Below are 576,716 nucleotides of genomic sequence, written 5' to 3'. Positions count from 1 at the left end.
TACAAACTATACAAACTATAGAGGAAGCAAGTAAAATCTCACATGGGCAAGCAAGTGCGCAGCTGAGTTCCAAGTACCGGGAGAGCGAATTAATGGTGAGCGAACAAGGTCTTGATCATCATAACCATTATTCGGACCAAGATTTGGTCGATGGGGGTCTATGACAGGAGAAGATTTCCCAAACATGGAGCTGGTAACTGTCTTTTAAGGTGGAATGGACCCATACAACAGTCATGATGCACGACCAAATCCCTCTAAAAATGGTTTAGACAAGGTCATACCAGAATGCTTGGAAAAGAAAAACACTTTAGAAGAAGTTGGAACTCCCTACAGCCTGCATACTTCCTCCATGGGAAATCGGGGGAATCCAGATACTTTCTCCTTTGACTTTAACAACCATCCCATCTAGCAAACGATGGCAAGAGTAAGTTTTGAACTGGAGCTGCTTCTGATATTATTAAGGTAGCATCTACATGAAGAACTTCAGGATGTGCATGCTTCCAGGCCTCTGTCGAACAAAGTGGAGCTGGGGCCAAGGGCCGTGTTGCTGGTCCATCAAATCCAGTGAAGCAACGGAGAGGATGAGCCCTTCAACGAGCACTAAGTTTTGACAAGGTAATTACTTTGTTTTAGATGCTGTACAAAATATATGAAACATGAAAAGTCCAGTAAACGATATTTGACAATGGCTTCTTATACGGTTGTAGGATACAATTTCTTTGGGAACTTATACGAAATCTTGAGGTGTCCCATGCGAACACAAAACAAACATCACATCAAATTTCTGAATATAGAGCAAGAAACAAAGTAAAACAAGTGACGCACACTTTAGACTAGTGCTATACATAAGACTTCACGCACATACATAAATTAATATTTACATTGGCGACATATTTAGTCCTGGCTATGGTGTTAATTGGAATGCCCGATAGTTAGTCATTGGCCATTAGACCTATAGATCGCTACTGGAAACCCACAATTATGGGCTTAAAGCATTTGAGATGCAGATACAGAATAAGTAAGATCATTCCCTTAAGACGTAGATGTGGAATAAAAGACATTCTAGAAAATAACTTCCATACACTTATGGCAAAAGACATAACTTTGTTCTCTAATGTCTGCATGCTGTAGTTTCAGTTGGGAATATAGCATGGAGATATCATCATCATCATCATCATCAGTCACATAGTCTGGTAGACCGTTGGGGCACAGCACAAGGCCGAGCAACCATCTTCCTCCATTCCTCTCGATGTTCCGTGTTTCTCAGGTCAATATAGCCATATGAGCCATAGGTCATCGATTTCTAGGTCAATATAAAATATCTTTCAGCATCCGCAAAAGTCAAAGTCATATAAAGTTTTACAAAGACAACGGTTTGTCTGTTTTATTTGTTTGTCTTGTCTATCTTTTGTATTTGCCATTAAAAAAGACTCATTAGGCGTCGAACGCGCTTAGGCTAGCTAGATTCTAGTTGTGCACTGTTCCTAGTCAGTTTATTACATTTATCTTTATCAATACCTGACAAACGTGATCCCTTTCTGGATCCAGTGCACTTGAAAGGACTGTTATTCGCCATATGATCTGTATTCTATATTTATATATACATACATGCATGCAAACATACATACATACATACATACATACATACATACATACATACATACATTAGTACATACATACATACATACATACATACATACATACATATATGACAACGATTCATGCAAAACTATTTTCCAACTAGCCTTAGCGTTTTTGACTCTACAGGAGTCTTTTTCAGAGGCAAATGCAAGACAGACAAAACAAACAGATAGCACAAAAAGCATGAAGTGAAACAAATTTACATGACAATTTCTACTGGAATAAAAGCTTGAATGTTTTGATGTTTCAGTTAGTTGCCTTCAACTTGATGCTGATGCAGAAACATTTTATATTGACAGAGAAATCTGTAAAGCTAAACAAAGTCAGAGAAATAAAACTTCAGAATCTGCAACCAAGTCACTGTCCTGAAGAAACTTCAATTGACGAAACGTCTCCTAAACATAAAAGTAAGAAGAAAAATCGCCGTTAAAGGAAGTATCGTATGCTCTCCACAGCGAAAATTGATCCAATTGTTACTAGCACAGTAGTCAGAATCTCATAAGATGGAACGTACGGAAGAGCAGAAATAAACTTTAATCGAATGGTTTGAGTTTCTGTCCCCGCCCAAATACATACGACAGAGGTAAGCTGCAAAAGGACGCTAAAGACTTTAGCCTCCGAATAAGACTCAAGACTCGTTTTGCCCGGCAGCCAAAAACTGAATTAGAGGAAAATATCAGCCTCCACTAACCAATATTCCGAAAGAAAGGCAATTGGTTAGCACCAAAAAGCTCTGTTCCAAATCTGGAAGTCTCAAATCAGTTGAAAACTTCACTTCCTAAAACATCGACTATATTAGCAAATATTCTAACCTGACAAAAATAAATGCCCTAAAATCATTGAAAAACAAAATAGACACCATAATCAAGCCTGCAGATAAGGGCTCTGCTGTGGTTGTTACGAATAAAGAAGACTACATTAGTGAAGGAAATAGACAACTAAGTGATGCTAGGTTCAACCAAAATCTAGACAACGATCCAACACTGGACTATGCGAAAACCATCACAAATATTACTGACGAGGCGTATCAAATCAGGCACATAAACCAGCAAACAAAAGACTACTTAAACCCAGAAACCTGATGATAGGTAGATTTATTTCATCTACCTAAAACCCACAAACAACGAAACCCGGGCAGACCTATATTTTCCAGTAACAGGCGTCAAACGAAATATCAGAATACTTGGATCATTTCGTGAGACCACATGTCCACAAATAACCATGATATCTTCAGGACACAACAGATTACCTCATTAAAAGCAAAGTAAGCGAACCATTACTGCCAGATACATTAATTGTTTCCTTAGACGTTACATCGCTATATCTCACAACAAAGGGATACAGGCATGTAGGGAAACATGGGAAACAAGAATTGTAGACAATCCACCAGCTCACTACCAAGTAAAGCTCGTGGAGCTTGCCTTAAAACTTAATGACTTTGAATATAATTAAGAAAAGTACCTCCAAATCAATGGAACCGCAATGGGTACAAAAATGCGCCTCTCAAATGTAATATTTTTGTGGGAAGACTGGAGGGTCAACTTTTAGAATAGGTGGAACTTACACCATACCAGAGGGTATGCTTTATCGATAATATAGAAATGAAGTGGCAACATGAAATAAAAAACGATTTTATATCAAAGGCAAACGACTTCCATCCTTCATTAAAATTCATGACATAAGTCTCCAACTCAAATCACGTTTACCTGGATAGAACAACCAGACTGGTAGAAAACAAACTCCATAACGACATCTACTCAAAACCAACTGATAAACACCAGCATCTTCTTTTAACCAAAACACTGCATTCGGAACATACCATATAGCCAGGCACTGATGATACTCAGAATCTGCTCCGACGATGAAACATTCCAAAAAAGATCTGAAGAGTTATATGAACATTTAATTAAACGAGGCTACGACAAAGACCTGATAGCGGAGGCAACCCAAAGGGTTAAACAAGCAAACCGTAATGACCTACTAAACTCTAGAGAGACAGAAAATATTGATATGGTTACCATTTATCCTGACATACTATCCAGACAATCCCAACATAGGTAAAATCATCCGGTTACACTGGCCAATCGTGGAATCATGTGACACACTAAAGTTGATCCTCCCGAAAAAAATAGTAGTCTACCGGAGACCAAAAATCCTCAAAGACATCCTAGTCAGGGCGAAGCTAACGCCAATCACTAACCTTGACCACCCTAGTAAATTTGGCCCCTGTGGCGATAAAAGATGCAAAATCTGTCAGCTATAATTAGAGGCCAGCATATTTTCTAGCACAGCGACCAGCGAAAAGGTGAACATACATCTTCATAATAGAACACACAAAGCAGTAAATGTAATGCATCTCATCATATGTAAGATCTGTAGCCTTCAGTATGTCGGAGAAACTGAAACATTACACAAAAGAATCAGTCTTCACATATCTGTTTGAATGATAAAGAAGCTGTACAGAAGTGGAGTTGCAGAACACTTCTCTTCCCATGGCCACACATTCATTGATGTAACACTTATTTCAATTACTCACAACCCCTAAGAAAATTAATCTGGATTAACCGCCTTAGAACGTTGAAACCAGCGATTTAAACCAAGAAGACTAGAAAAAAGAAGCCACCCACAAATAAAATCATCAACTTTTTGCAACCGGCACATTTCTTTTAAATAATTCTTTCAATTTTCTTGTTAGTGTTCCGATAGCCTACAATTACTAAGCAATGAAATATCCGGGATATAATGTGCGGTGACGCAAATTTACATTTAAGATAGTGATATGGCCCATCGATTTCTGGTCAATGTTAAATATGTTTCACCACTTTACTGATTGAATTCAGACTCGTGTGGATGCTAACAATTCGAAATTGGTAGGTATTCACGATTGCAATTCACAGAAATTAATTTGCCAGTTCCACTGGAAACACATATTGCTATCGATATAGCTCCGACAATAATACCGATTTTTGAAACTACGATGGTTCATGTGGGCGTGAATCTAGTCACACCAAGACCAAAAGTCGTTGCTGCGACAAGACTGTAAATAGTATCTACGACCAAACACAAGCGTTTATATATTACGTTCATCTTGATTCTCTTGGTAATTTCTTCTCGCAGATGTTGCTCTGTTTCGATTATTTTTCTCGCGTCGGTAACGTCGAGGGCCCATCATAGTTCTTTATTAATAATACAATCGCACAGTACAATTGCATGACGGGCAGAAATCTGATCTTATCACCACAAGCCGGTGCAATGCGCACACTCACTTATAGCGAACTACCCTTTTTAGATTGGTGCAACTATCATACAATTATAGGAAATATCAGCCTCTGAAATATTTACATTTTCTGCGACAGTGCGATCTACTTGTTTAACACCTTTTCACCTGCAAACACAGTAATTACTAATTAACCCAACACCTTTTATATCTAGTGATCGTCTTTTTATGTGCACATGCCATGATTCTAAGCTGACCTCGAATTGATAGTGGTATATTAGGGTGGTTCCAAATGATAACTTCTTCTCTATTCCTCGAGAATTGGAGCAAAACTGTTATTGATATTTAAAATCCGCTGCTATTTGGTCCAATAACATCACTGCAGTAAGATTTCATGACTTGTATACAAGGACAAAAATATAATGTTAAACACAAACACCAAAGGCGGTTAAGTACCCGTCAGGATAAACGTTGAATAATTCGAACTGAATTTCATCTCTGACAACTAATGCTGTTGATAATGCAGCAGTCTAAAACGTTTATCACTGGCCGTCTTGTTAACACGCGATATTGGTGGTTCATAATCGTGATCAAGATACTTCGTATCATTGATCTACATTTCCACTCAACTCTACGTACCTTTAGTTCCCGTTAGGATAAACAAATATCTAGATTCACGTATCTTTAATATACGACTTTTAGGTCTATCAAAACCTTTTCCATAAGAGAAATGAAAAGAAGTCGACCACATGTTAAGAGAAAAATGTCAGATTTTTCTTCTCCTTCTTTGACTAATATTCTAAAATTTGACTCCATGAAGTTACTACAAGTGGGGGCACGGGAAACTTGGCGAGCTGTTGTTCCACGCATTGTTTCATTTCCACCATTCGCTATACCAACATCCTATCTAATAAACGCAACCGACACGCCGCTGTCTCTGATTCCACCATTGTCAGTGAACTCCGCCGGCTTCTTTACTGCAAAGTTGCCTTTGAACCTTACAATATACTGAATGTCCACGTTAGATGTTTTCAGTAAACCAGTTTGATCTTCACATGTTCACCTGGATCGACACAAACAAAAACACGACTAGTAAACTCGTTTAAATCGGCTTTGGTGGCGAATCTGCTCAGATCCACAGCAGATCCGTGTCATCGAGCTGAGTAATGTCCGTAAATGTTAATCGACATTTTGTATAATAATATACTTACTTTAATGTGAAATCAATACGTTTTGCGGTGTTGGTGATCGTTCCAGTGCATGCTACGCATCAGTCACAAGATAACCGCATATGAGCGATCCAACTGAGTTTGTACTAGCATAGTCCAATAAAACAATGGTTGTTGTTTAACATTTCGTCGGTAAATAATTAACAGCTTCAACTGGCGGTGCAAGTCCATACGGGTCAAAATACCAACGATTCGGAGGTGTGACCACTAATGCGACCCAATGGGTGCAGAACCTGTTAATGAGTCCAGATGGACGATGCTAGTTTCACCTGTGCGTAACGCCATCGATGCAAGTTCATTTTGCATTAGGAAACCACGAAAATGTTTAATTGCTTTTGCAATATTGGTCAACGGTGTGATCTTCTACGACCGGTAATCAAATACCTCTTCTGCCGAGGATATTCGACGACTCGTTCCTTGTAATTGAAGGCCTCTTCCTTTTTAACGGCCTTCGGCTGCCTTTTTCAAAACCATTTTAGATGAAGTTCCGACAGCCTCTAACGCTGCTGCTTTTACAACCGCTGTAGCCGATGCCGCCAACAGTGCAGGAATTTATACAAGGAATAGGAATATTTCCGCCGGTCTTTTACATTTGTGTCGCCTCAGACTTAGATAATTTGAATGTCCCTTATGTATTATTGCATTTGGTCTCATTGAGACGAGCGTGCTTTTTTCTCCACGGGGACATTTCTAATTAATTTTGCCAAAGAAAGTTTAGCGTAACCCGCAGTAGCTTTGGATTGCCTTTTTGGAGTTGATTTTCACTAAGACCGACACTCACTTCGTGATTGGACATTATTTTCTAACTACGTAACAGGTTTAATTATGAATTTTCCACCCTTGCTTCGACCCACTAACTTTTAGTCTCATTCGTCCACCAGCACCCTCCAAAAATGCAGTCTTGTCGGAAAGTATCACAGCATAACAACTATTATTAGTACCATATGAAAATAAACATAACAATGTACTGTCTAAACAACTCCAATGAAGAGTAATAAATCGGGTACAGTATGCGAAAGTCTTGCTGGGAGATTTGCAGACCCGTGTCAAGGTTTTGATGCCGGTCCATGCTCAGTCATTGATTTTGATGTGCTCATGCAGTATGAAGAGTGTCTTCTGCATAGTTAAGCCAAATTCCTTCAGAGTGTTCCTGATGACCGTTTAACGGCAAAGAAACTTTATCACTAATTTTGCTCTGGGTTTGACTACTATTTCGATCTACATTATGAGACGCCACGAACACATGCTTTGGTACAGTATGGCCATACTGGGTACTTTTTTGTATCACAATACCAGTTAGTGGGCGTGCGTCTGAGATGTGTGCGAGAAACGACAACGTGAAGTGGTTCCCTAGAGCATAAACGATAACACCCGTGATGATGTAGTCAATGAAGGGGATATTACAGGCATCCACAACGTAAGAATAACCAATACAACTTTATCATAAGCACCTCCCACACACCAAATTGCATCGTTTTTGTTGTTCTTACTAACTAAGGTGACTGTGTTTAGCTGTAATACAACCTAACAAAACTAGCGTTATGACTGTGGGGAATTGCAAAAGAAAACCTCACTGAATCATTTATGATAGACGTTTTGCAAATCCAACGTTGAACGTGAGTTGAGGTAAGTACTACAGCACAGTTTAACTCAAAAAAGAACGATTAGCAGGAGAATTTGTATGCGGTCAATGATCTGCACTACTAGCTGCATCTTTGACAAACATCGTCGTGGACCAGCTGTTCTCGTGTAATCATCGCTGTATCTGGCGAGTCCGAGAATTGTTGTGCCTACGTCAACATTGTTCAAAATTGATTCGATTTCCTTTCCATCGATGGAATATCGTGCTCTGTTACACAACACCATTATTCCGTTGTTGACAAATCCAACCCGGACACCGGTGGATAATCAGCATCGCCGGCCTGTATCAGCTTCCCCTCGACGTCCAAGAATGCCTCACATGGATAGAACCTGTACTGGCAAAAACGTTTCTGTTTTTAATTGATTGGAATCTCTGGACGGATTTGAACAGTACTGAAAATCTCTCTTGCTTCGATCCACTAAGACAGGCAAGCCCATATCAAATGCTGAATCAGATATATCTCTGAACTGAGCCATGGCAAAACTATAAATTATTGATTGTGTTGAACACCACATGCCGTCCAAATCCACATCTTATTGCCAGATTTGTAATTACTGAATCTGACAATCGTTGTTGAACGGCTTCGGTAATGACTTTACTAACTGTAGGTAACATTGATTGTGTCGATGATAACGTAACTGTGTTTGAAGGTGCACGTGTAAATAATAGTCGTAGGCTATCTTGAATCGACTGAGCTGCCTGATATCCCTGTTGTTTCAATCGATCCGCTGTAGCGCTTTAATTGCTCTCAACGACTCGCATTCCAAACTGTTTAGCGATGGATATAGCCCATGATGGAAACTCAAATATGTAACAGTCGATTACTATGGCATGGAAGATACACAGGTGCGGCCAGTGTAATCGATATCAAATCAACAGGTTCCGCGGTTGGCGTAAACGCAATCAAAATACGACATTAAACAACTACACATGTCGTTACGCACCATCATTCATAACTACCACTGTCGGCATCACAAGTTAAATTGACTTGCGTTGTTACGTAAAAGTCGTTGATCATCTGAAATGTTTTAGACCAACCTAAAATTGGTCTTACTGACGACTGCGCAATATCAACCGTATACCTTTGAGATTTTATATAGATAACAGAACTGAGTGTAGGTTCATATGCATGTGTGGAAATTTTAAAGTCTTTACCGGTTACGAAACTGCTACGTAACCAAATTTCTTCATCGCTCGAGGTTATGTCGAATGCACCGGCAGGAAGTTCAATAGTACAGCAGGTGGCGTCAGTTTCTGCTGAAAACACGAATGTGATATTCGCGGGCAGACCACCAAACGGTTGTTATCGGATATTAGACCAACAATAATACACTCGCAACTACGCAAGCGTGCGCGATTCCACGGGGGTTATAGGTGCAGAAAAAGTCACACTAAAATTAGGTTTTTTGGATAAGATTGTAATCATCGAGATAACACTCTGGGTTGTGTTTGCAACGCGTTGCATTTAAGCATCGACTTCACGCAACACATGCACCGTCTTAATCGTTCAGACATCATTGCCAGTGAACCAACTTCGTTCATCGTATAGATCACGAATATCTACATGTTCATGTATCAACGAGCGATATGTGTCTCTGAGTATGATGTGACTGAAAAACAACCACTGACAAATCGATGCTGCTTCATTGACAACTTTGGGTGCATTGTTGCATGTAAGATATGATCCAACTAGTATTCCCAATCGATCCGCGAGGTCGTTAGAGTCACACAGTCCATCAATGCCCTGTCCATGTTTTAGTCGTCTCTCCGTCTACTCCTGCATTTCTTTTCTTTTTTTTTTGCCCTCGCCACGTTTTTCGCTTTTTACTTGTTCCTCAACATATTTAATTTTTTTCTCCCCTTGCAGGTGCGGGTGGACGTGTTGGTGCTACATGTCGCTGCCACTTTTGTTGTTGCCGTAGATCTTTATCTGAATTGGTTAGACTGTTGCCCATTGGGGGGTGGGGTGGGGAACACCTGTCCGCCAGCCAAGCCGTTTAAGATTCTGCTTTAAGCTTTTGTAGTTGTTTCTGCCTTTTTGTTTGCTTGTATCGCTATTGTTTGTATTACTCAGATGAGCTAAATAGGAAGTTGCTGTGGTTGTGGATCCAATAGACCCCATCATCCCATATATTCTTGCCATAAAATTACACGTTCTTTAATCTTTCCACTCTAAAAGCATCAAGGGTTTCCGCAAAATAATCCCACAGATCACCAGTAGCTTGTTTCTTTCCAGTAAACTCCCTAAATACCATTTTAGGCCATTCAAGAAACATGGTTTTATAAAATGTCTTTGGTGACAATTTTATCCTGTACTCCTTCAATTTGGAATGTCTGCTATGAGCAGCAAGTGCAGGTTTTGTGAGGATCAGCTAGCGCATATTTTTCATGAAAGAATTGAGGCTGTGTTAACATCTGCGGCTTGTACTGTTAATAAGTACATGGGTACACCAACGGTTTCTCAAATTTTATAAACGTGCCAGTGCAGCCAAGGTCGCTCATGGAATTGCTCGATCATGGTTAGCCAAACAAGCGTTGTAGCAAATGTACCTGCCAGTGCCAAAAAAGATTTCACATGATTGGTTTGATGTCCAAATACCTAATGAGGTTCATTTGGCTGATGTGTTGTTTCTTCAACACCATCGTGTTCGTAAAAATAAGGTAAATTACGCACCTATATGTACGCGCTTACCGTTGTTTCTGTGGCTAGTAGATACAAAGAAGCGGAGCTGTGGACACCAAAAGATTATGACAGTGTCGCAGATGCACTCGAATGTATTTATGCACGAGGACCGCTCACGTGGCCACGACTGTTGCAAATATGTCCTGATAAAGAATTTATTGGATCTGTGAATGTGATGCTGACCAAACACCAATGTCGGACATGTGCACATCTTGACCAAGCTATTGTGGAGTGATTTAATCGTACTCGTGCACAATGGTTATTCGAACATAATTATGCGCAGGAATTGTTAATGACGCCAGAGTGGTCACAAACTGTAGAGCGGTCTAACGAATGGATAACCTGACTTGCATTAGTCATAGCAGTATTGGACAATGAAGCCACGCGCAAGTCCCATTTCTAAGGTGACTCCCAAGTTATGCAATTTATCAATGTGCACCAATTATGTTTCTGAAAATGCATATAACAGTGTGTGCCTCCTTGATAAATCTGTATGATACTTTCAAGCGTTACAGTGAGCTCAGTTTTTCCCTTCCAATTTTAATATCCCAGTCTCTTGATATTAATGCTGCTGTTAGAGACTTCCATAACTTTCCTCAGTTTTCTCTGAGACTTGATTGCCTCACTACTGCTCGACATTTCTGTATAAACGCACCCAAGCATTCTTCAGTACGAAAATATTCACAACTCAACTATATGTTTCTTTTTTGCCAGTACAAAATTATTAGCCAGTGAAACTTCCATGTACATTATACCACACTGCGTAGGTAGTGATGTGGGGAATATCAATATACAACTTCTGCTGATAGTACATCTACAATCAGTAATACAGGCCAGTCTGTATGTAGTATTGATCGGTAACTCGGTAACACCACCTTCACAAGTAGTATCAAAGGCTGAGTTTTATCCATTTGTTAAAAACCCTTTGGGACACTGACATCCGTCGTTGACTCTACCCACCCACCCACCCACCCCATGACTGGGTCACGTGTTTACAAAATTAAGCATGATAAGCATGCAATGGTCGCATAAGGGCTAGTTATGTAATGGAGGTAAAGGCGAGGACAGATGGCAGGGACCCAAAAGGGACAATAAATCCAAACGCACACTTTCGAACTACTCAAATCTAATTTACTATCATAAAATCAAGCTATGTTTTGAATTCTTGCTTTCAAATAAGACCTCACAAACTTGATAACCAATTTAGTGCGTAATCTACGCCCAATAATTATTCTCAATTTGGGAACCTGAAATTCGCAGATTTTTTAAAATACAAATCCGAAGATAATGAGACGGAGCTAAAAGGCTGGAGAATCTGGACATTTGGTATGTATGTATGTATGTATGTTTTCTGATTTGTATGCATGTATGTATATATATGCGTGCGTTCATGTTTGCCTATCGATCTATCTTTTTCAAATAAGTTCATGCTTCAAGCCTTTTTTGTGTGTGTTTGTGAAAGAGTGAAAGAAACCTGCCAAGATAATTTTGATTTCAATGTAACATTTATACCCAGTTTAAGATTTTTCTTCAAACCAAAAGAAAAAAAAACAACAGTTTGATCCAAAATATTGAAGATTGAAATCCATTTCGAAGTTTTCAATATAAAAAAACGGAGACAAAAATTTTTAAAATCAATTTTAAACTTTCAAAATTGGGAAAAACGGAGACATTTTCATTAATTAAACTTTTATCTTCTATTTCAGCAGTATAGTAGTGTAAGCTATTTTATCTAAACTGCCGCGGTCCTGTGACACAGATATCCCATATTTTGTACGCTTTGCTTGATCGGCACATACATTGGTAACTCCCGTAACAGAACCACCTCATCCTCAGTGACTAACTATAAAGCATACACTGGAGGACATCGGAGGTGTTAATAGAGAAAATGTAAAGTAAAAATAAAATGATCTACACTTAGTACCAGTAATAATAATAATAATAATCATGCATTGTTTACGTACTTTTCTAAAAATCCTCAGTTTAATATGACAGGAGAGAATATGGCTGTCGTAGAGGATTTCCTTAGGCATACATCGGGCCTACACAAGAAAATCTAAACCAAGTTCAAATAGGATAGATAAGTAAGTGTCCTTTGTTACATCTATCTCCACCTCTCTAATATTACTAAGATGTAAAAGAGAAGCTCTACGTTGATAATTCGAAATTTTGTTTTGAACACGAAGACGATAAATTATTAATTCGTATAAAAACTATCTACCATTTGATCTTCTTCTCCTGGGTTAACATACTCTTTTCCTGGAAGTAGTGGCGGCGGCCCGGTCAGTACGATACCTTTGTCACCTGAAATTACAAATACAGCCATGATGTTGGTTGATTTTAATGGCACATTTAATAAATTATTGGCTATGTCATACCGACGAAATGAGAGTTACGTACCTTTCATGAGGACGCATAGAGGCAGCCGGCACTGGCTGACCCAGGCAGATATCAAATTTGCGTCCTTTGAATTGCCAGTCGAACTCTCTATCAAATGAGCTACCTCGACTCTCACAAATACAGATAAAGAAGGGGAGACTCCTTGGTGCTGTGGTGACATGCTCATTTGTAGCGATCTTACGGTGATAGACTTCTGTTCCAAGTTGCACAATGTCTTATGTAAGTGACATCCATCCAGTTTAAATTTTCTCATTTATTCAACCTGTTATGCCAAAAGGCGCAACTATCCTAGCAGACAGAAAGCAAGTGACCGCAACGTAGTGTTAGAATAGGTAGCGAAATCTGACTGATATCACACGAATAAATGAAGAGAAGGTGTGGATTGTTTAAGGCACAAGTAGGTATTTTAGTCCAGAGCTGTAGGACATACTACCGTGGCCGATCAAGACTGACCTTATATCAGGATTCAGATCCTTTCGGTCGCCAGTCTGGCACGCTTCCAAGGAGCCACTGCCTCTTTAGACATGCAGGAAGGGGCATCGGGCCCTTTCTAAGTTCACAAGCCAGCATGTAGTAAGAAATGAAACCAGAACTATTTTTTAAATTTTAAAAATATTTTTGTAATTATTTTAATATCAATCAATACTCTATCCATGTGTGTAGTACATAAATCTTGCGTTCATACTGTAACAGCTAACCACTAAGCAGACTTGTACAGTAGTATAAGCATACAAGAGTGTATAAGCTCTCAAGTATCTATTTTACCATAGTACAATAAGCAATGTTTATAATTATAAAGGCAATATAGTTATACATATTACTCATTGAATAGTTACCCAAGCTCTTAATGACATAAACATATCTACCAAGTTTTATCAAATTCTGAAGAGAATCACACACCCTTGAGTGGTAACAAAAAGCTATCAGATACCGATCCGCTTATCAATATGTGCAGATCTCACTTATATAACTTGCCTATGACTGTGGTGATAAGGCTTATGTACCAAGCTGGTACGAAATTGGATCAAAATTCGGTCTCTAGAGTAGTGATAAGTTGTGCCAATAACTTACAACACGTCCATATAAATATGCATAGATCTTATTTTCAATCACATTCATCCATCATGCCCACGACTTTGATCAAAATCTGATTAGAAATATCAGATAGAAGATCACCTTAATATGCTTTTTTTATATCCTGATAATATAAGCCCATTTCTCAAGACTGATCGATTACGACTGATAAGATCTGCCACTCATTTGCAAGATCACATCGAGCAATGCGTAGACCTCCCTCATATTTTTTCTTATTGACTATCTTAATGATATAAGCATATATACCACTTTTGATCACAATTAAATAAAAAAAAAATAAGTTGCTAGAGTGCCAACAAGCTCAGTGACTAATAATTGTACTCCACCTAGATCTTGGCAGTATGTCAACTTACCAAGCTCGATACAAATAAAATAAGAACAGTCTCTTGAGTGGCTTAGCCAATCAGATGCAAGATCGACTCATTACTATATGTATATCCATCTTGTCCAAGATCTTGATGATATAAGCGTATATTTCAAGTTTAATTCAAAACTTTGGTCGATAAAAACTCAAACAACTAGGCACAAGATTACCGTAGTTAAAATATGTGGATCTCGCTCATTATCGAACCTATCCGAGATCTTAAAGATATAAGCATGCATTCCATGTTTGTGTTAAACTGGATAAAAGGTACGGCCTCCACAGTGGTAGAAACCTCATCCAATCAAATATAAAGTCTACTCATTAATATGTATGATTGCGTTCATCATCAAACTCATCCGAGATCTTGATGATATAACCTTATATTCCAAGTTTGATCTGAACTGGAGTAGAAATATGTCCTTCATAGTACTAACAAGTTCAGTCAATCGGATGCAAGATCACCTCATTAATATGCGTGGATTTCGCGCATTATAAGCATATTACCAAGTTTAATCAAATCCATGAAGAAATGTATCTTCAGGAGTATTGAAAACCTCAGCCAATCTTCTCACTAATATGTATTGATAACGCCGGTCATCAAACTTTGCCCCATATCAGGATGATGTAAGCCCATATTCCAGGTCTGATCAAACTCTGACCATAAATATTGCCCACAGAGGGGATAAAGAGCAATTGTTACCGTATGATACACGATCCCACATTTAAACTTCCTAATAGCCAAGAGCATAAATGCATACATATATAACCTCACACCCTGCTGAATCCTAAATGCATGTCAACGTACATGCATTGTTGTGGCTTGAACAAGGATTTAGCAAACTACAAATTTTGTTTAAAGATATTGTATTGCCATAAATGTTGAAAATGAGTCGGTCTACAAGTTCTCGAAACATGGAACAAGTTTTTCCCCTACAATTGATAATAAAATTACATGGATCTCGGCACTAAATTGATATGATTTTATATAATTATGTGTAATCGCATGCATGAATAATTAAGTCACTGAGAGAGAGAGAGAGAGAGAGAGAGAGCTTAATGATCATGACTGAAATTGACCAAAAGTACATACACCAAAAAAATGACTAAAACAGCCAAAAATGAAGAACACCTTATGTTTGTTTATGAAAATGGCAGTACTGAGCTGAGTAGAGAAATACAATTTGGAATACTCTTTAATTGTATAATGGGTTTCGTGCTATTAATGTATGTTTGGAACAAGTCATAGAAACGAATATTATTAACAGTAAAAAAAAAAATATGATCTAAACAACAAAGTATTTGTCGTCGTTGTATAAAAGACGATTTAGATTTTCATCCAATTTCCAAAGCTGTTCAGTATAGTATTTGCAAGTAAATGTGTATTGGTATGGATTTTCTATATCATCACCACGCGTACACGATGGATTATCTCTAAACTGATTAGAAATATAAACCATTATGTAAATCACCATAGTATGTCTATTTCTAGTATACAGAATAGATAATTTACTGCTTCAACTAAGAAATGGGCAGGCTCTTGGGTTGTCTTGGACTTTGTTTTACTTCTGAAGATAGAATAATTACTTTGACCTTTGTTGAATCCGGGTATGAATTCCAAGAAGAGTGTATAAATTAGTTTCTACTTGTTTCGAGTCTAGCATTAGTTCCCATAACATTATTCTCATTACTAAGAATATATCCGTTTGTCTCAAGAACCAGTGGTGGTACAAGTTAGGAAATATATGAAGGAGAGACACTATATAATTTTATAAAAGTAACACAGTTTATGAAACTTTCATCTATCTGACGCGATATTAAATTGACATGCTTACCCGCCATTCCCAATCTTGCAGTCCAAGCAGAACAAGAACTTTCAAGTTATTCTTCGAAAAACACCGTCATATAGAATATTCTTACAGAGTATAAATCCAGCTGTGGAGGGTTTCTCGAGAGGTTAGTGTAATCTTGAACATTTGAGCGTGTTGTTTACCCAGGCAAATGCAATATATGAGCATATGATAGGTGGACTTTGGCTATCACCGTATATATTGCAGTGAAAGAAACTGACAAGTGGTGGTGTTCGGACTATCTTCATAAATATATCGCCCTGTTTTAATCCGCCTCGTTTGTCCAGAGGTAATATTTAGTTGATACTAATATTCCACGTCGTCAATCAATCTTACTTAGTACATCTTATCTGTTAAATCAAGTCACGGTGACTCAGTGGTTAGTGTGCCAGATTCGCGACCGAAAGGGTGCAAATTTGAATCTTGTCATTGGATCTACCTGAATTGCATTAACTATGGTAATCCAGTCGTTCAGCTCCCAAGCTTGTATGGGTATAGTGGGTAGCTGGAGTTCTGATCTCAGCTATACATATTCATCGCTATTTCTCGCGTTTAGTTACTTACGGTCGACCCAAGGAGCCTTTCATAGAATATTTCCGTATAAAATCAAATATTTTATAACTCTTAAATCAACATGGAATAAATGTCACATTTTTCGAATAACCATAAATATCGAGGAACCAGTCAGGCCAAAGTTGAACTGAACAACATTACCATCTTATGAATAGTATAGTGAAATGGGGATTCTGGCTCACCAACCCGTAGAAGGGATTTTTCTTATTTTTATTACCACTACAGGCCTCAAATCTTGATAAAACCCCTGTTGCGGCAACGGGGTCTAAAATCTCTATGGGAAATTCCAATGTTAAAAGCTGGCTCAGTGGTCAATTTTTTATAAGGCTTGGTTAGTCAAACTGAGGCCTATACAATTTTTCATTTTGGGGTACCTAAAGTATACTAAAATTAAAAAAACAACAGCTGCAGAAAAAGACAACTCCGTACAGAAGCCAATTCGTGGTAATCTAACTAGAAATCTGAATTTGGTGAAATTTTGAGTTAACTCGAGATTTGCCGCGGAGACAGCTCCACGAAGACTTTTTCAGGTATCCTGGGAGGGCTCAGATTGGGAAACTGAGGGTTTATACCTGGAAAGAAACTCTCAGCGGTCGGTGGTCTTTCGCTGATAACAAATTTTTTATTTCTGTTTCGGTGATAGGTTAGAACGGCTCTGTAAGCCTTTCCGCCGCAGTTATTACAAATATGTATTTTTCCGCGAACACCGACTCCGCATTTAAGACCAGGATGAGTACCCGCGTTAGAACTTTTTCGAAGTAAATAAGAATGAGCACCGCAATAATCTCTGATACAGTCTTTGCCACATCGATTTGTGGTTCCTGCGATCAACCATTGACAGGTGTGTAGATCATACATTATACTCTTTTACGTTTTTCTTAATTAGGTTTTTAGTTTAAAGATAAATCTGCTTTAAAAAATATGGTAAGTAGTAATTAAACGAATAGTGTTTTATATAACAAAAAATGAACTCGTCCAAAGTTCAAGAAACGCAGTCTAAAATGACTAGACAGCAATATGCTCGCAAACTCGTGGATAAATGCCGTGAATTAACCAAGTCAGATGCACCGTGGCCACGATCCAACGCGCAACTGGCTGAACTATCTGCGAGAATCGAAAATATCAAGAAACACCAAAGTGTTATGAAACAATTGTTACAACGAAAAGGTGGATTTACCATCGATGAATCGTTTAGCGGTCGTGACAGGTTTATAAAATTTATTCCGCGGTCAGAGAAATTTAATCATTTTACGCTTCATGACCTAACTAAGATTATAAATAAAGCGATTCCGAAAGTGTTATTGGTTCATCCAGCGATAAAAGTGACTGTCATGACAACATCGATATGTACAAAGCGACTAATCCCGCGGATAGACAAATGACTGGTCTTAGATCGCACACTAAAATTGTATATCGCGATACAGACTTAAATGAAATCGCTAATGGCGCTTATCAAGACATTTCATCAACTGTCGATAAATTTACATCATATGGATCTGGCTGGGTCATAGACAAGATTAATCACATTTTGATATCCGCACACGCGTTCGAAATACAGAAAGGTGGATCTTACAAAAAACTACCACAAAAGATTATCAACACAAAATCCTGTGTGAACTTAAAAAGCTCTGATGAGAAATATGTCCTCTGGGCGCTGTTGTCAGCGTTGTTTTCCGCAGATGATAACGCAGATCGAGTAAGTAAATATTTACCGTATCAAGGTTACATCAACATGACCGGGATTGATTACCCAACTCCGGCAACGCAGATATCACAAATCGAAAAACAAAATCCAACATTGTTTCCCAGTGGGGTCAATGTGTTCTCGTTGGATGATTCGTTGAGGCCTTTTCCAATAAGAATCTCACCGGCATCTAAACACGTCACAGACGACTCTGTGATAAATCTATTATGGTTTGACAATCATTATGTTTGGATAAAAGATTTCGGCAGATTTGTGAGATCAAGTATGACAGCGCATATAAACAAAATTTAGTTTTGCTACAGTTGTTTATGCGGCTTTGATACGCAGCAAAAACTTATCGAGCATAATCAATACTGTTATGAAACTACAAAGACAACAACACCCGAGCAAGGAAAAAACATCTTAGAATTTAAGAAGTGGGAACGAACTATTAAGATGTTTTGTGTAATCTATGCAGACTTTGAATTCTTCGTTGTTTCTGTCAGCGATGTAAAATGTATTTGTGGACAACAACCTTGCAGATGTGGTTTTAAGACCATCCGAGTTCAGAAACATGTTCCAACATCGTATTGTCTAAACACGGTTTGTACCATCGATAAATATTCGAAGTTATCACCGGTTTACCGCGCCAATGGTATTAACGATCTTCCACCCGAAGTTCATATGTTAAAATATCTCTTTGAGGAAGAAGCTCGAATACAAAAGATAATGGACACGGGAAATTTCTTTGTAGGGTTAAATTCTTTCAAGTGCGCAGTACGATGCTGTGTTTGTAAAAAAAGATCTCAACGATGACAAGGTTCCATTTTACGATTTCGCTGCGAGAAAATATCGCCGTGCCGCACACAAAAGATGCTGTCAGATTCAAAGATTTATTGCAGTGGTCTTTCACAACCTTCGTGGGTATGACGGTCATTTTATTATTCGCGCGTTAAGTCATCCTGAAATCGTTAAATATATCAACGAGCATAAACTGCGAATCAATTGTATTCCAAACAAATCAGAGCGATTGATGTCAATTTCCATCGGTCGACTTCGTTTCGTAGATAGTATTCAGTTTATGAACACATCACTGGATGCGCTGGCGAAAAATTGTTCTAGTTTTCCCTGCATGAGCAAACACTACAATGACAGTTAGATGAAATATTTAACAACCAAAGGAATATTTCCCTACGAATACTTCGATGGTCCAGCTAGGTACAACGAGGTGACTTTACCAAACAAAGATAAATTTTACTCATCGCTGCACGACAAACACATATCAGATAAAGAATATCAGCACGCGACAGAATTTTGGAATGCATTTTCCATTAAGGATTTTGGAGACTATCACGATCTTTATTTGCGCGTCGATGTTTTTGTTGCTTTCAGATGTATTCGAACGATTCCGAAAAACCTCAATGGGGCCTTATGGTTTAGATCCCGCACACTATTTTTCTGTACCGGGATTGTCATGGGATGCGTTATAGAAGACAACAAAAATCAAGTTGGAACTGTTAACCGATACTGATATGTATTTGTTTATTGAAAAAGGTACTCGCGATGGAATTAGTGTCATTGCGAAAAAATATGCTCGTGCGAATAACAAATACCTCAACGACTATGATTCAACACAGCCTAGCAATTATATCGCCTACCTCGACATAAACAATCTCTATGGGGGTGCAATGTGTATGCCGATGCCACACAGCTGATTTAAATGGATCTCCGTAGATGAGTTTTTGACAGCAACATCAGACTGGAAGTCTGACAATGATCTGTCCAGGGTTAAATTTAACGAAATTGATCCAAATGTTAGTTACTTCGTTGAGGTAGATGTAGATTATCCGAGCCATTTGCACGATCTTCATAACGACTATCCGTTTCTGTCCGAGCGAATGCGCATCAACGACGACATGTTATCGCGGGAACAATTAGCGTTACGAACAACTAATCCTTGCACGGTAGAGAAACTTGTTCCAAATTTATATAACAAACGACGATATGTATGTCATTACGCGATACTAAAACAAGCTCTTGATGCTGGATTGGTTTTAGTTAGGGTTCATAAAGCGTTACAGTTTAATCACTCCACGTGGATGAAACCATATGTCGATGCTAACACAACAAGAAGAGCAGCAGCAAAATCAGATTTCGAAAAAGATTTTTTTTAAATGATGAACAATTCAATATTTGGCAAGACCATGGAAAATATTCGAAAACGCGTTGATGTGAGAATCGTAAATGACCTGCGCAGACGAAATAAACTAATCAAGTCAAATTGTTTTGAACGAGAACAAAGAATCACGGACAATCTCGTGTTAATTACTATGAAACAATCCAACTTGTATTTGTGCAAGCCAATTTATATCGGTACGTCTGTGCTGGATTTATCAAAGTGGATGATGTTTCAGTTTCATTACGGGTTTATCGCAACGAAATGGCCTCATGCGAGATTGTTGTTCACGGATACGGATTCGCTCGTTTATGAGATTCCTGGAGAAGATTGTCAAGATGATCTTTACCAGGATATTTACGACCACAGAGATTTGTTTGATTTATCTGACGTGAAGGGGAAATTCAACGACAACACTAACAAGAAAGTGATCGGAAAAATGAAAGACGTGTTTGCGTATGTTCCCGTGAAGGAATTTTGTAGGGCTTCGATCTAAGCCGTATTCGTTGATAACTGAAACAACAGAGACTAAAAAAGCAAAAGGGATCAATAACGGATACGTAAAAAATAAACTGAAATATAAGGACTATTTAACAGCGCTGTCCAGAACTCCAGGAATGAAATTGCCCACGGTGATCACACGCGGCTTTAGATCATATCGACATGAAGTGGTCACGGACGAAATTTACAAATCAGGGCTGAATAATTTCGATGACAAGCGATATTGCGTTGACGGTATAAACACACTCGCGCTGGGTCATTATCGGATCCGGAAGTGATTTGTGGAGTTTTTTCCAAGGTTTAAAATTTGTCAGTCGAAAATGATTGTCATTCTGAAGCTCCTTTGATAGGTCTCAGATTGTTATAAAGTTTGTGACAATCAGAATCATTATGATTATGATACTTTTTCTCCCTGATTTTTTATCAGGAATTGTCATTCTGAAAGTTCCTATAAAAACCTCAGATTGTTATTTCAAACCTTGTATTTGTGGAAAGTAGTAGAATCAATTATTTTTATTAATAATTTTGATACTTTTTCTCCCTGATTTTTCTCTCAGATTGTCATTCTAAGATTTATATGAAGATAATAATAATAGAGGTCTCAGATTGATAAATCTCAGGTAAAGTTTGTTGAAACTGTCAGAATCATTAATAATTATATATAATTATGACACTTTCAACATTTTTTCTCTTAGATTGTCATTCTAAGACTTTCTATGATAATAATAATACAGGTCTCAGATTGATAAATCTCGGGTAAAGTTTGTTGAAACTGTCAGAATCATTAATAATTATATATAATTATGACACTTTCAACATTTTTTTCTCTCAGATTGTCATTCTAAGGCTTCTTGTGATAATAATAATACAAGTCTCAGATTGTCATTCTGAAGGTAAAGATTGTTGAAACTGTCAGAATTATTAATTATATATAATTATGACACTTCAACATTTTTTTTTCTCTTAGATTGTCATTATGAAGCTTCCTATGATAATAATAATAATACAGGTCTCAGATTGTTCATTCTGAAGGTAAAGTTTGTTGAAACTGTCAGAATTATTAATTATATATAATTATGACACTTTCAGCATTTTTTTTCTCTTAGATTGTCATTCTGAAGCTTCCTATGATAATAATAATAATACAGGTCTCAGATTGTCATTCTGAAGGTAAAGTTTGTTGAAACTGTCAGAATTATTAATTATATATAATTATGACACTTTCAACATTTTTTTTCTCTTAGATTGTCATTCTGAAGCTTCCTATGATAATAATAATACAGGTCTCAGATTGTCATTCTGAAGGTAAAGTTTGTTGAAACTGTCAGAATTATTAATTATATATAATTATGACATTTTCAACATTTCTCTTAGATTGTCATTCTGAAGCTTCCTATGATAATAATAATACAGGTCTCAGATTGTCATTCTGAAGGTAAAGTTTCTTGAAACTGTCAGAATTATTAATAATTATATATAATTATGACACTTTCAACAATTTTTTTCTCTCAGATTGTCATTCTGAAGGTTCCTATGATAATAATAATACAAGTCTCAGATTGTCATTCTGAAGGTAAATTTTGTTGAAACTGTCAGAATTATTAATTATATATAATTATGACACTTTCAACATTTTTTTTTCTCTTAGATTGTCATTCTGAAGCTTCCTATGATAATAATAATACAGGTCTCAGATTGTCATTCTGAAGGTAAAGTTTGTTGAAACTGTCAGAATTATTAATAATTATATATAATTATGACACTTTCAACATTTTTTTCTCTTAGATTGTCATTCTGAAGGTTCCTATGATAATAATAATACAAGTCTCAGATTGTCATTCTGAAGGTAAAGTTTGTTGAAACTGTCAGAATTATTAATAATTATACATAATTATGACACTTTCAACATTTTTTTCTCTCAGATTGTCATTCTGAAGGTAAAGTTTGTCATAACTGTCATAATTGTATATTTTTATTAACAATTTTGACACTTGTGACATTTTTTTTCTCACAGATTGTCATTCTAAGGCTTCCTATGATAATAATAATACAAGTCTCAGATTGTTATTCTGAAGGTTCCTATAATAATAATAGTAATACAAGCCTTAGATTGATAAATCTCGAGTAAAATTTGTCACAACTATCAGAATCATTAATAATAATGATACTTGTGACATTTTTTTCTCTCAGATTGTCATTCTGAAGCTTCCTATGATAATAATAATACAGATCTCAGATTGTCATTCTGAAGGTTCCTATGATAATAATAATAGAAACCTCAGATTGAGAAATCTCGAGTAAAGTTTATCACAACTGTCATAATTGTATATTTTTATTAACAATTTTGACACTTGTCACACTTTTTTCTCTCAGATTGTCATTCTGAAGCTTCCTATGATAATAATAATACAGATCTCAGATTGTCATTCTGAAGGTAAAATTTGTCACTACTGTCATAATTGTATATTTTTATTAACAATTTTGACACTTGTGACATTTGTTTCTCTCAGATTGTCATTCTGAAGCTTCCTATGATAATAATAATACAAGTCTTAGATTGTTATTCTGAAGGTTTAGATTGTCAGTCCGAGACTGTCAAAAATCCCTGACAAATTCCGACTGAAGGTCGTGGGCGCAATTAATATATCCGAATTCGATAAGTATCTTTAGCCATCGCGCACTGCTGTTATCATTCACGTAAAAATTTTCCCCGTGAAGATTGTCAAATATCTTAAATGCACAACTGATATGATTTGCCGCATCGGGAATATTTCCCGATTTAGCAATTCTGCGTTGAAATTCTCTGCGAAATTCTACCACGATTGGAATCAGTGAATAATAAGTCAAACCTGGTGAATCCGTGCCGATGATCGGATTAATCTGACCGTGCTGGTATTTAAAAGTCATCATGCGATTTAACGGCAACAGATAATACTCACGATCACCATCTTCGATTGGTACATCACGGAAATAACCACGATGCAGTTTTCGCAATGCTAGTTTATCATGCAGAGTCATGCCGGGTAGCATTATACTCGTTGAGATCTCTGATTGATTGATTATCAAACTTTGATCTGTGTTTGATAAACTTTATTAACTTCCGCACGGTGAATTCTAGACTACCACATTTATGCTCGAGGTCCCACAGCAACTGTAGATCATCTCGGAAGTATTTAATCTCCTCGCTAAGATCTCGCAGAGACATATATAATTAATAGTGTTCAACTGTTAAACGCTTGAATAAATATACCCAACATGGAAGAACTAATCGAATACATCAGTGATAACTTTAATTTTAACCCGGGTGATAAAATCGTTATTAAATTTAAAAACAACAAAATGGCAAATAAAACTTTACAGCAACATATTACGTGGGTGTACCGAGCGAGGACTATCATGCAGCGGACCAGTAGATCGAAATGAAAAAGCTCGTCGAAGAGTCAAACAGCAATACTATCAGAGGCATCCTAGGGATTGACAAATCTCAAATTAAGGAAAACTATCTAAGGGTTATAAACCTTAGATTGTTAGGATCCTTATATGTTTTAAACAAACACTATTTAAAAAAATAAATTTCATAAAGTATAATGCCTAAAAAGATTCCGAAACATACGCGCGGTCCATACATCGAGGATTTAACCCGAAATGAGATTGACTGACAACGATACGAGTATTACCAACAACTGCTAAGCTCACCTGAATTCGCGGGTAAATCAGTATTAATCATCACTCCATGATCTCCGTTTTTATCAGATTTTTTTTACTTATCAGATTTTTTTTTACTTATCAGATTCTTTTATTTATCAGATTTTTTTTTACTTATCAGATTTGTTATAATGGTTTTTTTCTTATTATTATTCTCATAGAGATGCCACGGCGGGTGATATTAACCGAAGATGATATCGCTGATATCTTTTTATTACGGGATAAGAAACCCGTAACAGAAATCGCAGATAAATATAAAATTGGTTTTAATCGCATTTACGCGATATGGAACCAAGCAGATTCAGAGTCAGAAAAATCTTCTACAGAGAAAGAGATAAAATCTCCACAGAAATCTCTAGAGATAAGATCTCCACAGAAATCTCTACAGATAAGATCTCCACAGAAATTAATTTCTGCAGAGAAATCTATTTCTGTAGAGATAAAATCTCCAGAGACTGATTTAGTGACTGAAAACAACAAACTGAAAAAAGATCTTACACGGGCTGAAATACAACTCAATAAGAATAAAAAAAAAAACTATTAACGAACTAAAATTATTGATAAATGCCAATCAGCAAGAGCTGTCTAATGTTGATAATCTAATCGCGTAATTAAAACGATTAACTGAGGAAAATTTTATATTAAAGCAAGCTGTACAACAAAAAAAAAAAAACAACCAAACCTTCCAACGGGGTAAATAAAAATAAATAAAAAATAAAAATAAATAATGCTTAAAACAGTTAAATTATCTCCCGACGATGAAAAGAAAATCTTGTCAATGAAAGGTGTGACGCCGGTGACTGATATCGCTCGAAAATATAAAATCGGTTTTAACCGCATTTATGAGATCTGGGAAAAACCCTTAGATGAAACTTTTAAAGATATATCTGATGAAACCTTCAAAAGATCTTTTGATGAACCCTTCAATAAATCTAAACCTTTAGATATATCTCTTGAACCATTAGACGTATCAAATCAGGAATTAATACAACTACGAGCTGAAAACACAAACTTGAAGTTGTTATTGAAATCCTGCAATGAAAAAGATAAAAAACTAACCGCGGATTATAAATATCTCTATGATGGTTTTATCAACCTAAACGACCATTTTGATATATTGTTACAGTATACTCGCGATGCTGGGTTAAATATTTGATTGATTTTTCTCCCTGATTTTATCAAGGATTGTCATTCCGAGGGTTTTTAATACAAACCTCAGATTGTCATTCTGAAGGTAAAGTTTGTTGAAACTATCATAATTATATATTTTTTTTAACCATTTTGATACTTTCAACTTTTTTTTTCTCTCAGATTGCGGATCCGAGGCTTCCTATGATAATAATAATACAGGCTTCAGATTGTCATTCTGAAGGTAAAGTTTGTTGAAAGTGTCATAATTGTATATTTGTTAATAATTTTGACACTTTAAACATGTTTTTCTCTCAGATTGTCGATTTGAGACTTCCTATGATAATAATAATACAGGCTTCAGATTGTCATTCTAAAGCTTAATAATACAAGCTTCAGATTGATAAATTACGACTAGGTACAATTTGTTATTTTTAGGAGATTGCCAATCTGCAAGGAATTGTTAATACAGTCTATCATATTCAGACAGACACAAATACGGATTGATTATTAAAATTTTACAAAATGCTATAGCAATGTCAAAGTCGCTGGAACACTCTTTAACGGATCTCACCGATGAGGTTATATACGCGCGAGATGATCTTCACTCTTCGATATGGGATCTCGAAAATCTAGATTTTACTGTGCGGGAGTTAGTAAAACTCATCAAGAAACATTTCAAAGACAAAGACAGGGATATCAAAAACATTCTTAGTCCGTATGACGGTGAACCAATAATTCTTTAACAACCAATCTAAGAATCTTGTGGAGATATTTTCCACAAATTTTACCTTCAGAATGACAATCTAAACCTTCTATAATTATTATTGTAGCAACCCTCAGAATGACAAATCTCGAACAACTTTTTTTGAAAGTGTCATAATTATATATAATTATTAATGATTCTGACACTTTCAACAAACTTTACCTTTAGAATGACAATCTGAGACCTGTATTATTATTATCATAGGAAGCTTCAGAATGGCAAATCTCGAACAATTTTTGTTGAAAGTGTCAGAATCATTGATAATTATATATAATTATGACACTTTCAACAAACTTTACCTTCAGAATGACAATCTAAGCCTTCTATTATTATTATTGTCATAGGAAGCTTTAGAATGACAATCTGAGAGAAAAAAATGTTGAAAGTGTCATAATTATATATAATTATTAATGATTCTGACACTTTCAACAAACTTTACCCGAGATTTATCAATCTAACTTCTATTATTATTATCATAGGAAGCTTCAGAATGACAATCTGAGATGTTGCATGTTTAACAGTCCGAAGCATCATATCGACTAAACCAATTATTAATGCTCCAGATGTGAAATTTTAACAATTTGTTGCGATCGCTCATCCCTAACTGTGTCAGATTTATATTATTACCACCGTAAAATCCCTGATCAGGAATGAAAGTATTTAACCATTTATCGTTGTTGATAAAATCTGACTCTGGCCACTCAGGATAATATAGCGTGTAACCACCTCGATTTGCATTTATTTTATCATCTGATTTTAATTCTGCACCAAATCCTTTATAGATCAATTTAATCTTCTCAATGATATTTTTTACAGTTAAGTCACCTCTTCGAAATCTTATTTCAGGAAAGATCTCATTGAAGTGCTTCATTAACAGGTTATATTTTTTCATCTGATTAGGGTTTTGCATCATTATTTCGATGTTCACCACAAGCTCATCACGGATTATTTTTATTGTTATTTTACTTAAATCATCCGGAACCACATGTGGAAGTTTTAGCATTTCAATAACATCTCTGACGATTTTTAGTGCTTGTTCGGGAGAGATTTTATCGGATCGAAATATTGTTTTAGCTACAGCTTGACCGTTATTGAACTTTTCCCCGGTAACTTGTTGAGATCGTGTCATCTGTGATGATTTTTTGCATAGACGTTCAATATCATCCACATCTAACTTGCCTACGTTACATTGAAATACACTATTGAGATATCTTAATTTTTTCTGATACGGTTTTAGTGGTTCTTCAGGATCATATTTGTAACACTGAGGAATCTCATCTTCAAGAACCTCATTGGGAAAAATTGTTTTGAGAAATTCCTCGAGAAATTCGTCTTGGGAGATTTTATCTCCAGAGATTTTATCTTTTTCGTCCTCAGATTGTTTTAACCGAACACTGATTCTGGTCTTCAAGAACTCATCTACGGATGGATTCTGATTCATCTCCGCGGATGTTGGATTTTTCTTTTTGCGTTTTTCTTTCCATGATTCATATTCATCTGGAACAGTTTGAATTATCTCATAACCAGTGTTGCGCATCATTGAAATCAACCGCTGTGTAAAATAGCATTTAGAAATGTTCTCATCGATGATGTGGCTGATAAATGCAAATCCATATGGCGTATTAATCTCATCAATATTTGGAGCTCTGAAAGGCAACTTTGTTGTATCAAGGTTTCTTTCATGATCAATGATAGCTTTAATAATGTCGTCACGGCACAGTGGAAGATTGTCGTGTGGTCTGTGGACAGCCGAGTAATGAATCTCTGATACACATCTAAACCGATGAAGCGCCTGTTTGATTGCCTCAATTGATCCTAATTCTTCCGAAAACATAAATAGATGTTTGAATTTCTCATCAACGATACTAACTCCAGCCTCCAGGGTAAGGTTAAAAACCACCACATCGATGTTGTCATAAGCGCTATTGATGTTAGAAAAATATTTTTGTTTTTGTGTTGGATCAGTGTTCGCGTGATAGTATCTCACACGGTTATTCAGATGTTGTAGATGTTTTGCTATTCCCTCAACAGAATATTTTCCATTAGAGTTGTTGTGGGTAAACACCGCCACGTGATTTCCTCGAGTGATACAATCCAACAGCGCAGTTAGATTATCTCGGTGAGATTGTTCTACAATAAATCTTTTACCGGAGTCGATTTTATAATCGTTGATGATGAGTTTCATATTATGTCGTGTTAATTTATCTCGGAACAACGTTAAATCGTCATTGTCCATATCTGCATCGAGAATAATTACTCGTGACGCCGCCATTGCAAGACCAGCAAACTTATCCCATCGTGCGCGACTGTGCTTCACCGACGAAAACAACTGTCTGCGAATTCCATGATATTCATCAACGACAAACACATCCGGAATTCCCTTAACACGAATCAGTGATTCAACTTGTACTCTCGACTCACCAGGTTTAAAAACAATATCCCCGTGAATGTCGTTGTAGGATTCAAAACCGTAGTCTGACTTGATTTTTGCCGTAAGGGTTTTTCGGTAAGATATCCACAACACAGATTGACTGGACTGTATGGATTTTATTGCCGCTTCTGACTTTCCCATGCCACAAGCTGATCCATCCATGTAGTCGCTGGTAATAATTTTACAACCAGCTCCTGATTTATATGTCGGTGTTTCCGTGTAAACGTGGTCCGCGGTTCGCTTGGGAAACTCTCCTGGATAATCAAATCGTTTGTATGGTGAGCTCATCAAATACTTAATATATTCCGGATCTCGTTGTTCGGCTGGTAAACACTTGGCAACAGCTGCTTGTAAAATATCATCAGTGTCCTCACGTGGCACAGTTATCTTAACCAGTTTTGACCTAAAACAGCCTACACGATAACAGTCAGAGTACACAACAACGTAACAGTCTACGCATTTAAATTCAGCACAATTATGAAACTCATCATATCCATGTCGGCGTTGACAAATACCACAAAAGTGTCCTGGTCGTCTTGATATTGTAACGATATTTCCTCGTGTGCCAGTTATCCCAGTAAGTTGATCAGGCTCTCCGGTTAACGCCATAGAGATTTTAGCGATATCTTCATCGGAGATATTTTCCACATCAAAATGATAATTAGTAACCTCATCATCATGAATTCTAGTTGTACGCGGTTGAATTACAATCGGACAGGTTAATGTTTCCGATCCGCTGAGTTCTCCTCGGATGAGTTTTTTACACACCGCAAATGGTTTATTCGACCTTGTTGCGAGTTTTATACTGTGAAGGCCGGCTTGTTTGTCAGTGTTCCACTCAGGATTATCTTCCGAGGCAATATTAATCAGTTCTTGATGATCTTTAAAAGTTACCGGAGTGGTTTTACATAACACATGATACCCACTTGTTGTTCAAACACATTCACGGGACAATCACACAACGTCGAGAAATAATCAATAATCTCATTCACGGTAGGGATTTTTGAATCAATATCAAACACGGGATATCTTGACCGCATTCGAGGTATTATTTCCGTAACTGCAGCTTTTCCCGCAAATTCATTTGCAACTCGGTTAAAATCCTCATCAGACACAAACACGTAAAAACTATCATAATGTTGAATTACATTTCCCTGCAACAGATGTGAATAAACGGTCAAACAATCAAGTGCATCACTTTTCTTCTTAAAAACAACAACATCTCTGAGAGATTTTACAATCACGCGGGAATAGTATTCACGTAAAAAACTATAGTTAGTCTTTGCTAATTCTTTATACGAACAACGATCACTTTCATCAAAAACATCTTTGGTGTGATCTGATATGCGGTAAAAAGTCTCATCAAAATCATCAGTATATTTTTTAAGTAGAATTTTGCCTGAAAGATATAGTAACTCATTGTCTGACTTTGCCTCGATATTTTTTTTACTCATCATATAACTCTATAACCAAGTTAATTATTTAATTAAAAAATTTAATATAGTATTATATAATGCCATTCGAAATCGGAACAAACAACTGCAAGTGGCTTCCAGTAGGATCTACAGAACTTTGCAACAGGCGATGTTACGGGGAATACTGCGGAAACCACATGCAAAGTATTAAAAAAGGATCAACCGGTCCTAAACCGTGTTTAGGTTGTAAGCGTGGACTACGAGGTGATATTGAGATCTGCAGAAGATGTGGAGGAAACGCCTACAGATCGTTATTGATATACTACAAAAAAAAGATCTACGAAGCATTATATCGCAAAAGAAAACCCCACCAACCGCTGAGGAATATCTCAATTACAAAAATAAATAAAATCTCTGAAGATCTCATCTCTATTTCTAGAGATAAAATCTCTGCAAACTGTGGAGATAAAATCTCTGGAATCTCTAAGCCGCAGTCCGTTGGCCAATCCGTCGAGTAACCGGATACAACTCGTATTTAAGCTCCTGGCGGATCTTTTTATCCTCGGTAATTTCGCGATTTAAGGCCTCAGTTTGTTTATTTATTGTTTTAACGATGTCTTGAAGCCCCGATAGTCTTGAGTTAGTTTGTTGTATTCGTGTTGTGCTTGTTCATGCATTTTTTTAGTTTCTGAATGTTCCCACTCCGTAAACTTAATGCTAGATTCTATTTCAGATTTTCGTGATAACATGTCAGCGTATTGTTTATCAAGTTCTTTATTGATTTTTTCCACCTCGCTGATTTGATGGGTTATTGTTTTTTCGCTTGGTTTTTGTTTCCTTGAGTTTGTTATTTAGTTTTATCATCTCAGTTTTTTCTTGTTGTAGTTTGTTTAGTTTATCAGTTACTTCTTCACCACCTCGACCAATTCCGGTTAACCCCGCCGGGTAATCGTATACACCCGCTCGGATCCAAATTCGATATAACCTGCGAAGTCCAATTTTATATTTCGAGGCCACATAAACTGGTTTTTCAATTCCGCGTATATTTATTATTTCGCGTTCTTGTTCTTCCGATAAATACGTTGGTTTATTAGGCATTTTATATTTGTGTGATAAAAAATCTCGTGGTAATATTGTAAAAATAGTGTCGTTTTATCGGTAATCTTGTGGTTTTATCGGTAATTTTGTGAAAATTTTATGATATTTTCTACACGGTTGAGAAATGTTGTGGTATTTTTACGGTTTGATGGGTAATTTTACGATATTTTCTTCCTCGTTGAAGAATCTTGTGGTAATTATACTGGGTTTTTTTCTGTTTTAAACCCTCAGTTTCCCAATCTGAGCCCTCCCAGGATACCTGAAAAAAGTCTTCGTGGAGCTGTCCCCGCGGCAAATGTCCAGTTAACTCAAAATTTCACCAAATTCATATTTCTAGTTAGATTACCACGAATTGGCCTCTGCACGGTGTTGTCTTTTTCTGCAGCTGTTTTTTTTTTTTTTTTTTTTTTTTTTTTCATTTTGGTATACTTTAGGTACCCCAAAATGAAAAATTGTATAGGCCTCAGTTTGCTTAACCAAGCCTTATAAAAAAAATGGCAACTGAGCCAGCTTTTAACATTGGAATTTCCCATAGAGATTTTAGACCCCGTTGCCGCAGCAGGTTTTTTTATATCAAGATTTGAGGCCTGTAGTGGTAATAAAAATAAGGAAAAACCCTTCTACGGGTTGGTGAGCCAGAATCCCCATTTCACTATACTACTTTATGACAGGTTTCTATATAATGTTTGTTGTTGTTGTTGTTGTAGGGTTTAACGCCATTTTTCAGCACACGATAGGCTGGCTATACATGGCGGCCAGTATTATTGGTGGAGGAAGAACCCGGGAAAACCCCTGAAAGAACCATCGACCCACGAGAAGCTACTGGCAAGCTTTCTCGCATACCCACATTAGCCGAATCCAAGACTCGAACCCACGCAGACAGAGGTGAGATGGCAGTAATCCGTAACGGAGAGCGCTTTAGACTACTCGGTCACTCGGGGCCCCTATAATGTTTGTCTGTATGTGTTTGTGTATGTGCGTGTGAGAGAGTATCTGTTTGTACGTGTGTGAGAGAGTGTTTGTGTATGTGGGTGCGTGAGTGTGTGTGCGTGAGAGAATATTTATGTGTGTGTGTGTGTGAGACAGAGAGAGTGAGTGTGTGTGTGTGTGAGAGAATGAGCATGTGTGTGTGCGTGAGAAAGTATGTGTTTGAGTGCGTGAGAGTGTATGTGTGTGCGTGAGAGAGAGAATGTGTATGTGTGAGAGGGAATGTGTGTGTGTGTATGTGTGAGAGAGATAGAGAGAATAGAAAAACAGATTGCACGGATGCAGAAAACAGCCGATGTTCTACTGACAAGAAAGTTTATTAATCGCACAAGTTATTGACAGTGACTAAATTGGCATCTTTATCTTTTGTTCAAAGACAGCTGCCAACCCGACGAATTGATAAGGATTTCCTACCTCCACCACCACAACAACACTCGGGAAGATGGAGAATGAAATATTGTTTGTTAGGGAATATCATATTCATTGTGTTCCAGAGTTCAGTAAATTCTCATTTTGATTATGATTTGATTTGTGCTGGAAATTACTCTAAATTACAATAAAATTTCGAGCTGTAGATAAATTTTTGGAACCCATGTAATTTTGATTAACAGAAGTAACTAAGAAAGTGCATTTTGAGCAAATTCAAGATGCAAAACGGTAAGTATAAAAATTGTCATTGCTATTACCAGTAATACATATGACATGTCTATGTCCCATCACTTGCATTTTCATTGTTGGTGTGACCCCAACTATTTACATGACTTGTATGATTTTTACTATAAATCAAAACATTTTCTCAAAATTGTTCAACGGGGAAAATTGTTAAACAGCTTTGGTGATACAGCCCGTTTCGCCAGCGGAAAAAAAGGCTTTTTCGTCGTCTTGACCTGCAGGCTCTGAGGCTCATGCTTTTCTGAAGAAAAAAACCCGCCTTATTCAGTTGCATTTGTTCGGACTTAATGCATGGAAAGACTTGTAGAATTGAACGTTTCTAAGGGAGATGGAATAGTTCTTGCCTTTAATATGTCTTTCTATGCTTTTTTTATTGACCTAGACATAGCTGATAGTACTGTAGCAACTGGCCACACGAGTTACACATAGCTGATAGTACTGTAGCAACTGGCCATACGAGTTACACATAGCTGATAGTACTGTAGCAACTGGCCACACGAGTTACACATAGCTGATAGTACTGTAGCAACTGGCCACACGAGTTACACATAGCTTATATTACTGTAGCAACTGGCCACACGAGTTACACATAGCTGATAGTACTGTAGCAACTGGCCACACGAGTTACACATAGCTGATAGTACTGTAGCAACTGGCCACACGAGTTACACATAACTTATATTACTGTAGCAACTGGCCACACGAGTTACACATAGCTGATAGTACTGTAGCAACTGGCCACACGAGTTACACATAGCTGATAGTACTGTAGCAAATGGCCATTGCAAATGTATCGCAGGATGAGCTAACTCGTCATTATTATCCATATTTTTTCATGGAGTTAGCAAACTAAGGAGAGAGAGAGAGAATAAATTTCTTAGCCAATCCAATTTATCATAAGCAATTTTGGGATTCACATTCATTCCCATTTAATTTATTAACTAAATGGCAAATATTTGAGAAATCTGCTTAATATGTGATGTGCCACCTTTGGTGTTCATTGTTTGCTGCTAATTAGACAAGTTAACTTGTTTATTTTCGGATTATTCATTACCATAAAGTCATAAGAGGAGGCGGGCGGAGTTAAGATGAGAGTCACGATGCAGTAACGTAAAGCAATAGATACTCATTTATTGTTAAAAATACTTAATGAAAACGTACAGTTCAACTCTTATACTTGTGGGCTGGCATATTATTGTTTACTACTATCTGCCGCGATCTATAATGACAAATGTTCTATTCCTTTTTTTTTCTTTTTTGGGTGCTCTTCCCGGTTGATCTTTTCAGACCATTTGGGGAGGCCTTCCTGACCTACTTGTGGTTGTGTTGTGCAGCATTCTTTTTATTTATTTTATGTTTTACCATCTTCTGTACATGTATGCATGTTATTTATATATATATATATATATATATATATATATATATATATATATATATATATATATATATATATATATATATTGTAAAAATTTTGTATTATCTTTTGTTTTTCCTGTTTCAGTTATTGTATCTTTTAATAATAAATGGTTGGGGTTTTTTTTATTTTTAAAATTGATTTTTTGATGGAAGTATTCGAGGCATTCGTCGTCTTCTAGGATGAAAGTTCTATTCATGTAAGATGTGTAGGTCACTCGAGTTGTCCTACGTCAAATGAGCATGACCGTACCGGATGTGGCTATGGGATAGGTTTGTCAGCTAAAAATAGTATCTGAAAATGATCTATATAATAATTAGATAAATGTTATGAATATTCATTTAGAAATCAGGATATGCAGCAGAATATGTAGATGATTATTGAAAAAGTACTGAATTCACACAAATTATAGATGCCTCATAGAAGGAATGCGAAAACATCAGATTAAATATTGAAACAGGAAATTTTGCAAGTGTTAATTAAGGATAAATAGGTTGATAACATGAATTAGCAGAGAAATTATATAACATAATCTGAATCGAAATTAACTTTCATTTTAGAACAGCAATATGTAACAAAACACCATTATCAGTACAAATGTGTGACTCTTTGAAATAGGGGATACATATATTAATATATACACGGGAATTGGAAACAACTTATTAAAAATCACAGTTAATTGGGTCTTGTCAATAGTCACGGCTGAAATATAGTTGTTTATTTCTTAGCTGTAATGGACATGTAGGTGGAGTTGTAGTTGTTTATTTCTTAGCTGTAATGGACATGTAGGTGGAGTTGTAGTTGTTTATTTCTTAGCTGTAATGGACATGTAGGTGGAGTTGTAGCTGTTTATTTCTTAGCTGTAATGGACATGTAGGTGGAGTTGTAGTTGCGTCATTATGGAGTAGCAAACATGAATGTGTGTGAATCAATTTCTGTACTATAGAACTGTACGGTAAGGTCAACATCCTTCAAAGTGTGTATTCATCTTCGTAACTCTAACAGCGAGGTCCATTGCAACTGCATGTGTACACTACTGCATGTATTATAGTGACGCTTGCAGAACCAATGCCCGACTTGGTCGGATGCCTTGGTCTCTCCTTAAGAAAGGTACATAACTCCCATTTCCATTACGTGATATAATCAACGATGTGCCATTAACACACACACACACACACACATACACACACACACACAAATCAACATTGCACACTGCATTTGCTACTGTTACAGAACTTGCTGCATCGCATATACATTGCACATTAACCTGAAGACATTATACTTTTATGCTTTAATTCGTCACTTAAATAACGTTCGCACAATATTGAAAAGCGCTTTAATTTTGGAGGCTACATTAAAAATTGCATGTACTTAAGATTCATATAAAACGCTCAGTAGCCTTTAAAAAGTGCTTGAATTTCGAAGCACACATTTTATATAAATAGAAAAATTTACTGACAAAAATAATACGAATAAACTAAAAAATACAATTAAACAGTTAGAAATCCAGTCATCCTGAAATTTGAATTCAATTTCGGGTAGCCGATAAATTCATTACGACTTCTGGTTGGATCACTTCAATGCTCATTGACTGGAATCGGATCACAATTAATTTCTATATATATTCTCATCGTTTGTTGCTCATTTGTCTTCAAATGATAATAAGTCGTATCTTATTCTTAAGTACCTTCAAAGTTGAATTCACGGTGAAGTTCTTGTCATGGGTTGTCTGGCAGTTTTTGAGAGGCTGAACTAAAAACAAAACACTGTACATTGGGTCACAGATTTCAATACCGGACTATAAACAAAACACTGTACATTGGGTCACAGATTTCAATACCGGACTATAAACAAAACACTGTTCATTGGGTCACAGTGTCAATACCGGACTATAAACAAAACACTGTACATTTGGTCACAGAATAATTTCAATACCGGACTATAAACAAAACATTGTACATTGGGTCACAGATTAATGGCAATACCGGATCATCGTTACTGCCTCATTACTCACAATGCACTGTCGCCGAAATACACACAGACAAACACTTGACAATGCTCTGTTCTAAAGAATAAACAATTACCTTTAAATCCATACCAAGATTTCTTAAATCTAACTCTTGTATCAAAACCATAAGGAGACAGGACACAATTGTCTTAATATAGACTGGAACTATATTCGTGGGTACTGAAACCGAAGTAATCATTGTGATCTGAATTAATTTTTTGTACTCGGCCTCTTTTGGGACTGTTAAAACCACATGATGTAAAAAGACGTGGATGCTGTGTTCACAGGGCCATTAAGGCAGACTCAAACCAATCAACAGTTTAGCGATCGAAAGCGTATTTGGAAACAAAAAAAATGTCATAAGCACAATACACACTGTATATGAAGGTAAGATCAAGCGATCAGCAAAGGACCGTCGAAAGACATTAGATCTGCGGTCGTCTTAGCGGCATTACAAATGACTTGCATATCGATAAAGCTAATACAAAAATCAGTCTCAAATGGAGCTGTTCTGGCCCTGCTGTATCGTTGAATAGGATACAACAATATTTTCACTGAGTAAAAGTTTGCAAAGAAATAAGATGGGATTAGCTGTACATGCAAAATCTCTGGGATCTGGCAATTCTGCTTAAAATGTATAAATGCATTTGACCTTAGCTCTAAAGTTCCTCACATGAACATAAGTAGGAGCTTATGGTGCTTACGTGACCTCAGCTAGGTCACTAAGTACAAAAACTTCGAAATCTCACGGCAAATGTGAAAAGCATATAGACATGAAGTTTTGACAGTATTAATATATTTAGAACACATTTGCTTAAACAAGATAAAGTCAAAAAGGAGTTATAAAGACTGATGAATATGTATTGACTCCCAAACTGATGTGGATGAGATGACTGCATCTTTACCCCAGTTTCCCATAAGCCCATTCAGCTATAATCTCTTTATTATTGTCCCGTTTAACAAAAAGTATCTCTTGGTTCTTGCTTAAGAACGAAATACTCATTTCTCATATTTTACGGACTTATCGTGCCATTATCAATATTCTTCATTAATCTATGCACAGTTAATTATATTGCTTGAAAATTAACTTTAGTCCTAGAAATGTCCTCGAATTCTCTGACGAAATATCTGTATGAAACATGTTATAGGCGAAACAGTCATAATGACTTATTTTGCCATTCACCTATGATCAGTAATCTGCATTTTGGCCTGTTTTTAAAGCTTACATGCTACATATTAAACATTAATTTTTTTAAATAAAAAGTAAACACATGCTGTGACAAGAAATGACGAGATCTTCCCCATTGATATCTTGATTTATTTCCTCTCTGTAGTTGGGTATTGCCAGACATGTTGTTTCACAAGTACCATGGTAATTGTCATCTGCACGATATTATCACGATAATATCACAATAATAAATTAACTGACAAATGTATTGAGTCAAAAAGCCAAGTTGGCATGGTACCTGTAAGGTCATATTTTCCTTGTAATTCATCCATCGTTGGATGTCTTGTGCATAAAACTTGACAGTTAAAAGATGTAATAATATGTTATGCATTGGTGTTGGAGAACGAATAAATTAAAAATCAGTCTTTGGAATTGGGTAAGCGCCCAAATGCAGGCAATGCTCAGGTGGAATAAATATTTGCCAGGATTCATCAAAACATGCATGCATACGATAATCTTTGAATAACTAATTCTAATGAGTAATCATTTGCAAGACAAAGAGACTCATCAAATTTTAAAAGTGCGTGTAGCTGTTAATTAGGTAGATATATCAGGTACAATGAGATCGTATGTATACATGCTGTTAATTAGGTATATATAGCAGGTACAAGGAGATCGTATGTATACATGCTTGCTGGGCATATATATACATCTTGTATTAGATATACCAGGTACAATGAGATCGTATGTATACATGCTTGCTGGACATATAAATACATCTTGTATTAGATATACCAGGTACAATGAGATCGTATGTATACATGTTGTTAATTAGGTACGTATATCAGGTACAAGGAGATCGTATGTATACATGCTTGCTGGGCATATATATATACATCTTGTATTAGATATACCAGGTACAATGAGATCGTATGTATACATGCTTGCTGGGCATATATATATATATATATATATATATATATATATATATATATATATATATATATATATATATATATATCTTGTATTAGACATAGCAGGTACAAGGAGATCGTATGTACACATGCTTGCTTTGCACATGTATACATGTTGTAGTAGATACAATAGGTACAAGGATATCGTACATATGCATGTTGTAAGGACATATGTATACATGTTGTAAGTGGCCTTGTTGTTTACTTCATTCAGTGGGCTAGAAAGATGACAAGAACATGTCTGTTTTGATGAGTTTATTTCATTTGGTTTGTATCATTCTACTGTTGTCTTGTCTCAATAATTTGAATCTGTACTGTGGTACATCATTACCAGAGTAAAATGAGTCTATATTGTAACCAGTCTATGCTTTTTAAAACAATTAACAGAAAAGAGTGAAAAGCAACAAACTTGGTAAAATTCAACAAATAATTTATTTCCTTTAAATTCAAAGTGAAAATGAAAAAAGAAGAACTTATGGCATTGCGAATTAAATCCCAAATAATCCTAGACCTACAGACACACGTCCTAATAATAAAAGTTATGAATAAACTTTTGTGGAAACCCAACGCTAAAAGTATTGACGGGCCTGTGATGGCTCGTAATGTGTTGATATGCCAACAGTCTTTTGTTGAATCGAAATAATACAATCCAAGAAGAAATCTTTATTTGAAATTTCAGTATCAAATGAAGTCCCTATTTCCAAGAATGCTATCAGAGAATATTTGTATTTCCTGGGAGAAATAATCTGAATAATTCCAGATCAAATAATGTACACAACAATAAGCACAAAAGAATGATTTCCCAGTGACAAGAATATATGGACCATTGTTTGTCCTCGGGTCACAATTAGCATTTTCTTAAAAAAATATCAAAAATAAACTTTCTTAATGTTTACCAAATAAAACGTTAGTTATAATTAGAAAGTCTGCTACTAAAATTATAATATATAACCTGGAATATGTTAGGTACGCCAGGTAAATTGTAGGGGAATTCTATTACCCTAGACCCAGACCCAAATACACGTGTTTACTTCTATTAATAATGATCCTAGTATTAAACCCTCACATAGAGAATAATTCAGATCCAGTAGAAAATAACTTTTTGGTCAAAGTTAAGTCCAAATGTTACATTACAAATAGCATATAATGCAATTTTTTTTTAAATCATGTCAAAAATCCTAACACAATGCAAATTAAATATGCATAACAATATTGGGATAGACCACGGCCAGAATAAAATTAGTATATATTCTAATACATCATTGCCAGAATAAAGTGAGTCTATATTCTAATACATCATTGCCAGAATAAAGTGAGTCTATAGTTTGATACATCATTGCCAGAATAAAGTGAGTCTATATTCTAATACATCATTGCCAGAATAAAGTGAGTCTATATTCTAATACATCATTGCCAGAATAAAGTGAGTCTATATTCTGATACATCATTGCCAGAATAAAGTGAGTCTATATTCTAATACATCATTGCCAGAATAAAGTGAGTCTATATTCTGATACATCATTGCCAGAATAAAGTGAGTCTATATTCTAATACATCATTGCCAGAATAAAGTGAGTCTATAGTCTGATACATCATTGCCAGAATAAAGTGAGTCTATAGTCTGATACATCATTGCCAGAATAAAGTGAGTCTATATTCTAATACATCATTGCCAGAATAAAGTGAGTCTATATTCTAATACATCATTGCCAGAGCAAAATGAGTCTCTTTTGTGATACACCATCACAGTAGTAAAATGAGTGTATTGTGTGGTACACCATTGCCTGGGTAAATATTGAAATTTATCGTTCCACCTCTGTTTCTCTGTCCTTCGCAATTTGTTTGTTTCACCATGCTTCATTTTCATTCTATCAATAACAATCAAAGACTAGCATAAAAATGAACAGTGTAAAGGAAATAGCTATCAATAATGACTGAAATCGTGCATAAAAATGAAACCTGAGAAAATGACCAGTGAAAAGGAAGCAACAATCAACAATAAGTAAAATGAAGCATAAAAAGAAGAATGAAAAGGAAATAACAATCAACAATAAGTGAAATGAAGCATAAAAAAAGAGCGAAAAGGAAATAGCCATCAACAGTAACTGAAATCCTACTTAAAATGAAATTTTAAAAACGAGATAATTCATAAATAGGAACAGTGAAGTGGAAGACCAACTATCAACAATAACTGAAATCTAGCTTAAGAATGATCAGGAAATAATTGTATCAATCGCCGTGGTATTTTGCCTTTAAAGTCATACAAATCATACGGACAATCAAAAATAACGTCGGAGTCTCCGCAGTGCTAATATGGTATCACCAAAAGTGGGACAGGCTGTGTCATCAGAAGATATTTTCACTGGTGAATGGATTGATATGTGAAATCTATATGACGTCACGGTGACACATCAGAGATGGTGAATGACAACTTTTGAATGGAGACATTCACACGGTCCCAGTTTTGTCTATCCTCGGAGTTCTCTAGATTTTTTCAATTTGATTTACAGTTTATCGTTGAGATGATTGATGGGTTTGTATAATATTGTCTATTATGAACAACGTAAATGTGCAGTTTGCAATATACTTTGCTCATCACTGTTTGGAAGGAAAAAAAAAAAACAACCTCATTGATGGTCTATTTTAATGCATTATGTGGGACAATCACCTTCTATTTTTACTAGAGACAGTGACTGATCCAAGTCTCAACAGACGGGGAAGAATTGTGTTACCTCCCTTGCATGCAAGGAAACCTGTTGTTACCATGCTATTATATATACTGGCTAAAAGGGGGGGGGGTGCTCTCTGATACGGGTCTGACAAGTTAACATGGGTGTGCGCATTTTAAAATTTCCTGACAAAATAGCTTGAAAAATACTCCCGCTTTGATCACCTGAAAAAGAAATAATCATATTCAGTTTTCTACCCGTGAAATTAAATGGCCAGTCCCTAAGAATTTATAGTAATGTGATTTTGTTTAGTCTCTGTACACATTTTTGCATAGTTAAGCATAGCATCTAGTGGTTAAAATATTGTAAATCTTCTGTCTGACATTAAGGGACGGACCATTTAATACTGGGGGCGGGGGTCTCTGGTTTGTAGAAAGGTATATCTAACTATATTCATTGTATTGGTTCAAAAAAATTATTTTGTGGTTACAAAACTATCCTGTTCCAAAATGAACTCGTAGCTATGACCATCCCCGCAACCACCACCCCACTGAAATGGTCAGTCGGTAAAAATGCAACAGTCAAGCTGGATGCAACTCGAGTTTAGCCTAAATTTCACAGATTACAGATATATGCCTCAGATGTAAATGTCAAGATATGTGGATGAAACTGAGCCATAGTTTATTTAATATTTATCCGTGCAGCATGTCCTTGCTGTCCATTGTTTTCTTAAATGAATTGTGAGCAAAATGAACCGTCTCCCAGTATCCTTGAGTCTTCATTTGCTCCAACCATTCATTAACTATAGGCCAGAGACCCAAACTAGTGCCAGTTCACTACAATTTTACCAGAATTGTGGCTACTAAAAAATCCGCGATAGTGACCCTATTTCCTGTCAAATATCTGTTAGAAAACAAATATTTTATTTCCAAAATCTCAAGATGTTGTGGCCACTGTTTTAGGCCTTGCTCCAAGATGACTTCATTCGCCTTCGAGGATATAATGAAAACCTCTCGACGAACTGTGGGTACACATAATTACAGCAAACAGCTCTGAAACAAATAAAAAAAATATCATTTGACTGGACTCTTTATTCTTCCTGTTGTGCACTTTACACCAATGTTAGAATGGCTACCTACCTATATACATGGGTTGCAAAAAGTGTGTGTGTGTGTGATTAGGATTTTGACGTAGCTTTAAAAAATTTTCAGTCATATCGCCACGATGACTGCAGTGTGACAGTTTATAGTGATGTCTAGCACTGGGGCATCATGCCGCAGACTTGTAGCATGATGTCCCACCCAGTCACATTATCCTGACACCAGGCCGACCAGTCCTAACACTAACCTCTTAATGCTGAGCGCCTAGCAAGGTAGCTGTTACTGTCATTTTTGTAAGTCTTTGGTATGACTCGACCGGGTTCGAACCCACGACCTCCCGCTTCCGAGGCGGACGCTCTAACCACTAGGCCACCGGAGCGGTCTGTTGCAAAATGATAATATGCCTTGGCTATGTAAGAATATGATCTGCAATTATTTGAATGTGTTTTATTTCCATCAGTTTGCATTATATGACAATATAATGCAAATGGATAAAATAAAAAAATTAAAAATAACCTGCTGATGCAAGTGTACAAGTGTATTGTACAAAAAACAGCAATTAAAATTCCATACTGTTGCACGTGTGCCGCCATACAAGGAGACAAATATAATGTTTTGAATTGTCACGAAACATTCGACATTTACACAATGTATTTTTATAGCTGTACTACGTAGCTACCTGAGCACAATGATTCGTACATTTTCGATATATAGACAGACCTAAACAAATTGCTTGATGCCCAGCAAAGTATGGATTCACACAGCATCCTTTGTTGCAGACTGGTTCCAAAGCCAGCATGATGTGTGTACATGGTGGCCAAGTATCGCAGTACTGGAATGACAAGGAATATTAAGGGAAAGACCTAAAATATACATCATCTTGATACTTCCCAGCCATATTAGATAAGGCGAATTCGATAATAAAACGGTACAAATTAAAATCATAATGCATAAAGTATGTTAGGTAAGGGGTATCACACATTTAAATGTATCAATCACCAACCTTGGACAATGTAACAAAGTATATTAGGTAAGGGGTATCACATATATAAATATATCAATCACTGACCAAGGACAGTGTAACAAGTATATTAGGTAAGGGGCATCACGTATATAAATATATCAATCACTGACCAAGGACAATGTAACAAAGTATATTAGGTAAGGGGTATCACACATATATAAATATATCAATCACTGACCAAGGACAATGTAACAAAGTTTATTAGGTAAGGGGTATCACACATATAAATATATCGATCACTGACCAAGGTGAATGTAATAAAGTATATTAGGTAAGGGGTATCACACACATAAATATATCAATCACTGACCAAGGTTAATGTAATAAAGTATATTAGGTATGGGGTATCACTCATATGAATATGTCAATCATGTTCTGCACATAGACAACAGAGTACAACTTTGGGCAAGAAAGATGGAAAATGTTTTTTGTAGCATAGGAACCTATTGCTGTTTACAACAGCTATATTTTTGACTTGGTGGAGAAGAGAGGAGTTTGCCTTTGTTTTGAACTTTTTTTTATTTTGGTATAAACTTGAGATAAATAGGTAAATCATTCCAAAGTGTACATTTAGTATGTGCGAAGAACTCTGAATCATAACTTTTGAGAACAGGAATCATGAAGTCACGTTTCTCGCAGCTAAAATGATTAAACCTTGAATAAGTCAAGATTAAAATTTGTCATATTTGAAGGAGCTGTATCATTGACATTTCGATAAACACAGATGAGTCTCACTTTATCTTGCTTTAGGTGATAAGTGGCTCAAGATTTCTAAGGTTAAGGTCATTACAGGTGTCACCGTTAAGACTATATAAGTTAATGTTGTTTCAACACCACAGAAGTACTAACAGTTTTGGGTTTTGACGATAAATTGCTTCCTTAATATAACGGCCCACTTTTAACAAATAAGGACATGAACTACGATGAAGATGATTACGAATGGGATTTTAGATGCAGCATCCAATAATGAGATTTCTTCTGTTTGGTAAACTATTAAATGTTGATACCATTCAAACACTACCATATCCTTGTCAACAAGGATCGGCACTTCTCTATGGGGAAGTTTCTTCAAAGTGTCTGGTAGTTTGGGTTCCTCTGCTATATAATCCATCTCAACAATGATATGAGGAATTTTTTGCTGTGAATAAATAAATTAAAAATGAGAACATAGATGTATTAAGAAAGATACATTAAGCATGGTCGCTTTATACACGAAATTAGTTTAGGAAATTCAAGTTTGCTTCATAAAAAAACAACCTAGCAACATAAATTACATATATGACAGCCTAACAAAATAAAATTGCATCTGTACAGGGTAACAAAAATGACTGCATTTATGGCAGGGTAACAACATAAGTTAATTACATAAATGACGGGTAACACCATAAATTACGTATATGACGGGGTAACAACATGTATTACTTATATGACAGTCTAGCAACATGTATCGCATATATCACAAGGTAACAACATAACGTACATGTATGACAGCGTAACAACATAAATTGCATATCTGACAGGGTTTCAACATATATATATATATATATATATATATATATATATATATATATATATATATATATATATATATATATATGTGTGTGTGTGTGTGCGTGTGTGTGTGTGTTCGAATCTCCGTAGAGTACGAATTAAAAATTCTCTAACCTGTATGATAGCATATATATATATATATATATATATATATATATATATATATATATATATATATATATATATATATATATATATATATGACAGTCTAATAGCATAAATTACATATATGACAGTGTTACAGCATAAATTACATATATGACAGGGTTACAGCAAATATTGCATATATGACAGGGTAGCAACAAAAACTAGCTAAATGACAGGGTAATAAAAATGGAATTTTTGTTTTACAAATCCATAATCTGAACAATAAAACTTAACCTAACGAAAGACAAGCTCACATCCCAAACCAGCAATATATATGTTCTTAAAAATCGCAATCTACAGGTGTACTGACTATTAAACCAATGTATATAATTTTCTGGAGTTTGGATTAAATCCCTTTAAATGGCCATTATTCACTTTATTTCTAGTCTCGTACATCCATATTCCTTAGAAGAGTATTTTATATAAGCCCCGAGAAACACATGCAGTAAAATTAATGTTAAAGTACGTGGACATATTTTGGACGCTGTCAGCCTATTGGTGTAGCACAAACAGGATTGAATGTCGCGTGCTGTGATGTCACAAAGATAGCTGCGCGTATTTTAAAGAGAAACATATAACCACCTTTCAGTCAGTTGCTTTTTTATTTGTTTTGGATTGGTTTGGTTTTTACTGTTCTCCAGCTTATGTTTGCAGCTTCAAGGCTTATGTAGTAAAATACGACATGTCTTAAACTATGAGGAGATACGGCAAACGTTACTGCAGTCATTAGACAATAAATACAATCTTAACATGAAATAATGATAATAATAATAATAATAATAATGTTTGTATGGTCTATAGCCATCTTGTCTTAAAGAACTAATAAAACGTCTAGCCGTCTCTTTGAACTAAAACAATAGGTTTTGTGAAAAAGATTAGTACTGCGTTCATCTGACAATATTTAGTTTAGTGCACCGTGCTTACAGCAGCTAAAGATGCTTGTCTTGTGGCTATGCTAGTCAGTTAGAAACGACCTGTGCGAGGGATTGACATTTTCAGCCACCAATCGCTTTTAATATGTAAATGTATTAAAATTAATCTTTATCTGTATTATTGTGAAAAAATGTTTATGTGATGCTTCTTTGTGTGCACGACAGAAGGTCAAAATAATCCACGAACCAGGATAAAGGTCAATAGAAAAGTGGTTTATGAGTATAATGGCTATCTATTGTCATTAACTCAAAAAATGTTGTGCGCATCGATGGCAAAATGACATTGTACTAAATCTTTGAAGCTCTAGTTTACGTTTCGTCACAACGTTGTAAACATTGAATCATTTTAATGTTTATATATGCATATGTCGATGTTTACAGCTATTATTAACTATCTTACTCAACATGAGGCTTTAAACACAGCAGAATGTAAAATAGAGAGAGATGTAATTCCTTTCACAATACAATATAACCCTTCATTACCTAATATAGGTCGTATAATTAATAAATATTATAGTCTCCTAAATTTATCCAATAAATCTAGCGTCAAATCACTTTTCAAAATTAAACCAGTTCTCGCTTATAGAAGACCCAACAATTTGCAAGATTTTTTAATCAGAACTAAACAGACAGAAAATAAAAAATACACTTTTCGTCATCTAAATGTAACAGACACCGGTGTTCTCAATGTGCAAACATAAGAGAAAGTACTTCTTTCAGTAGTGCTAATACAAAAGAGGTATTTTCTCTACGCGATAACACTAACTGCATATCAACTGATGTGATTTATTTAATATCCTGTAAAAAATGTAGCATGCAATATGTTGGACAAACACTACAACAAGTTTTTAAGAGAATAATAATCATCGCTTTCATATAAAAAATTATAGAGATCCTCAGTTTTCCTCTAATGTTTCAACACACTTTAACACCAATGATCACTCTCTACTTGATTTTTCTTTCATGCCAATAGATATTGTGCATGGTGACATGAATAGACTCATAAAAGAAACTTATTGGATTCATAAGTTAGATACTCTGTATCCTAATGGACTTAATGCTAATGCACTATATAAAATTGTATAATTTAAATTGATATATTGTATATCCTTTATAACAATATAATTATATGTATGACTGTTTGTCTCTAGTTTATTTTAATATTTTACTAATTCAAGTTTCATTAGAGACTCGTGTATCTTTTAGATCCTGTCATATATAATTGTTATGATGATGCATATCATTTATGACGTTACGTAATGATGTAATTGTTGTTTTAAAATAAAAGACGTCATCCGTTACTTTCAAAACATTTCGTGCCTGAAGAAGCATACATTAAATGCGAAACTAGTTGCACAAAATTTTCGGCGTTTGTGTTGTTTTTTTATTACGATGTTTACAACTAAAACTTAAAACTCGTCACCCCTGTGTGATTCTATAGCATGCTTGTGTGAGGGTATTGTGTGTCTATAAACGCTTCTACCTACCTATGTGGTAGTATAGCATTGTCTCTATAAGTACTTCTACCTTGCTTACTTGTGTGTGATAGTATTGCATGTTAGTGTGTGTGTGTGATATAGATTTTAAACGCACCTTTAACAATTTTTCAGTCATATCGCTACGTGTGACAGTTTATAGTGATGTCTAGCACTGAGACACCATGCCGCAAACTGTAACATGATGTTCCACTGTCACATTATCCTGACACCAGGCCGACCAGTCCTAACACTAACCACTTAATACTGAGCGCCAAGCGAGACATCTGTTAGTACCGTTTTCTTTACAGCCTTTAGTATGACTCGGCTGGGGTTCGAACCCGCGACCTCCCGCATCCGAGGCGGACGCTCTAACCTCTAGGCCGCCGGAGCGGTCCGGCATGTTAGTGAAGGCATAGTGTGTTTATAAAGATTTCTACCCTTTTTGTTGGTTATTACGGGGGTGTGTTTGGATTTTAAGAAAAGAGGCTGCTGGATTGCACGGATAGTGCACGGATAGTAACGCAAAAGCGAGTGCTGGATTGTAGGATCTGTGTTTGGACAGTAATAAAAACGTAGTTGCTGGATTGTGAGGCATGTGTTTGGACAGTAATCAAAACGTTAGCGGCAGGCAATATGTGTGGTGTGTTTGGATGTTATTCAGAAAGCAATTGCTGAATAGTGTATGTGGCGTGCTGATTCTAATTTTAAAAAATGTTAAATTTTGTATTGTCCCTATAAACACTTTTTCCGTAAAATGCCTTTCCCATGTTAAACCTATGAACAAATCTAACATAGGATTTGCCGTATATCCCCATAAATTGACGTCAACCACTTCAAACAATGTTATCATTTACCTCAATGTTAAGCCCATCGACACATTTAACATAAGATTTCGCGTTTGAGGCCATAGCATCTCCCGCATGTTAACCTATGGACGCCTATATTATCGTCTGAGGCCCAGTCCCTCTTATAGCTCAACATGATTATAACAGTTTCGCGGTATTCTGAGTAGTTTTAAAGATTTTCTGTTTTCCTCAATTTTATTGACATTGTTTCCAAGGTAGGAAACTCAACCATTCATACATTGTCACCATTGTTTTAAAGATTATACATGTATTACCTTTGTCTTTGATTTTATTTGCATTATTACAGAATTGTAACACCATTACCTTTTATAGTTTATCTTGCAATTCTTTGTGCTTACGTTTATTTGGAAGGGCTTATCTTCCTAAATTTGTGTACAATTCATCTTACATTTTTCGAACATCACCTTTATTTCGCACCATGCAGCTACAATTGTGCTGAAGTGCCGTAAAACTATATTACGCACATATCTGCATACATCCGACAAAGGACATCAATCGAAATAGCTTTTTCACTAAAATCCAAACACGTCACAGATGCTGCCCAGCACTATAGAAATATAAATAGCATACACGCACACACATACACACGCACGCACGCGCGCGCGCACACACACACACACACACACACACACACACACATATATATATATATATATATATATATATATATATATATATATATATATATATATATATATATATAAAGAGGTGAAATGGTAACAAAGTGACGTGGGGGGGGGGGAAGATGACGTCGATGCCACTTTAGAACAGTTCGGTATGGGGGGGGGGGAAGATGACGTCGATGCCACTTTAGAACAGTTCGGTATTGATGTTCACATATTCATAAATCCAAACGACATCATACTTATCAGCTGGAACAGTGATCACAAGCATTTTAATTTCGAAGTTAGAAAGTTTGTTGACAAAGAGGGAACCCAACGGCATTCTCTGCATTCAATGGCGTCTCCGAAGTTTATAAAAAGACAGTTTAAAATCATTTTTCTTTCACACTTTATTGCTATAGATACGTTTGTCTCAAGCTTGCACGAGAAGACATTGAAAGAGCATGCGTAAAACAATTTAAAAACATCATTACCGCGCAAAATCATAAGCGTTAAAATCAGAACGAAACGACTGTTTATAGACTTCGTTACCTGCAATAAATAAATCCACACTGTTCTACAGAGGGGAGAGGTGCGGCAAATGTCAAGTTCAACAGGCTGACGTAGGCTGACCATCATCAAGTAACCTACATCCTGAACAACAGGAACAGAATGGCGTCTACCAGATGTGGCTTAACTCAGTATGCCAGCTTTCTCCTCGTCTTTCTTATCTTTGGGTGAAATGAGCACGGGATTAATAGAATGTCGGCGTCTTGTAAGAAAATTGGTTCAGTTCACTTCAATATCATTTCCCATGCATTGGATATTGGAGTCATCTGAAAGTCTTCTTACACGATGGGAATGTGCATTCTTGATCTCTTCTTTATCTGAAACATGGTATATCTTATTTCAGTAGCTCCATCGTGACCTAAAAATGGTTCACTACAATGATACTTAAAAATTGTCAATGCCGCAGAGCAAGTTCACAGAGTCGGAATTGTAAATGCCATGCGTTGTCGGATCAATTTAAATTTTAAATTTGAGTCCATTTGATATAAATTTCCTGACACTCGTTAAATAATACAGAATGCCACTCTATGAAGCAGCTCGTGACATATATGTAGTATTGTTCAGCTTCTTTGACAAATTTTATATTGAATGAGCACGTGTAAATCCCGTTTTTCAAAGAAAGACGTGGAAAATGCATAGCATTTTCATTTACTATCAACGTATAACGTTATCTGCATTGGTAGCACACATTAAAACTACCGTTCTGGGTTCGATCCCAGGCTCCAGCGTTGGCGATGTATCATCTAATGTTTGGAGTTTTCTCCAGGTTCCTGTAAATATAAATAACTTACCATCATCTGTTTGTCTCTCAGCAAAGTTCTGGGTTGATTGATCGGAAACGGTTTCTTCAATTATCTTCATAACTTCTCCAACATAGTTATCTCCTGAAAACAACCTCCTATCTGGAACTAAACAGGGTTCCGTATAATCGTTTCTCCATATTGCTCGTGACCGCTTTATCAGTATGCAAAGGTTGCTAAGCGTTTTATCCTGGTTGCACACTAGTCCCTCACTATAAAGAATGATGTCATGGTTTATACAAATAGTCCTTCATAACGAGTGGCTCATTATCAGGGTTCATAATAATCGAACATAAATCGCTAAGCTGGAGTTTTCTTCAAATATGAGCAGAACCGCATATATAAGTAACGTCTGACTTATATCCCATGTAGTCGGTTTGTATCCAGCATTGATCAACAAATTGTTTGTCCTTGACCTATTGCGGGCTAAGGTATTGCAAGCAAACGTTGTTTTCTTTTCTACCCACTGAACAATATTTTAACGAAACTTTGAACAAAGAGAAGACATGACTCCTATTTAAAATCACTTTAATTGCATATAATTTTCGACTCTATTCTAACCTCTACAACGATTGATACTTATTGACACCAAGCTTTCTAATTGCTATGGAACGAGCTAGGTGCGTGCGAAATGTCAGGGTAAACTTTGACACGCAATATAGTCGTGTCTATCAAATACAAAACACTTTCATCCGACTCGTGTACAAAAAATAGATATTGATAATTAATTGGATTTTGTCTGTCGAACAGTATTTTTCTGGTTTTTATGAGAATTTAGTCGAAATGTACAAGGGCGTCAGTTGAATTTATACCAGTCTACATATGTGGGCATATCGGTTATCTATGGCCACTCACATATACTCATGTCTTATATTTTCTTGTGTTCTCGAGCATACTCCATGATTAAAACAACACATTTTTGTCACTGCTGTTAATGTCAACTCACATATCACCATGGTATTTTTTTTTTTAGCTTACTGTTGATTAATAGGATATTCTCCGTTTGACGCTGCATATATGTACGAGACATGATTAATTTCCATTCCAATTATTGTTGTTGTTGTAGGGGTTAACGCCCTTTTTCAGCACAAGATAGGCTATACATGGCGGACAGTATAAATAGTGGAGGAAGAACCGGGAAAACCCCAGAAAGAACCATCGACCCACGAAAAGCTACTGGCAAGATTTCTCACATACCCACATTGACCTGGACATTCCATTAAATTTAAACTGGTATGTAGAGGCGTAAATGGCACATCAGCACAGCACTGGCTAAATGATGCCAATTAAAAGATTGTTTTCAACATATAAAGCACTTGGATAAATTACACACACAAAGACACACACACGTGCACATGCAACTAAACCTAAACGTAAATATCACAATGATATGAAAGGTAACTCTGTAGCAACCTTAAAAGAACGATAAAGAAACGAATGGCATATATTAAAAAATGAAAGCAAATTCCTTAAAGCACAAGGCGTCACTCTTTCTTTATATTAGTTATCATGTGTATCTATATCACGTGTTCATTTTTTTATTCATGATTCTATATTGTAAGGATCATGTTTTATACACACAATGTATAAATTTTTTGATAGTGGGTTGCACCTTAATTTTGGTAAACATGTTTATGTGGTCTTCAAAAATTAACCGATTAGAAGTGACCTTGTTGGCACATGTGATGGAATTTGAGTTCAGGTCATTGCATTGGATTCTCCCTTAGGAAAATGAGGTCATCTGATTTCTGATTGGTTGGTTGCTAAAGGATATGACTTTGATGACAAGTTGGAAATTCCAGTAAATGAACATATGGCATCCATCCTGGTTCTGAAATGGTCTCAGTTTCTTTATATAAGAGTAGCAATAATATACTCCTAATAGTGGAGACAGTCACTTAGTTTTGATCAATTATCATTTGAGTGGATTTATTTATTTCAATTATTCTTTGGAATAACAAAGTGGTCATAGATTTTATAACTAAATAAGTATGTTGAAGTTCTTGTGAATTCATTTAAAGACATTTTGTATTATATCATTGTGATACATCAAGATTGTTAGAATTTCAACACTATACAGGCTACTGACACATCAGCACATCTGTAAGTGAACTTCAATCGGAACACCACTGAAACTTATTTTGAATGCTCTATAATTTTAGACGTTTGGTAGAACTTGTAGGGCTATTTGGGATTTAATTCACAATAATGTAAGTTCTTTTTAATTTTTCACTTTGTATTCTAAGGAAATAAATTATTTGTTGAATTTTATATAAAAAATACTTGTAGGTTTGCACTCTTTTCGGTTACTTAGTTAAAGACAACAGAGTCGTCACATAACATATACAAAATCTTACTCACACCATTTGTTGAAAGCTGCCTGTCACTAAAGAACACGGCCTGCGTTTATGGGAATTTGTCCATCACGAAATATATCATAGCAATACTGTCGCTAAAAAAAAGTAAGCCCAGCATATGACGTGAATATATATTTGTCTCCATCAATCAAGGATCAACTACAAGTATGTAATTAGGCTACACATATTGAATATCCATACAACTGGAATCAGAAACTATACTACTAATTACATTCTCAGTTGTATAATTTTGTTCAGATATTTACGAGTCTATGCTCTTGAAAAAGTAACAGTATAAGTGAAAATCAACAAGCATTGTAAAATTTAACAAACAATTTATTACTCAAGAATACAAAGTGAAACTTTAAAAAAAAATACTTACGGTATTGCTAATTATATTTCAAAATAATCATAGAAGTCCTAACATGTGCCTGTGATGGCTCGAAAAGTGCTGATGTGCCAACAGTCTTTAGTTGGATCACAATAATACAATCCAAGAAGAAATCTTTATTTGAAATTTCAGAATAAATTCCAAAAATGTTATTAGTTCTTTTGATTTTCCAGAGAATAAATAATTTGAATAATTCCAAATCAAATACTGTACACAGAAGCATGAACGAATAATCTTTCCAGTAACAAAATTATATAGTCTTCTACTTGACCTCAGCTCACAATTAGCATTTTCTAAAACCATTACCTAATGCAAAATAACCTTCTAGAAACTTCTTAATGTTTACTAAATAAAATGTTAGTTATAATTAGAAAGTCTGTTATTAAAATTATAATATATAACATATAACCTGGACAAAGTCAGGTACGCCAGGTAAATTTTGAGGTAATTCCAATTAGATAGTCCCATACTCAAATAAATATTTACTTCTATTAATAATGATCCTGATACTAAGCCCTTTTAGCTACAAAATAGTTGTTTACAGAAATAAAAATATCAATAATTCAGGCGAAGTAGGAAATAAACTTGATTTTTTATTATGGACAAGATTATGTCCAACAAACAAAGTTGCATTACACAAGCAAACAATGAAATAAAAAATAGAAAAGAACTAACTAATAAACAATCAAATTAAATATACATAACATTTCCTCTCGTAAAGAAAAACAAATTTATGCAATAAAGTTTTCTTGTTACTATTAGTGAAATATACACGTGATAAAAAATTACAAAAGATGATATTTTATGAATGACACAAAATATACATGAATTTTTTATGTGTATCTATACTTTTTGTAACTCCTAATACACGAGTTTATTTCATTTTCATAATTTGTATTCATGGCGTAAGACTTTATAGAATATATTTTATTATAAATGTGTGTGCGTGACCTGGCTCTGTTAAGAAAGGCAAATTACGTCGGATTTATACATAACTGATAGGCCTACATATTATTCTGGAACTGCTATAGCTTAGTCGAAGGAATTCTGGACAAAGCCATCTTGACTACGTTATGGTTCTTGTAGGAATAGTACATTTCCGTTATTGAAATTTATAATGAACTTTTCATTCATTTAGGACTTTCACAGACCTCGATATGGACTAGTTTGGATTCACTTCTTAATACTGTTAAGTTCCCCTCACATTTTTCATTTATTTTATAAAACTTGTTGGTTTCGCTTATTTTCTGTTAATTTAGTTTGTGTTCATAGAGTCTTAAAACACTTCAATGTTACTAATGAATCTACTATTGAATTGTGTTTCCCTTAACGTGCCTAATGTCAATATTATATGCTTGCAATATCACACTACACTTGAATAATCTATGATTGTTTTTCACCTTGTCACTGAAAGTAAGGGGCTTTGTTATCACTAAACGCGATAATTGGAGGAACTGAACTAATATAGACTTTCAAGTGGTGCAATGTCAATATCAAAACCAAACATTCCTTCTCGATTATGGAATAACTTCTTTGGTGAGTATATAATTTTTTTAGAAACAAAACGCACAGGATGATCTACACCATATTTCTCTTCTTGAAACAATAATGCGCCAACCCAACATCACATGCATCAGCAGACATTTTAAATAATTCTCTGAAATTTGGAACTTAAAGAACTGGTGTACACTTAAGTGTGGCCTTTAACTTATCAAATTCTTCCTACATTTTTCAGACCAATGAAACTTATTCAAATAATGGCTGTTTTAGTTCAATATGTTTTTGGTTGCTGCAGATGTGAAGATTTCTGGTATAGATTATTCATAATTTCTTAATTCAGAACATTGTTTACTCCAAGGTCATTCCAGTCCGATTGCATTCCATTGCTTAAATCCTCACTTTGTGAGACAGGTACAAATAATTAGATCACATAATCAACCTGTCTACCTCTAGCAACTTACCTTTACTCCTTTAATATATTTACATACCAGGAGTACTAATATTATAATTTAACTCACTCATTTCCTTCTTGACTTTGTAAGGACATAATTTTTTGAAAATTTTGATGAATGAGCAAGAGAGACAGAACTCTATACCACCAGACTGAATAATTCATTCCATTTTTTGACTTGAATTGTTGGATGCCAAGTTCGTGCAAAACTTACTGGAAAATTCCAGACATAACACTTTACCCTTGATCAGATTGTGTATAAAAAACTATATTAAATATTTTTTTCTATTGTTAAAGTTTTCATATTTCTGGGAACCTTTTAGACGCACACATTATGGTCAACAAGTATTTATTACCTGACTTGGTCTTAGGTAAGGGACCGACACAATAAACCTTAATTTTGCTACATGGTTCGTCAAATGCAAAAATAAGCTGCAGATGAGTCTTTGGCATCTTCCCGCATTTTTATCCTTTGATATGTTTATTTGTACCACCCTTCCATTGTAAACTCCGAGAAAGTAGTTTTCAAGTCTCGTTGAGGAAAATATCTTGGTCATCTGTGAAATAAACCTGTCTGAAATTCGTAGACCATCTGAGGGTTTTATAAATCTTAAAAATTCACATAAAGGGTTCAAATTTTCTTTTCTACACCGCTTCTAGCATGTTGTATGCACTTGTTTTGTATTTCGCACAAGTAATGGAGCCAGGGCAAAAGTTTGGCTGAATATCGAAGGCAGACAGATTTCAGTTGCCGAAGGGTTTAACGCCATTTTTCAGCACACGATAGCAGACAGATATATACGGTTGTTGCTACATTTTTGTGGGCGAGAACTATCTTCGGTGAATCAATCCACACGCTTTGACAGTGTTAGAACGTTTATTCAAGAAATGGATACTTCCGTGATCCGGAAATAATTGTCGAAATGCGAGAGCACTGCGTTTTGATTAACTTCGATATTGAACAAGTGATGAAATTAGCATTTAGCCATTGCTGCCATTCTCAATGTTTTTGCCATTCTGCTCAAAGGCATAAACAAATAACTCAGAGGAATCTTTGAATTGTACGTTTCACAATTTCATGTCAACGCTTTTAGTTCCTTTCTTGGTTATTGTTGGAAATTCCTTGCTCTAAATAATATTTCAAAAGATTGTCCGTCGTATACTGAGAAATTGTGAGCCATAATTGTAGCGTATTGATGACAGTTCCCCTAACGATGTACCTCCTCTTCGCTCCAAGTGTCGTCGGTGGGGACTAAGATCCACTCAGCAAAATCAGTGAGAGTACGAGACCTCCGAAATTTATTTTGTCCTGCTGGAATCAAGCTAGTGGAAATATAAAGGTCCTTCGATGTATTTTCCGCATTCGCGATGAGTCACGTAAATATAGCAATAGGAATTTCAGTTTTTTGTTTACATTCAGGGGGAAAATATACATTCCACACCTATTACTTTCCTGTATCACAATACTAACACAATCTCTAACTAAAAAGTTTCCCTAATACTTTCCTGCATCACAATACTAACACAACCTCTAATTAAAAAGTTTGCCCTAATACTTTCCTGTATCACAATACTAACACAATCTCTAATTAAAAAGTTTGCCCCAATACTTTCCTGTCACAATACTAACACAATCTCTAATTAAACCTTTTGCCCTAATACTTTCCTGTATTACAATACTAACAATAATCTCTAATTAAAACGTTTGCCCTTGTTGCATTGCTAATCTTTATAAACCATTTAAAACTAGTTCAGTTATACATAAATGATACCCCCCCATTTCTTTAACATGCATATATCACTTTCATAAATAGCAGTTTTGCTTTTTTATCTTTGTGGGCCACAACTCCTTCATATGTAGTGCTGGGTTATAACTGTAGTTCACTCCACACTTCCAACATTGAGAAATAACATCACCACAGTTTTACTTTGCATTACATACATGGCAGTACTTTCCAAAGAAAGGACTTTTACAAAAATTCCCAAGTTACTTAGCTTCTATCTGTCATGCTTGTTTGACAAGACATTCTTGTATACTGTATATCTAACCATTCTTTAATGATTCACATATTCAGCTTGGCTTATCAGGCCATTTTGGCAATAAAGTCTGAAAATATGCAATGAAATTTACCTGAAATGCAACAGTAAGCCAGCCCAGCCATACATGATACTCCTCATCATTTATTGCCATGATCAATAGTCAGTCAGTTTCCAGATTGTGGTTGTCATTATCTGTATCCCTAGACCCCAGCATCTCTAAATAAAAAATTTAGCCACTGGTACTCTTACATTTCTGGTCCAAACATACAAGCAAGAGCAAGTTAAATTTTATTTTATACCACCTTAATCACAGAGTAAAAAACGTCTGAAGAAATGCCAAAATAACTTTTTACTGCTTTTCATCCCTTCCTACAAGAGAGTTGAGGCAAGCCTGGCCCTTTCCAACTAGATTTGTACGCTCCATCATAATTTCCATTTAGGACCGATCAGACATAACAAGAAGTCTTGTGGTGAAAATCCTACGTAGTTATGACCATCAGTTTGGGAGAAGTAGCAATAACAAAATTTGACAGCCAACTACCTTCTCTCCAGTTGACTTAATCCGGACATGTTTGCAAATTTCTTCCGTGAAAAACCACAAACTATTAGAGATAAGCTTGACACAACAATTTCAATTGACTCGTCGTCACCATACAGTTGGGATACAGAATTTGAGCGGCAACCATTAGCAGCATTTGAACCTGTCTCTATGGATTTCGTACGTACAATCGTGATGAAGAGTGCAATCGTGATGAAGAGTGCACCAAAGTCATGTGAACTTGATCCAATTCCAACATCACTGCTGCTTGAGTGCTTAGATCCAGTATTGCCTTCACTAACTGATGTTATTAATACCTCTCTCTCATCTGGGGAATTCCCATCATTTTTCAAAACTGCCATTGTAAAGTCTCTGCTAAAGAAACCAACACTAGACCATAACGATTTAAAGAACTACCGCCCAGTTTCTAATCTCCCATTCATTTAAAAAGTCTTAGAAAAGGTTGTTCTATCCCAGCTTGTATCTCATCGAAATTCAAATAGTCTTTTTAGCAATGTACAATCTGCATATCGCCCTTGCCACAGTACTGAAACAACTCTTCTAAAAGTAGTTAATGACATTCTCTCTGCGTTGGATAGTGGAAAGATTAGTCCTCACCCTCCTTGACCTGTCTGCAGCATTTGACACAATAGACCATGATATATTACTTCACTGTCTCCAGCATGTATTTGGCATTCATGATACAGCCTAACTGTGGTTCAAGTCCTACTTGGTCAACAGGACACAAATTGTATCTGCAAATGGAATACACTCCAGCCCAGTTGATCTATGTAGTGGTGTTCCACAGGGGTCTGTTCTTGGACCTGTTCTCTTCATTCTGTACACTTAGTCGCTCTCAAGTGTCATAGATCATCATCCAGTGTCTCACCAATTGTACGCTGATGACACCCAAATATACAAATCTAGCCACCCAACTTAAGTTGATGCTACCATCCAAGTGTAGAGAGGTGCATTTCTGATGTGAAATCATGGATGACTTGTAACATGCTGCAGATGAATGATGATAAAACTGAGGCCATTCTGATCACAACACAAAGACTTTCTCATTCACATCTTTTACCTCAGACAATAAATATCAGCAATGCCGACATTAAGTTCACACAAGCAGTACGAAACCTAGGTGTTACTCTGGACAGTACTCTCACATTGCACCAACATGTCATGAACATATGCAAGGCTGCATATCTTGAGCTGAGATGCATCAGCTCAATTCGCAAATATCTTTCAGTTGATGCCACTAAAACACTTGTGTGTTCCTTAGTACTTTCAAGACTGGACTATTGTAACTCAATTCTGTCTGGTTCATCTCAATATCTACTCCAGAAACTTCAAAAAGTTCAAAACACAGCTGCTCGGATCATACTTAGAGTACCACGATCAGAGCACACCTCCCCGCTGCTCTGTACCCTACACTGGCTATCCATTCGATCCAGAATCAAACACAAAATTTGTTCTCTGTGCTACATTTCACTGTCAGACTCCAGTCCAACATACCTATGTGACCTCACCCATGTGTACACACCAGCAAGATACTTACGCTCCTCTTCTGACAATTGTATACACATTATTCCCACTAAGAGAAGTCACATGGACAGCGTTCTTTTGCATACCAGGGCCCAGCAACGTGGAGTGAATTGCCCGCTGAACTTAGACACAAAGACACAGTGATCACATTCAAGAGGGCTCTCAAAACTCACTTATTTAGACTGCAAGAACAAACTTAAAAGACCTAATACCTTAAATATTCTCAGCATGTTTTCTACTTTTTAATGTTTTTTCTAATTTCATGTTGTTTGTTTTTGTAATAATATAATTATGTTTTTTATCTTATAGGTGTTGTCTAATGTTGTAAAGTGCTTAGAGCTTCTAAAGATTAGGCGCTATACAAAGTCCTCATTTTTATTATTATTATGTTGGAAGTCAGATTGGCACCATAAGCACTAGTTAGACACGATAAGTATTTTAATGAATATCTCAATTGCAGATATGACCTTCCATTTGCAGGATTAGTGATGATACAATTTTCAAGATGGTGATACTGGGTGAAAGGGGAACCATTTTCATTTTGGATTAATCAGACTTAACAAGAAGTCTTGTGGTGAAAATGACCTACATAGTCATCAGTTTTGGACAACTAGCAATAACAAAATTTGACAGCCATGTTGGAAGTCAGATTGGCACTATTAGGACAGTTAAGTATTTATCTCATGCAGTAAAGACCTGTTTGCAGACCTGACAATATTTTAAAAAAATGGCTAAGCAAGATGTCAAAGGACCAACTTAACATGTACAATACGTTTAATGAGTATCTCATGTCAATATGGCATTCTTTTCAGGAGCTGTATGAATAACACTACTTTGCAATACTGAACATACTAGATATCAGATTGGTATCATTTCCATTTAGGACCAATTAGATAGCATACAAAGTCTATTAGTGAAATGAATACGTGTATGTTGATTTTGTTTCAACAGTAGTATTAGTAACATTTTTAAAAAAAGATGGCAGCCATACTAGGTTCACTATATTTTTAATTAGGAACCATGGGAGATTTTAATGAAAACCCCATGTTGATATGACTATAAACTCAGGAGGGTTAGCACTAGCAAAGTTTTCAAGATGGCTACTGAATGTCATATATACATTAGGACATTATAAAAAATCTTACAGTGAAAACCCCATCTCAATATGACCTTCCATTAGAAGGAGTGGCAGTAATAGGATGTTTGAGATGACCAATATAGTAGCCATATTGGATATCTGACAGACATAATTTTATTTTAGGACCGACAAATTTCAAGACGTGAAAACCCATGTAAATATGACCATCCAATCAGAAGTTTTAGTGATATGATTTTCACGACGGCTACCTAAAATGGATGTCCAGGGGACACTTTTTTGGTTAGAACCAATTAGACCTTGTACAGCATGGTTGGATCTGGAAATTACTGATCAACAAGTGTCAAAAGATTTGAACCTTTGGTCAAGGTGTGTGGTCTTGAACTAAACATAATGTGCAGAAGTCATTATTTTCTTATCAGTCTGATGTGACAATGACACTTGACATTTAGAGAATAGCATCATTCTATAGGTTTATTTATTACTTAAGTACAAAACTATATCTAATTATCAGCACTCACAGAACTTATAATTTTACGTGATGCATTAAATCATGAAGTTTGAAAATTGATTAAATACAGCATGGGGAAAAGAAAAAAACCCATAAATAATGCATCTATTTTAATATAGCAAAATAGTTTTATAAAAAGATGTGTATAAAATCTGTTAATGAAAATATTACTTGGAACTAAAGCATGTGATCACCAAAACTGAATGGCAAGAGACTCCATTTTCATCACTTTGAGAATTAATAAGAAAGAAGTGAAATCTTGTCAATTTATATCATCCATGTTTCCAACCTGACCATACAAATTTCCTCTATGCTATGAATAAAAAATCAGCTGCATACAAAATGAAGAATTGGCAATATCAGTATATTTCCAAAATCATGAGCATTTTTTTTAAAAATGTTATTTAATTTTAACATGTTAAGAAAATTAATTAAAAAAACATTTTTGATTAGTGATCTATGTCAATGATCATAAAAGAATACAATGTCTGTATACTAGTTACTCTGATGACTAAATAACAAAGATTGCAAACCATTCCCTGGCTCATTTCTTATACATGTACAAAAGATGGATAGCTTGGTTTAACAAGAAATATCAAGACCCTATATTTACATCCAGAGACACAGCTCTTGAACATTAGATGTACAAGGTGTCATGAAAATATTTAATGTTATATTCCAAATATGCACTGCAGGGAAATAACCTTAAGGAAAATGTTATTTAGGGAGAGAGGAAATATTGGATCATATAACAACCATAATGATTTGAATTAGGTGAAGAGTTATTCAATCCAAAAGTGTCTATGTCATGACTACCCAGGGTTGTCACCAATGGAACAAAAACAGGATTGGTAGAATGGGGAAATATGAGGATCATATAATGTCCAAATTTAAGAAGAACTGGATTTAAACTTTGATTGATAAGATATGAGACAGGACTACAAAGTGTCCTCTATATTAAACCCCATCTTAGCAAGCCAAGTGTTGTGGAGACATTTTGTCATATTATTCATTTTGAAAAAAAAACGTTTTGAACAAATGCCTTTTTGTGGATAAAAATAAAAAAATCCCTCTTACAACTAAAATCAGTTGACCAGTCATTAAGTAACCTGTTAGGTTTTCAATATGTCCACATGTCATGGTTAGGAGGAAAATAAATTGTGCAAAAAGTCTAAACTGGAGAAACTTGCCTGTGACATGTGTACAAGTCTTTAAAGGCCATTGTTTTTAAAAAAAACTCTGCTTTGGTAAAAGAAATGAGCAATCTGATTGGACCAGTTTCTCTCAGATGCATCCAATCAGATAGTGGAGTCTAAACATAGTTTCAGCTAGTTATATAATATTTATGCCAAAGTTTGATTTGGAATGAAATGGATCAACATCACCTGGCTAGAGAAGAAGACTGATTTGATGGCCCCACTCAGGAATCTGATCCAGGGATAGGAATGGTAAAGAGAATGATGTAAATATGTGATCCTATTATACATGTAGTTTTAATGCACTTCTTGACTACATGCAGAACAGATAGTGTAAATTGTAAAAGGTCTGAGTGTGATGATATAGTGGCTTGGTTAAACAGCTATGGTATAAGTGAAATGAAACTTGATCTCAAGCATTAACCAAAACATGTCCCTTACAATTCTTGACCACCACAACATAACACCACAAATGGGCAGTACCTCACAGTTGGGATTGACATGGAGAGAAGGGAAACATGTAGTGAGATTGTATTCAAAAATTCGAAGTGAATTAGATAACAGATTACTGAGAACGAAGTGCTGACATTTTTTTTAATTCACACACACGCACACACACACACACACACACACACATGCATTCATGTACTTGTGAGGACCTTGACATATGACTACATTTCGAAGACCATAAGAAGGAATAAAAGTATATGTTAGAAATTTGAAAGTAAGCTTAACTATAAGCCAGGCAGTATCTGTATCACTTCATTTTTGCCACATACTTATTTAAACATTATGAGGACTACTCTTACTTTACCATCATTGTGAGGACGTCATTGTGAGGACTACTTACACACAATCAAAGACTACCATCAACCTGAGAACCTGAATATTTTTTTTATTGTGCCTGTCCTGCAAAAATAAGAGAAGATATTTATTTAAAAGCTTAGAAACTAATTTATCTGCAATTAAAACTATATAAAGACTGATACACGAGCTTAAATTTTCAAATCTTATTAAAATATAAGTTTAAGTTATTTTGCCAAAAACAAAACTTCAGGCACTGTTTTGCAACTCTGTAACCTCTTTTATTGACACAATCAAAAATTACCATCCAGTTGGTAAATGTGAATTAGCATTATAGCAAAATATTCATCAAGTCTAGATAGTGCAAAATAAAAACTTAAGAATATAAAACATATCTAAATTGTCAATTGATCTATTTAAATAAAAATGTGATTTCAAAAAATGTAGGTTGACACCAAAGCAACACAAATGTCATAAGTCAGTTTGCCCAATGCAAATTCACTGGAACTGAAGTTGTCTTTGGGAAATCTGCGCATGACTCATTATATGACAATATGCCACAACTAAAGTTTAAATATTAGGCATAATAAAATGGGAAGTTAAGAAAATTGCATTCCATTCATTTTACAGTTAATTTTTATTTTGTTTATGTCTTAAAATCATATGCCCATAATTAAAGTTATCAAAATGATGTGTGTACATAATAAATGAAGATAAATATGTACGCGAGAAGGAAAGGAAGGGTTAGAATGCTGCATATAGATACATAGATAAATATATTATGGTTTTGAAATATTTAGAATTAAGAGAGTATAGATAGAAGGGTGGGGGTAGGTAAATTACACTGAACTGAAACATTAAAAAAATTTTCTTCTAAAGGGTTTATCTGATTTGCTTTTGGAACCGCTATTAAATTCAATTTACTACGCCTAGATATGCTACCAGACCAACATGTACAGTAATGAAAGCTAGACTTTATGGAATAATATTTTGTTCTTAAAAGTAAATGATTTGAGAACACTGACTTATCCATTTGCTTAACAATAATCATCTAGTCACCATGAAGTTGGTGAAATGCATTTAAACTCCCTCTGACAAGCTGACTTTTGAGAAGGAGTTATATACACTTATTTTAATTCGTTTACTTCTTTTTCAAACAATAAAGAGTTATCTGCCTTCTGTAATTTTCACATAAACAATTATACAATAGATGATAAACACCGATTGGGTTCCTAGTATTTAGGTTGATTGATTAGGCATTTAAAGAAATTGAAATGGCTATAATAATTATTGATACGAGCTTTATTAAGACTGCCTGTAAAATAAATCTCACGTGAGTTACATTATTAACATGTACAAGTATTACCTAATTACTATACGATTGTTTAGAGTCGGGAATCTCAGCATTTTAATGCAGCCCGCAATCTTTCCATGGTTGTGTTAGGGCTTGAAGTCTGTGTACCACGAGATGTATACATTTTTCATTAAAAGAAAAAGAGGCTTGTTGAACATCCTTTCAATGAAAAATATATACGAGTGGTTTATTATTGATACAGCATATTAATGTATATATATTGTATTTATATCACATGCAAATACATGTGTTTGCACACTGAATGGAGTTTAAGATTGACTACAGCCAACTGTGTATTGACCGAGTGAATGAACTACTCGCATCCCTAAGTGTATCCACTACAAAATGCAGTATGTGCCTTTTGTTGCTATTTAAAATCATCTTTGCAATTTTATAAGCTGATTGTTTTCTTTTTGAGTTTCTACTTTTTACATTGATAAAATCAATATACCGGTAAGACACATTTATGATATAACATTGAAAGATGGTATTAATGAAGAAAGTAGAGTACTACAGACACATGATTAGCTCAATCATTGACATGAATGATCACCCCTTCACGGACCAGCTTATGAAAATTAGTGTGGAATAGAAACCAAGCAAAATGATGAACAAACAAGAGGTAATTAAAATATTTTAATATATTTACATTTGATCTAAATCATTATTCTTCTTTAATAACAGTACTAACAACAATGAACTCTCTCTCTGTATCTCTCTCTCCCTTTGGTCGGCTTGAATTAACTTTTACCATCATTCATAAGTCCAGAGGCATCTTGGGATGACACACACAAAAATCCTCCTGTTAGCTCGTCTTTTTATAGATTTTCACCCTTACTTTGCTACTATGGTCCAGAGAGAGTGCGAGAGAGTGGGTGGGTGGACATTTTCATATTTAATTAATAATAAATCGGATTTAGAACATTATAATAGGTTTAAAAAGCAACAACTAAACATTAGATACACAACAGTATGGACCGCTCCGATGGACTAGTGGTTACTACGTCTGCGTCGGATGCAGGTTAGAACCCCGGCCGAATCATACCAAAGACTTATAAAAATGGTACTGCTGCCTCGCTAGGCACTCATCATTAAGAGGTTAGTGTTAGGACTGGTCGGCCTGGTGTCAGGATAATATGACTGGTGGGGGACATCATGCTACATGTCTGTGGCATGGTTCCCCAGTGCAAGACATCACTATAAACTGCCACACTGTAGATATCATAGGAATATGACTGAAAACTTGTGAAGGCTACATTAAAAATTCAGATCACAAACACACATAATAGTATCTGTATGAGATGATGTAACCAAGAAATTTATCGTATGATGTCGACAGGTTTTGTAACTTTCTATATTTGACTATATAAATCCCAAGTCAAGCGCACTCATACCATTACATTACGAACCATATTCTTGTATGTCACTTGGTTTAAGTTCAATTTCAAGGTTTTTATGCATTCCAAATTCTTTATCAGCCTCACCTCAGGTTTCTGAGTACGGAAAGCAGAAAGGATTGCAATGAAATTGTGTATTCATTTAGAAAATGAGGATTATTAATATTTTTATCGTTATTTTCATATGTAACTAGTGATTAATAAGTGGACAGAGGCAAAGGAGCCATTGCAATAATGTTCATATATGCATATTATTGCTTCATGGGTGGATCACAAGTTGATATACCAGTAGTATTAGCATATCAAATTGCTTAATACCACCACTATAAAAGCCATGTTATTTTTAATTATATATATATATATATATATATATATATATATATATATATATATATATATATATATATATGTAACTGAAAAAATAAAATATAAAGATATAGCATGTGTTCTCAAAACTTGCTTCAAATATCCATGTTATGTCATGGATTATAAAATGAAAATTATACACTTTAACAGGGATAGACTGATTATAGAAACTATGGACCATTATGTACAAGAAGATTGCGATATATGTAATCATACACAAAGATGATGATATATGTACTTTGGGGAGATTGCAAAATATTAAATTTGCATATCATAAAGAATTACTAACTGTACACGACCACTCTTAATTATTTTGCCTTTCCCATGGGATAAACTTCTTCCTGGCATTAGGCAAGTAGATTCTGAAAGTCCTAATAACAATAATGTTTATTATATTCTGCATAAAACTGATGACTTGTGCTAGTAAATGATGACGAGATTTACAACTATAACAATTGTACAAGATAGGTGAGCATAAAATCAAATTCAGTTATTTTTTATTTCTACTTTTTGAACATCTGACATTAATATTCAATTGTTTACATGTAATATATTGCATTGAAACAGTTTCAGATCACATATCCTAACAAGTTCATGATCTTTCCTCCAAGAAGATCAAACTAATAGGACCAAAGCAATACTGTTGTGTCCATATTAGACATCAGATCAGCACCATTTTTGTTTAGAACAGACTAGACATCATACCTTTTTCCATGAAGACCCGATAGCCATATAACTTTCTAGTATGGGGTATAAAAATGATTTTCAAGATGCCTACCATGGTGGCCATACTTAACATCAGATAGGCACCATTTTAATTTAGGACCAAGACATTACAAGAAGTCTGTTGGTGAGAACCTCATATTGGTGCAACTATCCACTCAGAAGTAGCGAGAAAAATATTGTCAAGATGGATGCTGTGTTGGCCATGTTGAATGTTTAAGTGGCATCATTTTCATTTAGAACCAATTAGACTACATGTGGTAAACTTTCACGGCAATCCTCAAGGTCAAGTCGTACCAGCAGACACTGCTTCTTTACAATGTGTTATCTTCACATTTTTGTATGATAAATCCAATGAGCATATTTCACTTAAAGTGATCATGCATGTGAATATCTAAACAATTTCATTGAATTTTATTGTAAAATAACACCGTGGAAACAAGGCATTACCTGAGAAGAATATGACAAGTGCTAGGGATTCCCCTCCTCATTGTTCTAAATTACGCACCAATCATTTTTGGACTAAGGATGGGAGTGGAGTTCCGTACAGTTGTAAATTTCAATTCACTTTCTCAACTTTCCTTGATTAAAGACATACTCTATTTCAGTTTGAAATACATTTTCAGACCAATGGTAGCAGGGGAACCCCATAATGCTGTAAACTTCAGGTTCTTTTTCACTGTTCTCAAAAGATTCATTGTTACAGTGGTATTTTGCAATAAAAAGCAAAACTGGTGGTGGTTTGTCCTTGTACGTATTATACAGGTGGTACAATGCAAGGATTTTTTCTCTCAGTACAAATGTGGGAAGTAGCCAAGACTCTAGATACCGCTGACATATAAAAATGCAACTTTAAAAACATGTAACAACGCTTGTGATGTATATTTAATTTGTATTTGTTGTCCTTTATGATTATTTGTTACATGTCTCTAAACTGTGATATTGACCTTGGTCAGTAATTGAGTTTAATACCTACATGAGAAAACTTATTTTTGTGTAAACAATATAATACGTAACAAATTATTTATCTATGATTTTAGATTATATATTAAGATAATTATTACTTGAGATAAACGTTTACTTGAGTTCGAATTTAGGACACTGGTGTTCCTCTTGGGAATTCCAAGTGTACTTGCTGCATGACATGCTCTTAACTGAAGTTTTAGTAAGAGACCTGAACTTGTTTAAAACTTAAAATATTCTCAAAATAACCTTCATCCTGGTTCTGTTATTAATTATTTTTTTTTATACAATGGGAGAAGTAACAGAACTTCTTTATTGCATTCTTAACATCAGTTTTTGAGGACTCAGTTTAGGTTACATTTCAGTTAATATTTCAGAGGATTCATTTCTTTAAATTATTCACTGGAATTTCAAGGTACTGATTCTTACTTCTTAGACTAAATCACTGTTTTGGAAATGTACTGAATTGATTTAAGACATTTTGGATTATATCACCCCGATACATGAAGACTGTTGGCACATTAGCACAATCAAGGCTATTGACATATCAAGTTCAATAATGGAATTTGTTTGCATCACTACTATAATTCATTTGAAGAAGAGAAAGACAACCGCAATTTCAGAAAGAGGAAAGAAAGAGAGATAGAGAAGATATGCAAATTGAGTGCATATCTCTACAATGTCTGCAGCGTGGCAGTATAGAGTGTTGTCTAGCACTGGGGTATCATGCTGCTGTCCTACCAAGACACATTATCCTAACACCAGGATAACAAGTGCCAACATTAAACTGTAAATGCTGAGCACCTAGCATGGAAGCTGTACCATTTTTATGTCTTTGGTATGACTCAGCCAAGGTTCGAACCAGCAACCTCCCACATCCAGGACTGATGCTCTAGCCACTAGGCCAATGTATTGGTCTATAGGCAAATGGAAATAAAAAAGAAGAGATGAAAATATAGAGAGAAAAGGAAAAAGAGGAAGTGCAATTTAGATTAAAATTTTTAACTGAAAAGTGAAAAGCTTGTGTTTTGATGCTATCATAAATAATAGGTTAGTATCAATTGTTAGAGGAAGTAGATCAATATGGCCAAGACAGCATTGAAATATATTTGTACAAAGTGTACTTATTGACAAAATTCATAAAATCTACACTTCATTGTCATTGCAACGAAGTATTAATATGATGTGGTTAAGGAATGTATCTTGAGGGGTGATGAGTTGGTACCTGGCATATATCAACACAGGTTAGGAATTTCAAAATGGAAACTGGATAGACCTATATTGCAACAAGAAAGTGCATGCTATTTCTGATTGCTAAAGATTGAAAAATAAGCAATATAATAAAGACAGACTTTCCCAAGGCTCCTTTAAGAGGCCATGGTCACAGTCTGTACTGAAAGCAATAAATTTGTTGGATCAAACAAACCAGTCAGATTTTATTATTAAGAATTATAAGCCATTTATGTTGAAAGGTTCTATATCACCTATAGGCAATACTACCAAACCTATCCCGATTAAAATATTAAGGGACACAGGAGCTCCTCAGAGTCTTTCATTATCAGGTACATTGCCTGCATCTGAGAAAAAATCTTGTTAGAGTGTTCTTATTCAGGATGTAAAGTCAGGCTTTGTTTTTCCTCTCTAGTGTAGTGAACTCATGACCATTGGATTACGAAACGCAGTGATCCACATACTGAGCTGATATGGCCACCTACCCAATACTGTTTGAAACCAAAGTATTAAAAGTAAATAACAGGAAGTTGAGAAGAAAAAGAAATAGATTAAATGGTTAAATTGCATTATAATTTAATTGAGCCAAATAAGCAAGTATAAATATGACACATATTTCACTGCATACAGTAAATGTTCATCTCCACAAAAATGTTTAATATAAAAAATGCAACCCAAATAAATTCATTTCAGTCAATATGTATGTCATTATTGAATAAATACAAGAAGCTGGCCACAGCCTGCATATTCAGCCCACTCATGAACAACATTCAAAATGTTGGTCACAATGGTATTAAAGTGAAAGAAAGTAAAACAAAAACCTGTACCATTGAGGGTAATCAAAGGGTGTTGACAGATGAACAAAAGGACATCAACTTCCATCTAATAGTGGCATCACAGGAAGACATATGCAATACTGTTGCATTGTTACATGATAACATCATCTTTATCATTACTGTCTGCATGGACAATCTCTATTATAATCAGATAAGGTAGTTCCTTCCAGACTTGATGAAACGTCACACTGTCATATTTGTTTTTGGAAGGGACACCAAGAAGCAAGACAATTTTCTTTTTAAAGTGTAACAGTATTTGAGTAATTCAAATAATTTCATCTTTACATATTCAGAGAAAGAAGCAAACAAAGTTTAAGTTATCTGCACTATAATTCTAATTAGATTTTTTCCCTAAGTCCAAAAGAATTAAAAAAATGAGACGTGGGCAGCAGAACTTTGAACACACTTAAAACAGGTGCATAATACAAGTCAAGAATATGGATGTGACATAATCTCATCGATTAACATTTTAAACATCTGACGAACATAACATATTCACCTGAAAGATATTTAATAAGTTTTGCCTTCAGAATATTGAGACAAACTTAGGTTGGAGCAATAAAATTATACTAGACTTGCATTTAAGGTATACAATGTCCCATCAATCTGGCTCCATGGAAACCTTGCCATAATAAGTTCCTTCTTCTTTGCCTCTTGATGTGTTGCTTTTCCTGGTAGTGAATCAGTTCTTATAAATTGTCCCAGTTGTCTTTCTACAGCTGCCTTCTCCTCCACAGACCTTGGTATTCTAGTCATTTTCTTCCTTTTCACTTTCACACTTGACTTGCAGTTTTTACCTAAAACAAAATATTCCCTTTTACTTTCAGATCTTTCATTCCCCAAACATTGATACCATTTGAAATAAGAATTGTTCAACTGTTTACCATGTAAGAGCTATTCTATTAAAACATACATGGAACCCAGGGAAGACACTTTTAAAGTGGTTACTCACCCAAAGATACATTTTAGAAATTTCTTTCATTTTAATATGTACTCTGTGAAATCAAAGTACCATTGCATATAGTTTTATAACACTGCCCTCCCTGGGTACCATGTATGTTTAAATGGACAACTCTAAGCACTGTAAAGAAACCAGTACTGACAATAGGAAACATTAACATTAGGGTCTTGAGTGCACACTGACAAATATATTATTGTAACATACTATTAATTTGTTTTAACAGCAACAGCTACCAGTGAATATCATGTACAAGTACAGTAAATGTAAAAGTTTTAATCTCAGTATCACAGTCATAAGGTTTATGAGTTGTAGCTAGTAAAAGAAAGTAAACAAGTTTAATTGTTAACATGTCTAGCAACATATCAAATCAAAAATGGAATAATGCACCATTAACTAAATATGATTTAGATATACTGGAACAATTAGTTTTGACATAAGATGAACTCATGTAATTTCAACTTATAGATGTTACTAAGTGGATATCCTTAATACACGAGCTCGTCTTCCAATACATATTATCATGGGATCTTGCAATTAGTTGTTTGTGGTAACCATCAAGAAAGGATTTCACAGCCTTAGTGGTTTTCTGATGACATCTGGGTTGGTGTTTTTTAAAGCATTGCACATGAATTTATTTCAAGTGCTATTAACTCCAGGGGCAAGAAGTTTAATATATTTTCTTCACAAAATTCTGCTGTTATGTAAATTTAATTTGCAATGCTTGTTAGTTTTTTTTTTTTAAATTTTGTATTTCATTACATGCTATTGTAATGCAACATTGTTTGTTGGACTTGACTTTTTCCAAAAAATGGCTGTCAGAATAATAAAGGAATTGCTTGCTTGTCCTTTTTAAAGGAATTTTAAACCCTGTACACACAATATCAAGTTTAATAAGAAGAAGCACAAGAAGTTGTAAAGTGAATCTTGTTGTACTAGTAAACATACTAGTAACAATACTACATGGTTAATTCCCAAAGATATGCATTAACAATACCCTATTTCCCACCACTGATTTTGTGATCTCTAAAACCTGATGTAGCAACAACACTACATAGCTCTCCACCAAACCCATGTAGTAACAATACCCTATTTCTAGGCATTGATTTGTTTTCTTCAAAATCTGATGTAGTAACAATACTACATAGCCTTCCACCAAACCCATGTAGTAACAATACCCTATTTCTAGGCACTGATTTTGTGATCTCCAAAGCCTGATGTAGTAACAATACTACATAGCTCTCCACCATACCCATGTAGTAACAATACCCTATTTCTAGTGCACTGGTTTTGTGATTTCCAAGCCAGATGTTGTAACAATACTACACAGCCTTCCACCAAACCCATGTAGTAACAGTACCCTATTTCTAGGCACTGAATTTGTGATCCCAAAGCCTGATCTAGTAACAATACTACATAGCTCTCCACCAAACCCATCTAGTAATATTACCCTATTTACATGTGACATTGTAAAGCAGAGTCTGTGACCTCCAAAATATGATGTAGTAACATGCTACATTGTCAATCACCAAATTTGTGTAGTAAGATTACTTTATTTCTAGGTCACATTGTAAAACTGATTGTCTTTATTTCCAAAACTTGATGTAGAGATAATACTACATTGTTCATTTAGTTGTATTACCCTATTTCCATTTAACAGTGTAACCCTAACTTATTTGATTTGCAAAACCTGGTGTAGTAAAAATACTACATCGTTAATTCCAAAGCACAAATAGCAACATTACCCTATTTGCATGGTAACAGTATACCATTCATTTGGTTGTTTAAAATATCTGATGTAAGATTACTAGATCTATGCCTCACACTGCCTCCAGAATATAAAAAATGATGTGTTTTTATTCCTATATGACTTGAACTTTAATATTAGTTGTAAATGCTTATTATATTATTATATTACTCTACTGATTATCAAATGTACTACCCTCCCAAATGGAGACTGCCCATGGTAGTAATAATAGAATCCATCATATGCTTATGTGTAAATTATGAAAATTACATCCTTGGCTAAGAATTTAAAGTGGTACACAAGGTTGTGCTAAGTGTTTGATGCAGATCTGTAATCCCAAGGGGAAAATTTCTATCCTAGATCAAAGCACAACGATTATTATTTTCTGACACATTTTAATCAAAATGGGAGTCCATGTCAAAAAGGCATACTGTTAATATTGCAGCAACTTTGAAACTTTCATTACCTAATGATAGAGCTTAAAAAGTTAGATTTACACTGAACTATTCAGTGGAAACTTTCAGTGATGTTCTTTTTAGCTTTCAAAGAACACAAACACAGTAGTTAAATGATACACATATGAAGAGGTCACAAACATAAGTCCACTTTTATTGATAAGATTAATCAAGATGGACAAAAATGATGACATAGTTCTCATTCAGCTTTGAGATACAATTGATTTACCCTTCAGAAAAGATACAATAAGAATGTATATTTTATAAACAAAACAGTTACAACAGCAGCTTTTTCAGCTTAAAATGCTTGTTTTGACTGCTGGGAAAATATGTTCAGGTGATGATGCAAATGAAGACATATTTGATATTTTGTGTGCTCCCAGTAAATGTATATATGAATGTGAAAATATCACTATATTGCCAAACATACCATATACCTAATTAAATTTAAGGTGATTCCTGAATACATTTACATATCATTTGATATTTGCTTATACCAAGAGGTGCTAATGTTAAGTGTGACTAGTTATAGATTTTATTGTAGAATAATATCCGGATACAAAGAAATATGTCACCCCTACATCAAGTTTGACATCCTGAAGATCATGCTAAGCCTTCTTTCTATGATCAGTGCACAGATATATACCTGACAAGTGTGTCACTTTAAACTGAATAATGAACATTTGTTCCAGATAATAAGGGCTGTTCCATTAAAACATACATGGGACAAAGGGAAGGCACGTTTAAAGCAAGGTACTCACCCATAGATGCTATTTAGAAATTTCTTATAATTTTAATATGAACTCGCTGAAATCAAAGTACCATGGCATATATTTTTAAAAAACTGCCTTCCCTGGGTACCATATATGTTTAAATGGAACAGCCCTAATTGTTATAATAGCGCAATCATATCTTTGTAAAGAAGCAAACAGTAACAAGTGTGCATATACTGTCTTCACAAAATAGTACAAAATACTTCCTTTAGAGATTGTAATAAGTTTAATATTTTAGCATTAAAGATTGAAAAAGTTTGTAAGTTTTGCTCAAAACAGTGATGTCTTGAAAGAATCAAATTGGTCTCAAAAGGAAAATAAATCACACAGGTCGTACAGCAATTTACTTTTGTCATATGATTAATATCAATTTTGCAGTTTTGTGCCACAGTGACAAGATGGTTAGACTTATTTTAAATAACTTTTATTTGAGTTTCCAGCCACTTCTCGTTAATATTTTTCATTGATATTATATCTTTGGTGACATGTCCAAACAATTTACATGCTAAATAAGCTGTATATATAATATGTTTGCCTTTTGTATCAAGCTTCATTGACATTTTGCTGTATGTCAATTTCTCTTTTTGCAATTTTGCTATTGGTTCTTTACAAAATATAAAGTAGTGTTTTCATCTGAAAAAATGGCCAGATACAAAAATATGTGGGTGTATTCAACAAGAGCTAATTCTTGGTCTGTACTTTCTGATCCTTTTCCTTCCTGCAATCAAAGATAGAAAAAAATTAATTTGTTACATCTAATCTAAAAACCAACTGCATAAAATCGGTGAAGATGAAATAATTAAGGATATAATCTTGAGAAACATACACTTTCAAGCATATAAATGTTGAATTTTCGGTCACAAATGTCCTAAAGACAGAAGGCTCGTAAACCCACTACATGAATGAGTAAACCTCTGTAAACTTTACATCGGCATAAAGATACATATCATGGGGATAAATGTTAAGCCTTATTGATTTGTATTGAATTGTACAATGGAATTTAATAAAGTTAGTCTGAATCATGCCAAAATATCACTAACATTTATTTGCAAAAATATAAGCTTAATAATGTGTGCATTTGGAATTAAGCTATCAAAGTACACCGCTCCTTCAATAACTCATGCCCTGATAACTTGCAAACCCACATATTATTATAGGGCTAAATTTAGTTATTTCAGGTGCTATGGTATTTATATTAGTTTTAGAAGGAAAGATATATTTGTGTATAAATTTTCTAAATTCTCTACATAAATTTAATAACAGTATGTCTATGATAGAGGAGTAACTCTACAGTCACAGTTAGATTTAGAGGCAGAGATTTGGGGTCAATACTAGGTTACCAGCAGCTATTCAAATGCTATGGTGTCAAGTTACAGTCCAGAGAAATTGAAACAAAGGAGTCAGTAGAACAGTTGGAAGATGTGTTTGTAAAGCTAATTAAAATCAATTATAGCAAGTTTGCCATAATGCTTAAACATTAAAATTAGTGACCATTTGAAGGGAAATTTGAATCTCTTTTAGTAGGTATAAGGTGCTTAAAATAGAGTTGAGTAGTTTTAGTTTAATTTTGAAGTAATTTGCTCAAAAGGATAAAGTTTACAAGTAATTTCATATTCAAAATAATATTTTTGTAAATTCTAACACACAGCATCAGTGGAAAAAGAGTGTGTATGGAGAGTACATATATGGCTTTATTTTGGATTACAAAATTTAGATTCTGTGCATTTTGATATGTAGATTAGAGTTAGATAAAGGGTCTGCACCTAACACAGTCAGACCAGAATATTAGTTTAGAATAGGTCTTCAGGGAATGTTTTCTCTGAAGTCCGCTAGGATTGTTTAAATAACCAGGTCAAACATAGTGCAGGGAGTCAGCATGAAGAACTAGGGGCAACATACATCATTAAAGGTAGAAAAAGAAGAAACCCTCTTGCTTGTGACTAATTCCCCATAGCGCAGTGACATCAGAAAGGCGCTACTACAGTTTGGTGGAGAATTTAAAATGGAAATGTTGTGTTAAATTGTATTCTGAAACTTTTACTGGATTTTGGGGAATTCTAGTTTATTTTAGACTGTGCTGACTCCATACTGAAAGTTAAGTAGCAAAATTTTTGTATATTCATCTTTAGGACCTTTCTTTACACTTTATTCTACAATTTTACGAAGTGATCTGTCAGGTAAAAATTTGTCATTAGAGATCTATATGTGCCTTTGATTCTTGTGATTCTACTGCATCAAAATGGATAGAAGCTGCATGGATTTCAGTCTCATGCCACCTTTTTCTGGTGATGGAAGCCAAGAACAACTAGCTGCAGCAGTGGGAAAATGAATGGATCAAATAATAAAAAAAAAAAACAGGAAACGATAAAGGACTATGATCTGAACACGGACAACACTATTGCATGGACTTCTTAACAAAAAAAAAAAATCATTAACAAAACTAGACATAAAAAAAAAAAAAAAAGAAAAATTGTTGACAACCAGGAAACGATAAAGGACTATGAACTGAACATGGATAATACATATGCAAGGACCTCTTAACAGAAAAACAAAAAGCAATATCGAATACTGGAACAAGGACCTACACTCAGTGTATCAACGGAAAACAGACAAAATGATAACCCACACAGAACGAAAGAAACAACACCAAGGAAGAAATGAGGGAGACATGTACAATGGCTAATGACGGTTTCTTAAACCCAGGCCACTAACAAGAACTGAGAGCAAGGCTGCAAATCACCCTAGTGTTGGCAGAAAGACCACATGTGGAGAAACACAGCTCCCCGATACCACACATGCTAATGCGAAAGAACCTAACTTTACTGGATGTTGATGAAATTCTAGCCTGTAGTCGGCATCATGGCAAGCGCGTTTATAATGTTAAATGGCAAGACTTCCCCAAGACTACATGGGAACCTGAAGAAGCTTTACCGCAGTTTTTGCTCCGGGAATTTCATGTAACAAAGACACAAAAAGGAAAGAGAAGAAAGTATGCAAAGTGAAGATTCCAAAGGGACTTGATCAATTAGTTCTTAAAGGTGGACTCATTATATTTGTTTTGCTGTGCTATACTTTCCTATCAACCTTTTCTTCCATATCTATCCTGCACATCTTCCTTCCTATGGTATAGCAGAACAGATGTATAAATCCCACACTTGGACAATTGACAGCTATGTTGCACATTCCAAATGGATTATTCTTTGCAAACAAATAATTACTGTAATTTTAAAAGCAGTCTATGGCACAATGTTAGTGCCAGTTCTTATTCAGTTCAAGAAAATCTTGAAATCCTTGTGATACCTGCAGATTACATTCAAAGCGAAGTGACATTCATGGAACATTATACAAAGTACTGTAGATTGGTGAGAAGTCAGACATTTATGGAACTGTTGTTCATGTGACTTTTGGTAGACAAAGATGATATATAAATTATTAGTGTGATTAATAATTAAGTGTTTGAAATTATTTTACATATACATGTATCAAGATATTTACCTAAAATTAGCATCCATAAGACCTCTTGGGATTATAAAGTTATTTCTGTTTCTAATTGAAAAGATTGTAATAAATCGCAATATTTTTGTACCTTAATACCCTGCACTATGGAATGTAAATTCTATTTAGGGAGTAGATTTTGTAGGTTTGTAGTGTGCAAGGAAGTGTGTGTGAACACTAATGCCACATAAAACATTATGAAATACATGCCTAAATCCACTTTATTCAATAATTTGACAAAAACAATAGTATGTTATAAAAATTTGGGGACCAAATTTTGCTGGGCCAGAGGGACATATTATAGGGCTAAATTTAGTTATTTCAGGTGCTATGGTATTTATATTAGTTTTAGAAGAAAAGATATATTTGTGTATAAATTTTCTAAATTCTCTACATAAATTTAATAACAGTATGTCTATGATAGAGGAGTAACTCTACAGTCACAGTTAGATTTAGAGGCAGAGATTTGGGGTCAATACTAGGTTACCAGCAGCTATTCAAATGCTATGGTGTCAAGTTACAGTCCAGAGAAATTGAAACAAAGGAGTCAGTAGAACAGTTGGAAGATGTGTTTGTAAAGCTAATTAAAATCAATTATAGCAAGTTTGCCATAATGCTTAAACATTAAAATTAGTGACCATTTGAAGGGAAATTTGAATCTCTTTTAGTAGGTATAAGGTGCTTAAAATAGAGTTGAGTAGTTTTAGTTTAATTTTGAAGTAATTTGCTCAAAAGGATAAAGTTTACAAGTAATTTCATATTCAAAATAATATTTTTGTAAATTCTAACACACAGCATCAGTGGAAAAAGAGTGTGTATGGAGAGTACATATATGGCTTTATTTTGGATTACAAAATTTAGATTCTGTGCATTTTGATATGTAGATTAGAGTTAGATAAAGGGTCTGCACCTAACACAGTCAGACCAGAATATTAGTTTAGAATAGGTCTTCAGGGAATGTTTTCTCTGAAGTCCGCTAGGATTGTTTAAATAACCAGGTCAAACATAGTGCAGGGAGTCAGCATGAAGAACTAGGGGCAACATACATCATTAAAGGTAGAAAAAGAAGAAACCCTCTTGCTTGTGACTAATTCCCCATAGCGCAGTGACATCAGAAAGGCGCTACTACAATATTATTAATTCCAATTAATTAATTCGTAACACATGATAGGTTGTTGAAACCAGTTGGAACGATCCTTCATATGTTGGACATTTTGAAAATAAATGTTATTTAAACAGAATAACGAACAACTTCATTAGAAAAAGCACGTTATTAAAAATTAATATCGACATGATTGTAAAATGAGGAATTGGTCAATATTGCTCCCCCCCCCCCCAGTTTTCTTGATATCAAAGGGATTTTTTTCTCAATTTTTGGAGTTTCCTTGGTAACTCACATCCTGCTTAAAGTGTGGTCTATGTTTGTGGACCTCGTTATGAAGTACTTTTATAATCATTTATCCAATATATATAAAATTATGTCTTTTGCATTCTTCCTACCAGTGTCCAATATTCATAGCATATATTGAAAGGTTCTTTTTTACTTATTTCTCCACAAATGCTTCAAATATGAATAAATATATCGTCGAAGTATTTAACATTACCGGACTTGCAACTGTATATCTTTCATAATGACCAAATGGAGAATATCTTCCAACTCTCATTACCCAGCCTAATGATGTTATTGTCTTTTAGACTAAAGGTCTGCTTGGGTTATTATTGTGGTACTAGTCACAATACATCAAATTCGTATATAAAATACCTTGAAAGAATATTTACTGATATCTATAAGGCCATTCTTAAGCTTAAACTCAATCTGCAACTCAGTTAGAGCCAACACATTTTACATACATAACGGATATAGCTAATCACATCTACTGTATAAATTGAAAACAAAAAGTATGACTTGGAAAATCTCATATAAAATATTCATCCATCTTTAAAAGAAAGTAATTTACTAGTTTAGAATTAACCAGTTTGATGTCATTTTGTTTACAGAAATTACGTTATATAAGATTAAAAAAGTCAACTGAAAATATAACTATCAAATTAAAAGAAAATATTAAATTAATTGTCAAATATCATGACATTGAAAACATACCTTTGCATGTTGTCTGACTGCTGTTGCATATATTTGAAGTATCTTCTTTTCTGTCATCAATACCTCTTTCAAAACAAAAATATTGTCTTTTATCCCCACTTATCTTTCTGTGCTGTTTGGTTCTGCTGTTTATTGGTGTGATCCTCTCAAACTTGTATCAAAGAAGGGCCCCCCTATGTCACTTCACTAAGGATGGAGTTTCAGAAATGACCAGGCAAAATGAAATCAGTTTGCCTTTTATGAGAAACCCAATTACTGGACTGGAGAACATGAAAGCTATCATATTTCAGAATATCAATGTCAGTTTGTTGGAATCCAATTTACTGTAATTGCTACAAAGAGAAACCTGTTGATATGTGATTCTGCAGCTGTTCCCCTGTAGCTGTGCTGGGTCACCTGAATGGGGAGTTTTCAGAATTAGATTTTGAAAATAAAAACATTTTAGCACAATTAAGCAAAAAGCAATTGGGGAAGACAGATTATATATATATATATATATATATATATATATATATATATATATATATATATATATATATATATATATAATTGATCCAATTAGATGTTCAGGACATTATAACTTCATTGTATTTTATACTTTCCACACTTTGTAAAACTTTGTACTTGAACATGATGTCTTACAACAATTCCAAGTACAAGAAATTTACATATTCTGTCTATATCATTATTGGCTATGTATGTGTTTTTGTAAGTGTGTTGTAACTGTGCATGGGAAAGACTGTATGTATGTATGTATGTATGTATGTATGTATGTGTGTATGTGTTTGTATGTATGTGTGTGTGTGTGTGTGTGGATGGATGGAAGGATGTGTGTGGATGGATGGAAGGATGTGTGTGTGTGTATGAATGGATGGATGGATGGATGGATGGATGTATTTGTGTCTGGATGGATGGATGGATGGAAGAATGGATGTATATATGTATGTATTTGTGTGTGTGTGTAATTTCACCTAGTAAAACAACCTGTGATGGCTCATTTCATAGGGAATCAGACTCATAATCCTAGCATTCAAGCTTTGACAGTCTGCTCAAGCCAGCATTGGGCTAACTGCTTTAGTGTGTCCTTGGGAAAAGTATTTGGTTATAATGGTGCTGACAAACCAACAAAAGCAAAACACAAAAAATCCGGCTCTGTCGGTCAACAATATAATAACTAATGAAGCAGACTCCAAGAACAAATACTTACATTAACAAGGAAAACAAAATTAACCTCTGGGTTTTTATCAACTCATTATAGTACCTACCTTGATATATAAAATCAAGTTATTGTATGCCATGCCCTGTCTTATCATTGTGAACATCATTTCATTGTCAAGATCACTTGTATATGAATTTTTCTACTTCATAATTCTTGTTCCCAATTGCATCTAGAGATTACTTTTCTAGAAGATTTGCAATGGTAGTTATATTGATTATTCTCTGGCTCATGTAAAGTTACAAATGGTTACATTGTTCAAGACCACTCTCATGGCCTAGTGGTTAGAGCATCTGCCTTGGATGCGAGAGGTCATGGGTTCAATCCCCGGCCAAGTCATACCAAAGACTTACAAAATTGGTACTGACAGGTACTTCGCTTGGCACTCAGCATTAAGAGGCTAGTGTTAGAACTGGTTGACCTGGTGTCAGGATAATGTGATAATGTGACTGGGTGGGACATCATGCTACATGTCTGCGTCATGGTGCTGCAGTGCTAGACATCACTATAAACTGCCACACTGCAGACATCATACATCATAGTGATATAACTGAAAAATTGTTAAAGCTACGTTAAAAATTCAAATCACACACACATAATTTGTCACACCAGCATAAGTTGTCAGCTGAGTGATATACCATACCTTTATTGAATTCATTGTAATTAATAAACTGCATAGAAAACTGATCATCTTCATTCTATATTCAGAGTGTTGCTCTTTTCAAATGGAGAGGGTTAACATTAGAGGCAGCATGGTTCAAACACTGACTCTGTTCAACATTGACCCATGGGAATTAGTTAATGAAGATAACCTTGACACACAGGGTGTTAGGCTGAAAATTATTTCAGCTGTTAGTACAAGTATCGACCACAGTTATCTCTAATCTGTGTTACAAAATATATTTGCTGGTCCTGATTGTCCAATGATACATCAATCTCTGTTAATTATCAGAGCACCTGCCTTACTTGCATGGTTTTCAAAGCATCAGTGCTTGTAGTTCCCACTCAGCCTTAGTTTAGAGAAGATGACAATAAAGATCTAAACATAATCAACAATTTCATGTGCATGACTCCCCTACACCTGTATAAAAGTGTACAATAAATAACAGATTGGAACTTGCTGTTTAGTAAAGGCATTCAAGTAAAAGCTATCAGAACCATATTGAATTATTTTCAAGCAAGTATGTCAGGCATAACCACTTACATACAGAACCATGTCTAGTCTAATATGATTGTCATACCAAAATGAATTTTAAGCCAAAAAACACTCAGCCCATACAAGTTGTGTACCCATTCCTCTCTCTCTCTCTCTCTCTCATTGATTTATGCTCCAGTATAAAAAAAATAAGCATTGTACTCAAATTTATAATGCAGTAGCTACTATTTTTTCAAACTGCATGACATTTTCTGCATCAGTGTGCTTCTAGCAAACACACTTGCAGACAACAATATCTTGCTACAATAAATGATTATGTATAGTAACAAAATATAATAATTTTGATTGGTTCAGTTTATTTAATGCAGTTACATGTAGCAAACAGTATCTTTTCCTCTAAACAGTGCTGATGTCATAAACTATCCTAACAAATAGGTTTAAGATTGTGCCTTGTCAGTTTTGCAAACAAATCATAGATCACTTCTCTAACCAGATGTAAAAATTACATGAAAATATATCCAAGAAGGTCAGTCTCATGATAGCTTTGTTTTAAAAAAGTGTTTTTTTCTGATGCATTTAAAGGTCTGAACCGAAATCTAATCTCAATTTCCTCTAATCTCTCTATCTTGAACCCAAATAACATTCAATTCTAAATGTTTTGGGTTTTGTGATGGCTATTTTATGTCATATGTATTAGTACTGTACTGATTACCTGGAATGACTGCTGATCATTCAGATATTATTGCTAATCATATAAAAAATTGGTAACAGTGAGTTACCCATCAACCTTACTTCATAACACTAAGCATATTTAGCTAGCTGTACAAATTATACATACAGATTGAAAATTTGCATAAAATATCTCGCTCACAGTCTGGATTTCTTCAAAAGCAAGCTTTAAACATGAACTGAAGCAGTCTAACTAATATATCTACCATGGATAAAGCCAAATGCATTACATGTCCCATTGTCTGCTATTCTTTGATATAATACAGATTAATATTAATACTATCTTTACTCATACTGTATGCAGTGGTAACATGATATCTTATGGTTTGTGTGTCTACTAGTCATTTTAAAACTAGACAGGCACAAGTTTTAAAACTTTGCAGTGATTCTGAAAATCACGTTATCATTGTTACTTATAATTGCATGCAATGGTGGGTAAAACAGCAAACTAATTCTTAGGTATGATACAGAGTAATATTAATAATATTAATAATATATTTGCTCATACTGTATGCAGTAGTATGTAGTAATATGATATCTTAAGGCTTGTGTGTCTACTAGTCATTCTAAAACTAGACATGCACAAGTGTTATTGAATGCAATGGTGGATAAAACGGCGAACTAATTAAAGGTATTATACATGCTTGAACTTCATGCAAACACAAGAGTATATTACATTTGTGTCATCAGGAGTAACATATGTTTCACTTGATTTTAGAAATTGAATTTGCTGTAATTCTCACCATTTCACAGTCTGTACATGTTTTGTAGATTGCAATTAACCATTTATTGTTTTCTAATGAATTATGGACTTCCACTTAAGTAATTTACTGCAAGCTGACTGTTACTCTTAGTACAATGTGACTCACTCTTTACTGCACACTGCTCCCATGGCCTAGTGGTAAGAGCATCCGTCTTGGATGCGGGAGGTCATGGGTTCAATCCCCAGCCGAGTCAAACCAAAGACTTACAAAAATGGTTCTAACAGCTGCCTCACTTGGCTCTCAGCATTAAGAGGTTAGTGATAGGGCTAGTTGGCCTGGTGTCAGGATAATGTGACATGATGCCCCAGTGCTAGACATCACTATAAACTGCTACACTACAGACATCGTAGCGGCATGACTGGAAAATTGTTAAAGCTACAATAAAAATCCAAATGACACACACACACACACACACACACACACTTTAGTGCAATGTGACTTTCACTCTTTACTCCAATGTGACTGTCACTCTTTACTTCAAGGAGACTTGCTCTTTACTGCAGTTTGACCATCACTTTTTAATAAGTGTGGCTGTCACTTCTGGTGCAATGTGACTGTCACTTTTTACTGCAGTGCGACCCACTGTTGGTGCAGTGTGACTCAGCAATGTGACATACACCCTTGGTGCAATGTAACTGTCACTCCTAAGCTGTAATGTGACTGTCACTCTGTCAATCTTTACTGCAATGTGACTGTCACTTTTGGTGAAATGTGTCACTCTTTACTGCAGTGTGACTGTCACTCTTGGTGAAATGTGGGCGTCACTCTTTACTGTAGTGTGACTGTCAATCTTTACTGCAATGTGACTGTCATTCTTGTTGAAATGTGACTGTCACTCTTTACTGCAATGTGATAGTCACTCTTGGTGCAATGAGACTGTCTCTTTTGGCAGATACACATACCTGGTCATACATTTACTTAAAATAGCTATCATTTACTTATGAAAATTACAGAATTCATAGAATGTATGCTCTGTGTTGCATTCTTTAAGGTCAATAAAAACAAAAACTGAAACAAGAACATCAGTGGCACTATTACATTCATATCTACTAAGGAATACCATCTTTATTATGCTTTAACTAGATCTGTATATATATATGTTAACACAAAAATCATTGTGTCCATTAAGTCATTATTAGTCCTAGGTTCAACAAAATGAGACTACAGTTCAGCTAAAACTTGATAAAATATAACCATTGTGTACATTTTTCCAAGGAGAATCAATCTGGTTTGTATTTGAAACTTTTAAACTTCCTTGCAGGTTTTATCAGGAATATATTGAGTATGTGTGTACAATGAGGAATCACTAACAAAGATAACACCCATATGTATACATTAAGTAATTTCTTGCAAGTTTGTTTCAGCCATGTATACATATTTTGATAGTTTGAGTACCTTTTGTGATACTGTATTAGATTCAATTCAGTCTTCTTTGAATTAAATGTAGCCAACCAAATTTGGGACCATTCCTATATCCTTACACATTAACTGAGTTTAAGTTTCAAAACAGTGATTTCTTTTATTCAGGAAGGAGAGACTTTTTCAGTTAAAATCTACTGAAATGAAATGATTAAGTTTAGTGGATTGGGCTATCTCTATACTAAATTCAAGTTCCTCAAAAGCAACTATGTTATAATTAGGTGATCATCATATTCATGCAGCTACTACCTTCTTCCCTGTATTATTTAGTTCTAACCATGTACATTCAAGGTCAGAAATGTCCAAGTCACACTGTAGAACAGTCTGAATGTTTTTTTTTTCTTCTAATGCTTGCATCACACTCAAGTGTAACCTTTCCTTCCTGTATTTCATCATTTAGAATAATATGCTTAAGCCAGATCTCAGCAAAAATCACTACATTAGGCAAGAAAAAGTAAATATGTGTGTTTCTGGTTGGCTGACCATTTCTGTTTTTTGTTGCTGACCCCTATCATTTTTTCCCCCTGGAGTATTTTAAAATCCCATATATATATATATATATATATATATATATATATATATATATATATATATATATATATATATATATATATATATATATAATAGTGCAATATTAAATATACTTTTTGGGCCTCAGACATTATTGTCTATATCATGCTAACCCAGGGTGGCATAGGCCGGCATCCAACCTGCAAACTAAGCTCTCTCTCTGTATCAAATCTATGTTACATCATAGTTGGTGTACATTAAAGTACATAATATTACAATAATTTCAACATGTTTGCGAACTGGGCTTCGGTTATATCAATGTCAACAAAAGTAAGATCCTAATAAAAAAATACATTACTATGACTATAAAAAGAAACATTACTGGTAAAGAATGACCTATGTAAAAATAACTTTATGTGCATCAGATCAAATAACCAAACACATGGTAGGTAACATTTGGCATTACAATGTGCTGATCACATTATATAATTTTAAAATATATTAAATAATTAATATGAATAATAATAACAGGATTGTAAATATTGTCCTAAGATAGGGATCCGAATACATGTAGTATCCAAGCTAAAATCTTGCATTACAAAATTTCAAAACTGTTGTATGCATCTGTGAAAGTTGATTTGCACAAATGTCATACAACCTTATGCCAACAATTCTAACAGAACAATTTGGGAAAACACCACTGCCATAAAAGAAAGGGTCATTTGTTTTTATATTTCCCTGAACATAGACTACAGTTGTTCAGGGAACCATCTGATGGACTACATCATAATTCATTGTTAAGCAGGTTACTTTACAGGGAGTAGTGGTTAACACTACAGCATTATATTCTAAGCCAAAAACAGAACTTAATATTGGCTACTGTACAGAAGGAAAAAGAAAGAGGGAGACAAATATGTCAGTCTCTTAAGGAAAGAGAGTGCAAAACAAAAAGAATAGAGTGAGAGTGACAAAAAGAGCATATGTTTATTATAAGCATTTTCTACATGTACACATATTTAGCATACAAACATATATCAACACAAACACTTAGATAATATACACACATATACTTATATGGTCATGCACATTTGCATGTTATCACTAGACTAAACATTTGCTTGTTATTACAAGCTTTATAAAGTTGACAATATTTGCATTCTGTTACTATTTTAAATAATTATTTTCCCTTATTACTAATCTCATATGAGACAAAGAGCACTTTAACAATTTACTGCATTATTACCTTTGAAATTACTCTACTTTACTGATGTGTATATACAAATGGTAAATGTTTTTTTTCCTTTCAACAAAAGCATTAGGGGCCCCGAGTGGCTGAATGGTCTAAAGTGCTCTCCCTTATGGATCTCTGCCATCTCACCTCTGTTTGCGTGGGTTCGAGTCTCGGATTCAGCTAATGTGGGTATGTGAGAAAGCTTGCCAATAGCTTCTCGTGGGTCGGTGGTTCTTTCCAGGGTTTTTCCCGGTTCTTTCTCCACCATTAATCCTAGCCACCATCTATTGCCTACCATGTGTTGACAAATTTCTTTAAACCCTACAAATACAACAACAACAACAAAAGCATCAAATAAACAAGGCCACTCTCATACCAACAACTGTAAAAGTAAATATTTAACTTCTCTGAATTTGCTTTCATAATTAAGCTTGACCATATTGTCTAACTCTATAGAGAATGTAATACATGTACCTACATACCTAAAATAAGATGTATTCCAATCTAAATGATATTCTTCACAGTACCTTATTGTACTTTATATAAATACACATTTAATTTTTTTCCCACTATTTATACAGAGTCCAGAAAATTTACAATATTAGTAGATAACATACAGAGTTGACTTAAGGGACTTTGAAAAGTCATCCAGGGTGAGAGTGGTGTCATCTGCATACTGTGAAACTATATATTCTTTGTTTATTAGTGTATACCTGTGATTGTTAGCTGAAATATCTAAAACTATCTTGTTGCCATTTACATCTGCTTTTACTCTGTGTATGGAAAACTGAAAGTTATTGTTTAGTAAAAAAAAAAATGTATTCCCCTTGAGTTGGATGCAAAGGAATTGAAGATACATTCATAAACCAAACATGATCTAATATGTCTCCCATCATTTTATAATATGCAATCTTGCAATAGATATGTTAAGTATTGCATTCTTTTTCAGGTTTTTAAAACATCCTTTTTTGACTGGGCTTCCCAAACCCATGGAGGCAATTCTCAATAACTCATCCATTGTCCCTCTCTTAAAATTGATGATATTTGACATTGCTGAGTACTTTATTTCTGTATTTGCATACACAGTCTTCTCCAAAACTGCAATAGTGAACATTTTATTTGTTATTCTTTGGTTACATATAAAACAAAGTTTCATACTGTCAATAAGATACTGAGAAATGAGGAAAGACAAGAAGTAAACAAAGTCACAGGTGATACTAAAACACAAATTGTCCATGTTGTTAAGTGAACTATCTAAATGTTTTTAAAATGGCAAAACCAATGCCCAGTAATTTAATAAGAGTATTTATGACTTGTTTGTCAGTTATTTTTTAACTTTGCTTTTTTTAATTTCTTTTTATCTAAAATATCTCAGCAATCCAAATGATGCAACCTGTGTAGTCTGCTTCATTGCTGTTCATTTAGTATTAGTGAAAAATCTTGCTTTTGGCTTACCAATGGTTACCCTTCACCAACCCCCAACCCCCCAATCCCACCCTCAAGGTATTAAAGATGCAGTAGACATGGCAGATTTCTTAACTTAAGGCTGTGGTGTGACTTTAAAAAAAAATTATTATTGTTTAATAATTAAAGATATGGATATATTTGTTAATTAGGTCTTTTTGATTTGTGGGTTTTTTTTTAAACTGATGTGAGGCATGCATAAAATCACTGCACAGTAAGTAGCCAATGAAACATCCATATTCATCTAGGAAGCAGAGCTGCCAGTTATAGCAGTAGACATGTTGGTTCAAGGCATGTATAATATCTCAAAAACTGCTTGGATGACAAAATATTTTGACTTGCATCTAGCTATTAAGTAGGCAATGTTCTTCAATATTATTAAGCAGGGAAAGGGCTGGTGTTTGCACTGTGAGCATCACAAAACATTGCTCTCAAAAATGGCAGGCCTTCGAACATGAAAAATGCATGTAAAAATTTGGGAATAAGGTGCAAAATCATTTTATTCTGTGAATTTCCATTGACTTATCAGGCCAAGTGAGTATTATTCTTATGTTTTGCTTTATTATGCCTAACCAAAATTATGGCCCTCTTTGACCTCACTGATGTATTTTTTAATTTAAAAAATTTATTTGGCAGGTTTATGCAACATTAAATGTTATCATAAAAACTGTCCCTTGCACCCATGACCAGTTTTTGTAATACATGATCAGCATCAAAGAAGTGGATTTTAATTGCTCTCCAGTCTGACAGTAAGCCTTTAGACGATTTGTAGAAACAAAAGCAGACTGGTTTTCTAACTCTTCTTGTAAGTACACAAGCTAGAACTCCAATTATACTAAATAATGATTGCAAAATATAAGTAATTTGGGGACATCCATTACAGTTTTGCATGGTTAACAATAGGTATCTTCCTTGTTAAAATAGAAAGGAGGCTACATGTGTGAGTGTGTGTGATTTGGATTTTTAACATAGCTTTTTTTAAAAAATCAGTAATATCACTATGATGTCTGCAGTGTGGCATTTAATAGGGATGTATATCACTGGAGCATCATACAGTAGACATGAAGCATGATGTCTCACCCTGTCACATTATCCGGACACTTAAGGCCAACCAGTCCTAACACTAATATGTTAATGCTGAGTGCCTAGGAAGGCAGCTGTCAGTACCATTTTTAGAAGTGTTTGGTATGAATTGTCCAGGGTTCAAACCTGCGACCTCCCTCATTCGAGGCAGATGCTCTAACAACCAGTGGTTAAATAGGTAAAAAAGCTATTTTACAAACAATTTAATTTAGTATCAAACATAAGACAAATATTATAGGAAAGGAACACTTCCATATATTAAATTTTAAAAGGTTATATGATACTAATTTATAAGTTTACTTACATACTTGGTCAGATTGGACTATGCTGTAAGATTTTACTTGGGAATGTGGTCCTTTAGTTTTGACAGGTTTTCTCTCATCTAGAATCTGAGTTTTTATCATTATTCATGTTCCCATTATTCTTCCATTACAAAAATGACAGTTTACAAAGATTCATGTTTTACTTTTACCGTGAAGTCATATGTTGCCTTCATTATATCTTCCTTAATCACATAGTTCGAGCCCTTAAAAGTCTTCCTTGTGCCTTTTTATTTTGCTTGTGTCCTTCAGGAAATTTCAGTCCTTATATCCGTATATCAGTGTGCCCATTCCAAATCCACTTTAGTGTGATGGCAGAAAATTGTTCAACTAAGAATGATTACAATTATATACATTTGAAATTTTCCAACACGCTGACGTGATGGAAAATATGCTGATCAGAAGAGTTTCTGGTGTAATTTTACTAGCCACCTTAGAAGGCTTTCCATAGACAAGATGATTTTTCTTATGCAATTTTTTGCTTGAAGGTGGTCTGATGTTCTCTCAGCCAGCACATCCTGAGATGGCTTTTCCAGGGAGATATACGATGTTGTTTTTGTTGTCGTGGGTATCAATGTTTTTATTGTAGGCAAGGTAAAGGAAATTCTGGTTTCAAAAGTTTCATTTGTTCTTATTTCGCCCTATGTTTAAGAATTAGTTTGTAATTAGTGCTCTATTTCTTGGTTATTTTCTGTTAATTCTCCCCTGTGGTATTTTGCATGACTCACTTGTATATGTCCTAATGTTAGATCCTTCTGTGTTTATCATTCATCATTAGGTTGCGTGTTTATGTGGGCGCACTTATCAGTCTTGTTTGGTAATTTGATTTTGGCTTCACCGCCTGCTGTCTTCCATCTGTCATCAGCTGGCGGGATTTCGGCCCACTTTCTCCTGCACATTGTGTTAGAGGCACTATGTGTCTAAATTAGTTTCTAATCTTTTTTTAAGCATACAGTTACATCACAACACACACAAACAGCACCACACCGGACATTAATGACTACGGCAGTTCACTTCAAAATAATAATGATAACAAAATGGGAATGGGAGCGGAAACTTTAACCCTGGATTTCTGCAAAGGAAAAAGGAGTTTGATCCTAAGTTTCATGTATGTTGTTGTTGTTGTTGTTGTTGTTGTAGTGTTTTATGTCATTTTTCAGGAGACGATAGGCTTTACATGGCGGCCAGTATTAATGGTGGAGGAAGAACCCGAGACAAAACCCGGAAAGAACCACCAGCCCACAAGAAGCTACTGGCAAGCTTTCTCACATACCCACATTGGCAGAATCTGAGACTTGAACCCATGCTAACAGAGGTGAGATGGCAGTGATATGTAACAGAGAGCGCTTTAGACCACTCGGCCACTCGGGGCCCCTTTATGCATGTAAGGTTCAAGGCAAGAAAACACTCACAAGCACTAGTGGTTTCAAGTATTGACCTGATAATGGAAACTGACCTACGTACCGGGTGGTAATGGAGTAGATCTCACAACCAGCATGCAGGGACAACTAAAAAAATATGACAAAATGAAACAAAGAACAACCTGACATGAAGGAAAAAAAATGCATACATGAAATTCAAAATTGGGAGAATGGGGAATACATAAATTACAAAACCATGACCTTTAGAAACGAACAACAGTGTGACACCTCCAACTCTTTACCAGCAAATGCTGGATCGGAGTCATGGGGTGCTAATATAACTTTAGTACATGTGTTTGGGTTTGTTGGGTTTTAAATAGCGAATTTGGGCCACTGCATGTTGGGGGGGGGGGGGTAGGTGCTTGTGTCCTTATTACCAGCTCATTGTAAATGGCTTTTCCCAGGTGGGTACGGGTACTTTCTTAGAGTTATTTGGTTTCTTTTTCTGGTGCAGTTTTGCTAGCTGCATATTGGCTTTCCAGAGTATAAATTATAGTTCAGTAATCCAAACCTGCTTTCTTCTACTTTCCATAGCATTATAAATGAAGTCTCCGTACAAAACTTTGTCTTTTTATGGGTATAAAGAAGATTTTTGGGCTTAAACACGCTATCACTGTAAACATCTGATCCATGCACTCTCCTTACTGAGGAATTTGCTAACTGTGAGCTCATAATTGTTTAGCATGCTGATGATGTTAGCAAAACACAGTTGGATGCACAGCAGGTGTTAACAACCAATGAGGCCTTTATATTAAATATCTGGCCAATCAAATAATGTAGAGAGAGAGAGAGAGAGAGAGAGAGAGCGAGTTGTAAATATTTTTAGTATGATGAGAATAAACTATTTTCTGATTTAAAGAAAAAATGGTAAGCATTAATATGATAATGCTTTCCACAAATTCATATAGTGAACCAACTTGTTATCCATATGTTTAGAAAAAAGGGCTGGCATTATTTAAAGATTAACATGAAAAGCATACACCAGATTGTTCTCCTCCAAAATAGAAAGTAATATCAACATGGGATTTCCACCAAAAGACTTCTTATGATGTCTTGTTGGTCCTAAATAATGATGCCAATATGGATTCCAATATGTCCACCATAGCAGTTAAATTGAAGATGGTGTTATTGTTGAAGAATATCAGAGATGGTTACCACATTCAGCAGTTAAAAAGAAGTAATGAAATTGATTTCAAAACAAAATTTCAGCCTAGAGACTGTGACTGCCTTCATGAGAATATTTGTTCAATTTTTTTTTACACAGTTACCTTTTCAAAATATATTTTATAAGAAAAATATTTTAGCAAGATTATTTGAAAAAGATTAAAATTTATTTTAAAATCATATATTTTTTAATAAATTTGTTGCTTTGCTGGCCTTAGTTCCAGCAGAAAAAACCACTAGAGTTGAAATATATTCTTAATGACAGAGAGAGAGAGAGATTCGTTAAGATGTAAGAACAAGAGCACTTTCTGAATGAATAAATATATGTCCAGACTTGGAAAAGTTACTGTTTTCCAAAACAAAAACACAAAGTAAATCTACTAGTTATCTTGAGTATTTTGATGAAAGTTTAGGGATTATGCAATCCTGGATATATGGATGAGTTGATTTATCAATGATATTGCACACGTCCTCCAAACTTTTCTTGTCTCTAGGCTTTGAAGTTTAGGATATGATTGGAGATGGTCTACCTATGTGTATAATAGTTTTAGCATGATGAACCAACCCTGACTATTAGGGCTTGATATTGAGTTTGGAAGTTGTTTCAAATACAGTTTAAATATACACTGAATCAGTCCTAAGAGCACCCACATGAATTTGCTCAAATCTGAGAGTGGATTATCTCATCAGTTACAATTATCAGCAAATTAAACTTAACAAATATTACTACCTAATTAACCTGGCTCTGTGTGGTGGCCATTATAGTGCAGATGTGCCATTGTTGCTGTTTTTGTTGTTGTAGGGTTTAACGCCATTTTTCAGCACATGATAGGCTATACATGGCAGCAAGTATTAATTATTTAATTAATTAATTAATCGACCCACGAGAAGCTACTGGCAGATGTGCCATACATGCATACATACATGCATACAAACATACATACATACATACATACATACTCAAAGTTCTTGTCCATATGATGTAATCATTATTCTGTAGGACAGAAATTCTGTCTACATCTGTTGTAAAAATTATTCCATCTTAAATATACTTCTAATCAGAGTGCATGCAAGGAAATTGAGTGTTTCAACAATAAAGGAAAGCATATCCCCCTCCACTTGTATTATGGAGAAAACTCAGGTTTGGTAAAGTTATTTTATAAATACTTCAAATGGAGAAACAAATCCCTTGCGTGAAAAGATCAAAGTTTACAGCTGTTGAGATAGCAGTTACAGAGAATGGCAGAGCAGTTCTTTTGCCTGACATAGCAAGACACATGTGGGTTATGTTGGACTATATTTGTACAATTAACTAGTGTCTGAGAACTGATGATGGGAGTATCAAACTAAATGTCAGCACCTGTTGGGTAATGAATGGGATCCCAATTGGCTCTCTAGTTGTAAAACAATTCAGAAGGGTAAGGACTGGATAAAATCCAATTATTCACATTAGCTATGCTAGATGTGATTCATGCAATGCCCAATGCTTTGTATTTTAACTGCTAATATCTAGCAGTAAATGTAAACATATGGCTTATTAAATGGGTTAGTATTATAAGCTGCCTGAAGTAAATCCTTGAATGTATTGCCATATAACACTGAAATGGTCAGTGAAACAGACTTGGACTTTGATGTAGGCAATTCCATGGAAAACAATTATGAAACTCAAAGTAATAATGCTTTAGGAACCTCATTAATGGAAAATTATGTGTGGCAGGATAATGCTATATCCAAAAGTATTGAAGTTCTGGGTACAGCACTTATTGACAAATTGGGAAGTTCTTTGCAAGAAGGTCTGTCAAAAAGTCATGATGCTTCAGATACATCAGTTGCAGAGGAACACAACAGTTTTCAAGACGACAACATGACTAAGAAAGATGATGTTGATGGATTTGGATCATCAATAACTTCTACAAAACCAACATATTTAAAAAGTTGCTTCATGGATATCCAGATGGAAAACCAATCATTTACTGAAGGTATCAAGGTATGTAGCATCTTAAATGTTATACCACAAAATATTTATAAACCTTAAAATAAATGCAATGTATTTGAGGATTTTATCTATTCTGCTTGTAATTAATTGTAATATCTACCATTTTTTTTCTTCAGATGTAGCAGTTAGCAATTACATTATTTTATATGATTCTTCAATATCCTACTTCTGATTAAAATTTAGTATAATTTATTATTTAACCAGGTGGTGTGGAACAATACGTTTTGTAGATGTAGGTATGTGTAGAATTTTTACAGTTCTTATTGTGCCATTAATATAAGCACATCACAGCAATACAGAAATAAATGTTAGTCTGTTGATGTAGCTTCCAATTCTAGCATACAATTTAAGCCTCAAAACAGGGAGAGTGACACAAATGAATGCACTTATCCACTTAAATGTTCGCTTCATCATATAAAGATGTTCATGATCTTAGTTATCCTTAGTTTTCATGTGACATCAAATGTATGCAAGTTGCCGAGTGGTCGTAAGCGCTCTCCGTTACGGATCACTGCCATCTCACCCCTGTCTGTGTGGGTTCAAGTCTTGGCTTCGGCTAATGTGGGTATGGGTGAAAGCTTGCCAGTAGCTTCTTATGGGTCGGTGGTTCTTACCAGGGTTTTTCCGGGTTCTTCCTCCACCATTAATACTGGCCACCATGTATAGCCTTTCATGTGCTGAAAAATGGCATTAAACCCAATAACAAATGTATGCACTTTATCCAGAATTGCATTTTAGCAAGAAATATGTTTGTTAATTAGTTATGACATTATTTGCAGCTGGAAGATAGGGCATGTGGTGATGCTCAGGGTTTTAGTGTCATTTAAAAAAGCCAAAACAATTATAATTTTCTTGTATTTTGAAGATAAAATGTTCATTGTTGAATCATAATAGCTATAAAGTGAGTTTTACTGATGTTTATGTCCTTGTACTAAAATATGAAGTAAAATGAAAGAACAAAAAACAAATTTAAACTTATACATTTTATAACACATTTTAACTCTAAAGCCTACGATTTAAGCATATAAATCTATGATTTAAGCATATATAAATACACCTTTGATGATACATAAGAACTTACAGTAACTCCAAGCTGCTGGGAAAAGCTATGCAAAATGTAACAACATGCTTGCAGAAAGCAAAACAATGTGTGAATTATTGTCTGAAAATGATAACAGAAACTGATATCAAACAAGCAAGATATTGATAGTGAACAATTGTTTTGAAAGCAGAGTTGAGTGCTTTTTTTGACAAAATAGCTGATGGGAAGGACAAAAAAGGAATGTTTCTTATTTTACTGATGGTGGAAAACGTGTGTGTATGTATGTGATTTGGATTTTTAACATAGCTTTAACACTTTTTCAGTCATATCGCTATGATGTCTGAAGAGTGACGGTTTATAGTGATGTTTAGCACTGGGGCATCATGCCGCAGACATGTTGCATGATGTCCCCACCCAGTCACAGTAACCTGGCATGCAGGCCGACCAGTCGCAACACTAACATCTTTATGCTGATCGCCAAGCAAGGCAGATGTTAGTACTGTACCATATTAGTAAGTCTTTGGTATGACTCGACTGGGGATCGAACCCACGACCTCCCGTATACGAGGCAGATGCTCTAACCACTAGACCACCAGAGCGGTTGGTGGAAAGCATGTTTGTGGATTTGCTTCAGATGTTTGTATAGGATTGACAAACATTTCTATTACAAATACATAAAGAAATCTAAGGGTGGAACAATTTCAGCTGGATACAGAAAAGAGAGTGGTAAAGGACAAGGAAGAGAACATGCAATATCTTGGCTTCAGGATTATACATACCACCATGCTGACAGAATGACAGTTAATGGTGATATGATGCTGCCTTACAAATCTAAAAAATTAACAATATACGAGCAGAATCTGCATGAAAAAACAAATGATCGGTCAACATTTTTGGACATGTGGAATCAAAGTTTTCATCACCTGAAGTTAAAACAGGTTAGGACATTTTCTTAGACCATGATTTAATTAACTTGACTTGTTGTATAACTGCCATAGTTCATATGCAGATTATGTGATAAATCATCACTGCAATGACTCTAATTCTCACATATAATGTTCACCATGAGAGTATGGACATTACTGTCCATGTGAAATCTGAAGTCTATTGGCCTTAATATCAAGTGTTGTTTTGCAATTGCATGCAGCTTAATGTTTATCATTACTACAAAGTAATCAGGAACTTGACACAATCTTTCAACTTCTGGTCTAACAGATACTGAATGTAAACTTGGTAAATCAAATAATTTAATATTAAATTGATCAAGGCCATCTTGAAAATCTTCTCACTACTAAATATTACAAAATATTTTAGAAGTTTATATTCAGTTTTCATAATAAATGTATTATTCTGCTTTTAGTAAAGGCAGATATTATATGATCCTGCAAGACATTAAGAGGTTAGTGTTAAGACTGCTTGATCTGGTGTTAGGATAATGTGACTGGGTGGGACATCATGCCCAAACATCTATATAAACTGCCACACTGTGGACATTGTAGCGATATGACTGAAAAATGGTTAAAGCTACTTTAAAAATCCAAATCACACACACATTTATGATCCAGCCTGTCCATCCATCTATATGTATGCTGATACATACATACACAATGTAGGTTCTTAAGAAATGCAGGTGGAGATCTGAAAGATGGCATACGTAATAGGCTTCATAACTACACACTTGGGTCTTCCCATTCTCCAGTGATGCCCTTGGGTAAGCTCCTTGAAGCTGTTGAGAGCACCCTATAACCATATATTGTTTTAAAGGTCATATTGTATGCTATGTGCATGGTGGATCAAAATAGCATAAACAAAATTTCCATGCTAGTGTCTGCAATGTTTTCAAATAAACTATTTTATCTTTTCAGAAAACTGATGAGGGCAAAATTCTGTATTAGTGGAGACAATGACTCTATGCGTAGGCTATATGTTGAAAAGAGATCGATGGAAGAGCAGAACAGAATTTATATGAAACTAACAGCCTCCTAAGGAAAGAATTACCCAATATCTGCCTTATAAGTAAGAACTACCAGAAATAACAGCATGAGATGCTAGTGACATTTTAATTCTAGAACATGAGAAAGAAATTGTGCATTACATGACTGCTGAAAATATCTATATTTCCTGATGATTAAAATGTTGTGTACAAGTACTTCAATATACTGAATATCTTCTAAGTTCTATAAATAGCACCTTCAACAATCTAAACTAGACTGTATTATTACTGGTCATACTATTAAACCAGGCTTGTTGATGACAGCTTCAGAACAATACAGTCTCCTAGGAACAACATTTTTACAAAAGGATTTCAAGTATAACAATGTAGAAATGCTACATTTGCAACTAATATTATGTCATCAGTGAGCAATGTAGTATTGTTACTACATCAGGTTTGGAAATCACAAAACCAGTGCCCTAGAAATAGGGTATTGTTACTACATGGGTTTGCTGAAGAGCTATGTAGTATTGTTACTACATCAGGTTTGGAAATCACAAAATCAGTGCCCTAGAAATAGGGTATTGTTACTACATGTGTTTGGGGGGTAGCTATGTAGTATTGTTACTACATCTGGCTTGGAAATCACAAAACCAGTGCCCTAGAAATAGGGTATTGTTACTACATGGGTTTGGTGGAGAGCTATGTAGTATTGTTACTACTGTACATCTGGCTTGGAAATCACAAAACCAATGCCCTAGAAATAGGGTATTGTTACTAAATGGGTTTGGGGGAAGGCTATGTAGTATTGTTACAACATCAGATTTTGAAAAAAACAAATCAGTGCCCAGAAATAGGGTATTGTTACTACATGTGTTTGGGGGAAGGCTATGTAGTATTGTTACTACATCAGATTTTGAAGAAAACAAATCAGTACCTATAAATAGGGTATTGTTACTACATGTGTTTGGGGGAAGGCTGTAGTATTATTACTACATCAGAGTTTGAAGAAAAATCAATGCCTAGACATAGGGTATTGTTACTACATGGGTTTGGTGGAGAGCCATGTAGTATTGTCACTATATCAGATTTTAGAGATCACAAAATCAGTGGTGGGAAATAGGGTATTGTTAATGCGTATCTTTGGGAATTAACCATGTAGTATTGTTACTAGTACATTACTAGTACAACAAGATTCACTTTACAACTTCTTGTGCTTCTTCTTATTAAACTTGATATTGTGTGTACAGGGTTTAAAATTCCTTTAAAAAGGACAAGCAAGCAATTCCTTTTTTATTCTGACAGCCATTAAAATTGAGTTCATCTTCTGCTTGACCTGAACTGATATTTTTTCACTCTTTTTTTTGTTACTTATCTTAAGAGCATATATCTTATATTTTGCTATGATATGACCTTTAAAATTGGGACCTATCAAATATGTATAAATGGTGAGCTATAATGCATATTTGCATGTAGTTTCATCATCATATTTCAAGAAGCTAAAAACTACATATCGGATACGTAAAACACATCAGACAAAAAATGTTTTGCTGTGCATGACACTCTGTCTATTTATGATAAATATCTGTGTTAAATGTCAGCAAAAGGACATATGAATGGATAAAACAAGACTGCAGAAAAATCAGACAGACTTTGGACAGCAATGTGAATGACAACATATCCTTCCAGCTATTTTTAACAATAATGAGAAATATTTTATTGCAATGGGAAGAAAAAATTATCAATATGTAAAATGAGGTCATTAAAATCAAAGTGATTATATTTAAACCAATTAACTGGAATGCCATTTATTCAAGTTGAATGTCATTTATATCTAAACTTTGTGCTTTACGTTGTTTCATTATTTATTATAGGACCATTTATCAAGCCCAATGTTGATATCTTCCAACGAGTCAGGATAATCAGTATTTGGTTGCATCAACAACCCATTCACGTTTTTACTATGCAACAAAAGTTAGAAGCATTATAAAAAGCTGCTACTAGGGTACCAGTCAGTCATGCCATGTAGGGCATCACCCCTGATACATACTGGTGGAGGGTCCATGTACTGCCTGAACAATAACTGATCTATAGCATAACCTATCAGCAGTCAACAACAAGGACAAGTTTTCAAGAATCTCTCTCATACAATCCATAATGATAAAACTGCTCAGATTTGATGTGTTAATCATACAAAATTTACTCTGATGCCTTTCTCCTTACAGAAGTATATACAAATAAAATCAGGTATTTTTTCTTCAAAATATGTTGACCATAATTTCAGTAGACTGAAGAGTTATGGAAGCAGATATATGCCTAATGTGTGAACTAAGTGTAAATTTTCTTTTAACAAAGTGGTTAATAACTCTTGGTGGTCAAAAATTTAAAAAAAAAAAAAACCACCAGTTCTTAATTATATCTAGATATACTTCCAGATGTAAAAAGGTGTAATGGTAATTTCAGTATGACCAAAGCAATTAGACAACGGAACATGTATGCAGCAGATATTATTTAGAAAATGTGTGTGATTTGAATTTTTAATGTAGCTTTAAAATATTTTCAGTCATATCGCAATGAAGTCTGCAGTGAGAAAGTTTATAATGATGTATAGCAATACAGACATGTAGCATTCTTTTCCCACTCAGTCACACAGCACCGGCCTTAGCAAATTGAGGGCCTGATTCAGATCATTTTGGTGGGGCCCCCTGGATTTATGCATGCAACCCTTTCTGAACAAGGTATTTAAAAATAATCTTTAAAACAAGTTTTTTATGATACTGAACTTAAAATCAGTCCCAATCAGACTAAGACCGACAGTTTGAACCCACAATCTCCCTCATCCGAGGCAGACACTCTAACTTAGGCTACAGGCACAGTTTGTTCAAGAAGTAAGAAAATTACTAGCCCTAATCCCACTATACCTATCAGGGGCGAAAGCTTACACAGTAAGACTAGGGTAACAGTGTTATGTTGCTCAGTTAGCAACCTTAATGCTATAGTAGTCCATCATTCAAGCATTACTTTCTAATTTTGGAAACAGTAATGGAGCCAGTGTTTTTAAAATTCAATTCTTTACTGACCAATTGACGGGGCCTTCAATGGGACAACTACTTAATTCATAAACACCATGATTCAAATAAAGCTAATCATAAAAACACATTAAATACTGCATATGCAATAAAACTATACACTATTTATTTGATTCTGTAGAAAGCATTGATAAGGCATCTCAAGATAGAAACAATCATGATACTGTTTTGACAAGGTATACCCTCCTTACACACAGAGGCAGGGTTCTCAACAGATTTCCAAACTAAAGAGTCATTTGACAATTAATTCCAAAATCTCAAGGGCATTTTATTACATGTATATGTCTTCTCAGAGGTTGTAATTTAAAGCATTCCTAACACTATGCTGTGTAAGTTTCAATACTGCAGCCATATTAATTAGCTTTATACACAAGAAATTATGCTCTAAAAACATCAGATACAATAACAGTTTCATTCTACCCCATTTTGATGATGCACTGTTTTGAGTCAAAGTCATAAACTCCCAGTTCAAGCAATATGACTGAAAAATTGTTAAAGCTATGTTAAAAAATCCAAATCACACACAACTCCCAGTTCTCATGAGAATGAATCTCTTAATGACAAAAAGTTGAAAAAAATCTATTACACTAATTATCCTGTTTTGAATTGGTAAAGTTCTCATCAAAGTCCTTAGAAACTATTTTGATGAGGCAAACCAACCTCTGCCTAAAACAGTCAGCTACTAAACATGTGTTAGCAATGAGACAGACAGTGGACACCTAGTACATCAGTAACACTGTTCAGAATACTGTAATGAAATCTCAGGTTCTATGAGGAGCTGTTGTAACCAATTTTCTTAGGTGGTTCTTTGTTACTGTAAATACCTTTATAATACATTTCATAGCTGTATCAGTGTCCTTTATATTTGTTTTAGGGACCCCGAATGGTCAGTGTCTAAAGCACTCACCGTTCCTGATCACTGCCATCTCACCTCTGTCTGTGTGGGTTTGAGTCTCAGGCTCGGCTAATGTGGGTACTTGAGATAGCTTGCCAGCAGCTTTTTGTGGGTCGATGGTTCTTCCCAAGGTTTTCCAGGGTACTTCCTCCACCAATTATACTGGCCGCCATGTATAGCCTATCTTGTGTTGAAAATGGCATTAAATCCTTCAAAAACAACATTTGTTATGTATGAAAGTACTATGATCTTAAATCTGATGATAAAAGTAATTTTACTTTAAAATTAAATTTCCAATAATCCTTTAACAGAATCTTAATATTTAACTCAGTCTGACCTATATACTTTAGTTCCTTTGAAGATAATCATGATAATGGTAAGAATGATAATAAATTGAAATCAAAATCTTCTCCTGTAACTTTGTCTTTTATCTATGATTATCTGCAGTTCTCATGGAATGAGTTATGATGGATGCATATGTACATTGACCATTTATTTTTTTAAAAATGGGTCTCAAGCTAAATCTGATAGGCTATTTTTTATTAACAAGTAAGCAATTTTATTATAACACCATCATGATTTTCCCCAAATTTTATTATTTTTGCTTTTGAGACAATATCTCTCCTCAATCAAAATTATAATAAATATAAGAAAACCTTTAGGAATGTTAAAGTGAGTTTTTTGTCTCATTTTTCTGGTAAATTTGAGTTTTTTATGTACTACTGTTGTTACTTTAAAACACTGTTTTCTACTGGAGCAAATATTACAACAGTGGGACGGGGAGTAGTAGACTTGTGTGAAGTCTGACAAATCTTAACTCAGGTAGTCTGGGAGCCATATATTTATGGATGATGTCACCAAGATTTGCATGTGGGAGCTATATATTTATGGTCAAATATCACCTAGCTCAGTGTATGGATAATACTTGTATATGTTTATGGCACAGGACAGTGACGTCTTCTGATGTCCAATCTAGGCCAACTATTAATCATGTGCTAATAATAGCAGGGAGATAGCACATGTAATAGTCCATAACTCTGTATCATTGTAACAGAACATCAGTGAAACAAATATTACAACATCCTTATTTGCCCAAGAAAGCTGTTGTCAACACTGTACGTTGATGTAAGCAATGGCGATGCTGTTGGCTATATATGTATCGGATAAGTCAAATAAAGTTTGTTACGGCTTAGTGTGGAAGTAATAAGTATAAATAGCAATATGCAGAGTTTTCCAAATTTTGAGAATTAATTTTCTGCAGGTATATACGTGTTGATGTGAAAGTGCTCTCATATATTACAAGCTGACATGGCCATCCCATTCAATAACAACAGCAAGTTCCACTAAACTGAGCTTAAACTATAGTCTAAATATACTTCCCCATTCATTTGTAACCCCGCTACAATTTAAAAATCAAAAGGCACAAATGAGATCAGAGATGCTCAGAACTTAATCATTTCATTTATTGATTTATAATTTCAAACCTGATTATGCCAAGGGTGGCCCTAACATAGATATCATCTGAGCATTTCACTTCAAATGAATTTTTCAGTTTAAAAGATAAGCCATGCTTGTCAGTCATTTCTGGTTCCTGGACAAGTCCATTTTCAGTGAAGTGGTATATGCAGGACTACACATGTATGTACATAGAAGGAAAATACTATGTTGTCTGCTTCCGATATTTACAATATCAAATCAAGCACACACAAAAAAAAATGACAAATACGAATTTGCCTTTCCCGTGGATTTAACAAGTGGTGTAATTTTCATACTCATGAGTGGAAAGAGATATAAAACTAAACTCTCAACATTATGGTAATTTATGGAATTATGCGGCAGTTACCGAATAGGATGAAGGATGAACTATGTCACTATGCTGTCTGAGGAAAGAGACTCACCCATAGTGTATGCAATATGCTGCTGTGATGGTATGGAAAGACCATTAAGCTTGAAAGGTGCAGAGGATGATGGTGTTATTGCCACTCGGGTCATAGTCAGGTTAGAAATCCAATGAATGAAATGACTAAGTTCTGTGCACTTTTTATCACATTAAAGATTTGCTATTGACAGGGTACAAACAAACAGGGAGCTCTATCTATCTATAAATATGCTGACACAGTCACACTTTGGCTTGGCTATTAAGCAACGGATGGTGTGTGGTCAAAGATAAAGTAAAGACACAAGTGATAGGACAGTCAGAAGAGTAATGATAGGAAGGACAGAAATAAGTAAAAGAGTGTCAGTGTATGTTTTTGTTCCTTAATATTCTGACCAATCTGGCTACAAAAGCAGTGATGAGATAAGGATCTGCAACCGGCATAGTCCTGAGAATCACTAGGTCTTACTTGTAGTTGACTGGTTCATTAGAACGTGATTTTGGAACACTCCTGCTTGTGAGAAACCAAGTCAGGATTTAGACTATAGTAACCAAGTTTGTTTATCAACGAGTCTGCCATGTACAGAGCCTTATTTTCTGTTGGGGGATATATTGTTTCATCAAGAGTGAGAACTGTACTAGTTTGAAAGGGACCAACCATTTACTTTTCAAGTGTATCAGGTACTGACACAGGGGTATTCCATTTTCCTTGCCTTGCCTATCTGACTTTTTTTTAAAATTTCTTTTTCTTTTTCAGTCTTTTTTGGAATAAAAAACAAGAAAAAGCATAATATTTTTCTTGTACTATAAAAATCATATTCTCTCTCGACAATCAAGTTGAAAGGGATATGGAGAGAGAGAAAGAGAGAGAACCGGTTCTCAACCGGTTTACCAACTCTTATGACATCAATGTGAACTGTTTTGACATGGGAATATAATAATCAAGACCATAGTTATTATATAGTACATGTATGACAGATCAATGTTAAGCAATGATACGAGTCCCTGTGGCTTAGATACAAACAAGTTGTCACAGATGATAACTAATGAAAGAACGAACAGCTATTATGGACGAATATAATAATAATAATAATAATAATAATAATAATAATGACCTTATTTAAAGAGGGTAACACAATTAGCTAAAAACTAATCTACCTTGAGGCCCTCATACAAAGGAATTTATTTATTTAAGCTGCATCTCTGAAGCCACTGAATATATTGGGTTTGGAAGAAGGAAATAGAGTGGGCATTTCTAATCTCAGCTGGAATACTATTCCAGAGCAGAGTTCCAGAGTATTGGAAACTTTTTTTAAATAACTCCTTATTTGGTTTGGGAATTTTATACTGTTTGGTAGACATGGATCGCAGGTGGGGAGTATTACCAGGTAGCCTATACTGGAATAGTGATTGTAAATATTCAGGAGCACTATTCTGAGATATCCTGTACATTAATTTGGCTTTTCTCAAACAGATTCGGTCTTTAATAGGTAATATTTTTAACCTACCAGCTAAACTTTCCTTGCTTTCTTTCTGGATTGATATTAGACCAAATGCTCTTTTTTGAAGATGTGCCAGCTTTGCTATGTTTTTATCATTTGAATTACCCCATACTGTACTACAGTAGTCCAAATAGGGTTGTATGTAACTGTTATAAAATAGTTTCCTGTGCCTTTCAGGGAGAAAATGTCTTATCCTACTGAGAAGCCATAAACTTGAATTGACTTTTTTACTGGTATGTTTGATATGTTCAGTCCATGATAGGTTATTATCTACCAGAACACCAAGTAGCCTATCATGACAGACTATTTGCAGATTTGTATCCTTCCATGTCAGACATAGTTCATCACTATCAAGATTTGTCCTTCTTTGCCGTGTTGAGATAAGTAATATTTTAGTTTTACCAGTATTTACCACCATGCCATTACATGTGCACCAGTTTTCCAGTTTGTTTAGTGCATTCTGTAAAGAAATTTCGAGCTCATGCTTTGTGTTTTGGATGTCTGACAATGTTGTGTCATCTGCATAGAGATCTGTAGATGATATTGAGTCTCTTAGTAAAAGTGGTAGGTCATTAATAAATAAAATGAATAGTAGTGGACCTAGAATTGAGCCTTGTGGTACTCCATATCTAATTGTTTCAGGTTCAGACGGAACATTATTTATGTAAACATGTTGTGTTCTCTCATTTAAGTATGAAGTAAACCATCTAATTGTTCTTTCATCACACTGGTAGATTTTCAGTTTCTTCAAAAGGATTTCATGATCCACCATGTCAAAAGCTTTCCTGAAATCTACAAATACAGTTCCTATTATTCTACCTTGGTCAAGTGCTTGAAGCCATTTATCAGTTAGGGAGATCAAGGCAGTCTCACAGGAATGGTTCTGTCTAAAGCCTGATTGATTAGGGTGTAACAGCAAGTGTTTGGTTAAATATGACATGAATGAGTCATGGACATGTTTTTCAATCAATTTTGACAAGTTTGGTAGTATTGAAATTGGTCGGTAGTTATCAGCATCATCCTTAGAACCAGATTTGTGAATAGGAGTTACTTTTGCAGTTTTCCATATTTTGGGGACAGATGAGGTTGCAATACTTAAATTAATTATGAATGTTATGCTATCTACAATAGCAAAGGCAGAAGATTTAATGAGTCGTGGACCAATCTGATCAAGTCCTGTAGCTTTCTTGGTATCAAATTCACTGAGACATTTTTTAACAAAGTTTTTTGACACTGGTGGGATAGAGAAACATACCTCCTTTGAGATTTTACTGCTGCAGAACTTTTTCAGTTCATTAAAGTTGTTTTCTATCACTGGCTCTTTTAACTTTGTGGTAATGTTGATGAAAAAATCATTGAAAACATTTGCAATGTCAGTTTCATCAGTGACTATGGTGTCATTTACCAGAAGTGAATGAATTTTATTTGTCTGTTTTTTGTGCGTTCCTCCAGTGAGTTCATTGAAGACTTTCCAAATGGAGTTTGTGTTGCTCTTTTTGTTTTCAAGTAATGATTGATAATAAGTTTTTTTAGCTTTTTTGATCATACTTGTTATTTTATTTCTCCATACTTTATATTGTGCATGGTTTTCCATAGCCTTGAATTTGTCTCGTGTTTTCATAGCATCTAGGATTTCAGTAGTAAGCCAATTAGGTTGAAAATCAGTCTTTACTCGATGTACTTTCAGTGGTGCATGCTTAGATACTACATCCATAAATAAGTCAGTCCACACCCTCATGGCTTCATCTATGTCATCCAAATTTTGGATCATACTCCATGGAACTTTATATAGGTCATTGAGAAATTGTTCTTCATTAAAAGTTTTGAACGATCTGTAAGTGATCGTTTTATGTGTATTTTTCTTATTTTTCTTGCATTTAACCTTTCTTGTCAAAAAAGTAGGATAGTGGTCACTAAGACCAACATTTGGTACATTAACACAAGCCACATTGTCTGGTAGGTTAGTATAAATGTGATCAATAAGAGTGCTTGATTTTTCTGTTACCCTTGTAGGCTCATTTACCAGCTGGTCTAGGCCTAATGATTCAATAAATTCCATCCAGTTGTTCCTTATTTGAGTATTGAGAAGGTCCTTATTTATATCTCCGAGTATATATGTTTCTTTCTCCTGTGCTAGAACACTTTCTATTTGTTTCAAAAAGTTATCATTCCAAAATGCTTTGGAGGAAGGTGGTCTATAAATGAAACCAGCTAGGAAAGATTTTGCATTATTTTGAAAAATTTCCACCCAGATACTCTCAATTTCATGTGACTCCAAGTCAAGTCGCCTTTTTACATTTACATCTTCCCTAATGTATACAACAAGACCCCCCCCTGCTGTCTCTCTGTCCCTACGAAATGGTTTATTATAGCCTTGACAGTGAAATAGATCATCATTGTGGTTAGCATTTAATTTGGTTTCAGTGAGTCCTAAAACATGTATATTATTTTCCATGGAAGACAACATTAACTTAATCTGGTCTATCTTTCCCACTATACCTTGTACATTTAAGTGACCTATGTTAAAACCTTTTGTATTTAGTTTCATATCAATTACATGTATGTCATCATGCAATGGGGTACTCACTGAGATTGTCTCCATACTGCTTTTATCATTCTGACATCCTATTTCTATATTTAAATGTTCATATATATTAGCATCTTCAAAGTCACATACAAACCCTGAAAATCCATTTACATTTGCATCTACAATAGTGTCCATTGAATAGTTAGAGTCAAGAGTCCCACTGGGTACATTTAGTTTTTTTGTAAATGAAGCGTTGGCATTCTCCTCTTTGCCAGCTTCCTAATATGTATACATTGATGGACAAAGTCTTTGTTTGTGTCCATATTTATGGCACCTAAAACACTCGATCTGTTTGCCATGATGGCATACCTGTGTCAAGTGCCCAGTTTCTCCACAGTTAAGACAACACTCTTCATTAAAGTGCTTGAAAATAGGGGCATACATGTTAATATTTCTCAGTAGCTGAGAGGTTCCTTTTCTGCTTAGATGAATTTTGTCTCTGTGGTAGAGACTAAGGTTGACATCCTGATTCTGAATGAAGAAAGATTTGTATTGTGGAATATAATAAACAATTTTATAATGAATCTATTTGTTTCTTACCAGTTTGAGCCAGTACATCTTGCAATCTTCCAAGAGTTAGGTGCATTAAGTTTTGAAGCAGTAAAATCCATGTACACACCAAATCACGTGCCACAAATACATCACTATATCAGCCACACCGGGCTTAAAATAATGCACTTTCTGCTGGCATCACAAGTTTACCATTTCAAAAAATTATTTCTTTTTAAAAATCACTTATAATACTAGTAATTATTTTATGAGTCATATTTATAGGTATAGAAAATTTACAGTGACAATGCATAGTAGCAATGTTCTCATTGGATGAAAAACAATCAGAAGTCACACGCCTTCTGATTGACTAAGTGTTTGCACACCAGTCTACAACCCAAGGAGGGTCGCAAATTGTGTGAACATTCATCTCTTATGATCATTCTCAACCGTTTGCCGATGAAACATTTTGAGGACTGGTGTGTAAGGCTTCACAATGTAGTCCAGTCCTCAAGATGTTGGTGTGCATTCTAACTCAGATCCTCGCAAGTGTACCAAAACACACACACTCACACACACACACACACGCTGAGGCAGTTAAGTTATAATGTATCAGATAAAGAAGTGAATTGAGTGAGTGGTTAATCAAATATATGTGCTAAAGAAAATTTTAAACCAAGATCTTGAACCAGAATGTCAACAAAATGTTTTTCTAGACCCATGACCCCACCCTGGGTACAGAAACCAGGGCCAGGAGAGGTAATTACTGAAGGAAATGTAGTGAATAGAGAGAATGTAATGGATGATATTCCAAATGTAAACAGAATTGGGAGTTTAACCTATACTGTACACAGATACACACATAGACAGCCCAATGATAGATACTCCTGTCTAAGCTATTAAAACAGAAAAATAAAAGTAAAGCATTGTTATAAGTTTAATGCACCATAAGAAAATAAAAGCTAAAAATATAACTAAGACATTTTTGTAAGGAAAGACATGCCAAATAAAAAATAATAAGTCCAAAGATTAAATGAAATTGCTAATCTTGGCACCCATTCCACTTTTGAAAATGTTCAGAAACTGATTACCTATCAGTTGTCATAGTATGGTTAGCAATGAACAGGGAGTACTGAATGTTTATACCATGGAACATTTATTTTGTCATAGCATGGTCAGCAACAAACAGGGAATACTACATCACCATCATAGTTTATACCATGGAAATGGTACTTTGTCATAGCATGGTCAGCAATAAACAGGGAGTACTGCATGTTTATACCATGGATTTAACAGATTATAGTATGCAATGTGTCCATTGGTCAAATGCCATTATTTCAGCTAGGAGGTGATTTACTGACTGGATGTTATTTAATAATAAGCATTAAAGTGTTTTTTCTAACGAAGTTATTCGCTTTTATGTAAAACTGACCTTTAATTTCAAGATGTCCAACCGCTTAAAAATCATTATTATTGTAGTTTGAACTGGTTTCAACAACCTTCATGTGTACGTGAAAACATCGTGTATTACATCACTGCTTTATGTTGTTGAGTAGTCATGTTCCCTGATCTTCACTCTCAATGCTTCGCTCACTACTCTTGTAGAATGCAGCTCAAGGAACATTCTAAGCAGGGAACCAGACTAGTTACTGATTCAAATTCACAATCAAACAAGATTCCTTTTGTTTAAACAACGGAACATTTAGTTTGTGAAAGAGCCATCATCATCAAAAGTCAATTTTGTGTATTTTGGATAAATAAAATATTGATTGCATGATTTCATTGCAAGTGATAGTGAAATTTCTTATCATCTGTGACGAAATTTCCGAGTGCCAATTCATGAATTACAAATTAACTACAAACTCTGAAATTAGCTTTGCACTAAATAAAATATATCTGTGAAACAGAATTTCATGTTCTCTCAAAAAAGTGTAACAGTGTTCAATTGATCGCTTTCAGTGCGTTGACCTGACACTAAACTGAGGCTGCTGACTCTTAGGCACGTTGGATTTGCATTCCTTTAGAAATATTCAATTAGTCCACCTCCTTTATTTGATACAAAAGATGCAATTAAGATGGTAATACATGGTCAGCTTTTAATTCAGTGCAACAATACAACAAATACTTACACAAATTAGTTATTAAAACACTTAAATAGGTTCTCAAAGAAACACTCACAGACATAGCTGTTACATGATTTCTTATTAAAAGTTGATAATTTCATAATGTTTATTCAAATTTCCAGGTCATATCCACCATTTTGAACAATATATCAATATATATTATCAAGGTTTTAGTTACCAATTTTCTTCGTGTTCAACAAATAGGGGTCAAATTTTTGGCACTTTCTAGTGAAAACAAAAATGCGATCCAAGACTGACCCCACGTTATAAGTGGGTTCGTGAGTTATTAGGGTGTGAGTCATCGAAGGAGTGGTGTAATCTCATAGGCTCTTCAGGTTAATGAACAGCGGAGCTACATAGTGCAAATATTTTATTATTAAGAAAAGAAATAAAACTTGCATTAAAATACATCATACAATAAAGAATGTACAATATACATATTGACAATTCACAAAATTACATGCTGAAAATATTCCAATTTACATGAGTTTCAAACCTTTAATTCTAAAATACTTAGATATAAAATATTTTAGAGATGGGATAGAACTTTATATTACATTAGTTATATAACTTGACATGTTATAATAGATGACCCACCACACTTCCTGAAATGCCCTAATAATGTAACCATGCTACATCATCAGCACAGATCTACAAACACTAGATGTCCCTATCAATATTGAGGACTGGGACATACAAATAACTTCACTCAGTGATATTTCACAGTAAATCAAGACTACTTATGCTATGCAAGTTAAGTTTATAAGTTGTGAAGTGAAATATAACAATAAACAAAATGTAAAAACATATTTAAAAGTACATTTATCTGAGCAATGTTCCTCCCCTTCCTTACATGGAAAGCTATTCAACAAGTAAATTGGTCTTTATCACTATCAGTCAAGTCTCAGTATTTCAAAATATGTTGTACATAAAACACAAGCTCATATATTTTTAACTTTTGTTCCTCTACCAACACTAGCATAACAAGCTACCATATTTACCTGTTTATAACGTATACCCATCTTTCCATAGCATAGATTTAGCTCTATCATATCATAATGCTTCAGTAGGTATGGGTCCTTACTGTTTGCATTATTATAAAATTAAGGTTGTACCATGGATAAAGACAAACAGAATCAACCATATATTATACCATAGTATATTATATTTTATAACTATTTTTGTAGTGCCAACATAATCATCACAATAATAAGAAAAGTTTATACTTGCAACAAAAGGATCAAATTTAGCCTAATATCATTCACCTGGTTAACATCTGTCAAATAACTAATTGCAAGTCTGTTGGCCAAGAAATCTGAATCTGTTAGGCACTTTCTATTGAAATTTCTTACAATATTGTTGATTGTACATAACAGAAAAACTATTATTTTAAGATTTATGAAGCAATAGTTATGTATCTTCTTCCATATTTGATACCACATCAGAATCATTTGTCCAAATATTGTAAGGCCCTTATGGTATAATGCTTTTTATCAAAGTTTGTCAAATTTGGTTTAGCACTTGTCTGGATAAAATTGTGAAACATTTTTCTATTTGTAGTAGTTGCAGCCATTCCTGATTCTGGAATGGCATTATCTGAAAGGCTTTCAAGCTAGGGTCAAATTTTGTTAATGTCATTTTACAGTTAGTCATTCCAGGTTTCCATTTTTAGTAACAAAATCTAAATTTGACAATATATTGGCATGGTTTAAATAAACTTTAAAATCCAATCATTGCTTGCTGTAGAATTTGGTCAGATTTTATTGAGAGGTTATTGAGAAGACATTTTAAAGGATTTTAGATATTTTGTTGTAGTACACATATTTCATTGTGAACTGGTACCAACTGTATAAGTCTGAAAGCCCTTAATACCAGAATGATTTCTATCAAATTCTGTCAAGTTTCTAGAAATAAGTAATTGCAGTTTATCTATTTTAAGTGGGTAGCCATACTTGATAGATGATTAGCATCATTTATGCAAATTTAAAATCCCTTTATACCAGGGTGCTTTCTGTAAAGTTTGCTCAAATTCTGTTCAGCATTTTTTCAGAATTAAATTTTATATATTCACACCAATTATGGCTGTATTGGTGGGAAGATGAGAGTCATTTTGTAAAAACTGAAAACCTGGTATGTTGGTATGCTTTCTCTCATATTTGGACAAATTCTATTCAGCAGTTTTTGAGATAAAGTTGTTTTGAGGGTTTTCTAATTTTAGTAATGGCAGTTATATTTTATGGCTGATTGGCTTTCTACATTCAAAACATACCAAGATGCTTTATCAGATCTGACCAAATTTTACTAAGCAGTCATTAAAACATCTTTCCATTTCACTAACAGTTTGCCTTATTTGATTTAGGATCAGCAGCATTTGTAACAATATGAAAGGACAGGATGCTTTCTGTCAAACCTGATCAAATTCTGTTCAGTGTTTGGAAAATTCTTTAATTGGTCAGTCTATATACAATAACGGTGGCCATATTTGATTTCAGATAATCAGAATTTATAAAAACATTAATGGCCTTTATGTCAGTGTCATGTATGGCGCCATGTTTGTTTTAAAGTACTCATAGGGTTTCTAAGTAGAAATCAAAAATAGTTAGTCAATATTGGTCCAGTAGTTTCTGAGAAGGTCTTTAAAATATGTTGACAAATCTATGACAGAGTTAAATAATTAAAAACAAAACGAGGACTGAATATAGAATGTTATACTTTGTAACCATTATCATTGGAAATATATTACAATCAGAGTAAAAAAATGATAAATGTAATGAACCAAACAGATGGGAATATACAGCATGGCATGTTACAATTTTGTAACATTCATTTCTCATTTATTGCTTAAACTCTTTTTCAATTATCACAAGAGAACTATCACTGCAGTTATAGATGCTACAATTTTGTCATATCTTGTGAGTCTGGATATACTTCTGCCTCATAAGCAGGGTTAATTTTTCCTCCATTAATGTCCAGTTTGACATCCTGGTACTTCACCAATTTATCAGTCTCAGAAACATCTGCATGGTTGGAGTAACTCTGACCCATAGATTTCCTCAGAGATCCTAACAAAAGAATGACATGATTTAAATAATTTATCAGACACACATATATCTGAGTCTTATCTTATATACCATGAAGAAACAAAACAGACCAAGATCTAAACATATTTACAACAGTTTAGTTGTTTAAAGTGCAAGTAACCAGATCAAAATAATCTTTGAATATTTTCTTGTCAAATGATTCCTAAAATATACAAATAATCAATGACACTGTAGATTAGCATGTAAACATTATAACTATAATGATAATATAAAATGTATCATCCAAATATAAGTAAAACACTTTTAGGTGGAAACTGTACATTTCCTTTTCTTTGAACTATATCCTGTCTTAGCACATGTACAACTAAATAAATGTTTTTTATCTGCTAACATACATGAAACACTGACCTCTCCCACACTTAACCCCTAGCACCAAGATGAGAGAATAAATGTGAACAATTGCCTCTGGTAAAGTCAAAAAGGCAATTTCCCTTACAAACAGACAAATTATTGGTCAATATGCATACCTTTATAAGAGGACCATGATAATCATCAAGAATTAAACAAATGCATTGGTACAGTGGAACCCCGCTATAACGCGATGATCGGGGTCCATAAAATCGGATCGCGTTAAAAGCGGGGTCGCGTTAATGCGGGGTTTCACAATATTTAACTTTTTTTCCGAGAACATATACGTGTATACATGTACAATGATCAAAAGTCGGCTTATCATCAGATGAATATTAACTGGAATGCATTAATTAAGATATATTCAAAATAATCGATGGCTAATATATGGCTAATATATTTATAGGTTATTACTGTGCATTAAAAACATTTACTAATTTTTATTTGTTTGAACGATAATACAGATTGACAGATTGACCGATAATACCAGACTATTGCTATATCATGAAAAGTGTATCAACACCGTATGCTACCGTGCCGTCGTGGCATGCAGTTCATCCATAATGGATGTAATTTAATTGAAAATCGTACAGATTTAAAATGTTCAATAATTTTGTAATAGTCTGAATTCGTCGTGTAAAATATAGGATGAACAAAATATTGAAACCATTTACTTGCCGTCTGATATCGTACGGTCATTGCATGCAGCTATTCCCGGGTCTACATACGGTGTCTATACAAATTTCATACCGCTAAAATTTTATCATATGCGACAACTGCAAGAATAATTAACAATCAACGCATGATTTCAGCGTGCAAATAACTTTTATTTCAGATTTTGTGAACATCAAAAGAAACATGTGAAAACTGCTAAATTAATCGTTGCGCAAAGTGCAAAGTCAGTGTGGTTCCAAATTTAAATTTCATCATTTCTTGAAAAATATATCCAATGACGTTTGCTTCTTTGCCGCGAACTTACTCGCCTTAAATTTGGAATCATCTCCATTGATACGGCGATCAAATTTCTCTGCTTGGGCTTTCAGAATTGGGCCAGAAATTGGAACACCTTCTGAGCGAGCTTGTACAAAGCTGAATCTAGGACATTGTCATTAGCTAACTTAACCCTTTTACGCTGTAAACCAGTTTCCTCTTCAAGAATGTTGGGTAGACTACGGAGCTTTCCTTCATCTGTTTTCCACCCTCGCAAAGTGGACTCGCTGATTCCTAGATCTCTGGCAAGCTGAGTTTGTTGTTTGCCCTTCTTTAGTTGATCTAGGGCATACAGTTTCTCTTTAGCAGAAAATGACTTGCGTTTTTGAACTTGCTTTTCCATAACAGTAAAATATTTTTTTATATAAGCAAACAACGTACACAGATAAAGCTCGATAACTAAGTAATGAAGGCCTGCAATGGTTACGAATCACTTTTTATATAAAACAAAATTAAGCTGAACGGATGTACAATTTCATACCCTTTTAATTTACAGATAATAAAGTGGATATTATTTACTTTCAACTGTTTGTTGTTTGATCACACCGCCATGTTGGCGGCTTTCGTCCTTTGATGTTTATTAAATTGTGCGACTCTTGTATCAACCACAGCTTTGTCTGCTGCTTGGCTGTGATTGCAGTTAAATAAGAAGCCCATGTCGGCTATTGTTTGAGCAACGACTGTATACAGATTTCATGGAAGACAATCACAAAGACGATTTACTGGCTTTACTCATGGATCCGTAATAAGTAACACTTCCGATAATGTTTACTTCGGCTTAACAATTCAAAAACCTAATTAAACCAGTTTTCTCTTCTAGAGTAGAATACGGAGCTTCACCACAACCTGTTCAAATTGATAAATTTCAGAAGCCAAGCGTTGTACACACTATTTCTCATATGTTATATATATCGTATTATTTTAGAATTCATACACGATCACTTCTCCAAAATCACTTAAAGAACCTGGATAAATTGTTAAGTTCCGATCGTTTATTATTAAAAGTCATACGCGAATTCTTCCACCAAATTATAATAAACGTTTTACACACTATTTCTCATACGTTAAACAAATATTTTCACGGTCCGATAAAAATACACGTAAATGAATTTCAAATTTCAGGAACCATGCCACGATCATATTATTTTAAAAGTCACAACTAATCTCATGCCCAAAATGAAGTTAATTTCTTGTTTTGTTTTTTTTTACTTTTCTCCAAATTTTTTTTCTCCATGTGTGAATGAATATACGAAATTTCGGGAGCCATGCTACAACCGCGTTATATCCGAATTCGCATTATGGCGGGGCGCGTTATAGCGGGGTTCCACTGTAACTTTAAGACTAAATGTAGCCAAAATATGCCATCCAACATAGCACCCATCTAAAATGGTAATAACTATTTTTAAACATTGAGAGTAAAGTGATTGACAAATATACACATCTTTAAGATATACTGTTACTGTGACAACTATGACAAATTCCAATAATAATTGCAAGACAAGCTGATTTCACTTTTTCTGAGATAATGCACCCATCTGTAACCTGGGTCAAATCATGTCCAAAATGTTCAAAAATGTGAAAAATGGCTATAATGCCATGAAAACTTAATCAGGTCATCTGCATATGCACATAAATATGCCTGTTTAATCTGATTTGTCTACATCATTTAGTGTTTGGTTAATCATGCTAAATATTCAATGATGTATTTAAATAATTGAGAAATTGCAGGCATTCCCTGAAAATCTACACACGAATACAAATACACTTGTCAACCTTGAGTGGTTCTATGGATGGTATATTATCTGCCTGCCTCATAAACTTCAATAGTTATCACTTAAATGTTGGTATTTTTTCAGTCAAGTGGCCATTCACATTTTGACCTCAAAATCAATATGCTTTTCATTATGCCAAGTGCTTAGCCATCCAGAATGTTTGATACAGGTTTATCTTGTAGAACTAATATTTTTTTAAAATCATTTTAGTATTCTAGCAACAGTAATGCAGACCTCTTGACCCCATCATTGATAGACTTGTTCCATTCCCCAAAATGCATGCCATCCAGAAAATTTTATAACTGTAAATGGTGGAGTTGTTTTGTCAAAAATAATTGTATTTATTTCAGTCAGTTTCTGTTATCTCTGACCTTTACAGCATCCTCTTTGCCTCCATGTGTAAGCCATCCACATAGATTGCTAACTGTAGTTGATGGAAAACTTGAGTTATTATGTGTGGAAACCATCTGTCTTCTTTTTGTAACAATGATCATGACCTTTGACCTTCTGACCTCTATGTGTAAGCCATCCACAAAGTTTGGTAACTGTAGATGGTGAACAGATCACGTTATTGTGCAGTAACTAAACTGGTAACAGATGAATAGACTGATGGACACCATATGATGCATGTAAATGAAATTTAAAAATTGTTGTAATGGTTGGAGAATCTAGTCATGTCATCAACAAATGGATACAAATATATGCTATAGAACATTTCAATGTGGCTAAAAAGTTCTTTTTAAGCAATCTTGCTAACAAGCTTCTTGAGATGAACAGAGAGACAGACAACACAATAACATATCAAGCTGCCACTGCTACATGCAGCTGGCGCATACAAAATGCCAAAACCAGGTAGTACAATGATTGTTCAACATTTACATCTTCTAATGATGATCTATCCAGATGTAATAAAAACGAGGCAATAAATCTTGTGCAAATCACTGGAGTACAGAGCTTTTCTTAATATTCAGATGATGACCACATTATGTTCCAAGTTTGACACTGGTAAATCAGAAACTTTGAAACTTGTTAAAATTACAAGATTTTTCATTATATCCAGCTCCATTGGAAAATGGGAAATAACTCCAAGAAGACTCGCAGGAGCAAAGTAATTTGTTGTTATGTGCATGACTTGATATTGACAAGAGCATGAAATAAGTTTTATAGTGAGGCATAAAACACTGTCAGGTTAGTTAAATTTCAAATCTTTTGCTATACACAGCATTCTATAAAAAAAAGTTAGGTGATTAATTCATAATTATATTTTCAGATGATGACCTTGACATGACATTACCAATTTAATGAGAAAACCCTGAAAAGTGTGAAAGACTTTGTGTTCATAAGGATTCTCTAACTCACAGCAACCTACAAGTTGAAAAGGACAATATTTCTAACAAAACTATCAGTAATAAAGTGATTTGCTGCAATGCATAAGTTCAAATTATGACTGTAGTACAAGTCACATGGGTCATGTATGCGCATTTACACATTTTAAATTAAATATAATTTATTCTTTTAAATTTTAACACTAATTGTCTTAAACCAAAGTCAATTCAATCCTGATTATTGGATGCTCTGCACCTTAACTGTTACCAAGAAACTTCCAGACAAAAATTATCTATTGCTATGGACTTTAACAATGGCGGCCATGTACTAAACTTGGGTCAAAATAGAGTGCGTCAAGTGGAATTGTCACAATCGAGAGTAGTATGAATTTGTTTATCAATATGCATAGCTTTCATTGTGACATCACAGAATGCAACATTCAATCTGAATTGTACTGGCTTATGCCTTAAGGCTCATTTCATCCAAAAATGTCTACATACTTTAACGTTGATTTTGCCATATGCAGCTCTCTGTGCATCTAGATAATAACCTTCCAACAATGAAGTGAATACTTGCCACTTAAAGGTATGTATAATCAAATTAAAAAAATTGACAACCGAAATAGTTGGTGTTGAATATCTACATGACCCGTGTGACTTGTACTATAATATACCCACCAAGATAAGAAAAAAGCATACGGTTGCAAGTATACATCTTGCCCAAACATGTGGGAAGTATTCTAATTTTCCATGCTTAAATAGGCAAGACAAGAAGACAAACCAAGATTACCTGTAGACCTGAGACTGGCTGTTTCACTGCTCTCAGTGCTGAGCAGACTGGCAGTATCATCCTGGGAATGGAGGCTCTTGAAAGCACTATCCAGTCGCTGGAAAGCTTGTGCCAGGCCAGCTTCCGAAGCAGTAGCTGGTGGCCAGTTGGGGTCATTTTTTAGTTCCTTCTCCAGGGTCAAATAGCTGTGATATAAACAGAGGACAATTCATATAAACAAAGCAATTATGGTTAGTAATCGCAAAGTTTGCTGTTGTTGTTGAAGGTTTTGACACCATTTTTCAGCACAAGATAGGCTATATATGGCGGCCAGTATAATTGGTTGAGGAAGAACCCTGGAAAATCCCAGGAAGAACCACCAACCCAATGTGAAGTTACTGGCAGGCTTTCTCACGTACCAACATTAGCCAAGGCCGAGAGTTGAACTCATGCAGATAGAGGTTAGATGGCAGTGATCTGCAACGGTGAGCACTTTAAACCACTAGGACACTTGGGGCCCCTGCGATGAGTGCATGCATTTGTCTCTATACAAGGTCAATTCTAGAAATGAAACAATGGGGTTCAAATCCTCTATCCATGTGAAAAAATGGGGAGTTTTCTAAATACAGACGGGATCATTTGAAGACCTTATTACCATACTGCTTAAAAATATGCATGATTTTCATAATTTGGTTGATACTGGTGTGATCTTTTGTTTATAAAAGCAAGAATCCAATAAAAACATATCCAAGAATAGTCCCTGTAATACAGTGTATGCATTACTGCATTCATTACAAATACCATGAGAAATGTTTATTCATTTTTCTCTAATTCATAACAAAATACCTATGTACAAGGACTGTTTCCACATAAAGCAAATTAATAAAATGTGTCAATCATATATATATAACATATTTTCTGGCCTATAAGATGATACTTTTTTACCAGAAAATCATAGCTTCGTCTTATACTCCGAATCAACTTATATATGGGTTATGCCATCCAAACTGCTTTATCATATTTTTCGTATGGAAAATAATTCTCCAAGAGTACGAAAAATAGTATGTAAAAAATATTTAATTACAGGGAAGAGCATGTATGAATAAATATAGGATCTCACATTGAGTATTTGAAACAATTACATGATCGTCAGTATTGAAAATTAACATCGATGTAATTGTGCTAAAGCAGCATGCACCAGTAATGTACTTTGTAATATACATTGTTTAAATTTGATTACATATATGTGTTAGAATTTACAAGTTGGAAGATGAATAACCATGACAAAGACATCTTCCATCACAATTGTCTTCATGCACCTAATGATGAAATAGTCTGTATGCCCCATTGAGAGAGAGAGTGACAGACAGACAGAGATGTCTTCACAACTGTAACTCTGTATTATTCATTTACTTGATGACTAATCTTACTCTTGTACAAGTGCAGTACCATGCTCCATTATCAATTAATACCACTAGGTAAGTGATTCCTTCTAATTTTTGTTTCCACTTCCATTATTAAAAGAATCAAATGGCTTTGTAGTGGTATTTACATGCTAATTAAATATGCTATGGCTGTACTCAGTCATTCCAAAATAACACCTGTTGGAGGTCAATAATATGTCTTTCCACTGACACACGAATATTGTATCCATTCCCACATTATCTGAATATTAAGAACTTCAACACAAAACTTTAACTAACCACCAATGCTGTCATCCCATCCTGAAACATGATAGCTATGCTTGCAATTGATTTACTGGGAGAGTCAAAAACACTTGCTACATACCTCTGTTTATTACTACTGCAACATCTTCTATCAATAAAGTCTTGGCAGGTCTTTGTGATGAATTTACTGTCTAATATAAACATCTGAAATAAATAACTTTTTTAAGTCAAAAAAGTTACAGCCTACAGAGACTTTCTATTGCTATTCAAAAACAAGAGGATCAAGTGGTACTGAGATGACTCACTTGACAGACATCTACGTATTAGCCATATGCAAGGACAGTTGGCCAACAAATCTTTTTTTTTATGGTGCTTTTGGACAGTTAAAGAACTGTTTCAAATGGCTGAAGTTATGTATCTCTATATTATCTTTAACTTTTGGTGCATGACTAGATTACAAATGAGCTAAATGTGGGTATGTGAAAAAGCTTTCCAGTAGCTTCTCGTGGTTCGGTGGTTCTTTCCGGGGTTTTCCCGGGTTCTTCCTCCACCATTAATACTGGCCGCCATATATAGCCTATCATGTGCTGAAAAAATGGCATTAAACCCCACAACAACAACAACAACAAATGAGCTATAAATAGTTGTTTACAAGTTCTAAAATCAGTCTTAATAATAAACCTGTTTACAAGTTTGAGGTTGTTTCCTCTGGATAGTTGAGTCAGGTGGGTTCTGTTGCAAAGTGGAGATGTATTGTGAAATACATCACACAGAGGTACTGTAACATGGAACAAGTATGAAACTATTGTAATGTAGATCTATAATGTGTATATAAAGATGAACCAGTTCTGGCTATATCTAATTGCAGAATATAATCATCTGTATGACTCAAAAGGCCTTCTTGCCAGGATTCATTCTGGCAAATCTGGTCCAATTTTTTAACAGTTTTGGGAAGTTGTTTAAATGTTTTACTATTCACAGTACTAATATTTATATATGAGGGTGGATCAGCATCATTTGTATGAACATGAAAGGTATTAATTTTGTGTCACATTTATTAAAATCTTGCAGTTTATGTAAAGGTTTTATCTTGCAGTTTATGAAAAGGTTTTAAGGTTTTTCTTCAGTTTTAATATTTGGTCAACCATCAGATAAGTTAAGGGGTTTTGTGAAAACTTCAAAGACCTTTTCATCAAATACAAGGAATATTCTAGCATAAAATCAATTTTAAGCAAACAAAATCAAGAAATATAAGACAATGGCTCAAATTCAAGAATTTGTTTAGGTTGTATCAACCACAGTGCATGTAGAAATGCCTCAAATTCAAGGATTTGTTTAGGGGGACATCCATCAATTATGTCAACAATTTTTGACAATTTTTTACCTCCCCTCCCCCCATGTCAACAACTGTCAAACTTTCAGTGACCCCCCTAATAAAATTTTACCCCCCCTACAAACTAACAATTTTTTATACGGCTGGCTTTTATGCTAAAAATAGAATTATGGAAATTAAAAGGTCTACAAAGAAATTTTAATTCATTTTTTTCACTTGTTTAACAGATTTCAAATTGACTTTAACACTTTGAATTCATGAAAACATTGAGAGTTTATATTCTAGCTTCCTAGACTTCCTTGGCAAGAGCTCAACTGGTTTAGGATTAAACTGGTGGGCTGTTGATGGGCGAGCGAGTGTGTGCCATACCAACGCACTGACTAATTTCCTATTTTTTGATTTATTAAATTTATTGTAAAAAATAACATTGTTGACATCAATTTATCTTGAACTCCCCCTCCCCCATGTCAACAATTGTCAAACTTCTTCAAATCCCCTCACCCCATTTTGTTGACATAATTAATGGACAACCCCTAGGTTGTATCAACCATGGTGCATGTAGAAATGCCTCAAATTCAAGGATTTTTTTTAGGTTGTATCAACCATGGTGCATGTAGAAAGCCACAGCATCCTGTTATTTTGCATGTCTCAAGTCTCAAATGAAGAATGTTATCAATTACTTCTAACCAAACAGAATCCATTGTTGGAAACCTTCCCTTCAAGCTATTTCTTTGATTTTTTAAAATATTTTTCATCCCTCCAATTAACACAAGGCATCTACAATTGCAATGCATACTGAAACTTTGTAAAATCTGACTGACACAAGCTTGAAATTATTCTTTAGAAACTACTGTTGATTTTTTATATAAAACTGAATGACAAGATTTTATGATGAAAGTAAGTTAGAACAAATGCAGTACAAAGTTTTAACTTTATCAGGAGGGAGTAGGGTATGTGCCTTAATTAACTCCATAATACATCTAAATCAATTAACAATGCAAATGCCATTGCATAATAAATTTGAAACAGGAAAAATGCTTAAGGATAGTCAAGGGAGATAACCATAAATGGCATGATGTATCATTTCAATAAAACTTTTGAATATTAAAATTCCTATTGTAGTGGTTACCTCTCCATTATGCAGGCTTACAAAAAGTAGTATCAGGGGAGATAGCCATGGTTTGTACTACTGATGCTGATGAAAGCAATCCAACTAAATAAGAAAGACTGAAAGCAAATTCATCATTTGGCTTTTATCTCCAAAATAATTTCAGATTTTGTCAGAAAGGATTCCATGTTTCATGTTTTGTAGCTTATCATATGTATGTCATTTAGAGGTTTTTCAAATTTTTGTGATGGTAACCATATCTGGTGGCTAACTGGTATCATTTGAATAAATTTGTGAAGCCATCTTGGGAGAATGCCTTTATTCAGAAAAGCAATTTAAAGTGGGTTTTTTTTGTTTCTTTCAGGGTTTTTTTCGTAATGGTGGCCATATATGATTGTGAATTCATATAAGTTATGCAAAACAATAGTTCTTTATTACCAGTATTCCAGAATGATTTTTGGCAAACTGGTCCAATGTTTCCAGCAGTCTTTGAGCAACTGTTCAAAAAATGTTATTTCTCAACTATAATGGCAATATCTAATAATGAATTGGCATCATCTGTCAAAACTTGAAAGACCTTTTAGGTTGTGTCAGAAGAGTCAAAAACATCAAATGCTGAGTTATGCTTTATGGCCAGGAAAACTAAATGTTTATAATGTTACCAAAAATTTTCAGATGCATTATTCAGCCATGAAATTTAGAAGGTCACAGCTATTAAAGCAAATTGACATGAAAGGTTAGACTTGAAAAATTTGGATGGAAATAATAACAACATCAATATCCAAATAAACAAGAACAAAATAAAGTGATATTTTTTCTGCATTAATCCAAAAGCAGGTCAGATTTTAGTAGCCATATTGATTCTCAGTTTCATTTTTTTTCTATTATCATTAATCCACCTTCTAATTAAGAACATGTACAATTTTACTGATGCTAAATGAAACAAGATCAATGACATAAGCAACTTCATAACATGAACTCATTATAATGATGGATCTTATAAGTGAGGGAGTACTGCATCATGTCAAATTTAAGTTGTAAAGTCTGGTTCTTTAAATGATATTTTAAACTTTTGACTCATGAAAGAAATAAAAAATTTTATTACAGGATGATAAAAAGGCAGCAGCTGTGTATAATGCTCTAAAAAAAACCTTTATTAGCTGATGGGTTACTTCATAAATAATAAACTTGCCACTGACAGTTAATGTGACTGTGATAAGGAAAAACTTGCCCCACCATGTGTAGTGCTAACAGCTTTCCAGCATAAAATACAATGGAGATTAGGAATTGGTAAAATAAAAACTTGCCCCACCAGGTGTAGTACTAACAGCTTTCCAGCATAAAATACCATGGAGATTAGGAATTGGTAAGTAAAAACTTGCCCCACCAGGTGTAGTGCTAACAGCTTTCCAGCATAAAATACAATGGAGATTAGGAATTGGTAAATAAAAACTTGCCCCACCCGGTGTAGTACTAACAGCTTTCCAGCATAAAATACAATGGAGATTAGGAATTGGTAAGTAAAAACTTGCCCCACCAGGTGTAGTGCTAACAGCTTTCCAGCATAAAATACCATGGAGATTAGGAATTGATAAGTAAAAACATGCCCCACCAGGTGTAGTGCTAACAGCTTTCCAGCATAAAATACCATGGAGATTAGGAATTGATAAGTAAAAACATGCCCCACCAGGTGTAGTACTAACAGCTTTCCAGCATAAAATACCATGGAGATTAGGAATGTTCATCCATTTTGCCAGTGCCAAAACAGAATTTTATTTTTTACTGGCATCATCTCAAAAAAATTAAATCTGGCAAAACCCACCACCACCAGAATTTTGAATAAAATATAATGATACATATAGTGAATATAACATCCAGAACTGCATAAATTACATGTTCATGCATGCATCCATTTTAGTGATGTATGCTGTATTACAGGGATAGTGTAGTTATAAATATTGTTTTAACATGAACTTGTATTTTAATTCAGAAGCTGCCTTGAAAATACCAGCAGTCATTTTGTATTGCACAAGATCAATGCAGTTTTATCTTCAGAAACCTGCAAAAATCTGTAATAGAGTTGCAACTAAAGGCAACTTGTCTCATCATCACAGCAAGCAGCCCCAAAGGCAACTTGTCTCATCATGACAGCAAGAAGCCATAAAAACAACTTGTCTCATCATCACAGCAACTAATCCAAAAGACAATCTGAATATGATCACAGAAAGTAGCTTCAAAGACAACTTGTCACATGATCACAGCAAGTAGACCCAAAGTCAACTTGTCTCAATTTAGTAACTTGCTCTGACTTCATCATTATGTGACAAGTTCAATTTTTATTTTCTCATCACCTAAATATATTGTAGCATTCCTGTTGTGTTTGGCCATTATTATTAATTAGTAACCATTAACATAATCTACTAAATTGCTCTGAAGGAGTAAATGATCATAATCTTTCAGTTTTAAACCTGCAGCAAGTTTATCATCTAGCAGGTAGATATTAATTAATCACCACCTACCTCTGACTAAAAGAATGCTTTAAAGAATGAAATTTAGTAACTAATCTTGGGTTTTGATTCTGCTCTCAGCATACAGTGACTCCCTTAACAAAAATAGCTTCCTCAGCAACATTACTTCATCTTTCTTCTTAAAATGGTAATTTCAAATGTGGCAACACATTTTGTAAATCTGTCAAAAATGTTAGTTTGAGGAACCAATTACATCTGATTTTAAAAGTTGTTGTTGTTGTTGTAGGGTTTAACACCATTTTTCAGCACAAGATAGGCTATACATGGCAGCCAGTATAATTGGTGGAGGAAGAACCCTGGAAAACCCCGGAAAGAACCACCGACCCACGAGAAGCTACTGGCAGGCTTTCTCAGTACCAACATTAGCCGAGGCTGAGACTCGAACTAACGCAGACAGAAGTGAGATGGCAGTGATCCATAACGGCGAGCGCTTTAGACCACTCGGCCACTCGGGGCCCCTGATTTTAAAAGTGAAATTGTTTTGGTGCGATCAACAAGACTGCTGTACATATTACTTTGCTCTTAATAGTTTGAAAAAAATGTATATCTGATTAATAACCCTTGATTGTTGCTCTTTTTATTATTATAATTATTATTATTATTATTATCGAAATGGTGGTGGTTAGAGTAATCTCCCTTTGATGTTGGGACTGGTGCCAAATTGCATCAATACTTCAATTTCTACTGGCGTTCTCTCAATATAAATTTAACTTTGGGGCAGCTGAGTGGGTGTATGAGTACACTGTTCCCTCAATAACTCAACACAACAGTCCAAAAACATCGAATGTACTATAAACCACGGCACAAGTTACAGAGGGGCCTATAAAAAAAAAAAACAACTAATAAAGGGCCGGAAATGAAGGAGGCAAAAGTATGGGTAGTGGGTGGTGGTGGTATGTTACATTGTTGAATACTCATTTTATAATCATGTTGAAATTAACTGTGAATAAATATCTCTTTAAATTAGTGTAGTTTGTTTGTCTTCATAAATTATCTTAACTTTCAGGATAAACTATACTGAATAGATCACTAAAGACATTATTTCACATGGTTTCCATATACTAATAAACAGATTGTATATGTCACTGCTTTTTCTGTTGAACTGGATGCTCTTTAATTTTACTGTTTGTTCAAAAATTAAACAAGATATTTCTTTTTTAAAAATGCTGATATTATTTTGAGAACAAAATGGTTGAAAAACATCTATTTTCATTTTTTACTCTTCTGTGGCTAGATAGATTGAATTGTAGCATTATGTAAAAATATATATTCACAAAGGTTAATCATTTCCAAACATGAACTAAATGGATCTAAAATTATTTTAAGGAAACAGTAATGGGAACACGCTAATATCTGCAGTTTATGACACACTTGACAAAAACTACTTCACATTTTACTGCCTGATTTATCTCTCCCAACAATGCATTTTGTTTTATTCTGTGCCAATGCTGGAATATCTAAAGCCATCTATGGCTTGCCATGGAATTAGAGTTATTATCCATGATTTCTGCTATTTTGTTTTTATTGCCTGTGCCATGATAATTATTCCAGAGATAAGAACACATGGTTATGTTTTTATGTGAACCAGGTATACACAACAATCATTTAATTCCATATTATTTGCAGTCTATGCTGATTTCCATTAGACTCCATTATCAGAATCAACATCATGCAGGTAATCATGAAATTTTAGCTCATCCTTTAGCCAACCTCAAAGTGTTAACTTGGCAATTTTGAGTTCACTACAAACTTTTGACCTCACTTTACCATTATGAACACCCTATCTAAAATACTAAGTTTTTAATTCACTATGTTTTGCTTGATTCCTTTACTCTCCGTGATCACATTTACAAATAATTAGGACACATTACTGATTAATATATGTACTTTAAAGCCTCACTGCTGCCATTTTTTCCCCAAAATGTCAGCATTTTTCCAATCTAAACTCTGGATGGCTGGAAATGATTTTTTAAACAAAATATCCGACATTAACCATTCTTTGAAATAATCAAGATGTTAGTTCAAATTCTGTTTGGGGCCCTGAGTGGCCGAGTGGTCTAAAGCGTTCTCCGTTACGGATCACTGCCATCTCACCGCTGTCTGCGTGGGTTCGAGTCTTGGATTCGGCTAATGTGGGTATGTGAGAAAGCTTGCCAGTAGCTTCCCGTGGGTCGGTGGTTCTTTCCCGGGTTTTCCCGGGTTCTTCCTCCACCATTAATACTGGCCGCCATGTACAGCCAATTGCGTGCTGAAAAATGGCGTTAAACCCAACAACAACAACAACAACAACAAATTCTGTTTAAAATTAAGAGGTGCCCTTCTTTATTCAGTCTTCACAGTCACTTGTAATTCCATTCTTTTTCAGAAGTTCTCCTAAAGTAGTGATGTAATACATTTGACAAATTATGTTAATGACTTATGTAATAACAGCAACATTTGCATGTGGAGGACAAATTGATTCAAGAGGGAATGAAGAGTGATAGACACACTTTTTGCAAGTGGATGTGAGAAAAAACAAGCAACCATTAGATAAAAATAAGATTCTGGTCAATACTGGTAATTAGGTGGGGTGCTGAAATACTTTTATGGGCAAACTTGGGCTGTAGACACACCTAGCTACAGTGGATTTCTATATTAACAGATAAGCAAATGACACAGACTTGCAAAAAATAATGTACGTCAGTTATGCCTATAAAGAAACAGTATTTGTAAATGCTAGGCTGAATAATGCATCATATCAAGCACAAAATGAGAATCACCTAAGGATCACCTACCATATCTGACATAACATATAGTGTTCAAATTTCTCATGTTTGCAATGCTGACATCATCAAATCTTGTGTTCCAGCTTTTGACTGAAATCAATTAACCCATGGATGTCGCCGATCAACATCAGATTAATTGTTACACATGAAAAATGGTTGGGGTTCTCAGTTTGAGGGGGAAAATTACATGGCTCATAATGTGATGAAACATCAATATTTTCTTGTTCAAAACCAATATCTTTCAAGATTCAGTATTATTCAAACAATTTGGCATACATGACTTTCTGCATGTAATGGTGTAATTGTGGCTTTAATGAAGTACATAATATATGTATGATTGGTCAAATAAAATGGGATTGATTTTGTGATGCAACAGTGACCACAAGAGCTTATGCAGGTAGGATTTGCATGCCTTTGAGCTACAATTTTATTGTACCTCCCTTACTTGATATGATTTGAAGACATACTTAATGTGATAAAACAAAACAAGTCTCTTCTAATCAACTTTTGCAAGCAAAAAACACTTCCCAAAGTTGTAGATCAAAACATAGCTGGCACATGATTATGGTCTCACAGAAGTGCTTGCAGATATTGATGTAATGTGTGAGTGACACTTTTCATATTTTAACATAAGAGTACATGTCATGATTATACTGTTTATACTGAAACAGAATTAAAAGATTAAAATATGAATTTCACCTGACAAAATATATTTAATTGGTATATATTTGTTGTGATGTTGCCAACTGCATTTACCAGAATTTTGCATTGATCGCTATTTCACAATATGCTATTATTTAAAGTATATTCAAACAAAATCAGACATATACCGGTACATTACACACATGTCTCTGATATGTTACAAATGTCTCTGAAAAAAATATTTTTCCAATAAACTCTAACAAATTACATGAGTTTAATTAAACTTGCAAATTTCACAATGTTGAGTCTAACATTTCAGGCACAACCAACCATTCTTGATGATAAAACAAGTGACATATCAAGGTTTCATTTACCAATTTTGTACATATATTTTTTCAAAACTCTGGGATCCATGCCAGACACCCCATTATAAGTAGATTCACAAGTTATCAGGAAATGAGTTACCTAACGTTTGGTGTAATTATGATCCTGTGAGTATTTTACTAGAAAAAATTGGTTTCTTCGTGAAATACATTAACCAATCATAATATCTAAGAAGAATAGAGGTGGAGATAGATACATTCCCTAACCTCAGCAAGACCATCTCCAGTCTTCTTGGGTATGTGAGACAGCATTTAGATAATCTGACTTGAGAATAGACTCCATTATGTCAGTGGGCAGCTTCAAAAGGGAAAAATGTTCCCTCTTGCATAAAGCTGTGTCCTTATGTAGCTGTTAAATGACCTGGGAAGAGAAACTATTGTTCCATGGCTATAGATCGAATTGACTCTTTAAGGATGAAAGATCTCTGTGAAAAATCTAGAGAAATGTACTAGGATGTCCATTCCCCTGCAAGGATGATGTCAGAGAACAGTTTTGCTCAAGGGCAATGTTTGTGTCCTAACTCATGAGTAAAGAAATAAAGCAAATTCATTTTGTCTGAGGTTATTCTCCAATATGCAGAACGAATAACCCACTGACTTTATCCAGGAAGAAAGTGTCTGTGCCGATATGTTGTCCTTTACCTCTGTGAAGAGTAAGAAGAAGCATGATCTCCCTCTATGCAATGACTTGATCCTACTTAAGTACTGTTGCAGAGGTCTCATTGGGTCAGGTTAGTACCCATGATAGATTTCACTTTAGGCAAATAGCCAATGTCTCTTGATGTGTGTAATCAATTTTAGACAGATGATAGAAGAAGTCTTTGCCTCGATATCCTCTCTCATGATGATGCAGGGTGTCAGTGGAATGGAATGGTAGTCTTTGATTGTGATTGGTGCAAACATTTTCTAGGCAAAGAGTCAAATTAGAAAGTTAGCAATATGAGATATTGATGCCTACAGTGGTATATAAAATTTTTAGGTACACCAATGTGTGAAGATTTTCCACTTGCCTTAATATGCTTATAAAGTGGAGGGCCATCATGCTTGAGCGATACTTCCACCATTGACTGTTTGTGAGAACTGTTTGTTCCAAGGGTTGTTTAATATGATCCAGACATGCAGGCTCAGCAACTCTGGGTTGGGATGAAAGACTTGCTATCGTGGTTGTTTGAGCAGATGAGAGAATATCTTGATTTTCCTGGAGACTTCTGTTGTGAACTTTATGAGGTTGTTGATCCTCTTTTATTCCATTGGAGTGGATCAATCAGAATTCTCTTGCTTTCACCATTGGGATCATAGGTGCTGGATAGAAAGTATATGCATCCAATCTACAGAATTGAATGCCCAGGCCTTTGGATCAGGGACTGGTGAGATAAAAGATTGGGAAATTGGCATTCCACCTTGTTGCAAATAGGTCCACCATTGGTCAATCCCATCAGGCACATATCTGAGTGAAAACAGAGGGATGAAGAAACCATTCTTTTTGTATTAGTTGATTCTTCTGGGACAAGTCTGCTAAAACATTGGGAAGACTGAAAGGCCCTCAGAAACTACTGGTACTTGTTGGGTCCATATATCATAGTAGCTTATCTTGTCCCATTTTATAGCAAAGAACTGGAGCCTTCCCATACCAGGATCTGTGATAAGGGTAGTGTGAAGATGGTGTCATTTTTTAGATAGGCTCTCATGGATAGATAATCTGGTGAAAACGATCGCCTTCTATCTGCCTCTTACCCACTTTCTTCAGGAGAACTGTGGTTTTTGATGGATGTAGATTCAGTAGGGCATTTTGTTTAAGATGCAGGCCATTCAAGAAACAGACTCCCATGAATGTCCAATGGGAATAGGGTGAAGAAGATATAATGTCCTGCCTGCTGAAAGATCACCAGAGATACTAGATCTGACATACTGCCCATAGCCACAATGTTGCGCACCAGCTGCTCTGTGTGTCATTAAAAGACTTTCAATCTATGTGTGCAGAGAATGGTTTTCTCACATGGACCATGGCAATGGCAATAATTTCTCCTGCCATGTGACATAACCAAATCAACCTTATAATATGGCAAAATTATAAGAGTTGGCAGGTCTGGAGGTATAGGGTCCCATCATCATTTAACGGATCAATCTTGGTTGGCTTGTGACTCGGATAGGGTACTGGATACTGATCCATGCAGCTGGTTCATTATCTGATGGTAATTGAGACTGTTGGTTTGCTTTCTGTCTCACTACCCTGCAAGTGATATGGTGTCGAACCCTAGCATGTAAACAGATGATATCCTTGTCACTCAGTGTGTGCTTTTGCACCTTCCTATTAGTACCCATGGTACTGCATCCAATTTACTTCTAATGTCTGACAGTTTTTCATAGATTGGCAACCGGCATAACACATGCAGAGTGGTTTTAAGTCTGGTATTGCCCAAGGTCTAAATCTGAAAGACAAACTGAGCAGACAATATATGTGTATATACATGTGTGTAGCATGGCAAGCATCCTGCCTTATGAACTTCAGAGTGTACATGCAGAGCTACACACAATGACAATTACCAGTATAAGGGTGCCCATAAAGGGAGAGTACTGAAACATTGATATTATTACATAGAGAATGGATTCTAAAATAACAATTATAATAAAAGTTATGTACAGAAAAGGCCAATTGACAAGTAAAATCGCCCAAGTGTTACTTACAATAACTATGAAGTGAACACTGACTAAACCAATCATAGGAAACTTACCTGTATGTATCTATACAGCAACATAATTGAGTTTTCTAAAGTACACACAAGAGATGCACATAAAAATGCACTGAAGCATCATTACTGCTACTTAAAAAGTGGATGCTCTAATATCAAATGTAAGACAAAACTACCTGTATTAAAGGCCAAATGACAGCCTACAGAGGTAAAATAAGTTCAGTGTCAGGTATATAACTGTGAAGTTGTTGTTGTTGTTGTTGTTTTAGGGTTTAATGCCATTTTTCAGCACACGTTGGGCTATACATGGCAGCCAGTATTAATGGTGGAGGAAGAACCCAAGAAAACCCCGGAAAGAACCACTGACCCATGAGAAGCTAATGGCAAGCTTTCTCACATACCCACATTAGCCGAATCTGAGACTTGAACCCACACGGACAGAGGTGAGATGGCAGTGATCCGTAACGGAGAGCGCTTTAGACCCCTCGGCCACTCAGGGCCCCTAACTATGAAGTAGATGCTGAGACTAGATTAATATAGAAAACTTGCCTGTATGTGACTGTGGTGGAAATTATGAAGCACTGAGTTTTCTATATTACACACCAGACCTGCACCTATTTAAATACAGCTATAGCAATGTTAATGGACACAATCATGACCCTTTCAGGTGTGTACCAAGGGCACATAAGTGTGTGAGGATGGCAAAGTAATGACACTGAAAAGCCAGAAACTCTGTCTTTGAAGGGAGAAAGAACAGAAAAGTTGGAATTATATAGAACAGAAAGCAAAAACTTTTATGTGGTTTTGCCTCTATGTCTACAGTAGAGAGGATACTACTCTGCAAAAGTGGAAGTAATATTCAAGGGATTTGCTGCCAATTGCTACATCAAGGAGGAGATCACTCTTTCTAACTGTCACCTGAGAGGGCTTGATTTGCAAGGCAGTAAAAGTCAACCTAAGGTATTATGATCAGGTAACATATCTGAAGAAGAATGAAGTTTGTATACATTGTTACAAGAACTGAAGTACAGGAGTACTATAAACAACACATTATACGCCAATATCTGACACTCTAAGCCAGGAGGGTTTTCCATCCAATATGAGGGGTGTTTCCTGCCCCTCTCATCACTCACTGAAATCTCCTGCATACTCAAAATTATTATTTAAAAAATCATGGAACAGAAAATTTTCCATTTTTTATTTACACCATCCTTCCAGTGTAGTATAATTGTTTATTGCAAAGTCAACAGAGAATAACCTAAAATTAATCACTGTAGTAGGCTTTGTGTGATTGGTAGTAATTTGGAGAGAATTCAAAATTCTAATGAAAAGATTACTAAAGAGCTTATTAACAGCGTACAAAAATTACTTCACTGGAATTTTTTCAGCAGGGTCGATTTGACTTTGGAGTCATTTGGTGTTGAATTGATGGTCTGTATTATGTATATTGCGAATTAATTTGAAAAAAGGATTAAAGAAAGGTTAAAAGATGACAGATTAACCCTTACTAAAGAGCTCAGGTGGCATAAAACAGGTCAGTTAGATATTGGTATATAAAGTTTATCCATATCTAAGTATGTGTTATCTCATAATTAATATATCCATTGTCACAGGAACTATAAGGCTATGCAGTGTTATTTACATGTTGACTAAAGTATGCCTATAGCTTTGGCCAGGTCATTCCAGCTGATACTTGTTAAAGCACAAGATTTGATAGATCAAATTACTGAGGCTTTCCAGTAGGGAATGAGAAATGTAAAGAAACTTTAGAATACAGACATAAAAAGAGAGACAAAGTCACATAAAAAGAAAAACGAAATACTTTTTAAAACTTTCTTTAGTATATCTATAAAATATAATAGCAAATGTAGACAAACAGGAAGAGAGAGGGCTTCATAATGTGATTCTCAATCAGTCTGAGATCGTTAAACCAGTAATTAATATGGATTTAATGATAGAGAAATAAGGGGTAACTGGCACTGCATATTACTCAAAGCCAATATCAGGGTTTAAACATTTATCTGGCTTGGACTGTTGTCGGAAACCAAACACTAATCCATCAGTTATAATCAAAGAGAGACTTCAAAACAACAGCTTGTAAACACTGAACATAGGTAACATGCTGACATATTTTTGCTTTTAGTTGAAACGCAAAAGTAAATCATTAATTATCTAAGAGTAGTCCTGAATTTTAACCTATAACATGGTCATTTTGTCTTTTAGGGAATATATGATAATTCTGTGCTAATCAATGATATTTTATAAATTTTTCTCAAACATTTGATTTGTTTGTATTGATTATATCCCTATGGAGGATCAATTATATCAATGAAAAAGATGTACTGATAATCGCTCAAGTGCATCAAAATAAAATGCTGGTGGTAAATCAAATATCAATGGATATATGACTATAATGTGATCAGGAGAATGAGATCAAAAAAGAATAAAGCAAAATCTGTTCATAAGTTTTTTTACAAACAAACAATATGGATTGCTTTGCAAAAGTACAGTACACTAAAGGGTATAATTAACACTAATTATTTTTATTGATTTCATTTTGGAGAAATCACAAAACACAAGTACATACAAATGCATATAAAATAATGATAAAAATTCTATATGAAATCATAATAATTTATTGACATGGTAACTGAACAGGAATTGGTATTGACATGTGACCTGTGTTTTATTGTGCCAACTGCATTTCATAAACACAGTATTGCTGGTACTTAAAGCAACTTCAATCACAAGTTGATTTTGAGTATCGGTCAGAAAATACAGTAAGTAAACTCTTCAAATAATTTCCCAAAGCACTATTTAAAAAAGTACAATATTTTTCAGTTTTCAAGAAAAGGAGGAAGTTAATCATAATACCAAGAAGCATTTTATCTCTAGTCTGAGATGATGAGATGATGTATCAGGAGGAAAAAATGAAAAGGTTATGTTGTTTCGAATGGGTGATTTTCCAAAAAGAGGGAGCATTTTGGTCTCATTTTTGGACGGATAATTTGTCATATTTGGAATGACTCTGTATTAGTTAAAATATGAAAGCTCTTTCTAGATACATGTCCAAGAATTATTTAAATTATTGGGAAAAATGGATTATTGCTAATTAATGCTCCAGCAATGTAACCTTTCCAAATATGGACCATGACATTTATTAAATATCATGATAAAAATGTCATTGTTTCTTTTCTTCTATTCTGATTTAACTATTTAAACTTTTTCTGAGAAGGAAAATGGAAGTGCATGCAGTGTCACTTTTGTTTTTAAAAAGTCTTGTGTCGGGCACTTTTACATCATCTGTAATCAATAAGTTAAAGATGGACATGTGAAGTTACACATAGTGGCCAAGGGGAGGTAAATATGGAAGCAGCCATACCATGTCCAGACAATATGGAGACAGACAATTTGGAGCAGATAATTAGGAGTGGATCATTTGGATACAAACAATATGGAGAAGGATAGTAAGGAGAATGGATGATCTGGAGCGGGGACAATTCACACTTAAAAACATGATTAAATGAATTCTTTTTTTTTTAGAAAAGTCTATGGGTTTAGTAATACAACAACAAATGAATGTGCATGTGTGTGTGTTGAACTGTTACCAGTGAAATTAATTTTTTTAAAAGTTTAATCTAATCCATATTATATCAATGAATAATAATAATTGCCATGCAATACCAACATACCCCACATAATTAGGTACTGTATCAATGTCTACTGATATCCCATATCCGTGACTCTGTGTACAATTCAGCCATCACAGCTTACGGGAAGAGGGAGCAAAAGAATGTTGACTGGTATGAGGCAAACTGGGAGGAAATGGGGCCCGTGATGGAGGCAAAGAGGAAAGCCCTCCTGGCATACAAGGCTGCACCTAGCCCCAGAACACTACAAACCCTCAGGATTGCAAGGAACAATGCCCAGAAGACTGCCCGCCACTGTGCCAACACCTACTGGCTGAACCTTTGCAAGAGTATACAGACAGCTGCTCTTGGGATGCAAGAGGAATGTATGAGGGTATCAAGAAGGTGACAGGCCCCCACACCTACAAGACCTCCCCCCTAAAGTCCAAGATGGGCGAAGTCATCACAGACCAGGGGAAACAACTGCAGCGATGGGTTGAGCACTATCTCGAGCTATATGCAACCCAAAACAATGTCACTGGAACTGCCCTGGACGCCATTCCAGACCTGCCTGTCATGGAGGAGCTAGACATGCAGCCCACCCTGGAAGAGCTCGGAAAAGCCATCAATTGCCTTGCCTGTGGGAAGGCTCCTGGAAGCGACGGCATTCTGCCTGAAGTCCTCAAGAGTGGAAAACCAGCACTGCTCCAGCCCCTACACACACTCCTCTGCCTTTGCTGGGAACAGGGATACATCCCACAGGACAAGCATGATGCCAACATCGCCACTTTGTACAAAAACAAAGGAGACTGTAGCAACTGCAACAACTACCAGGGCATCTCCCTCCTCAGCATCATCAGAAAGGCTTTTGCCTGTGTTGCCTTGGAGCACTTGCAGATCCTAGCCTCCTGCGTCTCCCCAGAGTCCCCTTCTGGATTTCGAGCCAGCAGGTCAACTGTAGACATGATCTTCTCACTACGTCAGCTGCAGGAGAAGTGTCACGAGCAGCAGATGCCCCTCTACAATGCCTTCATAGACCTGATGAAGGCATTTGACCTGGTTAGTTGGAGTGGACTCTTCAGACTCCTGCAGAAGTTCGGCTGCCCCCCACATCTGCTTGCTCTCATAATGTCGTTCCACGAGAACATGCACAGCACAGTGTGCTTCAATGGCGCAACATCTGAAGCCTTCCCAGTCATCAGCAGAGTCAAACAAGGCTGTGTCCTTGCACCGACGCTCTTTGCCATCTTCTTCTCCATGCTTCTCCAGTACGCATTCAACAGCTTCCACCTGAGATGTCTGCAGTGCATTCTGCACATCCAGTGGCAAGACAAAGTACCCAACACAGAGGTTCTAGAACGCACCAACATGAACAGCATGTTCTCCATTCTCAGTGAGAGGCACCTTCGCTGGCTTGGCCATGTCAAGAGAATGGACCCAGGCCGCATTCCCAAGGATCTGTTATACGGGGAGTTAGCAGAAGGTGCACGAACAACTGGACGACCACATCTGCGCTACAAAGATGTTTGCAAGAAGGATATGAAGACGGCAAAGATCAATGTCAATGATTAGGAGAGTTGTGCTAATGACTGTTCCAGCTGGCATCTAGCTGTCAGGCAGGGAGTTCAAAATGCAGAGAAAGAGAGAAAAATAAAACAAGCTGAAAAGAGAGCTAGAAAGAAGGATAAACAAAAGCTTACTTTGGAGCTATGCCATCATCTCCTGTAGACGGATGGATGCCAAGGGAAGACATAATCCTTTGATGTTTAGCCACACAATTAGGTAATGTCTCAATGTCTACTGAATAAGACAATCCTTTGATGTTTAGCCACACAATTGGGTAATGTCTCATTCTCTAATGAATAAGACATAATCCTTTGATGTTTAGCCACACAATTAGGTAATGTCTCAATGTCTACTGAATAAGACAATCCTTTGATGTTTAGCCACACAATTAAGTAATGTCTCACTGTCTAATGAATAAGACATAATCCTTTGATGTTTAGCCACACAATTAGGTAGTGTCTCAATATCTACTGAATAAGACGTAATCCTTTGATGTTTAGCCACACAGTTAGGTAATGTCTCATTGTCTACTGAATAAGACATAATCCTTTGATGTTTAGCCACACAATTAGGTAATGTCTCATTGTCTAATGAATAAGACATAATCCTTTGATGTTTAGCCACATTCTTTTAGCAGGCACATGAAAATACGATGTTAAATGAAGCAACAGTCAAAACCAAACTGTTACACACCAATAAATGTAGGTGTCATCTTAACATTTACTAAATAAGACCATTCTTTTATGTATGCATCATAGCTATTTTCCTCAGTTAATGTTTATTCCTAATCTATCAGCAGTCAGTATTTTAATATTGCAAGAATTTAGTCATGTTGTCGTATAACTCAGCTCCGAATCTGAAGCTTCTTCATACAAGATTCTTTGTTCACATGCTTTACCCATAGAAGATTTTAAAACAAATCAATTGATTAAAGCATGTTCTTTTATGTAAGTGTTGTTAATTCACCACATTATTAGACTTTTCTATCTCTAAATTCATTGCTCACAATTGCTCAATTGTCTGTCTCCAAAATGTCCATTCTCCAAAATGTCCTTCTTCAAATCGTCCCCTCTCTGAACTGTCCATCTTCAAATCGTCCCCTCTCTGAATTGCACTAGAACCTCACCATACTAATTAAATATCCCACAATTAGAGTTTGTTTCTTGATTTCTATTGTGTTATAATGTGATGGAATTAATTTATAACAACAAAATACTGTACCTGAATCCATATTATTATTGGTTAGATTGCATAAAAACTATAACTGCTGTTATATTCCCTCTATTTGTATTTTGCCAACATGTTATGTCACCAAGAAGCTAGAACACTGTATGAGGATAAGGACATTAAAATATTGTGATTTACAGTATACAAAAGTAAAGATGGTACTTACCTCTAAGAACATAGACAGAAAGAAATTGATTCCTGCAACACCCAGGATAATACATCTGTATCTCATATTTGGTAATATCTCCAACTAGAATAAAGAGGTAACATAATAATATGTAAATAATGCAGAAAGAATTCCAAAAATCAAATGAAAACATAAAATGATGGCTTAGTGGAAGAAATAATTTTGTTTGCCTTCTGCAGAGAGATGTTGGTGGTTCTAAAAGTAACTAAAAATGTAATAGTTCTATCTTCAAGGATAATGTATGGCAAAATTTATTGAAGTAATAACTGAGATAAAAAGAGGTCCAGGTAGTTTCATTATACTACTGATTCAAATATTTTGACAGTTGTTTACTTAATCATCACTCAACGAGGATAGCATTTATTGGCTGTTGGTCTGATCTGATATCTTATGGCATAATGTCACAAGGTTTTTAATACTGAGGCAACTGACTTAGCCAAGTGTCCTGCCCAAGGATACACTATGGCATAATGTCACAAGGTATTTAATACTGAGGCAATGGACTTAGTCAAGTGTCCTGCCCAAGGATACACTATGGCATAATGTCACAAGGTATTTAATACTGAGGCAATGGACTTAGCCAAGTGTCCTGCCCAAGGATACACTATGGCATAATGTCACAAGGTTTTTAATACTGAGGCAATTGACTTAGCCAAGTGTCCTGCCCAAGGATACACTATGGCATAATGTCACAAGGTTTTTAATACTGAGACAATTGACTCAGCCAAGTGTCCTACCCATGGATACACTATGGCATAATGTCACAAGGTATTTAATACTGAGGCAATTGACTTAGCCAAGTTTCCTGCCCAAGGATACACTATGGCATAATGTCAAAAGGTTTTTAATACTGAGGCATTTGACTTTGCCAAGTGTCCTGCCCAAGGATACACTATGGCATAATGTCACAAGGTATTTAATACTGAGGCAATTGACTTAACCAAGTGTCCTGCCCAAGGATACACTATGGCATAATGTCACAAGGTATTTAATACTGAGGCAATTGACTTAGCCAAGTGTCCTACCCATGGATACACTATGGCATAATGTCACAAGGTTTATAATACTGAGGCAATTGACTTAGCCAAGTGTCCTTCCCAAGGACACACTATGGCATCTGACCAAGGCTGAGTAATAGTAGGACAAAAAGCCACACTCTATTCTGGTCATGAATCCAGTACACTAATCACTGTGCCACTTAATACAATGAAAAAATTGTGATATTGTTTAAAATTGAACACTAGTGATAATGCTCTGAAATTATGATTAGTTGTCTACATTTTAATAAAAATTAAAATGTCTACCAAATGCCATGATTTTTGCTTTACCATTTTTGCCAGCCTATAGATTGGTACAGAATACAAGTTGAATTTGTGGAGTTTGTAAATTTTCCATCCTTCATATAAGTTAGTGCCGAGTATTATACAATTACATTTTATGTACATGAATGTAATACTGATGATCAAGTCAATATTTTAAAATCCTTCTCTATGTCTGCTACTATATTTTTTTCTCTTCCCAAAATGATAATTACTTTTACACATTATTTCTCATAGTTTTGGAGAGAAAAAAATATCAGATAGTATTACAAAGAAAAATATTTTCACAGGTATTTTTCCAACAGGCTAAAACTGGCAAAAGTTACTCCAATATATAAGAAGGGAGGTATTGCTAAAATGAATAACTACAGACCTTTATCAGTTTTATCATCACTTTGAAAGATATTAGAAAGACATGTCTGTAATAAATTTAGAAACTACCAGAATCATTTAATTTACTACATTCATGACAACCAGGCTTTCATGAACGACATTCATGCCAGACTATACTAACTAGAATGGTGGATGATTGGTTAACAGCAATAGATCAAGGCAACCTTGTAGGCACAGTGTTTCTTGCATGGTTCCCACACCTTTCTAAACATAAATTTCCAGGTCTTTTCCAGGTTTTTTCAAGGATGAAATTATATTTTTCAAGGTTAACATATGACCGTTACTAAATGGAATTAAAGAACATTTTGGATTATAAAACATGCATTTTTTAAATCTGAAGATGTTTCTCTTTCAAGACTCTCCAAAACATACATGTCAGAAAAGATGATCATACACAAAACCACAAATGAGTCACATGAAACAAATCTGACTGTATTCATATAAATTGGTATTTAAAGCCACTTCAATGTAAAGTATAAAAATTCTAGCTTTACTTTGTGCACCTGCATTATGTTGCTACGTGGAAACAAAAAAAAACATAATACAGCTATCAGGCTGTCTGTGAAACAAAAAGTCTACTAGATGAATTAAATCCACTGAGCGTTTGGATGTCTCAACAAATATATTTATGGCAAGCACCCAATTGATCCATACTGCAACCTCCTAATATTCAGGTTAGACCTTGATAAATTTTAACTCATGATCAGTTCAGTTATGACTGAATTACGTAATTGTTTCGGGTGTCAAGTTGTGGATGGAAATTCCTGGTCTTTTCCCAACTTTCATCAATATTTGCAAATTCAAGGACTTTCACGGTCGGGAAAAAAATTATTATTTCTCCCAAATTGTTCCTGATAGCTTTGGACCTTGTAAAACACAAAATCCTACTGGAAAAGCTCAGCATATATCAATTTAACCATGAAAGCTTAACTTGGTTTCAAATCTATCTTGAAGGCAGACAACAATAAGTTTCTATTTTAAATAAACTTTCAGAAAAAAGAAATTGATAATGTTAGGTGTTTCACAAGAATCAGTTCTTGGACCATTATTCTTTCTGCTGTACATCAATGATTTACCATATCACATTGACATATCCACCACCAACATATTCACAAATGATTCACCATTATATAACACAATCAGCACTCAATTAAATCATGATTTGGTGTGAACACAATGATATGACAATAAGTGCATCCAAATCAAAAGCCATGATCATAGGTAGTCAAGCAAGAGTAAAACCTGAGAAGAATTATTTCAAAGTAATAATAAAAGGAATGGATATACAAGAATCTCAAAATGAAAAACTACTTGGCATCATGATAGGCAATATCTTGTGCCGGAAAATACAAGCTGAGAAGGTCATTAAAAAAGTTAACTCACTGCTTTATCTCTTGAATAGAATAAAATCTTATCTCCATCACAAACAGAAAGATATTCTACAATATCATACCACACCTAGAATATTGTTGTCTTATCTGGGGTAATAAGTGGTGCATAAAATCAAGAAAGATTACTGAAATTTAAAAAATGAACAGCTAGAGTTATTCATTATGCCCATTTAAATACACCATTAACAAACAAATCTTTTAAAAACCCTAAGTGGCTTCCATTTCAGCAGAGAACTCAGTTCAAAAGAGTTTACTAGCCTACAAATCCTTACATGGCTTGGCTCCTGATTATCTTAAGTGTAACCTAAAATATGTTGAAAATGTACATTTGTATGAACTAAAATCCATCTCAAGTTATATTTACCTAAACCAAATTTAGAGTTTTATAAGAAGAGTTTTGCATTTTTCTGGTGCCAAACTATGGAATTCCATACCACCTTATTTTGGTGGTATGCCAAGCTTTCAAAAACCTTCTTAGTCAACATCTACAGGAACAATCATTTGTATGATTTTGTTTAATTCAGGACAACAACTTTTTACACCACTGTTATCAAGTAGTCACCTATGACGTTTTACATGTGCTCACAACTACTTGTATGAATCCTGAGTGTACCCATCCTTGAAGCCTTGTACATATTTTATTGTAGCAGTAGATCAGTTGTCGTTTTTTTATAGCATTTGTTGTCTAATGACACATCATCTTATAAATATTTGGTCATACATATATTCGTACAAATGTTATTATAGAAGGCCTCATGGAAGATTATTATTTTATTTTTTTTACATATGAAAAATTACATGACAAACAATAAAGTGATTTGAATGCGATAATCCATACACAAGATGAATTGGAGTATGGTATAATATAAAGCTCAGACTTCCTGGTCACAAAGCATGGAATTACATGCCAGCAAAATATGGTAATCAGGCTAACATTGTTTGGTAAAAAAAGTCACAAAGTTAAAAAAAATGTGAAAAATTGAAGAATTGCTGAAATAGTGTGAAAATATGACTATAAATATGCTGGCAAAACTTGACTGATTTTTTTACAATCTTGTCAAAAATGTCACTGTGTTAAGATTTTGTGTTAAATATTGAAATTCTATATTTTATGTTTTTGCAAGTCTGTGGCAGCAAGAGGTTATTGCATGATGCAGGTGAAAACCATGTCCCTAGGAATAACTGCTTTAACTTAATGAGAAATGTGTTATGCTAAAATCCACATACACTGCATAGTGACCAAAATACTCTCTTTGCACTACTGACATCTAAGGCATAACACAAAAAAATCAACAACAAAAATAAACACATCATCAATTTGGCATTTAAAAGGTATTTTGTACAGAGCTTGAGATTTTTAGCATACATATGCCTTTACCTCATTTTATCATTTTGTTTGGCTCACCTGTATCATAGTTCTCACTTTCACAGCATTACATTTTTTCTTCATTACAATTTTTAAACACTATCTTAATACAATCAATAATGCTCAGAATTTCCTCTGTTTCTAGCAATCTACTTATTCATATTCTACATGTTACCTGCATTTTATGACATGGAGAAGAAAGGCACATCATAAATCAATGCTAAGTCTAAGTCTGTATAATCTGCATTCTAGAAATACAACAGTATGTCAACACAAAATGGTACCATCTACCACTGACAGATTTTCTAAATATGGAAATACTATCAAGTTGATATGCATATCAATAATATATCATATTGAAGGATGTGTATTGTGAATTGTATCGATAAGCAGTACATTGTATCATTTCACTCCTAATGTAAATATATATAAAAAATTGAGTGTTTGTTATGGGAAGCTGAGCTTATCTATCAGTTTTATAGATAAGAATATACAGCACCTAATGTGGAATAAAAGAGAGATAAAGAAATAAAATTCTTTGAAACAAACAGGATTCTCTTGAGAAAAACATGACTAACGGTAATAGTAATATGCCATATGAAGTAAGGTGTAGAGGAACCCTCTCCATAAGCAAAGTAAAGTATATGGTGTGAGGTGTGGAGGAACCCTCTCCATAAGCAAAGTAAAGTATATGGTGTGAGGTGTGGAGGAACCCTCTCCATAAGCAAAGTAAAGTACATGGTGTAAGGTGTGGAGGAACCCTCTCTATAAGCAAAGTAAAGTACATGGTGTAAGGTGTGGAGGAACCCTCTCCATAAGCAAAGTAAAGTATATGGTGTGAGGTGTGGAGGAACCCTCTCCATAAGCAAAGTAAAGTACATGGTGTAAGGTGTGGAGGAACCCTCTCCATAAGCAAAGTAAAGTACATGGTGTAAGGTGTGAAGGAACTCTCTCCACAAACAAAGTAAAGTACATGGTGTAAGGTGTGGAGGAACCCTCTCAATAAGCAAAGTAAAGTACATGGTGTAAGGTGTGGAGGAACCCTCTCCATAAGCAAAGTAAAGTACATGGTGTAAGGTGTGAAGGAACCCTCTCAATAAGCAAAGTAAAATATATGGTGTAAGGTGTATAGGCTATTTCCCTTATTTACAACTTAAATATCTCACCTAGGGCTGGGTGTTGGGGTTGTCAGCTTGCTAAAATAATTTGACCCAATCAACTATATGAATGACCATTTTAAGTGTAACACTCATATATTTAAGCAACATGAAATGTTTCATCATGCACTTTGCATCACTCTATGATAAAGCAGTGGCTTTACACCCTTAGTCTTATTCTCAGTACACTTCTAGTATGGGAGACAAAGCTGACAACACTACAAAGGAGACTGTGGAAGGGTCTATGGGTCAGTAACACTTATGGATTATTGAAAATGACCAATAAAGAAAAAACTTTAGATTCTGTAACTGTAATGATGATGATGAGAAACATTACTCTGAGACAGACCACCTCAGTGATGAACACATTATTGTTATGATCAACAACTGCATCTTCCACAAATCCATGCCTGACAATAAGCTTTTCTCCCATTTTTATGAAATTGTGGAGAAACATTGTATGTTACAGTTCTGTATCAGAGTTTTGAAAGTCAGTTATATTCCTTATCAGTTGTTGTATTCAACTTAGCTGGTTTGATTTGATGTTTTATGGCATAGCAACACAAGTAGGATATGTAGTGCTGAAGAAAATGGAGTAAAGTGCCTTGGTAGGATTCAAACTCGCACCTTTCAGTCATGAGTCCAGCACACTAACCACCAAGCTCCTTAAACTTGTACCCTGATATGCCAGGTGTTCCTGTGTCACTTGTGTAAGCAGAAAGCTATGTCATGTTGCCATTGACAGATCAGACACAATGTTCAACAGAAATCTTGTAGTACTACTTTTGACAGCCAAGTATTTACTATCAAACACACTCAACTATCCCACACTAACGTCTAAATAATTAAGAATGTATATCGGGAAATATGTTTTTTATATACAAGTTTACAAAATATATAAATGAGTCCTTTACAGCTTTGCTGATGACACACTGTCTTTTCAAATGGAGAAAGCCAGGCAACTTTGTTGGTGGTTGGTTGGTTGATTTGACATGGCACCTTCATTATGTTACTGGCTTTATGACACTGAGAAATTGGGACTTAATCTGGGCTGACCTGGGCAGGTATCAAAAAAGCAACCTTTGGATTATGAATCAAATGTTCTACCAACTATTGTGGCTCACAGAACACTTTGTGTAGATGTTTGACCTTGCACAGTGACATTTTTGACAAGTAAACCCTATCTTCTGAAATGTAGTAACATTATCTCTCCATGTTTACACATACAATACAATAACAACATTGTATTTATCTACTTACACAGTATAATAACAACATTGTCTCTCTTATATTTACACACATAATATAAAAACCACTTAATAAAACATGAGAGAATGTTAATCTTGTCTAAATCTGCATAAAAAAGGACACTGGTTTTACCACTGTTTTCAAAGTTTGCATAGTGAAGTAAAAACTAAATCTCATCTAATGCATACATTAAAGAAATCTGCCACTGGTTCTGTGGGGTACACTGTCAACCATACAGTAAGTGCAAGACATGCCACTAGGTTTCCAAGGAACAAAGCTGAAATTTGAAATGGAAGCATTAGAATAAGTCTTTCATGCATATGATAAGTAAAAAATAGACTAATATAGACTTTTAAATTCAGTAAGCATTTACTTCCTTTAATTTTATTAAAAATTCATTTGATAAAGTCACCAATCTCATTTGGAAAAGCTTGGATACTGCATGATGTCTGATATCCATAGATGTCATTGCTTTTCTATGCTATGGCAAGCATGGAATAGCTTGGTCGACATTAAACAACCAAGCATTTGTATGGTTGCCATGAAGTAGGGAATCTGAGAATATCTAGTAAAAGCTGACAGAATTTCCAAAACAGTTTGCATGAGAAAGAAACTTATTAAAGCACTGATCAGTTTATCTGAAATATCTACTTTCCTTGTAAAGTCAAAATATGTTAGGATGTATCATTATATGAATAAAGAATCTGATAAGTAGTTAACATACCTTCATTTAACCTAGTATGAATTAACAAGTCCCTCAAATGGACTGATGCTTTGCTAGCTGAAAAGGTATTCCAGTAATTCAAGATTCTACCCATTCTTTCATTTATTAACTGTTGCATGTTCAAACCATCCCTGAAAACAGCCTCTGTTGCAGCCTGTAAGATTAGCACTATCTTCATTTGAACAATTGTGGTAAAACCAACCTTCCAGTAAAATATGTTTATTTGATAACACTTATCTGATCATAATACCTTAAGGGTACTACCACTAACTTGCAAATCCAACCCTCCAATCTAGATGTTATGGAAGCTAAATGATGTCTGGCCACATATGTGGCAGCCAAATGAAGTGATCTCCCCTTGATGTAGGATTGGCACCCAAATCATGCATGTACTTCAGTTACTACAGGACCAGAATGCACACTTCCCTTGGTAGGATATAATTGTAGGGAGGATTAGAGGATGTGTTCATATTATAACTGGGTAAATATTATTGAAGAAACACATTTTACAGAAGAAACTGTTTTCTTCAAATATATTATCCAATCATATTATGTTTGAAGAATGGATAAAAGGCAGAAAGAGTTACATCCTCTTACTCCAGAGACACTATCTCCAGTCACCTAAATTATGTGAGGAAAATTCTAGATTAAGAAACCCACTGGAGCACTAACTGCATGCTGAGATGCAGCTTGAGGAAAAAGGAAAGTTTTTCTCCCTACAAATCCATCTGATGTCATGCCACAATAAGTAGCTGCCAAATGACCCAGAAAGGTAACATATTCCACTGTGGCAATAGGTCCCACCAAGTGTAATCAAGCTTTCTGGAATTAAAGATCACTGAGCTGATTCTCTCCTCCAGCCCACAGCTTGCATCAAGTGACCTAGGAAACAGTTTTGCTTGGATGTAATACTTGTTGTGACCTGCCCTAACTTCATCAGCCAAGTGCTTAGCAAGCTCATTTGATTTTGGTGGTGGTGGTGGGCTAGTTCTCCACAGGCAGAATAGCTAAAACATCTTATCCAGTATGATAAGAAATTGCACTGTGATAATGTCCTTTTCCTCTTTCAGAGTTAAGAATAGATAGAATTTCCCGCCATATCAGCTCTTTTCAGGTGAAGCTCACAATGGAGTCTGTTCAATAAGTTCAATGGTCCAAGTTAGAAATGGGTCTCACCACAAAAAGTCTGCCCATTAGCAGGAACCTGTTCTTGGCAATGGACCCTAACCCATCCTGATGGAACTGTAAGTAGTCTAGATCAAACTGTAAGCATATATTATGCTGTTTCTGCCTGCAGAAGCTAACAAAGTGAGGAAGCTGGTCTTATGCAAAAGTATAACAATGAGACCTCTAGTGCAGTTCAAATAGTGCCTAATTCAGCCAGGTTAGCAACCATGGAAGATTTCATTTTGAGCACAGACACAATGCCTGTGGGTATATGAAATCAAAATTCAATAAAAGATTGGAGAGGTCTTTTTTTATCCATCTCCTCTCTCTCATTATGATGCAGCATGTGAAAGATTGTGGAATAGTAACCTTTGTCATGACTGAATCTGTTTCTCTTAAAAAAAAAAAAAAGTTGAAATTAGCTGCCTTAAGTCAAGAAATATGTTCATGCTCTAATCATTATGAGAAAATTCTAAACTTCCCATTGTCTGTGTGTGTGTGTGTGGGATTTGGATTTTTAACATTACTTTAACAATGTTTCAGTCATATCGCTATGATGTCTGCAGTGTGGCAGTTTATAGTGATACCTAGCACAGGGGCATCATGCAGCAGTCCAATCATGAAGGAACAGGGCCATCTTATTCCCCATAACCTTGTTAAAACAAGTTGCTGGAAAGTGATCTAAAGAATTGGTCTCTACTTGCACAATGCATCTGAGGTGCTTACTGATGAAGGCATTGTCTCTACAGACTGCAGTAACAGTTAGGTGCTGCTTGGTGTTTCTTAATTAGCATGTCACCACATACTGAAACCCAGAACAAGATGTTGATAGAAAAGGAGGAGAACAAACCTCTGTTGGTAAGAAGCAAAAGACTTCATTCACTGATCCAGAAAGGAGAGCCATCTCTTGTCCTTTTCAGACAATGGCAAGATTTACCTATCTGCTAATCTATAATAAATATTGTTTGCAAGAAAGAAACCAAATTATTAAAATGGAATCATTCAAGGTATTTTTCAAGCATATCCACAAACTACATTTAATAAACATGCGTCCCTTCTGGTGAAAACCCATGTCAATATTACTTTCAGTTCAGGAGGAGTAGCAAGCACAGGATTTTCAAGATGGTCAATGTGGTGTCTATATTGGATGTCAGATGGCCCATTTTCATTTAATACATTAACCCCTAGTGACGACTTTATGGGGCAGGAGGTAGTAGCCTACTGCCGAGCTCTGTAGCATCATGGTCATGCATGATACACTAAAGTGGTGGTATTATAGAAAGGTAGACAGATGTAGCTCTACAATGATACCAAATAATCTGGAATATCTAGTTGCACTACAAAATACATATACAAAAACCTCTTTTTTTGGACCGACTTTTTTCTACCAAAAATTCGCCTGTGGTTGGAATCCGATTGTGTGTCCGGATTTTAGACTTTTTGGTCTCAGATCTAAGGCAAACTGGTATGAACTGCAAACAGACAGATGAGCCTTTGCAAAAAGTAGGATAAGATGGGCATTTGGAATAAAGAGTGGTCTCCATACAAAAATAATGGCTCCGTTTAGCAAAAAAACAAAAATAAAAACAAAAAAAAGAAGTCCATCTTTTACCCTTCTGCTCATGTGCGAGTCAAATAGCCAACAAAAAATGATGTTTCTAAACAGCTAGGCAGTATATTATTGAAAGATGACTGGGGATTTGGTGTTTTCGAGTCTATTCAGAAATAGCTTTCAAAATGTGTTTCCTACTCGATTTTCAGGCACAAATGACAAAAAGCTCCAGGGGTTAATGTGTTAAGACCAACAAGAAATTATAAGGAGTCTTTGAGTGAAAACATAAACAGCAGAATGGACAACCATTCTATATATATGTTGTTCAAGACAAACATTGGGTTCAGAATCCAGTGGGGCATTTTTATGCACACATTTTGACACATTTTGCAACATTCATGAAAAGAAAAATGTACACTGCCAAAGTAAGCATTCTCTGATAGAGAAAATCTTAGGGAAATATTTGGTTCTGAAATATATCAATGAAGAAGTGAATTACATACAACACTATTTAGACTACTGTAATACAGTATGGGGTAATTCAAATGATAAAAACATAGCAAAGCTGGCACATCTTCAAAAATGAGCATTAGGGTTAATATCAATCCAGAAAGAAAGCAAGGAAAATTTAGATGGTAAGTTAAAAATATTACCTATTAAAGACTGAATCTGTTTGAGAAAAGTCAAATTAATGTACAGGATATCCTATAATAGTGCTCCTGTATATTTACAATCACTATTCCAGTATAGGCTACCTGGTAATACTCCCCACCTGCGACCCATGTCTACCAAACAGTATAAAATTACCAAACAGTATAAAATTCAAAAAATAAATAAGAAGTTATTTAAAAAAGGTTTCCAGTACTCTGGAATAGTATTCCAGTTGAGGTTAGAAATGCTCACTCTATTTCCTTCTTCCAAACCCAATATATCCAGTGGTTTCAGAGATGCAGCTAAAATAAATAAATTCTTTTGTATGCGGGCCTCAAGTTAGATTAATTCTTAGCTAATTGTGTTACCCTCTTTAAATAAGGTCATTATTATTATTATTATTATTATTATTATTATTAATTAAAGTTGTTTAACACCACAATAAAAAATTTGTATCTAAGTAAGTACATATTTGCCAAAGTCAAATAAAATTGTGAATGAAACAGTCAAAATTGCACTGCTTAAGTGAATCCTTTTTCAAAGCAGATTAACATAATTATTTGATGCAAAACTTACATACCACTTACGCAAGAACTTTATCAAAAAGATACTGATGAAGAAGCGCTATAAAAGTATTTCAGTGTAGTAATATGAATGAACTGCTCAAGCAAATACTTCATAGTATTTATTAAACAAACTTCACAACTGATGAGATAGACAAATTATGGTACTGCCCAAGAACTATTTAATATTAATTTCCAAAATTGATGAACAAAAGGAAATTAAGGTTCCAGAACACATCTGGGTAGTACTACTTTCCGTAGACAAAATTATAAACAAAGTACTAAATAAAAAGTCTGGCACAACAACACAGGAGGAATTACTTCCCCTTAAACTGGGTAGGGCACCACTAGATAAACATAGTGCAATAAAGTCCCCATAACAATCAAGACATCTAATTTCAAAATCAAATAATGCAAGGACTGTGGGATGATCAATCAGTTAAAATGGAAAATTAGAATAACTTGCTGAAAAAATTTAAATTAGCAAACAAAGGCAGTTTTCTAAGAGTGAATTTAACACAACTTAGTATTACAAGTGTCTGAGAAAAGGAGGAAGATCCCACATGAGCTGTGGAATTTACTCTGGTTCTGGACTCTCTCTTTTCAAGATTTCTAGAGCATTCATATAATGGGAGGTTGTAACTGTAATCATGGACAACTTGTCCTGGAAGGTAAGCAAGGCAACATGAATTCTGTTACTGCTATTAAAGTTATCTTTTTATGGGATCATAATATTTTAAACAGTAGCTAAAGTTTCATTTTATGCAGATTTGTGTTTAGGCACTACCAGTATTTAAATTACACCTTAAATGATTATTCATATTGGAAATGATAAAAACTGGCTATAATCAGCTCTATTTCAAGCTTGAGCAAGGAAGGAAGGAAACTTGGGTTTGTCTAATTCTTCGTCAAACTAGGAAATGGTGGGACTAATTTTAGTTTAAGCAAGTTTATGTCCAGCAAAGCTTGCACTAGTTTTGGGTTATGCTGGGAGAAACATGGAAAAACCTAGACTGGGAAATGCTCGGACAAACCAGGACATATCCCTATAGAAGCAAGCAATACAAACTAAGTTCTTTTCAAAACCATCTCTGCTTTCCCAGCTCCAAATACATGTAATGTAATTTTGATGTTAAATCAAAGCTCTTCCCACCTATTTTGTCCAATGACATTTAAGGAATTCCTGATAATTTTTTTATCAAGGTTAGATATCATGCAACTAGGATAGAACAGAAGGCATTATTCTCTTCAGGCATTCTATTGAGGCATTACTTTGGAGTTCTTAAGTGTTATGTTGATTCAAAATTGGAAGAAAAAAATAGTCAAACATAAACAAATTTTTAATTTTAAATCTATTTATTCATTTTAAATTTTCCAAACTCATTCTCAGGAATTTGTCTTTCAAATAATTCTTATACATGTACAAGCCTTTTATAACAACTTGTAAAATTTTGCTTCATCTCAGTGTTGCAGTGGAAAGAAGTCAATATGCTCTATAAATGGACCCTGGGTTGTCCTACTGTATGTACCTCTGAGGACATTTCTCATCATTAATAATCAAATTCAACTTAGCCATGTTTGTGTGTGTAAGCAGTTAATCAATTTTAGTATGCTCTTCCTTCCATTTTCAAAAAATTTCCCAGAATTAAAGAGCAGCTATCTGTTTTAGAGGAGTATTTGATTTTAAAAAAGTAATACTGCAATTGTGATTTCAAATCAATTCCAAAACCTTATAACTTCCCTGTAGTCAAAGAAATCCAAACCAATAATCTACTAGTCAAGTAAGACTAATAAGATTCATTGAGATCTGATAACAGTTTATAACTAACAGTTGTACAAATTTTAAAAAAAAACTTTATATCATTTGATATTCAGATGGAAGAAAAACGATGTAACCTATCTTTTATCTAATCTACAAAACAAAACTGATTATATTACATAATCAGTGAATAAATAATGTTCCATGTGACAAAAACATGGAAGCTAAACCTTTGTTCTTTAATTACTCAAACTGAATATTGCATTTAACTCATATTTTGAAGCTATCTTATAAATATGTTATATGAATTAGTATGTGAAATCTAATGCTTACTGATTCCTGAGGAAATGAGCAAGGGCTGGGGTTTGAATTATGTATGGAAATGTTTTACCATGATAATCATTAGATTAATTTACTTACTGACTTTAAATTCTAGCTCTTTACTGACTGTACTCAATGTAAAGAATATGGTAATAGCAAACAATTTTGCAAACATTGACATATCACCTGTCAAAAAAATTATGACAAGAATTTATTTATAGAATGAGAAGGAGTTACACCATTCCCTCGATAATTCGCGCACAGATAACTCGCAATCCCACTTATAACGCAGTGTCTGGCATGGCTCCCAATTTTTTCCAAAGAATATATATTTTAAATATCTTTAAAATATGTTGAACATGAAAAAATTATGATAAGAATTGGTAAATTAAACCTTGATACTTGTTTTATCATCAAAAATGGTGTTTAATGCCCATAAAGATAGAAACCATATTGTGAAATCTCCAAGTTCTAAATAAGAAATCATATATTATGTAAGTTGTTTTTATGATAAAAAGTTATCAATACACTGTAAATAAACAGTCTGGTGAAATAGCGATTGATGAAAACTTATGGTAAATGCTAACAGGTGACAACAGAGAATGAAATAAACACCAATTAAATGTCTTGCTATGTGAAAGTCAAGTTCTAATCCTTTAATTCTGTTTCAGTGTAAAGATTATAATCGCAACATATTCTGTTCAATGAAAACATGAAAAGAGTCAATCTATCATCACATCAAAACCCATGAGTACTTCTATGAAAACCTAATTACATGCCGGCTTTGTTTTGATCAACAACTTTGGGAAGTATATGTTGTATTAAAAAAAATCAATTAAAAGAGACCTGTTGTTTTATCACTTTGAATATGTCTTTTGTATCAAATCAAGCAAGGGAGGTACAAAGAAAAAAAATTTAAGGCATGCCAATCTGAGCATAAGTTCTTGACCACTACCATTATCAAAATTAATTTTATTTGACCAATCAAAAATGGTTTCACATTTTTATACGGTGGCTGGAGACACTATATGTTGATTACGTAAAGATCATACAGTTGAGAAATCTGCTGGATTTTTCTCGGCAGCAGAGAAAGAAAGGAGTAACACAAAAAAATTAACTGATGTTTTTTCAAAATGTGAAGTTACCACCATGTTGGCTAATTCGGCGCGTCAGGTAGTTCTGTGCAGCGATACGTCATTTCTGTAAACACTGAATCACGTGTTATTTTTGTTCAAAAATCCATTTTGTATCAAGAAAGAATGATCATACTTTAATTAAGGAAAGTGATATTCATAAAATGTACAAAAATATCTGGCATTTCGACCCGGAATGCATATGAAAATGTGATTTCTAAATGTTAACATGAAGACCCACTTCATGACCTTCTTGAACGAGTAACCCTGAAAATCTGATTTACTGTGTATCTTTTAGAATCATACAAATAAATACATTTTATAAAAGAGAGAAATGTATACCTTAAAACAATAATGCATTTTAATCCAAGTTTCCAATTTTTCAAGTTGTCCCACATGTACAAAATTGTCTGCTACCCAACGTGTCAACTTGCCACTAGAACATAAATTCTCAAGAAATTCCCCGGCGTATAGTCTATTTCTAAATTATAGCTTATTTAAATAATAGCTCATTTTTTATAAAACATTGAACTTTACTAACTTTTTTGCAAGATCGGTTTAGTTTGCTTACTTTCTCTTGCTATTTATTGTCATTTTTACCTTGAATTTTGTCAAACTATATATAAACCTAACCTAATTACTTGACTGAGCTGCTGACAGAAACAGACCAAAGTAATGTATTTCATTTATATAGCCCGATGGATAAACATTACATCTTTTCAGTGCTGTGTGCAGAATAGGCAGACATATTGCAAGTCAGGAAAACACGGGGGTGGTATCCCCTGTGTCCAAAATTAATATTATTTTGAACAGAATATTCTGGTGACAACTGCCTCTTTTCAAATGGTAAGCATTGCTGTATTTTATTTTCACCAATCGTTCGAACTTGGTATGCATTTTGCTTCAATATTGGAGATGGAAACTTTAAGAGCACAGAAATGCCTGACACCATTGTATATAATTGTCAAGCGTATCACAAATGGCCAGTATTATTGTGTTCAAATTTACGTTGTTTTAAATTTGTAGACCCATTAATGTCATGTTGGTAATGATTAACCCTTGTGATTTTTTTTTATTTTACTTCTACCTCAATCAAAGCTATCCATCTATCATTCATTCATTTGTTTGTTCATGTTTCTCGAAAAGAGTGTCAAACTTTTGTATTAAAAACACCTGTCTAATTTGGATCAAACAATAAAACTAGAATGTATCCAATTCAACACACAAGTCATTGACATAGTACACAATGTGTAAAGTGGTACACGTGTTAAGCAAACGGAAACCATGTGGAATAATGTTTTTGATGATCTCCTCAATATATTGTAATTTATCCTGAAATTAATGTTACTCTATGAGGAAAAAAATAAACAAAGTACACCGTTATAAGAGATATTTATTCACAGTTAAAATATCAGCATGATTATAAATTGAGTATTCAACATTATAACCTGCCAATCCACCCACCCCCCTTTTGCCTTTATGTCGATCCCTTTATTGGTTTTGGCTTTTTTTATAGGTCCCTCGAAAACTTGTGCCTCACTTATAGTGTGATCGATGTTTTTGGACCCTGATGTGCATGAGTTATTGAGGGAGAGGTGTACTTACAGTTTGTGAAGATGGTATTTCTGTAGGGTTTTCCTTTGGAGAAGACAATAGCCAAAATTATATATTGATATGTGGAGCACAGGAACACCGCAGCATTTAAATGACTCGTGTAATCATCATCTGTGTTGTCTATAAATTCTATAAACCTGAAGTAAAGAATTTGATTGTCGTATAAAAACTCTAGCGTTACAACATATATAATTAATATTGTAATTGTAACCATTTTTAAATTGGAAATACATTTATATTTATCTTTTAAGCGATTACTGTGATGGTCAATAATGGTTATGATCGACTCAGAAATGATAATTTCTTCAACATTTATAAAATAAATGATAATAAAAGGCATAGTGAAAATCACAATACAATAGCATCTGCCTACATCTACAGTTTGTCTTTTGATAGGAATGTAACAAATCTGAATAAGACTGAATTAATAATAATGAATATATCTAAGTACATGTCCATAAGGAAGATATAATTTCCTCATTTACAAAATTTTCTACTAAATGAAGCTTTTTTAAAATCTTCGTCCTAAGACAGATTAAAGTGCAATAAGTATGTCTTATTCTTGGTTTGTAGTAGAAAAAAACATTGCTCTTCAGTCAGCATAGACTCACAAGAAAATGTATGCTATAGGTCAAAGGTTACTTGAAGGCGGAGGATAAATATGTCCTAAAAATATGGTTTTCCCTTAGATGAAAAGTGTATTGAGACATCCATGGTAAAAAATACAATAATTTGATGTATGTGAGTTAACTTCATTGGTTATGAACTTGAAACTCACTTGCATTAGGGTGAAAATTGTAACATGATGATGTGCCTATCCTCATTGTATGCATAATGTTAACATAGACAGGTGGAGGCAGTCACCCTTAAGTGTAGGGCTGTGTGGATATTTAAACCTCATATTAAAACTCCACACAAAGAAAGAAAACTTCACTGGTTGATGACTAACTTGTGCATTTCAGTTATAAAATTGTAGTACTGGTATCTACCCCTTTATTTAGAATACAAAACCTAAAGACATCCATGTGCAAGGCATATCACATGTAAAATAACATTTCATTGGGTGCTTTTGTGATCTTGGGCTTCTTGAAACCTATGACAACAATGCTTTCAAAGAAAAATATAAAGTCAGCAGTCTTCATGAGATCTGTGAGACAAAAGTCTAAAATAAAAGCAGTTTGATGCCAGTACACAAATGTCATGTAGATTACAGAGTTATGTGGCATTTTGATGCCAGTACACAAATGTCATGTAGATTACAGAGTTATGTGATATTCTGATGCCAGTACACAAATGTCATGTATATTACAGAGTTATGTGGCTTTTTGATGCCAGTACACAAATGTCATGTAGATTACAGAGTTATGTGGCTTCTGAAAAAGAATATGAATCAGAGCAGACACAATGGTCACAAAATGATGACATTCATGGCAAAGTAAATGTATTGCAAAATACATCAAGGAAGAGCTATACAATAAATTACGAAAGAATAAAAGCTTATCAATCATGATGAAGAAATTTACAAAATCAATATTTTGAAGTTCAATGTTAAATTGAGAAGCTGAACTAAGTTATTTTGACAACCACCTCAAATTGAGGGTTCAGTCTGCTGTATGGTTTAGAACTGACCCAGGGCCTAATTTCAATTGCATATTTCTCTATTCTTGTCCGTAGCTATCTTATATGAAAAGTCCTAAAGTAAAGATTGATCCAGTGGCCAGTATCAACTGCACATCTGAATTCATACTTTCATGCCCAATAAATGTAATAGATAGTTAATATAATGGGATTCTCAACAGTTTCCAAGTTATGACCCTCAGACCAAGTGTTCTGAGGGTGAAGATAGACCCTAAGGAGTCAGTGTCAGTTGCACATAATATGAATTCATCTTTTTCATGTCCAGTAAGGGTATATGTAGTTATAGGATGGAAAATCATATTATTTGATGACCCAACTGATTGCAACTGATGGTTTAGTATTTATTACAAATCCCCTTTTTATTCACACATTGTTTTAAAAAAGTGAATTACCAGTAGGCATTAGGCATTTTATTAAAGATATTGTACAGCCCTCAACATGTACATTCTATGTAGCCTTGGCTAAGTCTATATACGTACTGTGGCAGTTGCATCATAAGTGTCTGCATTATGGATATGCATTTACCATCTAGCTTTGAACCTTCAAAAATGTTGCATGGGACATATGAATGGATTTAATCTGCATCCACAGGCAAGCAAATTATTTTCATTACTTCTCAAATGGAACACAGGTTTTGGACCAGTAAGTGACCCCTTTTCTTACATTCTTTTTACTGAAGAGACACTAATCTACCTCCAAGCAAATGTCAAGGCAAATTTTATAGACTAACAGTAATTAAATACATTCAAGTTTAAAAAGAAAGCTCATTTATTTACATAATTCTAAGTTTTATGTTTTCAATTAATACAAGAAATTTTTAACAAATTGAACTTTAGAGTGTAATTAAAGCAAACAATTAAGAAACCAAAGATTCTGTCTCTAACATGCAGACAGAATTTTTAATATTCATTTGGATAACATGAAAATTGTAAACAATACTGCAGCATTGATCTGTTTTCTTCTGTTTATTTTCTACTTGAACAGGCACAAGAATTTAAAATCTTAACATACATTTCACTTGTTGTGTCCCAGCGATCTACAAATAATGGATGTAATAATTCTGAGTCACAATCGAAACAGCTGCTGCTCCTTGAGATATGTCTACCATTATGTTACAAATGTTTGTCCATTTTGTCCTCATATTTACCACACAAATTTGATTCCTCTGTAATTTTAACAGACAAATTTTAAGCCCCTCCATGTAAACTTGCTCCTTTTAGAAAAAAACACGATTCAGCAGACTATACTTTTTTGAAAACTCTCAAGCTGAAATGGATTTTAGCTAAATTTGGTGTTTTTGAAAACTCTCAAGCTGAAATGGATTTTAGCTAAATTTGGTGTTTTTGAAAACTCTCACGCTGAAATGGATTTTAGCTACATTTGGTGTTTTTGAAAACTCTCAAGCTGAAATGGATTTTAGCTACATTTGGTGTTTTTGAAAACTCTCAAGCTGAAATGGATTTTAGCTACATTTGGTGTTTTTGAAAACTCTCAAGCTGAAATGGATTTTAGCTAAATTTGGTGTTTTTGAAAACTCACAAGCTGAAATGGATTTTAGCTACATTTGGTGTTTTTGAAAACTCTCAAGCTGAAATGGATTTTAGCTAAATTTGGTGTTTTTGAAAACTCTCAAGCTGAAATGGACTTTAGCTACATTTGGTGTTTCAAATGATTTACATTGTGGAATGTCTTTTGGAAATTAAACATCAATTTTGTTCAAACATGGGGCATTTTTAACCAATGCATTGAATACTGACATGACTCCAAGAGTTTATCTTAACTGAATATTTAAAACTTCAATTCAAGATTTATGTTGAAGTACTCTTTCTCTATTTCTCTCATTTGATATTACTTTGCACATAAGCTCCATCTGAGAACTCAATGTCAAACACTCTGTCCAAGATACTGTTGTCCACCTCAATGAATTCTAATTTCTCGACCTATATACATTGAAATGCACATAAACTGAACTTTGCTACTTATGGTACTCTCCCATTAGCCATAGCAACAAAAGTGTACATTTTTGCAAATATAACTGTATTTCTTAAAATTCCAAATGGTGTTTTAAGTGGACTATTATTTAATATTTTAACTTGTAAAAGTACTTCCACGCTGAATGTGTGATATGGATATTTTAGGTGTTCAATATGGAATGTGCAATACAAGAGGACTACAGACTGAACATACGGTACATATCGAACACCATATTAGTAATGTAATAGGTATGTAATACAATTAGAAACTTCTCTTTGAAAAAAATGGTATATAATTATTATATAATATTAAATACAAGCTAGCAATAATGGTACCATTTCATACTTTAAATTGAAAAAATATTTACATAAAATCAAAATGTTTAGACATCCGTATAGTAAAGAAAATATCTCCAAAATGGAAGGAGCTGACTGAAAAGGAAAAGACTGATGTTGAAGACATTATACTGTTACAATCTATGATTTTGTTTATGTATCATTCTCAGTTAGAAGCATTATACTGTTACAATCTATGATTTTGTTTATGTATCATTCTCAGTTAGAGGCATTATACTGTTACAATCTATGATTTTGTTTATGTATCATTCTCAGAGGCATTATACTGTTACAATCTATGATTTTGTTTATGTATCATTCTCAGTTAAAGGCATTATACTGTTACAATCTATGATTTTGTTTATGTATCATTCTCAGTTAGAGGCATTATACTGTTACAATCTATGATTTTGTTTATGTATCATTCTCAGTTAGAAGCATTATACTGTTACAATCTATGATTTTGTTTATGTATCATTCTCAGTTGGAGGCATTATACTGTTACAATCTATGATTTTGTTTACGTATCATTCTCAGTTGGAGGCATTATACTGTTACAATCTATGATTTTGTTTATGTATCATTCTCAGTTAGAAGTATTATACTGTTACAATCTATGATTTTGTTTACGTATCATTCTCAGTTGGAGGCATTATACTGTTACAATCTATGATTTTGTTTATGTATCATTCTCAGTTAGAGGCATTATACTGTTACAATCTATGATTTTGTTTATGTATCATTCTCAGTTAGAAGCATTATACTGTTACAATCTATGATTTTGTTTACGTATCATTCTCAGTTGGAGGCATTATACTGATACAATCTATGATTTTGTTTATGTATCATTCTCAGTTGGAGGCATTATACTGTTACAATCTATGATTTTGTTTATGTATCATTCTCAGTTAGATGTATTATACTGTTACAATCTATGATTTTGTTTATGTATCATTCTCAGTTAGAAGTATTATACTGTTACAATCTATGATTTTGTTTACGTATCATTCTCAGTTAGAGGCATTATACTGTTACAATCTATGATTTTGTTTATGTATCATTCTCATTTAGAGGCATTATACTGTTACAATCTATGATTTTGTTTATGTATCATTCTCAGTTAGATGTATTATACTGTTACAATCTATGATTTTGTTTATGTATCATTCTCAGTTAGAAGCATCATACTGTTACAATCTATGATTCTGTTTATGTATCATTCTCAGTTAGAAGTATTATACTGTTACAATCTATGATTTTGTTTACGTATTATTCTCAGTTAGAGGCATTATACTGAAACAATCTATGATTTTGTTTACGTATCATTCTCAGTTGGAGGCATTATACTGTTACAATCTATGATTTTGTTTATGTATCATTCTCAGAGGCATTATACTGTTACAATCTATGATTTTGTTTATGCATCATTCTCAGTTGGAGGCATTATACTGTTACAATCTATGATTTTGTTTATGTATCATTCTCAGTTAGAAGCATACTGTTACAATCTATGATTTTGTTTATGTATCATTCTCAGTTAGAAGCATACTGTTACAATCTATGATTTGGTTTATGTATCATTCTCAGTTAGAGGCATTATACTGTCACAATCTATGATTTTGTTTATGTATCATTCTCATTTAGAGGCATAACAAGATTTAGATTCCTTATGATTATTTATTTCATTTGAAGAAAACAGAATTGCATAAAACATCAAGTACAGAGTTGGAACAAGAGTACCATGGATGATGCATTATATGTAAGCCCCAGGCTTAATAGTACTTTATAACCAAAACTGTCATGTACAAATTAATATTTACTTTATAAATGTATTGGTGTGACCAACCACCTACTAAACACAATTAACTGCTATGGGATGTACGCAAACAATGTGTTTCAAGAAACACTATTAACAACCATATAGCGCAAGCCAGATATAAACAATACAGAACCTTATTTAACCTTTGTAACCATTATCCAATGCACACAAAAAGATGTGGAAAAAAAGTAAAGACTGGTTAGCATTATCTTGAAATGCATTAGGTATGTGTATGTTAGAGACAGTAAATCGGACTTAAGTAGAAGTCAAACTGCCAGTCTAGTGCCATTGTCATCTAAATCACCGATACAATTAGCCATTCCATCTTTAAAGAGAGCAATCATGGATGATGATAGTTGAAAGATTCATACTGTTTCTTTTTGTTGTGAAAACCCACACAATGTTGAACTGTCCTAGTGAGATCTTCTCTCCTTGCTTTCACAGTAGAATGTCAACCAATGTTCTTCCCATGGCCATTGACTATTGTGGTTCCAATACAACAGAATTTTAGCCTATGATGCTTTAGAACCAGAAAATATGCATTGTTGCAGTGCCAATATCCGTTTTTATTCTGTTAAATAAACAATATATCACCCAGTTCCAAGCCCAATCATTCAAATAACACATTTTATTATTGCATCTTGGATATGAAATTATAATCCAGGATAGTTGCCCACTCACTTAGCTGTTCTATTTAGCACCTGACTTGACCAGGATGCTGCTTAGTGACCTTTGAGCATGGTTCATTATCTATTCCAGACCTGAAAAGGAAGGGAAGGACCCCACAGTCCATTTCAAACATATTCGGAACACAGAATGGATTTTAGGAAGAAGGGATTGAAAATAGAACGAATGACTGTCATGCATTTGGTTAAGCTCAATTTGCACATGTCCTTGGACTTGGTACTGACATTGTCATGTCCTTGGACTTGGTACTAATATAGTCATGTCCTTGGACTTGGTACTAACATAGTCATGTCCTTGGACTTGGTACTTGGACTTGGTGCTGACATTGTCATGTCCTTGGACTTGGTACTGACATAGTCATGTCCTTGGACTTGGTACTGACATAGTCATGTCCTTGGACTTGGCGCTGACATAGTCATGTGCATGACCTACAATGATGGACTCTACTGGATGTTTCATTAGTTTCTACTACCAGCTCCATCAACTACCAGTCTAAGATCAGCTGCAGGTTTATTGATTAAGATTAAGATGCATGTAGTGTGATTTTTCTCATGAAAGAATGCAAATGACAGATCCTAGCTGACAAATCACCACTGAATGGAATATGTACAAACCATTGTATTGAAATTGTTGAACCAGATTCTGTGTCATCAAGTTCTATATTGCTTATATGGTTTAGACCTCCTTAGCAGCAGGTGAGGTTAGGTGGGAGTGGGAGTGGTCAGATCATGTAAACATTCTATTATTTTGGCTTTTAAAAGTACTAATAGTAGCAGTTGTTATTATTTTTGTAGTTGTTGTAACTGTTGTTATTGTTACTTTCCAAAACATGCCAGTTACAAATAAAATATCATGTACAGAAATTGATGGCATTGCTCTTGTATTTACACAGTATATTCTAAAAGCAAGAAAAGAAAAAAATACTTCAACAAAAAAAATTAAGATACGTGAGTGATATGCTAGGAAATTCTTTTTCCCTAAGAAAGAAAAGGAGCAATTAATTTTCTTTAAATTTTATTTATATCTGAAATATTTCCAACAATAAGCAACTAGTGCTAACTGATTCTACACTGAGTAAATAAAACACAACTTTGAACAATATTTTTACCTCCCTGAGACTGAAGAAATTAAACTATGGCAAACATCATAATATTTTGATATAATAGGAAAGGAATATCTTTTCATTAGTTATTCAGTCATTATGTTAAAAAAAACTTGTCAAAATCTTGACACTTGAAGAATTCATCCTTGACTTAATTAAGGATTTTTTTTTTCATCTTTTCTTACATGCAATAATAAATATTTTGTTCCATTTTCATTTGACACTAAAAGGTCCTTTTAAAATAAATAACACGATCAAGAATGTGTTGAGGATCAGGATATCACAGAGGAGGATCATTTACCTTGTAACCATCAACACAGCAAGATTTTGTTTTAAGGACTTTTAATGTTACAATGAAGATATACAGGGTAGTGGAGAAAGAAATGAGATTTAGTCTTTGAATTCTGCAATAAGTATTGGCATGAAAACAATTTGTTTACTGAAACTATGTAAATATATGTACTTTATTTATTATATTCCAAAGATTTGTTCACTTTTATGACAATGCTGCATTTTTTTTAAATTGTGTGATGCTACTGCATGCTTACCTTGATTCTATCAAACTTTCATGGAGATCACTGCTCAGGTAATGCCATAATCATATATCTATGGAGTTATAATATATATATAGAATCTATGTTGGGGTTTGGACAGAGACAAGGAAATCCCAATCAAGGGGTTACATTTGTCACCCCATGAGGCTTGCCAAGGGGGGAGACATGTAATGTAAACCTGCAACTGGGATTTCCTTGTCTCAATAGAAACCCCAGTGTAGATTCTTTTTCTCACCCAATAATTTCCTTTAAAGTAAAAAAGAACTCAGTTGTGCAATAAAGTTCACGTGCCAATGTTTACATGCGGTACATTAATACAAATATGTTAATGATGCCTGTGGCTTGACCGTGTCCTCCAAAGTAGTTTTTATGTGTGAGCCCAAAAATATAAGAACATAAAACATTGCATATTACTGAGGTATTATCACATTTAATATATATATATATATATATATATATATATATATATATATATACACATACATGGATGTTATATGAAATTAACAATAAATAGTTAATATTTATTACAAGAAAATGTTTCATTTTCATCAGTTCCAAGTCAGAAAAATTATATTGTAAATAATGAAATGCTACTGGGTCCACACCTTTTGTTGTAGTGTATAGGCTATTATTATAATGAAAAGTTACATGTAGCATGAGTGTCCATGCTTGTGTTATTCACATGTAATTAGTGATCTGTGTCACTGTCGTATATAACTCTCCTTTTCTTTGGAGTAGGTGAAACTGTTTGTGACATACTTGTGTTGTCCTTAATATTTATTGTAAAATAACCCCCATTTATAAAAGACCCTCCAAATACGGACACTAGCAATAGCCATGTGCTAAACTTTCAAGTTCATGAATTCTTTGAAAATTTATTTTTCTGTCTTGGAAATATGGCAAGTACTACAGTGAAATTTGCTCATGGATTAATGTGTTGACAAATAAATGATTCCTTCTGGCTGGTAAGTGCATTATTTGTCATTAAATATTATAGGTATATTTTTTTCAAATGGGGCACAGTGGAGATGATTAACAAAATTAGAATAAAGCATGTTTGACATAACTCATTTCTGGCTTTACTAAGTTTTCTGTAGTTGTTACAAGAGATGGGAGGCTATGAAGTGTAAAGGTCTATAGTCTATGCGCATGGATCAGTGTTTTCTGTCATAGTTTATTTCACACAGCATTGAGAATTTTAACCTATCTGTAGCAGTCATTTTTCAGGTCAGTGTCATTAAATGTAGCTAACAGTATATAATTTGTTTCACATGAAGTATTTAAAACTAGTTAGTTAGCTTTAGCTACATTTAATGACATTGACCTGAAAATGTACTGAGCTAGGCCTGCATATAGGGTAAAATTGATCATGCTGTGTGGAACAAACTAGCATAATACTAAAAAGCGCCAAATCGATTGCATGTCTTTGTTTCTCTCGAAAGTTTTTGTATAGTGTGTTTTCAAAGATGGATTTACCTTAAGTTACTATTGTTTTGTTATATATTTTTTGTTGTGATTGTTTGGTTTTGGAACAACTACATCAGGCACAGCAGAAGACAACAAAGGTTTCTTTTTTTAAAGTAGTTCTGAGCACGTGGACACCTTGACTGAGATGACTGGTCTGAGATGACTAGACTGAGATAAGAAACATAAGTTTACTAAAACAGCTAGATTTCTCTGAAACAAGGGTGAGAAAATGACTGGGTTTGACCAACGGGAAGCTACTAGCAGGCTTTGTCACATATCCATGTTGGCTGAAATGAGACTCAAATCTGTTTGGACAGAGGTGAGATGCAAGTGATCCATTCAGGTGAGCAACTTAGACCACTCAGCTTATATAACGATTGGGATGGATGAGGTCTTTGTCCTTTTTCTCTAAATAAATCTGCATTTTTCAGATGAGTTCATTCTGTGTTCTTTCTAAAGTCATTGTAAGTAAAATTTCATTCTTAATGGATAACACACTTTAGTAAACTATAAACTGTCACACTGCAGACATCATAGTGACATGACTGAAATTTTTTTTAGAGCTATGTTAAAAACCTAAAATCACATTACACATCACTTTAGTAACTTCAACACACAATGTTGTAAGTGCCACATTAAGAGGCCTCAGTTTATTAGAGCCATTCATTCTCGAGTTGAGCCATTTATTATGTATGTTGCAGGTCAACATAAGTTTTAGATTTTACCACAAACTAAAGGGGTAGGTACTGTAACAGAGTAGTACAAAACTGTTTTTTTTTGCCCCATCAGTCCACTTTAAGGCCTTTCCACCTGTCCTCATCTCTACCCACCATAGTTTAGACCCTATGTGAGCACTGTCTGTTATTCACTTTAAATTTTGACCATTATGCAACCACCCACATGACACAAGGATTCAGTCATGGTGGGTAGAGTCTTGTCTGGATGGCAAAGCCTCAAAGAAGGTTAGTGGGAACAAACCCAGTTTAATACTACTTTGCAGTGATTGTGGCAATGACAAAATATCCTGCAGAGACAGATGTACTTATTCAAGCAAATCTATGGTGTGTGTGATTTTGGATTTTTAACGTAGCTTTATCAATTTTTCAGTTATATCACTATGATGTCTGCAGTGTGGCAGTGTATCGTGATGTCTAGCACTGGGGCATCATGCCGCAGACATGTAGCATGATGTCCCACCTGGTTACATTATCCTGACACCAGGTCGACCAGTCCTAACACTAAACTCTTAATGCTGGGCACCAAGCGAGGCAGCTGTTAGTACCGTTTTATAAGTCTTTGGTATGACTCAGCCAGGGATCAAACCCATGACCTCCCACATCAAAGGCAGATGCTTTAACCGCTAGGCCACTGGAGTGGTCAAGTCTATGGTAGTGATCAATATATACACTACATGAAGATTGTTTTTTATATTAAACTATTTCTGTCTAAATCCATGCTGTTTCTTACTTTTTGCTTCCAACTTTCTGTGATTTTCCAGTTCTGCCAGAACAGTCTCAAGCTCATCCTCACTGATTATTTTATCCCTGACTGCTACCAAGTACAGTTTACTGATCATATTGAGACAACTCTGTGCAGCTTAAGTACGTTATAAATAAGGAACAATAGCCAGATTGCAACATGTATATGCTAGACCCTGAGGCTAATTAGTCACTTCATAAATGTTGCGAGTGTACGCCGACATCAAAATGATGGAGAGAAGCCAGTTGTATATAACATAGCCATAGGAACTTGTTACTGGCACCTTATTTGGTGGCGTGCAATTCACAGGTAAGTGGCAGGAATTGCCAGTTTGTGCTCAAGTGAGGGTCGTAAATCCACTCTTGACAGACTGCCGGGGAGGGGGCAATGTCTGCTAAATATGTAGACCATGGGTGAATCGACATCCACTCGGAACTCAGCAAGGCATGGCCACCATTGGAATTGCAAGTTTAAATCTAGTGTCTTGAAACTAAACGTCAGTAGTAGCTAAACCATCTTGCGGGAATTACATAAGGAAGTTCTAAGCTACTCCGATGTCATTCGAAATTGGTGGGAAACATTGTTATTCTGGGAATTACAATGGAGCTTCAGAAAGGTCAGTGACTTCTTTGCTCGATTGTCGCAATCTATTACGGCAAGATAATTGTACTTTAATTATGTGCAGTATGTATACTTCATTACTAGAATCGTTAGTACATAGAATTACCATTTGTAGGATTTGATTCATTTGTAGTGTTTGATCTACATGCATATTTTGAGATATGAGCAATGTTTATGTAAAGAATTAATATTGTAATTCGCTATTTGGTTAATTCATAGTAACCTCGTGCATTTATTCATGTGATATTCTAGATTTGCAAATGTTGAATTGAATTATAACTTTGTATAATGGTTGCAGTGTGCAACATTAGTTAATATGAGTATTTGACTATTTGTTAATATGAGTATTTGACTATTTGTTAATATGAGTATTTGACTATTTGTGTATACTTTGTAGGAATATAATGTGTAAGGATATATCAGAGCATGGATATGTGGATATCAGTGTACACTTTGTAGAAGTGTAATGTACAGAAATGCATCTGATTACGTGATATTGTTCTGTATAATAAGATTTAGAATCTATATATACCGATGTGATGAAATCTTTTGATATATGCATGATAAACAGTTGATACCATGTATACCATACCAGAAAGTATGGGTATTTCGATGTGCACGAATGCGTGACCAAAGAAGGTAATGGCTTATCTGATGATAGATTGTTGCTTAGTGTGAGGCTAGATAGCTAGAGGAAAATACTAATGTCTTTGTGTGTGTTCAGACAAAAAGCTTTTAGGGACCGGAGGAACTGTAGGAGACAGAGAAGGGAAATACCCTGGTACAGTTGGTCCCGAGTCTCTGGGAGACAAGAAAAAGAGAGAACGGAAGTGGAGGAAGTGAAGGGTGAAGGACGTGGTTGTTGGGCTGAAGGTATACTGGGTACCAGTCAAGAAATGCTACAGATCATGAGATGAGTAGAAACACAGGACAGGAGGAAAATCTATCACACTAAGTCAGATGATGAAATAGGCTGTCACTTGGTTGAGTGAAAGATGAGTGATAGGGTTTTGAATATTGAATTTCATTTAAGGAAGGATTATCTGTAATTGAATGGCATTAAATTGTTGTTTATTTGAATTTCACCTTTTGTGTATTCAGTAATTTAACTGTCGGCATCGCTGACTGGGGGCTCAGAGCTTTGCATCTCTATCACTACTTCAATTTCTAACAAAAACGAGCCAGGGTGGGCCTATTCTGTAATAATTAAGATAATACTGGGAACAGCCAACCCCTACCTAAGGTAGTCTACGATGAGGCCTTTACAGCAGCTTCATTCAATTCTGAATAGATGCATACTCGGGAATGTAGATGCATCAAAATTAATTTGCTTGTATCAACAGAGACACCTGTTACGATCAATATAGCTCTGAGAACAATTCTAATTGGCGCATCTATGATGTCATGATTCCAGTCCTACCAAGACCAATAGGTGCTGCTGCAGCAAGATCGCAAATAGCATCTACTACCAGACATGCAGATTTGTATTTCGTCATTAGCATGGTTCTCTTGGTAATTTAATTTTCTTGCTGTTATTCTGCTTGATTATATTTTTATGTTGGTAAGACTGAAAGCCCATCAGGGTTCTTCTATCAATAATACAATCATGTATTTTAATTACACAAAACTCCCAGAATGTTCTTACACCTGGTGCTGCAGTCAATGCTTCACCATTTTCACTTGCATGTGTGATGATTCCAAGCATAGATCAAGTTGGTTGTGGTACCATCAGGGTGATTCTAAATGGCAATTTCTACTTGACCCATGACAAAATTATGACAATTCATGCAAGGGTTTGGTAACATAACTATGAAGCAGATATTCCTCGAGAAGTGAAGTAAAACTGTCATCAATGTTAGCATGCACTGCCAGTTGGTCCATTGGTAAATTCTGCAAACACATCATCATGGTCAGATTCCATCATGGTCAGATTCCAATGTGTATATAATAATGATAAAATCTAATGTTAAACACAAATGCCAAAGGCGGTTAAGTACCCCTCTAGACGAAAGTTGAGTGCTTCAAACTGAATTTCAACAACAATGCCAGAATTGCTGCAAGGAATGGAAATATTCCATCGGTCATTTGCATTTGTGTCACCTCTGACTGGGATAAATTTAATGTTTCTGATGTGTTTTTGTGTTAAGCTGAATGAACTTTGTCAACAACAGAAGGCCACTTCCAGTTCATTTTGCTCAAGAAAGTTTCAGCATGACCCAACAATTGTTTTCAATTGTGTTTGATTTTTCCCAGCTGACTTTCAGCGAGACCAACCCTCACTTTATGATAGGCCATTATTACTCAAATGTGAAACAGGTCTAATTATGAATTTGAGAAAATTCTATGAATTTTCCATGAGTATCAATCACCTTCATTGGCCTACCAGCACCTTCCAACAACAGTGTCTTGTTGGAAAATATCACAGCAAAGCATCGATAACCACCACCAGCATTACCAACATGTGCATGAAAATACATGTTGACAACAGGCTGCCTAAAGAACTCCAAGTATTTCAGTGAGAAGTAATAAATAGGGTATAATGTATGAAAGTTTTGTTGGGAGATCTGCAGACCCATGTCAACATTTTGATGCCAGTCCAAGCAAGAACACAGATTATGATATGCCCATGCAATATGTGAAGTGATGTCTGCATATCTAAGCCAAGTGTCTTCAGAGGGTTCCTGATGACCATTTACCTGCAATGAGACCTGTGTCACTTCTAAGTTGTCCAATATCATTTTACTCTGTGCTTGGTCATTATCTCACACTGTAAGCTGAAACTACAAACACATGTTTTGATGCAGTAAAAACTGAAGTACATGTCACAAACTGCCATTGTACAGCTGAAATCAAGGTAGTGGTCACATATAATGTTTGAATGTTTGCCTTTGGAGTTATTCCATAATGCCTGGGGGTGAATGCAGGTCAGCCCATTAGACCAGCAAGTAAGAATCATTTCCTAGATTTGATTGTTATTGTTAATGGGCTGTGTTGTTTGTTGCTTTTTGGATGTTACAGTGATTACATCCCACACACCAAGCCGTTGTCTGTTCAAGTGGTGCAGCCAATAACACCTTGTTTATCAAGTTAATCCCTTTATGTCATCTGTAAATTTTGCCACTGACTTTTATCTCCGAATAAATTATTTTATTTCTGTATGAGTTAATTGTCTTTTTATTTCATTCACTTGTACATATACTGTGCACGTATATATTCAAAATTTCCCTAAAGCCTGAGAGAAAAAAAAATCATTACAGTAATTATTACAACTGAGCACTGATACTGTTAACAACTAAGCACCTTAATAACAATAGCAAAACCTCCAACTAAAAAGAGACAAATTCTAACACCAGAGGAAAGAATTAATGTAATTGAAACAAGTAAAAATGATAAGACCACTTGGAAAATAACCATTTAAACATCGGTAAAACAAACATGGGGTGTTATAAAGCTCAAGGAGTAAACTTGAAATGATTTAAATCGGATCCTCATATATATACATGTGATCTTCAAATACAAATGTGACTCATGATTAATGGTAGATGTATATCTTTATTGCTATATAATTTTGTTTTTAGATGAATGATTGCAATATTTTAACAAGAACTATGAATAAAGAATAGAATATAAGTACAGTGATTGTAGTTTCTTTTCCTTCTTGAGTAATTCTGAAATTTGATCTTGGAAACTGCTCTTTTTGTACAAACTTGTTATGAGTGACCACTTGTCTTGAGAGACCATTTCTGTTGGTAGAATCAGTAGTCTCTCAGAACTGGTTTTACTGTACTAATAATAACTGTGTGGCAAGAAAATTCAACAAATATGTGACTTGTTATTAAAAGTTGAGAATTTCATGTTGATTCAAATTTCTATGATTTTTTTAAAGGAAAAAACAAGCAATATGTTAAGGTTTCAACAACCAATTTTTTGGTATTTTCTAGATTAAAAATGGGATCCATGCCTGACCCCACATTTTAGGCAGGTTAATGAATTATCCAGTTGCAGGTTATCGAGGTGTATTTGTGGATTATAAATACATTGGTTAAAAAGTCTCTATCAGGCATATTGCCAAAAAATACATGTATGTGCTAAATTATGTGTATGCATGAATAATCAGTGATAAGACTTATAAAACATTCTTTTGGTTTTGCAACATGTTTAAATGGTTTGTATAGTTCCATTAGTTTCAGTTGATTACCTCCAACACCTTTTATTTTTGTTAAAAATGTTTCACTCCTGTTTATATTGAGCACTGACTGTCAAAATCTTGCCAGAATCACCCAAGAGGCAATTTACTTATTTCAGACCTGTAAACTATATGAAAACTGAATAAGGGATGGGATTTCATTTTTAAGTGAAGAATGACATCGTAAGCATCATCTTTCAAAGTGAAACTGAATGAATGGAAATTACTAAGTGTACTCCTTTCTGAAGTGGAATTTACTTCAAGCTTTTTCTTAAGCAAATGTTTGGTGTCCAAATTACATTTATCATTCAAAACTTTATCCATTATAATAAACAAGCAAGGGACAGTGGCATGATAAAGTGTTGTACCTAGATTTATAAAATTTTGTTCTTCAAAGGTCTGCAGTTAGAAACAGTGACCAATTTTTATTTTATTTTTTAAATAAAATTTAAGTTTTAGGGCGTTTTGGAGATGCATGTTTCAAATGAATTAATTTTTAAATCGTTCAGTTGATACAGTTATCAATCATTTTACCAGCTAGTTGTGTGTGTGTGTGTGTATATATATATATATATATATATATATATATATATATAATGTGCCTTTTACTTTTGGTGCATGCCTGTAAATTGCATAGGAGGTATAAAAAGATATTTTAATGTAATCAAATAATAGTTTCCTATCAGGCCTATTATGCAAGGCAGTTCAGCAGACATGTCCACAATGTTGGTATCAATTATCAACCAATCAATGACAAGAGAGGGGGTGCAAGCTGAGAAGACACATAGCCATCAGTCAGTTACAAGTGACCATTGTGGCAAGTGCAAAGGTTCTGAGTTGCTTATTACAGTAAAACCTGTTATGAGAGACTGCCCCTTCTGCCATCAAAAAATGGTCTCTCAAGACTGGTGGTCTCTCATAACAGGTTTCTACAAAATGACCAGTTTTCAAGGTCCAGTTTCATAACAGTTTAAAGAAAAATAACCAGTCACTGTACATATTCCCATCATTAAACATGAAATCTCATTTACATTTGAAGGTCACATGCATAATGTATTAGCATATGAAATTGTTTCTAATTTACTCCTCCTTATAACACCCTAAATTTGTTTTACCAACATTTTGTGAGTGGTCTGCTCTTTTTAATTCTGTCAGTTACAATAATTATTTTTTCCAGCATCAAAATTTGTCTCATTTTAGTTGGAGGTTCTTCCATTGTTATCAAGGTACTAGGTGTTAACATTATTAGTGCGCAGTGAATTCAACTGTAAAGACGGTTTTGACTAGGCTTTGGGAAAATATGAAAAAAATCTATACATGTGCATTGCATAACTAAAAGTTAATGAAATAAAAGAAACAGTTATCTCATCCAGAAACTGAATCAAAGACAAGAGTCAATAGCTTAATACAAAGAGGGCACACAGGGATTAACTCTGTAAACAAAGTGTGTAACCTGACTGCACCAACCTAATGAATGATGGCTTGGTGACTGGGATGTAATCACTGTAACATCATGCAGGAATAAAATTATTAAAAAATGATCAAAAGCCTTAACACTATCAATCGAATCCCATAAACAATTCTCACTTGCTGGTTTAATGACAAAGATATTATTTACCCCCAGGTAATATGGATTAACTCAAACAATATTTGCAATTGGCGACCTGTACATTAGCCTGGCATACAGACTGTACCATCAGTTACTATATACAAACCTGTAGCCAGAATACATTTTTGGGGGTTCTTTTCATGTAAGTTTTTTATCAGAACAAGCTATAGTTGTTACAAATGATTACATAAAAGTCACTGGTGTCTCAGTTCTTGCGATTTGGTCATTCACAGAGCTGGATACTGGGTCCTATTTGTATCTACGATAAGGCCATGAACCAGCTACATGTATTCTACAGGTATTTTAGTCTGGTTTACAATAACATATAAAAAAAACTATAAGCATACCTCCAAAAATTCAGATACTGAAAGCCAGCCTCTTTTTTTCTCTTATTTTTTGTCCATATATGCAGTCATCAGATTAAATAAAAGTCGGGGGAGTTTATCCCCATAATTTGCAATGCAGTCATCAAAATGCATATTTTGCCATGACATCGTGGTCACTGGTCGCAGCAGGTGGTCGCTCATGACATAGCGTTTATATAATGAAATCGATCCATGCATTACGATTGTGGCCATATGTACATGAATGGGATACCATTTTATTGGAAGCACCATCCCCTCTTCAAGCAGTAGTGATCAGAATGCAACCCCAGTCAACTCTTGGGGTAGTCACACATACTCACAACAGCTATGTCATTTATGGACACCAGAATGAATAGCAGTGTTTCTATGTGCGCCCCTATTTTTCACCTCACCTTATTTTTCTGCCTTATCAGCTATTGATCTCATCAGTTCACAATTGCAGAAGGTGATTATTGCAGGTAAATACATAAATTTATCGCTATTACCAATGCTGCATGAATTCAAACACCAAACACCACTTCAATCAGGGGGTGTGAATTTTGTGGGAAAGATTCATAGTCAATATTCAACTCTGACTCAAGTCAGTGACCATAGACTTTCCAGAAATTTGACTAAGTGATTTCATACTGGTTTTCAGATATTACAAAGCAATTATGTGTGATGTCTTCTGTCCAGAATGCAAGAATCAGATGCTCATGAAAAACAGATGATTAAATTAGAGGCTCTAACCAAAGGAAGCCCTGCATTTTTTATGAGTACCAAAAAGAATCTGCATGCAAAGCGGCTATTTATTGCAGTACCATGAACATTAAAGTTGACTGGAGTAGAACTAACTCCAAGCTACAGACCTTTGTCTTGCCTGCTTACTAGAGAGTTGCATGCTAGCACTGCCCTAGTTTTATTCATGATACAGAGTTTTGCCACCTTGCTCTGCAGACAGCACACAATCTACCAGGACAAAACTAGTGTATAGACAGAATACAATGGATAGACAGTGAAAAAAAGGACTTTACATTTAGGAAAAGAAATCAGCAATAACTTCAATGAAGCAAAGGGTTGTTTCAGACCTAACTTTTTATCAAATCATAATAAAGAACCTGCTTATGTGGGATCTGTTGCAACATGAGGTATTGTGATATATCATGTAGGAAAATGTTGTGATGTAGAGCCATACTGATGTATATAGGGACATATAGGTGGACAATTTATTCTTATTTCCTATGTTATATTTTAAATATCAGTCTGCATATGTGTTCACTTTATTGTTGTGATTAGACACAAATTGAAAGAAAACCTCTGTTTGGAATATTCATCGGAATTACAAAGTGCTCATTGACTCTGGAGTGCTGAACAGTGCCATTGTGATACATGAAGACTGTTGGCACATCAGCACATTTGAGGACCTAGCATTCATTCAGAACACTCGATTCTTTTGGACTTGTGTAAACCTTTTGAAGATTATATTTGATTTAATTCACAATGATCTTATTCTTAAATTTAGAGAAATAAATTATTTGTTAAGTTTTACAAAAACTTGCTGGGTTTGCTTCTTTCCGTTACTTAGTTTGAAACCATAGATTTGTGACAAGCTAAGTGTCAAAGAGGTCCCAAAAAGTAAGGATAAATAACAAAGATCTGTCCTAGAACATACAGTGCACCCAAAAATTACTTTAGAAATTATTTTATGGTGTCCCAACATGTATGGTAAATATTGTACAATGGTTTTATTACTTCACCAACTGAGATCATATGAGTTTTGACATATTTATTATCAAGATGATGAGTGAACAGGAACCGGTTTCTTATTTTATATCAAATTAGTCTCTAGAGTGAAAGAAAAACAAATACAATAAGACAGACCAATACAAATGTATATGTTCCAGTGCACATGATTTTATTACTGACATCGATAAATGACTTAACCTATTAGAACTCAACAGAATCTCATTTTTTTTTTATACAGGGTATTTATCCTTTACATTCTTGTATAATCAGTTGCTAATATAACAGAGATATAGATTTCATTGTTGCTGAAATTAGTGCCACATTATTGCATTTATTTTCCCCGTGTTTTTCAATTTTCTATTACATGATTTGGAAAATAAGCATGGTCTATCATGAATCTTCAGACAAATACCACTGCAGTTTCCCTTTGTAACATGTAGTTTGCATTCCTAAACCCTTGTATTTCAAATAAACAAGGCATTGAATTTCAAGTTTACATGGTAATATTTGTCTTCTTGTAAGCATGTACAAGGCATTGAATTTCAAGTTTACATGGTAATATTTGTCTTCTTGTAAGCATGTACAAGGCATTGAATTTCAAGTTTACATGGTAATATTTGTCTTCTTGTAAGCATGTAAACCTTGAAAAGACATATACCACTTTTTATTACTGTCCGACTGAAAAATTAAATACAACAATTAAATACAAAAATTAAATACAAAAATTAAATACAAAAATTAAATACAACAATTAAATACAGAAATAAACAAAATTTCAGATGTAAAATTTCTAAACATCAGAAGTTTATGTTCTTCAAATGTTGATCGCTTTTTTTTGGGACACAGCATGCTCAGATATGTACATTCCTGAAAATTTCAAAATATCTGGGCCTAAAATAAGCCTTGAGGCCTACCCATTTATTCAGTCAACTTTTGGATAGGACAAACAGACATTATATTAATTAACTTTGTCATTCATATGTTAACAGACTATGATTAATGTTCTTGTATTGCTATATAAACAAATTTTAATTAATGCATTTAACACTGTAACTAGAACTGTGAATAAAATATATGTACTGCAAATTTATTGTGGTTATCTGTTCCTTTAAAAATCCAGTTAAATTTCTATCTTACAATCTGGCACTCTGACACAGACAGATATGTTATGAGACCACTTTTTTTGACAGAATGGTTTGTCTCTCAAAACAGATTTACTGTATATTTGTAAATATTGACACTGGAATAAATATTAATGTTTACAAAACGAAACTGACCATGGTTGCAGTTGGACAGTGAAGTAGTAGAAAACCTGGACCCCAGTCTGGATGAACATATGCAGCACAAGAGATAAAATTGGTCCCAAACTGATCAAGCTGACCAATGGTGGCTCCTTCACAAGCTTGTGGTATGGGCCTGTCCAGCCAACTAGAAAAAAGATAGGGATATGATAGGTTGTAGTATGATAATTACAAATGCACTGTACATAAATGAAGTATGCAAACATAAGTCTTGCTAAATATTATATACTCATTTTTTTTTGTTAACATTATATTGTTAGAATTGTTCTGTATTTTTCCATACTACATGGCTTTTAATGCAGGACATGTGTCTAAAAATAGTATCATATATTAGGAATTACTTTGTACACTCATATAGTAGCATTGTAGCTTTTGATTGATTAGATTTGTTTGTGAATGAACTAAACAAGCTGATTCATCCTTTGAAAATAAAGATGATAAAGTTCAAGCTGCCGAAAAGTTCACTGAGCCATAATTTAAATTTTCAAACAAGCAAACAAATGAATGTAATATTTTCAATGTCCATGACAAAATGAGAGATGCAGTAATTTAAAATACCTATCTGATCATCTAAACATATATTAGGAGACATATTCATAACATTTCCCAAATAAAATGGTTCAGACTATGACCAGTGTTATCTAGGGTCTATACAAAGCATATTGATGCCAATGACTATTGCATATCTATCAGAGACATACCAAACTCAAAGTCAAGTCAAAACACTAAATTCGAGGGAATAAAATGCAACTGAAGGTTTTGGTAGGAAACTAGGAGCATCAGAGCCAATAAGACACGATGACAAAAAAGTATTATTTCCACTGGCTATATGGACTGTCGCACAAAAGCAGCTTTGAAATTTTCCCATTTAACTATTTTGATACAATGTTAGGCTAATGATAAATGTCACACAGATCACAGCTGGGGTCCCTCCAACAGCAAACAAGCAAGTAACAGAGCATAAACAAAGGTCTTTTTTAGCTAGTAATAAGAATGGCAATAATTATACTTACAATTATGCATCCTGAATTTCCTCAAAATGTACTTTCTTAGTTCTCCAAATCTGAATGACATGTCTCATCTCATTCCTTCCAAAAGTTGATACACACAGTGAAATGAAATACTACTGTATTTTCGATAATATTTCCAAGTGAAATCACATTCTCTGTACTGCCCTCAATGTGAAATTAATGTGATATTCCATAGTGTCTTTTTGATAATTTCAATTAAAAGAATTATATGTTCAGCAAATTATGATTCCAAATAATCACAGACCCAACAAAAACAGAGACATGGTTGATTCAATGCTAGTAAACTGCTCGAATCACATGTACATTATACAGAAATATAGTTGGATCAACAGAGAAAATAAATCCATCCATTCCAGACCAACTGGATATGTTGTTTCAATGCACATTCATTCAAAATATGATTCTAAATGTCAGTTTTAAGTAGACCAAAACAAGAATCTTTTTTAAGTAACGTCAAGTGTGCAATGAAGTTCAAAGGTCACTGGGTGGTACTATGTGTGCATTAATATTGTTACTATGTTTTGATGAATCTATGGTTGCATATTTATTTTGAAATAGAGCATAAATTCAATTACTTTGTTTCTGGCAGTGTTTCTTTTTATTCTTAAGCTTTAGGTAGAAAAACAAAATAAGTATTTAAATAAAAGGTTACTGTATTTGAATGGAAAAATATTAACTCATTTTTTTATATAATGATACTACACTCCAAAGGTCACAGAGCATTACTAAAAAAAACTCATTCATATTGTCCCATACAAATGCACTAACCTATGATTACATTATTCAATATATTACAAACACTGAAATGGCAATATGTCCAACTGGACAAGTTACTTGAAAGTTTTGATCATTTTTCACAAGTTTTACTTGTCCTAAATTGTTTCATTAAAATGCATTCATCAAAGTGGACCAGTTTTTGAAAAAACCTTTTCTTCCCAAACCTGACAGAGATCTCGGAAACACGTAATTACGTGTATTTGGATGCCAATTTTTGATCTGGGACGCAGAAAATCACTGAGGCAAGAGTCTTCCGTACACATGTAATAGGTGTGCGGCAAAATTCAAAGACTTGCTAGTCCTGCTTCAGCCACCTGCTTTGTGGGAAAATGTGTTGATCAAGCAGCTGTGCTGATATCTACAATGACAGAATTCAGTGACTGAAAATCCGCTTGATGTACATGCTGCCATTATAAGAGTACATCACAAAGAACATGGTGCAATAGCTGTGCGGCAAGCTCAAAGGCTTTGACTGGTGGACGGGTGGAAATGTACTGATATTTACAGTGACTGAATTTGGAGTCAGAAAGACCCAGAGAAGCACATGTGGTCATTTAAAAAAGTACATAAAAAAACAACTTTATCTTTCGTTATTGTGTTCATTTCCGAATGTATCCAAATAAGTAGTGCATGAGAATCAAGACATGTTGACACTTAGACAAAATGCCATTCGTAAATTTGGAAAGTATTTTGGGGTTAAATGGCAAACTTATGAAGATTGTAACGAGATTCAGAAGAGTGCTAAAGCTGCTAGAATTGATAGTTCAGATAGGTCAGTAGCTAAGTGTAAGAAAGTGGGTGATGCCAGGCTTAGTATTTGGAATATGTCCTTACTTGGATTGACAAAATTCAGTATCACTCTGATGGACAAAAAAGAGCTATTTAAGAGGTATATTGACTGACCATACTTTTTTTAATGCCCTTGCCTTAGCCTGATTAGTTCTAGTGTTGTAGCGAAATGTATTCATCAATACATCAGTAGCTAGGTCTAGCTTTGATATCAATTACGTTGACAAACAAACTCTTGCCTGTTCACAAGCACATGTTTTGATAGCTGACTGACCATTAACCCTTATCTGAGTAAGGTAGCAGCTATCAATTTCCTGCATGATATCCTTTGATGATAAAACATACAAACATGTGTTTTAAGATCAGAATCGGTGATCCGGATATATATTAACTGCCTCTTGTACACTATTTCATCATAAAATTAGTTTAAAACTGTAAATGAACCAGTAAACCTAATGGAAAATAATGGCGGACTTCACTAAGTTTGGGATGTACCTGTTTATTAGATTGTTTTCGTAAATCATCGGGCAAATATTTTCAGAAAAATATACAAATCATTGAAAGTAAAGCCAAAGCATTATTTTATTAAAGATTTAACTTTAAAATGCAAATTATGTAGGCCAGAAATGTATGGGACAATGCTATGTTGTGGAATTCACTAGTTGCGCTTAAATCTAAGCTGTTTTCTGACTTGACAGGTATTTGCAAAAATACGGGGAAAAAAACAGCAAATCAGATACTATTTAACCATTGCCAAAAATTACTACAAGGACGTAGACAAATAAATAAACCATAAATTTGCAATCCTGTCAATGGTCTGTTGTATAGAAGCTATATTAAAGTGAGTGATTACATTACGAAAACCTCTCCATCTAAAAATAGATGCACTCACGTCTGTGTTGATTCTGTAGGAAAGATGGGACTGCAACTTTTGATGGTGGGACTCCTATTTTTACCAAAATGGGAGTCCTGGACACCTAGTTTTAAAATCCTACTGTGACCTCTGCCCGATATTCATAAATACTATTACTACTACTAATACAACCAAGGAGATATTAATTACTTTTTATGGGTTACTCATTTGGTTACAAGCATAATAACTACTGTTATGTGTTTAGGCTCGAATAAACAGTAACACAGAAAGAGTGAAACTTAGCTTTTTAAAATTTAACAAATAATTTATTTTCCTGGAAAATTCTGTAAAAATGAAAACAAGAGAAGAACTTATGGTTTCAAGAATTAAATACAAAAATAATCAAAGAATAATCCACGAATTAAATTGCAAAAGTCCTAGTAATAAATGTTCTAATAATTTCAAATTCAAATCCTGATGTAAAATCCAAGATGGATGATGATGACGTATGCTGTAGTCAGTACTGTGCTTATCTACAGTTCCTTGTAGAAATACAAATAATGGCTCTCCGGTGATGGAAATCCAAATTAAAAATTTGTAAGCAATGTCTTTCCAAAATTTCTGTGTGAGCACTCCTCAAAATATTTCCAGATAATAAAGAATTAATCCTTTTGAAATCCAACTGATCTGAAGAATTATTATAGCTCAAATCTGGCTACAACAAATTAACTTGACATCAGTATGAAAAGCCAAAAACTGAGAAATCTGTCTCAAAACAAAGATTATATTGTATTGTAAGATGCAGTTTCGAAATTCCCCCAAGTTACGAAATCAGAGGGGGGGGTCACATGATCATGTTTATATCACATACACAGAATATGGCCTTGATTAGACCAATGATTTTATTCCCAGAATAAAAATTTTAAAAAAGTGTTTACTTCTTAACCCACATAGTCCCATCATGACCTTGAAAACAACCAATCATTTTAAAATAAAATAGAACTTTGTTTACTAATTCTGAATCCAGGTCAGAATTTAGATCAACACCTGTTGTTTATAAACTAACAGTCAAGGTCAAACAATTTTCTGAAAAAGAATCATCTCTAGTGAATAAATTTACATTACAATAGCATGTAAAAAAAATAAAAATTTAAAACTGACAAACAAACAATTAAATTAATATATATATATATATATATATATATATATAGATATATATATATATATATATATATATATTAAACCAGATATATGTAACACTACTCAAACTTTAGGTCCCCTATTATCTTCAAGGTATGGTGAAATAATGAAATATATATTCAAATACCTGCCATAACATGATGTGTCATGCTAGAAACATAATTTTTTTCTTATAATCTCCCTGAAACAGTCATGTTGAAAAAAAACATGATTTACAGTAAACTTCAGAAGAAAACAAAAAACAATACCACTTCAATACATGTATATTCCTGTAACATCATACCTCATATATATAAATGGTAAGTAGTCCCAGTTCAGAGCTAATGTCAAACTATCTCTGCAGCAATTTAAATATTGGTAATTGAAAGGCAAAGAGGTCACATATTCAACAAACTCCATCATTTCATATATTACTTCACTGGGTGTTTGTAATCATATCATTAAATGTGTTTTTTATCTTATAGGTGTTGTCTAATGTTGTAAAGCACTTAGAGCTTCTAAAGATTCGGTGCTATACAAAGTCCTCATTATTATTATTATTATTATTATTATTATGTTGCTGTGGGTGAGCCCATTGTGCTAATTTGCATTGGTAAACTTCATGAAGTGGAAAAACCCAATTTGTATTATTAAGCTATCGGTAAATCAGAGATGTTAGATGCGTGTTGAAGTTATTACAGATCAATTACTTCATTACAAACTACAAACTGAAAGTCTGTTACACTGAAATTTTTTCATGGAAATTTTATATATATATATATACACACACACACACACACACAGTGTGACCCTGCTATAACACAGCAGTTGGGAGCCATAGAACCCAACCATGTTATAGACCGAACCGTGTTATAAGCAACCAGGTCCATTAGCTGAAGAAAATAATGCATGTACCCCCCCAAAAAAAATTGCAGGGGGAGTAGGTAATAAATGCGGGTGGTAAAATACGTGCTTCATCGGCACAGTTACCATCTTAAATCAATGTATATTAAATGAGAAATACACCTGTAGTGAAAATAGAAGGCATATATAATAGTTTACTTTATTTAGAGAACCATGAATTGGTACATATACATCATGAATTGGTACATTTGCGTGAATAATGTTTTTATGTACATGTCTAATGTATAGCATGAATAGAGTATCAACACCATGTACCCACCCACGAATCTCATCATATACATTGAATCCAAAATACAAGTGATTCCTAATCCAAAATACAAGTGATTCCATCAAAAATATGCACACACAGTGAATTAAAATGTTTAATAATTTCTCTAAGGTCATATTGGTCTGGATTCAGTGGAAAAACATAGCATAATTACATAACGAATGATGAAGCACATTTACTTTTCTAGTATGTCCTAAGTTGGTAAAAGTTAGTTTGCATTTTAAGCTGCTGTTGGTAGCGTTCATATGCATACAATTTTCCCTGCAAAAAGGAATACTTCATGGCACAGTTAAAGTGTTCCAGTCATGTTGGAAAATGCAAAAATCCATCAGATTCCATCACTTTTATTTAAGTTTGGTACTGACTTCCTTTGGAGAAAAGTTTGCTTTACTGAAGATTGTAGTCGACTTTCTTTGATGAAGGGTGCATGCATTACTGAAGTCACCGCTAAAGGACAGCTTTGGAGACCCCAACAAATGCACATTTCTTATTGTGGCAGCAACATCAAATAACTGTACTGCATGATTGAGACTGATATTTTTTCTTCCATTTGCCATGTAAGTTTTCACAACAATTGGTGCTTCAAAGGTAATCTGTTTCCTTTGAAATTTTGGCAAACTATTTTATCTGGGTCCATTTATAAAAAGGAATTGGAAGTCATTTGGACAATTCTAGTTACTGTTCCTCCCTGCCTACTGAATAAACCAATACGATGGGTTTTTTTTGTGTACATTTGTGGTAACAGCATGATACCACCTTCCAAACATGCATCAGAAATGTAACAAAGGGTCAACAGATGATAGAGAAGCAGGTGTTCTTGTCTGATGACAGAGATTATTACAGAAAATGTGAGTGTTCCAAAAGGATTTAATTCTGAGTGAAAAACAAGAGGAATTTTACTTAGCATCCAAATACAAGTGTCAGTCTTTGTACATTAATTACTAGTGAGCTGCAGAAAATCTGACAAAAAATAGATTACGAGATAATGCTTCATCTGGTTGATCTCCGTTACCAGAAATATCAACAACAAAAAAGCTGATATCTCACAACATACAGTACTCATGTTAGATGTCAAAATAAGCGATTATGATATAATAATGCACTGTTAAGATGGTTTGTCAATATGGACAATGAATTTGTTTATGTAACGATAGATAACTTTCAGTGCATTTTATATCCAGTTTGCAGCTTTTTTCGTGGGGCTGCTGAATCTCTCCACTCCAAACCAATGGTTGTATATACAAGTTTAAACAGTCAACAATGTCACCAATTAAAAAAATTGCCAGATGGTATATTTTTCTGCCAGTAAGGAACAAAAATCCAACTTTGTGACATTGATGAAGCCCTACACGATCCAGGAATAAACTTCTTATATGTTATTTTTCTTACTTTTGAGTAGAAAAAACTGCTTTTTCATATACAAGAAAAATACATATACAATTTCAGGAGCCACGCCACCATCATCTTGTATTATTCATATGTGATCTCTTCTGCAAAATGATAAACTTTCTCCGTTTTTTTGTACGTTTAAGAAATACATATTTTATGTACGAGAAAAATACAGATTTATGAAATTTCGGGAGCCACACCATTACCGTGTTATATCCAAATTTGTGCTATAACAGAACGTGCTATAGCAGGGACACATTGTTTGTATGTATGTATGTGTATATATATATATATATATATATACATATACACACACACACACACATAAACACACACACACACACAAGAATAAAATGAATACTTGCATGTGACACTGAGACTTGTCAATAGGATGAGATCAATGTACAGGAATTCAAAATCTGTCAAGTTATTTCCAACCTTCAATAAAACAAACAAATAATATCAATAATTTCTACACATGCATTATACATCAAGGTTATGTGATTCATTTTGTACTGCATCAATGACACAGATATTGACTTACATGGGTAAAAAGATTGATTAGTGGTAACACTTGTAACTGTCATACAGTAACACCTAATCTGAGATAGCTATTTTACCCATGAAAATTAGTATCCTAACACTAAAATCATTTACTTCATTTTGCACTTTTTTCAAGTGGAAAATAAGAAGAGCAACAACCAGGCTCACAAGCACACTTATGTTTGTCTAACTCTGGGGATTTATGTTTGTCTAACACTGGGGATTATCTGCATATAACAAAGTAATACAAGTTAGTTTTCCTCTTAGAAGGAGCATGATGATGCAAGCCCCATGTTGATACCATACCTATAGAGTAAGATATGTCAGGAGAACAACAAAACCTTTGCTCAAGGATTAACATGTAAATAATAAACTTAAGTCATTATTGTGAGACAAAAGTAGATCTCTGATCAACTTTCACCTGACAATGTAAGGATCACACTTAAAGGACACACATGGAACCAAAGTCATCACTATATCACCCTTTTGCCAAGGCAGGCTCCACAAAAATTGTCTAAGAAGTTCTTTAGAAGACATTTTCTGGAAGACTTTCAATATAACATAACTTTTAAAACAAAATTCAGTGACATCATTGTTACTGAATAAGTTCTACAAGCCTTTTCATCTACTAGTACAGGTGACACAAAAATATTGTGATTATACATACCCAGTACAACATAAGCACAGACACAAACTGAGTGAGACTGTAACATGCCATGTACTTAAAGATGCCAAATGAGGTCACAAGGGCAGCTCTTCCTTCCCTACACATAAAGAAAACAAGGAAACATCAATGTTATTATAATCAAGTTCTTTGAACCACTTTCCTTTCAGAGCTGAGATATCTTCACTTATTAATTTATCAAAGTTAAGCCTTATCTTGCCTGAAAAGGGTGCTTTACAAAATTTCTTTTGAAATATTTTCACCTATTTCTTGAAGTCTATAATATTACTTTGCCAAAGTTTGAACCCTGAGGCGGACACACTAACCACTTGGGCCATTGGAGCAGTATTAAATTTGGTAATGAAATGTAAACTGCAACCTGAACACAAAGGACAAAGCTTCATAAGGGCCAATTTTAGCCCCCAAATAAGTGATATATTAAAGTACCTGTAAGAGTTTTTGTAATGTTTTTGCCACTATATATCAACTGCAACATATGATATAATGAAATAGTGTAAAATTTACAGATAAAGTTGTTCCTAAAGAGGCTCATGTACAAACAACTCATATTTTTCCCGATTCTGCCTATAGGAAGTCCTCAAAAATTAACAGTAAATTTGAAAACACATTTGATTTTTTGTACACATTTAACACATATCCAAAATTTTTTACATGTTTTCCTTTGCACTAATGATTAAAAAGCAGAAAAATCAAGGCAAAATATGTAACTTAGACCATATGGCTTGTACATCAAATGCATTGTCTGGGTGCCACTTCACAGTGACACAAAATAATATATTTTTTTTTTTAATTGATGTTCAAATAGGTGATTTAATTTTCTCTCTTTCTGTATATGGTTGCATTCTGAGACATTCCTTAGTGCAAATCATGATAGGAATATTTGGAAGAGAACAGCTAAATACAGAAGAGGTGCAATGAAGACCAATGCTCACAGCAATAAAGGAAGAAGCAGTGGATGATGCTGTTTTTGGCTAAAATGGTCCGTTAAAAGGGTCCATGATGGTAAGAAATATAATCATCATATTAACTCATTCGGCCCCACAGGTTTTTGTCGTTTTTGCCTGAAATGTGCGTAGGAACGAGATTTGGGGTGCTATTTCTGAATACATCGTAATACAGCGGTTTTCAACGGATTATCCATGAGAATAATGCCTAGTTGTATTAGAAACATCATTTTTTTTTTTTTTTTTGCTTAATAGACCCATCATTTTCGTATGGAGACCGCAATTTATTCCAAATGCCCACCGTATCCTAGTTTTTGCAAAGGTTCACCTGTCTGTGTGCAGTTAAGACCGGTATGCCTTAGATCTGAGGCCAAAAGGTCTAAAATCCGGACACAAAATCGCATTCCGATCTCGAGCAAATTTTGGGTGGAAAAAAAACGGGTCCAAAAAATGAGCTTTTTCTAACTGTATTTTGTAGTGCAACTAGAACTTCCAGATTATTTCATATCATTTTAGAGCTATATCTGTCTGCTTTTTTTTAATACCATCCACGTTGGTCTATCTTAAATGGCCTTGATGCTGCAGGGCTTTGAAGTAGGGTACAGCCTCATCACGCCTACAGACGGGATCGGGGCCGAATCGGTTAAGTTGCATTTATTATTAGCATTCTACTCTTCTATGATTTCAAATATACTGGCCATTTGGCAATCATAAAACGAATATGTAAATAACACCCATACATTAAAATGAAATCAGCACTGAATTCAGTTTTTAAAAAATGTAATATTAATATCATTGTTCATTTGTTTAAATTTCATGAATTATTTAGTACCTTGCTCTAAATTATTGTACATGGATTTTAAACAAACTCTATTCAATAAGCTACTGGCACACAATAATACACATTACTGGTGGGAGCAATTTTCAAAGAAATGTTTACTAAAGAAAAGGATTACTGTACAATTTATTTACATTCAGTGCAATGATGTGTAGAAAATCTGTTCTTTTTTAAATAAAAAAAGACCTAAGCAAAAAGCAGTTACTCAAGGCTTTGGATTTGTTTATTACCCCACATAACCTGACTATGCCACTAAATTATTTATAAAGAGCAAATTGTCAGTATATCTTGTGTGGATTGATGGTGTAAAGGTAACACAGTTTAGTTTTTAATTAAAATGTATTGGACAGTAGCTGTTTGAGCTCACTCATTACTTATTTTCTTCTTAAAAATTTAAATAGTTTCTATTTATTTCGCCTTCTGTAAGTCATACACATTCTGTTCACACCAATTCTTTATTTCTGCCTTACTCCATTTGTTACATATTTCTGTTAAACAACTCACACTGTTATTGATCCAAAGGTGTGAACTAGGAGTTTAAAAATATCTCTTGAAGCAGGAGTCATGCTACCAGGCAAAGTGGGTGACTAAGTGGTCTAAAACATGTGAACTTCTCCTTCTTCTGTTAGGAAAGAGAAAATGACTTTGCCCTGCGATATTTTGGAGACACATTAAATAAACATTCTTTATGAGATACTTCCTTGCCTTAGCCTGGTTAGTTCCAGCATACCACTTATTAGATTGTCTCTTTTCGCAAACCTTTTGCATAAATATATTCAGGAAATCTACGTTACTGAAGATCTAGCTTTAGATTGCAATCATGTAGGTCATACAGGACAGTACAATTTTGTGGAATTTGAGAGACACTGTATGGTCAAGGTTGTACTCAAGAGTTCACTCATTACAGTGAAAATACAAAGAAAACAAATAGTGAAGAAAACACTAACCAATACCTAACGGTACCCTAAGTGCACAGACAAATACTAAAACTTTATATATGCAATCCTATCAATTGACTGTTGTAATGAAGTGGTTACATTAAGAAAACCTTTCTATTTAAAAATAGATGCACTTGAATGTTTTGTGTTGATTCAGTTGAAAAAAAGGGTTTACCATATATACTTGCATAAAAGCAGAATAATTTAGGAAAAACTAAAGGCCTAGAAGAAGGGGGGGCAGTTGGCTTATCTGCGGGCCAATGTGTAAACTTGACAACTTTTAGGTCTGTTTGTTGACTACTGTAATGGCTGTAAATCTTGGGACACGAAACAATAATTTTTTCCGTCTCATAAGACATGGGCATGTAAAAAAAAGTAACTTTCAGTGACCTGACAATTATTAAACTGTTATAAAGTACTATAATTGATTTTGTTATTATTTTGCATGTGCATATTTTCTTATTTCTCCAACATGAAGTTAAATAAAGGTAAATACAGACTTCATAATTCGTGGGCTGGTTGAGTTTACCAGGGAGACCAGACTGAACTATAATGTACAGTACTTACACAGTGCATAGCATCACTTAAATCCTTACTTATTTCCAAACATATTAGATGCAGATTTTGCTTTATTCATTGTTTCGACCAAATTGCATTCTTCCAGATAACATTTCAGCTAGTCCTCAATAGCTGTTTCATTTACTTTAAATCACGCGCTCACGAGATATTCTCATTTTCAATGATATAAGCGATCCTACAAATTGAGGTAATATTTTTAAAAAGGTACGCACGTTTATTTGTACAAGGCACATAACCATCATAATTTACATGTTCACAAAGAGTGGTAATAATAAAGACATTTCTTGCTTAGAAGAAATGAAAACACATAATGTAATAATCAGGAATTCTCTACCATAATCAGAAGATATTATGAAATCAGGAGGTAGGTATGGAGCGACCCCAAAATTTGGGAGTTTTTTTCCCCTCCCAGTGTGAAAGTTGACAGGAATGGTGTAAGGTCGCTTACATCAAAGCAAACTAGAACTCAACTTTTACAGTATTAGCATAATTTCCGAAGCATTATTTCTGAAACTTGATAAGAAAACAGAAAATTAAATAAATTACTTTTCAAACAAGTTTATATAGCATACCAGGGCCCAGCAACATGGAATGAATTGCCCACTGAACTTAGACACAAAGACACAATGATCCCATTTAAGAGTGCTCTCAAAACTCACTTATTTCAACTGCAAGAACAAACTTAAAGACATAATAATGTTTCCTACCTTAAATGTTCTCAGCATGTTTTTTGTTTTTTATGTTTTCTAATTTCATGGTGTTTGTTTTTGTAATAATATCATTATATATGTTTTTTTATCTTATAGGTGTTGTCTAATGTTGTAAACCGCTTAGAGCTTCTAAAGATAAGGTGCTATACAAGGTCCTCATTATTATTATTTCTTTTTAATAATCATGCACAGCAACCTCGAGATAAGTATACATGTAATTTTTTAAATACAAGATTATCTAAATAAACGAATTCAGAACTTACCTCGTGCATCTTGAGATGCCTCAGAGTTGTAAGTCGGCTTATACACGGGTCATGCACTTTTTAGTGTTTATACCAGTTCAGTTGGGGATCGGCTGATATGCGAACGGGCTTATATGAGAGTATATATGGTAGTTCATTAATATACTGACTTTGATTTTTCGGTGTGTATGAGCAGTTATGGTAAGGTATTATTGGCAAGAAAGACATTAGGATGGACAGCATGATCTGAAAGATGTGTGCATTTGCTTTCATATACGTGGTACAGGGGTTGTTTCAAACAAGTTTAGAAATCTTTTCAAATAACATTTTACAGCAAACTTTCAGAAAGAACAAATTTTGATTAAGGGTAGTTGATTAGGATTTTTACTAACTTGCAATTACAATACTGTAATCTAGTTACTCAGTTAAAATTCAACACAGGTATAGCTTCTGTTTTTCTTTTTGTACCATAAGTCATATTGCAAAATTACACTATATGAATATGTTTTTAAACATGCACCAAATTTGCTTATAATATAGATAGAACTCAGAAAATTTTCTACTTGAAAATAAAGTATTGCCTAAAACTAATGTTATATGCAAATATGCATACTGGAAAACAGAAGGTATACCTAATTCAATTAAGAGAATGAAAACAACAAACATGCATATATTCAAGGATTGGTTTTATGTTTAACTTTTGAGAGGGGATGGGATTCAGGTTTTTCCTTTCAAATTTGTAATACAATGAACATAATAGGTTCTCTTTTCTTCTTTACATCTCAGCAAGATATTTTTCAAAGGATGTGAGGGTCAGAATTTTTATGACTTATCACTGGTTAAGTGACAGTAATGATGTTGATGAAACAATGGTGGGATGAGGGGTGGGTAGGGTACACACTGCAACAAATGCATTTGTAATAATCTGTCTACTGTTTATTTTTATTTTCCTTTCCTTCATTCTGGATATTCTTTTTTATTCTTCTGTACAGATTATCAAAACTATTTAAGATGCTTAATTTCCATTTAGTCTTCAACATGCATTGCTTGTTGGATGCCATATTTACAAAATTCTATAATCAACAGTTTGATCATCCAAACACTTTACATTATAAAAAAATATGTGCAGTTTAAAGCATCTGAGGTACTGCTGTAAAGTAGTCTGGTTCCCTGACTGATTCCACCACTTCTAATATGAAACCCAGATCCAAATCAAACATGGATGAACAAATTATCCGGATTTTCATTTAAATGTTTCAAAATATTGTCTAACTGTTGTGACCATTGATCAATATATGGAATATTTGTATTGAATTGGTAATAAAATAAAATATAATTTAAGCTTCCCCTAACTGATACAAACACATAAAAATGCTTTCATCACTGATGTTCTGAACATTTGGTTATTCTTAAATATACACTGTAGCAACAAATGGCTATAATTGCTACTGAAACAAAAGATCTGTGCATCTTTTGGGTGTTTGTTTATGGCAAAGAAATACACACATTTTTATTCATACTGTCTATAATCCATGAAAATATGTTCCACAACAGAGGAAAAAACCATTAGCTTTTTAATAGTAGCTTTTTTCCTGGGTAAGAATTAAATACATATTTTGGCAAAAGTGTGGGATCTCTTTTATTTATATGAGTATCATAGGAATCTGATTGGCTGCTAAAATCAGCCCCCATCAAACCTTGTTCTTTATTTCCATGAATAATGCATCGTCATTTTACTTGTCTATTTGGGCTGGTATTTCAGAAGAATGTAATGAAAAACATAAAGAGGGATGAACAGAATAGAAAGAGGCTTCTTTCTTTTATCTCATATGAGGCCATAAACATTCCATCACATAAATCTTTTAATGTTTTTCATCATAATGTTATAACAAAAGTAGTTTCATATCTTAACAGCATCACACAAAAAAGTCTTTAAACTATGATCTGAGAAGCAAAATCTAACTATTAAATTCATTGAATATCAAATTTATCAAATGTTCTGAAAAATCCAACATAATACAATAATATGCAATAGTTGGAACAAGCAGCTGAAATGGCATATTATACAAAATAAATTTTATCTGCAATAAAATAAACTAAGGTTTCGCATTCTATAAATGTTTGTTATATCCCTATTACAATGTACATATTTTGTGCCATATGGTATGTAAAGTTAATTCATGCAGAGCCTGAAATGAGCAAAGTTACTAGTAAAACAAAAACAGAATGCAAAGAAACAAGGTGAATGAAATTTCAAAGAAACACTGCAAAAGCAAACTGCGGAATGTAGACTGATGATAAATTTGTTCCTCTGTATCCAATATTTTTTACTAAATTTTAAGACATTTTATAAATGTCACATCTGAAGAGCACTTTATCAATATCTTCTATCTCAGGCATGTGCAACCTCACATCCAGCTCATGGCCTGCTTTTATCTAGTTACAACATTCAGATATGTTTCCAAATTGCTATTTGATCTGGAGGAAGACACACATGCCTATTCTGTACCATGCTAACCTGATAACTGTAGGCACACAGCTGATGTTCGGAGACTTGGAAGTGAAAGGAGAAGCAACAGAGGCCTCGGCTTCCGAAAGTGAGATACCAGCATGTGCAGCTTTCAGGGCACCACAGTCATTTGCTCCATCCCCACACATCCCCACATAGTACCTGCAGACAAAACAATGGAGGTAAACTACTACTCTGCAGAGATGTAGCTATCTTTAAAAATAAAGTTACCAACTTGATTAACGTTTCCTAAGTTTATCACAGGACTCAAAATTAACACTTACCACAATCTGTTAACCCAGTCATCATGAATCCATTAGCTCAGTGAAAATTACCACTGATCACTATCATAAGTTAAAGAGTAGTCATGAGTCAGCATTCCTTTTAATGGTTAATTGATTTGTTTTTTGTGTTAATTAAGTATCTACCAACATCCTTCCCTTCTAAATGTTTGCAGCATAATTGGACAAGTGTTAAACCACTCATAAAGTACATTAGTGTGATTATTGACAAAACAGTGTTTGTGCATGTGGAACCTAAGCCTGTTGTACTGCTCCCACCCCCCCAACAGCACTTATTCTATTCCTGATAATACAAATGGTAAAGGGTCTGAGTCTGTTACTTTTTTTCTTTTTTCTTTTCTGAGGGTGCTCTCGCTGATTAATCTTTTAGACCATTTAAGGAGGTCCTCCTGCCCTACTTGTTGTCGTGTATGCTATATCTTGTTTTTATTTATTTGTATGGATTTAAAAAGTTTTTTGCTTTTGTATATATTTGGTAGTGTATATATAATAACTTCTTTTGCATTATTAAATATTGTGTAGTTCTTATATTTAAAAAAAAATTAAAAATGAAAATGTAATGAAGATCTATTCAAGCCATTCATCATCGTACACAAGGTATGTCTCACTCATTTTTGTCTCTTGTTCTCTTTTCTGTCTCTTCATTGCCCTTCTTCTATGTCTATCTTCCTTCTTCTACTGAGGTTATGTTTGCTTGGGTTCTGTTGTTACTATCTCTTTTGGTGATATCCCTGTAGTTGGCTGATTTTCTAGGCATTCATCATGGTCTTCCAGGTACATTTCTGTCTGTTCCTCTGTTAGATCTGACTGTGCTTGTTGTACTGTTGCAGTTATAGTTGCTGCTTTGCTCCTTTTTTTGGCCTAGATTTTATTCTGTCTGTTTCTGTTTCCATTGTTGTGTGTTTTCCTTCTTAAATATCAGCTGTGTTTGTTTCTTTGTTTTATCTCTCATCTTTTGTTTTGCTTGGTTTTCATCCCTTCTCCCTGTGTGAGTCTTTGCTGGGTTTTTGGGGCATTTATGTGGAGTGTGCCCTGTCTCTCCACATCTACCGTATTTCATGTTATTTTTTGTACCCTTTAATTTTTTGTACACCATCTAGCCATAAAAGCAATAATTAATACTATCATATTTTTTCACACACAAAATTTAATGTTTTCTTCAGTCATCCTATTATTTTTCGTACATGAAGATTTACTTTTGCCAAAGTGATAAAAAAAAGTATGGCCCTTTAAATTTTACAGCTAGGAATAAGAGATAAAATCATTGTTTTAGTTGGAAATTTTTTTATCTATTATTTTTATTTCATTTTGTTAAAATTGAAGACAGGTTCCCAGTTCAAATGGATTAAAAAATATACCAAAGTTTGATTTAGGTACATCAAATGACCAGGGTATTGTTTTGCTAAGCAAGTTTAAGTAGTGACTAACTTTGGGCATGTTCTTAATTGAGGCATCGAATAGTGAAATGGGAGATTCACACAATATAACAATCGTCGTTTATAATCATGCATGTAGGTCATTGATAATTTCTTTCCTTTATTATTGTATTTCACTACATATTTTTAAGGGTTTTATTGCATCACGTTTCAAACGGCATCAGATAAAATACTCATGTATCACTTATATATGCAAAACAACCAATTTATTCTTTGCCGAGTATATTTGGTATAATTCCATAGGAGAAATATAAATATTTGTTTCCTCAGTGAAAACAAACCTGAATTATCTGTTATCTTCTTGTAAATGTGTATCTGAGGTATCTAATAATGAAAAAGAAAGAAAAAACTAAAGAAATATTCACCAATTATAAGTGTGTAGAAAGCCCTTTGCTAAGCTTATTCGGAAAGGGCAATCAATTGTTTTGTTAACTGAGAATCTATGCACATTCATTTTATTGCCCTTCTTCATCTTTTTGTATTGGAGAGAAAATATAACAATTGATGTATTTGTTCTGTTGTTGTCATTACAATATATACTGCTATTCATTAACAGCTGGATGTCGTTGTTAATGAGCGCTCTTGATTACATCAGTTGGTGTAACAAAGAAATGCATGCATTTTAAAAATGAGTTCAGAAGCCATTTGAGTTTATTTATCCAGTAAAAATAATCTCATTAAAGGAAGACGCGAAGACTACAGGCCATTGGGCAATTAATCTTATTGTCTCAATATAGTAATGCAGTAAAAACTAACAAAACCCAGCTAGTTTTAATCATAAATGCAAAAGTCACTGACTCCGTGAGTTCGATTTATATATACCGGTAGCTAATATCTTCAAAGATCTTGGTCTATTCATGCTTGGGCATGACTTCATTATTAAGTTTAAATTTCTTCAAACCCCTGCCAAAGGAAGAGACTTTTATCCCACCACCACCTAAATGCACTGAACCACCAAACAAAAGGCAGAAAATTGGACCTGGATGGCCCAGAAAAGACAATGGTGAAGCCCATCACCTGTCTTTTACTGCAGTTACCGAGATCGCCAATGTAAAAGATGATGCTGAACTGCACAAATCAAATACTGATGCAGCAAAAATATTGCAACCAGGGAAGATGGTGAGAAGGCAACTGAAAAAATTCCAGCCCCTGCAAAGCAGCAAATGACTGACAGGATTTTTGAAGCCAGTGAAGAATTAAAGAAGAAAAAGGACATGATAATCATTAGCTTCAAAGTTACTGGCCTTTCAAATGTAATAAATGGTAGAGAGGACCCGTACATAAGGAGTGACAATGCAGCCTAATTGGAAAGTCTTTCTGGTGACAAAGAATGTAAATGGTTTGAGGGTTTTGAGCTGGAAGACTAGTAAAACTCTTGAAAATTATGAATGTTTCATTTCATGTTTTTGCATTTGTTTTGTGCATTTGCCCAACTTTGGATCACAAATTATATCCTTGAAAATAACATGCTGTGTTTATAAATAAAAAATATTTTTTATACATGTTGCTTTGTTGTTCTCTCTCTCTTAAATTCATTTGCCATTTTTTTCAACTGGCTTCAGAACAAGTATCAGTAGATTAATATTGTTCTTGAGCTAATGGGCTTGTCGTACACATTTTCAATACCCAATGGGTAGCCTCATTTCCCTACGTAGAGCCTCCTTAATATGATCTGTATAGGTGAATCTGGTCTTCAGCACAGTATTTACAGGAAAAGACCAAGCTAAAGGTCAAGCGTATTTAATTAGCATGTATATTACATCTGCATAGCCATGTGGCACAGTGACAATGGATCTCATAATTACAACCAAAATGATTTATTGATTCAGGTTTTAATTGCCAATGGAATATAATAATGCCCTTGTAGTGTTTACATAAGGAATAACACAACTGACAGGTAACTGACCAATAAAGATTATTCTCTCTCTCTCTCTCTCTCTCTCATAGCAACAATCAGATTCTTGAATTGAGAGCAGAATGAGACAGAATTTGTACATTAGTTTTGTACATTAAGTTGTTGAGTGTCGTGTATTCTGCAGGCCTTGTCCCGGTATGATCCCTTTATTTTTTGTAAATGGTCATTACCACAAAATTATAATTATTTTTTTTACATAGAATTTTTTGTACACTGAAATTAATAATTATTTTTTCATGTATGAAAAATAACTTGAAATATGGAATTACACTTTCTGTGGTGTATGCATCCCTTATACCAAGCTTTTGTCAAGAATCCATGTGGATGGAAAGCCCTTTTAATTCCCCTAAGTCTTTTCAATGTCCAGTATCCTAATCCAGTTGTATATTGAGAATCCTGGGACAGTCGCCAATCTTGATTTTTCCACTTTTACGCTAAATTTATTTTTGTAACGGTCATTTGTGTCTTCAAGAGGTTTATCCATGGGAATGTCAGAGAGATGAAGTTCTCCTGTCTGCTTCTTCATTTTTTTAGAAGTGGTACTGGTTTTTTTACTACTACCACCTCTCCAGATATGTTTAATTCTCCAAACGGTAGGACCGGCAAATTCCCCCTGGGTCTTATTATGTATCACTCATATCCTTTCCTGTTTATAGAGTAAATGTGTTGTAGGGTGTCTGGGTTTCTAGTTTTCAGGGCAATTATTACAGTTGATGTAACAGGTACTTTCTCTCTCGGTATATTCCTCATATCCAGTTCTTGAGTACCCTCCTGATAGTAGCATTCAAGAAATGACCCTTCTTCTGTCTCTATTCTCCTTGTTTAAAGTATTTTTCCAGGTTTCTTATCCCATTGTGAGCAGCCCCCATTTATTCTCGCTTCCTTGTACATGAGTAGAATTCACCCTCTATGTTTCTTCTTTCTGTAGATTTGTAAGTCTTCTTTGTGTAATTTTATACTTTCGTATAATGTTCCATTGATTCCTTGCTTCTCTCTTGAAGTAAAGATGCTACGCACTCTTGCGAGCAGCCTTGGTTGCCAACAGCTTTCTCAAGTTTGCTTTGTACATGCCATTGTCAATGATAAAACAGACTTTACTTCTCAAGAAGGAACATCAGTCTGAGTCTATTACTGACCAACTGGAAGAGGTCACATTCACTGACTCAACAAATGATCAAGAATTACACTGAACAAAATATTTCAACTATTAGATGTTTCCTGAGACTAAGTCTGAAGACAAATTTACATTACCAAGTGGAACTTGAATAAATCCCCACCCTACTCCCTCAATAAGAACACTTTCAGAAAAAGAAGACTTCTCAGATCAAGGCAAAATACCTAATAAAAGATTCTGAGAAGATCATGTATTTCTTAATATTTTGATAGGGATAGGCTTGGCAATATCACCAACAAGTAGAACATAACCTTTCAACATCAATGGCTCATAATTCTCCATAATAAACGGGGTTGGTATGACCCAACAATGTATTGCCATCAATTCATGACCATGACTTTGACCTCTTAGAAATAAGAGCACATGGAATAGCTGTCTTGATTCTGTTACTTGTTTTTCAACCTGCAGCAATGAGAAATAATGTATAATTTCTTCTTACAATAAGTGCATGTAGGAAGAGATAAGGATTTCTGATCAGTCTTATCAAAAACTTAAATCCTAAAAGTTGTGCCAGTTTCAGATTTGGATGTGCTTGCATCAGACTGACATGCGGTTGGGGTTTTTTTTTAAGCAAAAAGCTGTTGTGAGGAAAATTTAATGACATATTAAGGTTTGTGAGTCAAGAAATAGTGATCAACAGAAAGAAGCAATTTCTAAAGTTTCAACTATTTTCTCATCAAGGTAGGTCTTGATGTCACAATGGGGCAATTCCTGAATCATTAAGAGTTGTCTGGGGTAATCATAATCTTTATCAACCTTCTTGGCTGAGCACCACCTATTTACCCACCCCACCCCACCCCACCCACAACCAAATCCCATAAATGTAGTTTTATGAACCCAATTTTGTAGTTTAGGATGCTCGTGAGTAGTCAAACTCCTCTGGAGAAATTGTACTCCTCCAGGGAAAGGGAGGCAAGCATGTGAAAATTAAAGTAGAAAAATTAGCCAGAAAAGGGTTATTTTCTAAGCAGATTTAAAATAAATCATTTAAAACAACAGAAAATGAGTATAAAGCATCAATTCAATAAAGTCCAGATTAGCAAGATCTTAATGGATGTTTACTAAAAAGAATATTTTAGAGAGGATAAAATATATGAACTATTTACAAAGCAGGGTTTTTCAATTGTGAATGGAATTGGTAATAGTATTCATTTAGCCTGTCCAGCTGGGCAGGAGTTAAATCCTTTTCTTTGCATTATTCTGGTTGGTGCTTAACCAACCACAGAGAATCCAAAGTATCCTCACTCACAATGACCCTTTAATCAGTTCTATTCTTTCTCAATATTAAAAAATTCTCTTACACTGTGCATTACTGTTATATTTTATTTAATTTATATTTGTTTTAATTTAATTGTTTGTTTGTTAGTTTTAATTTTTTAAAATTCCATTACATGCTATTGTAATGTAATTTATTTACTGGATTTGACATTTTTCAGAACTTCAGTTCAGTTTGACCTGACTGTTTTTTGTAAACACTAATAATAGAAACCTTTTATTTAATGCTGACCCTTTCCTGACCTTGATTCAGAAGCACTAAGAGTTGAAGTAAACAAACTTTTATTATTTTTTTAAAAATTCTTTCTCACAGTAAGATTTATAAAGTGAATTCGAGGCCATACTTGCAATACATGACAAATAACATGTATCAATTAGGTTTTTCCAGAGGACTGACCCACATCCAGGTATCTGTTTTGCATCTTACTAAGACTTAATATTAATGTTTTGAGAAAGAATAGTCATTCTGTGCCTTAAAACTGGAGAAGTCCAAGTGTTTTATGTTGTGACCAGTTTTTTGGGCTAATTATTTTGTTTTCTTCAAATTATTTGGATTCCAAGAGATTATTTTTCCCTAAATTAATTCTTGGACAAGGACAGTTATCAAAATTTACATAAAATTCAAACATTGGAAAATTATTTTCTGTGATTCAACAAAGTACTGTTGACACATTAGTACAATGCTTACCATAGCATACATCATCGCCTTCCATTTTGGATTTCATTGGGTTCAAACTCAGTTTCATTAGGACATTTTATTATTAGGACTTCCATTTTTTAATTCTTGCATTATTTTTGGATTTGATTTGTAAAACCACAAGTTCTTTTTTTCATTTTTACCTTGTTTTTCTAGGGAAATAAATTATTTGATAAATTTTTTAAAGCTGGTTGTCTTCACTCTTTTCTTGTTGCATTTTGTAAGAGCCTAAATGTAACAGTTACTGTGAGGAAAACAAAGGATACCACATACTGGTATTGCATATCTTCATGCAGTGAAAGTAAGATTGGAGTTTTGATTCCTTTAAACATGGTCATTCATCACTGTAGGCCTTTATTTAATGTCTGAATAACCAACATCACTCATTGTTTTGGCAGACTGCTATCCATAAGTAGAGCAAAGATGGTCAAAATAATGATATTCTTGGATGAAACAGAGACTGAAGCTCTGACTCCAATGACATGGTTCCCACGCTTTTCTAAATATAAATTTCCGGGTCTTTTCCAGGTTTTTTCCAGGAAGAAATTAATTTTTTTCAAGGTTAACATATGACCATTACTGAATGTAATTAAAGAACATTTTGGATTTTAAAACAGGCATTTTCCAAATCTGAAGATGTTTCTCTTTCAAAACTCTCCAAAACATATATGTCTGAAAAGATGATTATGTACAAAACCACAAAATGAGTCACACGAAACAAATTTGACTATATTCCTATAAATTGGTATTTAAAGTCATTTCAATGTACAGAATACAAATTCTAACTTTATTTTGTTGACCTGCATTATGTTACATGGAAACAACATAATGAGCATAACTTATTTTGTTTCCTTTCAAACCTTTAATTCCAGTTCTAGAGCAATATGTGTGCATGTTATACAAAGTAAACATTTCCTATCACAGTATGAAAAAAAAACAATAAATGCAAAGTTTAAGAATCTTATCTTGTTAGGAAAAAAGTTTAAACCTGAATTTATGTGTGCCAATAAAATCCCAAATGAGATTTTTGAACCAACCGAAACTCCTTAAAACAATTTGGTTAAAAATTCCATCATTTAAAGACATTTTGACAAAAGACCTTCAAAATTATACATTGCTGTATAAACAAGGACTGAATTTTCTGTAAAATCAACTTGTCTTCTTGTAGTTCAATAAACCAGTCCCCAAACCTGTACTGATACATGGGCTATTATTGTTTCTTAATATATAATAAAAGGGATAAAAATTTCCCTTTTCTCCTTATTTCTATTTAAGATCTGAAACCAATGCTTCAAGTTACATGTCACTGTGTAATAGTTTTGCACCAAAGTTCAGCTCAGAGATTTTAAAGTTTTCTAATCTGGGTTTCCGCCGAATATTCCAACCCAGTTTTTCAGATTTGGACATTTTGGATGGAGGGTGGGTTCATAGCAATTACATATCAAATTTGGAATCTGCCACCACCATAAGATAGCTTAACAGTGGGCCTAGCAAATTTAAGCTAGGTTATATCGACTTATACCTGCATGAAATCAACAGGAAAATTATTATATTTTCTCAAAAATGGCAAGTATTATAATCATTATGTCATTAACCCGCTGACAGACTAGAAGAAACTCAGCATAGATGAAACCTGACCTGGGACTTGCCATTTGCATTTATAGACACATTACTTCACAAATCTCAAACAACGACATCGGATGTCCAATAGTCACATGATATCAATAATAAACTCCCTTTTAATGTTGTTGTACAAAATTTAAGTGCTTGTGTGTGTGTGGATTGGATTTTTAACATAGCTTTAACAATTTTTCAGTCATATCGCTTTCATTTAATATTTTTTCTACAATATTCAAAAATGACAGTTGTGAGATTCTGTGTGTTCGTGCGACATGCTATCAAATTCGCTAGTACTAGCTCTAATTTCATCAATGCATTAGTTTCATCATCTTTCAGCAGATTAAAGACATAATGATTTTAATGCTCTCGCAATTTCTGAGAAAATAAATAATTTTCATATCGATTTCATGCAGGTATAACTCAATTTAACGTTTAAGTTTGCTAGCCCATCCGCTAAGGGGCTATGCTTTAACGCCACCATGTCAGCCTCTTGTGATGCTAGACTGGTTTTCATACCTTCCATAAAAACAAAAATACGGATATTGAGCTGTCTGGGAAACTAAAAGGCTACTAGATGAATCTAATCCACTGAGCACTTGGATTGTTTCAAAAAATATATTTATGGCATGCACCCAAATGATCCCTACTGCAACCTTCCAATATTCTGGTTAGAAATCGATAAATTAAATTCATGATCAGTTCAGTTACGACTCAATTATGTGATTGTTTTGGGCGTCATGTTGTGTAGAAAATTCCCAGGTTCTTCCCGACTCTTGTCAATATTTGCAATATTCAAGGACTTTTCACAGTCGGGGAAAAAAGGATCATTTCTCCCGACATTTTCCCGATTTCCTGGTAGCATGGGAACCCTGCAATGAACTGAGAAGCCACAAGAACTGGAAGTTAAAGTCAACCAGAAATAACCTAAATTAGGTTTTGCACTTTAACAGTTTGTTGAGCTGAGCAAACCTAGATTATTCCAGTATTATTCTAAATGATGTTTTAGTACACAAATGCATAGCTGCATACCTGAGAGTCAAAATGTGTAGAAGTAGGCAGGTCTTTGCTGAATCACAATGATATAATCCAAACTGTCTATAAATGAATTCAGAGTAATTCCAATACAGCTATGTTTATGCTAGGAAGAGCTAATTTTTGGTAAATCATCTCTTATATAGAAAACAAAGACACAATAACAGAAATGGATTAGAGTTGAGATATTCCTTCTGGAACAATCTAAGCCTGTCAACAAGATCAAATACTTTAAGAGCCAACCAATCAGAAACTAGGTCATTCTGGTTTTTCTAGAAAACCCTTACAAGGAAGTCAAATCAAATCAACATGTTTCCTTGGATTAGTACAGCTGCAATACCTTGAAGCTATGTACTGTATTTAAAAGAATGACTTCATCTTAAAATACCAAGCTTTGATCATAAAGAAAATTAGTATTAAAAATGTTATTTACTAAATGACTCTTATAATCTATAATAGGGGTGCACATCCTTTTTCTGCCAAAGGGCCAGATTGCATTTTCTAAGACCACTCTAGGGTCACAAACACTAATTTCATTAATAGTTACTGTTCACAGGTCAGATTTCTATTTTGTTTTAATTTGTCCTGAGGGCCAGACAGAACATGTTCGTGGGCCGGATCCTGCCCACAGGCCACAGGTTGTGCACCCATGATCTATTATCATGAGAATCAACACACATAACACCTATATACTTAATGGTATATTAACATAAATTAACATTATCATATGAAACAAAGATAAATTGGAATATATATCAAGCAGCTCATGTCCAAAGAAATTAAAAAGAAATAAGTTAATTAGTATACTGCTAACTGAGACTAGATTTAGATGTAAGGAATAAAGGTGGGACATAATGTAGGCTTTATAAAGATGAATTAACATTTGTATATTCATGGTAGTTAAAGAGCTAGAGACTGCAATGTGAATTACTACTAAGATGAATTCACACAAGCTTTAGGTGCAGATTCTAAAATATCAAATGGAGCATATATTATGTCAGTTTATTAATTTAATTTTAATGGGGGTGGTCTGTGATTTCCTTTTAAGCTGGGATATTTTTATGATTCTTAAAAAAATATGGTAATTGTTTGTTTTTTCAGTTAAAATGATGGAATTTTGTTCAAGCTATATGAACAATAGATTTGTCTTGAACATAATCATAGGCCCAAAAGTAAAAAAAAGAAAAGGTTAGTCCTGTAGGTACTAATTGTTTCCTTCACTGTTTTGTTTACAGGGTTCTTTGACTTCTGTGACACAAAGCTCATGTATATAGAATGATCATGTCATTGTTATAAAGGCACTACCTTGCTTATAGTGACTGACATTATTTCATTATGAAATGATTATCGAACTACTAGACATGAAGTACTGTAAATATCTGACAACAATTCATCCAAGTTTAGATCTCTATAAAGGATGCTGGTATGTATTACTGTACCTGATGATTTTGATGAAGCAAAACTTTAGTTTTTCGCAAGAGTATGACAGGATTAATGAAACTCTGTTTAAATTCTGGATAATCTAAGTAAAACCACTGACCCAATATCCTGCAGATGTTCTACAAGCTGTGCCTTCTGATCAGGTGACATGCGAGCAAACACTGTTCCCTTGCATACAATCTGAAACAAAGAAAGACAATGTCACATAAAACTGAAGATAATGAAAAGAAATACCCAAACAAAATGATGATATATTTCCTAATTTCCATGAAAAATTTAGAAAACAAACTTACTTTTTGAAGAGTAATTAGTTTTAATATATTAAACCTACACATTGTGCAGGAAATCAAAATGTAAAAATTATACAAAAAGATGCAGGGATATTTACCACTCATGGAGCAAGCAAAATGGAAATAGCTGGTAATCAAAAAGCCAAGCACATTTTTTCATATACTGAAATCTAGAGCTAGTAGTGATGGGTGCATTGCAAAGGGCCATTTCTCTACAATTTGTTCAGCATGACCATAAACAGAAAAATGTATTGTTGTTGAATCCAAGTTCAAGGGCCATATGTCTTCTAAATGATGTGAAATACTGTAAATCCAAATCATTCCAAGTTTCAACAATATACAAGTGCAAGATAACTTTGAATGAAGTACAATAATCCGTAATAAAGTTATGCTATGGAAAGCAAAGTTAGGATGGTAATCAGGGGCCATAACTCAAATAAACCAAATAACAATGTGGAAGATTGAAACGGAATTCCTTCAAGGTCTCATCGATATCAAGCAGCATGACAAATGTAATGACTGAAATTCAGTGAATCTTAGTTAACTCCTGTAAATGATAATATTGAGTAATACAAATCAAACTCACACAAGACTGTCTTAATTTAAAGTCATGTGCCAAACTTCATTGAAATTCAACAAATTTACAGAAATCAAAGTCAGGAGAATAAGAGCTCTGGTTGCCTAACTTTTCTAAACAAGACGAAACCCATATTGATATTTCAATTAATGAGACAATGTTTGTACTAATTGCACTGACTTCTTTTTTCTTATTCGCTATGTGGTTTATAAGCAACATCCCATTTGTTATTAATTCTCAATTGACATAACTCTATCCCTAATAGAGACAATGTACACACCAAACTACATCAGAATATGTTCCATGGTATGGTGGTTACAAATTTCTCCTAGAATGGAAACTTAACATATTTGGAAAATAGAAATAACTGTCAATAGTTAACATGAAAAATTGCAACATTTCAAAGGCATATGTAAAGGTAATAGGTAATTCACCTCAAAAAAATTAGTATTACAATAACAGCTGGAAGCAACATCCCATGTCAAGGTATTAAGCTATTTTTCAAAGGCCATAACTTTGGTCAAAATAGAGTTTATGGAATAAAATCTCACACTCATATTTAGGACTCATGAGAAAATGAACACACCAAAATTTGCATCAAAATATGTTCATTGATTCCTAAGCTATGATAGTTACAAGAATTTGTTGTGTGATGTAATACTGATGGAAAAAGCATTATTCTGAAAAAAAACTAATTTCTTTAAGCGAAGTATGTTTCTTTGCAAATACTTACCCAATACCTTAGAACTACTACTACCTCACAAATCCAGACCTTCCAGATAGAACCTTTAGCTAAAAAGAGCTTCAAGTAACCTGCCCACCTAGGTAGTGGTTGGTCAGTGATTTCTGCTTGATATAGGAATTGATGGCAAACCATGAATATCTCAGTTACTACTGGAATGTAAGGCATACTCTCTTTATAAATGTAACTGTGGGGAGTCTTAGAAGGTATATGTGTATTATGACTTGGTAAGTATTTGCAAAGAAACATACTTTACTAGAAAAAATTAGTTTCTTCTTTGAATATGTTACTGAATCCTGCACAGTTGTATCATCCTGCCCTTGTTTAGGAGCCAAAAATAGGCACGATGCAATGGCTCAATCTTTTAAGATACCACTTCAAGGCTCATACTGGATCCAATATGTAGCCTTGAGTGGAAGTGTCCAAACAGTGATTTCAATTCAAAGGATGGGTTACCCATGGACAGAAGCCTGTTCCCGGCAATGAAAGAAGGAACCAACATAAGTGAAACTGACCAGTCTTGTTGTAATTTGGGTCCCCTGCTAGGGCATGCATTTCACTGATTCTGCCTGCCATCACTAATACAATTAGGAAGTAGGTCTTGAATGAAAAGTGAGCCAAAGGTGCTCTTGAAAGCAGTTCAGATTGGTTTTTCTCCACCAGATTAGTACCCATGATAGATTCCACTTTGGGCACAGTGCCAACAGTTTTTGGCCGTGTATAATCAAAGCTGGAAATGAGATAGGGTAAGTCACTCTTTGGTATGTCCAATCCTCTCTCCTTCATGATGATGAAAGGTGTTAGCGATCATGAAGCAGTAACCTTTGATTGTGTTGGATGCTAACCTTTTCTCATTGAAGAACCAGAGGAGGAAGTTTGCTATTTCAGTTATAGATGCCGTTAGTAATATAATGTGTTTTTGTGTACACCAATGTGTAAAAAAATTTCCATTGGCCTTTGTATGCATTCAGAGTTGATGGCCTTCTTGCAAGAGTGATTCTCCCATGACTGGTTGACAGAACTGTTTATTTTCTCAGGGGCTATGTTAAAAATCCAAATCACATCACATTTTCTGAGGGCCTGTTTTATTCAGACATTCCAGTTCAGTAGGCTTGGGTTGGGTGTGAAACAACTGCCATCATGGTTGTTTGAGTAGATGATGGAAATTCTCTAACATGAAAAGTTCCAGCTGCAAAGAGCTCTTCAAGATTACTAACAAGCTAATGTCAAGGAACAAATGTACGCCACTTCCAACTACCTTCTCTCCAGTCGACCTTCCGGACATGTTTGCAAATTTCTTCCATGACAATGTACAAACCATTAGAGATAAGCTTGACACGACAATTTCAATTGACTCGTCGTCACCAAACAGTTGGGATACAGAATTTGAGTGGCAACCATTAGCAGCATTTGAACCTGTCTCTATGGATTTCATATGTACAATTTTGATGAAGAGTGCACGAAAGTCATGTGAACTTGATCCAATCCCAACATTACTGCTGCTTGAGTGCTTAGATCCAGTATTGCCTTCACTAACTGATGTTATTAATACCTCTCTCTCATCCGGGGAATTCCCATCATTTTTCAAAACTGCCATTGTAAAGCCTCTGCTGAAGAAACCAACACTAGACCATAACGATTTAAAGAACTACTGCCCAGTTTCTAATCTCCCATTCATATAAAAAATCTTAGAAAAGGTCCTTGTATCCCAGCTTCTATCTCATCTGAATTCAAATAGTCTTTTTAGCAATGTACAATCTGCATATCGCTCTTGCCACAGTACTGAAACTACTCTTCTGAAAGTAGTTAATGACATTCTCTCTGCTTTGGATAGCGGAAAGATTACAGTCCTCACCCTCCTTGATTTGTCTGCAGCATTTGACACAACAGACCATGATAAATTACTTCACTGTGTCCAGCATGCATTTGGCATTCATGATACAGCCTTACTGTGGTTCAAGTCGTACTTGGTCAACAGGACACAAATTGTATCTGCAAATGGAATACACTCCAGCCCAGTTAATCTATGTAGTGGTGTTCTACAGGGGTCTGTTCTTGGTCCTGCTCTCTTAATTCTATACATTCAGCCACTCTCAAGGGTCATAACTCATCATCCAGTGTCTCACCACTTGTACATTGATGCCACCCAACTTAAGTTGATGCTATCATCCAAGGTGTAGAGAGGTGCATTTCTGATGTAAAATCATGGATGACATGTAACAAGCTGCAGATGAATGATGATAAAACTGAGGCCATTCTGATCACAACACAAAGACTTTCTCATTCACATCCTTTACCTCAAACAATAAATATCAGCAACACCAACATTAAATTCACACAGTCAGTACAAAACTTAGGTGTTACTCTGGACAGTACTCTCACACTGCACCAAGATGTCATGAACATATGCAGCTGCATATCTTGAGCTGAGATGCATCAGCTCCATTCACAGATATCTTTCAGTTGATGCCACTAAAACACTTGTGTGTTCATTAGTACTTTCAAGACTGGACTATTGTAACTCAATTCTGTCTGGTTCATCTCAATATCTACTCCAGAAACTTCAAAAAGTTCAAAACACAGCTGTTCGGATCATACTTAGAGTACCATGATCAGAGCACACCTCCCTGCTGCTGTGTACCCTGCACTGGCTATCCATTCGATCCAGAATTAAACATAAAATTTGTTCTCTGTGCTACGTTTCACTGATGGACTCCAGTCCAACATACCTATCCGACCTCACCCATGTGTACACACCAGCAAGATACTTATGCTCCTCTTCTGACAATTGTATACTCATTATTCCCACTATGAAAACAAATTCATATGGACAAAGTTCTTTTGCATGCCAGGGCCCAGGCATGTGGAATGAATTCCCCACTGAACTGAGACACAAAGACACAGTGATCCCATTCAAGAGTGTTCTTGAAACTCACTTATTTCGACTGCAAGAACAAACTTAAAGACCTAATAATGTTTCCTACCTTAAATATTTTCAGCATGTTTTTTATGTTTTCTAATTTCATTGTGTTTGTTTTTTGTAATCATATCATTATATATGTTTTTTACGTTATAGGGTTATAGGTGTTGTCTAATGTTGTAAAGCGCTTAAAGCTTCTAAAGATTAGGCGCTATACAAAGTCCTCATTATTATTATTATTATTATTATTATTATTATGTGCCTTGGAATTTCCATTGTAAGATTGATAAGGTCATTGATCCATGACTTATCCCATCTGAGCGAGACAATGAGGATGAGGCAACACTCTGATTCTTTCGCTTTTATATCACCTTTGGATGGTAGGTGTATACTCCCTGGCCATTCCAATCTGTAGATAGCACATTGACTGATCAAGCTTTGCAATCTGGGTCTGTTATGAAAAAAGTTGACAGCTTCGTATTCCACCTTGTCACAAACAGGTCCACAAATGGTTGGTACCATTGGGTGCATATCTGAGTGAAACCTGAGGGTTGGAGAGACCATTCCATCTGGATAAGCTGATTGTCCCAGGACAAAGAATCTACTATTACATCTAGATATCCAGAAATATGACAAACTTAGACATGGATTTGTTGCTGATGATAACCATTTATAAAGTCCACAAGTGACTGGGAACTTGGTTCCACCATGCTATTTGAGATAAGTTACCACTGTTGAGATGTCAGATAGAAGGAGGACTCCCTTGCCAGCTAAACATTGCTGCCACCAGTGAAAGACTTTTGAAATGGCCTTAATCTCAAGGATATTTATATGTACATGCCAGTCCTGAGGAAACCGAACTCCACTGGCTTCCTGAAAAGATGGTAGTAGAAGCCCCCCACCAGCCTTTTGTACTTGCATCCGCACAGACCACGATCACTGGCAGTTGTACTTGCCAAGGTGTACCTACTGTGAGACAAGTTAGGTCACTCCAAGTCTGATGATGGTACCACATATTTATGCAAAATGGGAAGAGGTTGGTCCTGTAGGCAAATCTTTGGGTTCTCATTACAATAAAGGAATCATCTGTAATGGACACAAGGCTACCTAGGATGATGGGGTCAGTTGCTGCATTGAGCAAGCCTAGAAGGCAAAGGAATTCCCATGCGGAGACAGATTCCCTCAAGAGTAACTAAGCCACTGTGCTCCTGATTTTCAATGTCCTGAGGGAGATGTACTCTGTTTACCTGTGTATTGAATTCCATACCTAGATCAACAAGTTGTTGAGATGGTACTAGGTCGGATTTGTCCTTGTTGATGAGGAAACCCAGAATTTAAGCAGTGTAACAAGGGGCATTACATCATGTTTTAATATATATCTCACCTGATGTTTTTGCAGAATGTCATCCACGTAACTTGATGCCGCCATCTTTAGATGGTCCAGACATCAACCTTAACATAGTTCATCATACGAGTGAAGTCCCAGGGACTGATGTCAAGTCCAAATGGGAGTCCTTGGAACTGATAAGTGATGTCATTGTCGGTGAATCACTTAATCTTCCTGGAAGTCTTGTGAATAGGGATATGAAGATATGTGTCTTTTAACTTCATGCTGTCTGCGAAGTATCCCTCTTAAGCAGCAATCAAAATGTGCCATGGTGTTTCCATCATGAATGAAGGAAAGAATTGATTGAGAGTGCTAAAGTCGATGACAGGGTGCAGAGTGCCATTTGTCTTGGGGACCAAGAAAAGTCAGGAATAGAATCCTGGGGAATTTATTACTTTCAACTATTTCTACTTCTCTTTTCTGAAGGTTGTTTACTTCTTGCAAGGTGGTGGCTTTGAATGGGTCTCTTGGAATGTTTGTAGCTGATGGGATGTTTGATCAACGTGTCTGGTCCATATATCAGTGGAGTGAAAGGATACTTTGCTCTGTTCATTCACTCAGTTTATCTTCAAGAGCTGTAGAGTGGAATCCTAGGTAGGCAAGGCCTAAAGGTATCACCAGCAATGAGAAATCCTGTGTTGGTGACATAGGTACCAGGGCTCTGTCTGTATCTTATAGATTTCCAGCAATGTGTAACTAGAGAGCCCTTTGTTGACTTAACTCAACCAAAAATTCCTGCACTGAGGACATGTCAGCTTAAGTAAAATAAATAATAATCATTTGGTGGTACTTACCGTGTACGAAAAATAAAGGGATTGTATCCGAACAAGTTCTATGGAAAACATGCTACACGACAACCTAACGGTACAAACGTACAAAGTAAATGTAAATTTTCTATCTCATTCTGCTCTCATCTCAAGAATCTAATTACAAAAAAAATAAAAGATTTTGGTTGTTATTAGCAAATGAGAGAGAGAGGATTATGTATCAGTGTGCAAGCTTGTCTGCATTTAGAGCAATATGTAGCTGTTATGTTGTGTAATGTTAGCAAGATGATTAAGATGGTTTGAACGTGTATTAGTCATGGGTATTATTTATTGGTAAATTGTATGCAACAATGAGACCACATTGTCAAGAAGTTATGTGCAACTTGTATTTTTAAAGCAACAATAATCTCATTATCAAACTGCAATAAAAAATAAAGAACTTGAAATCACGTTTTAGTTAATGCACATAAGTGTGTGCACGTATGTGAGAGAGAGAGACGAAACAAAATTTTGTCAGTGTACAAGACCGTATTTATTCAGGGTGGTTTTTATTTTTAGCTTTTGCAAAGAGAAAAAGGACTATTTTCAGTTACCTGATGATTGTGATAATCCTCATGTATTACAACCCTACTATATTCCATTATCAATAAACATCACTAAATCAACAATTCATTCTTGTATTAATTACGATGTACATTGTCACAACAACCACATGGCTATGCAGTGTTATTTACACGGTAATTAAACATGCTTAACGCTTTGGTTATCCAGCTGAAACCAGACTGAGGGCAAGAATGGACAGAAGAGGTCAAATCAGCATGACTGCCCGTAGGGAAATGAGGCTTTCTTTAGGGAAATGAAATTCTGTCAATGTTCTATTAAAGCCGTTGTCCATACAGGATGTTATAGGGACAAGCGATCATATGCATTACTTGTTATTCGAACTCGCCAATAAAGATAGTAGTGGGGTATATCAATGAATAGATTTGCAATAAAATGTTAATTATATCCAAGTCAAAACTAAACAAGCGCTTAAAAGATAGTACATGTATATATACAAACTGATTTAATGGAGTCCGTGACTTTCAAAATTACGATGGAAATGACAAGTTTTTATATTTTATGTTTGTATGACTATAATGAAACAATAAGACTAGTTAACCAGTGGTCTGTGGTCTTCACTTTAGCATGTACTGAGATGTAATTTTTGTTGGATAAGAAAATGTCAAAGAGCTTCCAAACTTTTTTTAAAATGCAAGTGGCATTTTCTTACAGCAACAGACTCAATAAGGAGAAATAATTAACAATAAAACTTAAAGGTATGGTCTGTGAAGTCCTTTGTCCATTTGTTAATAAACTCCAGTAGATATTCTAATGAAAATGAGAGAGCTTATGCACATGGACAGGTGCAGGATTTTTTTTTTGGGGGGGGGCGCAGTCACAGCCAGGAGAGTTAGTATAGTAAGCAGTCTGAAACTAAAGCTGATATTAACTAAGCATTTTGAACAGAATCTTGTGACATATTTTCAGCTTCATTTGCACGATTAAACTTGTCAGAATATATATATGTATTTGCATTATGATTTGGGGGGGTGTCACGTGACCCCCTTGACCTATACTGCGGGCGCCCAAGCTCATGCAACAATCATTTGTATTTTCTCACCAACAATTATTAATTTTTGTACAAATAAAATGGCAATATGGTATTTTTGATCTTTATTGCAAATGTAAATCTTAGTAGAAATTTTATGTCCAATATTTTATTGGATTTTTTCGAAAAATACAAAGTGATAAGTATGAAAATTATGATACATTTAAATAATTATTATTTTGATAACTGGATTGTGTATGAAAAATGAAAAGGTACAACAAAAATACATGAAATACAGTATATCTTTAAGACACATAGAACAGAACATATAAACATGTCTCTGCACCATTATCTTAGTTTTGAACATAGAAGTTCATGGAGAGCTATGCCTTATAGTGTTACCTTAAAAACCAATTTAATAAAGCTATGAAGCATCCACGTAAATACCAAAATAATTCACCATACTACTTGTGAGAGGTTCAAAGATGACCGATACAGGTAAATGCAATGAAGTGTGGTGTACTGTAAGGACATTAAATGTATTAGCAGACAAATATCATGTGTTAAAACCATCTCAGACATTTAATTTTATTTTTTATAACTTAAAGAACTTAATTATTTGTTAAGTTTTACAAAACTTGTTGGTTTAGTTGTTTTCTGTTACTTATATTAAAACCATGGAGTCATAAAACTAGCAAAGAAGTTTACTGAATTAAATTTGCAATTTATTTTTTTTTTGGAATATAACCTTGGTATTTTGGTTAGAATCTCATCTTTAAATCAAGAACCTGATAGTCCTTTGTAACTATATTTGGATTAATGATTTGTTGAGGTAATTAGAGGTGATCAAAGCTTTGATAAGCTCAGCATCACTCCAATGGACTAAGTTAATTTATAATTTATTTACTAATCTTTGAAAATAAACTTAGTTATTTGCCTTATTTCTCATCTTCAATCACAATATTTAATAATTCTTTGTGCCTTAACAGTGTTGAAAGCTATAACGACTCAGAATGGCGTTTCTAGGTAGCCATTACTTAGCAATTTTTTAATGCATTACCATACCTGCCATAATCTGTCTCATATGAAAAACACAATATGTTTACTCCCAAATGCTCCAACATGGCCATATTTAGAAAGATGTGATTTTCAGTAATCTTAGGAGAAAATAAACAAAATCCCCGAGGCAATTTTTAACCACTGGACACAATTAAAAGGTAATGCAGTCCGAAATAAGCAACCATCATTTCACCGACGATTTATTTTGGCTAAGAATATCTTGGGTGGTGCCATATCAAGTCCTAACAATGCAAGGGAAAAACCCATTAGATGTCAAATTTGCATAGATAAAAGCACACTAAGTGAAAGAAACCAATTTTTAAAAAAGTTATTTAGAACCAAAGAGATACATGTCAATGAACAAGTTATTGCACATCACTGCCTTGAATCAGAACCTTAAAGCCATCATTATAAAAGGTGACGCAATTCATTGGCAACATTTCTTTTAATCTTATATATACAGTGCAAAACAGGATTATTTTGGTAGACAGAATTATGTACAAGTGCAGTTCAATTTTTAAAGCAAAATGTCATAATTGCAGCAGTAATTTTGGAAGGGATGATCTATATACAAAAGAAGCCAAGCTAAGCATCCCTAAAGAGGGAAGGATGTTGTGTTGCACACACTGTAAACACCATTCTGGAAGGGAGGTGTCCTTGCATAAAAATAATGATAACAGAATATGACTAAGTAATTAGACTGGGATCATGTTCTTTTCAATCCTGGCAAGAAGGAATATTTAATTTAGAATGCTATTAAAAAACAATTTAGTTAAAATTAAAGAGAAAACCAGTATTTTAATCTCTGTTGTTTGCTGAATGTTCTATGAAAAAATATCATCATTACCAAACAAGAAAATAATTTATTCCTTTGACCTCACATTTTTGACACCAAATAAAATTTTTTGTAACCAATACATGTTAAATCTGTGAAACCATGCCAAGACTGCTTGACTTCAAGACCATCAGTTCATAAATGCTGCATGCTTTTGTGTAAATCACCTTTTCTTGAGTTTGGTGTTGTCAATATGCATTCCATTTTCTCCATGATAGAAAACCTTTTTATCCTGAATACAACTGCGGTCATAATACCTCATTCTATCCTGAATATGCCTGCAGTCATAGTATCCCATTTTATCCTGAATACGACTACGGTCTTACTCTACTATGTATGTGTGTAGCGTCTCTAGAAACACGTATTATACATCACATATGTGTACTTCTTCACCTACATAGGAAATGGTTAAAGCACACATGCACAGTGAAATTTTAAAAAAACGCAGTTGGAAAAGAAATTGTTGACTTGAAAATCAATCGATAAAATGATGGACAACAACTCTGATGTAAACATGGATGTTGATAGTGAGGGTAGTGACACTGAAGTTGACGATTTGGATGATTCCGATGATAATATTTACTTAAATAATGGGTTAGAATTTAATAAAGTTGATGAAAGAGATGATGCATGGCTTCAAGCACTTTTCAAAAGTGATTTGGAGAATGAAGCTGACTTTGAAAGCTTTCAAGAAAAATGGGTCCAGGATGATTTTTCACTTTGGTTGCAGCCAAGATTTAAATTGATAGAAGGAGCAACACCCAGGAGAAGCCGATGCAAAACATTATTTTGAGTTACTTTGGGATGATTTAATCTGGAAAAAACTTGCTGATGAAACAAATCATTACGTTGAAAGATTTCTAGGATTAATTTGTGACAAGTTTTCATGAGAAACTGCAAGCTGAAGTACATGTTCCAGAATGTGAAGTAAACAAATTGTTCCTTGTGCCATGTTGTCCAATTTTAGTAAAATTATTATAACTTTTGAACTAACAGTGCTGGAAACTTCAAATTTAAACCAAAATACTAGAAATTGAATTATCTTTATTATATTTGCAAAATATTAGGAGCATTTAATTAATTTTCATGGACAAAAGATTCACTAAACATCTTTATAAGTTTTTTTTTTTTTTAAAAATTTTCTTTCAAGTCATAATTCAAAATACAGTTGTGAGCATGTACATTGGTAAATGATAACAAAACATATATCACTGTGTTGCAAATTTTATTACCTTTTCAGAGATATATAGTTTTATATACTTTATAAAAGAAATAACATTGTTATAACATTTTTAGTAAACATGGTGAAGGTAGTCACAATTTCAGCAGCTGCTGCTGTATGATGATCCATTTTACCACATGTATTTAGAATTGCTTCTCAGGAATCAGGCACTGCAGTTGAAATTGGTAAACAAGATAAAATGGGTTAATGAAACATGGGCAGTTGAAAAACATGTAGCACTGCCATGACTCCATAATTTTCTCCTCACTGTCCCTAACTGTATGGAGAGTTGATTCAATCAGCCCTAAGTGCACCTAATAGCCTTTGTCTTCTTACCCTTTGTATCTCTCCAAAACTTCAGGGTGTTAAGAGAGCTTAACTGACACAATTAAGCAGACATGCTGCTATCACAAGTGTAACAGTGAGACTGAGAGAAGCTTCCAAAATGCTGCTTGAGAGCCCATTCTGTGTGTTCATGTGTGTATATGAATCATGCACCCACCAAGAGTGAACGTTTCTTCTTGAGTGTTAATATTAATTCATCCAAATGTGAGACTTGGGCAAGTTGAATAAACAATAAATCTACTGTATTTAATTTTAACTAGGGTCTGATTATAAGTGTAAAGAAATGGGCAGAGGTTAACTGATGGGCAGACAGAAAAGTGACTGCTATAGGTCTCCCACGGCTCAATGACGGATCCTAATAATACCAGGAATACCATTACCCTTGGAAGAATATTAGGGAAGTGATGTCGTAAAACTTCCCAAGACTTCCCTGTCACAGCAAAGCAGTAGTGTCGAGAATTTCCCATCTTAATCCGGGTCTCCTGAAAAGTTATGCAAGCATTATGAGGAAATTCATGCAGAAGCCTCAAGCTTATGTTGATTTGTAGTATAAAAATGACACTACACCCTCAAGCTTATGTTGATTTGTAGTATAAAAATGACACTATCACCCTCAAGCTTATGTTGATTTGTAGTATAAAAATGACACTACACCCTCAAGCTTATGTTGATTTGTAGTATAAAAATGACACTACACCCTCAAGCTTATGTTGATTCATAGTATAAAAATGGCATTACACCCTCAAGCTTATGTTGATTCGTAGTATAAAAATGACACTATCACCCTCAAGCTTATGTTGATTTGTAGTATAAAAATGACACTACACCCTCAAGCTTATGTTGATTTGTAGCATAAAAATGACACTACACCCTCAAGCTTATGTTGATTTGTAGTATAAAAATGACACTAACACCCTCAAGCTTATGTTGATTCATAGTATAAAAATGACACTACACCCTCAAGCTTATGTTGATTCGTAGTATAAAAATGACACTACACCCTCAAGCTTATGTTGATTCGTAGTATAAAAATGACACTATCACCCTCAAGCTTATGTTGATTTGTAGTATAAAAATGACACTATCACCCTCAAGCTTATGTTGATTTGTAGTATAAAAATGACACTATCACCCTCAAGCTTATGTTGATTCGTTGTATAAAAAGGACACTATCACCCTCAAGCTTATGTTGATTTGTAGTATAAAAATGACACTATCACCCTCAAGCTTATGTTGATTCATAGTATAAAAATGACACTATCACATTCCTTGTTTTATTTGAAACAAATTTATCCCGTGATGAATGAAAGAATAAAAGATACCCAAATTGGAAAGAACAATACCATCCCATAAATTAAATGACCAGTCCCTAACAGAATACATGCAGTTAGAATTGAACTAGTTTATAATTTTATATATATATATATATATATATATATATATATATATATATATATATATATATATATATATATATATATATATTTTCAGCCTCATGGCTGGTTCATTACAATTTAAAAACTAAACATGTGGCTTGCATTTAAGTGTAAATTCTTTGTTTTCTGTTTTGTTGTTTGTTTTTGTGGGACAATTTTTAACAGAAAAGGTTGTCTTCTGGAATTTAACTATCCATGCCACAGAGGATTACTTTTCACGTTTAGATGTAGGATAAATTTACACTGTTTGAAAGAAGCTCAAAAAGGTCTTGTCAAGTCAGTGTGCAAGTTAGTTCAGATTTCTTTGAATAAAGTAAAGCAAAAACGTATTGCAAAAGATGTTGATCAGTCTTTTACAAATAAAATATGTACAGTAGTATTAATACAGTCTGAAAGGCATTGTTACTATCTTAATAGTATCCAAAATTTGATTTGGCATTATATATATTACATTATCTTTATAAGAACTAAACAATGTTTATAATCAGCTGATCATGACACCTCTCTCTCTCTCTCTCTCTCCAAGAACCTCCAAAGAGCATGCATGCCAGGGCCATACACAGTAAACTACAAACATTTGATAGAAACCATGTCTACTCTGCACTGGTCATCTGCAACACCTCTGTGAGAAATTGTGGTGTGCAGAGCATTTCTCCATGTAATGCTGCTGCAACTCCATCAGGACGTGCAGAGAGATGGTGAAGTTTTTCCATTAATTCTCTCCACTCTCTCTCTCTCTCTCTACCTACACTGTGATACAATGGGTTCCAAAAAGATTGCATGAGCAGGACTGCATATTCCAAACTTGATTAAAACTGAATCAGAAATCTTTGCTCAAATGTAAAAAAGGTCAAGTAATCCAAAACAAGATCACCTCAGTAATAGGATGGATCTCACCCACTATCAAACCAATCTAGGATCTTGGTCTCACCCACTATCAAACCCATCTAGGATCTTGATCTCACCCACTATCAAACCCATCTAGGATCTTGATCTCACCCACAATCAAACCCATCTAGGATCTTGATCTCACCCACTATCAAACCCATCTAAGATCTTGATCTTACCCACAATCAAACCCATCTAGGATCTTGAGGATCAAAGTCCATATTTCAAGTTTGAAATCTGACTTACAGAGGTCAGTCACATAACTGGTATATATAGCCCAATACTAAACACATCTGAGACGTCATTGATATAAAGATGTATTCCAAGTTTTATCAAAATCAGATCAGAAATGTGGCCTTTAGAATGGTGACAAGGTTCACCAATCATATGCAAGATCACAGAATTAATGTGCATGGATTTCACTCCTTATCAAACTTTGACTGTGAATTTGATTATAATAAACCCACAGTCCAATTTTTTTAACTGTATCAGAAATATGGAGTTCAGAGTGATAACAAGCAATTGTTGATGGATGGACACATGACACATGATTCATGATGGGTGAAAACTGACAAACAATGGATACATGATCATTCCATAATCTCATTTAGCCTTATGACCAGGAAAGCTAACAACTGTAGTTGTATTTGTATATACTGTTAGTTACTCAATATTTTTCACATATTCTTGGCAGTCAGTATATCTGATGGTGGAAAAGGAGAACCACCTATCCATTAAAGGCTACAGGCAAGCTTTCTCACATACCTATGTTGGCTGAGGCAGAAGCTGAAACCTATAACCTATATTGTGTCCCTTAATGAGAGAGTTGTATCATGGGATAACAATGATTATAATGCAGACAGGTGAGATGTCACTTGTCTGTAAAAGTATGTACCTTAGACCAATTGGCCTCCGAGGTCCCCTGATATCATTGTTATCCCATGATACAACTCTCTCATTAAGGGACCAATATAGATTATTAGATGAATGCATCTATTTTAAAACAATTTCTATGATAACCTGAACTAAATTCACCTGTTTACATTGAAAATACACATGTCAGGATCACCTTCAGGAACTTAATTTTCACAGTAGATATTTCAAACCTGTAAAATAAATTTTTACCTCAAATTTATTAAAGGATCCTGTGACAGTGTTTTCAGTATGGTTTGTGTAGATGTATTCAATTTGAGCATCCTGGTAGATATCCCCTTCCTGGGGAGGATAAGCCTGGACCAGGATTATGGATTCTTCCAGATCCACCATCCCACACTCCCGTGCAACACTCAGAGCTGTCAACATATTATCTCCTGAAATCCATGACAATTTATTAAATTTCATGGATATACATCTTTATGGTTTTAATAATCATGACATTTTTATAGGTACTGAATTTTATTGATTGGGGAAAAGACCCTATGACTTTCATAAAAGGATAATTCATTCCACTGATAAATTTCTGGTTTGTAGCAAAAATGAAATCCACAAATATTGGCAACCCCTTAAAAATAGTATCCATTGTATTACAATCCATGTGCCAAAATATTTGCATGTTTAGTAGCAAATAGTGGAGAATGTCTAGAATGTATAAATTTGTTATCTGAAAAAAAACCAGAAACCTCATAGCAATTATTTAAGTTTCAGGTAACAAAAACACTCAACAAGAGGCCTAATTTGATCTAAGATCACTTATGTGACTGACAGCTGCCTAACAGCCAAATGCAAGGGCAGCTGACAAAAAATGTGACTGACAGCTGCCTGACAGACAAATACAAGGGCAGCTGACAAGAAATGTGTCAGGAGGATGCTTTTTATTGAAATCTCTTCCAGTGATGTTCATTGCATATACATGTACTATTAAAACAAATGTTTCAAGGTTTCTTAAATTTTGTATATTTTTGTCATATACATTTGACAGCACATCAGCATTGTTTGTCCAATATTGAAAGGCCTTATTGCCACAATGATTTTCTGTAAAGTCCCCTAAATTCTATTATGTGATTTCCTGAGACAATTTTATTATGGTGACTATATTGGGTGGCATGTGAGAATTATGTGTAAAAATTTGAGAAACCAAACTAAGATCCTTTATGTCAAAACTGGTAAAATTCTGCAATTTATAAGATGAATTTGCAATAATTTTCTATTCTTAGCAGATGCACCATTTCATGTAATGCTTATTCTGCTACATTTGTACAATCTGAAAGCACTTCAGGCCAGGATACTTTCTTTCAAATGGTCAAATTCTGTTCACTGGTTTTGTTAAATATTTTTAATAGATTTATCAATTATCGCAGACTCCCTGTTTCACACAATACTATATCATGCCACTCCGGGAACCAGACTAATCAACAAAATAAAAAGCAGTGATGTCATTCTCAAAGGTTTCGCGTACATGTGGAGATTGTTGAAACCAGTTGGAATAATGTAACGGTCTTTCAGATGTTGGACATTTTGAAAATAAATGTAATTTATACAGGATAATGAACAACATCAGAAAAGGTGCTTTATTGACAATTATTCCCAATGCTATTATAAGACGAGGATTCAATCATTAAACAGTATAGTTCCCACCCCACCCCAAACTGCCACTGTTTTCGGGATGTCTAGCAGATTATTTTGGGGAGGTCCCTCGGTAACTCACACCCTCGCTTATAGTGTGATCTATGTTTTTGGACCCTGTTGTGCACAAGTTATCAAGGGAGAGTTGTATAAAGCAAGTACTCAAAATGTAACCTGAGACCTCTCTATTTTTGCTTCACTCTATTGATTTCCATTTATGTTTTTATACATCCCTTGGTAACTTGTGCCCTTGCTTATAGTGTGATCTGTGTTTTTAGACCTAACGGTGCACAAGTTATCAAGGAAGTGGTGTATTTGCAAAATTAATGGGCTTTTAACAGTCAGGAAAAAAAACTATTTTTCCAGATTTCCTGGAACTGTGGGAAGCATATTTTTAGCAAGTGTCCATATCTAAAGGCAATGGGGCATCATTTATAAAAACTTTAAAGAACTTCCTGACAGGATGATCTCTGCCAAATTTAGTCAAGAATGATATATCTTTGGAGAGGGATTAAAAAAATAGCAACTGTTGACACATGATGAACAATGGATACAAGATAATATCAAAACTTGCTGTGAGCTAGAACATTATTTAATTATACAAAATTCTAACTCAAATTAAGTCTGTTAAATTTAAACACATCAAGGAAGATAGCTTAAACAAATGTCTACAGAGGTTTTATGGTTCCTCTTAGTTCAAATGAAACTGATGTAATGTTTAAAATTGTATCTATAGATGAATATTTAAATTAAAAAGTGCCTTCACTTGATACCATGCATGTATTACAGGAAAATCCCTTTGAAAGTGCCTTCACTTGATACCATGCATGTATTACAGGAAAATCCATTTGAAAGTGCCTTGCCAGCAAGCCATGTATATTTACTTGAACTACAGGACCTACTCTGCCAATGGTTGGGAATAACACATAATCCACATAATAGCAAAAAGCAAGTAAATACATTTTGATACATTATAGCAATCATTTAAAGGATGCATGGAGATTTACACTCTTTTTAATTCAAGACACCATAAAACAAGGATCATGTCAGAGCATCTGAATTATTTAAAATGATCAAATATAAACCAAATGAAATAATCTACACTTCTCCCTCAATAATCTGCACAACAGGGTCCAAAAACATAAGACTGTACTATAAGTGAGGGCATGAGTTATCAAGGGAACTCCAAAAGATGCTATCCCCATTGGACAACAAGAAAACTGCATGTGGGGGCAACTAGGCTATTTAATGGCTAAATCATTTTATAATTATGTTGGGAATAATTGTCAATAAAGCACTTTTTATAAAGTTATCTTTTCTGTAAGAATTAACTTTATTTTAAAGATGTCCATCCTCTCAAACATCATTAACATTATTCCTTCTGGTTTCAACCTTCACATGTACATGACAACATTGTTTTATTCCTTCTGGTTTCAACCTTCACATGTACATGACAACACTGTTTTATTCCTTCTGTTTTCAACCTTCACATGTACATGACAACATTGTTTTATTCCTTCTGGTTTCAACCTTCACATGTACATGACAACATTGTTTTATTCCTTCTGGTTTCAACCTTCACATGTACATGACAACATTGTTTTATTCCTTCTGGTTTCAACCTTCACATGTACATGACAACATTGTTTTATTCCTTCTGGTTTCAACCTTCACATGTACATGACAACATTGTTTTATTCCTTCTGGTTTCAACCTTCACATGTACATGACAACATTGTTTTATTCCTTCTGGTTTCAACCTTCACATATACATGACAACATTGTTTTATTCCTTCTGGTTTCAACCTTCACATGTACATGACAACATTGTTTTATTCCTTCTGGTTTCAACCTTCACATGTACATGACAACATTGTTTTATTCCTTCTGGTTTCAACCTTCACATGTACATGACAACATTGTTTTATTCCTTCTGGTTTCAACCTTCACATATACATGACAACATTGTTTTATTCCTTCTGGTTTCAATCTTCACATGTACATGACAACATTGTTTTATTCCTTCTGGTTTCAACCTTCACATGTACATGACAACATTGTTTTATTCCTTCTGGTTTCAACCATCACATGTACATGACAACATTGTTTTATTCCTTCTGGTTTCAACCTTCACATGTACATGACAACATTGTTTTATTCCTTCTGGTTTCAACCTTCACATGTACATGACAACATTGTTTTATTCCTTCTGGTTTCAACCTTCACATGTACATGACAACATTGTTTTATTCCTTCTGGTTTCAACTTTCACATGTGCATGACAACATTGTTATTTGTTCTTGCTGATTCACAACCAAACAAAATTCATTTTGACAAAATCCCCAGACATTTATTTAGTGAAAGAACCATCAACATCAAAACTCAATTTTTTTCTTACCCCATTTTTCTTTAATATTACTGCCATGACTTTATTGCAAGTATTAGTGAAATTTTGCATCTTTGAGGAAAGTGCAAAGTCAGGAATTTTAAGTTAACTATACATTCTGAAACTCGCTTCTCCACCATGGCACAAGTTATCGAGGGAATTAGCTTTGAATACTTTGAGAAAAATTCAATCAACTAAACAACAAACTAGCTTTAACAAATTCTGTTTTTTGTGTCACCTTTAAAATATGAAATTTAAAATACTCTTCTTCTACACTGAGATGCATAATTTTCCCCTCCAAATATTTAAAAATGCATTTATGCAAGATGGCCAGTTTACTGCCTGAGTGAATGAACATCTTTGTGCACATCAGCCATCCATTATATTTCATAAGTTTTTATGTAAACACTAAGTCAAGCTAGCTTTTGTGATGATCAGCCTGCATCTTGCTTATATGATCTTGGCTTATAAAAATAAATAAAAGCCATAAAGTTTTTGAGAAATCTGAATTAGTAATGAAGAATGCAATAATGTGCTCTGTGGTGAACGAGTACTCATCATTTGCCTGCAATGCAATTAGTTCATTTAGAGAATTAGACAATATTTGTACTATTTAAGCAAAATAAAAATATCTCCCTGAAATGGAACAATAAACCTTTAAAACACCAAAATGATAGTCAGCAATAATGGCAATCTCTCAGTTCAAATGACTTTGGCATCGCCTTCTTCTGAACCAAAACTGACAACTTCCAATGACTACACTATGAGTCTTCCAGCCCACCAAACCTAACCACAACATTTCAGAATTATATCCAGTGATCCCTCAAAAGTTTCTGAACAGAGCTGGAGATAGTTCTTATGTGAGAACCATGTCAGTGAATAGACTCGATACAATATTTTCAAGAAATGTGTGTGATACATCACTTCTAATTAGGGCTGTTCCAGTAAAACATACCTGGGACCCAGGGAAGGCACTTTTGATGTGGGGTACTCACCCATAGATGCAATTTTCTTACAGACCTGCCAACCCTGATGAGTCCGTCTCAGTAAGGCAGTTCAAATTTTTTCCATAATGTTGACCAGTTTTCAGTTAGGTGTAACAAAATATCATAAACTGCTATTGTAAAACTGGAAAACGTAATTAAAAGTTCGGTATTTGGAATGTGCAGCCACAATAAACATTATGTTCAACTGAAAAGTTTGAAAAGTATGCATAAACTTTATTTACCACAAGTACAGTGCACAAATTTTAGTTCCAAACCCTATGCAGCTCAATGGCTTGTTGCTGTCTCAACTTCCTGGAAATTTTTTTTCCATTTCACATGACAATAGTATTTCCCACCACGAGTCATACTCAAATTGGCAAATGATGTCCAATAAACGTAACTGTGTCCCTTCCAGCTTTTATTCACAAGAATCTGAATATTCCTTTTTATTTTCCTGTGCTGATTATTAACACTTTTCAAGAGACTTATTTTCTCTTTCATCTTAAACATCACTTGCTGGATGCCATTTTTAATAAAATTCTATCATCAACAGTTTGATCAAGCAGATGCTTCGTATTAACAAATAGGTACAGTTTAAAGCATCTGATGTGCTGCTGTAAAGTTAGTCTGGTTCCCTGGCCAATTTCACTACTTCTAATATGAAATCTGGACCCAAATCAAACACAAATGAACAAATTTGCTGGATTTTTCAGCAATGATCATTTTCCTGTAGTTTTTTTGCTTTAATGTCGTAAGTCCATATTTTAAGGGTAATTTTCATAAGACTAATGGCAAAATCATAAGAGTTGTCAGGGCTGTTCTTATCATTTTAATATAAACTCTACAAAATTAAAGTATCCTGGCATACATTTTTAAAATACTGCTTTCCCTGGGTACTATGTATGTTTAAATGGAACAGCACTTAATTAAGATAAAACTTCAAGTTCTTTATCTTCATCATATCAGCACAGTGGCAGTAGTCATGTCTTATGAAAATGGCACAATACTATATCCACTACAACTGCATGTAACAGTATAGTCATTACCACAGAACACCATACACTGCATAGTATAGACATTATCACAGAACACCACACACTGCATGTAACAGTATAAACATTACCATAGAATACCATATACTGCATGTAACAGAACACCATAAACTGCATGCAAAAGTATAGACATTACTACAGAACACCATACACTGCATATAAAAGTATAGACATTACCACATAACACCATACACTGCATATAAAAGTATAGACATTACCACAGAACACCAAATCTGCATGTAAAAGTATAGACATTATTACAGAACACCATACACTGCATATAAAAGTATAGACATTACCACAGAACACCATACACTGCATATAAAAGTATAGACATTACCACAGAATACCATAAATTGCATATAAAAGTATAGATATTACTAAAGAACACCATACACTGCATGTAACAGTATAGATATTACCAGAACACCATACATTGCATATAAAAGAATAGACATTACTACAGAACACCAAATCTGCATGTAACATTATAGACATTACCACAGAACACCATATAACAGTAGAGACATTACCACATAACACCGTACACTGCATATAAAAGTACAGACATTACCACAGAACACCAGACAATGCATGTAACAGCACTGACAGCACCACAAAATAACACATACTATGTAACAGTCAGACATCACCGCAGAACACCAGACACTGCATGTAACAGCATAGACATTACAACAGAACACCATACACTGCATGTAACAGTATAGACATTACCACAGAAGACCATACACTGCATGAAAAAGTATAGACATTACCACAGAAGACCATACACTGCATGCAACAGTATAGTCATTACCACAGAACACCATACAGTGCATGTAAAAGTATAGACATTACCACAGAACACTGTACACTGCATGGAACAGCATAGACATCACAACCGAATAAATATTACTATGAAACAGCCAAACATCCCCCAGAATACCAAAACATGCACATAATGACCTGATATTACCACCATATATCAAAAACTGCATGTGACAACAGATCCATTACCACCAAATACCCAAAACTGCATGTGACAACAGATCCATTGCCACCAAATAACAAAAACTGCATGTAACAACAAAGACATTACCATAAAATACCATAAACCAAAGGTAACAACAGAGACATTACCACCAAATACCAAAAACAGCATGTAACAACAGAGACATTACTGTCAGATACCATAAACTAATTGTAACAACAGAGACATTACCATCAAATACCAAAAACTGCAGGTAACAACTGATATCACTATCAAATACCATAAATTAAATGTAACAGAGACATTACCACCAAATAACAAAAACTGCATGTAACAACAGAGACATTACCATCAAATTGCATAAACTAAATGTAACAACAGAGACATTACCATCAAATACCAAAAACTGCATGTAACAACAGAGACATTACCATCAAATACCAAAAACTGTATAACCTTGCCTAATGCACACTGTAAAATGCTTTCAAAAAAAGCATTACGTTTCTGTTATGCATATAGTCACTTTGTCCTTGATCTAGAAGTCAAGTATTTACATGATAAGATTGAACTTTGGTAACATAACTGACCATTTCAGGTTTCTTTCTGCTCATGTCAAGTTGGCTCTGCATGATATTTGCACATTCACTCATTTTTAATGGGGAACACATTAAATTTGGGAGACTTAAGTATACATGTCCAATGGACCTAAACAAGCTGGAAAGAGACGCATCAATTTTTCCTGCAATGAAGATTTAATGCTGGGTCTAAACCTATTGAGTGAACTCTGGCTACAGATATCCTAAATGTTGACCATATAAAACAAGACAATTACAGATCAGAAAATTTAACTGTGACTTGCAAGTCCTACAAATTATCTGGTTATAAATGATTTCAAGGTTGCATATAAATTCACCCCTGACAGCCTTACCTGTAACCATGACAGTACGGATGTTGGCATCCCTCAACTGCTTGATAACTGACCCAGTACTGGGCTTCAGTCTGTTCTCCATCACCAGAAGTCCCAGAAATTCTAGACCCTTCTCCACCTGCTCCCTGTATAATATGCACAGTAACCATGTTATAAAAACAGTGTCAAAAAATGAAGTGATATGTCACATGTTCTTTAAGTGTGTTTCTACTTTGATTCTCTTCAGCCAGACTAGATGGTGCATTGAGATCTTTGTGTGAAATGTCCACATGCAATAACTCCACATCACACATTTAGTCTGACTGAGAAAGTCTGCTTTCACAAGAAGGTCATAAAACAAATTTTACAAAAAAAAAAATGTAACTGCCAAGAGATGAATATAAGATGTGTTTTCCACCCAGTTAATCTGGTCTAAACAACTCACCTCCACCTATCACTGCCATCTCACCTTTGTCCATTTGGGTTTGAGTCTATGGCTCAGCCAATGTGGAATGTGAATATTTGAGAAAGCATGCCAGTAACTTACAGTGGGCTGGTGGTTTTTAACATGTTTTCTCAGGTTCTTCCTCCACCAGCTATAGGCCAACATGTACAGCCTATGATGCACTGAAAAATGGCATTTAAAACTAAAACCAAAATTGCAAGACCATCAAGTCTTGTTTTCAACATGTTGATGGTCAGCTCTGCACCATATTCATTTAAAATCAATTACATATTGTAAGAAGTGTTTGTGAATATCATTTAAAATCAATTACATATTGTAAGAAGTGTTTCTGTGAATATCTGATGTCAGTATCAACATTCAAGCAAACAAGTACCTATGAATACCATATTTACCGTATATGTTGGGACACTGTATTTGTTAGGACAATAAATTAATTTGGGACAATAAATTAATTTTGAAAGTAATTTTTTGTGCACTTTTATGTTCTGGAACACATTGTTTTTTTCAAGATATAAATTGTGGGATACCTTTTAAATAATTCGAAAATTATATGTCAGAAAATGCACTCCAACTGAAATTTTATATGAAGAAATATAAAACTGTGTACTTGAGATAAAACTGTTTAATCCACTGCAACATTATCTCATCAATACAATCCTTCTCCTGCACATGTATGATCCATTTTTTTAGTGCATGAATATTTTATTTTAGCTTTTTCATATTGTGAAAAATTATTGTTTGAGGTTAACACATTACCTGAAGCGGAAACTGCAAGGACTAAAGTCAGATTTTTCAAATCTGCACCAGTCATTCTAATTCTCACACTTGTGACCCCAATCTTATCATCAGTCCATACAGGAATGAGATCAAAGTACACTAGAATTTTAACCATGTTAATGATCATATATTTAGCGAAATCATCTACTTTTCTTCTTGCCTTCACAAATTCATCAAATTATTTTATTTTCTCCAAATCTTCTAGGCGACATTGGGTCATTGATGCACATGCATTAAGCACTATATTGTGTCACTTTTAAAATTGTTCCATTGTTTCAATTTATTTCCCAAGTTCCGGTGAATACCCACAAAATGGAAACAAAGTTAGCTCCCATATCTGGGCCTTCATTGCATATCTTTTTAAAAATTGGCACACTTAAAATAATCCAAAGTTGGCTACTGAGGTTGACATGCTTTGCAATAAAATAACCTTTGTATTGATATCCTTTGAAAACAGACAATCTGGCTTCAAAGTATCCAAGTTAGCTTCTGAAGTTGGCTTGCTTTGTAATAATAAAAAAATTGTCTTTGATGTCCTGTCAGTAAGTTCAAAGAACGAGTTTACTGATCGCTGCCAGTTGTGTTTATTCACCAGCCAGGCTCTATATGCCTGGCATCTGTAGTTATAATTACTACAAACGGACATTGATGTTTGTGGGTAAATAGTATACACAGCAATAACTTGCTTTAATGATAATTTTGTAAACCCTGCTAGTGAAAAGATTGTCGCTTACACTCAAGTGAATGTATTTCAAATAACGATTTTTATTTGCGAGATACTGTCATATAGTTCACTTGGATATAATTCAATCTTGGTTACTTTGCACCTAACACCATGTCATGTGTGATTAGCAGTTGCCTTCAAGACATCAGTTGATTACTTACCTCTTGTTTGTGAAATCATCTGCTTCTCTTCTGACCTTCATGAATTCATCAAGTGATTTTATTTTTTCCAAATCTTCTGGGCAATGCTTGGTCACTGATGTCCATGTACAAAGCACTATATTGTGTCACTTTAAAATCTGTTCTATTGTTTCAATTTATTTTCAAAATTCCCATGAATACCCATGAAAAGGAACCAAAGTTAGCTTCCATATCTCAGCCACCTTTGTATATTAAAAAAACAAAAAAACAATTTGCACACTTTAAAGAATCCAAAGTCTGCTTCAGAGATTGGCTTGCTTTGCAATAAAAAATCCTTTGTATTGATATCCTTTAAAAACAGAAAAACTGGCTTCAAAGTGTCCAAAGTTGGGTTCCAAGGTCGGCTTGCTTTGCAATAAAAAAAACCCTGTCTTTTATGTCCTGTCAGTAATTTCAAAGAATGCATTTGCTGCTTGCAGCCAGTTGTGTTTATTCACCCCTGGACTTCTATTTGCTTGGCATCTATTTTTATAATACAAATGGGCCTTGATGTCTGCGAGTAAATAGTATACATATACACAGCAATAACTTGCTTTAATTATACTTTTGTAACCCGTGCTAGCGAAAAGATCACCACTTGCACTCAAGTGAATGTGTTGTCAAAAAAAATTATGTGTGAGATACTGTCACATAGTTGCCCTGGATATAATTCAGTCTTACTTATTTTGCACCTAACACCATGTCATGCATAAGTGGCAGTTGTCTTCAAGCAATTGGTTGATTATTTCTCTCTCATTTGGAATTTTTTTTGGATTAAGTTTTCAATCAGATAACATTTTCAAACCTCTGACCACAACCGAACACAATTTGTTCCTCTATGTTCATGTCAGTGAACAACATGTCATGTGTTATTGGACATACGCAATACACGCTACAGCATGGAAGCCTACACTACATATACAGAGTTCATGGATTTATTTTATTTTTTAATGCTAATGATGAAAACAAAGGAATAAAAGATCACAATACAAGGTTAGTTTCTTACTTTTTAACATCAAATAAGTGTTTTGTTTCTCTATTTTATTGCAATGTGCAATGGAGAGGGGCACAAAGTCGATACAAATTTATTTTGTTTCTTATATCTTGGGACAGATGACCTAGTGAAAAAAGTTTCACCTTAAGTTCTGGGACAGGAAAAAAATTATTATTTTATCATGTCCCAATATTTACAGTAACTATGGCAACATTATTTTCAAGATGACCAATGTGGTGCCAAGTTAAGGGTCTGATGACCATCCACTTTATTTTAAAATCAGTTTAAATATTGCTAGTGTTTCAGTCAAAACCCCATGTTAACCCAACCATCCATTCAAGAGAAGTAGCCACGTACAGATTTTCAGAATGATCTTCAAAGCAGTCAATTTGGAGGTCAGATCAGCATCAGTGCCATCTTGAACCAACTGCATAATAGTGAAAACTGTTATGACCAGTATAAAAACAATTTTTAACATGATCATCATGGTCAGCAAACTGGAGATCTGATCTGAAGCATTTTATTTAGGACAAATTAGATAGCATAAAAAGATTTTTAGGGACATCCCCATGCAACACCATGATTTTCAAGATTGCTATTATGGTAGCCATACTACTTCAGTGAAAACCCAATGTTGATGGAACTATCCATTCAGAAGAAGAGGCAATAATAATATTTTCAAGCTGGCCCCTACATTAGGCACAGTAGAGATCTAACTGTCACCATTTTTATTTAGGCTCTACTAAATACCATAAAAAGTCTTTAAAGAAACAATACGACATGCCCAAGATCTGATCAGTACCATTTTCATTTAAGATCAATTACATATCATGTCTTTAAGTCAACATTTTCCCCTGGTGATATGACCATACATTCAGAAAAAGCAAGATTTTGTTTAGACAGCCATCATGGTAGCCCTATTGAATGTCAGATTGTTGCCATTTTCATTTAGGACCAACTCCTGGAAAGATCAAAATCTTGAAAGAATCAGTAAGGTTTACAAGATGAGCACCAAAGTGGGATGGCTTGCTCAGTGTCTGGTTGGCACCATTTTTCTTTAGGGCCAACAAGATATCATATTAAAATCCTTGTGTCATTATGACCATGAGTGTTGCAGCAGTTGCAGTAACAAGATCTTCAAGATGGTCTCCAATGCAGATTTAATATCAGTCAGATCAGCATGATTTTCATTTGTCAAGAACTAAACATCGTAAAAATTCTTTAAGCAAAAACCTGATGTCATATGACCAAGAGTGCAACAGAAAAAACAATAACAAGATTTTCAAGATAGCATTCATATTTAATGAATTGGATGAGAGATTGGCAACAACTTCAACTGGGACCAACTAGACATCACAATAAGTCTTTTAGTGAAAACATTATGTCAATATGAACTTCAACATGATTTATAAAATGGTCACCATGGTGGCCATATTGGAAGTGTTAACAGCACCAAGTTTCATTTATGACCAACTAGATCCTTGGGATGAATGTGTGTATGTAAGGTTTCATAGCAATCTTTCCATTAGTTTGGAAGGAGTAGAGATTACAAATTTGTGCCAAGACGATGGACAGACTAATGTATGACACACTAATGTATAAGCTCATCTCTTCTGTGAGCAGTACAAATTATAACATGCACTCAGATTCAAATATACATCAACAATTTTTAAGATTTCTGCTGATGCTGACATTGGCAATCAAATTTCAGTAACTAACACAATAAATGAGAACTTAAAAACAAATTTTTAAATAACTTATGCTTCTCCAAAAATACTTACCTTGTCACATTGATATTCAAAATATAAACTTCACTACCTTCCACATCCAGTCCTCCCAAAAAAGATGAAAAATTCAACTTTTCTATATACAGTACAGAAAATGAGAAGAAAATTTTATTACCTCCCTTTGACTCCTATTGGTGTCACCAGTTTTAAGCCTAGCAGTGCATCAACTTAGGATGTTTGCATTAGTAGGGAGGTTGAGAGGGTTTTATATGATTGGGTAAGTATTCCCAAAAAAATATAATTTACAAACATATCTGCTTTTTCAATTTAATACATTCCCTGACTTCATTACCTTTAGGAGAAAAGGAAAATGGAGGAGGAAATGCATAGCAATCCTACCTATGCCACAGGGAGCCTTCAAGGCCGGAATAGCTGGATTCCCTAGATGAAGGATAGCCTGCTCTCCTAATCTGACAGCAGCACAAGTTATGGTCACATGATCCATGACAAACTCTAGCCAGCTAAGACAAGAATTGTATAACTCCTGTTAACAATGAATTCTATGGGCAAATCCATCAAAAGTACTGAATTACATGCTATGAGAAGGATGTGCTCATGTCAGCTGTGGCTGGTGGTCATCTCAGCAGCACCCACTGAACCCATCAGATTCAAATCTTGTCTCTGCAAAGCTGAATTCTAGAGATAAAAACTTGTGAAGGTTAACTGTGCATGCCAGCCAACAGCTTTTGTTATGTTTCAGATCAAAACATTATGCTCAAAAGTGAGGCTCACAGAGATTTCTCTAATTTCATACACTGAAATCTTCATGAGACAACTCTGATCTTTTGAGACTTCATAGTATACTGACTGTAAAACAAACTGTAAGCCATTATGACTGAGCTTGAGGGGTGGTGGATATCATCTTTTCTGGCCTTCACCAGGAGAAAGAGTCACTTTCTTGTTCCACAGCATTTCTCTGTGTACTTCAAGTACTACCTGGGGGCATGAACAAGGTATTGCATGGTACTGCATGGTCACTTATCTTGATTTATTTACTGAAGAGAGAGAGCATATGGTGACTGCCTGCCTGTGGTACTCAGATGATGTTACTGACTTTGCACATGTGCCCCTTTCCCTCATATGCTTTCAAAGTGGAGGGCCTCTTAAGCTCATGAGATTCTCTCTACAATAAAGGTTGAAATTTCTTAGTTTGCAAAGTTCTCCCAACAAGAACTAACAATGAAGAAGGAGCTGGTCCAGAAAGGGATGAAATATCTCTGACCACAGCTCAACTGAATAGATCTGGCTTTGGAGAGATTTTCCTGGGCTAGAGCGTTTGCTAGATCATGTAGAAAATTGACCCAGGACTCATCCCATATGAAAGGGGCTATCAGAATCAGTATGTAGGTCTGACCTCTCACTTTCTATTTTACATCTGGTACTAAGACAGTGGTGATAGATGAAGGCCCTGAAACCCTCCCAACTAATTGATAGCTTGTTCATAGCCATGAGTTATGGATCTGGGACCAAACAAAGCAACACAGTTTGCAACTACACTAAGTTGCAAGAAAGATCTGTCATCAGGCACGCCAAAACACATACACGAGATTCAAAATCATTTGATCGATAAACCAATTGGTATGAAGGATCAGACACTTTCTTGTCAAAGAGTTGGCAGTGACATTTACCAGCACAGAAACTAACAATCCAAAATGTATAGGTTGGGTGATTTTTTTTCCTGCTGAGTCAGTCCTTCTAGACATCCTTCTTTATAGCCTTTATTTCTATAAAGTTGACAAGTAATTTCTCTGAAAATCTCTTTCCACTGACCATGTCAAAGGAAGGCAACAGGTCAGCTCCTCAACCAAACATGAGGGAAACATATGTTGAGATTGACGATAAATTCTTTGCTGACAAAGCTAATCAACATCTTTTACAATAAATTTTATGTTTTTACTTTATTCAAAGAAACATGACCAAACTTACAGTGCACTGACTTGATGAAAGGTACACCTTACTGAACCTGAACAGTGTAAATTTATCTTCTGTTAATCTGTTAAAGTACTCCTCTGAAGTATTAACCGTTAAATTCCAGATTACAGCTGTTAAAAAAACAACAGAATTTAAACTTCAATGGAAACATGTGCAAATAAGAGAAAGATAATTATTTACAAGAATTTACCCCCTCTCCCTATTGAAAATTAAATGGTCTTTCCATAATAAAGTCTTGACTTCTGCAGATATTCAAGGTAGTGAACATTGTCAACACTCATACAATATCACATTAAAAGATGATCTCAATTTCATCTTGGGACATGTGCATTTCTATCAAATGAAGCCACGTGACTTGGCACATTGTAGTTAACAGCTCCAATTATAGTCTTGCAATGAATAATGGCAGTTTTATAATTGTTCCTAATTAATCTGACCTCAACTTATTGTTGATATGAATATAAATGGAATATTGTTAAATCTTAAATCTTCTGAGATTTTAATTTCTCACAAATTTAGACCATCCTGCTTCAATGTCTCCATAATTGTATCTTATTTTTATTTACTCCTCTTGGCATGGGGAAAAAATATAAACAAAATTTTTTATCATCAAAGAAATAATAATAAATCACAATGCACTGATGTGTAACATAGATCTAATTCTTATAATTATTTTAAAGCAGATATTAAAATATAGGATTTTGTAGTAAAACTAATATTAATTAGGCAATACTTACCCATAGCTATTGTTTACCTTTCTTGTTTGTGCTGAAAAACCCAGTGTCCACTTGATGTGAAAATATTCTCCACTAGAGTAAAGAATTGTCAGTATGATGCAATCCACTTAAGCAACTTGCTTGGTTCTTGGTTAACTTAACCATCTGTGGTTGAGTGACACCTTTAAGGAATCCAGAACAATGTTGCAGCTGTATAACAGTTCTGCTGAAAAAGTCAATGCAACACGAGTGCACACATAGATGTCACTGGTTTCTAGGAGGTCTCTCACGGCATACTACATGAAGCAGCCAAGGAGAGATCATCATATGAAGCTTTGGTTACAAGTAGTTGGACTTTCTGTTCCATGGCTTTTGTTAAAAAATGTGCCCAGACTCCACTTGGAATACCCACCTTGGCTGACCATAGGGATTCACATGGAAAATAGGAAAGAAGGGATGCAGAACTCTTCTCCACAAGGTGCCATAGCACTGTCAGGATGCATGGAGATATGGTGGAGGAGTATTTGCTTAATTTTCTCCACTCTCATGTGAGCTGTTCTGTATATTCCTTTGACAGTTGCTTTGAAACTAAACTGGGTTTAGACTGACTGAATCCTCCATTTTGTTGAACCTTTTGCATGGGCAGTTCTGAAATGTCCAATTTCAACCACCTGCCCAGCCAACAGACAGGCATATTAGCCAGCCAGCCATTATAGTGTACTCTCTGGCAGTTCAAATCAGTAAAACTTACTTAGCCAATTCAATCAGCAAGTCATTTATTTACCACTCATCCATCGAACACAACCACAATACATTTTCTGATATACCCTTGACAGCATTACAAACTCAGATCCATCTATGAAACAGACTCAGTATGGTTCCACAAGCCATGGCACTAGCAGCCATGTATGTTGCACAGCTGACAAAGTGATGAAAGTCACTACACAATGGGTATGGCCGGCATAATAGCTTGACTGGCTGACTGACAGCCCAAATGACATACAGCATGATATGGATCATCAAAATTAAATTTTTTTAAAATGTATCCAGAATTACAGGCCCATGTTGGTGGGGCTTCTATAAACCAAAAAGTGTGGGGTCAGTGCACGTGAGCAAAGAAAGTGATGTCATCAAATTGAGAATACGTTATCTTTTCATATAAGCCAATAGAAAATGATTAGAAATTCAAATCTAAATTTTAAAAACTAACTTGTCTTTTCTTCAAAACACTTCATAAACTTACAAAGAAATAAACAGTTGGTACACTTAGCATTGTCAAAATGACCATGCATATACACATATGTGCAAATGCTGATACAATCACAGCCACACTGACATTAAATAAAAACATACACCAACTTTCTGTCTTTCAGTCCATTGGAAGGCAAAATATAAGCTGAATTAGATAGTCTTTGCAGCTAATTCAGTAGTGGGTCTGAAGGTCATTCTTCTTTGCATGAGACAGGATTGTGCTGTTGTTCCAACCTCTCTACTGGATTCTATGATTGAATCCTGATCTGAACAGAACTGTTATTGACGTTCTTAACATTAGCCTTGTCTGGACTGTATTTGATGCAGTCTAACCATAAGATATGTTTGTCTCTATATAAAAATGAACAATCATCACATTTGGGACTAACCATTTCATTGGTGAAATGGCGAGTGGAGGGGACATAATATTTTCATGTTTCACAGGTAATACATCAGTAATAAATGCTTTTGTCCAGTATGGGTGTTAACACTTAAAACAAACCCTGTGTGCAAGCATGAGCATGTGCTTATTATTGTCTTTCAATCCATTTTATAAGAAAGAGAACTAATCTTATGTTTCACTAAGTGTGTCAAATGTGGTGTTCCTATTTTGATGGATGTTGTATACCCTAGAATGACATATGCTTATATGATATTTGCAGTATGGGAAAATTAAATGCACGCCCTTGCTGCTGTGCTTCACAAAGTAAAACTGTCAAGCAGGAGTTCTGAATTTATTTTTGCTGGGCTTTGCTTGCTTTATTGATAACTTATTTCTCCCTGAATCACCTTAAAAAATGAATCACACATGAATACTATTCTTACAACTGCAATAATCACACTTTCTGTTTTATATATGGAGTAAAATTGAACTTCAAAGAAACATTGCCAATATTCACAAACTTGCCAATAATCTTTAATACAGATGTCTTAAACATTATCATCCAATAACCTTTGTTCTAAAACATGCATCTAGCATCAAACTGAAATGAATTGGACTGCATCACTTTAACTTTACTTAGCACAAATGTTTCCCTACAACAGTTTCAAAGGGCTAAAACATCACCCTAGGTGTTGTCAATCAATTTCAATCAATTAAGTAATAAGTGAAATGGAGTTTTTTTATGCCTGACCTTCTTCCCTTTTCATTGCCTCTACAACAATTTGCTGCATAAACTGCCCCAATGAGTTTTACACTAGCTAACTGCCCAAATGAGTTTTACACTAGCTAACTACCCCAATGAGTTTTACACTAGCTAACTGCCCCAATGAGTTTTACACTAGCTAACTGCCCCAATGAGTTTTACACGAGCTAACTGCCCCAATGAGTTTTACACTAGCTAACTACCCCAATGAGTTTTACACTAACCAGCTAACTACCCCAAAGAGTTTTACATTAGTTAACTGGCCCAATGAGTTTTACACTAGCTAACTGCCCCAATGAGTTTTACACTAGCTAACTGCCCCAATGAGTTTTACACTAGCTAACTGACCCAATGAGTTTTACACTAGCTAACTGACCCAATGAGTTTTACACTAGCTAACTACCCCAATGACAGTTTAACACTAAACAGGACTTTTACCATTTAAACATGCTATATGTTTTTCACAGATTAATGAAAATCATTTTTTTTAAAAATACAACCATGTTATAAAAGATTGTGAGTATAACAAAAATATTTTTAGCATGAAACATGATGTAGCAGGTATGACAAAGGCCATACTTGGAAATGAAGAGGGGGAGTTTATGCCAATTGGGTTGCCTAGATATGGAGCACTCCACCATAAGCTCCAACTTATCCAGAACTAAGATACGGGCAAAAACTATCCCAATTTTAGTAATTACATTGTCATTTCCTGCATCAGTCAACACATCTGCAGATCTACATCTTGGAAGATTTTGAGGATGTCAATTATGCAACCTCTTGTTCATCCAACTCTGCTGATGTAATTCTCACACTGAGCATAATGCAGCTAATATGGGATGAAATGAGGACAATGGTGACATCCCCCATTATGTGCACAATCTCTCTGCATTTGATGCTTTTACACAGTGGACCAGATATTTTCTAACCATAAAATGCACACTCTTTGTACAAGGCACATATCTTGTCACTGATATCTCTAAATTTCTTGCACTGACCACATTTCATAATCATCTATAACTAAAATTATAAGAATAACAAAGAAATAGGAATTAACAACTCGAAAGTGTTCATAAAGTCAAAAAATACTAGTTATTTAAAATATATATCTAGAGCATGCTAATAATAACCATCAAACATGTACCAAGGATGCCATGCTTTAACACAAGCTCAAAATAAATGAAGTCTACACTGAGCAAAACGTCCACATAAATATTAATCAAAAGCTAAAATTAATATTTACCACATGTAGCTTTCTACATTCAAATAAGCTGATGTTCAGGATAGAAGGATTGTAATCACTAAAGCAGGAGGTCTTCACAACAATGTTGATACAACTGTATTGAAAGCTTAAAACTGGCACCATCTAGCATTAGTCAAGGAGAAGTAATGAATAAGCATTTCATCCCTTTGTCAGCATGGTACATAAACAGCAAAGATGGTAATTTGTCTTTTCAGCAGGGTTGGATTAAGGAGACAGCTAAGTTTATTTTCCTAGCATTAAAGTGATCAGTGACTGTATTTAAAAGAGAAAGTTTGAAGAAGATAAACAGTCACATGCACTGTAGTTATTACCTTTGGATGCGCTGCACTTTGGCATATTTGAGTTTTTCTGAAAGACTTCTGTATGCCAAGGCTAGGACTCTGTATCCATGCTGTGTATAACCCATCAAAATCTCTTGGAAGTCAGATGGCACTGAAATGTAAAAAATTAAATTACACTGATCATGGTTCATCACTATGAGACAGACTATCCTTATGTTTTATCACTACACAGCACCATTATAGCATGGTTCATCATAAAAAATACTCATTATAACATGATTTATCAGTATAAGACACTAATTATAACATGGTTCATCACTATGAGACACTCCTTATAACATGGTTCATCACTATGAGACACTTCTTATAACATGGTTCATCACTAAAATTCATCACTACAAGGCACTTATTATAACATGTCATGTCATCACTGCAGCACACTCATTACAAGATGGTTCATCACAGCAAGACACATTATATTATGGTTGATCACTAAAATGCACTCATTATAACATGGTTCATCACTACAACGCACTTATAACATAGGTCATCACTACAGCACACTCATTACAAGATGGTTCATCATAGCAAGACACATTATATCATGGTTCATCACTATTAGACACTCATTATAACATGGTTCATCACTACAAGGCATTCATTATAATGTGTCTCCTTTCATAGCAAGGATATGGTAATAGATAACACTATACTATGGTAATAGATAACACTATACTATGATAATAGATAACATTATACTATGGTAATAGATAACACTATACTATGGTAATAAATAACACTATGCTATCATAATAAATAACACTATACTATGATAATAGATAACACTATACTATGGTAATAGATAACACTATACTATGGTAATAAATAACACTATACTATGGTAATAAATAACACTATACTCTTAATTTTGTCAGATACTACTTAATTCACTTCGTTTAATTATTAGTACCCCTTATAAAAAAAATATGATTTCATATCAAACACGACCTATCATAATATGACTGCTGCATGGACAATCTGTAGTCAATCATGGGTTTAGTAAAGGGTCAATTATAACTGAATTCACTTAATAATTTACTCTAATTAAGACTTATCAAGATAGGCTTCGATGAATATTTATTCCAATTATATTATTAATGTATGATTGTGTCAATGCATTTTGCATACTTATGGCAACCAGGTAACTATGAACAAATCAAAATAGAGCTTAGGAATTTCATGACTTAACTAATCAATAATAATGTATATAATATTATTACTAGTCATTCAAGATTGAGGACTTGCTTGTCATCATTATATGTGCATTTTAGGTTCAAGCTTGCTGTATGTTTCATGACAATTGCACTTTTATGTACATAATTACAGAATATACTAATTAGCATGGTCTTAAGACGTGTATAAAATACCCCATTATTACATAGTTTTGGTTATAAGGTACCCCAGTATAAAGCATCCTCATTTTTTAAATTGTACATATTAAGGGCACATATTATTGTGACATGATAATTTGATGCATGCAATTTTGTGCTGTCTACTTACTGTACAAACAATCAGAAGAATGAATGATTCCTCGCCACCTTCCATAGCTATTACAATGTAAAATGAACATAATTTTGCAAATTTATGTCCAGTAACCTTGCCCTCTCTTCTGTCAATTTCTGCAATTTCTCTTCAAGATCTGTACAGTCAGCTTCAATGGTGTATAGTTATTTATAAAATGATAATTTTTGTAAAAATAAAACCAAATGTTGACACATTAGACATACACAATAAAACGGCCTTTGAGAATGAATAATTCGTCGTACCTGTCTCAGGCCTGCACAACGAGGCCACCATCTCTGGTGCCCCCTTGGTGTACAGTTCAAACATTTTTCCACCCAACTTGCGCACAATGACAGACATCCTCTGTAAACTGGAGGAAAATGTGAACTGCCGTACAATTCCAATTTCTTCAGTTGCAGTCTAATAGTATACAAAAAGAATTTAATGCATTAAATTGGAAAATCAATATACAGATATGACCAATGGCAATGAAACAATGAATCCTATTTGAAATACACACACTGTATCAAAATTTATATAAAAGCTTATGTTGGAGAACAGTCTTTGAAATTATACAATGTAATTTTGCAAAAACATTACAAGTTATTATCATTTTTTTTCATTTTTTTATGTTTTATCAAAATAAAGATCATTTAAAATTGACAAGAATGTGACAACTTTTGTCACTTCACACTATTTCATCATTTAAATACTAAATACAGTATTTCCCCCAATAAACTCATCAGCCTGTGTAATACATTTGTCAAATTCAAGCAAATTCCTGGAACTGTAATATTTAGCTTTTCATTTGAAATTGAGGAGAGTAGTTACATCGTAGATGCAAAGGCTAGATCATGATGTTGTTGTCACAGAGTAAGGCAAGAAATAACTTGGTTTCACCTTAGAACGATTTGATCATTTTCATTGTACATGCGTAGAATGTTACCTAGGGTGAATAATTGTTTTTCTAGGTAAGCAACTGAACTAACATGTACCTCATTGTAAATAAGATTGCAGTGAGATTCACTAAAAGCACGGTAACCACAGTTATTTTACCCTGACTAATACTCACTCTCCTGTGGATTTAAGGCAAGTTCCGTTTCTAACTGACACACTGGTCTATGGATCTTGTCAAGGAATGAATGTTCTCTGTTTGTGTTCCCCAGCTATAGGGATAAGTGTTACATTTGCTTACATAGATAAACAATTATTCACCCTAGGTAACATTGTACGCATGTACAATAAAAATGATCAAATTGTTCTATGGCGAAACCAAGTTATTTCTTGCCTTATTCTGTGACAGTTCTAAGGGGGCACTGCTTTGCAGAATGGAAGGTGGACGAGTCTGACAAGCATGGGGATATAACTATGATAAAAGATTATGTAGCATGCTGACAATAAAACTCTGCAACAATGACAATCACATTCAACCAAAGTCCCATCAATATCAAGCTGCCAACTAAATTTCTTTGAAAACCAAAATGTATAGATGCAAAATACTGTGCTAAAATGAATGTAGGAGATTCTGATGATCAGGGGCCATATATAAGATGACATAGAAAGTTAGTGATCAAACCCAGCTAAGGTCTGGATATTTACAAAGCTGAATAAGAATAGTTATTGTGCAGAAATTAAAGTGAATGGGTTATACATCCAAGGACTACAACTACAAGTTTCCTAACAAGGAAAGATTTGACAAGCTCCTTCTGCACATTAATTGACCAGTATCCTACCAGTATATTTCCATATCCAGCAACCTACCAGTATATTTCCACATCCAGTATTCTACCAGTATATTTCCATATCCAGTATCCTACCAGTATATTTCCATATCCAGCATCCTACAAGTATATTTCCATATCCAGTATCCTACCAGTATATTTCCATATCCAGTATCCTACCAGTATATTTCCATATTCAGCATCCTACAAGCATATTTCCATATCCAGTATCCTACCAGTATATTTCCATATCCAGTATCCTACCAGTATATTTCCATATCCAGCATCCTACCAGTATATTTCCATATCCAGTATCCTACCAGTATATTTCCATTTCTTATCATATTAATATGAACTCTGTGAAATCAAAGTACCCTGGTATACATTTGTTAAAACTGTCTTCCCTGAGTACCATGTATGTTTAAATGGAACAGCCCTACTAACATTTTAGAGTAGGTTTTCAGTATTTCTCACTTATTTTAACCAAATTTTGAATGTGAATCATGGAATCTGCAGTTCCATGATTCTCAGAGAGGTGTTACATATATGCAAATTTTCAACATATCCTACCATGTATGAATCATTAGCCACTGCATTTTGCACAAGATCTGGTAGTTTGGGTCTCACAATTGTTGGACAGATCATGTCAAATCTTGTTTCTTCTGGACCAGGCTCCTCTAGTTGCTGTAAAGATAAAAATACAGTTTAGTCTCATTCACCTGACACAAACTGTTAAGTCTTGGATTAAAATGACTGTCCAAATGTTGGGATGATACTCATATACAGTATTTGCCATAGCACTGTTCATAGGAGCCATTAATAGAAGTGGACAATCCTAGAGATGAGGTCAAGTTACAATCAAGCTGACTGACCAAATGTTGCAATGATACAGGCATATAGTCACTATAACACTGTTCACTGGATTGGACAACCATGGAAACAAGATCACATTATATTGAATATCTGATATTTTACAAACAATTAAATAATGAAATGGGATCCGTGATCACACCTGGCTTTAGATTTTCCATGGTATTCCAGGAAAAACATTAGAAAACTCTAGCATGGAAAAACCAGGAGTATTTGGACTAATATTCCAGGCTTTGTCCAGGGTAGGCTGGAAAACCATGGAATATTGGCAAGAAAACATGTTGAAAATTCTTGCATGGAAAACCCTGGAGTATAAAGACTAATACTGCAGACTCCATCCAGGGTAAGCTGGAAAACCATGGAAAACACCTGGAATATTGAATGGAAGATTTTAGAATATTGGCCTGGACAAAACTGCAATGTTTGGCTAGAAGACCATGAACAGTTTTCACGAAAACAAGATTTTCCCAAAATGTAAATTTTATTTGGCTGAGACACTGACAGGATCCCCCTCCCATCCATCAAAATCATAACACTGTTTGGTGGGGAGCAAGAATATTAGTCATTTTGAATAACAATGAACCACCTCTTTTCAACAATCCTCTCAAAATAAAATCCTGCATCCTCCCCTGCTTTTTGTATGAGTCAGGTACCATCCACTGAAATAGATTATTTGTGTGTTGTTGTTGTTGTGGGGTTTAACGCCATTTTGCAGCACATGATAGGCTATACATGGCGGCCAGTATTAATGGTGGAGGAAGAACCAGAGAAAACCCCGGAAAGAACCACCGACCCACGAGAAGCTACTGGCAAGCTTTCTCACATACCCACATTGGCTGAATCTTAGACTCGAACCGCCGCAGACAGAGGTGAGATGGCAGTGATCCGTAACGAAGAGCGCTTTAGACCACTCGGCCACTCGGGGCCCCTATTTATTATTTGTGTGACTCAGGTACCATCCACTGAAATTGGTTAGTTGTATGATTCAGGTGCCATCCACTGAAATAGATTATTTGTGTGATTCAGGTACCATCTACTGAAACAGATTAGAGCAGCATGTACTATGTATCCTTAACCAAACAAATCTGACAATTTACTTGTTTGGCAGACACATTTCATTTTTTGTTCAACATTCGAAAATCACTTTACAAGTCTCAGAATCATCTCAAGTGTTATTCATAACCATCCTTTAAAGAAATCCTCAAAATTAGTTTTATCATTCATTTTGAAAAGGCTACAACATGTCAAATGACTGGTACTTTCTATCTCTAAACAAAATAAGCAATGAAATTACACACATATCTCTGAAATAGAATGACTACCATTTTCTTTTGTTATGTATACTTGAATTAATTTATATTTGATTTAATTTGTGTTTGATTTGACTTCATTGTTTGTGGGTTTTGGAATCTCTTTATTTTCTTTACATGTCAATGTGATGTAATTTTGGTTACAAGGAATTTGATATTTTCCAGAAAATTCAGTTTGACCTGAATCTTTCCATAAATACCTAATAATAGAAACACTTGTTTTTTTTTTTATTTAGTTCCTGGCCTTGACTGAGAGTCAAGTAAACAACTTTTATTCTCAGAGTAAAATGATTGGTTTTCATCAAGGACATACAGGGGCTATGTGACAGTTATATGTAAACATGATCACATGATCCTCTATTTTGCAATTAGGCATTTCCAAAATTGCAAAACACTTTGTATTAATAGTGATGTTTAGAGAGAAGAGAGATCTCAGAGTTTTTAGGGGCTTTTAAACACTTGATGTCAAGTTGTTTTTTTTCTGTTGTGACTAGTTTTGAATTTTTTAGTTTTATTTTAATTTTTTTTATTCTTAAAGATTAATTCGTTTCTCTGGAAATATTATTGTGCTCATACAAAATTCTTGAACAGAGACATTTCTTCACTGGGACTCAAACCTGAAATCAAAAGAACAGTTTATTATTAGGACTTCTAAAATATTATTCGTGGATTATTCTTGGATTATTTTTGGATTTGATTCTTAAAACTGTAAGTTCAAATTTTTTCATTTTTACAGTATTTTTTCCAGGGAAATAAATTATTATACTTTTTAAAAGCTTGTTGTTTTCACTCATTCTTGTGTTACTGTTTATTCAAGCCCAAACACGTAACATAAGACTAAAAAAATGAACAATTGTTGATGTGGGGTTTAACGCCATTTTTCAGCACACGATAGGCTATACATGGCGGCCAGTATTATTGGTGGAGGAAGAACCCAGGAAAACCCCAGAAAGAACCACCGACCCACGAGAAGCTACTGGCAAGCTTTCTCACATACCCACATTGGCTGAATCTTAGACTCGAACCGCCGCAGACAGAGGTGAGATGGCAGTGATCCGTAACGAAGAGTGCTTTAGACCACTCAGCCACTCGCGGCCCCTAAAAAAAAAAAAATGAACAAAGCAGATGCAATGACCTCTGAACAATTGCTGACTCTGATATGTGAGAAGAAAAAAGTCACAAAGAAATTAGAATTAACAAGCTTGCATGGAATTTGCTAATTTTTAAACCTATTGTTGATAACTGACAACACTGCATCAAAAAATGCAGTTTGGCAGGAGTAACCATAAATAAAAATGATCTGTAAAGTTACCGTCTCAGTGAGTATAGGAAGATTACAAAATCATCTCAATGCACATATCAAATCTTACATGAAAGCTGCGCAGCAACAGACATGTAGGCCCTATAGCAGCCTTCAAACTACAGTCCCATAAACCAATAAAATATAAGTTTTGATTTTACTCAACATGGTAACTCTGTAATTTTAAATTATTTACAGGGTTCTAGGATCAGTTGCTGTATATGTATTATTACTGCATGCAACAAAATTTACAAAATTATCAATGGAGCTTTTTTTCTAATGATAGTTCTGTCTTTTTGGTACCTCAAATACATTGTATACATATTTGGAGGTTTGTAAACCAGTCTTTAGAACTGCAAAGATGGGAAAGATCTTGATACCAATCTAGGCCTCTGTCAAGGTAACCATATTTCATCTTGCCTGATTTTATCATCTGCTTTTTTTTTAAAAAGCAAACTTTATGAAGCTTACTTCTTTATAGAATGCTGGCAGAATGGGATAGGTCTGTCTCAAAGTAAGAAAAAACTGTATACATTTTAAAGTTTGTAGCTAGTATGAGAATATCTAAAAAAAAATTCTGGCAGCAGATAATAATAATAATAATAATAACAATCATAATCATCATCATAATGATAATATTTTACATTATTCACAACAATGCTTACAGTAATAATAACTGGGACAGGTGTAATATGCATGATGATAAGAGTAAAAGATTGAGAAGAATGGATCTTTTCAACATAATTGATTTTTGCCCCTGTCGCTGCCATATGCTATGGTACTACAATGGATGTTTGCACTCCAAATCTGAGACACTACATCATTATTTGACTGTAAATAACAAACTACCTGTACGCATGAAAATCACAACCGCCAATAAATGACACAAACCAAACTAAGGTAGGTACTGTAGGTATTTATGTTGATTACTGTAGTAATAAAGTTACATAATATTAATGATGTCACAATTAATACCCTTTTGAGCTGTGCTTTAAGCACTGATTTTACAAAAGCAGGCTACCTTAAAGAATGTTAAGATATTTACCTTTCATTTTGTTTTCTTGCAGGACTAACTGTTTAATTTATCTTAAAGGGTTTATATAAAGTTTATCCATTTGTACCCTTACAAGTTTGGGCCTTAGATTTAATAACTACTAAAATGTGTATAGCCAGGATCATAATGACATGCTGTTAAAAGCAAATACATAGATATTCCATACAACACAGTTCCAGTATTTTCTCTATGCTACAACGTGACCACTACTCAGTCTGTATAATTAGACATGTTCCGAAATCATCAAAAAATGGCCAACACATCGAAATACAATACAAACTTGCACTATTCATTCAGGAGTCCCTCAAGGCTAAGTTTTGGGCTCTCTCCTCTTCCTTATCTATATCAATGATCTACCATTAAATAATGAATCCACAAATACAGATTTGTTTGCAGATGATGCAACCTTGTATACATCTAGTTCTGATATTGAAGTATTCCAAACAAGATTAAACTCAAACCTTATTAGAGTCCAAACCTGGGCACAACAAAACAGGATGGTAATTAATGAAGGTAAAACAAAATGTATGGTTTTGGGGGCATCACAAAAGCTACATAAGTCAGGGAACCCAAAACTATCTCTTGCAATAAATAATCATCCATTAGAAAATGCCAAACATGAAAGGCTTGTAGGAGTGTCCGTAGATAATAATTTAGTATGGAATCTCCATATTGATAAACTTTGTAAAACACAGTCATCCAAAATTGCCCTACTCAGTAGAATCAAGAAATATTTACCTATGGAAACTCAAAATCTATACTACAAGTCATATATTCTTCCAACAATGGATTATTGTTCTAATATATGGGGAAACTGTGCTAAATCTGAGCTTGACAGGATTTATAAACTTCAGAAATGAGCAGCACGTGTAATTTTAGATGCATCTATTGATCATCCCTCAAAAGCATTATTTACAGAACTCACATGGTTCACAATATATGACAGGATAGATTTTCACAAGACAGATCTTTTGTATAAATGTTCACATGGAACTGCACTAGAGTATCTTCAGGACGTATTCAGGCCTTTTGGAACACAATACCAGTTGAGATCAATATCACATGGAAACCTTCTAGTACCAAAGCCAAGAACAGAGCAATTTAAAAAGAGTTTTCAATACTCTGGTACAGTTCTGTGGAATAAGCTTCCACTACGTGTAAAATCTGCTGAAAATAGAGTATTTAAGAAAAGATATGAGCATGTATGTGTTTCACTAATTATTGCTATCTTCATATAATGTGCATTGTTATACTCTCCTTATTATTATTATTATTATTATTATTATTATTGTGCCATTTAGCACAATACAATCTGAAATGGTGTACATACACCTCAATGTTCTATAGAGGTACAAAAAAAATAACCATCAGGATCATTTGAAAATTTGTGCTCTGTGCCTTAACTATTAGACAAGTCCACCTTTAGTATTAGGCATGTCCATCTAAATGATTAGGTAAGTCCACCTTTACTATTAGGCAAGTCCACCTTTAGTATTAGGCATGTCCATCTAAATGATTAGGTAAGTCCACCTTTACTATTAGGCAAGTCCACCAAGTCATCAAGATCACCGATATTATCATTCACGAAAGGCAGCAAACTTTAACAGATTCTAGACTCAACCCCTCCCCTCACTCAGCATATTAGGCTAACAGCTGACATTTATTTATATGTAAGCCACCTACAAAAAAAATACTGTACCTTGTTTAATTTGCTTGATGTCTTTAACCTTTTATTATGACTTGATTATGTGTAAGATATGTCTTTGCTAACTATATCTCACAATCTAAGCAACACATCCAGAGAATCGACATACATGCCAACCCCTTTTGAGGAAAAAGTGTAATCCATGTGGACAAAAAGAGTAATCTGAGTAGAAAACAAGTAATCCACATATAACATGATAACAATTCAATGAGCATATGTGCAAACTGATTTATTTATCCCTCTGGACTTTTAATATCAATTACTGCCTCAAGTTTTTGTATATAACACTTTGAGCTTCAAAAAGCAGCAGACTCATATTGCATTTCAAAACACTTTGTACCAGCTGAGACTATGAATGTCTTGCACACCAGTAGAGCACTAAGTGCTGGGTTACAGAGCCTGGATCTGAATTCAGTTTTATTTTTGTTAACAATACTGAACAATCTCTCACAGTCAGGATTAGAATGGTAAAGAACCAATATTCTTTTCATAACCTGAGAAAGAAAAGGAAATTTATATCTTCCAGTTATTTGGGTCTTTTAGCTGGGAAATAAGATGAAAAAAAATCAACTCGGTCTGCATAAAGTACATTGTCAGGTAGAGTGCCAACTTGATACTTAAGGAGTTCACATTCTAATATATCAGCAGCCTTTCCTGCAACATGGTGTATCATATGACAGAGACAGCCTTATATGAACAATGATGGAGACATTTTCCAAAATATAGAATGCAACTCCTTTATGAATTCCAGTCATCACTGATGCAGTATCAGCTGAAAACCCCAGACAGTTCTGCCAACTTGTTGTTTGAAAGAATTATCAAGCAAATAAAAAAATGTTTTCTCCAGTGGAATCTACTGTTAATTCTGGTAATGAAAGAAGAGTACTCTGACTTTGCTCTTTTCACTGTCAAAGTCTCTTAAATAGACTGGGTACAACTTTTTGTCATCATAATCACTACTCCTGTCTGCTGCAATACTAAATGGCCCAATTTTCATGGCTTCTGCAATTTTAAGTGAAGTATCTTTTGCTAAACACCTCAAAATATTAGATGATTTTGTTCTTATAAATGGATATTTTCTGCAATTTTGGAATTGGGAAACATTCATTTGAATAAAGAATCAATGTAGTCTTCTATAGTCCATGTTCGATAAGATATCGGTAGATAATGCCTCTGCATTTATAAAATTTGTGTCCACAATTAAGTTCCTCTGTAAAAAAAGAAGTTACCTTAGTATTTAGGTTAGTAAAATGAGCTAATTCAAGGTTTCTTTGTTTTACCACATTGACCAGTATTAAAATCCTTTCCACATAGCCTGCAAAGGGTGTGAAGCTGCCCTGGAATGGATTGTTGTATTGTGTAATTCATGTAATTCATCTCTGAATTGGTTTTTTGTCTTTTTCTAATCCATCTGTGAAATTATTTGAAAAATATTTTTGCTCTAACACATGCATCGACTAGAATAAGTCTGACTTGACTTTTAGTGCCAAATACCTATAGACTGGTTCTGTACCAGATAAGAATTAGAAAAAAAGAATCTTAAAGCACAAATTAAAAGTTAGAAAACCAGTCTGTTTTCTCCTAACTAAGCCATACTATAAATAGAAACCGAGGTCAAAAGTAGAAACCAGCATGTTTCTTGGAAACAGGGCAACTGCTATAAATAGAACATAATACTATTAGGAAAGTGCATGCAAGTCTTCAGACAAGTGTACTCTTATGTCGTAGTTACACAGAAGCCGTCTTTTCTAGAATGCCTTCTGTGGGATTAATGGAATGTTAGTAAAAATGATAAAACGAACTAGTAATTTTTTTGGGAGGGGGATATACTGAAAATTTGTAATCCAAATACAGTTACACACAAGGTGAAACTTGGTGAAAATAAAGCATAATGATTACGCCAAAAGTGTAATGGTTGGCATGTATGCATCAAGATTGTGCCAAATATACATACATGATGAAAAAGCCAACAATGTAAGCTAATACACTAATTGGACATGCGCATAATCTTACACTTCATATACAAAAGGGGAAATGAATTTAATTATTGCATGTCCCAAGAACAAATGTAAGAGTGCTGCTACAAGAACATAATTTACATTTTAAAGCAGATTCCCAATTAGCACTAATTTGCAAACATTACTATAGTAACATAAAACTGTAAAAGAAATAGCATGCAGAAATATTTCTTTCATTATGTAAATGGACAAACAAATGAAGACACTGCATGAAAATTGGCAAAAACAAATGAAAAATACTGGATCTGGTGAAATTTCTTTTGATGACATCATATGGTAGACTTCATTACAAAGTATAAGATGAAAAAATAACAAAATTAGGGTTGTTACAAATATTTGCTCTTTTTAACACACTTACAATGAAAGTTAATACTCATGAAGTTAATAAAAAGTGCATTTTACTGGCTCATTCAGTAAAGTTTAAGATTGATTTTGTGATAAACTTGAAAGTGAAATCAAACTAAAAAAAATTCCAAAGGAATGGATAGTTTGTGAATTTCAACTTAAAGATCTACACTTCTGGTGAATTAGGAATTTGAGGTAAGTATGTTTCTGTCTGCTAGCTACCACTATTTGATGTTTCCATGTGTTTTTGTTTGATTCAGGGCCTAGTAATAGAAAAGAATCTTTCATCATCCCAACCTTTGTCAGATTTTGGTTTCCTATTAAAAAAATGCCTGTCAATGCTGTCAAGAGACAATTGCATTTTTATTAGAGTACTACCAGCAGCAGAGTTGCTCTGATGGGACTGATGTTCCTGGGATGCAAAGGAGTCTTTTACAAGTTAACAATATTTGGAAATTTTTGGAGTGAATGTTCCAGTAAGAGAACAGGTTACTTTTGGTTAAAATTGGATTCTCAGAGGAATAAAAATCTAGTACTACAACAGAACATATGTCTCCCTCAAAATAGTCCCCTAACTAAAGCCATATCATCCTCATTTAGTCTTTCACTTCAACAAGGAAATGTACACCCAGTCTGGTTAGTCTGATTACATTCAGTAGTTGGTATGGTGTTTGTGACACTGTCCAAGGGAGTAAATGATTGATAACCATTTGTTTACCAGCAGACAGGATGGCCTTTAGGTCAGTTTGCATTTTCTCTTCATCTAAAGAAGGGAGAGATTTACAGCTGGGGTAAGGAAGAAGCACATCATTGCAATGTTTTGATATAGCCTTATGGAGAAACAAATGATATAACCCCTTGACTGGAATTTCCTTGTCTCAGTCCAAACCTTAACAGATTCTATTAGTCTTCCATTATTCATCTGATACATCTAATAAAAGAACATCTGCAATTTTGGTAGCTTTTGTATCACATATAATGGCATAGACAGCTAAATGCTGTTCAAGCAGGCATTCAAACAATTATCATAGTTGGAATTCCACCTTCTCAAACAATCAATTATTAGTTGGTTTTGGTGTAAATTCATTTGTTTTAATCTAGCAGTGACTTAATTTGAGGTCTGCAGGACCGAGCAATAATATGTGCAATGAGACATTTGCTGATACAGTGGTACCAGCTAAAGCAGGAACAGCATTAAAATCACTGTTAATGGATAATGAAGTATGTGACCAAAATATTTAACATGTGGGTAATTCAGGGTCTCTGAAACACTGTCACTTACAAGTGCACTAACTTGATCATGCTTTATTCCAAATTCTGTAAAAAGCTTCATAATATCAGTTGCAATGTTAATACCAGTGTGTCTATTGTCTAGCTTTCATGTTGCCTTCACAATAATCAAAAATAAAAATTAGGTTTCATTTTTCTGATCACAACAGTGCAGCAGTTGAAATATAAACAGATTTGATGAAGTCATAAATAGGTAAAATGCTATTAAAATTTGTATCTCTAGAAACTCTTGTATTGAACAAAAACATCTGAAAATAATTTAATCAATAAAAAAATGATAGTATTAATTTATTACAGTACTTTAAATAAATTTAATGTAAAGGTTTATAATTGTGGTAAATTAATTAACAAGTAGCAAGTTTTACATTAAACAATAATATAACTGGCATATTCCCCTGCAACCATCAATTTTACAGTGGGCCCTTCTTTTCGACAGATGCAACACTACTGTCCTCTTTAAATCATTAGAAGAATGAACAGTATAGACCTTGATCTTTCAGGACATTATGTACATAGAAGATCTGGGTTTACGCTATTATTCTGAAATCAATAGAGGAATGAACAGCATTAACTGTGCCTTGCTGCCACAATATGTACAGCAGATCAAAGTCTACACTGTGCACTGCTAGGTGTATATTTTAAATGAGCAACAAGATTTTACATTTTACCCAGATGAAAAAGAATAACATACCCATCCAATAGCATCAAACATAATTAGCTCAAGAGGATCTCCACTTAGCACACCATCAATAATAGTGAGTGAGTGACAGGTTGCCATGGCTACTTGTACTGGACCTTTGGGCACCCTGCTCATGTCAAATATTTCTGTCTCAAACCTGCAAATTATAATGTCTTGTACTGAATCTGGGTAAGGAAATTTCAACTAAATAAAACTTGAATACAAAAATGGATCAAGAAATAAAGATCTGACATTCCAAAATGTAAGCAAATTTAATGATAATTTAACTCATTTTTTTAAAAAATAAATCCACAGATGTATTACGTTCATCTTTTTATATGCTTTTCTTAAACTACAGACATAGGCATATTATTTTTAATTCCGATGTCATCCATAATACTGAAAGTACACATATGTAAAATTGAAAATTTGTGAAAATTTATTTTTATGTATTCAGAATAATTTACCAAATCTCTTGAAAGTAAAGCAAACAGACACATGTCTGGGTATATGCATGTTCTTTATTGGTACTATATTTAAATCATACTCAGGGCTGCATTCAGATTTTTACAACTTTTAGAACGTGTGCCCACTTTCATCTTAACAATAAAGGGAGAGGGGCAAACTAAGTGGGGTTTGGGAGGGCTAAGTGTTCATTATGAAAAACTTACCAGAAATGAAGATTCCAATGGGAGAATTAAATCATTAGGCTGCCACCTATATATGACATACAGAAACTGCATGTGCATATACTGTTATACATGCTTATCAAATTATAACTACTTCTAGGCTAAAGTAAACAGGAGGACCAAATGGCTCTATATCATTCACCTGGTTTACCTAACTTTAACAGTTGATCATATTAAAATGTAGTAATGTGTGAAGAAAAAATAACTATGCAACCTAATCCCAAACTTTATATCATGTTCATTTTACCTTTTTTTATACTATATCCTGATAACAAATTCTTTCCAAAAATAAAACCAGAGATTTTAATAATTTAAGCACATAAGTTTGATCAAAACTGAATCAGAGATATGGCTTCTAGACTGGTAGCATGCTCAATCCATCAGATGCAAAATCACCTCTCTAATTTGTATGTATCAAACTCATTGTTAAACCTGTCCAACATTTTGTTGACATCAGCACATATCCCACATTTGATCCAAACTTGATGAAGAATACTGAATCTAGAATGGTAACAAGGTCAGCCAGTTACTGAATCTAGAATGGTAACAAGGTCAGCCAGTTACTGAATCTAGAATGGCAACAAGGACAGCCAGTTACTGAATCTTGAATGGCAACAAGGTCAGCCAGTTACTGAATCTAGAATGGCAACAAGGACAGCCAGTTACTGAATCTAGAACGGCAACAAGGTCAACCAGTTAGATAAAAAAATCACTCATTAATATGTATATCTAGCTCTTTTTCAACGAAGAACTCAAGACAACTGGATCAGAAATATGGCTTCCTGAGCAGTAACAAGGTCAGCCAATCAGATAAATCACCCCATTAATATGTGTCAATTTTGCTCATTATTGAATTCATCTGAGATTCATAAATGTGTTCGAAATTGGACCAGAAATATGGACTGATAATGATACTTTCTTTTGTAACACAGGCCTCAAACCCATTACAATATAGTTCACAATGTGTATACATCAGCACTGTCACAAGCAATAATTATTCAACAGCTTCTGTCCCTGGAATATGTACTAAATGTATACAGCTATACTGATAATAAGAAAACTTTATATTTGTCATCTTTTGTTCTAATAAATCAAGTGCTGTTCTGCTACATATAAAAACACTTTTCTTTTAAATTTGCGTAGAGAGGGCATACACACATGAAATGAAATGAAACATTCCAGAACAGTTCCATGATCAAAAGAATATAGACAACATCTCATTTATTTAAACACCTAATTGTCAACCTTTTTCAATATTAATATATTATTTAAACACCTGTCAACCTTTTTCAATATTAATATATTATTTAAACTCCTGTCAACCTTTTTCAATATTAATATATTATTTAAACACCAAACTGTCAACCTTTTTCAATATTAATATATTATTTAAACACCTAACTGTCAACCTTTTTCAATATTAATATATTATTTAAACACCTAACTGTCAACCTTTTAGAATATTAATATATTATTTAAACACCTAACTGTCAACTTTTTTCAATATTAATATATTATTTAAACTTCTAACTTTAGCAAGTGATCATCTTTGGCAATATGGCATACCTATATTTCAGTATCTTCAACATTTCATAGTTTGAAAATTTCTCAGGATCAACAGTATAATTGAAGCACAATCATGAATACTTGCCGTGAATGTCCACCTAAAATCTGTATTTATGGAAACAGATACAATCTGCATCAGTAATATTTATGTCTCTATGAAACACTGTTGTAGGTATGCATCTACATTAAACTTAAAAAGATCTTTATATGTGGTTACCAAAAAAAGTTAAATTCATCAAAAAAATATTTATAGTTTAATAGTGCAGCAACAACTGATCAAAATCAACAATATGATTTAAAAAAGGAGGTAGAATATCTTAACACATGCCATATTTTGGTACAAGAGAAACTTATTAATGTATACTGCTAACCTCGATTTTCAACCTAGAATGGGGGGGGGGCCTTAGTTCTTCCATATAACATGCATATAATAAAATACATTTTAAAATCTTGATAATCTTTTTCAGTTTTTATGTGATGATACTGTTCATCATTTGTTACACAATGTCTGAATTGTTTACAATAAACCAGTGCTTCACCATTTCTCTAGTCTTTTCTGCCAGAAAGTAGCATCTGATCATGACCAATCAGTTTTTTTAAAGACATCATTTAAGATTTAAAAAAAAAGAAATTAGCAATACTGAAAGTATATCTTTCCAATTTTGGGATTGGCCATTAAAAGGGACATTTTAAGGTTTGCCTTTATGTAGTTCAGATGTCTGCATCAAATCTCTCAAATTCTTCTTCGTAATCACTGTTGAAAATTCACTGTGTCCTCATCTGCCATTTTTCTCCCCTACCTAACTGAAGACTTCTACATTAACTTCCTCAGTGGCTCTGTTACCATATATTTGTGCAATAGGCCTTGTCCTTTGCAGTGTAAACTTTCTTACATGGAGATAGTTTGTCACACTGTATTCATTCAGATTCAAAATCGAACACAAGATGCTACATGAAAGTTCAAGTCCAGTATTTACACTTATCTGGACCATCATGGCACAACTGAAATATATGTCAATGTCCAAGCTAGAATTTACCAAGACAATGCATCCTAATTATGTCTGGCACATTAAAGCTAGAATTTACCAAGACATCCTAATTATGTCTGGCACATCAAAGCTAGAATTTACCAAGACATCCTAATTATGTCTGGCACATCAAAGCTAGAATTTACCAAGACATCCTAATTATGTCTGGCACATCAAAGCTAGAATTTACCAAGACATCCTAATTATGTCTGGCACATCAAAGCTAGAATTTACCAAGACATCCTAATTATGTCTGGCACATCAAAGCCAGTGCTGATTACCTGTAAAAGCACCATGCCAAGGCAATTAAACATTTGCTCATGTATTGTAACAAAAAATTAAATACTGTTACTTAAGATGAAAAAGAAAACAGAACCAAGTTTATTTTCTGAAGAAAAGAAAAAGAAAGGAAATTTATCTGGACAAATCATTCCTATTATGTTTAGCATATCACTCACTGAAAAGACCACAGTGAGACTGTGAATTATCAGCTGCATAGTCTCAAAAAAATAGCAAATAATGTGAATTAATATGGTATAAAACTAAAAACCAAGTTTATTTTCCCCCCAAGAAATGAAGTTATGGAAAAGATGTCCCCTAAAGGTGCCTCTGATGAGAACAATAACACTCTGAATCTAAATATTTTATTTCAATTCAACCTTGAATAAAGATATAAATAAAGAAAAATGTAAATCAACAGTCATCAAATATTGAACATTTATGGGTATGGTAATATATTTTGCCACTGCAATGCAGTAATCTACACAGCTTTAATGGAAACGTGACAGCAAAACAATAAGTAACCAGTCATATGTATATGACATTTATTGTATTTCCAGTTAAGTTACAAAACTGAAAGCTTAGTTTATTAACATATATCAATCAAACAGCAGTACTATCAAGTTTGCAATCATTATTTCATTTTGTAATAAGACTAGTAAACAATTTAGTTACAATGCAGTGAATTAAATATTTTACAAGACAAGAGTTGACATGTAAGGTGGCTTTAGTGCCTTGATTTTTTCATCAGATTGCCCTGAAAAAACATCCTCCTTGTTTCAGTCTTCTGTAACACACACACTCTCTCTTGAAAATAGCATATTAGGTAAAAAAAAAGTGCATGTTACACATACCAAAATATGGTAAATCATTATATCACATATGACAATTATATCATTGACTGGTGTATCTGTATTACATAAAGAACATTCATAGACTAATGAGCATGACAAGAGCAATGTGCAAGGAATAAATTGCTTTTATTGGCATCACTGCAAGGAAACAATTTTTGCAGTTTATTTTAAAATTTTAAGGGAATAGTGCAATCTTGCTTTACAGATACAGATGCAACCCTGAATTCTCAAACTTACTTATTGTTGGAGGTGGGTACAACTGCCTTCATGTCAAGTCCCTCCTCTGTTAAGGTGCCTGTCTGAAATAGATTTTATCAATATTCAATAATTAAAAAATGACTACTATCCAGCCAGGAACCTTGGTGGTTCAGTAATTATATAGAGCAATGGCATGGTGGTAAATACTGGTAAAACTAAAATATTACTTATCTCAACACACAAAACAGGACAGATCTTGAAAGTGATGAACAATGTCTGACATGGAAGGATAAAAATTTGCAAATAGTCTGTCATGATAAACAACTTGATGTTTTGGCAGAAAATAACTTATCATGGACTGAACATATCAAACATATCAGTAAAAAGTAAATTCAAGTTTATGGCTTCTCAGTAGGATAAGACATTTTCTCCCTGAAAGGCACAGAAAATTATTGTATAGCTGTTACATACAACCCTATTTAGACTACTGTAATATAGTACGGGGAACTGCTCTGGTGGCCTAGTGGTTAGAGCATCCGCCTCAGATGCAGGTCATGGGTTTGAACCCCAGCTGAGTCATACCTAAGACTTATAAAAATGTTACACACAGCTGCCTCACTAGACGCTCAGTATTAACTCATTCGGCCCCAATCCGGTCTGTAGGTGTGATCCGGTTTCTGCATTCACTGGCCGATCCCGCCTGTAGTCGTGAATTGTTTACTGCATTCAATGGCCAATCCCGTCTCCAGGCGTGATGAATGTTTGTTAGATACAACGTTTCTGATTGGTTAGAAATGGTTTATTCCAAGAACTAAACAACTATTAAACCAATCAGAAATGATTTTACTTTCATTTGTGGAAATTTGAATTGTTCAGAAGCAAAGGGCTAAAGTTTGAGAGCGGTTTAACTACACGTGTTCTGTTCATGAAAACTCATAAATGATGGCGGATGGAAGAGTGATTTTTGATGAGAGCAAAATTGTTTAGTTTCTCGGGTTTGATCTTGAAAATATTGAGCAAGCTGAGGAAAGATATGTTCAGCAGTTGAATATTTTGTGAGATTTAGATTTGGACATAGAAGTTTCTGAGATTGAATCGTCCGAAGATGATGATGCTGACAGAGTTCTTGTGGATAAATGTTGCACATAAGTTTGTAAATACTGTATAAATAAGTTGTGAAAGACTTTGACAAATAGGGAAAAAATTACATCAATGTGTTGACAAATTCATTTGAAATAAATGGAGAAAATTTCGTGGATTTTGTTTGGATATAAGAAGAGAAATTAAGGTAAGAGTGAATGCATGTGCACGATGTTTTCAAACAGGTAAAAACTATGGGGCACAAGCAGCTAGACACAGCTTTGTGCTTCTGAGGCATATCAGCAGAGATACTAAAAACAGTGCTGGGGCCGAATGAGTTAAGAGGTTAGTATTAAGGCTGGTTGGCCTGGTGTCAGGATAATGTGGCTGGGTGGGACAGGATGCTACATGTCTGCGGCATGATGTCCCTGTGATAGATGTCACTATAAACTGCCACACTGCAGACTTAGTGATATGACTGAAAAATTGTTAAAGCTACGTTAAAAATCCAAATCACATACACAGTCACACAGTATGGGGTAATTCAAATGATAAAACCATAGTTGGCACATCTTCAAAAAAGAGTATTTAGGCTAACATCAATCCAGAAAGAAAGCTGGTAAGGAAAGGAAAATTTAGCTGGTAAGTAATAAATATTACCTATTAAAGACCGAATCCATTTGAGAAAAGCAAAATTAATGTACAGGATATCCAATAATAGTGCTCCTGAATATTTACAATTACTATTCCAGTATAGGCTACCTGTTAATACTCCCCACCAGTGATCCATGTCTACCAAACAGTATAAAATTCCCAAACCAAATAGGGAATTATTTTTTAAAAGTTTCCAATACTCTGGAACTTTGCTCTGGAATAGCATTCCAGATGAGATTAGAAATGCCCACTCTACTGCCTTCTTCCAAACCTAATATAGCCAGTGGCTTCAGAGGTGCAGCTAAAGTAAATAAATTCCCTTCTATGAGGGCCTCAAGGTAGATAAGTTCTTAGCTAATTGTGTTACCCTCTTTAAATAAAGTCATAATTGTTATTATTATTATTATTATCATCAAGCTCACAATATGTGCATTGTGGATTCAAATCCTGCCCAGATCAACTTGGATCAGCTAGTGCTACAGGTTCTGGGCAGGGCACATAACTTTTCTTGTCCTGCCACTAAATATACTTTCATACACTGATAAGCCCTAAGGACCAATCAATTCTTCAACCTACATGACAATCCATTTCCACTTAGACAACCTTTTATCACTATTTAAATTAGTACAAACTAAAGTTGAAGAAGAATAAAAACTAATTAGTGTACTAAAGCAAATGGCACTATTCCATTTGGTAACTACCTGATTTATGAACTGAAATTTGTAAACATAAAATTCAAATTCGAGGCTGAAAAATATTTGGAGAAAGATCTGCAGTCACAGATTTGAACAATTTGTATTGTGGATTCACATCCTGACTGAGAGCAAATCAGAGAAAAAGAAATTCTACCAAAATTATTCCTTGCTATAGTATTCACACACCCTCCCATTTGTTTGTAGCCCCCTACCAATTTTAAAAAGGCAACACACCAAGAATGTAAAAAAACATACAAAACTTTGTTATTTCACTCACTGATTTATAATTTCTAACCTGTCAGCAACACTGTCAACTTATGCGCATTACAGAGCAAACAGAAGTTTCCAATGCAAACAAGTAGATAGACTGCTCAGTGTCCTTTTCTGGTTTCTAGAATAATCTATTTCAGTAAAAACTGTGTTTTCTGCATCCAATATTTGCAATGTCTAATTTTAATATTTCTAAAACAAATTGAACAAATAAAAAAAGGAACTCTTGTATACCTGTGTTCAAAGATAAGTAACTCCAGGAATAGTGAGATTATCAAAGACAGTGAACTACATCACATCTGGTGCCTGAAGACAAAGAATTGTCCATGCAAATATGGTGACTCTATTACCCAAAAAAACCAAAGTCCCAATTAATTTGAGATGCCAACAAGCTGACAGTGTTTGGGACACCCTGGCAACAACCAGGATAGAACTTATAAATTAGTAAATGAAATAACTAAGTTTTGTTCATTTTCTATATCCATGAAGCCTTTTGTTTTCAAAATTAGTAGGGGTGTACAAACAAACTAGAAGGTTTGTGAATAATATAACAGCAAGAATTAATAAAACAGGAAACATAAAATATAAAGCAAAATTAACAGAAAAATATAAAGCAAAATTACAATTTAGATAAATATAAAAATGATGGACAATGTGAAATTTAATTATCATGGTTAAAAAGGCTCACTAATGCTATAACAAAATATAAATACAGATCTTATTATGTGATGGATTGGATATCTAACCTTGTCAAAACACACAGCATTGATAGTACCACAGACATTTATACTTCTAGGACTGATGCAATAGATTAGTTGTCTCTTCAGTCGTCTCTGGGCAAACACAATTCCCACAGTCAGGGCAGCAGGAAGTGCAGGTGGTACAGCAATTGTAACCAGGTCCAAGGCACGAATAATGATATCTGAGGTTGTTTCTTCACCCAAAACCTAAGGAAACAATATAGTACAGATTTACATTACAGTTGTAGACAGATCTGAATGCACACTATTTAATAACACAGATGATTCCAAATATCAACTTGGGGCATGGATTAGAAACAAAATAACAAGAGTAAAGTAAATGGTATAATATATGTGTGAGTGTGATTTAGATTTTTAATGTAACTTTAACAATTTTTCAGTCAGATCGCTATGGTGTCTGCACTGTGGCTTTTTATATTATACACCAATCCTGTGTTTAATAACTAGCAGGTCATGGTTGACTCTGGAGATTACTGACCAATAGGTCTCAATGACCTTTGGTCAAGTTATTCAGTCTATAACCAAATATTTACTATACAGAAACCATCTGACTTGCCATGGCAGCAATTTCTAATTCACAATCTAAAATGTTCCTTATTACCCTTGGTGCAAGTCACTCTCAAAATTTGGTCAAAGAACTTCTCTGGAACAAAAGTTACTCTGCAAAAATGATTTGTCTTTAAGAAACAATGACCAAAACTTTTTACCACAGAAATAATAAGGTCTCAAACATACCTTTAGTTAAAACTCTCCACAAACTTTGGTCAAGGCATATGGTCTAGAATTTAAATTAACATGCAAGCAACATTTTTCTAATTTCATAGTCAAAAGGAACCTTGACTATTGAACCCAAAATCAATAGGAGGCTTCTTTCTTACCTACCATACAAATCTATGACTGTTGGTGAAGGTACATCACTGTGAACTGAAATGCTCAGATTCCATACATAGCAAAGAGTATTTGAGTTATCCTTGCATGCAGTGGTATAATGTGTTCTTGGGCACACCACTGACAAGATTTCCATTTGCCTTTCTACACTTTTAAATTGGAAGGCCATCTTGCTTGAGCAATGTCTCAACCATTGTATGTGAGAACGGTTTGTTCCTAAGTGCTTCTGCAGGTTCAAAAACTCTGGGGTTGCAATGAAACGACTGCTGCTTGCTTGAGTCGATGAGGGAAATGTCTTAATTTTCATGGAGATTTCTGTTGTAAAATTCATGAGGTGATCAATCCACAATATTTCCCATTTTAGTAGAACAATGAAGATGAGGTGACATTCTAATTCTCTTTCTTTCTGTATAACCTACAATCAAAGGCACAGCCCTTTGGATCCAGGACTGGTGAGACAATTGTTGGGACAAAGGCATTCAACCATGTTGCAAATACGTTAACAATTAATAAATCCATTCAGGCAAATTTCTGAGTGAAAAGCAAGGGATGAAGATAACATTCTGTTTGTATTCTGAGGTCCACTGCCACCATGAGCAAACCCTGGATGCGAAGGAATGCTCTAGTGGGTAGAATTGTCCTATATGAGCAAGGAAGCCACATATTTTCAGTGCTCATTCTTGAGGGAGACTTACTCTGTTTATCTGACTGTTAAACTCCATACCTAGATCAACAAAATGTTGAGATGGTACAAGGTTGGATTTATCCTTGTTAACAAGGAAACCATGGTTGAGAAAGAAATATGTCTTGTTCCAAGATATATTACTAACCTGATGTTTGGGTATAATGTAATGCAGGTAATTGATATTGCTCCCATAGAGGTGGTCTGGAATAGCCCATTTACCCAGCCTATCAACTTTGTAAAACCCAAGGTACTAATGTTGAGTCCAGCTGGGAGTACCCTGAACTAGTAAAGTGTTTTTCTAGGTGAATCACAGGAACTTCCTTGAAGCCATATGAATGGGGACATAAAGATACATATCTTGCAAATCCAGGCTGATTGCAGTCTCCCTCTTGAACAGCATTTAAAACCTGCAGTGGTGTTTCTTTCATAAATCAAAGGATATGAAAGATTTGACAGACTATGCTTAAGCTAATGACAGGGCAAAGAATGTGCACTGAAAATGATACTGAGTTCCTAATGGAAACTATTTATCCAGACCTTAGGTCATCTTGGCATATCTTGCCCCATTTGGTAGCAAAAAATTGGAGCCATCATCCTGGGATCTGTGATAAGGATGGCATGATGGCATTTTATTTAGATAGGGAGGCTCTTGTGGAGACAAATGCTGGCAAAAATAATCAGATTTCCTTCATGCTGTCTCTTGTCCACTTTTGTTTGGGAGAACTGCAGTTTTCAATGATTGTAGATACGGAAGGACTGCTTCCCAGTGGCCAGAGTCCTAGTGGATTCCATGCAGTCATTTTTTGTTGAGTGCCTTGAAATTCCCTCTGCTGTAGATGAGACTGTGAGGAGGAAAATTGATCTCCAGGGTGGTTTGATTGTAGATCTGACTACTAAAGAGATTAGATGATAAAGGTTGCAATTACTGCTTGGCCTATGATGGTCTTAAGAAAGATGGAGGTAGAGAGCCCTGCATCTTGTTCTGCCAGGTGTAAGATCATAGCTGCTATTATGACATTGGCCAGAGTATGTTGGGTAGCTCTCTTCAAGATGCAAGCCATTCTGAAAAGAGACTGCGACACATGTCCTGTGTGATTCAGAGTGGAAGAGGATACACTGTGTTTTGCCTGTGAAAGAATTCCAACACAGGGCCCATGACCAAGAGGTTATGCACCAACTGCTATGTCATTAAAAGTCTTTCAATCCATGTGTGCAGTGGATGGCTTTGTCATCCCCAAAAGCTGGATATCTCTGTCAAATCATGGTTTATCCAAATGGAAAACTGGTGTGTGTAATTTCGGAAGTTCTATGGAAGGTGCATTTGCAAGAAAAAGTGTTAGTTGATGCTTGGGTCTTGACATTATAAGCAGCCCAGAATGTCAGTTACTCTGCCAGATTCTAGAAGTAATTTGAAAGTAGATTTTCCCTCTTTAGTGTACAGATATCAATAGTTCTAAATAAATACAGTTTTTGTTGTCCTTCATATGTGTATTTATACCACATACAATATATCAAACTATGGTTTGACTCTTTTGGATACATGGTAATTCAGTATGTGTACCAGATGCATGGGTTGCTTGTATATTTGCACATATGCACAATGAGCACCTGAAGTGAATAAGTACTTGTATCATATGATTTCTGCAGTTGCAGAGATGCTGCCAGGAATTTTCTTAAGAGAGGGAGGTCCCCCACACCTCCAGAGGGGGAGAATCTGAGTGGGGTAACAATGTTCAATGGGAGCTGATGGTAACAACATCATCATGAGGTATGTGCACACCTAATTTAAGACAAGCATTTAACGACGTATCATTTCTTGAATAACAAATATATAATGTATTTGCATTTCCAATTTAGTTTGGTGAGCTGGTAAATATTCTTCTCTGCTTCTTATCACTTCACATCTTCAGCGCCTCTGAAAACCAGAAACGGTTTTTATGACCAACTTATATCTGAATACCTATCATTTTGTTCACTGTTTCTGATGTTAAGAGCAGTGTGAATTCTGTTTGTGAACTAAATCCATCCCACAATCTGCTGTTTGTAATGGGAGAACCACTACAATTTTGGCCAAGTTAAACAAATCAGGAAACTGGTCTTCATGATATTCCAACATAATTTTCCACAACACAACTGTGTTGTCCCTAGAATAATTCTGTTGTAGGCTCACATTTATTGCAATGCTGTATTCAGCCAAGACTGCAACCTTTGAAAAATGAAGGTTACCTGTGCAACCATCTTTATTAGTAAGTAAATTATCTTTTTCTTTTCTTGACAGAGAATACACAACATCCCTCTTTTTTGCTTTCTGTCTTTTCTAGTTGTAGGTAATCAACCACGTGTCTCGGAACTTTGGTTCCTTTTTCTATTCTTCTAAGCCACCAGTTCCATGGAAGAGGTGCCAACTATTTCCATCTCATTGGTTTTGTGTGACATCTTCAATTCCCATTGGAACATGAGAGCTTCCCTCTTGCTCCAGTGTATCAATCATAGCAGATGATCTCAATGTATAGAAATCATTTATCTTTCATTTAACATTAAAAAAACTCACTGCTTGTTACACTCTATATAATTTTGTTATGTCTTATCAGTGGATCAGTTTGTTATACTCCTCTAAATTGGAACCACTGGACAGTTTCTGCAAAACCACAGCAGATCTTAATCATAATCAAATATATGCTTGTATTCCAACACTAAATTTACCTTAGTATAGCCTGATTGAGATCACCTGCTAAATAGACAACCAAAAATCTATTTCACAATCTGTTATTTTAATTTTTTTTCTTGAAAAAAATTTAAATTAAATTTAATTTTTTTTAGCACACATTAGGTACAACAAAACTGCAAATAATTTATGTCACCTTTCCCTGATAGGTTTTGCAAAGCTGTGACAAATCATTTCTGTTGCAAGAAACTCACAATCCCATGGCCTGGTAGCATCTCTGCAGTTGTTTTTATATGTAACTACTAGGATCCACCAGGCAGATTACACCACTCCCTCGACAACTCGCGCCCTGATAACTCGCGAACCCGCTTATAATGTGGTGTCAGGCACGGGTCCCATTTTTAAACCTGAAAATACCCAAAATAATTAACCCTATTTGTTGAACTTGAAGAAACTCGTGATCAAAATTGGTAACGGAAACTCTGACGTATCACTCATTTTATCATTGAAAACAGTAGATAGGACCTGAAAATTTTAATCAACACTATGAAATATCAAATTTAAAAATAACTCATACAATCTTTTACATTTTCTTTCCAAACGACATTCCTAGTACACCGCAATTAACGATATGTAAAGAAATTTTGATCAATGAAAATATCACTTATGCCAAGTGGAGGCATTACTTTAATAAATAAATACAAATTAAATAATTGTTTTATCAACTGAAATTTGTGTTCTAGTTCCGTCTTTTAGTTCCTTATAAGTGTAATCGTCATAAGTGCAATGTGTCCTCTTGTAATTACACATAAAATGCGTCAATCTACCATAACAGCTATGCTTGTGAGCATTTCTCTGAGAACCTAATTAAGTGCCGACCGTGTTATGATAACTGACTTGCGGAATTATTTGTTGCATTGTTGCACTGAATTAAAAGCTGGCATATTTTATATTATCATGTTAATTATGTCTTTAGAATATAAAAAAGGAGGTGGAATAAAAGAAAAGTTAAAAGGCACAAAAATCGGACTAACTTAAAATCTAGCGGCCTTGGTCGTATGTTGGGTGAACTCACTTTGTTTGATCAATCTAACACTGTAATAAATGTTATTGTGTATGTAACAGAAACTACCTTAAATTAACCGACTCTTTCATAACTGTGATCAAAGATAATAATAATAATAATGAGGACTTTCTATAGTGCCTAATCTTTAGAAGCTCTAAGTGCTTTACAACATTAGGCAACACCTATAATATAAAAAACATATAATGGAATGATTACAAAAATAAACTCCATGAAATTAGAAAATGTTAAAAAACATGCTGAGAATATTTAAGGTAGGAAACATTATTAGGTCTTTAAGTTTGTTCTTGCAGTCGAAATAAGTGAGTTTTGAGAGCCCTCTTGAATGTGATCACTGTGACTTTGTGTCTAAGTTCAGTGGGCAATTCATTCCACGTTGCTGGGCCCTGGTATGCAAAAGAATGCTGTCCATATGACTTTGTTTTCATAGTGGGAATAATGAGTATACGATTGTCAGAAGAGGAGCCTAAGTATCTTGCTGGTGTATACACATGGGTGAGGTCGGATAGGTATGCTGGACTAGAGTCCGACAGTGAAACATAGCACAGAAAACAAATTTTGTGTTTGATTCTGGATTGAATGGATAGCCAGTGTAGGGTACAGAGCAGCGGGGAGGTGTGCTCTGATCGTGGTACTCTAAGTATGATTCGAGCAGCTGTGTTTGAACTTTTTGAAGTTTCTGGAGCAAATATTGAGATGAACCAGACAGAATTGAGTTACAATAGTCCAGTCTTGAAAGTACTAATGAACACACAAGTGTTTTAGTGGCATCAACTGAAAGATATTTGTGAATGGAGCTGATGTGTCTCAGATCAAGATATGCAACCCTGCATATGTTCATGACATGCTGGTGCAGTGTGAGAGTACTGTCCAGAGTAACACCTAGGTTTTGTACTGATTGTGTCAATTTAATGTTGGTGTTGCTGAAATTTATTGTTTGAGGTAAAGGATGTGAATGAGAAAGTCTTTGTGTTGTGATCAGAATGGCCTCAGTTTTATCATCATTCATCTGCAGCTTGTTACATGTCATTCATGATTTCACATCAGAAATGCTCCTTTCCACACCTTGGATGGTAGCATCAACTTCAGTTGGATGGCTAGATTTGTATATTTGGGTGTCATCAGCGTACAATTGGTGAGACAATGGATGATGATCTATGACACTTGAGAGCAACTGAGTGTACAGAATGAAGAGAACAGGTCCAAGAACAGACCCCTGTGGAACACCACAACAAAGCTCAACTGGGCTGGAGTGTATTTCATTTGCAGATACAATTTGTGTCCTGTTGACCAAGTAGGACTTGAACCACAGTAAGGCTGTATCATGAATGCCAAATACATGCTGGAGACGGTGAAGTAATATATCATGGTCTATTGTGTCAAATGCTGCAGACAAATCAAGGAGGGTGAGGACTGTAATCTTTCCACTATCCAATGCAGAGAGAATGTCAATACTTTTAGAAGAGTAGTTTTAGTACTGTGGCAAGGGCGATATGCAGATTGTACATTGCTAAAAAGACTGTTTGAATTTTGATGAGATACAAGCTGGGATAGAACAACCTTTTCTAAGATTTTTGATATGAATGGGAGATTAGAAACTGGGCGGTAGTTCTTTAAATCTTTATGGTCTAGTGTTGGTTTCTTCAGCAGAGGCTTTACAATGGCAGTTTTGAAAAATGATGGGAATTCCCCGGATGAGAGAGAGGTATTAATAACAACATCAGTGACATTCTTCTTAGCGGCTTCATAGATTTGCTTATGAATAGTGAGTCTGGTGGAAAGCCGAAGCCTCTCAGCTTTACGGCAGTCTCTTTTAGCAGTGCGAAGCTGCCTTCTAACACTGCTATACCATGGAGAACACTTTTGAATTGATACTCTGCACATGGCAGCTGGTGCATGTTTGTCAAGCAATGAATGCAGGCAGTTATGGAGTTGTTCTGCAGTAAGAGGTAAGCAAGTTGTTAGGTTAGCTTGGATGTCGTGCATTAGTTTGGTTCTATTTATCATACGGAGGTTTCTCTTAGTAACAGATAAAGGTGGAGGGTTAGGGACTGATACGTCAAGATGGCATATAATGCAGAGGTGATCTGATGCAAGGTCATGGGATACCAGGGAGGACCATAGAATGTTACCATCAGGTCTATGAAGAATCCAGTCTAAAATGTGACCATGTTTATGGGTGAGTTGGTTAAATGACTGTTTGAGGTTGAAAACATTAATGGAATCTATGAGTTTTGATGTATTTGGGTTTCTGGGACAGTCAAAGTGAAAGCTGAAATCTCCAAGAATAATCACGTTGCCACCTATAAAATTTCCATAGTCCAGGAGATTCGGAAACTGCTCCAAAAAGAGAGTCAGCCAGCTTGTTTTTTCTACTAGGAGGAGGGCAGTATAGGCAGAAAAAATGGACTGACCTTTGCTCCAGTGTGAGTGTGGTTTGGACTAGTTCAAATGATGTGTGGTCGAAACTGAATTTTGTGGTGTGGTTAAGACGTTTTATCATGGAGTTCTTTGTGATGACAGCAATTCCACCTCTGCGAGAATTACGGGGGAACGACTTGATGGAGTAACCAGTGGGTGTTAGATCTGCACACCTGGGCTCATCACCGGATGTTTTAAGCCATGTTTCTGTCAGGAAAAAGACATCAATATTCTGGTCGTTGATAAAATTAACTATTTCTGTGCACGTTTCCGGTGGTTCTACTGATTGGGCATTGAATAATGCAATACGCAGAGGTATCTCCTAGATAGTTGACACAAAGGTTGACAAATTAATAGGGATTTGAATTAGGTTATCTAAATTAATGGTCGAATTTGTTTTAAATTGTTCAGCCAAAATAAGGGAGATAACTGGAATTCTTCTTCCTGTTCTATGCCGGCCAGTTTTGAAACGACGTTTCTTTTTTCACTTATGTTTACATTTAGGTAATGATGAATGTAGTCCCAATTCATTTAATCTAGAGCACAATGTTGTCTGGAGAGCCAAGGAGTGATCATTTAAAGCAATTAATGAGGGTCCATCATAGCATTAACGGGTTGACTGGTGAGTATCACGTGATGGCAATTTGTTCAAAAACAGTGGAGCAAGACAGCTGAAAAAAGGTCTAATTGTTCTCATTTCCAAAACAAGGAGATTTAGAAACACATACAAATTTAACAGCCAATACATAATGAACACAATAATGCAACAAGCACAAATATCATGAAAACTGCAATAAAAAATGGAACAGCTGCTTCAAGCCAGTTAAGCAATAATGGCCATCTTGTTTTCCATTCCATCAAGGCAGCAAAGCAAAAAGAATACTTCGTAAAATAAAGAGCTTGATTTCACAGACATGAACCATTGTGGGCAAGCGAGTTTCAGAGAATTCATGAACTGGCATTTAGAGATATCCTCAGTGATGATAAGAAATTTCATTATTACTTCCAATGAAATCACGACATTAACATTCTACTAATTGAACAATAAAAAATTGAGTTTTGACGTAGACATGTCATGAAATAAATGTCGCGTGTTTTTGAAAAAAAGGAATCTTGTTTGGTGATGTATCAACAGTTAGTCTAGTTCCCAACTGTGGACTACCGATTTGGCAAGATACTATTAAATACCACTATGGGAACCAGACTCATCAAGAAAACAAAATGCAGTGACGTAATACAATGATTTTTCACGCACACATTATGGTTTTTCAAACCAGTTAAAACGATCTTTCATATGTTGGATATTTTGAGAAAACAAAAATGTTATTTAACCCTTTACCTTCTGCAAGCGTCTTCTGATGTCTCTACTCCAATCACATGGAAGCGCCTTTTGACGCCTCTACTCCATTCGCATGGAAGCGCCTTTTGACACCTGCTGTAAACATCAGCCATTTTGAGCTGGTTTTCGTAGTGCCAACTTCGGGGAAAACCCCCCATTAGGTACTACATTCATTTCTGTGGATGACAATTACGTCAGGTCATGTGATCGCTGTTTATGCACTGGCTGATATCAGCTATTTAAAGTAACTGGGTCGTAATCTCCACTCTCCAAAATGGCGGTCGCAGATTTCATTCAGTACTTACAAAGTTTTCACGATTAGAATCACAACTATGAAAGATTCAATAACTTAGGTAAAGGCTCTGATATTGATGTAGGCAGCAATTAGTTTTTATAAATTATCAAATTCAGATAACTTAATGATGTAGACGCAGACAAAAAACACGTAAATTTCGAGTATGGGAAATGGCAGCTATGGTTGGTCACGCGACCTCACTGACATGATGGTGAACAAGTTCTCTCAAGATTTTAAAGCACATATAAAATTCTTCCATGAAAAATAATTACACAGCTATAACAATCGGACTTTACTCTTAAATTTTTCCACATATAATAGATGTGTACCAAAAATGTAAAATGGTTAAAATTGCTGTTAAACGTAACATACACTACACTGCTTAACAGTTCACAGGCAGATCTATGCGTATGCTGTCGACTAGGTAACAGGTGTTCTATTTATAGCGTGCTGCACTTTGTCACGCTGCTCTATGAGGTAAAGGGTTAAACAGAATAATGAACAACTTCATTAGAAAAGGTGCATTATTAAAAAATATTATCGACGTGATTGTAAAATGAGGATTCGGTCATTAAACAGTCCTGTTCCCTAACGTCGTCCCCAACCAAAGGTTTTTTCGATGTCAAAATGATTTTTTTCCAATTTTTGGAGGTCCCTCGGTAGCTCGCACCTCGCTTATAGTGCGGTCTATGTTTGTGAATCCCTTTGTGCGCGAGTTATCGAGAGGTGTAGTTTGATATTTTATAAGGATATGTGTATATTTTGTGCAATTCATTTATTTCAGAATAATGTAAAGCCATTTAACTTTTAAATTATAAAATGTGCTTTTGTTAATTGTGTTCTAATCTAATTTCAAATCCATGGTGGAGTATCTGTTAGCAATCATGTATTGTCAGGTTGTATCTGTGTTCCAATAAGGAGAAAGCATAACTAGATAATTTATGTAAATTGTATGAAATTCATTTATCCTATACCATAACATATTCAATTTGTAATTTAAGGTATGTCTCTTTCTTTCTTTCTCTGATTACAAATGAATGCCTAGGACACATTTTGACAGTAAACATTTTGTTTTCTTTTCCTCCTGAATATGAAAGAAATAAAACCCATGACATCAGTCAATAACCAACTGATGCCAGAAATTTAGACGAGGTAGTTGTTGTTGAGAAGGAGGAGGCCTGTAAGACTGAGTCTTCCTGCATAAAGAAATATCTAATAATAACATGGAGACTTTCAAGCAGTTTCATCATCTTTGGATAAAGGTGTTTAAGCCAATGTTTCTTGCATTACCTGTAAAGTAACTGGTGAAGAATGCCAAGGATGGTGGCTTATAAACTGACATAATGTCCAGAGTCTGATACAGTGATTTCCAAGCTTGTTTTTCTTGTGGCTAATACTGTATGATCAACTGTCGTTGTGAAAGGTATGATCAGAGGTATATGGCAGAGTCCAGTCATTACAAAACAGGGCAATCATGGTTGGCATGACATTGTCTAGTTCTTGAGATTGGAATGGGATACTGATCCATGTAGCCATGCCATAATTGTGATATGCAAGATTGTAACTGAGGCTGTTGTTGTCCATCTTATGCCTCACTAAATGACATGATTTTGAACTCCTGTGTGCAAGCTGATGTGTTCATCCCTGCTTATCCCCCTTATACTTAGTACGCAAAGAATTGCCACCCCTTGACTTCTGTCCATAATATGCAAGTCCAACAAGTATTCAAAACAATTAAAAAAGAAGAAAACTTCACATGTTGAATGGTTGTCGGACATAGTCTAAATCTGTAAGACAAAATAGAGCAGACAATAATACACATAGTGCAGTCCTGCTTCAAGAACTTACAAGTGTCCATGCAAAGTTACCCACTATGATAAATAACAGCGGATGCTAAAAAATAATACTAATAATGAGGACTTTGTATAATGCCTAATCTTTAGAAGCTCTAAGCACATTACAACATTAGACAACACCTATAACATAAAAAACATATAAAATGATATTATTACAAAAAACAAACACCATGAAATTAGAAAACATAAAAAACATGCTGAAAATATTTAAGGTAGGAAACTTTATTAGTTATTTAAGTTTGTTCGAAGTAGAGAATGTGCTACCTGGCACAAGCAGAAATAGCAAGTTAAGATTTCACAGGATTTGGTGCCAATCCCGGTATCAAGGGGAGATAACTATCTTAATGCCACCTAGGTGAGCATAAAACTTTTAGATTTTAGATAAAAGTTTTAACCTGGGAGAGCTGGATTTGTGAAGTAGTAGCAGTTCACCTAAATTTTCAAATTGAACAAGACAGACTTTTTGGATCAGTAACTAATCCCTTTTCTTTCACCCTGCTTACTGAATACACAGACTCTACTTCCAAGCAAATTTCACAGACTAAGAGTCATTTAATGCATTCAATATTATATAGAAAGAAAGCTCATTAATTTACAGTACTGTCAAGCTCTCTACTTTTTATGTTTACATTTAATATAAGAAATTATCAAAACAATGAACTTAAAGGAGACAATTTAAGTAATATATATTTAAGAAAATGAAGATTCTGTATCTTTCTAACATGCCAATTAGATTTTTAATATTCATTTGGATATTTTTAACAAGAAAATTCTAAATAATATTTTCTTGTTTTCTTCTCATTAAAATGTAAACAAACACACACTTCACTGCATGTGACCCAGTGATGAAAGACTCAGCAATATTTTACCAAGATTATTCTAAATTTGCATCACAGTCAAAACAGCTGCTGCTCTCTGTAATGCAGCTACCTTTATGTTGAAAGTAAGTTTTATCCTCTGATATAATAAACAAATTTGATTCCTTAGTAATACAAATTGAAAGTTCCTACACTTAAACATGCTCCTTACAAAAAGTTTTTTGTAAAAAATTTGATAGACCATATTTAGGAAACTCTGAAATTGAGTTGGTTAAGTTTGGAATTTTAGATTATTTACATTGTGTAATGTCTCTTCTCTGTGTCATCAATGCTGTAGATGGAAACAAGATCCACCAATGCATGGCTCAGAAGTTTTTGTTCTTTCTTAGACCTTCAAACAAATGATTTAATATTAACTGATGAATTATCATGTAAATTGTAAGACAAAAGAATATAAGAGAAATGATCTGGTTATATTTCATAACTATTTTTGCAATATTTTGGGTTTTTAGAAGAAGTGAACCTGCTTGCATCTTTTACAATTCCTTGCATTAATATCTCCACTGGGACTCAGGGACACTGCTCTGCAAGGATGTACTAGCTAACAACAGTTGACAATTCCTTGCATTAATATCTCCACTGGGACTCAGTGACACTGCTCTGCAGGGATGCATGCTTTTATCTCCACTGGGACTCAGTGACACTCTCTTGCAAGGATACATAGTGTATTAAGAGTTTTTATTCATTGTAATGCCACAACTTAACAATTTAGCAAGTTGGCAACAAGGACTGTCTTTCCTTAATTTTCTCCAAACTCTTTCCACCTGCACAATGATGTCTGTAAAAATGAATTGGCAAGAGCTGTACTATACCTGTTCTGTCTCATTGGTCTGAAGTGCTTGAAACCCAAGTGAAGCATTAAAGATCCATGTCTCTTTATCCAGTACAAAATTACAGTCAACTTCATTTGGGAAGAAGATTACACAAGTTTTGGTAAAAGATTACACCACATTATTACACCATAAGTAAGGGATTTCTTTGTCGTCAAGCTCACCTTTTATTTAGCTTGAAAATAAAAAAGCACTGCATTTATATAACGCACAGTTGGACATACACAAGGGTGCTATGGTGGGCTTGGCAAAAACTAATTAAGGATCATATGTTAACAGGACTAACAAATGTAACTACAAAGGCTTCAATGAAAGTCATGCTGCATATGTCGCTATTGAGATTTTTCTGTTCCATTTCTTAAAATAGCACATTCTTCTTTAGCCAGTCTAAGTCTCTAGTCAGAAATTCATCTTGTACTTACCATGAGAACAATCGTGTACACCAAACCACAAAGAGCTATGGCAGCAAGCACTCCAACAAATTTATATGTATCTCTGTTGAACTTAAAGTCAACTGGCTTGGGGTATAAAATTGATCGCACCAACTCTCCTTTTGCTGTGGTAAAACCTGTATAATGAAAAATTAATTACAACAGTGGGTGAATAAGGCATTCAACAAATTATTTCAACTTCAAGATTAGTTACTATACAAAGAACCTCAAATTTATTAAAGAATTTTCAAAGACATCATATAATGGGAGAAAAACTTTAGAAGTGTATATGTATTTAGGCTACTCCATAAAATCTATCTAATTATGCAGAAAGCAATTCTACTTTTGTCTCTAGTGACTGCATTTATCTTTTTGGCACATTTTAAATCTTCCTTTACATGGTATCCTACAATAATGCCATTCCTTCTCTAACATATTTGAATGGAATACTCCTCTAGGAATATGTGTAAATAAGCATTTATAACTTAAAGATGTTTTATATAATTGATACTTTTTTTGCCTCTAGGTGCCCATATACAGGTGCCTCAGTGGCCTAGTAGTTAAAAGCATAGTCTATGACTCATTGAAGCTTGAAATGTGTTAGGCCATAGACCATATTCTCTCTGGTTCAAGACCAGCAAACAGCAGAGGTAACATCTGATAGGTTTGCTTTCCCACCAATGGTATAGTGGTTTCCTCTAGGTGCTTTGTTTTCCTCCACCTCAGAAAAGGCAGCCTCCCATCACTGGATCTCACAGGTTATGAAAGTTCTTCTGCTGACAGAATGTGCCCGAAGTACTGTACTTCTGTAACATCTACTTCTAGTTTTTCCTCATTTAGCCGGATTCCTTTTTCGAGGGAATGTTTGAGAACATTTCTCAAATTTGTATCATGTTCGTCGCATGGGCGCCCAAAAACTAGTATATCATTGCAAATCGAAACGATACCACTTGAACCTTCAAAGCTCTCATCAATCTGATTTTGGAATTCATCCTGAGATGATTTCAAACCAAATGCGAGATGCAAGAAACGGTAACGGCTGTAAGGGGTGTTGAAAGTTGTGAGGTATGAAGAGTCACGTAACAGTTTTATTGCCCAATATCCTGACCATGCATCTAATTTGGTGAAGTATTTTGCACCTGATAATTGGGGTAGGATATCGTCTAATGTGCGCATAGGGTAATGGGTACGCAAAATTGCTTTATTACGATCTTGTGGGTCGAGACATACCCTTAGTTTACCCGACTGCTTTTCTACGACAACCACAGAATTTACCCATGCTGTAGGTGATGTAACTGGGGCAATGATATTTTCATTTTCCATGCGATCATGTTTAGTTTTGAGTCTGTCTTGAAGTGTGACAGGTACTCGCCGCGGAGGGTGCACTACAGGTGTAGCCTTGGGGTTGATGTGTATGGTACATTCCCCAGGGAAAAGACCTACGCTGTTGAAGACTTCGGCATATTCCTTGAGAAAAACTGCCTTAGTGAGGGGCATACTCTTGTTACATTGTAAATTTGACATCTGTGTCTGAACAGAGTATGTAAATTTAACTAAGCCTAACTCCATACAAGATTGTAAACCAAGAATAGGCGGTGCTTTCAATTTAACAATGTAGAACTCGAGTTCATGTGTACGTTCAGTACGTTTACACGTGAGATTGACTGTACCCATTGTACTCAATAATTTGCCGTCATATGCGGATAATGTGTTTAATGTAGGTTGAAGTGGATGTTTTATGCCTAGCTTTTTGAATATATACAATGGTATGATGTTAACTTGAGAGCCAGTATCCAATTTAAAATCAATAGAAACTAAATTAGGTCCTACCTCTACCGCCGCATATGCCTGGCCATTGGCAATTATATCCCTTTTTACACTGTCGATATATAAATCCTAATTTTTAACTTCACTGTTAATCACACTGACCATTTTTGATCTGCACACTTTCTCAAAGTGATTGAGTTTATGACACTTATTGCAAGTCTTTCTTTTTGCAGGGCACTTGTCCTGGCTTGAATGGGATTTGTATCTGCAGTGTCCACAGGTCGCATTGATGCTCTGTCTGGAAGATGTGGTCCATTTCTTCTTCAGCTTAAGTTCTTTTGTCTTGGCCTGTCATTGAATTGTCGCATGTACTTCTGGTCTGGCTGACGCAGACATGGTCTGGGCATATTCATGGCTTTGACTGATGTTAACAGCCTTTTCCAAAGTCAACTTTTCACCTTCGCTGATAAGTTTTTCTCGTATCCTTGGTGACGATACCCGAAGACAATTCTATCACGAATCATGTCATCTTCGTCCTTGAAGAGACAGTCCTTGGCCAAGAGTTTCAGTGAAGTCAAATATTGGTCTATTGCCCTGGAGCCTTGAATTTCATTGTTAAACTTGAATCTGGCAAAGACTGGATTTAATTTTGGTTGCATGTGATGTTTGAATTTTGTAAAGAGCATTGATGGTTCTTTTTTATCTTCATCCATCAGAGTCCATGTGTTGAAAATACCTCTACCTTTGTCTCCTACCCAAAGTAGAATGTAGTTGGCTTTGACCGCATCACTTCTTCTACTCATCGGTCCATTAAATATTAATTCACAGTGTTGTTGGAATTTCGCCCATGATGTGGTAAGGTTGGAATTGTCCCAGTCCATGGTAGGGGTTGGCATGCCAGAAAGATCCATTTCGAAGGTATTAAGTTCGTATGCAGAATTTCAACGTTTTTTAGGTTTTAAATTCGTGCAAAATCTTCCGTGGATTGTAAAGTTATTGTTTCAAAATATCCATTTACGATCCAGCTGCTATTCCAATTATAATTATTACCCCACATTTGACACCATGTTGTGTTATTGTGTTAAAACATAAGATGAGACACGGTGTTCTAACTATCAATAACTTTAATATATACAAATGACTACTGTGAGGTCTTAATACAGAGTGCTATCAAAGAGGCAGACGCCTGTAGATAGTACCAGTGGAACCATGACTCACACACAGAGGGTTCTGATTGGTCAGCTACACATGTATAATGTTACAAGTGATGAATTAAATGAGCAAATATCCTCAAAACTTAGTAAAGAATAGTGCTTCAAAATAACAAAAATAAGTCTTGAATTCATTTTAAATTAGAAAAACTTGATGTCAGAACAATTACAAGTGGAGATAATATAAGTGCTAAATTCCTAAAACTCTCAACTGATTGCACTTTCAATTGTGTACACCTTCAATCTATGTATTTCCACAGGTATTTTTCCAAACAGGCTAAAACTGGCAAAAGTAACTCCAATATATAAGAAGGACACCTTTAGGATACGAATAGCTATAGACCTATATTATTTTCATCATCAATTTCAAAGATATTAGAAAGACATGTTTGTAATGAATTTAGAAACTACCTGGAATCTTTTAATTTAACACATTCATCACAATCAGGAAGGACATTCATGCCAGACTAAACTAACTAGAATGGTGAATGATCAGTTAACTGCAATAGAATAACTAACCTTGTAGGCACAGTTTCTTGACTTCACAAAGGCTTTTGACCTTGTAAATCACAAAATCCTGCTGGAAAAGCTCAGCATAGATCAAGTTAACCATGAAAGCTTAACTTGGTTTCAAACCTAATTTGAAATCAGACAACAACAAGTTTCTTTTTTAAATAAACTTTCAGATAAGAAACTGATAAAGTCATGTGTTCCACAAGGATCAGTTCTTCGACCATTACTCTTTCTGATGTACATCAATGATTTACTATGGCAGTAAGCTATACACCAGATGACACTACATTATATTACAATGGATCAACAGGCCATGGGATTAGCACTAAATTAAATCAAGATTTGGTAAAAATAAATAACTGGTCTGAGCACATTGATATGAAAATAAATGCAGCCAAATCAAAAGCCATGATCATAGGTAGTTGAGCAAGAGTAAAAACAGAGACAAAATGATTTCAAAGTAATGATATAAGGAATGGACATACAACAGTCTGAAAATGAAAAACTTCTTGGCATCAATACAGACAATATCATGTGCTGGAAAATGCAAGCTAATACAGTCAAACAGAACAAAATCCCCCTCAAGAACAAAGAAAGATATTCTACAAAGCATACATCATGCCACACCTAGAATATTGTTGTTCTATTTGAGGTAATAAAGGTTTAGAAAATCAAGAAAGATTAATAAAATTTCAAAAAATGGGTATCTGGAGTTATTTTTGATACCGATTTAGATACACCATCAACAAATCTTTTTAAAACCCTATAGTGGCTTCCATTTCAGCAAAGAACCAAGTTTTAAAACGGTTTATTAGTTTAAATCCTAACATGGTTTAGCTTCTGATTATCTTAAATGTAACTAAAAAAATTTGCTGAACATGTACAAATGTATGAACTAAGAACCATCTCAAACAAACAATTTATATTTACCTAAACCATTTAGAGTTTTATAAGAAGAGTGTTGCTTTCTCTCGAGCCAAACTTTGGAATTCCAAAACACCCTACATAAAGTCAGCTGACTGATGCCAAATTTTCAAAAAGTGTCTTAGTCAAGATCTACAGAAACAATTATTTGTATGATTTTGTTTAATTCAGTACTAGTAGTCTTTAAAACATTGTTATATCATGTACTCACGAATAACATTTTACACATGTTCATCACTACTCTTTCTGTGAATCCTGTAGGTACTCATCCTTAAACCAACTTTCTAGTTTTTAACAGCATTTGTTGTCTAAAGACATCTCAAGCAGCAGAGAGGGTGAATCCTACAAAGTATTTCGCTTAACTGAACCTTCTATCGAGGACATTTTAGATAGAGATATTATTTTCACAAAATAAACCCTCCAGTCAGAAAACATGACAAAATAGGCTTTCTCCGCTGACTTGGAAGAGTTATATCGTGAAAATATCTACCTATACAACTATTTCTTGATACAAGGGTCTATCTTACGAAAACACTTGGGGATGTTTAACCCTCTCTGCTGCTCTGTGAAAGTCCCTGGCAGGGTTTGCCTGTAGTCACCCTTATCTGCTGCTGTAAATTAAAAATTTAAGTTAACAATAATGGCCAACATTGGAGAAGCACATTCCGCTAGACTAGCTCAAGAGCGACTAGAAGCAATAAAAAAATTTCTTCCTGTACGAGATAGTGTAAGACAAAAACTTCAAGCAGCAAGCACAAGTTGAATTTGCGACAGGTGCAGAAGAATTATTTAAACCCGTCACAACAGCTACTGAAAAAGCTGCGATGGTCACCGAAAGAGCTTTACTGGGAGAACCTAAGGATGATATCAAGGAGGAAGAGGAACGAAGAAAGGGTATTCTTCCAGTGTTACAAAAAACCGCTAAGCAAGCCAAACAAACAAAAAAACTTTTACGAGATCTTCCAACTGATATAGCTGCAGCTCAACCTCCACCCGTCGGCGAAGAAATACTTGAAGGTATTGGACAAATTCGTACTGAACTCGTGTCTAAACCAATAAAGGAAAATACTGGACTAATTGCAAAATTTAGGGATGGTTTTGCTGAAGATATTAAAAATACTACAAGAGAAGAATTGCCCAGAAAAATATTAATTAGTATGTTTAATAAATCTAGTATCTTAAAACCCAGTTTCGAAAAATAAACGATGATAACTTTATTAAATGGATATATTGTATATATAAAAACAAAAAACAAGCCAGAGATGATGATTTAGAATACAGAGGTCTCCTTGATGATGTAAGAAGAGTTTATGATGAATATGTAAAACAACTAGAAACCCCCCAACAGAAACCTTCTACACCTTTGCAACAACCACGGCGGAGGATAATAGACCCTGACCTAGTCCCGTTAGGTGAATATGAGGTTGCATCTGAACAAAGTCCACGTCGTCAAAAATCTGAGAAAACTAGGTCGCCGATAATTGGTTTAACAACATCTCCTGAAAGTTTACTGCAAGATGTTTTAACCCCGAGAATTGTACAACCAAAAACTGGAGAGGGTTTAAATATTTGTCCTGATAATATCATCAATGATGTATCATGGTTAGAAGTTCTCTTAGGAGGAATGCAAGCTGGAAACAACTCACCAGAAATAATTAAAGAAGCGGCCGATATCTGTCAGCGATTATTTTGCGGCGGCATCATGGATGCTCACATTTATTGAGAACTTATTGATGAACTCGCGGACAGCAATTAGAGAAATAACTGATTAAATAAAAATGATCGTACACAATTCTCATCGTAGACCAGTCATGGTCAGGGTTGTAAATTCATGAGTACCTGTATACAGGATGACTTAAGGAAATGGACTCGGCAATGTTGTTCGGGGTTTATTCGCGAGGATGGCACCTAAAGCAATACCGATCACAAAACAATTATCAATGAAAGCTATTGATGTTATCAAAGATAAAGCTACTGGCACTGTTGGTAGCGCTGCCAGTAAAGAATTCTTGGCAATCAAGGACAGACTAGCACGCTTAATACGCAGAAAACCTCCACCAGTAAAATTACCAGCCACCGCAGACATGCCTGCAAATGTTAGTAAAGTAAAAAATGAAGCCACAAATTAAAAACTAGCAGCGCTGATAAATCCTGAACAAATAAACACAAGTTTGGTGGCGGGAAGTGGTCTTCGTTTTAGACGATAACTTCTATAATAAAATGTTTAAACGGGAATCCGACCCAGCATTCGACATGGACGAACCAGTCCTTAAAAATGAATCAGTGCGTGATTATCAGTATTACTCTTATGACGCACGAGAGCCAAATAAACGAGGACGAATTGAATTGCAGGTTCAAGTTACAAGTAGATATTTCCTGCCCGCTGAAGCATTTATTGAAGTAGAAGGTGAAATTATAAAAACAGATGATACAGTATACGGGAATGCGGTTAAAATTGGTTTTGTCAATAATGGAATTATGACCTTGTTTGATAGTGCTATCTACATGATTGATGGAAAAAATATCGAATCGATTCAGAAGGATGTCGATGTTGCTACAACAATAATTGGTCTAGCAAGATATTCTGATGATTATACAAAATCAGCTGGTCCATCAATGATGTTTGCTAAGGATAATTCTAATTATCCTAACAGTGATCAGTTCATTATTAGACGACCAAAAAACCGTGCTGCCCCTAATCCTGCTGATATCGATGTGGAAGACATGATTATTAGTGCTAATACAGAATTTAATTTTGGTTTCGCTGCAAGTAGACAAATGTTGAAAGGTAATCGTAGAAATTTTTCATGTGCCATTCCGCTGTCTCACATCTTTGGATTTTGCAGAGATGTCAGAAAGGTAATTTTTGGAACAAAACATACGGTCGTGCTTGTTAGAAAAGCCAACGACAATGATGCGCTATGGCGACCTGCTGGTGACGAGGGTAAGGTAAACATAAAAAAACTATCACTGTGGATGCCAGTAATGACTCCTGCAATTAATGAAGAACAGCGACTGCTTTCTTTTATGGATCACGGTGGTATAGTGTTGTTATCGTGGCTTACAACAACCACAGATAGTATTCAAAATACCAATAACGGTTTATTCACATGGCATATAGCATCACAGCAGGGAGTTTCCGTGCTGCGACATATTTTCATTGCTCTTCAGGATGTTGCAAGGGCGGGTGATGAAACACGTTCGCATATGATATTTGATCAACTTGGTATCACTGACGTTTCTCTGAGAATAAACGGGCATCAAGAACCGTCTGAGAACATACTGTTAGATTTTGGTAATAATCATGTTGCACGTGCATATCAACGATTGACAAAATATCTAGTGCGTGATCTAAATATCGATACTGGTTTGCAAATATCACAATTGGATTTTATCTCTCATTATCCAATATATTACTTCTCCTTAGAGCATCTTGATTTAACCAGACAGTCTGTCGTTGATATACACTTTTGGGCTACCGTGAATAGAGACCTAGGAGCTATAGCTAATTACAGAGCAATCGCGGTCATACTTTCCGATAAAGCAATGTTGCTTGAAGGTGCTGGCGGCCGAATGAGATTCGTTGATGCACCAGTGGAAAACATGTAGACAGTTAGATCAATCGCAGAGTTATAAGAAATGTCATACAGTCACGTTAATGTCACTCTGACTCCTGGTCAGGTGAAAAAATTGCAATCGAAAAACGCGAGCATATGTGGGACAAAAATAACACTAAAGCACGATCAGCTAATGGGTGGTCCAAACAAATTGTCATTGACTAAAACCCAACTAAAACATTTTAATAAAGCAAAACAAGCAGCGACTGGAGCTCAACTTGATTTCTCTCCAGCCGCGGTCAAAGATATGGTTAAAACCGGTGGTATACTTCCTCTTCTCGCAGCAATACCAGCGTTGATAGCTGCTGCTGCCCCAGCTGTTGCTAAAGCCGCTGCGTTAGGAGCTGTTGGAACCGCTGCTGGAATGGCACTAAAGAAAGCCACAGGAAAAGGATACAAAAAAAAGGGAAGATCCGCTCACGGATCAGGTCTAAGACTTCCAGGAACTCCACCATCATGGTACCCAAAAAGGTTTTAAGAACACAAAGTGTTTTCAATGCTAGCATTTTCACACCGACGTCCAATTTTGATTTGCTTGATGCTGTTAAACAATTAAATATAAAAAATTTCAGAGGCGTCTTTATGCGAGATCAATTACCACAACAATCGAATAATCCAGAAACCGGAATTATTAATCTTGATAACAGTAATGGTCCAGGAACTCACTGGGTTGCTTACGCGATCGATCCACGTGGAATTATCTATTTTGATTCGTATGGGTTAGTACCACCAGTTGAATTTCTAAAATATACAAAAAACATTCCCCTGTCAAAGACAACGACAAAGGTTTGGTAATCAACACTACCCACACAAATACTGACCGATCCTCCGACATGTGGCCGTGAAGTATTAAATGTTCTTGATGCGATCTCGAAATCAGCGAGTTCACCTCACAAAATTGTGCATGAGTATACCATGGGTCGATTTAAACAGTTTCCTATCAAATAATGATTGATATTTATGGAAGATCTCTCATCGAAACAAAGACAAAAAAACGCGCCGATGTGGATTTATCAAAATATGCGACCAAAGATGAAATCAATAATCTTTTAACGTTAACCGGGATAGACCCAGATGGGGTTGTTATTTTTCAGGACCGGCACGGAAAACTAAAAACCAGCGATATCAAATGGCATGAAATAATTCATAGGGTTATTGGAGCCACTCCGGGTAACCTTCCTGTGTTCACTGACAGCGGAAAAATCAGAGATTTGCTGATATCAATCGCGGCGCTTCGAGATGATACACAGAAAGCTGCAGGGGAACGTGTAGCGAAGACCGGTGATACAATGACAGGTGAATTCAATCTTGGCAACAACAAAATAACCGCGTTGAAAGATCCAACATCGCCGGAAGATGCCGCAACAAAAAATTATGTTGACGCCGTTGACGGTAAACTAACCACATTGCGAGCCGAGTATGATCTCCATGTAAACTCGTTCACAAGACTTCGAAGAAACTTTCAAAAAACCGATGATGTCACGGATAAGTTCTTTGGAACTCCTCCCGTCATCGACATGAAACTTTCTGATATCATGACCAGCATTGACACGATCAAACAAATACAGCAGGATATCGTAACGGGGATTCCTGAGATCATTAACAAAACCAGTTTGATTAAAGTCCCCACTGGAGTTATCCCGGGCATATCACCAACATAGTATACACGGTATCATTGGGATTCGCAACATGGTCCAAACAAAATAATACTATCAAATATACAGCAACAGCCACTGGCGTGTATAGGTTTTCTGTGTTCAGTGCTGCTAAATTTGAAATCTTCACAACATATCCCTGGAGACATTCCACCGACAAGTATTCCGGGGTTGTGACTATCATATTAAATAGCGGAACCGAAGAAACATTTATGTTGGAATCCGCCGACAAGAAATTAACCGCAACATCTTACTGGTGGTGTTTGGAATTTGTAGCTGAAACCCCTAAATTAGTTACTGCGTAATATAATAAAATGGGCTCAACGACGCAACAATACAGATACAATCAGGTGCAAAAATGGCATTCAGAGTTAAAAACCATCACTGACACATGCACGATGAAGACAAAAAAATATCGTCGACGTGTAACCATGTTAGACACAATAGTGTATTCGGTATCCGCGGTAGTTGCGTCCACGGGGATATTACTGTCAGCGCTAACACCGGTAACAACTGCAATCGCGATCACAGTTGCAATTTCAACATCTACAACAATTGCAGGAGTTGCCAATATCATCGCGAAGAAAATATCCTCATGCTTGTCAACGAAATTACACGAGTATGAAAAATTAAACACCGATGCCACAAGCACATATATGAAATTGTCATCATTGATATCGTCTAGTCTCGACGACACAATCATATCAGATTCTGAATTTGCGCAAATGGCCAAGATGTACGGGGATTACACCAAAAATTTTGATTTGAAACAACAGCAGATAAATAATGACAGAGTTGCTACTTCAGCAGATAGTTGCAAATACAAGTCCGTCGCGAACCTCTCTGCTAAGAGTAACCTGAACTAAGCCAGAATTCAATATTAATTTTCCAACTGCGATTCCAGTAAGCGAGATCACGTTAGCACAATTAAGAGTATATCACAGTTGGCCCAATATCAGACCAGCATCGTTTGGTAAATTATGAGCAAATAATTTGTTTATGTTTGCATATAAAAATAAACCCGATGGCACACCAGACTGGAACGTCATTGGGTTACAAACCAGGTCTTATCAAATCGAAGAAATCAATGAGGAATTACAACGTCGAATAACAAATATCACAGCAAAGGAATCCAAAATAACAATAACTGTTAATAAGCCAACACTGTCGTTTGCGATCGAAATAAACACCCCAGACTATGCCGTGGATATATATAATAGTTCGATCAGAACAGTGTTAGGTTGGCCTGAAGTCACTTCACCGGTACAACCAATACTACCAACACCTAAAAAGTCTGATTACGTCACTGACATACAGTCATATCATGACTTTATCCCGTCATATAAGAGCAGTCTGGATGATATTAAAAACGCAACGTTGAGAGGTTTTAAATTTGTCAACAGGGACCGTATTTTGTGGGAATTTACTTATAACACAAATACCGGGTCTAACAGGTTTACTATTGAACTAAGCGGTATTATTAATGTTTTTAAAATCATTAAGGAGTTACATAAAACACAACTAACGCAGCTATGGCAGCTCTTCCAAGAACATCTTTTTGACATAACAAGTTCACGCAGCGAAATTATTACGCGGATTGAAATATTAAATCAGCTTGCCGCCGACATGGAATATAATAACCAGCTAGCAATTTATGCAGTAGTCAATTACACTGACAACAACCTAGGTGACTATAGAAATTTTCTAGCTGCATATTCACTGACAGAAGCCACGCTGCCAAATTTTAAATTTCCCGGATACAACGTTCCCGAGTTGAAAAAATCTGTCACCGACTTCATCAATAAGTCCTTCGATGACATACTCGCACAACACAGAAAAATGCTACCAGAGCCAACTGTCCTCAGACACAACAATAACCCAACCGGGTAAGGCCGGCATGTATCCCGGACATCGTAAACATAACCGATGTGGTCGCGGTCAATCTTGTGTGTGATGTCATTGCTGGCAGTTACAGCACAGACACGACAGTATCAAATCAAGCCCAGCAAGGATTTATTCTTTATTCATTTACTCCGAAAGAACCACCTGGATTTCTGATTGTGCAAGAGCCGATCAATCCGGTCTATCTACGATGTCATAATCCATGGCTGACCAGAATAAATTTCACGTTGACAGACCAGCATGGGAATCCTCTTGATTTGCGGAATGAAACACTACATATTAGTCTCCTTGTGAAATCGTAAACGATTTTCAGTCTTAAGACTTTCAATCGTAAAATGATTTTCACTTAATAGTGTTTTATTATAATAATGTCCTTGAAGAAAAAATGTGATGATGATTTCATTGATGATAGCACTGACAACGACAGTGATGATGATTTCATTGATGATAGCAGTGATAGCAGTGATGTCACTGACGACGACAGTGATGATGATAGCAGTGATGTCACCGTCAACATAAAAAATATTTCAATAAATTATTTTAAACAATAAAAAAAACATAGTATGTACACGCACGTGAAATGTTTTATACACGACAAACAAGTACTTAAAGAATATATCAAAAAAGTATTCAGCGGATCATTGATAGGCGGTGTTAAAATAGTTATTGATGAATACGGCAACGATAATTTTTTACTGACAGAATCGCAGTTGTTCCCGATAATCATGTGTCTTCCAGACCAAATCATGAATTATGCTCACTCGTGCATTTCACGAGATCATCTTGATAAGATATTGCAGTAAAAGTATTTATATATATTTTCTACAACACTGACAAATTCACTGAAATTTATAGGGTATTTACTAGTAAAAATCACAGAAATCGTCCAATTTGCTAATTTCATAGGGGTATTTACTAGTAAAAATTACAGAAATTGTCCAATTTGCTAATTTCATAAGGGTATTTACTAGTAAAAAACACAGAAATTAGTAAAAAAAATATTGAAATTTGTCGAAGACTTCACAATTAATCAAGCAAGTATTATATAATGTATCATCACATGAAATGTTAATACATGATAAAGAACTTCTTGATAAAGCTGTCAGAACCGGAAATGTTACCCCGGTAAAAGTAATGGTTGATATATATGGTCATGACGATTTTATACTGACTGATGCGCAACTGCAAGTAATGATAAAAGATCATGTTGTGATCGTGCATTGCAGTGTACATCAAATCCACACGTATATACGCGTATTTAGATCTTAGATTAGTAAATCTATAGATTTAGATCTCAAATATGTACCACCACACAGATGTTTTTGTATATGACAAACAAGCGCTCGAGCAAGCAGTTAGGGCTGCATTTGCACAAGAAGAAATTAACGTTAAATTGCTTATTGATGAATACGGAGACGAAGATTTCTTACTAACACAGCAACAGTTGGATAATCTCAGACGCAAGCATATTACTGCAATATCATGTGACAGAGATCAAATTCTCAATTATGCACATTCATGCATTGAACCCCACCGACTAAGAAGAATACTATCTTCGCTCTGACGAGGAAGTAAAAAAAGTGATATATTTTTTTTACTTTCGATTTCATTTCCAAGTAAATCAAGGTGAGATATTTACTTCCTTGATTTCATCAAGGATGAAATCAACGTTGACTTTGTCAACGGACATACAATGTTTCAATTTTCTAATCCGAGTATTTATTATCTTTTTCATTTCATACTCGGCTGCCAATGCCAACCTAATCTTTTCAATTGCACAAGACAATGAAACAAATTCATTCATTTGTGCTTCTTCTACTGTAGCCAGCGATTTATACAAATTATTTTGAATTTGTTTTATGAATCGATATTGAGTAGGAAGAATATAACACCCTGCACATTTAGCTTCATGTAATGATTCAAAATCAGACATAATTGTTTCAGAATTTAGTGATATATTAAATCAGCGTTCTTCTAAATTTTTAATAGCAACAATCACATTATTGATATTTTCGTAATTCATATTTATATATATTTTTATATATTTAAAAGAAAAAAAATAGACACCACATCTCCTTGAGTCTCTAGGGTGTCATATGACATCCTACCAAACTCAGGCGCAGAAACACGACCCCCATGTGAGCCCCTAACCTGTCAAATAACAGTCTAGAGAGCCCAGAGGGTGTGTTTGCGAGCAACGAGACATTCCCCATGTGAACCCTGGCTTACCTGATGATATGCTAGCAAGGTTCATATAGGGACAATACAACATGTAGTATTTACACTATTATACATAATATTTACATTTGTAAAGCTCCTAAATTGCCACCGCATTTTAGCAAGCTTACAGTAGGACATAGCATTGTATTTACACTATATAACTTAATTCTAACTTATCCTAGGACAGCACAACATATAGCATTTACAGTAGTAACTAAGGACGGCACAGACAGATAGTATTTACAGTAGTAACTAAGGACAGCACAGACAGATAGTAAGACGACTTATCCTAACGGAGTCATTTTCTACACTCAACAGCAGGATAATACCATCCCGAAAATCAACCCCTGGATGACGCAAAAAGCATCTGCCATGAGCAGATATGATGAGATGGTATTGATTGCTGTTGAACTTCGAAGACTCCGTCTTCTAATAGGATCGTATTGTATATAAACCGACTGATACTTGAAAGTTCAAAAATAGCTCAGCATGACTTGTTTAAAATGTTTTTTCTTAAATATGATCGTATAAAAAATACAGATGAACCATAAAACCGAACAAGTGTAATAAAATAAAAATTTTATCCATGAAAAAAAAATATTATACACCCGCGGGTGTTGACAAAGTCACTTTGATGAAGTCACTTTGATAAAATCAACGGGAAGTAATTGGAGATTGTGTTACCTGTACACAGAGAACCTTTTACCCACCTGTAGTCATTAATTTAAATTTAAATTCTGATTTGAAAAATACCTGTAAACGTGGAAGTGTTATAGACCAGCTGTAAATAATAATTATATAACGCTAAGTTGCGCTGGATAAATTTACCTGTAATGACACTCAAGGAGTATTGCACAAAGGGAGGGAACTAATTGTATGAGATATGCCTAACAGAGTTATCTCCGTTTGGAAATCTGAGGATTTTAGTGATAATGAAAAACAATTCTCTGCTTATTATATTTTTTTGACAGAGCAGATTTATACATTTTTCTGCGACTTTTCGTACTGATGCCACACAAATATCAAAATACTTACCAGCTGAGTTCATAGATTGAAATATTATTTCTTCATTTGCATCTAAATTTATGGATACAACTCTCTTGGCGCTCTTATCACTACGGCCAGTATTACCAGCCCTACAATTTTGGCTTTGTGTGACAACCCTTAGATTGGATAAATTATTATTAAGTCTTTGTCCATCAATGTGATCAATCACAAGACCGTCTTTGATCTGTCCAAAGAAACAATCGAACATGACCCTGTGATTAAGATACCTCTTTTTCCCTACAGTAAACATTAAATAACCAGTATTATTAACAACACCAACTGGTTTTTTCAATCTACAGTGTCTGACTATTCCCTCATGAGATGCTTCGTAATTCTTAATGGTTGGATGTGGAACAAATTCTTGGCTCATTTATATAATAATATATTTGTCTAAATCATAATTTGTCTGAAAACTTAGTTATATAATCACGCTCGGACATATCATTATTTTTTTTATTGTAATATCGCTTGAGTTCACGGTATCATTTTCCTCCGCAGCTTGCACATAACTGTGTTTTACCCCTGACTTCGATGCCACATCGCAGACACGGTATTGGTCCTAAACTTCCACGTCATACGCTTTGGGAATGTGTCCCGCAGAATTCACCTCTACAGGACTTATTACAGTGAGTTGATGATTTTGTACCAAGCCACTTACAATGATTCATATATATAATATTTTCTTATTAAAATATTTGTCTTAAATATAATATGGAGGAGTTTGAAAGATTATCTACCATTGGCACTGGAAGATTCGATCTTGACAGATTAACCCCTGACTCATGACGATGTTCCCTGACTGATCTGTTTGATATTATCAGGAATGCCAAAAAAAAATTCCGCGATGACGGTGCATCTCATGTATGGTCGTCATTTAAAATTATCCGCAACATTGACTCTGTCAGTGTTGACTCTGTCATCCATGCTACAATTAATGATGCACGGGCGAAAACAATTATCAATTACCTCGCTGATAGTCGGAAACATTTTTTCAGAATAAAATTTATTGTGCAAGCAGATTCCAATACTTGGATTATCCGTGACAAACTTGACCCTGTCCTTACTAGCATAAAGACCATTTTATTAAGCAAAGACTCCAAACCAGGAATGCTGACCGGGATTGATAAACCATATTACGCTCGAGCATATCCTGTGACCGCGGTCATTTATGGAATCTATCCGATAAAAAAAACCAAAAAATGATAAACTCACCCCGATGAGGACGTCTTCGTCGTTGTCGCTGAATTGTGTAGCCGAGCGAGTAATGGAACATTTTAAAAATGCGATGCGGGGAAACGGTCTGACTGCGTTAAGACAGTCCAAAATAACAGCGTGGGCTGAGCGGGTCAAACACACAGGAGCATCAATAAACGATGTCGCCAAGCTAGAAAGCGCATTAAGATTTCCCATAACCATAACAATGTTAACAAAGGAAGTATTATACAAATCGAAATATAATCGATACAGGGCTCCAATAAATATCATCGATCATAACGCTCACGCTTGGACTAACGCAGTTACGATATTTCCGCGGGATCATGTTGTGAAATATTATCGCGGAAACATATTTGATGCTATCAAACAGATAAGCAAAACCGACCCTGTGTCGATGTGGTTGTTTAAAAGTTCCAAAGATTCCGAGTATGATCAATTTGTAAAACCCAACGGCTAATTATACCGGACAGAATTTTTGCAACAACAAATGAAAAAACTCGCAAAGAAATATGTGAAAATCGAAGATTTTAAAAACACTGAGCAGTTATTAACTAATTGTTTTACAGTTCCGAGTGTTGTCGCCCATGCTGCCAGAGAAAGAAATTCATGGAGACCAACCCGAAGTGAGTTTCTTTCAGATATACAATTGAGTTGTGTCGAGTATGGACATGGCGGATTGCGGAATACCAAGTATGACTACCGGGATATGATTTCCGTGGATATGACTGCGTGCTACCCAGGAAGCTTTTTTGGGAACGGAGAGTGCCGTGAATATTTTAAGCGATTTGGACATCCCACGAACTCGATGACGCGAGTTGCTATAAACAGTCCTTTACCTGACTTTGACTTGACAGGATTTGCTCGTGTAACTTCGTTTGAGTTCGCGGAAAAACTTCATCCGTGCTGTTATGTTTGGTTTGGCAGACACTTCAGTGAAAAGTGTTGGGTACCAACAATGTTATTGCGATATATGCTTGACAGCCAAATACTGGTATCGTTGACGGTCAGTGAAGCAATCATATCGTATCGACCGCAGTCTTCAGTTTGGTTACCAACACCGGAGCGTATCAGTGTAGATGATGTTATTAGCGAGTATGCACAAGAGAGTCCAAATACCCCGATGGATGTAATTGTTGGTGAAGCTCCTAAAGTTCTCAAGATCAAACTTAGCAACAATGAAAAACAGCAAAGGATCTCGGACGAAGAATAATCGGTAAATTTACTCAAGGTGGCGCATATGATCATAAACTACATCACTCGCGGCTGATTATTGATGATGCTGAATTGGATTTTATAATTGCTGATGCCGTTGCGAGAAATATATTTTGTAATCGTGAGGATGCTTACTTGTCCAACGGGGAAAAGTTGGGCACAATTGTAAGTTATATCGACGGAGAATCACCTCAATATACACATTTAAGATCTTCGATGCTGGCTTATGTTTCTATAAATTTGCTATCAATGATAAATAGATTTCCTGACACGGCAGTTAGAGTTGCAACGGATTCATTTTATATCGATAAAAGATATTCAGAATCACTGGCTCATTTTACAAAGAAAGTCGAAGACTTTTGCGATGAATCATGGAGTTTGTGGAGAATAAAAAAGGAAATGTTACATGGATATTGTGACTCCGCTGATGTTACGATTAAGGATAATTATTGTAAATCAGAATTATCAGAAATGTCTTCTGCGCCATCTGTGCAGGATCCAATCACTAGACACAAAACTGTTTATTTGAATGGACCGGGCGGGTCTGGTAAGACAACTCAAGCGATTGAATTATTTGGAAAATCTTTGATTTTCAAATCGGATATGATTGTGCTAACACCTACACACAGACTTGCCAGGGCGATGAAACAACGAGAAGTTAATTCTTGTACTTGGCACAGCTTTTTTAAATACAGCGGTGGTGTATGGACGTCAGATCGAATGGGAACAAAATATATTCCCGGGAAAATAATTTGGGATGAGATACGCAGAGTGCCATTGGAAACGTTAAAAACGTTTCTTGATTGGCTGCTAACAGCGAATACTGCAGTGATAATGTGCGGCGATCACGGTCAGCCACCTCCATTTGTCGGCGTATCTCCACATGATTGGTTAAAAGATTTTGTTGATTATTACGAAGAAGTGTTTGATGATCATAGAGCACTTGATGCAACGTTGAAGGAATTTAAAACATTAATCAGATTACAACCGAATAAAATTCAATGTGAAATTATGCGCGGGGTGATTCCTGAAACTTCAATGAATGACTTTTGGAAAACATGGAAACCAGACGATTTGATAGTGGCAAGTAGAAAGATAGTCAGAGACACACTTCAACAGCAGCTATTTCAATTACAACAAGAAAAGTTTCCAATGTTGCCAACGCCGTTATGTTATAGACCAGCTGATACGCGGTTACAGAATATAGATGTTGATATTCCTGGGAAAACAGAGAAATAGAATTTAGTATTGAATGATATTGTGCTAGTTGATATTAATGCTGTCAAAGATGCACTAAAAATGAATAAATCCCCGTGAACGCTAGGATACGCAATGATGATTCATTCATCTCAAGGACTAACTATCAGTGATACAACTGTCTGGATTGTTGACGACCGCATCGAATGGTCAAACTTGGTCTACTTGGCTGTATCCAGAGTCAGAAGAATATCTCAACCGCGAAGAATTGTCTTGGAAGAGTCAATAACTGATAGCGATGAAAACAACAGCGACATAATAAAAAGAAAACTAGCCGGTTACAAACAGAGTGACAAAAAAAATAATCGCGATTTTGACCTCGACGATGACTTCGTCATTGCGCTGAAACAACAGCAGAATAATCACTGTGCGAGCTGTAATTGTATAATGCTATGGCAGTATTCGAGTAATAATTCAAGACAATTCACCGTAGATAGAAAAGATAACAGCCGTGGTCATACACGCGATAATATCATGTTGACCTGTCTTGAATGTAATCGACGTAGAGGCGCTAGCGCCTTGGGTGCTAGTTAAGTGAACGGGGTGGTAATTGTGTATCCTCGGGAATTACCTGCAGTTGCTCACGTGTGAATCCACGTTGAGGAGCAGTCGAATCCAGCCTGTAGATTGCTGGTCTACCAGTGGATCTTGTTATGTTAGATATCTTATGTGTAGTAACACTCCAGATAGGATCAGTTGCTCTTCGTTTACCACCTTCAAGTTCACCTGGTTCATATAAATATCTCACAGTGACATTACCCAGTATTGGCTGCGCTGAAGAATCACGTTGTACGGGTATATGTTTTTTTGTGATCGCTATGGCAGGTTTCATGTTGGTTGTTTGAGTAATTTCATTATTTAGCGCAACCCATTCGTGAGATCTCGTATCCTGAATAAATTCCTTCACGTACTGATATCCAAATAACCGCTCAGCAAGTGTTCGATTAAATCGCTCTACAATTGCCTGATCACGGTGAATTTTAGTATGCCCTCGTCTGATGGTGACGTTATGTTGCTTCATCAGCGATGATACTGCACCTTGAAATTCTTTGCCAGGATCAACTTGTAGCAGATGTGGCCATCGCAGACCACCTTGTTGATAAATTCGCTCAAACACAGAAGCAACCTCAGATGCTGTTTTAGTCGTTAACAGCTCCGCATCTTTGTATCTACTTGCAACATCAACTACAGTTAATGCGTACCTATATGTGTTTTGACGTCTTCGGATTTTAATAGTATCATGTGGCAGAAATAATATATCGGCTTGGTGAACTTCATTTGGCACAGTAACATCAAAATGTGCAAAGTGAATTTGTTTAGGACGCGGTTGGTAAATTTGCCATATTGCCTGTCGGGATAACCAATTCTTTGCAGTAGCTCGCGTAACTTTTGCTGCTTCAGCGAGTTTACTAATTGCTGCGCTACCTCTCCAATATCCCTTTGGGGAATAATAAATCGACTCCATTATAATTAATTACCAGCACCTAGCGCTAATTTACCTTTCATTGCAGATTTTATTAACCAGCTAGCTAACTTTTCTTTGAAAGATTTATCAGTGATGGCATTTAGCGCATGAAATAATTTCACATCCGCGAGATGGCGCTGTTGCAAATCCTTACTTCGGTAAGCTACATCATGCGCATGACACGCCTTATCGATGGCATTTATCGGATACTCACCTGGATTGGGCTGATCTAAGGCATCAAGTCTGATATCAAGTCGGGTTCCAGGACCACAGTAATTATACCCTGGAAGATGTTTTTCTCCTGGGTATTTAGCCCACGGAGCTCCGGGTAACTTTGTTAACTTAGCTGCGATATCACCTCCTCGCTTTTTTTTTTTACCCGACGAAATAAATTTGAACTTTTTTGTGCCGCATCGTTCACACTCGCCTGTAAGCGCAGATCGATTATTTTTTGTTGTAGTGGATGTTATATCTGCAGTTGGGGTACGTGTTCTATATTTCACACAATATAAATCCATATTATTTTATAATATATCTAATGGAGATCACTGACTTTTCTGCTACAAAACAACGAGAGCCAATCAAACATAACTCGTTGCTACCAAATTCAATTCGAATGATAATTATAGGTCCATCTGGGAGTGGTAAGACGCAGTTGTTACTTAATTTGATAATGAAGTGGATGAAGTGGGATAAGTTGTATTTGGTAGCTCCATCTGTGGACGATCAGCGATGCTACAGCGTGTTAAAAAATTTTAATGAAAGTGTAAAGTCGATAAATGACGGTGATGATGTTATTGAATTTATTACTGACATCGATGAAGCACCGAGTATCGATGATACTGATGGGGAAATTAACAATTTAGTCGTGTACGACGATGTGATGTTGGACAAACAAACAAACCCTGCCAGGACATTTTCACGCGGCAGACATAAAAACGTGGATGTGATTTATGTAACTCAACGATATACACAAATCCCGAAAGTGATCAGAGACAACTGTAACATTCTCACGCTGTTCAACGGCGTTGACACACACACGTTAAAAAATATTCATCAAACCTGGTGCAGTGGCGATATGGATATAAATAAATTCAGAAATTTCTTTAGTCGTGCTCAGGCAAAACCACATGGATTTGTAACGATAAATTTACATGATCCTCGAACACAGTATCGAGTTGGGTTAGATACAATTTTTAACTAGACAGCAGCAGATAAGGGCGACTACAGGCAAACCCTGCAAGGGACTTTCACAGAGCAGCAGAGAGGGTTAAACATCCCCAAGTGTTTTCGCAAGACAGACCCTTGTATCAAGAAATAGTTGTATAGGTAGATATTTTTATGATATAACTCTTCCAAGTCAGCGGAGAAAGCCTATTTTGTCATGTTTTCTGACTGGAGGGTTTATTTTGTGAAAATAATATCTCTATCTAAAATGTCCTCGATAGAAGGTTCTGTTAAGTGAAATACTTTGTAGGATTCACCCTCTCTGCTGCTTCTCATCTTGTTAAAACTGTGCAGTATATATATATATATATATATATATATATATATAAATGCAATTGTAGAAGGCCTCATGGATGATTAGTTAGTTGACCAAATTTGCTCCTTCTTTAAATAAAGAATAAAGTCATCATTATTATTATTATTATCATCATTATTATTATTTTTCTCCTCCTTAGTGCAGGGAGAAGTGGTAAGTTGTAAATATAGAATCCATACATGCCTTGAATGCATGATTGAAATCAGAGACTATCAGATTGATCAGTCTAAATAACGTAAGTTCTGTGCAGCTTGAAGGTCAGTCACGTGAAATTTTGAAAGACCTACATTTAGTCATTGATGTTCCAAACCAGTAACTTCATATGCAAACATCTGGCAAAAATTCCATTTTCCCAGCTCAACAAAGTAATGAAGAATGACACAATATCTGGGTGGAATAGCTTCATATCTACACACTTTGACATTTGCAAAACCTTAAGAAAGACCATGCATTTAGTGAATTCAAAGTTGCAAAAACAACCCACTAAAAGTAGTGATTTAAAAGAATTTCAACAACTCCAGCCCTCAGATGATGTAATACTGTGAACAGCACTGATCCTGATTTGTAGTAATACTGTCAACAACTCCAACCCTCAGTTGATGTAATACTGTGAACAGCACTGATCCTGATTTGTAGTAATACTGTCAACAACTCCAGCCTTCAGATGATGTAATACTGTGAACAGCACTGATCCTGATTTATAGTAATGCTGTCAACAAATCCAACCCTCAGATGATGTAATACTGTGAACAGCACTGATCCTGATTTGTAGTAATACTGTCAACAACTCCAACCCTCAGATGATGTAATACTGTGAACAGAAGTAACTCTGAGTGGATTTAATATTTTGAACAGCATTCACCCTAATCTGATCTAATGTTTGTCCTTCAAAAGATGATTATAACATTATTTAGTTAAACTGGAGTGGTTTCTGTTAGTACATGAATGGCTGATCAAGCCGATTTGTGCTCTGAACTGTCTGTGGCACACCTGATTGGAGATGCTGCTTGGGTTTGCTTGATCAATAAAGGACATGCTGCAGTTCTAAGACTTCCGGTGATCATGCTTCTGAAGAGCCCCTGCAATTCACTTCTATTCAAGTCTGTAGCTCCAATATGGATGAGACTGCCAGGTGGAATGACTGTGTGTGATCTTTGGAAGACTCAGGGTCAATGTTGAAGTATTTCAGGGATAACTTGAGGGAATATTTTGAAGCATTTCTTCTGACCACCGTAAGATCGCTTTCCCTCCTTCAGCTCACCAAAGAAGACCTTGTTAAGTAGTCATTCGTGACATCCCGGTGACATGGCCTGTCCATTTCACCTGTGATTTCATCAACAGAATGTATATGCTTGGAATGCCTGCCTGTGTGAGAACCTCTGTGTATCAGACCCTGTCATCAGTTTTTCTTGGCATGGTCTCTGTACACTGTCTAGGTTTTGCATACATGCTTCACTTCAAAAATGCTTTGTAGACCTTATGTTTTGTTTGCAGATTGATCCCTCTGTGCACTTAAACATTTGCACATAGTCTGATAAAGGACACACTTGCTTCAGCAATAAGACTTTGAACAACACTGACCCTCATCTAGGGTATACTGTCAAAAGCATTCACTTTGATTAACATAATACAATGAATTCATTTTTTTCCCCTGCATTATCAACTTAATGTTTTTGCTAAAATCAACTGGTTTCTTACACTCAAACTCTTTGATAAAAAAGACCTCTTCTTCTTGAGTCTTTGAGAGAGTAAAACTAACTATGTAACACTTACTCAATACAACTAGTATGTAACACTTACTCAATACAACTAGTATGTAACACTTACTCAATACAACTAGTATGTAACACTTACTCAATACAACTAGTATGTAACACTTACTCAATACAACTAGTATGTAACACTTACTCAATACAACTGCATTGCTTTTCTTGTGTTATTTACTAACTGAAAGTGGGAACATTTAGTTTGCACTGGTAGTTTGCCACCCTGGAATAGGAAAGCAATACGATAGTAACAGGTCGACCATAGAATCTACAAAAATCTGTATCCATTAAAGATGTTTCTGATAAAATGGCTACCAACCTGTTCTGAAGACTACTGCCCTGACTCGCTGTCCTCCATAATAGCGAGTCTGTATGATGTGTGTACCACAAAACAGAATATGACGTGCATGATCCTTGGTGTTGAAGTGGACTGTGCTGTCATCTCGGGTAATTTTTGGATTGGGCAATGGAGTCTTTGTTACAGGCACACTTTCACCTGAACAAGAATGCAATTTTATTACAGCCCTAATCCAGAAATAAAAGTATTGGAATGTACAAATATCATAAAGTGAAAATATATTTTAGTTGATAAACAGTGATTACCAACTATTTTTTGGCCAAAACCCTAAAAAGAATAGTTTATTTTAGCCTCACAACCCCATTTCCACATTTTGATAAGTTTTGATAGTTAAAAAAGAAAATCCTTTCAACCTTCCAGAATGTCCTCACAACCCTGATTTGGGTCTTTACCTGTGGGTTGGGAACCACTGGCATAAACTGAAACAACATGTATGACAATATGTTTCATTAGTGTTTTGTTTTGTGATCATTCTTGCTTTACTGCAGTTTGGTTTATAAGCCATGGAGTCCAACTACTGTGTTATAATGAGAGACTGCTGTACTAGCTAATTCTTAATTATCATAACACTGTCTACCAACTCTATAAATACAAATTTGATGTTGCAAAATGCAGGTATAATGTAATACTTGTCAGAGGCAATAAAATCACCTAGTTCCATTATTCTACTCTATAAAACACTTGAAAAATAAACTTAAAACATTTAACCAAAATTTGTCAAGTGTGAAATACAGGACAAAGTGACATACTTTTATGATGAATGTGCATCAAGTTTCATGAATCTAAGTATAACAGCATACAACAAGGGTTTTTAAAAACCTATCAGGTTAAAAGCTAAATGCAGAAACTTCACTAAAGTTGTACATTATAGTGACTGTAGTAAGGGTGTAGTAATAACAGAGATGCATACAATTATATGAACAGAGTTTGAGAAATAAACTTATATCACAGAATCTAAGCAAAGTCAGTGAGGAATCAAATATATTCAAAGTGACCTCCTTTTGAGATGAGAATTTACTCCTCTTTATGATGCTAGTCTAACACAATTTATAAAGTGTCCAAAAAACTTCTAAATGTAAACACTTAACCAGAATATTGTACAAATAATGTACATGAAAGTACAAAGTCAGCCCCCTCCCCTGTGGGTAGATGCTATGAAATCCACTCCAAACTTGTGCCAGAACCTAAAACGAAAGAATGGCTGACATTCAGTAAGGGTATCCATATGTATATCACAGCACCAACAATGACACCAATGCAGACACTAGCACCAACAATGACACCAATGCTGAAGGCAGCACCAACAATGACACCAATGCTGAGGCCAGCACCAACAATAACACCAATGCTGAGGGTAATACAATAGCTGTTAACTGGCAGCAATAAAAACAGTAGACACTTTCCACAAGTTGTCATCCAGCAATTCCCTTAAAAAAAGGAAGCCATGAGCTTCTCAAAGGAAATGATAAAGGAAATACAACTTTTCATCTTGATGCACTAGGCGAAATAATTTAATCACATAGATAACTGTAATATCCATCATCATGGTTACATAGAGCAAACACATGATTGCAGGTTTCTTTTATATTTTATCCCTTCAAAGTGTACAAAAGAGGTCATGCACATCAATTCCTATTCTCAATAAAGTGGATCAACATGTGTGATATTAAGTTTTTATATGTGTATGCAGGTTATTATCTTAACTGAGTTTAAAGCAGACAACATCTTTCACTTGTTCTTGAAATCTCAGCTTCATTCAATGACATATTTCCCCCTTGATTACCTAATATTTTGCATAGTTTGCTTTTCATACCAAAAACCAAAGTACAAATAATAGAATTCTGCAATTCAATTTCTGAATCAGTCTCAGTGATTTTCGTCTATTATAAATTTAGCACACAAAATACCCATACTTGAAGTGTTAGAGTCAACGTTGCTTCAAGCATTTTTAAACAATTTGCAGAGGTAAGATAATGAATGCATGCACAATCAAATCTGTCCATATCAGTTTGTTTTTGTCCACCTTGACAAAGCACTAATTTCACAACTACTTGACAGCTTACATAGGACTATAAAACAGAGGACTATGAAACAGAGGACTAGCTCTTTGGTCAGATACCATATAGAAATTAGGCTTAGAAATAACACTTCAAAGAGTATATGGATTACCCAGTTGAACAACTCAACGAAATCAAGTGTCTGTCAGTGTATGTGAGAAGGCTGTGATGAATACAGAATCAAAAGAAGCCTTATATGGCTATTCTTTGTAACATATAAACTGAAACTTTGCCTGCCTTACAGACAGGCTTTTAAAATACTGAATGACCCCAGACCCAAATGTAAAGTTTGTAATTCACAGTTGTTGTTGTTTTGGGTTTTAATACCATTTTTCAGCACTTAAGAGGCTATATATGGTGGCCAGAAAAACTGGTGAAGGAAGAAACTGGGAAAATCCCAGTAAGAACCACCAATCAATTAAAAGCTACTGTCAGTTTTTTCACATACCCACAGTGGACAAGCCTGTTGAGACTCAAACTGACATGAACAAGGGTGAGATGGCAATGATTGGTAAAGGTGAGCACTTTGGACCACTCCAAAACCTGGATAGATGATTACACTGAGCAATACCTGTCACAAAGATGACTTCGATTTCTGCTGTAATAACACAACTAATTTTCCCACCATAAAGCAAACCAATTGCTTTGACCCTCTACTTTATGATAAAAACTGCATCACTTTCAAAATTGACATCTGAGATAAATAAGTTACACTAACAATGTGACTGGAGTACAGCGAATGCAACTGAGATAAGCAATGTTTGCACATCGATTTACATGACATTCCTTCATTTACACAAGGAATTCCTCATGATCAAAGTTTAGTTGCATACAATAAGTAGTCTCTATAAATACAAAGCAATGACGTCTCAGCAGTATGAAGCCATTATTTGGTTATGAAATTATCTGGACAGAGACAAGAGTAATTATTTTAGTATCTGGATATATAGGTCTATGACAGTAATTTGATTGTGAATTATTAGTTACATGACAGTTGTGAATCCTACAAATATTCTTTTGAAATGAGGAACAGATGTGTTGTATCAATATATTCAAAGTTGCCTGAATCAATCCATTAAAACCTGCTTTATGGAGTCATTGTTGGGGATTGAGAAATGTGGCCACAGAAGACAAATGGATGCTTAGTAGATGTTAATTACTTCTGTTTGCTGAAAGGACAATTAAAAAGCTGGTGTTTAGACATGCTATTGCTTAAAAGAGATCACCATTTAGCTTTGTTCATACTCACTTTTGATGCAAAACATAAAAGACACATAAGAATTTCCTACCTGAAAAATAGGAATTACAGGAATTTTTTAAAACAAAATATATTAGCATTGCTCTCATAAAAAATGCAACTGCTAGTGACAAGAACAGTGCCACACTATACATTACAGTGGATATATACCTGTTAGCATACTCTATTTAAAAACACTGTTGCCAGAGACAAGAACAGCACCACAGTACAAAATACAGCCATTATTTGGAAAACAAACCTGTTAGCATGTTCTCATTGACAATACAGCTGACAGTGACAAGAACAGCATCACACTGCAAATCAATGCCATTATTTGGAATACAGACATGTTAGCATGCTCTCATTGACAACATATTTGTCAGTGACAAGAACAGCATCACACTACAAATCACAGCCATTATTTGGATTACAGACCTGTTAGCATGCTCTCATTGACAACATATTTGTCAGTGACAAGAACAGCATCACACTACAAATCACAGCCACTATTTGGAATACAGACTGCTAGCATGCTCTCATTGACAACATATTTGTCAGTGACAAGAACCGTATCAGACTACAAATCACAGCCATTATTTGGAATACAGACCTGTTAGCATGCTCTCATTGACAATATATTTGTCAGTGATGAGAACAGCATCACACTACAAATCACAGCCATTATTTGGATTACAGACCTGTTAGCATGCTCTCATTGACAACATATTTGTCAGTGACAAGAACAGCATCACACTACAAATCACAGCCATTATTTGGATTACAGACCTGTTAGCATGCTCTCATTGACAACATATTTGTCAGTGACAAGAACAGCATCACACTACAAATCACTGCCATTTTTAGGAATACAGACCTGTTAGCATGCTCTCATTGACAACATATTTGTCAGTGACAAGAACAGCATCACACTACAAATCACAGCCATTATTTGGATTACAGACCTGTTAGCAAGCTCTCATTGACAGCATAGCTGCCAGTGACAAGAACAGCATCACACTACAAATCACTGCCATTTTTAGGAATACAGACCTGTTAGCATGCTCTCGTTGACAACATATTTGTCAGTGATGAGAACAGCATCACACTGCAAATTACAGCCATTATTTGGAATACAGACCTGTTAGCATGCTCTCGTTGACAATACAGTTGCCAGTGACGAGAACAGCATCACACTGCATAATGCAGCCATTACGGGGAATCTCGATCACATCACCAGGTACCAGGTCCTCTGACGAAATATCTGCATATTCTGAAACAAAAAGATAAAGTATAAAATTGAAAAGTCTTAAATTGCATTTTATACACTGAAGTCCAACCTTCAAAAATATAAAAAAAACATACTAGATGTTTATACAAGAGTTTTAACCTGTGCTGAAGACCCACATGTGCTTACAGACAACACTGGTTCCTATTGATTATCTTGTACATGTATTACAAATTCAACACTATCTCATTTAGTACTCAACAAGACATTATAAGATGTCTTCTGCTGGAAATCCTATGACTTTCCGTCTTGGAGAAGTAACAATAACAAGAATTTGAAGATATTCAGTATCAGATCATATTAGTTAGGATCAACATAAATTGTCTTTTGGTGAATGTTGATATGGAGAAGTAGTGGTAACAATATTTTCAAGATGGCCATTGTAACACCCATGCTGGACATTGGACATTACCATTTTTCTTTACAACCATCTAGACATCAAAAGAAGTCTTTCAGTGAAAACCTGATGCTGATATGATCATTCATTCAGGAGAAATTTGATGACAAGATTTTCAAGATCACCATTGTGGCAGACATGACAGACATATCACTGTGGCAGACATGACAGACATATCACTGTGGAGGGCATATTAAATGTCTGAATGGCACTGTTTTGATTGGGAACAACTAGACATAAAAAAACTTTGCTAAAACAGCCATCCATTGTGTCTGAGTAGCAATAACAATATTTTCAAGATGCCAACCATGGTGGCCATATCAGACATCAGATAAAAACAATTTCATTTAGGAACAACTTGACATAATAAGAAGTCTTCTGGTTAAATCACATGGCAATATTTTGTTCATTCAGAAATAGAAGCAATAACAAGATTATTTAGATGACCATTGTGGTGGACATATTGGCTATTAGATCAGCACCATTTTCATTTAGGACCAACAAGACCCCACAGAAAGTCTTCATGTAAAAACTCCATGGGACCAACCAGACATCATAAGAAGTCTTTATATAAAAACCCAATTATGATATGACCATCCATTCCATAGAAGTAGTGAAAACAAGAGTTTCAAATTACATATTGGACCACTGAGCAGCAACATTTTTAATCTGCACCAACTTGACTATGGGAAGGTATGAATATGCATGTAAAGTTTCACAGCAGTCCTCCAAGTAGTTTGGGAGGAGTAGCAATAAAATACTTATACTAACAGACAGATGGATGATGGACACATAACAGATGAAGGGCAACAGACCATGGCACAGGCTCTTCAGGTATATGACCAGTAGAGCTAAAAAAAACACTTACCATCATTTCCTCTGCATACAGTAACAATACTTGAGGACTGAATGGTGTTCCTAAGAGCTCTTTGCATCTAAAAAAGAGAAAAAAAGTTTTTAAAGTAATCAAGAACATGAATCCACTCATCAACAGAGGTATATTTGGAGTAGCAAACAATATAAAGACTGGTCATTCAGACCTGAAAGTTAGGTCCACTGTACCTTACTCTCCTTGAGATGCATCCACATGCCAAATTTCATTTGTGTAGATAAGAAAGTGTCCAAGATATTGAGGGGGTTACAAATGGACAGCTCAAAACACAAAAGTCACTCAAGCTTGAAAATTAGGTCACAATGATCTAGTTTGTATATGGTATGATCACTCATCTTGATATGCATCCACATTGCAAATTTGACATATGTGGGCAAAATAGGGTCTGAGACTAGGCAACAAACAGATAGCTGAAATTTAAAAATAGCTTGGTAGCTAAAATAAAAGTCACTCAAGCATGAATATATGGTCACATTGAGCTAGTGTTGACTTCTAAGTTAAGTTACTCTCAATTAAATTCATCCATATCCCAGTCTTTATGAGTACAGTTGAAACTGGATCTAAGATACTGAAGGTATAACGAATGAACTGAAAATTACAAAAGTCATTCATTTGCATCAATCTGACCTAGTTTGGGCACAACTAAATTAATTTGTCCATAGGTCTATGCACACCAATTTTCATGCAAGCAGGTGCGGTAGAGTTCAAAATACTGAGGGGGTAAAAATGAACTATCAAATGAAGATGTGGATAGACAGGCAAAATGCTACAGCTTTGTTGCGAAGGGAATAATAAGAACTTAGTAAAATTTCATGACAGTCTAAATTTCAATTGTTGATAATAACATTTTGATTGCAACAAACCTATTGACTCATGAGCATGCTATAATTCCACTGTAATACCAATGACAGGGCCAGGCTTGTGTATATATATCTCAGTGTTAACAGACATTCATGTATTTAAAAAATATATATACTTTAATTACAAAAAATAATTAAAAAATACTCATTTAACTGTGAGACCAAAAGTCACTCATGCATAACAATTGAGTCAATTTGTCAGAACACATATCAGAACGATCACACAGAAAGAGAAAGGTACAAGTTATTATTCATACAACTTGTCATTTTGCATCAAATAAATAAATATTCATGCACAGTACACATTGTCTATATAACACTATGATCTGGGACCACATATCAGCTGATTAAATTGCCTCCATTAGAGTGAATCCATAACAATTCCACCAAATATGTGCACAAAAAAGTATAATTTTGTATCATCCCAATATGGATCATCATGTCTCTGAATTCAATGCAAAAAACTGATCTAAAATTGATATGTATGTGTTTAAAAGGTCAAAGTGGTGTCTGTATATATTTTCTCTGCTATACTCCATTCAATTCTGAATACTTGGTTCATTGCTAAGAAATGCATGTAACTTCAAATACTATCTACAGAACACAAAAATATCTTGTAACACTTATTTAGGGACAGGCATCAAGACTGAGTTTATTATTTTCCAGATTACAGCTGCAGGTCCATTGATCACATGAGGATTAGTAAACAACCAAGCCACATCTGCCTAAAAGTAGCGTTTGCTCTGTGAAATATTTTATAATGATACACCAGATAACCTTTCACTATAGAATAACTTTGATGATTTGCAATTATTACATTTAATTAATATGTATGTTCAGTTATCAATTCAGGTCATAAACTTATTTCTGCAAAGTAAATGTTTGGTGTGTATAACAGCTAAGTGAACAAGCATCTGACTGCTACTATGTCCTGGATTGAAACAACAACTAGACAAAATGTATTTAAGACAAAGAAGAATTGTTATCTTTACTGTTGATGGTTCAATACAGATTAGCTTATCATTCACAACAAGAAACTTCTAACATCTTTATTCATTAAAGAAAGACAAAGTGCTAAGATTATTTTTAATCTTTAAGAACACAGTACATCTCACCAAATTAACAAATCCAACTCTCATTAACCTTGGCAATAAAACTCTAGCAATTCAAAAAGTATCATTTGAGAGAAATTATTGCAGAGGTTGTACAGAAATCAAAAGGATGAAACTGGAAAAACATTGGGATCCATGTCACAACCATGCGATCTCTGAATTCATATTATAATGAAGTACATTTTGCAGCTTCAATATATTGAAAGCAACATGTTCTTCACATAAAAAAATTGATGTCAAAAGTTTCTGAAGCTAGTGAAAATTCTTTTACAAATATGTAAACCGAAAACAAGAAGAAAAAAAAGAGTCCCTAAAAGGGATTGATGCTCAACTGTCTGAAAAGAATTTTATGGAATTCAATATAAGTACATTTCTTAGTTTTAACTGCACAGTGTTGAATCCATCTTTACAAAATGGCACTCTGTAGTGGTCACACTGGAAATCAATTTGGCACCATTTTCATTTAGATAAACTAGACATCATAAGAAGTCTTCTGGTGAAAACCCCATGTTAATATATATTTTAATTCAGGAAAAGAAGTGATAACAAGATTTTAAAGACAACCAATTTGTTGATCATATCAGGATACAGATCGACCCCATTTTCATTTGGTACCAAGTAGGCATGATAAGTAGTCTTTTAGTGAAACCCCATGTTGATATAACCATCCATTAAGGATAAGTAGCAATAATAAAATTTCAAGCTGGCCACTTTGGTGGCCATATAGGTTGTCTGAGTGGTACCATTTTCATTTGGGACCAACTAGACTATGGGATGAATGTGTGTGTAAAGTTTCATGGAAATCCTCTGAGCAGTCTAAGAGGAATAGCAATAACAAATTTGTGCATACAGACAGGTGGACAACAGACAATGGATGGATGATAGCTGACAGATGACAGACAACAGACCATCCCATAAGCACTACTGATAAAAAATGGGGCCACATGCCGTCGAGCAGGCAAGGTCACATGTAAATGGGACAGTGATTTCCACTATGCTGTTCATTATGTAAGCATAATTAAATAAGCATAAAGGTCAGTGTGGCATATACAACTGTACATTACCCATCCATATTTGTCTCAAGGGTTGTGTAAAGTAAGTACTCTCACTTTCCAGTGTTACTACCACTTTGTGCCAAACCTAAAATACCCTGCTCTGTGTATTGCCACACTATTCAAGCATACTTCTTTCATTTTTCTACATTTTGGATGAAATCCAGTCCATTAAGTTTAAGTTCAGATGTACCAAAGATTATTTTACTTATGTTAGGCACTAACATGGACACATGTCCAAATATCAGCACAGGTTATGCTGCCTTTGAAAAAAATATTGGAATTTCAAGTGCAAGTGGACCTTTTTCAGAATCAGTTAAATGACACTTGTTATGCTATGAAAAAGACAGCATACTGAATAAATTACCATTTTATTATCTGTTTAGGTTTTAATCCTGCTTTCTTATTATTGCAAGTAAAACTTTTCACTGATTAGCTATCTACAGGCAAAATCTGAGAAAACAATTTATGATCTTACTTGGTACTACAACAGGATGCAAAAATAATTGACTGGCTCAATTAGCACATTGATATCTTTAAGGGATAATTAGGCTTTGCAACTATTTTTGCTTTTTCAGTATCTGTTACAATATGATAGCTCAGATGACTGGGCATCAGACTCAAAATTCAATACCTGCATAAGACCAGCCAGGGTTGGCTACCTCAGCATATCCTTATTAAAGGCTACCTCAGCATATCCTTATTAAAAGCTACCTCAGCAATTCCTTATAAAAGGCTACCTCAGCATATCCTTATTAAAGGCTACCTCAGCATATCCTTATAAAAGGCTACCTCAGCATATCCTTATTAAAGGCTACTTCAGCATATCCTTATTAAAGGCTACCTCAGCATATCCTTATTAAAAGCATTTTTCTCCCTTTTCCTCTGCATTATAGGTCAATATCTTGTTAAAAGTGCTGTCAAAAAACAATAAAAACAAAATGAACTCTTGCAACTCCAAAGCACTGCTGCAAAATTTATTTGTGATTTGCCCCACAGAACAGTTTATCTTTCTGGTACAAGAGAATGGTTTAAGTGGAGTTGTCATGTGATGCCACAGGTGTCAAATGTATGGACCAAACACAAGGACTCGCTGGCCATATGCATCAAAAATGAAGCTTCCTTGACATGCTTGAGCTAGCTGGAATATTGTTCCACAAATAAATAATTATTTATTTATATTTAAATTTAAATACAAAAATGTGTGGCCAAAGTAAGATGACCTACAAAGGTTACAAAGTACTTATAATCTGCCAATAAATGGGGGGAGCTGTGATAACTCAGTTAGGACAGCACCAGGCTCCTAATCCAAGAGTTGCAGATTCTACACCTGCCCATACAATCCCAGGTCAGATAACTTGGTGTGTCCTTGAGAAAGGCACTTAGCTTCCATTTTTGGGGCATGATAAAAGTGCCATCAAAACCAACAAACAAACAAACAAGTTCAATAAGTAGGCATAAAGAAAGTATAACACCTAAGGCAAACTATGATAAGTTTTGAGATCCACTATTTATTTCCAGAAATGCACTTTGTTGTCAAAGCAACATCAAATGTTGACATTCTACTAATTGTTGCTGATTTTACATACAAACAGCCTCAGACAACACAGACAAAGAGCAATTCATGTGTAGACATAGAATATGACCAATACATGACAATGGTGAAAGACTTTGAGACTTCTGCAAAGAAAGCAATTTTGTTATTGGATTTTCCAGCATAATCAAATCTACAAGACATGGAAGTCTCCAGGTGGCAAGACAAAAACAGACAAACCCTGTGCTGATCAATGGCAAGAAGAAACACTCCTCGTAAGATCAAAGTGTCAAGAGACATGATGATGATGTAGGCAGTGATCATGATTTTCTGGTATCCAAACTTGCCCCGAGAAAGACCAAACTGAGGGAGAAGAAAAAAGTGTAAACATTTCCAAACTAGAAAATCCCAATGTCTGGTAAGAGTGCAGCCTTACTATCAAGAACATATTCAGCATAGACCATAATGAGTTGGGTAAACTGCTATCCATTCTTTCAAAACATTCATGAAAGAAACTGGAGAAACTCTACTACAAGAAAGCATGTAAACAAGAACGGATATTACAGTCAAACCAGATTATTGAAAAAATAAAACAAAGCAAGAAATACCTATTAGAGACAAAATCACCCAGGATAAAAGTAAGAAATTCCCACTAGTACTCTGGCATGGACAGAGAAGTGAAAACCAGGGCAAGTCATAAATGGCATTACACTAAACAGCTTGTGGCAGAAGCAGAAAACACAGCAGAGAGTCAGGACATGAAGATCACAAAAAAGCTAAAAGGAGACTGCCTGACAGGTCAAAAGTTATCTCTGGAGAGTGCAGTTTGGGACATCCTCCCTGATGTGAGCAAGAAAATGACAAGATAGAAGGAACACTTTTAGAATGTACTGTATAGGCCAGACACACCTGCTACAGCCTTGACCCCAGAAGCCAAACAGAACCTGAACAACAATTTGGAGAATATATCACTGAGACTGAAGTCAGAGAAGCCATAAAAGTCTTCAAAAATGGGAAAATTCCTGATTAGGACAGAATCTGCCCAGAAATGCTCAAGTCAGAAGATACAGAAAGCCCAAACATTCCTCAGTGATATACTCCAAAAGACACTGGAGTGTGAAGAATCCAATGCTGAGTGGAAAACTGGAATTGCTGTCAAGTTACCAAGAAGGTGATCTTGGGGACTGTAACAACTGGAGAGATATCACCCTGCTATCCCTCATCAGTAAGATCTTCAGTAGAATCAATCTCAAGTGGATCAGCATCACAGTTGATGACCTGATCAAAAAGAAACAAGCTGGTTTCAAGAAACAAAAATCCAGCATGGACCTTATTTTCACACTCCATTAGATACTTGAGCAGTCAAGAGAATGGTATAGTAATGTCTACATCAATTTAATCAGCTCTGAAAAGGCTTTTGTCAGCCTTCACTATGACTCGGTTTTGGAAAATGCTCCAGATTTGTGATATATCCCATTAAAGCTTGTAAACATCATCATACTTCTGCATCAAAATGTCCAGTATAAAATGTTCTAGAATAACCATCTAACGGACTGCTTCAGTATCAACATAGGCATGAAACAAGACTGCATCCATGCATCTTTTCTCTTCATCTCTGCCACTGATGAAAGAGACAACTGTGGGCAGTAAAAGAGGAATTAGGAGAACCTTCCCTTCATCATTAGAAGACCTAGACTGTGCCAATGATATTAGACTATTATCAAGTCAACATAAAGATAGCAAAATAATGAAAGATAAATTCAATGAGACAGCCATTAAGATGGAACTGAAAGTGAAGAGCAAGAAAATCAGATTATTGAGGAAAAACCAAAAAAACAATGATGCTATCGTGTGAATAATGAGGAGACAGAAAAAAATCACTTACCTTAAAAAAAAGTGAGCACATATGGAGACTCGGAAAGTGAAGCAGCAAACAGAATTAGCAAAGCAAATCAAACTTTTGGTATTCTGAAATATATATCAATTTCCAAACAACATGGAATCAAGACCAAGCTGAGGATTTAATGAAGCAATGTCATCAGAGTGCTACTGAATTTCTCTAAATGCTGGTAAACAACATCAAGAATAGCACAACTAGAATCTGTAGAAGATTCTTGGCATATTCTGGCAAAACGGTATCAAGAATGAAAATCTTCATTAAAGGACAGAATCAACAACTCTTTGTCCAGATTTTCTAAATTCATCTTTTGATGCAGTGCATTGATTAGAAATTTATTGCAACATTGCATAACTATAACATGTTTAATGAAAACTAAATTCATAACAATGTGCAAGTTAAACGAGAAAATAAAATTGATGAAATTCCACTTTTATTAAGCTAAAACTAAACACACAAAATTAATGTCCAGTAAATACTGTCTCTACTGCAGATATTCCATTCAATCCACAACCAAGTGTCATAATAGTAGGCAATTCCATTCAATCCACATCAAGTGTCATAATAGTAGGCAATTCCATTCAATTCACACCAAGTCTCATAAGAGTAGGCAATTCTATTCAATCCACAACCAAGTGTCATAATAGTAGGTAATTCCATTCAATCCACAACCAAGTGTCATAATAGTAGGCAAAAATTCCATTCAATCCACAACCAAGTGTCATAATAGTAGGCAATTCTATTCAATCCACAACCAAGTGTCATAAGAGTAGGCAATTCCATTCAATCCACAACCAAGTGTCATAAGAGTAGGTAATTCCATTCAATCCACAACCAAGTGTCATAAGAATAGGCAATTCCATTCAATCCACAACCAAGTGTCATAAGAGTAGGCAATTCCATTCAATCCACAACCAAGTTTCATAATAGTAGGCAATTCCATTCAATCCACAACCAAGTGTCATAAAAGTAGGCAATTCCATTCAATCCACAACCAAGTGACATAATAGTAGGCAATTCCATTCAATCCACAACCAAGTGTCATAATAGTAGGCAATGCCATTCAATTTAAAAAATGATGAAAATATGATTGATGTCTAAGAGAAATTAGCCACAACTGCAATAAAAAAAGATTTTTTCCGCATCAGCACTTATTAATATCACTTTCACCTTTACATTTGGTAATATTAAACTCATCAGGTAATCAAACCAACTAAGGTAAGTATATTTGCTTGAGCTGTTGTCAAAAAAATACAGCAATGTGTGCTTAACAGAGCCTGTGTAAAAACAGTATGCCTATGGTAAAGGTAAACACATCCATTTCTTGAGAAAATGTGTCACATATACATATACAGAAATACTGCCAGAGACCTCAGGTTGTATTGGAACAGTGTTATCTATATTCTGTATTATGCAAACAATTTAAAAGTGACTGGGAGAATGACTAAAAAATGCAGCATTTCTCATATTCTTTATTGTAATAACTGAATGGTCAATGCAATCATGATACATACTGATTCAACATCTTTCTTATGGACCAACCAGTACTTACATGCAATTCCTTTTGTTTTTATTTATTTAAAAGCAGCATCTTTCTATCTCTCCCTCACACACACAACTTTTACAATCACTCTGTCATTATTAAACTTGTTATATTTTGTGAAGCGCCTAAATATTATCATGTGATTCCTTGCTGAGGGCGTATCTTTCATCAATGGCAAAACATATGTCAAAGTGTTTTAGTGGGCTAGTCGTTTAATGTTATATTTTATTATACATACATTTTACAGAATTTTAATATATGTTTAATACACTAACTTCTTGAACTTCAAGTTTACATTTATTTGGAAGGGTTCATCATCCTAAATTTTTGTGCAATCCATTTTTACATTTTTCAAACTTTTTGTTTTGTTGGCACTATATAGCCACTGTTGAGCTGAGGCGACACGCTACTACATACATATATCCACACAATATATCCAGCAGATGTCAACTATGACATGCTACTACATACATGTATCCACACAATATATCCTGCAGATGTCTGTTCACTATGACATGCTACTACATACATATATCCACACAATATATCCAGCTGATGTCCACTATGACATGCTACTACATACATATATCCACACAATATATCCAGCAGATGTCGACAGTAACATACTACTACATACATATATCCACACAATATATCCAGCAGATGTCAACAGTGACATGCTACTACATACATGTATCCACACAATATATCCAGCAGATGTCCACAGTGACATGCTACTACGTACATATATCCACACAATATATCCAGCAGATGTCCACAGTGACATGCTACTACATACATATATCCACACAATATATCCAGCAGATGTCGACAGTGACATGCTACTACATACATATATCCACACAATATATCCAGCAGATGTCCACTATGACATGCTACTACATACATATATCCACACAATATATCCAGCAGATGTCAACAGTGACATGCTACTACATACATGTATCCACACAATATATCCAGCAGATGTCCACAGTGACATGCTACTATGTACATATATCCACACAATATATCCAGCAGATGTCCACTATGACATACTACTACATACATGTATCCACACAATATATCCAGCAGATGTCCACAGTGACATGCTACTACATACATATATCCACACAATATATCCAGCAGATGTCCACAGTGACATGCTACTACATACATATACCCACACAATATATCCAGCAGATGTCTGTCCACTATGACATGCTACTACATACATATATCCACACAATATATCCAGCAGATGTCAACAGTGACATGCTACTACATACATATATCCACACATTATATCCAGCAGATGTCCACTATGACATGCTACTACATACATATATCCACACAATATATCCAGCAGATGTCAACAGTGACATGCTACTACATACATATATCCACACATTATATCCAGCAGATGTCCACAGTGACATGCTACTATGTACATATATCCACACAATATATCCAGCGGATGTCCACTATGACATACTACTACATACATGTATCCACACAATATATCCAGCAGATGTCCACAGTGACATGCTACTACATACATATATCCACACAATATATCCAGCAGATGTCCACAGTGACATACTACTACATACATATACCCACACAATATATCCAGCAGATGTCTGTCCACTATGACATGCTACTACATACATATATCCACACAATATATCCAGCAGATGTCAACAGTGACATGCTACTACATACATATATCCACACATTATATCCAGCAGATGTCCACTATGACATGCTACTACATACATATATCCACACAATATATCCAGCAGATGTCAACAGTGACATGCTACTACATACATATATCCACACATTATATCCAGCAGATGTCCACAGTGACATGCTACTATGTACATATATCCACACAATATATCCAGCAGATGTCCACTATGACATAACTACTACATACATGTATCCACACAATATATCCAGCAGATGTCCACAGTGACATGCTACTACATACATATATCCACACAATATATCCAGTAGATGTCCACTATGACATGCTACTACATACATATATCCACACAATATATCCAGCAGATGTCGACAGTGACATGCTACTACATACATATACCCACACAATATATCCAGCAGATGTCTGTCCACTATGACATGCTACTACATATATATATATCCACACAATATATCCAGCAGATGTCCACTATGACATGCTACTACATACATGTATCCACTCAATATATCCAGCAGATGTCTATTCACAGTGACATGCTACTACATACATATACCCACACAATATATCCAGCAGATGTCTGTCCACTATGACATGCTACTACATATATATATCCACACAATATATCCAACAGATGTCCACTATGACATAGTTATACTGCATTGACTCTCCAATTGGGACAATATGACTTAATCTGTCCACTACAAGCCATGATGTGGGCAATACAACTTAATCTGCCCACTACAAGCCATGATGTGGACAATACAACTTAATCTGTCCACTACAAGCCATGATGTGGGCAATACAACTTAATCTGTCCACTACAAGCCATGATGTGGACAATACAACTTAATCTGTCCACTACAAGCCACGATGTGGGCAATCTGTCCACTACACGCCATGATAATACAACTTAATATGTCCACTACAAGCCATGATGTGGACAATTCAACTTAATCTGTCCATTAAAAGCCATGATGTGGGCAATACAACTTAATCTGTCCACTACAAGTCATGATGTGGGCAATACAACTTAATCTGTCCACTACAAGCCATGATGTGGACAATAAAACTTAATCTGTCCACTACAAGCCATGACGTGAACAATAAAACGTAATCTGTCCACTACAAGCCATGATGTGGGCAATACAACTTAATCTGTCCACTACAAGCCATGACATGGGCAATACAACTTAATCTGTCCACTACAAACCATGATGTGGACATCTAAGATGACTACAATATCCTGTCTATGATGGACACAATCATGGATGGATTAATTTCCACTGCAGAAATGTGGATTTTATTAAATTAGCAACAAATTTACTTTGCTTGAGCTGTTTGTAGTGGATACATTGCAATGGTCAACACTTAACACAATCTGCTATGTGATTGGTAGGGCCTTTAGCAAAGAAATGCATGTTTGGAAACCAAAGTAAGGAGAAACAGCCATATCCCGTCTAACAGTAATGGTAGAAATCCAACTTATTCAAGGTTCTATCAACAACAAAAGTGCATGAAACATTTATTTTAAAGTCAATATTCCTTTACAAAGTCATGCTTTAAAAATCATAGTAAGCAAGGGCCATATCTCATCTAAATAGTAAGATAGAATGCAGAAAATTAAACTCATTTAAAGTCCAATCTACAGCAAGATGCATGCCACATTGTATTGAAATCCAATAATCTTTGGTAATGCATTGCATTTAGGAATTATAACACACATTTTTCATACCCATGTGTCACACTGATAGAGCCTGTTTCACTTGATAATATCTGGCACCATGTTTTTTCAATTTAGACTGGTCCGCTACACAAGTGTGTATCAAATTATAAATTAATCTGTGACAAAAAAATTCAAATTCAAGAAACCCATCTGTTTTCTTCAAAACATGTCATGTACAGTTACTATAAATAGAAAATAAAGAAACTGTTCGAGCACACAGCTATATGGTCACACACGCTGACGATATGACAATCAGTTCTACAATGGATCAATGTCACATGATTTGAGTCTCAAACTGCACATGTTATTTTGTGTCTCACTCACTCCTGACATTACCAGATCTAATCTTTGATCTTAACTCGGAAAGATGGTTGGGTTTTGGGGGGTTATTTTTACCATGAACTGAATGGTACCCTATAGCTATACCCTATAGCTATACCCTATATCGTATCACCTGGATAATTATTAATGGGCGGGTGCCCGAATACCTGGATACCTGTTGACACTTTTATCATGGACCAACTTTGATCCCTTAATTACTTCTAACACCACAAGAAACCATCCCGCATATGGCTTGAAGTGTCCAGATTACAACAACAACATAATCAATTAGAAATTTATTGCTTACACATGTTAGCCTTAATCTGATTATTCAGGCATGCATCATTGCACTGATTCCAACAACTGCTGAACAATTCTGGTCCACAGTAGACTGGTTCTTTCTGGTTAAGTAATGCATGGATAGAATGCATAAAATGCCATTTATTTTTCTTTCCTTTTCTCAAATTTAAAAAAAAAAAATCAGTTTTTTAAATTGGAAGATTATAATCATAGAACAGTATGTACTGTAGACTGGCTTACAAACAGTATTTTCCATTACTGTCAGTAGAATCACATGTATGTTGCAGTCAAGTTAGCACTAGTTATTAAGCCAAGCAGTTAATTCTCCATTCACAGATCAAATGCATCACTTTGTCTGATGCAATAAATATTTTGATTTAAACTTAATTTTCTTTTTTTATGAAGTAAGAAAATATTCCCAAGTGATATTTAGAAAGTTTTCTGCCAGTACACATGGCCATATAAACCCTCGTACAATCAGCACTCACTTTGTTTTCAAAATGACAATCATTCAAGCCACAAATTTAATACATGTACATGTATGTCAAGCAGTGTTCTTACTGTGCATGTTTGATATAAACTGGGTTCCTGCACCACAATGATTTTTATTTCCAGTTTTCCAGGAGAAAATGACAAATTTCAGGATTTTTTAAGTCTGATACTTTGAGTAAGGACACAATAATGCAATTGAAGACATGTGTGCAAAAATCTCTAAGTTATCAATGTTGTAGAATAGAAACTGAGTGGGTTTTGGATTAAATGAATAACACAAACACAATGTGTGAAAGATGGAAATTTATGAAATAAATTAATAAAGAAAAATATATGGTGTATAAATACAATGATTCTCTCATGCTCTCAACATACGATTGATCCAATCACTCTACACAAACATTTACACATTGAGAAAAAAAACAAAAACATGAATTCAATATGAAATACAGATTCAAGAAACCTCATGGACTGCAGATACGTTTCAAATAATATTATGAACTGTAAGAGAGATTCACATAATCTCACATATGGACTACGATTAAGATTCAAATAATCTTAAGGTATTCAAATGTTTCAAATAATGTTATGCACTGTAATTGAGATTCACATAATCTCCTGGAATACAACTAAGATTCAAAATAATCTCATGAACATGAAAATGTACCCAACTGAAAAAACAATTGGAACAAACATATGCTTCCTGACCCTTGTACAGTCATACGATTCATAATCTGATGAACCGTACAGTTTCACTGAGTCTTTGGGTTGGCCCACACTTTTATCGTCCGCTCACACCCTTCACAGATCTACCACATGTACAGTACACCCTTGAATTAGCTATGTCTACGTCCGTGGCTCCACCACATGTACAGACATACATACATACATACATATGTATCAACAGCACGCAGCCCTAAATACTCTGGACACTCCAGACAGCTCTAAACAGCTCTAGTCAGCTCTAGTCATACTCAACTACAATAAAACCAAACTAGTCAAAATAATGGGTTCTGAATAATCTCTAGATATATGCTAATACATCAAACTCTAATAGCAACTTGTAATTCAAAGTTCACAATGTTTCAAATCTGCATTGTAATAAATGCATCATTACACGATATGACATTACAAACTGAATAAGCTTCGCATATCAAATTAAATATAAATTTAACACTCTTTGACGAGATCCAAAAAGACCAGTGTGTCGGTTAGAAATTGATCTTCCTTAAATCCACTGGAGAGTGAGTAATAGTCACGGTAAAATACCCGTGCATATCACGTTTTTAATGTCCCTCGTCGCAAGTAATTTCCGGCGAGGTACATGTTAGTACAGTCGCTTACATGGAAAAACACTTATTCACCCTAGTCAAATAGTTCTAAGGCAAAACCAAGTTATTTTTTGGCCTAATTCTGTGAAATCAAAGTCAAACATGTAATATGACAATTATTACATAATCATTCATTGCAAAGTCGAAGTGGGGAAAAAAAGTATTTTCTCTAACAAAATTTAAAATTTAGCTTTCTAATATCAAATTCCAGGACATTTTTATAATTAAATGTAATTTTATCTGAGGTTTCCAGGATATTTTCATTGAATTCAAATTCCAGTTGGATTCCAGGACCTCCTTAAAAATCAGGATGAGGCAGGAACCCTGAGTAAATCCTTTAGCTTTGTTATATATATTTAATATGTATTTGTTAGTTATTTTTATCCATGATTATATGGTATATACAATTGCACTGCATTGTGGACCTGACCTTGTCCAACATCAAGTACATTGTGTACCTGACCAGGAACTTTTATTTTGTAAACAAATAATACATAGTTAATATTCCTCTATTAGTGTGGGTTAAATATTATGATCATTGTCAGTGGAGGTAAATAAGTTTATTTGGGTCTGGGTCTAGGACATTGGAATTCCCCCATGAAGAACCTGTTGTACCTGATGTTTCCCATGTTCATTATTATAATTTTAGTAATAGACATTACATTGTTGACAATTTAGAATATTCTACAAATGAACTTTTGACCCTCACCCTGGCTCTTTCTTTTGTGTCTTAGCTTTCTATATAATGTTGTTTACTTGAGAAATTATTCATTCTTGCATTTAGCATCTGAGGCAGAATGAGACATTGTTGTGTTCAGTATTTCATTTGGGTGGAATTATTAATTCAAATTATTGTTCACAGGAAATACAAAGTGCTCATATATAATATTCTTGGATTGGACATTAATTTTGAATTAAAGTGACTTCAGACAAGAACATTTTTGGATTATATCAATGCAATACACCAAAAGACTATTAGCACATCATCACCATTAAATATTGGAACTTCTCTGGAATACTACTGGAATTCAGTAGAAACTTTATCCATTTGGACTTGTGACAAATCTTGTAAGACTATTTGAGATTTAATTCATAATACTGTAAATTCTTTTAAAACTGTCTCTTTGTATTCATGGGAAATAAATTATTTGTTGGATTTTACAAACCTTTTGGTTTTTTGGCTCTTTTGTTAATACTTAAAGACCATAGATTCATAACATCTTGAAAAGACAACCCTATTTGTTTTCCCACAGTAAAAGCCTTTGATCAAGCTGTGAGTTTGATACTTGCTCAGTGCCAAGTTGTTATTTGAATTCTCTCTAATCTTGCAGCACAATTTACCTGAACAGATTGCAGCCTTTAATAAACTTCACAGACTGTAGGATCAAATGATTACCTACAGAGCCAAGTTCAGTTTATACATAAGTACCCACTATACACAACAACTAGACAATGGAAGATTTCAGAACTTTATCAGACAATGAGGTTGAATTCTTGGACTTGACAATAGATAGTGACATTTATAAGATACTGTGAATCACCAAATGTGGACTTCACCAATTTCATTCTTTATTTGCGAGATGTGTGGAATTAACAAATCACAGGATATTGTGAACTTGATCAATCTCAACAACTATTTTTATTTTCATGGATTAATCACATAAATGGATTTGAAATGTCAATCATTATGGATTTTAATGGATTTGATTAAGAAAAATCTTAAGCTGACAATTTATTTGTGGCGTATTCCACACAAATAATATAATTTACACTGGTTATCTCTGTCTGTCTCCATCTGTCATTCTCTCTCCATCTGTCTGTCTGTCTGTCTGTGTGTCTCTCTCTCTCTCTCTCCAGTTTAGCTTCTTTATTCTTTCAAAGTTCATATCTGGCTCAATGATGACAAGTCATCCCTTTAGACAAATCCAACTTGCAGGATACACCCCAACTTATAGGAATGTCAAAGAGCTATTGGCTGTTTGTGTCCGGGGGGGGGGGGTCAACTTATAATTGAGTATATATGGTAGCTCTGCAGCCACCTTACAGTATATAAAATTTGCCCCGTGAAGTGTGGATGCTGACAGAGTTAAAGGGTTGGTCTAGAAAAAATATTTCTATATCTCAGGTGGTCAAACTGTTTCTTGTTTTCCCAAGCTTTAATGCAAATCAACATCCAAAATCCATTACAAAACACTACCATCACCACCACCATTGCAATAATGGCTCTGATACACATGTATGTGACAAGTAAAATTATTCCAAATACCTACCTTACGAGTCTGATATATGGTCAAAGTGACAGAGATGATAGAAATTAAAACAATGCAGGCAGCATAGTAGTAGTACCCCTCAGCAAACCACAGTGAACAGCTGAACAGTTGGAATATGTAAAATGGTGACAGGACCTGTAGAAATAAATAAGATTACTAGCAGAATCTCACGCAACACAAACAATTAAACCTTAAATAGAATTTTCTCATCCTAATGCCAGCTATTACATGGATTGTATTAGTCTCACCTATGCTAAAATTCAAAATTAACGTGTTTAATTTACTTTTTAGAACTTTTTAAAGAAACAAATTAGTAATGAATAAAATGGAAATTTAGAATATTATAAATCCTTTTGAATTACCAGTCTTAGGTCAAGACTAATCAATTATATGCAAAGGATTTTAAAAATGTGCATATGTATCAGTTATATACAAAATTTTATTCTGAGTCGGTTTGCATTGACAAGACCATTGACATTAAAATCAATGTCAGTGCTAGCAAACTACTTGGTTATTAGAATGCAACTAAATTGAATCTGGTCTGAATTCACTCGTATATGCACAAGTCACTGTGTACATAATCTCAGTGAAATACAAAAATGACCTTCGACCTGACACAAAGGTAAATTAGGTCTGGTTTTCAAACATTCCTTCAAAAATATTCAGATATGTTGGTGGAATGAATGTGAACTTCCTAATCTCCTGAGATTAGGGGTTTCTCCAATCCCTCCCATACTCACTCACCTCCCTATGCAAAATTATTAGTGACAAAATTTTTAAAAATTCCATTTTTCACACATCTTCGTTCCAGCATAGTATATTTATGTAAATACTGCCTGTAATCACAAGACTTTGAACTGCATTCATGCAAGAGAAGTAGTGATAACAAGATTTTTTAGAAGGCCATAGTGCCATATTGTAAGTCAGATTAGCACCATTTTCATTTGAAAACATCTGTATTTTATTATAACTTTTAGTGTTTTAGTGAAAATCACATTTCCAAAAAGACCATTTGTTCACAAAAAGTAGCCATATTACCATTTTCAAGATGGTCGTCATGGCAGCAATTTTGGAAGTTAGATCTCTCTCATTTTAATATACTGCAAAAAAGATGTTTTTTCATGTTGGAATGATCAGTTGTTTCACAAAAGCAACATACAAATTTTGGAAGGTTATATTGGCATCATTTTCATTTTGGACCAACTACACATCACAATTCTTTTAGCAAAAACCCTATATCAATGTGCTCACCCATTAGGAAGAAATTGTGATAACAAGATTATCAAGACGGTTAAAATAGGAGCCATACTGATGTGTGATCAGCAACATTTTCATTTAGAGTCAACTGGACATATAATAAGCCTTTTGGTGAAAACCCCATCTCATATAATCATCATTCAGGCAGACACAACAAAATTGATAAGATGACTACTGCCAGTGTCAGCCATATTGGATTTTCAAGTTACACCATTTTCCCCATGGGTTTTTTCATGTTGAAATGATCATTTGTTTTGAAAAAGTAACTGTTTTGAATTTTGAGAGGTCATATTTGCATCATTTTCATTTTGGACCAACTACACATCAAAAGTCTTATAGTGACAACCCAGATCAATATGTTCAAACATTAAGAAGAAATTGTAATAACTAGATTCTTAAGATGGTAATAATGGTGGCCATACTGCACTATTTTCATTGAGGATCAAGTGGACATCATACTTAGTCTTGTAATGAAAACCATATCTCGATATGACCATCATTCAGGCAGAGTAGAGATAACAAAATTGTTAAGATGGAAACAGACAGTGTCAGCCATATTGGATTTTCAAGTTACACCATTTTCCCTTAGATCAAATATACTTTAGGATGACTGTGTAAACTTTCATGGCAATTCTCCAATTTGTTTAGGAGAAGTAGCAATAACAAACTTGTGCTAACAAACAGATAGATGATGGATGGATGACAACATGCCATCTCATTAACTGTTCTGGTGTTTGACCAATTGATCTTTGACAATTAGAGCAAATAACAATTAAATATGTTACCTGTTGGACAAGTAGAGTAATTATTGGTGTCACATGGATACCTATGGAGTTGATGCCATACAAGATTTGTCTGAAAAAAAATGTATTAAAGATCATTAACAAGGTACCTCTTGAAACACAGAGAAATCATTTTATTTTAGAAATAATCCCCTGATCGATTCATTGATGGAGAAAACAAATATTGGGAGGTGCCCATGAATGAAATTTCAGAATACCTGTTAGTTAGACATGCTAGTGTTCACCCAAAAAGTGTGAGAGCCACAGAAGTTGGCCTTAACATGTCTAATGACTAATAATTTTGTATCAATATATCAATAAAATTTCAATAAAGACAATAATGGAAGTCATATTTCCTGTATAACATGCTATATGCTATGAAATACTAAGTTCAGAAATTAGTCATCAACTCCAGCTTGCATGCCTACCATATTCCACAGTGTTGGGTTTCTTGGAGACTCAAAAAGTGTTTTGAGGTCCCAAGATGGGTTAGTGCACATGACCAAAGCAAGTGATGTTATCCAGTTGAGGATAAGCTAACTTTTCATATAAGCCTATAGAAAATAATTGGAAATTGAAATCTGAATAAAATCAAATAACCTGTCTGTCTTTTTTAAAACATTTAATACACTTACAACAACAAAAATTAGTTGGTAGGCTCTGTATTGTAAAAATATCATCACCATACACATGTGCAAACTTCCATATAATTACAACCATACTGGCATTGCCTAAAAACAAACACCAAGTTTCTGTCTTGAAAATCCATTATATGGCAAAACAAAGACTTCATTGGATGCAGTCATTGCTACTCTCAATAATTCAGCAGGGTGCTTAAAGATAATGCAAGTTTCATTAGTGATCATCACTAACTACACTCACTCCAGACTAGATGGTACTGGTGTTATTCTCTTAGTGAATACTGGTCAGAACTGAGTTGTTCTTGACAACCATAATGGTAGCATTGTCACAACTTTATCTGATACAATCTGATCATGAGATATGTTTGTCTCTTTTTTTATTATTCCACTGTTAAAGCTCTATTAAAATCAAAATCATTAAAAGCTGTCACCTCTAGTTACAATGTTGTCGGGCATTTCTGCACATGTAAGGTTTCCGTCTCCAATATTGAAGCAAAACACATCGAATTCGACCCATTGACATTTGAAATGAGGCAATTTTTATCAGAATATTCTGTTGAAAATAATATTAATTTTGGACACAGGGGATACCGCCCCCATGATTTCACAAATCCCGATATGTCAGCCTTTTCTGTGCACAGCTTTAAAAAGATTTTTATTCATCAGGCTATAGAACTGAGATACATTACTTTGGACTGCTTCTGTCAGCAGTTCAGTCAAATAATTAGGTCAGGTTCATAGCTAGTTTTACAAAATTCAATGTAACAATGCCAATAAATGGCAAGAGATATTAAGCAAACTAAATTGATCTTGTACAAAAAAAGAATAAATTTAAACTTTTTATTAAAAAAATAAGTTATTATGTGGAAGAGAAACAACAATGAATAGGATATGTGTTTACAATGTCTTGTTTATGGGGAAAAATTACTATAGAATTTTGAAACAGACAATACGCCAGGGAGATTTTTGAGAATCCCATTCCAGCGGCAAGTTGACACGAGTAGCAAATGATTTTGTGTGTGGAACAACTTCTTGCAAAATTGGAAACTTGGATTAAGATGCAGAATTATTTTAATGTTTACATTTCCATCTTTTAAATAATGTATTTATTTGTATGATTCTAAAAGATTTTCTGAGTTACAGGTTCAAGAAGGTCATGGAGTGGGTCTTCATGTTGACATTTAGAAATCACATTTTCATATGCATTTTGAGACAAAATGTGGGATATTTTTGTACAATTTATGAATGTCACTTTTCTTAATTAAAGTATGATCATTCTTTCTTGATACAAAATGGATTTTTGACCCAAAATAACGTGATCCAATTTTTACAGAAACGACGTATTGTTACACAGAATTACCCGATGAGCAGAAACAGCCAACGTGGTGGTATACAAGCATTAGTCTCTTGTTTCTGCAGTTATTGTGTTCCTCACCTTTGTGTGAATATTGTTCTGTGCTGAGAACTCATTTTCATATCCTGCTTTCTGAAGGACATATATATATAGCTAGCTTATCCAGTTGGAACATGTTGGGGAATTTATTTTGGCACAGAAGTATCCAAAAGACAATACAGGTAAACTGTGCAAACTTGTACATAATGACCATAAAAACAGTTTTCACTAACATAAGCTCTGACAAAGTTTCACTTCCTTGAATCAGTGCTTTAATGACTAAACCACTCCCTCGATAACTCGTGCCCTGATAACTCACGAACCCACTTATAATGAGAGGTCAGGTGTGGATCCCATTTTTTAAACCAGAAAATACCAAAAAAATTGATCCCTATTTGTTGAACTTGAAGAAAATAGCGATCAAAATTGGTAACAGAATCTTTGATGTATCGCTAGTTTTACTGTTGAAAACAGTAGATAGGACCTGGAAATTTTAATCAACACTATGAAATATCAGATTTAAAAATAGGTCATACATTTCTATACATTTTCTTTCCAAATGACATTCATAGTACACCGCAATTAATGATACGTTAGGAAATTTTGATCAATGAAAATGTCATTCAAGCCGAGTGGAGACAGTACTTTAATAAAAAAAATACAAATTAAATAATTTTTTATCAATTGAAATTTGTGTTCTAGTTCTATCTTTTAGTTCCTTTTAAGTGTAATCATCATAAATGCAATGTGTCCTTTCGTAATTAAACATAAAATATGTAAATTCATTTAATTTAAACTGCATTTCCCTTCTGACTTTTGACATCTACATAGCTTCTTCTTGGTAGTCTCTCGAGCTGAGTAAGACAAGTTGTGCGATCTCATCAATGGTGGACTCGCATGTGGCTCTGGAGTCCAAATTCTAATGCACACACAAAGTTGCAGGTGGGGCATGGGACACCAGTGGTTGGGGGTGGCTGAGACACAGCTCTGTGACATTTTTCACGAGCTGCAGCAAGACATTGTTGGCAGTCAACCTCGAAGGTGGAACTGGCTTTTCTGGTCAGGGCTCAACAGTGGCTTCTGTCTGAGGCAGTGAACTTGAGCTGGTGAGGTTGAAGAGTTGGTCAATTTGATGTGTGTCTTGAGATTGTCTTTGCACCTCTTGTGACGGCAGCCTTGATTTCTGTTGCCCTGGGCTTCTTAGCCAAAACACAGCTGATTTGGGATTCAGTTGTGATCCATGTGGATGACATGGCAGTCCAATGAAGCTGGGCCTGGATTAGTTTGATGCTTGTTGTGTTGGCTCTATCAAGGACTTTCTGGTTGTTGATTCAGTCCTTCCACTTGATCCGCATGATGGATCTCAGGGATCACTGGTGGAATTGTTCCAACTGACTGATATGCCTTCAGTAGACAGTCCACGTTTCACAGCCATACAAGAGATGTGAGGACAACTGCATTGTACACCTTCATCTTTGTTGACAGGCGTATGTCCTTGTGCAGCAAGACCTTGGTTCAGAGTCGTCCAAGTGCCTGACTGGCTTTTTGGATCCTTGCAGTGATCTCTTTGTCCAGGGAGCCATCACTGGATATTGTGCTGTCAAGGTGTTTGAAACTGTCCACATTCTTCAGCTGTGTGTCGCCAGTGGTGATGCAGGGTTGTGAAAGGACAGTGTTTGGGGTGAGCTGGAAGAGGACTTGTCTTTTCTAGGCTAATTGTGAATCCAAATAGGTTGGAGACTTCAGAGAACCTATCCACAATTGCCTGTAGGTGAGTCTCTTCATGGGCCATGAGGGCACAGCCATCTGCAAAGAGTGCTTCAGTGATGAGTTTTTCTAGCATCTTGGTTTTTGCAGCTAGGCAATGGAGATCAAACACTGATCCATCCAGGCTGAAGCTTTCTTAACTCTATCTCCATCTTGGTTTTTAAACTGAAATTCTCTTAATTTCCTGTCCAAACCAGATAGATATTTACCAATCAAACTTAAAGCACTTTTATCAAGAAAATTCTTTTTCACCAACTTAATGAACAAAAATATTCTTCATCTCTTGCTTCGTTAAAGAAGCCTTTGCTACAGAAAGACTAAGGACTCAAACCCTTCCTGGGTAGGATCTGAAATAAAGTTTCATGCTTTAGATGACATGGTGAAAGCTTGTTTGTTTCACGAAAGATTTCTCAAATATGTGAAATTAAAATTACAAAAAAAATAAGAAATTCCAAAAAAAGTGAAATTAAATTTCAAAAACAATTTTAAGGAAATTCATATTGCAGGAACAGCCCCCAATTTTCTTGTTATGACTTTATGGTCTTAAAATAAGTTATACAAAAGATTGAAAACCAACAACTTTTGTAAAATGGAAGAGAACAATTTATTTCCCTAAAAAACAAAGTGAAAAATTAAAACAATAACTTTCACTTTTGTGAATGAAACCCTAAATAGTCCTAAAAGTTCTGTTACAGGTCCAAAGTTACAGAGTATTAAAAACGAGTCTCAAGAGTGTTCTGAATGAAGTCCATTCTATGGTGCTGATGTACCAATAGTCTGGAATAGTTTGATGTGCAAAATGTCTTGACGTATCACAATGATATAATCCAAAATGTCTTTAAAAGATTGAACAGTGATTCCAAAAAAGTTACTTACTCCAATTTTGAGGAGCAACTTGTAATTCCAGTCAATAGTTAAAATAAATAAATAATTCTCTCAAATAACTGAATCTTCTTCAAATGTTAAGCAAGGATTAACTAGAGTCTGAATATACCTCCCCATTTGTTTGTATCACCCCACCAATTTAAAGATGAAAAGCACAAAGGAGACAAAAGATGCAGTTCATTTATTGATTTATAATTTCAAACCTGATTATGTCCAAGAGGTACACTAACACTGTCATCATCTGCCCATTTCATTCCTAATGAAAATGTTCAGTGTAAAAGACGACCTGTTTGCCAGTCATTTCCAGTTCCAGCACAAGTCCATTTTCAGCGAAGGGGTGTATGCACAACAACACATGTATGTATGTAGAAGGAAAATTCTGTATTGTCTGCTTCTTATATTTACAATGAAAAATCAAGCAGAGGAAAAGAATGACAATTACAAATTTGCCTTTCATGTGGATTTAACAAGCGGTGTAATTTCTATGTACATGTGTGAAAAGGATATAACTCTAAACTCTCCACATTATGATAATTTATGGAATTATCCAGCAGCTACCGAATAGGATGAACTACGTCACAATGGTATCTGAGGAAATCAACTTGCCCATAGTGTATGCAACATGGTGCCATGTTAGTATGGAAAGTCCATTAAGCATGAAAGACATAGAATGCCAGTGTTATGTGCACTTTTTATCACATTAAAGATTTCTGTAACTGAAATCGGTAGGGGGTACAAACAAAGAGGGAGGTATAGTCAAACTATAATTCTCAGGTAAACATCCCTTATAAGGAAAACTAAGAGACAGTTTAAGAACCAGAACTCGGTTCAAATAATCATTTCTAGATCAATCTAAGTCAACGAAGTTCAAGTACTTAAGCAGCTAATCAATCATAACTTAGTTCACCTGATTTTCCAAGGGGGAATCCCATCAATTTAATCAACAAGATTTCTTCTGTAGTTTCCAAGGTAAAAAGACCACAAAACATGTTTACCAAACAAATGACCTCATCCTAAAATACAAACCCACTATCTTGAAGCAATGTAATGTTTTACTAAAATGACTGCATCTGACAGTATAAATGCACAACCATAAAGAAAATTAGTATTTAATATGCTGTTTACTAAATTACTCTAAACAATCTCTAAATCAAGAAAATTAGCATACATATATACTGTAGATATACATAACAAAGTTTAAAGTCCATCAATGCTATAGTCTGCTTGTTTAGACAGAGGTATTTTGCTCAATAAAAATCTTTACTTTGAAATGTCATTTTTAGATTTTTATTTATTCTGTTTATCATAACCCTAAGAGGGCTATTATTATATGTTGTAGTACAACATTCCTCAGGGCTACACTTTGAGAAAAGAAATGAAAATTGCACTCTACTTTTAATTTTTTCTGTGTTTTAATTAGGCTTGCTATTCTGCCTGTTCTATGTTGAACACTGAAAAACTACTACATGGGGGGGGGGTGTTAAGTGGCATGCCATCTGCTTTTTGAAAAACTACTACATGGGGGGGGTGTTAAGTGGCATGCCATCTGCTTTTTGAAAAACTACTACATGGGGGGGGTTAAGTGGCATGCCATCTGTTTTTTGAAAAACTACTACATGGGGGGGTAACTGGCATGCCATCTGCTTTTTGAAGACTACTACATGGGGGGGGTTAAGTGGCATGCCATCTGCTTTTTGAAAACTACATGGGGGGGTTAAGTGGCATGCCATCTGCTTTTTGAAAACTACTACATGGGGGGGTTAAGTGGCATGCCATCTGCTTTTTGAAAAACTACTACATGGGGGGGTTAAGTGGCATGCCATCTGCTTTTTGAAAAACTACTACATGGGAGGGGTTAAGTGGCATGCCGTCTGCTTTTTGTCCGTCCATCATGTACATCTGAGTCATATGAACACCATTTTCAGGTTCAAAATCACTCACTGATATCTCCATTAATACTTTCCCTGCACCAATAATCTGATAAACTTCGTAAATTAAAATAGTTGTCAGTATCACTATCATCTGCAAGTATTACCTGAATGAAATCATTTAATGATGAACCAAGTTGGGAACCAGTGAGTTTGTGTTTTCTACATAGCCCATGTTTTAAACATGCATTTGTAAAAATCAGGGCCCAAAGTGCCAATCAAATTTAGTTTAACAACTATTCATGTCAAGCTTTAGAACCCAGATGTGCAAACAGCTGCCTACCAGAAAAAGCATTTGTCATGACAAGCACAATGATACCTTTACCAGCATGACTTGTGTCACAACAAGGCCAATACCACCTTCACAGTCATGACAAGTGTGAATGGTTGAATAAAATTTGTATGCTGCACAGAGTACATTTAAATATGCACAACTTAAAACTAATTTGCAGGACTCACGGTACTAATTCCACTCCAATGGTAAACATATGGAAACACTGTCATATTCAAAATTCAATAACTTAAAATTTATGGGTGCTGATAATGACACCTATAATTTTTCGTGCACATCTAACCTTGGTGCAAGCTTATGTGTGGAGAACACCATATGACCCGCGGCAATTTGTTTACATACATGTGCATGAAACACGTGTTATTGATTCTGCACCAAATGAATCAGGTGCTACTTTCAGTATTGAGTACTCCTGAGTCAAGCCTGTAAAAATGCTAAAATTGCATCAGTAGAAATTTGTCAATATTTTTTTTACATTACATATAGGACAAGCTCTCAAAAGATATTTTTCCTAAAATTTTAATTTTCATTATTAACCAATTATGGACCACCAAACCTGTAAATACTCTATCATTTCTTCACCCATTTCTAGACTGGTTCACAGTTCTTCCGTATAATTAGTACCGTGTGTCCTATAACCAGATTTAATTTTTTGGGAAAAAGTTGTATTTTACTCCTTGATATTAGAGCATAATTGTAAGAAAGAATTGGCCATGCTTCTGCATGGATAATAGTGCAATAGCATTTTATGTGATACCAATATCTATAGTTAAATTGCATCCGCATCACATGTTGCTGTGTTGTATTGTACTTATTAATGGCTTATTCTTGTTATTAAAATAATTGTTTTCTGCCTTTGTATCTTCATGTTATCTTTCTATGGCATGCATGCTACACAAAAGAAACACAAGCATGCTGACATCAGCAAGTATGACATCACAGGGTATCAAATTACATGACGCATTGTATTTTCATCTCTCACTGGCTATAAGACAAGTTTTAAATGTTTTAAATTTCAAAATTGCATTTCTTTTCTTGCTGACTCTCACAGAAATAAGATACAGTGCATCCCTATTCACATCAATCAAACAAAACAAATAAGTGTGCCACATGACAGGTCAAAATGATAAGAGGCCATTGCCCTTTTGTGACTAAAACATATACACACACCCATGAAGCATCAAGAGATGCTGACATTCCAAACTTATTTAAACTATCATCACATGTGATTCATGACCCCCAAATGTTAATAAAAAGGTATAAAAGCCAAGGAAGAGTTCCATAAGCTTTATTATACTGAATAATTAAATAACATAGTGCTACTTTTTAGTATAAAACTATGGGGAAGGGTGAATAAGCAAAGAATAGACAGAGTAATTTCTTCAAGCCTGGTAATGTTCCCCACAACGGGGGTGGGGGGAATGTGTATCAACCCAAATAACACATCAGCATGAGGTATGTTACATAAGGACAGCAAGAGACAAATTTGAAAAAGCTATCCAAAGTTCCTATAATGCTGACATTGATGTTGGAGACAGAAAGTGTATGCACAAACTGTTATGACTCAAGCTATTAAGTATGCTGGAGGTGGAGAAATGTGTGAAAAACTTTGCTATGCCAAGACAAGTTCATGTCTCTATGCAATATGCAGACACTGATAAAAATTGTCACTGAATACACTACTTGTTAAATTTAAGTAATAGAATTGAATTGCATATTGAAGTTGTCTAATACATAAACATATACCTACATTTACCCAAAGCTCATAAAAAGTTAAGAAAAAGTCTCAAAATCATTACTGTGGCTACTTTCCACTATAAGCAGTGTTAAATTACTTTCTTTTTAATATAAAGCTGAAAAAATGCATACATTATTGAACAAAAGAGAAACAAAGCAAACATTGCAATCACTCAGTTACAGTCAAAGGGGAGGTAATACACCTTGAATTGGCAAACCAAATAGCAAGCTCTAATTTACAGCTAAATGATTCCTTACTATTACTTGATGGTAAGAACAGAGCAATGTAGGTTTAATAAATAGCTTTTGTTTCAAATATGAAACCATATTTCTGACATGAAGCTTGTTTTCATTTATTCACAACAACATATATGGTGAAGAAAACCCATATCACTTAGTGCACGCAGTAATCAAATGCTGAGATTTGGAATAATGTGTTCTGAGACCACAAGTTGCAACACCCTGAGTATAAAGGTTTTCTATCATGGGACTTGGTACATGAAGAAAAAAGAGATCTGGTTTGGTGGGAGAGAGCAGTATGTTCACCATGCAGTTATACATCAAGAATGTTTCAACTGTATGAAGGGAGGTTGGGGAAGAAAAACTGCCTGTGTAAAGAATGCAATACAGATAGGACTTTTGCAGACTTATATTGGGAATGAAGGGTTGATAACTATTATTTTAAGTGAAAATGTCCCTCCCTGCTCCCTCAACAAAAGGAATGCAGAAAAGTTCCAATACTGTTTGCCCAAAAATGTAATGTACCAATATGAGAAACATGCTGAACATAGAATAGGTGTCAAGGAGTTTAATTCTAGGATAAGAAATAAGACCGGTATAATTGATATTCAATGTGACTCGACATATAATAATTCAATTTACAGGTTGAGGCAATGCAGCATGTGCAGTTTTGTGCACAGTCCTTATTTTTACAATGTTCTCTGCTTTGATCTGCTGAGTGTGTCTCTAAAGTTAAATGATCAGTACTAATACATAAGTGATTGTGACATAAGTGGCTTACATATAAAATCTACCCCACCCCACCCCATTTTTGGGAATTATTGCATGTGTTAAATGGTATTTAACCATACAGGCCAATCTATGGGTACCATCATATGAAATTCTGCCATCAGGCCATACTGTGCTCTTTTCCCTATGGCCTGAGCTATATACTTCCACTCTCCAGTGTATAAAACCATCCCCATCTGTCTTTTGTATAGAATTTTTCTCCAAAATCACATGCAAACCATGATAAAAAGACTCCATTATCACTGTCATATGTAAAAACCACCAAATTGATACCCTGGATGCACGTGGTAACCATGGAAACAACAAACTCCTATTATGGTATAGGTCGCATATAGGACTCACGGTACTAATTCCACTCCAATGGTAAACATATGGAAACACTGTCATATTCAAAATTCAATAACTTAAAATTTATGGGTGCTGATAATGACACCTATAATTTTTCGTGCACATCTAACCTTGGTGCAAGCTTATGTGTGGAGAACACCATATGACCCGCGGCAATTTGTTTACATACATGTGCATGAAACACGTGTTATTGATTCTGCACCAAATGAATCAGGTGCTACTTTCAGTATTGAGTACTCCTGAGTCAAGCCTGTAAAAATGCTAAAATTGCATCAGTAGAAATTTGTCAATATTTTTTTTACATTACATATAGGACAAGCTCTCAAAAGATATTTTTCCTAAAATTTTAATTTTCATTATTAACCAATTATGGACCACCAAACCTGTAAATACTCTATCATTTCTTCACCCATTTCTAGACTGGTTCACAGTTCTTCCGTATAATTAGTACCGTGTGTCCTGCAGGGGTTCTCATACATCACTGCTCTACAAATGCATGGATCTATACACATTTTGTGAAATTGATGCCCTGGCAGCATCTGTGTGTGTGTGCTAATTACTGTCATAGCTAAAATCATCCCAAAAGTGGGGTTCAGTTAATAGCATGTATTTTAACAAGCTTAAGGTAAGAAATAAAGAGAGATAATCTGGATGTTGAATATATTTTATACAGGTGGTACTCCTATTTCAGAACATGTCATACACTCCTGTGACTTATGTTGACATGCTAATTGCAGTGTGTACAAAGAATTAAATATACCCCTTGCTACAGGGGTTCTGAAAATTAAATGTGCTGGACTTTGCTTGCTCTGCTGAGAGCTTATTGCTTCCTGAATTTCCTTCAAAAATGAGTCACACTTGAGCACTATTCAGATAGATGACACCTGACCTCTTTTACCTTTGAATTTCCACTAATTAAAGGAGACCAGAAATCAAACTTTTCTTTTTACATATGTCATTCTCTACAGATTTTAATTTGACTGTAATGTTTATAAATTAAATATCGCAAGTGGGTAGTGATTATATTGCATGGAAGATACCACGATTCCATAAATTGTCAAGTTTTTCTGAGCCTAGATGAGACGACAGATCGCATGGTCCCATGATGCAATACTAGCGAGTCCTCAAATACAAACATAAACATGGCGAGCAAGACAGACAGGAGGAGACCAAAATTGAGTTGCACATTCAAAAGTTGAATCTGCTGTCTGATATAATAGCTTATGTACTGCACTGGTAAGTGCTCAAAGAAATTGTTGTTGTTGTTGTTGTAAGGTTTAACGCCATTTTTTAGCACACGATAGGCTATATATGGCGACCAGTATTAATGGTGGAGGAAGAATCCGGGAAAACACTGGAAAGAACCACCAACCCATGAGAAGCTACTGGCAAGCTCTCTCACATACCCACATTAGCCAAATCCGAGACTCGAACCCACGCAGACAGAGGTGAGATGGCAGTGATCCGAAATGGAGAGCGCTTTAGACCACTTGGCCACTCGGGGCTCAAAGATATTGTTTTTAGGCACAGGCCCAGGGCTGGTGAATTAAATAAACTCAAGCCCTAACTGAAATTCCACAAGCCCAGACAGTTTATACCTGTCAACTCTTAAGCCGGGAGAAAAACCTCCTGATTTTTGGGGTATTTCATCTACTTCCCAATCTCGTAATATCTCCCAATTTTTTGCAGAGAAGTCCCGATTATTACATTATGTCTGTCAATTTGCATTTCTCAAAAGAAAAAAACCCAAACGATCATAAATAGATATAATGATGTATGCAACCCACATATGCCATATTCTATTTTATCACTTGTGAATATTGTAGTGATGAAATCAATGCTGGATCTAGGCATAAGCTAAACAAGCTACAGCTTAAGGCCTCACTGTCTAAGCTCAGTCTTAAGGGGCCTCTCAATTTTATTTTATACCACATAGGGCCTCTACAGCTTCCCATAGCTTAGGGCCTCACTATGTCTAAACTGCCACACTGCAGACATCGTAGCGATATGACTGAAAAATTGTTAAAGCTAGTAACGTTAAAAATCCAAATCACACACACACACACATCTAAATCTGGCACTGGACAAAGTAATTAATATCACATGACATTTTTTTTCTTCTTCTTCATTAAATAGAATGTTATGATTAAACATTATTCACATAAATTTCAGATGTTTTTAAACAACTACAACAGTACTATAGTAAATAAAAATTAAAAGAATAAAATTATCAACAATTAGCTTAAATGAATGATCATTGTGAATGCTGTGAAATATTCTCTGCAAACAAAATTGCATCTCCATTTCTGCCAAAGAAATTCAGCCAGTTAACACCTGACATTCCTCTACCATATATGTAAAGTTTAATTACCATGATTAAATTAAAACAAGGAATAAATCAAAATATACCATGCAGTATATGTGCCCCCAAAGAACTAATTCAGATAAATATTTTATTCAGTAAACAGTGTTACATGCATTAAGACTTAAACCTAGGGAAATAAGGTGGGACATAAAAAACAGTTGCCACATGTACGGTAACTTGTGACTGCAGATTTTATCTGTTAAAATGAAGTCCTAGGCATCGTAAGTTACAACAAAATAGGCATCGTTTATTTGGCAATCAATTTCTGTGCTTACATACACATGCTGTCAAACAAGTTTTTTTTAAAGTATGTCCGAAGGGCAGTCCTTTTCACAAGATAAATGCAAAGATAAGAATTAACTGTTAATTAGTCACACTGGCTATATTGTTTGCTAAAAACGTTAGCTATTTTGCAGTTTAGCCAGAGCTGACCAGAATGTGAAAAAGGGGCTTGTCCCTGGGGAATAATAAGGCATATCACAGGGAGAAAATAATACGTCCCATGGGCACTTGCACATTGGGGCAAGGGGGTTGGGTGAATAGTCTCCTCCCTCCAATTTCTATTGTCAGCCAGTTAATGTGAAACTTTGACCTCTTTTCTTTTAATCACTGCTATTTAAACTGCCCATGGGGCAGTTTTACATCAGTTCCAATCATTACAGATTACCGTTTATACATGCTACATGTAACAGGCATAGACTGAAAGTTTTTTTCAATTTTTTTTATATAAAGATTACTGAAAATTGTATTTTCTCAAAAAAATGATCAGATCTCAATTTTGTCTAGGACAGTGGTGATTTGATTTAGATTGTGCTGTGTTAAGGCAACATCTTGAAAATACAGTTACTCATTTCATGAGCGTGATCAAAGTTAACTCAGGCAAACAATTTTTGTTTCAATAAGCCTGACATGCACCTCACTTTGAATACAGGATGGGCCCAAACTAAAATCAGAAGGGCCCCGGGTGTTGGGCTATCAGATATTTTTTAGCACTGCTGGTGTAGATAAAAGATCTGTGAATTGATTGTTGCATTTTGTGGTCACTTACATGGCCTTCTGCCTATTTTCATAACTCATATGTTTAACATTTTCCCCCAGGATTTAAAATATCCAATGGAATGTCTGGAACAGTGCCAACTTTTAGTCTAGGCCTAGCATTTGCATATCCTAGAGCTGCCATTTTTTCAGGTTCCCTCTCATAACATTCCTTTGAGAAATGTAATGAGCACAGAGTAGTGCTGTATGGTTTTGCTTTGAAATCGACTTGCTTGTAATAATGTATACATTCTTTCTTTATGCCTTTATCTTTGGAAGAAAAACAAATCTTGTCCACAGACTTTTCTTAATGTGCTATTACACCTGTAAGCAACACAAAATGGCATTGTCTTTTACTCTGGCAACTCCCACTTGGGATGCTGGAGGTGCTACTATGATGTCACATACCGAAAGTAACCAAATAGGTGCAGAAATTTTGCATACGAGGTCACAGAAATTCAGCTCCTAGAAGATATGTCAATATTTAAATATTGGCATTACGGTCACATAGGATACGTCAGAATAAGGTTTTCTTCAATAGTACTTATATTATTATTCTATATTTCCATTTGTTTCTGGTCTACTTTAAGCTTCCAAAGGATAGTTTTACATCAGCTCCAATCATGACTGTTTATTGTTTCTACATGCTACATGTATATATACTGAAGTGGTGGGGTTGGAGGGGTCAAAGGTTACTGAAAATTATTATTTTTCAAAACATGACCATATCAGGGGGTTTGGGAGTAAAAATATCAAGTTTATTGCATGAAACCTTGTGTTATGGTGGATATGCAGTTGGTCTCAATTAGCCAGGTGGTTATATTATAGAAAGAAGTACAATTAGTCACCTGCACGACAAACAACTATCAGTTTCAGATTTGTCAATGAGGAAGGCAGATGTGTTATTCTGATTTCACCAACAAAGAAGATAAAGTATCAAATGAAATATAATTCTGATTTGGAGCAGAAATGGGACTGGGTAACAAGAAGTGTCCATGTTTGCTACCTACAATGTAAGCATTTCTGCATTAGCCATGGCAGCAAGATATATGATGTTATGTTTACGAAGGCCATACAAGAAAAGCCAGACCTGTCTACTCTCACACTAGCCATGGAGAAAAAAACTCCTGATTGGGGAGGTGGGTTTTTCCACACCTACCTCCCAAGCCCATAAATACCTATAAATTTTTGCAGAGAACTCCCAATTATTACATTATGCCTGCCAATTTCAATTTTTCCCTCAAAAAGCCAACATAAATAGATATATTATATGCAAACCCACAGTTGTCATGTTCTGTTTCATCACCTGTGTATAGTGATGTGATATATACTTTAGGACAAATAGGTAAGTACAATAGAATTACATAAGTTGCATTCACTCATGCAATTTAGGACAATTTTTATATCATTATCTTTTAATTCAGGTTAAGTGCAAAATAATTGATCATTAGTGGGCTTGGGTATCATGAGAGTGTGTTAAAATAAAAAAGTAGCACATGTCCGAGTATATACTTACAGCACTGATGAACATTTTAAACATTTGGAAAATGCCAAAATGCAAGCTTGATAAAAGCTCACCTGATAGCATCTGATCAAAAAGGGACATCTGTGCAAAGTAAAACCAGAATAATTTCACATTATCAGTGGGATTAAATGTCTGTTGTAATATTTTTTCAAAAATGAGCATTATTTAGTGAAAACGATGCCCAAAATTGCCATTAAAAAAAAATTATTTTTTAGTTCCCAATCTCTTTATGTCTTTTATATAATCTCCCAACTTGACTTTTGAAATTGTGACAGGTATGGAAAACCAGGTGCTCCAAGATACATTTGGTATGCGTATATTGCTCCATTAAAATTACAACACACACATATACATGGATAACAACAATTCCAAGTTCAAACAGACATTTTGACTTCAGAGACACAAATTAATCTATTGTCTGTAATATATATTCATTACAAGATCAAATGTTTCGACCCCTCCACAGGTCTCATCAGGTGGTAGCAGCAAACTGTAATTTAATCCATATGATTTGTTACAGGTTTCTGCACGTTTGTATTTATTTATTTTTATTTATTTATTAATTTATTTAGTAAATACTGATCATAACACTGCCACATTTGCATTATGGTAAATTTACTTACTTAAAAATTCATCTGTAGATCGAAATCATTTTCTTTGTCTTGCTGATGCAGATGGCTGTGTTGATTTCCCTTCCACTACCTGACTGCTGACATTGGATCAAATTCTTTTATATCAACAACAACAAGATTTATTTATATAAGTTCATCAAGAGTGTCAACACTTTCTGTAACACTTAATTCAGGTGCAAAAATAAATGCTTACGCTCCATGCTTTACACTAAAAGTAACTGTGAAATTTCTATCAAATAAATCACACTAGGATACCATCCTTTCACTGAAACATTTTTATCAGCAATTCATTTGCTAAGAGTCATCTATAATTGTTTTACACAATATACTTCAGAATCTCCCATTGATTTCTTCATTGGCACTGATGACTGCATCACTGTTCTCTCTTGGTTGACCATAATGAGCAATCAAAATGTCCATGTGATCATTACCTACAAGTGGCATGGTCACTAACATTTGCAGTAAGATTGTTAGGGTCAAACACAGTAAATCACATAGTCCTGGAATCTATCAGTACAAATACATGAATAATCCATGCACAATGCACTGAATTCTCTGGGAAGTCTTTGATTGCATGACAAACATATCAGTTCTATCCCTCTGAGTAGCCACTGTCACATGTATCTTAAGAAATTCATTGGAGAGAAGTCCAAAATGGAGTGCATCTCTTAGGTACACAGCTAACATGTTGCTTCATGTTAATAATGTATTACCTTTCAATATTGCCCTTTATATTCCAAAATTAAATTACTGTACCATCATCCATATAATAAGAATTCATTCTCAGATTGATGAAAATCCCTTCATGAATTCTGGATAGAAACCAGAATACAACACAGACCCAGTCTGCTACCCATCAATGGTGCTTGTACCATAGTCCTCATTCATGAGACAACTCATCTGACATCAGAGCTGGGAAGTTGGAATATGGTAATACCAGTGAGTAAGTATTAAATCGTTAGCAATAGTTCTACTCCACAAAAGATACATTTTATTAAAAGTAATATACCAGTATTTTTGTCAATATCGCATAGCTGTCAGTGCAGTGGAAGGCTCAGATGGCCTCAACAAAGTGGTACAACAAAAATATACTCAACCCTGCTGTAAGAATGTCCACAATAGTAAGCTAACATCAACTACTCAACCCTGCTGTGAGAATGTCCACAATAGTAAGCTAACATCAGCTACTCAACCCTGCTGTAAGAATGTCCACAATAGTAAGCTAACATCAACTACTCAACCCTGCTGTAAGAATGTCCACAACAGTAAGCTAACATCAACTTCAACAACCTTTCTGTGACATGACAATGTGTCCTAGAGAATAAATGATTTCACTTTGGTGCCCCATTAAGGAAAGAAGGAATAAGGCAGTAAAGGCTGTAAGCAATCACCAAAATGCAACCTTCGTAACTTCCCCCAATGATGAATGAGTTATAGAGGCCCATGAGGCAGCAATGTCTTGGGCCTCATAAGCTTTAAACTTCATGAAAGAAAGATTCCTGAAGGTCAGATACATATGTGAAATCCACCTTGAAATTGTAGATGCCAAAATGTCTGCAGAACCCTTTAAGATAAGAAAAAGATGATTGCTACCCTTTCTTTGCTTTTAGGCCAATCAAAAAGAATCTCAAAATCGATAGTGACCATTTAAGTGACTGGAGATCACTAAAGCGAGAAGATGAAGACAGCTGGGTTTTGGCTAAGAAATGAGGTTGACAAAGGAGTAAATTATACTGAATTGTAATTGCAATAAAACATTTGACAACTTTGTTAAATAACAATCAGTGAAGCTCACTACTTGTGAAGACTAAAGACAGCAAGAACACAAAGCCTCAAAAGGTGTTTTAGTTAATGACCTAAAGACACAAAAGAGGTTTTATTTTGGTGTAAGTGTGTGATACTCTGGTTTCTGCAGCTCAAAATTACTTATAAAGTTGGTAATGTGAGAATCTAAATTAATGGCTGGACCTTAATAAATCTGGAGTGTCTTTGAGAGGGCTGCCCTACAGCACCTTGACAGTACAAACCTAGCACTATTTCTCTTTAAAGAGAATGAGAAGAAAGTCAACAACAGCACTCAAAGCTATAGCTAGAATTAATGCATTTCCTTCTGCATTTCCTTCTGCACAAATTGCAAAAGATCACTTTGCATTGAACATGGAACATTGTCTGGCATGAATAATACACTTGGCAACTTTACTCAAAACATATTATGGCAAAAAGATTGCTTGAAATGAGCCTAGCATGAAGGTGAAGAATCTATGGACTGTTGTAAAGGAGAGAATATTGTGCTGAGACAGAATGTACTTCCTCTGAGGCAATGTCCTGAGCTGGTTAATCAACAGATCAAGAAGGTCACGATGATTGTTTAACCATTATCATAGGGGCTGTAAAGGATGAGCTGATCATTGGAGGTCATGAGGTCATGACTTTCTGGGGTATTTACAGAATAATCAACCTGAAGGGTGGAAAGGTGAGAGCAAATAGGCATTTCCACTTCAGGCTGTATGCACTGACTGCCCATGTTTTCTGGTCTAGAAAAGGGGAGACGTCAAAGGGAGCTTGTTTTTCAGTTTTGTCAACCAAAGGTCTACCCCCAAGTCTGAACAGGGTGTCCACTATGGACTGGTGCCAAACCCACCCCATGATGAACAGTCTGTCTGCCAGAATAATTTTCTTGCCTGGAAAGTGATGATCTCAGATATACATGGTTCCCATGCTTTTCTAAAGATAAATTTCCAGGTCATTTACAGGGTATTTCCAGGTTGAAATTACTTTTTTAAGGTTCACATATGACTATTACTGAATGAAATTAAAGAACATTTTAGATTATAAAACATGCATTTTCTAAATCTAAAGATGTTTCTCTTTCAAAGCTCTCCAAAAACAACGAAGTCAGAAAAGATCATCATGTACAAAGCCATGAAACAAGTTTTATTATATTCCAACAAATTGGCATGTAAAGTCATTTCACTGTACAGAGAAAAAAGTTCTAACTATTTTGCTGCTTTGTAATGCTAAGTGGAAACAACATAATCAACATAATGATGTTTTGTTTCCTTTCAAACCTTAATTCTAAAGAATTCTATAGCAATATCTATATATATATATATATATATATATATATATGCATCTCATAGAAAGTAACATTTCCTATCACTGTATATATATATATATATATAAAAAACAATAAATGCAAATAATTAGAATCTTATCTTGCAACGAAAAGACTTTAACCCTAAATTTATCTGTATCAATAAAATCCCAAACAAGATTTTTCAAACAACCTATAATAGTAATCTCCTTAAGACGATCTGGTTAAAAATCTATCATTTAAAAAACATTTCAAAAGGGTTGATTTAAATTTTGACAAAAGACCTTCAAAGTTATATACTGTTGAACAAACAAGGACTGAATTTTCTGTAAAATCAACTTGTCTTTTTGTAATTTGTAAAACCAGTCCCCAAAATGGTATTGATACAGGGGCTCAGATCGTTTTTTAATATATAATGCAAGGGACCAAAATTTCTCATTTCAGCTCTGAGATTCAACAATTTAGACTACAAATTTGGCTTAAAATGAATGGCAGTCTGCTTTCTAACCCAAGTTTCCTCCGATTATTCCCACCCCATTTTTCATATTTGGACATTTATGTTGGGGTGTGGGGTCATTGCAACTATATATCGAAAATTTGGAATTTTCTGCCACCATGCAGTAGTGACATATGGTAGTCACTTACCAGTGGACCTAGAAAATTTAAACTTATGTTATATCAACTTATCCTGTGATGCAAATCGCGAGTACCAAGTCACATTTCATCAATGACGTAGTTTTATTTTGTCCTTCAGCAGATTAAAGACATAACGATTTTAATACTCACAACTTCTGAGAAAATAAGTAATTTTCATATCAATTTCATGCATATATCACTCGATCTAACAATGTTTAAAATTTGCTAGGCCATCCAGTAAGCAGCTAAGCTTTGCCACCACCATGTTGGCCTCTTGTGATGCTAGACTGGTTTTCATACCTTCCATGTAAGGAAAAATAAGGATATCGAGCTGACTTTCAAAACAAAAGTCTACTAGACAAATCTAATCTACTGGGCATTTGGATTGACTAAGCATATATGTTTATTGCAAGCAACCAAATGATCCATACTGCATCCTCCAAATATTCTGGTTAGAACTCGATAAATTTAACTCAATTACGCGGTTGTTTCGGGTGTCAAATGGTGGCAGAAAATTCCCAGTTTTTCCTGACTTCCATTAATATTTGCAGACTTTTCATGGTCAGGAAAAAAATTATCATTTCTTCCAACTTTTTCCTGATTTTCTGGTAGCGTGGGAACCCTGGATAGCAATCTTTTCCATGGTTGTCCAGCAAAGGAGGTTCCAAAAACCCACACAAAGAGAAAGGACTTGTGTGCTGCCTTATTGCCTGAAATATGCTATGTTGTCAGTGGGCCATCAAACAGCAGATTTGTATTATATCAATGTACCATTGCAGGGCAAAAAAATATGCCCTAATTTTGAGATTGTTTATGAGAAAGACAGATTCTTCTAGGAAGTATAAACCCTCATGAAGTGGTCCACATCTGATCTGATGCATCCATGAAGAGAGGAGTGAAGTTCTGGGGTATGCATGAGGACCCAGATCCAAAATAATGAATTTCAAGAGAAATCTGAACTATTAGTGGATCCCTGTGCAGTTTCCAATTCACCATGTAGAGAAACATGAGAAGGAGCAAATGCAGTCTTCCTATAGGAACCAGGTTTGTTGCAGAGATCAAGGTCCCCAAAAGAAACAGATACAGGCAAGCTGGCTTTCAGCACTTCCAACAGAACCAGGATCCTGTCCACTCTGTCTGGTGGAACACAGGCTAATCCCCTGATTGTGAGGAAATTCTTCCCCAACGTATATGACGTCATGAGCTAACCATGTTCCAATGTTGACTTAAATGCCCAGCCATTTCACTGTGAACCAGCTCAGACACTCTTAGCGGTCAATGTGGACCAACATTCACTCAAATACTGGAGGATCAGAATCTCCAGTGACCTTAGATGACTGGCAACTACTCCTAAAACTTCTGCATCCATGCAAAACCAAAGGTACATTCTATGAGGAGGAAAAACAGGGATTTGAAGGTACACATCATGGAGGTCAACAGAAACTGCCCAGACACCAAACTTTATAAACAAGTTTGACTAAGGCTGTTGAAAGGTTCCTCCTGCAGTAAATTGTTGGAAAGGTCAATGATTAGTCTCAACTTTCTTCCTTTCTTGGAAACAAAGAATATCCAGGAGCAGAAAGCCAGAGACAAGTCATTAACAACCTACACAAATATACCCTGCTGCTGAAGGAACTGCAACTTTTCCTTTAAACACACCCACTTCAGCTAGTGGAAGTGCATGGGGGTCCTAAAAACAGAAGATACTCAGATTAGAAGCCAGTATCCTCTTTTAAAGATTGAGAAAATCCACCCATTGATTGTAATAATGGAACAGTCCTCTAAAAAGATGGCTAATCTGGTGCCTATGGAGGCTGATGAGAGTGGGACACTGCATAAGAGGAATTGAGTACTCCCTAGAACCACCACCACTCCTTAGGGAAAGGGAAGGATCCACAAACTTTCTTCTTTTGCCTCTTTTGCAACCCTGTCAGGTGAAATGATTGGTGAGAGGGAGGTTTAAACTGGGATTGTTTCTTGGACTGTCACTGATAACCCTGCTGTCCTCTTACCCATACTCATTTTGGCTGACCAGTAGTGGGGATCAGTGTTATTTATTCTTCAGGTCCTGGCAAGCCACATATGGGATGAATGTCAATACATTCTCCACCTCCAAACTGGTAACCCAGCAGAGATTCTTGCTGCATTCAAGCAAGACTTGTGAAGAATCCAGATCCACATTCCTGCAGAGGCAAAGCAACTCCACTGATAGTGTCATGTACATAGAAACAACATGCCAATAAGTCTGTCTGACAACTGGCTCCAACAACGAATGAAGCAGAGCTGGAGACTGTGAACCCTCCCTCAGCATGCTAAAGGAAGTTGCTGAGAAAGGTTGGCATATAAGGGTACAGTCACCAGTGACTTAGCCTAAAGATCAAAAGTCTCCCATGTCTTACTGGAGGGTGGGTCATGGTTACTGATGAAATGTCCATTTTAGATGCCCCGGCATCCCAGATTAGAGGTTTATATGGCCAGGCAGGGTGCGAACCCTGTAACTGTATCAAAAGAAAGAAGGTCTCAATTTAAAAAAAGGGATAGAGGAAATGACCACCCCAAAAGCCAAGTGGGGAGGCAAGGTCTAGTTAACAGACAGCCCTGGAGAGTCTCTAAAACTGAGAAAGAATCTGTGTCTTCTTAGCCCATGGGATCAGGACACAAATTCCAAGGAAGATAGTAAACCTAGTTGACCACTTTGTCAAAAGACCAGACCTCCTCCTATTGCACCTGAGTTGATGGGAGGGAGAGGCAAGGAAAAGAGAGGGGAGGGTACCAATTTCATCTGTTCGGTATCAAATTCCTGAAGTCTACCAGGACCAACAAGATGTTCTCATGTTATTCACAAAGTAATGAGACCAGACTTTGTGACCCCTTATTTTCATGTATTAAAGGAAAATATGTCTCTAATGCTATGAGAGATCAGGAGGTAAAAGAAGCGTCATCCTGAGACATGTCCCATGAAGAAAGTACACTGTCCCTAATGGCAGACGCAACTGTAGGACAAGGATGCCTCTTGCCTTTCCTAGGGTGCTTAGGATATGTGATGGCCTACATCCATCCTTCCTCTGGCTCAGTGACAGAAGGGTGTGATGAATAGCAGTATGAAGGGGAAGGATAAGCTGATTCTCTTAAAAGAATTGCCCCATATCCCATAGGGGTTCATAGTGATTAAGGGAAGGAGGGGGGGGAATGACAATCCTATCCTTTAATGTCCAAAAGGATTTATCAGTAATCAAGCAAGAGAGTGACTTTGACACAATCCCTGTGGCTGTACCAACAAATTTCCCACGTATGGTGACCAGTCAGGTAACTCCAATCTGTAGGAAGATCTTTCCTCTGAAAAGATCAAGCACACATATAGCTTATCCCATCTGGGATGCTTGCTTTGCTAGACGTCACTGAAAGATTCTTTGAGAAGGTGCCTCTCTGCCCTCATGAGGGGCAGGATTCCTCTCTTACTGGGGTATGTATCACAATCTCCTCACTCAGAGTTTGGAAAGAGCACCACTCCTTCATTTTGTCCCACTATCTGCCCTAAAGGCTTGAAAATGGCACTGCTCCCAGCCCCTGTTGGGGACATGCCTCTCAGTCCTGGTCATTCTACTCTTACCAACAAGATCTACAATCACATCAGTCTCATGGACCCTAGTTATACCAAAAAGGGTTGTACTGGACTGAATGGTCCTTTGCAAACCTAGAGGAAGTCAGATAAGACCCACTCTAATGTAGAACACAACAATAGTACTAATACTACCTTAAAGTATAGGGTATTAAAAACACTAAAACAGTGCAGATGATAATAACAATCAAACATGTTTCATTGAAAATTAAAAATTCCCAAAACAGAGACTTGTGTAAGACTCCTTTACACAAGACTAACTCAGTGTAAATCATAAAACAAAGTACACTAATTTCTGGTAGAAGTCTGTAGTACAAGCAAGGAAGGAAGATCAATACCCACATCAGGGCCATAATACACCAAAATACTTATGAATGAATGAATAACTAGCACTATTCGGATGAAGAGAATGTAAAATATGGACCTGCCTAAAACTTTCATTCTCTCAAGAGAGTTTAAATCCAAGAGCAAAAAGTAATCACACTGAGGGAATAAATTCTGACAGAATACATTTAGAAAAGCAAGATGCAAGTGTTTGTACAATAAAAGGTGTCAATTATGCTGAGGGTTGTTTCTTGTACAAACCAAATGCCATCCAGAAAAGAATGAGGATTATGGTACATGTAGCAGTGACTAGGGCAGCAAACTTAGTCTGTGTTGTATTCTTGTTTCATTCCAGGATTTTTAATGGATGCTTTTTATTATAGGGATGAGGGTAATTCCATGTCAGAATATAAAGCTATGCAATACAGCAAACAATATATTACTTATATTTAAAGCAAATTTTATGTTCATTCTTGAGCAAACTTCTGGTTGCCATCATGGAATTTTAAGCTCACTGTAAACATTCAAACTTGCTTCTCCATAAGAAACATTATATGTGAAACTAAAATTTTTGCATGAACAGTGTGCCTTTTACTTGTTTCGTTTGCAATCATTTATCATTTGCAAATTAGTTTTGTAAACCTCTGATTAATGTTACCGGTAGACACTTTGATTATCTTACATGTACCTACAGCATTCTCAGTGTTCAATTAACAAACTGAAATGAATTCACTTACCACACAACCATCACTGCTAGCTATTACTTTATTAAAAATGCTAATTTTATGATTTTGAATCAAATTTATAAGAACTAACAACTGTTTTTCATGGCTAAAGAAGCAATATATCAAGGTTTCACTTCCAAATTGGATCATTCATATTTTCATCTTCAAGAATGGGGGCGTATTTTTGCAGTAGTTTCTATAGGAAATATATTTGCCAACCTTCTCCGACATTATAAGCTGGTTCATGAATGATCTGGATGTGTTAAAATGAGGAAGTGGTGTGCCCAAGTCGAAAACAAAACTGGAAGTGCTAAAATGAGGGAGTGGTGTGCCCAAGTTGAAAACAAATCTGGATGTGTTAAAATGAGGGAGTGGTGTGCCCAAGTTGAAAACAAAACTGGTTTGTGCAGTATCATCACAGCACCTACATTCTAATAAAATATCATTGAAAAATAAAAGGTGAATCTTAGTGAAAGATGAATATTGTCCTTGAAAAGACTTTCAAACTAAGACATACTGTGACAAATTTTTACATATTATGACAAGTGGTTTGTACACATTTCTATTCAGGTTCTTTTTAGAAAAATTTATTTTAAATTTGATGGCAGAAATGCATTATTTGTATAACAAAAAAAATGACCTCTGACCTCCGCCATTTAAAGCAACAGTGCTATATCTGAAGGCAGACATTCTCTAGATTATTTCTGTGAAATATGGTCAGATGCTGTTAAGCATGTTTTGAGAAGATGTTTAAAAAAAAATTCTTTTTTAGTAATGGTGGCCACATCTGAAGGCAGCTCATTATGTGTACAAATTTGGAAGCCACAATCAAAACATTTGGAAGCCCTTCAAGCAACAGTCTTTTCTGCCATATTTCTTTGATATCTGTTCAGTGGTGACTGCACGAGTGGCTTACTGGTTAGAGCAAGGATGTTGGAGGTCACGGGTTTGAACCTCGGTCGAGTCATACCAAAGACTTCAAAATTGGTACAAACAATTGCCTCACTAGGTGCTCAACATTAATAGGTTAGTGTTAGGACTGGCTGGCCTGGTGTCAGGATAATGTGACTGGGTTGTACATGATGCCACATGTCTACGTCATGATGCCCAAGTACAAGACATCACTATAAATCTGCCACACTGCCGACATTTAAGCAATATGACTGAAATTATTTTTAAAGCTAATTTAAAAATCCAAATCACGCACACACACTGTCCAGTGATGTTTTAAAATAATGAAAGACAATAAATGCAGGATCATTCCATAACCTCACTTTTTGTAGTCAGCTGAGGTAACAATCACATCTGAAATGAACAAACCTTAAAAAGGCACATCAACATATAACAGACAATTTACATACCAAATGGCATAACGATATCTTGAAAGGTTCTTCAGCACCTTTCTAATTGACCATGTAAACAAGAAAATTGTTTAAGGGGCATAACTCTGTCAAAAATGGAGCAGACAAGACTAAACTCAAAATGAACATGTAGAAACTATAGAATATCCACAACAAAACTACATCGGAATGTTGAATGTTTTTTTAGTTTTCTCAATTACAAGCAACATCCCTTGTGAAAATATTTAGTTAATAGTCAAGGACCATAACTATTAAAAATGTAGCTGCTGAGAAAAAAACCATAAAAGACACATCTAGGTCTATAAGAAAATGTTCATTCCATATTGCATTGAAATGTTAAATAGATCTTGAGCTGTGTCAGCTACAGACAACATTCCATGTGAAGATGTCAAGTCAACTATCAAGGCCATAACCTTTTCTACAATGGAGTTGATGAGACAAAACCAAAAAGATCACATCTTGGTCAAAGTCTATGAGGCAATGGCCATACCAAATCCAAAGTGATAAAGAATGATCAATAACTGAGATGACAAAACCTTCAAAAGGCACATCTATGAGCCATAGGCAATGCACCTACAATATTTCATCTACTTAAGTGTAAAGGCTGAATTAAGTTGGTTGTTACAAGATTTTTGAATAGATGGCTAGAAAAGGCGACTCACCACCACTTAATGCAGGGCCCAAAATTGCTTACAATCTTTAGGTTTTGTGATTCTACCATGAAGAGTGTCTGAGAAACACAAAATTTAATCCAAGTCAGTGTCACCTGACAAATGGGTCATAGCAACCAACTACTGATAAAAAAGCATACTACTTATACAGATGCATCCACTCAATATGTTTCATGATTTATGGTATAATGAAAAGCATGCTGGGTAGAAAACTATAAGGTCATAAGCTAAAACCAAGAATGAAAGCAAGACTGTAGCTATATGTTCAGAAAGTTAGCTCCACTGGTCCATTACATCAAACCCACTTTAAAATGCTGCCTTCAACCAATGGTGCATGAGTAGTTGATATACAATGTGGTAGTATATGCATATACACTTTCATGTGTGAATGCTGATGACAGAGACATGAGTACCATATCTTCACCTCAATATCATAGCATGAGCTAATTATTAGAAATGCCCATTCTATTTCCTTCTTCCAAACTCAATATATCCAGTGGCTTCAGAGATGCAGTTAAAATAAATAACTTTCCTTTCTATGAGGGCCTGGCCTCAAGGTAGATTAGTTCTTCAGCTAAATGTTTTACCCTCTTTTCAAAAAAATCATTATTATTATTATTATTATTATTAAAGATCTACACGATAACTGAAGATCCTAAGTTATTCTGGTAATTTTGTTTCCTGAAAGGTTTGCATAATATACCTGATAAACTGCTCTTCATAAGACAAACCCTTGACTTGATGAAAGTATGAACAGGAAACTCCATCCTCCAGACCCCTGAAAAGAATACATTAATTCAACTGATTACTGAGTGGTGTTTAATGACAAAAGGTTGTACTGTGCCAAAGCAATTAGAGTAAAGTCTCTTGCCTAGAGACATAATATGGTAGCCAACCCAGAATGGTTTGCACAGGATTCAAACCCACAACCTTCTGGTTGAATGTCCAGTATAGTATTTGCTTAACCACAACAGCTGTATTAAAGAATTATGTGGTAAAGAATATAAACTGCAATCAGTCTATAAAGAATATTTGCATTTTTAGAAAGTGTCCTTTATATAAAGGTTAACAATAAACTTGAACATGTGACAATCCAGAAAGGTCATGTAAGGAGACTGACAAATATGATCCAAAGATTTTACTTTAAACCAAAACACTTTTAACTGAAACCCAGTTTAATAAGTAAAATGGACAAAATAGCAAAAATTAAACTGAAAGAAGTAAACAGTTGTATTTGCCATCTCATGCCTTGAAACCCATGATGCACAACTACCAGTGTCAATAAAATTATGACAAAAATCTTGTTTCACCAAAGTGTTGACACTTTACCCAATATGTAAATGGATGAATAAACATTTCATATCACACTTGTACTGTACACGCTATACACCAGTCAGAATGTCAAACTCATATTGGGTTCAAAAGTGAGGCTGCCTTCATCATTACAGAAGGCTGAAGCAACTTGTTTGCTGGATGGTGGGTAAAGCAGCTGTAATATCGCAGGAGAAACAGAGATCGCTTTTTGTGTGCCATTATAACAGATATATTTTGATAAATTCATCAATTTCCTGTGAGTTCAACTTTCTCTGATGGAACAAGTTTATCTCTGATAAAAAGTACGAGTTACATTTCAATCAAGTCAACTATAATTCAATATTCAAAACTTGTCTGTAAAGGCTAGTAAAGTTTTATTTCATCGGTCCCAAAAATAGCCATATATGGCTTCTTTTGATTCATTACAGACCTGGGTGAGGTTAGCCTTTGGCCAATCCAAATAGTTTCTGAAGCACAATCAACTGTTTCCATGCCAAATTTGAACAAGTTGGCCAAATAAAGAGTCAGTGCTCTGTTTTAGTCATATTGTATAAATACTGAAATTAGTGTTTTGTCTTGCTGCACAAAACAAGGCATGATCAGCTATTAAGTCAGTGATGACTTAGTTCATATGATAGATTAAAGTGAGCAGCATACAGTAATCTAGTATGGATTGGGAGAGAACATACGGTAATCTAGTATGGATTGGAGAAAACATAACAGTAATCTAGTATGGATTGGGAGAGAACATACAGTAATCTAGTATAGATTGGGAGAGAACATACAGTAATCTAGTGTGGATTGGGAGAGAACATATGGTAATCTAGTATGATTTGGGTGAAAACATACAGTAATCTAGTATGAATTGGGAGAGAACATACAGAAATCTAGTATGGATTGGGAGAGAATATACAGTAATCTAGTATAGATTGGAAGAGAACATACAGTAATCTAGTGTGGATTGGGAGAGAACATATATGCACAGATTATGTTATGACTTTGTTGAATAGTGCACAAAAAACAATCTTGATCATATAGTAGTAGTAGTAGTAGTTGTAATAGTGGTAGTAGTGGTAGTAACAACAATGATATTTGGTGAATGGTATTTACTCAGAAAGCAATTTTGAAAGGTAAACCTGAAGGTGAGCAGCTACTTAACAATAACAAATTTATAATTAATGGGAAAAGCATTATCATGATACATCTTAAAAAATCAACCAGCATGGTACAATTGTCTGGCTTCCCTGAACATCATTATAATGAGGTCTGATGTTAAAAACTATATATTCAATTCCAATATATGCCTTTTATTGTTAATGTATGATGCCAAATAAGGAACTATATGAATGACTTACACCAGCTTGAGAAATCTGACACCATTGCAGTCCCAGATGTATTTGACTTTCTTTGTGATGAAGTATCTGGTAATAATGCTGTCTCTCTATAGAAAAAGAATATATATATATATTCAGTTGTCTCATTATATATGTTGTTATCATGTCTATTAATTTATTTACCAAAATGGCCTTTCTAGGCATAGTGGTAATAAATGTTTTGATGGTGCAATACACTAACAGCCAAAGCAATAATGATAATATTTCTATATTGAATAATATGACAAGAAAAAATGAGTGTTTTTTGGGGCTAGGGTGTTCAAGTTTCACAAGTTTATTTAAATCAATGCATGTGAAACACTGAAAATGTCATGTGATTACATGTACAAGGAAATCTAAGTTTATTTAAATCAATGCATGTGAAACACTGAAAATGTCATATGATTACATGTACAAGGAAATCTAAGTTTATTTAAATCAATGCATGTGAAACACTGAAAATGTCATATGATTACATGTACAAGGAAATCTAAGTTTATTTAAATCAATGCATGTGAAACACTGAAAATGTCATATGATTACATGTACAAGGAAATCTAAGTTTATTTAAATCAATGCATGTGAAACACTGAAAATGTCATATGATTACATGTACAAGGAAATCTAAGTTTATTTAAATCAATGCATGTGAAACACTGAAAATGTCATATGATTACATGTACAAGGAAATCTAAGTTTATTTAAATCAATGCATGTGAAACACTGAAAATGTCATATGATTACATGTACAAGGAAATCTAAGTTTATTTAAATCAATGCCTGTGAAACACTGAAAATGTCATGATTACATGTACAAGGAAATCTACTCATACCACAGTTGCACACCTCTTCCTTTCTTTCTATCACACACACAAAGAAACACATGCATGCATGCAATTCCAATATTAATATTTGACCTTGAATATAAATAGGTACAGTGGTCACTGATATCTAATGGCATATCTGTTGACAATAAATACAAAATGGGGAACTCGAGTACATAAACACATACTTAGTATTGTAAGTGCATGTAAGCAAGAGTCTACTCAAGTCAGGTATGAAGTATTAGTGAATTGCTATTCCTCTAATGCAGAACATCTGGGTTAAGAATTTACCCACTTCAAGAGCAATAAAATAAAATAACCTTTTGCAATAATTGTAATATTTCTTTCAATTACTTGTAAGGTTTATTTTATTTTTGAAAAGAAAGAAAAGAAAAAGAACATACATAATGGTTGAATAGAACAAAATATTATGTAAAGCACACCTACAAAAGTAACAAATGCACGTCAGGTTATTTAGCAGCAGGTGCAAGGCCCAGCTATTGCAGCCATATAACTATTAAATAATTGTATGTAAGAGACAATATTTACTATAATAAGCAATACTAATATTAATACTACTTGTATGTTAAGATCTCTTGTGTAACTTTTTAATATACCTTTATACCTGTATAAGAACTTTTTATAAGAATATTATAGGAACAATGTATATTAGTCAAAAAGTACTGTATGTACAAACTATTTCATATAAAAGTTATCCAAGTTGCAGCTGGTGTCGCAAAAGTATTTCTCATTCAAAAAGTTACATTCATTCTAAAATGCAGAAGATTGAATATTTAATTAAAAAACTTCATTAATAAACTAAGCAGCTTCTGTACATCATCTGCCAGGGGTCCTGAGTGGCCAAGTGATCTAAAGTGCTCATCATTATGGATCACTGCCATCTCACCTGTCTGCGTGGGTTTGAGTCTCAAGCTCGGAATATGTTGGTATGTGAGAAAGCTTGTCAGTAGCTTCTCATGGGTCAGTAGTTCTTTCTGGGCTTTTCCCTGCTTCTTCCTCCACCATTTATACTGGCTACCATGTATAGACTATCTTGTGTTGAAAAATGTCTTTAATCCCTACAACATCATCTGCCTCTTTGTCAATAATCAAATGTAAAAATCTTTTTGTTGCTGATTACAAAATGAGACAACTGTTTACATTTACTCTTAGTCCAATCCAGAAACATATTAAGGCATTTGTTTTTATACAATCCCAAACTATGAGAGTTACTATCAAGGCATTTATTTTTATTTTTATCCAATTCCAAAATACTACTATAAAGAAAAGCATTTGTTTTTATACAATCCAAAAATATAAGAGCTAACCATTCTACTGCATTCTTATAGAAATGTGTGTTAGATGTCACTCTTCCAGATTTACAAACAGCATTGTTTGTCAGCTGTTGTAATAATTTCAAATATAAATGCCAATCTTCCTCAAGTATATTAATTTCATGTTCTACTTGACTCTCGATGCAGGCTCACCTGCATTTGAAATAAGTCTCTGATAGATTCTCCAACAATCCATTTTTGTCTCTAATTATTAGACAAGTAGTTGGTTATAAAATTGGCTTTTTAATAAAATTGTTGATAGTTATACCATATTATTTTTTCATATACTTTTATTCAATTTATGACTTAAAATATCAAAGAAATTTTCTTCAACTTGGAATGTGCTAATAAAGGTATAATGCATCCAAGTCCCATCTACATTAACAAAATTATTCACATCTCTTTTCAAACCAATGTCTTTAATAGATGTCATTATTTCAGGTATTAATATTTGAATTATACCATGTGTCTATAGTATTAGCCTTGTATTTGAATTAGACAACATATGTCTACAGCAAATACTTGTATTTGATTTAGAACATATGTGTCTACAGTAAATTCTTGTATTTGAATTATACCATTTATGTCTCCAGAAAATCATTGTACAATGTGTCTACAGAAAATCCTTGTATCTTAATTATGCCATACATGTCTACAGCAAAAATCCTTGTATTTGATTTATACTATATGCATCTCAAGTAAATCCTAGTTGTTAATTATTTCAAATTTACTTAACAGCAGCCAATATGCTGTAAAAACATGTCAAAAATATGTGTTTTTCAGATACATTTCTAACAAACAACAAAATATGTTCCAAGAGATTTTTTTTCAATATCAGGGAAAGATACAGTTAATATATTATCCACTTTCCATCCATTTTTAAGAGTCTTCTTGGCCAAGGCATTTTAAGAGACTTCTAAGACCAAAATATTTATCATTTTCATACCTCTTCATATAATTTTCATATCACTTTCATATTATTTTCATACTTTTAATCATCCCAATTCTTTTCACTCTGTCATTTGCACGATTCAAGGAATTTATTTTAGAAATGTGAATAAAAGTCTTGCAACACTTTCTGAATAGGTTTTGATAGTGCAAAAGCAAATTAATTTGTTTTGATAATGCCTTTTATTACTATTATTTTCTCATAATATGCAAGATATCTTTTTGATCACTGATTTTTAAGTTGTCTAATTTTGGGATCAAAAGTTGAACTTTAACATATCATTTAAATTTTTAGAAAATATTATGCCAAGAAATGTGAATTCAGCAGAGATGAATCTAGATTGAACTCAGGACAATATTACAATTTACAGTCTGTTCTACAACCAAACCAAATTACTAAAGTTATTTCTCAATATTTACCATATATCAAGTCCAGAAAATTTAGAAAACTGATATTTGTTGTTGTTTTGTGGTTTAAGTCCATTTCACAGCACAAGATAGGCTATATATGATGGCCAGTGTAACTGGTAGGAAGAACTTGGGAAAATCCCAGTAGAACATACTGACCCACAGGAAGCTACTTGCAGCTTTCTCACATACCCATATTGGCTGAGCCCAAGACTCAAACCCACAATGACAGAGTTGAGATGGCAGTAATCGGTAAATGCAAGTGCCTTGGACCACTCTGCCAACCCAGACCAACAGAAACCTGATAGATAAAAAATCTAATGCAGCTTTTATTGAATTTTTAGAACATCTAAAGGTGGCAAAGTATCACCTGTATATTGAGATATTAAATATGTTTTATTATTTACTGCAAAGCTTTCAGCATTTGTATTTTTCCTGATTGTAATTACCAAAATCTCTACACAAATTATGAAACCTCTTATAATGTCTAGCTATAAACAACACAAACTGCATCCAATCAAAATTAAGTTGTTCAAATCTGAACAATGATCCTATATGATATGGACGAGAAGAACACACAATTTGAACAGACTTATAAATAAGCAATTTTCCACTGTCAGTCTGAGTTTGTACAAATACCATTCACTCAAATACACCTGTAATGGCTTCTCTCTGGTATGTAGTCATACTTATGAATGCCTCCACCATTCGCAGCCAATGTACAATGCAGTGCTGTTACACACTACTGGTTAGATGGCATTACATACTAATGGAAGCAACTCATGAAATCCAATAAATGACGCTAGGACAAAGCACTAAATTATCTGCTCCATCTAGCAAGGTTTAGAGATGGTTCACATATCGGAAACCTTGGCTAGCAAAGATAGGCATCATCTTACTAATATGTTACCTATTTTTTTTTAAATTTTAAAATATTTGGCTTTTCACCTTCCTGAATCCACTTTGCATGTAATTTTACTTCAGCTCTTTCCTTAATCCTCCACTTCCCTTGTCTACTTTTGAAGAAAAAAACATTCCACCAGTTCATAAGCTTGTTCTAGAGTTTCAATTTCTTATGTAAGCTGTTTTTTAGTTTATCTTGCTGTATTTTCTTGAAAAAGGAACATTAAATGTTTTTTCCTCTAATTTCTAAAAGTACTGTATAGTGCAAGCTCCAATTCTATGATACTGTTAAATTTGTCCAGCATGTGTGTATTTACTTTTTCAAACTGCAGCTCCCTAGGACTGATCTCCTTGTTCCTTGTAGAAGGGATTAGCATCTCAAGACTTCCTCCGCAGCCTTTGTGACTGCCTCATCTAGCAAGAGGGAGCTTTAAACTGAAGGTGTTAGTGAGACTGCTGGGGCTTCATCTGCTTGAAAATTGTGGTGGTAATGGAGAGAGCACTTCCAGACCTGTTTCCAGTTGCCAAGAACTGCTGACAGCAACACTGGTCCCGCAAATCCTTGGATGCCACAAAGAGAACATGTCATTCAAAGATCTTCCCCACCTCAAGAGCAGACATTAGAAAGTTCTAACAGTTGTCCAGCAAGACCTTCAACACCTTAAAAAGCAGCATACCTGCAGAGGTGTAGAAAGCCTGCAGAGAGATAGAAAGTGCATGCCATGATGTCTTTGCTATAACCTTCAGCAGACATTATAGTATCACTGGGGAAAATGAGTCCTCTGAAAAGAGGTCAGTATGCAAGGCAATGGCAATGGCAGTACAAGCCTTAAGCTTTAAGGTCAGGGGTGGGGATAGTAACAGGCTAAGCAGAAGAGTGGAATATAGAACTGAATGCAGAAACCAAAGCACAGAAGAGGGGACAGACCATGTCTTCTGCTACCAGGCAAACTCATGTCCCCAGGAAAACGTCTGTGCAAGCTCCCAGACCATTCTGGAATGAGGGAGGAACAGAAGGTCTGGATATGATGCAACCTCCAAGATGCTCTCCAGATTGAGAGTCTTTCTCTCCTCAATACCCAAAGGCTTAGGACACAAGGTTAAAGGAAGGAGGCAATAAACTTAATTTACCACCTTTCCAAACATCCACACTATCTACTCCTCCAACACCTGGTCCTGACAGGTAGGAAGGGGCTAGGGACACCAACGAATGGGTGAAGGTCCACTGCCACCAGTTACTCAGCAAGCTCAATCAAGTCCACCATTATAAAAACAATCTCATCTACCTATGTCCACTTAGCTTAAGCAAGACAGGACTGTCCCTACTAGTACCTCCTCTCCCTCCCTCTGTGGAGAGGGCAATGTGAAACCACAAATAATTAGATCACATCTTTCACACATTTTTATGTCATTTGCTGATATACTTTCAGTATGAATCAGCTTAAATGATGAGGTATTAAGGCAACTAATAAAGTATACTGATCAGAGCTGTCTCCCTTACTTCCTGCATGATGGTATCCATGACCCATTTACCATACCAGTTGTGGAAATGACAATTTAATTCTTCTTCATAATCTTTATTTCTTACAAAGACTAGTGGTAAATGAGTGATTCTAGTTTTTTTAAATTTAGTTAGCATTTTCACACTTTGATTGTCTCTGAATACATCAAATGCTGATGCTTCTTTGTAACTGCATTGAGCAAGGGAGCTGCTGATTATATGTTTATATGTTTAGATAGCATTTACAATGATGACATTATCCAAACTAATGTAGATCTCAGTTGAATTATGCAATGGTTAAAATAATACTACCATATGTATGAGCACAAATCTAAGGCCTGTAATCATCAATCATGTACATGCCAAATCGAAGAGGAATATGCAGCCAACAACACTAATGTACTTGATTATTAAAGTACATGTGTATGATCTCTTCCTTATATATTGTCCATAAAGTTGCACCATCATTTTCTTTCTGATGATCATGGCACCACTGTGTTAAATTCGTTCATTTGGTTTTGCTTGCAATGGGCAAGAACTTATATTATCAATAAGATGGCATTTGTACAAAATAAAGTTTCCATTAGCTACATATTTATTAATTTATGTGCAGTGCATGCTCAACCATTTAACAGCATCATCAACAGCAAGTTGGAGAGCCTGCAGTTCACCGGGGAATTTTGTCAGTGGACAGTTGTTCATGATGTGTGACATGGTCTGTAGAGCTCTACAGCAACAGAAGAGTCAGTGGCCTGGCCCCATTGGACAAGGTCGACTGCACAACGACCATGTCCTGTCTGGAAGTGGTTCAGCATGGTTCACAGATAATGTGGAAGGTTGAACCCCGCTCAACACTCCAAGCCGAATCAGTTCTCATATCCTCCGGCAACGAACATAACCAGATTGGACATCTCAAAGTCAAGCTACAGATGACAAGAGTTGACGGGGAACAAAAATCAATGACCCTTGGACTGCGATATAGGTAAAGCTTGACCATTTATTAAATTGACAAACTACATGCATCTACTAGAACAAAGTCCAACCTGTATTCTGGAAAATTTACTTTGTTAACTCATTAACCCCTGGTGCTGCGTTTACATGGCAGGAGGTAGTAGCCTACTGCCAAGCTCTGTAGCATAACGGTCATGTAAGATATGCTAAAGTGGGTGGTATTATAGAAAGGTAGACAGATGTAGCTCTACAATGATACCACATAATCTGGAAGTTCTAGTTGCACTACAAAATACAGATGGAACAACCAAATCCAATTTTGTGTCTGGATTTTAATCTTTTTGGCCTCAGATCTAAGGCAAACCAGTCTGAACTGCACACAGACAGATGAACCTTTGCAAAAAGTAGGATAAGATGGGCATTTGAAATAAAGAGTGGTCTCGATATGAAAATAATGGGTTCGCTAAGCAGAAAAGGAACTGCAACTTTTACCATTCTGCTCATGCACAAGAGAAAGAAGCATTGAAAAATGATGTTTCTAACACAACTAGGCACTGAAGTTAATGGGAAATCACTTGGAAGTTGATGTATTAGGATGTATTCAGAAATAGCCCACAAAATGTGTTTCCTACTCACATTTCAGGCAAAAATGACAAAAACCTCCAGGGTTAATGAGTTAATTCAATCCTAATATAACAGTGCAAATATATGTTTTGGATGTTAAAAAATATTTAATTTTATCCAGTTAACTGGTCTGCAGATATAAATTATCATTTTCCCTAATCATTATGTTGAAAAAAGTGGTTGTTCAATGCCAGTTGGAAGATGGCTATGAAAACTACTATAGTTTTTCACAAGAAGCTCCCTTCTACTAAATGCCCCTCCCTCTTTTTGTCACAAAAAATAAGAAATTCTACCTTACTGAGGTTTATAGATCCATAGATATCCATTATGGTATGCCCAAATAATTAAAACAGTACATGAGTAATCCAATGACTGTCAGAAAAATAAAAACTTAATTTATAAAAGGTTTTAAACAGTAATGTAAGGTATTAAAAAATAAATCAATAAAGACAACAAAATCAATACATTCAGCCCTTTGGAAATTGCACCACCACCAGCCACCACCCCAGGGCATCTGTTAGAATAGCTTCAGTAGGTTGTATTATATCCCTGCATGCAAATAAAGAACACATACATGCTGATATTGGGCTGCTTTTTGTACAAATAAAGGTTACTACTTGCAATTCTGGTGCTTGTTTCACTTTATTTTCCTGCCTGCAGATAGATATACTGTTGTCAGAGAGGAGTGATAACAAAAGTCTAGCTGTGTTATATGCAATTTGCCAACTGAATTATCCTTTTAAGTAAGAGTGACAACCCCACCCTTTTTGAACATGTGCCCATAAAGGGAAAGCATTGGCAATGGTAAAACAAAATTATGGACCTGTGTCCTGAAAAGTTAGAGGCCTCAACACAGAAAAGATGCATGCCTTGATTTATAATGATGAGGTGAAAGTATCAGATATGACCTTCTATGCATTCTAGTTCATGACCATGAATTTTTCTAAGTGAGAGAGTGCTGAGAATATGGAAACATCTCAGAGAATTAAAAGTTCCTACAGGGAGATTTAGGTGATTAATAAAGTTTCACAGTTGGATGATCATCTATTCACAGTTTTCAGCATGGGTAAAGTAAATGTTAGCTTACATTCCATCTTGAACATTTTTTTTTCTCTGAACTTGCAAAATAAATTGGGTGTTTTGGAAATTGTATGTACTATTTAAAATTATTACACATTCTGAAAAAATGTGTCTGGAAAATTGAAAGGGAATGGATATCTGGCTTATAAGTCAGGTTACATATCAAATCAAAGAATTAAAGATCTAATTCATAAACATCTGATAAATTCCCAGATAAAACTATTTCCTTTAAATGCTTTAAATTTTGACGACTTTTCTCATTTTGTTCATATTCAACTTCACAGATATGTCTGAGAACATTCTGTATGAACCAGTCTTGATAATACTTGTTGATAAGTGAACCAGTCCAACAATCTTAAGCGAGTTTCTTGGACTCCTGTCACTCTGGTAAAGATTCTGGGCAAGGAAACTAAGTGAAAGGGAAGAACTCAATTGTATAAAACTCCTTGTCCAGACAGAACTGCAGTAATTTCATGTGCGACAGAAAGATGGAACAGTATTAAAACATCCTGGAGATCGATGTACACTGGTCAGCTGTTTGTCTTCATAACACTCCTGATTGAGGCTGACATCTCCATCTTGAAACAATCTTCCTGAATAAACTTGTTTAAGGGAAAAGGTCACTGACAAGGCAAAATTCTACCCTTTTTCTTGAAACCAGAAAGATCCAGGAATAGAAAGCCTGGCATTGAGCATTTACCACCTCTCTATTGCCTTAGAAGGATGTATACCTCTCCCTTTAAGGATGCCTGTCATGCAAACAACAGGAAGTCTTTGACAAAAGTGGAAGACATGGAAACAAAACATGTAACCTGCTGTTTTTGCGGAGGACCCAATGTATTGTCTGCTTGGTCTGACCATGCCTCTTAAATTGTACTGGGTCATCAAAAAGAGGGGGACTTAATTGATGAGGTAGTGGCTCCCTACATCCAACCAGATCTTTCCTTAGGGAAATGACAGGACCCACAGGCCTCCTGCACACCTGAAGCTTGAGAAGCCACTATTGGATTTAACCTTCCAAATAAGGATTCCAAGTCCACTAGATTTGCCAATATCAGATCTTTTCTGAGATCCAGCAAGATCACAGAAGAATCCAAGGTGACATCCTACTTAGTTGATACAGCTCAGTCTACAGTGTCATCAGCAATGAGAGAAGGTTAAGACACATATCCAGGAAGATGTCTGTAAACCTTATTTACTACACACTTAGTGTACACCAAATAGATGGGGTGGGTGTCCCACAAATCTTTGTAATGGTTGCAGCTGCCAGTTTCTTGTGGTAATGCTGAAAGACAGATATAAAACTGACAAAACAAAAAACCTGAACAAAATTGTAAAACAATATTACCTAACCTAACATTTTATTTATACCCACAATAGGATAAATTTATTGAAGCAGCACTTAACTAGTGTGTGAACAAGACAGAATCAAAATTCAACAAAATGACAAACAGGAATACCAATAATTGAAATTAAATACAAGGGCTGGGAATGCATGGACTGGGAACACATGGACAACTGCAATACAGACATAAATTGAAATGATGGTAAAAGAACTGTAATAAATGCATGTACTTTTTTATGGCAAGTTGAGGATTTATTATGTTCATTCTAGAAAACAAAAGTAAAGTAGTGATGAGCACACAAGTTAATTTTGTTATTTGCATGGATAGAGAAAAAAGAGGTTTAATGATGTGATATGACAGGCAGAAGAAAATAAAAAAGTTAGTCTACAAAAAAAATCGAAGTTAATATTAAGTCAAGCAACTCAATTACAACACTAAATTTACACAGCCAACTGTGCCACAGGTCTGCCACCACATCAGGCATCAGCAGGCCTGGAAATCACACAATTCATTATCAGCCAATCAAAACTGATGTTACAAAACTCAAGTTACTTCTGACTGGTTGATCACAATTTCATTTTCAAACTGAAGCTCAAGACTTTTATAATTCCCAGATGTCATACTCTCCAAATTTTCTGAGCATAAAACACAAGCTCAAGTTCAAAGTCAGAACATTCTGCCCTTCTGTAGCTTTGGTAGCATAAATTCAGAGACATACATCTTACAGGATTGTGTTAATTTCTGTATCTGCCTGCTAATTTTCACTGAGATAGATCAAATCCAGATATCAAATCCAAATGCATGGTTTTGAGTTGGACCTCTAGATTTCTTGCTCAAAAAATGTTAAAGAGTTGGATCAGTGCTATCTGTATGAAATCGTACAAATAATTAAACAGTGTAAACCATCACCTAGCTTGAAAATCATGAAACTCTTGAACTTGCTATTTCTTATTTTGACCAATTACAGAGGACTTATTATTGCATGCTCATTTCTGATTGGCTGTTCATGGAAACTGAAACTCTAAGTGTTGTATGATCTCCAGGCTTGCTGGCACATTACAAAGTTGTAGACTGGTTCTATGCTGTTCACAACTTGTTGCATGTTATACATGAGCAAATACAGACTTACCTAATGAAACAAACCACCACCGAGTTATTTGAATAAATTAACCCTGTCTCCCGATTATATTGAAAAAGCAAATTCTAAATTTTTACATACATAAATCTTAAATGAAACACTCTCAGGAAGAACTTCATTCTGAAAAGGAAATTAAAATAACAAAACTTATGAAGACTCAAAATTATGCAAACAAAGACTAGCCAATATCCAAATCAAAGTCTGAATGTTTGCAGACTTATTTACAATACAAACGGACATTATACTCAATATTTGTTTTTAACAAATCTGAAATGCTTTGTAAGTATTAAAAACAACAACAATGTTGAAAAGGGCACATAAAGAATGTTACACAACACTTACCTAAACTGGGGAGGGAAGAAATTAAAGCCTTTATGGATGGATGCACATCATCTATGCCAAATGTATACATGTACATGTATATGGAACAAATTTGGAGGGCTATTGCTTCAGACATGTTTATGAAAAATATGCTTAAATTCAATTTGAACAGAGAACACTAGTCTTGTCTATACTGGGCCATTTTCAGTACCTTTATTTCAGTTAATGATTTGCAAATGAGGGGACAAAAGTCTTTGAGGGACACAATCAGTTACAGGAGAGGCACAAAGGTACAATGGATACCATGTTAGAGATTTTCTGGAACTCTGATTAAACTCAGCAAGTGTCCCTTGAAGGTACTGATGCTCTAATGTCTGAAATGAATTTCATGGAATTCAAAAATAAGACCAGTTGTTCTTTTAAACTCCCAAGTGCTGAAACTACCTCTGACATTCTTGTTTCAAATTAGAGCTTCTGACAGCCATATTGAATGTAAGATCAGCACCCTTTTAATTTAGGACAAAATAGGCACCACTTGACTTTGGGTGGAAACCCTATGTTGAAAAATTTTTGAGAACTGTTTTAAGATGATCATTGTGGCAGCCATAACTGAGATAAGATTGACAGCATTTTCATTTAGCATCAACTAGACAGCATAATTAATCATTTGATGAAAACCTACATCAATATGACTTCCATTTAGAAGATGTACCAGTAACAAGACTTCCAAAATTAATGTGATGGTATGAGATAAGCACAATTTTCATTCAGAACCAACTAGATGTCATAAAATATCTTTCACAGAAAAATACTGCTGACATGACCATCCATTCAAGAGGAGCTGTGATAAGAGTTTCAAGATGGCAGCTGTGATGGCCATACTGAATATCCAAGTGGAACTACTTTCATCTAGGACCAATGAGAGAATATTGGTCTGGAGAAAATCCTGTCTGTATGACTTTCTGTTCAAAAGAAGCAAAAACAAGATTTTCAAATTGGCTGCTGTGTTGGATATATAACTCATCAGATCAAAGTTATTTTCATTTCATACCAACAATACATTATCAGCCATTTTTAGTGAATCCACCATGTTGATAGGACCATCTATTTGTGAAGAGTAGCAATAACAAGATTGGAATTCAAGTGGAACCATTTTCTTTAAGACCAAAGGGACATCACAAGTCTTCTTGGGAAAACTATATGTCAATAGAAAACAACTGCCCCCAATGATCATCAACACATCCCAAAATATTTTTTGATCTTGTGAATTCAAAGAGTTATCAACAAATCCTGTCCTGTTTCAGAGTAAAAATTCTATGAATTCAGAGTCACCTCTCACAGCCATATGTCCCTACATACAGAGATATTCCAAAGGACAGGGATAAAGTTGGAGCTGCCATTGCAAATGGCACCAGCTTGGTCTGGTTACTGGATAAAGCCTAACTTTTTACTGCAGAAATTACAGTGATACTCAAAGCTTTGAACTACACTGAAATATTTCACAATAACAAATTTCATCCTCTTTTCAGATCCACTTCCCTCAGTGAAAGCTTGAAGAATCTTAACTCTGACAACCCATTAATGTTCCAAATATTATAAACACATGATGTTCTCATACAATCTGGGAAAAGTATTCTGTACTTGTGGCTTCCTGGTCACATTCATATAATGGGTGATGAAAATGGAGATAAAGCAGCCAAAGATGCCTTGCAGTCACCCATTTCCAAACAGAATATTCCATATAGGCCACAAATATTGAATAAATCATGTTTATCACACTCAAATTGTGCATAATGAAAACCCCACAAACAAAATTAACATCAAACCCACTATTGGAGATTAGCAGCTCTCATGTAGAAAAAACTGCAATGGTGAGAAGGTATTGTGCTGATCATGTCTAGTACACATGTACTTGACTCATGCATACTTCCTGAGGGGGGAACCTCAACCCGAGTACATTGTAACCATTCAAGTATCCACTGAAAGTGGAACACATTCTTGTTGACTGTGTTTATTTACAGCATGTGAGACAGAAATATTTTGACTTAAAGTGCATGAAAAAAGTGTATCATGAATGTACCACACACGAAAATCTTGAGGAATGTTTCAATAATTTTATATGGGTTAGTTTTTTTAAATTATATTTTAAAGAATTTTAGCATCATTAAATTTTATATTTACCTTGTTGTTCTTTATGTTTACATTTATTTGGAATGATCTAACTACCTAAATTACTGTACAATTCATTTTACATTTTTCAAACTTTTCCTATACCTGGCATATTATATGACTAAAATTGTGCTTAGGATGCAATCAAATGCTACTATATACATACATCATAAGCCATAACAAGATTTTCAAGTTGGATGCCTTGGTGGCCATATTGAAAGTTAGATTGGCACCATTTTCATTTAGAACAAAATGCAACATTGTAAGAAAGTTTTTAGTGAAAACCCCACATTGATGCAACTATCCATTCAATAGGAATAACAATAGCAAGATTTTCAAGCTGGCCACTGTGGCAGTCATAATGGATGTCTGAGCTCCACCATTTTCATTTAGGACCAGCTATATCTTGGTCTGGGTTTAACATGTAAGCAATCAATAATTTGTGAAGGCAAAGGTACTCCTTATGTAGCCTCCACGCCATCTTCACACCTCAACCTGACACAGATCTCACAAATTCTCTAGTCACTGTGGAATAAATGCATTTCCACTATAAAAAAACTCCTTCAAGCTGTCTTTCAAAAAGGTTTCTTTGGTTGACTTTCTGCTATATTTTATATGCAACTTTCCAAATTTAACACACTACTTTCCCTTTCTGACCCTTGAAAAATTCTTAGTCACATTCACTGTCTGTAAATTACATCCTAGCAGAAGGCTTTTATTTATACAGTAAAACCTGTATTGTGAGACCACCCCTTTTGCTTTTAAAATGATATCTCATTTCAGGTGCTCTCTTAAATGAGATCATGCTAAATAACTTCATACTGTATGTGTGCAAAAAATCTGGTCTTTCAAGACAGGTTGTCTCTCATAACAGTGGTCTTTCAAGACATGTTTTATGGAATAGGGAAAATACTTTACCCTTGTACATATGAATGTGCAAGAGATAACATACCTCAATAACTCAATAAATTTAATATGTCTACCTTTAAAGCCACTGTGTCACCTCTGTGTATGTCTAGGATCTGACCTACTTTTTGCCAATTAAGGATACTTGACAATGTACATACCTTCATTATTATCTTTATATAACACTATTTTTCAGATCTAAAAGACAGAGTGTCTCTGTTTCATTTCCCAATATGATCCAAAAAATTCAATGACTGGACAATGGACATGAAGCCAATGGTTGATACTGGAGTAGGCACAGAAAATTTGACCCCCTTAACCCCATAGTCCTTTATAGATAACCATTCTATTCCTAAACATATCTGTTGTCAGTAAAGTAAGAACTTTTCATTTTTAACTCACGTGTAATCTAAGGGCTTTTATTACGGAAAAGCTAGATTATTACCAATAAACAAATATAAAACATTACAAATTAGACTGATCCATGTATCAATCCTTGTATTACATGTGGGAAAATTTTGTGTGATAATATCCTAGAAAAGAACTTTCATTGCTAATTCATGAAGTATAGGTCACTTGTCCACCCCTTCATATATAATCCTTCATATTTACTTCCTCTGAATAATTTTTGTGGGGCAGGGTCATATTCTTTTCTATGAAATGCACTTCAATTTCTTAACTTTAGTAAAGTATTATGAAGCACACCATAGTGTTTCTAAATGTAAACACAAACACTTCCCAAGCATGTAGTACCTGTTGCCCATTCTAAACATGTAAACACAAATACATGTCATGTCTACATTTTTTCTGTAGCCCATTTCTAAATTATGTAAACACAAATACATGCCAAGTATACAGTATTCCCCTGTACCCCATTCTATATATGTAAACACAAATACATGTGAAGTATACATTATTCCTGTAGCCCATTCCATAAATAAAGTATTCCTGTAGCCCATTCCATAAATAAAGTATTCCTGTAGCCCATTCCATAAATAAAGTATTCATGTAGCCCATTCCATAAATAAAGTATTCCTGTAGCCCATTCCATAAATAAAGTATTCATGTAGCCCATTCCATAAAAATAGTATTCCAAATTTAGTTTCCTTCAATACTAGTAATACCAAAGGTTGACCCTAAAAATGGCAGGCACACATTCATATGAGATAAACCTAAATCAAAATAAAACTGGTCCATTAAAACAATAACACTATTCTAACATGATAATGCAAGTCAGTCGGTCGTAAGTATACACCCCTATGTCGCCTGTAACTAAACATCAGAATTTAATTTGCTACCTGTTTTTGTCCATTTTTTTAAAAATTAGTTTTTTCTAGACATTAGGCATTTAATTAATGCATTTAGTAATCACTGTAAGAATAACAATAAAATAAAGTTTGCTGTTTCAAACATTTGCCAAAGCACTGGCTGAGGGGTTAAACATTTTCCCAAGTGTTCTTTCCTGAATACCTGGCATGTTCTATTATTGAGGAGAGGGTAATCCTGACTCTCTGACACAGCCTTTTGGTACATCACCTGAGCTGGGCCTATCACCAACACCCTGTAAATAGTAATATACACTCAGTGTGATTAGTAATGTATTATTCATGGAGCATTACATACTAATTAACAACTACACAGGCTTTAATGTGGTTTTCTTCAGGAAGAATAGCATATTCCAAAACACTTTTACTCCATGTAGCCTATCTTAGATGTAAGGTTCACTTTACAGAAGAGTCTTAGGAAATAAATCAGTACAAAGTTGTAACATGTTTTAAGTTTATATATTATGATTACAGGGCAATTATGGACACATTAACTGCTTGACTAATAGGGATTCATTTTATTGCATTTTTCTTGCCAATGTCTTGCTTGTATTGATGGGTTTAGCAAATTGTATTTTAACTTATTTGCCCTGATTTACTTTCTCATGAATGAAGCAAACACAAATAGAATAACACAAATAGAATTAGCAAAATTTGCATAGCAATATAAAGGTACAAGTCAATACATTCACAGAAAGTGACATATTTTACCCAAAATAGCCCAGGGGATTATACCAAAATGACTGGCTTGGGTTTTAGTATGTTGAATTTGGGTATCCCAGAGGGCTACACTATGCTGAACTCTGGACTACATGATATCATGACTCTACATTTTTTAAAATAGAACAAGAATATTTCATACAAAGTAGAATATTTGAATGATTTTTATCAAGAAAAAAATCAAGTCTTAAAAAACACTTGTCAGTACTACTGAATTTAAGCTGTGCAATTAAGTTTTGTCCTGATGGCCCATTCTGTGACTGGCCAGGCTATGATTAATGACATTTCTTCACATAACAATAGCATCACTAGGTGTGGAACAAAAACTTACTTGGTTCCATCCCTGGTAACAGTCTCTATCTGTGATACAAACCATTGTTCATACTGATCCTATAGAACAGAAAAGATGTTATATGAAAACAAGTTATTAAGATCTGGATATATCAATGCAATTTCCTTATATTGGACTATACAGTATAGCAATGACCCTGAACTTTAATTTTGAAGTCCTTGGTTCCTTCACTCCATTCAAATACATGCAAACATTTCAGGCCAACCATTCAAGGCTGCTTGCTTTTCTCAAGGTTTCATTGTTTCCTATAATTCAAAGACCTCATCTTCTCAAAAGTTAAACCATAAGACACCTTCTAAGATACTGTAATGTAATTAAAGTGAAATAAAACAAATTTATAACTCTCCCTTGATGTAATATGATATGAATACAAAATTTGTCCTCATATCCAGCAAAGTTTTGTTTATCAGTGGCTAGATGAATGTATACCGAGATTACAGCAAGAGTGACTGATTTTGTTCGCATAGTCCCACTGATGCAATAACAGTACTGTGTAAAATTGTATAGATTTTTTTTTCATGTCTACAAACATTTAACTGAAACAAATGCATGTTTCAGACATAATATATAAATTCAACATTTCTACAGCAATGAAAATAGAACTAAAATCCGAAGATGTAACCTTGGAAGTGTACATATGTGTACAAACAAAGTACTAAGAATACTGAGAGTTGAAGTGTTAGTATACATAATATCTGATACATAACTCAGATATTATTGCTAATGACAGTACTTTTTAATATCATAAACATACCGTTTTAAACAATCTTAAAAATATTTCTGAATTTTCTTTTTTTTTGTATGTCAATTATGAATTTGTATTAACATTTGAAACAGTATTTGAGTGAGTATTCTAATGTCTTTTAAAAGCATTATGTACCACTATTTCAAGTATTACCATTAGTGGAACAATGTCCATGGGTGATATATAACCTCTTTCAGGTCAATTAACTTCAATTGTCAAGTTTAGTGTAACCATAAAGTCTTTTGCTATTACTAATATTACAGACTAGATGTGGTTAAAGAGAATGGACCATACGCCAAACATATAGGAAGTGGAATCCATAGTAGGTGAGAATTGGTAGATGAATGAAATCATTGTCCCCTGGAGATTCTTCAACTTTTGCCTGAAATGGGGGGAGGAAATGCATTTTTAGGGGTTACTTCTAAATGCATCTAAACACCAGCTTCTGAGTGATTGTTCATTTAACCAGATGTTTAGGTGTATAAAAGATGTTTACAATTGTATATTTTGACCATATAAGTGCTGAGCTTTTATATTTGTTTTTGTCACACATTGGACCTATGATTTTTGTGTCCTGCACCCTTTTTAATTCAAATCTCAAACATATCCTACTTTTTACAAAGGTTCATCTGTCTCTGTGCAGGATGGCTTCACTTTTATCATCTACATGTATTTGTATGTACATTTGAATTTTTTAACACAGCTTTAACAATTTGAGTCATATCACTATGGTATCTGCAGTGCAGCAGTGTATAATGATGTCTAGCACAGGGGGCATTATGCTGCAGACAAGTAGCATCATGACCAACCCAGTAACATTATCCTGACACCAGGCCTACCAGTCCTAGCACTAACCTCTTAATGCTGAGTGCCACGTGAAGCAGCTGCTAGTATCATTTTTATAAGTCTTTGGTATGACTCATTCAGGTTCAAACCCATGACCTCCTGCATCTGAGGCAGATGCTCTAATCACTTAGGCTACTGGAGCAGTCTTCATTCATCTGCAGCTTGTTATATGTAACTCATTAGTTCACATCAGAAATGCACATCTCTATGCCTTGGAATGTAGTCTAAACTTCAGTTGGGCAGCTAGATTTGTATATTTCTGTGACATCAGCATACAACTAGTGAGACAATGGATTTCCATCTATGACACTTAAAAGCAGATGAGTGTACATAATGAAGAGAATGGGGCTGAGAACTGAGCCTTGTGGAACACCAAAACACAGATCAACTGGGCTGAAATGTATTCCATTTACAGACACAATTTGTGTCTTGTTGACTAAGTAGGACTTGATCTATCATAAGGTGTTTCATAAATACCAAATACTTGCTGGAGATAGTGAAGTAATATATCATGGTCTATTGTGTCAAATGCTGCAGACAAATCAAGAATGGAAGGGACTGTAAAATCTTTCCAAAGCGGAAGCAGAAGCACATGTAATGTTTTAATTTATTTGAATATTTATAGATCATTTGACATCTTAGTTGGGATTTGGTGTCCAAGTCACATGCATAAACAAATGTAGTTTTTAAACCAAATATGGTTAATTAACATATAATATTGTTTTTTCACATGTATACCTGGCTAATGAATGCTGGCAAATAGCACAGATCATGCTAAATAATAAACAAATTCTGAATTTTTAAGTAGGAAAAAGTTAATCTTGTGTATGTTCTGCAGATGACAGTGTCCAATTATGTATGTTCCTTATATTTAAAGTTACTTCTTTATGTAAGATTCACAGGAAGCTTAAGTTAAAAATGCTGTGAAATAAAATATTCTTTATTAGTATGCTTGTTTGTGCCTATATCAACTTGTAATTTGTGTAAAAAGATGACACCAAGTTATAAGAGCAACTTTTTCAATGTGTTGTTTTTTCGTCATGTGTAAGTCAAAATCCGAATCTCTGAGGACAGTTTTATAAATACTCATTAGAAATAAGCTCAAAGGTATGCAACCAGAGCATATAAAAGTTGTTTACATGTATTCAATTTCTGGCATATATGTAACACTTTTGGGATCCATGATCTCGGCCAAGCACATAAGCAGATGTTGTCTTATTTAGGCAAAGCATAGAAAAACAAGCTCATTATGTCATGGGTCACACACTGCCCTGGAAAAAAACATTTTCTCTGGAAGTCCATTTGGGATTTCGAAAAATAAACATTGGCTCACATCTGGTGGCAGATAGATGAAAGTTAGGAGATTCACCATTGTCTCACAGCTGGTGGTAGATAGATGTGAGGATGTGAGTTTGGATGTTCACAAATGATAACAACACATCTGTTTGTTTCTTTGTACTAGTAGTCAAACAATTTACATACATCCAAGTGCAAAGTTTATTTAATATTGCACAAATCAAATAGCTATTCAGTTACCAGAATGCTTATTAACTGAGATATGGTATAAAAAATTAATACTGTATATGTATGAGATTGACAGTGCATTCTGCTGTTCACATCAACTGAGAATGTATCTTTTTTGAGTGATATTTTGCACCTTTGCCTTCTCAAAAATACTACATCTTGCTGCTTTACTCATTTTTTGAGAGAGCTTCAGCAGAATATAAATTAAATGAATAAATTAATGTGAAATTGAAAGTACACATCTTTGCCATCTCATATGAAAGTGTTGCATACCAAAAGAAGGACAACTTCAGCAAGGTTAAGAGAGCATCTGTCATGGGTACACATCACCATCCAATGTGGCATCCAGTAGAAGACAAGTCTGAGAAGGCCAGCTGTCAAAACAATGGCAATCCATGTTATGGTGTGCTTGACCCTATTAATCTTGTAACCTTGAATTTCCTGTCAAAAGAACAAAAAAGATGTGAAATGATGATCATCTACACTGACTGGAAGAAAGATTGTATGGTAGTCAAGAAACAGTGCATTAAAATGGTTTCTGATTCTAGTTGGTACATCCAGTCATGTAAATGACTTTTCAGTGAAGTAATTCTTGGTGTTTGGTCCAGTCATGTAAATGACTTTTCAGTGAAGTAATTCTTGGTGTTTGATCCAGTCATGTAAATGACTTTTCAATGAAGTAATTCTTGGTGCTTGATCCAGTCATGTAAATGACTTTTCAATGAAGTAATTCTTGGTGTTTGGTAGCTTTATACATCAGTTTGATGCTGATCTTACAGAGTACATAGAGAGATAGAATTGTTGGTTTGGACTAACATATCAATCAGGTAAACAGGTATTAAATTATGAAGGGATTAATAATCAAAATATGACTATGATATAAATTTCTTTTGTCAAATGAAAGCCAGTTTAAAGACTCAAACAGGACAGAAATATAACTGGATTGACATCTAGTATAATTTTAGATGCATGTTTTTAAGTTTGATTATCTAATTAATATTTGTGTGAATGAAATTCATACCGTGCAAAAGTAGTTACCAGACACTGTATGAAAACAGCGTAAAGATATATCTTACATGATATTGTTTAATGCCTTCATAAGATCCTGAAAGACTGATCCTATTATGTTGCTCTTATCTGTCTCCAAACCATTTATCAATTATCTTTACTGAAGCTATATGACCAGTTGTTTTATCAAAAGCCTGACTGGTGCTGAAGTATAATGTCATTTTTTTAAAGAAAGTACTGATTTGTTCTGCTTCATGTTTCTCTGTAATTATGAAAATGGCAGCTAAGATCAAAATGGATCAGACATTTTTTGGAAGCTAGACCTTCAAATTACTTTCATGCAGTAATGTTATTCTTGCCCTTCCTAAGGTATAAATAGAAGCATTATATTTTAGTCATAAGTTTATAACATAAAATTACTTGTGTATATATCAGAACCAAGTTTAAACAACTAAGGACCTACATTATCTACACTGATGCCTTGTGTTTTAATTTTTTTGAGATAGTGCAGTATGTCTTTATTGGTTATTTCAGTTGCTAAAAAGGGATGTAACCAAGAAATTTTGTACTATGGCATGCCTATTTTTATTTTCAGAGCTGAAATGTACATTTCTTCTCTTTTTAGTCAAAATGATAATTGTCAATGTGAAAACTACTCCAATTATTGCCGGTAGTAGGGTTAGCAATACTTAATAGACATAGAATTATCATTCAAAAAATATGTATGCTTTCCATTACATTGGATCATGTATGGATATGTATATAATAAGCCATGGAATAGTATTTCAAAATGGGGAGGTTTTCATAGTGACTTAAAATTGGAGAATTCCATGTGCATGTTTTTTCCACCAGACTATTAACATCAAGCTCTTTCATTTGTTAAGTGTTCTTAATAGGCTAATCAGGGCATTGCAAATTTGAATTACATTCATGTAAAACAATATTATTCTTTAATAACTCATGAAACATCAAAGCCCAAGTTGCTTGTACATGAAGGTGAATCTGATGATGTAATGTCATTGTCAATTACAAGTATAAGGCATGAATAATTCATTCAGACATACTTTCATTTTAAACAACTTCTGAGCCTTCTAGTCTGTCATATGGCATGCTAGAAGTTCATTTGGGGATGCAAATTCAAAATCTTTGTAATGAACACTTAGTCTGCTGACCATAAGAAATTAGCAGCTTAAAATCAGCAGCATGCTTATAATCTCAAAGAAATAATGATTTTCAAAACACAGTCCATGCAGAGATGTTTCCATTCATATTAAACATTTACTAACAGATTGGATAGAAACAATTTATTGCTGCAAAGGTGTGTGCCTCTGCGGCATACAAAAATTCCATTACAAACAGTGAAAATTGGACTTGCTTGTATTAAATCTTGGTCTCAGTTTTCAACCATTCCTTAAATATAGTACTGGAGTAAAGTCACATAATCAGCTTTGCCAACCATGCAGATTAGTCTACGAGTATTATTGAAAAATAAGACTAACCTAGAAAATACAAACAATACCTTAGCAAGCTTAAGTTTTGTGCATTTTTATATCCTTCATGATTTTTATTTTTGCAATCGTTATGGGGCTAGAAACAACAGTAAAGTATGTGAATACTATAAATAAAATGTCTATTGTTAAGTAGTATTAGTCACTAATACAAATTTCACACTGAAACTAGTGGTAAGCAGAAATCTTCTTTGCTTGTCCATCATGTCCTATGATAAAACTAGTTGTACTGTCCAAAGTGACTAATGCAGTCCAAAGCTGGAAGCACACAGGATGTTACAGGTTCGGCATGGGAAGTCTGTAGGTGCATCGAGTCATTGGCAGTGGTCATCCTCCACTACTTCAACAGCCTTTGTGATGAGTTTGTGCCATGTAAACCTTTCCTTGGTAGAGGCTTCCAGCTCATTGGGTTGGATTCCACACCATTTCATGTTATGCTTAAGGTTGTCTTTGTACACTTCCACTTTCCCTGACCATAGCAGTTGTCTTGGTATTCTCCATAAAAATGATCTGGCCAGACCATCTTAACTGAGCTTTCAGCAGCAGTTCCTCAATGCTAGGAACAAAGGCCCTTTTGAGGACTTCTAAGTTGGACCCTATCTTACCAATGGATATACATGCTAGACAGTAGTGAGTGCATGTGAAATTGCTTCAGCTGCTTCTGATGCCTGCTGTACAGTCAGAGTTTCATAGCCATAAAGCAGGGAAGTGAGGACAACAGCTTTATAGACCTTGATCTAGGTTGACATCAGAATTTATTTTTGCTGCAGGACTCTGACATGAAGTCTTCCAAGGGCTTGGCTTGCTTTCTGGATCATGGCTGAAATTTCCTTATCCAGCGACCCATCTGAAGACGTAAAGGTAGGTAAAGTTTTCCACATTCTTCAGCTGTCTACCCTCGATCTTGATGGTGGGTTGTGGTGAGGGTGTGTAAGGAGCTGGCTGAAGGAGTACCACTGTTTCATCCAGGTTTATTGTCAGACCAAACAGCCTGGATGCCTCAGAAAACTTATTCATAATCGTCTGTGGGTGGTTTTCCTAGTGTGCTACAAGTGCACAGTTATCTGCAAACAGAGCTTCAAGAAGTAGTTTGTCCAGTGTCTTTGTTCTTGCAGAAAGCCTACACAAGTCAAACAGTGATACATCAAGCAATAATTGATGCAGACTCCAATGGCTAGGTCCTGCACTGCATGGAGTGTGACTTGAGCAAGGAGGAGGTGGAAAAGTGCTCTGAGTACTCATGATCAGCCAAGACCTCTCCTGACATGTTGTTATGGAACAACTGTATTAGAGTAGTGAATTTTCTGGGGCAGCCAAGTTTGTTAAAGACGAACCACAGGGTCAAGAAAGTTGATATAGGATTAAACTATTATTAGTGCAGGGAAATCAAGGTACGATCACATAAACAATGAATCACAAACATTTTGATTCATCTCCTGTACAGATGTTCAACTATGAATGGGATAAAGAAGTAACATACAATAAGTTTTATTCTTAATTTGTACATAAAACATTTCTTCAAAATGATAATTAAGCATGATGTATAATATAACTAACATAAATCTGAATTGAATTGACAGCCATGTTTCTACTGTCTTTTATGAGCATGAAAGAACACATTTGTATGGGACAAATAGGTACTGTGTACGAATTGAAATAAAAGACACGACATACCATACAGAATATATATATATGATAATTGCTTCCAATTAATTGACGTGTGCCAGTTTTTTGGGGGGATGGGGGTGTTATTTTTGTTTTTTCTTTATGGTGTATTCCCATGCTTTCTTTATAAATAATAAAAATAATAATAATAATGAGGACTTTGTATAGCTCCTAATCTTTAGAAGCTCTAAGTGCTTTACAACATTAGACAACACCTATAAGATAAAAAACATAATGATATGATTACAAAAACAAACACCATGAAATTAGACAACATTAAAAAACATGCCGAGAATATTTAAGGTAGGAAACATTATTAGGTCTTTAAGTTTGTCCTTGCAGTCGAAATAAGTGAGTTTTGAGAGCTCTCTTGAATGTGATCACTGTGTCTTTGTGTCCAAGTTCAGTGGATAATTCATTCCACGTTGCTGGGCACTGGTATGCAAAAGAATGCTGTCCATATGACCTTGTTTTCATAGTGGGAATAATGAGTATACAATTGTCAGAAGAGGAGTGTTAAGTATCTTGCTGTTGTGTACACATGGGTGAGGTCAGATAGGTATGTTGGACTAGAGTCCGACAGTGAAACGTAGCACAGAGAACAAATTTTGTGTTTGATTCTGGATCGAATGGATAGCCAGTGTAGGGTACAGAGCAATGGTGAGGTGTGCTCTGATTGTGGTACTCTAAATATGATCCGATCAACTGTGTTTTGAACTTTTTGAAGTTTCTGGAGCAGATATTGAGATGAACCAGACGGAATTGAATTACAATAGTCCAGTCTTGAAAGTACTAATGAACACGCAAGTGTTTTAGTGGCATCAACTGAAAGATATTTGCAAATTGAGCTGATGTGTCTCAGCTCAAGATATGCAACCTTTCATATCTTCATGACATGTTGGTGCAATGTAAGAGTACTGTCCAGAGTAACACCTAGGTTTCATACTGATTGTGTGAATTTAATGTTGGTGTTGCTGATATTTATTGTTTGAGGTAAAGGATGTGAATGAGAAAGTCAATGTGTTATGATCAGAATGGCCTCAGTTTTATCATCATTCATCTGCAGCTTGTTACATGTCATCCATGATTTCACATCAGAAATGCACCTCTCTAAACCTTGGATGGTAGCATCAACTTCAGTTGGATGGCTAGATTTGTATATTTGGGTGTCATCATTGTACAATTGGTGAGACACTGGATGATCATCTATGACACTTGAGAGTGACTGAGTGTACAGAATGAAGAGAACAGGTCCAAAGACCCCTGTGGAACACCACAACATAGATCAACTGGGCTGGAGTGTATTCCATTTGCAGATATAATTTGTGTCCTGTTGACCAAGTAGGACTTGAACCACAGTAAGGCTGTATCATGAATGCCAAATACATGCTGGAGAGTGTTAAGTAATATATCATGGTCTATTGTGTCAAATGCTGCAGACAAATCAAGGAGGGTGAGGACTGTAATCTTTCCACTATCCAACACAGAGAGAATGTCATTATCTACTTTTAGAAGAGTAGTTTCAGTACTGTGGCAATGGCGATATGCAGATTGTACATTGCTAAAAAGACTATTTGACTTTAGATGAGATACAAGCAGGGATAGAAAGTTACAACCTTTTCTAAGATTTTTGATATGAATGGGAGATTAGAAACTGGGCAGTAGTTCTTTAAATCATTATGGTCAAGTGTTGGTTTCTTCAGCAGAGGCTTTACAATGGCAGTTTTGAAAAATGATGGGAATTTCCCGGACGAGAGAGAGGTATTAATAACATCAATTAGTGAAGGCAATACTGGATCTAAGCACTCAAGCAGCAGTGATGTTGGAATTGGATCAAGTTCACATGGCTTTGCTGCACTCTTCATCACGACTGTACGTACGAAATCCATAGAGACAGGTTCAAATGCTGCTAATGGTTGCCGCTCAAATTCTGTATCCCAACTGTATGATGACTACGAGTCAATTGAAATTGTGGTGTCAAGCTTATCTCTAATGGTTTGTACTTTGTCACAGAAGAAATTTGCAAACATGTCTGGAAGGTCAACTGGAGAGAAGGTAGTTGGAAGTGGTGTTGATTTGTTCCTTGACATTAGCTTGTTAGTGATCTCGAAGAGCTCTTGCAGCTGGAACTTTCCATGATCTTAGTAGTGTAGTGGGCTGATTTCGCTGCATGGACAATATTTGTGATATTCTTCTTAGAGGCTTCATAGATTTGCTTATGACTAGTGAGTCTGGTGGAAAACCAAAGCCTCTCAGCTTTACGGCGGTCTCTTTTAGCAGTGTGAAGCTGGTCCCTAACACTGCTATACCATGGAGAACACTTTTGAATTGATACTCTGCACTTGGTAGCTGGTGCATGTTTGTCAAGCAATGAATGCAGGCAGTTATCGAGTTGTTCTGTGGTAAGAGGTAAGCAAGTTGTTAAGTTAGCTTGGATGTCGTGCATCAGTTTGGTTCTATTTATCATACGGAGGTTTCTCTTAGTAGCAGATAAAGGTGGAGGGTTAGGGACTGATACGTCAAGATGGCATATAATGCAGAGGTGATCTGATGCAAGGTCATGGAATACCAGGGAGGACCGTAGAATGTTATCATCAGGTCTATGAAGAATCCAGTCTAAAATGTGACCATGTTTATGGGTGGGTTGGTTAACTGATGGTTGAAAACATTAATGGAATCTATGAGTTTTGACGTATTTGGGTTTCTGGGACAGTCAAAGTGAAAGCTGAAATCTCCAAGAATAACCAGGTTGCCACCTATCGAATTTCCATAGTTCAGGAGATTTGGAAACTGCTCCAAAAAGAGAGAGAGTCGGCCAGCTTGTTTTTTCTACTAGGAGGAGGGCGGTATAGGCAGAAAAAATGGACTGACCTTTGCTCCAGTGTGAGTGTGGTTTGGACTAGTTCAAACGATGTGTGGTTTAAATTGAATGTTGTAGTGTGGTTAAAAACGTTTTATCATGGTGTTCTTTATGATTACAGCAATTCCACCTCCGCGAGAATTACGGGGGAACGACTTGATGTAGTAACCAGTGGGTGTTAGATCCACACACTTGGGCTCATCGCCTTATGTTTTTAGCCATGTTTCTGTAGGAAAAATAGGTCAATATTCTGGTCGTTGATAAAATTAACTATTTCTGTGCGCTTTTCCAGTGGTCCTACTGACTGGGCATTGAATAATGCAATACGCAGAGGTATCTCCTGGATAGTTGACAGAAACGTTGACGAATTAATAGGGATTTAAATTAGGTTATCTAAATTAACGGTCGATTTTTTTTTTTAAATTGTTCCTGTTCTACGCCGGACAGCTTTGAAACAGCGTTTCTTTTTTCGCTTCTGTTTACATTTAGGTAATGATGAATGTAGTCCCAGTTCGTTTAGTCTAGAGCGCAATGTAGTGTGGAGAGCCAAAGAGTGATCATTTAAAGCAATTAATGAGCGTCCATCGTAGCATAAACGGGTTGACTGGCGAGTATCACGTCATGGCGGTTTGTTAAAAACGGTGGAGCTAGACAGCTGAGAAAAAGTCTAATTGCTCTCATTTCCAATACAAGGAGATGAAGAAACACATACGAATTTAACAGCCAATACATAATGAACACAATAACGTAGATGAAAACAGGCAAACAGCACAAATATCATGAAAACGGCAATAAAAAAACGGAACAACTGCTTCAAGCCGGTTAAGCGACAGCGGCCATCTTGTTTTTTCATTGTCACAACACTTTTTTTTGTAGTACAACTTCTTCCCTCTTCATCATTCCTTCAACTTAAAAGGTTGATGTTAGCCATTACATTTTAGGGTAATGTAAATTGCCTTAAATTTGTTGTCTGATTTCCGCAGGCTAAAATGATGCTTGTACTTGATTTGCTGTTTGGTGTACCACTTTCCAACCGAATAGCAGCGAACTCGCCCTTGGAGAACTCGCCCTGGGAAAACTCATCCCAGGTGTCAGGAATAGTCGCCCCATGGTGGTCGGAGAAGTCGCCCCACTTCGCCTAGAGAAGTCGCCCCAAGAATAATATATATTATTATTATATGGTTGTTAAGGCTTTATTTATTGTTGTTTTTCTTCAACTTTATAACTTATTAAATCTATAAAATGTGAAATATTTTCAAGTTTTCCATTTGATCAACTCCACTTCTGTACTTAACGAAAAATAAGTGTTATCTGTCCCTTTCGATCTGCTCTTCAAATCATTAGATGTATTTTATTTGGAAAAGTAAGGATGATGTCTGCAGTTTTATATATAAGTTGGTATATAGTGATGTTACATCTAATAATACCAGGATTGAAATTAACATATAGCTGTGGAATAGACTTGAACTTTTTAATGAAAGTTGTTGTATCTTTAATATATGATTTAATTTTGAGTTTTGGGTAATATGTAGAATTGAGGTGTACGCATGTTAAGAGGGAAAGTATCAAATTCCTCATATACGGAATTATTATTTTTTTGTAGCCATCTCATTAATGTATGTTGAAATTTTTTATTTAATTTCTATTGACGGATCTTCAACAATATGTTTGTAGTAGTTTTCATTATTTAATTGACGTTCAGCTTCTTTAACATAATCATCTTGATTAATAATAATAATAGTGTTTGACTTATCATCCTTTTTAATCACTATACTGTCGTCTTTCAGTAAATTATATAAAGACTTAATTTCGTCTTAGAAATATTACTATGATATTGCTTTTTATGATAACCAGTTAATATCTCTTTTGTGATCACGTATAAATAAAAATCTAAATATGAATCACGTAAAAGATGTTTTAATTCTGTTATAAAAAGGTTATCTGGGTTTTGGGGCGACTTCTCCAGACGAAGTGGGCGACTTCTCCAACCACTCTGGGGCGACTTCTCCAGATGCGTTGGGGCGAGTTCTCCCAGGGCGAGTAATCCATGGGGCGAGTTCTCTGCATACCTTTCCAACCAAGTCAAGTGCCACCACGGTTCATTGTTTGGGACACAGGGGTTCATTACAATGAAAATTTGGAGCATCCGTCCATGAATCAAGGGATAGGGGTTCTAACCGGGACGGATACTCCAAATGTTCTTTGTAACGAACCCCTGTGGTAAAATAACGTTTTGCATCATTTCAATTCTGTGTACCCAGGGTGTAATGACGTAAACATAACTGCGTCAGTCATTTACTTGGCCAATAAATCAGCCCTTCACCCGTGATAATGTTGATTTTCGGGTTAGGGTCTGATATCACCTATTCATCTAGTCCTATAATATAAGACATAGCACATGTTGGTTTTGTTTTAGTGCTATCACCCAACCCAGAAAGAAAATATCGGGTGATGTGTCATACGTTGCAGGATATGTTGCCGAGTAGAAAGTTTTACACCATTATCTCTTCTTTTTCTTGCCTTGTTTGTCTCCTTCTAGCTCTCAATTTAGGTCTTTCCATTTTTATTTCTTTCTCTTGTTTATTATTTGTTGCAATGTCTCTGTTGTTTTATTTGCTCCCATTTGTGTTGCTGTCCTTGCTGCTGCTACTTTTATTTTTGTAATTGGTTCTATTGTTTTGTTGTTGTTGTTGTTGTTTTAGTTTGGTGTTCTGTTGTTCTTGCTGCTTCATATATTCTTGTTTATTATTTGATGTCTCTATTGTTGTTTTTCTGCATTGTGTTGTTGTTCTCGTCGTCGATATTGGTGGTTTTGTTTCTGTTGCTGATCCTGATGTTTTTGGTTTGTTGTTGTTTCTGTTCCTGTTTGGTGTTCCATTGTCCTTGCTGTTGTTGTTGTTCCTTTTGGTTACGAACCTTTACTTGTTTGTGTTTCTGTTTTTGTTCCTTCATATTCTGTCCCTGTTTAATATTGTGCTGTTCTTTCTGTTTTTGATAAGGTAAAATTATCGTTTCTGATACATAAACTTGTTTGCCATCATCTTGGAAATGTGGACATTTCTGTGGTGTATGGCCAGTGTTCCCAGATTTGTTACACTTTATATGATGAATGCACCGTTTGTACCATGATTTTTTTTAGAAAGCCATGTAGGAAGAAGGCTGGCTTTTTTTTCTCCTTACTTCTGATTTTTCTATATCAAGTATCCTTATCCTGTTTTTGATAGGAGTACGGGGGATAGTATCCATTCTTGCTCTCGTCACATTGATGTTGAATTTTCCCTCGAACCTCTCAACCATTGCATGATGGGAAATTTTTATGGGTATGTCCGAAAGGTGTAATTCAGCAGTTTTCTTTTTTCTTTTCCTTAGTATTAGTGGTGGTTCTTTACCCAATACTTTCTTTCCTCCAATGTTATTTCTCCTGATGGTAGTATGGGCTTAGTTCCCTTTAGTCTTTGTAAGTGGATTAGCAACAATAATAACAAAAAATAAAAAGCGTGCACTTACAGGTAACTGTGTAAAATAAAATATGGTACAAATAAATAGAAATTTATTTCTAATAAAAAAAAATTGGTCGTGATATCACTACTCATTAGGAAAATTACCAGGAACTTCATGGACTAACTACCCGGGAGAAAAACATCTTTCTGGTTATAATTATTGTGGTCCTGGTACCCAACTTGATATCCGACTTGATAAACAAGATCAACCAAGACCTGGTCAATATCCAATAAAAGCGATTGATCGAGCATGTCATGCTCATGGTGTAGCTTATAAAAATAATGATTTAAAACAACGACATATTGCAGTTGTAAAGTTGATTCATGAATTAAATTCTACAAAAAATAAATCTTTCAGAGAATCATTAACTAATTGGTTGGTAAGATCTGCGATGAAAGGTAAATTAGTATTTGAAGCCAGTAATTAATTAACCGATTATTGAAATAATGGAATCAATTTATTATAGTCCAAGAAGATATTGGAAGGGTAGACCAGCGATTAGTAAACTCGCTAATGCAGCAAATGTTACATGCTCTGCTGCTGAAAAATGGTTAGCACGACAGGCAATATGGAAATTTATCAACCACCACCTAACAATATTCAGCATGCATATTCTGATGTCAGCACTCATAATGAAGTCCGCCAAGCAGATATTTTATTTTTACCACATGATACTATTAAAATTGGAAGACGTCAATTAACATACAAATACGTGTTAACTGTCATTGACATTGCAAGTAGATATAAAGAGGCGGAGCCGTTATCAACTAAAACAGCAACTGAAGTTTCTTCTTCTTTTGAACGAATTTATCAACGAGGACCCTTACGATGGCCACAACTATTACAGGTTGATCCTGGCAAAGAATTTCTTGGTGCAGTATCATCTCTGATGAAAAAACATAACATCAAAATCAGACGAGGACATAGTGCAATTCATCGTGATCAGGCAATTGTTGAACGATTTAATCGAACACTTGCTGAGAAGTTATTTTGATATCAATATGCAAAGGAAATAATTCAGAAAGACAAAAGATCTCGTGAATTGGTTGCAAGACTACCAAGTGTGTTAAATGCATTAAATAACGAAATTACTCAACCAACTGCCATGAAACCTATTAATGCAATTACAAAAAAACATATACCAATACAACGACATGAATTTTCAAAACAATCAGTATTAGATAATGTTACTGTCATGAATTTATATGAACCTGGTGAACTTGAAGGTGGTCAAAAAAGAGCAACTGATAATATTTTGAGTGTGACGACACATAAAATTTCAAGCGTCGTAAGATCTATGGGTAGACCTGTAATCTACAGATTAGATTCAACTGCTCCTCAACGTGGATTTGTATGCGGGCAATTACAAGTAATTCCTGAAGACACGCAATTAACACCGCATTCACTTTTATAAACTAGCACCTCGACGTCGATTACATTCAAGACAGGCCAGCATTACATTTTTGCGTGTATGACCAAAATTATTATTAATTCTATCTACAATAAATTGTCTTGGATTATTAAGAATATTGCTCCACAACATTACTGTGTTACAGCTCGTACAATGATTATTTTGCTGTTGCTTCAATGTCAGGACAAATTCAGCATCGAGATCAAAGTCGCGTTTATTTTTTGTCACATTGTTTATAGCTAATTAATTCTTTTGTTACTATATCATTGTCAATAACATCGCTATTATCAGCAGTTTCTGTGAAGTCTATTACAATTCTCCGAAGCTGAAATCTTTTTTCTGACTCAAGACACTGCGAGATAAACTAAATTTGACCATTCGATACGATCATCGACGATCCAAACATTTGTATCAGAGATGGTTAATCCTGGTGACGAATGAATTGTCATTGCGTATCCTAGCGTCCACAGAGTTTTGTCCATAGTCAACTCGCTCTCAACAACATTGACAGGAACTAAGACAATATCATTTAATACAAGATTTTGTTTTTTGACGATCCTGGTATATCAACGTCCGTTTTCTGTCGTCGCGTATCAACTGGTGAATATCAGAATGGTACGGGTGATTTGAATTTTTTTCTTTATGTAACATAAATAATTGTTGTTGAAGTGTATCACGAACCATCTTTCTACTTGCCACTATCAAATCATTTGGTCTCCATAAATTCCAAAAAATTATTAATAGGATTTTTTGAAATTATTTTACGCATTATTTCACATTGAATTTAATTCGGTTGTAGTCTGATTAATTTCTTAAACTCTCTTAATTCTGGATCAAGTGCTCTACGATCATCAATTATGTCTTCATAATAATCAACAAAATTCCTCAGCCATTTATGTGGAGAAATCCAGCAAAAGGCGATGGTTGACCTTGATCGCCGCACATTATTACAGCAGTATTTTTGTCAATAACCAACCAAGAAATATTTTTAACGTTTCTATTGAAACAGTGCATATTTCATCCGAAACGATAATCCTTGGAATATATTTCTCTCTCATTCGTTCAGGAGTCCATTTATCTCCCTTCCATCGAACGAATTTATGATAAGCGCATGATTTAATATTTCTTTTTCTCATTTCTCTTGCGAGTCTAAGTGTAGGTGTTAATACAAATATTTCTGTACAACTGTTCAATAATAGATCGATCACACGAGTTGTTTTACCAGAACACCAGGCCCATTGAGATAAATTGATTTATGTCTAGCTACAGGATCAAATACAGATGGTGCTGATGACAATTTTGATATTTGATTTTTTTCGGTAATAAACACCCTTAATTTCAACGTCGGCGGATTCAGAATAATTAAGTATATTTTCTTGTTTTATTCTCCATTCACCTCATGATGCATATGTGCCGATAAGTAGTTGTTCTAGCAATCCTGTATCTTTTTTTTTGGATATGAAATGAATCCGTTGTGACTCTTACAGCAAACTCAGAAACTCTATATATCATCCATAATAGATTTATCGAAACATACGCAAGCATTGAAGATCTTAAATGAGTAAACTGCGGTGACTCACCACCAATATAACTCACGATTGTACCTAATTTAGTTCCGTCTGATAAATTAACATTACTTCGACTTATAAACGTATTTCTAGTCGTTGTATCAACAATTATAAAATCTAGTTCAGCATCGTCTATAATCAGTCTTGTACAATGTCGTTTATGATCATATGATCCTCCTTGGGAGAATTTACCGATTATTTTTCTGCCAAGATCTTTTGCGATTTTATACCAAAATCAGGTATATCAGGATTTTCATCATCGGAATATTTTTTTCTTTTTTGTGGTAACCAAACTTCTTTCTGCTGACGATATGATATAATTGCTTCACTTACTGTTAACAATAATAGTATTTTTACATCGAGCATATACCGTAATAATACTGTTGGTGCCCACATTGTTTCTGAAAAGTGTTTGCCAAACCAAACATAACAAATCGGATGAAGATTTGCGGCAAGCTTAAATGACTCAATTCAATCGAATTCAGTCAAATCAAAATCTGGTAATGGTCCATTTATCGACTCTCGTCATTTCGTATGCGAAATGTCCAAATCGCTCAAAATACTTAGAGCACTCTCCCATTCCAAGAAAACTTCCCCGATAACATGCAAACATATCAACTGAAATAACATCTCTATAACCGTATTCAGTATTCCATAATCCACCGTGTCCGTATTCGACACAAGCGCGTTGTATTTCTTCAAGAAAATCCAAATGTGTTGATTTCCACGAATTTTTCTCTCGAGCAAAATGAGCAGAAACTGACGGAACGGTAAAGCCATTACTCAGTAATTGTTTAGCCCTGACATCATCAGGGTCATGGGAGTATTTCAAAGCAAGATTTTTCATTTCTTCATAGAGAGATTCTGTACGATAAATAACGCCATTAGGCCATACAAACTGATCAAAATTGCCATTATCTGAAATTTGAAATAACCACACTGATACAGGATCACTTTTACTTATTTCGTTAATAAATCAAATATATCTACTTGGTAAAATTTAACAGTTCGATTTAGTAGAAGTAGTGTTACTGCATTAGTCCACGCATGTGCATTATGATCAATAATTGCATTCGAAGTTCCTTTCGATTTATACTTTGATTCCTATAAAATCTCCGGTTATTGTTCTTACCATTATCGGGAATTTTATTTTCTTTCCTAGCTCAGCGACGTCTTTGACAGATGCTCCGGTATCTTTAACTATTTCTCCCCATTTCTTTATTATTGTATGTCTCTTGTCCGTTAAACCGTGTCCACGTATCGCGCTTGTTAAATGTTCCGTTACTCGTTCAGCTACACAATTTAGTTTTAAAAATTTAATCGTTTTCAGGTTATTAACGCTGGGTTTATCATTTATCGGATAAATTCCATAAATAACCGCGGTTCCATGATACGCTCTTACATAATACGGTTTGTCAATACCAGTCAACATTCCTGGTTTGGAATATTTACTTAATACAGCAATTTTTTCATTATGAAGGACAGTGTCACGTTTGTCACTGATAATCCAAGTATTGTTTGTTTCTGCTAATACAATAAACATTATTCTGAGAAAAAATCTTTGATCGTCGAGATAATTAATAATCGTCTCTGCTTGTTTGTCGTTGAATGTAGCATCGACGACTTTGTAGACACCATCGGTGTTGAGTATGATTTTGAACGTCGACCACACATGAGATGCACCAACCTTGCTAAATTCTTTCTTGGCGTCATGAATAGTATTAATCAAACTTTTATTCGTCGGACCAACCAAAGCTCGAATCGGTAAGTCGGGGGATATTCTGTCAAGAATAAATTTATCTTTAGAAGGTTTAATCTCTGTCAATTCGTTCATATTATTATTAAGACAAGTACATATTGAGTGTGATGTGATTTGGATATTTAACGTAGCTACGATGTCTGCAATGTGGCAGTTTATAGTGATGTCTAGCACTGGGGCATCATGCAGCAGACATGTAGCATTATGTCCCACCGAGTCACATTATCCAGACACCAGGTTGACCAGTCCTAACACTAACCTCTTAATGCTGAGCGCCGAGCGAGGCAGCTGTTAGTACCATTTTTGTAAGTCTTTGGTATGGCTCGGCCGAGGATCGAACCCACGACTTCCCGCACCCGAAGCGGACGCTCTAACCACTAGACCACCGGAGCAATCTACAAATATCTCTTTAAACTGATATTATATATACAATGATTCAACCAAAGCACAAATACTCCTTGTGTGTGTGTAATTTGGACATTTTAACGTAGCTTTAACAATTTTTCAGTCATATCACTATGATGTCTGCAGTGTGACAGTTTATAATGATGTCTAGCACTGGGGCATCATGCTGCAGACATGCAGCATGATGTCCCACCCAGTCACATTATCACTGACACCAGGCCGATCAGTCCTAACACTAACCTCTTAATGCCGAGCGCCAAGCGAGGCAACTGTTAGTACCATTTTTGTAAGTCTTTGGTATGACTCGACCGGGGATCGAACCCACGACCTCCCTCATCTGAGGCGGATGCTCTAACCACTAGGCCACCGGAGCGGTCAAATACTCCTTGTAACAAAGACTGCGTAAACGAATTATGCGGTACCATTCACAAAGCGTACGTCAAAGGAGTCTAGGACCTAAACTGTGTCTTAAATGTGGTGTTGGAGTTAGAAGAAACACGCAGTTATTTGTGCAATATGGTGATTAAAAGTACAGAGAGCTCAAAAGATCTTATGATTACAAAAATAGTAACGACAATAATGACAAGGTTATAAGAAACGCTGAAGACTATCTGGCAAGATTTTCAGGCAGAAATTTAGACAAAGTCACTTAAACAAATGATATTATAATATATAAATGGAGCAAAAAGAATTTGTGAGACATCCTATCATCAAGAATTATGAAGCATCTCGTGATGGTATAATCAGGAACTGACAACTAAAAAAACCAGTCGGTTTTGACACTAATACTGGTTATCTAATGTTCAGCACCCCGGGGAAAATATATGTCTCATAAATTTATATACGACTGTTTCAACGGAGTAATAGAAGACGGTCTTGTGATCGATCATATTGATTCAGATAAGATAAATAATGATTTGTGTAACTTACAAGCTATCGCACAGAGCGAGATTTGCAAATTTGGTGGTACTGGAAAATATAATAAATTTTCTAGGGTCGTTACATCCTTAAATATACAGAGACTGGTCAATAAATAATATTTCAATCAATGAATGCAGCTGGCAAATATTGTGATATCTGCATACCTTCAGTACAATAAGTCGCGAATAAAATATACAAATCGGCGTATTCAAAAAGTATAAACAAAATATATTTTTTCATTATTACTGAAGAGAGATAACTCTTTCTCTCTCCGGTAGAGTAATTAAGTAGTTGTGCCGCTTGTTCTAATATTATATTACTACATTTAATGTTTTGCCATCATTCAGTAGTTAATTAATTATGATAGAACGGTTATTTATTCAATGTGGAAAGTGTACAAATTAATATGTACTAATAAATGTACACTTTCCTCAGTCGCACTGATGTGAAGTATTTTTATGTCAAGTAAAATATCATGATACAACAGTTATTCAGCCAATATGATGCTTCGTTGGTGGTAAAATATACAATTGTCTATATAATAAAAATTTTGTATAGTTTACCAGTCATAAAATATGCGAGGTAGGCATTTTTGTGTTTATAAATTGTCATGATACAACTGTCAATTTTCAATCTAAAGCTTCCATTATTGAAGGGAGATAATTCTATACCTCTACGGCAGAGTAATTCAATAGTTATTTCGCTTGTGGCTAAGTTACTGGTCTCAAGAAGGGATATAACTCTGTAGCATATCTTTCTTCGGTAGAGCATAATTTTTGTTATCATCTTAATTAATTATTAACCATCTTTGTCATAATCATTATCAGTGGAGTAAAATAATTTTATAATAGTTCATTTTAGTAGGAAGGGTATTTGTACTTTCTAACATAAGGCAGACAACAGGTCACACACGCCGTTACACGTACAATACAGTCAGTTATTTCTAGATCCTTCTCTTATAAAGAAATATTTAAAACCTGACTTTGTCAAAGGCTGAATAGGTACAATATACGGTTATTTCAATACGATGTGGAAAATAAATCCACACCGTGGTTATTTGTAGGAAAATCCACCTGATTGTCACACTCGGGGGTCGCCGTTCGAAACCCGTGATTGGACGTAGGGTTTTGTGCAGATAAAATTATATGTCTTTACTGGAAACATTGTCTGTGATCGTTGCTGTAATTCTGTAATTTATTTCAGTTGTGTATTCGCTACCTTGACAAATTCAGCTGATGACATGTACACAATTTCAAGTGCGCGTATACTGATAAAAATTATATCATGTACTGCCCAGTAATTTTCCACTGAGGTCAAAGTGGAGCAGAGTGGGAGAAATTACTCAATGTACATGTGTCAGTAATTTTCCATTGCGGTCAAAATGGACTATAGTGTGAGAAAATCACGCAGTAATTTTCCGTGGACAGTAAGCTCTCAATCTCACCGAGTGTACCCCGCACAAAAACATTCAGAAAGAATGTCGGCTAGAAAGAAAGCCTCGTGCGGTGCCGAGAAATCATAAGAAAGATCTCACAAAGGACCCTACGAAATGCACAAAGGCCAATGAAGGGACCACTTTAATGATATATATATATATATATATATATATATATATATATATATATATATATATATATATATATATATATTACTATAAAATGAATTACGAGAATATTAATGATATAATTTCTGTGATAAAAAAATAAAAAAGACGGCATAAAAATCAACTTGATCCAGAAAATATTATTTGTGATTTTGAATCACGGCAAAACACGTAAAATTGAAGATAGTTATACACTACCAGCGGAATATAGATACATAAAGATTAGACAACAAGCAATATTCCAATCTTTGGCTACTGCAAAAGATACGGAAGTTAAAAAATTCTTTTCCCTCTCAAGCGTGATCGAAACAATTTGAAAAAAATTAGCTCACGAATACAAAACGGAAAAAAAATATTAACACGCGCGTGATGCAATTAAAAACGTTTATGTCAGATCGTGAAAATGAAATCAGTAAAGAATATTTTCAAAGTAGTGACGAAAGTAAAAATAATAAAGAGGATTTTGAAAGTATTAATGACAACTTCACTCATGAAAATGAAAGTTACGGCAATGTCGTGGTTAATTATCCTCTGACGTTTATTCTACCAGAGAAATCATTTGAAAAAATTCTGTCACGAAATATTTATTTGACTTTGTCAAGGATTATTATGTAAAACAATTTTTTTAAAATCTGTTTTTGATGACATTTTGACTATTTTAGTACTATTTACCCCATCAGAATTATAAAAATCTAACTGATTTTTACTATTTTAGTGCTATTTACACCATCAAATGAACAAAAAAACAGTATTATAAAAATGTTATAATATATTTATTTGTTTTTCACATTCAATGATGATATTATTATTATTATTATTATTATTATTATCATCATCATCATCATTATTATCATCATTATTACTATTATGCAATTTTTTCTGTTTCTGATGAGATTTTCACTATTTGGAGTATTATTTACCCCATCAGTTTAATGAAATTGTTCGATAATCTGAAAAAATATGGGTAATGTACCCATCAATTTAATAAAATTTGTTCATAATATGACAAATTGACGGGTAATATACCTATCAATTTAATGAAATCGTTCGATAATCTGAAAAGTTATGGGTAATATACCCATCAATTTAATGGACTTGTTAGATGATCTGAAAAATTATTTACAACTATGAAATCAATAATAAAATTATTGAACGTTAAATTGCTAATGAAATTGTTCGATAATCTGAATTATGTTGGGTAATATATCCATCAATTTAATGAAATTGTTTGATAATTTGAAACAGTTTGGGTAATATACCCATTAATTTGATGAAATTGTTTGATAATCTGAAATATTTTGGGTAATATACCAATCAATTTGATGAAATTTAACTTATGATCATTAAGACAATAAATTCTGTTAAATATATTTATTTGATTTTTGACAAAGTCAAGGATGAAATTATTATTATGTATTTTTTTCTTCTTCTCTTTTTGATGAGATTTTGGCTATTTTAGTACTATTTACCCCATTAATTTAATGAAATTGTTTGATAATCTGAAAAATTGCGGGTATATTACCCATCATTTTAATGAAATTTGTTGATAATCTGATTTAATTTGGGTAATATACCCATCAATTTAATGAAGTCAGATTTTTTTTATTAAGAATTAGACAATATTTTAGAAGCTCACAAGAATATGTATAATTCATAATATGATCTCTATCGCACGTAAACATAATAGTATGTTCTCGCTGCAGTTCATTTCATTGTTCCGCGTCAACAAAACATTTTCACGGCTGTATTCGTCAATAATTGTATTAACACTAAATTGTTCTGTATTGGCTGGAGGTTGTGTCATTGTTGTTCTGATGGCGTTTTCAAGCACGTCTTTGTCGTGTATGAAAACTTTCACATGTTGGTACATTATATAATACCTCCTGATTAAAAACTTAATTGTTAAAATCTCTGCTTGATCAAAACTCGTTATCTTACATGGAGATTTATACTGAGATTTTATTTCTTTCTTAAATCGTTTAAGTGTCTAAATTGGTCAGTAAGTTTTAAATGTATTCTTGATAATAACCGATTATGACATCGTAGATAAACCGGATTGATCGGTTCTTGTACAATCAAATATCCAGGAGGTACTTGCGGTGTAAAAGTATATAAAATATATCCTTGTTGAGCTAGATTTGATTTTTCAAGATCTATTTGATAATTGCCATGAATTGCATCACATGCAAGATGACTGAAATCATTGAAGTTATATTTACAATTCCTGATGAAATATGTCTGCCGCTGCCGTAAGAATCATCGTTATGTTTGAGAATATCTCCCGGTGGGGTTTTTATTCTCCATGACTCAACGATTTGTTTGAATTTTTCGTTGATAATATTATTGCGTGATAGTATTAGTTAGTCAGCGCTAAATCGTGGTAATATAAAATTTAGTAAATCTGATTCAGGTATTTTATAATGATTAATGTATAGTTACCTGATGTTTGTTATTTTATTCCTTTTTCTATATCATAAGTACTAGCATTTATTATTTCGATAATAGCTTGATTAGCATAGTTAAGGTCTGACAAAATTTGATTTAAATTTATTGTTTCAATGATATTCTTGTTTAGATCGTTATTAGATACTCCAGAATATAATTTTTAAATAACTGCACTAATGTCGTGGACAAAGTTATACGTTCAGCTTTAATTCTATTAGCCAGTGATCTGAAATCTTTTTCATAAACAATTTCAGTGGAAGTTTTTCTATCATAATTAGTTATTGAAAACGGTGTTATAGGAAATGTTCTACCATTAGGATATTTAATAGGATGATCTGTATAATGACGCCATGGCCAAATATTTCGATATTATACAACAATTTTCGTTAGTGGAAACATCATCTAACTGAGGATCCGGCAGTCCTTTATAATCTGGTGCTATTTCAAGCCAACCTAAAACAGATTTAATTGATGAATGATACATATCTACAATGTAATTTGGAGAATATATTTCAACTGCCGCTGATAAAGTTGGTTCGTGAACTGTTATAGCTATCTTGGAGTCTCTTCCGGTTATAGATTTTATTCTACCCTGGAATTCATCATTGATTTGTTCGATTCGATAACTGCCTGTTGGAATTCTGACAACATTCCAGTCTGGTGTTCCATCATCTTTATTTTTATTTGCAAATACAAGCGAATTATTCGCCTGTGATCCACCAAATGATTTTAATCTGGTACTTGGCCAACTACGGTATACTCGTAATTGTGCTAGTACAATTTCTTTCGCTGAAATTGCAGTTGGAAAATTAACATTAAATTCACGATTAGTTGAGCTTACTGATATCGTTGTTGTTTTTGTTGGACCTGTGTTCGTTACAATCTGTTGAATTAATTCGTTCGGAGTTGACATTATTTAAATCCCGATTTTCTGAATCAGTCACAGTCATTGCTTCTTTGTAGATTTTAATCATCTCCGTGAACTCAAAATCGGATATTTTTACATAACCAAGACGTGTTGATAATAACGAGGAGAATTGGGAGTAGGCTAGCGTCGCTGTATGTAATTTTATTATATAATCATGCAATTTTGCATTTGTGCATGGGCATATCGTTTTTGCAATGTCATTAATAATACCGACAATCGTTGTTGCAACTGAAACACAATTTTGTTACAACTGCTAGTGACATAATTGTTATTGTTGATAATAATAATAATACGCCGGTTCCATCAATAACAGCAGACACTGAATACACAATTATGTCAACGACAACTACACGTCTGCAATATTTTTTTACTTTTTCTGTATACTCGTCAACGATATTTTTTAGTTTTGTTTGCCATTCACGTGCTTGATTGTATCTAAAACGTTGAACATTGATCGGAATACTCATTATATTTTAATTAAGTGGGAATTTAGCTGTTAATTCAAAGCACCAATAATAAATCAAGCCCAGTTTTTTTCCTTCTTCGGGTTCAACAGTAAATGTTTCCTCGTCGTTTTGATCTAACATTACTAACATAGATCCAGGAGATCCACCTGACAGAGTTAGTGGATAACGCCGTGAAATCGTGGTAGATATTATAAATGTTACAACACCAAGTACTTAGAGCCTGTATATACCGGTAACCTCAGCGCGATGTTTAATGGTTTTATTGAGTGGTGACCATAATGCTTGGTCAGACGCTATTGTATATACCAGGTTGATAATCTGCTTGTGGTGAATTTTAATCAGATTAATTTTTTAACGATATCAGGAATTCCACTTATAACATCTTCTAGTCTTTTTCTAATATCACCAATATTGTTCTGCGCTATCGTGATTAGCTCTAAATATTATTTAGGATCTCTGATAACACCTAACAGTTTATTAATCGTTTCAATGTTTGCCATAGCGGTTTTAATATCTCCAAATTTTTGTTAATTTCAGAGAGTTTTATGTCAATAGTCAACGGAGTTCCAAATAATTCCTCTGCGATTTCATTAATTTTTCTAAACTTTCTACGAAGATTTGAAACATAATTACGTAAGCGTCATACTCAGCTCGTATCGTGGTTAAATTAGTATCTAGTGTATCATATTTATTGTCTACATATTTTATTGTTGCGGCATCTTCATCAGATGTTGGATCTCTTAAAACAACTATTTTATTTCCATTCATGCTAAGTTCATCTGTTATTATATCACCGGTAGATCGCAAACGATTAGCAACACATTTTGCAATTTCATTTCTAATAGTTGCGATTGATATATTTGAGTTTCTGATTTTTCCGTTATCATTAAATACTGGAATATTATCCATAGTAGCACCGAGAACTCTATGAATTATGTCATTCCATTTGATATTACTCGTCTTTAAAACACCGTATTTATCCTGAAAAATAACAACTTCATCTTTATCACCTCCAGAGAGATTCATACTATCGGCGAATTCATCTTTAGTCGCGTAATTTGATAAATCAATATTTATTTTTTTTATGTCTTTGATAGAAGATCTTCCGTAAATATCAACCATTATACTTTAAGATCTGTTTAAAACAATTAACGGTTACTTGTATACTCGTGCACACTGTTATGAGGTGGTAATGTTGATTCTGATATAGCATTTAATACATTAATTACTTCACGACCACATATTAGCGGATCAGTTATTGTTTGTGTTGGCAATGATGAATACCAAAATGGAATATTCTTGGAGTATTTTAACAATTCTATTGTCCGAGGAAGCCCATATGAATCAAAATAAATAGGACCGCGTGGATCAAATGCGTTGAAATTGGACGATTTAACGAATTGTTCCTTGAAGTCTCAGACCTTATTCGTATTGATCTGGGGGTCCTGGTAATATTAGACCCTTCCCCTTTTTTTATTCTCCCTCCTGTTATTTTTTCAGTTAGCTTTATACCAGCATGTCCAGCAGCACCACTTAAAACACCAAGTGCAGCTGTTTTTGCAATGTTTGGAGCTGCAGCGGATATTAACGCCGGTAAAGCTGCAAAAAGTGGAACTATACCACCGATGATATGCACGTGCTACATGATTTAATTAAAAACTTAATAATATATCTTCAGCTGGTTCTTGATGTCCGTTTATCCTCAGTGAAACTTCAGAAACTCCAAGTGTGTCAAATATCATTGGACTTTCTTCTTGCGAGTTTACTCGTTCAGTATTTTTAAAAACAATGAAAATATGCCTTGGCGCAGAAACACCTTGCTGAGTTGCTATATGCCACGTGAATAAACCATTAACGGTACTTTGAACACTGTCTGTAGTTGTTGTTAACCATGATAATAATTAATTACCTCCTGAATCCATAAAAGAGAGTAGTTTTTGTTCTTCGGCAATCGTTGGAGTCATTACCGGCACCCACAACGAATGTTTTGTTAGTAATATTTTACCAGCATCAATGCAAACACCTTCTCGCTAAATAGCATCATCGTTAGTAGCTTTTCTTACAAGTACATATGTATGCTTGGCCCCGAAAATAACCTTTCTTACGTTTCCACAAAATCCAAAGATGTGAGACAGTGGAATCGCGCATGAAAATCTTCTATTACCTCTTAACATCGATCGACGTGTTATAAAATCCAAGCTGAAGCTTGCATGAACGCTAATCATTACAGGATGTGAATCAACATCAGCGTTGTTGGCAGTGTTTCTTGGTTGTCCTATAATATACTGTCTGTTGTCAGGAAAATCAGAAGTTTCTTTGGTAAACATCATTGACAGTCTAGCTAATCTTGTATAATCATCAGAATATCTTGCTAGATCTATTACTGTTGTAGCAACATCGACGTCTTTTGGAATATTTTCAATACTTTTTCCATCAATCATGTATGTAGCACTGTCAAACAACGCCATGATGCCGTTATTAACGAAACTAATTCTACCATTGACATTATATTCTGTATTATCAACTTTCAAAAGTTCCCCTTCTACTTCAATAAATGCTTGAGCAGGTAAGAAATATCTGCTTGTATTTTGAACTTGTAATTCAATTCGACCACGCTGATCTGGTTGTTGTGCGTCTTAAAAATAATACTGATAATCACGTATGGATTCATATTTGAGAACTGGCGCATCCATGTCAAATGCTGGATCGGATATACGTTTGAACAATTTATTACAATTGTTATCGTCTAACACGAATACCACTTCCTGCTATTTACTTGCCGTTATATTCTTTTCTTTGTCTGACGGGGGTATATCAGCCAACTCTGCTAGTGTTTGATTTTCATCTTGTTTTATTATTTTACTGATATTTGCAGGCGTAACTTCAGTATTGAGTAGTTTTACTGGTTGTGGTTTTCTTCGTACTAATCGAGCTAATCTTTCTTTGATCGATGAAAATGCTTTACCGGCAACATTACCAATAGCACTAATACCTTTATCACGAAAAGCCTCAATAGCCTTCATTCCTAATTGTTTTGCAAACGGTATTGCTTTTGGAGCCATCCTTCTGAATAAACTCATAACAACATCGCCGAGTCCATCTCCATCAATCGCTTTGTACGTTGGCAATCGTGAATTTACTACCCTAGCTATTACAGGCCCACGTTGAGCAGTATGTATAATCATTTTTAAATTACACGCTGATTAATTAATTGTTTTAGTGGCTGTAATAATCATCAGTGATTTCATTAATAAAAGAATGATAACTGTTGCGATCCATAACACCGCCTGTAAATAATCTTCGACAAAGATCAGATATGTAATTAATAATTTCTGGAGAATTATTTCCTGTGCGTTTTCCTCCGATCAGAATTTATAATATATCTATGTCAGAAAGAATACTGTCAGTACAAGTAATAAGACCACTTCCTTGAGTAGAAAAACCACTTCCAGTTGCTCCTTCTTCCTCACTTATTGTTTCATCCTCTTTTGTCTTCCATAATCTTAAGGGTGATCTTTCTACTTTTGCTTTTTTAAGTTGCTGCTTCATTTCTTTTTCCTTTTCTCTTCTAGCTTTTTTTTTAATATACTCATCTACTTTATTCTCAAAAACCTCAAAATTATAAATATCTTCCTTTTATTATATTCACGGAGTATCAGTAGCGACACGATAAACATCTTTTCTCCAATCAGCAGCTTTTAGAGTATTATTATACTCGAGTTTTACATGCTTATCTCTTTCATAATATCCAAACACGGTAATATCAAGTAATTTGTCTGGGTCTTTGATACCGTCAAAATCTTCAGGCGTGAATTTATCCATAGTTTTAGTTCTGACTCTTGGCAAAAGCTTAGGTTGAAATTTCAGGTTGTGGTTGAGGAGGTTGCTGGGGTTGTGATTGAGCTGCTTGAAGACGGCCAGCAATATCAACAGGTAATGTTTCAAGAGCTTTTTGTGTTGCCTAAGTTGCTGTAACAATGTTCTTGGTTGGTTCGACAATTGGTTTAAATAACTTTTCTGCACATTCTGTAAATTCAACTTGAGATTCTTGACGTTCTTGAAGCTTTTGTCTAAGAGAATCACGAACAGGCAAAAACGTTTTGATTGCTTCTAATCTTTTTTAGCTAATCTAGCAATATAAGACTTCATAGCTGGTGCCATTATTGATATAATAATGATTTAATTAAAGCAGCAGAGAGGGTGCGACATCAATAAACGTCCGGTGGGTAAACGAAACATGCATACAAATTTAGAAAAACACTAGAGACAAAGAGAAGATAAAATAAACTAACCCAATTAGAGAAACGCTCGGTCAGTTAGAGGCTTAGGTTTAGCGTTATTACGCTTATATTTTTATTTTTCGTATGAGGTTTTAGTTTTCAAAATGACGTTTCAGCAAAAGGTCTGTTCACCCTCTCTGCTGCTCAGGAACATTCCATCTTCAGTCGTACTTGATTCATGCTTAGTTCAAAAAACAAAAAATGTGCAGTTTCCAACTGAATTTTAAGTTGAGTGTAAATTCCAGAATTGATAAAAGATGGCGTCCTTCATAACGGAAGGTTGTGATTTCTCTACATTTAATGGCGGATGAATATGCAGTAAAAGGGGTTGTCGTAAGTGTGCATGTGAAGAAAAAACGCTGTATCAGTAATGGTGCTCACCGGACCTTGACGAATTAATAACAAAATAATAACCGCACCATTCAAAAATGAGTAAAACATACATAACTAATTCGAGTTTCTTTATTTTTAAAAACCGCGTGTTTGAAATTCATATTTGTATAGGAAATCCTAATATGACATTCAAACAATAATAACAACCGACTCGCATATCTCGGTCGAGTGTTTAACTCGTAATCCAAGTGTCGCTGCTTCAATATATGTCCAGACCAGCAAGGGTCAGCCACTTCAAGATTACCTTAAATTTAGGCACCATATATCCAACAGGTGTTAAAAGGGCCGTTAAAACCACAACTACCAAAACTATGAAATACTGGAGACAAAATTACAATGACTTTGCCGAATCTGATTTACGAATTAGGAAGAAATACAAAATGATCCATTCTTTAATTAAGTATTCCTTATTTATTTGTTTATTTATTTATTTATACTCAATCGATCAATAAATCGTGTATATATGCATGACTATTGTCTTTTTGTATATAATTGTGTCTTTGTATGTAACTGTGTCTTTGTATGTAACTGTTTTTTTCACACATTTGTCTTTGTATGCTTGTGTATATGCATGTGTCTTTGTATGCATGTGTGTATGAATGTGTCTTTGTGTGTATTTGTGTCTTTCTATGCATGTGTCTTTGTGTGCAGGTAGGAAATCATGTATGTCTTCGTATGCATATATGTATGCATGTGTTTTTATGTTTTGGTATGCATGTATGTATGCATACGTGTCGTTGTATACATGCGTGAATGCATTTATGTCTTTGTATGCATGTGTGTCTTTGTATGCATATGTTTCTTTGCGTACGTGTGTATTTGTGTGTGTGTGTGTGTGTTTATGTTCGTCCATCGATCTATCTTTTTCAACGATGTTCATATTTAATTTTCATCTTTTGCGGAAGAATCGGGTCAAACCGCACAGATATTCTTTGACTGCAGTATACTATCTGTACAGTTTTACAAAAATTTAATTTCTTTGTGAAATTTATGTTGTATTTTAAAATTGAATAAAATGAAATCTAAATATAATGCAAAGGAAGTTACAGTTAGTTATTCATGATGAATGCAACGGTTCTATGTCGGGAATTTCCCATGCTTGAACATTTTACTTGATTGACACTGCACTGGTAATTCCTGTCATAGAATTACCCCGCTGTCTGTGAATAACTGTAAAGCATAGACTGAATAACATATGAGGATATAATAGAAAATGAAAAGAAAACTTTAATACACCTAGTAGACCCCTAAATAAGAATAAAATAGTATTTACTTACTTTCATGAAAATCCGCAGAGTTTGTTTTAATATTTACATATTGTAATAAGAAACGAGAGAATATGTTGCCGCTGAGACCGAACCCAGTAATTATCGCATGTAAATCAGGCGCAAACACCAATGTCTATACCAAATTGATGAAGGGTAGGTAGATCGGTATATGGCCTTTTATACTTCAATCTCTACCCCTCTAGTATTACAAACACCAATGTCTATACCAAATTGATAAAGGGTAGGTAGATAGGTATATGGCCTTTTATACTTCAATCTCTACCCTTCTAGTATTACAAACACCAATGTCTATACCAAATTGATAAAGGGTAGGTAGATCGGTATATGGCCTTTTATACTTCAGTCTCTACCCCCTCTAGTATTACAAAAAGTAAAAAAGTAGATCTACATTGATTCTTCAAAATTCTGTTGCAAACGAGGAAGACGATAAATAATTCATTCGTATAAAACTATCTACCATCTGATCTTCTTCTCCTGGGTTAACATACTCTTTCCCTGCAAGTAGTGGTGGCGGCCCGTGCAGGACGATACCTTGGTCACCTGAAATTACAAATACAGTAATGTTGTTGGTTGATTTTAGCGGCACTTTTAACACGGTATTGATTTTATCATGCATAGGTAATGGGAGCTAAGTGTCTTCCCCATAGACATGCAGAGGCAGCCTTAGATTACGACGCTCTACCAATTAAGTTAGCGCTGATCCTACAAATACACTGCAGTGATAGCTAACATACTCCACAGAACTTTCCTACGGTGACAGAGTTTGATTCCCTATTCCAACATGTGAACCGTAAGTGACACACAACCAGTTCTTTACAAAATTCTCTGATTTAATCCATCTGAAATGCCAAAGAACGCAACCATCTGAACCGACAAAACAAAATGCTATTGGTAAAATGCGTCTCCAAATCGAACTGATATCAATATTGTGCGAGGAAGAAAGAAATGGATGTATTTGATGTTTTATACCACAGCAACATGGGCTTTATCTTTTATGTCGAGTCAGTTAGTGTAAAAGACACACTATGGTAGCGGGATATGACTGGCCCTTAGCAGGATTTAAACCCGCACCCTTTCGGTCGCGAGTCTGGCACGCTAACCAGCTAACCACGGAGTCACTGCATCTGCCTCCATTAGTCACCTGTTACAACATGCAGACACAAGAAATTGTCTTCTATTTTTAATTATATAGGATTTATGAATCTTGATTGCATTAGTTAACGGCTGACTATGCACTAAGCCGGGTTATGTAGCAATGTAAGAACACAAACATACACAGAATATTAGTATCTCATATCTTCATTTTACCTATGTTGCCATAATCTGATAAACATTCTTTCTGATTATAACGTGTGTGTGTGTGTGTGTGTGTTCAGTAATTTGAGAGGAATGCTTCCTTGTATAATGAATATTTGGGTCCTTTTTTTTCTTATTCATAGTGTGATGGAAAGGCCTGCTTTATACAAGTCGGTACTAGGAAGATATTTCTCAAACCGAGTAATAAGCCAATTTCCATGAGTAGAGAACATAATTTACAATATTCACAAAACTTTAAGATACCATGGATTAGTTCTATAAAATGGATCCTGCCTGATTCATAACATTGGAGATTCTCTTAACATTTTCTGGTCTATGTGATTAGTTGTTTGAAAGAGGAATACTTCTTTGCATAAGGTATTTGGGTCATGTTTTGTGCTGCATGACATCAATTGCTCCTGACGAGCCATACAACTGTGAAAAAAGAAACAGTATGCATGCCTCAAGTTAAAGTTTGTAATGTGTGGTCGTTAGGTGAATAGTATATAATGTGTGGTCGTTAGGTGAATAGTATATAATGTGTGGTCGTTAGGTGAATAGTATATAATGTGTGGTCGTTAGGTGAATAGTATATTATGTGTGTTCGTTAGGTGAATAGTATATTATGTGTGATCGTTAGGTGAATAGTACATTATGTGTGGTCGTTAGGTGAATAGTATATAATGTGTGGTCGTTAGGTGAATAGTATATTATGTGTGGTCGTTAGGTGAATAGTATATAATGTGTGGTCGTTAGGTGAATAGTATATTATGTGTGGTCGTTAGGTGAATAGTATATTATGTGTGTTCGTTAGGTGAATAGTATATTATGTGTGTTCGTTAGGTGAATAGTATATAATGTGTGGTCGTTAGGTGAATAGTATATAATGTGTGGTCGTTAGGTGAATAGTATATAATGTGTGGTCGTTAGGTGAATAGTATATAATGTGTGGTCGTTAGGTGAATAGTATATAATGTGTGGTCGTTAGGTGAATAGTATATTATGTGTGTTCGTTAGGTGAATAGTATATAATGTGTGGTCGTTAGGTGAATAGTATATAATGTGTGGTCGTTAGGTGAATAGTATATAATGTGTGGTCGTTAGGTGAATAGTATATAATGTGTGGTCGTTAGGTGAATAGTATATAATGTGTGGTCGTTAGGTGAATAGTATATAATGTGTGTTCGTTAGGTGAATAGTATATAATGTGTGGTCGTTAGGTGAATAGTATATAATGTGTGGTCGTTAGGTGAATAGTATATTATGTGTGTTCGTTAGGTGAATAGTATATAATGTGTGGTCGTTAGGTGAATAGTATATAATGTGTGGTCGTTAGGTGAATAGTATATAATGTGTGGTCGTTAGGTGAATAGTATATAATGTGTGGTCGTTAGGTGAATAGTATATTATGTGTGTTCGTTAGGTGAATAGTATATAATGTGTGGTCGTTAGGTGAATAGTATATAATGTGTGGTCGTTAGGTGAATAGTATATAATGTGTGGTCGTTAGGTGAATAGTATATAATGTGTGGTCGTTAGGTGAATAGTATATAATGTGTGGTCGTTAGGTGAATAGTATATAATGTGTGTTCGTTAGGTGAATAGTATATAATGTGTGGTCGTTAGGTGAATAGTATATAATGTGTGGTCGTTAGGTGAATAGTATATTATGTGTGTTCGTTAGGTGAATAGTATATAATGTGTGGTCGTTAGGTGAATAGTATATAATGTGTGGTCGTTAGGTGAATAGTATATAATGTGTGGTCGTTAGGTGAATAGTATATAATGTGTGGTCGTTAGGTGAATAGTATATCATATGTGTTCGTTAGGTGAATAGTGTATAATGTGTAGTATGCGCAAGTATGAGAACGTTTCAGCTGACAAGGAATGTTGTCCGGAAGTCCTTGGAAAAATAGCGCAAAATGGACTTCATGTCAGATTCACTCTTTCACTTTGTTTGATTAGCTAAGTAGTGAGACTCTCTGCGTGCAACAATATATCACGGCCCAGGGAAAAGATTTCTTAACTTAAGGCTATGGTGTGAGTTTTTGAGCTATTATTGTGTAATAATTAAAGATATGGATATATCTATAAATTTAGTCTTTCCAACGTGTTCTTGAAACTGATGTGAGGCATGTGTACCTCATGTAGTCACTGCACAGTATGTAGCCAGGGAAATGCCAATAGTTGGCTAGGAAGCAGAGCTAGCCACTAGTGACTTGTCGCGATAGATACGTTGGTTCAAGGAAAGTAGAATATCTCAAAAACTAACTGGATGATAACTATTTTGAATATCATTAAGCTATTAAGTAAACAATATTTTTCAAAACTGTCAACTTGGGAAAGGGTTTGTGTTTGCACTGTGAGCATCGTGTGTTCTCAAAATTGGCCTTCGGACATGAAAAATGCATGTGTAAATTTGGTGGTAGGGTGCATCAACTTTTTATTCAATTAATTTCCATTGAGTTGTCAGGTCAAGTGAATTATATTAGTATGTTTTGCTTTACTATACCTATCCAACACATGGACCTTTTTGACCTCACTCATGTATTTTATTTTTTATGAATTTTTATATTAGGCAGGTGTATGTAACATCAAATGTGTGCACACAAACTGTCCGTTGCACCCTAAGAACAAACTGCAAACTTGGCATTCAAATGGGTCAAAACCATGCAAATAATATATTTTAATACATGTATCCTTTGATAACCATGTAATAAGAGACAAGATTCGTAACTTGAGAAATTGTAGTTGCACATATAGCCTTTGAGTTTTTCGTGGTATTCGCGTTTAAAGTAATCTACGTGTCTCATAATGAACCTTTCCAACGATCGATTTACATATGTGTATGAGTTACATATGGGAGACCCTAAAAGACAGAGAACGTTAACATGTTACGCTTTGCGTCTGGTTAGATATTGTATGCTTCCCCAGACCACCAGTAATTTCAAGACTGCAGCTATATTAATACATTGTACGTTAACAACATATTTATTGCAAAAAGTAATTGCATACTTATGAGAAGAAAAAAATAATTGGTTGGTATCTTCCCTTGGGCGTGACATTGTATGAATAAAGCTTCAGTCTTGAAAATACCAGCTACCTGGGGCAAATGTAAAACTGCCTCACCAGATGAAATATCAAGAGCAATTTGACATTCTGTGTATCTTGACTTGAGATCGTACTCAAAAAGGTGTGTTGTTGTTCGATGAAAGGGAAACTTTCTCCGCATCAAAATGACGCTTAAGGTACCGAGTGCCGCTGGAAACTCGAATACCATTAAGAAATAGAGGGCTAGGAGTGAAGCTGCATGCATGCATGTATATATATATATACCTAATCTTAATAATGAAAGCCCATATTCCAAGCCTGACCAAACTGATCATAAATCTTTCCTCCATAGTGAGATGAACAAAAACAATATAATCATGTTGATCTTTATAGATATGCATGCATTCAAGAGACTAGGCTGAACTTAATAGGTCTTTGTTCCAAAGTTGTCGGTTCATGAACTCAGAAGTTATATATTTAGAAGATGAAAGATTTGTCGAGATATTTTCCATTAGTAATCTCCGATTTTCAGGTAGGCCATAAAAATGAGAATGCATCATGATGTTAAACTGCAAAAATTCATCAAATAGATCCTTTATCTATTGTGTTAATTCTATTGAGTTCTTTTATTATTTCAAAACAACCACCACAGATTACGCGAGAGTACATTATTAACTTTTACAGAGAATGTGTATAATAAAACGCTATCCTTTCAGCGTAAAAAAGGGGGATACACAGCTGCCCCCTCTATACGAAAAAATTGTTTTTTTCACTGAATATTTTAATGGTTACGTAGTCATGCACCCAACATACCCAACATACAACAACAAACGTAATAATTATACTTGCTCAGCAATAAGAGTTTACGCCCTAAGCATCAGAACTATCGGGTTTGTAGCCCCAACAAGTTCTTTTTCTTTCTCTATTTTCTTTCATTATCAGATTTATGTTAACACACAAATTCCAAATTTTCGTAAATGTGACAAAATTGATGCACGAAATACAAATACAAACGATAATAGACATGCGGAGACCAAAGAAGAATCGTCATCAAAACCCGACCTTGTTCTTTCTTAAGATATCATACGTTTAAAACTGGAATACCATGTTTAAAAAGATGCGAGCGTCTGTCGTAATAGCAACATAGGTATATTTTATTTATTGCGACGGAATTTTGTAGCGTGGGTATGTCACCAACATTTCTGGATGGTAACAAACAGAGCACGATGGTATATCATAAACAAGAATGAACTATATATAAGACATCTATACCATAAGGACACAATACTAAAATTAGGACACTCCTCGAAGAATTACAACGTTTAAATTAGGACAGCTGAACCATTTTGTCTAGAGATCTCTTCATACATATAATACTTAATCGTGATGCGACTCTGTGATCTGGAACTAAGTAACAGAAAGAAGAAAACCCAATAAGTTTAGTAGCATCAACAAATAACTGAATTCTCTAAATTATAACATGCAAATTTAAGAAGAATTTAAAGTATTGTGAATTAAATCCCAAATAATCCTAAACGTCCGATCACAAGTCCAAAAGTATAGAGCGATCCGAATGAATTCAAACGCATGAATGTGATGATAGACCAATAGCTTTGAATGAGCGGATGTGCCAACCGTCTTGATGTATCACAATGATACAATCCAGAATGTCATTGAATGAATTCACAATAATTCCAAAGTAATGTTTTAGTCCAAAATATAAATCAACACTTTGTAATTCAAGTGATACATTTAAATAAACAATTTATGTCAAACTGTATATGAACACAGCTAAAATTGATTCAACAAAGACCGATATTAAAGTAGGAATGCATAATTGTTTACTTGTTCTTCCTTTCATGCAGACTGTCACCTGACTTAAGACACAACAAAATACTCTGGACACAGGTTATTTCCGATGGAAATTTCCATCAAATTCGTAAATGAGATCCGGTGTCTTGACTTAAATTTTAGCAAACGACCTGACAAAAATTAGATGCACCATGGTTTCCCATGGGAACTCAAATCCAAGTAAACGTGCTTAAAATAATCATTAAGTATAATCCACAATCATGGACAAACATTACCTATGCAATATGATCTTTACAAATCACCCTTACAATCTACACAGTTAAACACAATTTAGATATACATAAAACTCATCAACCATTTTATTAGCTACTTATTACTTTCTGAACTGATGATAAGCTCAAATCTGTCAATTTTTTTTATATTAATCTGAAAAGTTGACATATGTCGGCAATATATTAATCAAGTATATCTGTCATATGTCGGGAATCAATCGACTTCAAATTATTTTTGCATAAAACGAATGTTTTTGAATCGGTAATGGAATTATATTTGATATAACATCTGGTGAATTTACAAGATTTTAGTGATGAAGAAGACAATTAAATTCCATTAGACTCTATTTTGTTAACTTGCCATCAAAGGCAGTCTAAATAACTCAGCAGTATATTTATACAGCAATATAACGCAAATAAGTACCACCAAAAAAAATCCAATTTTAGTCTAGTATGCGTTCTTTCAGTCATGCAGATGAACGACTGTGATATAATTTCGCAGAGCAGTCACGTTAATAAAGAAATGGCAAAACTGTATGCACCTAATCAAGTTCCTTAAGTGTGTGTGTGTGTGTGTGTGTGTGTGTGTGTGTGTAGGATTTGTAACGTAGCTTTAACAATTTTTCAGTCATATCGCTACGATGTCTGCAGTGTGGGAGTTTATAATGATCTCCAGCACTGGGGCATCATACCAGACATGTAGCATGATGTCCCTCCCAGTCACATTATCCTGACACCAGGCCGACCAGTCTTAACACTAACCTCTTAATGCTGAGCGCCAAGCGAGGCAGCTGTTAGTACCATTTTTGTAAGCCTTTGGTATGACTCGGCCGGGGATCGAACCCACAACCTCCCGCTTCCGTGACGGACCCTCTAACCACTAGGCCACCGGAGCGGTCGCTCCTTAAATGTAATTTTTCTCTCTTATCTTCTGTTGGCGGGGGGGGGGGGGGGGGGGGTTGTTACTGAATTTCGCTTGTAATTTATTTAATACAGATGCTTTTAACTGAACTTAAGCAAAAATTAGATTTGAGTATTCTCTGCAGACAATACGAACAAAAAGTAAAGATGATTTAAAAATGTAAAAATCTTTTGTAATGTTATTATTACATGCATACCACAATGAGGTCAGCTAAATTTGTGCACAAACCTGCATGCTCCGCATCTCATGTAATTTGTCGTACCATTAATATTTCATACATAACCCAGTTATCAAAAGCATAATTATTTAAACGTATGATAATTTTTCGTACATATCACTTTGTATTTTTCGAAAAATTCATTAACTTATCGGACATAAAATTTCTACTCAGAAGATTTACGTTTCCTAAAACGATCGAAATTACCGTATTGCCATTTTGTTTTTACAAAAATTAATAATTAATAATTGTTGGTGAGAAGACATAATGATTGATGCATAAGCATGGGCGCCTGCAGCATAGGTCAAGGGGGGGGGGGTCACATGACCCACCCTGAAATCATACTGCAAATATATCTAGATATATATAAATAAATTCCGACAAGTTTAATCATGAAAATGAAGCTGAAAATATGTCACAAGACAGTTCAAAATGCTAAGTAAATATCAGCTTTAGTTTCAGATTGCTTACTATACTAACTCTCCCGGCCATGAGCGACTGACACCCTACCTGCAAAACATCCTGACCACGGCCCCCCCTCCCCCCCCCCCGCAAAAATTCCTGCAGGCACTCATGTGCATAAGCTTTCTTATTGCCATTACAATATCTACTGGTGTTTATTAACAAATGGACAAAGGACTTACGGACCATACCATTAAGTATGATCATTAATTAGTTCTCATTATTAAGTCAATCACCGTAACAAAACACCACGTGCATTTTAAAATGAGTTCGGAAGCCTTTTGATGTTTTCTTATACAACAAAAATTACATCTCAGTACCTGCTAAAGTGAAAATCACAGACCATTGGTCAACTAGTCTTATTGTTTCATTATTGTCATAGAAACATAAAATATAAAAAATCTTGTCATTTTCTATCGTAAATTTGAAAGTCACGCACTCCGTAAATCGATTCGTATATATACATATACTATCTTTTAAGTGCTTGTTCTGTTTTGACTTGGATATAATTAGCATTTTATTGTAAATCTATTATACGATATACCCCTCTATTATCTTTATTGGCGAGTTCAAATAACAAGTAATGCGTATGATCGCTCGTCCTCATAATAAATTATGTATGGACAACGGCTTAAAAAGCACATTGTCAGACTTGTATTTACCTAAAGAGAGCCTAATTTCCCTACTGACAGCCTCGCTGATTGGTCATTCTTGCCCTCAGTCTAGTTTCAACTGGAATAACCAAAACGCTAAGCATGTTTAATGACCTTGTAAATAACACTGCACAGCCATGTGATTGTTGTGACAATGTACATCTTAATTAAAACAAGAATGAATTGTTGGTTTAGCGGTGTTTATTGATAATAGAATATGGTAGGGTCGTAATACAGAAGGATTATCAAAATCGTCAGGTAACTCATAATACCGTCTTTTTTCTCTTTACAAAAGTTACAAATAAAAACCGCCCTGAATAAATACGGTCTTGTACACTGACAAAATTTTGTTTCATCTCTCTCTCTCGCGCGCGCTCACGTGCATTAACTAAAACGTGATTTCGAGTTCTTTATTTTTTTTATATTAAAATTTGATAATGAGATTACTGCCGCTGTAAAAGTACAAGTTGCACTTAATTTCTTGACAATGTCGACTCGTATCGTTGCGCACATTTTACCAATAAATAATACATTTATACATGTCCAAACCATCGTAATCATTTTGCCAACATTAAACAACATAACAGCTATATATGCTCTAAATGCAGATGAGCTTGCACATTGAGACATAATCCTCTCTCTCTCTCTCTCTCTCTCTCTCGTTCACTAATAACAACAAAAATCTTTTTGGAGTACTTTTATTTTTATTGTAATTAGATTCTTGAGTTAAGAGCAGAATGAGACAGAAAATATACGTTCACTTTGTACTTTTGTACCGTTAAGTTGTCGTATATCGTGTGTTCTGTAGAACTTGTTCAGGTACGATCCCTTTATTCTTCGTACACGGCCAGTGCCACAAACTGATAATGATTTATTTTACATATTATTTTTTTACACTGAAATTAATAATTATTTTTTCGTGTACAAAAGATTACATGAAATACGGTACATTTTTTCTACTAGGTCATCTAAATATGCACACAAACTTGCCTACATTTATTTTTCTACCAGGTCATCTAAATAAGCGTAAAAGGTTGGCAACTGTATTTTCTTTGTCAACTGGGTCATCTAAATATGCCGAAAAACATGCCTACTACATCTTATTTGTCTACCTCAGGCAGTTTTCACTAAAAACTGCAAAGGTTTTGGACAAAAGATTAGAAAAGTTAGATACTGTATTAAAATAAAGTTTACACACAAGCTTTAATGACATGAAATTCAAACTTGGTCATCTTTATATGCATACAAATATCTTAATCAATTTAATTTGTCTAAGATGAATGGTATTTGTGCGATTTTCAGAACCAGCTTCTCTCAATGGACTTGCTGAGGGTAAAGACTAAACTGAGTTGACCCCCTCCCACCGCCTTGCAAGCAGAAGGGGGTATAACTAGATTATAACGCCATAGTAAATGAATCGCGCTTTTTGACTGGTCAACGTCTAATTCTTCAGCTACATTTCGATAGGTTTTTAACGTGTGTGTTGGGGAGGGGGTAATAGTTCTGTATTCAAGGATTATATGACGTTGCAATCATTTTTATCGACTCTGCCGCTGTATCGCCAGTAAAATTTAGTTCGCGATGGTAAATATTCTTCTCAAATACAAGACTGGCCATAACCCCCCCCCCCCTTCATTTAAATGGCATAAAGTTTTACTCAGGTCATTTACACGGTATACAAAATGCATTATTTTACTAGGTTAAATGATTTCTACATAAAGGTGTAGCAAGGTTTTGTTACGAGTCTATGCTCTTAAAATAAGTATCAGAAAAGAATGAAAAGCAACAAGCTTCATAAAATTCAGCAATTTCCCTTGAACTCAAAGTAAAAATGTATTAAAAAGGAACTTATGGTATTATGAATCAAATCCCACATAATCATAGATTTCGCAAGTCCTAATAATTTAAAGATTTAAAGTCCTGAATAAAATTCAATAAAAGACCAAATTAAATCCAGAACTGAAAATGATGGTGCGTCTGTGGTAGCTCCTGGTGTGTTGATGTACCAACAGTCTTTTGTTAAATCACAGTAATATAATTCAGTTTGAATTCACTATAAATTCTAATGATTGTCTCTATCCAAGAGTTTTATCTGAGCACTTTTGTATTTCCAGAGAAAATAATCATGTAAATTCAACAATTTGAAGAAATAAAATTTCCAGCCCAAAAATGAAATACTGGACACAACAAATAATGCAATTTGAAAGTCTTAGATCTTAAAGCACGACTGAAAAATCCTCTCAGTTACAAGATTATATTGTTCTCTTTTTGACCGCATGTCAGAATTCGCATTTTTCTATAATAAAATTAATTACCGAATGGAAAATAACCTTCTAGAATGATCCTGATGTTTACAAAATAAAAACCAGAACATGTACTCTGTGTGTGTGTGTGTGTGTGTGTGTGTGATTTGGATTGTTAATGTCGCTTTAACAATTTGTCAGTCATATCGCTACGATGTCTGCAGTGTGGCAGTTTATAGCGATGTCTAACACTGGGGCATCATGCAGCAGACATGTAGCATGATGTCCCACCCAGTCACATTATCCTGACACCAGTCCGACCAGTCCTAACACTAACCTATTAATGCTGAGTGCCAACCAAGGCAGATATTAGTACCATTTTGATAAACCTTTGGTATGACTCGGCTGGCGGATCGAACCCACGACCTCCCGCGTCCGAGTCCGATGCTTTAACCTGTACTATGTAAAATACACTAAGGAAATTCCAACACCTAGACCCAAATATCATATTTACTTATAATAATAATAATAATAATAATAATAATAATAATAATGATAATAATAATAATAATAATAATAATAATAATTATTATTATTATTATTATTATTATTATTATAAACCCATACACACAGAGAATAATTTAGCTATGTATTAGTTGTTTACACAGAATAAAATAAAAAGTCAATTCAGGTCAAGTACAATTGAATTCAGTTTTGAACAAGGTTAAGTCCAATATGCGATGTTAAATTACAATAGCATGTAATTAATTAAAATTTTCAAATAAAACTAACTAGCAAACAAAGCAAATTAAATACACATAACAGTTTCATCAAAAATGTCCAAGGAGACAAGACAAAAACTTCTTTTTTAAAAAATCCCAAATCATACAAACGGCGTCAACCAAACTATTTACATATTAGTAGAAATAGGTAGTACATAATTCATTGGACTTGTGCTAAGGGGTTTTCTCAAGCCGCATGGACCTTCGAATGTTAGTAATGATATAGATAGCTGGAACATAAATTATGTGTCCGGGTTCACTGGTACTGCTGTACACGATAAACAATGCAATAGTGTTCACTGGTACTGTTGTACACCACAAACAAGGCATTCGTCTTCACTGGTACAAAACGTAATGTACAGTAGGAACATAATAAATAAGGCATTCTTTTTCACTGGTACTGTTGTACACCACAAATAAGGCATTCCTGTTCACTAGTACTGTTGTACATAATGTAATGTACAGTAGTAACATAATAGATGAGGCATTTGTGTTCACTGCTGTACATAGTTAAGCAGACTGAAAATTCAGTTAAGGCTCATGTCCATTTTTGTCAAAATCAGGAAGGATGTCCAAGGAGAACAGTAATTACAACCAATAAGAAGAATTCATCCGAATTATATCTCTGGTTCACTTTAATGCTCCACAAATGCAATGTAACCACAACTGTGTGAAAACTAGATCACAGCAACTTACTGTTGTAGCATCTGGTAGAGCTGTTGGACAAAAACTGGCCTATCAAGTTTCACGACTGTGCACGCAACAGTAAGTAATAAGTAGTTAGGGGGGTCACCCTACGTACAATGGGAATTAGCATTACAGACCCCCCTGGGTCACTCTACGTACAATGGAAATTTAACATGGCGAAAAATCGTGGGTCACTCTACGTACAAGGGAAATTTAACATGGGAATAAATCGTGGATCACTTTACGTACAAGGGGAATTTAACATGGAAATAGAGTTTGGGCTTGTTTAGGGACAAGGGGAATTGAACATGGGATTTTTTATTTTTTTTTTTTAAATTTTAAAAAAAAGAGGTAGGCAATTGAAAGGCTATCTCTTTTCGAGAAATATGGCTGGCCCTGAAAAGGGCCTTTGGGTTTATGTTAATGTATTCATTAACATAAAGGGCACCGCATTGGTCTTCTTCTTGTCCTTAGGCTGCGTCTCACTGTTGGCCCGTAAATCAGCACTCTTTTCAGGCATCCTTGTCTTTCAACGTAGATCCTACGTATCCACAGGCTGGTGTTTGTCCTGTGGACAACGGTCCACTTGGATCGGACATACATGAGCATGTCCGTCCTGAACATCATGGAAGACACAAGCGTAGAAGATTGCACATCGGTCCACATCTTGAAGCGACGAGAACAGGTGAATCAATGCAGTGAACTGTGCTTATTTATAGGTAGAGGTAGGATTGAAACGGATTGAGTTCATTCACCAATCCGAACACGCGTTACAAAATTCAGTCAGCTCGCATCCAATCCGAAGAGAGCAGTCTGTGACGTCACGTGGTCTATATAGATTCGCTAGCGCTTGTGTGCAGTCAATCTATGCGACAGTGATTCAACATGACGGAAATTCAGAAAACGATCCATTGGGGTGCACCAACAGGGGAGACTGCCCAAGGGAACCCGGACTTACTTTCAGAAGAGGTGAATTGGGATTTTGTGGATTTTCTCTCCTCGCAAGAATTTGTTCCGGAACCTGCGTTACCTTGTTCATTACCGCAAGTGGAGAATTTTAGACAGAGACAGAAAGAAGAATTGGAGAAATTTATACAACGACAAAAGGAAGCGGAACAAGCTTTTCTCCTACAGCAACAGCAGCAAGAAGAAGAGGTAAGAAAAAAACAACAGCAACAACAGCAAGAAGAAGTAGCAGCAAAGAAACAAGAGGGTGAGAATCAAACGGTTACAGTACTGTTGGACATTTTAGCGGAGTTAAGAAGTCTGAAGCAAATGTATCAGACTTCTTTATTACGACCGAAGAGAATACGACCTTCCCGAGCTAAACACGTCAACCCTGTGACTAAGCCTACCGTACCACCCTTAGTGATTTCAACCCAATCATCATCATCAACATTACGCAGTCCAGAAGTAGGCCTTGGCCGTGGCAAAGGCTTAAGGCAGTTAAAGTTGATTGCTTAAACTCACCCCTACACCAAAATAAAAAGGCCCTTTTCAGGGCCACCCACGTCTCTCGAAAAGAGATAGCCTTTCAATTTGCCAATAACTCAAAAAAAAAAAAAAACAAATAAACAACCCATTTTACCCCTATAGTACGTTTCTTTGTATGAGTGCGTGAGTGTACGTTCTTATTTTAAAATCAAAACTCAAAGACACTTACCTTATATCATTAATTTATTCTTTTATCCATTGTTACAATCCAATTCACAATTCACAACACAACACTTTAATAAAAAGTTCATTGACTTCTTCTTTCTCCATGTTTAGTCTCTCTGTTTTTTGAATTTCTTCACCGTCACAGGCTTTTCCTCTTCTTCCTTCTCACTTTCTTTCCTTCTTCTTTTCTTCTCCTGTTTCTTTTTCTTCACCTGTCTGCTTTCTTCCTCTGAAGAATCCCTCTGTTCTTCCGAAGAATCCCTCTCTTCTTCTGAAGAATCCTTCTTTTCTTCTGACTCCTCTTGTTTCTTTTTTGGGCAATCTGGAGACCGATGTCCTTTTTCTTTACAATAATAACAGGTATCTTGACTTTTGTCTTTTTTAGCCCCTGTTTTTGTTCTTTTTTGACGGTCTGGACACTCTGAAGACCAATGCCCTTTCTTCTGACAGATATAGCAAGTATCTTGACTTTTATCTCGAAAGGAAGGAAAGTAGTCCGTGGGCTGGTCATAAAAAGAATTTTCTAATGACCCCTCGCAAAGCTCTGACGAAACGTTCGATTTGGTTAGTCTCTTCCATCGTTGTGCTCGGCTTGAGAGTGAAATGAATAGTGAAAGGACAAGACACACACCCTTTTATATACGCTGGTCTGCCATGACTATAAATTAGTCTATGGTGTTTAAACTTGAGTCATTTGACGTTTTGCACTCAAGATGAAACGATCCTATTCATTCGAGAAGAAAGAAGAAGAAAGTAAGAGGCAGAAACGTGATCTATCGCCTCGAACCAGGGCTGAAATCTTGGCACAAATTCATGCCAGTGATTTTGAAGAGGACATGAGTGAACCAGAATCCGAACCCTCTAAACCAAGTTCACCACCCTTAGTCAACCCTGAAAAGTACTATTCCATTCGAGAGACGGAAAAGCGCTCCTCTAGAAAATTTAGAACCACGGCTTACACTTACACAGTGAAGTTTAAAGATTTCAAGGCCGACGTACCATTGGAGAAAGCAGAAGGGTTTATCACCGAGATGTGGGATTCTTTGCTCACCGCACTCAAGCGACAATGTCAACCCAAAGAAGACGATCGCTTGACACTATCCATAGATCACGACGGTTTGAAATCCCCTGTTTGGATCGAGTTTAGCAGACCCGCAGAACTAACCCTTTCCAAAGTCATGGACAAGATTCAACACGTACAACAATCTAATGACCAGTTTGACATCACCGATGGTAAAGCCACACTGAAAATGGCTCACGTCTCTCTTCCTCAAGGGACTGGACGCAAGAAGATGTTATTGGTGGACGACCTTCGCAACACCAAAACAAGTCTCGTCCGAATTAACAACCCTCAAGACCAGATGTGTTTAGCTCGAGCCATCGTGGTGGGACGAACCTATGCCAACAAGAACGACACGGTAGAATGGAAAAGAACCTGGAACACTATTCAACGATCCGATCGAGCCAAACAACGAAATGAAGCAGAACTCCTGTTACAACAAGCCGGACTGTCCAAAGACATACCCTGTGGCATTCCTGAGATGCAAAAATTGCAAGATGCCCTAGCTCCACGATACACCTTGAAAGTGCACCCTCAAGAAATGCGTGGGTCTCTGTTGTTTCGAGGCCAAGACTTTAAGGACGGAAAATACATTCACCTTTATCATCACGATGAACATTTCGATACCATTACCAGTATCACCGGATTCCTGGGATATGTTTATTATTGTGAGAAATGTGACTATGGTTATAATAATCGAGAGCAGCACAAACATTCTGGATGGAAATGCTCAGGATGTTTGGCCTCTCCACCCTGTCTGAGCGAAGAACCAGTGCCTTGTTCAACTTGTCTGCGCACGTTTGTCAGCCCTACCTGTTACCAACAACACTTGAAGACGCAAGGTTCACAGAAGAAATGTGCTTGTCAACTGCTGAAATTGTGCCCTACCTGTGGACAAGGCATACTTACCAATAAGGCCAAGGCACACGTATGTCGAGGAAAGAAAAAATGTCACATTTGTCACCACATCGTGGACTTGGAACACGAATGTTACGTGCAAAAATAACAACGCCCACCAGAGAAAGAGGACGGTCACAAGAAGAAAGGCAATTTCATCTTTTTCGATTTCGAATGCATGCAAGAGACCGGCATTCACATTCCTAATTTCTGCGTGGCTCATCGAGCGTACGAGAAGTGTATTCAAGAACCTATCTTCAGTCATTGCCCTCACTGCAGCAAGATTCCTGGAGGGCGTGAAAAAATCTTTCGGGGACCAAACACGTTAGCCGATTTTGCCCAGTGGGTTTTAGACCCCATCGACAAGACGTGGAGCCAAGAGGACATCGAACGTTACGGAGATTGTCATCGTCATGCCACGGTGATGGCTCACAATTTCTCCGGATACGATGGACAGTTTCTTTTGAGATACTATACGGAACAAGGCACCGAGCGTCCTAAAGTCACTTTGAATGGAGCCAAAATCATTTTCATGCAAGTGGGACAAGTGCAGTTTAAAGATTCGATGAGCTATTTGGCCATGCCTTTGAGTCGAATGCCTAAAACGTTTGGAATGACAGAAATGGCTAAAGGGTACTTTCCACACTTTTTCAATACGGAAGCCAATCAACACGCCGTTCTACCCCATTTACCTGAGGCTCACTATTATGACCCCGACAACATGCGTACCGAACAACGAGAAGCTTTCTACGCTTGGTACCAGGCTCACGCCTCCGACCCCTTCGACTTTCAGGAAGAAATGTTCAAGTATTGTCGTTCCCACGTGGACATTTTACGACGTTGCTGTGGAAAATTTCGAGAACTGTTCATGGAACACGGAGGGGTCGATCCTTTGAAAGAAGCTTGCACCATTGCCAAAGCGTGTTCCTTAGTGTACCGCCAACGATTCATGCCTGAAAACACCGTGGCTGTCATCAGTCCTCAAACGACCAACTATGTCAAGCGTCAATACTCGGTCAAAGCCCTACTTTGGTTACATTACTTGTGCGACAAAGAAGATAAATGGATTCAGCATGCCCGCAACGGAGGAGGCGAAAAGACCATCGGAACGTATTCGGTTGATGGCTGGGACTTAGAAAACCCCAAGATCGTGTACAAGTTTAACGGTTGCTTATTTCACGGATGTCCCGTCTGCTACCCTGACCGTGACACTAAAAATCAGTTTTTACAACGGACCATGGAAGACCTGTACCAGGACACTTGTCAGCGACGCCTAAAGTTAGAACAGGAAGGATACCAAGTGGTGGAAATGTGGGAACACGAGTACGATCACCGTATGAAAACTGATCCCGAGTTTAAACGCCTCGTGGAAAGTTACCAGTTCATGGACCTGCTGAACCCGAGGGATAGTTTGTACGGAGGAAGGACCAATGCCACCTGTTTGCTGTACCAAGCCGACGAAGAGAAAGGAGAAGAAATCAAATACTTGGACGTGTGTTCGCTGTATCCCTACGTGTGCAAATATTGTCGCTTTCCTGTAGGGCACCCGCAATTGCTGACGGAACACATCGATCTGAAAAACATTCGACAATACGAAGGCTTGATCAAGTGCAAAGTTTTGCCTCCCACGAACCTATACCATCCCGTCTTACCTCACCATTGTCAAGGCAAACTGATGTTTCCCTTGTGCCGTACTTGTGCCGAAACGTGCAACCAAGACCAACCTTGTCAGCACAGCCAGGAAGAACGGGCCTTGACGGGAACCTGGGTCAGCGTAGAATTGTTCAAAGCTCTGGACATGGGATACCAACTGTTAGAAGTGTACGAAATTTGCCACTTTTCCAAGACACAACAATACCACAAGGGTGACCCCAGTCAGAAAGGCATTTTCGCCGACTACGTGGATGCCTTTTTGAAACTGAAACAAGAAGCTAGCGGCTATCCTTCCTGGTGTCACACTCCCGAAGACCAAATACAATTCAAAGAGAAATACTACGAACAAGAAGGCATCACTTTAGACCACATCGAGAAAAACGAAGGCAGGAGATCGTTTGCCAAAGTGATGTTAAATTGCTTGTGGGGAAAAATGGCACAACGCCCGTGTTTACCCAAGACGGAATATTTGACAGAACCTTCCCGCTACTTTCAGATGATTCACGACAAAACCAAATACATGAAACACGTGGACGTCGTTCGCGAGGATTTGATCTTGGTCAATTACGAAGAAGATCTGGACTTTGTACAAGACGACCCTTTTGGAAATGTCATCATTGCGGCTTACGTGACAGCCCATGCTCGCTTAAAATTGTACGAAGCTTTAGAACTGTTAGGGGAACGCGTCCTGTACTTTGACACGGACAGTTGCATTTACATCCATCACCCGATTCAATATCACCCTGACATCGAAGGAGACCGTTTAGGAGCCTGGACAGACGAGCATCCCGACGACAAGATTCTAAGTTTTGTCAGTGGTGGTCCCAAAAATTACGGCTACGAATACCGAGACAAACAAGGAGAAGTGCACACGACGTGCAAAGTGAAAGGACTGACTCTGAATCATCGTACCAGTCGAGTGGTCAACTTTGGGGTATTGAAAGAAGCCTTGCAATCGGGAGAGGATGGAAACTTTAAAGTGACCACCTATCAACCGAACAAGATTGTACGTTTACCCACTCACCACATCGTCAGTCGACCCTTGGAAAAAGTCTATCAAATCGTGTACCAGAAGCGAGTGCGACTACCCAACCACTTTACTTTGCCGTATGGACACGTTGGTATAAAACATTGGTTGTAAGAGGATAGTCACACGCTAGAAGGATGACTTCGCCACAGCAAGAATCCAGTGAGAAACCCGATGAGAACTCCAAGTTCAAACCCTACCATTTTCCAGTCTTCTTACCTGACTATTGTGATTGTGCCCGTCGATTGGACACGTTTCAGAAATGGCCTACGGATAGGGAAGGATTACCTTCTTCGCATGTTTTAGCTAGAACAGGATTTGTCTACTTGGGACCTGAGTCAGGATTGGGATAAGAGGTACAGTGTTTCGCTTGCGGACTGAAGTTACGAATGGATCTATGTATCTATAAAGATTCAGCTATTCTGGAACATACTCGATGGTGTCCGCATTGCCCTTACCTTTCTTTGGCCTTTCCACCCATCACACTACGGTACAATGTTGACGGTACCTTAGAGACGGTACCTTCCGAAACAAGACATAAAAAACGTAAAAAAGGAAAGATGTACAAGCTGGAGACTGCATTGCGACTAGTATAAAATGGGGGCTATGGTCAAGATCGATAGTTCATTGTGACTACCAAGACCGAGCAAACAAGATGAATACTTTCAGAGAAACACAGAACAAGTTGTTTAGAAAGGCACAATTCAAGTGTGAGGCTTCGGAAGTGGAATGCGATTGTGAGCCTTGCGATGGGTACGATGCTGTACGTTGTGACCTGAGCGATGCCGTAAAGCATCATGGGAACTTTAGTGTCCCTACCCCTATCATGGAAAGTGATGCTGTGCGTGTCAAACCTGAGGGATGCGAAAGTGATGCCGCTCGTCCTCTTGGACATTTTACTGGGTTTCGTTTTAAAGGGGAATGTTCACCTTCACGTCTACCCCCCCTACGGATGTCATCCAGCCCTGAGCAAACTCCTGTTCATGTCACCCAACCCTCATCGAAACGAACCTGTGAAAGACGAATATTCGTTCCCTGTGCGTTTGTCGGAATACTGCGACTTTGAAAATCGTCTTCAATCGTTCAAAGGAAAATGGCCTAAGTATCTGGGAGGACCGACCCCCGAAGAATTAGACAGAGCCGGATTGTTCTACTTGGGCGAAGGAGATAAAGTCAAGTGCTTCAGTTGCGGTGTGTCACTTCACCACTGGGAACCGCAAGATTCGGCCTACGTTGAACATGCTCGATGGTCACCGAATTGTCATTACTTACCCTTAGTGGGACCGAGACATTAAAGGAACTTACCATGTCGTTGACGAAGAAACCAGACTGGTTAGGAGTCAAATGTTGGACATTACCGAGACCAGTATTTAAACTGCATTTCAAAAACGATATTGAATCATTACCTAAAGAACTGCAAGAGAAGATTTACAAAGAAGTTTGGCAGGGGTTTGCCAGAGTGAAATCTCAATGGGTCACTGTAGAACTTTTGTGCCGAGAAATTCACAAGAGGAAAGTGAAAAAAGTCAACCAGTGTGTTAGATTTCTTTGGGTCAAGGGTGCATTCCTCCTATTATATTACTCTAGACCGTTTACATCAAAAGAGTTCAGTGACATTCTTGGACGTTACCCTGAATGGCAGTGGTCAGAAATTACTCACTATGTGGATTACTTTTGCTCTCTATGAGAAGATTGTGAATTGTACGGACTGACTTATTCATGAATACTTTACAAGAGAACATTCGTGCTTTGCCTGTGGACTTGAGAGAAAGGATTTACCGAGAACTGATCAAAATACAAGTCAAATGCAAACTCAAAGTGATTCATCCGTTTTTAAATTATGCTCTGTTCCAAAGTACAAGAAGACTGATTATGAGTGGATATTACATTAGGCACAAAGTTAAACGAGGCTATTGGCCACCACCCAACGATTCCAAAAACAGTGTATATACTTATGGATACTTTACAAGAGAACATTTTGGGCTTGCCTGAGGAGTTGAGAGAAAGGATTTACCGAGAGCTGGTGAAAATACAAGTCAAACGTAAAGAACAATTGCATCCGTTACGTCACCAGATCTTTAACCACTGGTACCTGAATGGTATAAGAGAACTGATTCGTCAGAAATTCTTTCAATGGTCAGACATTGTTCAAAACTTTGAGGTCGCTAATGATCGACATGTTCATAATTATGGTTACTTCGAGATTCACCTAGTGCAACGCATTGAGGAAGACAAGTTAAAGGATTACCAACATTTGTTACGTGGAATCTACTTAGCGGAAGAGGAAACTTCTAAACGAACTCTGACGTTTCGGTTACAGTATGCAAGATTTAGATTCCCTACTGGAGAACGAAGATCTCTGGCTAGAAAGTACGTGTATTGCATCCGAAAAAAAGAGAATATAAAAACAGGCTGCCATGCCACGGTTTATGTCACATGTCATTGAACAGATTCCGTGGAAGGAACTCAATGACCATATTCAAACTGTGGATCATTACCATCAATTATTACAAGAACTGTATCCATTCAATTTGGGACGACAAGTGGTGTGTGTCTTAGTGACTTGTTTTCTGGGATTTCGTTTACCAGCCGATTCTTTGTGGACTCTTTACGATCAGTACTTACCATCTCAATGGCCTTAAATGGTCACGAAAAACTCCTTTTGCTCAAAGCCTTGCGTTTTCATCTGCATACTTCTCGACCTCAACAGGAAAAAAAGATTCGTCAACTTTTAGCTACCCAAGACGTGTATGACGATGTGTGTGCAGCTTGTGACTTACATCCCCATTGGACAGATGTCCGTGCCTGGAAAGAATGGGGTTTTGAGGCTTGGACCCAAGAAGTGGCCCAGTATGCACGAGAGTTGTTCAAGGAAAAAAGTTACTTTTCAACCCGTGTTAGTGACGGTGCCAGAAGAACCCGTCACCCAGGACAAGACTGTCGTGGACAGACCTGAAAGACCCTTTCGGGAGGACACTTGTGTGACCTTACCCCCTACTATAGAACTGGTTAGAACACTACCCAAAACATGTTGTACAGACACTTGTTTTTATTCCACGTTAATGGTTATCATGTGCCTTTTATCCTTGTACTTAAGCCTTTGGCTTTTATGTATTTTTGTCTTTCGTATTCATGTTTGAAAAAAAACATTCAATAAACGTGTTCTGAAAAAGTATATAAACTCTTGTCTTGTTTGTTTTCGTGTCACAAGTGACATTTCTCACACAATGGCTACCTCTGCTGTCTCTGCTCCCTCTTCCTCTACTGTCAAAGTCATCGACGAACACTTAGATCGTGCCAGTTGGGAGGCTTTGTATCTTCGCCATCCCTTTAACATGCTCATTGCTGGACCTAGCGGTTCAGGCAAAACTGAATTCGTCAAACGTTTGATCGAACATAAACATCATCTGATCGATCGGCCACCTCAACGGATCGTGTGGTGTTACAAAGAGTGGCAATCGGCGTACAACCTCTTGCGAGAAAGTCAAGGCGATTCCATCGTGTTTGTGGAAGGCATTCCTAAAGAAGACGACAGCATCGTCTCTGACTCCCGTCAAACCCATTTGGTCATTTTCGACGACATGTTAGGAGAAGACGAAGAAGAAATTAAATTGTGGTTCACGCGCAAAGGGCATCACCGTAATGCCAGTGTCGTTTACATCACTCAAAATTTGTTTCAACAAAGTAAAGCCCATCGCACCATCAGTCTCAATGCACATTACGTGGTCTTGTTTAAAAGCCCTCGAGATAAATCGCAAGTGCAAGTCTTAGCCAAACAGTTAGGAACGCCTTGGCTGACTCAGGCGTACGACGATGCCACTCAAACACCACACGCCTATTTACTCGTCGATTTGAAACCTACGACTCCCGAGGATTTGCGATTTCGTACCCACTTGTTTCACCACTGGTGCCAAGACGGAGGGCCTGTCCTGTACACGTCTCCGTCCTCGACTTCATTTCACTCCCCATAAAAAAATCTATAAAAACCTCAGACCCTTTTTCGTCTGTCTCACACAGTGTGAACATGACGTCCCTTCAGTCGCATCTTCCCGTCAAATTGATTCGTGCCTTGTATGGCATCAGTCGAGAAAAAAATCCACAAACACGAGCCCGTGTCTTAGAAGCTAGTCTCAAAGAAGTCTTACGATGGTTCACGGTGACGGCACGTCAAATACTCCAAGGAATCATTCAGATTCCTCATCAAACCAAACGCTTTTTCGATCGAAACAAAGTCGCTTTGGTCCAACTGGCCGATCCCCGCATCGACACTCAAACCAAAAAACAAATCATTTTGAAACCTGGAGGGAGCGGTACTCTAGGAGGGGTCATCATTCGCTCTCTCTCTTAAGATGGGATCCTAATGCCCCCAAAGTTATCCCCAAGAAAAAAGTCCAACGAAGCCCCAAGAAGAAGAAAAAGACCAGGTCCCCAAGGAGAACTTCTCCAGTGGCAGGACCCTCCTCTTACCAGACACCACCCCGGAAAAAGAAAAGAAGCCCCCAGAAAAAGAAACAGAAAAAAAGTCCCCAGAAAAAGAAAAGTCCACAGAAGAAAACTAGTCGCAAGAAAGGTACTTCGGCCAGGACGCAACCTTACACTCGCAAACCACGACCTGCCACAGCGGTGACTGCGTCTCCGGCAGCCTCACGTTTGTCCACTTCTCCGTTAATGACACCCAGAACTGAAGAGTACTTGGAGACGTTGATCACACCAAGAACTTCTCCGTTGATGACCCCCAAAAGAACTTCCCCAGTGGCAGGACCCTCCAATTTAGCGGCAGTGGCTGCTGCTCACAAAGTACCTTCTCCCAAAATCAAAGTCCATGAAAGATCGGGCATGTTACAAAGTTTACTGGATTTGTCCAAGCAAGAACTGGCTCGATTTAGTCCGTTGCGTACCCCTGCACGACGTGTCATGCCTGTCCTCAAACTGATACGACGTAAAGACAATCAGTGGCGACGCGTTCCAGTATAAAAAAGGCCTGTGACCAAGTAGGGTATCAGTGTTTTTTGGTGCTCCTGAAGACTAAAAGATGTCACCCTCCAGAAAACCCCAAGGAAAGAAAAGGAAAGGACTGCCACCACGTTTAGCTAAACATGGGGACATGTTATCTGTCTTGTCCAAAGCTTCTCCACCCCTACGAAAAAAACTCATTCAAACGGCCTCCAAAGAGGTCATCGATACCGTGTGCGAATGTTGTTTGAACGTTTTGAAAGGCACAATCCCTTTGTCCAAACACCAGAAACAATGCTTAAGCAAACATCGTCACGTTCTTCGCCAAATGGTTCGAAAGAAAATTCCCATTCGTCAAAAAAAAGAAGATGTTGGTCCAACGTGGAGGCATTTTGCCTCTCTTCTTAGGCCCCATATTGAAAGGAGTCTTGGGAACCATGTTGGGAGGACTGGTGGGAGCAAGATAAAAAGACCCTCGGAAGTCCCAAGATCTCAGAATCGACCCCTGACAACCCCATGGAAGGACGAAAACTAGCTTTAGTGCCTTACAAACGATGGATGGAATACCATCGGTGGCAAGAACAACGCATCCCGCATTTACCTCCCAATCCCAATTTGAGCGAGATGTCCCAGTTACAACACGAATTGCAGTCCTTGATGGATCGCCAAGATTTGTCCGAAACAGAAAAATCGCAAAAGTACGGTCAACTTTTGCAACGACTGCAACTCTTTCACCAGAAAGCTTTAGACGAAACAGCTCTACCCACTCTGAAAGATCTTAAGACCTTGATGAAAAGTCCAGCACCATCACCAGTACCAGTACCACCACTACCAGTGACCAAGACAGAAAAAGGAGAAGAAGAAGGGTTTCAAACTCCACCAGAAAAAGTACGCAAGTTAACAACACCACCTACCTCCAGAATTGGATGGATTAAAAAGATGATGGCCACCCCTTCTTCATCACAAGAGAAAAAGAAAGTGAAGACAGAAGTGAAGACAGAAGTGAAACAAGAACCGATATCCCCCGCTCAGACATCCTCCTCCTCTTCAACACCTATTGCCGGTCGCACACGCAAAGCATTGCAATCCAAGAAAATACCCCAAGAGAAAAAGAGTAGCATCCTCCAAGAGTGGGTGTCTTATTAACACACAAACACAAAAAAATGGAAAAAGTCTTAGCCAGCATTTACTACGATCCCTCGCATCCTGCAGGTTACGCAGGAGTTCAAAAATTGTATCGTGCTGCCAAAACTCGACTGAAAAGTCTCCGTTTACCTCAAGTGCAACGATGGTTACAAGAACAAGCTACCTACACTTTACACAAACCCATTCGACGCAAGTTTGCCAGAAGTCGCACCCGAGTGGAAGGCATCGATCATCAATGGCAAGCCGATTTAGCCGATGTCTCTCATTTGGCCAGCTACAGTCGTGGCTACAAATATTTGTTTTGTGTCATCGACGTCTTTTCCAAATTTGCCTGGGTCGTGCCCTTGACTTCCAAATCGAGCAGCGAGTTAGTGCGAGCCCTGCAACGGGTGTTGAAACAAAGCGGTCGTCACCCTCTTCGATGGCAAACGGACAAAGGCACCGAATTTCTGAACCAAGCTTTCCAAAAAGAATTAAAGAAACGTGACATTCATTTTTTTACCACCGAGAATCCCGAAACCAAAGCCAGCATCGTGGAACGTTTTCAACGCACTTTGAAAGAACGCATGTGGAAATATTTTACGCATCACCACACGCTGAAGTACATCGACATCTTACCGCACCTGGTGCAAGCGTACAACCAATCTTACCATCGAAGCATCGGACGTGCCCCGCAAGACGTGACTCCCGACAACGAAGTGCTGGTGTTTGAGCGCCTGTTCGGTACGTCCCCGACGAGGGCTGTCCCCAAGAAAAGTGGAGAGTTGACCGTAGGAGATTGGGTGCGCATTGGCAAAACCAAACGCACTTTCGACAAAGGTTACTTACCTAACTGGACGACCGAACTGTTTCGCGTCACTGGACGAGTGCATGGCCGTCATCCTGCCGTCTATAAATTGGAAGACATGAACGGAGAAGTGCTCAAAGGAACGTTTTATTTGCCCGAGTTACAACGTGTCACCAAAAAAGAAGACGACGTGTACGACATCGAAAGCATTCTCGAACGCAGAACCCGTAAAGTGGGCAAACGACGTGTCAAAGAAGTCAAAGTACGTTGGAAAGGATATCCACCCAGTTTTGATTCTTGGATCGACGCTTCGCAAGTCATCAACTATAAAAAGAAGTGACCATCATGCCCTTTCACACATCAGACGCAGCTACGTCGACCACTCCTTCTTCACCCAGTTCTTCTGTGCAAGATTTACAAAAACAACCCTTGTGGGTGTGGTGTGGAGAACGTGTGCCTAAAACGCAAATCGTCTTTTTCTGCCAAATCTTCGTGGTGTATTGTGTCATCGGGGCAGCCATTGCCAATTTGAGTTTGCAACAAGGAGACAAACAATTGTGGACCATTTTATTGAGCAGTTGCATCGGTTACCTGCTTCCTAATCCCTCCCTAAAATTCTCTTCCAACGGGAACCTTGTGCCCAGTGCCAGTGTCAGTCACCACTCCAACCACAATCAGAACCCCATTTTAGACGGAGACACGCCTCTGACGTCCAGTAACCCCTCGGAGAGCCACAGAACTCTGGAATTATGAGTCACGAAAACCAATTTTACTTGACCTTACCCAGTGACAGTTCCATGGAGGTGTTTCCCAATAACACGTTGTGCTGTTACACGGCCAAATTACCTCAAGCCATCCCCTTAGATCACGAAGCCCATTGGGAAGTGGCTTTAGTAGAAATGATTCACCCGACCCAAGTCCTCAATGTCCTTCCCAATCAAAATTTTTTATGGTGGAAATTCATGACCCACAATTGCAACAAGAGTTGGATAAGATTGGCACATATACCAATAAAACCTATGATGACACAACTAATACGTGAACCTACAACTTGTTCATTCCCGCAGGCTATTATTTTAGCGGTCAACATTTGGTCAGCACCATAGCTACCAGGTTTAATGGCGTGTTCCATAGAGCTTTGGAGCTTGTCAATAAAAAGGTCACCCTGGAGTACCACAAAATAGCTCGTCGCTTTCTGATGAAATTTTCTGAGGGGGGGCAAATTCATGTCTTTCTTATTTTGTCCTGAATTGTTTGACATGTTGGGCGGTGACATAGAGCTGAGGAAGAAAGGAGAACAAAAAAATACAACCCGAATTATCAGTCATTTCTGACAACGATTCTTTTGCCAAGTATTTTAGTACCCCGGTAGAACTGAACCAAGGGCTGAATTTGTTGTTCGTGTATTCCGATGTGGTGGAATACAACGTGGTGGGACACACCTCCGTGCCGTTACTGCGTGTTATTCCTTTCAAAGTGGATTCTGCCGCAAACGCTGACGAGGAAGGTGGAAACACTTACCACGTCCACCGCGAATTTGTCCATCCTCACTATTTGCCCGTCAGCAAGTCGTATTTGGACACGGTCAACATTACTATAAAAGGAGATTTGGGACAAAATATTCCATTCACCAAAGGAAAAGTCACGGTGAAACTCCATTTTCGAAAACGGTTCTCTCACGACTCGTAAGTCATGTATCCAGTGTACCGAGGGGTGGCTAGACAGCGAGGTCACGGTTTAGGAGATATGCTGAAATCGGCCTTTCGTTCGGTGGCCCCGGTGTTGAAACCGATGGTGACACGCGGATTGCACGCCTTGAAAGATGCGGCACTGACGCAAGGCAAAGAATTTCTCCAAAATGTCATCATTGACAAACAAAACCCTAAAGAAGCCTTCATGAGGGCAGGCAAAAATGTCTTGCTGCAAACGGGTAAAGACATTTTGGGCCGACGAGACACACCTATAAATGCCCTGCACGCTACCGAGTCAGGCATTCAGCAAGGACAAGGCAGAAAGAGACGACGAAGAAAACACCCTTTCACCAGACTTCAAGCTAGAAAGGCCAAGAAAAGAAGAACCGTTCGAGACTTAGACGTTTTCGATTATTGAGACACAGCAACAAAAAAAATGATGCACCGAGAATCTTGCGCTTGTTCCAAGACGGAACTGGATCTGTTTGCCATGCCCCCCACCATGATGACGATGCAAGAATCCCAGTGGGTGGAATTTCATCCCGTTTCCTCATTGACCGATTCCGCTCCCATCGAGTTTGAAATCAAAGGACAGCCCGAAGATTACATCGATCTGAATAGCAGTTACCTATACTTGAAAGTGAAAGTGATCGAGCCACCCAACGCTAACATAGACGCTGATGAAGCAGTAGCTCCCGTCAATAATTTCATGCATTCCTTGTTCAGCGAAGTGGACTTGTACTTGAATAACAAACTGGTCAGCAGCAGCATGGATACTTACCCTTATCGAGCGTACCTGGAAAATCTCTTGACGTACGGAAAAGAAGCCAAGAATACTCATCTAGATGCTTGCGTGGTATGGAAACCTGACCAAGCGAATAAGTTCAACGGCATTGTACTTGCTGGGGATGCTTCAAATCCAACGGGATTTGTAGAACGACAAAAGAAAATTGCTGGAAGTCGTAGTTTAGAACAAACGGATCGCTTGCATTTGGACATGTGGTTACAAGAAAAGTATTTGCTGAACAGGGTGGATATCCGCCTGAGACTGAATCGCAGCAGTGCCGCTTTCCATTTGATGGCTGATCGTGATGCCACTTACAAAACCAAAATCGAAGAAGCCAGACTCTACGTGCGACGTGTGGAAGTTTTGCCTAAAGTAGGTAACGACATCAGTCAGACGTTGAGCAGAACGACCGCCAAGTATCCGATACGTCGCGTGGAAGTGAAAACCTTCACTATTCCTGCTGGACAGCGATCCATGATCGAAGATCATCTGTTCCAAGGACAGTTACCCAAACGTTTGATTGTTGGTATCGTCAAGAATTCAGCTTTCAATGGAGCCTACAACGAAAATCCTTTCAACTTTCATCATTACAATGTGTCCAAGATTGAGGTCAGTCGCGACGGCAAAACCTTGTGTACCCGACCTTTCGAGCCTAACTTTGGTGCCGCGAAGAATTATTTGAGATCGTACTTATCCCTGTACGAAGCTACCGGACAGATAGGAACCAACACCAGTCACGGCATTACGTACGACGATTATGCAGGAGGCTACGCTTTGTGGGCTTTCGATTTCACTCCTGACCAAGGCAGCGACGAGGGACATTTCCACCCTATAAAATCCGGCCAAATTCGTGTGGAAATTCAGTTTGCGAGTGCACTGGATGCAGGGAACACAGTGAACGTCATCCTGTATGCAGAATTCGACAATACCATAGAAATCAACAGTTTGAGAGAAGTCATTCTAGATTATTAGAAGCCATGGAAGACTGTTATCCCTCTTTACCTAGTGGAGAAACTTTGGACATGAAATGTGAGGAGACTGTGGAAAAAGAAGAAGTGATCATGATGAAGTCCAGATGGCCAGAACAAGAAGCCCATTTAGTCTCCTGTTTTGCCAAACACTTGGTGGAAAAAATGACGGAATTGATCAAGAAAAATTGTTATGGATGTCAAAACGATCATCCCAGTCAAATTCAACACGATAAATGCCTAATGTTAAGTCAAGAAGAAAAATTGGACGAGTATCTGGACGAAGCTTGGAGTCTCATCTCGAACAAAGACGTGTTGCACCAGTGGTATAAAGACTTGCGTGAACATTCTTGTCCACCATTAACCACTCAAGAGATCCATCGTATCGAAGCTCTCCTGAATCAGAGTGAGGAAACAGAACGAATAACCGTTTATTCGTCAGACATTTTCAAGCAAAAAGTCAGGATCGAATTGACGACTTATTATTACCTGTGAAGAAGAAGAAAAAAACACACACAAATCAATGGATACCTGGGAACTTTATTACCTTTTGAACCACAGTTCGTATACGGTTTCTTGGAATCCTGTCGTCTGTGCTAAAGATGAACTCCCTCATCGCAAACCTAAAGACCATCTAGCTTACGTGATCAACACGGACGACAGTCATCTCCCAGGAACCCACTGGGTAGCCGTCTACTTTCCTCAAGAAGGATGTGTGGAATATTTCGATTCGTACGGATTGCCCCCTTTGGAAGACGATATCATCGACTTTATGAGAAGAAATGCTCAGACCAACAGATTCAATAATGTGAAATTACAAGGCACAGATTCCTTGGTGTGTGGACAGTACTGTGTGTATTTTCTGCATCATCGCAGCCTGGGCTATTCCTTAGAACATTTAGTGACTCATTTTGATCCTCGTTCTTCTTCGAGAAACGATGTGAAAGTAGATCGATGGTTCTGTGACCATTATGCTTATCTTTTGTCTCAAGCTAGGAAACGTAGTGTCCATCAATGGCCTAATGATTTCCAGCAATGGAAATCACAATTTCATTCACAACGTTGTCAGCCCTGTTTAAAGTAGATTGTCAATTGAGAAAAAAATGTTTGTGATTTGAAAAAATGTTTGATGTTATCATGTTGGATTATTGTTAAAAATGTTAGAGTTGTTGTTTAGTGTTAAGTGATTTTTGAATAAAAAATGTTGTGTTTTGAAAAAAAATGCCTTTGTCTTTTGTTTAGCTATAAGAATGTTGGATTGATGCTCTTTGACTTCTTACTATCCCTCTTATGACACTCATTGAACGTTGCGGCTCGAAAACCGTGTGGGGGATGTTTTCCTTCACGTCCGCGCTTTGACTTTAAGAACCGGGGTTGTTTCCAGTCTAACCATCCATTGTCGACTCATCCTCCTAAGAAGATGTGCTCCAAAGTAGCTAAACTCAACGAAGCCTACGTGAATTTGCATAGGGTCAGACACAGTCTGATACCGAAGCCAGAAGAAATAGAGAATGTGAGAATGTTAAAAATCAATGAAGACCTGATAGAAGAGCTCTTCAGAGAATAAATGAACAGGGAAAAAGAAGAATGAACAGAGAAGTACAGACTTCAGAGACAGCAGCAACAGCAGCAACAACAACAACAACAGCAGCAGCAACCTGAAGCTGACAGAGGCTTTGTCGATTGTCGTATCGACACCAAAGAGTTCTTCTTCTCTTTCCGAAGAAGCAGACCTAACGCCAGAAAGTCTATCCTCAGAAGACATCGCATTCTTAGAAACTAAAAAAGAATGCCATAGCAAACAAAAAAACAGCCCTTTTCAGGGCTACCCAATACTCTAGAAAAGAAATAACCATCAATTTGCCAATGTGTGTAGGTAGAGTAGTGTGAAAATAAACACTAACTCTTTTTTAAAAAATGTAAGGGTATGTGTTTGTGTGTTTGTAAGTGGTTAAGTAAGTTGGTATGGATAGTAGATTAAAATCATGTTTTTTGGTGTTTGAGGTGTATATTTGGAGTTAGATTGGATTGCTTTGCGTATGTGGATAGTCTATTGAAGTGATTTATAAAAAAAATTTAAAATAGTGATGGGTAGCATAAAAAAGTGAGTGAGTGTTTCTTTTAGGTCCGCGCGTTGTTGTTTTGGGTCATGATCTAGGTAAGATCAATTTTATGTTTTTAGGGGGATGTTTTCCTTCACGTCCGTGCTTTCAGTATAAATTGAAACTCGCTCGGCAGTCTAGCTACCCTTGTTGATTGATCAACACAAGAATGAATAGCAGAATAAGCAAACTTCTTGAACTCCAGATACATCTGGAATATGTCAGGCGCCTGTTAAATGAACTGGCCGCGGAGGCTATAGTAGAAGAGGAAAGAATAAAGAAGGAAGAGGAGGAGAGAAGACAGAGGGAAGAGGAGGAGAAGAAAATAGAAGAGAGGATGTCGTACAATATTCCCGAAACAGAGGATTGGGGTGTTGAAGCGAATCATCCTCCCTCTGCGCTCCCCAGAAGAAAGGTGAAAGGAGACTGGGGAAGAAGATGTATGTGTGGCGCCAGGCCAGGAAGGTGCAACCATTAGATAGGTGCATCTGGAGTTAAAAAAAACAGCCCTTTTAAGGGCTACCCAATACTCTAGAAAAGAAATAACTATTATTTGCCAATGTGTGTAGGTAGAGTAGTGTGAATATAAACACTAACTCTTTTTAAAAAATGTGAGTGAATGTGTGTTTGTGTGTTAGTGTTTGTAAGAGCTCAGGTATGTTAGTGTGAATAGTAGATTATAGGTTTCTTAGCGTATGTGAAGAGTATAGTTAGGGTTTTATTATATGAAATGAGAAAGTAGGGGGATGTTTTCCTTCACGTCCGCGCGTTGTTAGGTCATGATCTAGGTAAGATCAATTTTATGTTTTTAGGGGGATGTTTTCCTTCACGTCCGCGCTTCCACTATAAGACCCCACAGTATTCGTCGTTCAAACCATTCTACAAAGAAGATGGCTTCTAACCAAATGGACAAAATACAAACATTGCAAGACGTTTTAGACAACTTAGGAATGATGGAACAGATGTTAATAAGACTCGTTGAAGACCATTATTCCTATAGTCCCCATCGTGTAAAGATGGAAATTAATAACTTAAAAAAGGTAAAGGACAAGATTAGTGGTGTCATGAAAGAGATAAAGGAGGAGAAGGAGGATGAAGAGGAAAGAATAAGAATAAGCAAATGGAACGAAAAAATTGAAAAAGAAGAAGAAAATGAGAAGAGGAAGAAAGAAGAGGAGGAAGAGAAGAAGAAAGAAGAGCAGGAGAAAAAAAAGAAAGAGAAGAAGAGAAAGAGTGTAGGAGATAAAATAAGAACTTGGTGGAGAAAAAGAAGAAATTAGAAGCAGAAGAAGAAGAAGAAAACCCAAAGGCCCTTTTCAGGGCCAGCCATATTTCTCGAAACGAGATAGCCTTTCAATTGCCTACCTCTTTTTTTTTAAAATTTTTTTAAAAAAAAAAAATCCCATGTTTAATTCCCCTTGTCCCTAAACAAGCCCAAACTCTATTTCCATGTTAAATTCCCCTTGTACGTAAAGTGACCCACGATTTATTCCCATGTTAAATTCCCCTTGTACGTAGAGTGACCCACGATTTTTCGCCATGTTAAATTTCCATTGTACGTAGAGTGACCCAGGGGGGTCTGTAATGCTAATTCCCATTGTACGTAGGGTGACCCCCCTAACTACTGTAATATGTCCAGATGCCATATCTTCACATAATAATAAATGGAGCGCACAAAGCATCACTATTTAATGGCGCGAATAATCATACTACTCAAGGTGAATGGGTCCATACAGCATTATTAATGAACATCCAATTTACGTATATGAGATGCTAATACAAAAAGGTAATATTGATGACATGAACAACGTCATTGGAAAGTAATACACATACCACGCATTTGCTTTATAAGTGAGATAATTGGTAGTTTAGTTTTATTTTCAAACCACTGACTGTTGGATAAATTCAGTTAATAAATATATTGTTTTAAAACGGTGTCATCTCATTTCCAACAGTGTAGCAAGAGTTCAAGAACAGAACTCAAGTGCTTACATAAGGACGAACGGAATGTATTCATTATCCCCACATTGATTTAGAAGCGCAGAAATAATTATAGGTTACTGCATTTGTATGGGAAAATATGAACGAGTTTTCGGAATGAATACGGCACGAACTTGTGAGTGCAGTATATCCTTCCGACAAAACGAGTTCATATTTTCCCATACAAATGCAGCAACCTTTTTATTATATGCTCATTTTTTTATTCTGTCTAAGGTTTAATTATATAAATAAAATACACTATAAGAAACAACTTAAATGAATGAATGCCGTATTCCAAACTAAATATAGAAGCGCAGATTTGACATTACAAAATGACATCATTATTAATGCTCACATAGCTCCGCCCAGATAAATTTGAACTTAGTCGGGCGATCGACATAACTTTCGAAAGAAAATGGCGTGTCTAGTTAAAATTGAAATTTGCAGTCATATTGTGAATGAATGTGCATTGCAACGACTATTTTGGTATTTTGTTTCGATTCGACGAAGTTTGTGATTTTGGACTGGATTCATCTGTGCAAATTATACATGAAATACATCGGATTGAAGTGGCGCGGGAGAAGCGTGTTTACGTCTGCAAATGTGTTTCTGTTTCTGTCATTGAATGTTTGAAATCATAATGTGGGAAAATATGAAAGTCTTTCAATTGCAATTTTCAAAAAGACGCTCTGGAATTTAATGTATTTCATTTTGAGTGCAGTAAGGAGGATGCAATTGCACTTATCATCGAAATTACAGCACACTTTCGAAATGTGTAATCCAGATTGAAAACCTATGACATGGCTCATGTAATTCGGATTTGCAGAATTAAGAAAAAACATTTTGAGGAAATTCAGGATGTAAAAGTTAAGTATATTTTATTTTGCCATTCTTATCACCAGATAAAGAATACAGTATATTTCTTGTCACTTGTATGTTATTTGTAAGGACATAATCGTCCGTCTTTTATATAATGTAGCTAGCCTAAATCCGTAACATTGTATCAACGCGGAATGTGGAAAAACAGCTGGTTTTTTTTTTTTTGCAGTCCACGAAACGTGTTTTAGTTCATTCAGAAAAAAATTTAAATAACCACAACGTAAAGAGCCTCTTACGCGAGTGTATATGATTTGTTTACAAATCAAAAGTGCTGGTGTCCGCGTCATTGTTTGTTTACAATAGAAAGTAGTTCCTTTATGCACGTGAATGCTATATGCGTATTGTCGCGCGCGTTCAGTATAGGGGAATACTGAACGATCCCGACAATGTAAAGTTAACGGGGAAAAAAATGAGCATATAAAAATAACTTTTACATATGAGGTAAAGAGTCCATAGATCCATAGAGTCCATAAATTATATTCCTCATACAATGAATTCTTCCGTATTCCTGGTCATGATAAAATATCAAGTCTATGACTTGTACACTTTAAATTAAAACTCATTGTCTCGCTGACATGTTTTTAAAAATATATCATAATCCTCTAACGCCGTTGTTACATCCAACACATCTTCGTGGACCAGCATGAGGGTTTTTCTTTATAAGATAATTATGTTTCTTGCAATATTCTCCACGGCACCTTTTGTTGCATTTATCTGTTGTTCCTTGACGCAGCCACGCACAGTTGTTCATTATATTAATGATATCTATTTAATTCAATTTAATTTTATCATCACCACTGTTACCCAAATATTTTATCAATACCCACACGATATCTTGTTCTTGGATCATGTAAATTTATTGTTATAAATCCATGCGGGATAGCTTGCGCTCGTGAGAAGAAATTTTTGAATTTAATTATATCCATGTCACCACCACACCAAGTTTGATGAATATTTCGCAACGTGTGTGTGTCTACGCCATTAAACACAACTAAAATGTTGCAGTTGTCTCTGATCACTTTTGGTATTTGTGTATATCGTTGAGTAACATAGATCACGTCTGTATTTTTATGTCTCCCTCGGGAAAATATTCTGGCTGGATTTGATTGTTTATCTAGCATCACATCGTCGTATACAACTAAATTATTAATAAATCCATCTATGGAATCTACGGATGGTGCTTCATCAATATCGGTTATAAACTCTATAACATCATTATCTTCATCCAGTAATCGCGCGTTTTCATTGAAATCTTTAAGTACATCATAACATCGCTGATTATCAACGGATGGTGCTACTAAATACAACTTATCCCATTTCAACCATCTCATTATCAGATTAAGTAATAATTGCGTCTTACCCGATCCAGATGGTCCTATGATAATCATTCTGATGGAGTTCGGTAGCGCAGGATGATGCTTAACTGGCTCTCGTTGCCGAGTTGCTGAGAAATCAATTATATCCATATATATTATAACATGAATTTATATTGTTTACGCTGTAGAGTTAAAACTCCAACTACTGATTTAGCTACAGTTATAACAAAAAATAAAAAAATAGCGTACGGTGGAAAATGTTCTGTATGCTGTAGAAAGAAATTTTCATTTTTACCTAATAAGCGCGGTGGTGATATTGCTAATTTGATGTCAAAGTTTCCAGGTGCTCCATGGTCTAAATACAGTGGAGAAAAACATCTACCAGGATATAATTATTGCGGTCCTGGTACTCGACTTGATATCAGGCTCGATAATCAAGATCAACCAAAACCAGGTGAGGAACCAATAAATGCTATTGATCGAGCTTGTCATGCTCATGATGTAGCTTATAAAAGTCAAAATCTACAAGATAGGCATATTGCAGATGTAAAATTAATTCATTCATTAAATTCTATAAAAAATAAAAATATTAGAGAATCATTAGCTAATTGGTTAGTAAGATCCTCGATGAAAGGTAAATTAGCGATTGGGGCTGGTAATTAATAATGGAATCAATTTATTATTCACCGAGAGGATACTGGAGAGGCAAAGCAGCAATTGGTAAACTCGCTGATGCAGCATCGGTTAAACATTCTACTGCTAAAACGTGGTTATCTAAACAAGCAATATGGCAAATTTATCTACCACGTCCTAAACAAATTCAGTACGCGTATTTCGATGTCAGTGTTCCTAATGAAGTTCATCAAGCTGATATTCTGTTTTTACCGCATGATACTGTGCGTGGAAAAACGTACAAATACGCGTTAACCGTAGTTGATGTTGCAAGTAGATATAAAGAAGCAGAGCCGCTATCGGCGAAAACATCATCTGAAGTAGCCGATGCGTTTGAACGAATTTATCAACGAGGACTCGGACCACAAGGTGGTCTACGATGGCCACAGCTACTACAGGTTGATCCTGGTAAGGAATTTCTTGGTCCAGTATCATCGCTGATGAAACAACATAATACCAAAATACGACGAGGTCATACTGCAATTCACCGTGATCAAGCAATTGTTGAGCGATTTAATCGAACACTTGCTGAGCGGTTATTTGGATATCAATACGCGAGGGAATTTATTCAGGATAAAAGATCTCGCGAATGGGTGGCAAGATTACCAATCGTGATAGCTGCATTAAATAATGAGATCACACGAACAACCAACATGAAACCCATTAGCGCGGTCACAAAAAAAATATACCAACACAACGGAAAGATGCTGGAAAACAAAAAATATTAGGTGATGTCACAGTCAGATATTTATATGAGCCTGGTGAACTTGAAGGTGGTAGCGCGAGAGCAACTGATCCTATTTGGAGTGTTACCACACACAAAATATCTACCGTGACAAGATCCACTGGAAGAAATGTAGGCGTTTCCAGACCTGCAATCTACAGATTAGATTCAGCTGCTCCTCAACGTGGATTTACACGTGAACAACTACAAATAATTCCCACGGATACACAACTACCGCCGCGATCACTCCGGTGATTTCGATCACTTAACTAGCACTAGCGCCAAGGGTGCCAGCGCCTCTACGTCGATTACACTCAAGACAGGTTAACATGGTATTTTCTCGTGTATGACCGCGACTATTATCTTTTCTATCTACGGTAAATTGTCTTGAATCATTACTCGAATATCGCCATAACATTATACAATTACAACATGCGCAATGATTGTTCTGCTGCTGTTTTAACTCAATAATAAATTCAACATCAAGATCAAAGTCACGTTTATTTTTTTTGTCATATTGTTTGTATCCGATTAATTTTTTTCTTATTATATCATCATCGATGATGTTAAATTTATCAACGATTTCAGGAATTATAATTCTACGTAATTGAGATATATTTCTGACCCTCGATACCGCCAAATAAACTAAATTTGACCACTCGATGCGATCGTCTACAATCCAGACTCGTGTATCAGAAATAGTTAATCCCTGTGACGAGTGGATCGTCATAGCGTATCCCAACACCCATGGAGATTTGTCAGCGCGTAATGCATCTTCGACTACACTGATATCAACGGCGACAATATCATTTAATACGAGATTCTGTTTCCTTGACTCTGTCAAGGGTCCTGGAATATCAACATTAATATTCTGTTTTCGTGTATCTGATGGTCATAACACAACGGTACGGGTAGTTCTGAATATTGTTCTTTATGTAGTTGAAATAACTGTTGTTGTAAAGCGTCTCTGATTATTTTTCTACTTGCTACGATCAAATCGTTGGGTCTCCATGAGTTCAAAAAATCACTCATTGATGTCTCTGATATCACTCCACGTATTATTTCACACTGAATTTTGTTTGATTGTAATCTGATTAATTTTTTAAACCCCCTCAAATTTGCATCAAGAGCTCTATGATCATCATCTATTTCTTCGTAATAATCAACGAAATTTTTTAACCAATCATGTGGAGATGGTCCAACAAAAGGCGGCGGTTGACCATGATCGCCACACATTATTATGGCGGTATTTTTCGTCAACAACCAATCAAGAAACATTTTTAATGTATCCAATGACACCGTGCATATCTCATCCCAAATAATTATTTTAGGTATATATTTTTCTCCCATCCGTTCAGGAGTCCATGTATCTCCGCGCCATCGGAAGAAACTATGATACGTGCACGATTGTACTTGCCGCTGTTTCATCTCACGTGCAAGTCTATGTGTGGGTGTCAGCACGATTATATCTGAATTTCTAAAAACATTAATCGTTCGAGTTGTTTTGCCGCATCCACCAGGTCCATTGAGATATACTGTCTTATATCTCGTTATTGGATCACTCAACGATGGTGCCTTCGACATTTCTGATATTTTATTACCCTCACGATAAAAATCTCTCACTGGAACATCTGCTGATTCTACATAATTGTGTAATAGTTCCTTTTTTATTCTCCACGAACCCCATTGTTCATCATTACTTGTAAATTTCATAACAGGTTCTAAATATTTACTTGAAATATAAAACGAGTCCGTTGCGACTCTGACTGCGATCTCAGGAAATCTATTAATCATCGATAATAAATTTATAGAAACATAAGCCAACATGGAAGATCTTAGATGAGTATATTGCGGGGATACGTCATTTATGTAACTAACGATCGTACCTAATTTTGTTCCGTCGGATAAATAAACACTCTCTCGATTTACAAATGTATTTTTCGCCGTTGTATCAGCGATTATAAAATCGTACTCGGCATCATCTAGAATTAATCGTGCGTGATGTCTTTTATAATCATATGCACCACCTTGAGTAAATTTACCTATAATTTTTCTACCGAGATCTTTTGCGGTTTTGAGTTTATTGGGAATATCATCCTTAAACTCGCTGATAACTTCAGAATCTGACATGGGCAACCAAACTTTGGTCTGTGCATGATATGATATAATTGCCTCACTGACCACCAACGATGTCAGTATCATACAATCTAGCATATATCGCAACAAAACTATAGGTGCCCAACGTTTTTCACAAAAATGTCTGCCAAACCAAACATAACAAATCTTGTGAAGATTTTCGTTGAGCTCGAATGATTCAATACAGGCGAATCCAGTCAGATCAAAATCAGGTAATGGTCCATTAATTGCCACTCGCGTCATCTCGTTTGTAGGATGACCAAATCTTTCAAAGTACGTAGAACAATCTCCGTATCCCAGAAAACTTCCTGGATAACATGCAACCATATCAACCGAAATAACATCATTGTAATTATATTTGGTATTCCATAATCCGCCATGTCCATATTCGACGCAACTTGCGCGTACGTCCTCGAGTAAATCAAATCGTGTTGGTTTCCATGAATTTCGTTCTCTGGCGAAATGAGCCGCAACAGATGGAACGGTAAAACAATTAGTTAGTAATTTGTCAGTATTTTCCGCGTGCTTGCACTGTAAAAACGTCGCAAGATTTTTCATCTCGTCATGGAGGGATTCTGTTCGATATATTTCACCGTTCGGTTTGACAAACTGATCAAATTCACCCTCCTCATTACTTTTAAATAACCATACCGATACAGGATCGGTTTTACTTATTTCGTTGATAAAATCAAACATACTATCTGTGGAGTAAAATCTAACAGTTCGATCACGTGGAAATATTGTTACCGCGTTAGTCCATGCGTGCGCGTTATGATCGATAATATTTATTGAAGCTCCTTTCGATTTATATTTCGACTGGTACAGTACTTCTCCCGTTATTGTCGCCACGGTTATTGTAAATTTTAATATTTTTCCTAACTCAGCAACATCTTTTATTGTAGCACCGGTATCCTTAACTGAATCAGCCCACGAGTTTATTTTTTCACGCCTTAAATCAGTTAATCCATTTCCACGCATCGCGTTTGTAAAGTGTTCTATTACTCGTTCGGCTACACAATTTAACCTTGAAAATTTCATCGGCGCTAGTTTATCAACGTTGGGTTTTTTATTTATCTCATAGATTCCATAAATAACTTCTGTTACAGGATATGCTCGCTCATAATACGGTTTATCAATACCTGTCAGTAGACCCGGTCTGAAATTTTTACTTAATATGATAGTTTTATTATTACCAAGGACAGGATCATATTTGTCACGGATAATCCAACTACCTGTTTCTGTTAATACAATAAATTTTACTCTGAAGAAATATTTTTGATTGCCCTCGTATTCAGCGATGTAGTTAATGATAGTTGCCGCTCGCTTGTCGTTCATTGTGGCGTCCGTGACAGTGTTGCGTATAATTTTGAACGTTGACCATGTATGAGATGCACCATCCGTGTAAAATTCTTTCTTAGCGTCGTGAATTTTCGAGATCAAACTTTTATTTTTCGGATCAACCAGATCTCGCACTGCCAAGTCAGAAGATAATCTGTCAAGGTTGAATTTATATTTAACAGGCCTAGTTTGGGATAATCTCTCAAACTCGTTCATATAATTAAAACAAATATTTAAATAAAGAAAATTATATATATATACAATGTCCCAATGTAGATGGTTGATGATCGGCTCAGTAAATCGATGCAACAAATCCTGTAGAAAGGAATTTTGTTGGATGCACTCACAAAACATACGACGAGGAAGTCTAGGACCAATACCATGTCTACGGTGTGGTATTGGAGTGCGAGGAAAAACAGAATTATGTGGGAAGTGCGGCGGGAAACGGTTCAGAGAACTTAAAAGATATTATGACAAAAAAAATAATAGCGGTGAAAACGCTATAAAATCCGTGAGGGATTATATATCAAGATTTCAGACAAACAATGATTTAAACGCATAATATTATTATAATGGAGCAAAATATATTTGTCCCACATCCTGTCATAACAAACTATGAATCAAATATTAATGGTATCATCAGACACTGCAAGTTGAAGAGACCAGTTGGCGTTGTTTCTAATACTGGCTATCTAATGTTTACTGTTGGGAAGAAACATTATCTGTGTCATAGATTTACGTATGAATGTCATAATGGGATGATCAATGACGGTCTTGTTATTGATCATATTGATGGAAATCCTCAAAACAATAATTTATCCAACCTTCGTGTTGTCACACGAAGCGTGAACTCTGCATGTGGTAATACGGGAAGATGTAAGACAGTTTCTAGAAGGGCGGTAATTTCCACAAACATAGAAACCGGCAAAGAAATTATGTTTCAGTCTATGAACGCGGCTGCGACATATTTTGATATTAACTCGCGTGTGGTAAAATACATCGCAGAAAATATAACCAGATCTACTTTATCGAAAAAATATAAGCAGAAAATCATCTTTTAGTATCAATAACTATCATCACCACATTATTAACTATCATCACCACATTGAATTAATTTTTTTAATTTATGTCACAGTAGGTCCTCCATACACTACTGAATTTTTGATTATATAAAAGGGAGATTACTTTGTAATATATAGTTTTCTTCGTAGATTTTTGATTTTTTATGATCGTAATTAGTCAGTTTAACTAATTACATCGTAATTAATTACATCGTAATTAATTACTCGTAGAAGTATTATTTATGTTTTTTAAATATTTCCCCATCATACAACATTACGAGAGATCATGACAATGTTATTGATCCGTAGGAAGCTGTGTGTAGAACAGAAACCGTTGTCATGGTAATCGACCTGCAGGTGTGTGTTCATGCCACTGTTATTATTCATTCTCAGTCTGCTTAGGAAAACCGCTGTTATAAATACAGAAACTGTTGTTATGATTCTCAGTCTGCTAAGGAAAAACGCTGTTATAAATACAGAAACTGTTATTATTCAGAAACTGTTATTATTCAGAAACTGTTATAAATACAGAAACTGTTATTATTCAGAAACTGTTATTATTCAGAAACCGCTGTTATAAATACAGAAACTGTTATTATTCAGAAACCGCTGTTATAAATACAGAAACTGTTATTATTCAGAAACCGCTGTTTAGTGTAAATATTGGTTCCTTAGCTATATAGCTAACTATATATTAACTTCCAAAACATATGTTCGTAACAAGGTTTGATAGCTCAATCAGTATGGTATTGGACTGTGACGCTCGCGGTCCAGGATCAAATCCCCATGGCTGACAATTTGTCGGTGGTGCGCATATTTGCGATTTTTATAATAGTGGGGGGAACCGCAAGAACCCCTCCGCTCAGCAAATTCCCAACCACAATATTGACTTGTGGTTGATACCTATTTTTCGTATCACCCACTGGATTAATTATTATGGGTGGGTTTTTGCTGAGCGTACCTTAATTAAGTTATATGTTTGTGCTGTCCCTGAACATCCCGACGAACTCGAAGGGGTTCTGGGATATTTTTTTTTATTTTAAAGATTTATATATTATATAATGAACCATGAAAATATCAATGATGTAATTGTCGCTATTAAAAAATTAAAAAAAGATGGAATTAATATATCTGATGAACTTAATCCTGAAAAAATAGTTTCTGACTTTGAGATTTTACAAGAACGTAAAACCATGGGTACACACACACTATCATCTGAATACAGGCTCATGAAACGGATTCAATCGGCAATGTTTCAGTCGCTACTACCGTAGAAGATGATCATGTGAAGGAGTTCGTTCCTCTTTCTACCGCCGTAGAAAGAATTAAGTCGTTATTATCCCACGAGTATGAGGCAAAGAAAACGATTAGTACTCGCATAAGACTATTAAGAAAAATAATGTCAGATCGTGAAACGATCCAAAGTAGTAATTTTGAAGATGACTGAGATCTTTGATCAGAAATATTATTTCTGAATTTGATGGGTTAGTAATTTGTTTTTTTTTACTGAAATTTAACAAATTTGTACAAATTTCTTAATTTTGACTACCATTTACCCCATCAAAAGCATAAAATTGTACAAATTTCTTAATTTGAGTACCATTTACCCCATCAAAAACATAAAATTGTACAAATTTCTTAATTTTGACTACCATTTACCCCATCAAAAACATAAAATTGTACAAATTTCTTAATTTTACAAATTATTTATTTCTGAATTAATTTATTTATTTACTGAATTAATTTATTTTTTTTTACTAAAATCAAGAAAAATGCACGAATTACTTGATTCTGACGGGGTAGTTGGTAGTCAAAATCAAAGAAAAATGCACGAACTACTTGATTTCTGACGGGGTAGTTGGTAGTCAAAATCAGGAAAATTGAGCAATTTCGTTGTATTTTAGTAAAAAAAAATAAAAGTCTCAGTAAAAATAATATTATTAATAAATAAAATTAATTTATAATAAATAAAATTTATTAGGAACAATTTGACAAGGTTAGAACTTTCTTGATTTTGACGGGGTAGTTGGTAGTCAAAATCAAGTAGTTCGTGCATTTTTATGTTTCTGAGGGGGTAGTTGGTAGTCAAAATCAAGTAGTTCGTGCATTTTTATGTTTCTGAGGGGGTAGTTGGTAGTCAAAATCAAGTAATTTGTACAATTTCAGTAAAAATCAGGAAAATTAATAAATATTATTTTTTTTTATTTTTTTAAGTTGATCGAATTTGGTTCTGATCTCTGTTACAAATGTTCTTCTAACTGTTAAGAAATCCTCGCGTGTAAAACCCTCCTCCACATGAAGATCTACGACAGAAATCCTTAAGATTTCACATACAGATTTATTACAAGCTCTTCTTCACGTATGTCAATTAAGCGATTAAGGTGGTCTGTGAGTTTAAAATTGATTCGTGTTAACATATTATTGTGACACCGCAAATACACGGGATTAGTTGGTTCTTGCACGATTAAATTTCCAGGGGGAACTTGTGGTGTGAACGTGTACAGGATGTATCCTTGTTGAGCTTGATTTGATCTTCCGAGATCTATTTGATAGCTGCCATCGATTACGTCACAAACCAGATTGACCGCGACCGTCGGTGTTATATTAACGATCCGCGGGGATACGTGTCTTCCGCCGCCATGTGGATCATTATCATGTCTAAGAACGGTTGCTGGTGGAATTAATTTTCTCCATGCATCGAGTATTTTAGGAAAAAACTCATCAATGACATCATTGACAGATTTTCTTAACTCGGTTACACTATACCAAGGAAGTTTAAAATTCGGTAAATTTGCCTCTGGTATTCTAAAGAAATCTAAAAATTGTTGCTTATATTTATTTGTATCACTGTCAACATGATCAATTATCGCCTGAATTAATCGCTGGTTAAAATATTCCATGTCATATGCGAGCTGATTTAATATCTCAATTTGTTTAATAATTTCACCGCGTAAAGTTGTATCAAAAAGATGTTCTTGGAAAAGTTGCCGTAGTCGATATAGTTGTATTTTATGTTCTTGATCAATGAATTTGAAGTAATCATTGATATTATCTAGGCTCATAGTCATGTATGTAGCTGTTCCTCTTTGGAGATCTCGTTTACGGGTAAAAAAAACAGATAATATTATCCTTACTGTGAAATTCAAATATACTACCCAATGTTGCGTTTTTTAGCTTAATTAAATTTTCCTCGTATAATGGTAAAACTTCGTGGTATGATTTATTGTCCGTGACATAATCAGACTTTTTCGGTTCTGTGGGTATCGGTGTTATCGGTGGTGATATTTCAGGCCATCCTAGCACTGATCTGATTGAAGATTGATAAATATCAACGGCATAATCAGGCGAGTTTATTTCAACCGTCGAGGACAACGTCGGCTCATGAACATTAATTGATATTTTTGATTCTTTTCCTGTTATTGATTTTATTCTACGCGCAAATTCCTCACTGATCTCTTCAATCTGGTAACTGCCGGTTGGTATTCCAACAACAACCCAGTCAGGTGTTCCATCGGGTTTGTTGTTGTTAGTAAATACAAGCGAATTATTTGCTGGTGTATCATGAAATGATTTTGATCTGATATTTGGCCAGCTGTAATATACTCGTAATTGTGCTAGTGCTATTTCTTTTACTGGAATTGCAGTGGGAAAATTAACACTAAATTCAGGATTAATTGAACTTACCGAGATCATCGTTATCTTTGACGGAGTTGTGTTGGTCACGATCTGCTGGAGTAATTCTGTCATTATTGATACTTGTATCTTTAATACCTTCATCGTATATTTTGGTCATCATTGAAAATTCGAAATCAGATATAATTCCATCACTGAGACTCGCTGATAACAACGAGGATAATTTCGAGTATGCTACCGTCGCTGTATGTAATTTTATTGTGTAATCGGATAATTTTTCGTTCGTACAAGTACATATTTTTTTTGTGATGATACCAAGCACACCTGCAATAGTTGTTGCTGCTGAAATACAGATAGTTACAGCTACTGGTGCCATCGTTGTCAACGCTGATAATATTACACCGGTTCCAGCAACAACAGCGGATACTGAATAAACAATCACATCAACGATAACCAATCGTCGTCGATATCTTTTTACTTTTACTGTATATTGATCGACTTGATCTTTTAGCGCCGCCTGCCATTCACGCGCTTGATTGTATCTGTATTGTGCACCGTCCATATATATTTTTATGCAGTAACCAATTGAGGTGTTTCAGCTACAAATTCCAAACACCACCAGAAGGATGTTGCGGTTAATGTCTTATCATCTGCTTCCAGGATAAATATTTCTTTGAATCCGATATTTAATATAACAGATACAACCCCGGAAAACCTGTCGGTGGAATGACGCCATGGAAACGTTGTAAATATTTCAAATTTTGCAGCACTAAACACAGACAGCCTGTACACGCCAGTGCTTGTTGCGGTATATTTGATGGTATTATTTTGTTTTGACCATGTTGCAAATCCCGATGATACCGTGCTTACGATGTTTGTGATATGCCCGGGAGATATTTCAGCTGGAATTTTAATCAGATTGGTTTTATTGATAATCTCAGGAATTCCCGCTACGATGTCTAGCTGTGTTCGTTTGATCGTGTCTAGGTTACTTTTGATATCAGAAAGTTTCATGTCAATGACGGAAGGAGTTCCGAAGAACTTATTTATGGCATCATCGGTTTTCTGAAAATTTCTTCGAAGCCTTGTAAACGCGCCCGTGTGAACGTCATACTCGGCCCGTAGCGTGGATAGTTTTCCATCCACGTCGTCGACGTATAGTTTGTTTGCGACGTCGTTGTCAGATTTTGGAGCTGTTACAGCTACTATTTTGTTCCCGTTCATGCTAAGTTCACCTGTCATCGTGTCACCGGTGTTTCTCACGCGATTAGCAACACTTTTTGCAATTTCATCTCTGATGGTTTTAAGTGACATACTTGAATCTCTGATTCTACCACCGTCAGTAAACACGGGAATATTATCCGTAACTGCACCAAGTACTCGTCGAATTATATCATTCCATCTGATATTGCTGGTTTTTAGTTTACCATATCGATCCTGAAAAATAACAACTTCATCTGGGTCAACTCCAGCAAGGTTCATAATATCAGCGAGGTCATCTTTAGTCGCATACTTTGACAGATCAACGTCGGATTTTATTTTCTTACTAGTAGAAGATCTTCCGTAAATGTCAACCATTATAATAAGATCCGTTGTTTAAAATGCTTTACGCGCAACAAATCGGTTGCTTGTATAATCGTGCACGACTTTATGTGGCGGCCTGGATGATTTTGATATAGCATCGAGTACATTAATTACTTCACGGCCGCATATTGGCGGATCTGTCATTGTTTGTGTGGGTAGCGTTGAATACCAAACTTTGTAACCAGAGGTTGTTGCGTGGAGTGGTGCAACATACTTGATAAATTCAACAGGTGGAGCTAACCCGTACGAATCAAAATAAACAATTCCACGCGGATCAACCGCGTATGATACCCAATGAGTACCGGGTCCGGAACGTTTGTCAAGATTAATAATACCTGTTTCTAGTTTGTTTGGTTCTTTCGGTAATTGATCTCGCATAAAAACACCTCTAAAGGCGGATATTTTTAATTTTTTAGCAGCATCAAGTAAATCAAAATTTGATGATGGAACGTTTAACGAAATGATCCTGGAAGCCTTAGGCCTCTCCCCCAACGAGATCCCGGCAATCTTAGACCGCGTCCCTTTTTTTTGTATCCTCGCCCTGTTGCCTTCTTTAGTGCCATTCCTGCGGCTGTTCCAACAGCACCTAACGCGGCCGCTTTTGCTACGGCTGGAGCAGCCGCAGCTATTAATGCCGGAATGGCCGCAAGTAGTGGAAATATACCACCCGTTTTAACCATGTCTTTGATGGCGCTCGGGGAGAGATGGAATTGAACTCCAGTTTTTGATTCCAGAGCCTTATTGAAATGTTTAATCTGATTATTTGTCAACGATAATTTGTTTGGACCACCACCAATCTGATCTCGTTTTAGTGATATTTTAGTTCCGCATTTGTTGGCGGTTTTTGATTGAAGTTTTTTTACCTGACCAGGAGTCAGAGTAACATTAACATGACCATACGACATTTTTATATAAAATATATTTTTCTAAATAACACGATTAAATATTTTCCACCGGTGCATCAACGACCCTCATTCGACCACTGCCACCTTCAAGTAACATGGCCTTGTCGCTAAGTATGACCGCGATCGCTCTGTAAAAGGCACCAGCACCTGGTGGGTTAGTAACATGAGCTCGAAAGTGTATATCAACAACAGATTGTTTGGATAAATCAAGATGTTCTAATGAAAAATAATAAATCGGATATAGACCTGTAAAATCTAGTTGTGATATTTGCAAACCAGTATCTATATTTTGATCACGTCCCATGAATGACATTAAACGATGATATGCGCGCGCTACATGATTTTGTGCATAATTTAACAATATATCCTCGGATGGTTCTTGATGTCCATTTATCCGTAAGGATACTTCACTAACTCCAAGGTTATCAAATACCATATGTGATTGTTCTTGATCATTTATCCGGTTAATATTTTGCAATGCAATAAAAATATGTCGTGGTGCAGAAACACCCTGTTGTGATGCTATATGCCATGTAAATAAACCATTAATATTGCTTTGAGCAGCATCTGTGGTTACTGTTAACCATGATAGCAATGATTTACCGCCTTGATCCATAAAAGATAGTAATTTTTGTTCCTCAGTAATAGATGGAGTCATTACTGGCATCCACAATGAAAGTTTTGTTATATCTACTTTACCAGCATCAGCAACACCAGCACCTCGCCAGATTGCATCATTATCATCACCTTTTCTTACGAGCACAATTGTGTGTTTAGCTCCAAAGATGACCTTTCTAACATTTCTGCAAAATCCAAAGATGTGAGATAATGGAATTGCACACGAAAAATTTCTATTATTTCCCGACAGCGCTGATCGGCGTGCTGCAAACCCTAAGTTGTAAGTCGGGGCAATATCTTTTATGATGTCAAAATCACCTGCTGGTCTAGTTTCACGATCGGGGTTGGCAGCTTCTGCCTGATTAGCAACAGAAATATTTTGTGGTGAAAGTAACTTGATATACTGATTATGGTTGGCGTTGTCGGTGATATCCTTGGCAAACATTATTGTTGGACCAGCTGATCTTGTAAAGTCGTCAGAATATCTGCCAGACCAATTATTGTTGTAGCATCAACATCCTTCTGAATTGATTCAATATTTTTTCCATCAATCATGTATGTGGCGCTATCAAACAGTGCCATAATTCCGTTGTTGACAAAACCAACACGCAGATTGGCACCATATGCCGTATCATCCCCCTTTACAAGTATACCTTCTACTTCAATAAATGCCTCAGCGGGCAAGAAATATCTACTTGTATCATGAACCTGTAATTCGATTCTCCCCCGCTGATTTGGTAGTCTTGCGTCATAAGAATAAAATTGATAATCACGTACGGACTCGTACTTAAGGACAGGTGCCTCCATATCAAATGCTGGGTCTGATTCGCGCCTGAACATTTTTATTATAGTTACCATTTTTCCAAATGATGATCATCGTCGACGAAGACCGCTTCCTGCTATTAAATTTGCTGTTATATTTTTTTCTGCTTCTTCAGATATCGCCGCTAGTTTTTGATTTGCAGCCTGATTTATTATTTTACTAACATCTGCGGGCATCACCTCAGTACTTGCCAGTTTCACCGGTGGTTGTTGTTTTCGTCGCAATAATCGTGCTAGTCTTTCCTTGATCGCCGAGAACGCCTTACCAGCAACATTGACAATTGCACCAGGAGCTTTATCACGAACAATATCAATAGCCTTCATCGATAATTGTTTTGCAACAGGTGCTACTTTTGGAGCTATCCTCGTGAATAATCCTTGAATGACATCACCAAGTCCATTTCCGTAAATAACACTATAGATTGGTAATCGTGAGTTTACCGCTCTAACCTGTGTGGGTTTACGATGATTATCATGCATAATCATCTTATTTTATTTACCATTTATCTAACAACTAGTCATCAACGAGCTCATCAATAAGTTCTCGGTAAACGCCGATATCCATGATGCCACCTTGAAATAGTCGCCAACAAATATCAGCTGCTTCATTGGTTATTTCTGGTGAATTATTTCCAGCACGTTTTCCTCCTATGAGAACTTCTAACCGTGACACATCATTGATGATATTATCAGGACATAAACCAGATCCTGTTTTAGGTTCATCTTGAGGTGTTTTAAATACTGGTGGTTGCATTACCGGAGTAAGTACTTCAGTGGTGGCCGGGGGTGATCCAGATGGTGAACCTGTCGGTGTAAATGTTACATCCGGTGCAGAAATTTTCCCATGGAATAGTGATTTAATTAGCTCTTCAGTCTTTTTAATTTCCGACTTCAACCTTTGCTGTGGCGAAGAAGATTGCTGTTGTTCTATTTGTTGCAGAGGTGGAGGAAGCTGATACTGGGAGAACTCTCCTTGTTTTGGTTGTTCCCGTCTCCCTCTAAGTCTATTTACTTCTTCATTAAATCTTTTAAATTCTTGACCTCTAGCTTGTTTTTTATTGTAATATACGCGATATATCCATTTAATGAAATCATCATCAGTTGTTTTTCCATAAAAGGGTTTTAAAAAATTAGATTTATTAGATATATTTTTTGATATCATCTCAGGTAATTTCTCTCTTTCAGTGTTTCTAATTTGCTCAACAACTCCTTCGTTAAATCTTGCAATTAATTTTAAGCTCTCTCCTCCTGATTTGGATTTAGATGCAAGTTTTTTTCTCACATCGGCGACTTCAGTACGAAGTTCTCCAATACCTTCAAGTATTTCCTCACCAACAGGTGGAGGCTGAGCCGCGGCTATGTCAGTTGGAAGGTCTCGTAAAATCTTCTTTGTCTGTTTAGTTCTCCTTGCTATTTTTTCAGCCTGCGCCGCAGTTTGTTTTGATACCGGAAGAAGATCTTCTTTGATGACAGTTGCAACTTGTTCAGTTGCTGCAGTGACGGGTTTAAATAGTTTTTTAGTGTCTTCTTCATACTCAACTTTTGCTTCTTGCTGCGCTTGTAGATTTTTTCTAAATGAGTCTCTGACAGGAAGAAATTTTTTAATTGTTTCTAATCGTTCTCGTGCTGTTCTTGCAGTATGAGATTCTGGATGTACCATTTTTATTATAACATAATAATTTAATTAATATCAGCAGAAGAGGAGCAGCAGAGAGGGCTCGTCTACAATTCTGTTTGGGACAAACAATAATCGTAGACGTGGTAATTGACCTCTATGAAGGGTCACTATTTTTTTTGGTCAAACACAAGGGTGACCATTCCCCTAAGTGGTCTGTTCACCCTCTCTGCTGCTACCCGGGAAAACCCTGGAAAGAACCACCGACCCAAGAGAAACTACCAGCAAGCTTTCCCACATACCCACATTAGCCGAGCCAGAGACTCGAACCCACGCAGACAGAGGTGAGATGGCAGTGATCCGTAACGGTGAGCGCTTTAGACCACACGGCCACTCGGGGCCCCCGTCTAAAGGTGTTTAAAAAATAAAATTTGTTAGTAGTGAGTGAGGGCGATAGAGTGACAATGGGACTTCCATGTTAAATTTGGTCGTTTGCACTATGGCGACAAGGGGAATTTAACATGGGGAATTTTAATATGGGCAGGACTATAGAGCGAGAAGGGGAATTGAACAGGGTTAACGTCACGGTACTGGACAATGGCAACAATGTTGCAAGTGGCTGACCTCAAGCGGGCGGAACAGTGTGGCAAGAGGCTGACCAGAATACGTACTACTCTAGGGACAAATAGAGACATAGACATTGAGACACAGACATATGACACAAACAGATTTATGAACATAAATCTTTCACACACAAAATAGACTAAATTTTTTTAAACAAGACAGAAGAGATATCTTTTCGAGGCAATGGAGTGGTCATTTAAAAAAAATTGTTTTTTTAAAACCATTCAGTTAACATAGAGGGCATCGCACGGATCTTCTTCTCTTCCTCAAACTTCTTCTGACCTCTGGGGCGTTGATTAAGACTCTCTTCAGACAGACTTGCCTTTCCACATAGATCCTTCGTTTTTCAATACCGAAGCAAATCAACACGCTGTTCTACCCCATTCGACTGATGCTCACTATTGCAACCCTGACAGCATGCACACCGAGCAACGAGAAGCTTTCTACGCTTGGCACCACTCTCACGCCTACTACCCCTTTGACTTTCAGAAAGAAATGTTAAAGTACGTGGGAAGTACAAGCTGGTGGACACTCTGAACCTGCGGAACAGTTTGCATAGAGGATGGACGAATGCCACCTGTTTGCTGTACCACGCCGACAAAGAGAAAGGATGCATTCAAATATTTGGACGCGTGTTCCCTGTATCCATACGTGTGCAAATATTGTCACTTTTCCGCAGGACACCCACAACTGATGATGCAACACATCGAAATGGATAATATTCGACAATACGAAGGATTAATTAATTGTAAAGTCTTGCCTCCCACGGACTTGGATCATCCCGTTTCACCTCACCATTGCCAGGGAAAACTGATGTTTACCTTGTGCCGTACTTGTGCCGAAACATGCACCAAGATCAGTCTTGTCATTACACCCAGGAAGAACGCGCCTTGACAGGAACGTTGGTCAGCGTGGAATTGTTTAAAGCTCTGAACCTGGCATACCAACTGTTAGAAGTGTACGAAATTTGCCACTGTCACAAGAGAGGACAGTACGACAAGGGTGGCGAGATTCAGAAAGGCATTTCGCAGGCTACGTAGATGCCTTTTTGAAACTGAAACTAGAAACCAGTGACTATCCTTTCTGGTGCCACACTCCCAAAGACCAAAAGAAACTCAAAGAGAAATACTTCGAGCAGGAAGGCATCATTTTCGACCATATTGATAAAAACGAAGGAAGATGATCGTTTGACAAAGTGATGTTAAACTGCTTGTGGGTCAAAATGGCACAACGACCATGTTTACCTAAGATGGAGTATTTGTCCAATCCTTCCCGCTACTTCCAGATGATTCACGACATAACCAAATACATGAAACACGCGGACGTCCTTCGTGAGGAATTGATCCTGGTCAATTACGAAGAAGAAATGGATTTCGTATAAGCCGAAAAATTTGGAAATTTAATCATTGCCTTTTGCGTGACAGCCCATGCTCGCTTAAAATTGTACGAAGCTTTAGAACTGTTAGGAGATTGTGTGCTGTATTTTGACATTGACAGTTGCATCTACATCGATCGCCTGGTTCACCGGCACCCTGGCATTGAAGGAGACCGTTTAGGAGCCTGGACGGACGAGCACCCCGACGACAAGATTCTAAGTTTTGCTAGTAGAGGTCCTACAAATTACGGTTACGAATACCGGGACCTTCAAGGAGAACTGCACATCGAGTTAAGTTGAAAGGATTGATTCTCAATTATCGCACCAGTCAAGTGGTGAACTTTGGGGTATTGAAAAAAACTTGCAGTCTGGAGAGCATCAAGATTTTAAAGTGACCTACCAACCTGGCAAGAATGTACATTTAGCCACACACCAGCTCGTCACTTGGTCTTAGGAAAAAGTTCATCAAATCGTGTGCGGCTTCCCAACCCCTTCACTTTGTCGTACGGACACACTGGTATAAAAACATGGTTTTAAGACGATAGCCACCAACAAGAAGGATTACTTCGACACAGCAACAATCGATCGAAAATGGCCTAAATACCTACCCTCGAAAAATTAGCCAGAGCCGGATTTATCTACTTGGGCGAAGGTGATAATATCGAGTGCTTCAGTTGTGATGTGTCACTTCACGAGTGGGAGCAGAGAGATTCCGCTTATCTACAACATGCTCGATGGTCTACGCACTGTCACTATCTCCCTTTAGTTGGACATCCTCAGTAATCTCTTGATGGATATTTTAAAACAGAACATTTGTGGTTTGCCTGCAGAGTTGAGAGAACTCATTTACTAAGAGTTTGTCAAAATACAAGTCAAACGCAAAGAACAATTGCATCCACTACATCACCTATGTTGGAACCACTGGTACCTGAATGCTATAAGAGAACTGATTCATTTGAAAGCGTTCCAATAGCCAAACTTTGTTCAACTGACCGTGGACCTGAATACTTTGGTTGCTACTCATCCTACTTCTTACAAGCTAGCCATACTACACCGAATTCAAGAGGAAGAGTTAGAGGGTTACTAAAATCTTTTACACGAACAAATTTTGGTTCAAGAAGAAACGTCTGTGCCATTCGTGGTGTGTGACTTCTAAACAATTTTGATACGTTACTAAAATAAAGCCACTTCAGTGCAAAAGTACATTTATTACCTCCGACAAAAGGAGGTATAAAAACTTGCTACCATGCCAAGACCTTTATCATTAGTGATACAACAAAATCAATGACAGTATTCAGACTATTGTGAATTACCAACGCTTTTTACGAGAACTGTATCCAATGAACTTGGGTCGTTGTGTGGTGTGTGTCTTAGTGACCTCCTTTTTGAGATTTCATTTACCAGCCGATTCCTTGTTGGCTCTTTACGATCCGTACCTCACAATACCACCAAAAACATGAGGGTGGTACCTTTAAATGTACGCGAGAGCCTCATTCTGTTAAAAGCCTTGCGCTTTCATCTCGATACTTCTCGACTGGAAAAGTTTTGGTTTCGAGGATTGGACAAAAGAATCACAAAACTATGCCCAAGATTTGTGATAATAAATTCAAACGTTCAGTGGAAAAAAAGTAACTTTTAAACCTGTGTTAGCCACAGTGTCAGAAGAAGAACCCGACACCGAGGAAGCCACTCCATTCAGCACAGGACCATTATTGACATGTAACATCCCCGAAAGGTCATTCTGGCAGGACCCTTGTGTGACTGTGCCAATTGTAGAGCCTCTAAGAACATTACAAACTGTCCGTAGGACAACACACCTTCGTCACCAAACTGTTGTACAGTAACTTGTTTAAATTCCAGTTTGATCATGTTGATGTGTACTTTATCGATGTATTTAACCATTTGGCTTTTACGTATTTTTGTCATTCGTGTTCACTTTTTAAAATGTTTTGAAATAAACGTGTCCTGCAAAAAATATAAAAACTCTTGTATTGTCTGTCTTCGTTTCAAAAGTGACATTCCCTGCACTATGGCTGCCACTGCTGTCTCTGATCCCTCTTCCTCCACTTTCAAAGGCATCGACGGAAACTTAGATCGTGCCAGTTGGGAGGTATTGTATCTTCGCTATCCCCTTAACATGTTAATTACTGGACCAAGAGGTTCAGGCAAAACCAAGACCAGGTAACAGCCTAAGAAACAAATGTCCCCAGAAAAAGAAAAGCCCCCATAAAAAAAAACAAAGAAAATAGCTTCTTCCCGCAAGAGAGGCACTTCGACGAGGGCGCAACCTTACATTTCCAAACCACGACCTGCAGAGATGGTGACTGCGTCTCCGGTAGCATCAGGTTCTTCCACTTCTCCGTTGCTAGTGATGCCAAACCCAATCTGACATCCGTTCTTCCCCGTTTGATTAAAAAATGGGAACCCGTTTCTCCAGGAACCTCTCCTCCAGCGGTAACACCCACCACCTCTTTAACACCTGAGGCAGCTCCTAACAAAGTACCTGCCCCAGAATCAAAGTCCAAGAGAGATCGGGCATGTTACAGATTTATCCAAGCAAGAACTGTTCCGATTTAGTCCGTTGCGAACCCCTCCACGACGCGTGATGCCTGTCATCAAGTTGATACGACGTAGAGACAACCAGTGGCGACGCATTCCACAATACAAAAAGACCTGGGGCAAACGATGGGTATCAGTGTTTTTGTGCTTCCGAACACCAAAAGATGTTTCCTATAAGAAGTGCACACCACCATCGTCTTTCTCCTGTCCTAAAAAGAAACGAAGAAAGAAAATGACAGTCTCGTCGTTTGACCCCACATCCGAAAAAACGCTTAGCCAAACATCGACGTCTAGCCAAGAAAAGACCCCATCGTCCAAAGAAAAAAGGAGTAACCAAAGGGGAGGATTTAGAGCTCTGATGGTATTACATATGTTGAAACAGTTTGGTTTTCCAAAACTAATCCAAAAATACACCACCACCCCAAATTAATAACATAAAGGGACGCAAGTCGTGCGATGGATTTCAGTGTATTTTCCCTCTAAACGAAGATGGATGTCCCCTAAAAGATGTGCACACCACCACCACTCTCTTGCCAAAATTGGAAAGAAAAGGAAAGGACTTCCTCCTCATTTAGCCAAACATTAGGACGTGTTGTCTGTTCTGTCCAAAGCCCCTCCAACCATGCGAAAACAACTCATTCAAACCGCCTCCAAAGATGACATCGATACCGTGAGCGAATGCTGTCTGAATGTCTTGAAAGGAACAATACCTTTGTCTAATCACCAGAAAGAACGCTTCGCCAAACATCGACACGTTCTTCGCCAAGTGATTCAAAAGAAAATACATATCATTCAAAAGATGTTAGTGCAACACGGAGGATGTTTACTCCAGATTGGACCCACTGTCAAAAGAATAGCGGGAGCCATGCTGGGAGGACTCTTGGTAGGTGTTTCACCCATGGGTCCAAGATAAAAAGGACCAATAAGATAAAAGGGACCTTTGGAATTCCATCGTTGGCAAGAACAACGTACACCGCATTTACCTCCCAATCCTCATTTGACCTAGATGTCCCAGTTAGAATACGAATTTCAGCCGTTGATGAATCTCATCGATTTGTCAAAAATGGAAAAATCGCAATGGTACGGTCAAGTGTTAGTGCAAGCCCTAAAACTGGTGTTGAAACAAAGTTGTCGTCGCCCTCTTCGATGGCAAACCGACAAGGGCACGAATCCGAAGCCATAGACAGCATCGTGGAACGTTTACAAAGCACCTTGAAAGAAACCATGTGGAAATATTTTACGCATCAACACACTAAAGTACATCAACGTCTTACCGCACCTGGTCAAAGCTTACAACTAATCTTACCATCAAAGCATGGAATGTGTCCCCCAAGAAGTTACTCCCGACGACGAAATGCCCGTCTTTAAGCGCCTGTTTGGTACGTTCCCATCTGTCGCTGTCTCCAAGAAAGGTGGAGTGTTGACAGTGGGATATTTGGTGCGCATTGTTAAAACCAAGCGTTTTTTCGACAACGGTTACTTACCCAACTGGACCAACGAATCATTTCGTGTCACTGGACGAGTGTGTGGCCATCATCCTGTCATCTATAAATTGGAAAACATGAACGGGGAAGTGTTAAAAGGAACATTTTACTTGCCCGAGTTACAACGCGTGACCAAAAAGGAAGACGATGTGTACGATATCGAAAGCATTCTCGATCGATGAACCCCTTAAGTGGGAAAACGTCGTGTCAAAGAAGTCAAAGTACGTTGAAAATGATATCCTCCCAGTTTTGACTCTTGGAACGACGCTTCGCAAGGCATCGACTATAAAAAGAAGTGACCATCACACCCTTCAACACATCCTCAACCACCACAGTAACCACTCATTCAGCGAGTGCTTCTCTGCAAGATCTACAAAAGCAATCCTTTTGGTTGTGGAGAACGTATGCCTAAAACTCAAATCGTCTTTTTCTGCCAAATATTTGTGGTGTATTTTGTTATCGATGCTGTCATAGCAACTTTGAGTTTGCAACAAGGATACAAACAATTGTGGATCAATCCTTCCCTGAAATACTCTAACGGTAACAACTGGAATCTTGCGACCAACGTCAGTCACCCTCCCATCAATCACCACCAAAACAACAATAACCGTCTTTTAGACACGCCTCTGACCTCCAGTAACCCTTCGGACAGCATAACTCTGGCATTATGAATAACCACTTTTACTTCACGTAACCCAGTGACAGTTCCATGGATGTGTTTCCCCACAATACTTTGTGCAGTTTCACGGCCAAATTGCCTCAGGCCATCCACTTGGATCATGAAGCCAATTGGGAAGTGGCATTGGTCGAAATGATTCACCCTACACAAATCAAAAACAGTACTGAAAATCAAAAAACACTTTCCAAGTCGAAATCCTGAACGAACAAGTGTAACAGTTCATGAATGAAATGGAGATCCCATGTATAAAAAATTCAGCAAGCAATTTATGATTCACCATCTGTGAAAATTTAGGCAGACTATTATTTTTATGGTCAACATTTGGCGGGTGTGATTGCTTCAAGGTTCGAAGAAGTGTTTGGCAATGCCCTGGAGAAAGCCAAACAAAGTGTCACGATCGAGTACCATAAAATGGCTCATCGCCTGCTCATGAAATTTAAGGATACCAAAACGTCGTCCAGTATGTTTAATGATAGCTCGTTTAAAATGTTGAGTGAAGACACAAAAATGGCTCCGAATTTCAGCCCTAAGATCAACAGCAATACCAAACTGTACAAGTATTTTTGTTACCCTGTAGAACTGAACGAAGGACTGAATTGATCTTTGTGTACTACGATATGGTGGAGTACAACGTAGTGAGAAACACTTCCGCCCCGTTACTGATAGTTATTCCTTTCAAATTGGATTCTGCCACAACGAATGACGAGGAAGGTGGAAACACGTATCACGTTCACCGCAAATTTGTACATCCTCACTATTTGTCCGTCAGTAAGTCGTATTTCGACATTGTCAATAGTGGCATAAAATGAGATATTGGACCAAATATTCCATTCTCCATAGGGAAGGTCACGGTGAAACTTCATTTTCGGAAACTATTCTCTAGCGAATTGTAAGTCATATATCGAGTGTATCGAGAAGTCGCTCGACAGCGAGGACGTTGTTTAGGAGATATGTTGAACTCTGCCTTACGTTCGTTGGCGAACAAAACCCAAAAGAAGCCTTTTTTAAAGCAGACAAAAATGTCTTGCTTTAATCTGGGAAAGACATTTCGGGCCGACGAGAAACTCCTATAAACGCCCTTGATGCTACCGAATCATGCGTTCCTGCTTCCCTGACGCAACAGCAAAGACAAGACAGAAAGAGACGATAAAGACACCCCTCCAGAGGACTTCACACACCCAGAGTTAGAAAGACCAAGAAAAGAAGAACCGTCCGAGAATTAGACGTTTCTGATTATTAAATAATCACAGGGAGAAAAAATGATGCACCGAGAGGCTTGCGCATGTTCCAAGTCGGACCTGTATATGTTTGCCATGCTACCTACCATGATGACGACGCAAGAATCCCAATGGGTAGACTTTCATCCCGTCTCCTCTGTCAAGGACTCAGGATCAGCCACCATCGAATTTGAAATCAAAGGACAGCCCTAATCTAAATAGCAGTTACTTGTACCTGAAAGTCAAAGTACCCGACGCGGAACGTATTGGCATTCTAGACGACGAAGATAAAGTATTCCCCGTCAACAATTTCATGCATTCCTTGTTCAGTTCAGTTGATCTGTACTTGAATAACAAACTGATCAGCAGTAGCATGGATACTTACCCTTACCTCAAAAATCTCATGATGTCTGGAAAAGAACCAAAAGAGACTCATCTGGATACCAGCATATAAAGCGTAACGTTCATCAGTCTGGCTACCCATTGTTGACTCGAAGACGAACAGGATTTAAAAACTCTTTGAACTCAGAATGTATCTGGAGTATGTATGGCGACTCCTGGATGAGCTGGCCATGGAGGCAATCCAGGAAGAAGCAAAGACTGAAGAGGATGAGATAAAAAAAAAAAGAAAGAAGAGGAGAAGAAAGAAAGGATCCTGCCTCACCTAATATATATGCGTGTGTGTGTGTGTGTGACATCATTTATCAAAAAAAAATAATTTAACCGTATCAACAAGTTACCTCAATTTTTGACTAACTGTTCGTCCGAGTTCCATTTTTTTCAAACTTTGTTGATTTCGGACATGTTTGGACAAAAAAGAGGTTACGATATTTCTCTTCAGTTTATATTATTATTGTCGAAAACTTCTTGTCATCATCTACAGATACATTTTTAACATTTATTTCCTTATTTGCAGAACTTATTGGTTAAAACTGTCACTATAATTTTTATTACGCCATCAAAGAAAACGTATATCTCTGAAGCTACAATATCTGTCAAGTCTTGAAATCGAAGCAAGAATTCGAGACAAAATTACTGTATTCTGAGACAAGGAAAAATCTGAAGCAAGCGAGCGTAAAATACCGCGAAATAAAACAAAATTTAAATGATATTTTGGCAGCGCTAAACTAACATCTTCATTGTTAAAGAAATGATGCTGGCCATTAAAGATATTCGAAATGATCTGATGTGATGTGATTTGCAATTTTCAGGTAGCATTAACAATTTTTCCGTCATATCGCTACGATGTCTGCAATGTGGCAGTTTATAGTGATGTCTAGCACTGGGGCATCATGCCGCAGACATGTAGCATGATGTCCCACCTATTCACATTATCCTGACACCAGGCCGATCAGTCCTAACAATAACCTCTTTATGCTGAACGTCAAGCGAGGCAGCCGTTAGTACCATTTTATAAGCGTGTGGTATGACTGGGCCAAGGATCGAACCCACAACCACCCACATCCGAGGCGGACGCTCTAATCACTAGGCTACCGGAAGGGTGAAAAAAATAATCGAATACATTAGCCGCCGCATGCATGAAGTCAACAAGGTATACCTAATTCTATTTCTCTCATAGCACCACGTCATATCAATGTATATCTTTTTTGTTCTACCAATAATAAAAATACACATAAAATACCTCCGCTCTATACGATGCAATCATATATATATATATATATATATATATATATATATATATATATATATATATATATATATATATATATATATATATATATATATAATCAAATGGGTCCTAGAATGTTTAAGCCAGAAACTAAACATTACAAATTGTGTTGAAACTTATGGATTTAACTTGTTCCAACAACTTTTGATGAATACATAAATCGTACAATCGATTATTCATAGCGATACGTCATGAAACTAATTATGTTTTTAAAAACAGGCCTGCATACACTTTTTGCAAACTTATATATTGACCCTATATTTAATGTAATTTATTTTGACTTTTATACCTGTACACATAACCAGTCTGTAAAAGGAATAATATATGTAAAGTGTACCAGAATCAGATTCAATATCTCAGACAGAACAATATTTATTGAACTGTCAAAAATAGCATAAATATCAACATGACTTAACCATAAATATAGCACAAAACAACGACCACGGCGACAGTTATTATCGGAGGCTCAATAGTTAACAGTCTAGCATATAATGAAATGAACGTTGTGTTAAAAAATTAAGGCATGACAATAGCTTGGAAGAGTTGCAAAGACAAAACTAAAGAGTAAAAGTAAAGCAGATCAAAGACAGCAGAAATGCAGTTGCAAACTGTATGTATGTATGTATATTGCTGACAAGTTTTGTATGGTATATATTGCATATATGACAATGTAAGATAAATACACAATTCATACTAACAGAGAAAAAAATATTGCAATTGATTAAAATCCCTTAACCTAACACATCATTGCGTCACACATCAAACGGTTACACACTCTAGAGATAACAATAACATATCTAACTGAAGTTAAACTGATTATACTGAGGTACTTTCTTTTTAGCGTCGTTTATTATGAAGGCAAAACGAGATACTGTCATAGAAAAGGCAAACAATTTGGGCAGAATGCTTGGGAAACACATCAACATATCAGAAATAGGCGATGATTTTTCAGATTAAATGAGTAGGACATTTTCATGGAAAACATAGATTGAAAAATGTATGATTTGCAAAAAGGCTAGAAAGTTGATTTCGTTGGCATGTGATGCACAAAATGATGGTACATAATCTGCACAATTTGTGGTGTTTGTAAAGACGTTTGGAAGATCACGTGGCTTCCAAACACTAATAGACAATTATTCACTGTATCCGTATTCTCCTCAAAATGACTTAAAATTAAACATTACACTTTGCAAACGCAGCTGGGCTGAGAGAGAAAAATGAAACCATAACCGATTGGTTAAAAGGGTGTTTTGATACTTTGCAAAAAAGAGTGTATTAAAGTGACCCCGAAAAGTTGTCCTTTTCTGCATTAGAAAAGAATATCGGTGACTGCATAAGATAGGCCAACTACTGTTTATTCCAATTGTTTTCAGTGAGACATCATTTTATACGAACCACATATATCAACTTTCACAACAATAGAAAAGAAAATATAGCTGCTCACAAATGGTGTATTTCGTTTTTGTTTCTGAACTACAAGTTGACATTCAAAACAATCGTTAAGACCAAGTACGTTTGATGCATCCTTAAAGAGCTTTAACGTACAGATAAATACATTTGAAACAACGGAAACCCTTTTCTTAAGAGAACTTCATAACATGATAATGTGTGAGATGACTAATTGTGGAAAAACTGTGAGAACTAAATTTGATAGAGGCTGCATCCAATGAAGTTTTATATTATTTGTATCTGTTTAAATTTTCTGTGGAATAAAGACTAGATCAAAAGTGCGATGAAATCGGGATTGTGATATAACCCACAGATAAATTAACTAACTGGTTAGCGATAATGCTTATAATGTTGCTGTCAGAAATTTGTTCTTTGAAGAAGAAAAAAACGTTCTGTCCTCAAACTTCAAAATTCATGCAATAGTTATGATTAGCACGTGTAATAATTCCGTCACAAACAACTGAAGACTAATGTTGCTGTCAGAAAAATGCACTTTGATTTCTTCTAGCCTGGCTTCTTTTCGCAGATGGTGTGACTTCATACATTACTCCTATTTTAAACTGTTCTAATGAGACTTTGGGCTAAGAGCATTCTTCTGGGATATATATATATATATATATATATATATATATATATATATATATATATATATATATATATGTGTGTGTGTGTGTGTGTGTGTGTGTGTATGTGTATGTTTGTATGTGTGTGTGTGTGTTTAAATACACGTTTAATTTCCTTAGAGATAAAGTTAGACAAAGTTTTTCAAGTCAACACCTGTCCATCCCTGGACATTATCAGACGATAAACTGGTTACCAGATTGTTTACAATGTATTGATTTTAAGAAGATATAGATTCTATTTGAGGTCATGTAATACTGCTATCTTTGGAAACAGTGACATTCGTGTGTGCATGTTTAACATAATGTACTCTTTTGCCATCCCAACATTTTCCTGAAATCAAATAGTTATGGAGAACTAGTAATGTATGGTCATCCAGTGTGTATAAGATAAACGCACTATAGTTGGCGCTATGCAGGAAAAGACCGAAAACTTCACGGTTACGGGACATCTGTTAAAAAATTGAAATTGCGGGTTACATATGGTCTTAAAGTGCAATAAATCGATTTAACTCTCACTGTAAGCAATATCCACAATGTTTTATCTGTAATTGCCATCAACTCTCTTTTTGCTTGGTGAATATTATGTGTTACCTAAATCATGTTACTTGAAAAATGTGAACCCGCTTACTTTTCATTGTAGACAAAATAATCTCGTACATGAATTTTTCTCTTTCATTTCATTGACTATTGAACTATGAAAATACATTATCTTACGATTCAAAGATGGTTACGGATATTTGTATCGTCTATTTGATATATAATATAGATTTTTATTATAAGTCATTTGGGTTTATGACGTTTATATTTTAATTCTTTAAATTAAGTGGCTGGTTAGCACTATAGTAAAGTACATGTACACTAAATGGCCTAGGTCAAGTAAACAGCTATGACGGTCAAGTAGGCCACGCTTTATTTCGAATCGAGGTCACGACACATCACGTGAAACAAGGAGTGAATTTGCCCTGTTGGCGTTATAATACATTTCGTAACTGTTCATTGGTTCAAAAGTTTGAGAAGATCATAAGGTAACTATTTGATATATTTGAAAAGAATACAATTTAATTGTTGGAGAATCTTTAAGTGAATCGGATTATGTTTATTTAATGCGTATATTGAGACTATATAGTAAGAATGCACGCACCACGTAGGCTATTCTTTACTCTATGCCAGTTTTGCAAGAGTCCTTGAGAAGAAAAAGTCATTTATTTATAATATTTGTCTGTTGGATTTAGCAGAGTGGAAAATCATTAATTTAAACAGTCAATACTTATCTGATTATGTTAATTTATTCAAGGACTTGAATAGTTAAATAATTCAGTTTGAAAATTTCAAGGACTTCAATAAAGATATCCCGTTTACGAGTTTGCATTGACGTAAACACATTTCGATTTAGAACTGTGATTCTTCAATGGTGTTAATAATAATAATAATAATAATAATAATAATGAGGACTTTGTATAGCACCTAATCTTTAGAAGCTCTAAGCGCTTTACAACATTAGACAACACCTATAAGATAAAAAACATATATAATGACTTGATTACAAACACAAACCATGAAATTAGAAAACAGAAAAATGCTGAGAATATTTAAGGTAGGAAACATTATTAGGTCTTTAAGTTTGTTCTTGCAGTCGAAATAAGTGAGTTTTGAGAGCACTCTTGAATTTTTCACTGTGTCTTTGTGTCTAAGTTCAGTGGGCAATTCATTCCACGTTGCTGGGCCCTGGTATGCAAAAGAACGACAGTGAAACGTAGCACAGAGAACAAAATTTGTGTTTGATTCTGGATCGAATCGATAGCCAGTATAGGGTACAGAGCAGCGGGGAGGTTAGCTACGATGTCGTAGCCTCAACTTGATTTGTTGTGGTTGAGGCTACGAACTGATCCCATATCATGTAATGGAGCACACAAAAAAATCATCACTAGAGTGAGAAAAACAAACAGTGTAGAAATCAACTACATAAGTATAATCATGTTGTGAAAGAAGTTTGGCTTATTTTGAATTTATTAAGCCCTTACACGATAAAATAAATTGGCATGGTTACTCTAACCGTATCCTGTCCGCCATGACAGATAACGCGAGACTCTCGCCGTGACCCCTTTTCTATGTAAGGCTTGCCAGACCATATTTTGGATATTCTACGCCATATTATTATCAATCAAGTGCGAATAATTGCTTCTTGGTGGAATTTCAAAGTTGCCGATAAACAGTATTTACTTTTAATGCGCAGAATTTCTGACCCAAACGGCGCCAAATTTTTACTACGATTTGTTTACATTTCCAAATAAGGCGTCAATGTCCTTATATGGCACACAAACAAATGAGGCTGAGAACGGAAGTAATCATTTTTTTGAAATAATATGGCGGACGATCTAAACGAAAATATCGGCTAAAAAAGGTAAAAGAGATTTTACAACTATTTCAACAATGATTTTCGATACTTCCGGTACTAAATAACAGGACTACTCAATTTATTGGATTATATGCAAGGAATATGTTTAAAGTGTTATTATTAGGCTAAAAGAGCGCCGGGTGTGAATCACACCCGGCTTGCTCCATTAACACGTATATGCTCATGTTAGTACCCTGTCCACGAGGTGCGAGTAAGGGTACTAATATTAGTACTACGGAGAGGTGTGCTCTGATCGTGGTACTCTAAGTAAGATCCGAGCAGCTGTGTTTTGAACTTTTTGAAGCTTTTGGAGTAGATATTGAGATGAACCAGACAGAATTGAGTTACAATAGTCCAGTCTTGAAAGTACTAATGAACATGCAAGTGTTTTAGTGGCATCAACTGAAAGATATTTGTGAATGGAGCACATAAACACATTATAACCTTCATTTGGAATACCTTTGAACAATTTTCGGATTAATGAGAAACCGATAGTACAATTTAGGATATTCTAGGAATTCTTACATTGTAACTTATTTTTAATTCGTTCGCTTTGTTTAATTTTATACTGTATTTGAATAATTTCATATTTTGGAAAATTGAATTTTTGTCGGGTTTACCCTGTCTTGTTACTTTACTTTAAGCCCATAGACGTAACAAGATTGTATTATGTGAAATAAAGATATTTGTATCTTTCGTTTGTAAATAAGATATGTATTTCTTATGCATTGGAATATTTAACTGATATTAGTAGAGCCCGCGGCTATTTTGTTTACAAACGCTACTATAAAATGCTGCTGCACGCAAACCTGTATTTATCTGCGGTCTGTAAAGGTAAGCTGTCAATACATTGATCTCAAATTCGATATTTCCCATTTTAGTGTTTTAAAATGACTGCCGATGGGCATATTAGATGGTAAAGGTAGTTGATGAATGAACTGTTTCTCATTATTGGATAAAAATTATTTATATAATAAGGTAGGATTTCTGGGAAGAACTTTTAGAAAGGACTCTGGACATTCTGGGTGTGAAAATCGCCCAATTTTCGTCAAAATGTCAACCTCTAGAATACATTTTGGAAAAAATAATTATTTTAAAGTTCAAAATTACTAATTGCCACTTTGTTCTTGTTTTCATGCTCAATTTTGATCACAAACAAAAGTTAGCTGATTTTTTTAATTTACTGAATAGTGAATGAAGTTAATAAAAGTTCCCAAAATAATGTATTCTCGTTAAAAGTAGACACTGTCTAAGTTCTAAATATCTCACTGAACTAATGAATACCAGCCTCTTACATATCTCCAATGCATAACAGCCTTTCTTGCATGGGGGCGCTAACCACTTAATATGTTCTTTTAAGAGAGTGGCATATGTAAGGTGAAGTTGTTTGCATTTGAAACACGTACAGTGGAGAGAATGTTGTCATACCTCTACGCTGCTTTGATGCAATGTGGCTGACATTTCTTTAGATATTGTACAAATTGAAATTGTGTGTGTGTGTGTGTGTGTGTGTGTGTGTGTGTGATTTGGATTTTTACGTCGCTTTAACAATAAGTGTTCAGTCATATCGCTACGATGTCTGCAGTGTGGCTGTTTATAGTTATGTCTAGTACTGGGGCATCATGCCGCAGACATGTAGGATCATGTCGCACCCAGTCACATTATCATGAGTCACATTATCATGACACCAGGCCGACCAGTCCTAACACTAACCTTTTAATGCTGTGCGCCAAGCGAGGCAGATGTTAGTACCATTTTTGTAAGCCTTTGGTATGACTCGGCCCGAGATCGAACCAACGACATCCCGCGTCCGAGGCGGACGCTCTAGCCACTTGGCCACCGGAGCGGTTTGGAAACTGTAGATGATCTAAGCACAATGATAACTGAAATGACTGCTCCCATGTGCTAAAAAAAATCAGCCTGAATTAGTATTAATTACTCTTTGTATAGCAGCTATTAAAATAGGGTAGTGACCTCAATTATGGGGAAATTATAAGTCTTAGGATATAGGAATAAAGTCAACTTAAATTTAAAACTTGTATTTATAAAAAGAAATATATAGTGAAAATGTTTCTTTTCATTTATTTGCAATGAAATTAAAAAATAAATGATGACAAAGTAATTTTGCTTTCTTCTACATTAAACAGTAAGCAAATATTTTAACATTTTACCTTTGACCTTTATGAACCTCATCTGTTCCATCCCTTTCAAACTGTAAAATGTATTGTTAAAATCTCAGGAATAATTATGTCTATTTTCGCGTTTCTGCTTTTCAGCATAACATTGGTTGCTATGTTGACAAAATGTAATGTGCATTTTTAAAATAGCTCACTTTTCATCGCTAAAAGGGTGGGGAGGGGGGCGGGCTGGGCTTGTGTGAAACTCTGATACTAATAAATACTGTTCTTTGGGGGGAGGAAATACATGAGAATTATTCAAAAGGACTGTTTTGATGATTGTGACTTAAATTATTTAGCCATGCAATCAAATTTAAATCATAAAATAATAATATCTACGTGTTCTTTAAGGGGGCGCTAACCAGTTAATATGTACTATTGAGAGAGTGATGTATGTAAGGTGAAGTTGTTAGCATTTGAAATATGCACAGTGGAGAGAATGTTGACATACCTCTATGCTACTTTGATGTAATGTGGCTGACATTTCTTTGGATAGTGTACTTAAGGAAATTGTAGATGATCTAAGCCCACTGTTAATTAAAATGACTGTTCTTTAAAAATAGCCAATGTAACCAGTGAGAAACCCGGATAAATTCTTTTTCTTTAAAATTATAACCCTATGCAAAATACGAAACTGTAAAACGTCACCATAATAGCATTTGATACAGTCTGTACTGCTGAAAAACAGCCCTTACATACCTCCAATGCACAACAGTATTTCCTACAGTCTGTACTGCTGAATAGCATCCCCTTACATACCTCCAATGTATAAAAGCATTTCCTACAGTCTGTACTGCTGAATAGCATCCCCTTACATACCTCCAATGTATAAAAGCATTTCCTACAGTCTGTACTACTGAATGGCATCCCCTTACATACCTCCAATGTATAACAGCATTTTCTACAGTCTGTACTGCTGAATACCATCCCCTTACATGCCTCCAATGTATAACAGCGTTCCTTACAGTCTGTACTGCTGAATCGCAGCCCCTATCATATCTCCGATGAATAACAGCATTTCCTACAGTCTGTACTACTACTACATACTAGTTTTTACTGCGTTGCTGAAGAGCAGTTTTAATTTCATTTCACTCAAGCAAGCTGATAATTTCATGTTATATTTAAGGACTATATTTAATGCTACTAACTAAAGGAAATAATGAAAGCAACCTCTGAATTTTTATTTGGGAAACTTTGATCATTGTGAATGAACCACATTCTTAAACTTTAGATTCATACTTCAATGCACCATTTTTTTCTCTTCAAATAGTTTCTAATACCGTCACTTGAATAGTTCCAGACTAATTAAACTTTTTCGCTATGCATTATAAATATTTCATTTTATTTCCTAGAGTCATTGCACAGAGAACACACTGTTCTTAGATAAAGGTAGCTTAGGCATAAATCGCTGCATAACATTTACTTTGTGTATGATAAGTAAAATGCTGAATAGCACATGTCGCGTTAAAAGTTTTTACATTGCTGCATATCATCTATTTATCCTGCTTGGCGATACGCTGAATAGCACATGTCGCATTAGAATGTTTCTTTGCTTCATAGCATGGCTTACTTAATGATAGGCGAGACTCTGAATGGCATATCTATGATTTAAATTTAAGGTTAAGCTAAGTCGCTGCATGGCAAAACTGCTTGAATCGCCTAAGATGTCAATTTTTCCATATAGATTTCACGTCTGTGAGGTTAGTTTATGGTAACAAGTCCCTATAAAGCTAATTCTGAATAACGGACTTTCAGCAAAGAGAAAAAGCTGTAAGAAAGTCCAGGTTCATGACCTACGATAATTTTGTAAAGAATTTCTCACTATTTAATGAAGTGTAATGATGACATTGTTAGTACTATTTCTGTGGTTACAAGCTAGCATAACATTTTTCTTCTTTGCACCAAACTTTTACTCGAACTACTCAAACACTAAAGTCGCGATGTCCGACAACAGTTTATGTAAGTAAACGTTGTAATGAATCTAGTCATATAAAAGTGATATATCCTCACGATTATAACCATCAAATCTGATGTGTAGCGTTAATTACTTTATTCGGATTTCACCTCATTCCTGCATAATAATCTTTTCACAGATGTTATTCCTGTCACAATAACTACATAGTTATATCTAGTTGTTATCCCTGTCACAAATAACTACATAGTTATATCTAGTTGTTATCCCTGTCACAAATAACTACATAGTTATATCTAGCTGTTATCCCTGTCACAAATAACTACATAGTTATATCTAGTTGTTATCCCTGTCACAAATAACTACATAGTTATATCTAGTTGTTATCCCTGTCACAAATAACTACATAGTCATATCTAGTTGTTATCCCTGTCACAAATAACTACATAGTTATATCTAGTCTGAAATTAGCAAGAAGAATTTGTATTTTTATTTCGCAACGCGTTTGATTTATATGTCGTAATTACGAGTCATGCCCATATTGAATCAAACGAGTGTTAGACGATACAAATAATTTAAATTATAATTTCTTCTGCAAAACGAATTACTATAAATAGATAATGTAAAACTGCACATTAATTGGCTGCAATATTTAATGGTTTTTGATAGGCTATTTGAATACTATTTCAATCATTGAAACTAACCCGTCATTAAACTCCCGGAAAATAATGTTGAATGTACGTGTTTTGCAGCATATAGTTTTTGAAACAACTCTGAGATCTTCTAATTATTAGCGTTGAACTTCGTCGTTCTCTCTTACTGTATATAAAATGTCAAAGGTTTTTCCCAGTTGTCAGTATTATCTGATAATGACTGATAATAGTCCAAAAATATTGAATTGAGGGTAATTCAATGCTAAGACTCATAGAAGCTTTTGTATTGATAGTTGTAATGTTTAACGTTCAAAATTATTTATGGACGTGGATTGAAACTTTGTGGTTGGAATTTAGCTTAGCAAAGATGTAACCTTTGACATGATACAGTCGGTCATAATTAAATATTATGTTAATTTCCTAAAAGGGTTGTTGTATGTACTAGATTTTAAAGGCTTTGCATTATTTTTAACATTAACTAAATTCGGGGTTTAAGTAGCCATTTTTCACGTCTTAATGAAACCCTGACTATAAAAGCTTGCATCATGATTTGATTATTACTAAAGTTGCCGTTACACACGAGGATATGCATAATAGAATAATAAATAATGATAAAAAATTGCCAGATAGCAACAAAAAAAGAACAAATGCTAATTACGGTGTCTTTTCGTTGATGATTTTTATCAGCAGATAGTTGATCATTAGCGTGCTTAAGTGAATGATTATTTTGATGACCTTTGCGAAGTAGAAAGTCAGTGGCTTGCCAATCATCACTAGTGCACATAATTCAGTGATCACCATATTATCTGTTATTGTTTTGTTTAAATTTATACTTGTTGTAAGGAAATTTGTCGATTTTTATAGTCTGTATATCGGCTACCACATGATTCCTTTTTCTGATCGGAATTATCTGTGATTTTCCATTTCTGCCATCACATTCACTAAATCTAATTATTTCATCCTCAATATCTACTAAATCAGTTTACTAATTGTATTGATACTACTTTGTGCTGCTGTAGATAGTTCATAATAAATACATATTCGTGAATGTAATCATATTGAAATAATTTTCCCAGCACCAGTCACAATACTGGTTATTATAAATATAGTCTCAACAATAACTTTAATTGGTTACCTATGATGGTTGGTGTGGTTGAAATTCGTGTCGCATCAAGACCAGCAGTTGATGGAGGGGGAATTTCACAAATAGCACTAACTAAAAGACATGAACGTTTTTTATTTTATGATGAACAGCATGTTTTTGAAGATTTCATTTTTCAGTTGTTGTTCTGCTTGAATTAATTTTTCACGTCGGTAACATTGAGGGTTTATTATAGTTCTTCTCTTGATAATATAACTGTATAATGCATATGCTCAACAGGTCGACATTGATCAGGAAAAACAGACACACACCAGTTACTCTTTTTACTGGTACAACTGTCATATAAGCATAGAATATATCTTCTGTTGAATATTTAAATCTCACGCATTGTGCATTCTGTGAGCAGAGAACCTTTCATTCAAAACCATATCGATTATACCACTGAATGATGTCTGAAATGATGGTTCTTTTCTTCACCCATGTACTGTTACTCGAACCAGTGCACCCTTGTTAACAGTCGAGATCTTTTATGTCTCAGTTTTGTCAATGTTCGTGTAACATATTCGTTGGTAAAATATAAGCGGGGTGGATTCAGCGCGGTAAATACCACATGCTCGTTGTAGAAACAATATTTGAGTGAATCGGCACCTGGTGAAGTAATCAACGACTGAGCGCTTTTAGCCCTTAACAAGATTATATTGAGTGGATACGATGATCTGGTAATACACCACTTAAAACAGATATTCACTGACAAATAGAACAAAATCACTGTCATTTCTGGCATCCTTTGTTAGGTCATCAGTCACTTAGTCGATACATTTAGCAACCTCACCACTGCGGTCATAATCTCTTATTTATATGTTATTCAAATATAATCTTAAACACAAATACGTAAGACTGTTTTGTACACTTCCTGATAAATGTTGATTCCTTGGACTGAATTTATTCTCCGGCAACTAATGATGTCGACATGGTAACTTCTTTTTCTCAAGGCATATTGGTACTACTGATATAAAAAATAAAATAAAAAAGATACCACTGATTATCTATCCAAATTCCACCAACCTTTAACTGCGGTGATCATAAGCAAGTATGATCCGAACTCTTGCACCTTTAAGATGTGACGTTTAGGTCTATCAAAACTAGTTTCAAGAGAATCTAAAGTAAGTAGGAAATTTGCTAAGACAACCATGTTAATTGCTTCCTGTCCTTCTTTGATTAATATTTCTTTAAGTGTACCCCATCAAGTTATTACACGGGGGAGGGGCTGCACGTCAGCGATTTGTTCATCCACGTAATGTTGTTTTGGGTTTGTTTTGTGGTTTTTTTGTGTTTGTTTTGGTGGGTGTGGCATCGACATTAGCAGGCATACTCTTTCATATACCCAAACGAAAACCAGAGTCTTTGATTCCTCCGATTTCACTAAATATTGCATGATTATCTGCAACAGCTCCTCTCAACTTGATAACAATACATTGAACGCCAATGTTCAATTAAGAGTTTAATGTTGTTTTTTTTAGTTCATCATGGTATGCCAAATCACACAATAAATAATGCCCTTGGGGCGTTATGTAAGCTGTGTGAATCGGCAAATGACAGTTTTTACCACGTTAAGAATAATAAAACCCATTAAACTCTTATGATTGTAATTCTTTATAACTTGATTTATTCTTTTATTGTAATTTTAAATTTTAAAAGATATTTCCTATCAGTTTTAGAATCTTATTTACGTGTATGAATTCTTGATGAGGGCGTATGATACGTAGCTGCCTTTAGAACAGGGGATTCTTTTAATCTGTAACGTAATAACTACGTCAGCATCAAACAGTTTACCAATGATAGGCGATCTAAGGTTTTGAACATTCCAAAGCATTATCTTAATATTTTTATCTAAATTGGCACATGTGATCTGAGTAGAAGTTCAATATCCAAAGCAAAGGATTGTGTTATTTTGTTTGATATACGAATGACTCTTGGATTTTACGCTTTTATGAGTTCATTGGGATTTAACCGAATCGTTATTATCCAGACAAGTGAGTAATCAATTTTCGTTTCTGTAAATCTAAGTTCGTGTTCATTAACAGGTTAGGCTACATACAGGGGCTAATTACAAATTATATTAACCTCCCCGGTGGCCTAGTGGTTAGACGTCCGCCTCGGATGCGAGAGGTTGTGGGTTTGATCCTCGGCCGAGTCATACCAAAGACTTGCAAAAATTATACTAACAGCTACCTCGCTTGGCGCTTAGCATTAAAAGATTAGTGTTAGGACTGGTCGACCTGGTGTCATGATAATGTGACTGGGTGGGACATCATGCTATATATCTGCGGCATGATGTCCCAATGCTAGACATTACTATAAACTGCCACACTGCAGACATCGTAGTGATATAACTGAAAAAGTGTTAAAGCGACGTTAAAAATCCAAATCACACACACACACACATACAAATTATATTAAGGCTATCGGTAAACACAGGTGCTCGACACGAGCTTGATGTTGAGAAGAAAAAAAACAATAATCTGAAAGAACAAAAATCATACAGAGTGACAAAAATACCTTAGATTACCCACATGACCCGTTATGGCATAGGACCCTCTCTATCGAAATATGTAAGAGAAAAGGTACGTAACTTCCAAATAATTCGTTCCACCCATGAACCTCGATTTCCTTCTGTTATTTCCGTCTTTAAAGACACACGACCATACTATTTGGATTGTTTTACTCTGAGATATTTTTCTATTCATCAAACCGTATGGACTTTTCTGCGTTGTACCGAACTGAAGTTACGGGCTCCGAAACGTGCGATTTTCGCGAATTTTGTCACTTGAGACACGTGTGTGCATATGTGAAAACCGGTGCAAAGTGCTACATGTACCATCTTTGCGACTCTATAATGCATCCCTTCTTGAATTACAGAACAGTGGTAGATGCAAACATAAGTTTTTACTTACCATTAACTCGATTCAACTTTAGGAATCCTGTTCCATGCAAGAATTAGACATTGTCTTCTTCACTGCACATAAATCGTATACATGCGACTCTATTTTCAAAATAGGTAAACTATGCGGCACACACGTCAACGCCGAAATATGATTGGCTCAAAAGGTTATATACTTATTATCACATGAACTCGGACTTGTCTCAGCAGTAAAAATGCGCGAAAATCGCACGTAAGACCAATGTTTTACTGGCAGATTTGGAGTTTCCTAGATTATTTTTTTCAAACATAGTCAAAGAAGAAAGACTTTATATTCAAAAAAATTAAAACGATGTGTTATTTGATTATGTCAAATAAATTTATTCTATTATATAAATAAAATATAAACCAACTTTTTTTTTTATTTATTTAAAGCTATGCAGTGTGTATGTCTTCCGATTTAGTGTTTTAGTTACTCTGCACGTGACTCTATTTATAGAAGTTAGTATGAAGTAGTCCTCTGTACAGTTTATACAGAAATAAACGCAACTGGGTCCGATTACGTGGTTATGTTCTGTCCAAAGGAAATCTTCCCTAAATTTACCAATTGATGCAATTGCAATTATTTTTTGCAATTTAAGAGTTCGATCTTCATGAATCACACGCTTGTCATGAACGACAACCCGACTGGTAAGCTCAGTTAAATCAGCTTCAATGGTAAACCTGTTTAGATCCACATCAGCACCACGTCCAGACGAGTAATGTCCGTAAATAATAACAGAGATTTTATTAAACGTACTATAATGTAAAATCAATAAGTGCTTGCGGTGTTAGTGAACGATAAGTTCATGCAACGCTTCAACAAGATGACCACCTATTGGCCCATCCAACCGAGTTTTCATCGGCATATTAGAATACAACAGCAGTAGATAATTTGTCCACCTCTGGTTACGTAATCAACAACTGCAAGTGGCAGTGGAAGTGCATATGAGTCAAAACATTAAGGGTCAACATATATCCAACCTGAGCTAGGTCCTGTTGACGAATCAAGGTTAACACTGCCGGTTTCACGTGTTGACACCATCGATGCAACTTCATTTCGCATTTTAAAAAAACACCACGAAAATGCTTGACAAAATGATTCCTTCGCGAGCAAAAACGAGACTGGTTAATGGACGCTTGGCCTTCCGTATAATCGAAATCCAAAACGTCAAGATACCATTGCTGACAAATCCAACATGGGAATCAGCAGGATATTTGGCACTGTAGTGTGTTGTTCCCCCTCATTTGCTAAGAACGCGTCACATGGCAGTAAAAACCTTGAGAGGTGTCTTGCTGTAGTTCTATTTATATTTGCTTATTAGGAAACCTAACCCGGTATGGATAACACTGAAAAGCTCTTCTAGTTCGATCTACCAATAAAAGCGCACCCATCAAATGTGGCATGTGATATACCCTTATATATATATATATATATATATATATATATATATATATATTAAAATCTCAAATGGGTAATGATTTAATATTGAACTGATGATGAAACGAGTTGAATAATGTCCAGCTTTGTCCTTAAAGGCGAGCAAAAGCTGGACGTTATTCACCTAGTTTCATAAATTTAATATTAAATCATTACCCTTTTGTGATTTTTTTTATCACATAGTTTATATTTTATTAGAAATTATTTAGATTGAAAAAAGAAAAAAAGAGTTAATAATTTCGTTCATTCGTTCATTTATTCTAAATAAAATATAGTCTCAAACAAATTTGAACTAGCAAAGCTAGATTGTACTTTTTTTTACAAACTATAAATCAAAGAACAAGTGTCCATCCGAATAAACGGAACAATTTATAATGACAAAATCATTTTTCAAAACATAATGATCAATGCGTGTAATGTCAGATTGTTTGATACAGTGCACAATAGGCCTAGAGTACACGCTTACCCTAAACTGTTTATTTCACAACTAAACATTGCATTTTTGCGATTTTCATGTCAAATAGGATTACTGAATGCACAAAATTTCCATGATTACTGTAATGTATTTGTGAGCGGATATTTGCAGTATTTGATTTGGAACAGAAGACTGTACAGAAGACGTAAAAAAAAAATTCTTTAAAGTCGGATTTGCATCACATGCCACGTAAATATTATATGGTTGAATAAAGTTCTGTCAGTTGGGAGACGCTTTATGTCCACATTCTTCTGTGAATAGATGTGAGTTTATTTACTTCTGTAAGTTATCATTTAAACCACACTTGTATATAGGCTGGATTCTGTGTTACGATATATAGCCCCCTCAACCCCCACCCCAAACACTCGCTATCAAATTAGTAATACACTTAATTTTACTTCTTGATGTTGTTCGTGTCATTTTCTTATGATGATATTGTTATACATGACATAGCAAATACACGTCGGTGTGTGTGTGTGTGTGTGTGTGTTGGAATTTTAACCTAGCTTTGACAATTTTCCAGTCATATCGCTACGATGTCTGTAGTGTGGCAGTTTATAGTGATGTCTAGCACTGGGACATCATGCCGCAGACATGTATCATGATGTCCCACCCAGTCACATTATCCTGACACCAGGCCGACCAGTCCTAACACTAACCTCTTAATGCTGAGCGCCTAGTGAGGCAGCAGTTAGTACCATTTTTGAAAGTCTTTGGTTTAACTCGGTTTGTGTTCGAACCCACGACCTCTCGCATCCAAGGCGAACGCTCTAACCACTAGGCCACCGGAGCGGCCCCACGTCGAGGTAAATTGTCCGTATTCAGACAGCCGAGATATTTTTTCCTTGATTTCCTTTCGTGGGTCGAGCTGAAAGATGTCTGCAAAAATGTTCATTGAAAACAAAGCATTCAAGAAGGCTGGGTTAAAAAGGTTTTTCCACCATCACAACCAATCAGTAAAGAAAGTACTGCACAATAATTTCTGGGGCTTATATGGCCCAATCAGAATAACATAAAATTATAAGCTCCCATGTTATCAATTCAAAAATATTAAACTGCACAAACCATAGGCAAAGTGTACCGACTATGTGGCATTTATAGCTTAAGTTTTTCGGATCGATATATACTGTACGACCTTCGGAATGCTTTAAGTCCATCCGATAAAACGAGTTAACATTTTCCCATCCAAATGCAGTAACTTTTTAAGTATATGCTCATTTGTATTAATTCTACCTAAGTCTTAATTATATAAACAAAAATGCACTACGAGAAGCAAAGTAAATGAATGTATGCCGTATTCCAAACTGAATACACAACAACAACATTATTGATGCGCACATAACTCCACCCAGATAAAAAATATTGAACTCGGTCGCGCGCTAGACATAACTTTCGAAAGAAAACGGGTTTTTGGTCTACTTAAAATTGAAATTTACAGTCATATTGTGAATGAATGCGCATTGCAACAACTTTTCCATTTGGCTGGAATGAATAGATTTTGATATTTTTGTCGATTCTACTAAATTTTATGATTATGGAATAGATATTTCTGTGTCAATTCTACATGAAGTACATCTGATTTCAGCAGCGATGGAGCAGAGTGCTGACATCTGCAAATATGTTTCTGTTCTGTCATGGAATCATAATGTGGAAAAATATGAGGTCTTTCAATTGTAATTATCAAAAAGAAGCTAGGAATATAAAGTACATTTCATTTTGAGGGCAGTAAGGAGGATGTAAATTGCACTTGTAATGTAATCAAAATTAGGGTACAATTTCGAAATGTGTAATCAAGTTTTAGAACCAATGACATGGTTCATGTCATTCGGATTCGCAGAACTAAGAAATTACATTTTGAGGAAATTCAGGATGTAAACTAAGTATATATTTTGCCATTCTTATTACCAGCTAAAGAAGACAGTTTATGCCTTGTCACTTGCATGTTATTTGTAAGGACCCTATCTGGCGTCTATAGCTAGCCTAAATCCGAAACATTGTATCAAAAAAGCTAACGCGGAATGTGCCAAAGCAGATGATATGTGGTAATCCAGGAAACATCTGCTTTAGCTCATTCAGAAACAAATTTATTCAACCAAAACGTACAGCGTCTACTACTTGAGTGCACATGATTTGTTAACAAAGTAGTTCCTAATACACTATTGGACACACGTGAGTTCAATATGAAGTTGAGCGCGAGTGCAATATCGTAAAATACTTAACGATTCTGACAATGTAAAGTTAACGGAGAAAAAAATGAGCATATAATAATATTAATTATGTCAATGTTATACGGCGAGAAATTAACAACTTCCCTATATCTGTATACCATACAGATATCAATGTTGTTTAATACCTTTTAAAAGTGCCACTTCCCATTACAAATTTCGTATTAGCGGCATCTGCTAATCGTCCTTCAGCGGTTTCATTTGAAGTTACCGAAGTGGACAGTCGTTGTTGAGCGGCCTCATTATTTACCAACAGCGGCTGACATTGTTCTGTCGATAGTAGTGTAATCGAGTTTGATGGTGTTCGAGCCACTAATCATTTTGATCAATATCGAACGACGAAACGCCCCAAATCCCAAATTCTTAAATCGATCGACGGCGTTTTTCTCATGATGTCATTGAATAATACCATTGTTGTAAATAATACAATCATGTCGTCATATTGTGTGCGATGTCGGATAAAAACTCGTACTGAGAATCAGGCTCGAGTTCAAACACGTAATGTTCGAAATGCAGTCACTTGTATTTGGGTTCTATGTGTGACAAAGAAGTTCACGTTTGTGAGAGAAAATCTAAAGCCATCTCACCAAAGTTCCATCGGTGGACGTAACACAGGTTTTAAAGTCGTTGACTGTGATGTCGCTGCTGTATTAATAAAATTATAAGGAACACCATGCTGTAAATATCCTGGTGATACCTGGATAAAATTGATGTGGGCCTGGTGCACGACGTGGTATACAACTTGTTTCTAACAATCATCCAAAGCCTGGCGAAACAATCATTAATTGTGTTCATACTGTGTGTGATCGACAGGGTCTAGCTTATAATATGTCAACAGATAGTCTTGATTGTTAACGCGCCGGTATAGATCCCATTCATGGCTTAAATTGAACTAATCCGACACATGAAGAACGAATCGCAAGATGGAACATCAAAGGTGTCATAAAAGACAAAATTATTTTGTAGGGCCATTAAAATCAGAGATAATATATATTGATACAAATAAAAAAACACGGTTCCTGAGTGGATTTCATCAAAATATATTACAGTCGTTGTGGTTATAGAAAAGGCGATGCCGCTGTTGAAAAATTAGCAAGCGCGGCAAAGGACAGTCATGGGTTGCTCCAGTGTGGCTGACCAAACAAGTGTTGAGACATATTTACCTAACGCTGTCAAGAAAAATGTCACGTGGATGGTTTGATGTTAAAATACCAAACGAGATTCATCATTCAGATCTCTTATTTTTTCCACATGATAGCGAACGTGGTCGACAGGGTCGATTGCGAACATACAAATACGCGTTAACCATTGTCGATGTTTCCAGCAGATGCAAAAGAAATTAACCGTCCAAAGATTCAGCAAATGTTAATGATACATTCAAATGTATTTATTCAATACAAATCACACAAGGTGTGGTATCAGAATACTTAATATTATCATTGGTCACAATCCTATCAGTGGGGGAGAAGAGAAACACCTCATCTGAGTCCTTACTAATATATAATATTAACGATTTAGTTTGTCCATCACGACTGATAACAGTGTAACAAAATCTGCATGGAACTTTTCCAGCAACGTGTTTTATTTGTTATATTTATTTGGTCCTGGTCGCTGAAAGCAACGTTTGGGGAAGCAGAACTTCCAAGAGGAATGGTAAGACATTCGAAGTGCGCATAGATAATGTAGGGTACTTTCATTTTTTGTTGCACTGCTGTAAACTTGAAAATGGGTGTAAATGCATGCATGCAACGTATTCCCTTGTTCTTACTATAGTTATGTATCATTCGTGATAAACGTTTGATACACACATAATGACACTTCGATTCTAAATCCCGTAATATAGCAAATCAATATTCTGCCTGTATGTGTGGAGATAATAGCGACGGTTGTAAGCCTTTATTACATTGCGGTTTAGGATTGAACGAACACTCCTGTGAATCCATGGCGTTACGATTTTAAATCCATCCTTGCCCGATAACTTTCGTATAAGTGACATAATTAAATGCACATGAGAACAATATTCAATTTAACTCCTATTGTGCCAGAGTGTTGTAAGACATATATGAATTTGGCAATCATATTCTTTAAATGTTGTCTAGAGTCTTTTCCCGGCTATCCACAATTCTAACAGTTGTTTTCCCATGATATTTTTTATCATCTTTGTCAATGCAGTCACCTATAAATTCCTTAACAAATTAAATATATTTCTCGCCGTTAGGCGGTGTGATTTTTATTTAATGGATCCTGTTTACTAGCTCCTTGATAAGCAGGTGCTAACTGACTGATGAATTATGAATAAAGAGTGGAATGAATTTGGATCTTTTATTTTAATAAGTCGTACCGAATTGCCGTAAATTAATTTTGCTATCCTACTCAACCACTTATCAAACACCTAAATGCAACTAGTACCTCTGTGATCAACTGATATGTACTATTTATGACCATGCGTAAGGAAGATGCAAAGTTCTCGTTTATTGTGCTATGGTGTTTGCATTGTCCATGATACTGCGCAGCTACGTTGCTGTAGTGTGAAGCGCGGACTCGTGTTCTATTGTTCTACACGATGATAACATCAAAGTCACAAGAAACAACACACGAAACTTTAAATTCTGCGCTGACCATGTTTAAACTGTACAGTTGAATCGTTTTGATAGGCATTAAATGCAGCAGCAGAGAGGGTGAACAGACCATAGAATTCCGACAAAACAAATAAAACAAACAAATAAAATCATCTCGTAGAAAGGTCAAGATTTTACAAATGAACTTTTCCTTGAGATGTTTTATTTCTGCAATGACCGATTGTACTAATAAAACCTCAGTTCGAAATAGTATCTGAAAAAATAAAGTACTCTACGTGTTTATTTATTTCTTGTTTATTTGTTTGACGACCAACGTTGGTAGGTACCCTCTCTGCTGCTATTAATTTACCACCATACCAAGTTTGATGAATATTTTTCAACGCGTTCTCGCTGTCGTTTTTCCTCATCTGTTTCATCTTCATCTGAATCTTCGGAATTTGTTCTATGTTTCAAGTAATATTCAAGTTCTGATGGTGGTTTTTCTATTTTTGGATTTATGTTCTTTCTGTGTTTATAATATATCATCAAACTTCTGTATCGATCTCCACCGCAATTTTTGCAAATCTGATATAATCCTCATGCCGTTGTTTTCAACACAACTTCGTGGACCAGCATGAAGGTTTTTCTTTATAAGATAATTATGTTTCTTGCAATATTCTCCACGACATTTTTTATTACAATTGTTAGTGGTTCCTTGACGCAGCCACGCACAGTTGTTCATTATCTGTTTAATTAAATTTAATTTTATCATCACCCCTGTTACCCAAATATTTTATCAATACCCACACGATATCTTGTTCTTGGATCATGTAAATTTATTGTTATAAATCCATGTGGGGTAGCTTGCGCTCGTGAGAAGAAATTTTTGAATTTTATTATTTCCATGTCACCACCACACCAAGTTTGATGAATATTTCGCAACGTGTGTGTGTCTACGCCATTAAACACAACTAAAATGTTGCAGTTGTCTCTGATCACCTTCGGAATTTGTGTATATCGTTGAGTAACATAGATCACGTCTGTATTTTTGTGTCTACCTCGGGAAAATATTCTGGCTGGATTTGATTGTTTATCTAGCATCACATCGTCGTATACAACTAAATTATTAATAAATCCGTCTATGGAATCTACAGATGGTGCTTCATCAATATCGGTTATAAACTCTATAACATCATTATCTTCATCCAGTAATCGTGCGTTTTCATTGAAATCTTTAAGTACATCATAACATCGCTGATCATCAACGGATGGTGCTACTAAATATAATTTATCCCATTTCAACCATCTCATTATCAGATTAAGTAATAATTGCGTCTTACCCGATCCAGATGGTCCTATGATAATCATTCTGATGGAGTTCGGTAGCGCAGGATGATGCTTAACTGGCTCTCGTTGCCGAGTTGCTGAGAAATCAATTATATCCATATATATTATAACATGAATTTATATTGTTTACGCTGTAGACTTAAAACTCCAACCACTGATTTAGCTACAGTTATAACAAAAAACAAAAAAATAGCGTACGGTGGAAAATGTTCTATATGCGGTAGAAAGAAATTTTCGTTTTTACCTAATAAGCGTGGTGGTGATATTGCTAATTTGATGTCAAAGTTTCCAGGTGCTCCATGGGCTAAATACAGTGGAGAAAAACATCTACCAGGATATAATTATTGCGGTCCTGGTACTCGACTCGATATCAGGCTCGATAATCAAGATCAACCAAAACTAGGCGAGGAACCAATAAACGCTATTGATCGAGCTTGTCATGCTCATGATGTAGCTTATAAAAGTCAAAATCTACAAGATAGGCATATTGCAGATGTGAAATTAATTCATTCATTAAATTCTATAAAAAATAAAAATATTAGAGAATCATTAGCTAATTGGTTAGTAAGATCCTCGATGAAAGGTAAATTAGCGATTGGGGCTGGTAATTAATAATGGAATCAATTTATTATTCACCGAGAGGATACTGGAGAGGCAAAGCAGCAATTGGTAAACTCGCTGATGCAGCGGCGGTTAAACATTCTACTGCTAAAACGTGGTTGTCCAGGCAGGCAATATGGCAAATTTATCTACCACGTCCTAAACAAATTCAGTACGCGTATTTCGATGTCAGTGTTCCTAATGAAGTTCATCAAGCTGATATTCTGTTTTTACCGCATGATACTGTGCGTGGAAAAACGTACAAGTACGCGTTAACCGTAGTTGATGTTGCAAGTAGATATAAAGAAGCAGAGCCGCTATCAGCGAAAACATCATCTGAAGTAGCCGATGCGTTTGAACGAATTTATCAACGAGGCCTCGGACCACAAGGTGGTCTGCGATGGCCACAGCTACTACAGGTTGATCCTGGTAAGGAATTTCTTGGTCCAGTATCATCGTTGATGAAACAACATGATACCAAAATACGACGAGGTCATACTGCAATTCACCGTGATCAAGCAATTGTTGAGCGATTTAATCGAACACTTGCTGAGCGGTTATTTGGATATCAATACGCGAGGGAATTTATTCAGGATAAAAGATCTCGCGAATGGGTTGCAAGATTACCAAGCGTGATAGCTGCATTAAATAATGAGATCACACGAACAACCAACATGAAACCCATTAGCGCGGTCACAAAAAAAAAATATACCAACACAACGAAAAGATGCTGGAAAACAAAAAATATTAGGTGATGTTACAGTCAGATATTTATATGAGCCTGGTGAACTTGAAGGTGGTAAAGCGAGAGCGACCGATCCTATTTGGAGTGTTACCACACACAAAATATCTACCGTGACAAGATCCACCGGGAGAAACGTAGGCGTTTCCAGACCTGCAATCTACAGATTAGATTCAGCTGCTCCTCAACGTGGATTTACACGTGAACAACTACAAATAATTCCCGCGGATACACAACTACCACCAAAATCACTCCGGTGATTTCGATCACTTAACTAGCACTAGTGCCAGCGCTAAGGGTGCCTGCACCCAAGGTGCCAGCGCCTCTACGTCGATTACACTCAAGACAGGTTAACATGGTATTTTCTCGTGTATGACCGCGACTATTATCTTTTCTATCTACGGTAAATTGTCTTGAATCATTACTCGAATACCGCCATAACATTATACAATTACAACTGGTGCAATGATTGTTCTGCTGCTGTTTTAACTCAATAATAAATTCAACATCAAGATCAAAGTCACGTTTATTTTTTTTATCAGATTGTTTGTATCCGATTAATTTTTTTCTTATTATATCATCATCGATGATGTTAAATTTATCAACGATTTCAGGAATTATGATTCTACGTAATTGAGATATATTTCTGACCCTCGATACCGCTAAATAAACTAAATTTGACCACTCGATGCGATCGTCTACAATCCAGACTCGTGTATCAGAAATAGTTAATCCCTGAGACGAGTGGATCGTCATAGCGTATCCCAACACCCATGGAGATTTGTCAGCGTGTATTGCATCTTCGACCACACTGATATCAACGGCGACAATATCATTTAATACGAGATTTTGATTCTCAGTCTGTCCTGGAATATCAACATTAATATTCTGTTTTCGTGTATCTGATGGTCTATAACACAACGGTACGGGTAGTTCTGAGTGTTTTTCTTTATGCAGCTGAAATAACTGTTGTTGTAAAGCGTCTCTGATTATTTTTCTACTTGCTACGATCAAATCGGTGGGTCTCCATAATTTCAAAAAATCACTCATTGATATCTCTGAGATCACTCCACGTATTATTTCACACTGAATTTTGTTTGATTGTAATCTGATTAATTTTTTAAACTCCTTCAAATTTGCATCAAGAGCTCTATGATCATCATCTATTTCTTCGTAATAATCAACGAAATTTTTTAACCAATCATGTGGAGATGGTCCAACAAAAGGCGGCGGTTGACCATGATCGCCACACATTATTATGGCGGTATTTTTCGTCAACAACCAATCAAGAAACATTTTTAATGTATCCAATGACACCGTGCATATCTCATCCCAAATAATTATTTTAGGTATATATTTTTCTCCCATCCGTTCAGGAGTCCATGTATCCCCGCGCCACCGAAAGAAACTATGATACGTACACGATTGTACTTGCCGCTGTTTCATCTCACGTGCAAGTCTATGTGTGGGTGTCAGCACGATAATATCTGAATTTCTAAAAACATTAATCGCTCGAGTCGTTTTGCCGCATCCACCAGGTCCATTGAGATACATTGTCTTATATCTGGTTACTGGATCACTCAATGATGGTGCTTTCGACATTTCTGATATTTTATTACCCTCACGATAAAAATCTCTCACTGGAACATCTGCTGATTCTACATAATTGTGTAATAGTTCCTTTTTTATTCTCCACGAACCCCATCGTTCATCATTACTTGTAAATTTCTTAACAGGTTCTAAATATTTACTTGAAATATAAAATGAGTCTGTTGCGACTCTGACTGCGGTCTCAGGAAATCTATTAATCATCGATAATAAATTTATAGAAACATAAGCCAACATGGAAGATCTTAGATGAGTATATTGCGGGGATACGTCATTTATGTAACTAACGATCGTACCTAATTTTGTTCCGTCGGATAAATAAACACTCTCTCGATTTACAAATGTATTTTTCGCCGTTGTATCAGCGATTATAAAATCGTACTCGGCATCATCTAGAATTAATCGTGCGTGATGTCTTTTATAATCATATGCACCACCTTGAGTAAATTTACCTATAATTTTTCTACCGAGATCTTTTGCGGTTTTGAGTTTATTAGGAATATCATCCTTAAACTCGCTGATAACTTCAGAATCTGACATGGGCAACCAAACTTTGGTCTGTGCATGATATGATATAATTGCCTCACTGACCACCAATGATGTCAGTATCATACAATCTAGCATATATCGCAACAAAACTATAGGTGCCCAACGTTTTTCACAAAAATGTCTGCCAAACCAAACATAACAAATCTTGTGAAGATTTTCGTTAAACTCGAATGATTCAATACAGGCGAATCCAGTCAGATCAAAATCAGGTAATGGTCCATTAATTGCCACTCGCGTCATCTCGTTTGTAGGGTGACCAAATCTTTCAAAGTACACAGAACAATCTCCGTATCCCAGAAAACTTCCTGGATAACATGCAACCATATCAACCGAAATAACATCATTGTAATTGTATTTGGTATTCCATAATCCGCCATGTCCATATTCGACGCAACTTGCGCGTACGTCCTCGAGTAAATCAAATCGTGTTGGTTTCCATGAATTTCTCTCTCTGGCGAAATGAGCCGCAACAGATGGAACGGTAAAACAATTAGTTAGTAATTTGTCAGTATTTTCCGCGTGCTTGCACTGTAAAAACGTCGCAAGATTTTTCATCTCGTTATGGAGGGATTCTGTTCGATATATTTCACCGTTTGGTTTGACAAACTGATCAAATTCACCCTCCTCATTACTTTTAAATAACCATACCGATACAGGATCGGTTTTACTTATTTCTTTAATAAAATCAAACATATCTGCCCCAGAATTATCTGCCCCAGAATTATCTGGGGAGTAAAATCTAACAGTTGGATCACGTGGAAATATTGTTACCGCGTTAGTCCATGCGTGCGCGTTATGATCGATAATATTTATTGGAGCTCCCTTCGATTTATATTTCGACTGGTACAGTACTTCTCCCGTTATTGTCGCCACAGTTATTGGAAATTTTAATATTTTTCCTAACTCAGCAACATCTTTTATTGTAGCACCGGTATCCTTAACTGAATCAGCCCACGAGTTTATTTTTTCACGCCTTAAATCAGTTAATCCATTTCCACGCATCGCGTTTGTAAAGTGTTGTATTACTCGTTCAGCCACACAATTTAACCTAGAAAATTTCATCGGCGCTAGTTTATCAACGTTGGGTTTTTTATTTATCTCATAGATTCCACAAATAACCGCCGTTACAGGATATGCTCGCTCATAATACGGTTTGTCAATACCCGTCAGTAGACCCGGTCTGGAATTTTTACTTAATATGATAGTTTTATTATTACCAAGGACAGGATCATATTTGTCACGGATAATCCAACTACCTGTTTCTGTTAATACAATAAATCTTACTCTGAAGAAATATTTTTGATTGCCCTCGTATTCAGCGATGTAGTTAATGATAGTTGCCGCTCGCTTGTCGTTCATTGTGGCGTCCGTGACTTTGTCGACACTGACTTTGCCAGTGGTGCGTATAATCTTGAACGTTGACCATGTATGAGATGCACCATCCGTGTAAAATTCTTTCTTGGCGTCGTGAATTTTCGAGATCAAACTTTTATTTTTCGGATCAACCAAATCTCGCACTGGCAAGTCAGAAGATAATCTGTCAAGGTTGAATTTATATTTAACAGGCCTAGTTTGGGATAATCTCTCAAACTCGTTCATATAATTAAAACAAATATTTAAATAAAGAAAATTATATATATATACAATGTCCCAATGCAGATGGTTGATGATCGGCTCAGTAAATCGATGCAACAAATCCTGTAGAAAGGAATTTTGTTGGATGCACTCACAAAACATACGACGAGGAAGTCTAGGACCAATACCATGTCTACGGTGTGGTATTGGAGTGCGAGGAAAAACAGAATTATGTGGGAAGTGCGGCGGGAAACGGTTCAGAGAACTTAAAAGATATTATGACAAAAAAAATAATAGCGGTGAAAACGCTATAAAATCCGTGAGGGATTATATATCAAGATTTCAGACAAACAATGATTTAAACGCATAATATTATTATAATGGAGCAAAATATATTTGTCCCACATCCTGTCATAACAAACTATGAATCAAATATTAATGGTATCATCAGACACTGCAAGTTGAAGAGACCAGTTGGCGTTGTTTCTAATACTGGCTATCTAATGTTTACTGTTGGGAAGAAACATTATCTGTGTCATAGATTTACGTATGAATGTCATAATGGGATGATCAATGACGGTCTTGTTATTGATCATATTGATGGAAATCCTCAAAACAATAATTTATCCAACCTTCGTGTTGTCACACGAAGCGTGAACTCTGCATGTGGTAATACGGGAAGATGTAAGACAGTTTCTAGAAGGGCGGTAATTTCCACAAACATAGAAACCGGCAAAGAAATTATGTTTCAGTCTATGAACGCGGCTGCGACATATTTTGATATTAACTCGCGTGTGGTAAAATACATCGCAGAAAATATAACCAGATCTACTTTATCGAAAAAATATAAGCAGAAAATCATCTTTTAGTATCAATAACTATCATCACCACATTATTAACTATCATCACCACATTGAATTAATTTTTTTAATTTATGTCACAGTAGGTCCTCCATACACTACTGAATTTTTGATTATATAAAAGGGAGATTACTTTGTAATATATAGTTTTCTTCGTAGATTTTTGATTTTTTATGATCGTAATTAGTCAGTTTAACTAATTACATCGTAATTAATTACATCGTAATTAATTACTCGTAGAAGTATTATTTATGTTTTTTAAATATTTCCCCATCATACAACATTACGAGAGATCATGACAATGTTATTGATCCGTAGGAAGCTGTGTGTAGAACAGAAACCGTTGTCATGGTAATCGACCTGCAGGTGTGTGTTCATGCCACTGTTATTATTCATTCTCAGTCTGCTTAGGAAAACCGCTGTTATAAATACAGAAACTGTTGTTATGATTCTCAGTCTGCTAAGGAAAAACGCTGTTATAAATACAGAAACTGTTATTATTCAGAAACTGTTATTATTCAGAAACTGTTATTATTCAGAAACTGTTATAAATACAGAAACTGTTATTATTCAGAAACTGTTATTATTCAGAAACCGCTGTTATAAATACAGAAACTGTTATTATTCAGAAACCGCTGTTATAAATACAGAAACTGTTATTATTCAGAAACCGCTGTTTAGTGTAAATATTGGTTCCTTAGCTATATAGCTAACTATATATTAACTTCCAAAACATATGTTCGTAACAAGGTTTGATAGCTCAATCAGTATGGTATTGGACTGTGACGCTCGCGGTCCAGGATCAAACCCCCATGGCTGACAATTTGTCGGTGGTGTACGCATAATTGCGATTTTTATAATAGTGGGGGGAACCGCAAACCCCCCCCCCCCCCCCGCTCAGCAAAATTCACCCACAATATTGACTTGTGGTTGATACCTATTTTTCGTATCACCCACTGGATTAATTATTATGGGTGGGTTTTTGCTGAGCGTACATGTTTGTACTGTCCTTAGTTAAGTTATATGTTTGTGCTGTCCTTGAAACATCCCGACGAACTCGCTAAACACTCGATAGGTGTTCTAGGGATATTTTTTTTTTATTTTAAAGATTCATATATTATAAAATGAACCATGAAAATATCAATGATGTAATTGTTGCTATTAAAAAATTGAAAAAAGATGGAATTAATATATCTGATGAACTTAATCCTGAAAAAATAGTTTCTGATTTTGAGATTTTACAAGAACGTAAAACCCAGGGAACACACACACTATCATCTGAATACAGGCTCATGAAACGGATTCAGGCGGCAATGTTTCAGTCGCTAGCTACCGTAGAAGATGATCATGTGAAGGAGTTCGTTCCCCTCTCTGCCGCCGTAGAAAGAATTAAGTCGTTATTATCCCACGAGTATGAGGCAAAGAAAACGATTAGTACCCGTATAAGACTATTAAGAAAAATTATGTCAGAGAGTAACTTCGTTACTGGTGAAACGATCCAAAGTAACTTCGTTACTGGTGAAACGATCCAAAGTAACTTCGTTACAGGTGAAACGGTCCAGAGTAACCTCGTTACTGGTGAAACGATCCAGGGTAACTTCGTTACTGGTGATAATGAAAATGAAAGTTTTGGTAACTGGGGTCCATGTCAACGCTGACCACGTGTATTGGTAGTCAAAATCAAGAAAGTTCTAACTTTGTCAAATTGTTCCTAATAAATTTTATTTATTATAAATTTTATTTATTATAAATTAATTTTATTTATTTACTGAATTAATTTGGTTTTTTTTACTGAAATTTAACAAAATTGTACAAATTTCTTAATTTTGACTACCATTTACCCCATCAAAAACATAAAATTGTACAAATTTCTTAATTTGACTACCATTTACCCCATCAAAAACATAAAATTGTACAAATTTCTTAATTTTGACTACCATTTACCCCATCAAAAGCATAAAATTGTACAAATTTCTTAATTTTACAAATTATTTATTCACTGAATTATTATTTTATTTCTGAATTATTATTTATTTATTTCTGAATTTATTTATTTTTACTGAAATTTAACAAAATTGTACAAATTTCTTAATTTTGACTACCATTTACCCCATCAAAAACACAAAATTGTACAAATTTCTTAATCTGAGTACCATTTACCCCATCAAAAACATAAAATTGTACAAATTTCTTAATTTGAGTACCATTTACCCCATCAAATTTACAAAATTGTACAAATTTCTTAATTTTGACTACCATTTACCCCATCAAAAACATAAAATTGTACAAATTTCTTAATTTTACAAATTATTTATTTCTGAATTATTATTTTATTTCTGAATTATTATTTATTTATAACTCTGATGGGTGAGTTGGTAAACCCTCCATTACATGAAGATCTACGACAAAAGTCCTTAGGACAGAAATCCTTAGGACAAAAGTCTTACGACTTTACATACAGATTTATTACAAGCTCTTCTTCACGTATGTCAATTAAGCGATTAAGGTGGTCTGTGAGTTTAAAATTGATTCGTGTTAACATATTATTGTGACACCGTAAATACACAGGATTAGTTGGTTCTTGCACGATTAAACTTCCAGGGGGAACTTGTGGTGTGAACGTGTACAGGATGTATCCTTGTTGAGCTTGATTTGATCTTCCGAGATCTATTTGATAGCTGCCATCGATTACGTCACAAACCAGATTGACCGCGACCGTCGGTGTTATATTAACGATTCCCGGAGATACGTGTCTTCCGCCGCCGTGTGGATCATTATCATATCTGAGAACAACTGCTAATGGTGCTAGTTTTCTCCATGCATGGAGTATTTTAGGAAAAAACTCATCATTGACATCACTGACAGATTTTCTTAATTTATCCGGATTATAATCAGGAAACTTAAACGTTACAATGTCAGCTTCGGGTATTTTGTACTTGGCTGCGAAGGATTTTTTATAATCGCTTGATGACTTAAGAACCATATCCCTAATTCTGTTATAGATAACTTCAGAAGAATTAACTATATAATTTAAAACTTCTATGTACCTAATAATATTATCGCGCGCAGATGTTGAATCAAATAAATACTCTTGAAAACTATCACGTAAATTATTTACCTGTATTTCATGGTCTAAGTTTATTGAAGCAAATATAGAATCAATATCAAAAACAATAACACGTTCATTAAGATTATACAAAAGAGCTCTAGGATCATATACAGGTGCTCCCCCCCCCCCTCCATCCTGGTTTTACTTCTATGTAATCTAGCCATTCTGAACTCATTTTAATATCATGACGAAGACTTTTCGATGATGTAAAATCACCCCTCGTTGGTTCTGATGGTCCTACATACACCGGGGGAATTTCAGGCCATCCTAGCACTGATCTGATTGAAGATTTATAAATATCAACTACGTAATCAGGCGAGTTTATTTCAATCGTCGAGGACAAGGTGGGTTCATGAACATTAATTGATATTTTTGATTCTTTTCCCGTTATTGATTTTATTCTACGCGCAAATTCCTCACTGATCTCTTCAATCTCGTAACTGCCAGTTGGTATTCCAACAACAACCCAGTCAGGTGTTTCATCGGGTTTGTTCTTGTTAGCAAATACAAGCGAATTATTTGCTGGTGTACCATTAAATGATTTTGATCTGATATTTGGCCAGCTGTAATATACTCGTAATTGTGCTAGTGCTATTTCTTTTACTGGAATTGCAGTGGGAAAATTAACACTAAATTCAGGATTAATTGAACTTACCGAGATCATCGTTATCTTTGGCGGAGTTGTGTTGGTCACGATCTGCTGGAGTAATTCTGTCATTATTGATACTTGTATCTTTAATACCGATACCTTCGTCGTATATTTTGGTTATCATTGAAAATTCGAAATCAGATATAATTCCATCACTGAGACTCGCTGATAACAACGAGGATAATTTCGAGTATGCTACCGTCGCTGTATGTAATTTTATTTTGTAATCGGATAATTTTTCGTTCGTACAAGTACATATTTATTTTGTGATGATATTAAGCACACCTGCAATAGTTGTTGCTGCTGAAATACAAATAGTTACAGCTACTGGTGCCATCGTTGTCAACGCTGATAATATTACACCGGTTCCAGCAACAACAGCGGATACTGAATAAACAATCACATCAACGATAACCAATCGTCGTCGATATCTTTTTACTTTTACTGTATATTGATCGACTTGATCTTTTAGCGCAGCCTGCCATTCACGCGCTTGATTGTATCTGTATTGTGCACCGTCCATATATATTTTTATACAGTAACCAATTGAGGTGTTTCAGCTACAAATTCCAAACACCACCAGTAAGATGTTGCGGTTAATGTCTTATCATCTGCTTCCAGGATAAATATTTCTTTGATTCCGATATTTAATATAACAGATACAACCCCGGAAAACCTGTCGGTGGAATGACGCCATGGAAACGTTGTAAATATTTCAAATTTTGCAGCACTAAACACAGACAGCCTGTACACGCCAGTGGTTGTTGCGGTATATTCGATAGTATTATTTTGTTTTGACCATGTTGCGAATCCCGATGATACCGTGTATACGATGTTTGTGATATGCCCGGGAGATATTTCAGCTGGAATTTTAATCAGATTGGTTTTATTGATAATCTCAGGAATTCCCGCTATGATGTCTAGCTGTGTTCGTTTGATCGTGTCTAGGTCAGTTTTGATATCAGAAAGTTTTACATCGATGACGGAAGGAGTTCCAAAGAACTTATTTATGGCATCATCGATTTTTTGAAAATTTCTTCGAAGCCTTATAAAACCGGTTACGTGAACATCATATTCGGCCCGCAGCGTGGATAGTTTTCCATCCACGTCGTCGACGTATAGTTTGTTTGCGACGTCGTTGTCAGATTTTGGAGCTGTTACAGCTACTATTTTGTTCCCGTTCATGCTAAGTTCACCTGTTATTGTGTCACCGGTGTTTCTCACGCGATTAGCAACACTTTTTGCAATTTCATCTCTGATGGTTTTAAGTGACATACTTGAATCTCTGATTCTACCACCGTCAGTAAACACGGGAATATTATCCGTAACTGCACCGAGTACTCGCCGGACTATATCATTCCATTTGATATTGCTGGTTTTTAGTTTACCATATCGATCTTGAAAAATAACAACTTCATCTGGGTCAACTCCAGCAAGGTTCATAATATCAGCAAGGTCATCTTTAGTCGCATACTTTGACAGATCAACGTCGCCGGGCTTTTTCTTAACGCGTGAAGATCTTCCGTAAATGTCAACCATTATAATAAGATCCGTTGTTTAAAATGCTTTACGCGCAACAAATCGTTTGCTTGTATAATCGTGCACGACTTTATGTGGCGGCCTGGATGATTTTGATATAGCATCGAGTACATTAATTACTTCACGGCCGCATATTGGCGGATCTGTCATTGTTTGTGTGGGTAGCGTTGAATACCAAACTTTGGAACCTCTGGTTGTTGCGTGGAGTGGTGCGACATACTTGATAAATTCAACAGGTGGAGCTAACCCGTACGAATCAAAATAAACAATTCCACGCGGATCAACCGCGTATGATACCCAATGAGTACCAGGTCCGGAACGTTCGTCGAGATTAATAATACCTGTTTCAAGTTTGTTTGGTTGTTTCGGTAATTGATCTCGCATAAAAACACCTCTAAAGGCGGATATTTTTAATTTTTTAGCGGCATCAAGTAAATCAAAATTTGATGCTGGAACGTCTAACGAAGTGACCCTGGAAGCCTTAGGCCTCTCCCCCAACGAGATCCTGGCAATCTTAGACCGCGTCCCTTTTTTTTGCTATATCGTCCACCAGTAACTTTTTCGAAAATTTTTTTACCCGCCGCTCCAGCAACACCTAACGCGGCCGCTTTTGCTACGGCTGGAGCAGCTGCAGCTAGTAATGCCGGAATGGCAGCGAGAAATGGGAATATACCACCTGTTTTAACCATGTCTTTGATGGCGCTCGGGGAGAGATGGAATTGAACTCCAGTTTTTGATTCTAGGGCTTTATTGAAATGTTTAATCTGATTATTTGTCAACGATAATTTGTTTGGACCACCACTAATCTGATCTCGTTTTAGTGATATTTTAGTTCCGCATTTGTTGGCGGTTTTTGATTGAAGCTTTTTTACCTGACCCGGGGTCAGAGTAACATTAACATGACTGTACGACATTTTTATATAAATAATATTTTTCTAAATAACACGATTAAATATTTTCCACCGGTGCATCAACGACCCTCATTCGACCACTGCCACCTTCAAGTAACATGGCTTTGTCGCTAAGTATGACCGCGATCGCTCTGTAAAAGGCACCAGCACCTGGTGGGTTAGTAACATGAGCTCGAAAGTGTATATCAACAACAGATTGTTTGGATAAATCAAGATGTTCTAGTGAAAAATAATAAATCGGATATAGACCTCTAAAATCTAGTTGTGATATTTGCAAACCGGTATCTATATTTTGATCACGTCCCATGAATGACATTAAACGATGATATGCGCGCGCTACATGATTTTGTGCATAATTTAACAATATATCCTCGGATGGTTCAGAAACACCCTGTTGTGATGCTATATGCCATGTAAATAAACCATTAATATTGCTTTGAGCAGCATCTGTGGTTACTGTTAACCATGATAGCAATGATTTACCGCCTTGATCCATAAAAGATAGTAATTTTTGTTCTTCAGTAATAGATGGAGTTATTACTGGCATCCACAATGAAAGTTTTGTTATATCTACTTTACCAGCATCAGCAACACCAGCACCTCGCCAGATTGCATCATTATCATCACCTTTTCTTACGAGCACAATTGTGTGTTTAGCTCCAAAGATGACTTTTCTAACATTTCTGCAAAATCCAAAGATGTGAGATAATGGAATTGCACACGAAAAATTTCTATTATCTCCTGACAGCGCTGCTCGGCGTGCTGCAAACCCTAAGTTGTAAGTCGGGGCAATATCTTTTATGATTTCAAAATCACCTGCTGGTCTAGTTTCACGATCGGGGTTGGCAGCTTCTGCCTGATTAGCAACAGAAATATTTTGTGGTGAAAGTAACTTGATATACTGATTATGGTTGGCGTTGTCGGTGATATCCTTGGCAAACATCATTGTTGGACCAGCTGATCTTGTAAAGTCGTCAGAATATCTCGCCAGACCAATTATTGTTGTAGCAACATCAACATCCTTCTGAATTGATTCAATATTTTTTCCATCAATCATGTATGTGGCGCTATCAAACAGTGCCATAATTCCGTTGTTGACAAAACCAACACGCAGATTGGCACCATATGCCGTATCATCCCCCTTTACAAGTATACCTTCTACTTCAATAAATGCCTCAGCGGGCAAGAAATATCTACTTGTATCATGAACCTGTAATTCGATTCTCCCCCGCTGATTTGGTAGTCTTGCGTCATAAGAATAAAATTGATAATCACGTACCGACTCGTACTTAAGTACAGGTGCCTCCATATCAAATACTGGGTCTGATTCGCGCCTGAACATTTTTATTATAGTTACCATTTTTCCAAATGATGATCATCGTCGACGAAGACCACTTCCTGCTATTAAATTTGCTGTTATATTTTTTTCTGCTTCTTCAGATATCGCCGCTAGTTTTTGATTTGCAGCCTGATTTATTATTTTACTAACATCTGCGGGCATCACCTCAGTACTTGCCAGTTTCACCGGTGGTTGTTGTTTTCGTCGCAATAATCGTGCTAGTCTTTCCTTGATCGCCGAGAACGCCTTACCAGCAACATTGACAATTGCACCAGGAGCTTTATCACGAAAATATCAATAGCCTTCATCGATAATTGTTTTGCAACAGGTGCTACTTTTGGAGCTATCCTCGTGAATAATCCCCGAATGACATCACCAAGTCCATTTCCGTAAATAACACTATAGATTGGTAATCGTGAGTTTACCGCTCTAACCTATGTGGGTTTACGATGATTATCATGCACAATCATCTTATTTTATTTACCATTTATCTAACAACTAGTCATCAACGAGCTCATCAATAAGTTCTCGGTAAACGCCAATATCCATGATACCACCTTGAAATAGTCGCCGACAAATATCAGCTGCTTCATTGGTTATTTCTGGTGAATTATTTCCGGCACGTTTTCCTCCTATGAGAACTTCTAACCGTGACACGTCATTGATGATATTATCAGGACAAACAAAATTGTTTTCTTCCGATGTAGTCAGAAAACCACTTCCAACAGCGCTCGGAGGATCATCATCAGGATCTCTTTCTGCCAACATCTGTTCTCTTTCTTCTCTAAACTCCTCAATTGGTTTCCTCAGTATAGTACTTCGTCGGGTGTACAATCGCTGCAGAGGTGAAGATTCTTGCTGTGGTGGAGGAAGTTGATACTGGGAGAACTCTCCTTGTCCTAGTTGTTCCCGTCTCCCTCTGTAAAGTCTATTTACTTCTTCATTAAATCTTTTAAATTCTTGACCTCTAGCTTATTTTTTATTGTAATATACGCGATATATCCACTTAATGAAATCATCATCATTTGTTTTTCCATAAAGGGGTTTTAAAAAATTAGATTTACTAGATATATTTTTTGATATCATCTCAGGTAATTTCTCTCTTTCAGTGTTTCTAATTTCCTCAACAACTCCTTCGTTAAATCTTGCAATTAATTTTAAGCTCTCTCCTGCTGATTTGGATTTAGATGCAAGTTTTTCTCTCACATCGGCGACTTCAGTACGAAGTTCTCCAATACCTTCAAGTATTTCCTCACCAACAGATGGAGGTTGAGCTGCAGCTATGTCAGTTGGAAGGTCTCGTAAAATCTTCTTTGCCTGTTTAGTTCTTCTTGCTATTTTTTCTGATACCGGAAGAAGATCTTCTTTGATGACAGTTGCAACTTTCTCAGTAGCTGCAGTGACGGGTTTAAACAGTTTTTTAGTGTCTTCTTCATACTCAACTTTTGCTTCTTGCTGCGCTTGTAGATTTTTTCTAAATGAGTCTTTGACAGGAAGAAATTTTTTAATTGCTTCTAATCGTTCTCGAGCTGTTCTTGCAGTATGAGATTCTGGATGTATCATTTTATTATAACATAATAATTTAATTAATATCAGCAGAAGAGGAGCAGCAGAGAGGGTACCTACCAACGTTGGTCGTCAAAAAAATAAACAAGAAATAAATAAACACGTAGAGTACTTTATTTTTTCAGATACTATTTCGAACTGAGGTTTTATTAGTACAATCGGTCATTGCAGAAATAAAACATCTCAAGGAAAAGTTCATTTGTAAAATCTTGACCTTTTCTACGAGATGATTTATTTGTTTGTTTTATTTGTTTTGTCGGAATTCTATGGTCTGTTCACCCTCTCTGCTGCTAATGCACTGCGTTTTATACATTGTAACACGGTTCTTCGTGCGAGAAAACTTTTCTGGACGATAGAAATAAATTCGAGCATAATTTGCCGACATTTTCCCTGTCATGCTTGTTTATTTGTGATAGATACATTTTTTTTATAAATATTTATTCTGTAGCTGGAAGTGTCATTGCTTGAATCGAACATTTTCCTAGGGTCAATACGCCTTACTCTTTTCAGGTCAGTAACCGATTTAATGCAGTTTCTCTCCGCTACTCCACTAGTCGGCCTCGTGTCAGGATAATGTGACCGGGTGAGGCATGACGCTACATGCCTGCAGCATGATACCCCAGTATTAGACATGTTGTTGTTGTTGTAGGGTTTAACGCCATTTTTCAGCACACGATAGGCTATAAATGGCGGCCAGTATTAATGGTGGAGGAAGAACCCGGGAAATCCCCAGAAAGAACCACCGACATTCGAGAAGCTACTGGCAAGCTTTCTCACATACCCACATTGGCCGAATCCGAGACTCGAACTCACGCAGACAGAGGTGAGATGGCAGTTATCCGTAACGAAGAGCGCTTTAGACCACTGGGCCACAGTACTAGACATCACCATAAAAGCTACGCTAAAAATCCAACACACACATGCACGCACACACATACTGAGTGACTGAAAATTATATATCTGCAGTGTCAAACATTCAGTCCTGTTTAACATATATTTTGTACTTGTACTCATTTTCTGTCCAAATTTGATGGGTAAAAATTATATATAAGGTATATTTCACTATTTTAAAAGTTACAAAAACTCGGTATCATTAACCTTTAAACTTTGTCATACATTTTGCAAAAGCACGTCTTAACACCAGGGTATGTAAATTCCTGGAGGCAGCCATCCCTGGAGTTCGTTGAACCTGGTGGCCTCTAGGGACATGGTTCGTCATCCTTTCGTGAAATATGACAGGTTTCGAATTAGGCGAATCTGCTGCCACGCGTAATGACCTCACGCTTAAAAATAGCCCCTGGTGGGCAGTGTCCAAACGCTACGAACAAACATTGACACATGGTTACGAAGTTACTTATGTAGTATGTACTGCTAACTGGAGACGATGTTCTCGAAGCGAAATTACCTATTCAGTTTTTTTAAAAACTTGTTTCTATTGGGTTGGGTTGGGGGGTTTGCAGACATTGATATCAGCAAAGCAACATAGTTCACAGGGTGTGAGGTTTAGTTCAGCATAAGTATCAAACTGTGCACACTACAGTTTTATTTTGACCTTGTGCACACTACAGTTTTATTTTGACCTTGTGCACACAACAGTTTTATTTTGACCTTAAGCAATGTGGCAGCACATATCAGGTTATAGGGATACATTCTATTTATAGCAAACAAGGCGAATTCATGCCTGATTGTTTTTAAGTCATGTCGACTGAGATGTCACTGAATCAATTATATTTTCCGACTTAATTTAATCCCAGTTTGAGCTCCCAGGTTAAAACGAAAGGATGCCCTGAATGTAATTAAAATTGTAATTATAACGAAACGTGTTTTGTAATCTGGAGCGATAGCAGCCCGTTGGAGGCGTTTTGATGGCAAACTACCACACCTCATGACATCAGAGCTCATTGTCATATTTCAACAAGTAAATCCACTTGAAAGTATAGCTGGGCGCACATATTAAGGGTTTTATCATTACATACGGGGGGGGGGGGGGCGACGTTCATTGTTCAGTGGCGAGTAATCCAGTTAACACATCTCCGTCAAATATTTATTCAAGCAATTAAACTCGTTCAGAGACGCATTTGTTCAAAGGAGACACACCTAAATAATTTGTTTATATTCTTTACTTCCCAAATTTTATTTTACATTCTTGGAGGTAGGGAAACAAGTTTACTGAGACAAGCCTGTTAGCGTCATATTGCTAATAACATAGGAAATAATTCACTACACAGCAGCTAACATACTAACATTGATCTCTTTTGAGCATTCATTATGTTTGTCAACTATTTCAAATTATTTACCCATTTCTCAGCTCACAGTCTCAAAATTAAACTGTGGTTCGGGACAAGGGTATATTTTGGGTATTTGTGACCCAGTTTTAAAACAAGGCTATGGACTCGAAGCATGTCATCATATGATTTATCTTTTTTTTTAAAGATGAATGGTCCACAACAAAATTATGACTTTGTTCTAGAAACATGGACAGACTAACAAGTAGATCTCTTCGCTTTTCTTTTTATATTACTGGTAGTGGAGACCAACCGAGCATCGCAGTATTTCATAATGGATCTTTCAGCAAACATACTTTCGGACTATCGGCCGTTCTGTATAATTAATAAATTTATTTCGACTGACCTTTGTATGCGGATGATAAGTAAAATATCTCTTTGTTTAACCCAATGCATTCAATTCTTCTGAACATTCATTTTTTTTAGTATTAACTCCCTTTAAAACAGAACATTGTTCACCAACCGTATGTTGACTTTTTTTTTTAAAATGCTGACGCATGCTTTAAAAGTCAGTATCACATCAATGTGACAGTAACGCGTGTTAGTAATAGTTAGTCCTCGTTAAACGGTCTCCACGCGTTACTCCTGCGTTGGAGAGATGCTTCCATCTACACATGCGTCAGCAATTTAAAAAAATAAAACAAACAACAGGTCTAGGAACATGAAATTTATTTCATTGCATTTTTTTATTAGCTATTCACAATTGTTTTCGTAAAAGAATACGAAATTTTACAACACGATTCTTAAGAAATCTTAAGTGGTATAGGACTAATAATACTAAACTCAACCAGCCATACAATAAATGGTATAAAATGTAACTTCATCACCATATTTTCTGATAAGGCACACTATTATGTATTTCATAATGATATACAGAAATATGTCATTGTCAGAAAATTTATATTGCCACAGGGGTGATATCCAGTCTGATTAAAATTAGATGTTCATTGTCCTAGGTGAAGATCTGACAGAGACCACTTAGGGGTCATGTTCCTGTGACCTTTGAATTAGCCAGTGGAAATGCACCTTTCAAAAATCTGAAAGTGAATCAAATTGTTTGGAACACATTGATGCGCTTCAGCCAAACTGCTCAGTCACCTAAACGCACATATATAAGACTTCGTCTGATTGGCTGATAAAATTAGTGCTTAAGATAATATAGGTCACCAAAGCACGACCTTAAGTGGTCGCTGTCATTATCTTAACCTAGGTCAGTGGAGATCTGATTTTAATCAGATTTGGGTGATATCACGTTTGGAACTACCTTTTTTCCATTTTAGGAATATATCGGCCTAAATGTGGGATATTCAAACTTAAATTTTCATAAGCACTCCGTGAGCTGCAAATATAGACTTTTTTAATATGGTTTTCCACACGATTCATGCAAATTTACATAGCCGTTTCGGTTCAGTATTCAGTGTCACCCATTCGTTATTGTATACCTGTAACATTCTACACCAAATAGCATATGGCTGTTTGTTTTGTTTTGTTGGTTTTTGTTGGGGGATTTCTGTTCTTTTGTTTTTTTGTGTCTTTTTGTGTGTGAGTAGCATATTTTACTCGTCGCTGTCCTTGCTATACTCAACAAAGTACATTTCACTACAATGCTTGCGCTTTTACTGAAGAGCAACATGTAAGCTTGGTATTAAAATGGGTCAAAATCATGCAGATATTATGTTTTAATACATATCTCCTTAGTTAAAAATAGAAGAAATTAAAAGACAGTGAATATAAAAATATTGATTTTCGTTTGGTCATGCTTGCCCCATGTGATGGTGCAAATATCTGTCGATCTACAAAGGGCACATTAATTTGGACAAGAGAACAATTAATTAGATTTATGGGGACAATTACGTGCTAAATCGCTATACTGCAATGATTTTTAATGTCTGTGCCATGAGAGGAAGTTTTTCTTCATTAAGCCTTCGTTAAATTAACCGTCAGACAGATTGGAAGGACAAGGTTAACTTCGATCTTTGTACCGAACATGTCAGATTTGAAATTGTCCAGAATCAGTTATTTAGAAATCTAGACGTCAGGCTGGCCGCAATTTTGGTGTCTAGTTTAAAAAAGGTAAATAAATTTAATCCTGATTGGTTACGCTAAATAAGGGGCGTGTTTCCCACTCGAAATTTCTTGGGTTTTATATGCCTCATCGCAAATATTTTGTCAGTTTACGTTTTCCTGCAAGAGGAGAAAAATATTGGAGACTCCGAGATTGAATTTAGAAGAAATTCTCTCGTAAAACATTTATATGAGGGACCGGATGTCTGGAAAGCCGACGGACACAATTCTAGCGGTAGAAGCGAGCAAAGCTTGAAAGCACAAGAGGAATAGCTCCACTGACGTATCCACGTACCTACTTATCCAAGTATCTGCGTATCTACGTACTTACGAATCCACGTACCCTTACAAAGTTTGAGGGCCAAAATAGGAGAGAAAATAGAGAGTTTGGAGAATAAAAAGCGAAAGGACCAAGAAGAACAGCCACAGTGAAGTTGGAGTGAACCGGATATAAGCAGGTTATGAAGTTGTACAGGGCAATGACTTCGATTTTATGATGAACCTATTTTATCATTTAAACAGATCGGCTATTTATATAAGTATATTTGTGTTTGATATTCGGTGAATGATTTATTTCAAAAGAGAAGTATCTCTTTCTAATGTAACGTATTATGACAGCTGTTTATGTAATTGATTAAATTGTTGTATTTCATGTACGGGGGATCGTATCATTCTGTTCTATATATCTGCTCAGATCTCTATTTAGTCCATCTATAAGTTTCACACTTTATATTCATGTTTACTCGATCCGGGCAACAACACCGAGGGCGATCACCCTCTAGATAACGATGACCAAATAAAGCTTACACCTTGCAAGAAGTTACAATCCGCCAATCAACCCCACCAACACCCACTCCCACAAATTGTGGGCTCGTCACGCCTCAGATCACAAGTATTTTGTGCAACTTTATTAATACCTTGTCACACAGAAGGAACTATCCCAGCAGATATTTATATATGTAATTACTTTCACAATACAAATGTATGTAACCACATTTGAAATATAAATAACTACTTCTATAGTCAAGCCTCCATTAAAAACAGCTACACACGGGCCCTATAAAAAATGACGATTGCTGATTGGATCGAAGAACTGGAATATTTCTTTCATTTCCTCGACTAATGTAGACCAGTCAGCTGCTGGCTTAACATTAAATCTGCTTTATAAATAGATTACAAAAGCATGCATTGTGTAAAAGTTGATGGGAATTGGTTAAGACACTTTAAATACTCACTTCGAATATTAATTGGCAAGATAATACTTGTGAAAAGTCACTGCATATTTATAGAAATATATGCTGGAACTGTCCTTTGGCATGACCTTGTATCAATAAATACGGTGGCAAATATAGCATTGCCTGACCAGATAAAAAATCACAGAAATATTGACATTGTGTGTCTCTTGACTTGGCAGAGGCCTGGCTCATAGAGGTGTCATAGCTCGAAGAAAGGGAAACTTTCTTCACATCAAAAAGACGTCTAAATTACCGACACGTGGAAATATAAATGCATGCACCATTCAAAACGCAGAGAAAAACTACAATATAATATGTTCCTAACGTTTACCCATTCTAGTATCAAGCTCACATTGGGTATCTGTGTAAATAAAATTGAAATCGTTTCCTTTTTGGCAAAGATTAAGTATGACTGACGGGCGCCAAACGTTAAGTGATCTTCGAACTTCGGTGCGAATCTGCATGTACATGGCCCAGGGACCAGTACGTAGTCAAGTTTTACCCAGCAAGGATATTTCTTTTTCCGATCAGAAAGAGAAGATGAGTGGTTTTCATGAGCTCTGCTGATTGCAAACTGAAAGCATCAATCAAAAGTTGGGTGCAACGTCTGTTACTGAAATAGGCCAAAGGATTGCTGAAGCCACACAATTCTCTTTTGAAACAACAACAACAACAACAAAATAATAAAGAGTCAAAATCCTTACAGGTGAATTTCAGTTTGAAGATGTTACGCTCTGAAGATAGAACCCCGTGTAATATTGCTGCAATGTAGCAGCAGAGAGACTGGGCCCACCAACTTTTTCGTCCAACAGGACCATCTATCAAAAACATTTCTGATAGAAGGTCTTATTTCGCAAAATAAACCCTTCTAGCCAGAAACTATGATGACTAAATCCTCTTTTCTGGCTACGGGGTTATTTCGACAACGACAACTCGCTATAAAAAATAGTTTCTTCACGGGGGGCACGACGACGATGTTGGTGGCGTAGTCTCTCTGCTGCTAATCATTTTAGGATTTTTAGTTAAAAAATGTATCTAACCCAACTCGGTATCGTGTCCGAGGATCATGTAAATTTATTGTCACAAACCCGTGTGGTTTTCGTTGAGCATGACTAAAGAAATTTCTGAATTTATTGAGGTCCATGTCACCACTGCACCAGGTCTGATGAATATTTCTCAGCGTGTGTGCGTCAACTCCGTTAAACACTGCAAGAACGTTACAATTATCTCTGATCACTTTTGGAATTTGTGTATACCGTTGAGTCACATAAATGACATCAGTGTTTTTATGACGCCCACGGGAAAATATTCTCGCAGGGTTTGTTTGTTTATCCAGCATGACATCATCGTACACTACTAGGTTGTTAATTGATCCATCGATGTCATCAATGCCGGGTGCATCATTTATGTCAGTTATGAATTCAACTACGTTTTCGTCGGTCTCAGAAATGCTTGCATTTCCAATGATTGTTTTTGCACTCTCGTTAAAATCTTTTAGCACTTGATAACATCGCTGATCGTCCACAGACGGGGCAATCAAATATAATTTATCCCACTAAAATCCACTTCATTATCAAATTCAACAACAGCTGTGTTTTACCCGACCCAGATGGGCCTATGATAATCATTCGGATTGAATTTGGTAACACTGAGTTATGCTTGATTGGCTCTCGTCGCTTTGTCGCGGAAAAGTCAGTGATTTCCATTAGATATATCATAAAATAATATGGATTTATATTGTGTGAAATGCCGAGCACGTACCCCAACTACGGATACGACAACAATTACAACAAAAAATAATCGACAAGCGCTCACGGGCAAGTGTGAACGATGTGGCACAAAAAAATTTAGATTTATTTTAAAAAAAAGCGGAGGTGATATCGCAGCCAAGTTAACAGCGCTGCCAGGAGCTCCGTGGGCTAAATACCCAGGAGAAAAACATCTTCCAGGATATAATTACTGTGGTCCAGGAACCCGACTTGATATCAGACTTGATGCTCAGGATCAACCAAAACCAGGTGAGTACCCGATAAACGCTATCGATGCAGCGTGCCATGCTCATGATGTAGCTTACCGAAGCAAGGATTTGCAACAGCGCCATCTCGCGGACGTGAAATTAATTCATGCGTTAAATGCCATCCCTGATAAATCTTTCAAAGAAAGGTTAGCATCCTGGTTGATAAAAACTGCAATGAAAGGTAAATTAGTGTTAGGTACTGGTATATAATGGAGTCGATTTATTATTCCCCAAGCGGATATTGGAGAGGTAACGCAGCAATTGATAAACTTGCCAGCGCGGCATCAGTAACACGCGCGGCTGCCAAAAATTGGTTATCCCGACAGGCAATATGGCAAATTTATCTACCGCGCCCTAAACAAATTCACTTTGCGCATTTCGATGTTAGTGTACCAAATGAGGTTCATCAGGCTGATATATTATTTCTGCCACATGATACTATCCGAAGACGCACATACAAGTACGCATTAACCATAGTTGATGTTGCCAGTAGATACAAAGATGCGGAACCGCTAACAACTAAAACAGCATCTGAGGTTGCTTCTGAGTTTGAAAGAATTTATCGGCGAGGACCTCTGCGATGGCCACATCTGCTACAAGTTGATCCTGGCAAAGAATTTCAAGGTGCGGTATCATCGTTGATGAAACAACATAACGTCACCATACGACGAGGACACACTGAAATTCACCGTGATCAGGCAATTGTTGAGCGATTCAATCGAACACTTGCTGAGCGGTTATTTGGATATCAATACGCGAAGGAATTCATTCAAGATACGAGATCGCGCGAATGGGTTGCAAGATTACCAAGCGTGATAGCTGCGCTAAATAATGAAATAACTCGAACAACCAACATGAAACCTTCCATCGCGATCACAAAAAAATATATACAAATACAACGAAATAATATTTCAACACAGCCAGTGTTGGGTAATGTCACAGTTAGATATTTATACGAACCAGGCGAACTTGAAGGTGGTAAACGAAGAGCGACTGATCCCATCTGGAGTGTTACCACACATAGCATATCCACCGTGACAAGATCCACTGGGAGAAACGCAAGCGTTTCTAGACCAGCAATCTACAGGTTGGATTCAACTGCTCCTCAACGCGGATTCACCCGTGAGCAACTTCAGGTAATTCCCGAGGACAAACAATTGCCGCCAAAATCACTGAAGTGACTTAACTAGCGCTGGCACCCCGACGTCGATTACACTCAAGACAGGTCAACATGACATTATCACGTGTATGACCGCGACTGTTATCTTTTCTATCTACGGTAAATTGTCTTGAATTTTTATTCGAATACTGCCATAGCATTATACAATTACAGCTCGCACAGTGATTATTCTGCTGTTGTTTCAGCGCAACAACGAAGTCAACATCAAGATCAAAATCGCGATTATTTTTTTTGTCACTCTTTTTGTAACTGGCGAGTTTTTTTCTTATTACATCACCATCGCTGTTGTTTTCATTGTTTGATTTAAAATCCGAAGGATTTTCCAAGACAATTCTTCGCAGTTGAGATATTCTTCTGACTCTGGACACCGCCAAGTAGACTAAGTTGGACCATTCGATTCGATCATCAATGATCCAGACAGTTGTATCAGAGATAGTCAGTCCTTGAGAACAATGAATGGTCATTGCGTATCCTAGCGTCCACGGGGATTTATTCATCGCTAGTGCATCCTCAACAGCATCGATGTCAACTAACACAATATCATTCAATACTAAATTCTGTTTCTCTGTCTTTCCTGGAATATCAACATCTATATTTTGTAGCCGTGTATCAGTTGGTCTATAACATAACGGCGTTGGCAGCATTGGAAACTTTTTTTTTTGTAACTGAAATAGCTGTTGTTGAAGTGTGTCTCTGACTATCTTTCTACTCGCCACTATCAAATCGTTTGGTTTCCACACGTGTAAAAAGTCACTCATCGAAGTTTCAGGAATCATCTCGCGCATGATTTCACATTGAATTTTATTCGGTTGTAGCCTGATTAGTGTTTTAAATTCTTTCAGCGTTGCATCAAGTGTTCGGTAATCATCAGTTACTTCTTCGTGATAATCAACAAAATTCCTCAGCCAATCATGCGGAGATGCGCCGACAAACGGAGGTGGTTGACCGTGATCGCCGCACATAATCACTGCGGTATTTTTCGTTAGCAGCCAATCAAGAAATGTTTTTAACGTTTCCAGCGGCACCGTACATATCTCATCCCAAATTATTATATCATTGATATATTTTGTGCCCATTCGATCTGGCGTCCACGTACCGCCGCTGTATTTGAAAAAGCTGTGATAAGTACAAGAATTGACTCCTCGCTGTTTCATCTCTCTGGCAAGTCTGTGTGTGGGTGTTAGCACAATCATATCCGAATTTCGAAATAATTCAATCGCTCGAGTTGTTTTACCAGACCCGCCCGGCCCGTTCAAATAAACAGTTTTATGTCTGGTGATTGGATCATCCACAGACGGTGCGGAAGATATTTCTGGCATTGTTGATTTATAATAATCGTCCTCGATTGCAACATCAGCGGATTCACAATACTCGTGTAACATCTCGGCTTTTATTCTCCACGAACCCCATTCATCTCCGCCGCAGAATTTCATTATATCGGTCAGTGATTCTGAATATTTCTTGTCGATGTAAAATGAATCCGTGGAAACTTTGACTGCCATACCAGTATGGTATGGGTCAGGAAATCGATTTACCATCGATAACAAATTTATAGAAACATAAGCCAGCATTGAAGATCTCAAATGTGTGTATTGAGGCGATTCTCCGTCGATATAACTTACAATTGTGCCCAACTTTTTCCCGTCGGACAAGAACACATCCTCCCTGTTACAAAATATGTCTCTGGCAACCGCGTCGGCGATTATAAAATCCAATTCAGCTTCATCGATAATCAACCGCGAGTGATGCATTTTATGATCAAATGCTGCACCCTGAGTAAATTTACCGATTATTCTTCGTCCAAGATCTTTCGCTGTACTTTCACTGTTTTTTAGTCTAATCTTGAGAATTTCAGGAGCTCCTTCGCGGATAGCATCAATAGGAGTTTCTGGACGTGCTTGTGTCCATTCTTCGATAACTTCTTCGAGAGTTACACGCTCCGGTGTTGGCAACCAAACTGATGTCTGCGGTCGATAACATATGATTGCTTCACTGACAGTCAACGATACCAGTATGCCGCTGTCAAGCATGTATCGCAGCAACACCATGGGTACCCAGCGCTTTTCGACGAAGTGTCTGCCAAACCAAACATAACAGCACGGATGAAGTCCCGTGGCGAATTCAAACGAAGTCACACGAGCAAATCCTGTCAGGTCAGCGTCGGGTAAACTGCCGTTTACGGCGACTCGTGTCATCGAGTTCGTGGGGTGTCCAAACCGCGCAAAGTATTCGCGGCACTCGCCGTTTCCGAGAAAGCTTCCTGGGTAGCAGGCAATCATATCCACGGAAATCATATCCCGGTAGTCATATCGGGTGTTCCACAACCCGCCATGACCATACTCGACACAACTTAATTGTATATCCGAAAGAAACTGACTTCGGGTTGGTCTCCACGAATTTCTTTCTCTGGCGGCGTGAGCGGCAACACTTGGAACTGTAAAACAATTAACCAATAATTGCTCATCGCTAGCATCTCTCATATACGTTTTTGCGAGTTTTTTCATTTGTTGGTGCAACGATTCTGTTCTGTATAATTCTCCGTTGGGTCTCACAAATTGATCATAGTCGCCATCTTCGGAGCTCCTAAATAACCACACCGACACAGGGTCGGTTTTACTCAGCGCGTAAATAACCTCGTATATGTTTCCACGATAAAACTTGACAACACGGTCTCGTGGAAATATTGTAACCGCATCAGTCCACGCGTGCGAATTATGATCAATAATTTCAATCGGTGTTCCTGACTTTTTATAATGCTTCGAACTGTATAATATTTCCCCGGTTAGTGTTTTTACTGTTATTGAGTATTTTAATTTACTTGATAGCGCAGCAACATCATTTATTGTTGCCCCGGTATTCTTAACCGAATCGCCCCAGGCTGTTATTTTTTCACGTCGCAGGTCGGTTAAACCGTTTCCTCGTTTTGTGTTTTTAAAATGTTCCATTACTCGCTCGGCTACACAATTCAACACCGTCGAAGTTTTCATCGGAGCGAGTTTATCAATTTTTGGTTATTTTACCGGGTATATTCCATAAATGACTGCGGTTACAGGATACGCTCGAGCGTAATATGGTATATCAATCCCGGTCAGCATTCCTGGTTTACAATTGCTGCTTAACAGAGCGGTCTTTCCGTTAGCAAGAACAGGGTCGAGTTTGTCACGGATAATCCACGTATCGTCTTCAACGTTGACAATAAATTTTATTCTGAAAAAATATTTCTTGTCGCGTTGATGAAAATTAAAATAATCAATAATTGTTTTTGCTCGGGCATCAGTCATTGTAGCATCGATGATGTCGTTGACTTCGTCAGCGTCGCGGATAATTTTAAATGTCGACCATACATGAGATGCGCCGTCGTCGCGGAATTCTTTCTTACCCTCGCTGATAATATCAAACAGATCAGTTAGATGCCGTCGTCGTGGATCCGGGTTTAGCCTGTCAAGATCGAATCTCCCGGCGCCAACTGCGGTTAGCCTAGAAAACTCCTCCATTGTTATATTTAAGACAAATATTTAAATAAGAAAATATTATATATACAATGAACAACTGCAGATGGTTAAAAATTGGATCTGTAACAGTCTGTGGTAAGCCCTGTAGGAAGGAATTCTGCGGTGAACATATACAGAGCATCAAACGAGGAAGTACAGGACCTATTCGTTGCCTGCGATGTGGCATTGGTGTCAGGGGTAAAACACAATTATGTGCGGGGTGTGGGGGGAAACGATACCGTGAACTCAAGCGATATTACAATAAAAAAAATAACGGAGACGCTCTAAAATCCGAGTGATTATATAACTAGGTTTTCAGACAAATTATAAATTAGACAAATATATTATTATATAAATGAATCAAGAATTTGTCTCACATCCAACCATTAAAAATTATGAAGCATCTCGCGAGGGAATAGTTAGAAATAGCAGGTTGAAAAAACCAGTTGGTAATGTTGAAAATTCTGGTTATCTAAGATTTAATGCTGGAGGGAAAAAATATTATAATCACAAGTTCGTGTTCGAATGTTTCTTTGGAAAAATCAAAGACGGTCTTGTAATTGATCACAAGGATAATAATAAACTTAATAATAATTTATCCAATCTGAGAGCAGTGACGCAGAGTGAAAATTGCAAGGCTGGGAATGCTGGCTATAACAATAAAAGAGCCAAGAAGGTTGTATCTATAAATTTAAATACAAATGAAGAAATAATATTTCAATCGACATATGCAGCTGGCAAGCATTTTGGTATTTGTAGGGCTTCGGTACGAAGAGTCGCAGAAAAAATAATTAAATCCGCGTTGTCAAAAACATATAATAATCAGAAAATTATATTTCGTTATCACGAGGATTTTCCAAACGGATATAACTCTGCAGTGACTGCGTGAAAATCAATGATACAATTATTTCCCCGTTGTTGCCTTGACTTTGTCAAGGATGACAGCGCGCTATAACACTTTACAGGTGCGAGCAGACGATTTTCTGCACAAGGAAGTAAATAACTTCCCTTGTTTTCCCCTTGACGCTATCAAGGCGACAGCGCAAGAATGACAAAGTACTTGATGAAATCAAGAATAAACGTATATTCATCTTTTTTTTTCACAGACAATATCGTTATTTTATTACACTTCTTCTCGTTTATGGTTCATCTGTGGTTTCCACACGATAATATTTAAGAATATACGTTTTAAACAAATCACGCTGAGCTATTTCTGGACTTTCAAGTATCAGTCAGTTTATATACAATATCGTCCTAATACCATATTGGGGTTTCGAAACCCAACGAAGTTGCACACGTACTCTGTTATCGCCCCGTTTCGGGGTAACCTTTTACCCGGAAACAGGGTTGATTTCAGGGGGTAGTGTGCAACTTGTTGGATGTAGAATTATAACCCCGCATTGTGTTTGTACCGTCTTAGGATAAGTTATGTGTTTGTGCCGTCTTAGGATAAGTTATATGTTTGTACCGTCCTAAGATAAGTTATATATACAATTGTAAAATACAGCTGCTGTAAATATGCTTCTACTGCTGTAAATATGCTTCTACTGTAAATACTATATGTTTGTGCCGTCCCCTAGGATAAGTTAGAATTAAGTTATATGTTATGTGTTATCCCCATATGAGCCTTGTTAGCATATCAGATGGTAAGCTAGGAGGTTCACAAATGGGGAATGTCTCGTCGTTTCGCAAACACACCCTCTGGGCCTTCTAGACTGTTATTTGGCAGTTTAGGGGCTCAATCGGGGGTAAGTGTTTCCGCCCCCTCCTGAGTTTGGTACGATGTCATAAGACACCCTAGAGACTCAAAGGAGATGTGATGTTTTTTTATTTTAAAGATTTAAAAATATATATAAATATGAATCAAGAAAATATCAATAATGTGATTGATGCTATTCAAAAATTAGAAAAACAAGGATTTAAAATATTACTAAATGTTGAAACTATTCTGTCAGATTTTGAATCATTATACGAAGCTAAATGCGCAGGGCGTTATATTCTTCCTGCTCAATATCGATTCATAAAGATGATCCAAAATAATTTGTATAAATCGCTGGCCAGCGTAGCGGAGACACAAATAAATGAATTTGTTCCACTGTCTCGTGCAGTCGAAAAGATCAGGCTGGCACTGGCAGCTGAGTATGAAACTAAAAAAATAATTAACAATCGGGTCCGGAAATTAAAGCATTGTATGTCCGCTGACGAAGTCAAGGGTGAAAATCCAGAGAATTTATCAAGCAATGATAGCTTTGTCACCGATGACGAAGTCATTCACGAAGTTAGCGGGAAGTAAAAATACCTCACCTTGATTGCATTTTACCTGGAAGTGAAATCGAAAGTAAAAAAAAAGTAATATATTTTTTTTACTGTGTAAACTATGCAACTGTCCGATTTCGTTGATTTTCATAGCAAAATACCAGCGAAAATTGTCAGTGAGAAACTTAATATTATAGTAAAATTCTGCAACTGTCCGATTTTGTTAACTTATACTAGCAAATACCCCATCAAATCCACGACGCTGGTCTGTTTTGTTAAATTTTACTAGCAATTACCCTATCAAATCCACGACGCTGGTCTGTTTTGTTAAATTTTACTAGCAAATACCCTATGAAAATCGGGAAAATGGTCAGTGAAAAATCTTCGATTTTCAAAAATATATATAAAGTAAAGAATTTTCACTGAAGTATCTTATCAAGATGATCCCGTGAAATGCACGAGTGAGCAACATTGAGGATTTGGTCTGCATCACAAGTAATCATCGTGATATTGTTTTCGCGGAGTTGCTTCAGCTGAAAATCTGTCAGTAAAAAGTCATCATTGCCGTGTTTATCGATGATTATTTTAACAACACCCGGGGAATGATTTCCGGTAAATATTTTTCGGATGAATTCTTCAAGCGCACGCTTGTCAACGATGGAACATTTCACGTGTTGATACATTTGCTATGTTATTCGCGTTCATTTAATATAATTTATTGTGACAGTGCTGTCGCTGATGGTGATGCCGTTAGCGTTTCCCACAGTGCTATCATCGTCATCGTCGTCGTTGTCAGCGAAATCACTGTCAGAATCACGCTGTGATTCATAAACACTTTGTGTTTCATCATCTTCATCACTGACAACAAAATCACTGTCAGAGACATCTTCGTCGTTGACAACAAAATCACTGTCAGAGACATCCTCGTCATCATCATACTGTTGGTAATTCGAAGATTTTTTGGACATTATTATGATATGATATTATTAATTGAAAAATACTTTGTATTTTTACGATGGAAATCGTTTCACAATGAAAATCCTTTAGGATGAAAGTCTTAAGACGAAAATCCCTTAGGATGGAAATCGTTTCACGATGAAAATCTTAAGATGGAAATCCTTTAGGACTTTACCAGCAGATTAATACTAACAGTCTCCCCACGCAGGTCCAACAGTCGCTGTTGTTGGTCAGTGACTTTAAAATTTATTCTTGTCAGTGTCGGGTTATGACACCGAAGAAACACCGGATTGATTGGCTCCTGCACAATCAAAAATCCAGGCGGTTGTGTAGGAGTAAACGAATACAGTATAAACCCTTGCTGGGCTTGATTTGATATTGTCGTGGTTACGCTGTAACTGCCATCGATGACGTCACACACAAGATTAACCGCGACGACATCGGTGATGTTCACTATTCCCGGAGAGATGTGTCTACCATCACTGGCTTCGGAATTATCATACGCCGCGATGACAGGTTCTAGTTGTATTTGTTTGTGTCGTGCGAGTATGTCATCAAAGTATTCATCGATGATTTCAGTGACAAATTTTTGTAGGTCACCGCGGGAAACATATCCTGGTAATTTGAAACTTGGTAGATCAGCTTCTGTCAGCGAGTAATTATTCAAAAATTTTTGTCTATCAAAAGATGCGTAACTGTTGATTACCGCGCGAATCACGATATCGTTGATGTACTCGTTATCTGCGGCAAGTTGGTTTAGTATCTCAATTTGTTTGATAATTTCTTCGCGCGAACTCACCAGGGTGTTCTTTTTCGCGGCGATATGTTCTTGAAAACGTTGCCGTAGATAACCTCGGTGTGTTTCGTGCGCGACACTGATATCCGCCAGGTACCCAACGATGTCGTTTAGTTTCATGGGAACCCCAACAGTAACCGTAGTTTGTTTATGCTCGTAGACAAAATTAAACATAATATCTGACCCCTGCGCTTGAGGAAAAATCCTACCCTGCAGTTTATCACGGCGGATCTCATTGAGACGTTCTTGATACGGCATTGTAATTTTGTGATACGATTGCGCGTCAGTGATATAATCCGACTTCACAGGTACAGGTATTGGTGGTTTTTCCGTTGGCCACCCTAGCACGGTTCTGATTGAACTGTTATAGATCTCAACGGCGTAACCCGGCGTTGAGATTTCGATGATCGTGGACAGCGTTGGCTCGTGTGCAGTGATTGATATTTTTGCTTCCTTTCCGGTGATACGTTTTATTTGACGCTGTATTTCTTTGTTGATTTCCTCTATCTGATAACTCCCAGTGGGTAACACAATGACGTTCCAATCTGGGGTTCCAGCGGCGTTATTCTGATATGAAAATACAAATGAGTTATTCGGCGATTGTCCGTGAAATGATGTCGACCTGATATTGGGCCAACTGTGATATACTCGTAATTGTGCCAACGCGATTTCGGTAACTGGACCAATTGGAAAATTAATGCTGAACTCTGGTTGCGTCGAGGACACTGATATCATTGTGGTCCTTGTCGGAGTTGTATTCGCGGCTATGTCGAGCAGCGCTTGTCGTTCCATCGTTATTGTTGTAGTTGGTTTTTAAATGAAAACAATAGTCGCTGTAGCAGCTAGACATCAGCGCGAACTCGGAATCTGATATGTTGTTGTCGTCGGCTCTGGATGATATCAGCGACGACAGCCTCTGGTAAGCGCTGTTAGCCGCGTTGGACAGTTGTTGGTGCTCGTGTAGTTTTGTCGTTGCGCACGAAGATATTTTTTTCGCAATGATATTAGCGACTCCGGCCGCGGTCGTCGATGCTGAAATCGCGATCGGAATTGCTAGGGCGGCGGTTACCGGAGTCAACGCAGATAGTATAACACCCGCGGATGCAACCACAGCGGATACCGAATACATTGCGATGTCCAGCACTGTTATGCGGCGTCGATATTTTTTTATTTTTGTTGCGCATCTGTCCATGGCAGCTTTCAGCGTTAATTGCCATTCGCGCACCTGATTGTATCGATAACGTTGAGCATCTGGTGTCGTTGACATTATTCAATTACGCGGTAACCAATTGAGGCGTTGTTGCGACGAATTCCAAACACCACCAGTAAGATGTTGCGGTTAATTTCTTGTCTGCGGCTTCAAGTATAAATATTTCTTCGGTTCCGCTGTTTAGTATTACGGTTACAACCCCGGAATACCTATCGGTGGTATGTCTCCAGGGAAACGTTGTGAAGATTTCAAATTTAGCGGCTGAAAACACAGACAACCTGTACACGCCAGTGACCGTTGCTGTGTATTTGATAGTATTATTTTGTCGGGACCATGTTGCGAATCCCGATGATACCGTGAATACGATGTTGGTGATATGCCCGGGAGTAACTGTAACGGGGACTTTAATCAAACTGATTTTGTTAACGATCTCAGGAATTCCCGATACGATATCCTGCTGTGTTTGTTTGATCGTGTCAATGTCGGTCTTTACATCGGCGAGTTTCACGTCGACGACTGGAGGAGCCCCAAAGAACTTATCCACGGTCTCATCAGCTTTCCTAAAGTTTATACGGAGATTTGTAAACGCTTTTATGTGATCATCATACTCTGCCCGCAACGTGGCTAGTTTACCGTTGACGGTGTCCACGTATTGTTTGTTTGCGGCATCTTCGGGACCTTCCGGATTTTTAGAACGGTTATTTTGTTGCCGTTCATGCTGAGTTCGCCTGTCATTGTATCACCGGTCTTCGCTACACGCCCCCCGGCGACTTTTCGTGCATCATCTCGCAGCATCGCAATTGATATCGACGAATCTCTGATTCTGCCGCTGTCACTGAATACAACGATGTTGTCCGCGACAGCTCCAGTAACCTTGCGAATTATGTCATTCCACCTAATATTACTGGTTCTTAGCTTGCCGTGCCTGTCCTGAAAAATAACAACCTCATCTGGTTCTACTCCGGATAGATTCAAAAGATTATCAACGTCATCTTTGGTCGCATACTTCGATAAATCGATATCTTTTTTTTCTTCCTTGGTTCTGCTTGATCTTCCGTAAATATCAACCATTATCTGTTATGGGGTTGTTTAAATTTGGAAATCATTGATGATGTTTCAACGTGTATTCATGCACGACTTTATGAGGAGGAATCGCTTGATGTTTTGTTATCGCGGCGAGAATATTCAAAACCTCTTGACCACATATCGGAGGATCGGTTAGTGTTTGTGTTGGTAACGTTGACTGCCAAACTGGAATTGGAAATCCTTGGACGTACCTGAGAAACTCAACTGGCGGTGCTAGCCCGTACGAATCGAAATAGATAATTCCACGCGGATCGATCGCGTAAGCAACCCAATGAGTCCCAGGGCCTTCTCGGTTGTCAAGATTAATAATTCCTGTTTCTGGATTATTCGGTGTTGCTGGTAATTCATCTCGCATAAATACACCTTTGAAGGATTTTATACGTAATTGTTTAGCAGCATCGAGTAGATCAAAATTGGACGCTGGAAGCGTCAACGCTGGAAGTGTTTTCAAAACCGCTTTGGGTACCATGACGCCGGAGTTCCCGGTAGTCTTAGACCCGCTCCGTATTGTTCCACTGGAAGTTTTAAACGATTGGGCTGAGGCATAGTTGTCTTTCGGGGGCGTCTTGTTGGTTTTTGTGTTCTTGTTTGTCTTTTTTTTAGACTTTCCTTGTGTAAAATTCCCTTTCCGGTTACTTTCTTTAGTGCCATTCCGGCAGCGGTTCCAACTGCTCCTAACGCGGCTGCCTTTGCCGCGGCGGCTACTGCTGGTGCTAACGCGGCGGCAATTATTGGGAGAAATGGAAGTATTCCGCCGGTCTTTTTGACCATATCTTTGACCGCGGCCGGAGAGAGATCAATTCGAACTCCAGTCGTGCCCTGCTTCGCGCTGTTGAAATGTTTTAGCTGAGTTTTGGTCAGCGACAGCTTGTTTGGACCGCCCGCTAGCTGATCGTGCTTTAACGTTATTGATGTCCCACATGTGCTCGCGTTTTTCGATTGTAATTTCTTCACCTGACCAGGAGTCAGTGACACATTAACGTAACTGTATGACATTTTATTTAATACGAGATTGATCTAATTGTTTACATATTTTCGGAAAACTACATGTTTTCTACTGGAGCATCGATGACTCTCATTCGGCCGCCAACACCTTCAAGCAACATTGATTTATCAGAGAGTATAACAGCAATTGCTCTGAAACCAGCGGGACCTGCAAGTACGACTGGAGGTCCGGCCGCATCAACTGCTGCAGGTGGGTAAAGGCCCACTTTAGCCTTGAAGTGTATATCAACGACAGATTGTTTGGTTAAATCCATATGTTCCAGAGAAAAGTAATAAATCGGATACCGCGTTGTGAAATCCAACTGAGATATCTGTAGACCGGTATCAATATTTTGATCACGTCCCATAAATGTCAGCAGACGGTGATATGCACGTGCAACCTTATTTTCCCCAAAAGTTATGCGAATATCTTCGGACGGTTCTTGATGTCCGTTTACACGCAGCGAAACCTCGCTGACCTGAAGGTGGTCAAATGCCATAGGGTTTCTTGTTTGATCGTTTAATCTCTTATTTTCTTGGAATGCAACGAAAATATGTCGTGGTGCTGACACCCCCTGCTGTGATGCTATGTGCCACGTAAAATCCCCGGTCCCGGCGCCCTGAATAGAATCTGTAGATGTTGTCAACCATGATATCAATGATTTACCACCTGTGTCCATGAAAGAGAGTAACCGTTGCTCTTCAGCTAACGATGGGGACATCACTGGCATCCACAACGCAAGCTTGGATAATACTACTTTACCATGAAGTGCTCTAGTTGCGGCAACATCAGCGCCCGGACCGTGCCAGATAGCATCATTGCTATCACCTTTTCTGACAAGTACAACCGTATGATTAGCTCCAAAAATAACCTTTCAGACACCTCTGCAGAATCCAAAGATGTGAGACAACGGAATCGCACACGAAAATTTTCCGTCACCTGATATCATTGTCTTGCGCGTTGCAAATCCCAGATTGTAATTAGAGTTGGGAAAATATAAATCTTCTACATCATCAGAAGGAGCAGGAGGAGCAGCACGGTTTTTTGGTCGTCTCAAAATGCTGGGTCTATGATCCGGATAATCAGAATTATCCTTAGCGAACATCATAGTCGGACCGGCTGATCTGGTGTAATCATCTGAGTATCTCGCCAATCCGATAATTGTTGTGGCAACGTCGACGTTATCCTGAATTGTTTCAATTTCTCTCCCGTAAGTGCTATATGAAGCACTTTTGAACAGTGCCATGATGCCGTTGTTAACAAAACCAACTTGGTCATCTCTTCCGTATGCTGTGTTATCGGGTCTTAAAATACTACCTTCGACTTCAAGAAACGCTTCCGCGGGCAGGAAATATCTGCTTGTATCCTGAACTCGTAATTCAATTCGACTCGGCTGATTGGGCGATGTTGCTTCGTAGGAATAATACTGATAATCACGCACGGACTCATCTTTGAGTATTGGTGCATCCATGTCGAACGCTGGGTCAGATACTCGTTTGAACATTATATAAAATTATCGTCGTCTAAAACGAAAACCACTTCCTGATATCAGGCTCGTATTTATTTGTTCGGGTATTTGGTTTACTAGCGCCGCAAGTTTTTGATTTGCGGATTGATTTATTACCTTACTGACATCCGCGGGCATAAGTTCAGTGCTCGGCAATTTTACTGGCGGTGGTTTAACCGGTTTTGGTTTACGTGCTAACCGTGACAGTCTGTCCTTGATTGACGTAAATGCCTTTCCGGCAAGATTACCAACAGCTCCAAGAGCTTTATCCTTGACAACATCAATCGCTTTCATCGACAGTTGTTTCGCAATCGGTAACGCCCTAGGGGCTATCCTTGAAAACAAACCCGTAACAACATCACCGAGACCATCTCCGTAGGTTGCTCTGTAGACCGGTAATCGTGAATTCACTACTCTGACTGGGCTGGGTCGAGTATCGTGTACTATCATGTTATTCAATTGCTGTTTCTCTAACTAATCGCTGTAATAACCATCTGCGAGTTCATTAACAAGTTCACGGTAGATGCCGATATCCATGATACCACGCTGAAATAGTCGTTGACAGATATCAGCCGCTTCATTAATTATTTCCGGAGAGTTATTTCCAGCTCGTTTTCCTCCGATGAGCACTTCTAACCGAGATACATCACCGATGATATTATCGGGGCAAGCAATAAAACCAGACCCTAAACCGCTCCCGGATTTCTCTCCGGAGTCACTATAAAATTCCTCTTTAGTGGCTCCCTCGGAGGAGGATGATTGTGGTTGTTGTTGTCGTTTCTCTATTAACTCTGCCACTCTCTCCTTAAATTTTATATAACCAGGATCGCTCATATCAACGGGTAAATCATGTTTACCAAAATATACCACTTTTGCCCATTTATCAAAGGTATCAATTATTTGTTCACTATTTTTTCTTAAAAATTTTTCTCTCTTATCAAAATTATCTAAAGCAAAAGCGGGAAGATTCCGACTCTTTCCTTCCATTTTATCAAGACCGACTTTCGTAAACAACATCCGAAGAGTCTTCTCTTGGGTCTGCTGCAACGGAGGAGGAAGTCGATATAATTCTTCTGATTCTTCTTCTGTTGGATCTGCGACGACTTGCGGTTTAGCTATTATTTTTTTCGGAGTTGGTTTTTTATGCCGTTTTGTCTGTCGCATTTGGATATCAAATCGATCTGATCCTGACATGTACTCTCGATAAAATACATCACTGGTATTTAACCGTTCAACGCCCTGTTTTATTTTATAAATCCCATCGAGAAATTGTTGTTTAGTTACCTTTTGATTAGGATCTTTTATAAACCTTTCTCGAGAGTGATAAGCCTCAGCAGCGGCAGCGCCAAAAGCAATTATTTCATCTCTGTTCCCGACTGGATATTTTTTTATTTCATCCACAAAACCCTCAACAAAATCCTCCTTATAATTAAATCCTTTGATAGGTTTTGGCTGAGCCTTCTTAAGTTCTTCTATCGCCTGAAGAAGACTTTGTTGCGGTTTATCAGGATCGGGTTTTCCTATGATAGCGGTTTTTATTGTTTCAGTAGCTGTTGTTACGGGTTTAAATAATTCTGTTGTACCCTCCGTGAATTCAACTTTTGCTTGCTGTCGTTGTTGTAATTTTTCTCTGACACTATCACGAACAGGAAGAAAATTTTTTATTGCTTCAAGTCGTTCTCGAGCTAGTCTAGCGGAATGTGCTTCTCCGATGTTGGCCATTATTGTTAACTTAAATTTTTAATTCACAACAGAAATCCTAAAATGATTAGCAGCAGAGAGACTACGCCACCAACATCGTCGTCGTGCCCCCCGTGAAGAAACTATTTTTTATAGCGAGTTATCGCTGTCGAAATAACCCCGTAGCCAGAAAAGAGGATTTAGTCATCATAGTTTCTGGCTAGAAGGGTTTATTTTGCGAAATAAGACCTTCTATCAGAAATGTTTTTGATAGATGGTCCTGTTGGACGAAAAAGTTGGTGGGCCCAGTCTCTCTGCTGCTAATGTTCTCTGTATCAATCCTAGTTATAAAAAAAAAAATGTGTTAGCGAAAATAAAAGTCTCTTTATTTTCGTCTAAAAATGGGAAATAATTAGATAAAGTACGCAATTTTAATCATTATATATAGAACCTAAATTTGTAAAAGATCGCTGTGCTAAATATATTGTACATTTGTGAACTTCTTTATCTTAATAAAGCCGTGAATCGTTCTGGCACAAACTGGACAAATAATGTCCATGCAGATCAACCGTTTTAAACTTAACGTATTCAATACAAAGAAAATCTACGTTTTTTTCTGTGGCTATAAGGAATGTTGTCTTACATACACTTAAAAAAATGTAGATATCAACTATATCTCCATAACTCCCTAAGTGCGTTATTTCTTCTTGGTACGATAACATGCTTACATGCATTCGGATCAACTAGGCTGTTTCTATGAAACAGAAACATGCTTGGCATGTATTTCAACGTAATTATTTTCCAAAAAAATATATGCATGCATCTTGTTTGCCGGCGATTTCTTCTAAAAATAAGAAACCAACATTTAATCGGACCACATTTACTATTTCTTCTATTGGACTGACCAAGCAGTTGCGAATGACAAAATCCTTTGGTTCACGTGAGATTTCATATAACTAGTATGCTCCATCTTATGTGTGATTTGTAATTTAGAATTTTTTAACGTAGCTTTACCAATTTTCAGTCATATCGCTACGATGTATGCATTCGTTACGGATCACTCCCATCTCACCTCTGTCTGCTTGGGTTCGAGTCTCGGATTCGGCCAATGTGAGTATGTGAGAAAGCTTATCAGTAGCTTCTCGAGGGTCGGTGGTTCTTTCCGGGGATTTCCCGGGTTCTTCCTCCACCATTAATACTGGCCGCCATGTATAGCCTATCGTGTGCTGAAAAATGGCGTTAAACCCTACAACAACAACGATGTATGCAGTGTGATGTCTAGCACTGGGGCATCATGCCCAAGACATGTAGCACGATGTCCCACCCAGTCACATTATCCTGACACCAGGCCAACCAGTACAAACACTAACCGCTTAATGCTGAGCGTCAAGCGAGTCAGCGGTTAGTAACATTTTTGTAAGTCTTTGGTATGACTCGGCCGGGGATCGAACCCGCGACCTACAGCATCCGAGGCGGATGCTTTAACCACTAGGCCACCGGAGCGGTATGTATACTCCATCTTAGCAAAAGCAATAAATTTATGTACTTGTTTACCATGATGCACAGCGCCCGTTAGTATGGTACTTGAATCGATTGAGTATTCTTTGCTACGAACTACGCTATACTTCAAATTAATCCGGAAGAACACATTGTACTAGTATGGGGCCATCTATTTAGTACGTACGCAAAAATCTGGCAAAGCTTGACCCCTCCCCCTCCCTGTACATATGCGTACTTTTTTACCCCCACCCTTACCTGCGTACGTACGCTTGACGCACCCCACCCTCCGAATTCTACAGAACGGCCTATATTTAATCCACGCAGAAACGATCAAGAATTAATAATAACGTGTTTAATAAAACAAATAGTCCACAGACGTTGAATGTCTGGCTGCATCAAAGAAATAAGCTGCGCAACTTGAAAAAGTTTGTCTAGTGTCCGCTAAAATTCAAACGCCGACTGACACACTCAAACAGATTACCTATTAGACAAATTAATATTGAGATTTTACCCCCCCCCCCCCCGGTTTCGTATGCGTACGTACATTATCAGTAGACCCCCCCCCCCCTACGCAAGCTTATGCATTTGGTTTAAGCCCTCTTCCCCCCTCCATGCGTACGTACTAAATGGACGGCCCGTATGACACTGGCTTGCCAATTTAGGCTGGCTACCGGCGCACTTGATCAATCTATGTGGTAAGATTGGCAGCTATCGGCATATATTCAAGGTACAATCCGTAGAATTGACTAAGAAGTTTTGAATGATAATATATTGTGTCCAAGTATGAGCTGTTATGACGAGCGTGCCGCAGAGCGAAACGACTAAATGCAAGCCGTCTTGTACATAAAGTCAGGGCCGGATCAGGTCAAGTGTTGAGCAAACAGTTATGTGATTATTTATTCAAAATGTGCATAACACAGAATGAACGTGCGCAAGAGTAAGACTATGGTCAAATTTCAAGTGATTACGTTTGTGTGCGTGTACGTTTCGGTTTTTTTTTTAGCGGGGGGGGGGGGGATAGGTCGACACCATGATTCCCCACTCCATCCGGCCCTAAAAATGACATCTTTCCTTTCCCATGGATGGATAATCCTGCATACAAAATTAAGTGTAGTTTGGGGAGTTCTTTTTCTTTCATAATTTCTCTTTCAGTAAGAACTTCTAATGAAGTTAGTATAGTTAGCACTACAACGGGTAAAGTGGATATAAAATATGTGTTACTTGACCTGTCTAGAGGATCGTAGAACTCTGGCATGGGTCAGATGCCTTTTCTTTTTTATGGAAACCTAGACCTAGAGTTTTTATAGCCCATTAAAGGCATAATTTAGTTTTCTTCCTATGTGGTAATTGCTTATGTATTAGTTTGCCTATGTGAATCTTTGTCCCACATTTCAAGTTCCTAATTACATGGAACATTCTACCTAACTGTATATGTATATAAACCTTAAAGGTATAATTTAGTTTTCTTCATATGTGGTAATTACTTATGTACTAGTTGGCCTATGTGAATCTTTGTCCCACATTTCAAGTCTCTAAATACATGGAACATTCTACATTACTGTATATGTATATAAACCATAAATACTATGTCATTAAATTCGAACGAGTCCAAACTTTATGTTATTGTACATTGAGTAAAGCTAGTGCAAACAATGCATTATGGTATAGCTAATGAATCGACATGCTTACCTGCCATTCTCGACTTTGCTGTCCAAGGTGAAAATCAACAGTCAAGTTCGTGTTTGAAATGCAGTTAGAAATAATCTTCGTTCACAATAGCATCAGAAAGGCGAAAAGTTCAACGGGAGGTTACTGTCACCTTACTGCATATTGATCGTTCACACTGAGTTTTATGGTGGTTGCTACGTTGGTAAATGTAAGGTGACAGTATGATAGGTAGACTTTGTTAGTCACCGTATATATTGTAATGTAAGTATGTGACAAGTATCGTCTGTTTTCTGCACGGGGGAGTGTGGATTTTCATATGTGATGGTATTAAGGGATATACATGTTAGGTCCATCTCGTTTGCCCAGATGTACATAACTAGTTTTCAGTATTCCACGCGTCAGTTAATCTTACTTAGCACCGCCTTATCGTTACTTATAATAATCACGTGGTCGCCAGCTGTTGTTTTGGTGTGAGTGATTTATACGATGACATAATACAAAGGTAGAAACAAGAAGCCAAGGTGCAACAAAGGTAGACTGAAATGTAAGTAAAGGTTTATTTAAGGTCGAATTGATTTTAGACAACAACTCAGCATAAGCTTTACTGAGCTGTTTACCAACATTAGTGAATATAAGTAACTTTGAGCTTGAATAACTCCAAAAGTGTCGATTGGACTGAGCTCAAATTTCAAAGCTATCTATTTTTAGCAAGTTAAAAGTATGTAAGAGCAAAAAGCAACAAGTTTTATATAATTCAAGAAATAATTTATTTCTCCAAAATACAAAGTGAAAATTGTAAAAGAACTCAAATATTGTGAATTAAATCCCAAATAGTCCTAAAAGTTATATCACCACAAGTCCAAATGTATGAGGCTCAAATTGAATTCCAATGGTATTCCAAATAAATTCCAATATTGAATGTGTTGATATTCACGTGATCTTGAATGTGCTAATGTTCCAATAACCTGTAATGTGTTGGTGCGTTAATAGTCTTTTTATATATCGCAATAATATAATCCAAAATGTCATGGTCTGAATTAACTTTAATTACAGCTTATTGTTTTAGTCCAAGAATATTATTGAATGCAAATTAAAAACTTAACAATACGACTGATTCAGTTTCAGATGTTAAGGCAAGAATGAATAATACTAATGTAAAGAAGATTATATACCCTTCTACTTGACTTAGATCGCAAATACCATTTTCTGATAATACTTTGTTAACTTAATCGGAATTTTCCGTTCTGGAAGATTCTAAGGTCAGAATCAAGACTCTGTATTTAACTTAAACCGAAGTAAACATGATTACTGTTAATGTGCGTGTGTGTGTGTGTGTGTGTGTGTGTGTGTGTACGTGTGTGTGATTTAGATTTTTAACGTAGCTTTAAACAAAATTCAGTCATATCGCTACGATGTCTCCTGTGTGATAGTTTATAGGGATGTCTAGCACTGGCGCATCATGCCGCAGACATGTAGCATGATGTCCCACGCATTTTCACATTATCCTGACACCGGGCCGACCAGTCCTAACACTAACCTCTTAATACTGAGCGCCTAGCGAGGCAGCTGTTAGTACCATTTTTTTTTAAGTCTTTGGTGTGACTCGACCGGGGACTGAACCCACAACCTCCCGCATCCGAGGCGGACGCTCTAACCACTAGGCCACCGGAGCGGTTGATTAATGATAATAATGATCGGAATACTTAGTCCACAATCATAGAGAAATAGTAGCTGTGCATTGTAGTAAAATGTGACTAAGGGCAATTGGTAATACGAATAGGCTTAACGGGGTGGGTGGGTGGGTGTAGGATAGCTAAATTTCACGTATAGTACATAATACGTGAAAAAATTAAATAACGTTTTTATAATTAAAAAAAAAAACTCATTTAAATGTTCGAGGATAATCTATTTTGCATTTTGAAAATTCATTTTATATCAGCCACAAGAGACAATTTGATATTGCATTTTATACGCAATAAATCACGGCATTATGGTAGTATTGAGCTATTGCATGGTAATTATATTGTCGCAAGACCAAACAAGATGCAACGAGCGTTACATTTTTCATAAGACCGCTCCTGTGGCCTAGTGTTTAGAGCGTCTGCCTCGGATACGGGAGTTTGTGGGTTTGATCCCCGGCCGAGTCATGCCAAAGACTTATTAATCTAGTAATAACAGCTGCCTCGCCTGGCGCTCAATATTGAGAGGTTAGTGTTAGGACTGGTCGGCCTCGTGTCAGGATAATATGACTGGGTTGGATATCATGATACATGTCTGCGGCGCGGCATGATGCCCCAGTGCTAGACATCACTATAAACTGCCACGCTGCAGACATCGAAGCGATATGACTGAACACACACACACACACACACGTTGTTCATATATATTGAATTTTGTCTGCAATGTAAGTGACAAACATCACGATGGCATGTAATGGGGGATGCCATATTGACCTTCTTTAGAAGATGGTACTAAGTTCAGTTCTGTTTGGTGTTACGATTGTCACTAATCGTGAATGTTAAGCTAAGTATAGTTCAACATGCTTAATGACATTGACTAAGACACGGATAGAGGAATATTTTCTAAAGTGGATTCTACGGTTTCTCGAATAGGCCATGAATAGGGAAAGGATGTATACTTTTTTGCATTATTAGTTATATGCATATCAATATTTATTTAGTAATATTTGTCTCTATTTGTGATAAATAGTTAATTAAATTGTTTGTGCATAACATTTAAACTCTAGGTAAATTAGCTTTTATAGTTGTATAGTGTAGTCATTTGAAAAGATATCGGATGGTTTAGAAAGCATGATACAAGGACGCTGTTGAATACATCAAGGGTAAATATTATAACAAGTCTTGGATTTTGTACTTGTTGTGTTGAATGTGGCTGGTGGCATTCATCAAGGGTAAATATTAGAACCAAGTCTTGGATTCTGTACTTTAATATGGTTAGTGGTATATATCAAGGGTAAATATTAGAACAAGTCTTGGATTCTGTACTTTAATATGGTTAGTGGTATATATCAAGGGTAAATATTAGAACCAAGTCTTGGATTCTGTGCTTTATGTGTTGAATGTGGCTGGTGGTATACATCAAGGGTAAATATTAGGACAAGTCTTGGATTTTGTACTTGTTGTGTTGAATGTGGCTGGTGGCATTCATCAAGGGTAAATATTAGAACAAGTCTTGGATTCTGTACTTTAATATGGTTAGTGGTATATATCAAGGGTAAATATTCGAACCAAGTCTTGGATTCTGTACTTTATGTGCTGAATGTGGCTGGTGGTATACATCAAGAGTAAATATTAGGACAAGTCTTGGATTTTGTACTTGTTGTGTTGAATGTGGCTGGTGGCATTCATCAAGGGTAAATATTAGAACAAGTCTTGGATTCTGTACTTTAATATGGTTGGTAGTATGGTTAGTAGTATATATCAAGGGTAAGTATTAGGACAAGTATTGGACGCTGTACTTGTGTTGAATGTGGCTGGTGATAGTCTTCAATATAGACTCTGGCGGCATCCAATTTACATAAATCAGGAAATAAAAAGGCAATAATTGGAAAAGCATGTGCATTTGCGTTAAAGAGCCATGAAGTGGCTTTTATTTTAGGAAAAATACAGACGAATGGAAAAAGACAATTCGAAGTTCATTTAACATATATGTTAGACATACTTCATCATGTTGTTACTTTTCTGCATCCATCATTAATGGTAATTCTTTGACTATATAATCAAACTTAAAAAGATACTCTACTAGTGTAAAGGTAATGATAAAAAATTATATGTGGAAAATACATTCAAGCAAGGAACACTGCATATGATACTGCGTTAGTATTAAACTATTAAGAACACACACACACACACACGAGGTAGAGGTCGGATACTCAGCATTCCCTCCTCCTATTACCCGTTTTCCTAATGTTCGGAAATGTATTTGAAGGAGAAAGCAATTTTTTTTCTTCTTCAGTAAATTGTTTTTCTCCGAGAATACTTGCCTAATCACATTAGTCTGAAACTAAAACAATGCGCTATTCATGCAATGAGTCTGAAACACCAACACGGCGCTATTGTGATAATGAGTCTGAAAATCCAACATCACGCATTTCGTTACAATGATTCTGAAACACCATCATGGTGTTATTCATGCAATGATTCTGAAACTCCAACACCGCGCTATTTGTTACAATGAGCATGAAACTCCACAACACTGTACTATTTTTATAATGAGTCTAAAACTCCAACACCGCGCTATTCGTTGCATTGAGTCTGAAACTCCAAAACTGCGCTATTATTCTAATGAGTCTGAAACTCCAATACCGCCGATTTCGTTACATTGACTCTGAAACTAAACACTGCGATATTCATGCAATGAGTCTAAAATTCCAATACCGAGCTATTCGTTATAAAGTCTAAAACTCCAACACCGCGCTATTCGTTATACTGAGTCTGATACTCCAACGCTGCGCTATACTTATGAGTCTGAAACTCCAACACCGCAATTTTCTTTACATTGAATCTGAAACTAAAACCATGTGCTATTCATGCAATGAGTCTGAAACTCCAACACCGCCCTATTCATTACATTGAGTCTGAAACTTTAACACCTCGCTATTTGTTTCATTGAGTCTGAAACTCCAACACCGCACTTTTTCGTTACATTGAGTCTGAAACTAAAACACTATTCATGCAATGTGTCTGAAACTCCAACACGGCGCTATTGTGATAATTAGTCTGAAACTCCAACACCGCTCTTTTCGTTAAATTGAATCTGAAACTCCAATACGGTGTTACTCATGCAATGAGTCTAAAACTCCAACACCGCGTTATTTGTTACATTGAGTCTGGAACTCCAACACCGCGCTATTCGTTTCATTGATTCTGAAACTCCAAAACTGCGCTATTGTTATAATGAATCTGAAACTCCAACACCGCGCTCTTGGTTTCACTGAGTCTGAAACTCCAACACTTCGCTATTCTTACAAAGAATCTGAAACTCCAATGCCGCCCTTTTCGTTACAATGACTCTGAAACTAAAACACTGCGCTATGCATGCAATGAGTGTGAAACTCCAATATCGCGCTATTCGTTATGTAGTCTGAAACTCCAACACCGCGCTATTCGTTTCATTGAGTCTGAAACTCCAACACCGCGCTATTCGTTACATTGAGTCTGGAGCTCCAGCACTGCGTAATTTATACGCTGGAGCTCCAGCACTGCTGACAAAATGATTTACATAGTCTCAGATACTGAATCAGAAACTCAAGCACTGCTGACAAAAATAATTGACATAGCCTTAGGCTTTTTCAAGATATGCCTGTGATAAACAAAATGGAATGTGTGATAGATATGAAGTAATTAGGATATTGTTTTTCTTAATGTTGATTTGGAAAAAGAGGGTGTGTTTGTTATTGTTTACAAATGATGTTATGTAATAGTAGTCCTAAAGCTTCTTCATTCCCTCTCTTTCAATCTCTTCTTTAATTTCTACGATATGTTTTCCTTCATCGAGAGCCAACAGAATATAGCCGAATGCATCGGACGGAGGGCGTACATCAAGCAAGGAGACGAAAAATGGTGAATGAGGTGAAACCAACTTTACCCCCAAGATCGGAAATCGCCAAGGTTACTTTATTAAAGATTGGAAATCGCCAAGGTGTACTGTATTAAAGAATGCTGACAAAAACTGCATGCCTGATGTTATGTACATTTAATTTAATTACTTGTTTGTTAGTTTTAAGAAAAAGTTTATTTCATTACATGCTATGACAATGTAACATTGTATGTTGGACTTGACCTTGTCCAAAATTGAATTAATTTCTGCTTGACCCAAATTGACTCTTTTTATTAATCAATGTAAACAATTGATACATAGCTTCATTGTTCTCTGTGTTTATGAACTTAATATCAGAATTATTATTAATAGAAGAAGGAAATATCTGTATTTGGGTCAGGGTTTTGGACTTTCTTTAGTGGATTGTACAGGTTATGGTTCAGGATCATTCTAGAATGTTTTTTTCCATAGGTAAATGTGTTCTCTTTTAGAAAATGCTAAGTGTGACCTGAGGTCACGTAGAAAACTATATAATATTGTAATTGCGAGGACTTGGTCATTCGTGTTTAACACCTAGCACTTTCAAGTTGTATTATGTTGTGACCAGTTTGGGCCGAATTTTATTTTCTTCAAATTATTAAATTCAAGTAATTATTTTCTCTGGAAAAACAAAAGTGCTCTGATAACATTCTTGGATAGAGACGGTCACTGGAATTGATGTTATATTCAAACCTGGAATTATATTTCTGTGATTCAACAAAAGACTGTTGACAGATCAGCACTTTATTAGCTACCACAGACACGTCATCGACTTCAGTTTTGGGATTTTTCTGGACTTTTACTGAATTTTATTCAGACTTTAAACTACTAGGACTTGTATCTGTAATTCTTTTATTATTTTGGGACTTAATTCGCAATACCGTTAGTTATTTGTTTCCCATTTTCACTGCATTCTAAAAAATAATTATATTTATTAAATTGTACAAAGCTTGTTGTCTTCCACTCCTTTTTGTTACTTGTTTTAAGAGCATAGACTCGTAACAATGCATACGGGTTTTCCATTTGGCTTTTGAAAACCGCTTTCGATTACAACTCTTTAATAATATCTTGCGACCCATCCGACCGTCTACAGATTAATAAAACTTTGATTCCAGCACGGATTTTGAAAAGTAAGTTTATTAAATTATTGAACGGTAACGGACTGGCTTATAATTTGCACCAATTTCCAAACTTAAACGAAAATGTAATTTTTTTTAATTCGATAGAATATTTAAATTATAATATGTGGTTAACACAAATGGTCGTTAGAGACAGCCCAACGTTAAAAAATGGACAGAATTTTTAAAAGAGTATAATTGGCGTTTTAACTCAATATTCTGCGCCTTCTGAAGAAACCTTTTCGAACTTAGCATTCACGAACAGTGTGGAAGGGACAATTAATTAATACGCACACTTTATTTTTAATAGTTGCACATGGTCAATGGATCGCCGACATGCGACTTGAATTCAAGATCAGCCAGTCAGTTGTCTTGCCACATCATTCCACTCACAGTCGGACGCCAGCCGTCAAAGAAAAGAGATTGTTGGAACCGAATCATTGTGAATGAAGTCGAGATGATGTTGCCTGCCTTTGCTACGGGTTGTTCTGTGCTACTCTACTGTGATATGGAAGTAAGTGGCCTAACTGCAGTACACGAATAAAGCCAGGGCAGATAACAGTCTACATACACCCACATCAACCCCTGTTAAATGGAGCATCATCAGTAAGCTATTAGGAATCCACCACGGAAGTAGGTAATGAATAGAGCAGAAAGCCTGGAGACGAACCCTGAAAGAATGAAGTGAGGCGCTGTCCAGCATCCCACAGAACCCACCCCCGGAGAAACGAACCAGGGCAAGTGACATGAATGCTGAAGGAAGAGTAGCGACTAAATATAAAAAAAAGGAAATGTGGTGCTGACCGTCTTCGTTCCACTGAACCCAATACCAGGAGAATTCAGCAGTGACCGGCTGCTTTGAAAATGGCATGGTTTCCATTTGGTTTTTGAAAACTCTTTTCGTTCATAACTCTTTAACCTGCATTTGACCATTCTGTAACTGCCGTCTGAAACAGAACTATAGTTTTATGGAAATAATATCACTAAATTATTCAAAGGTATCCTGTATCCGCCGATTGGTTTACATTTTGTTGGAAATATTAAATATAATGTGTACTCTTAATTCCAATTTTAAATGAAGTAAGTAAACAGATAGATGATTACAATTTTAAAATATGTGATTAATACTTAATTGACCAATAGAGATAGCTAGACTTTTACAACTGGTCAGAATTTGATTTAAAGTACATCATGGACGTTTCAACTAATGATTATGCTGCCGCTTTGCGCCTTTGGATATGCCTTTTCTAAATTAAACTCGAACGTACATTGGGTGTTGAATATCACAAATAATTCAATAGTACAGCAGCGTGTGCAATTTTTTAAAATAGTCGTGCATGGACATGTGACCGATATAGGACTTTTATAAATATCAGTCAGTAATTTGTATTGCCAAAACATATTTCATTCACCAAGAGAAGGAAGGAGTCGGGTAAAATAATTAAGAACGGAGATCCAAGCTGTACGGATGGGAGGAAGGGGAATGGATTGCTGTCACCACATGACCGCATCCAATGCAGATAAGTCAACCTACTTCCCCCTCGGGAGAAAAGAGTAGAGGCTGCAAGGAAGGCCACATGAGATGACGTCTGGAGTTCAGCCACAAGTAGCCAACGTGAACCAGTAGTCTAAAAGAGAGTGACGCTTAGGAGTTGTCGGTCACCACCGACCCCAAAAAGGCTGACAGAATAGAGATTTTAAATTTTGGCTTTCGGAAACTCTATTTTGATTGCAACTTTACATAATGAATAATGTGACTTTTTCAATCTATCGTCTAAAATTAAAACCAATGCAAGAGTATACATTTGGGAAAATGATCACTAATTAATTCAAGAGCAACTCACACTCGTAAAGTTTTGCACATGTTTTGACACATACATGCACTAACTTTGAATAAAATAAGGAGATTGCATCTAGACACAATTATTACAATTAAAATTTAACATGTAATTGCGTTAATAGGAAAATTCCGACTGGGCAGACTTTGACTCAGAGGGTATGCTTGACGTTTCATTTCATGATTTCGGTGCCGCTTTGTGGTTCTGGACAAGCACGTGATTAACTTAGCTTCAAACATACTTTTATATTCGCCAAACAGTCAAAAACGAATTATTTAAGCTCATCGTTGCTGCAATTATATTCATTCATTCTAAGTCTGTCGCCAGCCGTCGAAGGTCGAAATTGGGCAAAGAACAACAGAGCAAAACTGCATGTAGTAGATGGGGGGGGGGACTTTCTGTGGTCTGCATGGATTGTCTGAGAACTTTTGTGGCTCCATTTTATCAGGTACAATCAAAGGTCAAGTTACTCCCCTGTCAGATCGATTAAACGCCTAAAGTATAAGTAATACGGCACTCGACGAAATAATGTCTATATTTCAGCAATGAAGTAGTCTTATGTTACGTGTTTGCGCTCGAATAAACAGTAACACAAGAAAAAGTGAAAACAACAAGCTTTGAAAAATGTAACAAGTTATTTGTTTCCATGGAAAAATACTGTAAAAATGAAGAAAAAAAGGACTTACGGTTTTAAGAATCAAATCGAAAAATAATTGAAGAATAATCCACGAATAACATTTTAGAAGTCCTAATAATACAATGTTATAATGAATTCAAGTTCGAGTCCCGAAGAAGAATCCAAGATGGAAGGCGATGACGTATGCTGTATCCTGCTCAATGTCTACAGTTCCTTGTAGAAACATAAGAAATAATCCGGTGTTTGAATTAATGAAATTTCTTTGTCCAAGAATTATGTATGAACACACAAATATTGCCAGGAAAAAAGAATTATTCCTTTTGAGTACAAATAATTCGAATAAACATTAAAATAACTCCAAACTGACACAACAAAAGAACACGTTGACATCAAGTGTTTTAAGCCCAGACTGAGATTATTTCTCTAAAACAATGATTATACAGTAATTCTGAGGCGCAGAATGGGAGCCCGTATGAGGGTCACATGATCATGTTTACATCACGTACTCAAAACATGGCCCTGAAGAAAACCAATCATTTTACTCTAAGAATAAAATATAAAAAGGTTGTTTACTTTAATAAAACTATTTACAAGCCTAGGGTCACGTATTCAATACAGTCTCGATCTCACTCTTATTATTCCCACAATAAATAAAAAATGCTTGTTCACGTTACTGTTACTAATTCTGAATTAAGATCGGGAACTAGGTCAGCTTTATGTGTTTACAAATGAATCAGTCACGGGCAAACTATTTTCTGAAACGATTCCCAAATCACGTGAACAAGATTATGTTATATTAGCATGTATAATAAAAATACATTTTAAATCCGACAAGCAATCAATAAAATTAAATTATATAGGAATAAATCAGATGTACGTAACACCTCCCCCATATATGATAAAGCTTTCTTTTTACCATGAATTAATTAAACATGAGGTTAAAAAAAAAAAACATAGGAAGAACTCTTATGAATTATACACAGTGTACATGAAATATTCTTCACACGGTAAGTGCATCTGCTATTAAATCATCTTTTCCCTTGATGTGCCTGATGCCAATTTTATATTCCTGTAACAACAAACTCCAACGTAGTAGTCTTTTATTTTTATTTTTCATCTTGCCGATGAAAGTAAGGGGGTTGTGGTCACTAAACACAACAATCGAAGGAGCTGAACTAAGGTAAACTTCAAAATGTTGTAAGGTTAATATCAAAGCCAAACATTCCTTCTCAATTGTTGAATAATTCATTTGGCGCTTATTTAATTTCTTGGAAAAATAGCACACTGGATGATCAATACCACTTTCATCATCTTGAATCAAAACTGCTCCAACCCCAAATTCACTTGCATCAACAGACAATTTAAATGCTTGGCTGAAATTTTGAGCTGTAAGAACCGGTGCAGTTTTAAGTATGGCTTTTAACTTGTCAAAAGCCTCCTGACATTTTTCAGTTCAAAGGAACTTTTTTTTCTTACTCAATAAATTTGTCAAGGGTTCAGCAATTATAGAAAATTTGGAACAAAATTACCTATAGTATCCGGCCATACCTAAAAATCTCATCAGTTTCTTTTTATTTCCAGGCACAGGGAATTCAGAGATAGCATCGACCTTAGCATCTGTAGGTTTAACTTGTCTGTGTCCCACGATATGTCCTAGAAAAGTTAAACTAGCATGGCAGAACTTACTTTAGGACAAAATAATTGTCCAACTTACATCTGAGCCTGTCAAAGAATTTCCGAATTGTTGCTAAATGTTCTTTCCAGGTGTCGTTGTAGATGATGACATCATCGATGTAAGCATCACAATTGTCTAGACCAGAGGTAATCATATTCATGAGACACTGAAATGTACTTGGCGACCCTTTCATCCCAAACGGCATTACTTTATATTGGTAAAGTCCATTTGGAGTCACGAAAGCTGAAATTTCCTTTGCTCTTTCCTTTAGTGGAATTTGACAAAATCCTTTCAGAAGATCAAATTTGGTGACATACTTGGCATTCCCGATCTTATCAATACAGTCATCGATTCTTGGTAATAGGAATGAATCTGTTTTTGTCACACTATTCACCTGCTTATAATCAGTACACATACGGAGAGTTTTATCTGGTTTTGGAACAAGTATGCAAGGTGAACTCACTTTTCCTGGGCTCTATAAAATCATTCTCCAGCAAATATTGAATTTCTTTTTTCAAGTATTCCTTTTTGAGAGGGTTCATCCTGTACGGGTGTTGTTTCACAGGTTTGGAATTTACAATTTCAACGTCATTGAAAATTTTGTTCGTTCTTGTAGGAACATCTGGAAATAAGTGCAAATATTTATATAAAAAAATAACTGTTTAAGTTCATTTCTTTCTTGCACTTGCAAATGTGAAAGTTTCTGAATTCCGAAGATTTGTCACTCCAATGTTAGTAGAATCCGATGATATTCCTTCAATTAAATCTTCACTGAGTGGGACAGGTACAACTAAATTAATAACATGTTTAACCTGGATATCTCTTTCAATATACTCTTTCAGCATGTTTATGTGACAGAGTTGTTTTCTTTTACGCCTCCCAGGAGTATTTATGATGTAATTTAAATCATTTATTTTCCTGTCAACTTTGTAAGGACCATAATACTTGGCCTGAAGAGGATTTTGTGGTATTGGCAAGAGAGCCAGGACTCCATCACCAGGCTGAAAGCTCCTTTCCTTCGAGTTTTTATCATATCTTGACTTCATTATTAATTGAGTAGAGTGCAGATTTGCTCTTGCGACCTCACAAGCCTTTGACAACTTATACTTAAAACTGGAAACATAATCAAGAAAATTCATTTCAATATCTTCATTAGAAAGAAGTTTCTCTTTCAATAACTTCAATGGTCCACGCACAGTGTCCAAAAACCAGTTCAAAGGGACTGAAGCCTAGAGATTCTTGAACTGATTCCATAACAGCAAACAATAGTAAATGAATGAGATCAAAGAGAAGTAATCACAAGAGATTATCTGCTCCGAAATAGCCGACAGACAGTAGGTTTATGATCTGACCATCGCAAAACACCCTTTTATTAAAATTCAAACCAAATACAAATTCTATTCTTCGATCCATCGTATCGCAAAACACCCTTTTATTAAAAGTAAAACCAAATACGAACTCTATTCTTTCGACCCAGTGCCTAAACCAAACTACTGTAAAATTTCATCCTCACCTCGACAGTTGTTTATTTGAAGGGTAATTTGTAGTCGTTACAGATGTATTCTCTTTGAACACAACGAGTACATCCTGTACACAGAAGTCTGAATTTGAAAGAGATAGATAAAATGTAACTAGACACAATTATGAAAATTTAAACATGAGCGATATATATATATATATATATATATATATATATATATATATATATATATATATATATATATATATATATATATGGCAAACACGGGAATTTAGACAGCAGAATAGAATTTGGCCATGAGTATATAACTGGCATACATTTTTATTTCCGGTACTGCTTGGTGCTGTTGGACATGACATTTTAGATTCGTCTCTTGAGACGTAAAATTTAAACAGTAAGCTATGGGCGCAATTATATGCAGTCGCATATGACTTTTATTCAGTCAGTCTTTCTGCCATTTGTTGTTGACCAAATAACAACCAAGAGTTCAATCATTAATAGCCGATTGGTTCAGTGGGCCAGTTAGGACATGTCAGGCACCTGCTGAGCAGGACCCAGAGGTACTTTAAAAAAGAGTAGACTAGCATAGGCCACCTACTTTCCTTTTTAGATGGCAAAACGACTAGTAATAGATGTCATAAATAAGAAACGTAACGGGAAAAAGTGAATGGGAGACGACTTCCGCAGCGGCATCAAACATCAACAGTAACCATTAGAAGATTTTATTTCGATAGTCGAGGATTGGAAGAATGAGGCTAGTCAGCCTCGCTTTACCCTGTCCGTTTTTCTGGATCCATGGTAGCAGGATTGGTAGGAAAATATAGGATCTGGATGTGGATCCCAGCGTGGCAGGTGCTGACAGCAAAACCTTTCGAGAAAAAGGTATTTTTCATTGGTGATCCAACGGCCACCCAGGCTGATAGACATATAAATACTAGTCATTGGTAATCCAACGGCCACCCAGGCTGATATATATGGAAATACTAGTCATTGGTAATCCAACGGCTACCCAGGCTGATAGATATGGAAATACAAGTCATTGGTAATCCAACGGCCACTGATAGACATGGAGATACTAGTCACTGGTAATCCAACGGCCACCCAGGTTGATATATATGGAAATACTAGTCATTGGTAATCCAACGGCCACCCACGCTGACAGATATGGAAATACTAGTCATTGGTAATCCAACGGCCTAACAGGCTGATAGACATAGACATACTAGTCATATGTAATCCAACGGTCACCCAGGCTGATAGACATGAAAATATGTCATTTGTAATCCAACGGCCACTGATAAACATGGAAATACAAGTCATTGGTAATCCAACGGCCACACAGGCTGATAGATATGGAAATACTAGTCACTGGTAATCCAACGGCCACCCACGCTGATATATATGGAAATACTAGTCATTGGTAATCCAACGGCCACTGATAGACATGGAAATACTAGTCAACGGCCACTGATAGACATGGAAATACTAGTCATTGGTAATCCAACGGCCACCCACGCTGATATATATGGAAATACTAGTCATTGGTAATCCAACGGCCACTGATAGACATGGAAATGCAAGTCACTGGTAATCCAACGGCCACCCAGGCTGATAGACATGGAAATACTAGTCATTGGTAATCCAACGGCCACCCAGGCTGATATATATGGAAATACTAGTCATTGGTAATCCAACGGCCTAACAGGCTGATAGACATAGACATACTAGTCATATGTAATCCAACGGCCACCCAGGCTGATAGACATAAAAATACTAGTCATTTGTAATCCAACGGCCACTGATAAACATGGAAATACAAGTCATTGGTAATCCAACGGCCACCCAGGCTGATATATATGGAAATACTAGTCATTGGTAATCCAACGGCCACTGATAGACATGGAAATACTAGTCAACGGCCACTGATAGACATGGAAATACTAGTCATTGGTAATCCAACGGCCACCCAGGCTGATATATATGGAAATACTAGTCATTGGTAATCCAACGGCCACCCAGGCTGATATATATGGAAATACTAGTCATTGGTAATCCAACGGCCACGGATAGACATGGAAATGCAAGTCACTGGTAATCCAACGGCCACCCAGGCTGATAGACATGGAAATACTAGTCATTGGTAATCCAACGGCCACCCAGGCTGATATATATGGAAATACTAGTCATTGGTAATCCAACGGCCACCCACGCTGATATATATGGAAATACTAGTCATTGGTAATCCAACGGCCACTGATAGACATGGAAATGCAAGTCACTGGTAATCCAACGGCCACCCAGGCTGATAGACATGGAAATACTAGTCATTGGTAATCCAACGGCCACCCAGGCTGATATATATGGAAATACTAGTCATTGGTAATCCAACGGCCTAACAGGCTGATAGACATAGACATACTAGTCATATGTAATCCAACGGCCACCCAGGCTGATAGACATAAAAATACTAGTCATTTGTAATCCAACGGCCACTGATAAACATGGAAATACAAGTCATTGGTAATCCAACGGCCACCCAGGCTGATAGACATGGAAATACTAGTCATTGGTAATCCAACGGCCACTGATAGACATGGAAATACTAGTCAACGGCCACTGATAGACATGGAAATACTAGTCATTGGTAATCCAACGGCCACCCAGGCTGATATATATGGAAATACTAGTCATTGGTAATCCAACGGCCACCCAGGCTGATATATATGGAAATACTAGTCATTGGTAATCCAACGGCCACGGATAGACATGGAAATGCAAGTCACTGGTAATCCAACGGCCACCCAGGCTGATAGATATGGAAATACTAGTCATTGGTAATCCAACGGCCACCCAGTCTGACAGACATATAAATACTAGTCATATGTAATCCAACGGCCACTGATATACATGGAAATACTAGTCATTGGTAATCCAACGGCCACCCAGGCTGATATATATGTAAATACTAGTCATTGGTAATCCAACGGCCACCCAGGCTGACAGACATATAAATACTAGTCATATGTAATCCAACGGCCACCTAGGCTGATAGACATGAAAATAGTAGTCAATATAGCCGATCAAAAACTTTTTTTGTGTTTTTTTATGTACGTGCGTGTATAAATTAAATTACTGTAAATTTTGTTAATTTATATTTTTATTTTTAGTTTTGTTTGTTTAATTTTTTCATTGTAAACTGTATTCATTTAATTTTATTTCAGTTTTGAATTAAAGAAAATAGTGCGTGTAATCCAACTAACCGGACACCACTTTTTATTAAGATATTACAAAGATGACTTTAATATCCTGAACGGACATCATTGTGCCTTCCCAAATCCGACCTTTACAGGGTGAATTTGTTTAATACTCGCATGTATGCATGTGGGTATGATAATGAAGATTCTGAATATGTTGTTTTTCTATTGCCTTAATAATTGACCAATGGGTCCTGGCCCCTTTGCCGTATATGTCAATATAATCCTTATGTAACTCTAGATTTAATTTTTAATGGTGACATCAGACTAATAAAGAAAAAGGCAGACTTTGTAATATTCCTAAATGTTCAGAAGTATATCCACGAAAATAATTTTTTCAATATTTATTCTAAGCAATAAGTCGAATGGCCAAGGGTGACTGCAACTAGCGCATATTTCTGTCCTCTCTCTTCTTCTCTTTATCTCCTTCCCTCTGTCTTGCACATTTATTGCTTATTTGCTTAATTGTATACGTATATATTGACTCTCTTTTGAATAAATAATGTAATTTATGGTTGGTATGACGAGAGTTAGTTATCGACTATAACGTGTTATAAATCAATGATATGCGAAAAGGCACAAACATGTTACTAACCGACCGGTCAAGGTCACCACGACCGAGTTAAAATCGGTCTACTCCAGCGGAGGCAAATTTCAATTAAAAAGAAAGTTTTTTTGAATATATGATACTTTTCTGCCTGTGGAAAATGTAAGAAGTGTCACCATTTCAGAAAGTGGTCTTCATTGACTCTTTTTATATTTAACGACTCTTATTGGAACATTTTATTGATCAATGTGAAACAGTTGGTCATTCCAAGGACGTAAAGCACGGTGTGTGTGTGTGTGTGTGATTAGGATTTTTAACGTAGCTTTTTAAAACAAATTCAGGCATATCGCTACAATGTCTGCAGTGTGACAGTTTATAGTGATGTCTAGCACTGGGGCATCATGCCGCAGACATGTAGCATGATGTCCCACCCAGTTACATTATCCTGACACCAGGCCGACCAGTCCAAACACTAACCTCTTAATGCTGAGGGCCAAGCGAGGCAACTGTTAGTATCTTTTTTGTAAGTCTTTGGTATGACTCGGCCGGGGATCGAACCCACGACCTCCCGCATTTGAGGCGGATGCTCTAACCACTAGGCCACTGGAGCGGCCGTAAAGCACCGGCACAAACGTGAGTACAAATATCACTGACATGTTATAACATAACCTCCATCAGTTAAGAACAAATTCTCAGAATGTACAAAAATGGTTCAGGGGCCCCGAGTGGCCGAGTGGTCTAAAGCGCTCTCCGTCACGGATCACTGCCATCTTACCTCCGTCTGCGTGGGTTCGAGTCTCGGGCTCGGCCAATGTGGATATGTGAGAAAGCTTGAGGTAGCTTCTCGTGGGTCAGTGGTTCTTTCTGGGGTTGTACCGGGTTCTTCCTCCACCATTAATACTGACCGCCATGTATAGCCTATCTTGTGCTGAAAAATGGCTTTAAACCCTATAACAACAACAACAAAAATGGTTCTGAAAACAGAATCACATTGTTCATTGTGATGACTTGAAGATATATCTTGACTGTAATCTTCATCTAAGTAAAATTCGTCGCATAAATGTATTGCCATGTGTTTTGTGAAGCGTAAAAACTGTCCATGTCACTGGAGCATTTCTGTTTTGGAGACGAGTAGTTTTTGCATGTTGTTCCGGCTTACAACTGTGTCATACTTTCCGTACTCGCAAGACCACAGCAAACCACATGGGATCGTCACAAAGAAAATTAGGAGTATCCATCCATGAATCAAGGGATGGAGCGGGGGTGTCTAACAAGTAACAATATAGCACAAGGGAACACACGAGTCCGTACCCCTCGGTAGTTCAAACCCTGCCTGGTTATCCTAACTGTGTCTGCTGGTTTCCATCTTAAGCCAGTCGTAGTCAAGAATAGTTCAATTTTCAAAACAGGTCGACACACTTCGTTCAGTTTTGACATATTGGAGAAAATGCAACAATTGTTCGCCGATTTTGACGTCTGGACACAAGTTCGACGGTGCCGTTTGCATTCGGATAATCTTGGATTAAACCATTGACCGAAAGGTAAGATTCGAACAACCTCGAGTCCGCAGTAAATATCTAAAATGTACACTGTGATGCGTTTTAATTTTGGTTCGTATGCTCCCTGCGTTTGCACACCGCTATACCAAGTCAGATGAACGCCGACGCCATATTGTCACGTGATCAAAACAAATGGCCTCGTATGGAGAGACCGAGTTAATGTAACCGAGGCACATTTATTCCTTTAATATTCTTTTCGTTAGTGACATAATGTGAATTTTACGAACACTTTCGATTTGAACAACAGTTGTCGTTATCTTGTGTTCCAACTTAACCACCAATTTGGTCAAATAATTAATTTTTACAAATATTTTTACTAGTAGGCGAAGATGAAGGAAAAGGGTACACACAACGATATTTTGTTAATATTACACAGGTTACACAGCGTCATCTCAAAAATTCCTTTTCCAATCGATTCCTTGATAAATTTTGCGTCGAAATTGATATGAGGTGATTTAAGACAGTCTAAATATAGCCAAAGTTTAAGACGAAAATACCACCTGTCTTTTACGTGGAGGTGAGGATAACGATTGTTTTGCGAATATTAAACACTTCACACGGGTCATCTAAAATATTCTAATCGCAATAAATTCTTTGATCAATTTTACATCGATATTGATATCTCGTTGTACATGACACCTCAGACTTTCCCAGATATGGGATCGAAACAGCAACCCTATTCCACGAGGGGGTGAATATGACGATATTTGGTCCAATATTGTACATTCCTACTGCATCATGTACAGTAATCATTTGCATTCGATTCCTTGATACCTTTCACGTCGGAATTGATGTAAGGTGATAGATGATGGCCTTCATTTCCCAATGATTGAAGACCAAAATACCATGTCCTTTGTATGAAAGAGGGGTAGCGGTGGTGACGATATTTTGCCAAAGAAGTGTCTCTGAGGCTTAATCATTGGAAAGTTCGATTTGTAATTGATTTCTTGATCAAGTGTACATTGATATTAATGTATCGTTCTTGACCACCCAGATTTTGACAAACATTAAGACCATAATACCATCTTCTATGAGGGGGGAGGCTGATGTTTTGGTCAATATTCGACATTTTTTCTGAATGTCACCTAAAAAATCCCATTTGCTTTTGTTTTACATACACTATATTCTTTGTGTGTCATTGGACAAGTCACGTCACTTGCCTTAACATGATACGAAATTTGATGTGCTGCTGTGTATTTTTTGAAGATTCCTTAAAACAAACCAAACATGATATGATTTTAAAACCTTCTTTATATTATTACAGATCTATACTACACACCTACTGTGCAGTCTACATGACTCTCATGTTTTTATCAGGGCAAAAGAAACAAATTTGACAGTTGTGTCAAATGGAAGCTGGGGATATGCAATTTATTTGGAACAAGTGGTAAGGACAATCCAGTAAAAAGTAGTTACGTGTATTTTTTTATTCCTGTGAAATGTATTCAGGTTTCATTTACATGCTTCTGTTGTTAAGATCTGTTCAACAATTACTTATTGTATTACCATAACTGAAAGACGATATTTTTTTTAATGTTAAGTGCAGAAGATCAATTTTTAATGTTTTCATCACTGATTTAATTTGTTTCCATAGTGTATACTGTTTGCAATATTTGGTTAATAAAAATCCAAACCTTAATATGAACCTAATATTGTTGTCAGTAATCAGTATAATGTTGAGAGATTAATAAGGGGAAAAAAGTTGACGAATTGATACAAATTGTACTTTTCATCATTACCAACGTAGCACATGGAATGGAACCCTATGTTGATTTCTTTCACTGTCAGAATCATTCATCCAAATATACGTCCTCACTGGTTTTCTTAATTTAACAAAATGTGTCTTTATGTTTACATAAAATTACGAATAAAACATACTCAGAAGTAGATTAAAGCAATGACTGAATCTCGTATGAATAAATGAATATGGACAGCAATAATTCCAACTTACTTTTATTTGAATGTATACAGTATACACAAATATAACCCTTACTAACATGTGACTTGCTTACTCATTCCTTTAGGATATGAGAAAGTATTTATCTTTCAAGCGTGAATCCAATACTGGGTTTTTATTTGTAGCATTTAATTCATGAGTCATCAAATAAGAAGCCATGCATTGTATAAAATGTTTTATTTCGTATATTCGAAGTCAAGAGCCATGCACTATTTTGATAATAAAGAAAATATGTTTTCACTTCAGACTACGTTCAAGAGATTGAGGAGTGTCCTTAAAGCTTAAGCTATTAAATTTTAGAAAAACAATGATTTTCTTTCAGAAATACTCGAGAAGGACCTGAAAAGATATTTAACACTGGAGAGTGGCTACATAAACCAATGTTTGGCTGATTATTGCAATAGTTCATATGAAGCTGCTGAATTAGATGTTGTGACCTTCGTCAAAATGATGCACCTAGAAAAATGCAATTGGTATGAAATTTGTAACAGGGAAAAATCAAAGAGATATATCATGCATATGACTTTAAAGGAATACGTGAAAGGTGACGTATCTGGTAAAACTGATTTTCACGTGACTGATGATTTAATGCAACATGTAACAGAAACCTTTGATATCACACCTATCATACTCAGGTACATTGCTGATTCATTTAATGTATTACTTGCAGGAAATAATATTACGTTATTAGGATCAGTCAGTTAAAATCTCACCTGTCACCCTGCTTGATACAATGTTAATTTTATATTGACTATGACATCACCAACGGGGCAAAAGAAAGCTGGGCATGTGTGGGCAAATTAAAAAATGACGCGAATGACACCACCACCCCTCCAGTTTGGGATCTAATTTTAATTAAATAAATTATTAAAGATTCTCAGATGAGCTTGAACTTGCATCAGGTACATAAGTAGAATAAGGGTTTTGTAGAGACGAAAGGGAAATGCTAACTTATTCTCTAGTACAAAAATTACAACAACTGCTGCAGAGTTAGGGAAATGTATTGAAACTTAAAAAGGTATGCCCTAACATGATACCATCTGAATACACTATCACTATAGATGGAACGAGTAAGGTCTGTGTCTTGCCTTTATCAAAGCTGGCAAAACAAGTTAAGAAATGTTGTGCAGATTACTTACTTAACTAAATCCCCACTGGTCTAACATGTCAATTATGTGCATGTGAGGGAAATTAATATATAATTACTGTACAGTCTCCATTGATTAATAACAGTGCATGTACAAAAGGGTAACTATTACAAAATTAGTATCAGCATAGTGGTTGGTCCATGATGTTTTTATCGTCATAAGATGACTATACATGACACATAAAAAACTGAGAATAATGACAGACAATTGTAATGAATTCTATTCAGCTTTGATTTAAAATGGACAGGTGCTACTTCTGTGTATTTGCCCTTATCTAACATGCAGTTTTGCCGTGGCAGATATTTAAAAAAGATCTCAAATGGGTAATGTTTTGATGCTGAATTTATAAAACAGGTATGTAATATCCAGCTTTTGTGAATCTTGGCTGGATTTTATTCAACGAGTTTCATGATTTAATCTTGCATCATTATCCATATGAGATTCTGTTTATTGCACAGTTTCTATTTTCTTGGAAATAGTTAAGAGAGAAAGAAAAAAGTCACTGCCTTACTATCTCAGATGTTGCACCTTTCATTTGTTGCAAGTAAAATAAAGTCCCAGATGCCAGTTGAATGAATAATGTGCATTTCTACAGCCAGTTACATTTCAAAGTAGATTTGTTGTTACAAATTAAAATTCGAAGAGAAACTGTACTTTCAAGTCAGTAGAACATTTGACACAGCATCAACAGACAACATGGAAATTCCTGCGTGATATCACATAGTTGGTTTCAGGTAGTCAAGCCATATTCATCAAATCTGATGAGATTGTTTAACAATGTTTCCACTGAAGTGTGTCAGTTTCACAACTAAGTATTCCAGTTGTTGTGTATTAATGTAAGGGGATGATTGCTGGATACAGAAATTCCAGATTGATTGTAATGTATTTGTGACTAGTTATTTGCATTATTCGATTTGGAATGGTACAATAGACTTAAACATATTTTATTTGAAGTCAGAATTGCATCAAATGATAAGCAACATTAGCTCCTGGGAGCTATTTTACTATGTAAAAAATCCTGTGGTTGAATAACATTCTGTCAGTTGTGAGGCCAGCATGCATACACATTCTTTTCTAAAGGTGAGTTTATTTACTCATATAAGTTAACATTTAAACCATGTTCGCCATAGGGTGGGGTCCATGTTACAGGTCTCCCAGCCCCCTAACCATTGACTGATACTCTTAGTTTTATTTGTAACGAGCCATTGTGAGGTAAATTGGCCATATTCTGACAGACATAGCCTTTTTTTGCCAAATCACTCTTAGGCAATTGATTTGAAAAATGGCAACCAAAATGTTGATATGTAGTAGTAGTAAAAAAAGAACGTTTCAGAAAGGGGGGTAAGAAAAATTCCCATGGATGCAGCCAATCAGTAAAGAAAATTTTGTGGAAGATTTTTATGGGCTTATTTGGACCAGTCAGAATCACAGAGTGATATGTTAACATATTGTCATATCAAAGATATTAAACTGCCCACACTATGTGTAAAATATACCGACTATGTCATAAAATGGTTTCCTGACAATTCCAAGAGCTAGGTTTCCTGATTGAATATTACTTTCCAGATTCGACATCCGATCTAACTTTTGCGATAGTCGAATGAATTTGAGTATGTTTCCTGAATCTGCTAGTGCCTGTGTACTTTTGTGTGCATTGAAAGACCTGTCCAAATGTGATACAGAAAGTGGCAGCCCTCACCTCTACATCAGATGCAATGTCGAAATTATCAGAAATGTTGTCCGTAGTATCTATTGCTTTAGATCTGGCCAGGATGGATTTCTTTCATTCATAGGACCAAGTCCTTTAAGCATCTGTTTTGTCCTTTTGACAAGTTGTTCCATTATTTGATCTGCTGGTGTATGACTATCTGTCTTCCCCCTGATGTTGACAAAAAGGCCATATATACGTTGATATGCGGTGCACAGGCTATATGGTGCTTGCTGATGGCATAATACGTACAAGATCTCCAGAACATATTTAGGTATGTTGTAATGAACCTTGAACATCAGCATCGCAACCAAGTAACCTCTCCATGTCAGATATGTGTATCACATCCAAAAGCCTCATGTACAGTAATCCAACCTGTAACACAGTATGACCATAGGCTGCAATAAATCTAGAATAAAACATCAGATGTAGTATTTGACCTCTGCAACATAAAATACTGCAAACAGTGAAAACTAAATGCTTATAAAATTGACAAGTGTATAATAATCTAGTGAAATGCGAGTCAATAGCCAGACAGTGGTAGACTGGCTACTAACAGAAATCGAACCTGGATCTTCCACTGTGTCTATGGATGCTCTGCCACTCAGTTATAGTAACTTATAATGTCAAGACATACGTCCAGAATGAACCTTATGTATAAATATTGGTAGAAAAGTGTTATATCGTGCGATTCACATTGTGCATTTGACAGTATAGTTTGAACATAACCTGTAGGCCATTTACAATGTATATTGGTACTTTTAAATATAATGTGATTATTTGTGTAACGTATTGTTGCAAACTGAAGTTCCTTTAAGAAAATTTGTTTTTGTTGATGTTAAAGCTTAAATGATAGTTACTGGCTGTCCGTTATTCTGGTTTATGATGTCTCTATGGTTTTAAACTAAGTCAGTGCCAGCCTTAGCAAACGCGGGGCCCAATTGGAGTCATTTTGGCTGGACCTCATGGATTTACTCGTGGGGCCCCATGTGAACACAGCTTTGGAAATAAACTTTTAAACACGTTTTATATGATATTGAACTTAAATTTTCTTCCATAGCTTTAAAATTATTCTCTCTCTCTCTCTCTCTCTCTCTCTCTCTCTCTCTATATATATATATATATATATATATATATATATATATATATATATATATATATATATATATATATATATATATATATATATATATATATAATACTCAAGCGCGGAGCTCCTGTGAATGCGGGGCCCAATTGGGCCAAATCGGCCCAATCGGGCTAAGGCCTGTCCTGAACTAAGTAACAGAAAAGAGAGAAAACCAAACAGTTTTGTAATATTCAACAAATAATTTATTTCACTAGAATACAAACAATTTAAAAATTACTTAAATTATTGCAAATTAAAATCCAAATAGTCATAAAAGTTCTATTTTGAACTCTAAATGTATGAATTTCCAACTGAATCCCAGTGGTGTTCCAAATACGTTCCAAAATTGGATGTGTTGATGTGCCTGTGGTCTCAAATGCGCTAATGTGTCAGGTACACCATTACATTGATTTTGGTCAAAGGTCAAGTAAAAATATAGATAGATATATATTACATATAATCTTTAAGAAAAGCCAACAAACGATACAAATTAAATATAACAGGTTATATTCCTAAAGATTATGGTTATGCACATACTATACTGAATAGCTAAATAATTCAGCTACAAGTTTTTGAAATGTTTCTCGTCTTTGTTACTTATTAAAATTTAAAGTTATTACGTGAAAAATGTAATTGGTAACTTTCATATCAAGAAGTACATATAAATAAAACTGGTATGGTTTTTATATTCCTCAAGAAATTAATTACACAACATGGTAGAATAAAAATTTAGTAAAGCTGTTCTTGTCTCCATGCAAGCGCATCTCCCTTACACATGTTTTCCTTTAGAAATCTGAAAAAGAATGATACAAGGACAAGAGATAATAAACCGATGGAACTGTTCTTAAACTGTCATTGTCATTAATTTAAAGGACAATATTATGCAGCATAAAATTGCAGCACCACAAATGGACACTTGAAGAGAGATGCAGTAAAAAGAATATGCAGAACTGAAAATATCCATTGGACACGTGAGACAAGTTGAACAAACAAATTGCAGGGCAAGTAGTCTATCTGCATGCATGCCTGGGCATGCTTTTTTCCACTGTAAAAGCATATGCTTTATTTCTCTAAAAAATTGTCACTGATAGTATTATTGCTTTCAAGATTGCAAACAAATTTTGTAAGTGATTGTTATAATGAATGAGCTCGTGTCCACATGTGCAACATAGTTGTCAAGAATTGGGTGTTAAAAACACTTCGGATTGAAATCATGTAGAGTTAGTGCCTTCAGGGAAACTTTGGGAAAAATACCTAATACGGACACAAAAATTTGATAATGGCATTTAATAATTGAGGCAATATAATGATAAGTATGTCTTATGTTAAATATGGCCGCTATAATACACAGCGATTGTTTCATCAGGCATGTTAATATTGTTCCTGGGCACTTGAAATTTAGTTTTTACTTGTCTGGTAGGTGGGATAGGAAAATGGAATTTTTCCAGATCTATTCTTGTACAAGTTAAACACTAAACAACTTTGTTGTTGTTGTTGTGGGGTTTAACACCATTTTTCAGCACAAGATAGGCTATACATGGTGGCCAGTATTAATGGTGGAGGAAGAACCCGGGAAAACCCCAGAAAGAACCACCGACCCACGAGAAGCTACTGGAAAGCTTTCTCACATTCCCACATAAGCCGAACCCGAGACTCGAACCCACGCAGACAGAGGTGAGATGGCAATGATCCATAACGGTGAGCGACTAAACAACTTTGAAAAATACATAGTTAAATCATATGAAACTATGTAACAAACACAGTTACTAAATTTTGATATAATATGCAAAATATCAAGATACAAGGATAAACATTTGACAAAGAGGGCAGCAATCTTGTAGTAAAAATGTACAGGTGAATAAAAGCATCAAACTGAATCACTGTGTCACCCAAATTTCATAATGTATAATAAAATGTGTCAATAGAAAATAACTTTCCTTTCTTGTGGCAATATTCGTCACAGCTACTGGCTTCTTTATTATGACAATATTCAAAATGATGATAATTTAATGTCTGTTTTTACTTGGTCTAAAAGTAAGGGTACTCGGTGACATAATTTTAAGGAAAGATTAACCAAAGTTCAGTGTCACATGCAAGTGGCAATAACATCTTCTAGAAAATCAGACAATCGTCATAGCTATTATCTTCTATACAATGATAACCATATTAATCTATTGCACAGAATTATAGAGTATACAATCTCTAGCTTAGGCAGAAGTACCATAATGGGCCAAATCATGCCAAGTTTGCCTGTTGGTAATTCTACTGCTAGAAATATTTCACCAAACATTGGGTTACACAGTAAATGTTCTGTGCATATTTCATTCTATGAAACTTTTGTAAGTCACATTAAGATATACGTTACACAGTTTGAAGATGCCCTTTCTCAACTTCCAAAATGAACAACATATTTACATCTTTTATGAGCGAATCACCATTTAACATTATTATGTTCCAGCTAGTTTGCTGACGAAGCTAACGCCAATCACTAATCAAGACCACCCTAGACAATATGGCCCCTGTGGCGATAAAAGGTTCAAAACCTGTCAACGTATGACAGAGACCAGGACATTTTCTAGCACAGTGACTAGAGAGAAAGTGAACATGGTCCAAACAAAACGTGCAAAACAGAGAATGTAATTTATCTCATCACATGTAAGATCTGTAGCCTTCATTAGTCGGAGAAACTGAAAAACTACACAAAAGGATCAGCTGACACATTTTCTTTTAAATAATTTTCTAAATTTGCTTTGTAACCTTTAACTACTACTATAAAAATTAAATATCCGGGATATAATTTGTGCTTACATAAATTTACGTAAAATAACAGATGTCGTTATGGTTCATCAATTTGTAGGTCAATACAAATATTTTCCAGCATCCTCAACAAGTTGAAATAAACTAGTTGAAACATAATAAATGTAAAGTTTTGCAAATACAATGGTTTTTCAGTTTTATTTGTTTGTCTTGTCTATGCTTTGTATTTGCCTTTGAAAAAGACTCATTAAGAATCGAAAGCGCTCATGCTAGTTAGATACTAAGCAGCAGAGGGGGTGAACAGACCGAAACTAAAATAGTACTGAATAGACAAAAACAGTTTCGGTTTACTTATTTCGACGATAAACCTTTCCATGACGACCACAGAATAAAAAAAAAATATCCCTGAACGTCGAATAATTTCTCTCGGAGAGACTCTTCGACGACCGGGGAAATGCAATAACATCCGCGCGCTGACGTTCTTGGTTTACTTCAATAAATCTGAAACTATTCCCCCGCGGGTCGTCATTGACACGGTCGGTCGGTCCAGCCCCCCCCCCCCCCTCTGCTGCTCTACGAAATGAGTTTCCAAGGAAAAACATTTTTATGTTAACCATACAATGTATCAAGTCCGATACGGTATCGTGTCCGCGGGTCGTGTAAATTTATTGTCACAAATCCGTGCTGGTTTCTTTGAGCGTGACTAAAGAAATTCTTAAACTTATTAATATCCATATCGCCGCTACACCAGGTTTGATGAATATTTCTCAGCGTATGAACATCAACTCCATTAAACACAGCAAGAAGATTACAGTTATCCCTGATTACTTTTGGTATTTGTGTGTAACGTTGAGTAATATAAATGACATCGGTGTTTTTATGACGACCCCGGGAAAATATTCTTGCAGGATTTTTTTGCTTGTCCAGCATCACATCATCATACACTACTAGGTTATTTATTTCCCCGTTAAGGTCTTCAACGCTGGGAGCTTCTTCGATATCAGTGATAAATTCAACTACTTCCTCGCCGTCTTCACTCAGCGCTTTTGCACTCTCATTAAAATCTTTTATAACATTATAGCATCGCTGATCATCTACAGATGGTGCTACCAAATACAGCTTATCCCACTTCATCCACTTCATTATCATGTTCAACAGCAGTTGCGTTTTACCCGATCCTGACGGTCCTATGATGATCATTCTGACAGAGTTTGGTAGCACTGAATTATGCTTAACTGGCTCCTTTCTTCGCGTCGCAGAAAAATCTGTAATTTCCATTTGTATATAAAGAATAATAATTATGGATCTATATTGTGTGAAGTGTAAGGCACGAACCCCTACGAATGATCTAACAACCATTACAACAAAAAATAACAGACAAGCACTTTCTGGTAAGTGTACGCGATGTGGCACAAAAAAATTTAGATTTCAAAAAAAAAGCGAGAATTTAGCGGAGGTGACATTGCAGCCAAACTTGGAAAGCTCCCCGGAACTCCCTGGGCAAAGTATCCCGGAGAAAAACATCTCCCAGGATACAATTACTGCGGTCCAGGGACACGACTAGATATCAGACTTGATGAACAGTCTAAACCAAAACCGGGAGAGTATCCGATAAACGCTATCGACGCAGCGTGTCACATACATGATGTTGCTTATCGAAGTAAAGATCTACAAGACAGGCATATCGCGGATGTGAAATTAATTCATGCACTAAGCGCCATAAAAAATAAATCATTTAAGGAGTCACTCGCTAATTGGTTAATAAGATCAGCGATGAAATCTAAATTAGCATTAGGCGCTGGATAATTAATAACAATGGAAGCGATTTATTATTCCCCAATCGGATACTGGAGAGGTAACTCAGCAATTAATAAACTCGCCAACGCGGCATCAGTAACACGCGAGGTTGCCAAAAATTGGCTATCAAAACAAGCAATATGGCAAATCTACTTACCACCACCTCGACAAATCAACTTTGCACATTTTGATGTTAGTACCCCCAATGAAGTTCATCAGGCTGACATACTATTCCTGCCTCATGATACTGTCCGTAGAAAAACATACAAATACGCGCTAACAGTAGTTGATGTTGCCAGTAGATACAAAGAAGCAGAACCGTTAGCGACTAAAACAGCCACTGAAGTTGCCTCTGCGTTTAAACGAATTTATCAGCGAGGACCTCTAAACTGGCCACGATTATTACAAGTTGATCCTGGCAAGGAATTTCAGGGCGCGGTGTCATCACTGACAAAGCAGCATAACGTTACCATACGACGAGGACATACTGAAATTCATCGGGATCAGGCAATTGTTGAGCGATTTAATAGAACACTCGCTGAGAGATTATTCGGATACCAGTACGCGAGGGAATTCATTTACGATACGAGATCTCGTGAATGGGTTGCAAGACTGCCAAACGTGATAGCCGCACTGAATAATGAAATTACCAGAACAACAAACATGAGACCTGTAAATGCAATCACAAAAAAATATATACCCCGCGTCAGTGAACGCGGACAACAGCAACAAAATGTTTCAACGCAGCCAGGGACGCTAGCGTCCCCACTGCTGGGTAATGTCACCGTTAGGTATTTATACGAACCAGGCGAACTAGAAGGAGGAAAAAAAAGAGCAACCGATCCCACATGGAGTGTTACTACACATAAGATATCCAGCATAACCAGATCAACTGGGAGAAACGCAATCTACAGATTAGATTCGACTGCTCCTCAACGCGGATTTAAACGCGAGCAACTTCAGGTGATTCCCGAGGATACACAATTACCACCCCGATCACTAAAGTGATCCGCACTGAAGTGATTCAATCATTTAAATAACTGCAGCAACACCTCTGCGTCGGTTACACTCAAGACAGGTCAACATCACATTTTCACGTGTATGACCGCGACTGCTATCTATTCTATCTACGGTGAATTGCCTTGGGTCGTTTTTCGAATACTGCCACAGCAATAAACAATTACAACTCGCACAGTGATTATTCTGCTGTTGTTGTAATTGTATTACAAATTCAACATCCAAACTTTGTTTGGGATCAAACTCTCTACCATTTTTTTTGTCGCTCTGTTTGTAACCGGCTAATTTCTTTCTTATTGTGTCATCAGCGATTGAGCTGTCGTTGACAACATCATCTAATACAATTCTTCGTAACTGACCTATCCTTCTTACTCTTGACACGGCTAAATAAACTAAATTTGACCACTCGATGCGATCATCAACAATCCAAACTGTTGTATCTGAAATAGTTAGTCCCTGCGAACTGTGGATGGTCATAGCGTATCCTAGCGTCCACGGGGATTTGCTCATTTTCAGTGCCTGTTCAACAGCATCAACATCAACTGTGACAATATCATTTAATACTAAATTCTGTTTCTCCGGACCCGACGCAGTCAGGCGCCCTGGAATATCAACATCAATATTCTGCAATCGCGTATCAGCTGGTCTATAACACAACGGCACTGGCAACATGGGAAATTTCTTCTGATGTAACTGAAATAACCGCTGCTGAAGTGTGTCCCTGACTATCTTTCTACTTGCCACAATTAAATCACCTGGTTTCCACGTTTCCCAAAAGTCGCTCAGCGAAGTCTCTGGAATTATTTCACGCATTATCTCACACTGGACTTTATTGGTTTGTAGCCTGATCAGTGCCTTAAACTCTTTCAGCGTTTCATCGAGTGCTCTAACATCGTTAGTTATTTCCTCATAATAATCTACAAAAGTTTTCAGCCACTCGTGTGGAGATTCACCTGTAAATGGGGGTGGTTGACCATGATCGCCGCACATCACCACTGCGGTATTTTTCTTTAGCAGCCAATCCAGAAACTGTTTTAATGTATCCAACGGCACAGTGTCTATCTCATCCCAGATGATTTTCTCGGGAATATATTTCGTTCCCATTCGTTCAGGTGTCCACGTGCCGCCGCTGTATTTGAAAAAACTGTGATACGTGCACGCGTTAACATCCCGTTGTCTCATCTCCCTGGCAAGTCTGTGTGTGGGTGTTAGCACAATCATGTCAGAGTTTCTAAATAATTCAATCGCTCGAGTTGTTTTACCAGAACCACCAGGACCGTTCAGATAAACTGTTTTGTGTCTTGTAACAGGATCGTGCACCGGCGGCAACAACGAAGTTGCCCCCGACGAAACCATCGAAGATATTTCTGCGCTGCGATACTCATCCTCGATTTCAACATCAGCCGATTTACAATATCCGTGTAACATTTCATTCTTTATTCTCCACGAGCCCCACGATGGATCATCCGATATAACATTATCCAACAGCGCTGAGTGTTTTTTATCAATATAAAATGAATCCGTTGCAACTCTCACTGCGGCAACAGGGAATCTATTGATCATCGACAACAAATTTATGGATACATAAGCCAGCATCGAAGATCTCAAATGTATGTACTGAGATGATTCTCCGTCAATATAACTAAAAACAGTCCCTAGTTTTTCCCCGTTTGACAGAAACACATCTTTGCGGTTACAGAACATGTTGTTCGTGGCTGCATCAGCGACAATAAGATCCAATTCAGTCTTGTCCATGATTAATCGACTGTGATGTTGTTTATGATCATACGCTCCACCTTGAGTGAATTTCCCTATTATTCTTCGTCCTAGATCTTTTGCTGTGCTTTCATCATTTCTGAGTTTGCTTTTAAGTACTTCAGGAGCTTTCTTGATGATAGCGTCGATAGAAGTTTCTGGATATTCTCGTGACCAATCTTCGATGACTTCTTCTAACGTAACCGGCGTTGGAGTTGGCAACCAAACTTCGGTTTGACGACAATAACATATAATCGCTTCGCTGACCGTCAGCGACAACAGTATTCGACTGTCAAGCATGTATCGCAATAACACTATCGGTGCCCATCGCTTCTCAACGAAATGTCTGCCAAACCAAACATAACACACAGGATGTAAATCCTTAGCGAATTTAAACGACGACACACAAGCAAATCCGGTCAAGTCAAAATCGGGTAAAACACCGTTGACAGCTACTCTTGTCATGGTATTGCCAGCGTGGCCAAATCGTTTAAAATATTCGCTGCATTCTCCACGCCCAAGGAAACTTCCTGGATAACACGCCGTCATGTCCACGGATATCATACCGCGGTGATCATACTGAGTATTCCACAAACCGCCGTGTCCGTATTCGACACAGCTCTGCTGGATATCAGCAAGAAAACTTTTCGGAGTTGGTCTCCATGAATTTCGTTCCCGGGCTACATGCGCGACAACACCCGGGACAGTAAAACAGTGTGTCAGTAACGTATCAGTGTTGCCAGCATGATATTTTTCTGCGAGTTTTTTCATTTCCTGCTGTAACGCCATTGTTCTGTATATTTCCCCGTTGGGTCTCACAAACTGATCATATTCTCCATCTTCGCTACTTCTGAATAACCACACAGACACTGGATCGGTTTTACTTATCTGATAAATAAAATCAAACATGCTCCCAGAATTGCTTTGCAATTCCGGATAATACTTCACAACACGGTCTCGCGGGAATATCCTAACCGAGTCAGTCCAGGCGTGACTGTTATGATCGATAATAGTTATTGGTGTTCCACGGGAATTGTATTTACACTCATACAATACCTCACCGGTTAACGATGAAACCGTTATAGGAAATTTTAGTAATCGCTCTAGCTCAGCAACATCATTTATTGACGCTCCTTTATCCGCTACTCGTGTCGCCCACGCTGTTATTTTAGTTTGTCTTAGCGGTGTTAGGCCGTTTCCTCGCATTGCATTTTTAAAATGTTCCATTACTCGCTCAGCTACACAATTCATCCTTGACTCTGTCAACGGCGACACCTTCATCGGTTTGAGTTTATCAACGCGTGGTTTCTTCATCGGATAAATTCCATAAACAACTGCGGTCACAGGATACGCTCTGGCATAATATGGTATATCAATCCCAACAAGTACTCCCGGTTTTGAGTCTTTACTTAACAGAACGGTTTTTCCACGAACGCCTCTGGCATCAAGAACAGGGTCTAGTTTGTCTCTGATAATCCACGTTCCCTCGCCGACTCCAACAATAAATTTTATCTGTACGAAATATCTTCTATCGTCGAGATACCCAATTATGTTACGCGCGATTGTATCGTTCATGGTAGCATCAATGATACGGTCACGAGAAATGCTTTGCATTTCCCGAGAAACGCTCGCGTTTCCGAGGATAATTTTATACGAAGACCACGTGTGTGCGGCACCATCACGACGAAACTCTTCTTTGGCATTCTTGATAACACCAATTACCTCTGCTAACTCTCTTCGTCGTGGATCAGCGGTTAACCGGTCAAGATCGAATCTAGAACCTGATATGGGTTTTATTCTGGATAGTCTTTCAAAACCCATTATTATAATTAAGACAAATATTTAAATAGACAAATATATTATATGATGAACCAATGCAAGTGGATCAAACTAAATTCATCAGCGCCGTGTAGCAAACCCTGCAGAGGCGAATACTGTGGACAACATGCTCAACAGGTCCGCGGTGGGAGTCTAGGACCGATACCGTGTATCAGATGCGGCATTGGAGTACGAGGAAAAACGCAGTTATGTTCAGCGTGTGGGGGAAAACGCTATCGAGAACTAAAACGGTATTATGATAAAAAAAATCCAGACTGTGATAACGCTCTCTCGGAGCGTGATTACATAAATAAGTTTTCAGACAAATTATGAATTAGACAAATGATTTGCTTATAGTATAATGAATCAAGAATTCGTCCGACATCCAACTATTCCAAATTATGAGGCAAACCGAGATGGCATAGTACGACACTGCACGCGAAGACGACCAGTTGGTGGAGTTGATAATGGTGGTTATTCAAGATTTACTGCCACGTGCGGAAAGAGGTATTTATGTCATCGTTTTATTTACGAATGTTTCTTTGGAGTGATCCCTAAGGGTTTTGTCATTGATCACATTAACGGTAACATACTTGATAACTCTATAAACAATCTTCGCGTGGTCACTCAGAGCAAGAACTGCCTACTGGGTAACACAGGGCGTTGTAAAACAGTTGCAAGAAGAGCTATTAAATCTATAAACGCAATTACAGGTGAAGAAATTGTATTCCAGTCAATAAACGCCGCCGGTAGGTATTTCGGTATTTGTCCACCTTCTGTACAGCATGTCGCAGATGGGATCTACAAAACAGCATTTTCAAAGAAGCTCAAACAGAAGATTTCATTCTGTTATATAACTCTTATCGTTGACACAAACGACGATAACTCCTCCGAGAGTGTGTAACGCTTTGCAGAGTTGTCGTTGCTGGTCAGAGGATTTGCTCCCCCTAAGAAAGCCACCTTGATAAAATATTTTATCGAGTTCATAACATGTAATCATTTATTTACCGTAGAATATATATTTTTTTACAAACAATATCCTCGTTTTACTGAATATATCCGACTGTTTTGCTCTTCTGTGCTTGTTATATGACCGCGCTTAAGAAAACATACAATTAAAATATTTTAAACAAGTCCCGCCCACTGCTAGAGCGAATTTCCAACTCGCAAGTAACAGTTGGGTTATATACGAAATCGCTCCCTAAGACCTTTGGGTCGATCGAAAGTCAGCACGCGCAAGCAAAACCATAAATTTAATCCGCCAATGGCGGGTGTCTTTTGTGCACCATCCAATGGTCGATTCAATGGATGGTTTTGCTCTGCTGCTGACCGTAGAAAATGACCCACCTGTGTATGTTTGTGTCGTCATAGGATAAGGTCTTAGGATAAGTTAGGATAAGATTACATGTTCATTGTGCCTTTACTTGCTGTCATACTCGAATCAGAGGTAAAGGTTGTCTGTTCTGTACCGTCTCTTAGGATAAGATTACATGTTCATTGTACCTTTGCTTGCTGTGATACTCGAATCAGAGGTAAAGGTTGTTTGTGTTGTCAAATAAATGTTTGCCGGGCCTGCTAGAGAACTCGATCCTAGAAGCCAGGGCTGTCTCGTCTTGTAAATAAATGTGCCTCTGAGTCACTTGGCAGTCAGAGGGGTCCGTCCTTAGGATAAGTTACGTGTTATATGTTTGTCCTTGTCAATTCACTAAACACGTCTTCTTGAGCCTATAGAACGTTATTTGACGATCTAGAGGCTCTTGCAGGGGATAAAGTGTTTCGTGTTACATGTTGTATTGTCATGTCGGAAGCAGTCCTCGTGGGGTTCTAGAACGTTATTTGACGATCTAGGCCCTTGCAGGGGATAAATGTTTCCGACTGTCTCGTTTTGTTTTGGAAAGCTAGCGTTTCTCATGCAAAGTGTTTCTATTAAAAATATAAAAATATATAATAATATGAATCACGAAAATATAAATACCATACTTGTTGAAATTAAAGAATTACAACAGCGAGGTTTTAATATTTTACTAGACACTGAAACAATTATGTCAGATTTTGAATCCTTGAATGAGCTATCACGCTTGGGGAAGAACAATCTCCCTGCTCGTTATAGGTTCATTAAGGGTTTGCAAGATCGTGTTTACAGATCACTTGCCGGGATAACTGAAAATCAGGTATCTGAATTTATTCCACTGTGCCGTGCAGTTGAGAAGATTCGTCTTGGATTGTCACAAGAGTATGAGACTCGAAAATTAATTAGCACCAGGGTGAGACGGTTAAAAGGTTATATAAAGAATCTAGACACGGAAATGCCTTGCATTTCTGACAAAAATACTAGTGTTTCTGACTACGAGGCCGACAAGGAAGTATAAACCGCATAGCGTGTGACTCACAGCACAAAGTGAAAGTAGAACCTGAGAACGCTAGCGCCCCCCCCCCCTTGGAGTGTAAAGCACATTTCCACGGGTAAAAAAAAAAGTGTATTATTTTTTTTGCCCTTGGAAACTCAAAGAGTTTCTCAAGTGAAGGGCGCTTTCAGATTTTCAGGATTTGCTTAAGCGTTTCAACATCAATACAGGAATGAGAATAGTTCATAATCTGTTCTCGTTGACACCAAACTATGATCATATGATTTTGCTGTAGCTCTGTTAATTGTGACGGAGTTAACAAGAAGTCTTCGTCACCATACACGTCAATAACTATTTTAACGGGGAAATACTGTTCTGGGAATGTCTGTATTTGAAATGCGGTTTTTATTGCCTCGTAAAGAATTTGCTTATCATGAATATGAACTCGTGCATGAATGTACTCGGGTTGATACATTATACACAACCGTTTTTTTTTAAATGCGTGCTAGCACTTTCAACGATAACTTATGCTGGTTTTGATAGGGTATTTGCACGATAAAATGACGAAAATGGATCAGTGCAGAAAAAAAAACTATTATAAATATTATGGATCCCTTGACTTAGGACTTCACCAGTAAGTTTATACTAACAGTCTCGTCACGCAGGTCCAACAAATTCCCCCTCTGGTCGGTGAGTTTGAAATTTATCGTTGACAACCACGGGTTATGACACCGTAGATAGACCGGATTGATTGGTTCTTGCACAATCAGAAAACCAGGGGGGTCTCTTGGTGTGAACGTATACAGGATAAACCCCTGTTGTGCCGTCGTAGTATCTGATGCGCTGTAACTGCCATCGATGACGTCACATACAAGATTGACCGCAATAACATCTGTGATATTTACGATCCCGGGTGAGATGTGTCTGCCATCGGATGCTGTACTGTTGTCGTGCTTGAGAATAACAGGTTGTGGTTTTATTCGTTCGTACGCGGCAAGAATATCTTCGAAAGATTGATCGATGAGATCAGAGACTGATTTTCTCAGCTCGGGCACGTTATATCCAGGAAATTTAAAATCTGAAATATCATTCACTTGAATACCATATTTAATTGCAAAATCTGCTCTGGCTATCTGTCTATAATTATCATCGATATAGTCTTTAAGATCCAGTAAAGCCTGAATTATTCTTAGATTTATAGTTTCCATGGCCGATGCGAGTTTGTTTAGTTTTTCTATGGTTGTGATAATATTATCACGCGGACTTGTTAAATCAGAAATATAATCTTGGAAATATACTCGCAGGAGTTGTAGCTGTTGTTTATGTACTAGATTGATCGGAATAAATAATTCAGATTCTATATCATCTAGACGGTAAACACGGAGCTCCTGCCCCCCCTTAACACGTGGAGCTTCTATACTCCAAGTATCGGGCATTAAAGTACTTTTTCTTGCTAGTAATTGATCTGCAAGGAGTAAATAATAATTGTACTCGAGGTCGTGTAGTGCTTCTTTATAGGTCATAAAATCCGATTTTTCAGGTTTTGGTGGACGAGGTTTAACCTCGGGGGCCTTTGGCCATCCTAATAATGTTCGGATTGAGCTGTTATAAATATCCACGGCGTATCCTGGCGTTGAGATTTCAATGACCGCAGACAGCGTTGGTTCATGAGCTGTTATAGATATTTTGGCTTCCTTGCCGCTGATTCGTTTTATTTGGCGTTGTATCTCATTATTGATTTCTTCGATCTGATAACTCCCAGTGGGAAGTGTAATTGTATTCCAGTCAAGTTCACCCTGTTCGCCGGAGTCGGCTTTGCTTTTCCCGAACACGAATGAATTATTTGGCTGCAGACCACCAAATGATGCCGACCTAACATTGGGCCAGCTGTGATACACACTGAGCTTTGCTAACACGATTTCACTCACTGGAATTGGAGTTCGAAAATTAATACCGAATTCTGGTGTCGTCGAGGACACTGAGATCATTGTGGTCCTTACCGGTGTTGTGTTTGTGACTATTTGTTGAAGCAGTTCTATTGACATTATTTATTTGTTTAGTTTTCAAATAGTCATTGTACGCATCTGACATTAGTTTGAATTCAGAATCTGATATCGTAGCGTCGCTACTTTGCACGTCTAACGATGATGATATCAGCGATGATAATTTCTGATATGCGGTCGTGGCTGTATTTAATTTTGTCGTGTAATCGTGTAATTTTGTGTTAGCACATGATGATATTTTTTTTGCTATGATGCCGAAAACTCCAGCTGTTGTTGTGGCCGCGGAAACACAGATCGTGGCGGCGACTGCTGCAGTTACCGGAGTGACCGCTGATAGTATTGCTCCGGCAGATGCAACAACGGCAGATACTGAATAAACCATAATATCCAGCACTGTTATGCGGCGCTTGTATTTTTTTACTTTTTGACTAGTTACTTCGATGACAGTTTTTAACTCAGATTGCCACTCACGGACTTGATTGTATCGATATTGTTGAGCATCTGGCGTCGTTGACATTATTCAATTACGCGGTAACCAATTGAGGCGTTGCAGCGACGAATTCCAAACAAAACCAGTAAGATGTTGCTGTTAAACTATCGTCCTCGGCTTCAAGCATAAATGTTTCCTCGGTTCCGCTGTTTAGTATTACAGTGCAAACCCCGGAATACTTATCGGTGGAATGTCTCCAAGGATATGTTGTGAAGATTTCAAATTTAGCGGCTGAAAACACAGACAACCTGTAAACACCGGTGGCTGTTGCTGTATATTTGATAGTGTTATTTTGTCGTGACCATGTTGCGAATCCCGATGATACCGTGAATATGATGTTGGTGATATGCCCCGGAGTAACTCCAGTGGGAACTTTAATCAAACTGGTTTTGTTAACGATATCAGGAATACCCGATACGATATCCTGCTGTGTTTGTTTGATCGTGTTAATGTCGGTCTTTACATCAGCGAGTTTTACATCGACGACTGGAGGAGTCCCAAAGAACTTATCCACGACCTCATCAGTTTTTACGAAGTTTCTTCGAAATCTTGTAAACGCGCCCACGTGAACATCATGCTCTGCACGCAGCGTATTTAGTTTACCGTTGACGATGTCCACGTATTGTTTGTTTGACGCATCCTGGTCGGATTCGGGATTCGCTAACGCGGTTATTTTGTTGCCGCTCATGCTGAGTTCGCCTGTCATCGTGTCACCGGCTTTTTTCACACATTTATCAACACCTTTATCAATACTGTCTTTGATGCTTGCGATTGATATATTCGAGTCCTTGATCCGGCCGCCATCACTAAATGCAACGAAGTTATCCTTGGTAGCTCCAAGAACTCTGCGAATTATATCATTCCACTTAATGTTGCTCGTTCTTAGTTTTCCTTGCCTGTCTTGGAAAATAGCAACTTCATCTGGGTCAACTCCAGCTATATTCAAAAGATTATCGACTTCATCTTTGGTCGCATATTTTGAGAGATCAGCATCTGTGCTTGGTTTACCTCCTCGTGTGAAAGGTCTTCCGTAAATATCCACCATTATTCTTATTGCTGTTTTTCAAATGCTAGCATTTCTCGATGCGGTATATTCATACACTACTTTATGAGGAGGAGTTGCTGGATTTCTTGAGATTGCATCAAGAACATTTAAAACCTCCCTCCCACAAATGGGCGGATCAATTAATGTTTGTGTTGGTAACGTCGACTGCCACACTGGAACATTAGAAAATCTGCTGACATACTTGAGAAACTCAACTGGCGGTGCTAAACCGTACGAATCAAAATAGATAATTCCACGTGGATCGATCGCGTAAGCAACCCAGTGAGTTCCCGGACCATCTTTGTTGTCGAGATTGATAATGCCAGTTTCTGGATTATTCGGTCGTTGCGGTAATTGATCTCGCATAAATACGCCTCTGAAATGTTTTACACGCAATTTTTTAACAGCATCGAGTAAATCAAAATTGCTCAACGGCGTTAGAATTTTTTTGGATACCATGATGGTGGAGTTCCTGGTAGTCTTAGACCGCGTCCCTTTTTTTTCTTGTATCCTTTTCCCGTTGCCTTTTTTAGTGCCATTCCAGCTGCAGTTCCAACTGCACCGAGTGCTGCGGCTTTTGCTACGGCTGGTGCTGCCGCGGCAATCAACGCCGGTATTGCTGCGAGAAGAGGAAATATTCCACCGGTTTTAGTCATGTCCTTGATAGCTGCAGCAGAGAAATCAAGTCGGACACCGGTTTTTGCTGTTAGTGCCTTATTAAAATGTTTAAGCTGAGTATTAGTCAACGACAATTTGTTTGGACCACCAGTAATCTGATCTCGTTTTAGTGTTATTGATGTTCCGCACGTGCTTGCGTTCTTTGATTGCAATTTCTTCGTTTGACCGGAAGTCAAGGTGACATTAACATGACTGTATGACATTATATCCTAAGTTTGATTTTAATTGCGTTACATATTCTCGATTGGAGCGTCGATGACCCTCATTCGTCCGCCAACACCTTCAAGCAGCATTGCTTTATCGGAGAGTATGACAGCAATCGCTCTGTAACCACCAGCAGGAACACCTACACGAGCTCGGAAATGTAGGTCGACAACAGATTGTTTAACCAGATCAAGATGTTCCAGCGAAAAGTAATAAATCGGATATAAACTCATAAAGTCTCGCTGTGATATTTGCAGGCCAGTGTCTACATTAAGGTCGCGCCCCATAAATGACATCAGACGATGATACGCGCGTGCGACACGATGATGTTCGAAATCTATTAATATATCCTCAGATGGCTCCTGATGCCCATTTATTCTCAACGAAACTTCAGAAACTCCAAGTGTATCAAATACCATTGGATTTCTTTCCTGGCTATCTGTTCTAGCACGGTATTGAAATGCAATGAAAATATGTCGTGGTGCTGATACTCCTTGTTGCGATGATATATGCCATGTAAACAACCCACCATTATCACCCTGAATAACGTCTGTGGTTGTTGTTTTCCAGGATAGCAGTGATTTACCGCCCGTGTCCATGAAAGACAACAGTCGTTGTTCTTCGGTGATTGACGGAGACAACACTGGCATCCACAACCACAGTTTAGTTAGTATTACCTGACCAGGGGCAACAGCAGCATCTCGCCAGATAGCGTCATTATCATCAGGTTTTCGCACAAGTACAACTGTGTGTTTGGCACCGAATATGACCTTGTGGACATCTCTGCAGAATCCAAAGATGTGAGACAATGGAATCACACCTGAGAACTCTTCATCTCCACTTAACATCGATCTACGTGTTGCAAAACCCAAATTAAAATTTTCGTTCATCGATGCAACTGCGTCACCGGCATTATTCATTGTTACATTCCTGTTCTCGGGGCTGTCGGTTATATCCTTTGCAAACATCATTGATGGTCCGGCTGATCTGGTGTAATCATCCGAGTATCTCGCCAACCCGAGAATTGTTGTGGCAACGTCGACGTTATCATGAATTGTTTCAATTTCTTTTCCATCTATCATGTAAATAGCGGATTTAAATAACGCCATGATGCCGTTGTTAACAAATCCAACTCGGTCGCCGATTCCGTAGTTAGTGTTATCATTCTTTAAAAGCCTACCTTCAACTTCGATGAAGGCCTCAGCGGGCAAGAAGTATCTACTTGTATCCTGGACCTGTAGTTCAATTCTTCCGCGTTGGTTAGGATCACGTGCTTCATAAGAATAATATTGAAAATCACGTACAGAATCATCTTTAAGTACTGGTTTGGACATATCAAACGCGTCATTGGATTTTCGTGCAAACATTATTATTATTTGTGATGATCTAATTAAAATGTTATCGTCACCGGAAACCACTACCAGCTATCAAATTAGCAGTTACACTATCTTGCAACGCTTTGGAGGTAATTCCTGCTGTTGCGATCTCAGCTAATTTCTGATTTACGGCCTTATTTACTACGCTACTAACATTTGCCGGCATAGCTTCAGTGGATGGTAGTTTTACTGGCACCAACCTCTCGACTGGGTTTTTTTTTCGTATCAGCTGTGCTAGTCGATCCTTGATTGATTGAAATGCTTTCCCGGCAAGACTACCAACAGTGCCAATGGCTTTATCCTTGACAACATCAGCGGCTTTCATCGCGAATTGTTTTGCTAACGGTCCAGCTTTCGGAGCGATTCTTGTGACTAAATCCCTAACAACATCACCGACACCATCTCCGTAAACAACCTCGTATACTGGTAATCGTGAGTTTACTACTCTGACACTTCTTGGTCTGCGAAAAGAATCGTGTAGTATCATTTTATTTAATTATTGTTTATCTAACTGAATTTGCTAGCAAATTTAATTATTAGTCGCTGTGGTAACCGTCTGCGAGTTCATCAATGAGCCCCCGGTAGATGCTGATATCCATGATGCCACGCTGAAATAGTCTCTGACAGATATCTGCGGCTTCATTTATAATTTCCGGAGAATTGTTTCCGGCACGTCTTCCTCCGATGAGAACTTCCAACCGTGATACATCATCGATGATATTATTAGGGCAGGCAATAAAACCGGATCCTAAACCCTCCCCTGTTGATGGTACAATTCTTGGGGATAAAATGTCTTGAGGCAAACTTTCAGAAGATGTTGTTAAGCTAATTATCGGCGACCTAGTTTGTTTGAATTTTTGGCCCCGCGGACTTCCTTCAGATGCAGCCTCGTATTCACTTAACGGAGTTAGGTCAGGATCTATTGCTCTTCGCCGTGAAGGATATTGTTGTCGTTCTGTGTGTTGCAACGGTGATTTTTCTTCTTGAGGTTGCGATGGTGGAATTTCAAGTTTACGTATAGCATCTACAAGTCTATCGTATTTTGTATCGTCCCTGCTGATTTGTTTTTTATTTTCACGTATACGATACGAATATTTGATAAAATTATCATCTGTCATAGAACCGTGTTCTGGGTTTAAAGACACATCTCTTCTAATCAATCCTAACAGTATTGTCTCAGGTAATTTCTCTTCTGGTACATTTTTAAGAAGTTCAATATAATCCGGCGTAAATCTTTTGGCGGGGTCAGTAATTCTCCCTGTTACTCGCTTACCAGCAGGTACTGACACAACAACTTCATCGGGTGGAGGCGGGGGTTTAAGTCCAGCTGAAATATCCTGTAAAATTTTCCTTTGCTCTATTAAAGCCTCTTTGGTAACAGCTGCGGATTTTTCAGTAGCTTTGGTCACGGGTTTAAATAATTCCTCCGTAGTCTCTGCAAAGCCTTCCCGTGCTTGCTGTCTTAGTTGTAATTTTTGTCTGACACTATCACGGACAGGAAGAAATTTCTGAATTGCTTCGAGACGTTCTCGAGCTAATCTAGTCGTATGTGCTTCTCCAATATTTGCCATTATTTATTTGTCAATGATTTAATTCCGCTAACATAAAAATGTTTTTCCTTGGAAACTCATTTCGTAGAGCAGCAGAGGGGGGGGGGGGGGGCTGGACCGACCGACCGTGTCAATGACGACCCGCGGGGGAATAGTTTCAGATTTATTGAAGTAAACCAAGAACGTCAGCGCGCGGATGTTATTGCATTTCCCCGGTCGTCGAAGAGTCTCTCCGAGAGAAATTATTCGACGTTCAGGGATATTTTTTTTTTATTCTGTGGTCGTCATGGAAAGGTTTATCGTCGAAATAAGTAAACCGAAACTGTTTTTGTCTATTCAGTACTATTTTAGTTTCGGTCTGTTCACCCCCTCTGCTGCTTACTAGCTTTGCACTGTTCGTTGTAAGTTTATTCCATTTATTTCAATCAATCCCTGACACACTTGATACCTTGCTGGATCATATGATTTGTATTCTTGATATATATATATATATATATATACTTCGACCGATTGACGAAAATAAGATACTGCAATGCTTACCAGTTGAAAAGAGGCAATTGTTACCAGAATATTCTGTTCCAAATAATATTATATTTAGACATACGGGATACCACCCCCGTGTTTTCATGACTCGCGATATGTCGGCCTATTCTGCGCACAACTTTGAAAACATAATGTTTATCCAAAACATAGAAATGAAATACATTATTTTGGACTGTTTCTGTCAGCAGTTCAGTCGAATAATTAGGTCAGGTTTATAGCTAGTTTTACAAAATTTAACGTAACAATGCCAGTAAATGGCAGGAGATATTAAGCAAACTAAACTCGTACTGTAAATTGTTTTAGTAAAGTTCAACATTTTATTAAAAAAATAAGCTATTATGTAGTAATGTGTTTACAACGTCTTGTTTATGGGAAAAAATTACTAAGGAATTTAGAAACAGGCTATACGCCGGGAAATTTCGTGAGAATCCCGTTCTAGCGGCAAGCTGATATGTTGGGTTGCAGACAATTTTGTACGTGTGAGATAACTTCTTACAAAATTGGAAACTTGGATTAAGATGCAGGATTTTTTAAGGTATACATTTCCATCTTTTATATAATGTATTTATTTGTATGATTCTAACAGATACATAGTAAATAGAATTTTCTGGGTTACAGGTTCAATAAGGTCACGGAGAAGGTCTTCATGTTGACATTTAGAAATCACATTTTCATATGCATTCCGAGTGGAAATGTGAGATATTTTTGTGCACTTTATCAATACCACTTTTCTTAATTAAAGTACGATCGTTCTTTCTTGATGCATAATGGATTTTTGACAACAATAACACTTGATCCAATGTTTACAGAAATGACGTATCGATGCGCAGAAATGGCCGACATGGTATATATATATATATATATATATATATATATATATATATATATATATATATATATATATATATATATATATATATATATATATATATATATATATATATATATATACATACATACATACATACATACATACATACATATATATATATATATATATATATATATATATATATATATATATATATATATATATATATATATATATATATATATATATATATATATATATATATATATATATGTATATATAAAATGCTGCTAACATTAATTGAACATACAATATTATGAAAGTTCTACTTTATACAAGTGGATATTTAATTTATGTAACTTAATACCATGAAGATTCGATCACAAACTTTGGCATGGACATGTACTTTTATTTAATGCTTTACCCATACAACCTACTCCACACTCATTCCCACAACCTCCGGCCCTCATTTAAGACATAGTATTTTTGTCCTAATCTTTTTTTGCAAAATCAGTTCTGATGTAAAATGTATACAGGAATCGATTGCAAATGGAATCTTTTACAAATTACATGATGCAGTCGGAATGTACAATATTGGACCAAATATCGTTACAATCACCCCACTCCCGGAATATCGTTGCTATTTCAATCCTAATATTTGGCAAAGTCTGAGGTGTCAGGTACAATGAGATATCAATATCGATGTAAAATTAATCAACAAATTTATTGCAACCAAAATATATTAGATGACTTCGTATGAAGTGTGTAATATTTGCAAAACAATCGTTACCCTCACCCACTTGTAAAAGAGGGGTGATATTTTCCTCTTTATCCTTGGCTATATTTAGGCTGTCGTAAATCACCTCATATCAATTTCGACGTAAAATTTATCAAGGAATCGATTGGAAAAGGAATTTTTGAGATGACGCTGTGTAAACTGTGTAATATTAACAAAATATCGTTGTGTGAACCCTTTTCCTTCATCTTCGCCTACTAGTAAAAGATATTTGTAAAAATAATTATGTGACCGAATTGGTGGTTAAGTTTGAACACAAGAAAACGACAACTATAGTTCAAATCGAAAGTGTTAGTAAAGTCCACACTGTGTCACTAACAAACAGAATATTAAAGGAATAAACGTGCTTCGGTTAGATTAACTCAGTCTCTCCATACGAGGTCGTTTGTTTTGATCACGGGAGAATATGGCGTCGGCGTTCACCTGAATTCGTGTAGCGGTGTGCAAACGCAAGGAGCATACGAAGCAGGGAACCAGGCTAAAGCAAATATTGATTTTGGTAAATTTAGCGCTGATTGCTGATGACATTATTGCACAGTGCATAGTTAAGGTGGCGCTCACCAGATAATATGTACTTTTGAGAGAGTGACGTATGTAAGGTGAAGTAGTTCGCATTTAAAACATGCACAGTGGAGAGAATGTTTGCATACCTCTATGCTACATTAATGTAATGTGGATGATATTTCTTTTGGATATTGTACTTTTGGAAATTTTACATGATTTAAGCACACTGCTAACTAAAATGACTGCTCCCTTGTGTTAAAAAATCAGTCTGAATTAGTCTAAAGTACACTATACATAGCAGCTGTTAAAATAGGGAAAATGAATTTTGCCAGACTAGACAATACCAGCTTCTGAAAGTGCAATGAATGAATTACCAAATATATAAAATGTAAAAAAGTTATCGGCTCTTTTTTATACAATTGACCTCTGAAGTTCAGGAGTGAAAATGACCAAGTAGAGCTAGCACTTTTTTGAAAGGTGCACATTTGAAGTAAGGCCAAGCTGTATACTGTATAACCCATAGTACACCCATCAATCATACACCAAAATAAAGGGAATTAAAGGTTCTTTGCATTATACCTAAGATATACAAGGTCTTTTTTTAAATAGCCAGTATAACCAGTGAGGAAAGCCGGGGACATTCTTTTTCTTTAAATTCCTAACCCTATGCAAAATGCGAAACTGTATAGCGCCACCTTAAAGAAAATAAAAAAATGTTTGCAATTATTTTTTTTTATTTTCATATAATTATGTATGATGTTCTGAATAAAATGGTACATTCATATTGCATTTAAGCATGAACATAAGCTAATTATGATCGGTTTTCTCTTGCTTACATAATTTGCCATGAGGTATGTTTGTGTGAGTAGTGACCTTAATTATGGGGAAATTAGAAGACTTAGAATATAGGAATAGAGTCAACTTACTTCAATTTAAAACTGTTGCAATAAGTGACAGAAATATATGGTGAAAATGTTTCTTTTCATTTATTTGCAATGAAATAAAAAAATAAATGATGAGAAAGTGAATTCGCTTCTTCCATATTAAACAATAGGCAAATATTTTACACTTTGACCTTTGACCTTTATGAAGCTGATGAGTTACCTCCCTTTTCTAATTGTAAAATTCATTGATGATATCTCAGAAATAATTCTGGCTAGTTTCATGTTCCTATCATTCAGCATAACATTGGTTGCTATGTTTACAAAATGTAATGTGCATTCTTAAAATAGCTCACTTTTATCATGGGGGATGGGGTAGGCTGGACTTGTTAGAGACTCTGACACTCATATATACTGTTCTGTGGGGAAAAAGGCAGGAGAATTATTCATAAGGATTGTTTTGATGCTTGCGACTTAAATGTTTCAGCCATATAAACATAATTAAATCATAAAAAAATAATACCTACATCTTCTTTATGGTGGCGCTCACCAGATAATATGTACTTTTGAGAGAGTGACGTATGTAAGGTGAAGTAGTTCGCATTTAAAACATGCACAGTGGAGAGAATGTTTGCATACCTCTATGCTACATTAATGTAATGTGGATGATATTTCTTTTGGATATTGTACTTTTGGAAATTTTACATGATTTAAGCACACTGCTAACTAAAATGACTGCTTCCTTGTGTTAAAAAATCAGTCTGAATTAGTCTAAAGTACACTATACATAGCAGCTATTAAAATAGGGAAAACGAATTTTGCCAGACTAGACAATACCAGCTTCTGAAAGTGCAATGAATGAATTACCAAATATATAAAATGTAAAAAAAAGTTATCGGCTCTTTTTTATACAATTGACCTCTGAAGTTCAGGAAGTGAAAATGACCAAGTAGAGCTAGCACTTTTTTGAAAGGTGCACATTTGAAGTAAGGCCAAGCTGTATACTGTATAACCCATAGTACACCCATCAATCATACACCAAAATAAAGGGAATTAAAGGTTCTTTGCATTATACCTAAGATATACAAGGTCTTTTTTAAATAGCCAGTATAACCAGTGAGGAAAGCCGGGGACATTCTTTTTCTTTAAATTCCTAACCCTATGCAAAATGCGAAACTGTATAGCGCCACCTAACCCCTGAAACAGACGTATTGTTTGAAAATATATGTCAATACTTATTATCCATTTATTTCCTTGTTATCGTCTGCTTGTTTTGGGATATTTACTGCGGACTCGAGGTTTTCCGGATCTTGCCTTTCGGTCAACGGTGAAATCCAAGATTATCCGAATGCAAACGGCACTGCCGGGCTTGTACTTGTCCAGACGTCAAAATCGGCGAACAGTTGTTGCATTTTCTCCAGTATGTCACAAACTAAACGAAGTGTGTCGAGCTGTTTTGAAAATTGAAATATTCTTGATTGTGACTGGCTTAAGTTGGAAATTAACAGAGCAATTAGGATAAATTGGCAGGGTTGGAACTACCGAGGGGTGCGGACTCGTGTCTTCCCTTGTGTTATATTGTTACAGGTTAGACACCCACCCACCCCCGCCATCCCTAGATTCATTAACGGATATTCCTAATTTTCTTTGTGACGAACCCCTGTGCAGCGAACTATCATCCTCCATCTTTTAGTTAATGTACGGAAATTATATACTTATTTTTTCATGATGTTCATTCCTGATGTAAAGTTACCAACCAGTCTGTGCATTTCACGGGAATATTTTCTAGCTAGCTGTTACATAAATAATATCACCGTTATGCAAACGCAAATGACGACCCTGATAATCTTCAGTTTCTAAGGTGCGTAATTTTCATGTTTTCTAGTTCTTTAAATTCGGCGGCAAGTAAATCTTGCATATAGTCTGCAATCCCAATCCCACAACGTCGATATTCTGACTATACATTCCCGTTTGTTTGTACCCCATCCGATTTCAATAAAGAAAACGTTTAATTTGATAAGAAGTGCACAGAACTAAGTCAAATGGATCATTAATTTATAATTTCTAACTGATATTGACCAAAATGGCACTAATAATGGCATCCCGTGCACTTGTCATGGTTAACAGACTTTCCATACTAATACGGCGCCATATTGCGTACACTTTAGGCTAGTTTATTTCCATCAGATAACATCATGACGTAGATCATCCTATTCGGCAACTGCATGATAATTCCATAAATTACCAGAACGTTGAGAGTTTGGAATTATATCCCTTTTCACACATGCACATAGAAATTAAACCGCTTGTTAAATCCGCGTGAAAGGCAAATTTGTTGTTTTCATTCTTTTCCTTTGCTTAATTCGACATTGTTAATCTTGGAAGCAGACGACATATGTGTGTCTATTTGCAGTCACACCCACCCCATTGCTGAAAATGGACTTGTCCAGGAACTGGAAATGGATCTCGACTATTACATTGAAAACTTCAGTTAAGCATGAAACGCGCAGATGATGACGGTGTTAGGGCCACTCTACTCAGATTAGAAATTATAAATCAATGAATGAATTGACTAACTTCCTCTCACTTTTTATCACATTAAAGGTTTTAATTTCTGAAATCGGTGGGGTGGGTGGGTGGGTTTACAAACAAACGGGTAGGTATAGTCAGACTTTTGTTAAAAAAATAGAAGTGACCGGTTTTGAAAAACACAGGAACTTATGAAGTTTCCAGTTCATTGCATGTAGTCCGCAATCCCACAATGCTCTGCAAATAATACATGGGAATTGCATTACTTTCTGACTCCGGTAAAATGACACTATACAAAATCCTCGGAAATATAGCCTTACTACATAATATTTATCACCCTTGTAAATATGTTCATGAATAATATTTGGTATTTGTACATGCAACGGAAGTGACCATTCGTAATCCTCCATCTCTATTAATTGGTGTTTACGTCAACAGTGTTTATTTTTTTAATGTGATTTTGAAGAAAATAACTATGGTACTGACTGATTTTTTCCCAATATTGCTACCTCTCTCATCTCTGCCTCTATGTCGGTCTGTCTCTCTCTCTCTCTCTCATATGAACCACCCACACCAGAGGTGGGCAAACTTTCCAGTGCAAGTGCCGCATACACAAATTTACACCTTGTCGCGGGCCGCATAGTTCATTAAGTAAAATAATTAATATTTGAAATAGAAAAAACAAAAGGTTTTTCTAAATAACATCTAATTAATTTTCAGTTCTTAATATGTTGTTAATATTTGAAAACTTAAACTTAAACTTCAAAAGAAGCACATTTATTTGATAAACGGAGTAACATAAACAGAGTCAGTGAGAATGATGACTTGTTCCTAGGCCGCATGAAAACCCTTGGCGGGCCGCATGAAAGCCCTTGGTGGGCCGCGGGCCGTAGTTTGCCCACTCCTGACCCACACAAAACTATGTCACACACACACACGCACTCATATACGCGCACGCACACGCACATGAGATCAAAGCTACCTGTGAAAAAAAGACATTTGGGTTTTGAAAAAATATTAAACTTACTCTCTTTCGCAAATTTTAGTGTCTTTTTCATAGGGTACATTTTATTCCTAATATTTTATGTAGAGTTTAGTAGGACTAATTTAAACATCGTTTTGCAATTTTTAAAATTTGTTTATATTTACCAACTTACAGTACAGAAATTATATATATATATATATATATATATATATATATATATATATATATATATATATATATATATATATATATATATATATATATATATATTCTCACACATTCACGTACTCGACAATAAGCTTCGTAAACTCAAAACCATCACTGGAGGGTCACATAACAAATTACAGAGATGAGGTGTCAATGTGGTGACCACTCATAGGACCCACGTACCTGATTGGTGTGTATGTAGTAAAGGATACAATAAATACCCTGTCGGTGTCAATGGGTCACATTCATACAGTTCAGAAATTTCGATAATATTCAAGTGTTGATCTTACATACGATCATAACAAGACCTTCCTGTCTGCTTTCCATTCTTTCTTTGCGACAACACGTATTAAAGCAGGCTTTTTAACATATGTTCCTGAGGTATCTAATGTGTGGAAACAAGGTCAGTTTACAGTGGAACATACAATCTAACAATATGTGGTCTCCTGCACCACATAGATTACAGAACTATCAAGGGGGATGGGACAAAATCAGGATATTCATCGCCAAGATAGGTCGGAAGGGACAGAGACATAATTAATATAGGTATTAATGGCCAGGGCCACTGACATTTCATGACCAGGGCCGCTCTGAACGAAATACGACATGTGATGTGTGATTTTGATTTTTAACGTAGCTTTAACAATTTTTCAGTCATATCGCTACGATGTCTGTAATGTGGCAGTTTATAGTGATGTCTAGCACTGAGGCGAAATACGACATAATTTGATTATTCATGGGCATATTTATATATATAAAATACTTGGTATTATATGAACGGTGTTGTGCTGATGTGTAGTTTTACTACCTACGTACTTGCATGCATGCATACAGACAGACAGGCAGGCAGGCAGGCATACATACATACATACATACAAGTAAGTTACGTTTTATTACTTTTTTGCCCCTGTACATATCGTTTCAAACTACGTGCGGCATATATCAATCTGCTGTCACAAATGCAACTGCAGGTGAGGCTTGTATGTTGTTCTCTTAAAAACATACATATAAGGAGCATCATAAATCTTAACCTACCGGCGTATTAAGTTGCTCACAGATGGGTAAATATTATACAAGAGCAAACACGGTACAAAAACGATCACGAATATCATCCCAACACGCATTCATGCATATCGGTCAGATCAGTTATTAGTGTACTGAGTGTCGATTAGAGTATACAACGACACAATAACCTCAACCTACTTACCAACGGCAAATTAAAGAACTTGTTAAGTTCGTTTTCTATGCTAGGGCAGCAAGTGTAAGCTAATAAAGATGGCGCACATTCAAATTTGTACCTTTCATTACAGACCTTTTCAGTAAGGAGAGATATTTCAATCACCGATCCGGTTTCACGTCACACAATTGGTAAAAAATATGACTTGATCTTTACTTGCATTTTGCCGATTGTCGATCAGCAAAGATATACATATACCATCAAATGGATTACAAAAGTCGATAGTAGAATGTTTGGTATAGACAATTAAATCAAATGGATTACAAAAGTCGATAGTAGAATGTTTGGTATAGACAATTAAATCAAACGGATTACATGTACAAACATACAGGAGTCGTACACAAATAAAGCTGAAACTCTAATACAAAGTTATAATCATCTTCCCACTCAGGCCCTTTGATTAAACGAAATATAATGTGGTCTCCGGCACTTGTCTTATTCAGAAAATAAAGTATGGACGGACATCTTTGTTTCGACAATTTTCAAGCTTTTGCCTATATCCTAATGCATCTTGTACCCTAAACATGATGACGTATTTCTGTATAATCTAGCTCTTGAAGATTCCTTGATTATGGATTGTCAGCTCTGAATAAACTGGCCTGATAGATGTAACTAAAAATAAGAAAATCTTTATGTTCCCAACAGGTTAATATTTATGAACACTTCCCACAGACCAAGGTTATTTAATAAATCCCGAACTCCCAACTAAAGATGCCAAATTCTTCTTTCCAGTAGGTTATCTATGTTAGGTTATAAATATCACACACCCACACCCTCACCCACACCCACAAACACCCCCACCCTATATATATATATATATATATATATATATATATATATATATATATATATATATATATATATATATATATATATATATATATATATATATATATATTAAAGGCATAAATGCATAATCCTGGTTATACTGTGTCAAGTTCAGGCGTTTAGGCATCAATGAACAGATTAAAATAGCAAAGCTAAAGGTATACATATATACATGCATACCAAAACAGAGGGGCCCCGAGTGGTCTAAAGCGCTCTCCGTTACGGATCACTGCCAGCTCACCTCTGTCTGCGTGGGTTCGAGTCTCAGATTCGGCCAATGTGGGTATGTGAGAAAGCTTGCCAGTAGCTTCTCGAGGGTCGGTAGTTCTTTCCGGGGATTTCCCGGGTTCTTCCTCCACCATTAATACTAGCCGCCATGTATAGCCCATCGTGTGCTGAAAAATGGCGTCAAACCCTACAACAACAACAACCAAATAGAAAGAGTTACCTTCCATTAGTCGCCTTTTAGGACATGAACAAGGGCTATGGAACGCAAAGTCGTTGGAAACTTGCCAAACACGGTAATCAAGATTGATTAGTAGTAGTGGAGAGCGAGGAGACTGCGAGCTGATGAACTGGGGAGATCATAGGGTGAACTGGGGAGATCGCATGGTGAACTGGGAAGATCATACGGTGGGCTGGAGGTATCTTGGCGCGAGCTAGAGAGTTTTTATTGCAGGATTGAGAAATGGTAGAATTAATTGGCGTTCACAGAGCCAGCTGGAAAGATCATATGGCGAGCTGGAGAATTCATCAAGTCGAGCTCATGAGATCATGAGACGAGTTGGAGAGTTCATAAGGTGAATTGGAAGGAGCACGTTGGAATTAATTTACCCTGAAGGGCGAGCTGGAGTGATCATAGTGTCGGTTAAAGAGCTAGTTGAGTGGGATTATATGAGCTGAAGTAATCGAGGTCGAACTGGAGAGGATGAGCGGAACAGGACAGACTGGAGTAATCGAAAAGGGGTGGGAGAGGACCAGATAGAGCAATCAAGAACAAATTAGACAAATAAAATGGGAAATAATTATATAAGGGAAGTGAAAAGTAGAGTAATCAGCAGAAATCAGAAACTAGCTTCCCTAAATCCGAGTAAAATCAGCTGATTCTTCGTTGCCATTAAGTACATTAAGAAATTCTTCTAGGGTGATCCGCACCCGAGGCAAACAACAAAATCAAAGTATATAATCCTAGTCAACCATATTTCTTTTGATATAGATTTTAACTATGCGTTATTTATTTGTATCTTTCGTGTGTACTGGTGAAAATCAGCCCAAAATATGATGTCAGTTAATCGATGCAACCAGGAGATGTAGATATAATTAACCCACATCTTCAAGGTTCATCCAGTTCAAGGAGAGGGTGAGGGTTGTTAGACTTGGATTGAAAAGTTGTTTATAAAACGCATTCGCTTTGTGAATCGATTACATTGAAATATAACAGACCCTTTTCTTAATTGCATTTACTTTCCGCACAGGATCTTTTGTTAGCTTTTACCTTTGGGGGAACTCTACAGGTATTATGAACTTCTGAAAGAGTGTCAGGTGTAAGGTGAAGTTGTTTGCATTTGCAATATGCATAGTGGAATGAATGTTGGCATAGCTCTATGTTACTTTCATGTACTGTGGGTGACATTTCTTTGGATATTGTAGTTGCAGAAAATGTACATGACCTGAGCAACGGCTAACCATAATGAATGTTCCCATGTGCTTGAAAAATCAGCCTGAATTAGTGTAAAGTGCACTATCTTTAGCAGTTGTCAAAATAGGGAAAACGAAATTTGCCAGGCTAGACAATACTAGCTTCTGACAAATTTAATATAAGATATTGGTTGTTTTTTTAAAATTTACCTCTGAAGTTCAGGAGGTGAAAATGACCAAGCGGAGCTAGCAGTTTTTTTTCTTTTCTTCTTCAATACGTGCACATCTGAAGTAGGCCATACTGTATACTCTATAACTCATTGTACACCCATCAATCATACACCAAAATAATGGGAATTAAAAGTTCTTTGAAAAATAACTAAGCTATAGGAGGTCTTTTTTATTTAAAAAATAGCCAGTAAAACAAGTGAAGAAACCCGGGGAATTTTTTTTTTCCTTTACAATTTTTAATCCTATGCAAAATATGAAACTATAAAGCGCCACCTTTACACTAGTATATCACGCGGAGTTCGTTAATATCAGATACAAGCTGTTAGTAATGATGAACAATGGCAGGTAATTACTTTATGAAGTGTTTCTAGCACAATAAAACTAACTTTGATTTTCATTGCAGATGCACATGTTTTATATGTAATGTTTGTTTATTTTCCTGGACTCCATGGGTATGACGGAGTGGGGGTTGTATGACTATGGGGGCTTATTTACACATTCAGGAATTCCAGCTCGCTTTTCAGAGTGATTGTATCAACATGACGATTTAAAAAAAAAAAAAAAAAAAAAAAAAAAACGACCGGTAATTAGATGGAAGTTCTGATTATTTTTTATTTAGAGTTTTTTCTCTTTCTTAATGTACCGTAGATGCATTATGGGACTGAATTCGGATACCACTTTGGTGATCTATGGAAATTTAATATTACATTTGGGTCTGTAGGGACTCTTGTGTGAATTCAACACTACGTTTGGGCCACTATAGATTCTAATAGGAATTAACATTACATTTGGGTCTGTAGGGACTCGTGTGTGAATTCAACACTACGTTTGGGCCACTATAGATTCTAATAAGAATTAACATTACATTTGGGTCACTGTAGACTCTAGTAGTAAAGAGACGGTAAATTGTATGCCACTTGCTATATCTTTGTTGTTGTTGTTGTTGTTGGGTTTAACGCCATTTTTCAGCACAAGATAGGCTATACATGGCGGCCAGTATAATTGGTGGAGGAAGAATCCTGGAAAACCCCGGGAAGAACCACCGACCCACGAGAAGCTACTGGCAGGCTTTCTCACGTACCAATGTTAGCCGAGGCTGAGACTCGAACTCACGCAGACAGAGGTGAGATGGCAGTGATCCGTAACGGTGAGCGCTTTAGACCAATCGGCCACTCTGGGCCCCGCTATATCTTTATTAAGTTATTAACATTCAAAATTGACCATGTAAAATCAGGATGAGCTCAATACTTTCAAAGCTATTGGAAAAGATTCGCTGCTACATGTATTTAGATGACAAAATTCTGACGACTCTCCCTTATTTTAAACGACAAATTAATCAAAATACAACGGGGAGCCTATAACTTGCCATTTCTGTACTACTTATATTCACACTTCACGTATCATAAGTATCCTAGTAAGCGTACTATGGACCCACATACAAAGTGTGTCTAGTGATGTTCAAGTATTCTTGAACTAGATTTTCGCATTCCTGATGTAAAATACCGCCTAATAATGATAAACACGAGCGGTCTTCATTACAAAAGAACACAGTTACTTTACTTCTTGTTATCTTGCAATGCTATATTATATCTAGCAACCAACCCGAATTAATTTGATTGACAGCCCTTGATTACAGTTAGCTTCATGAACTCCTCAAAATATAGTCTGCAGGGTAATTCATCTTGAAATATAACGATTTGTGGGCCGAAAGTGAAGGTACAACTGTTGACAAAAGTAAACTTCCTACTCTTTGTGAGCAGAAAAATGTATTGCCAGAAATACTGTATGTAATGGTTTGTATCAGCATTAAACGTCTTTCTGTCCATTTAAACAATAACCGACCCATTTGAAACTGTTGTCTCACACTTATTGCATTGTGTACAGTAAAAACCTTTTAGATATCTCATCAGTCGGATCTTGAGCTTTTCCAGGTGGTTTGCAAGTTTCTACTGCCTTGTGATCAATGTTCGGAACGTAAGACGTAAATTCGTTCACTTTACGATTGCTATCTTGTTTTAATCTCTTGTTGTTAACGAACTTCACTGTTATCTACAACTGTATTTCTACTAGTTACTCACTCAGCATTTATACCTGAAAGTGTGATAGTGTTTGTTTTAGTTTTTTTCTGATGTATCGATTTAGTTTAGTGTCTAAATGGCGAGGGGATACTAAACTGAATGTTTTGTAGTTCGTGTTTCTAAGACCACCAACAAAATTTGCGGGCTCCACGTACGTCTCCCTTCTTTGCAGGCTCTACGTACGTCTCCCTCCTTTGCAGGCTCTTACGATACATTTAAGTGCAATTACAGTTTGCAATTCTTGGTCTTGTCACTCTTTTGATTTAATATATACTATTCCAACACATTTCCCTTACAATATACGAATGTAGAATGTATTGCATTCATCTTAAGTTGATTTTGTAACTGAATCAGCTTATTAATATATAGGCTTACGGTACTCTGTTTATACTGTCATCTAAAAAACGTTCGGCATCAGTGCATGATATAAATACGTTCTTAAATCTGATGGTGTACATACTGTGATTGTACGAATTGAGCAGCAAATAGATGTCAACGTGATTAACGTTTCGAATTTAAAATTCGTTTTCATCACGCATATTTGTATGCCAGTATTCCCAGTGGGATAGCTGGTATCTTTTTATTCGCTTGACGGATATTCGATTTCTAGGTCAACAAAAATATTTTCCAGGATCTGAAATAAACTAGCTGAAACATAAGACATTTAAAGGTTTAATTCCTGTATAAACATAAGACATTTAAAGGTTTAATGCCTGTATAAACATAAGACATTTAAAGGTTTAATTCCTGTATAAACATAATACATTTAAATGTTTAATTCCTGTATAAACATAAGACATTTAAAGGTTTAATGCCTGTATAAACATAAGACATTTAAAGGTTTAATTACTGTATAAACATAATACATTTAAAGGTTTAATGCCTGTATAAACATAAGACATTTAAAGGTTTAATGCCTGTATAAACATAAGACATTTAAAGGTTTAATGCCTGTATAAACATAAGACATTTAAAGGTTTAATTACTGTATAAACATAATACATTTAAATGTTTAATTCCTGTATAAACATAAGACATTTAAAGGTTTAATGCCTGTATAAACATAAGACATTTAAATGTTTAATTCCTGTATAAACATAATACATTTAAATGTTTAATTCCTGTATAAACATAATACATTTAAATGTTTAATGCCTGTATAAACATAATACATTTAAATGTTTAATTCCTGTATGAACATAATACTAATTACTGTATAAACATAATACATTTAAATGTTTAATTCCTGTATAAACATAATACTAATTACTGTATAAACATAATATATTTAAATGCTTAATTCCTGTATAAACATAATACATTTAAATGTTTAATTCCTTTATAAACATGATACATTTAAATGTTTAATTCCTGTATAAACATAATGCTAATTACTGTATAAACATAAGACATTTAAATGTTTAATTCCTGTATAAACATAATACATTTAAATGTTTAATTCCTGTATAAACATAATACATTTAAATGTTTAATTCCTGTATAAACATAATACTAATTACTGTATAAACATAATACATTTAAATGTTTAATTCCTGTATAAACATAATACATTTAAATGTTTAATTCCTGTATAAACATAATGCTAATTACTGTATAAACATAAGACATTTAAATGTTTAATTCCTGTATGAACATAATACTAATTACTGTATAAACATAATACATTTAAATGTTTAATTCCTGTATAAACATAATACTAATTACTGTATAAACATAATACATTTAAATTTTTAATTCCTGTATAAACAGTCATGTAAAGTTTTGCAAACACAATGGGTTTTGTGTTTTTTTTGTTTGTCTTGTCTATGTTTTGTATTTGTCTTTGAAAAAGATCGACTGAGAGTCTAATGCGCTTAAGCTAGTTAGACACTAGTTTTGCACTGTTCGCTGTCAGTATATATATATATATATATATATATATATATATATATATATATATATATATATATATATATATATATATTCAATGGGATAGTCGTTTATATATAGAAGTGCATGCTCTTTTTCATGTCGACATGTGAATTTTCTGTCTCAACATGAAAGCATGGTAAATCAGTATCGTTTACAAGAATTCTCATTTTAACATTCAACTTGTTGTAACATTATTAGTACTTAGTCAATCTCTTATACGGTAAATGTAACTAAATATCGCTTGGTCAGTCGGACCTTCTTATTTTGCATATTCACAAGGACTAAGTTCTCGTCAGTTATCTTTTCGTGTTTTAATATACGTCTTTTTGCAATGTTTAAATTCTTCTTTACGTCTTTATATTTTCAACCGTGTCCTCATCCTTAAATTTTCCATCCGTTTCTGTTTTCCAACACTGAGTTGTTCATGCGTTTTTGAAGAACACCTTTTCAAAATCATTAGTTGTACTTTGCCTCCATTAAGTAACGAGCTTTATGTACGACTTTTGCCATGGTTGTTGAATTAAAACAATGGCTAACATTAATTTTGATAACTTCTCAGCTTTAGCTTTATATCATGCCACTCTCTTCGTTTGTATACACCCACATCGAAAGGTACTTAAGATCACTATCACCATGTATTTCTAGCAGATTTTCTTATAGCCGTCTGATTTTATATTTATTTTCCCAGTCACAAGTCTTTGAGTACATTGATAACTATAGCGCTACTAATAATAACTTTGTAAGCATACATTTAGAAATTCCTCAAGCATATTCCATAACATCAAAACATCATTTTTCATATATTACTTATGAAGGTCGATTACAGTGTGAAGGTTGAAGTGTGACATCACATCCTCAACGTATTATTGGTCATCATCTGAAGTCTCTGATTTGAACAATGATCAGAAATTCGAGGTTCTTTTCAAAGCTACTCGTGTATCGGTAAGGATATTTGTCTTTTCAAAGCTATCCATGTATCGATAAGGATACGTGTCTTTTCAAAGCTACCCATGTATCGATAAGGATATGTGTCTTTTCAAAGCTATCCATGAATTCGTAAGGATAGATGTCTTTTCGTAGGAATTTATCCTGCATGTTATCAGAATGTTAAAGAGTCTCAACGAATTTGTTAGTTAAAATCTGGGATAACTGTTTTAGTGCTTGCTCCATAAATGATAAAATATAAAAGTATGCAATAGTTCTTTTCCTCAGTAAGTATCTTTATTTTCTTACAAATCAACCATATAGTCATTGCTGAATGATATTATTTCTCTTATTTTAATTTACCAACTTGTTGATGAAAAGGTGCGAATCAAGTCGAGGCAAGTTGTAAATGACCAGACAATGAATTTTAGTATTTGAAAGTTAAAATTGCACTTGTTATATGCAGGATTTGTCTTCATTTCCTGCTGAATGGTAGTGTTGTTTGGCTTTCTTTCGGTAAAGTTATATTCCTCACAAATATGACAAATTATAATTGAATCAAAACCATCCTTGTATTTTTTAAGTGAAGATTATTCCATTTGCTTTTTCTGGTCTCAATTCATAATATCAGAGTTTTGCAATTCTATCAATCCTACCAAACAACTTTAAAGCACCTAAATGTAACGACTGGTTTGTATTCTTTGTGAATTGCCTTGAGATGGATGTAAAATATTGAAGGTATATGTCACAGTAGTTTCCTCCGTTAAATCTGCAACATCTATTGACTAAACAAGATCTCCATTGTGAACCTATATGAAAAGACCCGATGTAACAACATTTCCATGGAGATCAAGATGCGCAGGATCAAATGGCTCGGACGCATAAT

The 576,716-nt window shown here is 35.9% G+C and overlaps 2 protein-coding genes and 2 long non-coding RNA genes across 6 annotated transcripts in view; 1 reads left to right on the top strand and 3 right to left on the bottom strand.

Annotated features, from left to right (window-relative positions):
* LOC149781391 (polyamine-transporting ATPase 13A3-like) overlaps positions 1-16,264 on the bottom strand; it is a 364,470-nt gene extending 348,206 nt beyond the window's left edge. For both annotated transcript variants that reach the window (XM_089935485.1, XM_089935486.1), the window contains exons 1-2: positions 16,104-16,264; positions 12,634-12,716 (exon numbers count right to left, since the gene is read on the bottom strand). In XM_089935485.1, coding sequence (XP_089791611.1) covers positions 12,634-12,716; positions 16,104-16,110 — 90 coding nt within the window. In that variant the 5' untranslated portion in view covers positions 16,111-16,264. The remainder of the gene's footprint in view (positions 1-12,633; positions 12,717-16,103) is intronic.
* A 22,794-nt stretch (positions 16,265-39,058) lies between these two features.
* LOC149781390 (uncharacterized) lies at positions 39,059-50,908 on the bottom strand. The gene is made up of 3 exons (XR_016414703.1): positions 50,549-50,908; positions 49,740-50,074; positions 39,059-44,749 (listed from the first exon to the last, which is right to left on the bottom strand). It is a non-coding gene; the product is annotated as an uncharacterized LOC149781390 (long non-coding RNA).
* Positions 50,909-108,194: 57,286 nt separating this feature from the next.
* LOC149781389 (polyamine-transporting ATPase 13A3-like) lies at positions 108,195-517,600 on the bottom strand. Its single transcript, XM_089935483.1, has 34 exons — positions 517,245-517,600; positions 395,363-395,445; positions 367,168-367,335; positions 363,759-363,817; positions 362,853-362,943; positions 358,068-358,106; positions 346,912-346,997; positions 344,946-345,020; positions 318,239-318,308; positions 316,197-316,331; positions 300,009-300,075; positions 298,597-298,728; positions 294,126-294,302; positions 270,484-270,629; positions 257,106-257,306; positions 253,700-253,761; positions 249,059-249,203; positions 239,046-239,159; positions 237,018-237,174; positions 235,222-235,342; positions 223,697-223,821; positions 215,917-216,101; positions 212,848-212,949; positions 200,833-200,912; positions 189,851-190,003; positions 183,064-183,160; positions 182,219-182,291; positions 174,620-174,770; positions 153,773-153,918; positions 144,486-144,574; positions 137,403-137,486; positions 119,487-119,569; positions 117,720-117,904; positions 108,195-112,455 (listed from the first exon to the last, which is right to left on the bottom strand). Exons 1-34 carry the CDS (start codon positions 517,249-517,251, stop codon positions 112,286-112,288), a joined length of 3,858 nt encoding a protein of 1,285 aa, XP_089791609.1. The 5' UTR covers positions 517,252-517,600; the 3' UTR covers positions 108,195-112,285.
* A 78-nt stretch (positions 517,601-517,678) lies between these two features.
* LOC149781388 (uncharacterized) lies at positions 517,679-524,707 on the top strand. Of its 2 annotated transcripts, XR_016414702.1 has the most exons (3): positions 517,679-517,767; positions 522,741-522,853; positions 524,250-524,707. It is a non-coding gene; the product is annotated as an uncharacterized LOC149781388 (long non-coding RNA). The 2 variants fall into 2 exon arrangements; XR_016414701.1 differs by lacking the exon at positions 517,679-517,767 and having other exon boundaries at positions 521,085-522,853.
* The last annotated feature ends 52,009 nt before the right edge of the window (positions 524,708-576,716 follow it).

The sequence above is a fragment of the Sinohyriopsis cumingii genome, chromosome 15 (assembly GCF_028554795.1).
Source record: "Sinohyriopsis cumingii isolate HCF-2022 chromosome 15, ASM2855479v2, whole genome shotgun sequence".
Taxonomy (NCBI): domain Eukaryota; kingdom Metazoa; phylum Mollusca; class Bivalvia; order Unionida; family Unionidae; genus Sinohyriopsis; species Sinohyriopsis cumingii.
This window is presented reverse-complemented; position numbering and strand designations above follow the sequence as displayed.

Coding starts and splice junctions, on each gene's coding strand:
- LOC149781389 (XM_089935483.1), bottom strand. Junction 345,021..346,911: donor GTCAGATTTCTCAAGCTGGT/GTAAGTCATTCA, acceptor TATTCTTTTCAG/GGGTCTGGAGGATGGAGTTT. Junction 137,487..144,485: donor CAGTGGCAGATTTCTTTAAT/GTATGCATTAGA, acceptor TCTTTATTCTAG/TTGGAGATATTACCAAATAT.